Source organism: Saccoglossus kowalevskii, chromosome 4 (assembly GCF_978046115.1).
Source record: "Saccoglossus kowalevskii chromosome 4, keSacKowa6.1, whole genome shotgun sequence".
NCBI lineage: Eukaryota > Metazoa > Hemichordata > Enteropneusta > Harrimaniidae > Saccoglossus > Saccoglossus kowalevskii.
Genome location: NC_140644.1, coordinates 6,279,950 through 6,746,969, shown reverse-complemented (window position 1 = coordinate 6,746,969; position 467,020 = coordinate 6,279,950). Strand labels below are relative to the sequence as shown.

Genomic DNA, 467,020 nt, shown 5'->3' with positions numbered 1-467,020 from the left:
CGAACACTAAAATGCACGTATAACACATATAGAGCTTGTTTAAACAAATTACTAGTATACCCAGTTGTTTAAACAGAGGGACGATGTGAGCGTGAAGTAGTATAGCTTTCAACAATGGTAGATATATGATGGAGCGATAATATTGAATTACAAAGCAAAATCAGATTATACTTGGGGACATAATGACGTAACTAACCAATAATTCCGCAATCAGTAGTTCATTTTGAATAGCGTAAACAATTGACGTACGGGAGTGACCGCACATGAGTGATTTTCTCATACCGAGTTTGAATAAAATCGACACAGACATTTCCTGAGAAATAGCTGAAACATGTTTAAATTTTGTGATTTATAAAACAAAATGGCCGCAAGTTAGCTAAATTTCATCGAAATCTAAAAATATCTGGAGACAACATTCAAACTACTAGTTTTGCCTTCGTGCCAAATTTAAGCCAAATCTGCAGAATTATCTCTGATATGCGGGTAGATCACTTGTGAAAAACATGGCCGCCATTTTAAATCATTAGCGAAAAATTGGTGACACACATTATAAGTCTATGGCAAATTTGAACATTACGTCACAGTCCCTCTATTGATAGAGGGACTGTGATTACGTATTGACCGACGGTATCCTACTCGGTCCAAAAATGTTAACAACTTTCCTAAAATAGCGTCCCTTGTAAGTTACCTATTGATATGCTAATTTTTGTATATTTGTCCACCAATTTTCAAACAGTGTTACATGACCTTATACAAGACTGCCCTGTTGGATGTATACACATTATATTAAGCTGTGAAACGCTCTCTATACAACATTTTGGACCCTTACTCCCGAACATTGTATTTTTAAAGTTGTGAAGAACACTTACTCACTCCCCGGAGGGAGTGGCAATGGTTACAGATAATAGTAAAAGAATACAGTATTAATACACTAATACAAATGTAATAAAAAAATAAACTAATCTACAAAAATAGAATATTAATAGAGAAAAACTAATAATAATAAAACAACTCCTTCAATTAATCCAAAATGTGTTGTCTAATTTCAAAGCACTTGTTGATATACTGTGCTACCTGGATGACAATACTATCATTATTTAACAGTGCAGTGAACTGTTTTTCAGGAGGCAGATTGTGAAAGGAGTAAATCACATCAGCCGCTGTATCAAACAGGACACTGCATCTATTTCTGTATTTGGGACACTCCACCATAAAATGAAATTCATTTTCAATGGTATCTTGGTTACACATGTCACAAATCCTGTTAATGAGTGGAGTACAATTGTATCTGCCAGTCTCAATCTTGAGGGCATGGTCACTCAGACGGAACTTAGCCAGACTAGTTCTCAAATCAATGTTTTTTATATTGATGAGATATGATTCCAAAATGATATTGAATTTAAATGTTCTGTAAGTTCTGAGTTTGTTTTTTCCCTCGAACTTTTCACGAATATCACTATGAATTTCTTCTTTCCAATGGGATGTAAATTTACGTTTGAGGTTGGACTTGATATTTATGTCTGTTAATTAAACATTCCTGTTTAATATTCTTCAGCAAGTCTGTAATTTCCAAATACCACTTAGTTTTTAGGCTTTTATTAACTGAAAAAGCTTCTTTAAGGAAAACATTTTTAGTATTTTTAATACGGTTAATACGGTTGTAATATACGGGTATCTCCCTAACTCGCTGTAAATTCCCATACTTGGGGTTCTTTGGGAAACTTGAAGGAGATATTGACAGTATTGAATATTAATGTCCTCACCTGGTGATTTAGATGAGAACTCGTCACCCCATACATCACTACTATAAACAAGTATCGGTAGTATTAGTTTGTCAAGAAAGCGATAGTGACAAGGTGATGGAAAAATTGTGTATTGCGCCTAATTTAGTTTTGGGAGAAAACAGTGCTTTTTGAGCCTTTCTCTTAAGGTGCTTTAGAGCTTCCTTAAATTTTCCATTTGCACTGATTATTAAGCCAAGATAATTAAATGTTTTGACTGTCACAATTTCACTGCCACCTAGAAAGAAAGTGTCACTGTTTAGACATCTGTTTGATTTGTTAAAAACTAATACTTTAGCTTTTTCTGGGTTTACAGTTAATTGCTATTTATTAACATATTCTGACAAGTTATCCAGACATGATTGTAGTCCATGCTTTGTTCTAGAGAGCAGGACAAAGTCGTCTGCATAAAGTAGACAGTTGACAGGCGAATTTTCAAGAATTGGAGGATCACAATCAGAATTGAAAGTGTTGGGAAGGTCATTCAGAAAAAGTTTAAATAGAGTTGGACTGAGATTACAGCCTTGTTTGACACCAATATTGGAGTTAAATGGTTATAAAGGTTTTAGGATTGCCAAATTTACTTGGCTGAAATCTTTAGTGGTCTGAGGCTGAATCAATTAGATCACAGCTGCCTGGTTGAATCATGCAGTTAAAACAGAAACGCATTCAGGACACTTCTTGAAAATCCAATAATCAGTTAACATGTTTTTACGGTAAGAAAAGAAACAAGTGGCGAAGTTCTACTAAAACTTTCCTGGTTATTCAATCTGCAACGGGAACGTAATCTGATTTTTTCCTATGATTCTCCCCACATATCGCTAGATATGGTGTCCGATAGACTGAGATCAACACTAGATCAACACTGGTTATCTGAGAATTACATATGGTTAAAGTTCTTGTAACTATAAATTTACCTGCTTTTATTCCTATATTTTCGTTCGAACGGATCCCTCAAACGTTCTTTTATTCATTGTGATCGTGCATTCTATGCTCCACACAAGATTCATTAACTACAGTCAAATTTTGATAGATATATGAGGCATAAATATTTACGGTGCAAATTTCAACGTTAAGTGGCTCAGACGACGAAAATTGCCGTCGTTTTTTTTACTTCATTCGGCTGTGTACACTTCAGATTTTATGTATACTGTATGTGACATGCAAACGCATGGTGTCATCGAGTACTGTCAGTGCTACCGTAATAACAACCTTAGTTCCAATAATTACTGAGGCTTTTATGAAGAAAAGGGAAGTAGCCAAACTGTAAATAAATGCATGCTTATTCTATTCATTCCCATTGAGTGCCATTTTCACACTTCTTTCACTCCCGTTTATAGATCACGTATGGCCAATTTCCTTGACGGGACTTATCTATGCGAGCTCCAAAGGATGGACAGTGATTGTAGATTGTGATTGTAGAGATCTGACACAATTAACCAAAATTTTATTTCATTCGACTGGATATTATTATGTCACTCCCCGGGGTGTAGTAGTCCATATAGGCACAGGCTACACCTCGGGAGATAGATACTCAAGTCATAGCCTCGTTGGAATCAAGAAATTGTTATGCATTGACGCAACCCGAATCTGTTTCTTTATTCTGATTTTGTCACCTGATATATACCATCTCAATGTCATAGTATTCATATCGATAGAATGGGCTTAGAAACTAAAATGTTCCTAATGCAGAATTTCTTAAATCTTGTGATAAATAACGTTTTGCTTCAAGGATCCTTACATAATATGCCTATTTTAACCAACTCACATAATTTACGTAAACGGACCATATGAACGGGATAGCTGACAAATAGAATGGATGCTACAACTGTGGCAATGTTCTGAAAAAGTACTGGATCATACCTTTTTTAAAATGTACAACCCGCACTTTCACTCGTGCTTGATAAATGTTAGTACTAATATCACTAATTTTCTAATAATTCACAGAGAATAAAAACGTGCAATGCCACGCCTTCATAGATGATGCAAGGTGCCTCCCTGCTGTTTTTAACCAATAGCCCAGAAATGCTGAAATGCCACTGTCTACAAAGATAAAAATGGTAAAAACGATCCAGATTTGGTACAAATCGCTGTAATTCCGATCATTATTTGCGTTACAAAATTCTGTCAATCCGTAGACGGGATCGCATATACCATAGTGGTGAAACCTTCATGCTCGGACTTGGGTTGCCTGAAGATATGGGAATGACATGGTATGGTGTAATACTGTTTTGATAGTTTTAGCATAGACGGGCTCGATTCTATGGTTATAGATACAATTCTACCATGTTACTAATAATTCGGACAACTAATTTATTTAAATTTATTAGTGATATGATCTAATGGCCCAAGTTTCATACCATGAGTGATATAATATTAGACCGCAGTTCTCTATACACTGTGAAACAACACAATGCCGCAGACCATCAAGTGTTCTTGGTTGTGACAAGATTGTCACCTTCGAAAAGAGGGTGCGGTAGCAGTATGGTAATGCATAGGCGATGTAGGAAGCTGCCATTACAGCTTCCTGTGTGGCATAACGATGTATAAGCACGTCCAGATCAATTCATACGATGTCATGCCTCATTTGGACATTTCCTAAATTTATACATGTGTTTTACGACTCATATTTTGTGTGTACATTAAACTTTCAAACAGAAAGTTAACCCTGTCAGTAACTAAAAGCGTGTTACAGAAGTGCGTGAAAAACGTTAGGAGGTTTGTGCGATACCCGTTATGTGCAATCTCAGACCACTACTAATATTGAATTAGTAGCAATATCGGATACTAAACAGTTCATTGAAATAAAAACAGCGTTGTTTCCGAATGAAACTTGCGTGCCAAGTTGTATAGTAATGCGTTATGTATGTTCTAATTACTCACTGATATCCCAATGCCGTGACACGTTACTATGCGTAAAAAGCAAGAGCAAGAATATCTCCCTGTTTCTGGTTTGCCGTGCCGACCAATTATGTCAAGTCAAAAGATTGGCAAGTATTTTGTCCATGATTAAACCTTGTAGTATTTGAATTGCTTACAAAAATAATGAAACAATCTCGAAATATATTTCTCATTGGAAACCTAGACCAGAAGACGCTGGGGTGGACAAAAGTTACGTAACATAGTCTCTGAACTATGCCATCAGTGATTATTTGTTCAGTGCCTAACCCAACGCAACTTTTTTACACCTATGGTGGGGATTAACAGATAAACGCACCCCAAAATTGTGGGGTAAGTACCGAGTAGTATATCGTGGGCGTAGTTATAATGAATGAAATCAGTAAAGGAATATCCATATGTTGTTAGGTAAAATTTGCCGCCAACGAAATGAATAAAACAAATCGACATTTATATGTATTCTGTGGTGACTTGTCTTGGTACCAACTTTGAACAAAATCGGTCCAGGCATGTCCGAGAAATGACGAAGAACGGAAGGACACGCACGGGTGGACGCACAGTCCCTCGATAGTGATAGAGGGACTGTGTTACAAGTAATCGCTTTCAGTGGACGTTGTCCGACGGGGACTAAATTACGGAAGCTAAATTATGTAAACACGTTGGTGCTTTTGGATGACCTGAGGTCTTTAGTGAAGATAGTAACAGCATTGGGGGAAATATTAGTACTGTTAGAACGTCCATGTTTAAACAAACAATTTGCTCATTTTCAAAAGTGTTGTGCTTTCTGAAATGTTTTATTTGTATAATGCAATCTCAACGTCTAAACAAAGGCCACTTTAGTAAATGTAAGCATTTTGTTTTCATTGTATGATATATATATGGTTTGGCTATTAACAATATGTTACTACTACTTGCCTCATCTCTTGGTAATGCAAATGAGAGAAATCAGTAGTATTAGTCGAGACGCTGATTTTCTCAGGTGGTCTAGTAGAAAATGGGTTCCGATCAACACCCACTACATAATGAGTCTTACCCCTACTTCTGTCAGATGGATCTCTCTGAGATATTGTTAGATGATTATAAATGTGTTTTTTTGTATATCACTCATTTTATACAGGAGTTTTATTTTTTATTTTATTTATTTATTTTTACAATGATTGTATTTCAAAGGCTTTATAATATATAAATAAAATTGTGTTTGCTTATGCCCCAAGGCCAACATAAAAAGAGCCACACAGGGGTACGAGATGCAGTGTTAACATAGTTATCCTGTTTAATTAATGTAAATCTCGAAAGGTTAAAGGTTAAAGTGTAATCCGGTCGCATGGTCCATAATATAAGTTGGCAATATGGCTATACTACAAAATAATGTTAATTTGTATATTGAGATAACAGAATTTCTAAATATGCTAATTTTTCTAGTCATAATTATGGGGATGTAAACTTGCTTTCTAAAAATGTTTGTCAAGCAGACTTGCTAAAATAACATTACCGTATATTTACAGTTTAATAGATAACAAATATATTGCAGTCGGACGTTTAGTGTTTCGTACGAATCTATTTCATACTCTGTACTTCATCATAACATTTAAATTACACACTCGCAGAAATGTGTAGTTTCAAGAGATTACCTACATCCGGGTATTTTCCGTGGTTTAACATTTCCAATACCCACATTTTCTACTGGTACATACAATAATTACAATACAAGGATTATACATCGGCATCAAACACCAGTGTTCCATATCACATCCGACCGAACCAATAAAACGGAGGATTCTCTAGATCCAGATTCAACTGTAATTTAGCTAATTTATATATTCCCACAGTTAATTCGAGCAATGTATTAGTGAAAGAGTAGATTTCGTATTATTTCAGGATTATATATCAGGTATAAAACCTTAGCCTGTTACAAACACAAATATGTGATATTATTAGATAGATTTTTATTCGAATGAATATATTTTTTTCAGAAGAAATCTAGACTAAATAATTATTTACTGAACCAGTGTATGCCCATCAACAAAGCATATGTGGCAAAGTATGCATTATTTAAAAAAAACTATTCGGGATTTTTTTTTTTTTTGCACCGTTTATATGAACGACGATTTAAAAAAATACATTTAATCATTAGCAAAATTGTTAATTATTTATTTGTATATTCCATGTATTTCTCTAGCCGCGTTGTTCGTTTGTTTCATTTGTCGCATAGTCAGTTGAAGTTTGTTTGTTTTTTCGCATTTTTTACATCGTCATTTCTGTCAGGGTTGTTTTCCTCGATTGTCTTCGACATTTTCTTGTATTTAATTTTTATTTGTTTTGTATCTTTGACAATTTTTACGTATTTTTGTTCGACTTGCCTTATTTGCTTCGCAGTTTTTTCGTATATGTTTTTTTCCCGATTTCTGCCTTTTTAGCGATGTATTTTTTGTACCTGTCATTATAAGTTCAACAGAACGCAATTTTTTTTTTGTCCTTTACCGTCATTCAACTTGCATGTGTTTTTGTTCGGTGCAATTGAATAACTATTCAATTCTTAAGCGATCGTGAGACCTTCAGACAGTATTTATAAATTGATTTTACTGGGTATGAACTCAAAATAACTAAATAAATGAGCCACGTTGCAGAGAGAATAATTTCTTTATTCAGCCCTGTGATGGCGCCCTACTGTACAATGTATTGTAATGCTTACATAGCATAGGCGGTTACCTGACATATTGGTCACACATCATAGTCCTTGGTTTCATCTCAAAGTAGACAAAGAAGACCGAACTAGTGCAGAAAATATTATGTATACATGTATAAAATGTCGCAAGCTTCTGAAAACTGCATAAAATATACGGGCAATTAATAATTGATAGATCAATGTAAAAAGAAAAGTTTTGAAACAACACCTTAAACACCAAATTGACAGTACTTGGCATTTGGATATTATGTAATTTAAGTATTTTGTACTTTTCTATTTTACAATTGTTTGACTTTGTAATATGACATTGACATTAGATTTATTGCATAAAAAACTATAATATATATTTCATCTTCAAATCTTATATTCCACATTCCTTATTTTTTAGATGGTATAAACTTGCCAAAACGGCATATGATACAATTTAAAGTAATCCCTGTATCAATGTATAATACCGATTTACCATGAGGTGAACCCAGGGCCAACTAAATCCAAGTCTAAACAATCTGAAAAGAAAATAATTGATGTAATATCGACACCTGGATTCAGCGAGGATAAAGGTGAGTCCAGTCTTACGCTTGCCGATATAATGATGGAATTGCGTGGATTTAAAAAGGAACTGAAAGTACAAATGTCAGCACTAGATGATGTGGTTCGTAAGCTTGCTGATGAAATGAGGGCCTTGAAATATGGCGTTGATGACAACCGACAGAAAATAAATGAACTGATTGAGCAAAATAAACAATTGAGTGATAAAATTGACACAATGGAAAATGCAGGTGATAAAATGAAGGCGCACATGTCACGGAACAATTTAATTTAATTTTCCACGGCATTAACAGATGGATGTAGTTCTACGTGCTGCTGTGAAATTAAAAGGGACAGAATTCCGTATTCGCGAGGACTTCACTCCTAAAATCAGAGATCTACGCCGAAAATTAGGTAAATTTGTGGTGGATGCAAGAGCAGAAGGTAAAACAGTTAAAGTTTTGTACGATAAAATTAAAATCGATGACACTGTGTATATTTATGACGAGGTAATGAAGAACATTAAATTATTCGTCGCCATTGCTACCATAGGAAGGAGGTCAAAGCCCGAGTTTTGACAATGCAGTTGCTAGGTGTGAAACCACGGATTTCAAATTTGTATTTTGGAATATCAATGGTTTATACGGAAAACTATTAGACACTGATTTTTTGAACTATGTTAAGTCTTTTGATTTTGTGTGTCTTCTCGAAACATGGGTTGATTCACAATTTGATTTTCAAATTGAAGGGTTTAAAACCATACATAACGCTGGTGTAAAGAAAAAGAAATTCGGGAAGGCCTCGGGGGAATATCCATTCTATTTAATCAAAATAACATTGCTCAATTTGATATTGAATATATATATAAGGATAGTTATTCAATATGGTCTCTAATTAAACATAAGGAAAGCCCAGTGTTAATAGTGGCAAGTGTGTATAGGCCTCCTGAAGGTTCTAACTTTATAAACCCATATTTATTTGATCAGTTAGAAAATAATTTGGTTACTTTTTCCACTAAATATGATTGTAAGGTAATAATTGGGGGAGATTTTAATGGTCGTACGGGTAATAAAAGTGATAGTTTTGATTATAATGTGAACCACTTACCTATGGGTAATGTGTTTACTGCTATTAATGATATTCCACAAAGGGAATCTATGGATAATGAGTGTAATATATATGGTTTAGAGTTATTGGAATTTTGTCAAAGTACCAACTTTAAAATTGTGAATGGAAGACTCTTTAAACAAACAGGAAGTGGAAATTTTACTTATGTTTCAGGTATAGGCACTAGTGTAGTTGATTATATTTTAACAAGCCCAAATAATCTCTCAAATTTTACGGGTTTTTCCATTGGTAATAGAATTGAATCAGACCATCTATCACATGAACTTACCATGATGCTGTCTTCCAAGTATGAAAATAGTACTATTGATACTGTCCATCATAATACTGAGAATATGAACAAACTAAAATGGGATACTAAAAAAGCAAATGTTTATAGAAATAACTTTAATTCAGAGGGCATTAGAAATCTAAGTCATGAGTTTTTCGAGAATGTGATAGAAGGAAATATAGATGACGCAGCTACTAATTTAACTAATATTATTTATACTTGTGGAAAAGATATGGTGTGCAAGTCAAAACAGTTAAATGAGTGTTTTAGAATTTTTTGTTTGATAAAGAATGTTTAGTCACCAAACGTGCAGTCAGTAAAGCGCTTAATCATTATAGACATACAAAAAGTCAGAACAGTCTTGAATATTACCTTCTATCTAAACAATCCTATCAAAAACTCATTAAAGAGAAAAAAGCAGAATTTCAAAAGCTCAGAAAGGATGAACTAATTAATCTGTCCGAACAGAAAATCTCTCATAAATTTTGGCAGAAACTTAAGCAACATAAAATTAATGTTTCAGAAAATATTACTATGGAGGAATGGTCACATTATTTCACTAATTTGTTTACCCCGGTTCTTGTGGAAAATGAAAATTACAATGATTTTTACGCATCAATCGATGATTATATGACTGATTTAGATATAGAGAATATTGGTATACCTGATGTAGATTTGGAATTACCGGAATTTAACCAAACAATTACTATGACAGAGGTGAAGAAAAATTTGGATAAACTGAAGGCTAATAAATCACCTGGCCTAGATGAAATTCCTTCTGAGTTTTGGAAATTTGCACCTTTAGACATCTGTGATCTGTTGTACAGTCTATATAACAAAGTTTTTGATCAAGGGGCGTTTCCTATAGAATGGAGCAGGGGATTAATTTCCCCAGTGTACAAAAAGGTTTGCAGGGATGACCCAGCAAACTACCGAAGTATAATGCTTTTGAATACTATAAGTAAAGTATACACAAGTATTCTCAGTGATAGGTTAAGTAATTGGTTTTATCGATATAATAAAATAATTGAGGAACAAAGTGGATTTCAAAAAGATAAATCAACTTTGAATAATATTTTTGTTCTCTATACCCTTGTAGAAAAATATGTTTATACTCTTGGGGTTAGATTCTATTGTGCCTTTATTGATTATGAAAAGGCATTTGATAGAGTACACCATTGTTCATTATTTTATAAGTTGTCAAAAATTGGGATTAAGGGGAAACTGTTTAAATCACTTTATTCTATTATCAAAATATTAAGGCTGCTGTGAAAAACCCAAAGGGAGTTACTGAATTTTTCCATATTAATGTTGGGCTGCAGCAGGGTTCTGTTATATTACCTTTACTGTATATAAATACTTTAAAACTTTTTGTATTTGTTATATGCGGATCATTTGGTGTTGTTCAGCAGCACACCTGTTGGATTACAAAGATTACTTAATAACTTAGTGGATTATTGTCTAAAATGGAGACTGAATATTAATCTGAAAAAAATCAAAAATAATTGTTTTCCGAAAAGGGGGTCGTCTGAACAAATATGAAAAATGGTTTCTGATGGGTAAAGAAATTGAAATTGTAGCAAAATATAATTATTTAGGCATAGTTTTTTCGAGTTCGGGAAACTTGTTTCAAACACAGAAAGATATCTCGGAGGGAGCTAGAAAAGCATTATTTTGTTTGGAAAAAAACATTATGGGGTTGGGGGACTGCCTGATTTTGCATGCAAAGTATTTGACTGTAAAATATTGCCAATTTTGTTATACGGTAGTTGTGTGTGGGGAATGCGGGGTGTAATAGCTGACATAGAAAAAGTACAAAATAAGTTTTGTAAATTCCTATTAAAAGTTAGTTTCAACGATTGCAATGCTGCAGTAAGGGGTGAATTAGAGAGACACTCAGTTAGAGTTTATGTTAATATTGAAATGGTCAGATTTTGGCTGAAACCGATTCAAGAGGGCGGCTCAACTATTTTAAAGGAATGTTATAAGTATCTATACCATAGAGCAGAAGGGGGGTCTAGGTGTTGGGCTTTAGAGGTAAAAAATATGTTATGTACATTTGGTTATGGACGTGTATGGTATGGTATGAGCAAAGAATTGATAATAGCGAGATGTTCTTTTGAATTTAAAAAAAGATGTTTTGATATATCTAGACAGAATTGGTGTGCAGAAATTAATAAAAATGTAAAGCTTCAAACATATTGCATGTTTAAACAAGATTTAATATATGAAAGATATCTTTCTGCTATTTCGTTGGCTACTCCTATCTATTCATGTGCTATAACTAGACTTAGAATTTCCTGTCATCCCCTAGAAATTGAAAATGGTAGAACATTGGGTATTCCACGTGACCAAAGATTATGTCCATTTGGTTGCAGGGTCACAGAGGACGAATATCATTTTACTATGGTTTGTCCAAAATATGAAGCACTTAGACAAAAGTTCTTACCAAAATATTATTTTTCACCACCAACCAAGATGAAATTCATTGCATTGCTACAGAGTACTAACTCGTATATTTTACTAAGTTTGGGTAAATATTTGTTTGAGAGTTTTCATTACTGAGAAACTGAAATGGAAGTATGATTTGAAGTATATGTATCTTGTAATTTTAAAGCGACCGTGTGTAATTTAGGTTTTGAAATGTAACAGTACTTTAGGCCGGTGGCCATATAGTGCGGAATAAAGAAATAGTAATACCGATTTACCATATAAATACATACAATGGTCTTTTAACTGAAATTAGTAAACTAACAGTGTATTTATAATTACCCCCAGTAGACAGGTATCAATTATGTCACATTAACGTTTTTTTCGTGAACCGAGGGCTCGTTAATATCAATACCGGTAGTCATATTATAGTGTGGTGTGTTGACCCAGGTCAGGAACACACGAAACATAAAGAAACCAGAGAGCTCTCACGTTTAACTTCTTATTCAAGTTTATTTCGTTGAATTCAGTTACACCAACGACACTACTTTTTACATATCAATACACTCGGGTGATCAAGTGACATATAACACCATTACAAAAGTAGTATTCTGACGCATGCAATAAATAATCCCAAAAACGTCACATATAGTCTTATAAGTTAAATATTGGAAGATTGTCACTAGCGATTCCAAAAAGTCGGTAAGGGGGCGCGCTTCTATTGACGTGGGCTGGGTTTGTCACATTGATTTGTCATTTTATTTTGCGGGGCTGGCCCGTCTCCCTCTAAATCCGTGCGTGAACGTTTTGCTTGGCTATACAACACATATTCAATAATTACAGCCATTTTATTTATGGTCAGGTCAATGGAAACAATACTGTTGGTTGTTTTTCACTTTTCCTTTGTAAAGCAGACCTAATTTTTTTACAATTGCTGTTTTTTGTGTTAGGTACCGTGTGGTATGAAATAAAAACTTTTGTTTTTGCATTTACCATACAGTCAGTCAGTGAGTGAGTTTTATAAAGGGTATGGTAAATATTTCCAATGAGCAGACGTTATAGTGCAGTTTTTATTTCATACCGCACCGTACAATTACTGTATTATTTGACTCTTCCGGAGAACCTTTATTAATCCGTCCATCAGTACTCGCTGGCACCACAGTTCGATGGGACACCGTCCCTCAACACACGGTGGATGGGACGACTTTTTTCATACCACTGTTCTTACATGTTTGTGTTTTGTATTATATAAATAGAGATCATTTTGCAATTTCTAAAATTAGCGTTTTCTACACCAAAATTGTTTATGTTACATGGCGGTTATTATTTCAATTTGTTTGTTTTTCAACGTCCACCTTGACAACGATAACACCCGAATTATGAAAAAAGACGCAGCCTATATTTCTCAAATATTCCCCCAGACTGTCTCAATTTTGTTGTGTCCTCAATGTGCAACATGTTCAGTATTCAATAAATAGCGGCCATTTTGTTTTTTGGATGTTTAAGGTCAAAGCCCAAAATCAGTTATTGATCAAGGCTCATATAAAGGATTTATTTTCGCAATCATCCGTTTTTGTGGCATTGCGAACTCGTAATCGTCAGTTTTTTTGTTTTTGTTTTGCCATTGCGAAATCCCAGTCAATTGTTTTTGTGGCATTGCGAACTCGCAATCGTCATTTTTTTTTTTTTTGCCATTGCGAAATCCCAGTCGACTGTTTTGTGGCATTGCGAACTCGCAATCGTCATTTTTTTTTTTTTTTTCTGCCATTGCAAAATCCCAGTCGACTGTTTTTGTGGCATTGCGAACTCGCAATCGTCAGTTTTTTTTTTTGTTTTTTTTTTTTTGCTATTGCAAAATCCCAGTCGACTGTTTTGTGGCATTGCGAATTCGCAATCGTCAGTTTTTGTTTTTTTCTGCCATTGCGAAATCCCAGTCGACTGTTTTTGTGGCATTGCGAACTCGCAATCGTCAGTTTTTGTTTGTTTGTTTTTTTTGCTATTGCAAAATCCCAGTCGACTGTTTTGTGGCATTGCGAATTCGCAATCGTCAGTTTTTGTTTTTTCTGCCATTGCGAAATCCCAGTCGACTGTTTTTGTGGCATTGCGAACTCGCAATCGTCAGTTTTTTTTTTGCCATTGCAAAATCCCAGTCGACTGTTTTGTGGCATTGCGAACTCGCAATCGTCAGTTTAATTCCTTAGACAATATACAGAAATATTTACTAGCACAATTTGAAAAGGTGTCGCTAATAGGCATTGAAACAGTAGTTGGTTCGGAACGTAATCAAGGAAAGTAAACAACCTTGTACGTTACGTAACGTGGCAAGGGTTTGGATAGTTACTTTGGCCTGGGGTGGGTCAGTGGATCAGTAGAGGGATTTTGCAAATAAGGGGGGGTCACCCTGTTTTTGATATCGTGAATAGCGGTCACCATGTTTTCAAGAATTCGCACACGCGCTTATGCATATATTTTTAAAAAGGTTAATCTTACAAATGTGTTCTCTATAATAACTATTACCTATATTGCCTATAGATTGTTTGATGAAAAAAGTTATAGGCTAAATATTTTGGGATTTTGGGGTTGAAGTTGCCAAATAACTAGCAGATTATGCAATGTGGCAATTATACTGTTAAGTTTTAAATACATTCCAAGTCCATGTGCTGCTGATATCAGATTATTTTATTTAAAGCCTGAAGTCACCATTGTATAAGATATTTAGTGGATTTATCCAATTATAACAGGAGACGGAAAGACAACACAGCAACTAGTACAAAGAGCAGTGACAATTTTTGTTCAGCAAATCAAAAAAGTTAAATTAGTGAAAATGCTGATACATAAATTAAAATAAATGATGAAAAAATAAATAAATAGCTTTTTTTTTAACTTTTAAATGTGCATATTTTGCCAAAATACCAAAATCCAACACAAATTTAAAATCAAAGTTTCTTTTGTTTCCATAAGCACAGACTGTGTTATCGGATGTAAAGCATTCCTGGTCTATAAGATATGAAAGATATTTTAAATCCAAATTAGTTTTCAAAGAGTTCAAACCGCCTAGATTCAAATCTTCTTTTCCTATCTTATAAGTGCGTTTATCAAGTGAGTACTCAACAGCTTTGCTTTTATTTACTATCTTTAGCAGCAAAGATTTCCCTCCTTCCTGCAGCCTTTTCTGTAGTCGTTTTTTTGGCTTTATGCTTCCCCTCCCCTCCTAAGGTCTATTAAAAGGCGGCAGTCGTCGTGCCGCGTCCTGTTCGATATTCATAGCGACGTATACAACGCGTGTAAAATACATTGTTTATTTACATGAAATTCGAGCACGCGCTGCGCGACGACCACCGCGCTTTAAATCACAGTGGTGTTGAGGGACTGTGATTAAATGCAAACACTAAAAATTATGGCAAACCATGATATTTTCAATGCACATTGTAATCATGTGATTGTCAAAGCCAAAACTGTTAATGTTTCTTTGTTTTTTTCGGGGGGGGGGTCAGCATGTTTTAAAATATAATGTTGGGGTGGGTCACCCACTTTTTTTTATTTGATAGGGGGTGGGTCAACTGAGATTTACAGCTGGCAAAATGGAATCTTCCGACCCCCCTAGGTCGAAGTAACTGACCAATCACTAACCAATCCCTAACAGACATCGTGTCTGTCTATTCCCGACAACAATAAGCGAATTTGTTCTACATAAATTAATTTAGTGCATATCCCTGCAACGTTGAATCGGCTAAAATAAACATTTCCCCATTTGGCCTGACCACAGTCTTGTGTATCCCAGGGTGACGTTTTGGGGTACAAGCGTTGTGGTCCTCATGCATGCAATACGAGCGAATTCTCACAGTGTTACGTGGCCCTTCCCTAGTATAACTGTGTAATCGCGTAAAGCTAGGTGGTGCTTCCGGTTCTTTAGTTTCCTGTCGTGCCAAGAACCAAGGTGATTTCTTGTAAATAATCCTTAAATATTTCACAGCTTTTTAAACGCAAAGTGGGACTGTCATCCGGGCGACTGTGACGATTTTGTTTTCAGAATACAGAACTTTAGTAGTATAGTCGAACGTTCGCTACACATCGACCCGGTGAGTACAATTCATTTGCTGTGACGGTATTTTCATTTCGAGTGATAATGCCGTGACTACGAGCTGTGGCGGCAATCATTGACACCGTCAGTCGACCGTTGATACCTAGTCTCGATTTACTGTATCATATCGAAGTCTCCAGTTAGATAATCAGTAAAAAACGTTCATATAATTCATATTTTGTTTGAAATGTTTTCAATGCAGATAGTCCGATCGGATGCAATGTTTCCGTGGTGGGATATTTTACTGAGAAGTTTAATGTCGTTTTGTCCCGTAGCAGGAAGCCCAACAGCCACAGTGGGGTTCCCCGATTCTTCTGCTGTTTGGGTGTTTCCTATTACACATTAATCGTTCGATGATTCACATTCGTTTATGATTCATCATAGTCTCAACTTCTAAAACACACCCCCCCCCCCACCTCCCGAATACAGCTCACACTTTCGACACAGATGTTGGACAAGGGTGTGGTACGTTGAATACTTTTCAATATTTACTCCGTTATATGTACCGGTATTAAGGGTTGAGAAATATTTTTGTCAATCTGTTTTAAAACAGCGTTGTTTTGAATTCATTTAGAATTACTACAGTCAGTATGAAAATTCAAAAGATATGCTGTATTGGAGCGGGATACGTTGGTGGACCAACATGTAGTGTTATTGCAATGCAGTGTCCTGATATTGAAGTAACTGTAGTGGATCTTAGTCAGAGTCGTATTGATGAATGGAATTCTGATGAACATCTACCGATTTATGAGGTAACACCAGTGCACTAAATGTGTTTTGTCAAGTTTTTTGGTTTAAGAATTCATTGATGATTTAGAACATGTTTTGAAACTTAATATAATGAACATAATTTTTTACGAGGTCTGATCTGTAATTATACTTGAATCAATGATGTTTTTCAGGGCACCGTCCCACAGCACCGGTGTTCAGGGATACCTTTCTTTTAAATTCAGTCAGTCAATTGAGTGCATCAAAATAAATATAAGTTGTTGTTATCGACTTAAAGGCTTGTGACATTGTAGATTAAGGCTAGGAAGAAAAAATTGTGGGGTTCCTATAACCTGTCACTGTACACTGCTTTAATAAAGATTCACAAATACTGAAGACTGCTTGAATAGTATGAAACAAATGTTCACATATTTTGTAAGTCAGGGTAAATTGCCAAATGTTGTAGCAGTGAACATGGCAACCAAGTTATGAACTTGAACATGTGATTAAAATGCTGATATATATCACATGTACCGGTATTTAATTCAAAAGTTTAATTTCAATTTTTCTCTCTTTTTCCACAGCCAGGATTGAAAGATGTAGTGACAAAATGTCGTGGCAAAAATCTTTTTTTTTCTACTGATATCGACAGTGCAATTCATGCTGCAGATCTTCTATTTATATCAGTTAACACACCAACAAAGACGTTTGGACTAGGAAAGGTAAGTTTCAGCGAGAATGCATGGAAAATATTTTCAGCATAATTTGAGTCAGTAAAAAATACCTAATGATTGGACAAAGTCTGAGAATGATTATGTGTATGTGTCTGTCCGTGCATCCCCCTATTACATCTCAGACATGCTTGGACCGACATTCAAACTTCACACATACATCTTAGGATACTTATCATATGCATGTCGATTCATCTCACTATCTGATTCAAATGGCTGAATGGAACCCATTTTGTTAAAATGAATGTACATGTAGCTCTTTGTTCATATTCCCTGACATCTTCTGACTGTTCATGTTAAAATTTTATATATTTTCTAAAAAAACTCATGATGTATTGCAGTTACTTGTCATCCAGTCACTTAAAAAAAAAATATTTTCTTAACATGCTGAATAACTAGAAACTGTTTAAGCACATGTTCAGGGTTTGGGCTAGTGTCTCGGCAAGACGAGTTCCCCTTACGAAATTTTAAGAAATAGAAATTTTATCCTGGATAACCTTATTAAAGATTGGACCCCAGCTTGCCTGAAAAACTGGGTCCCTCTTCAATAATTGGAGTCAGGGAAGCAAAATATGGGGTTAACGCAATCCCTGCATGTTGACATCTAATACTACCTACATTATATAATCATGTCATGGATAAAAGTAGGATATATATTACAGACATTTTCATTAGTTTCTATGACTACAATAGTAGGTGAAAATAGTTTTTTTTTTGTAATTTAAAACATCACCAGTCTATTTGTGTCTTGACATAATTCAATGAAATTCACAAAATACTGGTAAGTACAAACAAACATTTATTACTGAACTATTCTATGAATCACAATGAATGCGTGTATGAAGCAAAGGAATTATCTGCGTTCATATTACAACTAAGTAAGTTAATTTAACTTCAATAAACCTATGATATTATATCCGATCTAGGATCTAAATTCCAGTGTCGAATTGGCTCTGCCAACTCTTGTTTTACTCCAATATCTTGCTCTAATAAATGTTGTTTCCACAATGATAAAATTGAAAATAATATTACAACCATATTTCAATATCCAGAATTATTGCTCATTACAACTAGGCAATTTACATACTAATGATTTAAACAAGGCATTGACTACCGGTAGTTGGTAATTGTAATTACAGTTGGTGCTGGTGCTGTGTTCTTCCCTGCCAACAGGTGGAATTTATTAGCGTAATATAACTGTACACAACTGTGGCGTGGCAGACCAGTAATTCTAACAAGTTTGAACACATATTTACCATATTTTACAATATTTACTATGCTACTGCTGTAGCTGTCAACATTCTACTTTTCAACGTTTTTAAACAATGTGAAATATGAAGTGCTATACCATATGGTATTTCAGCTTTTGAGCTCACTTTAGACTCTCCCCTTATGCCCTTGTCAATTTTTATGACTATATTGTGTAGACTTGTTATTTTTTATAAAATATTGTGTAGTCAGTCGTATTTCTGCATTTCTCCCAATAATACATGTATCTCGAAGTATAACCTTAAATTCTGTGTTTGTTGCAATATTAAACATCAAAATGACAGAAATTTGGAATTTTGTGTTCTACTAATTATTCAGTCAGTTTCCATATTGTTTGATATCACCAACTAGTGGCTTATCATAGTTTGAAATATAAATAGTTATCAATTAGATTTATGAATATGCCCTAAATAGTAAAATTAATGCTTCAAGACCGTAATTGCTCTTATTAGAAACACATTTGTAATAGAAGAAGATATAATTCAATCATTGTATGCTGGTTAATTAAAAAAATAATTAAAAAAATTAAATTTATGCTAATGAAAGATTTCCATGCCTCTGTAATTTACTTATGTAAGAACATGCGTTTCTGATAGAGAAAGTCAAAGCTCTATAGATCATTGCAGATAACTAACTTCATTATTAACACACAACCATGATGCATATCATGTGATGGCATCACTAGCTGTTCTTCAGACTCAAATAATAATGACTGAATGTTTATTTCAAAAAGATATTAATAGAAGGGTAATATTTCAAATTCTGCTGATTATCAATAATTATCAAAGCTATCAAACATTACACCTTATGAGTATAAATGGGAATATGATTTGTAAGTGTAGTTTTATCAAATTATTAATTTCCCTGTTTTCTTCTTGTCTCTCAGAGTTGGTGATGTGATAAAAAAGGTTAACACTTAATATCACTTATTCGTAGAGCTTGGTGTTACTCATAGCGTTATAGACTGTATTATCAACTCACCCTTGGTGTAGATAACACTAGCACATGGCGTCATTCATATCAGGCTTTTAGCCAGCCACGTGTTTTCCTGTCATTTCAAACACACTCCACAGTTTAGATAAGCACAAAATGTTATTTGACAAGCAGAATTTCTACAAACCTGTCAACATTTGAATGACAATTTCTAGTTTTTACAAAATAGCTATAAATAATCATAAAAAATAGTTTCTAAGACCAGCAACTATTATCTTGCATTTAATATAAAAAGGCACTTTTTATTTTCTGGCTAAAATCCTGAATACCACTATTATATTTTCTCTATAAGTAACAGGAGGTTTTCTAAACCGGGGAACAGGGGCGCAGCGCCCTGATACTTTCTGCTGGTGCCCTCTTACCGAATTGCCGTTTGAACTTTCAAGTCATAAATCTGTTTCTTGAGCCACGCACTTCCGTGCTGCCATACAACATGAAAACTTCCCAGCAACACCAGCTGACAATGTGTACTCCAAAAATATTTCAATGGCGATAGATACATAGTTAAAACAGTGCAGAAACCTTCCGATATGGCGTTGCTCCCTTGAGTAACATATGCACTTATGTAAATTACAAAGTGTTTCTGTGGTCAAGTAATAAAATTAAGATTCAAAATACTACTGTACAAATATAATTTTTGGTTTATATACACCTCTATTGGAGCAAATATGGTAACCATTGTCTGGTTGCTTAGTCTGTTGAAAAGGTGGTAGCTTAGCCTCAGCTGCAAGATTGTTTAAAAACTGATCTTTACTTCATAGACTTGTAGTCACATGTCTGGTTTCATTTGTCATTGTGGTTCGACTTGCGAAGTGATTCAGTAGTTTTTTGTTTGATGACATTTCAGGGTAGGGCGGCAGATCTAAAATACATTGAATCAGTAGCACGAAGGATTGCAGAAGTCGTGGAAAGTGGCGAGAAGATTGTGGTAGAAAAAAGTACAGTACCGGTGAGAGCTGCCGAGAGCATTCAGAGGATATTGAAAGCTAACACTAAACCTGGAGTTTCATATCAGGTATGTGGAATCCATGCAGGTAGTGAGGTACTTTAGACTCCATATGGCTAATGTAACATTGCATGTAGACAAACCATATTGACAATTGATACTTTAACCTCTAAAGATAGAGTACTTCTGTGATGGTAAAATGGGTTAAAAGCAGTGTGTCATTCAAGTTGACAACCTTCTTTGATTGAGTGATTGTTCCTAACTTGAATAATGTGAACAGCCTTCCTTTTCACATATTTATGTCACTGAAGAGGTTTGTTGCTGCGACTTATAGGAAGTGTTTTGTTAAAATCATTATTGAGTTTTAAGTAGTTCCATAAGGAAACAGTATTAACTACTTATGTAGTCATTGCTTTTCGTGTAGATACTTTTTTGCTCTATTAGAAACACATTTACATCAGAGGCATATAAAAACCAGAAATGAGTATTTTTGGTGGGAACTTAACATTATTGTTTTTGTAATGGGAAAAACAAATGACAGATTATATGTGTTGACAATGACAACTGCATGTACATTGTACCTTCTTAAAAAAATGTTTGCTTTTTGCAAATTATGCCCATTATCATATAAAAATTGATGAAGTTATTGAATTGCTAACCATGAAGGAGTGAAAAACTGATAAAGCACGAAAATGCAATTTTCAAGCGAGGATTGTTATGGACTTCTTAGAATGTTATCTTTCCTTTTACCTCTAATTCTTTAGTAGGGCTTTAACTTAATGTCAATGTCAATTGAGAAAATGTCAATTCCTTGAGCGCAATAATTAAAAAACTGTTTTAATACAAGACAGCAGCAGTTACATAAACTAAGCCAGTAACACATTCCTTTTATACAAATTTATCTTTTTTTAATGCTTTTTTGTTCCCTTACGTTTTATGTACAGTAGTTATTTTTCTTTTACTATTATCTGATTTGTAACCCTTTTCATCCCGTTCGGGGGATGTTGTGTGTTTATAAATAAATAAAATAAATAAATAAATAATGTCATGTACTAAAGTGAGTACATGTATAATCATCAAAAATAACTTATTGTTTGTATCTAGCTAATTTTTAAGTTATGCTTGGTACGTACTGCGTACCAGCAACACAGTCACTGACGCTATACTATGATGGTATACTATCAATTCAGTCACTGACGACTTGTTTATCTTTCAGGTTTTATCAAATCCTGAATTTTTAGCTGAAGGTACAGCTATACAAGATCTGATATCACCAGACCGTGTGTTGATTGGAGGGGAACAAACCAGTGGGGGTTACAAAGCTATAGATGCACTGGCTTCCATCTATGAACATTGGATACCGAAACACAAAATTATAAAGACAAACACATGGTCATCAGAACTCTCCAAATTGGTAAGTTTAATATTTTACAATTACCGTATATGCAATTTATGTAGAAAATAGAATACTGTAAAATGACTAATTTTCACTGGGTTTAAATTTCCTGGATTTACCATTTCAGGCATATTCAGTGGGTTTTAAATTAACGGTCATATCATTCAGATAATGTGTTCTATGCTAAAGTGTACATATTCACTGGGTTTTAATTTTTCATTTTAAAGTACATTTTCCAGACAGCCAAATAAGCAAAATTAAAATCCAGTGAAAAATTAATTCATTTACAGTAGTAACAGAATTTTCACGGATTTTGTGGTACCGGTAAAAATTGTTTATTTTTGTTTTGCAGGCAGCCAATGCTTTTCTAGCACAGCGTATTTCAAGTATAAATTCCATGAGTGCCATTTGTGAAGCAACTGGTGCCGATGTCAATGAGGTTGCCCATGCTATTGGTACAGATAGTAGGGTAGGACCACGTTTCTTACAAGCTAGTTTAGGTGAGTTATTGGCGATGATTTTTACCAAAGCCATTATGTCCATTATTGTGTGATAACAAGGATGGGAATGTGTGCAATAATAGACGAGACATAGTCAATGTCATTATTTAAGCAAACATCTTCAATCAAGTCCTGTTATCATGCAATTATGGCAAGTATGGAGTCTTTTATTTTTATTTCAATATCACAGACTATTGAAAAATTTAATATACATGCAGTGAAAAGAAAGAAATATACAGCATGGTTAGGGTGTCATGGTCACTTGTCTTTGATATGCATAGAAGTCCATGAGCAAACGACATGCAAATTTATGCACATAGGTCAATTTAAAGGATGAAAATGGCGAGGATCTCTTAATCTGAACAAATAACTGTAGGTTTGTTGTTTAAACTATCCATACAAATGTGGGAAGACACTGAATTTTGAAAAGTTACGCACGCACACACGCACACATTCTTGTTCATTGACCTCAAGCACTGTTCTGTTTTTGTCTGATAATAGGACTGTTTGTGGTATTGAATGGCCAATGAGAATGCAGCGTTTCAATAACAGACAGTGTACAGTATTATATCACAAGATACACAACAGTGAAATGATCACATTTACTGCTACTTACAATACTTGTATCCTTTCCCTCTGTATGAAGGTTGTTTTACTCCTATTCTTTCATTGGTATGAGGGTGGTTTTACTCCTATTCTTTCATTGGTATGAGGGTGGTTTTACTCCTATTCTTTCATTGGTATGAGGGTGGTTTTACTCCTATTCTTTCATTGGTATGAGGGTGGTTTTACTCCTATTCTTTCATTGGTATGAGGGTGGTTTTACTCCTATTCTTTCATTGGTATGAGGGTGGTTTTACTCCTATTCTTTCATTGGTATGAGGGTGGTTTTACTCCTATTCTTTCATTGGTATGAGGGTGGTTTTACTCCTATTCTTTCATTGGTATGAGGGTGGTTTTACTCCTATTCTTTCATTGGTATGAGGGTGGTTTTACTCCTATTCTTTCATTGGTATGAGGGTGGTTTTACTCCTATTCTTTCATTGGTATGAGGGTGGTTTTACTCCTATTCTTTCATTGGTATGAGGGTGGTTTTACTCCTATTCTTTCATTGGTATGAGGGTGGTTTTACTCCTATTCTTTCATTGGTATGAGGGTGGTTTTACTCCTATTCTTTCATTGGTATGAGGGTGGTTTTACTCCTATTCTTTCATTGGTATGAGGGTGGTTTTACTCCTATTCTTTCATTGGTATGAGGGTGGTTTTACTCCTATTCTTTCATTGGTATGAGGGTGGTTTTACTCCTATTCTTTCATTGGTATGAGGGTGGTTTTACTCCTATTCTTTCATTGGTATGAGGGTGGTTTTACTCCTATTCTTTCATTGGTATGAGGGTGGTTTTACTCCTATTCTTTCATTGGTATGAGGGTGGTTTTACTCCTATTCTTTCATTGGTATGAGGGTGGTTTTACTCCTATTCTTTCATTGGTATGAGGGTGGTTTTACTCCTATTCTTTCATTGGTATGAGGGTGGTTTTACTCCTATTCTTTCATTGGTATGAGGGTGGTTTTACTCCTATTCTTTCATTGGTATGAGGGTGGTTTTACTCCTATTCTTTCATTGGTATGAGGGTGGTTTTACTCCTATTCTTTCATTGGTATGAGGGTGGTTTTACTCCTATTCTTTCATTGGTATGAGGGTGGTTTTACTCCTATTCTTTCATTGGTATGAGGGTGGTTTTACTCCTATTCTTTCATTGGTATGAGGGTGGTTTTACTCCTATTCTTTCATTGGTATGAGGGTGGTTTTACTCCTATTCTTTCATTGGTATGAGGGTGGTTTTACTCCTATTCTTTCATTGGTATGAGGGTGGTTTTACTCCTATTCTTTCATTGGTATGAGGGTGGTTTTACTCCTATTCTTTCATTGGTATGAGGGTGGTTTTACTCCTATTCTTTCATTGGTATGAGGGTGGTTTTACTCCTATTCTTTCATTGGTATGAGGGTGGTTTTACTCCTATTCTTTCATTGGTATGAGGGTGGTTTTACTCCTATTCTTTCATTGGTATGAGGGTGGTTTTACTCCTATTCTTTCATTGGTATGAGGGTGGTTTTACTCCTATTCTTTCATTGGTATGAGGGTGGTTTTACTCCTATTCTTTCATTGGTATGAGGGTGGTTTTACTCCTATTCTTTCATTGGTATGAGGGTGGTTTTACTCCTATTCTTTCATTGGTATGAGGGTGGTTTTACTCCTATTCTTTCATTGGTATGAGGGTGGTTTTACTCCTATTCTTTCATTGGTATGAGGGTGGTTTTACTCCTATTCTTTCATTGGTATGAGGGTGGTTTTACTCCTATTCTTTCATTGGTATGAGGGTGGTTTTACTCCTAATCTTTCATTGGTATGAGGGTGGTTTTACTCCTATTCTTTCATTGGTATGAGGGTTGTCTTACTCCTATTCTTTCATTGGTATGAGGGTGGTTTTACTCCTATTCTTTCATTGGTATGAGGGTTGTCTTACTCCTATTCTTTCATTGGTATGAGGGTGGTTTTACTCCTATTCTTTCATTGGTATGAGGGTGGTTTTACTCCTATTCTTTCATTGGTATGAGGGTGGTTTTACTCCTATTCTTTCATTGGTATGAGGGTGGTTTTACTCATTTTCTTCCACTCTTATGAAATTTATCTTGTATTCTTCCATCCATATGTGGGTGGTCACACTCATATTCTTTCATCTCTTTCTGCACTGCATGTGATTTTACCCTGTTCTCACGGGACATTCTCAGATTGTTGGAGATCGTAACTGTCTTGTGACCTTCTTATAGAAAATAGAGGCATCATAGAGGCAACTCAAAGCCTCAAGGTATCATAGAGGCAACTCAAAGGTATCATAGAGGCAACTCAAAGGTATCATAGAGGCAACTCAAAGGTATCATAGAGGCAACTCAAAGGTATCATAGAGGCAACTCAAAGGCATCATCTTATCTTTTGAGTGACTAGGAATTTGGTGTCAGTGATCGGCTTTCAAAATTTAGTCAAGTTGATTTTGCAGGGTATTGTCTTCCAGAATTAGTTGAATATGATTGGCCAGTAAAATCTCCAGGTGCGGTTTACGTATTGTAAGTCGGATGCTGCACTTGTGTCATGCATCGTTTAGATATTGTAATCACTTGGCCCTGCAGCCCTTGTATCATTCAATATGTAAATGAGTGCACTCCACTCTTTCATTATGCTATTCATAATAGACTAGTCTTACTCGTATTCTTTCACCCAAATGCTGGTTGTCTTACTCGTATTCTTTCACCCAAATGCTGGTTGTCTTACTCGTATTCTTTCACCCAAATGCTGGTTGTCTTACTCGTATTCTTTCACCCAAATGCTGGTTCTCTTACTTGTATTCATCACTCGTATGAGGGTTGTCATACTCGTATTCTTTCACCTGTATGAGGGTTGTCATACTCGTATTCTTCACTCGTATGAGGGTTGTCTTGTATTCTTCACTCGTGTGAGGGTTGTCTTACTTGTATTCTTTCACCTGTGTGAGGGTTGTCATACTCCTATTCTTTCACCCGTATGAGGGTTGTCTTACTTGTATTCTTCACCCGTATGAGGGTTGTCTTACTTGTATTCTTCACCCGTTTGAGGGTTGTCTTACTTGTATTCTTCACCCGTTTGAGGGTTGTCTTACTTGTATTCTTCACCCGTTTGAGGGTTGTCTTACTTGTATTCTTCACTCGTTTGAGGGTTGTCTTACTTGTATTCTTCACTCGTATGAGGGTTGTCTTACTTGTATTCTTCACCCGTTTGAGGGTTGTCTTACTTGTATTCTTCACCCGTTTGAGGGTTGTCTTACTTGTATTCTTCACTCGTTTGAGGGTTGTCTTACTTGTATTCTTCACTCGTGTGAGGGTTGTCATACTTGTATTCTTTCACCTGTGTGAGGGTTGTCATACTCCTATTCTTTCACCCATACGAGAGTTGTCTTAGTCATATTCTTTCACTTATACAAGGGTGGAACTGTTCAGTTGTAATTATAATGCTTTACATTCATTTTCGACAGGATTTGGTGGAAGTTGTTTTCAAAAAGACGTTCTTAATTTAGTGTATCTCTGTGAAGCTTTAAATCTTCCTGAAGTTGCAGCTTATTGGCAACAGGTAAGGCGTGACCCATTCATTAAATATGAAAGATGAGCCTGGGTCATGTGTTCACTCAATATGAAACTATGGGTATATTATATGTGGGTGGGTCATTCATATTATTACCTTTCAATATTGATACAAAATGTATTGATATACTTGTACATGTGTATCTATTACATTGACAACCATGAAGTGAAAATATACATTCAGAATAATATCATGTTTTGGGCCATCATTGTGCATGCAAATTTATGATTGCATACATATGTATGTTGTACCACCACCTTAGTGAGTTCATTTGATGATGTTAGTAAGAGTGCAAATTTTGCTCTCAAATGCACATTATTCTGTAATGTTTATATCACATACCTTATGGCAATGGTCAATACCAAATACACTGGAATATACAATGTCCCAGTTGTCTCCATTTTAAACTTTAACCGTATGCTTGATGGCAATGGTCAATATCGATTATTTACACTAGAACACAGAATGTCCCAGATTTCTTTAATTATAACCCATGTATAAAATTTGCATGAAAGTGAAAAAAATGTAGTTAACGTGCTTGTTACTGAATTAATTTTGTACAGGTAATCAATATAAATGACTTCCAAAGAAGAAGGTTTGCCACTAAAATAATCAGCTGTTTGTTCAACACTGTGACTGACAAAAGGATTGGTATTCTAGGGTTCTCCTTCAAGAAAAACACTGCAGATACAAGGTAACTATGCTCTCTTTCATTATTAAATTGCGATTTGTTTTCTTTAAATATTTCAAGATGAACTACTGTATTTATCTGAAAATAGCCATGGGCATTGGTGATGTTTTGGATTTTTTTTCTCATTTTTTTCACAAAAAAAAAACAATTAATTAATGAATATATTCTAATAATTCAAAAAGTTCAACAATAAAATTGTATCCTTTTAATTTACACTCTAACTTTTTATGCAAAACATAGCAAGAAAAGGCGTGCCTAGTTTTATGAGTGTCCATCTTGAGCAAAACTTGGATGTCACAGCATTTTTTTTAGCAGATTTACATACTTTCAACAAAGCTTTATTGGAGTGGTGTGTCCATGAAATTTGCGCTAAAACTACAGATGCTGATTTGTATTCTTATTAATTCACGCTCTTGAAAAAAAACACGTTATTTTTATTACTGTGTTAGTTTTTGGGTGTTTATTTGTTTTTGCCTCACCAAAAGGTTGCTCAGGTGCTAAAACATTGCCCATGGGTGATCCTATGCAGATAGATATAATAAAAATTACATTATGTACCAGTATATAGGAAATTGTTTCTGTTCCCACAATTATCACATGTACTAATCCTGAGAGCACACATGGCGAGTGTGCAATCAATTATTAGTCCCCGTTCGGACGCAGTCCGAAAACGGGGACTTATGTTTTGCCCTGTGTGCGTCCGTGCGTCCGTGATCACCTGTATCTCGAACATGCATGGACCGATTAAGTTCAAACTTCACTCATACATCACACCTTATATGGGACATATGCACATGCATTTTTTTCATGATCCGATTAACGATAGCCGAATAGCGGCCATTTTAAGGCCGAAAATGCATCAAAATCGCACATTTTCACCATTCCGGACCCGGATCTCAGTTATGCATGGATGGATTTTGTTCAAATTTGGTACATACATTAAACATAATGCACGTCATTTTTTTTTTTGGATCGGGTTCGAAATGGCCGACTGGCGGCCATTTTGTTTTAAAGAATTCAGTTCTGGATCCGTATCTGAGACATGCTTGGATTGATCGAGTTCAAACTTCACACACACAAGGTACATCATGTCACAAATATGTATGTGCATTTGTTTCATGATCTCATTAACGATAGCCAAATGGCGGCCGCTTTAAGGCCGAAAATGCATTGAAATCGCACATTTTCACCATTCCGGACCCGGATCTCAGTTATGCATGGACGGATTTCATTCAAATTTGGTACATACATTAAACATAATAGGACCTTGATGCACGTCATTTTTTTTTTTCGGATCAAGTTCGAAATAGCCGACTGGCGGCCATTTTGTTTTAAAGAATTCAGTTCTGGATCCGTATCCGAGACATGTCTGGATTGATCAAGTTCAAACTTCACACACACAAGGTACATCATGTCACAAATATGTATGTGCATTTGTTTCATGATCTCATTAACGATAGCCGAATAGCGGCCATTTTAAGGCCGAAAATGCATCAAAATTGCACATTTTCACCATTCCGGACCCGGATCTCAGTTATGCATGGACGGATTTTGTTCAAATTTGGTACATACATTAAACATAATAGGACCTTGATGCACGTCATTTTTTTTTGGGATTGGGTTCGAAATGGCCGACTGGCGGCCATTTTGTTTTAAAGAATTCAGTTCTGGATCCGTATCTGAGACATGCTTGGATTGATCGAGTTCAAACTTCACACACACAAGGTACATCATGTCACAAATATGTATGTGCATTTGTTTCATGATCTCATTAACGATAGCCAAATGGCGGCCGCTTTAAGGCCGAAAATGCATTGAAATCGCACATTTTCACCATTCCGGACCCGGATCTCAGTTATGCATGGACGGATTTCATTCAAATTTGGTACATACATTAAACATAATAGGACCTTGATGCACGTCATTTTTTTTTCGGATCAAGTTCGAAATAGCCGACTGGCGGCCATTTTGTTTTAAAGAATTCAGTTCTGGATCCGTATCCGAGACATGTCTGGATTGATCAAGTTCAAACTTCACACACACAAGGTACATCATGTCACAAATATGTATGTGCATTTGTTTCATGATCTCATTAACGATAGCCAAATGGGGGCCGCTTTAAGGCCGAAAATGCATTGAAATGGCACATTTTCACCATTCCGGACCCGTATCTCAGTTATGCATGGATGCATTTTGTTCAAATTTGGTACATACATTAAACATAATAGGACCTTGATGCATGTCTTTTTTTTTCGGATCAAGTTCGAAATGGCCGACTGGTGGCCATTTTGTTAAAGAATTCAGTTCTGGATCCGTATCCAAGACATGTCTGGATTGATCAAGTTCAAACTTCACACACACATGGTACATCATGTCACAAATAGATATGTGCATTTGTTTCATGATCTGCTTAACAATAGCGGAATGATGGCCATTTTAAGGCCGAAAATGCATCAAAATCACATATTTTCACAATTCCAGAACCGGATCTCAGTCATGCATGGATGGATTTTGTTCAGATTTAGCACAATGTGTTGTACATATGCAGGTGCATTTCGGTCATGATCTGCTTTGAATGTATATGTCACTCAAATATGAACGGAACGGGGACGTGTCATTGACAATGACTTGTTAATTAATGACTTAAGAAACCTTTCACAATATTTAGGAAGGAGTCTCCATAATATTCATAAGAACACTGATGTTCAATCAGATCTTTAGAAATAGCATTTCTATCAGTGTACAGCAATAAAGTGTTAAGATATAAAATAGTTATACATGTAAAAACTGAAATAGACAATATCTTGTATATGAGATTTAAATATGTGTAGGTTCCAGCATCGCATCAAATGCATCTTCCCTTTCATCCTAGTCTGTCGACAACTCTGTTATAATTAGTAAAATTTCTCTCCACATCACGGCATGTAAGTACCACTATGTCCTCACAAGTTTGTAGTCTGACTCATTATGCTCCATCAGTTGATGTATAGTCTGACTTTTATCTTGCCTGAAGTTTTCTCATGTACAGAAATTTATTCACAAACTAGCAACTATTTGTTTTGGGGACTTGAGAAGGTCCTCAAGGTGCTTTTGTGTTATGATTTTGATGCAAATTTGTATTATTTTTTACACATTTAGGGAGTCTTCCAGTATCTATGTTTGTAAATATCTGCTGGATGAGGGTGCTCAGTTGGTTATTTACGACCCCCAAGTAAGCAGAGAACAGATTATCAGTGATTTAACACATCCCATCATCTCTGAAGACCCTGAACGAGGTAAGTGAGCAGAGAACAGATTATCAGTGATTTAACACATCCCATCATCTCTGAAGACCCTGAACGAGGTAAGTGAGCAGAGAACAGATTATCAGTGATTTAACACATCCCATCATCTCTGAAGACCCTGAACGAGGTAAGTGAGCAGAGAACACACTATCAATGATGTAATAACATTTTGGTTCCTCATCATGATGTTTGTTAATGTCTGTTCCTTTCATTTGAAAGATTTCTCACTTTAGCTATCATCATTGCTAGTCTAACATGTGTTTGAGTTATCATTGCATTACATTTATAGTTGTATTGTTAATGCTATTAGAATACTCAAATGTATATTACGTACTGATCACATGTGTCTCAAATAGGTTCATAATTTGAATTCATTTCAGTGGAGCGTCTGGTAACCATAGCAACAGATCCCTATAAGGCCCTTAGTGGTGCTCATGCTCTGGTGGTCTGTACTGAATGGGATGAGTTCCGGGTAAGTTCAAAGAACACTGTTTTTTACAATAAGTGAAAAAGTCATCTTTTTCACTACCAGTATTCTAAAAATGTATAGTTTGAAATAAATATATTACTAAATAGAAAGGGTCTCAAACAATTCTCAAAGTGCAAGGCACTAATTATATAAGTATATTCTATAGTTGGGCTGCATTACTGTGTTTTTTATTTTGTTTTTCATTTTAAGTTATTTAAAATGGTACACAGACAACACTGTTCATGAAATATGATATGTGCATGCTTTATACAGTAGCACATTGTCAACATGGTTTATCAACTGCTTTCCAGTATCTTTACATTCCTCCCAATTTTACTCAACATTGAACCTGAATATCAGTGCAATGAAGGGGAGAGAGAATTCCAATATTAATGTGGCTGTAGTTTGAAGGGCTAGAACGTTCATCATCTCTCCCTATTCTTTTTTGCTGTATATTCATTACTGTCACATGATATCATTCACCCAATGCCAGGAAAGCAAGTGTTGCCTTCATGTGAGTGTATACACTGCCTATGTATGGGCTGTAATATAATACATGCATTTCCAATATCAAATTTTACTTTCTATAATAAAGTTTAGTGATTGTTATGTACTGCTCAAATATAAATCCCCATTCTCAGCTATCACTAATTTTTGTGTTCCAGGAGGAACAATTTTTTTAATTATTAATTTTCTTGACAGGGTTATGATTTCCAGAAAATCTACGATACCATGGCTAAACCGGCATTCGCTTTTGATGGCCGCGGAATCCTTGATGCTGAACATTTACTGGAACTTGGTTTTCATGTAGAAGTCATCGGCAAAGTAGTCAGAAAAAACAACATGATACCCATAACACCACCAGCCGAAAACTAGATAATGTGCGCTTCCAAAGTTACGTGATTTTAATTTTTTTTTTAATATTTTGTGTATTTGAAGATACATAAGTAAGTTAAACCTTCTATAAATATTTTATCATTTTTAATTCTTTTATTTTATCAATTAAATAAAAATACTGAAATTTTCAATTATTGACCAATACTTTTATTTGTAACTGACTTTTACTATTCGATGTACTTATATGAAAGTTACGTGTATTGTGTTGTAGTAACTGACAAATAATGAATATGTGAATAGTTTTCAACTATTTTACATTACCTCTATGCATTGTTTTGTACTTTTATCTCATCTCGTTATAATATTCTTTGTTTTATCTGACTGTATTGAAGTAGTGTACACTTCAAATGTAACTGCCTTTCATCAAGTTTGACCCACATACTGCCATGTTTACAATGAGTACTCATTCATTCCACTTCGCAATTGCATTTTGTTCTTTTGATCTTTATAATATTAATGTTCGTAGAGTCCTGGAATGTAGTGGAAAATTTTGGCATTGGAAAGGTGTCCTGGAAAGTTCTGGAAAATGAACAATCAGCAAAAAAATCCACAACTGTTGCAAGTACCGGGTAGTCTTTCGAAATTAAAATGACTAAAGAAATTGATCATTTAAAAAAAAACATTGCCAAAGTTGTGATGAAATTAAACAGGAAAACTGATTAAAAAAGTCCTGGAGTATGAACCCTGTAATGTACACTTTATTTTAGTTGAATCTAATTATTACAATTTAGGTTTACTATCACTAAATATTTTAGAATTGTCTCAAAACCTAAATTGTTCTTTTTGTGCTTATTTTTCAAAATACAAAAAAAAGTATCTTTATTTTATTATTAATGTTTTTCATCCTTCTAAAAAAGTGTGACACAGTGAACGTAAGATACTTCTCTATCTACTGTGAAATACTTTATTTTCGCTAGAATTAATTTTCGCTGAAAAGGCTTTTTGGTCGTTTTGTATGGAATTTATTTTCACTGGTTTTTGATGAGTTTAATGTGAAATATAGGGAAAAAAGTATATTCGCTGGATTTTGTTTTCACGGAATCATCCCTTCTGCGAAAATAAAGTATTCTACAGTATTCAACAAAATACTAATATATACATGTGTATTTGATATATTTTCTATTATTTATTGTATACCATATGAAAGCCAAATAATAGGTGAGGGTACATGGATGTCATAATCATGGATAGAGTCATGGGAAATTATTTTCCACCTTCCGCTTTATTCTGATCAGGAGTGTCATGGACCACTCTAAATACACAGTAACTCTGGAACGATTATTTTTACTATTCACGCATTAGTGTTAATTCTGTCTTACCAAATCTCATGATCAATGCGCTCTCTATCGCATATCATACTGGTTGCATACCCTTATCAATTATCTACCCTTGACTATATACATCAATTAATCTTCCAAATAGTGTCTTCCCAGCTTCCCTCATACATAGTGTGTAGTCGTTTGTTGAAATTGCCAATAAATGCAGAATGTCATCTGTTGTCAGACTAAATTCAGGCATTTGTAATGTTGAAAACAATGAATCCAGCTGGTGCTATTTCAGGTCACCTGGAAAATGAATTCTGCAAGTATAAACATCTTGAATTTTATTATCCAGCAAAGTGCTTCCATAATTAGTGAGATAGGTTTCTAATCACTGTGTAATTGGACAATGAATTGAAATGAATTATCCCACTGTACCATACTTAATTAGTATAGCTTTTAGAAAAAAAATATGTATTTTGAAATTATTTCTGCTCGGGAAATCAATATTTTCTTTGCTTTTGATGAAACGCATTTGTCAACTGTTAATAGTTTATTTTCCATTCACTGTCTGATCCTGTGTATTGTGTGAAGTTGCAGATCGAACATATGTGTTGCAAATATTGATTTGATTTTAAACTTGAATTTCTTTTTTTATAGCTTAATGTTAAAATGTTAATCTTTCAGAGATAATATTCTATATATAGATACCTTTACTTCATCAAAATTCACCATCTTCAAATTTGTATTGCACATTTTTAAATGTAGAAATACAACAAAAAGGCTTTTTCGTTTGTTGATTCCCATGATGCAATGTTTCATTGCCGCTACAGCACAATGACCTTTGTTTGTACTTTCTTTATGTTTGATTTCATGCATAACACAGGATCTGGCAGTGAAAAAAAAAATGTTTAAAAATTGCAAATAATAATCACCATACAACTCAAATGTAATCCAGTATAACAGGTTGAGTGAGATGTGCCAACTTTATTCCCATACTTATTTTTACAACAAGCAGCATTATTTATATGCTATTTTACTTTGATAACGAGTGTGAAGACAAACTTTATCTTGGTTTTATTTTCTGCCATTTATTTTATCAAAATCTACAAAAATATTAATATATCTATACTTTGTTGTTGTTTTCTATTGTAAATAAAATATTGTATCTATTGGTCTCTTTTGTACTGTTTGTATGATAAAAAAATGGATTAATAATTTAATAAGTATAAAAGTATTTGAATGTACCCACCATTGATAACTGTAAAGGGGTTGATTATTCACTGGGTTTTAATTTTGCTTATTTCACTGACTGGAAAATGTGCTATTAAAACCCAGTGAATATGTAAAATTTAGCATTAGAACACATTATCTAAATGATAAAACCGTGAATATGCCTGAAATGGTAAATGAGCGAAATTTAGACCCAGTGAAAATTAGTAATTTCACAGTATATATCCTAACATGGAGCTATGATTCTATTAACTTATAATTCCGTGTCCGTGCGTCTGTCCGGAGTCATATCTCAGAATCCCTTGGACCGATTCCGTTCATTCTTTGCATGTGCCTAGTACCTTATGTGGGACATATGCACATGCAGTGGTTTAGCAATTCGATTCAAAATGGCCGACTGGTAGCCATCTTGTTTTTTGAAAATGTTGACTTGTATTTTGAACATGCTTTGTCAGTTGTCATTCAAACTTGGTACATAGATTATACATGTTAGGATACATGTCCATGACGATTTATTTCGCTATTGGATCAAAGATGGTCGACTGGCAGGCATTTTGTTTTTGGGTTTTTTATGCGGTATCTTGGACGTGCTCTGTCAGTTTTCATTCAAATTTGGCACATACATGTACTTTATACATGTTAGGATGCATGTCCATGACAATTTGTTTCAAAATCTTGTCAAGGATGGCCGATTGACAGCCATCTGACTTTTTGGCCTTACTACTACTGTAAAATCTGTATTAGAAGCCGCGGCTTCTATTAAAATGGTACAATGCAACAGAGGAGATGCGGCTTCTATTAGAGCATCTACACATATGAGAAATGGTGAATTTTTGGTTCTCAATTATTCAAATAGAATGGATGCGACTTCTATTAGGGATGCGGCTTCTAATACAGATTTTACGGTATATTTCCACAATTTATGTACCATTTTCATTTGTATTTGGCACATACATCATACATATCAGTGTGTTTCATAATCAGATCAAAGATGGCCGAATAACGGCTGTTTTTATTTTTGCCCGTATTACTACTACACAGAACACGCGTTTTGATGTAAATAAACAATCTGCTGTATACGCCACTTGGAATTCAAGGACACGTTCGCAACAACCCCTCCGCTTTAATATGACGAGCACAAAGAGAACTTAATTTAACGGGGACTGTGTCATTTTCAATGAATTGTTATCTGTGTTCTGCCAACCGTGTTAAATATGGGATTGATTACTTGTGAGAAAATACCTTGTCACTGTATGTACTACAAGTCTTACTGATTCGGGCAAATTGGTAAAAATACATGTGTAGCCTGGCTACATTTTTACTGGTAACCCATGTTGCATGGAAATTTGGTCTTGCTGCTAAGATTTAGCTCATTAAACCTGTAAATGTACTGCTACATCATGCAGATTAGCGGGAGGGGTTGCGGTGGAAATTAACTCAATGAGTGGAGATAATGTATATCTGGCTATTAGTATACTGTAAAATACTATATTTTAGCTGGAAATAATTTTTGGGTCTTTTGTATGGAATTTATTTTCACTGCTTTTTGAGGAGTTAAATGTAAAAATATAGGAAAAAAGGTATATTCGCTGGATTTTATTTTCTCTGAATCATTCCTTAAGCAAAAATAACAAAAATTAATTCCAAGCAAAAATAAAGTATTTTACAGTATTCAGATTAGCAGTGTGGTATATTTATTTATGTCTCAGTCACACATTGAGTATGGAGGTGAAATCTTAGCATGTTCAGATGACACTGGAAAGTGGACAATGTATTAAGAGGTATGCGTAGCAATTACTTTTTTTGGATCCAAGAATATTTGACCAATTGGCAGCCATTTTGCTCCTCAGAAAAACTGAAAAACACAATATGCCTGAGCAAATTTCATAAATACACATGTATGTTACTTAGTTTCACAATTTGTTCAACAATGGCCGACTGGTTGCCATTTTGAATTATACTCATGACTATCAGATCTATAGAATATACCGGAATGCTCAATTCAGTACCAAAGACATGCTCATCAATTTGTTTTGTGCTTGATACTTGATACCTCTGACACTTTTGATAACATGATATCAAATGTTATTATGCTTGATATCATTACATAATGTAATTGTTGATAATGACTTGTTATCAGAACAAGCGTAATTCACTGAATTGAGGAGTAGCACGAATATAATTCGGGGGTCTAAACGTTTGTAGAGATGCTTAACGTATCTTGATATTTATTTAGGATTCTGTCAGTAGTACGGTACTTTGTACTGTCAGTTATCACAAATTCAACGTACCGACAGTACCACAGCGCCCTCTGTCGACAATTTGTAGCAGTTGACAGAGAGCGGAGCTTATGTGGTTTTACATGGTCACGGACATCTTCACTAGCCCATTTATCGCCTGTTCGCAGTAAAGTATGCTTATTTGAGGAAAACCGTGTGATTTGGACAATGGGTAACGATTCCTCTTACTCCTTTTACACACTTTTGGCAACTACAGAAAAATAGGCAACACGAATCAAAGCTTTTAGATATCTTCAAAGTTTCATACAATCTTAACAATAGTTTCACCAGATCGAAGTGTTTTAGTATCATCAGCATATAAAATAATCTGTAAGTAACATTTGCGATAACTAACATCAGAGGTAATGTGTACCTCTGCTAACATATATCATTGACATAGTATGAATAGCGAAGGTTCAAGAGTCTTACCCCGAGGCAGGCTCACTCAATATCACCAGTAAGACCTGCTGCAGTATATGCACTATTATTGGGTTTTAAAGGACGGCAGTCATCACGTTGCGTTCTGTTCGATATGGGACTCATAGCGACGTATACAACGCATGTAAAATACATTGTTTATTTACATAAAATTCGAACACGCGCTACGCGGCGACTACCGCACTTTACCTACTCATCTAAAAAGAGGCAACACATCGGATACTATATTTACGCAATTTCTGCATCAGAATTTCGTGATCTATGGTGTCAAATGCCTTTTCAGGTAAAAAAAAAAAATCCGACAGTATACATAGACGAATCCATGATGTAATTTGTTCAATTTGTTTCACTTGAGGTAATTTCGCAGTTTTTCAAGAGGATTTTTCTTTCATTTTCAAAATGTGAGCAGCTCAAAAGAAAATGTTTTTTATCTTCAATATCGCCTTGATCACATTTTCTACAGACTCTTTCTGTTGCTGGTAGTTTTGGTTTTCTCCTTCTCCCCAGTTCAATCTCCAAAATGTGATCACTAAGCCTAAATTTTGATAACATTCTACGTAAGCTAAAGTTATTAATTTCATTTAGACAATTTTCAAGTTCATAGTTTATTACACTAACTTTATTACACTACTATGCCATCAGAGGGCGCAGTATGGTAAAAAATAAAAATCATAAAACATACAGTAGCTAAACTATAAGATAACATTAAAATAAACAGAGCCAAAACACCTAATACTAATAGTTACTACAGGTATTTAATTACGTTCACATTACTAGAGCTCTAAATTCTATTTTCAAGAATTGATCGAGTTTTCTAATCACATAACGTGTGTTTTTATTGAGTCTTTCTGTACATGTATTAATATTATCGGTGGTATTTACTGTTAGAGACGTTCGTTGTTTACATGAATCTTGATGAACAACAAATAACACGAAGGCATGACGTATATATTGTAGCACTTCTAAATAACTGGGGACATTTAATCGACAACATAATGATGTCATCACTTGAACTTTGACATAATTATACAAGTACCGATAACTAGAATATTGTCCCCGTCATCAAAAACACCGTAAATGAGGGACACCGATATCACCGAATGGCTGTGCATGTAACGGATGCGCTCATTAGCAAAGATAGTCCGTGCTACTGTATATAACACGTTTTGAGTTTCGGCACAATTTATTGGATTAATTAAATTTGTGCGAAGAATACAACATAACAGAAAATGAAAAAAACAAACGTTATATATTTTTTTAGAAAAGACTACCTGACAAACCGTATCGCAGCCTCCCAGTGGGCGGTTTCCGGGTGATCCGAACAGCCACTCAAATAACAACATGGCCGAGGTGTACGTATAGTTGAATCGTCCGCTCTGTATTCAGGTGCAAGTCACAATGCAGCAACCACCGCCACGGAAGGTAATTTAGCTTCAGTCACCTTTAATATCGCTTTTTTCACATCTAGAATAACAATAGGTCAAATATATGGCGTATTTTAACTTAAAAATGAACGATTATCTTGCAGGTTAAAATCGCCCAACGTGTAAGAAATGTACACAACGAACAACTCAGTAAGCTCCAATCAAAACAGCAGACCGAATACGAACTCCTGGACGATGTCAGGTGAGTCCTACTCGCCGCACTCGCGTGTCGTCAGATTAAAACTATATTCGTGGAATAAAACATACATATACTACTGGATCACTGGCTTTATCTGTTTGATGTGTGATCGTTTACAATACATCCCGTAATTCTGTTTTTATACAGGGATTTTGCCAAGCAGCGGGCGTCTATTGAAAAGGTGTATGCACAGGTTAGTGGCTACACGGGAAATGAATTTATAAACCTTATTACCGTACCAGCAATAAATTCACAAACTCTCCATCTCCCATATACTAGTATATATTAATAATCTGTAATTATTGTTTTCTAATTGGGGTTGTTTCAAATGTAGCTCACCACATGCCTAATATGTGGGTCAGTAAACACGTTTTGCCATACATTGACATAGGCGCTATATATTATTAAATTACTGCTGTATTAGGAAATAATTGATAACTCTGATTATAGCTTTCGTTTTTGGCAGAAGTAATTGGTGAAAAATAAAAACAAAACAGTATATCTAGTTGAAGAATAAAACAACAATAAAACCTGACAGATTATTTTGATATTTTTGTAGTTCGGTGCTAATGGAAACAAAACAGGTGACTTTTATCTATATTCTACAGTTTTCTTTTGGTGTGATAGTCACATGTGGCTTACTAAGTCAATATGCTCTGTTATCCTGATTGCTCTGTATAACATGTGATATGTGCTTGAGGGTTGTATGCTTGTTCACTAGGCCAAGTTACAAAGCCAAATGTCATGTGTTCTAGGTCAGTGTGTGCGTGTATTTTGGATTTACTTGACTGATTAAAAGTTGAATTGTCATTGTGTCAGGGACCGGATATGTTCTTTTACAAAGTCGTTTGGTGTTTTGAAAAGTAAAAATTCTTGTTAAAATGTAATTTATTTACAAGATTTTGCAAATTGAGATATGGAGAGTCCACAAATAATAAAATCGTTGCCATGGCGAAAATGATTCTGTCAACAAATTCATAAATCTGTGTCAATGGGTTTGGAAATTTATTATGATTATGTATTATATAATTTTTTGAAAACATTTTAATAATAAAATTTACTGAAGTAGAGGTTGCAGAAACTAGAAGCTTTACATTGTGTTTATTTAATTTGTCAATATACTGATATTTTGGTATACATGAGATACTATAAATATAATCTTATAGGGGTACAATATTTCCCCGATTTGAATGAAGGCAGAGCCAAAGGAAGAAAAAAAAGTTTCTTTTGATGGGATTTTAAGTGAATACCAAAACAGTTCATTTTATTTATGTAAGTGCTTATAATGGAGTAGAATACGCTTGTAAAGGTCTGTAACCACCAATAGCTGGGGAAGCATGGATTATAGCTTTACACAATAAATCGTTACTTGTATAAGGCCATCGGATCAGAACAACTTGTTCACAGCTGTCAAATTGTATTGAAGTAAAATTGTGAAAATGTGTTGCCGCACAATATGAGAACTTTATATTTACTATGTCTGTTACTGTGCAAATAAAGACTGAAAGCTGTTGATCACATTTATGTTTGTATTTTAGGGCAGGCAGGGATTTCACCAGGGATTTCACAGTGTGCAGTGTTTTTTTTGCCCAACCCTGCATATTAATTAGCTAATTTGCATATAATTATTTGTGTTTTATCATATTCTGCTTGTAGCTCAATGACAGTTTTTTTGAAATTTTGTATAATTGCTTTGTTACTTCTGGACAAAAAGGAAATAATTTCTCTGATTAATTATGATTTGATTGAAATTACTTCATATATGAAACTTGACTTCAAGTGTTTTCAGGGTTAGGGGAATTTTGAGTTGAATTCATATTGTGAATGTACATATGTGTGCAATGCATTGTGGGAGGAAGTATATGTGATTTGGAGTCATTGTGGTAATACACGTTTTGCAGATGGAAAACTATTCTCTGTTATTTGAAATACCGATAATGACAAATGATTTTGTTAAAGGACTGTAGTGATTTAATTGTTTAAAAAACAGAAATAAGATTTTTAGCTCACCAAAACTTAAATTAAAAAATCTTGTAGGTAAACTAATTGATATATGCGTACCTGTAACCATTGAGCGTAAAAAAGATTCTTTTTTTAGCTCCATGCTGTAACTGACCTGGTGATTTTATAATTTCCCTGATTAAAGTTAATTTTTTCCGTACATATACCGGTATAACCACCCACTCTGCTTCCAATTATCAAAATTTATACAAGCAAAAAGTTGCACACTTTCTTGTTGTTTGAATGTCAAGCAAACAACGGTGTTGCTAATAGTAATGTAAAATAAAGAAATTACCACAATTTGCGGAAAATGATTGCAGAAGTGCTCTCAGGGGTTGTCAAGTGAGATTCCTTATTTTAATGTTAAGTTCAAGTCCTTTCATTCAGGGTTTGCGCCCAACATATGATGATACACAAATTATATTTTTATTGATTGATTCGAATATCTTTAAATTCTTTTTGCTGATTGGACTGTATTTGTCTACTATGACATCATTTGTGTACATTTTTGCTAACCAGCGTGGATGCCTGATAACAAATTCAGCTCACTGATCAACGCAAACTAATGATTTACTGTGAGGTGTTTTATTGACAGACGTATATACAATGTACATTTAATAACAGAAACAACGAACAACAGCGTTCTTTCATCTTTGATGAGATAAAAAAAAACGCTTCTGTGAAATAGCAACTTTGTAGCTGAGAAATAAAATAAAAACTATACATACCAAACATGTGTTCAATTATGTATAATGTGTACATAAACCATAATCTGAATTAGGCAATATAAGTAATGGGATAAAAATGTCAAGTAATCTGTATATATATCACAGATCTTCTATAATTTAATATTTCTACTGTTCATGGTTCAGAAACTTTAAATTCAGATCATCTAGTATTTATTTATTTATTTATTTATTTATTTATTTATTTATTTATTTATTTATTTATTTATTTATTTATTTATTTATTTATTTATTTATTTATTTATTTATTTATTTATTTATTTATTTATTTATTTATTTATTTATTTATTTATTTATTTATTTATTTATTTATTTATTTATCTATCTATCTATCCCTGGGGGGTGATCATTAATGAAGTCTGTGAAATAAACTACACCTTATAATGAATTACATTAATCCTATTATATTTAATACTGTTTTCCAGTTATGTAGCAAGCATGTGAATATCATTAATCATAGCATACATTTCTGTTGATTAAGTTAATCAGTCATTGGGAATTAGCATAATTAGCATAATTAGATAACTAGATAGCATATATACATTAGATATGTATTACTTCATGGCTACATGGAACACAGAAAATGACCAAATTGGCCTAATCTTTTTTTTTATGGATGTCAAACACATCTCACATCACAATTACAAATTCATTCATTACACAGGCAAGGTAGACATAGTTTCTTTATTCTTTTTTTTTGGAAAAAGGAAGTTTTTATGATGAGATGTGTTTTGAAGTAGATCAATGGGTCTCTACATCCAGTTTGAACTAAAGATTAGATCATAAATCATGTAAAAATAGAATGGTAAGAATTTAAAACGATTCCTGTTTCCTTTTTGATAAACCTTCTATTTCAACTATTTACTTAGATGCTTTAAAAAGAAAGCTAGAATTTATTAATACAGTCTCTGGTATTTACATTGACATAAGTCATACAATACTTTTGTAAAAATATTATTTTCACATAGTTTTAATATCAGAAGTCTATAATTTTAGACCCCAAGTTGATTTGACAGTAAAAACAGTTGCTTTGTAGAAATTTGTATGAGAATGTCTACAAATAGAAAAAAATGATAATACATTGCATAATTAGTACGTTTACAGTATTCACGAGAGATATAGTTACAAGAATGTCATTATCATCACAGTTTGAAATGATAGTAACGTGTATGTATCAAAATGATTAGTATACATATACTGTAAAAGAATTAATTATTCACTGGGTTTTAAAGTGCCTGTGAAATGGCTGCTATTTTCACGCCTAAAATTATCCATTGATACATAAATATTATTAATTTTATTAAATCATAAGCATGAATTATTTTTTAAGTGAAAAAATGTGTTTTAAACTCAATCTACAGCAACTTTATTTTTGTGTATTTTAAAACAAGGGTCTTCATTAGCTTCATATTTGCATACAGAAATTCCCCTTGTGACGTCAGAAGGGGAAGTCGCATGGCAGCTTGCATTGCCGATACGTGTAAATAAGGCAAATTTCTTCTGCAGTTTTCTCGTCTTTGACTAAATTTTTACTTATGTACTTGTTCGTTGTAGAGGAATGGACCATAATGAACACATAGTATCAATTTTTGTTGCATGGGGTTGAGTTAGATGCGAAATATGTCCGTTCTGGTGTAGGTGGTCACCGTGATCGTCAGTGACACACGTTTGTACACTGTCGCTGGACAAAATAGAATTTGACGTCGGAATTATCTCGTTATTTAGCAGGTTACTAGGCACGTCACTACACTGTTTTATTTCATCGATCGTCTGAGTAAAACTTTCAAAATTAAAAGAAAAGAGAACATATTTTGACATTCTAAACATTAGACTATAGTGATCACTACAAAATAATAAAAAAAACCCGACAAATCACAGTTACTAAATGAATGACAGCCGCATGGAAATAAATTGAAATTTTGTTGAAATAGGTGAACGCGTCGGGTCAGGACGAAGGCAAGTGCGTTAAAAGCGGCGTTTAATTGGATAACAAAAATACTCGAGGTCGACACACATACAGATAAATTCAGAGTGGATTTGAGTTAGCGTGATCCATGGCGTGATTGTCATAATTATAACATCATATTAAAACTTTATTTGGTGGGAACACATTGACCAAGTCCGGATTCTTATTTCATAAATTATTACGCAGATCAAGCTGCAAGCATGGAGGTAAAAAAAGAACGAAGGTGTGAATTCGACATTCAACACCAATCACCAAACAATACAGAAACTTTTAGCCTACGAAAATGAAAACAATTAGCAGTGTGTAAGGGTTGTGTAATTTCCTGTTTGTCCGATGCTTCGTTTTCGTGTTACTGTCAAAATTATTGCTACCTTTTACTTAACAGGGACTAAATGGTCTCTATAAAACGATAATCACGATCGCAAAAAAAGTCAACTCATTTGAAACACTTGCCAGATGTCTCTCTCTCTTCTGAAATCCGCCTCGGTGATCATAGTCCGGAATCTATCTCTTTCAAAAGTGTTGCGCCAGGTTTATGTTTAAACCTAGTTGTTTTTTTCATGGACGAGGACAGTTTTTCCAAAAAAAGGAATCTGAGGTTAAGTGGCATTCGTCCACTGATGTCGCACCTTCTGATCGATTAGAAACATGTGAATACTTACACTATGACTATACGTTTCACTGCAACTGCCCACAACACAACATCTAAAAACTCTCTCTCAAAAAAAAGAAAATAGACAAAAAAAAGAAAGAAAAAAAATGCAGACTGAAAAATGTATATCGTTTAAAAGTATACTGAATGACCAGTGTTATTACGGCTCAGGGGTATGACTTCCTATCACATTTTGGCATTTGGTGGCGCACTTTCGGCGAGAGTCGGAAATCCGGAAACAGTCGACCGTTGCAGGATTGGTGGGCGTGGCTACAACACGAGAAATATCCCAAATTTACTTGATTACAAGTAATCATTTTCAGCAAAAAAATCAATAACTACCCTTTTCAGTGGGACACAGATCTAAAATGGGAAACGTGAAGGTGGGCATTGCACAGGCACTTTAATTTTGCTTATTTCGCTGACTGGAAAATGCGCTAAATTAAAATGCATAGAACACATTATCTAAATGATAAAACGGTGAATTTAAAACCCACTGAATATGACTGAAATGGTAAATCAGTGAAATTTAAACCCAGTAAAAATTAATAATTTCACAGTAGTTGGTGTGTACGTGTGTGGTATGTATAAAAAGGTGTGTACATAAACATGTAAGATGTCATCATTGTGAAAGAATTGAGTGTCAAACTACCAGTATGTTGATTTTTGGTAAATAATGACAGGTGGCTGTCTACGGGTACATGTACCTGTCATAGTGCACTTCTACTCCACACTATTACCGGTACCCACACTATTACCGGTACCCACACTATTACCGGTACCCACACTATTACCGGTACCCACACTATTACCCGGTATCCACACTATTACCGGTACCCACACTATTACCGGTACCCACACTATTACCGGTACCCACACTATTACCGGTACCCACACTATTACCCGGTACCCACACTATTACCCGGTACCCACACTATTACCGGTACCCACACTATTACCGGTACCCACACTATTACCGGTACCCACACTATTACCGGTACCCACACTATTACCGGTACCCACACTATTACCCGGTACCCACACTATTACCGGTACCCACACTATTACCGGTACCCACACTATTACCGGTACCCACACTATTACCGGTACCCACACTATTACCGGTACCCACACTATTACCCGGTACCCACACTATTACCCGGTACCCACACTATTACCCGGTACCCACACTATTACCCGGTACCCACACTATTACCGGTACCCACACTATTATCGGTACCCACACTATTATCGGTACCCACACTATTACCCGGTACCCACACTATTACCCGGTACCCACACTATTACCGGTACCCACACTATTACCGGTACCCACACTATTACCCGGTACCCACACTATTACCCGGTACCCACACTATTCATAATTAGGTGCTATACTTTTTTTTTGCATATACATAATTATCATAAGTTTCCATGGTAATTCTTATGCTGTAATCCTTAAAGAATTATTGGATATATAGTAGATAATATTTGGTAATCATAATAAACCTAATTATCTACTATACAGTATATCATATTTATCAGTCCGTGCAGCGTTTATTTATTAACTACTTTTATGAGTTATTGGAAATTGTTTTTGAGGCAGCATAATGAGTCCTTATCATACACAGTCTGAAAACAGGGAACCTTATAATTTCACCTATGTGTGTATGTTCATCAGCATCTGCATCTCAGATATGTTTGGATCAATTTCATTCAAACTTCACATGCATTTGTTTTATGATTCAATTCAAGATGGTCGAATGGTAGCCATTCTAATGCTAAAAATTCATCAAAATCAAGCATTTCTACCATTCTGGATCTAAATCGTCTATGAATATATTTCATTCAAACTTTGTATGGCCATTGAACATAATGGGTCCTTGATACACATCATTTTTTGTTTTAGAATGGATAAAATATGGCCGACTGGCTGCCATTTTGTTGTAACAAATGCAGTACCAGGGGCATATATCTGACATGCTTTGACCGATCACATTCAAACTAAACACATACATCACACATCACTTCATAAATAAGCACATCTACTGTGAAATACTTTATTTTTGCTGGAATTAATTTTTGCTGAAAAGGCGTTTTGGACTTTTTGTATGGAATTTATTTTCACTGGTTTTTGATTAGTTTAATGTGAAATATAGGAAAAAAAGTATATTCGCTGGATTTTATTTTCACGGAATCATCCCTTCAGCGAAAATAGTGAAAATAAATTCCAAGCGAAAATAAAGTATTCTACAGTATTTGTTTCATAATCCAGTGCAAGATGGCTGAATGATTCATCAATTCATCAAAATCAAGAATTTCTGCCACAAATCTGGGGGAAAAAAAATGATGTGCATAAGAACCCATTATGTATGAATAAAATCCTTGCATGATCGAGATCCAGTTATCAATATTTCTTGTTACAGTGTTTCCTTTAGAAGTATGAGAATAATAGCCAAGTGGCTATTGCAACCTCCAAAACATTAGCCAAAAATAATTTTCTGTAGCCAGTTTCTGTCACATAGAAGCTGACAAATGAAAACCAGGCTTTTACACACACATAAAATTGAGTTAACTATGAAAAAAAGTGGGACCCCAGAGGGGAGTAAAATTTAAGCATGAAATATAATGTTTATATGAAACACACAACTTTGTGATGTAACTGACATATATTAACATGTTCGAGTAATAAAAGTGAACATTAGTATTACATATTAGTCTGTAATAGATGCATAAATGTCAATTTTACATTGGTGATATTTTTCTTGGCGTACCAGGACACACTGCGTAGGTCTGCCAATACAGCAGACTCCGCTTCGGAAAACGCATTTTTCATTGCATGCTTCATATCCCGTGAATAGAAATTTATCTTGCATTGCTTGTTTATGATTCCTTGTCGATGCATGTTTCTTCACATTGTCAAGTTTCAGTTTATCACATCCATTAGTGAAGATATTTCGTTTACTTGTTTCTTTACAAAACATCAAGTTCTAGCCATGGATATGATTTAACCCAGTCACCACGCACACCTCGGTTGACGCATGGAGCTATCTTTTTTTAGCGCCATGGTTGACACGACTTCCCATTTTCTTGGTACTTTCAGGACCTTAATTTTCCTTCGGTTTATCATCCGTTTTGACATTTATTTCAACTTCGTGATCAGCCTCAGATTTGTCTTTTTTAAGGAGGTGGTTTTACTTGTCCTTCTACGAAACTGTCAAGCGTACCCTGATAAATTCGCCAAATGACCAATTGGAGAAACTTTTTATTAGCCATTCTGTTTGTTTTTTCGCCACTTGGCGATTTGGCGAACGGTAGCGGAAACACTGTGTTATTATAATAATATAATTTTTAAGGTGAATAATAATTAAAACACTAATAAAAGAAGAGATTAGTAAAAATTTTTTTTTTCATTTCTGACGGCAGTGAAAAGCAAATCTTAATATTTGCCATGAATGCTAAATCCTCAAATCATTTACAGTTAATTATTGGTTGATCTATCCAGTGTCACCACTCCCTCCGTTCTTATAATACTGCACATGGTACGTATGTAGCAGCCGATACCAAGCTGTGCGTTGTAATGCTATTTTACTTTACCAAAATTTATTGTTATATTTGAACAAAATATATAAAACTGAATTTATTGTAATTTAAAATAGCGATCAAAATCTATGTAATATACAGTACTTGTAAATAACGTGGGGTTTTAAAATACTGTAATTCACTCAAATCTTTTGAGAGACAAATTGTTGTACAATTTGCTAATCAATGAAAATTGTAAAATTTTCTAACAGTGTAAATTTTCTCATGTGCCAGTTTTATCACAAAGAAACCATGAAATACTGAAATCTTTAATAATTCTACCAGTGAAAATGGTTCATAGTATGTAACTGTATTTGTAAGCATGATTTACATAAATGACTAATTTATAAACATAATTAGCATAAATAAATGTACATGTTTCAGTGTAAGTTTGGGACACTTAAATGTGAAACCCCATAAAAACTATTATTGTATAAAACAAACTTTTTCCCTATCAAGTGGATTGTGTTTTAGATGTTGGACTTCTGATATTAAAACTACATGTATGTGAAAATAATGCTTTTACAAAAGTATTGTATGACTCATGTTAATGTAAATATCGAGATTGTATTACTAAATTCTAACTTTCTTTTCAAAGCAGCTAAGTAAATAGTTCAAATAGAAGGTCTATTTAAAAATAACTAAAGAAAAATATGAATAATCTCCTTTGCGTTTTAAGCTATGTTTATTTCCAAATCATGGAAACACTATCTAAACCTTGCACATGTAACCGTGAGATACATTTCACTTTCAAAAACAAGAAAAACTACATTTTTTCTGAACAGGAAAAGAGGAATCATTTAAACTGTTTTTTTTAATTCTATTTTTAAATAATGTATGATGTATGTTTTTATTGAAAACACCTTATCTTAGTTGCTTCAATCACTGTTCACTAAGGGATGACTTATTTGTAATTCATGAGAAAAAACACACATCCAAGACGAGAAAATGGTTTGGTCCGAGTGTAAATATGTGGTCAAATGAGGTCATTTTCAGGACATGGACCTAGAGCACAAGTATCAATTTGTATTTAATGGTGAATGTAGTCTGACGCCATGATCAATATTAATCAATTAAGTTTCAGGGAGTGGGGTGGAAACTAAGTTTTTTATCCTACATTGAACTTTTGATGTTATCCCTAAGATTACTGAGATATCAAGTTGCCTGCATACAGTTTATGTACACTTATACATTTATGCATGTAAATGAAGTCATTGTTAAAACTGTTTAATTTCCCTGTGAGACCTGTTCATATTGTCATGTGGACTTCAATAGTTTGAAACTATTGTATATATTTATTAAATGTTGATGGCAGTGGCATTATTAAATATTTGTTTCCATCCTGCCAAGTGAAGTGTTTGTTTCTCTTGGTTTCTCACAATGATATTAGTGCCCAAGGCAGACAGACACTCCCACTTTCTATGTGAAATTAGGTCAAGCGATTGGACACACAAGCTTAACAATTAAATATGCAGTACAACTTTGTATGTTGGGTATTGCAATATCTACACGCTTTTTTGTTTTTTTAAAACTGGAGCCTTTAGTGAATTTTTGTTATTATTTATCGGAAATTTGTAAATATTCATATTGCATCACATTTGGCAAATAATAATTTAATCAAATTTAAAATGACATGTGTATAAATATGAAGGCAGGAAATTAAATTTGTTAAAGGGGAACTAAATAGAATCTAATTTGGTGTTTGTATTTATCAAGTTATGTATATTGATTATAAATAAAAAATAAAAATAAAAAAAATGATTATCTTCAGAGTTATGATGATTTAAATTACGTTAATATTATTTATCAACATACAAACATTGTGGATGTGCAATTGATTGAGACAGGCATTTTTTTTTGTCTAACTGTCTAATAAATGCTGTTTCCAGTACTGCACTGTGCGTGTAAATTATTATAAATTATTAAGTCTGGATGCTGGAGTATGCAATCTTGAGTTTGTAGGGTGGTGGTGAAAACATTTTCGTCCATGTATTCACGAGGCTTCACTGGCAAATCATGGGACAATTGTCACAGGAACACCAAGCAGATTGTTCACAGACTTCCGTGTAATTTGAAATAAAACTATCATCCCAACAAAAGGCATTGTCGACGATATACTCTCATCACTCACACTGGACTGATCTGAATCTTCACAGTATACCGTACTTCCCTGATCATAAGCCCGGAGGCATGAACATGTAAGGGAAAAGTAAGGAACAAGCTTATACTTGAGGACCAACTCAGAAAAGATTATTTTGTTTTGGGGTTAAACACTGTAATCATCTTGCAAACAACGAAAAATTATTCAAAAAAATTATTCGTTCACCATGCCGGGCTCGGAAAAATAATACTTATTTTTGAAAAAAAAAAATGCGTCATTGATTTCCATGACACTTACAATGAAGAAACAAACATGTTCATAAAAAAGTACACACATTTTATTACAATACGATTTACATACCATCTGAATTTATGGTGAAATAATGGGTAAGGTCTGTGGGAAAACAGTCAAAGGCATTTATCATTATTTTCGTTTTGGTATGTTTTCGATTGAACGCAAAATCTCGACGCAAAGCAATTTTTCACCATGAGGTTTTTCTGCACGATTTGACCTGAAACAACTTCCCTTGACCTAACAGGCCATGTCTTTCATTAACCAATCAAAATGATGTGTCGTAATGATGTAATCTTCCGATTATTGACGATGATTTCGTAACGCAATGCGGAAGTCACGGTGAATTACCGCAATGTTAAAATGCGTTCTGTAGCACTGATTGCAATGAAAAAACAATGATTTTTTCCCCTAAAAACTGGTGATTCGCAATTTCGGAAAAGTAAACGATGGTTAATAGTAACCGTGGGTAAACTGAGTGTGGAGGAAGAATTTAAACACCTTTCTCGGTCGCCAACATGTCACATTGTTCAAACCCTAGGCCTTTCATGATAGTCTCAAAGTAAACAGGGGCTGAGTAAACGATAGCCAATAACCAGGTACACGACTTAATGATCACATTTTTGGCTTTTCGAAATCTACTACTCAAAGAAATATGGATTACTCCAGTATTGCAACATCGGGGTTCATCCTGAGTAAATGACAGAATAGAAAGGATGCGAACCACGTTGTGTATGTTTGTCATGCACTCTGAAATTAATGCGAGTTTTTTCATAAAAGCACTGACCAAATTTCCATGCCAATCACGATTATTATGAAATGAAACACACTTTTTACATGCATATTTTAAAGAATAAAGTAAAAACACTCTTGGCTTACAATCGTGAATGCCCTCAACTCGATAAATACCTACTGGTAGTAAAAATAGAGGGATAAGCTTCATACTCGGGAGGGGCTTACGATCGGGGAAGTACGGTACTTTAACGCAATTGGGCTTCCAATCTCAGAATACTGTGGTTCAAAGACATAATGCTCTAACCCAAGTTCTGAAAAGCACTTTGTGCATATAAAAGTTTATACTAGTAGTACACAATGCTTTACAGTATGAACGGCCATGTACAATGGCGTATACGAATGCGATCAGATACTAAAACGTCATAGCTTTGAAAAGTACCCTGATGTTAAATATTGCAGGATACCGGTACATGAGATGTTTTGTATTTATTCACACGAAAATTCAAATGCATGACAACCAGAATCACTCAGTACCTTTTAACGTACATGTATATGCATTTTCAGCTTTGTCATGGATAAATATAATTTAACGGTTTGATACCTTGAATTTTAAAATGCAGGAAAAGTCTGAAATAGAAATTTCTATTAATATAATATGCATGTTATTTATACAATGTATCAAGTGTTATCCTCCAGACACATTGTTATCTTTGTCAGTACAAGTAGTCTCTCCTCAACATCATGGAAGGGGTGTTTCCTTTCAGCTGCTCTAAATACCATTCAAGTTACCACACACACACAGTTCATTGCAAATTGTTCATTGACCTCAAGTGTGGGCATATTTGGTTGGCGTATTCACCCAACATCAAAGAGTTTAGGAATTCATGTTTTATTCCTGTGGTCAGCTCAAGCTAAAAGTATGGCATAGACATTGGTTTGTTCATCCAGCATCAGAGAGATTGTGCATTTGAAAGCACACATGTCTGACTTAATTGTCAAATTCATACATTGTAGTTGGGGAAAATGGCCAGCATTCAGTCTGTGTATTCGTAAAACTGTTTCTTTTCTCTGCATGTTATAATTTAAATCACAATATTTTTGTTACACCTGTTGATGAATGAATCTTGCTGTATACGAGAAGTTAGTTTGTGAATCTGCTTACCGATAATAAATAAATAAAAATATATACTAGTTTATATATAAGTTTATATACTAGTACATTTTATAACTTGTGAAAAAAAAAATATTTCAAATGTACATTAGGTTAATTTTAAATATTTAAAGGGGGGGGGGGCTGTCAATCCTTGGGATTGCACTAAAGAGTTAAAAGACATCATATCGCAAACTGATAATATGTTATTTGTTTTTGAAATTATACTTTGATATGAGATTAGAGACTTTACTATATTTGTTACGCAAAATAAATAGTATACATCTCCGGCAGCTTATACAGAAAGCAGTGGGCGGGACACACACTTACATTCTAGTTTGGAGTTCTGAAACTATATGCATATCATTGTAATGACTTGACCCAGAGGTCAAAGGTTATAAGTTGTAATCAACAAGACTATGATCTGTTGTAGTCTATTGTATAGAGCAGTCTGTACAATCATAACAAACACTTCAGTAACGCATAGTAAAGGAATAAATTGACTTCCATATTTGCTGAACACGCATTCTGAACGTGATGGAGTCTCCTTTACAAACTTTTATTATTTACGATCACTAGACTGTTACAATTGTATAAAGAACAATAGACTTGCAATTGTAATTGATCTCTTTTGATCCATAACAAATAACAAAGAGTCATGAACTTTAAACAGGATTTCAACTTCATTCTTCCTTTAATATTCTATTTTCAGTCTTTGCTTAAATTATCGCAAGATTTCTACCACAAAAGAAAGTTTCCATCTGTACCTGACATCAAAGCTGATGACAGAAAAGATCACAGGTATTGTTTGTTTCCAATATCTAGTCTTTGGCTGCCTAATAAGGTTAATCGTTTATGAACTACAAGTGGATGTGCTAACGTCCTTACTGTATAAATATTTTGATATTCGATGTATAAGTAATGTATGTAGTAAAATACCAAAATTGTGATTATTGTATATTGAATATACATAGGACAGCATTGGAAGTATGGAAGGCCATTTTGGAAGAGACAGGAAAATGTGCAAAAGTGAAGCTAGCTTCTGCTGAGAAACTGAATTCACAGATTTCTGAAAATGTAAAAACTGTAAAAAATCAGAAAACCCAATTAAACAAGAAGGTAGGTTGTAGCATTTACTTCTATACCATACCATATATCATTGATATTGTCATACCATATCATATCATATATCATCATATATCATATATCATATCATATCATATCATATATCATCATATATCATATCATATCATATCATATTGTCTATTTATAATAGTTTAGTGCATAAATGGTGTGCATGAACTTTTTTCAACATATTATGAGGTATTACGAGGATACCTCAAAGTAAGCACAAAGACAGTACAATGGAAGTATCGGCTGGCACACAGTGGAGGTCGATGCGACGGCGTACTGTCTGAGTGCATACTTTGAGGTATTCTCGTAATAACCTTACTATTATACTTTCAAGGATACATCATGGAAATGCCGAAATCCCAAAAGTTAACAAAAGAATCAAAAGAATGGAGTCAAACCCTGGTGGCAGCCATGTTTGTTTTTAATATTAGAGGACGCTTACACACACAATCGTTCCATGTTTGGCAAAATACCGCAAAATTACAGTACGTTGTAACTTATGGCATCAACAGTGACAGATGTATAATAATATTCAATAATTACAGTCTCTGGATTCAGTACACGTATTCAGAGATATTACTGAGACTGGCTCCTCTAGAGTAATAAGTGATTCTACGGTATGTTCTCTATAACATTTTCATGCAAGTAATTTTGTTTTCAAGAAAATTCATTTTGAACAGGTTATAGGCACACTTAAAATAGAAACAAATTTATAATGTAAATCTAAATAGTCTTATGAGCAACATTGTGAAAGAAAATAATTTATTCACCAAATTTACAACGCTTCTGTTTGGATTGGCCATAAAGTTTTCTCATGCCAATGTTGATGTGTCAATGAAGAGTTGTAAATTTTGCAGGCAAAGCAAAATATTTTCATGGATTTCTTCACTTTGCAATCTTTTTTATAAAAACTTATTACTTTTTAATTCTGTCACTAATAGCAAGTTATTCTTTCTCATCCTTAAAAATGCAAACTTAACACAATAATCTTCTCTGTTCATCCACTTTTCTAAGTCTGAACATTTTTCTGCTCCTTTAGTACATTGATATTTTAAACACATATCACGAAGAAGTTGCAGCAACAATACGAGATTTCACGAAAGCTAAAAAGTCTTACATAGAAAATGAGACTGTTGCTAAGGATTTGAGAGAGAAAGCGACTGATGCTGAGAATAAGTAAGTTGCAAAATATTTCTCTTTATATATATCTGTTGGGGCACAGGTCAACATGTGTGTTTGTTAGCTAGTTAAATGCATAAGAATATGTATCAATACATTTCTACATTTAGATAGATTTATTTATCTAGTGTTATCTTTATAAACAGTTTAGATTATTCTAGTTTATTCATATTTCCTTATTAACTGAGGAAATTACCCTATTATTTCACTGTTAGATTGTTTACATGTGTTCGTACATTACGAGTTACCCCTATGAGCAATGGAATCGACCTCAAACATGCTAATTATTATGCAAGTGTTACCCATGATTCCTACTCACGATGGATATGGCCGTCATCAATGGAGTCCACATTTGAATTTAGTTCATAGTTTTTCAAGTTATTCTCCTATTTTCCCCTCATCAAGGGCATTCACAGTTTTAATACTGAAGTTTGTACTACTGCTGTAATTACTGGTTGAAATTTTCAGCATTCTACCCATGAATAAAGAAGTCATTACGACTTTCTTTTGAACTCTATCACTTGAGTCTGCTGTATGTTCTGTGGAGATTTATTAAACGTGGCGATTTATTCGAACCGAATTCCCACAGCCACAATATCAAGTATACCTCAATATTTTTTGCTTTAATTGTCAAACCATTGTTGTATTTGTTGTTGTGGTAGTATGAACCATAAAAGTACATATTTTTTTAGCTCCGCTGTCGAGCGGAGCTTATCATAGAGTGATTGTCCGCTGTCGTCCGTGTCAATGTTTTACTTTTTCGACTTCTTCTTGAAAACTACAAGCCTGAATGCTTTGATACTTGGTGTATATGTATCTTGGGTAGACCTCTCTTAGATTTGTTCATTTCATGATGATATCTTCAATTCTCTAATTTTGGTGAATATTTTTGGTAAAAGTGATATTTTTGATTTCTTGTTAAAAAACGCAAGTTCAATTGCTTTGATATTACATATAAAGGTACTACATGTGGACCTCTTTTAGATTTGTTTATTTCGTGGTGAAAAGTTATATTTCCGAATTTTTTGAACAGCAAGTCCCATTGCTTTGATACTATACATATTGTTCATTTTCTAATGATATCTTCTGATCATTATGTTATTTTTCTATAAATTAGAGAGAAAACTTTGTCAGATTACTTACCATGGGGATCAAATGGAAATGAATGCCATAGTACATGGTTTTATTTCTTTTAATATTCCTATTTTTCAGGTTGAAAAAGGGTAGTTTGAAAATCTTTCAGTCGAGGACTGCGTTAGAAAAAAATTGTGCCAAACTAGAAGCCAAACGGGATTTGTATAACAGACGATCTACATTTGCAAGGAATGAATATTTAATTAATATGGCTGCTGCAAATTGTCATCAAACGAGATTCTATCTAGTTGATTTTCCTAAACTTTTAGAGGTATGTTGTGAGTTTTTCCTGTACCATTAAAAATGAATACATTATAAAATATTAGATGGGAATTTTAAAAACAAATTGCCAACATTTTACAGTCACAATTTTTCATCTCTTTAAAAGATTGCGTTAACCCCCAATATTAACCCCCCCCAACTTTAGTATAAAAAGGAGTCTTATTTGTGTACAGAATATACTGCCAAGGGTAATATTAGTCATATTTTGATAATTTGAATTTTGTTTTTGAAGCAGATTTGGGGATTTTATATCTGAAAAAATAAAAGAATATATTTGATATTTGAGTGGTTAGACGTCCTCTACATATACTGTAAAATACTTAATTTTTGCTTGTAATTGGATGATTCAATGGAAATAAAATCCAGCAAATATACCTTTATTCCTATGTTTTAAATTCAACTCATCTAAAATCAGTGAAATTATGGCAAACTTCATGCAAAACACCCAAAAAAGTCTTTTTGATTTTTTGGTAAATCTGACAGTTTATTTCAACAGAGCTGTTATAAATACTTTTATAAAAATAAAATTTGTAAAATAAGATCCCACTGTGCCCATCTTAGCCTTAGCACAATATTAAGTATTTTGTTTCATTGCAGGCACTTGACAGCAATATTTATGATGCATTTAAGGGATATTTCCATGCTTTCTCCTCGACGGAAGTAGCCACATCTACTTTTGTGCAGAATTCTTTTAATAAGGTGCTCTCTGACTCTACTACTGTAAGTATTCATATATAAAGAAAATATACGAGGTGTAGCGTGATTAGTGTCGTTTGTTTTTCTGATATCTGCCATAGTTTACTCTTCCTAATCAACTGCAGTTACCGTAATAGTCGTTTTGTCCACAGTGTTTTCTGTCCCAAATTGTTAGTATAATTCCAGCTTATTTGTAACATGATTTTGCCATGAATGCAAGGTTACAGTTTTATTGACATCAGCGTGTGTGTGTATCGTCATTTACCATTACGATAATTTGTTTGCAAACTCAAATATGTCTTATCAACTGGTCACTTCATACTACTTGTCTTTGGAAGATACTTCATAATCAGTCGTTGATTTCAAAGATATGGCATATATAATACTGTAAAATACTTTACTTTTGCTTGGAATTAATTTTCACTATTTACGCTGAAGGAATGATTCAGTTAAAATGAAATCCCGCGAATATACCCTTTTTCCTATATTTTACATTTAACTTATTAAAAATCAGTGGAAATAAATTCCATACAAAACACCTAAAAACTGTTTTCAGCGAAAATTAATTCCAGCGAAAATGAAGTAGTTCATCTCATCATAAGAATTGTGTTTGCTTTATATGCTAAATATTCATTTCACATATAATACATTTCATGTTTGTTACAGATATGTAGAGACTATGAAAAGCAGTGTTTTCTTCACGAGAACCCATCATTCACGGATGTACCACATTATATGTATGAGCCAGTTGACAACGACCAGGTAAGAAATCTAACTTTTAAACCAAAGCCCAGTTTGAGCATTATGGCGCCCTCAAGTGTCAGTAAGCTACACATCTTTTGTTTTTTATAGTCAAAAACATTGAATGAAGTACAATTTTTTGTTTTTTTTAGGTGAAGATTGTTGCGCTTGATCAAAGTTTGAGTTTACATTTTAACAAAGAAGCTAGGAAGTGGGCAACAAAAATTGCTAGAGAAAATAAAACAATTAATAGTCTAGAGAAGAAATTGGCAGGACTTCCCACGGTGATGTCATCTTCATCTTTAAAAGTAAGTATTAAAGGCACACTGCATTAAAGGCACAGTTACTATAAAATGTAATCTTTCTATTAATTGGATTGTTTTTTGGAGTTTTGATGAATTGTTAGAAGAATAATGATGTTTGTTTAGTTGATGGTAAATAAGTCAATGGTGGTTGTTTTATCAAAAATCAAATAATTGAATTACTGTAAAATACTTTATTTTCACTTGGAATTAATTTTCGCTATTTTCGCTGAAGGAATGATTCAGTGAAAATAAAATCCAGCGAATACTATTTTACATTCAACTTGTCAAAAATTAGTGAAAATAAATTCCATACAAAACACCCTAAAATTCTCTTCAGCGAAAATTAAGTCCAGCTAAAATAAAGTATTCTACAGTAATTAGAATAATAGAAGTTTTATAAAAAAGTATTGTACATGCAATATTAAATATGTAATGCATATTGTTTACAATGTCTCGTGTAACATTTAAGTCATGTGAGTGTTTCTTTTTACTTTCAGTCTTTGGAGTCTAATCCTGAAGCCAATGAGGCAGAACTGTGTCTAGAGCAAACCAAAAACCTGATTAGAAAGTCAGAAACTTCGAAATTGAAAGCTGAAGCTAAATTAGACTGTTTACGGTCAACACAAAGTAAGTTGTAACCTTTTCACTACCACTATTTATTTGCATATCCTTCCACGTCAAATTTTTTCATATTGTGGGACAACAAATTATTCCTCATATTATGGAAGAAGAGTTTATTTCTATCTGTTTAATCCTTTCATTATCGCCATTAAATTGACCTGTTGATAAAATGCACCCTCTCCCCACTTCCTTTCTTCCACAAACTAAGAAAGTATATGTTGTGATTTCAGTCGATGTGGATGAGTGGTTACAGAGTGCGCATGAAGCGGTGTCCTTGGAAGACGATACTGTGAGTCGGGCTGAAAGTCACTCGTCAACAAATTCTGGCGCTAGTAGTGGATTTGGTGCTGTAAGTATATGCTAGACTGTAATTACCGAACGTAACATTTCACTGTTCTAAAAAACACCATGTGACATCATTCTCGTCAGTGAAATGGTTAACCTAATGTCTTCTATTGCTCTAGAATGATGAAGATTTTGATATAACGTATGAGGATTCTTATGATGAGATACCTATGGGAAATGACAGTTTTGATGATACATATGACGAAGTGTCATCACCAAGGCAACAAACATTACACTATCCGGTGAAATGTACTGCACTCTATGATTACCAGGTCAGTACATACTTGCAGTATGATTGGTTTTTTCAGATCACATGGGTTCATTCGGAGAGCTGTGATTGGTCACATTATCAATTGATATTCTAATTGGTTTTGCTATGTCACATATTTATTGATTCATTTATTGCTAAATCTATTTTCTTGAAATTTGTATCTAAATTTTTTCTTAATTAAAAATGATCTAATCGGCACATCACATGATTTCATGAATATAATTATAACAGGCACAAAGGGAAGATGAGCTGAGCATTACACAGAATGAATCGCTAGAACTTATAGAAGAATCTGAGGGTGATGGATGGGTTAGGGTGAGTAGAAAAGCATTGAGAATAATCTTAAGTTTATATAAGTTTTTTGTTTATAGAAGTCTCACAGTGAATCTTATCCTATTAGAGGTGTTCAGTTTAGGGAACTGATCATTACCACCCAGCCGGTTTCCTGTGAGTTTGACTCGGTTTACCGTACCGGTCGTTGCTTTACCGTACCGGTCATTGCTTTACCGTACCGACCGTTGCGTTACCGTACCGGCCGGTGCTTTACTGTACCGGCTGGACAATTACCGTACTGATAGGACCAATACCGACTATTTATCACCTTCGATTAATGAATGCATGGTAAACAAAGCCCCGGTAACTGATCGGCGCCCTGCCGGTAACCGTGAGTCATACGTGCAAACAATAAGAATTTTTTTTTACGACTTGTACAACAGAGTGTTACGTCCCAGTCGACTAGAGGACTCGATGGTTTAATTATTTGTTTATATTTGTCAGTAGCTCACACAGTGGAAAGAAAGTCGGACAACCGTCGAAATACAAATAAATAAATTAAATATAAAAGTCTTTCTGAAATTCTTCGCATGTGTTTTTTTCAATATATGTGTGTTATTCACATATTCATGATCGCCTGTAACGCTATAAAACGACAGTCCTACATCGTAGCTTACCCACGACGTTGAATAAAACGTCTCAACCTGTCGCATGAATTCGATGATACTTGCATAATGTGTCAGCGTGACTCGCTTGGCCGAGCTCACATGTATTTAAATTCGGGCTTGGGCGTTCGAAAATCTGTTTTGATACTTTGTTGACAATAACATGCGCAACACGTGCACGTAGTCCAGATAAAATTCAAGTGCGTAAAACGGAATTTGACCTTGTTCTAGGTCAACATTTTTCCATTGCTTTTCGACCTCATTTTGTGATTTTGCTTATGGAATTGACCAAACATATTTACACACCCCCTCCAACAATCCCCAATGTAACTTTATTATAACAAAACAGAGTGTGCAAGTGTGCCGGTATATCTCTTTTTGGAACATGTGATTGGCCCTGAAAAGGGCTGTTTGGTTTGGGGCAGAATACGTTTTACACTGGAAAGGTCGGGACTTTTTTTTGTTTTACAAAAAATAATATAATTACAGCCAATACAAAGTCAGCTTGGACATTCAGTTGTGAGACATAACAAAATAAACGGTGCCAGCGATAGATTTTGCGAATGAAAGAACAAACTAAACGCAATCAAAGGCGCCGACCACTCGCGTTGGAAATAAACTAATAAAACGCGTTGCGACGAGAAATCTCGTCTGCATCTATCATTCACGCAAACGCACACACATGCTATTTTTGTATGTTAAATACGTTGGCAACGTCGTCAAATATTTAGCCCAATCACTGAATAAAAAAACATCCAAGCACACGTGCACTGGCGCCAGATAAAGTGAAAATATGAAAACAAAATTACGTCTGCACTGTGCATTTGTAACAATAACCAAAACCATTAGGTTACATGCCAAAACTACCGACTCAGGATTCATCATACACAAATATAGCCACTGTCATGGAACTGTTATTTTTGTAATCCACTTTGTCGGCTCAGTTGATTTGGGAGCACTGATCCCAATTTTAAAAAAATAAAAATATCGTATAAAATAAAGATGCAGTTCCGTCTGTAGTTCACATGGACGTACTGGGAGCTCCATGGTCTCACAAAAATCATGTGTAGCATTATCACGCGCAACTTGAATGTAAATATTATGCAATAATAATGGTAAAGTTTAATCTCTGACAAATAAAAAGACGCAACAAATTGCCCTGGTGGTGTATTTGACCTCGAAAGCTACCGCATAGCAAACATGAACAAAATGATTTATAAACAGACTATAACTACAAACTAAACAAATTCTACTCAAATTAATTCTACAGTTTTGCTTTCTCTGGCGATCCTGTGCATAAAACTGAAATTTAAACAGGTCGGCATTTTACCGGTATACCGGAAAATCAATGCATAAATTAACTTGTCAGAAGTGTGAATTGCCTCCTGCCAGTACGGTAACGACCTTGCCGGTACGGCTAATGAACTTCAGGTACGGTAAAGAACCGGCCTGAAAGATGAAGAACCGGCCGGTACGGTAAAGCAGCGGCCGGGACGGTAAAGAAACGCATGCCGCAGGAGACTCACAGGAAACCAGCTTGGTGGTAATGATCAGTTCCCTTTAATATAGACAGTAACAGTAAAACCTATCTAAATCAAAGGGAGTGAGGATATTGTTAAGTTTATATTTACATGTTCAGTCTATAGAAGTCTTACAATGAAACCTATGTAAATCAAACACCAAAGGGACTGATCATATTCTTCTGTTTCACAGAGGACCTATTTAATTTAATCTAAACTATTTAAACTGTTTATTTAATCGATCTGACAGGGTCGTAATCAAAATGGCGAGATTGGATATTTCCCAGAAACCTACATTGAGATGCCAAAACAAAGTGAACCTAAGTCGTTATCTTCAACAGATCTAGAAGTTCAGATGACATTAGGAACAAATGACCCTGGAGGTAAGAAACAACATAATATTATACTATTTGATTTTTATTTTTTTACCAATTTAGTCAATTATGATGAATATTATAATGTCATCAGAGGAGGCATTTGACCTCACTAATATGTATAATTGTAATTCTAAGTAATTTATCATAGTTATGCTAAGTACCAAATAGATTTTATAACATTGTATTTTCGTCAATGAAGTTAAAAAACATGAATTCTTTTATACTGACCCACTTTTCACAGCATCCAGTTAAAAGCCATATGTGTATGGTGTACCATTATATTGGATAGTTTTACTACTTTTTGACTCCCGTGTGCGAAGCACAAAAGGGAGTCTTTGCAGTTACCCTGTCTGTATGTCTGTATGTATGTATGTATGTATGTACATGTATGTATGTATGTATGTCACTTTTTTTGTTCCACCGTTATCTCAAGAACCACTAATCAAATTTTCGTGAAACTTGGTACATAGATGCTCTGGGATGATGCGCAGAGTTGATTAGGTTTTGGTAAAAATCTATGAATATTAATTATCTAATTTGCATGATAATTAGCTGATTTTTAGCTGTTCCAAGACTGTTCCACTGATATCTGAAGAACCACTCATTGGATTTTGATGAAACTTGGCACATGGATGCTCTGAACTAGTGCGCAGATGTGATTAGTTTTGGGTAAAAATCTATGAATATTAATTACCTAATTTGAATGATAATTAACTGATTTCAAGCTGTTCCATGACTGTTCCACTGATATTTGAAGAACCACTCATTGGATTTTGATGAAACTTGGCACATGGATGCTCTGAACTAATACACAGATTTGATTAGTTTTGGGTAAAAATCTATTAATATTAATTACCTAATGTGCATGATAATTAACTGATTTTAAGCTGTTCTATGACTGTTTCACTGATTTTTGAAGAACCACTCATTGGATTTCAATGAAACTTGGCACATGGATGCTCTGAACTAATGCGCAGATTTGATTATTTTTGGGTAAAAATCTGTTAATATTATTAATTACCTAATTTACATAATGATTAATCAATTTTCGGCTTTTCCACTGATATCTCAAGTACTAATCATAAAATGTCAATAAAACTTGGGACATAGATGTCATATGACACTGCACAGACCTGATAGTTTTTAGGGTAATATCAGTACATATTAATTACCTAATTTGCATAATTAATTAATTTTCAGCTTTTGATATTTCAAGTAGTAATGATCATGTTTCAATGAAACTTGGTACATAGTTTCTTGAGGACTGTGCAGAGACCAAATTAGTTTTTGGGTAAATATTTGTGCATATTAGTCACCTTATTAGCATAATTAGTTAATTTTCAGCTTTTCACCTGATATCTCAAGTACTAATCATCACATTTCATTGAGACTTGTTACATAGATATTCTAGGACTGCAGAGGCCTGATTAATTTTGGGATAAATAATTGTGCCTATTAATTACCTAATTTGCATAATTAATTAATTTTTTGCTGTTCTATGGCTGTTGCACTGATGTCTAAAAGCCACTCATTGGATTTCAATGAAACTTTTAAAGAGTACCCATCACATTTCAATGAACCTAGGACTATACACCATATAAGTTTTTGGTAAATAGTTGTGCTTCTTAATCACCTAATTAATATAATTAATTAATACTGATATCTCAAGTATTGATCATCACATTTGAATAAAACTTGGTACATAAGTGCTCTAGGACAATAGACAGCCTGATTAATTTGGGGTTAAAATCTGTTCATATTAATTCTCTAATTAGCATAATAATTAATATTATTTTGGTTCTAATCACATTTCAATGAAACTTGTTACATTGTGCAGACCTTATTAGTTTTACACTTAAATCTGTTCATATTAGTTACCTAATTTGCATAATTAGTTTTCTGCGTTTCCATCAACATCTCAAGTTCAAGTAATTTTGAATTAATTTTGAATGTGTCTCCAATACTCTCAGCACACGGGAGTTCTTTCTAAGCTTTCTTTGATTAGTTTGTATGGTGAGAGCACTGTACTGTTATAATGGATAGTTTTACTACTTTTCAGTTTGTATGGTGAGGGCGCTCTACGATTATAATGGATCCTCTGAAGATGAGTTGTCTTTTAATGAAGGACAGCTAATTAAAGTGACAAGAAAGGATGATAATGGCGTTGATGATGGATTCTGGGAAGGTGAAGTCAATGGTAAAATTGGTGTGTTCCCATCGATGGTTGTAGAGGAATTACATTCTATGCAGCCGCCCATGGTAAAAATAACAACTCTCTCAGGAATTCGTCTCATGCTACTTTTCACCGCTCTGTAATTAGGTTTTTAGTCCCCGTTCGGACACAGTCCGAAAACGGGGACTTATGTTTTGACCTACGTGTGTCTGTGCGTACATGCGTGCGTGTGTGCGTACGTCCGGACCTGTATCTTAGAAATACCTGGACCAATCACAATCAAACTTCACACATACATCATACATGATATTATACATATGCATGTCAATTTGTTTCTTGATCCGATTCAAGATGGCCGAATGGCGGCCATTTTTGTGCTAAAAATCATCAAAATCAAGCATTTCTCGGCTGTTTACAGATCGAATTTGTTCAAACTTGGTATATACATTAGACATTATAGGTTCCTGATGCACATAATTTATTTTTCAGATCGGATTCAAAATGGCTGTCTGGCGGCCATTTTGTTTTATTGAATGGGCTTCTAGACCCATATCTCCGACTTGTTTTAACTGATTATATTCAAATTTTAAATATTCATTATACATCATGTCATAGGTAAACAGATATATTGGTTTGACAATCCTATTCAAAATGGCCGAATGGTGGACATTTTTGTGCTAAAAAATCATCAAATATCACGCGTTTCTGGCATTTATGGATGGATTTCGTTCAAACTTGGTACATACATTAGACATTACAGGTTCTGATGCACGTCATTTTATTTTTCAAATTGGATTCAAAATGGTTGACTGGCGGCCATTTTGTTTTAATGATTGGGCTTCTAGAGCCATCTCTTAAATGCTTCGACTGATTATATATTCAAATTTTATATATTCGTTATACATCATGTTATATATATACATGTATTCAAAATGGCTGATTTTGAATGCTGTTCCAGAGCAATATCTCTCAATATGGACAAGTACTTTTTTGACCATCAGATAAACCTCAATCATTTTAATGTTAAAAAATCATATCATTGACATGGTTATATTTCAGCTATATTACTATAAACAAAACTATATATCTTAAATTTGATAACTAACGGGGACTGTGCCATGCATGGCTTGTTTTTACTCCTTCTTCACTCGCCATGATTTCATCTCTATCATTCTCCTACAAAACTATTGATATAGACATGCAGATGTCGACATGAAATTAATCATATTTAGAATACAATTCTTAGTTCATTTGTTCTCAGGTCATACCAGTTAATGATAAATCCGCAGAGCCAACATGGCAGTCTAAACCCGTGTTGTCAACGTCACTACCAAAATCTAGTTCGCTAACATTTGAACATGGTACGTCACTTCAAGATGGTTTGGCTCCTCCGCGGGAAAGAGTACGACCCTCTTCAGTTAACATCGCCGGTAATTAAATTATACTTGTACACTGAATATGCTAATATGAGGCTGTAACAATTTAACTTTATCTGCTACATATTGTTATTGAATTTTAAATATTTTTTTAAAACTTTTTTATTTTATTTTATTTTATTTTATTAGAACAAAATTATTATAGTACAAGCAATTCGTACATGTTACCAACATCATCTCATCCACCACAAGCAGTGTCCGCTCCTCAGAGTCCAACATTCTCTAGACATAAACCAGTAAGTAAGAACTTGATTGAGTTAACTTATTAGTAGAAATTAGAGTAGCATTAGTTTTAGTATGCTCCATTTATAATTATATGTAAGTACATGTAGGCTATGGTATGGAGCACATGTTCACAGTATGTGCAACACATGATCAAAGTATGTGCAACACATGATCACAGTATGTGGAGCATATGATCACAGTATGTGGAGCACATGATCACAGTATGTGGAGCACATGATCACAATATGTGCAACACATGATCAAAGTATGTGTAGCACATGATCACAGTATGTGGAGCATATGATCACAGTATGTGGAGCACATGATCACAGTATGTGGAGCACATGATCACAATATGTGCAACACATGATCACAGTATGTGCAACACATGATCACAGTATGTGCAACACATGATCAAAGTATGTGCAACACATGATCAAAGTATGTGGAGCACATGATCACAGTACATGGAGCACATGTTCACAATATGTGGAGCACATGATCACAGTATGTGGAGCACATGATCACAGTATGTGTAACACATGATCTCAGTATGTGCAGCAGATGATGACAGTATGTGGAGCACATGATCTCAGTATGTGGAGCACATAATCACACTGGTACAATTGTTGTAAACTTCTATAATTATTGTTCAATTATCAATTATTTTTACATAGTAAAGTATTGTGGGCAGTACAAGCTCACATTGTGTACTACATAATGCCCATATATGTATGGGCAGATATATTATACTCAGTATATGTGCAGTTCATTTACACATGTATTATGTGATCACAGTACATACTGTTCATGTTTAATATAAATATAAATAATTTATGTGTTCACATTATTTCTAAAATGTCATTTCATTGCTGGATCATTTTGTTTCAGTGTCGATCAGCTCCTGCCCCACCTACTAAAGGTAAAAGTGCGTGTAAGTTTTTGCCATTTCATTCTCATTCGTCCACATTTCATATCGTCTTTGTTTTCATTGGTTATTCTTCTTAAATAACAACAGAACAACAGCCATACATAACTACATACATACTTAAAATACATCAACAGTTGTTATCACCATACATTATCGCCTTTAACACTGCTTGATAGCCAAAATGAATGGCAAAAAAAAACAGTGAATTAGCTGCTAATTTATTTATCAGAACTTCGTTTCTGTTTTGGTAAATTTCCATATCATGTCTTATTTCCTCTATTACACATGCATGTTGACTCAAATATTGCATGCGATACAATTTATACTGAGTATAAAGCAGAATATATTATTTGATTTAACACAAATATTTGTATTGTCATTACGTTTAACAATAGGAAATACATGGCTTTGGGATTTGATGTTCTTCTGATAGAGGTAGTTGAAATGTCTATATTCTTTGCTTAAATTCAGCAGTAATGTTTGGTTAACCTTTTCACAAGCAGACTATACTGTCCAAATTTTTTGCATTTTTTTCTTGTATTCTGCAATATTTCTGGAAATGAACCCTAATTTTGCATTCTAATTGGCATCATGCGTAAAATAACTTTTTGCGGTATTCTTTGCTTACCGGTAAATTCAGCAGTAATGTTTGGTTAACCATTTCACCACCAGATTTTACTGTCCTAATTTTTCTGCATTTTTTTCGTATATTCTTCAATATTTCTGAAAAATGAACCCTAATTTTGGAGCCAACAGACAAAATTTGAGTCAATATTTTGTTTTTATTCAAAAAATTTGTCCTTTTTTGTTCCAATCTTCTGAAAGAAAAGTGCAGACTATAAACAGGAATATTTTATGAATTTGTGATGAAAAGAGGGAACTGGTAGTGAAAAGGATAAAGGGGAAGAAAACATGGGGCCTAATGTATATTACATATTATGTTTGCAGTTCAGAATATGATGTTATACAAGGAACAGTCAATATAATGATGCTGATAAATGTTGCTATTCTGCTTTAATTTATTTTGTGTTGCAATACAGTGAAGGGCAGAAAGCCGTACTTAAGTTTATGAACATATTCATAAACAATTGAAAATACTATTCATCAGATTTCATTCAAATTCAAATATTTAATAGTGATTGGATCACATCACATAGAAACTGCAACCACCAACTTATTCAAAATGAAAGGCTTGCTAATTGGTTGGTGTTGGAGTGACTCAATAATAATATTGATTAGGGCTCATGATACAAGATCATTTCTAGATTGGTCAATTTAAAATCAAACTGCCATTTTATTTTATTACAATTTATATTTTTTTAAATGTTTATAATGTCCACAGCTTTCCACGCTTCACTGTAACATTAATAAATTACTGACTTGCCTTCTACGATGGTGCACTTGAGAATTTTGTTAATTTACTGTATTTCGCAATGTAAACAATGCATTGTGTGGTACTCACTATAAATATGCATAAGAAGCTGTGATTATAATGTTTATTATTTTAAAAACATCATTTATAAATACTGAAGATACGCAATAATATTTGTTCACTTTTTTGTTTTGTTTTGTAGTTTCATTCAGTACCACCACCAGCTGGCCAAGGTAAGAACATCAGAAGCCAATCACTTGGAAACAACAGAGAAAATATACACAGAAGTACAGCCTCGAAAAGAAGAAACACTGCACCTAGTCGTCAACCGCAACGATATGGCGTTGCACAGTTTATCCACGAAGAAGAGGAGGAATATGTTGGATCAATAACGCTAGTGTAAAATTACATTCTAAAGATGTGACCATTGTACTTCTGTTGGTATGAACATATGTTGACTCGCATAATGAAGTTGTCTATCAGTAAAAAAATTGGTTACCAGTATTCAATAGTAAAACATGTGTTTAGTTCAAACTGCTCCATTTTGTAGACACTCCAGACATAATGTTGTGAATTATGATTGAGTTTTCTTCCTATTTAGGAAAGATTCAGATATTTTATAAATGCTGCATAAAAAAATTATATTGCATGACAATAATTTCCAATAATATATGGGAAGCAGTAGTAGTTACATATTGACATATAATAGTCTGTATGTTGACCAGTACCAAAATGATGGCCAGATTTTACTGATGTCAAATTGGATGTGTAATTTACAATGTATCGCTTATTTCGTACATGTCTTGTTTATTTCACACCAGGTCATGTAAAGTGAACAAAAAGTATTATGAAATCATTGATAAAAATAATTATTTACAAATTAAAATACATATTTAAACTTTGCAGATAAAGTGACGTGCTGATATGCAGTGTCTTTAGTTTACAATGTACAACTCTTGCAAGGATGAAAATTAGAGTATAACATTTTTTAGAGCGTGGAGAATACAATGTTGAACTGAGCATGTATGAAGATACGTACGTTGTTTTAGTTTTGACAGATTAACGTGTTGAAGCATTCAAGTCCAATGACCAATACATTCAAATGCATATGTTGATTTGAGTAATTAAAGATATTGGATGCATTGTTTTAATACTGTCTAGTAAAGACTAAATAAAACATTGCATTTATTGCTTACTTACGATTCACCACCAAGACACCAACTGGATATTAACATGTTTTCTCTGTCAGAGAACTTTGTTTTATTACTGTCCAATCATCATGCACGTTTCCTCTTCCAGTGTTTTCTTATCGTATTAATCTTTTCAACTCTTCCACCTGAACTGTCTGTCACATGTCACCTGAATTGTACTTAAACATTGTATTATTTAATATTAGTGTGAGTTAATACCCTTATTACGAGGCGTATTTGTTTATTATTTCTGGTACATATAGTTTTAATCATAGTTGTTATCAGTTACATTTTCCAGTGTGGAAATCTCATCTCTGTGAGCTGTATAACATCAAAACGTATTGGCAAATCTTGAGCAATATTCATTAATAGTCATTGTATACTTATTACCTGTACCTGTATTTTTTTTGTTGAAGATTGGTCCAGACGTTTATTTTTTTTATTCCTATAAAATTAATTTAGGCATTGACAACTTCCCTACAGTATTCATTGTAACCTGCCATGTGGAACTTTTGCCAACACATTCTTTAAGCAAGGTTTAGTCTGTAAACAAATATACCCAGTAGTATTTGCAGACACTATTTGGCTTGCAGTTGTCAATTTTGTTTAAACTGAGCCATCATCAGCATTGTCATCTAAACAAAATGCTATTTTATTTATCATGAATAGTAATAATGCAATCTATGCTTAATTTTTCAAATATTTGACTTATTAATCCGTCTACTTAATATTATTTTAATTGTTATATGAATTATGTAAATAATATTTAATTTGAATATTTAGAATTCATCATACACAAATTATCAGGGTAAACCATGCAAGTTTATTTACAATCAGGATTCTATCATTTTTGTACCATACATACTCCGTAACTATATAGCATTATACTGTAGTACCATATTTGCTCTATTGCAAGCACAACATAGACAACAAATATTAAAATATGACATGGTCTGACAATAGAAACATCTGTCATTTACATAATCACATGCACTAAACTAATGGAGCAAAGAAATGGGATTTGAATTTATGCTGTTTGCTTTTACATCTATCAGTTTCTGTTTCTTTGCAATTAAATATATTTTTTGGTAGCATCAAATATTGTTGTGAGTTTACCAGGGGCAACAGAGCACTCTCAAAGCGACACTTTCGAAACTGCATATGTACGTATTACATGGTTCTATTATTGTTTTCAGTCTTTGCCCTCATCACAAACTGTGTTATACACAGTTCAAAACATAAATATTGTTTACGGCCGGGGCTCACAGATGTAACAGTTCTTTATCATCACAAAAAATAATTTAATGAACAAGCATGACACATGATTTTGATAATTGTTTGAATTTACTACCTGGCCTGTGAATGTGTAATTGGCTTTCAGCAATATATCGGAAAACTGGTCATTATTAATATGAAAAAAAATAGTTGTGAGCCTTTCTATACACACAAGCACAGTTTTGATAGTCACTGTAAATGGTAGCAATGAATTTACAAAACCTTGTGCCCTCATGTGGCGGGAATTAAATTTCGTTTGTTTTTATCTATGCTTGCTGTCACCTGCGCATGCATCAGATGGCCATAGCATGTCATTGTTTACAAACAAGCGTCTACCCATAAGCATTTGCGTTTTTAGCGTGTGTTATCGTCAATTTGGACTCAATGTGACATGTGACCTCCCTCTTGGTTTAAGTATGCCCTTAGAAGGCACTTTAATTGTATTGAAGTGCAACAATTGTTTTTTAAATTCTTTTATTAAACTATAATATTTAGAGTGCTATGGAATTTGAGTTCAAGTTGCATGTCAATATACATTACACAATTATTTACTTTGCAACAAAATGGCTGATTCAATAGTAGAGGAACAACAAAATGGCTGCCAATGGTTGTATAATTTGGTCTGAAACGTATCATACAAATTAGGTCAAAGGCATGTGTTTGAATTCCTGTAAACAATGTATTTCACACTTGTCACCATGGGTCCCATATCGAACATGACACAGTGCGACTACTGTAGTGCTTTAAGATGAAAGGTTATTGAAGTTGATCCGAGCTCATTTAATGTGTTGTGATTGGTCAACCTATGATCATGTGACTTTGTTACAGCAGCATTATTAATTACATATACATGTACACCCATGTGTAGCAGTGACAGCAATAAACCATTTACATTGAATATACTATCATATAAATGGTTTCTGTATGTATTTCTGATCTGCACTTGGGTTTTATAATTCAGTGCTTATTTACATTGTGTTGATTAATAAATAAAAACATATTTATAATAAAATATTCATGTATTGTCACTAGTTCAAAGTCTGTTTATATTGTCATACCAATGTGTATCTGGAGTTCTCTTCTCTGAAACGTATTGCATACTTGAAGGTTGCCATCTCTGGAAGGTGGGGGAGGGGTATAACTAACAGTGATAAACAAAATTGCAACCCTAGTGGCTATGGTTGTCCTGAACAATGATTTTATTTTATTGATGCAGTATTTCGTAACACTCGAGAGGGAAGGAGGCGTAGACTGTTTGAAATGCTGGTGAATTGGGCAATTCAGACTTCCGTGGGTCAAAGATGCAAGATATGTTTACCTTGTCTTTATGTGCGTTGCACTATTTCAGGAACCACTAATATTGAATCTTGATACATTAGTTGGTCTCAATTACCAATTGTGCATAATTATTTTTTTTAAGATTACAATGAAACTAGCTGCATACACTGAATCACTCTCAGACCTGATTATGTTTTGGGTCAAATTCAGGAAATACCATTGTTCAAGTAATATCTCAAAATTCACTGTCTACTGTTCCAAGTATAATACTGTATTTACTTTATAAGAACTTTACACAAAGCAAAAATTACATTTATTACATGCAAAATCATTGAAATATGACCTGTACCTTCAATTAACATGTGCTTTCAATTTACCCCATACAAGTAGGTAATTATTATGCATAAATTTCACCCCTGAAGTAATGCGATTATCCAAAAGCACCCATGTACCAAAGTTTCAGTGGCATTTCACGGAAATGTGGAACACCTATGAATAGGCCAATTTATGAAAATAAGATAATTACTTAGTACTAAGCACAAAATTGAACCCTAAAATAAATACTTGTATGGCTTATTATTTCTTGAGATACTGGTGAAAGAGAAATAAATTGGGTAATTATTATATGCAAATTAAATAATTAGTATGCATATATTTCAACCAAATATTAATCAGGTCTGCACACTGTCCAAGAGTAACTTTGCACTTCCTTTCAATGAAATCTGATGCCTTGGGATATTGAACAGACACACACATACACAGATGCACAAACTGCAAAGACTCCCACAGTGTGCTTCACACAAGGGAGTCAATTACCGATAATAGTCCCCGAGTTAAAAATAAAGTGATGAAGTTTGTTACACAACTCTAAAGGTTTATTACTTTGCATGATTAGAACATTGAACACAATATATACATTGTACACAGAGTCCAGGGTAGCATTTATACATTGTACACACCACCTTATATTTATAATATATATACAAAACAACACTATGCATAAATAACTTGGAAGCCACAATGTTTCTAACTTGGTAAAACTCCTTGACTGTATAAGACTCATTAATTATGCTAATTATGACATCCATAGATAAAAAAAAAAAGAATTTTTGGCTTTTGAAATAAAAAATATGATAAAAATACACTTTTCGGCTTGGAAAAGAGGCAGTTATGCTACACACGTTCAAATTTTGTGTAAATACATTTCATCCAAGTATGTTTAGTTTATAGGTCATACTGGTAAGATCACTGCTGCCCATTCAAAAAATTGTACTCAAAATCTACACTGTAAAGCTATGTTGACGTCCAGCTTACAGACGTTCTTAAACCTGACTCGTAATTGTACAGCACCACAAACAGTAGGTTTAACTTCTCAAATACTACGTACAGAATAAGAAATCAACAATCTACTAAGTTCAACATGAATATGAAACAACAGCAAGCCAACATTTGTGATATGCAAGCTAGAAAAAAGATGCTAGTCAAAAGTTACAATTTTTTTTCAGTTATTTTATTATATTTTAAGTTTAGTGTTTTGTGCTCAGCCTTGTATAATCATTAAACATGTGCAGTGTTATATAAATCAAAATTGCTTGATTTCATTTAAAACACTTTTAGAGTCTTTGATGTGCATCCTTGTTGGGTCACTGTGCACAGAAAATGGTGCAAGCACAAGGTTATAGATTGCACTTGGCGATGACTTCTACGACAGGAAATACATGTTCTACTTGTAGTAAAATTGCATATTCAAACATCAATACTAGACTATACATGTATGTATTCAGTCCACATTATTCATGAACTTAAACTGTGCGTGTATTACAGCAATTAAAAAGTAGCTCACAACTATATACAAACCACATAAAATGCATCTCTATACATGAAAGTCATTTGCATATAATTAGCATAAACAATTAAGGAGATTGACTCATCATTTGCTGGCTTCTATACCATTGTATGGCGGAATGGATATATTTTGGAACAGTAAGGAATAAATGAGAGTAAGTTTTCGTAGAATTGAAAATGACAATTTCAGAGCCATCAGAAAATACTAGTATGTATCATGGGTAAACTAACTATAGCATGTTACAATACATTACAGCATGTCAGAATACATTACAGCATGTCAGAATACATTACAGCATGTCAGAATGCATTACAGCATGTCAGAATGCATTACAGCATGTCAGAATACATTACAGCATGTCAGAATGCATTACAGCATGTCAGAATACATTACAGCATGTCAGAATACATTACAGCATGTTACAATACATTACAGCATGTCAGAATGCATTACAGCATGTCAGAATACATTACAGCATGTCAGAATACATTACAGCATGTCAGAATACATTACAGCATGTCAGAATACATTACAGCATGTCAGAATGCATTACAGCATGTCAGAATGCATTACAGCATGTCAGAATACATTACAGCATGTCAGAATACATTACAGCATGTTACAATACATTACAGCATGTCAGAATGCATTACAGCATGTCAGAATACATTACAGCATGTCAGAATACATTACAGCATGTCAGAATGCATTACAGCATGTCAGAATGCATTACAGCATGTCAGAATACATTACATCATGTCAGAATACATTACAGCATGTCAGAATGCATTACAGCATGTCAGAATGCATTACAGCATGTCAGAATACATTACAGCATGTCAGAATACATTACAGCATGTCAGAATACATTACAGCATGTCAGAATACATTACAGCATGTCAGAATGCATTACAGCATGTCAGAATGCATTACAGCATGTCAGAATACATTACAGAATGTCAGAATGCATTACAGCATGTCAGAATACATTACAGCATGTCAGAATACATTACAGCATGTTACAATACATTACAGCATGTCAGAATGCATTACAGCATGTCAGAATGCATTACAGCATGTCAGAATGCATTACAGCATGTCAGAATGCATTACAGCATGTCAGAATACATTACAGCATGTCAGAATGCATTACAGCATGTCAGAATGCATTACAGCATGTCAGAATGCATTACAGCATGTCAGAATACATTACAGCATGTCAGAATGCATTACAGCATGTCAGAATACATTACAGCATGTCAGAATGCATTACAGCATGTCAGAATGCATTACAGCATGTCAGAATACATTACAGCATGTCAGAATACATTACAGCATGTCAGAATGCATTACAGCATGTTACAATACATTACAGCATGTCAGAATACATTACAGCATGTCAGAATACATTACAGCATGTTACAATACATTACAGCATGTTACAATACATTACAGCATGTCAGAATGCATTACAGCATGTCAGAATGCATTACAGCATGTCAGAATACATTACAGCATGTCAGAATGCATTACAGCATGTCAGAATACATTACAGCATGCTATAATGCATTACAGCATGTCAGAATGCATTACAACATGTCAGAATGCATTACAGCATGTCAGAATACATTACAGCATGTCAGAATGCATTACAGCATGTCAGAATACATTACAGCATGTCAGAATACATTACAGCATGCTATAATGCATTACAGCATGTCAGAATGCATTACAGCACGTCAGAATACATTACAGCATGCTATAATGCATTACAGCATGTCAGAATGCATTACAGCATGCTATAATGCATTACAGCATGTCAGAATGCATTACAGCATGCTATAATACATTACAGCATGTCAGAATGCATTACAGCATGTCAGAATACATTACAGCATGCTATAATACATTACAGCATGTCAGAATACATTACAGCATGCTACAATACATTACAGCATGTCAGAATACATTACAGCATGCTATAATACATTGCAGCATGTCAGAATACATTGCAGCATGTCAGAATGCATTACAGCATGCCAGAATACATTACAGCATGCTATAATACATTACAGCATGTCAGAATACATTACAGCATGCTATAATGCATTACAGCATGTCAGAATACATTACAGCATGTCAGAATGCATTACAGCATGCTATAATGCATTACAGCACGTCAGAATACATTACAGCATGCTATAATACATTGCAGCATGTCAGAATACATTACAGCATGTCAGAATGCATTACAGCATGCCAGAATACATTACAGCATGCTATAATACATTACAGCATGTCAGAATACATTACAGCATGCTATAATGCATTACAGCATGTCAGAATACATTACAGCATGTCAGAATACATTACAGCATGTCAGAATACATTACAGCATGTCAGAATACATTACAGCATGCCAGAATACATTACAGCATGCCAGAATACATTACAGCATGTCAAAATACATTACAGCATGTCAAAATACATTACAGCATGTCAGAATACATTACAGCATGTCAGAATACATTACAGCATGTCAGAATGCATTACAGCATGCCAGAATACATTACAGCATGCCAGAATACATTACAGCATGTCAAAATACATTACAGCATGTCAGAATACATTACAGCATGTCAGAATACATTACAGCATGTCAGAATACATTACAGCATGTCAGAATACATTACAGCATGCTATAATACATTATAGCATGTCAGAATACATTACAGCATGTCAGAATGCATTACAGCATGTCAGAATGCATTACAGCATGTCAGAATACATTATAACATGTCACAATACTTGAAATACTGTCATTGTGTATGTATCTGTCCAATATTTTCTAGTGATCAATGTTCAGCTTAAAAACCTTCTCTAAAGTAGTACTCTATATACCGTCAGTTTGCTAATGAGGTTCACTTTTCACATAACCTACACAAATTGAATATAAATGGTATTGCCATGGTTTTGAGTTACTTGTGATTATTTCACACACAACTTAATTCTCCAATAAATTTCGAAATCAAAACTTTGCAGAGTTTAAGTACACATAAGGCATTGGGGTCTTACTGCATTGTTAATGATAACAATGAATAATAATGAATGCTTGAGGGTTTTTATATTTTGACAAACCTTTCCAGAAACCTTTTAAAATGTGACACCATTTACTTATTGCACAAAAAGAATTGTATTGTATGTACACTCTCAGTGGAGTAAAAAAAACAAGTTCTCACAAATGTAATATTACAAATCTCACTTACAATAAAAAATACAATACTACAAGTATAGTACAACAGTTTAAAGTATCAAATACTGCCACCACATACACAGTATAATGGTTTATAGTATCGGATACTGCCACCACATACACAGTATAATGGTTTATAGTATCGGATACTGCCATCACATACACAGTATAATGGTTTATAGTATCGGATACTGCCACCACATACACAGTATAATGGTTTATAGTATCGGATACTGCCACCACATACACAGTATAATGGTTTATAGTATCGGATACTGCCACCACATACACAGTATAATGGTTTATAGTATCAGATACTGCCACCACATACACAGTATAATGGTTTATAGTATCAGATACTGCCACCACATACACAGTATAATGGTTTATAGTATCAGATACTGCCACCACATACACAGTATAATGGTTTATAGTATCAGATACTGCCACCACATACACAGTATAATGGTTTATAGTATCAGATACTGACATCATGGTTACAGAATTTTAATCGTATCATGTGTTTAACAAAATGGAAAAAGTGATAGATATTGTCATTTTTGTCTAATTTCAGCATACCATATATGGTGATGGAGTAGAATACAACACGCCATATATGGTGATGGCGTAGAATACAACAAGCTATATATGGTGATGGAGTAGAATACAACATGCCGCATATGGTGATGTAGAAGAATTACAATGAGCCATATATGGTGATGCATTATTCTACAACAAGCCATATATGGTGATGCAGTAGAATACAACACGCCATATATGGTGATGGAGTAGAATACAACATGCCGCATATGGTGATGTAGAAGAATTACAATGAGCCATATATGGTGATGCATTATTCTACAACAAGCCATATATGATGATGCAATAGACTACAGAATGGACATTTTCACAAAACATACTGAATACTGAAGCACATGTGAATTTAATCAGATTCATCTGTAGGTGTCGGTGTGGCAGTGGTTTTACCATTTTTGAGTTCTTTATAACAAGGTCTGCACACAGATACAGGACTCTGTGAGTAATGACCTGGTAATGGAGTTTGCTTGTCGATACATCTAGTACAAAATACTTCACCACATTTCCAGCAATGGTACTGTGAAAAAAAGAGGAAAGTTCTCTCATAGTCAAGATATATACTGATTAATGCAGCAATATTTAAGCAATAACAACTCTGAAGACTAGGATACTTTGTAATCTCTCAAGGCGGGTACCAGTATACTGTATTAATATATATATGTACTAATCCCAGGCATATGTATATACTGTGGAATACTTTATTTTCGCTGGAATTAATTTTCGCTGAAAATGCTTTTTGGGCGTTTTGCTTGGAATTTATTTTCACTGATTTTTCATGAGTTTAATGTGAAATATAGGAAAAAAAGTATATTCGCTGGATTTTATTTTCACGGAATCATCCCTTCACGAAAATAGCGAAAATAAATTCCAAGCGAAAATAAAGTATTCAACAGTATGAAGTGAATTGCGCAATATCAAATGGTAAACATGACTTTGAGAGGGGTTATTGCTACATGTATTTGACCTGAAATTAAACAAAATTGAAAAACATTGACCCAGATAGTTCAGTATACTGCAATACAGTTATCTAATACAGTCCATGCATTATACATAGTCCATATATAATGTATGGGAAAGTGTGGGAAAAAAAGAAAATTAAAAAAAATATTTAAAAAAAAATTCACAACTTTCACAAAATTAGAGATATATTCACCAAATGAACAAATTAGAAAGAAGACCAGACTATGTGTCTACATTATGAATCTCAAAGCAATCTTGCAGGCAGTTTTGGAGATGCAGTGTGTTAGGTGGGGTGTAAAACATATCAATTGTCAATGTTGTACCTTACAAACAGTGAAGTGTCCAATTAGCTAATTTGGTAGTAATCTTTTAAGCGTAAAAATGTTATAGTTTATACCAAAATTGGAAAGGTTTATTGTCAAAGTTTATTGATAGGGTGAGTAGAATTGAGTTCAGAGTAATAATTGTTTTGATGTGTTTAGACCAAAAATGTCTCAAATCAACCAATTGGCTTGCTGACTCATTAAAGTCAAATGTGTCAACTCAATAGGGTATAATCATACAAACAGTTATACACAGAAATCACAGCGGAGGCTGTACTTACCCTTCTACTGAAATGATCGAACGGTGAAGCACATGAACATTGTCGGACATTTCTTATTGTCTTCCATTCCAAGCCAACTGATTCAAACGCTTGGTTTAACTGATCTTTAGTAACGATGTCTAAATTACTTTTTGCATTTGTCATCATTATCACTTCGTCTTCACTACTAGATTCTATTGCACTGTCAAGGTCACCGCAGTTATCATTTACAATGTTCTTATCATTTAGCTCATCATTCACATCAATTGAATTCTTCTCAGCGTCCAGACTCAAAATTCTTTTCAAACTAACAATTTTCTGAAAATGAAGACCAAGAATTTAAAATTATTTCCATTTTGTCAAAACGATGTTGGTATGCGCAGTAAAATATACCACGTATCAAAACAACAAATAGCATAAATAATTTATTTCATCATAACTTTATCACATTTACATATTAGTGATGGATAATACCACTATTACCGGATTCTGCCGTAAATTCGCCCATCCGAAAAATCGTCCTAGGCAGTTTCACAGCTGGTGGGTCCTTATTGGGAGTTCAAATTTTCAAAGAATTATCATCAAATATTTTTAGGGGGGCTTATATTTTCATTGAAAAATCCACCTACTCCGATTTTCAACGCCGGAAGTTGGACCACCCAAAACGTAAGAAACTATTGAAGAAGCTAATCTAAAATTTTATACATTTCTCTTCCTGCTGGATTAAAAAGTAGACAGCACAATTTTCTCCAAAAAAATTACATTAACGAACCTTGTGCGCCAAATACAATTATTTTGTTTCATTTTATTAGTAACGAAAGTATATTCTAAAAAAAGTTTCAAATAAAAACGAACCCAACTGCATTGCTTAGTAGCAAATGATCGCGGTATCGCAATCTGGCCATGCTGCGTTTTACAACTGTTGAACTGTTATTACCTAGTAATAATTATAATAACGTGCAAAAAATAAATTAGTTGAATTGTTATGAGATGGAAATAAATTTCAAAATATTTCATCGTAAGCAAATGATTCTGATCGCATTTTCAGCGCTCGATGCTGTGGAAATGAATATCCGCCATGATTGACCTGAGACAGTGTCCTTTGACCTGACAGGTTAAATCGATAATTAACCAATGAAAACGATGGATGATGCCAACGTGTTCAAAATACCATAGCTCATTTAAATATGTTAATGTTATTAAACGCAGTACGGAAAAGATTTGCCGATGTTGTTGTACGATATTTTGGCTTGGAAAGCAACATGATTTGTTCTTAAATAAAAAAAGTAGTTGCTTTCAAAAGATAAACTCAGCATTTGAGGAATTATTTAACATTATTTACAGCGATAACAGCTCATTGTCGAAACGAAGCTTACCCATTCACGCAAGTCGTAATAAACATCAATACTCTTGAATAGGTGTCAATGACTACCAAGAAACTTTTAGGCATCAGAAAGATTAGAATAACACCTTAAAAAACTGCCGAAAAATCGCCCTGGGCAGTTATTTGGTCCCATTTTATTTTTTTTAAAACCTGAACTGCCGTTTAACGGTCCTGGGCGAATTTACGGCAGAATCCGGTACTACATGGCAATTGTACTGCAGTACACATGTAATAACAATTAATATGCAAATCATGTTTACCTTTTCTAAATATGTAACATGATCTTCTAAGGACGTTGTGTGATCTTTCATTGCACTTAAAACATCTGGTAAAGATTCTCTTGGATGAATGCCATTCTCAAATCTATTATACATACCACGCCAAAATCTACCAATACAAATATCACAGTTACATGTAATTATCATCATTGAACAGTTTTACACTAGCCACATTCATATACATCTCTGCGATGTGTCGAAGAAGGTGTTAATTCTTAAGCTAGCAAAGGGATCAACGTTGTTGCTTTAAGACAGAGGCAACAAAATGAACCTATCCGGCTCAAGCTGAAATCAACAACCTTTTCACAATTATCTCAATGTTTCATGTATTAACTGTTTTTTTTGTTTTCAATTAATTAAAACACGTATCACAATATTTTGAAATAATTTGCAGTCTTCAAAATCCATATTAACATTTTACGTAATGCTTGATTCAAAGAGAGTGGTTAAGAAATTTTTGTTTTATAAAAGAACTCTCGAAAGAATCGGCAATAATAAAATTTGTATGGATGGAAACCACAATGCATTTTATTTTATTTTACAATAGAAAAAATTATTTCATCATGTTGTAGAAAAAATACAAAGAATTTTGTAGAAATTATAAAGGCTGTAACAAAATGGAAAAATATAGCATTCTTGAATAATTTGCCATAAAAAGAATCGATAAAATGAAAAGGTACGTCAAATACATATAATATGCTTTGATGAGTCAAGCGTCTCAGCAGACATAACCCGGCATGTGCCAATAACTGTCAAAGTCCAAGAAGCAGAGGTAGATACATGAGCAAGAGTTTGCAGAGAATCATGTTTATATAAAATCACCTGCAGTCTCCACCAAGTTGTATAGTTAATAGACATCCACCAAAGTACACATTAAACACGGCAACAATGCTAGTTCACAAGAAGAAGTAAACAAATTTTTGTTTTCACTGAAAATCAGCACGCTTGTTGCAATTAATGATATTGTTTTAGCGAGAGTTGACAGTTAAATACAAGCAATCACTGATAAGAACAGTTCAGCTATATCATAAGAGCTGACGTAACAGACTTCACAATATTCAAAAAATTCTTTGCTGTTGTAAGTCAGATAGAACTTTTACTATAAAAGACAGATTACTCACTTAAAACATTGTGGACTTGTGTTTGGTATCATAACTCCTTTAGTGACAGAATGGTCTTTTCTGTACAATGGATTGACATAGTCTGTCATTCTGCTTTGTAAATAACCCCATAGTGAGTATGTCTCCTCAGACAATCTGTGTAGAAAATTACAATTAATAAATAACAAATATTCAAAAATATTTACAACTATTACTAGTTTGATATACCGTATTTTGTTCTATTAGAAACGCATGCGATAATGTAAATAACCGAGGTGAGTTGATTGTACCATGATTCCTTCAAAGTTTGAGTTGCATGTAACATAAATGTATAACGTCATCATCATGTAAGTGATGGGAATTAAATTGTCAACCAATCAAAATTCACCTTACTAAAAACAACCTAAATTACTTTAAGCATGTAGTTTGTAACACTGATCCTGATTGATTATTGGTCATTTGAGAGATGATTTCTGTATGTCCATTGCATGATATTGAATTATTACAAGGTGGAAAAGCTAACATAGCTTACATCTACATTTTATTCACAATTTTGATTAGACATCATTGACATCATAATGTAATTTGATACCGTAATGGACAATAGGTGATGACATGCAAGTTTCAGTATTACTTGATATTTTTGTAACATCATGCAATTTGCAAGTACCAGTAGTTGTGAGATAATTACTGATTCTCCCACAACACTGCATTGCAGATAAAAGTTAAACGACTATGAAGAAGCCCACAAATTGCTGCAACGTAAAGAGAGAGAACATCATCACATCATCACACTCGAATGGTCATACACTGTGTTATTCTCTCACCTGTGTTCAAGTCTTTCTTTTTCACAGTTGCCCAAGAAAGTACCAAACTGACAGGAGAATACATGGTCATGCAACGTAAGTAGAAAACGTTCATTAAATTGAAATGCACAGGGGAACTGCTGCGTTAATTGATACACAGCGTCTAAAAACTGAGTAAAGACTGGAGACACTTCCCTTGGGTCGACATCGAGAAAACCACACCTGTAATAAAAACAAAACCCATAGTATATTTTAGTTATGTAAAGTAAAAGGAATATTCAGTGCCATAGTGTCTAAACATCATGACAATAGTAACAAGGTGTTGTGAAATGGCTGAAAATTAAATGGCATTTAATATAATAGTATGATAACAGGTTGTTAAAAAAACAAAATGAAAAAAACCCTCAATTTCATCAATAGAGGGGGTAGTTCATCTAAATTGCAATATACAGGAATACTTTACCTTTCAGTGAACTTGTGTCCAAATGCCAACCATTCTTTTTCTATGAGTGCCTGTCAAATAAAAAAAACATAGTTGAACTCTGGTGACCTTGCCCTTTGTTATATAATATTATTCCCTTTATCATAGTTTGTTTCAATATAAATATGTATTCTCATAATTAATTTTGAATACAAACAAGTTTTATTATTGAAACAGCAGTGGAAAAGCAATCTACCAAATGTCCTTGATTGATGTAAATATCTCACAAAAACATTGGTGCCTAATTGTTTAATTATATTGAGAGACATAATTTCTAGCTTTATTCAAAGTAATTTTAGATATTTTAGTATAAAAACAAATGACTCATCTTAGAAAAACAGTGCAGCATTTAGATGTGAATGGATTCGTAAAACATGCAAAACAACAGATAATCTTAGCTGGTTTTTGCCCAAGTATTTTTTACAGGTCTTTGGGGTTTTTCATATGGTGGCTTCTGCGCATGCGCCAACCAAGCGCCGGTTTATGAAATAAATTATCGTCAGCAGTCCCTGACTGCCCAACCTTGTTCTCTGTCTATCGCTTCTTTGACTTAGCCTAGTTTTGACAGTTCATTTAAGGATGCGGTAGAGTTATCATGCTCTAAATAGTAAAAACTGTTTTCATGAGGAAAAGTGTTTTGAACCATAGTAAATTATATATTTTTTTTGAAGCCCTTGTTCCTGGCTTTTTGAAAAAAATGATCTGTGACATGTACCACGAATTAGTCACGTGATTACTGAGTAAATATAGAGGTGTTATTTTGAATAAAAATGAGTTTTGTATAAAAACCGTAGGGGTTTTGTAAAAAAGAAAGCTGAAAAATCAAGGCAGCATCAGCCCCGTCAATGCCTCGAGAGTATTAGAACATAGATTGCATATTTGTTTACAATGACATCAATTTACATTTTTCCTGTTATTTCACCCATAGACAAGGAATTTAAAAGCCTTTTATTTTTCATTGCGAGAAGTTATCAAAAAATGCTTCAAAGGTTTTATTATGCGCCAATACGTTATCAATGTGTGTGAATTTCATGAAAGTAGGTCAATTTCTGACGACGCACAACTCACTTGAATGACCTCTATGGCGTCAGATTTCTTCTGCCTGAAAACGCCAAAAAACAAAACATTTGTCATGTTGCGCTAATTTTGGACATTTAAAGCATCAGATGGACTGATTTTTACAACAAAACACATAACATGGAGTCACTTAGTAGCCTTGCAGTATTAAAATCCCAAACTATAAAGTTTTGGGTTTGTATTTGTCCTCCAAAAAGAAGCAAAGTTGTTACAGTACACTTCCATATGGGGTTTTTCATATGGTGGCTTCTGTGCATGCGCCAACTAAGCGCCGGTTTATGAAATAAATTATCGTCAGCAGTCCCTGACTGCCCAACCTTATTCTCTGTCTATCGCTTCTTTGACTTAGCCTAGTTTTGACAGTTCATTTAATGAGACAAATACGAACTACTAGTACCTCATTATATTCATTGTGTGACTACTGTATTATTTGAAAAGGAAAAAATGCCCTCTAGAAATAACGATCATGTTGTAAGCTCTGTATGCAAATCAACTTCAGTCTTAAAGTATGGACCATGTATCTAAAAATAGTTAGTTGGTGTCCAGTGAAGAGAGAAGTCAACAGCACTGTTGCCTCCTGAGAATCTACATCTTCAAACACTGCAATCTTTGAAGTGCATTTTTAAATTTGTATTATAAAAGAAATACCTCTGTAATTTACGTATACACTACTAATAGAGTAAATACAGTAGCACTATTTTGTACGAACATTGAGAGCGTCCATTATATCGTAATATACAGAAAATTATACTGTTCTTGGTAATTATTCAATATTACCAGATGTTTAGGGCAACTGCTCTACTTCAATGGTGCTTTTAATGGATTTTTCAGTATTCATTTTTTTTATCAGTGTTCTTAAACGCAACTGATGTTTTCTATTTTCTCCATTATTTTCTGTCTAGAAATATAATAATATAAGGTTATTACGAAGATACTTCAAAGTATGCACAAAGACAGTACAGCGGCAGTATCGATCGACGCACAGCAGAGGTTGAAGCGATAGCGTACTGTCTGAGTACATACTGTGAGGTATCTTCGTAATAACCTTATTATTATACATCTTTTCCTACCAAGGATACATCATGGGAATGCCGAAATACAACATGTTTAGAACAGAATCAGCGGACTTCTTTGTATGGAGTCCGGTAAAACCCTGGTGGCAGCCATGTTTGTTTTTATTATTAGAGGATACTAGCGTGCGTAATCATTCCATATTTGGAATTTGCATTTCCTAATATGGTAGGATGAAATTATCCTGTAAAATACCACGTGAATTTGGTTAAAATAGTTTCAGCTAAAACAACATTTTGGTGAGTAGCAATTGTAGGGTCTATGGTACAGCGTACAAACTTTTCAAAAACACAAATATCCACTCTTGAACGGAAATATTGTAAGGTGAAAATAGCCGATATTGTTGAATCACCTGTAAAAACATCACTAATCAATCTGCATGTTTACTTGTCAGCTATTAATAAAATTAATGAGGGCAATTTCATTAATATTTCAACTTACTGTGAGATATATAAATATGCATACTAGCATTAAATAAAATGACATACTGTAAAACACTCATTTGTACATTTGGGGGATGTACTTTCCTTTAAATTAGCTACATCTTGAATTAGCACAAGTACAAATTAGCTATTATAACATGCAAGCTAAAAAGACACGTTTTACAGTTTGTCTAAAGTTTAAAATAAAATGGACAATGATATGTGGATTTAAAAAATTTTGTTTAATCATAAAATTTCAACCACTACCTCATAAACAATCTATCCAATCATTGAACAGTTTAAAATATGGGGATGACCTCATGTATATGCATAATATGAATCCACCACCACCCACTGTGACAGCTGAACATGTCCCACCACCCACTGTGACAGCTGAACATGACACACCACCCGCTGTGATAGCTGAACATGACCCACAACCCACTGTGACAGCTGAACATGACACACCACCCGCTGTGATAGCTGAACATGACCCACAACCCACTGTGACAGCTGAACATGTCCCACCACCCACTGTGACAGCTGAACATGTCCCACAACCCACTGTGACAGCTGAACATGACCCACCACCCACTGTGACAGCTGAACATGACCCACAACCCACTGTGACAGCTGAACATGTCCCACCACCCACTGTGACAGCTGAACATGGCCTACCACCCACTGTGACAGCTGAACATGACCCACAACCCACTGTGACAGCTGAACATGACCCACAACCCACTGTGACAGCTGAACATGTCCCACCACCCACTGTGACAGCTGAACATGTCCCACCACCAACTGTGACAGCTGAACATGTCCCACCACCCACTGTGACAGCTGAACATGACCCACAACCCACTGTGACAGCTGAACATGTCCCACCACCCACTGTGACAGCTGAACATGGCCCACCACCCACTGTGACAGCTGAACATGGCCCACAACCCACTGTGACAGCTGAACATGTCCCACCACCCACTGTGACAGCTGAACATGTCCCACAACCCACTGTGACAGCTGAACATGACCCACCACCCACTGTGACAGGTGAACATGTCCCACAACCCACTGTGACAGCTGAACATGACCCACAACCCACTGTGACAGCTGAACATGGCCCACCACCCACTGTGCAGCTGAACATGGCCCACCACCCACTGTGCAGCTGAACATGGCCCACCACCCACTGTGCAGCTGAACACTGCCCACCACCCACTGTGACAGCTGAACATGGCCCACCACCCACTGTGACAGCTGAACATGGCCCACCACCCACTGTGACAGCTGAACATGGCCCACCACCCACTGTGATAGCTAAACATGGCCTACCACCCACTGTGATAACTGAACATGTCCCACCACCCACTGTAACAGCTGAACACGGCCCACCACCCACTGTGACAGCTGAACACGGCTCACCACCCACTATGATAGCTAAACATGGCTCACACACTGTGACAGCTGAACATGGCCCACCACCCACTGTGACAGCTGAACATGGCCAACCACCCACTGTGACAGCTGAACACGGCCAACCACCCACTGTGACAGCTGAACATGGCCCACCACCCACTGTGACAGCTGAACATGGCCCACCACCCACTGTGACAGCTGAACACGGCCAACCACCCACTGTGACAGCTGAACACGGCCAACCACCCACTGTGACAGCTGAACATGGCCCACCACCCACTGTGACAGCTGAACATGGCCCACCACCCACTGTGACAGCTGAACACTGCCCACCACCCACTGTGACAGCTGAACACTGCCCACCACCCACTGTGACAGCTGAACATGGCCCATCACCCACTGTGACAGCTAAACATGGCCCATCACCCACTGTGATAGCTAAACATGGCCCATCACCCACTGTGATAGCTAAACATAGCCCACCTTCCACTGTGATAGCTAAACATGGCCCACCACCCACTGTGACAGCTGAACATGGCCCACCACCCACTGTGATAGCTAAACATGGCCTACCACCCACTGTGATAACTGAACATGTCCCACCACCCACTGTAACAGCTGAACACGGCCCACCACCCACTGTGACAGCTGAACACGGCTCACCACCCACTGTGATAGCTAAACATGGCTCACACACTGTGACAGCTGAACATGGCCCACCAACCACTGTGACAGCTGAACATGGCCCACCACCAACTGTGACAGCTGAACACGTCTCACCACCCACTGTGACAGCTGAACATGGCCCACCACCAACTATGACAGCTGAACACGGCTCAACACTCACTGTGACAGCTGAACATGGCCCACCACCCACTGTGACAGCTGAACATGGCCCACCACCCACTGTGACAGCTGAACACGGCCAACCACCCACTGTGAGAGCTGAACACAACCAACCACCCACTGTGAGAGCTGAACACGGCCAACCACCCACTGTGACAGCTGAACATGGCCCACCACCCACTGTGACAGCTGAACATGGCCCACCACCCACTGTGACAGCTGAACACTGCCCACCACCCACTGTGACAGCTGAACATGGCCTACCACCCACTGTGACAGCTGAACACGGCCAACCACCCACTGTGACAGCTGAACACGGCCAACCACCCACTGTGACAGCTGAACATGGCCCACCACCCACTGTAACAGCTGAACATGGCCCACCACCCACTGTGACAGCTGAACACTGCCCACCACCCACTGTGACAGCTGAACACTGCCCACCACCCACTGTGACAGCTGAACATGGCCCACCACCCACTGTGACAGCTGAACACGGCCAACCACCCACTGTGACAGCTGAACACTGCCCACCACCCACTGTGACAGCTGAACATGGCCCACCACCCACTGTGACAGCTGACCATGGCCCACCACCCACTGTGATAGCTGAACATGGCCCATCACCAACTGTGACAGCTGAACACGGCCAACCACCCACTGTGACAGCTGAACACGGCCAACCACCCACTGTGACAGCTGAACACGGCCAACCACCCACTGTGACAGCTGAACATGGCCCACCACCCACTGTGATAGCTGAACATGGCCCACCACCCACTGTGACAGCTGAACATGGCCCACCACCCACTGTGACAGCTGAACATGGCCCATCACCAACTGTGACAGCTGAACATGGCCAACCACCCACTGTGACAGCTGAACACTGCCCACCACCCACTGTGACAGCTGAACATGGCCAACCACCCACTGTGACAGCTGAACACTGCCCACCACCCACTGTGACAGCTGAACACTGCCCACCACCCACTGTGACAGCTGAACATGGCCAACCACTCACTGTGACAGCTGAACACTGCCCACCACCCACTGTGACAGCTGAACACTGCCCACCACCCACTGTGACAGCTGAACATGGCCAACCACCCACTGTGACAGCTGAACACTGCCCACCACCCACTGTGACAGCTGAACATGGCCCACCAGCCACTGTGACAGCTAAACATGGCCCACCACCCACTGTGACAGCTGAACATGGCCTACCACCCACTGTGACAGCTGAACATGTCTCGCCACCCACTGTGACAGCTGAACATGGCCAACCACCCACTGTGACAGCTGAACACTGCCCACCACCCACTGTGACAGCTGAACATTGCCAACCACCCACTGTGACAGCTGAACATGGCCCACCACCCACTGTGACAGCTGAACATGGCCAACCACCCACTGTGACAGCTGAACACTGCCCACCACCCACTGTGACAGCTGAACACTGCCCACCACCCACTGTGACAGCTGAACATGGCCAACCACTCACTGTGACAGCTGAACACTGCCCACCACCCACTGTGACAGCTGAACACTGCCCACCACCCACTGTGACAGCTGAACATGGCCAACCACCCACTGTGACAGCTGAACACTGCCCACCACCCACTGTGACAGCTGAACATGGCCCACCAGCCACTGTGACAGCTAAACATGGCCCACCACCCACTGTGACAGCTGAACATGGCCTACCACCCACTGTGACAGCTGAACATGTCTCGCCACCCACTGTGACAGCTGAACATGGCCAACCACCCACTGTGACAGCTGAACACTGCCCACCACCCACTGTGACAGCTGAACATTGCCAACCACCCACTGTGACAGCTGAACATGGCCCACCACCCACTGTGACAGCTGAACATGGCCAACCACCCACTGTGACAGCTGAACACTGCCCACCACCCACTGTGACAGCTGAACACTGCCCACCACCCACTGTGACAGCTGAACACTGCCCACCACCCACTGTGACAGCTGAACATGGCCCACCACCCACTGTGACAGCTGAACATGGCCCACCACCCACTGTGACAGCTGAACATGGCCCACCACCCACTGTGACAGCTGAACATGGCCCATACACACTGTGACAGCTGAACATGGCCCACCACCCACTGTGACAGCTGAACATGGCCCACCACCCACTGTGCAGCTGAACATGGCCCACCACCCACTGTGCAGCTGAACATGGCCCACCACCCACTGTGCAGCTGAACACTGCCCACCACCCACTGTGACAGCTGAACATGGCCCACCACCCACTGTGACAGCTGAACATGGCCCACCACCCACTGTGACAGCTGAACATGGCCCACCACCCACTGTGACAGCTGAACATGGCCCATACACACTGTGACAGCTGAACATGGCCCACCACCCACTGTGACAGCTGAACATGGCCCACCACCCACTGTGCAGCTGAACACTGCCCACCACCCACTGTGACAGCTGAACATGTCCCGCCACTAGCTGTGTCAGCTTTCAGAGTATGTTTATGTCATTTGTGCTTTGTGGAAATCACATTTATTTTTGCATAGATAGAATACTTGGTAAAAGGTTACACTGAATTTCCTGGTAAAATTAGGAAGGATTGCATATAATACTCTGAACAAATACTGGGACAACGAGGAAGAAGAAATGTCACTACAAGATGTACATGTATTACCTGGAAACCCTGCAAAGTTCTATAGTAAGGATCCAACATCATACTAGACAGTGAGCATGTCTGTGCCGTTCTATCCCAGCCGTCCGAACAGTGTACTAAAACGCTGGCATTCTCTTCAGCAACAGCCTTTATGAAAACAGTCAAAGCACACATTAATTGAATTGCCAAACAAATCACAACAAAGGAATAATGTACATCAATAAGACCTGTTATAATTATTATTCATAGATAAACCAAACTCATGGACATCAGGTGCACCAATGTCACTGCACACTAATGTGACTTTTATTGAAATTAAAAATTAAATATTTAAGACAAGAAAATTAAAATATATTTGCAAATATATATCAATATTGAAATAACAGGATCTTATCGCGATTACTGATGCCTTTTTATCAATGTCACAAAGCTTTTATCTATTTGTATTACCGTAGTACATGCTATTCTGTCTACTTTGATGAGTTGCATCTAGAATTTCACTAAATTGAACTCATTGCAGTCTCATCACTGAATTATTTATGATTTATTTTTCACTCAGGTTGACCAGCGTTACTATCTGGCCCAAAGCTATGCAGTGTTTCATTCTGTCTGAGTTGAAAACTCCCGAGGTTTTCATAGCGACGTTGCCATGCAATCTAGTCATCTTGTAAATCCTGATTTCCTGGCAAATGATGAGAAAAACCCTCATTGGGGAAAACTTCCTGTGTCATCGATTTTTAATGACGGTTTTGATTAATGTTGTCCATTTCGTCAATTAAACTCACTGACACAATGACGTAAGGAAATTTCAATTTTAATATTTGATCAATTGATCCCTGTTGAATTTCTACTGTTCGAAGCAATACAAAAACCTATTGTGACCTTGTTAGACGTTCAGTAAATAATCAATAAATAACTGACAATGGATATACCTTGGCTATAAACACAGACGTATCCATGACTGCTTTAATATGTTTTAACCAGGAGCTAGCTTCCAAACCATCCAGAAATGAACTCATAGATGGATTCTTCAATTCACAGACTTAGTGAGAAAATACAAGCATAACATTATAATTACAGTATACAGATTGGTATGAAAAGAGAATTTTTTTTATTTATTTCATGTTACCATGGATACGATTCAGTCACATTTGAAAACACAGGCTCAACAGATTGGTATGAAAAAAAAAAAAAAAATATTTATTTCATTTAACCATGAATACGATTCAGTCACATTTGAAAACACAGGCTAAACAATATTTTGTTAAATGCTACAAATTGTTGATACAAATTCTTATAAACATGTTTCCATAAAAACAATGACTACAATTTGCCTTGAGCGTGAACCCCTACTTCGGTGGCCATTTTGAATTGGAATATGGGCAAAATATGTATAAGTTCACAATTCAAAAAACAAGGTCGGCAAAAATAGTTCAGCATACTGTGGAATACTTTATTTTTGCTGGAATTAATTTTCGCTGAAAAGGCTTTTTGGGCATTTTGTATGGAACTTATTTTCACTGATTTTTGATCAGTTTACTGTGAAATATAGAAAAAAAAAGTATATTCGCTGGATTTTATTTTCACGGAATCATCCCTTCAGCGAAAATAGCGAAAATAAATTCCAAGCAAAAATAAAGTAGTCTACAGTAGTTTCAGGAAATGTTGGCCTTGACTAACCTTAACTGAGAGGCGAAAATGCTGTGCCACACCCCAAAAATGTGCAAATCGCTAAAATTTAGTGGCAATGACTATGAAGTTGAAGGGGATAAACAGAGTTACATACCTTCTATAAGTTTTTGTAGACTGCCTCTCATCACATGGATATTCTCAATTCCCAGAAATTGAAATTTGATATCTAGGTAGAAGTCTGTGTTTTCATAGCCTTTACCTGTGGCTTTATTAGCCATAGCATTGATCTACGATAATCAAGAGTAAGATGATTATTACCAGCTTCACAGAAAGATATTCTCATTTTGTATATAACAATAGCAGATTTTTTTAAATAAAATATTGAGAGATATTAAATTCAGAAATATGAAATGCCTTCCATCAAAATCAATATTATAACACTTGTACAAATAAACCATTTGGAAGTATTCATCCAATTCAATCCAAACAAATACTACTATTGTATTAATAAAAATAATGATGTGTGAAAGTCAAATAAATATAACCAAATATTTAAAGATATTTCTCATTCAGTGACAATGTTTAATTGTATTTTTGCATACACTGCACATATACTCATTGTTTTTTTGATTGCCATGTTTTTATCCAACATTTCAATCGTCAATGCCAGAAACAATGAAATATATAAATAACATTGTGACATCATGCCCTAATGAAATGCCACTGTGACACCACGCTGGTCTAATGAAATTTCAATGCGTTTCCTTCTCAAATAAAATGTCAATGTGATTCCTGTCCTAATGAAATGTCAATGTGATTCCTGCCCAAAAGAAATGTCAATGAGATTCCTGCCTAAATGAAATATCAATGTGATTCCTGCTCAAATGAAATGTCAATGCGTTTCCTTCTCAAATAAAATGTCAATGTGATTCCTGCTTAAATGAAATGTCAATGTGATTGCTGTCCAAATGAAATGTCAATGTGATTTCTGCCCGATTGAAATGTCAATGTGATTCCTGCTTAAATGAAATGTCAATGTGATTCCTGCTCAAAAGAAATGTCAATGAGATTCCTGCCTAAATGAAATGTCAATGTGATTGCTGTCCAAATGAGATGTCAATGTGATTGCTGTCCAAATGAAATGTCAATGTGATTGCTGTCCAAATGAAATGTCAATGTGATTTTTGCCAAAATGAAATGTCAATGTGATTCCTACCCAAATGAAATGTCACTGTGAATACTAGCTTAATGAAATGTCAATGTGATCCCTGCCAGAATAAAATGTTAATGTGATTCCTGCCCGAATGAAATGTCAATGTGATTCCTGCTCAAATGAAATGTCAATGTGATTCCTGCTCAAATGAAATGCCAATGTGATTCCTGCTCAAAGGAAATGTCAATGTGATTCCTGCTCAATTAAATGAAATGTCAATGTGATTCCTGCTCATGTCAATGTGATTCCTGCCAAAATGAAATGTCAATGTGATTCCTGCTGAAATGAAATGTCAATGTATGTGATTCCTGTCCAAATGAAATGTCTATGTGATTCCTGCCTAAATGAAATGTCAATGTGATTCCTGCCAAAATGAAATGTCAATGTGATTCCTGCTGAAATGAAATGTCAATGTGATTCCTGCCAAAATGAAATGTCAATGTGATTCCTGCTGAAATGAAATGTCAATGTATGTGATTCCTGTCCAAATGAAATGTCTATGTGATTCCTGCCTAAATGAAATGTCAATGTGATTCCTGCCAAAATGAAATGTCAATGTGATTCCTGTCCAAATGAAATGTCTATGTGATTCCTGCCTAAATGACATGTCAATGTGATTCCTGCTGAAATGAAATGTCAATGTATGTGATTCCTGTCCAAATGAAATGTTTATGTGATTCCTGCCTAAATGAAATGTCAATGTGATTCCTGCCAAAATGAAATGTCAATGTGATTCCTGCTCAAATAAAATGTCAATGTATGTGATTCCTGCCCAAATGAAATGTCATTGTGATTCCTGCCCAAATAAAATGTCAATGTGAATCATGTCCTAATGAAATGTCACAGTGATTCATGGCCTAATAAAATGTCACTGTGAATCATGGTCTAATGAAATGTCAATGTGATTCCTGCTCAAATGAAATGTCATTGTGATTCCTGCTCAAATGAAATGTCAATGTGATTCCTGCTCAAATGAAATGTCTATGTGATTCCTGCCTAAATGACATGTCATTGTGAATCATGTCCTAATGAAATGTCACAGTGATTCATGGCCTAATAAAATGTCACTGTGAATCATGGTCTAATGAAATGTCAATGTGAATCATAGCCTGATGAAATATCACTGTGAATCATGGCCCACTGAAATGTCACTATGATTCCTGGCCTAATAAAATGTCACTGTGACTCCCTGCCTTAATGAAATGTCACTGTGATTCCCTGCCTTAATGAAATGTCAGTGTGATTCCCTGCCTTAATGAAATATCACTGTGATTCCTGGCCCGAGTGAAAGGTTGGCAGTGTATCACTCGCTCTAGTAAAGTGTATACTGTGATTCCTGACCTCAAAGAAATATCACTGACTCCCTTGTCTCATTTAAATGTTGATGGGTCCTCAATTTCATTTCACCAGTACTTAGCACTCTTATATGACAGAATCTTTACTTTATGGATTACATTATTAAGTAACATCTTACCTTTGGCCTTGTGTCAACGACATACATAAATTTACAGTTCTGATTGGCTTTAATGATAGCTTGTAATAACTGTTCATCTTCCAGACATCTAGCACTGAAACCAGCGAGAGGCTGACTGCACCGACATATTGCTGCCTGTCAAAGCAAAGTACAGTGTGTGAGTGTTGAAGTGAGAGGATGTCTGCACCGACATATTGCTGCCTGTCAAAGCAAAGTACAGTGTGTGAGTGTTGAAGTGAGAGGCTGACAGCACTGACATATTGCTGCCTGTCAAAGCAAAGTACAGTGTGTGAGTGCTGAAGTGAGAGGCTGACTGCATCGACATATTGCTGCCTGTCAAAGCAAAGTACAGTGTGTGAGTGCTGAAGTGAGAGGCTGACAGCACTGACATATTGCTGCCTGTCGAAGCAAAGTACAGTGTGTGAGTGCTGAAGTGAGAGGCTGACTGCATCGACATATTGCTGCCTGTCAAAGCAAAGTACAGTGTGTGAGTGCTGAAGTGAGAGGCTGACTGCATCGACATATTGCTGCCTGTCAAAGCAAAGTACAGTGTGTGAGTGCTGAAGTGAGAGGCTGTCTGCACTGACATATTGCTGCCTGTCATGGCAAAGTACAGTGTGTGAGTGTTGAAGTGAGAGGCTGACTGCATCGACATATTGCTGCCTGTCAAAGCAAAGTACAGTGTGTGAGTGCTGAAGTGAGAGGATGTCTGCACGGACATATTGCTGCCTGTCAAAGCAAAGTACAGTGTGTGAGTGCTGAAGTGAGAGGATGTCTGCACGGACATATTGCTGCCTGTCAAAGCAAAGTACAGTGTGTGAGTGCTGAAGTGAGAGGCTGACTGTACTGACATATTGCTGCCTGTCAAAGCAAAGTACAGTGTGTGAGTGCTGAAGTGACAGGCTGACTGCATACTGGTTGTTGTCGAAGCAAATTACAGTCTGTGAGTGCTGAAGCGAGAGGCTGCCTGCATATTGGCTGATGGCTGGTGTCGAAGCAAAGTACAGTCTGTGAGTACTGAAGCGAGAGGCTGCCTGCATATTGGCTGATGGCTGGTGTCGAAGCAAAGTACAGTCTGTGAGTACTGAAGTGAGAGGCTGACTGCAGAGATTTGGACCATGGATAAAGAAAGACTATTTGGGCCATGGTTGTATATACCATTTGATCCATGGATTATAGTGTATTTTAAACAGACAAAAGATACATAAAACTGCAGTTACAATACAAATGATATGGTTGGAAAGTTCTTTTCAAAATGTTCTTACATCTGACATATGCTTTAATTGTGAAATACAACCTAACGCATAATAAAATTCAAAACATACATGAAGGTGAGACATACGGTCAGAATAAAAGGTCAAATACCACAAATCAATCACCCAATGATTACAGGTTGGTAGGGAGGAGAAGATCAAATCTGAGAGTGTGGCAAAAAACAGGAAGTCAATTTAAATTTAAATTTCTATGTCAGATTGGATGAAAACTCTGATAAAGCAATCAAGGCGAGTGCCTAATATGGTTGCTTGAATACTTAGATGGAGCTGGGCATGACTATTTAAAGTACATCCTACATATACACTCCAGCCACTTAGATGTACATGCAATATTCGATGTATATGTAGAATTACAATGGTACAGTTATTATCATTAGATGTACAGGAATATGGTCAATTCTATTGTTTTACTGCCATTTCACTATGCAATTATGTTGTGAATAGGTGTTGTTATAAGTTTGAGCTGAGCCACCTCAGTAAGGTTAATATTTCTCAAGTCAGTCATAAAACACCTAGAATTCAATCATATTGTAATACATACAAAGTCACGTACTTGGCAATATTGTTTTCGTGGCCCAATAAACAGATTTTACAGCTATAGTATTGAATAGCTCACAGTACCATGTGTAGCTGACTGGATCCGCAGAACAAGCACCGTACATGTATATATCATGAACAAATTATAAATTTCACCTGCTCTAAAAATTCATCCACGTAATTATTTGGTAGATTTTCATAATTTATTAGTTTTTAAAATTCTGACCAATCACAGAATTGTGTTTTTTTGGGGGGGTCCAAAATTATATCTTATATCTTAGATTTTTATTTTTGGACTGCGACATTAATTTAGAATGAGAGTTAATAAATGAGAATAAGTCATTGTCAATGTCATAGTGCTGACCAGTTTTTAGTAATTTTGTCAATGAAAGATGTGGATTTAGAATGTTTGAAATATGGTGTTAGTGGCACATTATCCAGGTTGTGTTCAGTCAAACTGACACCCTTCCTAAAAATAAGATCATTCTCATTTTGTACAAAATTGTATAATCCACAAATAAACAAGTTGTACATTTTGAATCAAGTCACAAAACTAAACTCCATGTGTGTTGTTTACACTAAGTTTGAATAATATTGCATTAGGCATGCCTGAAAAAATTACTAAGACCCTTTTGAATAAAAATCCAAAAACTGTTGTGCATCAGTAACACATTGAGTGTAATGTTAATACCAAAGTTACAATGAAATTGGCCAAGAAGTACCTGAGAAATCAGTTTTGACATTTTGTTCAATTAATTTAGTTTGTTGGTGATTTGGGGAGACAAACATTGTGAACACTGCACCACATGGTGATCTCCATGTGTAAAATGTGACTTAAATTTGTGCATACTTACTTGATTTTCTCTGTGTAGATACGATAACGCTGGTAACCTTCCCCTACTTCTGAACTTTGAGCTACCAACTAACACTGGCGTACTCACGTTAGTTGGCATGTATAGTTGACGGGGATACGTATCACATATCTGTATTTATTTATATAACAAGAATTTGACACTAATTAGACACAAATTAAGCTAATTAACTATGCACTTATTTCCAATTGTTCCATAGTACATGGCTGTTAAGTTTCAAATGAATCTGAGCACTGGTTCTTGTATAATCCATAAAATGAGAATTAAATTCATATTATCAAATTTTCAAAATTATCTGTCAATGGATTTTTACCCAAACCCAATCATGCACTTGTACCATACTATATGACTGCGCAGTTTCAACTGATTCTGATCATTCATTCTTGAGATATCATGTTCACAAATTTGACAGACAGACAGACAGACAGACAGACAGACAGACAGACAGAACCATGACATAAGCACCCGTTGACTATCTGTCTGTCAATAGAAGCTAAAAAGGACATGTACAGCAGCATTTTAATACATTATATTTGTTCTATTAGTAGCAGACACACTTACATAACTACTTTGCCAAAACGAGACAAATTAATGTTCATACATTTATCAGAACAATCAATGAATGACACGAGTAAGGAACAAAGACATGACTTGATACTGAATATACAGTGTACATTGAAATGTATGACATGCAAAGTGTCTTTGCAATGTTTCAGTGAATGTCTGCATCATGTGTACCATGTAACAACAGTGCCATCAGTAAATTACTGTTTCATTGAGAAGTAACATTTAACTTGGTTCTTTTATTTTCATTATACTACTGATTTATTTCACGTGAACTCATTTCATACTCTACAGTGACATGCTTCCTATATACAGTAGGAACAAATATTCACCATTACCATATTAGATCGATCGCATGTACTTGTATGCAAATGACCAACAAATATTAACATATACAATGGAAAAGAATCTGTGGGAAAGCTCACTCACTGGCTTGTAGGTAAACAATACTGTTGGCCACAAGTAACAAAATCAACAATTTTGGCTTACTAGTGCTAATACCATCAACTATCGAGAAATTATCCGTTAAACTTGCGAGGTAGAGGCTGTTCATGACTACATGTACATGTGATGGGGGTAGCACAACCAGTGGATGCGATAACATATTGTGCACGCTCACATGCATAATACTTTACAACGCTCCGCTGTTATAGAATGTACTTACATCATAGTTTTTATTGACTGAAGAGACGCACCAGTTATCATTGGGGATGCCCATTCTGCTGTAGTCAGTTTCCATGTCGAATAAATTCCATCCTGAACTTTTGCTGATTTGTAAATTAGGAGAATTATAATGGAAAGCGTAAAGGTCCTCCAAAACAACTATAAGTGGAGAAGAAGGAAAAAATGAGAAAAATATTAGAATTTACCATAAGTGTCAACTTTTGATACCTCTCATAAAAAAATCTTATTTCAAAAAAAAAAAAAAATCAAAATTGCTGTCAAAACTAGATCTAAGGCTGGCACAATTCAGAAATTTAGTGAAAATTATATAAAAAAAAAATACATACATATGCAACAAAATGTTAATTCACAAAAAGAATGACTGTTAAGGTAGTTGCATATGTTTAAAACATAATGCAATTCCCTTGGCTGTTACATAATTATTTTAAAATTATTTCATTCAGTTCTTCACAGATAAAAAAACAGATAAAAAAATATGATCATAATAAATTATTCTAACACAAAAAATGGATCAAACAAGGTGATTTTGCACCAATTTACCATTGATACCTATGAGAAATATGCCTCATCACATCTCAAGATTTTGTTTGGTTGTACATGTATTTGGTACTTAGGGTTGTCACAAATTATTATTAAATACTGACATACTGAAATATTACTTTAACATATCCCTATGGAAAATAATTTTTTCAGACAAATGTTGTTCTCCATTTAATGACCATATAAGGAATAATTAGCTAGCAGACTAAATAATCGTTTATCATCCTCCTTTCACTCATTCTCTAGTGTCAGGTTTTGTGCTATTTTGTGCTACAGCTTTCAATCGTGAATAAAACAGGAACTAAATACAAATCATAACCAGCACACTATGGATACAACAAAATTATTGTCAATTTCTGTTACAATACATATTGAGAGAGATATAGAAATATCAGTGTCGACATTTCCTTTGTTTCCTGTGTTGGAACATCCATGAACTGAGCATTGACCATTTTTTATATACAAGTACAAATGTACCAGTAGTTTGTTACTACTGCATTAACGACGAGGTATAATTACACTACCAGCACATGAAAACAAAGCATAATTACTATAAAATGCTGTTAAACACAATGGAAGTTGAAGAATAACTAAATTTTGAAATATCATGAACTCCACGTCTATTGTATAAAATGTTTGCAGCACGTACGTGTACATCTATTATACTTTACTTTACCTAGATATTGAGCTAATTATCTCTTCTGCGTGCAGGTAGGAAAGAAATCGTCTCATTATAAGCAAACTACTCTAAACCACGAAGTATTCTTTAAAATTTTTTAGTTCAAATGAGAACAGTGCAGAGTACTTCTGGAATGTTCTAGTGTCCTTGACAGGTAGCGAGTTTTCCCAATCTCATATATACATATACACTTTCATACATGTACTCGCTCTTTTAAAGTACATTTGTACTAATTCATCACGCTACTCTGTTTTGATCATAAATAATACAACTGAATTCTATCATGGTTTTAAACCAAATAGAATGAAAGTACATGTACATGAATATATTCGATTGATTGACCGGTAATACCCACTCTGCTTGGTGATTGAGAAAACACTATTTGAATAAAATCTACATTATGAATAATAAAACAACCGATTTTTTGATAGATTTTATTAGCTAACTGGCACACTTGTCATCTACACTCCTCAAAGCAGCTAGACACACAAAATGAGATTCAGTTTCAGTTTTGTCCATGTACAGACAGCCGGACGGTTGACAGACACCAGATACAGCACTATCCCAAAGCTACATTAAATGTATTATTGAATATTATACACCGGCTATTTTTGTTGATAGTAAAATCTGCTATATATAAATCCACATGAAGATGTAAAACAACAGAACTGTTCACATAGCAAATTCTTAAAACTGAGTGAATAAATTAAAATCTGATGTACATGTATCATATGGCGTGTATTTTATAATATCATGATATTTTATTTACTTAGTACTACTTTTTATCATTTCAATTTGTAATTTAGTGTTCATTATTATCACTTACATCCTACGCAACAGCGATATCGGTCTCACTCCATTTCGTGGGGGCAGTCATTTTGTTGTTATTTAAACATTCGCGAAAAATGATCATTTATGAGTACGCGTAAGCAGATTGCTTTCATTTCACCGCACACGTAAAGAATTCTGCCACTCGTTGCGAAATTTATCAAACACAATAGATATTTACCATTTCGCCACGAGTGACTAAAATCTTGTGTAAAGTTGCGCGCACATGGAAGATATTTGCTTAAGCAAACAGCATTGAATGAATTTTGCCCGAGCTGATAGCTCTCATGTGCGCCAGACTTAACCATCCCCTTGTGGTTAAAACTTTTAAAAAAACTGCCAGCAAAACAAAAATTTAATAAAAGTGTACTGTATGAGAAAATAAATAATTAAATTCATATTTAAAAACAAAAATACAAACAAGAATATTAAATAAAAAAGAAGCCAAAACTGGAATCTTATTGTAATATTGCCCTTTGAATATAAAATATAAAAATTGAGTGAGTTGCTGTGAAAGTGAATGGTGTTACAGTATTTTGAAAATGCTAATATTTTGTATAATGGTGGGTGGTCAATTGATGTAATGACTATTCCCTGTATAGGTACATGTAGTTTTGAAAGGCAGTCATCTTCATCAAATTATACTGAAAATCAGGCACTGTTCATAATTTTGTCATGAAAACACAATTACCAATCTTGCTCGATACACACGAAAAGAGGTCATTTACGACTGCATATGGTTTGTGAAAATTGAGCAACAAATCAGCCGTGCAATTACGACAGCAGGTATGGTGCGACTAGAACAGAGATCCATTGAAAACAACTGTTATGGATCCAAGCCTTGTTCATTAAGTCTTGATCTGAAAGACTATAAGACAACTTGATGATGTACAGAGATAATTGTATCCTGTGCTATAAATATACATGTATAGACCCATTTAAAAGGGAATTTTGATGAAGAAAGCAGGCGCCAAATGCTGCAATCACACAAACTATGATAATCTCGCATTGCATGTCACCAAGATACAGAATAATTATTTTTCTGTGTAAATGTAAGACACAAGGAATAACTATCATGAATTTAGAAAGTAGCGATATACTAATTCTAAAACACCTTCATAAATCCGCCAACAACGACAAAGACTACAACCCTGTGATATCATACCATTTTACTAAGTGAACTTTGTATTCATACAAATCACTTGTAAATACAACATAGTGTCAGAGTGATATGCTTAAGACTGAGCAGTGAGTCGAATGACGTATGCAAATAAAATTAAATAAGATAATGATACGATGAGTTTCATTCTACTCATCTGTAAAGAAGACTTGAACCTAGAAATATACGCCGTCCGCAAACACATTGAAGTGTTTCATCACCAAATAACTGTCTGTACTGCGATAATAATTACACTCTCGTTAAATGAATGAAATCACATAGTGAAAGTCATAGGGTGTGAACACTGAACTGCTATCAGTGATGATCAGTCTAGCAATGAATAATTTAAGTCAGGACAGATAAACGCATATACTCATTGCTATTGGCAATCTGTGAATACAAAGCTTTGTGTGAACTGTAGTAAATGCATTCATTGTAACAAGAAATTCTCTATACCGGTAATTGACTAAATATGTATAACAAAATTTATATTTTCAGGAAGCCGGAGGTGCAAGAGAAAACAACATATTTTGTCTTATGATTTTCGCACAGGATTAAGTTAATGAAACAACCATTATAATTCAATAGTTCTTATACATTTTGAATGTACTGGTAAGATTATATTATAGTGTGTGTGCATAAACATTGTATGTTATATTTATAATACATGTATAGAGAAGACACAGAGCAAAATGTGCGACTGATATGCCAAGAAATAACAGCATATCTCTTTAGTATATGTATATACCGGACTTGAACAAAATCCCAAGCACAAATGCCTACAAATCCACTGAATGTAAAAATCCACTAAAATGGCCACTAATCAGCCATTTTGAACCCAATCTGAAAAACAAAAGAACTATTAACACCTGCGTAGATAACAGATATGCTGGACCTATGCAGAAACATCCATGCATAGATATGAATCTATTAAAGTTTAATACACTAGACACAGACGGGTTTCTTTTAAACTTCAGGAAACTATAGATATGAATCTATTAAAGTTTAATACACTAGAGCCAGACAGGATTCTTTTAAATTCCAGGAAACTATAGATATGAATCTATTAATGTTTAATACACTAGAGCCAGACGGGTTTCTTTTAAACTTCAGGAAACTATAGATATGAATCTATTAATGTTTAATACACTAGAGCCAGACGGGTTTCTTTTAAACTTCAGGAAACTATAGATATGAATCTATTAAAGTTTAATATACTAGAGCCAGACGGGTTTCTTTTAAACTTCAGGAAACTATAGATATGAATCTATTTATGTTTAATACACTAGAGCCAGACGGGTTTCTTTTAAATTCCAGGAAACTATAGATATGAATCTACATGTATTAAAGTTTAATACACTAGAGCCAGACAGGTTCTTTTAAATTTCAGGAAACTATAGATATGGATCTATTAATGTTTAATACACTAGAGCCAGACAGGTTCTTTTAAATTTCAGGAAACTATAGATATGAATCTATTAAAGTTTAATACACTAGAGCCAGACAGGATTCTTTTAAATTCCAGGAAACTATAGATATGAATCTATTAATGTTTAATACACTAGAGCCAGACGGGTTTCTTTTAAACTTCAGGAAACTATAGATATGAATCTATTAATGTTTAATACACTAGAGCCAGACGGGTTTCTTTTAAACTTCAGGAAACTATAGATATGAATCTATTAAAGTTTAATATACTAGAGCCAGACGGGTTTCTTTTAAACTTCAGGAAACTATAGATATGAATCTATTTATGTTTAATACACTAGAGCCAGACAGGATTCTTTTAAATTTCAGGAAACTATAGATATGGATCTATTAAAGTTTAATACACTAGAGCCAGACAGGTTCTTTTAAATTTCAGGAAACTATAGATATGAATCTATTAATGTTTAATACACTAGAGCCAGACAGGATTCTTTTAAATTTCAGGAAACTATAGATATGAATCTATTAAAGTTTAATACACTAGAGCCAGACAGGTTTCTTTTAAACTTCAGGAAACTATAGATATGAATCTATTAAAGTTTAATACACTAGAGCCAGACAGGTTCTTTTAAATTTCAGGAAACTATAGATATGAATCTATTACTGTTCAATACACTAGAGCCAGACGGGTTACTTTGAAACTTCAGAAAACTATAGATATGAATTTATTAAAGTTTAATACACTAGAGCCAGACAGGATTCTTTTAAATTCCAGGAAACTATAGATATGAATCTATTAATGTTTAATACACTAGAGCCAGACAGGTTCTTTTAAATTTCAGGAAACTATAGATATGAATCTATTAAAGTTTAATACACTAGAGCCAGACAGGTTTCTTTTAAATTTCAGGAAACTATAGATATGAATCTATTAAAGTTTAATACACTAGAGCCAGACAGGTTCTTTTAAATTTCAGGAAACTATAGATATGGATCTATTAATGTTTAATACACTAGAGCCAGACAGGTTCTTTTAAATTTCAGGAAACTATAGATATGAATCTATTAAAGTTTAATACACTAGAGCCAGACAGGTTTCTTTTAAATTCCAGGAAACTATAGATATGAATCTATTAAAGTTTAATACACTAGAGCCAGACGGGTTTCTTTTAAATTTCAGGAAACTATAGATATGAATCTATTAAAGTTTAATACACTAGAGCCAGACAGGTTCTTTTAAATTTCAGGAAACTATAGATATGAATCTATTAAAGTTTAATACACTAGAGCCAGACAGGTTCTTTTAAACTTCAGGAAACTATAGATATGAATTTATTAAAGTTTAATACACTAGAGCCAGACAGGATTCTTTTAAATTTCAGGAAACTATAGATATGGATCTATTAAAGTTTAATACACTAGAGCCAGACAGGTTCTTTTAAATTTCAGGAAACTATAGATATGAATCTATTAATGTTTAATACACTAGAGCCAGACAGGATTCTTTTAAATTTCAGGAAACTATAGATATGAATCTATTAAAGTTTAATACACTAGAGCCAGACAGGTTCTTTTAAATTTCAGGAAACTATAGATATGAATCTATTAAAGTTTAATACACTAGAGCCAGACAGGTTCTTTTCAATTTCAGGAAACTATAGATATGAATCTATTAATGTTCAATACACTAGAGCCAGACGGGTTTCTTTGAAACTTCAGGAAACTATAGATATGAATTTATTAAAGTTTAATACACTAGAGCCAGACAGGATTCTTTTAAATTCCAGGAAACTATAGATATGAATCTATTAATGTTCAATACACTAGAGCCAGACGGGTTTCTTTGAAACTTCAGGAAACTATAGATATGAATTTATTAAAGTTTAATACACTAGAGCCAGACAGGTTCTTTTAAATTTCAGGAAACTATAGATATGAATCTATTAATGTTCAATACACTAGAGCCAGACGGGTTTCTTTGAAACTTCAGGAAACTATAGATATGGATCTATTAATGTTTGATACACTAGAGCCAGACAGGTTCTTTTAAATTCCAGGAAACTATAGATATGGATCTATTAATGTTTAATACACTAGAGCCAGACGGGTTTCTTTTAAATTCCAGGAAACTATAGATATGAATCTATTAATGTTCAATACACTAGAGCCAGACGTTTTTTTTTTGAAACTTCAGGAAACTATAGATATGAATTTATTAAAGTTTAATACACTAGAGCCAGACAGGTTCTTTTAAATTTCAGGAAACTATAGATATGAATCTATTAATGTTCAATACACTAGAGCCAGACGGGTTTCTTTGAAACTTCAGGAAACTATAGATATGGATCTATTAATGTTTGATACACTAGAGCCAGACAGGTTCTTTTAAATTCCAGGAAACTATAGATATGGATCTATTAATGTTTAATACACTAGAGCCAGACAGGTTCTTTTAAATTTCAGGAAACTATAGATATGAATCTATTAATGTTTAATACACTAGAGCCAGACGGGTTTCTTTTAAATTTCAGGAAACTATAGATATGAATCTATTAAAGTTTAATACACTAGAGCCAGACGGGTTTCTTTTAAATTTCAGGAAACTATAGATATGAATCTATTAAAGTTTAATACACTAGAGCCAGACGAGTTTCTTTTAAATTTCAGGAAACTATAGATATGAATCTATTAAAGTTTAATACACTAGAGCCAGACAGGTTTCTTTTAAATTTCAGGAAACTATAGATATGAATCTATTAAAGTTTAATACACTAGAGCCAGACAGGTTCTTTTAAATTTCAGGAAACTATAGATATGAATCTATTAAAGTTTAATACACTAGAGCCAGACAGGTTCTTTTAAACTTCAGGAAACTATAGACATGAATTTATTAAAGTTTAATACACTAGAGCCAGACAGGATTCTTTTAAATTTCAGGAAACTATAGATATGAATTTATTAAAGTTTAATACACTAGAGCCAGACAGGATTCTTTTAAATTTCAGGAAACTATAGATATGAATTTATTAAAGTTTAATACACTAGAGCCAGAAGGGTTTCTTTTAAATTTCAGGAAACTATAGATATGAATCCCATAAAGTTTAATACACTAGAGCCAGACGGGTTTCTTTTAAATTTCAGGAAACTATAGATATGAATCTATTAATGTTTGATACACTAGCGCCAGACAGGTTCTTTTAAATTTCAGGAAACTATAGATATGGATCTATTAATGTTTAATACACTAGAGCCAGACAGGTTCTTTTAAATTTCAGGAAACTATAGATATGAATCTATTAAAGTTTAATACACTAGAGCCAGACAGGTTCTTTTAAATTTCAGGAAACTATAGATAAGAATCTATTAATGTTCAATACACTAGAGCCAGACGGGTTTCTTTGAAACTTCAGGAAACTATAGATATGAATTTATTAAAGTTTAATACACTAGAGCCAGACAGGATTCTTTTAAATTCCAGGAAACTATAGATATGAATCTATTAATGTTCAATACACTAGAGCCAGACGGGTTTCTTTGAAACTTCAGGAAACTATAGATATGAATTTATTAAAGTTTAATACACTAGAGCCAGACAGGTTCTTTTAAATTTCAGGAAACTATAGATATGAATCTATTAATGTTCAATACACTAGAGCCAGACAGGTTCTTTTAAATTTCAGGAAACTATAGATATGAATCTATTACTGTTCAATACACTAGAGCCAGACGGGTTTCTTTGAAACTTCAGAAAACTATAGATATGAATTTATTAAAGTTTAATACACTAGAGCCAGACAGGATTCTTTTAAATTCCAGGAAACTATAGATATGAATCTATTAATGTTTAATACACTAGAGCCAGACAGGTTCTTTTAAATTTCAGGAAACTATAGATATGAATCTATTAAAGTTTAATACACTAGAGCCAGACGGGTTTCTTTTAAATTTCAGGAAACTATAGATATGAATCTATTAAAGTTTAATACACTAGAGCCAGACAGGTTCTTTTAAATTTCAGGAAACTATAGATATGGATCTATTAATGTTTGATACACTAGAGCCAGACAGGTTCTTTTAAATTCCAGGAAACTATAAATATGGATCTATTAATGTTTAATACACTAGAGCCAGACAGGTTCTTTTAAATTTCAGGAAACTATAGATATGAATCTATTAATGTTTAATACACTAGAGCCAGACGGGTTTCTTTTAAATTTCAGGAAACTATAGATATGAATCTATTAAAGTTTAATACACTAGAGCCAGACAGGTTCTTTTAAACTTCAGGAAACTATAGACATGAATTTATTAAAGTTTAATACACTAGAGCCAGACAGGATTCTTTTAAATTTCAGGAAACTATAGATATGAATTTATTAAAGTTTAATACACTAGAGCCAGACAGGATTCTTTTAAATTTCAGGAAACTATAGATATGAATTTATTAAAGTTTAATACACTAGAGCCAGAAGGGTTTCTTTTAAATTTCAGGAAACTATAGATATGAATCCCATAAAGTTTAATACACTAGAGCCAGACGGGTTTCTTTTAAATTTCAGGAAACTATAGATATGAATCTATTAATGTTTGATACACTAGCGCCAGACAGGTTCTTTTAAATTTCAGGAAACTATAGATATGGATCTATTAATGTTTAATACACTAGAGCCAGACAGGTTCTTTTAAATTTCAGGAAACTATAGATATGAATCTATTAAAGTTTAATACACTAGAGCCAGACAGGTTCTTTTAAATTTCAGGAAACTATAGATAAGAATCTATTAATGTTCAATACACTAGAGCCAGACGGGTTTCTTTGAAACTTCAGGAAACTATAGATATGAATTTATTAAAGTTTAATACACTAGAGCCAGACAGGATTCTTTTAAATTCCAGGAAACTATAGATATGAATCTATTAATGTTCAATACACTAGAGCCAGACGGGTTTCTTTGAAACTTCAGGAAACTATAGATATGAATTTATTAAAGTTTAATACACTAGAGCCAGACAGGTTCTTTTAAATTTCAGGAAACTATAGATATGAATCTATTAATGTTCAATACACTAGAGCCAGACAGGTTCTTTTAAATTTCAGGAAACTATAGATATGAATCTATTACTGTTCAATACACTAGAGCCAGACGGGTTTCTTTGAAACTTCAGAAAACTATAGATATGAATTTATTAAAGTTTAATACACTAGAGCCAGACAGGATTCTTTTAAATTCCAGGAAACTATAGATATGAATCTATTAATGTTTAATACACTAGAGCCAGACAGGTTCTTTTAAATTTCAGGAAACTATAGATATGAATCTATTAAAGTTTAATACACTAGAGCCAGACGGGTTTCTTTTAAATTTCAGGAAACTATAGATATGAATCTATTAAAGTTTAATACACTAGAGCCAGACAGGTTTCTTTTAAATTTCAGGAAACTATAGATATGAATCTATTAAAGTTTAATACACTAGAGCCAGACAGGTTTCTTTTAAATTTCAGGAAACTATAGATATGAATCTATTAAAGTTTAATACACTAGAGCCAGACGGGTTTCTTTTAAATTTCAGGAAACTATAGATATGAATCTATTAAAGTTTAATACACTAGAGCCAGACAGGTTCTTTTAAATTTCAGGAAACTATAGATATGAATCTATTAAAGTTTAATACACTAGAGCCAGACAGGTTCTTTTAAACTTCAGGAAACTATAGATATGAATTTATTAAAGTTTAATACACTAGAGCCAGACAGGATTCTTTTAAATTTCAGGAAACTATAGATATGGATCTATTAAAGTTTAATACACTAGAGCCAGACAGGTTCTTTTAAATTTCAGGAAACTATAGATATGAATCTATTAATGTTTAATACACTAGAGCCAGACAGGATTCTTTTAAATTTCAGGAAACTATAGATATGAATCTATTAAAGTTTAATACACTAGAGCCAGACGGGTTTCTTTTAAATTTCAGGAAACTATAGCTATAAATCTATTAAAGTTTAATACACTAGAGCCAGACAGGTTTCTTTTAAATTTCAGGAAACTATAGATATGAATCTATTAATGTTTGATACACTAGCGCCAGACAGGTTCTTTTAAATTTCAGGAAACTATAGATATGGATCTATTAATGTTTAATACACTAGAGCCAGACAGGTTCTTTTAAATTTCAGGAAACTATAGATATGAATCTATTAAAGTTTAATACACTAGAGCCAGACAGGTTCTTTTAAATTTCAGGAAACTATAGATATGAATCTATTAATGTTCAATACACTAGAGCCAGACGGGTTTCTTTGAAACTTCAGGAAACTATAGATATGAATTTATTAAAGTTTAATACACTAGAGCCAGACAGGATTCTTTTAAATTCCAGGAAACTATAGATATGAATCTATTAATGTTCAATACACTAGAGCCAGACGGGTTTCTTTGAAACTTCAGGAAACTATAGATATGAATTTATTAAAGTTTAATACACTAGAGCCAGACAGGTTCTTTTAAATTTCAGGAAACTATAGATATGAATCTATTAATGTTCAATACACTAGAGCCAGACGGGTTTCTTTGAAACTTCAGGAAACTATAGATATGGATCTATTAATGTTTGATACACTAGAGCCAGACAGGTTCTTTTAAATTCCAGGAAACTATAGATATGGATCTATTAATGTTTAATACACTAGAGCCAGACGGGTTTCTTTTAAATTCCAGGAAACTATAGATATGAATCTATTAATGTTCAATACACTAGAGCCAGACGGTTTTTTTTTGAAACTTCAGGAAACTATAGATATGAATTTATTAAAGTTTAATACACTAGAGCCAGACAGGTTCTTTTAAATTTCAGGAAACTATAGATATGAATCTATTAATGTTCAATACACTAGAGCCAGACGGGTTTCTTTGAAACTTCAGGAAACTATAGATATGGATCTATTAATGTTTGATACACTAGAGCCAGACAGGTTCTTTTAAATTCCAGGAAACTATAGATATGGATCTATTAATGTTTAATACACTAGAGCCAGACAGGTTCTTTTAAATTTCAGGAAACTATAGATATGAATCTATTAATGTTTAATACACTAGAGCCAGACGGGTTTCTTTTAAATTTCAGGAAACTATAGATATGAATCTATTAAAGTTTAATACACTAGAGCCAGACGGGTTTCTTTTAAATTTCAGGAAACTATAGATATGAATCTATTAAAGTTTAATACACTAGAGCCAGACGAGTTTCTTTTAAATTTCAGGAAACTATAGATATGAATCTATTAAAGTTTAATACACTAGAGCCAGACAGGTTTCTTTTAAATTTCAGGAAACTATAGATATGAATCTATTAAAGTTTAATACACTAGAGCCAGACAGGTTCTTTTAAATTTCAGGAAACTATAGATATGAATCTATTAAAGTTTAATACACTAGAGCCAGACAGGTTCTTTTAAACTTCAGGAAACTATAGACATGAATTTATTAAAGTTTAATACACTAGAGCCAGACAGGATTCTTTTAAATTTCAGGAAACTATAGATATGAATTTATTAAAGTTTAATACACTAGAGCCAGACAGGATTCTTTTAAATTTCAGGAAACTATAGATATGAATTTATTAAAGTTTAATACACTAGAGCCAGACGGGTTTCTTTTAAATTTCAGGAAACTATAGATATGAATCCCATAAAGTTTAATACACTAGAGCCAGACGGGTTTCTTTTAAATTTCAGGAAACTATAGATATGAATCTATTAATGTTTGATACACTAGCGCCAGACAGGTTCTTTTAAATTTCAGGAAACTATAGATATGGATCTATTAATGTTTAATACACTAGAGCCAGACAGGTTCTTTTAAATTTCAGGAAACTATAGATATGAATCTATTAAAGTTTAATACACTAGAGCCAGACAGGTTCTTTTAAATTTCAGGAAACTATAGATAAGAATCTATTAATGTTCAATACACTAGAGCCAGACGGGTTTCTTTGAAACTTCAGGAAACTATAGATATGAATTTATTAAAGTTTAATACACTAGAGCCAGACAGGATTCTTTTAAATTCCAGGAAACTATAGATATGAATCTATTAATGTTCAATACACTAGAGCCAGACGGGTTTCTTTGAAACTTCAGGAAACTATAGATATGAATTTATTAAAGTTTAATACACTAGAGCCAGACAGGTTCTTTTAAATTTCAGGAAACTATAGATATGAATCTATTAATGTTCAATACACTAGAGCCAGACGGGTTTCTTTGAAACTTCAGGAAACTATAGATATGGATCTATTAATGTTTGATACACTAGAGCCAGACAGGTTCTTTTAAATTCCAGGAAACTATAAATATGGATCTATTAATGTTTAATACACTAGAGCCAGACAGGTTCTTTTAAATTTCAGGAAACTATAGATATGAATCTATTAATGTTTAATACACTAGAGCCAGACGGGTTTCTTTTAAATTTCAGGAAACTATAGATATGAATCTATTAAAGTTTAATACACTAGAGCCAGACGGGTTTCTTTTAAATTTCAGGAAACTATAGATATGAATCTATTAAAGTTTAATACACTAGAGCCAGACAGGTTTCTTTTAAATTCCAGGAAACTATAGATATGAATCTATTAATGTTTAATACACTAGAGCCAGACAGGTTCTTTTAAATTTCAGGAAACTATAGATATGGACCTATTAAAGTTTGATACACTAGAGCCAGATAGGATTCTTTTAAATTCCAGGAAACTATAGATATGGATCTATTAATGTTTAATACACTAGAGCCAGACAGGTTCTTTAAAATTCCAGGAAACTATAGATATGGATCTATTAATGTTTAATACACTAGAGCCAGACAGGTTCTTTTAAATTCCAGGAAACTATAGATATGGATCTATTAATGTTTAATACACTAGAGCCAGACAGGTTCTTTTAAATTCCAGGAAACTATAGATATGGATCTATTAATGTTTAATACACTAGAGCCAGACAAGTTCTTTTAAATTTCAGGAAATTATAGATATGAATCTAATAGACTGCTGGACATGTATAATATGATCTTGCCATATCAGGTTTGTATAGAGAAGAATGAGATATCAACTGACAGCATTTACCAGTCTCTACTGTAGGCAATAGCTTGTCTCACTATACAATATGTGAGGTTTCATTTGATTCGTTTATCCTCACAATGATGTATTCCTTTGAATATTAATAATTTGTCTGCCAAAATGTTATGTATTTCTCGGTTAATTTTAAAAGGAAAATTGGAAACTGATGCCAGCTTATTTTGTGTAGGGTTATAAACGTTGAGTTTAAGACTCAAAGCGTTGCTTGAAGGGTTTAATTTAATTCAATGACCTGCACTTTCTGCACCACCATCACAGGTGCATTTATTTAATTTAATGAAGCAAATTTTAGTAGCTTGTACCAAATACATGTGTACAACCATCCTCAATAGTGAATTTCTACAATGTGGCACACTTCAATGTCAAACAAATCTGATACCTACACATGTTGGTGCCAAAGGTTTCTCAGTTCAGCAAAATCAGTAAATATACAAGTACAGGTTTTATAATATTTTGGTAACTCAGTTTCCATGGAGACATATACCAGATACAGTGGTCTATAAAGACTGTTGTATAGGCTCATTTACTGTACCATATAATGTTTTGACCTACTGAATCACTCAGTCTAAGCACGTACAGGTGTAAAGAGGATACTGTTTTACCTCGTTCCCTCCACACACAGAAACCACCTACACATACTCAGAAGAAACATTACATGCAATACAATAACAAATGTTTAAAGAAATCTGATGATTGAAAGATGTTAACATTGTAAATGATGTATGACAAAAAAATTGTACCAGGCTTCGCTAACCCTTTCCAGAAGCTAATGGTTAATTCCATTTAGATTTCCCTACAATAAATTGTGCCACTTTTTGGCCACCAAGAGTAATTTCACAAATTATTTTACAAGACTTGTCATTTAAAAGCAGTTCATTACCCACAGAAATGCAAATTAATTAAACACGAGGAAAACATAATATGACAAAAAAATTGTACCAGGCTTCGCTAACCCATTTTCAGTAGCTAATGGTTAATTCCATTTAGATTTCGCTACAATAAAATGTGCCACTTTGGCCACCAAGAGTAATTTTACAAATTACTTGTCATCATTTAAACGCAAGTCATTACCTACAGAAATGCAAATTAAACACGAGGAAAACATAATATGACAAAAAAGTAGTACCAGGCTTCGCAGTACAGTGATAAATGATAAATTCCATTAGATTTCGCTACAATATATTGAGGAAAACATAATGCTTGATATAAAGTATGTTTTACAGTAGAACATTTTGATTTCCAATTTTCTGACAAATTCATGATTTTTCCTTTCATTCATTTGCGAAGTGGCTACTCCAATTAGAAATTGGCTATGAAAAACAATGTTGTATTAGGCAATGTGGCTGAAGCTACTTTAGTGGCAGTAAAGACTGTATACAGAAGTACAAAGAGCATTTGCTTTGCTACTTAGTTTGGGTAGCAATGCAAATGAAAAAGAACCACATCAAAAACACACATAAGAAGTAAAAAACAACCTGGCTGTTTTTCTTGAAAAGGAAGTAAAAAATAATAGTAAATGAAGAGCTTGGACAATAAGTAATATGATTACCGGTACATGTGGTTCTGAACAGATGTGATCTCAATGTATGGAAACTGATAAATTTTCATAGAGTTACTGTACACAGAATTTCAATTGATCAATTCTGTGTTGTCCAAATAATGACTCAAATGACGGAAACAACACAAGAATAAATGTAAATGTATACGGATACGATACAAATACAGCCTAGGTTGGTTATCAGCTGACTTTGTCTTTGTTCTCTGTATTATTTACCCATTTTACCAATATGGGTACTCAGCACAATTTAAATAAATGTATGTGTCAGTTTTGAAGGCAAGTTAACCTAAATCAAAGCTAGCTAAATTTTAACTCATGCTTGCACTGTACTGGATATAACATAACACACAGTTTTTTTATTTTTCTCACCAAACTTTCGATGCTAAATCTTCCTATAATTATTTTTTAATTTCATTTTCAATCACCAATAGGGGTTGAAAAATAAGCATAGAAAAAATAGTTTCATACGCATGTTTATTTCAAGCTGGAGTGGAATGTGGAACACTATAAAAGTCATACCTGGCTTGGATAATTTACATAATGAGATGAAAATATCCTGGCAATCTCGCTCTCGTGGGATTATAAATGTCGCTGCTTGGAAGTTCTTACAACGGATTTGTAGCGGTGAGCCGGCAGTCGTTAAAGGTAGCTTTTCAACCGATGCAACATGCATGTGCATAATCTGTGGATTCAAGAAAGAGGAAACCATTAATGGATGATTCTTAATGAATATAATTGATGAAAGTACGGCTGATGGATTTATGCATATACATGTACATATAAGAACAAGCTCTTGGAGTTGAAACCCAATGACTGGTAAAAAAAACATTGTCCATCTGGAGATTGTCACTATCATCAAGTAGTTATCCCCAGTGAATCTAAATCATTTTTGATGAACATAGGGAGCGCGTTTCTTTGTTTTGTTGTTTTTTTGAAGTGTTTCTTTGTTTCGCTGTATCTTAGTTTCATGAAACCCCTTGGGATTCAACAGTTCTTGGTTTATTGTAGTTAGTGGGGAACACGTAGTCATGTACATATGTGACTCAACATGGCCAACTCTGCTTTGATGAGACTGTTGCAATTAAACTCCATGATGCATGTTTTGTACTAGCCTCAGTTAAAAAAACATGATGCATATATTGTAAAGAAAAGGTTTCAACAGATAATTCAGAACGTTTCGTCAGCTGATATGTACATGTATTTATGTTTTTTATGATATTACGCTGAATATGCTGGTATATCTAATATACTAGGATTGCAGGCATGCATAAAAAAATCTCATCAAGAATGAGACGCATCATGAAATGCATGCACACACAATCAATGCAAATGATAATAAAATATTTTTAAAATGTTTAAATCTCTGATTTACTAGTATTTCACTTTACTTGTTTTGCCGATTGAAAGGCAGAAATTTGACTTAATACCAGTAGCAACTACAACCACCAAAGTATTTTAAATAGGGCCCTTGCTAATTGAATAATGCTGAACTGACTCATTAATATTAATAAGAACAATTAAACAATGATGTCATATTACCATTTATATCTATAAAATGTTTATAATGACCACACATTTCTGAATTCACTGTATAAATCATCCCAAATTTGGCAAATATTATTAAGTAAAATTCTAGATACCAGTGAGATACTAGAGAATGTAATTATCTACTTGGCGTTTTGACCTTTACAGATGTCTCACGGGACCATCAAAATCCCTGTTTATTCTTTTACAGCTGGCTAATGTCTATATTTTACAACTAGCACTTAGCACCATAATGGCAATGTTCCACTAATAACTGTGAAAGACAAATAATATAACCACAAAATTTTTATTTTTTTGTTTATCAAATAAATTATTTGACTTTTGTTTTTACTTATCAGTTATGCTAATAAAGTGAAGCCTATTTTAGCAGTTATTGGGTATTATTATATAATGTATATGTACAAAGAGAGCTTTAGATTTACAGCTACATGTACATGTACATGTAGTTAGTTCTTTTTATTTATATATTCATATTCATTGAAAATTAGAAATTACATACAGCATATATATGTATGATTATACAGCCAAAATTGACGGCAAATAATTCTTCTAGGTGACAAAGCTTCCTAATTTAACAGTATCGGTATTTAGGTTTTGCTAAACAAAAAACCCTTAATTAAATTACTCACATTGATCGTACCATTTTTGAAAGCCGATAGACTGTTAGGTATGATTAAACAGGTGGTTACAGGTGTGACGGTAAGACTCTCTATCTAAACATTGATAGATGGCATACAGTAGCATAATAGATGAGGATGAGGGTCTATGGCAAGATAATGTAATATCACCTCCAGACCCTTCTATGAATCCAATATGACACTGGGAAATTCAATATTGTTGTTATACATGTATCACCTCCATCCGAATTGAACAAATTTAGCTAAATTTTGGGGGGCTTTTTATGAAATGAATTCATTTCCAAATAGAGGTTTACATTATCGTGTAATAATGTAAAACTGTGATGTCATAAAAACCTTTAATTCTATAGTGGTGATTTATAATATGCGCTAGTGAGTAGCCATCTTGAGTGTGGTAGCAATGTTTGGCCTCAGAATAAGCAAAATTTGGTCAAAATTTAAATTAAAGAACGGCTACCAGATATATATTATTACCCTGCTGAGTTTAATTAAAAGCAAAACTGGCTACTACTAATTTGCTTCCTTTAGTATTGCATAGAGAGAATTATTATTCTTTTTTAAATTTAATTCTGGTTTTGTACTTTTTAGAGACAGACAAATTTACTGAATTCCATTCATAGACAACTACAACTAATACCAACATACAATTATGGGCTGATCCAACGGCCTTAAGGTAATTGCAAAACTACCTCATTACAGAAACCATTTCTTTAACAGAATTGTCCAACTGTAGAACGATTTGTGAATTTCCATGTCGACACTGAATTCAGCTTCTCCATTCATAAGGAAGCCATACTTGAACAACCCTCTATGCTCTTTTGTTCCCAATAATTGCAGAAATGATTGATTTTAATGAATTAAAATGGCTGCCGTTCAACTAGATAATTAATAGACATGCATATATTTATCAAGATATATGATATGTGTGTAAAGTTAGAATGTGTTTTACCAAGGCAGATTCGAGACAAATCAATCTACTATGTTCAAACTGGGACTAAAATATCTACAGAATAACAGTTAAACGAATCCTGTTAACATAACAGTGTGTTTAGGCTTAGTTACAAAAGCAGAAACAAAATGCTACACGTAGCTCAGTGATTATCAAGAAGCGTTTAAGATTGATATCATTTTTTTTTAATATTATTGACAGCTCTTCTTAGTAGATAGATCACTGAATTACTGATTCTAGTGTTACCATGGGACTATGGTATAACAGTAGTGAAACATCTTCACGATTTAATTAAAACATTACTATTTGCTTCATCCATAACTTTTATCGTGTTTGCTCCCATATACATGTGCTGTGAGCATATGTGTACAATTTATTGGGAACAAATTCTCACAACTTTATTACTTGCATTGTATATAGCAACTTGGAATCCAGGTGACCATGGTAACAACCATTGCTGGGGGAAAGTAATTCAATGTTCTAGTAATGAAAAAAATATTTGGCTCATAGTTTGAGAAAGGGGACCACGGTAACGACTGTAGTTAAGGTGAGTAATTGATGATGTTGACAGGAGCAGTACATGTAGGTATATCCTAGGTCAGAGGTCATCCCCATTACATGTGTATGACAGATAATATAAACTTGGTGTTTATTGCTTGTATCGTTACAACACAAGAACTTGACTGACTACAAGATGTACCTATACTGTGTGCTGGCCAATACACAAGACCTATACTGTGTGGTGGCATATACACAAGACCTATATTGTGTGCTGGTCTATACACAAGACCTATACTGTGTGCTGGCCAATACACAAGACCTATACTGTGTGCTGGCCAATACACAAGACCTATACTGTGTGGTGGCCAATACACAAGACCTATATTGTGTGCTGGTCTATACACAAGACCTATACTGTGTGCTGGCCAATACACAAGACCTATACTGTGTGCTGGCCAATACACAAGACCTATACTGTGTGGTGGCCAATACACAAGACCTATACTGTGTGCTGGCCAATACACAAGACCTATACTGTGTGGTGGCCAATACACAAGACCTATACTGTGTGCTGGCCAATACACAAGACCTATACTGTGTGCTGGCCAATACACAAGACCTATACTGTGTGCTGGCCAATACACGAGACCTATACTGTGTGGTGGCCAATACACAAGACCTATACTGTGTGCTGGCCTATACACAAGACCTATACTGTGTGGTGGCCAATACACAAGACCTATACTGTGTGCTGGCCAATACACAAAATCTATACGGTGTGCTGGCCAATACACAAGACCTATACTGTGTTCTGGCCAATACACAAGACCTATACTGTGTGCTGGCCAATACACAAGACCTATATCATGTGGAGGCCTATACACAAGACCTATACTGTGTTCTGGCCAATACACAAGACCTATACTGTGTGCTGGCCAATACACGAGACCTATACTGTGTGGTGGCCAATACACAAGACCTATACTGTGTGCTGGCCTATACACAAGACCTATACTGTGTGGTGGCCAATACACAAGACCTATACTGTGTGCTGGCCAATACACAAAATCTATACGGTGTGCTGGCCAATACACAAGACCTATACTGTGTTCTGGCCAATACACAAGACCTATACTGTGTGCTGGCCTATACACAAGACCTATACTGTGTGCTGGCCTATATACAAGACCTATACTGTGTGCTGACCTATACTGTGTGCTGGCCAATACACAAGACCTATACTGTGTGCTGGCCTATATACAAGACCTATACTGTGTGGTGGCCAATACACAAGACCTATACTGTGTGCTGGCCTATATACAAGACCTATACTGTGTGCTGGCCAATACACAAGACCTATACTGTGTGCTGGCCAATACACAAGACCTATACTGTGTGGTGGCCAATACACAAGACCTATACTGTGTGCTGGCCTATATACAAGACCTATACTGTGTGCTGGCCAATACACAAGACCTATACTGTGTGCTGGCCTATATACAAGACCTATACTGTGTGCTGGCCAATACACAAGACCTATACTGTGTGCTGGCCAATACACAAGACCTATACTGTGTGCTGGCCTATATACAAGACCTATACTGTGTGCTGGTCTATATACAAGACCTATACTGTGTGCTGGCCAATACACAAGACCTATATTGTGTGCTTGCCAATACACAAGACCTATACTGTGTGCTGGCCTATACACAAGACCTATACTGTGTGCTGGCCAATACACGAGACCTATACTGTGTGCTGGCCTATATACAAGACCTATACTGTGTGCTGGCCAATACACAAGACCTATATTGTGTGCTGGCCAATACACAAGACCTATACTGTGTTCTGGCCAATACACAAGACCTATACTGTATGCTGGCCAATACACAAGACCTATACTGTGTTCTGGCCAATACACAAGACCTATACTGTGTGCTGGCCAATACACGAGACCTATACTGTGTGCTGGCCAATACACGAGACCTATACTGTGTGCTGGCCTATATACAAGACCTATACTGTGTGCTGGCCAATACACAAGACCTATATTGTGTGCTGGCCAATACACAAGACCTATACTGTGTTCTGGCCAATACACAAGACCTATACTGTGTGCTGGCCAATACACAAGACCTATACTGTGTGCTGGCCAATACACGAGACCTATACTGTGTGCTGGCCAATACACGAGACCTATACTGTGTGCTGGCCTATATACAAGACCTATACTGTGTGCTGGCCAATACACAAGACCTATACTGTGTGCTGGCCAATACACGAGACCTATACTGTGTGCTGGCCAATACACGAGACCTATACTGTGTGGTGGTCTATACACAAGACCTATACTGTGTGCTGGCCTATACACAAGACCTATACTGTGTGCTGGCCAATACACAAGACCTATACTGTGTGCTGGCCAATACACAAGACCTATACTGTGTGCTGGCCTATATACAAGACCTATACTGTGTGCTGGCCAATACACAAGACCTATACTGTGTGCTGGTCTATACACAAGACCTATACTGTGTGCTGGTCTATACACAAGACCTATACTGTGTGCTGGCCTATATACAAGACCTATACTGTGTGCTGGCCAATACACGAGACCTATACTGTGTGGTGGTCTATACACAAGACCTATACTGTGTGCTGGCGTATACACAAGACCTATACTGTGTGCTGGCCAATACACAAGACCTATACTGTGTGCTGGCCAATACACAAGACCTATACTGTGTGCTGGCCAATACACAAGACCTATACTGTGTGCTGGCCTATACACAAGACCTATACTGTGTGCTGGTCTATACACAAGACCTATACTGTGTGCTGGCCTATACACAAGACCTATACTGTGTGCTGGTCTATACACAAGACCTATACTGTGTGCTGGCCAATACACGAGACCTATACTGTGTGGTGGTCTATACACAAGACCTATACTGTGTGCTGGCCTATACACAAGACCTATACTGTGTGCTGGCCAATACACAAGACCTATACTGTGTGCTGGCCTATATACAAGACCTATACTGTGTGCTGGCCAATACACAAGACCTATACTGTGTGCTGGCCTATACACAAGACCTATACTGTGTGCTGGTCTATACACAAGACCTATACTGTGTGCTGGCCTATACACAAGACCTATACTGTGTGCTGGCCTATACACAAGACCTATACTGTGTGCTGGCCTATACACAAGACCTATACTGTGTGCTGGCCTATACACAAGACCTATACTGTGTGCTGGCCTATACACAAGACCTATACTGTGTGCTGGCCTATACACAAGACCTATACTGTGTGCTGGTCTATACACAAGACCTATACTGTGTGCTGGCCAATACACAAGACCTATACTGTGTGCTGGCCAATACACAAGACCTATACTGTGTGCTGGCCAATACACAAGACCTATACTGTGTGCTGGCCAATACACAAGACCTATATCGTGTGGTGGCCAATACACAAGACCTATACTGTGTGGTGGCCTATACACAAGACCTATACTGTGTGCTGGCCTATACACAAGCACTAATCATGTAGTAACATGATGTAATATAGTTAAATATAAAATTTGGTTTAAATTCAGATGCAAGTTTCAAAACCACTGTGTATGTCTGGCTGACGTGTCAAAGTGGAATATAAGTTATAAACTGGTGAGTATATTAAACCAGACAAGATGACATATGTCTCACATGAATTCCAGAAAACAGCTTGACGCTAGGGAACAATGTAGGATTTCTTTATTACTGTCTAAAGGTTATGGCATCAATCATGTTTTGACAGCTCTTATAATTACATGCACCTGACTGCGTTAAATAAAGTCAAGAAACAATGTATTGCAGATATTGTAAAAAAATTCTTAAAATAAATTTTATCTTGAATCAAGCTGAAATTTGAATTAGCTATTTAAAGTCATCAAGTAACAAAATCAACCTAATCTTAACCAAAAATGACAATTTTTGACCCAATACTTAACATGCACAGATCTAAAAACAAATTAGTGTGCATCTGTACGCTTAAGTAATACACCACTATACTAGTAGTGGATTTCATGTGAATTGGTTGAATTGTTTCGGAGTTATAATGTGGCACACATTTTTTAACCTTTCTCGACGAAAAATTACACTGTTTAATCCAAAAACCATACACAAAATTCACAGGTCTAAAAGCTATGAACGTGCATTCGTATGTTTTAGTGATACACCTGTGTAGCCAATTCCGAGAAAACCAGTCAAAATGTTTTGTTTTTACCAAAAGAAGCTGTTTTTGACCATAAATATTTAAAAATACACACAATGTACATGTACCTTATGTACATGAATTCGAAAATTAAAAAAATGACCTAATAATTAATACATTATGTGAAATCGGCTCAAGCATGTGATTACAAGCATGCATAAATTAATCTTTTACAGAAATTTATTTTTTTCACACCTGTTGTTAATTATATGCAACTCACAGGCACAGCATTTTTGATTGAATATCAAAATGATAATAAAGTATTCTATAAGTTAGCTCAGAACTAACAATTAAATCTGGAACACTGAATTATATACAGTACCATAGCAACAGCTGTAACAGTAACAGCCACAATATGCTAGCATGGTTACCTGAGCAGGAGGCTACAAAATCATAATTTTCAATTTCGCATCTGAACCAGTTGAAAACAATGTACATGTGTGTCTGCTGTATAATATCAAGCAGGGTTCATAGCACCAAGAGCCAAATGATTTCCAAGACTTTTTCCAGACCTTTTCCCCAACTTTCTTGCATTTTTCTCCAAGACATTTTGACCCTTAATTCAGGCCAACGTCATCATCAAAGCTCATTAAAGTTCTGAGGATACGGTAGTTCCCTGAAGAAAACAAGCGTTTCTAAAATGAATTAATAACTATGAAGAAATTTAAAGACTTTTCAAAATTTTTTTTTTTTTTCCTGTAATTTAAAGACAACTCAAAGACTTTCCAGACCTCAACAAATTCAAAGACTTTCAAAGGATTTTCCCAATGCTATGGACCCTGTCAAGGCTAAAAAATAGTTTCACAGCTGACATTAAACCTTGCAGTATGTACATGTATGTCTGCTGAAGTGGATATAAACAGAACAACATAAACATGATGGTTATTTCACAGCTGACATTAAACCTTGCAGTATGTATGTCTAATATCAACAATACACCAACTACATGTACCGGTATATTGGCACACTAAATACGGTTATCACACGAATATTGGTTATATACATTGTACCTACAGAATCAAGGAACAATATTCTACTGTATTCCATAGATATCAGTCTTATTTAATATCTGTAGTTTCACAAAAATAACACATGACAGTATCACTCCAGGTTAAACATGTATGACTTGTGAGCACATAAAAAAAGATATTATATGATGATCGGTGTGAATATGAAGTTAGATAAATGGATAGATAATGCAATTCTAGCAGCAGCTGTGATGTGTTCCAGCTGTTACAAAGGCTGCAATCTCTCTGTCTCATCTTAAAAATGGCGCCTTATGTATGCATGGGATGACACTGGAAGGACTTCGTGATAGATTGCCTATATATACGTTCATATACAAAATTTTGGATACATGAATCAGACAATCATGTTTTGTCGTCCATGTACATGTAAACTGTAACACTGCTACTGATGCCATTTCAAGCTTAATTGCAAATGTCAGACAGTTTAAAAACAATGTAATTCGGTGTTTCAAAACAATGAATATATCAGTGAGGCATATTTAGCAAAGACATGCTCTGCAAATAAATATGACTTGCACCCACACTATATAAAATATACATGTCTAACTGCTATTGAGATATAATGTGTCAATGTGCCCTTGCGATATACATTATGACTGAGTGTCTTTGTGATCACCATGTTGTTTATTATGTGGGACTACCCTAACGATATATATTACACCTGAGTGCTTTAGCAATATATTACACCTGAGTGCCTAAGCGATATATTACACCCGAGTGCCCATGTGATATATCACACCTGAGAACCTGGGCGATACATTACACCCGAGTGCCTAAGCGATATATTACACCCGAGTATCCTTTATATATATTATTGCCTTTGTGATATATTAGTGCCCTTGCGATATAATTAAACACGAGTGCCCTTGCGATATATTATACGCGAGTGCCCTTGCGATATATTATACTTGAGTGCCCTTGCGATATATTACACCTGAGTGCCCTTGTGATATACTATAACTGAGTGGCCTTGCAATATATTATATCTGAGTGCCCTTGGGATATATTACACCTGAGTGCCCTTGCGATATACTATACTTGAGTGCCCTTGCGATATACTATACCTGAGTACCCTTGGGATATATTATACCTGAGTGGCCTTGGGATATATTATACCTGAGTGGCCTTGCAATATATTACACCTGAGTGCCCTTGGGATATATTACACCTGAGTGCCCTTGGGATATATTACACCTGAGTGACCTTGGGATATACTATACCTGAGTGCCCTTGGGATATACTATACCTGAGTGCCCTTGCGATATATTACACCTGAGTGCCCTTGGGATATATTATACCTGAGTGGCCTTGCAATATATTACACCTGAGTGCCCTGGGGATATATTATACCTGAGTGGCCTTGCAATATATTACACCTGAGTGCCCTTGGGATATATTATACCTGAGTGGCCTTGCAATATATTACACCTGAGTGCCCTTGGGATATATTATACCTGAGTGGCCTTGCAATATATTACACCTGAGTGGCCTTGCAATATATTACACCTGAGTGGCCTTGCAATATATTATACCTGAGTGGCCTTGCAATATATTACACCTGAGTGCCCTTGGGATATATTAAACCTGACTGCCCTAGTGATCCCTTGATATATATTATGTGGGACTACTTATGTGATAGTAAGCAAATAACACCGAATGAACGGCAAGGTAAATACTACGTCAAATTATAGTAAATACGTACTGCATGCGTGACTCGAACCGGCGCTCGCATATGGCACCTAATCACCTAGCTTCACGCCACCACGCGTCTTCCCCTCGGCCACACAGCGTGATCTGATCCAGATCACACAGATCCAGATCACACAGCCAGATCTGAATGCCTTTGCCGCATTCTGGCCACGTGGAGGGGTTTCATGTTCTCTGCACGTAATAAGCTCAGTTATTAAGCATCCTTTTTTGGGGATGTCCGGTGGCCGAGTGGAAGACGTGTGGTGGCGTGAAGCTAGGCAATTAGGTGCCGTACACGAGCGCCAGTTCGAGTCACGCACGCAGTACGTGTTTACTATAATTTGACGTAGTATTTACCTTGTCGCTTATTTGGTGTTACTTGCTTACTTTACTTCCTATGTCAACAGCAACTATGAGTTTAAAATTGTACCTCTGTGATACTCGTACATTATGCCTGAGTGGTTGATACAAGATAATATTGAGGTCAGAAATCTAACAACATTTGAGTGTTAAGGTGGAAGTTGTGACAGTAAGTCCTCCTGATGCCAATTACACAGTTATTCATCTGCACTATGAACATATTAAAAAATGTCAGAAATAAGACTAAAAACTGAAATTATTAAAAAAACAGTAGCTCAAAACAATTGCACTTATTTTTAATGGAATCTATCAGGTACATATACATGATAAAACCTTAATGGATTTTGCATCCCCTGGATCATATGGTTAATGCATCCTCGCAAGCTTGGGCCTTTTCAGTAGCACAACCTTGGGCAACAAAAGCTGTATCCAATCGATATAGATTATTAATATATGTAAGTGCCCTTGCAATGTATTATATGTGACGACCTTAGTATATATATATATATATTACCGGTATGTGTGATTACCCTTGCGTTATATTACACCTAAAAGCCATTGCAATATATTACGTCATAGTGCCCTTGTGTCAATATAACACATCTGACTGCCCTTAAATATTACGGGTAAGTCTTTCCTTGCAATATAGTAAGTCTGACTCCCCTCGCGATATATCAAGTCTGACTTTCCCTTGTGATATGTTAAGTCTGACTCTCCCTTGCGATATATTAAGTCTGACCCTCCCTTGTGATATATTGAGTCAAACTCTCCATTGCGATATATTAAGTCAGACTCTCTCTTGTGATATATTGAGTCTGACTTTCCTTTGCGATATATTAAGTCTGACCCTCCCTTGTGATATATTGAGTCAAACTCTCCATTGCGATATATTAAGTCAGACTCTCTCTTGTGATATATTGAGACTGACTTTCCTTTGCGAATATTAAGTCTGACGCTCCTTTGTGATATATTGAATCAATATATATTATTATATATTGATATAAATGTATGACTGCTATTGTGATATATTGTGTATGACTCTCCTTTGCAATATACAGAATCTGACTCACATAGATAAATTGAGCATGACTCTCCTTAGAGATATATTAAGTCTGACTCACATAGATATATTGAGCATGACTCTCCTTTGCGGTATATTAAGTCTGACTCGCATAGATATATTTAGCATGACTTTCCTTTGCAATATATTAAGTCTGACTCACATAGATATATTTATCATGACTCTCCTTTGCAATATATTAAGTCTGACTCACATAGATATATTTAGCATGACTCTCCTTTGCGGTATATTAAGTCTGACTCACATAGATATATTTAGCATGACTCTCCTTTGCAATATATTAAGTCTGACTCACATAGATATATTTAGCATGACTCTCCTTTGCGGTATATTAAGTCTGACTCACATAGATATATTTAGCATGACTCTCCTTTGCGATATATTAAGTCTGACTCACATAGACATATATTTAGCATGACTCTCCTTTGCGGTATATTAAGTCTGACTCACATAGATATATTTAGCATGACTCTCCTTTGCAATATATTAAGTCTGACTCACATAGATATATTTAGCATGACTCTCCTTTGCAATATATTAAGTCTGACTCACATAGATATATTTAGCACGACTTTCCTTTGCAATATATTAAGTCTGACTCACATAAATATATTTAGCATGACTCTCATTTGCGGTATATTAAGTCTGACTCACATAGATATATTTAGCATGACTTTCCTTTGCAATATATTAAGTCTGACTCACATAGATATATTTAGCATGACTCTCCTTTGCGATATATTAAGTCTGACTCACATAGATATATTGAGCATGACTCTCCTTTGCGATATATTTAAGTCTGACACTCACAGATACATGTATATTGATTATGACTGCAATATACTGACTCTGACTCACATCTAAATATACTGAGTTTGACTTTCACTTGCAATATATTGAGTCTGACACTCTTTCGCGATATAATGAGCCAGACTCTCCCTTTTGATATGCAATATACCATGTCTTATTGTTGACATGCTGGAGTACCAGGTATTAATAAATTACTGAAGTATCAAATATGGTATATCAAATAGGCTGGACACATAAACAATGGGTGTAAAGTATTTTATCTAGGCCAAGTAGGAGATAAAGGACAAAACCCCCATCATACAGGACAGCTGACAGCTGAATTTCAAACATTAATTTTACATTAATGCAATATCATTAATTTACACAGATATTTACATTAAAAAAATCACATGAAGTGCTAATATTAACACCTTGCTGAAAAAAATTATTTATTTTGAAAAACAGAATTAATTAATAATTTGTTTTCTCATATTTCTAAATATTAGCAGAAGAGAAACAAAACTGACATTGCAATAATAAGTTAGTACATGTATAATAGTTATTACATGTCTCAGCAAAATTATTGAAGGAGGAGATTTTTAACAGTTTGTAATTACTGGTAAACTAAATATATATATAATGGAGCTTTTAATGAAAACCAACATATAGAAATACATGACAATAGACTTGCATTAACTGAATTAATCCAACCATTGTACAGACAAGGTACACCTCGAGTAAATCACCAGCATTTAAATACCACAAAATATTTTTTTGAACACAAATGAGACAATAGCGGCCACAAATCAACAATACATGTAAAAATATGGTTTTCTTTTTTTCTTATGCATACATAGATGCCAACAGAGCAAAACAACATGTTAACAATAATGATGAAATATATTTAAATTCGCAGGCTACACTAGCTAGTGACTGACCGCAAAAACAAGTGAACATTTCCCATGATGCTAATCATTAATTGTGAGTGACTTGCTTTATCTAATTATATCTAGATAGACACAGGTGTACATGGTATTATAATATCAGTCATTAAAAGTGTAATTATAATATTCAAATTAGATTATAATCTCATCATCATAATTATTTTGTTTTCCTGATTTTAGAAATCAAAACAACAGATATAACTATATGATACAAGATTGTCTTTGCATCAAAAGCATGAAATGCAGTATATGTCAATTTATTTTGTGATAAAACACAGATAAAAATAAACTTATTCCTCTGATATTAAAATTAAAAAATTCATGAAAGATCAATACCCAATACAATGCCTGTATTGCAGTGCATTTTTCGACGTGAACAGTCATGTTCGATTTGATTACAAGCATTTTATGAAAGTGAAACCAAACACACAGGAAATTTATAATCCATGCAAAAAAAAAAGTGCTTTGCAATAATGTATAAATACGTTGTCATATGAATGTGGGTGATAGTCTTGTGCGGAATTGTCTATAGATCAAGCAAGAACATAGATAGATTTGTTTAATCATCAATTATAAGGCATCTTGTTTAAGGCAGAGTCAATAAGTGCCTTAGATTAAGTTAAATAAAATTGATGGATTGTCTCCAGTGCTAAGCTCCACACTACATGTGTTTTGGGGTAATATTTGTTATACAACATATAGATGTCCTCAGAGAAATCAAAAATAGGATTCCAGATATAAGTCTATAGGTATTAAAAGGTGAAGAAAGGGTGCCTGATCTCTGACAGAGTCAGCACTACTAACCCATGGGAATATTCATATCACCTGGAAATACACAGCTGTTTTTTAGGGGGGGGGGGGGGACAATGGCAGAATATTTTAAAATATCAAAGAATATTAGAAATCAAAACAACAGATATAAGAAATTGTTGCGCTTAATTAAATAAAGTTATTATTATTATTATTATTATTAATATTGAGATACATAAACTTACCCATGTTTCTTTCTTTCCAGCAGGATCAACAAATATCAGGTGAGTCGCGGTCAAATATAACGTTCCTACCGATGGTTTACGACTATTAAACCGATCCAATAGACGAACATTTTCGATCTAAGAAAAAAAAAAAAAAAACGCACAAATATATATAAATTAATATGCTATACAATAACTCTATTCAACGACACATGACAAAGCCATGCTGATCAATTAGCGCAATATTTAGAAAGACTTCACAAAAACTGAGATCAATTTTCTTTTTATCATTTAAACTATGACACAATGCGAGTAATCCAACCTTAAAACAACTGAGCGCCCGTAAATACTGTTTAGAATGCAGGAAGAGCATCAGGAATTTGAATGGATCACAGAAGAGACACATGATACATAGTGGTCTGCATCATCACATGTATCAACGTAGGGCTACATGAATAGTATTAGTAAACATGGGGAATACACGACGACATCATTAAGCACTCATCGTACTGAAGAATACATCTAATGTACGTTGGAAATGGAGATGATTTTAATATTCAGATTTGCAGGGAGACAGAATTGCGGCTGATTTTTTTAAACACCTGTTTCCGGTGGGAATAGATTAGTTCATTGGCACAGTCCTCAAATTACGCTGTAACAACCAACATCATTTCTTTCACCATGTAATTACTGAATATCTCACGGTGTAGATGTTATTATTTTGCAGTAAACTATACTCTAACAAACTGGTTTATTTCAGTTGTCCCTCATATTACATTATTTAACCTACCCATGGAAAAAGTGAAATGATCCAGATTTTTTATTTCACATTCGCCATACACGTTGTGTCTGTATCATAGCAAGGAGAACTCAATATTTTTATGAAGGAGCTTCTCTCGCACAATATTTTTTGTTTTAATTTCCTTATTCATTTATCAAAAATGGTGGCAGAGATGAGTTTTGTGCAGGGTAATGGCAGAGTAACCGAAAATCATATGTACTCATATGGAGTCAATAATAATACGTGTGACATATGGTCGGACTAAAAACCACAGCACATGCTATATATACATACATGTAAACAATTGAATTGTCACCGGTGATCGCCGTACGTAGCAGACCAAAAAAGGGAACAGAACGGATTAACACAATATGTTAAAGTATACTGATTGGTGAGACGAGTACGAACTGACAGTTCATTTTCAATCTAAATTTACCACGCTGCAGTGTACTGTGGTTCACTGCTGTGCACGCAGTACATATACTTCATATATCATATACTTCATGTGCATACCGGTACCGGTATCAATCACTAAAGCTGGCAACAAATAAATGTGGGCAACGAATTCAATTCAGACACGCTTGTCTTCAATCAGAGGTGTAAATGTGATTGAATGTGCTAAAAGGATTCCATGTTGTACAACATACAGACACATCAGCTGCAATCAATGAAGAACAAATTCAATTTCTTCTGCCGTGAACAATATTGCAAATAGCAGTTCATCACCGACACCATAATGTATATGTATATTGTAACTGACTTGTGCTAAACGAACCTACGATAAATGATGCTACTCAAACATGGATACAAGACAGGAATAACCAACACAGTGAGTGCATAGATTACAATATCAATTTTTTTTTTCAAAGTTGCTATGAATCTAATCTACAATACAACTCTGAATTTATTCTTGAATTCAACATTATTTTGGACATTACAGGTAAGCTCATTATTCATTATTATGAAAACTCAATGAATTGTGCTTATATTTCAGTGTTCTTCAGGGACAGGTTTATTTATAGATTGTCAGCCTAGGATATATAGAATTCATGTCATTGCTATTCACAGTGTCTATCCATTACAGTATCTCAGATGGCGTCATTCAATTATGATCAATGCACAATTCTGATCACCCACCCTTATGCATAAATCCGTGAAATATTCACCTGTTGAAAATTTTACAATTTTAAAATTTACAGGTGTTTTACACTATGACTCCATCTCCTAAAAACCCTATAGTTTTCTATGACCCAGGGTCCTTAAAACCCCATCGTTCATTATGACCCATGACTTTAAGAACCCATCGTTCCTATAATCCCATGACTTAAAATACCCATCGTTCACTATGATCCCATGACTTAATCAAAGAAAGCTTAGAAAGAACTCCCATGTGCTGAGAGTATTGGAGACACATTGAATATAATTCGAAATTACTTAGCTGAAAACTAATTATGCAAATCAGAAAATTAATATGAACAGATTTGAGTGTAAAACTAATGAGGTCTGCGCAATGTAACAGAAAATCTATGTTTCTAAGTTTAATTGAAACGTGATTAGAACCAAAAAATTATGAATTATTGTGCTTATTATGGAATTAATATGAACAGATTTTTACCCCAAACTAATTAGGTTTGTACATTGTCCTAGAGCATCTTTGTACTAAGTTTGATTGAAATGGAATAATTAGTAGTATAGATATCAGTGTGAAAGCTTAAAATTGGTTAATTATGCAAATTAGGTAATTAACAAGTACAGATTTTAACCCACAATTATCCAGGTCTGTCTATTGTCCTACAGTATCCATGTACAAACATTCATTGATATGTGATGATTAGGACCTGAGATATCAGTGTGAAAGTTTGTTAATTATGCAAAATAATTAATGTGATTAATATGCACAATTATTTATCCTAAAACTAATCAGGTCTCTCACTCTCTGCATAGTCCTAAAGGATCTATGTACCAAGTTTCATTGAAATGCGATGATTAGTACTTGAGATACCCGCGGAAAAGCTGAAAATTAACTAATTATGCAAATTAGGTGATTAATATGCACAAATATTTATCAGAAACAATCAATCTCTGCATAGACCTTGAGTATCTAAGTACCAAGTTTCATTGAAATGTAATGCTCACTACTTATATCAAATGCTGAAAATTTATTAATTATGAAAATTAGGTAATTAATATGTACTGATATCACCATAAAAACTATTAGGTCTGAGCAGTGTCATATGACATCTATGTACCAAGTTTCATTGAAATGTGATGATTAGTACTTATATCAAATGCTGAAAATTAATTAATTATGCAAATTAGGTAATTAATATGTACTGATATCACCATGTTCATCAACCATATGTTTTATGCTGACGACCTTATTTTGGGTTCTCCTTCTATTAAGGGTTTGAATTCTCTTGTAAAGAAGTGTGAGAATTATGCCAATGAATTTGATATTTTATTCAATTTTAAGAAATCTGTCTGTATGTACAATTTGCCATCCCAGTGTGGCATTAAACGAGTTCCCAATGTTTATCTTAATGGCAAGCCACTAAAATTTGTTAGTCAGTGATGTTATTTAGGATATCATTTTACCCAGGACGGAAAAGACAGTATTTGTATGAGAAAACAAATACGTGGATTGTTTGCTCGAGCCAACTTTTTATTACGTAGTTTTAGTAAATGTTCTCTTCCTGTTAAGTGTACGCTATTTCGTAGTTATTGTTCAAATTTGTATTGTAGTTACCTATGATCGGATTTTACTGTGGCAGATTTTAATCGTATTCGTGTTGCGTATAACAACGCTCTTAGAATTATATGTAATGTCTCTCGTTCTTTTAATAGTAGTATTACAGAGACTTTCGCCAGTTTACATGTTGATGATTTTCAGGTTAAACTTAGAAAAATGTGCTACAGTTTTTCACAACGTATTTTGTTGAGTAAGAACTCTGTTTTAATCAATCTATTATCTAGTGATATTTTTTTTAAATCACGTATATGGCAAATGTGGCGTGGTCGATTCTATTTAAGGCATACTGTGTAATTTGTTAATATTTTTTTTTTCTTACTTTTTATATGGGCTTGTCCTGAAATAAAAGATAATAATAATAATAAAATAAAAACTATCAGGTCTGTGCAGTGTCATATGACATTTATGTACCAAGTTTCATTGAAATATGATGATTAGTACTTGAGATATCAGTGGGAAAACCGTAAATTGACTAATCATTATGCAAATTAGGTAATTAGTATCCACGGATTATTACTAAAAACTAATCAAAACCTAGCATTAGTTCAGAGCATGTACCGGGTATGTACAAAGTTTCATCAAAATCCAATGAGTGGTTGTTTAGATATCAGTGGAACAATCATGGAACAGCTAAAAATCAGCTAATTATCATGCAAATTAGGTAATTAATATACACAGATTTTTACCAAAAACTAATCAAATCTGCACATATGTTCAGAGCATCTATGTACCAAGTTTCATCAAAATCCAATGAGTGGTTGTTTAGATATCAGTGGAACAATCATGGAACAGCTAAAAATCAGCTAATTATCATGCAAATTAGGTAGGTAATTAATATGCATGGATTTTTACTAAAAACTAATCAAATCTGCGCATATGTTCAGAGCATCTATGTACCAAGTTTCATTAAAAACCGATGTATGGTTCTTGAGATAGCAGTGGAACAGTCGGACACACATACACACACACATACACAGACACACTAACTGCAAAGACTCCCATTTTGTGCTTCGCACATGGGAGTCAAAAACCCTTCTGTTCAATATGACCCCATCTCTTAAGACCTCATATTGCACTATAAGATCATGTCTTTAACACCGTTCACTATGATCCCATGTCTTAAAAACCCCACCACTCCCTATGACCCTATGTCTTAAAAGCACCACCATTTACGATGACTCCACGTCTTAAAGACCCAATATTGCACAATGACTCCATGGCTTAAGACCTCACAGTTCAATATGACACCATGTACCATGTCTGTCTTAATCAAAAAACATTGCACAAATACATGAAGTTCTAATATTCAATTTAAAACTTTCAAAGAATGAAAAGTTCAGTAATGTTTGGATATATAATTTCAGGCTCATTTATAAAATCACTGATGCCGATAATGCTTCACAATCATAACAAGCCGTGCATGGCACAGTCCCTGTTAGTTATCAAATTTAAGATATATAGTTTTTGTTTATAGTAATATAGTAGAAACATAAACATGTCAGCGATATGGATATGATTTTTGAACATTAAAATGCTTGACACTCAGCCAACTTGTATCATAAAACAAGTACTTGCCCATATTGAGAAATATTGCTCTGGAAAAGCATTAATTAAAACAAAATGGCCACCAAAAATTGTCATTTCAAATCAGTAGCCAATCAGCGATGGCCGTATAGTTAAATGATAATTTTGGTTTCATATACCCTGGGAAAGTATTCTATGTTCTTTTTTGTTATTAGGTGCTCGTATGCAATGGATTTTTCCACATAAAAACGACAAATTCGACCAAATTTTGTTAGCGTTGGCTAATGCAAATCATTTGTACCCCGGTATTTTGTATTTTTTTCCTGATTTGTAGGAATCTGAAAAGCACATTTCACAACTTGTCTCTTTATTTAGTTTCATGCCATATTCAAGATGGCTGCCCCCACATAGTAAATATCACATTCATTTTATTACCACTAGTGCGACAGCTGACAGAAATGCTTGATTTTTTTATGATACCCACCATTCAGCCCTTTTTTATTGGATCTTTAAACCAAAGTCAACATATCTATTACACGATGTATAAAAAATATATAAAAATTTGAACTTAATCAGTCAAAGCATGTCAAAGATATGGCACTAGAACCCCATTCATTAAAACAAAATGACCGTCAGTCGGCCATTTTGAAACCAATCTGAAAACAAGTAGCCTATCGGCTGAGATAGCTCCGCTGTTAGCAATGCACATTTCAATTAAAGAACTAAAGACATCATTAGAAAATGAACAATATGTATAGTATCAAAGCAATCCGACTTACAGTTTTTACAAGAAGTCGAAAATATCACTTTTTACCAAAAATAACAAAAATATTCACCAAAATTAGAGAATTAAAGATATCATCACAAAATTAACAAATCTGAGAGAGGTCCACATGTAGTACCTATATATGTAATAACAAAGCAATCGGACTTGCAGTTTTTACAAGAAGTCAAATATATCACTTTTTACCAAAAATGACAAAAATATTCACCAAAATTAGAGAATTGAAGATATCATCACAAAATGAACAAATCTGAGAAAGGTCTACATGTAGTATCTATATATGTAATATCAAAGCAATTGGACTTACAGTTTTTACAAGAAGTCAAAAATATCACTTTTTACCAAAAATGACAAAAATATTCACCAAAATTAGAGAATTGAAGATATCATCACGAAATGAACAAATCTGAGAGAGGTCTACATGTAGTATCTATATATGTAATATCAAAGCAATTGGACTTGCGGTTTTTAACAAGAAGTCGAAAAAGTAAAACATTGACACGGACGATGAACAATCACTCATATGATAAGCTCCGCTCGACAAAGTCGACAGCGGAGCTAAAAAAATGACATACATCAAGGTCCCCTAATGTCTAACTGATGTACCAAGTTTGAACAAAATCTATCTGTACAGCAGAGATTCCAGAATGCAAGAAATGCTTGATTTTGATGATTTTTCAGTACAAAAGTGGCCGCCATTCAAACATCTTAATTCAGATTGCGAAACAAATTGATGTGCATATGTATAATATTATGTACATGTATGTGTGTAATTGGTCCAGGCATGTCTAAGATATAGGTTCAGACGCATGCATGCACATACACACAGACACATGCACAGAGGTCAATCCATAAGCATGGATCAATCCCAATTGTCATTGGTAGTTTCTATTCTAGTGACCACATCATATATGCGCTAGTGTGTGTAAACTAGGAAGTATGGTATACCGGGGGGGGGGGGGGGTATGTACAGTTGATGAGTAGCTCAGAAGATCACACAGACCGTATGATATACCTTTAATTGAAGCAATCCATCACTGCACAGTCACCACAAGATGCTACACCATCCAATTCGCCAGTCTATTCAAAACCTTACTCCATCAATCTAACAGGCAATTGCTAATTGGACAATAAAATTCTAGAACCTTGAAGGAGTCAAGCAAGGAATCATGCAAGGTTTGTTTGATTGATTTTCAGAACATTATAATGCAGCACTCGATGTGGCAATCAATTAAGCATAGAAGTGTCATTTTAATGATAAACTATTGATCTTGCAGAAAATAGAACACATGTGGGACTTCCTATAGAGAAGGTAAGCCATAAAATGTATTCCTTACTTTGCTGTAGATTTAGGAAATACATGTAGGGCAAATAATCAAAGCAGTACAATAAAACAGATTTTAATTCTACGGAATTAATTATTAATTAAGCAAAAAAATAAAGAATACATATGATATTTGCATGTGACAAAGATATATGTATTTGAGGGCGCTCTGTAAGTTTAATTCAAAGAAATGCATCTGTGAGCAATGAGCAAGAGTACCCGGCAAGTGCATTATTACAGCGCCCTCACAGGCAAGACTGTCAAATACTTCAGTCTCAGAAATGCAAATGATTGTCTTAAAATACATTGTTGAAAGTCACACAATCCTAAACAATTCAATTTAATTCAATAACAGCATGAATTGTATTAAAGGGAAAGCTATGAATCCCTGGGATTGAACCATAAATTACGAACTTCATTGTTCACAGTGTCAATATGTCTTGTTTCACAATTCAATTTTAACACTTATAAGTCTCTCTAGAATCGATGCGAGCAGAAGAAAAGATAGATGTCGCAAGAAAAACCTAACACTACTGCATTATTAGATAAATAAAGATTAGTTTTCACAATTATTTGTTGATAATTTACAAGTATTTTGGTTTAGTCATTTACCATATTTGTGCTACAGTAGCATATGTGCTTTTGTAATTGACAAAGGTGTGTCTATGGTTCATAATCCAGTACATGATAAATTTAAATTTTAGTTTTACTATTTCAGTTTTTACTGCAGCACTATGTACAGTAACTGCTGAACAGAAAGCATGCATACACTTAATTGCCTAGAACTCCTTCCTTCTAATATCAAAGACAAGCAAATATATGTACCATTTGATGTTTCAAATGCAACAGGTGTTTCAAAAACAGTGTAAGCAATTTGCAAAAAAAAAATGACGTGGACTGGCAGTTTAAATAGTGGAATAGGCAGTTCCACAGAGCACCAAAAAGTCATCATGCCATATAATTGAGCACATTGAGTTTTAAATATAAAAGTAAACAAGTCATTATTTGAAAGAAAGCTAATCGATGAAAATGTCTCTAGTGTGGACAGTTTCAAATATTGCGACCTGAATATTGCACAAATATTGAGACAAGGCATGACTACTGCTTGCAAATAATACTGTATTTGTCTGATACTCCATTCTTATTGATGTTTCACGCACATATACATGTATGTGAGCTGACTTGAAAACGCACCTGATAACATGTATGTGAGCCGACTTGAAAACGCACTTGATAGCATGTATGTGAGCTGACTTGAAAACGCACCTGATAGATCAAGTTGGTTGTTAACCAATCTGAAAGCTGGGTGGTGCAAGTCGAAAATTTCTGGATAGCATCAAATGGCAAACGCAACACAACACAGAAGTGATTAGTAAGTGTCACAGTACGGATATGTTGGCATTCTGTTTAAATTCAAATTTTTAGGAGATAAACTGATCATTGAAGAAGTATTTAACACTTCTTACAGTACTTACAGTGTTACCGGTAGTCACAATTTTACATCATATTCTTGAATGAAGGTGACTACATTTTCTGTGACTCATTACAATATTTTTGTATGAATTCTGTTATGACTGTATAAGCACACTGTATGATCAGTGTTTGCATGATAATTGTGTTACAGCAACTACCTTTTTGTGACAATGTATTGTTGGAATGATTAATGAGTAACGTAGAGTAATATCTTTATTGCAATCAAATCCACTTTGTAAAGGAACAATAAAGTGTAAATAAATGGAAATAACCAAAAAAAGCAAAAAAAAAAAACAACAAAAACAGAATGACATTTATACAAAATATATATAAAATGTGCATTAGGCAAGTAATAATATGTATGGTATTATTATTTTGTGGTTTTAACCGAGGCAGCTGTTAGAGTGCTTTAATTATGAACATATTTTACATATATACATTACATATTTTGCTTGTCCTTATTGAGTATACCATAATGTAATAAACTATACAACCTGGTAGTGTTATGGGCTAGTTCATACACAGATGTTGATTAAAAAACACGAAACACAAGCCATGTGCATACAAACTTTCAGGAAGTGCCCCAAAAAGGTGTTAATCTCTTCAGACAGAGATGAAACCACAACTGAAGACCCACTGCACTCACACTGAAAAGCATACCCTCAGGTGACAACCTTTTCATAATCGCAATGTTCCAAGTCACAAACTGATTTTTTTTAAATTTTATTTCAACTCAGGAGCCAATCAGTGGCGGCCTTAAAGTTAGATGATGATTTCAAAAAAGCTAAAAAAAAGTTACATGTTGTTCATTTTATTAGGTGTTACGCAAGGAAATTTTTCACACAAAAACGATGAATTCAGTGAAATTTTGTTAGCGATTGGCTTAATGTTGCCCAAACAAATCGTTTACCTGTGAAAGTTTCTCAATTTGCCTCTTAATTTAGTTTCAAGCCGTATTCAAGATGGCTGCCCCATATAGTAAATATTGGTAAATTAATTTAATTTTTTATCATAAGTACGCCAGTTGAATGTGATTAATTCATATATAACATGAACGGTTAATGGATTGTTCAGTTATTCCTTTATTGTGAATGAATTAAACTAGAATTATTAGTGGTACCATACCCCTGACACTTTGCTTCTAGCAAAAACAGTTTGAATTTTATTCTTAATTCTCAGAATGCTAAAGTCAATGTGAAGACTTTGTAGTTTATATGTTGATAACAATCATGTGACAATAAATACTGGAATGAGTAGTGAAGGTCAAAGTTATGTACACAGAAGTATACTTGACCATCCTAATAAAGAAAGTCTAATTATGCCTTGGTTGGCTAATAAAATTGGAGAAGAATTGTGCAAAATTGAATTAGAGTGATTGGTCTAATCATTAATTAAGCTTTGTGCCTAACACTAACAGATCTATAAACATCACAAATGCAAGTCTTGTGTGGTGCCATCTCAACTTACATGTGGACTTTAGCATGCTTCAGTTAAATCAATCTCATTTTTAGTAAATTGATAGACCGCTCAGCTGGGCTTTCTTACAAGGCAATGCCTGTTGCATAGTAATTATTAGAGTAATAGCCTTGTGTACAAAAAGAACATTTTTATATTGAACATTCTTGAGTAAGGAGGCTAAACAAAAAAGGTTTTGCTTCCCATCATCACATGCATCTGTCTAAAACCTGCGCTTCACACAATTTTTTGCAATTTTGTGTACTAGTGAAGTGTATAATGTACAGTAGTATGGGGAAATGTGTTTTATTTCAGAAAATGCTTTGTGTATCCAACCTTTAATGCATATTCTCAGAAGCATTATTTAATAAATGTTTGAACATAATATCATGTTGTTGTGGTATTGAATAATTTTAATAAAAAAAATTAAAACCGGATAACTGCAATACTTTTTAATTGTCTCTAGAAGGAGAAGCAAATTTCAGTGTTACCAAGGGTTTATAGAATTAGGGTATGCAACTTTCATACCAATGTACATGTATAGTGATTTGTGTTGAAGGTCTCACAAGAAACAAACTCTTGCTATTCGCCAACATTTAAAAGTGATTTCATTCAGTGTGCATCAATTGAACATAGTTCTAACCATAGTCCCTCTGTGATAGAGGGACTGAGTTCTAACTAATTGCATCATAACGTGAAGTGGGTGCTTGGAAATGTTTGATTGTGTAAACAGAAATGATTGAGATTATTGTCACATTCAAAAATGCAAAAACTAACTTATTACATGTATTACGAGTAAAGCACCAACACTAACTTGCCAAAACGTTTCGAGAATAGCAAGATGAACATGAATCAGTTCTTTTACAGACTCACTAATTGTAATTAAGATTTCTGGAAATGATTTTCCTGTAAATTTTGTAATAATATCACATTTCGCCTGACAGTTTCAATTTGAGTGTGATATTAGCTCATTCACACAAATCTATACCTAAATCTTGTAATATACCCTTGCTGTTATGTAATAGTAATAGTAATTTTATTAACACTTACACATTCACCAGAGGGATTGGCAATGGTTACAAATGTTTAATAAGAAATAAAAGGTTAAAAAAAAAAAAAAAATTAATAAAATAAAACAAACTAAGCTAATACATTACAGAGAAATAATATTAAGACCAAATTATTATACTATAAAATGCAAAACTTGAACTGTGAAAGAAGATTGTCACTGGGGTAGCTGTCTTATTTCAAAACACTTCTTTAGGTACCTTGCTACAGGAAGTGTTAGACCACTGTTGTTAAAGGCCGAGGTACTGTAGACTACTTTATTTTCGCTTGGAATTTATTTTCGCTATTTTCACTGGAGGGATAATTCCGTGAAAATAAAATCCAGCGAATATACTTTTTTTCCTATATTTCACATTAAGCTGATCAAAAATCAGTGAAAATAAATTCCATACAAAACACCCAAAAAGCCTTTTCAGCGAAAATTAATTCCAGCGAAAATAAAGTATTCCACAGTATACTATAAATATGCTCCTAAACAATACTATAGGGATTATTTCCTTGCTTGTCACGCTATAGTAAACAGCTTGAGCCAAGCTCCGGTAAAAACGCATTTTCTCGAACTTACAGATCGATTATGTCGTGCCAAAGTGAATGTATGTGACTATGAATATCACAGCAGTGACTGTGTGTAGTATTTATGACAATAAATAGTGTACGAGTTGAGATTTTGGCAGATAAAAGTTTAAAAACACAAACCGGGGAAAGGGACTTGCTACTAATTTTGAATATTAACTACTGTCAATCAATGTCACATGATTTTGGACCGCTGAAACAGGATGCGTCATAGGCTATGCAAGTGATTAACAACACTCATTAGCATAGCCCCACCTACAATTCACACTTGCCCGGGGCAAGTGAATTGGGCCTCTAAACAAGGCTATTTTTGGTGGCAAATTTTTAAAGTTCTGAATTTTGGGTTTTGCCATTTCAAATAGGACATTTCTTACGGGGGTATATCTTTAGCATGACATCATTAGGTGATGCCAGAGGTACATTACTTGGGGTTTGCAATGCGCATAGTACTGTATGGTGACATCATGTCAAGATCCCATTCAAGTCTCATCTCGTAGATAGCGAGACTGATGCTACGACCTTCTGACATGAAATGGGCGGTTTGTAATAATCAATAAAACATGTATTACCACATTCATAGTGAAAAAATGTAATACATCGAAAATGTACAGAAAATATAGTTATCGTATTATCGTCATATCGTGAGCAGCTATTTTGATCCACCTGGACATCTCAGTATCCTAGTTACCTTGGGCATGCGCATTCGCATTTTTCTGAGTTGGAACGCTTATGCGAGAGCGAGATTGAAACGAGATCTTGGTGTCATGTCACAGTAGTTGCAAACCCCAAGTAATGTGTACCTCTGGTGATACTCATCTTCTTCGTTTTTATCACAAATGTTGCATGATCTATTAGCAAGGTGTATTCCTTTGTGTCTGACAGTCTCAATTTTCAGGTTATGGTCACTGAGGCAGAATTTAGTTAAATTTTCGCGCATCTCAATATTTTGCAGGGTAACAAGGTAGGTTTCAAAAGTTACGTAATATTGGGTCACAGGTCAATACGGCCATTACAAAGTCAAAAAATTTTAGTAACTTCCTGTTTCACCATTTAAATATTAAAATTAATCACTGTTCATCACACCGAGAATATGTTGATTTCTCTCCGTTTCCATGGATAAAATCAACGTATTGTCTGAACTGTATGTCATTCATTTGCGGACATCAACATCCTGTGAGATCGAATGTTATATTAATCGCGGTGATCGAGCCGAAATATCATTGTGTACATTGCCCCTTCGCTCTTTACAAAGACGTCATAAAAAACGTTATTTTTTCCTGATATGATGCTGATATTTCTAGAATATTAATAAGTGTCAATATTAAAAATCTCACCTTTGGTGTTCGTATATGCTCCATAGCTGTGATTAATAATTCTTTCTCAAAATCAGATCCGCCATTACACATCCGGGTATTTGACACCTGCAAATCCTCCTCGTTCACGCAGTATTTGAGATCAGTCCCCGGCGTATAAATTTCTTGTAGACTGTTCCTTTTTACAAAAACGTATAACGCGCCCTGCATTATTTATATAAACATTACCGGAAATATGGACAAGACAATCTATTTTATTCGGACTTGCCACTGAATATATTATTCTTTGTGTGGATGAGGTGAAAATGATGTCATCCTAAAATGGCGGCAGTAGGCACGTTTGGTGGATTCGGTGCTATCAATCCTGCTGCAACAACAAGCGCTGCTACTGGTGGTTTGGGAACTGCAACAGGCACTGGGTTCAATTTTTCAACTCCGAGGTAGTTATATCCTCCTGATGTGGTAGAAATTTCCACAGATTTCCCAATCGTTTCGCTCACGCAGACACAGTATGAGCCGACTAGACTCAATAATGTATGGTGAATGTTGATGTGCTGTGCACTTGCGTACAGACGACGTCTTCAATCCAATCCCCGGACTCGTACTGTTTGTGTATCTTGACGAGTACGTCTTGAGTTACGGATTCCAAAACTTTTTAACAGTTTATATTACATTCAAATCATACCATACGTATTAATAAACTGAACTACATGTACCGGCGTCACTTCACCGCAGTGGAGCACGTTATTTATATCACAATGACACTGTATTACTATTATATCTGTAATATTAGCTGTGGATTATACCAATATTTTTTTAATATTTTTGTGAGGAGATCATTCGAAAATAATACATTATTGACTTGTTTTTAAAATTAGATTGAGTCTGGCATGCCGGCTCCTCAATCCCCGGGATTACACGATGAACTCATAGGGGATACTCTTGTTCTTGTTATTTAGGCAACTAATCTGGCTTTTGTTACCATTTGACTTTTTAGTCTAGTAAGAAAATAAACTGAAAATTATTCTTACTGACAGCCTCACACTTTAAATTATATTTGTATGGTTGCATGTGATTGTAAGTATGGTAAAGATTTAAGTCATGGATGTAATCTACATGGGATATGTTTGTTAATATTGAAGATTTCTTGGATATATTTGCATTTTACCAATATTTCAATATTGACGATTTAACTGCACATTGAGTTGTCACCATATTTTTTGAAAATATGTGGATATACATTGCAGCCTCGTTATAACGAACTCTTTGGGGGACATACATTTAGTTTGTCATTATAGTGAAACGTTCACTATAATGAAGCACATAATACATTGGGTTTGTTGTGAGCAGGACACATGCTACATGTATGTGTTCATTATATCCAGAAATTTATTATAAAGGTGTTCATTATAATGAGGTTACAGTGTATCCAAATTACCTGAATCCATTTGTATTTCAATCTTGTTTATATTTATATATATATAATCAAATGGTCTATTTTATTGACGATTTAAATCTATGTTGGACTCCATGAAAGTTTTTAAAAATATTTTGATATATACATTTGGTATATACCGGGGTACATTTTGATTTAAATCTTCAATATTGATGATATAAATTTATGTCTGTCTATCCATGAAAGTTTTTAATATTTGAATATATTTTTTAAATTCATTTGAATTTAAATCTTTAATAATGATGATTTAAATTCAAGTGAATTTAAATCATAAATATTGATGATTTATTAGATTTAATGCTTCCCAAACCATAGTGGACTGTAATCATGTATACACAGGCTGACTGAAGTATTTGTCATGCCATTCACATTCTGGTGAAATTCGTTTTTGGAACTTTTTGGCAAATCCGACTCTCCCTGATATAATGTGAATAATGAAAATTGTGAAAATCTGAGATTTCTGTAATTTTTTTTACTCGGACATTTTGCATGTGCAATCTATCATTTCTTTTAATTTCTTGAACCTTAGAGGGCGGTAGTTATGCCCCATCGTATTCAATGCATGTAACACACAATTTAAAATGTACAAATAAAAATATAACACCTGAATAATAATGAATGTTTTGACAAAAATAGTAATATTAGATTGAAATAATGCTAGATTTGTACAGCCTTGGTGCAATCACATACCTGTACTATCCATCTTAAATGAGCAAATTATGTCACAGAAGTTATATAACTTTGATGCTGTTTATGTTAGAATAGTGGAACTTTCCAGCTTCCCAAAAATCCAATTATTCTGTGTGTGTAGTATTGATGACAGAGATTAAACGATTTTATTGAAAACTAATGTACATGTATAATTTATATAAAAATTATCATTTTTACAATTTTGTTACAGTGCTGCCGTAGCACCACTTGGAGCTAGTGGTCTGTCTTTAGGATCTGGAGGAGCTGGTCTACTTGGTGCTGCACCTGCTATGTCTACTGCTGGTGGATTCTCTTTTGGTACTCCTGGTACATCTTTAGGAGGTTCACTCACATCTGGCACTGCACCAACGCAGTTAGGTTGGTACTCATTATACTCATTATATGATTTTGATGGACGTCGTTTAATTAGTGATAGACAAGTGACCATTTTGTTTTAACAAATGCTATTCCAGAGCCATATCGTTGACATGCCTTGACCGTTCATGTTAAAACGTAATATATACATCAAACATTACATCAGTCACATAAATGTATATTATGTGCATGTATTTACTTGACAATTCAGAATTCAGGATGGCTGAATTATGGCCATATTTCTATTCAAATTTCATCAAATTAATCAAGGATTTCTGTCCTTCGAACTTGTTCAATCTTGGTATAAACATTGGCCATTATGGGAACTTTATGCATGTTTTTTTTTGTTTTTCAGATCAAATTTAAAATGGCAGCCTAGTGGCCATTTGGTTTTAACCAATTCGGTTCCAGAGCTAATTGTGCTTAGACTTTCCTTAGCCATTTGATTCAATAAAAATTCCACATGCTCAGGTTTCATCACAGACCACCATGAAATGTCATTTGAGTCAAACACCTATGTAAAGCAGGATTTGATACATTGATAACACCTGTCAACAAGCAAGCTATTCTCTGATTGGTCTGACCATTAGGTGTTAGGGTTGGGTAGCCAATCAGGCAAGATCTTGTAAATAGCTTTGCATTGGTTCTGAAATGCAAATAACCATGGGAATAATGAGGCCCATTCATTTGGTTAGTGTTTTCCATTGCATTTGTGATCGGTTGAAATTCATTGCATGTATTCCTGATCTCTGTGCCATACAAATCAATTAAATCACAATATAATGATTATTTCCAATTCACATTTTCGATATCAAGACTGACTCAATTTCCAGTGTGTATTCTATCATGGTATGAGGTAACTTTACATGCTGTTTGCAACTCGTTTTATATATTTAGGTGTAGCACCTACGCAAGCTACAACATCTACTTCTGCGTTTGGTTTTGGAATGAAACCGACCAGTGCTACTGCTGCATTGAATCTGGCTACTCCTAGTGCAGCTATTAAGCCTACTTTATCGTTAGGATCAAGTACAACAGGAGCTTTAAATCTGAGTACAGGTGAGGACTTCTTTTCAAATTTGAATATGCTTTCATCTCTGTTACGTTTAAATACAATGTTGATTGGGCGTGATGGTGGTGGTAAACTTTGTTTTCGTTCATGTAATATGTAGCCATTGAAAAAATACCGCAAAGTATGCACTCTGGCATCAGTCAATGCATCACCATACTGCCTTTGCATGCATATTTTGTGTTATTGTCGTAATAGCCTCATAATAGTAAGTTTTGCCTTTGAACGGGTTGGACAAATATTTAAAAATATAATACATTACATTAAATATTTGCATGACTTCCATTTCATGATTTTCATAAACAGACACAAATTTTGAAATTTAAAATACTTGATTTCTGTGTCACTTTCTCCGTCAGTCCTCAGGGCATTCCCACTGCCTTTCTATCAGCCCCAAGTGTTTGTGTATCACACTGATGACTTGTTTTGTCTTGTTTGAAAACAGGAGGGTTGGGAAATATATCAACACCATCATCGTTGGGACAATCAGCAGCCACTGGTTTTGGCTTGGGTTCTGGTTTAGGCTTGGGTGGACTTGCATCCTCAGCTAACTCTGGTCTTGGATTAGGTAAAGGCCTAACAACTACAACTACAACTGGCACTGGTGGACTTGCAGCATCAACTGGGCTTGGCCTAGGCTTATCAACAGGTTTAGGTGGCCTTACAACATCTGCTGGTACTGGCTTAGGTGGCCTTACAACATCAACTGGTACTGGCTTAGGGGGACTTACAACATCAACTGGTTTTGGCTTAGGGGGACTTGCTACATCAACTGGTACTGGCTTAGGGAGTTTTGCAACATCAACAGGTACTGGCTTAGGTGGTATCACAACTTCAACAGGCACTGGCTTAAGTGGCCTCACATCAACGGGTACTGGCTTGGGTGGCCTCACATCAACGGGTACTGGCTTGGGTGGTCTCACAGGATCAACAGGGACTGGCTTAGGTGGCCTCACAGGATCATTAGGTACTGGCCTAGGTGGCCTCTCAACATCAACAGGCATTGGCCTTGGTGGGTTAGGAACATCAACTGCTACCGGCTTAGGTGGCCTTACAACCACAACCTTAGGTGGGCTTGGAACTGCTCCCACAGCTACCGTTAGTAGAGGTTTGGGGGGCATTGATCCTGCAACAAGCATTGCCACGTCTACAACTGGAACTACAAGTGCCAATGGAAAGTTGAGGTAAGGCATTTCACTTGTAATAAATGTGAATATGTTGCCATGATACATATATGTATTACTTATTGATTAACCATTTAGTCAATGTATTAAAAGCATGAATGTAGATTTATTCTTGTACAACAAAAGCTGTTAATGAAAGAAACTAAGTCTCTTGTAATATAATCTGCTAACCTTAAAGCTGATTTTATGTAAATTTGAAAGGGTGAAACGTCTCAACCTGAAAAAGTGTGTCTTAAAATATTACCTGAATCGTTTACAAGTCAGACTAGCACTCTCAGGTTTGTTCATTTTGGGAAGATTTCTTCAATTAGTTTGCTGAATATTTTTGTCATTTTGGGGAAAAATTATATTTTTAACTTTTTTTGGAAAACCGCTGGTCCAATTGCTTTATATTGCTAAACCTTCTTCATTTAGTGACCTTTACACTTCCCTCCAAAGATATTGAATGGTCCAACCCTTGGCCTTAACCATAATGATTTAACCAAAATTTCCACCACATTGTATTTTATACAATACCCAATAATTTGAAACATTCTGATTAAACTAAATAAACATATGCAGCAGATCTTTCTCAACCAACAAGTTGTATTTTTCATATATTGCATGATTGTCATATCTCATTTTTGACTCCTGTGTGCTAAGCACAAAAAGGGAGTCTTTGCAGTTAGTGTGTCTATCTGTGTGTCTGTGTGTGTGTCTGTTTCACTGATATCTCAAGAACCATACATTGATTTTTGATGAAACTTGGTGCATAGATGCTCTGGGCCAATGCGCAGATTTGATTAGGTTTTGGTAAAAATCTGTGCAATATTAATTACCTAATTTGCATAATGATTAATCAATTTTTGGCTTTTCCACTGATATCTCGAGTACTAATCATCACATTTTAATAAAACTTGGTACATAGATGTCATAGAACACTGCACAGACTTGATAGTTTTTAGCTGATTTTTAACTGTTTCATGATCGTTTCACTGATATCTAAAGAACCACTCATTGGATTTTGATGAAACTTGGTGCATAGATGCTCTGGGCCAATGCGCAGATTTGATTAGTTTTGGGTAAAAATCTGTGCAATATTAATTACCTAATTTGCATAATGATTAATCAATTTTTGGCTTTTCCACTGATATCTCGAGTACTAATCATCACATTTTAATAAAACTTGGTACATAGATGTCATAGAACACTGCACAGACTTGATAGTTTTTAGTGTAATATCAGTACATATTAATTACCTAATTTGCATAATTAATTAATTTTGAGCTTTTGATATTTCAAGTAGTAATCATCACATTTCAATGAAACTTGGTACATAAGTGTCATGTGACACTGCACAGACCTGATAGTTTTTAGGGTAATATCAGTACATGTTAATTACCTAATTTGCATAATTAATTATTTTTCAGCTTTTGATATTTCAAGTAGTAATCATCACATTTCAATGAAACTTGGTACATAGTTACTTAAAGATTAGTTTTGGGGTAAATATTTGTGCATATTAATCACCTTATTAGCATAATTAGTTAATATTTAGCTTTTCGCCCGATAACTTAAGTACTGATCATCATATTTCAATGAGACTTGCTACGTAGATCCTCCAGGACTATGCAGAGACCTGGTTAGTTTTAGGGTAAATAATTGTCGATATTAAATACCTAATTCGCATAATTAGGTAATTTTTTTCCATGAATGTTCCACTGATATATAAAGAACCACTAATTGGATTTTATTGAGTATTCATCATCACATTTCAATGAACCTAGGACTATGCAGAGGCCCAATTAATTTTTGGTAAATATTTATGCTTATTAATCACCTAATTAAAATAATTAATTAACACTGATATTTCAATTACTGATCATCAAATTTGAATAAAATTTGGTACATAAATGCTCTAGAACAATAGACAGGCCCGATTAATTTTGGGTTGAAATTTGTTCATATTAATTCTCTAATAATAATTCATAGTTTTAGTTCTAATCACATTTCAATGAAACTTGGTACATAGATATTACATTACGCAGGCCTTATTAGTTTTACACTCAAATCTGTTCATATCAGTTATCTGATTTACATAATTAGTTTTCAGCTATTCCATCAATATCTCAAGTAAATTTTGAATTAATTTTTAATGTGTCTAAAATAATCTCAGCACACGGGAGTTCTTTCTAAGCTTTCTTTGATCTCATTGATGATTTATCATTTTATTAACAGTAATAATAAAGCATTGAAAGAGAGTGCATTACCAAATGATATTGTGGTAGCAGTGGAATCATTCAAGTAAGTGAGATGGTTTTTCTTGAAATTTTCATTGAAAACATATTTTAAAATTTAAAGTAAAGATAAACCCTACTCCAGAATTATAGATGGATGGATGGATGTGAACAACACAATGATTTCTGTACACCACAATTCCTGATTCCCGAATTGATAGCATTTGCACGGTTATCGATTGTGTACTTGCACATATTGCGTGCCCTGACATCAACAAACCAGAAGGTAGGAGAGATTTCAACCATTTGAAACGTGCAGAGTCTCAGTACACCAAACATCAATGTTTCAAACTTGCAACGTTAAAACTCCTCTCAAATAAAACTGCCATCATCATTCAACCAACCTCTGAAAATGTGCACCTATTTAGCTTAATAACGAACATGAAAATTACCTTCGGCTATCGTGTAATATTTTCATATTTTTTGTGGGTATTTTGGGAAAAGTATGTCATGGTCCATTTTCTCTGAAAAATTTTCTTTTTTTAAACTGGAAATCTAGTTTCTAAGCTGTCTTGACTATTTCTTCTAGGTACCCTTGTTTGTACCCACCCACATTCACTCAGCTATTTTTAAAAACTGTTTCAAATATGATGCTGCCTTCCTTCGGGGTTGCATGTCTGCCAGTGTTTTTTTGACTTTTTTACTTTTGTCTCACCCGCTAGGGTTGGTTATGCATGCGCAAATAGAATTACATTTGGTATTCAGGATCCGGAAATTGCCAACTTGCCTGCTACCCCTAAATAAGGAAAATATGTGGTCTTACATACATCATTCTACACTATGTGTATTCTATTGCTGCAGATAAACACATTGTTGAGCTTGTATGGTCTGGTTTTGTCTTCTTTCTAACAGAGTGTACGTGAAGAAGCAGAAGGATATTCGTGAAGAGAACACACGATTTTCTGCTAAACCTTTTAGTAAAGCTGAAGACGAAACCCAAGCAATTAGACAAGCCTTATCAGTTGTTTCCAACGGTCTACACAGGAATGCTTCTACTATACATAAATTGAAAGAGGAAACTTATCAAGAGTTGAAAAATGCTGAAATTGCACAGAGAACCAAGGAGATACCTCTGGCTTTACAGCTGGATAACACGTCACCTTCAGAGTAAGTTGAAAACTTTTATGACTATTTGAAATCAAATAGTGTTAGCACTACAGCTGGATAACACGTCACCTTCAGAGTAAGTTGAAAACTTTTATGACTATTTGAAATCAAATAGTGTTAGCACTACAGCTGGATAACACGTCACCTTCAGAGTAAGTTGAAAACCTGTGACACTTTCAAATCACATACTGTTAGCATAGGAATGATATTTGAAATCACAAACAAATGAAATATTATGACAGAACCCTACACCCTCCCCGTGGCTTTCATTGCGTATGGAAGTTATTTTCACGAGAGATGCGGTGTATCCTGTGGCCGTACTTTCACCAGCGAAGCGAATGAAAGTACAGCAGAATACACCGCATCTCGAGTGAAAATAACTTCCATACGCAACGAAAGCCACGGGGAGGGTGTGGCGTTTTGTTATTATTACATATGTTCCATATTTGATTATTTCGTATTAAAGAAAGAACGTGCAAACCGGGATGGAATTTAGGTCGGGGAACCCCATTGCCCATTAATATGTTCCAATATAAGAGTTACGCCCTAGCAGCGCGTGTCAGTGTAGAACGTGCCCGGAGAACGCGAGTCACTGTTTGTTTGAAATTAAAATAATCAGACGTCTAATCTGAGTCACTGTCCGAATAAATAACTTGTTGACGTTTAGTTGGGACCACGGCAGAACCAGAACTTGAACTGGACGACTATGATACACAGTTTATTTTGAAGTTAAAAGTTCCGCCACAGAACTGTGCATTGGCAAACATGCCGTGCAACTGCGGTACTCCACAGACGGGATGACTTTTGTCGACAGCGGTTGTCGCTTAGCTGCACGCTACAACTTTGTGTGTGATGTTGCTTGCTGGTCGTGGATTGACTAAGTCTTGATTACCGGTTAAAATGTTGCTCTTTTGGCGTTGGTAATTTTTATTTGGAACTGAGTAACGCCGCAACGTTACCAGCAGAAACCTGGTATCTCGATGTTGATGGTTGCGGCTGCATAGTAATCACTGATTTTACTGCTGGTGTATCTTCTGAGAGCCCTTCAAGGTTTATAAAACTCAGTTTCCAGGTGGTCAATATACATTAAGTTCTCCCAATCGTAGTATTCCATGTGATGTACACCTGACATGCCAAAAATGTTGTTGAACGATTTGAACTGGATAAAAATAGCAGACGAAAATGTGTTTACAAAATAAAAATAGTTCGGTAGCCAATGAAAATACCATGTTCATTTGCATATTGACTGTGAAAATACCGAAAACATTATTGCATGGGTGATATGCAAATTAGTTTGGGCCAAAATAAGTGACTGTCTAAAAGTACCATTAATGTTGTTCAAATTTCATTTCACTCGGCAAGTATATTCATGTACCCCAAGGGGAAAATATCGTACTTCTAAATATTGTTTATTCCGAAAAACTGTACTCCTGAAGGGACTACTTTGTTTGCTCTCAGACCTCATTTGCATATGGGTTGTGGAGATACTGATTTTGATTTCAAGGACGAATCAAAATAAACTGCAGTACATATGTAATAAAACTGTTTATTACATTTTAAATTTAAATGAATTTGTTTTATTAGCTCTGCTGTCGACAAAGTCGACACAGCGGAGCTGTTCATATTACTGATTGTCCGTCGTCGTCAACTTTACAGTTTCAACTTCTTCTTCAAAACTGCAAGAATGTTTTCAAATTTGATATGCAAGTACCTTCAATGGTTCTTTCTCAGATTTGTTCATTTCATGTCAAAATCTCGAATTCTCTATTTTTGGTGAATATTTTTGTAATTTTTGGTAAAAAGTGATATTTTCGACTTCTTATTAAAAACAGTCAGATTGCTTTGATACTATACATATTGTTCATTTTCTAATGATATCTTCAGTTCTTTAATTGAAATGTGCCTTGCTAACAGCGGAGCTATCTCAGCCGACAGGCTGCTTGTTTTGAAAGATATATATAATGGTATACTGCAAGACACTATCATACAATTAATCTGTGGCATTGTCTTCTTACCATTTAATTCAGGTATTTTCAAAGACTAGTTGAAGAATTTGAAAAGCAAATGCAATTTTATCGACTTCAGTTAGAAGAACTGGAAGGCCATCTTGGGTCATTAGCGCAGCCATCAGGATATACACCACAAGGTATGCATCCCACCCAGCGATTACCTTACAGTCATGCCATGAAATATGGTTTCTATAGTATGATGCAGTTGAGGATATTGCTCTTTATTCCATGTATCATGCCTGTTCCATTCGTTACCCCGGTATTGCATATTTTTGATATCTAACCCTATAGGTCCAATTGGCTATTGATGATCTGATTGGCTGATGCAAAGAAAAACATTTAAACTACACACATACATCTTGCATCTTAGAATATGCATAAATTCGATCCGATTCAAGATAAAAGAATGATGATCATTTTTGTGCTGAAAATTTATCAAAATCAGCATTTCTTCCATTCTAGAACCAGCTGTGTATAACATAAATGGATTTTATTTTGTTCAAACATCAAACACGTTTTCTCTGATCAAGTTCAAAATAGCGAACTGGCAGCTATTTCGTTTTAACAAATCCTGTTCCAATACTATTCTCTGACATGCCTTGATCGATCATGTTCAAATTTTATATATACATGATGTATTATATCACGCATATGGACATTATTTGTTTTTATGGTTTGATTCAATATGGCTGAATGGTGACCATTTTAATGTTAAAAATTCATCAAGATAAAGCAGTTCTGCCATTCTGAAACTGGATCTTGGTTTGGAACAATATCTCTGACACGACATGATTTTTCATGTTAAAATTTTTATGAATACATTATGTCACATGATAATGCAATTCAATATGGCCAAATGGTGGCCATTTTAATGTTGAAAATTCATCAGAATCAAGCATTTCTGCAATTCTTTGTCAAGATCTTGGTCATGCATAGATAGATTTTGTTCAGACTTGATTTGTTCATTGAACATTATGACACTTTGATGTGCTTCATTTTGTTTTTAGTCCCCGTTCGGACGCAGTCCGAAAACGGGGACTTATGTTTTGCCCTGTGTGCGTCCGTGCGTCCGTGATCACCTGTATCTCGAACATGCATGGACCGATTAAGTTCAAACTTCACTCATACATCACACATTATATGGGACATATGCACATGCATTTTTTTCATGATCCGATTAACGATAGCCGAATAGCGGCCATTTTAAGGCCGAAAATGCATCAAAATCGCACATTTTCACCATTCCGGACCCGGATCTCAGTTATGCATGGATGGATTTTGTTCAAATTTGGTACATACATTAAACATAATAGGACCTTGATGCACGTCATTTTTTTTTTGGGATCGGGTTCGAAATGGCCGACTGGCGGCCATTTTGTTTTAAAGAATTCAGTTCTGGATCCGTATCTGAGACATGCTTGGATTGATCGAGTTCAAACTTCACACACACAAGGTACATCATGTCACAAATATGTATGTGCATTTGTTTCATGATCTCATTAACGATAGCCAAATGGCGGCCACTTTAAGGCCGAAAATGCATTGAAATTGCACATTTTCACCATTCCGGACCCGGATCTCAGTTATGCATGGACGGATTTCATTCAAATTTGGTACATACATTAAACATAATAGGACCTTGATGCACGTCATTTTTTTTTTCGGATCAAGTTCGAAATAGCCGACTGGCGGCCATTTTGTTTTAAAGAATTCAGTTCTGGATCCGTATCTGAGACATGTCTGGATTGATCAAGTTCAAACTTCACACACACAAGGTACATCATGTCACAAATATGTATGTGCATTTGTTTCATGATCTCATTAACGATAGCCAAATGGGGGCCGCTTTAAGGCCGAAAATGCATTGAAATCGCACATTTTCACCATTCCGGACCCAGATCTCAGTTATGCATGGACGGATTTCATTCAAATTTGGTACATACATTAAACATAATAGGACCTTGATGCACGTCATTTTTTTTTTCGCATCAAGTTCGAAATAGCCGACTGGCGGCCATTTTGTTTTAAAGAATTCAGTTCTGGATCCGTATCCGAGACATGTCTGGATTGATCAAGTTCAAACTTCACACACACAAGGTACATCATGTCACAAATATGTATGTGCATTTGTTTCATGATCTCATTAACGATAGCCAAATGGGGGCCGCTTTAAGGCCGAAAATGCATTGAAATCGCACATTTTCACCATTCCGGACCCGTATCTCAGTTATGCATGGATGGATTTTGTTCAAATTTGGTACATACATTAAACATAATAGGACCTTGATGCACGTCTTTTTCTTTTTCGGATCAAGTTCGAAATGGCCGACTGGCGGCCATTTTGTTAAAGAATTCAGTTCTGGATCCGTATCCAAGACATGTCTGGATTGATCAAGTTCAAACTTCACACACACATGGTACATCATGTCACAAATAGATATGTGCATTTGTTTCATGATCTGCTTAACAATAGCGGAATGATGGCCATTTTAAGGCCGAAAATGCATCAAAATCACGTATTTTCACAATTCCAGAACCGGATTTCAGTCATGCATGGATGGATTTTGTTCAAATTTGGTACATACATTAAACATAATAGGACCTTGATGCACGTCTTTTTTTTTTCGGATCAAGTTCAAAATGGCCGACTGGCCGCCATTTTGTTAAAGAATTCAGTTCTGGATCCGTATCCAAGACATGTCTGGATTGATCAAGTTCAAACTTCACACACACATGGTACATCATGTCACAAATAGATATGTGCATTTGTTTCATGATCTGCTTAACAATAGCGGAATGATGGCCATTTTAAGGCCGAAAATGCATCAAAATCACGTATTTTCACAATTCCAGAACCGGATCTCAGTCATGCATGGATGGATTTTGTTCAGATTTAGCACAATGTGTTGTACATATGCAGGTGCATTTCGGTCATGATCTGCTTTGAATGTATATGTCACTCAAATATGAACGGAACGGGGACGTGTCATTGACAATGACTTGTTCCAATTAGATTCAAAATAGTTGACTGGTAGTCATTTTGTTCCAATGAATTCATTTTCGGAACCATATCTCTGACATGCTCTGAGCACTCGTGTTCAAACTTTCCATATTTCTCATGCATTTAGATAATGCAACAATGTATATTATTTCGGACTGGTTACTATGGAATCCCTGCTTTCTCTGAAATATTTAAAAAGTAAACAATTAGCTGCACTGCACATATACATGTCATATGCAACCAAATGTTATTCCAATTCCATGACACTTTCCCAAGTCTAGTAACATGCTAGTGATTCAATAGCAGCTACTTTATTTATTATTTTACTGTTTATTTGGTTTACTGGTACTGTGATACACATTTGGACAAAATAGTAATACCACGATGGAAAAGGCGATATTGGTATATCATAACTTTGTGATTCAAAACAGACATGTTCCTTGTTACTGCACCTAAATACTAACAGTTTATCTTCCTGTTTCTCTTTATCCCTTCCTCTCTCCCCCTCTCTCTCCCCCCTCTCATTATAATTGTTCATTAATATCTCCAAAACCGTTAAAAATTCAATATTTTATATTTATTTATATTTCAGAATTATCCCTGATAATGTTCAGACTACATGAATCATTCATTGCGTTAGCTGCTCAGTTACAATCAGTACATGAATCTATTAAGGTGGGTAAGTTTCCATGGTGATATATTGAGAAGCTCCATCAGTTTATGTGATGGAGATGAAAACTAAATTGATCTCTAAAGACCACAACTTCTTATATATGCTAATTGCAATTGTATAGGAACCATCTATTTTAAAGGGCCTTTTCATAAATGTTTGTAAATTCCCTGAATCAGTAAAAAATATTCCAAATTGTAATATTTGCAATTCTTAATGTCACTTGACATTCAAAGAAACCTGATACTCATTGTCGGTCAGATAATTGACTCTAATATTGATTTCATTTTACAGACACAAAAAGAACATTACTTAAATTACAGGAAGATTTTTCATGGTGAAACTAACGATATCTTTGCTGAGAGAAAAAGAATGACTGAGCAGAAAAAACAGAAATTGCCGCTTGCCATGGTGGGTCCTGTTCCATTTGATACAATGTCAAGTGCTGCAGCAGCTGCTATGGCAACAGCAATGACTGCATCACAGAAACCTGGAGGTAAGGTTGTTTGAATATCATTCTGGTTATAATTTTTTTTAGTTCCCGTTCGGATGGTAGTCTGAAACAGGAATTAGTGTTTTTGGTTCTGTGTGTGCATGCGTGCGTGCGTGCATGTGTGTCTGTGGGCAATTGTGTAGATTCTGATCAAGAGGGACTATAAATCACATGCATCTAATACAAAGTTGTTTTAATATTAAATTAATGTCAATAAAGTTGTAATTATGTTGGTCTGTCAGAATGTTACCTTTATTTGTATTTGTATTTTGTTTGATATCCTGATTTGAATATGATTGCAATAAAGATTATCAATATTTTTACCATGTACCTGGACCCTGCCTTTCCCCTACATTGTCTTATGATTCAGGCAATGTGTTCCAGTGTTGCATATTGGGAGAAGATTTGTTTAAGTGAGGTAAAATGTAACACACCTTGTGTTTGAGTCAATGTTTACGGATCGCTGTTGTCACTTCGCAATAGTTAAGATTGAATAGTCTGAAGATCACTAAATTATTTGGTAAGTACAGTGGAGTAATTTTTTTTTTATCTACTGAGTGCGTTTTTTTTATCTTATGTATGCTGCAATAATAGATTTACCTGTTCGTTTATCATTCAAGCTCCGTCAAGCCAGTTATTTATTTAAATTGTGTTGGAGAAATAATATTTTCTTGCGTTTAACTTAAATGTATGTAGCCCTACGTATAATGATGTGTTGATCGGGGCTAACTAATGGACAATGCCCTAACACACTGCCCTACGCAGTCACGGTTTGTTTTTGTATTCGATTGTCGCAAATAGTGACCATGCATTGAAACGTGTTTTTTGACATATTCAAGACGATCATTCTGAAATACCTGGTTCGATTATCACAATAAAAATTCATTGATCCAACAGTATTGATTTTGAGTGCTGTTACGAGAGAAAACTGAATAACTTCATTCAAAACGCTCTATTTGAGAGATTAGCCAAATTTTTACATCAGTAGTGTTAGAATGTCATTTTTAAACGAAATGTAGCCTCGAGACAGCATGGAGTAGTCATTTAAACGGTAAAATAGAAGTTTATGTCGATCGATCTCTGTCTTTTTATTGTGAAGATGCTAAAAGTTCATTTTTGCTATCCACCATGACTGCAGAGATTGAAAGCTTTATGATCACTGTGGTCGGTCATCGGTCTGTGTTATGATACTAAGCCCCCGATACAGTCTGTGTACGTAGGGCTAAAATATAAAATGATATATTTGTAAGAAACGATATATGAAATTTCAGGACTTGTACTGTTGCGGATCTACAAAGGTAATTTGTTTGATGCCCGTAGCAGGTGGTCAATGGACTGCACCGCTTATTGGTGCAATTGTATTAGATCATCGGTGTTCTCGTTTGTATCTTTTAACCAGTTAATATTCACAAAAATACTAATTTTAAGTAACTGGGTGTTTATCTAGCTGCAATTTTTAAATGACGTGAACTAGCTCTGTTAATATCGTGATGATCTTCCATAATTTGCAGCCAAACACGGTGCGGCGCCATCTTTTAATATATAGTAGGTCACCTTGTCACAGCGCCATCTACGTCCAAGGTAGATTGTTTGTATCCATTTGTTTAAATGTGCGTTTGAGAGAACCAAATTATTATTGTTGCAAGGTTTTGGTGGATTTATGTGAACTGTATATTGTTTCATTGTAAAGTTTTTTTAGTCACTGTTTCAAGCGCAGCCTGAATAGCAGGCAATTAATTCTTATTTCCAGTTCCCGTCTGTGATGTTTCTAACATTTTCTCAGAAATTCTGCAGCAGATATTGATGAAACTTGGCAGGTTGATGAACAAGTCTCTGAAAATCCTCAGTGGGTCTTTTTCATGATTTTCATCCAAAACTACCTTTCCCTACACCACTGAGAGAACAAATGAGCATGCTCAGAATAAATAATTAGCTTAGATTGTAATGCTAGGGTTTAAGTGATATAATGACCTGGTCATGACCTTGATCTGAATCAGTGACAGATGGGTCATATCATTACCAATCTCAATGGAAACTGTAGAGGGGTGTCAGGGCTACATTTTGATGGGAATTATAGTGATGATACTGAAACAAACCCAGGTCCTGGTAATATACAAAGACCTGAATTAACAAAGAAGAAGATGTTTGCAGATGTTCCATGTATTATTTTAACATAAGTATTTTATAATTAAATAACGAGGACTGTGACATTCATGTCTTGTTTTTGTATGTTTTTCACAGGATCTGGATTTGAAAGAAAATTTTGATGGCGACATAGTGCCTGCACTAAACAACTCTATTAGAGAGAAGACTTGCTGACTTTACTTAAAATTTTTTTTTACACTTTATTTTATCGAAAAAAAAGTATGAATATAGAAGTATTTATTTCGACTTTGAATTTTTCATTGTACACAAAATAAAGTTTGTAATAAAAAAACTCAACACTAACAACTTTTTTTTCTGTGTGGATTTATGCAACTTTATTTGTACAAAAAGAGAATGATTCTGTTGCTAAGTGGTGATGTAGAAGGAAGTGCTGGTCCTACTTCAAACTGTGAAATAACAGGTAAATTAATGATTGCAGGTTTAATATGTTCATCAAGGTTCACCTAAATATTTGGGTACCACATCTGGAGCCAGTACATGCATGACAAACAGTCTTGTAACCTTGGTATAGTAAATGATTATGGATGCTGCTAACTGGAACAGTATGACTATTGGTAACAGACTAGATATGGGACATATTGTATTTAAAACTTATCTTAACAAGTCAATCCAGTATGTATTTACAGGTTGGTTGCTGATTTAAATGGCTACATTTCATACGAACCAAATCATTCTGGGTGCCTTTTTGAAGTTGACTTTGACCTTGTCACTGCATTTCAGACATTGGACACTGCATTGAAAAATGTTTCGAAAGTATTCGTACTTGATCAGTGCACTGTTAACCATTTTCTTTTGTTTTTTTCATGTTATTTGTCATACTCTGTATGTACACTGTTTTGGTATTGGTATTTCACCACATTGTAAATACATTTCTTGAATATTGTCAAGACTAAGTTTGGAACATGAAGATTAATTTAAACAGAAACTGTCATTTACAATGACTTGTTGATCTTTGTTGCTTCAGTCCTGCGAATGATCTAAGGTGACTTTAACCTTTTCACCACCAGATTTTCTCGCCCAAATTCTTCTGCACTCTTTTTATATTCTTCAATATTTCTGGAAATGAACCCTAATTTTGGAGCCAACAGACAATTTGAGTCGATTTTCTGAAAGAAAACTCAGACTCGTCAAAAAAAAATACAGGTAAATTTTTGTGGCAAAATAGGTAATTTCCTATTCTGTCTTCAAGGCAGCACGTTCACCACTGTTTACGTAATTTACAAGTGTCACACGTGTTCAGCTTAGCGTCATTGACAATGAAACCAATGTTGCAATATTGTAGCAACCCATACCTGTGAGAAAGGTTGAAAGCACGTTGTTTTGGTTTCAAAAAAATATTTTGTAGCAGCTTGCAAATCCATAACTGGGGCCAGCAATTTTGCAATGTCACGCCAAAGCCTGCCAACTTTTTTACCATCTTTCATCATACCTATTGCATTTCTGTCATGAAAATTATTCTTCTGTCATGGAGAAAAAATTCTTTCCATTTCAAGCCCTGAATGGTAACTTCACCATGATTGATAAGTGTTCAAGTCTGATAAGAAGGCAATGTTGACTTGATCTCTATATTGGAAAACTAGTAGTGATGTCAGTAAAGCAGATGCTTAAAGGTCAAAGATTGACAGACTATAACCAAAAACATTATCTGCCATTGTATCAGAATCGTTTGCACGCAACCCCAATTTTCTTGTCTGTTTGTGCAAAGAGGACAGTTTGAAGCAGGCAACGAGACAACACGTTATAGACTGGGCGAGTCAGGCCTGGGAAGCTGTATCTACTGATGTAGTCAGAAAGTCATTCCTGTTGACAGTCATTGCAAATGATTTAGATGATTCTCCTGATGACTTGATTTCTGGGAAAATTGTGTGCAACAACATCGATGAACTTCAGGACAAAGCTGTAGGGATTTTGTTTGACGTTGATGGCAACAGTGACGCTAACTTGGACTTTGATGGTTTTGACTTTGACGAAGATGGCAATGAACGTACAAATAGAGATCTGAGAACTATGCAATTTCGTAATTTTTACCGTGTAAATTATTATTGATCTTGTATGACAGTTTACCCAATATTTTAAAAACTGAAAATAATTTTACACAGAGTGACGTCTGACATTTTAGTTCATTTTGAGTTCACTTATATTGGGCGTGTTTGTGGGTGGGAAAATCATAATTCAAATGATTTGTCACATTATGTTTGTTATACTTCTAATGTTGCATATTGTTCAACTATTTTCTTTGCATGTTATCATTTATTGTTCTATTCCCTGTTGTAGTTTGATTTGCATGACTTTTCCCCTTTTTTGCAGGGGATGTTCGGGCATAGGCCCACCCCTATTTTTTGGCAATTTCCCATGTTCAGGACCCTGGGCACTTGCCCGAATAACTATGGTACTATCAAAAAAAAGTTTGGTGTAGTATTTGTTTTTACCTTGTTGGACAATCATCTTCCTACATATAGGTGCTCGCCATCAAAACTGAAATATAACACTTCATACTCTTTGTTTATTACACTCCAGGTCCCAGTATTGGACAGTCAGGAACGGCATTTGGAACTGGAGCCACATTTGGTGGATTTGGCACTCTGGGATTAGGAACAGACTTCGGCAATAAAAGTGGATTAGGAACAATGTCAGGTTTAACTAGCAGTGTTAAACCTACTGGTTTTGGTACAAGTCTAGGTGGTAGTCTAAGTGCTGGGCCAACTACTGGAGCTACGTCATTTGGTGCATTCGGTACAACAGGTAAATACGTTCAAAATATCGTGGTACCCATTGTGATGTCAGATTGTGGCTCATCATATTTATCTTCAATAACTAGTTTGATAATGAGGCTAGTTAATTACTGCAATTCTACTTAATATCAAAATGACATTTATATTCTCCCCTCATAGGTTCTACATTTGGAGCTACCCCCTCAACTGCCACATCTAGTGGAAAACCATTTACATTGCAAAAACCACCAGGAAGTAAAAGAGGGAAAAAATGATGACCAATGGAAACTAGAGTTGTGCAACAAAAACATTGCGAGATATACAAGTATATGGATTAGATTGGCTGAATAAAATCTGTGCCAAGAGAAGTCTGGATTTATGCAGCAACCTGAACAAACAGTCAGACTGGTACCTCATGGACAAACTGTGAATAAATCAAAACGTGGTGAATGAACTGATAAGTTCAGGAACAAATCCACTGTACTGTAATTGTCTCGCAGATATCCAGGTTTTATAGCGATCTGTGTAACACAAATACATGTTATAAATGTAACACAAGGCATACAATTATACAAGTGGTATTGGATTATTTTAAGGATACCAACTTTGTACACACAAAGACACCACAGAGTGAGTAATAGCCTAATCGACTAGATTTGGTTGCGCAGTGCCTCAGTTAGACTCCTCAGCCAGCACACAATGAGTGCCCTGATTGGTTAGACTCCTCAGCCAGCACACAATGAGTGCCCTGATTGGTTAGACTCCTCAGCCAGCACACAATGAGTGCCCTGATTGGTTAGACTCCTCAGCCAGCACACAATGAGTGCCCTGATTGGTTAGACTCCTCAGCCAGCACACAATGAGTGCCCCGATTGGTTAGACTCCTCAGCCAGCACACAATGAGTGCCCAGATTGGTTAGACTCCTCAGCCAGCACACAATGAGTGCCATGATTGGTTAGACTCCTCAGCCAGCACACAATGAGTGCCCTGCTTGGTTAGACTCCTCAGCCAGCACACAACGAATGCCCTGATTGGTTAGACTCCTCAGCCAACACACAATGAGTGCCCTGATTGGTTAGACTCCTCAGCCAACACACAATGAGTGCCCTGATTGGTTAGACTCCTCAGCCAGCACACAATAAATGCCTTGATTGGTTAGACTCCTCAGCCAGCACACAATAAATGCCCTGATTGGTTAGACTCCTCAGCCAGCACACAACGAGTGCCCTGATTGGTTAGACTCCTCAGCCAGCACACAATAAATGCCTTGATTGGTTAGACTCCTCAGCCAGCACACGATAAATGCTCTGATTGGTTAGACTCCTCAGCCAGCATACAATGAGTGCCCTGATTGGTTAGACTCCTCAGCCAGCACACAATGAGTGCCCTGATTGGTTAGACTCCTCAGCCAGCACACAATGAGTGCCCTGATTGGTTGGACTCCTCAGCCAGCACACAATGACTACCCTGATTGGTTAGACTCCTCAGCCAGCACACAATGAGTGCCCTGGTTGCTTAGACTCCTCAGCCAGCACACAATGAGTGCCCTGATTGGTTAGACTTCTTAACCAGCAAACAATGAGTGCTCTGATTGGTCAGTCAGTCACATGTTCAGGTTTTCTGTCCAACAAGAGAAACTTCCAAGATGCTTGTAATTTCATCACACTGCCAAACATTGTGACGTATACCATTAGATTACAAGCAAGCCAAACATGTATTTTAGCAGGAATCAAGAGCTGCCCATCAACATTGAGCAGATTTGGTATTGTGGGAAACTTTTCTAATGCTGTTTTTGACAGGACAACAACAACAACAACAATCTTACAGCTGGAGAGAATGGATGAATCTTGTGACGGTGTTTATGTGTTTCACATTTATTGTATGCGAACACTGAAATCAAATGAAATTAGTGTTTATAATAAAACATTTATTACAAATTTATTACATGTTTGTGTTGTGTACAATTTGTTTGATTACTTGAAATTTGATAAAACTTTCACAAAGAAGCCTAAATGTATATGTTAAGCGCAATTGCTGATGTTCAACCACTTCACAAAACTTTATTGGGAAGGGTTTTTATAAAGGGATAAAAATACTATAACAAATTTGGGTTGTTTTAACCCCCCCCCCCCCCCCATACGATTTCATTGGGTATAGGTACATTTGGTAACACTTATTACCCATAAGTCTTTGGAGTTCTTAGTAAATTTACTATCTGTTAATGCACTGTGATTGGTCAAGATTTCATTTGAAATTTGTTTTTTTATAAAAGAAAAAAAAAAAGGCTGTACCAGAGACAAGTGATTTGACCGGCCTCTTGTGGCTTGGTGTGCCACAACGCTTAAGGTGGGAACCAGGCAGCCAATCACTGAGTGAGTTAGACAGTGTAATTACAATACAGTGGCGATTCCGGGTAATCAAGATGAATGGACCTTCATGACTCGTATCTACACATTCCATTACATGTAAACGACAAGTCCAAGGGTAAGGTTCTGTTTGGCTTGATACACCAGACTTGTTTCACCATGTGGTCCTAGACTACCACTGGCTTGGATATCTCTGTATACACTAGCGCAGACTCGGTGTATTGGTATATGTAGGCATGTATCTTTCTATCTTCTATGTGTACTAGTACAGACCAAGGTACTTCGGCAAATTTGATGATTGATTTACGCGACTTCGTATGAGGGTCAAACAAATAGTATCATGGTGGAGTTGATTGGGTTTCAATACCAGGAAGTTAACTGTCCAGACCCCAGTAGCAACAATCTTGACAGCTGCTGGTTCAGGAAGTGATACAACATTGTCCTCACATGGGGCACAGATTGAAATAGATGGTGCAACAATAGTTACTGGGGTTTTTCAACAATTCCTTATACTGTAAACACAGAAGTGACAAAAGGAATGGTGGCATAGTTTACCAACAATGCCTATGACAAAGAATGGAGAGGTAGTGGATTATCAACAATGAGTTCAACCTGGCGCAATAGTAATGATGCCCAATTTCCATGACACTGATGTCAGGTTGAATCCGGAGCATAAGAATGCTTTATAATGGCTAGTATTATGATGGCAGTAACAAGTAGACTATTTGATCTATTTTTGCAGCCAAAGTACCTCTTTGATGACATTATCAATCCTCCAAGCATCTCAATACAGTGCTATGCATTTTGCTAGAAAGTCTCTGAGGGGGATATATCAGGTTACAACTTCCTTATTTGTACATGTTAGATAGCAATTTGCTAGTGACAATATGAACGTTGTGTTACTCAATTTTCATCAGAGTATATGCAAGTGATACAGTATGTTTTTTTTCAATTACAGCGTATATGTGAATTTGGCCATATATTATTGAGTCCAAAATTGTTCAATTGATGGGAAATCACCAATTTTGAACGTATTTTTAATTTAGAGAAATTTATTTTTATCTCAACACATGTGGGTAAATAGTAAATTTAATGGAGATTTTACAATAGTCATCAAGAGGAGATGTTGCTGGACAGGTAAAAACGGAAACATTCACAGAAGAGGCCTGTTCTGACTAGTCCTATAGATCAAATGTATACAATCCTATACCAAATATGGCCATCCCTGGACAAATTTGATGAAGCCAAGATCAAATGTGATCACAACTATAAATAGACGTTACCACACATCTTCCTCAGATAACTGTTCCAAATCTTCACACATTGCTCAGGCTCAGCTTATACTTTCTGGAGTTTCTTGATTGGCTTCACTAATCAATTTGACTGCACTTGTGTTGTGTATCACTATATGTCTGTATCGGAACGCAATAAACCAACAGTTCAATTTTAAATCTGGTACAGAACACATTTCTGCACTTTTATTTTGACACTTATAATAAAGTGGGGATAATCTATAAAATTTCATAATGACAATAATCATATATCAAAATGCATTTATCCGATACGTTTTTTTAAAGATTTTCTGGTATCTTATTTGATATATTACAGGATAATTTTTGGAGTAGCTTGAATTGGTATATCAATAACATCATTGCATTACCTAGATATTCCTATAGAAGTGCTAATTCAGTGGTAATAATACATGTCTTGCAAATTCCTCATAGGGATATTGCTTGTAGTCAAATGATCAATTAAGTGTATTTTGAAAACCTTTGAATTGTGGCTTGTATTTGCTCTGCATTATTATAGTACATGTAGTCTATTTGCATAAATATTCCATTTGGATCTGAGTTGCATTATTGACCCAAAAAATTTCATTGACACGTCATTTCTAAATTTATTCAATACTATAGAATTGGTATTTAATAGCCTTATCATTGATATCAAATACAATATACATGTAGTAATATATACAATATAATGCATTATTTTTGTTATCCTACCCGCCACAAGTACTTTTACATTGACTTGACCAAATAAGGTTATTTTTAATGGGTCTATTTCTAACCCCATGTTTGATGCAAATCTAATAAACAGCATCTAAGCTATAGAATAGAGCTTGCTATAACATGATTATTTATTGTAGAGATGTTAGGCTTGCTGAAAAAAACAGGATGCTGGCTTGAACACTATTTGTGACATACTTCTCCCCTGAGACTCTAAGATAAAATCCTGTGTGCCTGGACACTGAAAACTCAATCATTAATAAATCTACAGAAATGCTTGGTACCGGTAATAATTGCCCATTTACAAAAAGCTTCCGTCCCAGATATCTTGTGAACCCTGCAACTGCATTTATTACTTGACATAAAATGAAATACAGTTGGAAATACATCTCATTCATTTCTGTTTGACTCTCCATTATTCCGGATAAAAATAGCTAATAATACTCATTTCATTACTATAAATGAAGTATTATCCTAATGTCAAGTAGAACTTGTTACACTGTATATATAGCATAGTCTACCTCAGGTAAAAATAAAACTCTAAAAACCGAACTTTTATTGGATACTGATTATATAATAAAATGCCTGCAGTTCCAAAAATATAAGAATGGAAAACCAGAAACTTGGTCCAATGTAAATAATATTACATTTTATTTTAAATACAGTGTGATCCAATTCACTATTATTTATATAAAAGAAAAATTTCAAAATCAAACCCTTAACATTTTTTTAAAAATCAGCATCAAAGCCTGTATAGAACAGATAATCAGAATTAATGGCAATAATTTTGCGTGTACACCTGTGGTAGATGAAATATCTTTTTCCACACTTCAACATCGTACAACAAATAATTTTCCCATTCAATACTACAGTACGTCTAATTATATAACTCAATCTAACTTTCTTATTTTTTCAATATGATGCGATGAATAGGAAAATAATTTATCATCTCAACATATATAGACAAAATTATTTGTATGGGATTGAATTCTCATCAATCAATTTACAGATATATTCTTCTTCTCTGAACTCTCATGACCCTGAAGTGAAATTGGTGGCAATTTAAAGGCAAATCCAAGTCTTCTCTGAACCCACATAATCTCAAAGTGAGACTGTTGAAAATTAAAGGCAAATCCCAGATTTTGATCTCTGGACCACCATGACCCCCAAAGTGAGATTGGTGGCAATTAAAAGCAAATCCCAGTCTTCTCTGAGCCCACATGACCCCTGAAATGTGATTGTTAATAATTAAAGGCAAATCCCAGTTATCTCTGAACCCACGTTACCTCAAACAATGTCCATGATCATGAAAACTTTTCACTGTGAAATATAATTATCAGAAAATAATAACAATACATCACTCGTGTTATCCTTGTATACCTCATTAACAATTTATAATAAAAAAAAGTTGGAAGGATTACATATTAAAACTGATTTGCATTTGAAAGTTTATATTTTGGAAAAAACATGAAGTGTCTCTGATTTCCCATCGGGCCAACATTATTGTAATATTTGCGATATTTTACCAGAATAAGGTGATATCCTATTTTTTAGGAGTATTACTGCTTCAACAAACTAACAAATGGTAAATTTGCAACATTATTTCTTTCTTGAGACAACCAACTGTTTCATGAATGCACCACAAAAAAAATTTATTTGGAGGCAGAGGATGACACGGAACTCAAATAATCCAATACAGATCAATAACTGTTGTTTCTTTGTAGATCCCAATGTTCATTTCCATTACAAGAAAGAAAGCACTCGGCGGTATTGTCATAGCACTGTGCTGTAGTTATGACCCACACTTATTACGTATTACACTTGTAATTGTCTATTGTCATGTAAATTATTCTGTGTCTGCTCTATTAGACATGCATCTCTATTAGAAGCACACATAACAAAAATTGCATTTATTGTGTACTGAATTATTAAAATAAGACTTATTTTGACCATAGACACACCCCTTATGTATTAAGCAAATGTGCTACTAACAATTTAATTTCAGATAAATGTGACTGGCATGAGTGATGGCATACACTATGACAAGTTCAATGAATATGTGTAGCACATTGTGTGTCATTTATCACAAAACTTAATATTAATTTGCACAAGACAAAGTTGTAGGATTCTGTCCATGGTTTTACTATGGGTACAACACGATTTCCAATGTCTTTATTGCTAAAGGATTCAATCTCTTCACAACTAGTGCTTTGCATTTTGGGTTTCCATAGCAACAATTTGTAGAATGGGCAAAACAAGCTGAAATGCATCTTGAATATATGAAGCACTGTTTGATGCCTGGAAGTAAGAAAACCAAATTCAAAGTTAATAAACTGTGAAATGCAATATGATAAGTAGATCGACTGGTCACATCAAAACTGTTGTGCTGGTATCAGATGATAATGATTATAAACAAGGAGCATGTGTAATTGGTATTAATTTAATAAATAACAGGTTTGAACAATACCATGCATTTCTGAGATCTGGTTGCGGAATAATAAAAAATGCTTATTTTAATAATTTTTTTACATGGAAAAAGACCACGATAAAGGCAAATTTGAATTAGATCATGAAATGAATGGACATGCTTACATGTATGTATACCAAGATGGATCATGAATGTGTGAAAATTAAATGAAATTGATCCAGGCATGTCTGAAATACAGGTGGGGGCAGCACACATGGATGTTCAGAGGGTACAGGTTAAGTCAATGTTTTTGGACTGTATCCAAAAGAGTATCCAAAATTGTGGAAAGAATTACCTCAAGATATACGTTAGTTATGAATGGATTGACGGTTGATGGATTCTCGCACCATTCAGCGGAGATGTTCAGGCATTCTCCAAACTTAGTTGATAACACCGCCACTTCAGAACACAGTGCTGATGTCAACCTGACAAGTAATGGACACAATGTATGAGAAGACTACATGAATACAGTTTTTTGGGAAGACAACGAAGAGTGGTAAGATTCATGTAGAGAGTCCTTTGTAGGAAATGTACACAAAATTAGAAAAATTGCACAAATGCATAACGATATGTACATGTACCAGTACGAATAATTCAAAGTGAATTTGTGTACATTAATCATTCCACAAAATCAATATCACATGGCAAGCAGTGTATACAGCATTAAAATATGATCAAATTACACTTTCACAATCACTATGTGACAGCGCCCCCAGTGGCAGCTATTGTATTTATACTCACTTTGATAGACTCATTGCCCGTTCTATCGGTTTCTTTTCTTGACCTTTCACCTGTTGTAACAGCATTAACTCAGATGCTTTGTGAAACTGCTCAATCGACTTAGCAGTCAATTCGGCCAATGTTTGAATAGCTACCATATGTATATCCTTTCAAGACATGAAAACAATTAGTACATTTTTGGGTTGTACTGTGTATTATACATCTGTCACCGTAATGCCATAAATTTTGCGGTATTTTACAGGGTATTTTCATCCTACCATATTAAGAAATGCAAATTCCAAATATGGGATGATTACGCAAGTAAGCGTTCTCTAATAATAAAAACAAACATGGCTGCCACCAGGGTTTGACCAGACTCCACAGAAAGAAGTTCGCTGATTCTGTTACAAACTTCGGCATGCTCATGATGTATCCTTAGAAGAAAAGGATGTATAATAATCAGGTTTTTAAGAGGATACATCAAAGTATGTACTCAGACAGTACGCGGTCGCAATGACCTCCGCCGTGCACCGGTCGATACTTCCGCTGTACTTTCTACTTTGAGGTGCCCTTGTAATAACCTCATATTATACAGAACAAAGCATATCGCGCATAACAGAGCATATTGCACAGTGTATTGCATAGAGCATATTGCACACAGCAAAATGTGTTGAGTGTATTGCAAAATGCATGGGCACAATATAAATCTTTTGGAAATAAATTGGGGTGGTTCCATGTGTCTGCATTTCACACACACTTTACAATGGACACTATATCATGTGGTATACAAGAACATCAATTTAATGTGAATACCTTTGGTTCCCTTTTTTGTTTCTCTTCCAAATCCTTTGTACAGAGTGTCAACCAATCATGTGCTTTTGTTTGTATCTACAAGAGAACACATGGTCAGATGTGACAAAATTGCAGATGCATATGTCAGCCACTTGTAGACTTGTTGATTTACAGAGCCGTACTATGCATACCCACATTTTCCACTATTAAGTAACTTGCCAGGACTTCACAGTACATGTACTTCAATTCGATATTTACCTTTTATATGACATTTCAGATATTAAGTATACCAGTAAAATATACATATGGTAAGTACAGGAGCAATCAATAAAGAATGTTTTGTATACCTGTTTAAGTTTATCTGGCGTGGCTCCAATACTCAGACTAAAGAGATGTTCTGTGATGGCATGAACAAACTCCTCATCACTAAGCTGCTCTGTAATAGATAAAATAATATTATGTAGACCTTGAAATCCATGATATATGCCATCTAGTTTAGCCAGGATGTGAATTTCAGCCAAGAGCAGACCAAATTCTGTTATTTCTGTTGCCTATTTCCAACACAGAAAGTATACCAAAAACATATAAATATAAATAGTCAAAACAACTATTACGAAATACTTATCAATGTTTGCCATCAGCTGGACTTAAACACCTCATTAACATAATGTACTATAGAAATAACCTCATTAACATAATGTGCCACTGAAAACACCTCATTAACATAATGTACTACTGAATACACCTCATTAACATAATGTGCTACTGAAAACACCTCATTAACATAATGTAATATTTATTAGAAACATACCTTGGTTTTCATCAATGTCATCCAAATGAAAAGCGTCTTTAATTTCAATTAACTCAGTTTTCAAACTTTCTAAGTCGTCTCCAGACAGAGATCCCAACACAGTTTGAACTTTGTTTTCACTCTGATTGGATAACATTTCCAGCGCTTCCAAGTGGGCAAGACCTATGTGAACAACAAATATCAGTGTTCTGTGCATTGTGGTAGGGAGACATGAAAAGTGGGTAAATAAAATTGACAGCAGGACTACAATGGTGAAAAGATTCCCACATTGTACTTGGGTACCTTGTGTTCACTGGTATTTTCACACAACTTTTGTCACCTTTCACAAAATATAAAATTCTTTCCTTTTTAAAAAAATATCTTGATCAAGATATGTAGCTAATTGGAAATGGTTAAAAAATAACAAAGAAATTATGGAAAAATTCATAAAGAATTCGCAAAATGTATCAACAACATTTTGATGTGAAAAATTAACAGTCGTCTGACAACCAAAATTCAAGGTGCAATATTTTTTGCTATAATTTTTGGTACTTTTGGAACAAATGAAAATAATTCTTTTAAAGTTTTTCAAAATCTCAAAACTATGAAAACAAATATGCAGGTTTCTTTCATAAAAGTCAATAAAATTTGACTTCTGTTCCAATGGGTAATACATCTCATACATACCTTGATACTCATCAAATAATAATCCAAAGTGAGCTTTTTTTTGTTCTTCCTCCTCATGTTGCTCCTTATTTTGCCTTTCCGCTTCCTCCTTGGCTTCCCTCAATAGCTTATATCCCAAAAAAAAAGTTTGCCATGATAAAATAAATTGTCTTTACTACTAGTACAACTTATAACTCAGTAACCAACAGACAAATTACGACTCCATCATTAAAAAGTAGACACTTGTTATTTGCATATACTTCTCATCAAGGGAATATACCACACTGGAGCAAAAACTATTGGTATCAAAAGAAAATTATACAATCAATTATTATACAATGTATTTTGCACATTCCCTGGAGATATGAACTTGGGGCTTTCTTTCTTACCATTGATAAATTAACTTTATCTCCCATGGTGACTTCTTTAAAATATTTTCTTTTTTTCCTCAACCCTGGATCGCCTTCTTGTAACACATCCATTGTCTTTTTTCCAATCTTTTCAAGTGCTTCTATACCACCTGTCACCTGTCAAGTAAATCAACAGTTTCGCAATTTTTGTTATTTTCTGTTTTTACTTTGAGCCCAATTACGGAAATGAAAGCTAAAGCTCTTAATGTCACACATGATCGTCTGTAATTATGTTTAAAGCGAAGGAGTCGTCATTGTTTACAAACAAGTGTCTACCCACGAGCCTTTGCGTTCTTAGTGCGTGTCGTTATCGGCGCTTGTGACTCAATTCCCGCATGTGCGCAGGTGACACCCTCCCGATTTAACAAATTGCTACTGTTTTATTATTCAAGAGACAATTTAAATAAACATGAAAATGGAGTTTTGCACTAAAATGATACTAAAATACAATTCAGAGTTTCATATTTCTTTTTTATTGTAGTACTCACAGTTCTTTCAACAACACTTGTAATTGCGGTTACTCCAAATGCAGCAAAGAATCCACCATCTCCATCACCAGAAGAACTCCCACTGGAAGGATCTGCTTCTTTACTTCGGACATCTTTCTGTTCATCTGACATCTTACTTTCTTGAACATGGTCTTTGTTTTCTTCAATGATATCTTCTGGAGCTGGCACACCCATCTGTGCTTCCACATTTTCCATCATCGTGGTTAAGCTTTCACCTAATCATATATATTTATCAATTTATTTGGCTTTGAAAGGGTTGAAAGTTAGCTTTGAAAGCTTGAGACTTGGCTTTGAAAAGGTTTAAAGTTGGCTTTGAAAGCTTGAGATTTGGCTTTGAAAAGGTTTAAAGTTGGCTTTGAAAGCTTGAGATTTGGCTTTGAAAGTGTTGAAAGTTAGCTTTGAAGGCTTGAGATTTGGCTTTGAAAAGGTTTAAAGTTGGCTTTGAAAGCTTGAGAGTTGGCTTTGAAAAGGTTTAAAGTTGGCTTTGAAAGGGTTGAAAGTTAGCTTTGAAGGCTTGAGACTTGGCTTTGAAAGGGTTTAAAGTTGGCTTTGAAAGCTTGAGATTTTGCTTTGAAAGGGTTTGAAGTTGGCTTTGAAAGATTTGATTTTGCTTTGAAAGAGTAGAAAGCTGGTTTTGAATGGGTTGAAAATGAGCTTTGAAAGACTGAGAGTTGTTTTGAATGAATGATCAAGGTTGAATTGGTTTTGAAAAGTTTGCTTTGGAAAGGGTTGAAAGTTGAAAAGTCTCAGTAAATTAGTGATGGTGGCACACAAAGGCAGTTTATATTCTTCAGAATAAATTAAACTTGACCAATGCCATTAACTTAGGTAAATGTATAATGTAATAATCTGTAGGTTAACAACAACACTAATTTTCACAATCATGCCTGATAACAGATAGGAAGATCACCATGACAACAGTCCTCACAGACAAGAAAAATTTAAATTAGCTTAAGATTGAAATATTTACAAAACTAATATTCCACATTCAGAGTGAGCCTGGGACTAGTTGCTGTACGTTGCTGTACATTGCCGTACATGGTTTCCGGAGGCCACAAAAACTAGTCAGATGTTCCAAATAATAACAATGCAGGATGAGAACTTCGGCTTGTAATAAATCCTGTGTACATCTATTATTAAATACAAAAAGGTTTATAGGGTATATAAACTCCATACCTGCTTTTTGTGTAAATGAAGACACAGATGCTGTTGCTGTGGATAACCATGAGGACCCCCATCCTCCCCACGATGATGATGCTGCCGAAGTACAAGTATCGCTTACACTTTCATTGTCAGCCAATGTATCCAATGTATTATGGATTTTTTGTTCTGTAGACAATGGTGGTGCTCTTTCTTCATTTGTGATCACATTATCTGCTGGTTCTTTCATATCTAACGTATCCTTTTTCTCATCCTTCTCTAGCTCATCATTTTTACCTGTAGCGTCACTAGATTTATTAACATTATCCATCTCATCCACAGTTTTCATTTCATTTTCTGCCTCTTCCACAGTCTGCTTCTCTGACTCAGAATCTGTTCTATTATTTTGTTTCACATCATGAGACGGTCCCTTATCAGTGTTTTTGCTACCAACAGTTTTGCCAGATTCTGCAGCTGAGTCAGTTTTTTTCTTTATCTGCACCTCAGTCTCCGTAGCAACCAAAGTCGCACCTTCATCTGCACTCTCATATGCTCCCTCCTCATCACTACTGGACATACTTGCTTCCTATTTTTCACACACCTGTAAGAGAAAAAATTTAAAAAAAATTAAATAACATGCGTCATAACAACTCGCATACACAAAGGATTACAGAGAGAAATTAATTCTGCAATCAATGAGTTCAGAATACCAAATGTAATCAAGCTGCAGTATTAATACTAACTATACTAACAAGATGATCAACTATAGAGAAAAATTGAAGACATTATTATCATCTATAAGGAAATTTGTATCAATGCAATTACTTGCGTATCACAGTGTATACCTTAGGTGAATATTTAAATGAAGTAACAGCTGTAGTCCAGCAGCTTGTACATGTACGAATGAATCATAACAAACCGGCACGTGAGAGTGAAATTAATAAAATATAATGTTGCATATGATACCATGTGTACAATAGGTCATAGGTTGCAACCAACCTTATAATGTATATGGTTCTCATCACCTAAGCACAATTCTCTAAAAACTTGAAATTATAATGTTTTAGTGATCTGATTTGCATAATCTATCTTTACCAAACAATGCACCAAATGACAACAAAACTCTGTTTTGAGACACTATAGAAATATTATACAATTGATAATTCAAATCATGTAAAACACACACCACATACAGTGGTAATAATGATGGTATATTGCATAATTCTATAATATTATTCTATACATGTAGTTGTGTTTTAATTGCTCAGTACATGTAATTTTAGTGTAAAGTTAATTTAGTTAACACTGGAGCAAGTGTGTATCAAACAGAATTGTATATTTGCCATATGAGAAAAACAAAATGTACAGCCATACAAGTCAGTCTGTCTGTCAGTAAGTAAGTCATGGGTGGCGGATTGGCAAGGGAAGGAGGTTTGCATGTGATATAGAAAAGATTTCTTGTCATTTCCTAAAAGCTTACCATATAAATGTCCTATCACCAAACCTATTGAGAACTTTGGATGGTTATTTAAGTGTATTCTTGAAGATGCGTCAAGGACCATGTGTGTTTTGAATTCACAAAAACACGTCTCTCAGACACCAACTCATCCTGGTTGTACAAGAGTCGGTGTGTTTTCTAAACCAACATGACACTTCACAGTCACACAAAGATTTTCTGTGAGGCAATTAGTTGTGCTAATTTATTGATACATATAAAACATGAATTTCATGGAGGCATCAAAGGTCATCGCCTTGATTCCAAATGAGTTTGCCTTATATTCTCTATGTTATTACATATATATAGGCCATTTTATAAATGTTGACCTTGAAAAAAGGTGCCTTCCCAATTCTGAAGTTCAAGCCCTGCTCTATCATTTATATTTATAAATATATGAGCTACTATTATGTATTACATATTATTATATTATGAAGAATGTGGGAATGTGCTCTTTCTACTTTCTTCATTAGTGTGTTAAAGCAAGATCCATTATTATCCAACGTAACTCCAATATATTGCCACAGTTCCTCTATCACTGGAGATAGTGGGACTGAGGTATACTAACAATTCATGTATTTGTAAAATACGTGCATATGACTAATATATTGCATGAAACAATACTTTTAATTTTATTGGTAAGTTGCAACATGCCAATCTTAAGTTAAAACCTTAATACCACCTTACCTTTCACTGAATGTCATTGCATTCACCATACATGGCGTGGATGTATGGCGACAGTAATATTTCTAATATTTCTGAGCACTCGCGATGCAACAAGCAGTGAATTTTATATTTTGGAATCATAATTGATATTTTATAAAATACACAAAACGAACTCCTACCTGTTTTAGCAGAAAACTCCACCAGGGAAAGATTCAAAACAAAAAGCCACGTCATTCATACCAGCTCGGATATCGTTCCCTCAAAATCGCCTATTCGTTATGTTTACTTCCGGGTTATTTCAACATCGCAAAAGTGCACGCCTTAGCCAATCAAAAGAGCTGTGACATAGTGAATTTTGAAATAGGGGTCTCTCGATTGATGTTTATATCGCTCAAACAAGAACCCCTCTAAAGAAAAATGACCTCAGGGTCAGGCGCATGAATATTCCTTTAGTGTGAACAAACCACATACAATTTAGTGCAAATATATGTGAGCGAATATCTCGCCATTCATATCTAAATTTTAAGTGTTGAACATTGATATATTTTATTAAATAGTTCATATTCGTGAAAGAGAGGCCTTTTTTCCAAAACATTACGTTTATTTAATAATAATATTCGTGCGGAAGAATATGGGGGTTCACCCTAAACTATACGTGAGAAGGCCGCTGAAAGGAAGAGTTCTCGCAGGGGGAATCCAGCCTTTTACAACTTATTGAGGACGATATTTTATCGGATTTATCGTATATGTTGCAGGTAATGAAATATTGTTAACTCAAGCTCACCTTTTTAAAAAAAAATGGCGGCAGATAGTCAGGCAAAGTATGTCTCTGCTTGGTGTTACATCAGGGAACCATACAAGTTCAATCGCCTCTGCGGGTTTACACGGAGTTTGCAGACGATCAGATTGGTCATTTTGGTCAAAAGGTCACTCAGTCTCTGCGCACTGTATATTTTGCAGGAAGTACGTTTAATTAGGTGGTCAGAGCCATGCAGGATATTTTTTATAGCTGTGCTGGTTGTCGTCAAAAGGTTCCGGAAATAAATATCGCACTCGATATCATGTCAGTTTATGACTTGACACCTACGCATAGTAATAACCATGGGCAAATGCCTACTTGAAAAAAAACAAAACAAACCATTTCAGATAGTGCGTGTTGTGTAAATATTTAGTAAGACTCCAGGGAAAGGCACTGTGCTTATGATACATAATGATACATTGAGAGGGGCAACTACTAAATAATTGTCATCCTTTGGGTATTTGTGTATGCTTCTGTCACTTATTTTTTCTCTATTTCTCTATTAAAGTTGCATTCCCACTTTGTAAATATTCAAAATAATATATATGGATTACTGTGAGAGATATTTGAAGTTACAAAAGTACGCGAATAACAAGAAAACGACCCTGAAACTTTATTTTAGGTGGGCCACCTAAATTATTAGCCGAAGACCAACGAACAAATATCTGCGTGCTTTCCGCGCTGTCCATTCCAATTCAAATCTCACCAATAAGGTGAAGGCAGTTCATCTCAAAACCCCGACTGCTGCTCATAAATATTCAGACAATTAATAAGTGCACATTTGGGGGTGAACTATCAGGTGAATAATACTGCACAAAATATTTGGTAAATGTTTTATGCCGTCTGGCAAGTCAAATATGCTGTGTGAATAGTAGAAAGAGTAGAAAACAGCGTACAAATCAGCATACAATGTCGAACTAGAAATAGTGTTCTAACATTCGATTGTGGAAATATAATCTGAACGGTTCGGCAGTGACCGACTATTCGCATTTTTGGCCAGATTTCTCATTATAAGTGCACTTTCGTTCCTTCAAATATCACTTATAGGAATTCATATATAGCATTTAACATTTGGGTGGGAATGCAACTTTAATGTGACTGCAAGAAAGAATAGAACAGCAATACTGCAGTAGCAATACTATTCAATTCTATCCTAAGATGAACTGAATTACATGCAATAAAATTCTTTGCTGAACAGAAACATTTTCTTCATACATGGCAACACTGCATACAGTACAGTTCTCGCGGAAGCTTTGGCTTTTGTGGCATCATTGTCGCCTACGCATGGCTTCATTGTCGCCTCAGCATCGCATCATTGTGGCATCAGCTTCGCGTCATTGAAAATTGAAGCTGTGTTCGCCTCGCTATTTCGTGGTATCATCGTGGCCTCAGCTTCGCAGTCTCATGGCATCAACATGGCATCAGCTTCAAAGTATTGTGACATGAGTACATTATGTATGACCTCATTATTTGCACGCAGAAGGGCAGTAGACAAAAACATGTACAGAAGTTCGATATGTAATCGATTTGAAATTCAAGGCGAATAAAATAATATGATCAAGAGTAAAATGACATTTTAAAAAGATATCTTGTTTAATTATTTTAGTGTTGCGAGTATTGGGCACCAAAAACTTTGCGAAGTACATTACAATCGGCAAGGTGACGAGTTTCATATTGACTGGAATGAAAATCGTGATAAATTTCAAATCACACGATGCAATCGTCGTTCTGATACAACACAATTTGCTGTATACGAAGTGAAACTGTTCTTGTTATAAAATTTACCTTTTTTCGCTCATTTTATTTGCTGCTAGAAGAGCAGATTCAGATTCCTCATTTCGGTGGTATTTTTCTGTGTTTCGTTTAGTTTTAGCCGAGTCCGACCCCATGCCCGGACTACTAAAACATGCAACACACACGTACGCCGCCGGGTGCGTCGGCGTCGTCGCCAGTCATCTTGATACAAAGTTCCAAAACAAGTGCGTACATTTCCAACATATGGTTGTGGTGGCGTCGGTCTGGTAAAATTTGACAACCAATTCTCAAAATTAAGTCACGATCAGTGATCTGAGCTCGATCTATACGTACTTTAAAAGTATTCTCACAAACATATTTTCGAATGAAAACGAGCCATGCCCTGTAAAAAATCGAATAGCGCTTGACATGCAGGAATAATTTATTGGGCTTCAGAAAAAAAACGTGTCAATTTAGTGTGGCCGTAAATATTTGGTCACCAGCCGATGAACAATTTGAAAATCATGATTCACACGGAAGTCCTTCGATACTGAAAATCATCGACCCCAGTCTGGTTTACCTTATTTCCCAACTTGCAAAACTGATTTGTATCTCAGCCCTGTTTGTTTTGTTTTTTCTTTTTTTTGAACTGAGGTAAAATCCCATCCGTTTGTCAAAATATACCAATGTTTTCCAGTGAATAATTGCGAAGCCTGTCACAGCACACAAAAAAACTTTGTGAATCGACGATGGAGATTGGATGGTACGACGACCCTTCAATTTGCGTTAAATATGTTTTGTTACAACATCATTGATTGGCTGAGAGTCACCTGATCGGAGCATGACCTGGGTCACAGAACCATATTAGTCCGTATTATCAACAGGACTTTGCGAGAAAACCACACCCACATTTTCAACCATTTTAGCGCGGAAGTTGCCAACAAATGTCGAAAACTCGTGAATTGTATAAATTCGAATAAAATAAAGCTAGCGATTCGTAAGACTGGTTAATAATATATCCCCCGATGCTCTTCGATTTTTTTATTTCAAGGTGAGAAATGGATACTAGTAGTTGAAGTTCCATCGATTTCAAGGCGACTATTTAACCGCGACAACTCTATGCTCTGTTGTAGTTTCGCGAGGTAAAACAACAATACAATAAATAGTACTTGTTTAATTATTTGGTTTTACAGCCCGCAAATTACGGGACATGATCCCTATGAATTGCGATAAATAAATGCTGATTGTGTTGAATGACGGACGTTGGGACCATTTGGGGAAACAAATTACGGTCGGTAGACATTTCAAACAAATGAAATTATTAACGAAAGACGAGATTTTTCTAGGTATTTACGATCATTCGGTCATACCAAATATATACAAAATTGACAAATACACAAAGATGTGTAATAGTAGGTCATTTTTATTTTAGCCTTAGAAATATTTTCTTTCACTCAGTCCACGTCCATGCGTGGGAATTCTATTTAGCTTCATGGTCCTTCGGCTTGTCTTCTGCTTGGGGGGGGAACAACAATAATTATACAAATCGTAAACTCAACACAATCAGGAAAAGAAACCCAGACAACCATGTTGTACTTCTGTTGAATACATTTTGTAGCAGTGAGTCACGTCGGAATATTGTCTAAAATAAAATATTCAATCCCAGCCAAATCTAGGTCAAAGGGTCAGATTGCGTGCATATAATTATAGATAGTTAAAACAAAAAGTATTTGAACTTTTGACGGTTGTTCAACATCTATGCACGGTTACTAAACTAGTAACCGTGATCTATGAAAACCAGAAAATTTTTAGTAGTCCGAATTGTTGCACGGTCGAAAATAAAACGGAAATTGACCGGTCAAAAGCGGAAGCGGTCAAGAGGTTTGGGGGAAATGAGTACAGTACTTCTTTCTTTGATGAAGCGATGCTGATGCCACATTGTCGCCATAATGAGGCCACAATGAAGCTAAGCGATAATCGCCTAACTTTTTAATGTCGCGACATTGAAGCGATGCTGAAGCCATAACAATGCCATAATGATGCGATGCTGAAGCGAAGGTGAAGCTGAAGTGAAGCCAAAGCTTCCGCGAGAACTGTACTGTATATATATTGAATTATGTAGCTCTGCTGTCATCAAAGAATTTAAATCCTACTTTTGCAATTTTGCTAATGATTTTCCCATCAAAGATGACCGAGCAGGGCTGGGATTGTCCTGACCACTAAACAAACAAACAATGTTGGGCGGTTACACTCACGATTTTCGCCAAACAACAGGTTGAATCAGAATATTAGTGATAGAGCTATTTTGACCATCATGTCATTTTGCATATTATTATTGAAATTAAAGACGACTGCGATTACAGGCCCATTATATGTGCAGCATTACATTCTTTTTTCTTCCCTGTTATCAACTAATAAAGGGAATTATTGTTCATGATTTCATCTAGCAATGACTTAGAACAATTATCAAAGTCTGTATCAGTGTTCTCCCCAGAAAAATGTATCAGAGTGGCGGCTAATTTGCATATAATTTACATATCATTAGCATTTGTCTGAAGATAAAGAAAACAATAATGACAGGCTTGCATGGATGAAAATGTGTCTTTATTTTTTAACAAATTTATGTAGAAGATTAAATGAATCTGCTGCTGTGTGATTTCTATGTAATGTTGATTCTTCGGACTTTCATGGAAGCCCAGTGATCTGCAGCTTTTGAGAACGCCGTGATTTTCTTTGCTTCCCACTTCTATTAAATGACATGGCCTTCTTGTGCATCTCCGAGTGTGCGTGTTTATCGATAGCATATTTCGTAATAGTTATACATGGCATAGAATTCCATACCAAAGAACTATTTCTGGATGTTTTTAAGTTGAATTTTCCACATATGTGTCACAGCATTCCTAAAAGATAAGAAATAGGAGCGAATCAATACTTGTATTTAAAAAATATCGTCACGATCAACACGAAAATAAACAAATTGCCGCCATTTTGAAAAGTCGCTAAACTTAAAAATTGCCACGATAAACTTTACCCAACTATTTCAAAACACAATACTAGTATTAGTTACTTTGATAAATCGTAGCCAACAATTTTTGAACTTCCAGAAAGAAGGTCGTTTCCAAAAAAATGTTTCGACGATCGGCAAAAAATGAAGCCATACAAAAATTTACTAAACTAGGTCAAAACTCGTTTCCAAGTAAAACGCTACAAATAAATACTTTTTTTACCTTTGCCATCGGATGTTTCTCTCAGCCACGTATATTTTGTTGTCCATTGTGCATCAAATCTAGAGTTTATTTTTTTGCACTTTTCGTTGTAACATCATCTTGGACACGTTTAGTACCACTGCCGACAGGGGTACCGGTGACCGCGTTGCTGGTGGGTTTATCGCTCGCAACCAGGGGCCCAGCAGGGCGTTCTACGCGGAACCACAACGTAATATTTCTGCTGTTTGACATCGTTGCTTCTTCCAGCCAAATATGCTACTGAGAAAATACTCGCTATTACCCCAATTAAATAGGGCGAAAGTGTTTATTGTCGAAGTCCGAAGCTGTATTAGTCCATTGTCTTTGCGTAATCACTGACATGTTTCCATTCACACCTGATTTGGCTCACAGTACCGGACGCTGATGACGCTGACTAACAGATTCGCACGTGTATTAACAAGCTAAAAGAAAGAGTAACAGGAAATGCCACAGAGTAGCGGGCAATCTCTCAGAGTAGCGGCATAAATAATGGAGTAGCGGCCCCGCTACGCTAAAACGCTTTGGGGAGAACACTGCTGTATATATGTATATGGCACAGGTGTTGTAAACGACACACGGTTATGGTAACTTGTGTTCACCAGATAGAAATTGCAGGGATTTTATAAATAAGGGTGCAGTGCTCTCATGCTATGGCCAATCACCCCCTTACCCTGGGGAACAGATTGTCTGGCAACCATAAAATTCTGATTGACCAGGGATCACATGATAGTAATTTGTTTGGTCGCAAGAAAGCCATAGAATGTTTAAAATTATCAAAAACTCCACACCTGGTAGGGAGAACCCTATCTTCTCCACTTGGTGGCGCCGCTGAATTGCAGTGCTTCCTTTTGCATTTTTTTTCTAGAAAAACCCCTGAAATTGCATCACAAAATGTAACACAGTGGTATAACAATAAATATTAGTGATGGTTTGCAACATTAATGACAAGAAATAATGGTGTACACATGCCTTGCCTGATTTTATAAATACTTGTAATGTTTTGTTTATGTTGTTAGACCGATTTCAAACAAAGTTGTCTTCACTCAGTGAGCATGTTATCATGCCGAATACTATCCAAAAATTATAATCCACTAATTTCATAGTTCTCTCAGTCACTAAAACTGATCGATTGACAATGATTTTAATTATAATAATACTGAAAGTGCATACTATCCACCATGAAAATTAACAAATTACATCACTGCCTTAGTTAAACTGTTATCTCGTTTTGTATGAAAAGTGACTGGAAAATTGCTGGCAAGGGATGCTGCCACACATATAAGTTATTGCGGCTTTTTCACAAATGACAGCAAAACCACCATGCTATTGGAGCATATACAGCCTGACATTGTCAGCGATACATCAGATTTACCCATGGACAAACTGTGTTATCCCATAAGATCTTGTCTGCACTAATCAGATATTGGAGAAACTGTTCAGTATGACAGCCATCACATAATATCCACTTGTGACACATTCCTTTTGTGACATTTCTGACAATTTGCTGGACCATTTCCGCTCACTATTTACCAATCACTTGAAACAAAAAACAGTCATGCCTTTTGAATTAAACTTTATATTAAGTCCTGTTGGATGCCATTGAACACTCTATAGGCAAGCTGTAGTTTGAATCAAAAATTCAGCTGAAGTTCAAGCAGAAACAATGTGCTCAGTCCTTGCGTCTTGGGGAAGGCAATTAATTTGGTTGTTTTACCGTTTGGGTTTGGAAACTCCCTTATTTACATGCTGGCGCAGAAAGTTAATTAGGCCAGACTTTTATTATCCCTTGTTTCGCGAACCTGCCGAATGAACAGAAGCCGAAAATGAAATAAAATAAAATTTTATTTCATCGTAATTTCTCACGCCGACTTGTAAGTGCAAAAAATTGCTAAAAAAAATGATTTTTATCTTAATTTTTTTTTTCGCCCGCTGCTTAGCAAACCCAAGTTGCATTATCGTGGGAGTATCATGATCAAAGTACCGAAGTCTCGCGCAGATGAGGAACAGGGTTATACATGGAATAAAATGTTATTTCATTTCTTTTCTCCGATCAATGATCTCACTTTCAATTCTTTGAAAATCACACAAATCTAATGGAAAAAAAAGAATTAATTTAATTTTTTTCCGCCCTCCTCAAAAAAAAATGCATTGTAAAAACTCAAGAAACAAGGAATAAAAAAAAGTCTGGCCTTACAGATATTTATGGAAACATTGACTGTTCTATTACAAAGTCATATTCTATGCAGTCTACATGTATCAGCAAAATAACTCTAGACGCACATGGCTATATTGTTTCGTCATGCCATTGTAATTTATTTTAATTTTACACCTCTAAAAATGAGTGTCTTGATTGCATGCCAAGTACTGTTTGATTGGCTATGTTCATTAACAATTTAATCCTAAAAAACAACAATGTGGACTAGTCCATATTACTCTGATGTTGTCCGTGTAAACAACAGTATTGTGTCAGGCATTGTTTGTGCCAAGTGAATTCATCGATGAGGGTGCAATAACTTTCACCAACCATGCAAGGCATAGTGCACGACCTAGTTTTCTTTACTATTTGTTCAGTTGGCTATGTAGCAGCATGATTAATACATTAATGCATGCTATCTGATTAACATACTGTTTGCCTTGTACAATCAGTACTTTGGTAATGATTAATAGTACATCAGGAAAAATTGGAAGTTGTCGGCCATATGTGCTAGGGTGTATATACTACTAGTAATCTGTAGGTTCATTATTAATCAAGAGTTTGAGACTCTAATCCATGCATGAGTCTTCTGTGAATAGCAAGAATGGGATTAGCACAGTCTAAACCAAACTCACATGGCATGAGTAAGTTTGAAGAGTTCATCTCAGATTAGCTTTTCTATACTCTATAATCTTTTTGATTTATGTTCCATTTATTACATGTTTTCTCACTGCTTTATGGAGTCTTAGTTTTGACAACCTGTTGTTTATTTATACAATCCATATGTGTATGTGTAACCTGTAGGTACTGGTACTGTAGTTCTTATATGGACATGCACTACATATTGCACTTTAGACCTCATTGTCTATCTGTAACGTATTTTTATATGTATTCAGTTTGACAGGCTTGCACTTGACATTTATATTGCATGCACAATATCACTGGAATTTTTAAAAGTATTACAACCGGAAACCTTTTCACTTCATGTCTAGGTTCTTTGTCAGTTTGTCAATATGGGTAAATGTACAGATGTTACAAGTAGTATAATTTTTAATTGGATAATTTACATAAAATTATATGACATTACAGTCACTTTTATTGTTTTGAAACAATTAAACAAAATATTTATTTACTCAACAATAGATTGGCTTCTATGAACTTTGTGCTGTTATCGAAATGGTATGTCAGTATGATGTATGTACGTCAGTACGTACTAACTCTGAGTCACTGATAGCGCTGGGTCATGCCAATTATTAGCCACAAATAAATTGTAATACTTTATATATGTATGTATGTTAAAAATAGGTTTCTTGTTTTAAATGCATTTAAAATTTTAAGTAGTTGTGGCCACCTGTAATAAATTATAAATCACATTAGAATTCCGTTAGCGAATGCTATAAGTAACATGTATAATGGGGAGTGCTATACATTGGAAATTTGTCCTGAACATTTTCTATTTTATTTTTTATGTTAGAATTATTATGTTTTCAAAGACATCTTGCCACTCATGTAATCATTATTTACAAGTGAGCATTGTTCCAAAAAACAAAAACAGCAATGTCCAATTATGCAATTTATAATACTGTAATCAGTTTAAGTGTTAAGGTGTTGTAGTATTTTTTTCTTGTCCAGTTTATTTTTTTTTGTACTGGTATGTATATTGATAATTCACTTGTGATTATAAACTTAATTAAAATGTTGGTAGGTGGTCATTTGGCCAAGAACTTTTCATGAACCAGCACAAATGCAGCATTGACTAATTAATGGCTGTCACATTACTAGAATTCATCACATGAATAGTCAAGATATTGTTTTAACAAGTACTGTAGAATAATATTTTATCTGGAATTAATTTTCGCTGAAAACACTTTTTGGCTGTTTTGTATGGATTTTATTTTCACTGATTTTTGACAAGTAGATTGAAAAATATAGGAAAAAGGTATATTCACTGGATTTTATTTTCACTGAATCATTCCTTCAGCAAAAATAGCGAAAATTAATTCCAAGTGAAAATAAAGTATTCTACAGTATTGCCAGAAGAGCTGAATGTCAAAGGTCATTTTCATCTGAATAAAGCCTCTTACTGTTCATGTTAATTTAAGATTGATGTTCAACTAATCTATTTATATAGTATGTGCAGATTTTTACTTCAAAATTATGAATTTTCACTTGTGATAAGTTTTAACACTTAAACATTGCTATTTTAACTGATCTTCTATTTATTTTCAGTTATGGGGCAGACATTATCAGAGCCCGTAACAACGAAGGAAACCACTCGAGATGGTAACCATGCATTTAAAATTGGTTCATCATGTATGCAAGGATGGAGAATCAGTATCCTTTTATATGAAAATAATTCTTTTGATGCACCATTTTGTTCCTTAAGTTCTTGAAGGCCTCACAATGTAGCCATTTTAGAGCACAAATATGTCATTTTGTATATAGCATTATTTCCCCAATGTATCACTCTTTGGATTTACAAGATTAAAAACAAAAGATTATTGATCAGAGCTAGGCCAGGCACCCTCAGGCGACAGCCAGGAAGATGTGGACACATCTCCAATATTCAGAATTTTGCCAAGCTAATTAAATATTGGATAATTATCTTTTTATGGTGATATTTGATTAATTAATGCTAAATTGAGATTTCTAAAGATGTTTTGAGTGGTTCTTATCTAGTTTGTTCATCTACATAAACTCGCAAATGAAGAGCATGGATTTCAGATCTGAAGGCAATAAATAGATTGAACAGCTGGCACATTTGTGAACATTGCAAACAGAAACCAATCAAATACAAATTGTTTTGAATGGCTTGACAAATAAAAAAAATAAGCTTAATGTTATTCAATATCAAAGTATCCCTTTACTGTCTACTGAGATGCGTGTCATCTAAATAATCAATTAAGAGAGTTATCAGTTATTTAATTTTGTACGTGTAAGGTAATGATTACAACAAGCCACACAACAAATGCCTGCTGATACCATTTTTTTTTTTTCGTTTATCGCTATTCATGTAGGCTTTCAGCAGGCGATGTGTTAATTTCAGGCATTTTATACAGTGCAATCTTGCATAACTTAATTAACATTAAGTTAGATTTTGTTTGGTTAGATAGCTTTGGCTGAGTGAAACAAATATTGCTTTTTCCAGTAATAGGCTTTAACAAAATTTGTGTAGGTAGGGATTTTTATTTTATTCTCAATAAGTTGTAGTTTTGGGTAAATAAATACTACAAAGAATAAGTTGACATTATTCATGGCAATTATAGTCATTTTAAAGAATATATAAAATTTAATATGAAAAGGCGAAGCCAGCTTGGGACTTACACAATGCAAGTTAGACCTAGGCTACTTAATAAGGGCTAATTCTTCATATGCTTCATTTTTTTTTTTGTAGTTCATGTATTTCTAACCAATTTTATTATGCGAACATTTAAAATTTTCCCAATAATTGTGGCTTGTAGGTTAGAAAATGAGAAAAACAAAAATTACTCATCAACCATGTTTTTGGTGAAATCTTTTTTATGTTATTCGCAGAGTAGTAAAGCCCCAAGTTTGGACATTGAAAAAATATTCTTATATGTTAACAATATGACAACCTACATGTAACTATGCAACTGTTTGAGCTTTATCTATTAATGAAATGGGATTATAGCATTGGCATGCAGTGTACGTACATTAATGTTGTATTCCTTATCAAGTACCTGTAGATATGGAAGATGCACACACACATATTCTATCCTTACAAGAAGATAAAGACGCCTCATTTTTTGCTGTCTATGATGGACATGGAGGTATGTCTGTTACTTGTTATCAAGTTTTAAACACCAAAATAGTGGTAACATTGAAATTCTTCAAAAAACTTGACAATATGATCAATTGATGTGTACTTGTGTGCCTCCATGTTTACTATAAAAAATTCAACTTCATTTAAATAATTAGTTTTGAAAAACAGTTGGGTTTTTAGAAGACCAAATTAAGTTAAGTCCAAAAAACATTTGTTGTCAAAAAATGCAATTACTCTCAAAAGACAATCACTTGCAATGTTCCATGTTCAAGTTAGTGCTGAAAAAGACTTGCAGTTTGAGTAGGCAATGCCTTTCATCTGTTATCTTGAAATCTGTTGTAAGTTTTTACTCTTAAAAAAGTGCCAAACTTTAAGAAACAATGAAAAGTACTGCTACTATGATAATGCCACCCTCACTCTCTGGCGTTCATGGGACTCCGACGGGGCGAGGCAGATAATGAAACTTTCTTTCACCAATCTAAATAAACTTCGCAGGATACCGATAGTCTTCTTCCTCTTCACGATCACAGGGGCCGTCTCACGTACCTGACACAGACTTGATGGTCGGGGGTAGAGGAGTTGGTATGCAGATACAGTCAGGGAATGAATCAGTCAACCTCAAAAAACCAGCCAACACCTATATTTTGGTTATAAACAGAGACAGGTATACTGTCAATTTAATACTATAACGTCAACATTAACTTCACCACGTAGCAGAATAAAGTAAAGCCTACTATAAAAAAATGGTATACAATGTTAATCTGACAAGATCTAGCCAAATGAACCAGCTCAATGAACAAACTGAGTCAATCCAACAGACTGACCAAATAAACCCAGTGGCACCTAGTCACTGGAAAAATAAAATCACATAAAATTAATCTGCCAGGAACTTGCCTACAGATAAACTAAATTAACCTGGCAGTCCCTAACACTCACGCCGAATACAATGAAACATCTAACTGCTGTACAAATAAAATGCCTGAACAAAGCAGTAAACACCGCCCACACCAGTCCCACACTATACAAAAAAGTTAACAACGTCCACACAGCAAACACTGGCTCCCAACTCAGCACAAACGCACAGGCATGCACACAAACAAGGCGGGGTAAATACATGATCGAAATGCACAGCGTCACAATAAAATCAGTAAAATCGCCTCACCGTGCTAATCACAAAATGCGACTAACTAAGCAGTCTATACCAAGAGAGTGCGTCGCTGTTCCAAATACGTCGCCAAAAAAACAGCCGAAACAACACAGTGCAAGGGCCTAACACGAAATGCGCATGCAGTGGAAAATTGTGATAACCTCAAGCGGCGGTCAAAGCGAACCTGGCAACGCACGGAAAAAATTGGGAAAATTCACGAGGTGTGCAACGGGGGAATGACGCAATCTTGGTGGCTTCGCACAAAAAAACTACACAAGGTGAGAAAAAGTACTCCCACCACCCACAAAAAAGCTACTTTGATGTAAATCACAAAGTTTTGACGCAATAAAAGTTCACGTGATAATTGTTCAACGTTCGATTGCAATCAAAAGATGCTTCGGGCCCCTTTCCGAATAGTGATAGTTCACCTACCAGTCACGATCAAGGTTCGGCCACGGGTTGATCTAGCTGTCCAGCGTAGCACCGCAACAACAGTGGTTCACGTCCGGCTTCCTGCTTCTTCTTATTTTCTTCAATATACCCAGTAAACAGTAAGGGCGCCATACAGCCCTAACCAATTACACACATGCGTCAATGCACACAGACTACAGGACTACAAGCTGGCATAACCGGAGGGCCGAAGCACAGCATAAACATGGGTTACACCAACAACGAAATTTACTTCAGGAATGCTTACTTTGCGAGTGCCAATATTTTGACAGATATAACAACTGTCTGTTGTATCGCAAGGTATTCTGATTGGTTAATGGTATTTTTGACCTGTATTCTGATATATGCAAGTCAAAAATGCCATTAACCAATCAGGTCAAAGGACACCTTGGCATGGTGGAGCTCAGCTTTGTACAAAATGGATCAAACGTCAAACATATCTGCCCATGATAAAGTTGAAGTATACAATATTTCATAGTAAACCATAGAAATGACATTTTTTGTATTGAACATTGATTGAATAGTGCTGTTAAATTAAATGCTGTTATAAACTCAGAAAAGTAAGTATTTTTTAGCCTCTGACTAGACACGCCCACAAATGGTTCTTGTCATCTGTCATCAAATGTTATCGGGTTAATCACTCAACATTCAATATAAAACAATGATATTATTATTTTGCCATGCTTGGCCACTGAAATGTCATGCATAACCTTTTCAAGACGCATAGATGATATCAATAATTCAGGGATTTTTCTAAACAAGGGAACAGGGGTGCAGCGCCCTCATGCCATGGCCATGCGCCCCTTACCCTGGGGAGCAGATCCTCTGGCAACCATAAAATTCTGGTTGACCAAGGATCACATGTGGCCACAGTCTTAAACTGTGATCTGTCTGATAGTAATTTTTGCCCCAAGGATGCCTTAAAATGCTCCATTTTAACTTAGAAATTAAAAAACTCCACACCCTGGTAGGGAGAACCCTATCTCCCCCACTTGGTTGCGCCGCCGAATTGCAGTGCTCCCTTTTACAATGTTTTTTCAAGAAAAACCCCTGGATAATTAATATATTTTAACAAAATACATATGAAAATTTGATTATTATGTCCTAATATGCAATTAGCCACCATGCTTGTTCATTTTACCAGGGTAGAACACTGTATTTTTATCTTGATATTGAAAGTATTTCATTTTACTGAATGTATGTTCTTTTATAGGTGCAAAAGTAGCACAATATGCAGGTAAAAATTTACACCATAGAATTCTTCAGCAACCAGCTTACAAAAGAGGTGAAATTGAAGAAGCAATTAAAGGAGGTTTTATAGCTTTAGATGAAGATATGCTGGAAGGTAGGTTTTGTTTTCTGTATTCTACATGTAGTACATAAATTTAGCCACCGACTGGACATAGTTCAAACACTTATAATTTGTGTCCATCTGTTTCTCAAAAGTTCATGGACCTAATTTTTCTTTGTACATAGTTGATATATTTTATTGCTGTCAACTATTTACTTATAAGGATGCAATAAATTTACTATTATTATTAATGGCCAAATTTGTTTTTTTATTATCTGCTTTAAAATAGCTCACCAAAAAATTCTCTTTGAATTTTTCAAAATTGGCGAGGCATGCTTATCACATGAGAATGCAACTACTAAGTTTATTCCGACACTTTTTGCACAATTTAGTATATATTACAATTCACTCAATCCATTTAAGTCCAAACTTTGTACACAGACAATTGTGTTCTAGCACAAGTTGAGGATGTCGTGATTCAAACGAAAATGGTCAACTGACAGCCATTTTGTTGAGCAAAAATCAACAATTTGTTGTCATTCTTCCTCACAAATTTTGCCTATATCTTAAATCATCCTGGCCATTTATGTTAAAAATTAATGAACACTGCCTATATTTAAATTCACAATGTCAAATTATGCCCAACAGGTTACACAGACAAGTATATTATAGCACATTCTAAGAGGGCAGACTGGTAGCCATTTTGTTTTACATTTTGTCAATATACATTTAGACATTAGAGCTCACACATATTAAATTGCCAGGACATTTACTAGTTCATAGTGTAAAAGGAACTTGCACTTGTTAAAAAAGAAGCATATAAATGATGATATTTCATTTGTCATATCATAAAATCCAATATCAGAGGGGGCTTGTTATTTGTTGAATTAGCAACTATGAAATCAAAAAATAATTAGTGACTTCATGTTGTCATGAATGAGCTAAAATCACCAAGATAAGTTTATATTTGTCAGTGTTTTTTCTGATTTATAACAGATTTTGTGTTTTGTCTGTAGATGAAGCAATGAAAGATGAACTAGCAGGAACAACTGCAGTGGCTATTGTATTAAAGAATAATAAAGTGTTCTGCGTATGTTAACTTAATCTCATTGCTGTGTATCAGTATAAACCATTACTGTTGTGCTCCAGTGGGTATACATTCCCCTATTTGTCCTGTAATACAGGTACCATAATCCATTACATATACACTGTGGTGGGTACACATTCCTCTATTTGTTCTGTAATACACGTATCTTAATATAAGTTCTGTAAATTATTATATATATATATACTCCAGTTGGTATAAATTCCCCTATTTGTCATTTGTATTGTTTGGCTTAGATTGGAGTGGGTGTCAGTAAAAATGGTTACATGTAATAGAAGATCAGGGGTAGGACTGTGAGAGAACATTGCTTGTTTTTTCTTGATGACTGTACATTATTTATCCGGGTATAAGCCCAGGGTTCTGAACATGGAAAATTGCCAAAAAGAAGGGGTGGGCGTTTGCCAGGAGATCCCCGGCAAAAAAACAAAGATTCGCGAAAATTGACAACACGCAGATCGAACTGCGGCAGGGAATAGAACGGCAAATGAAAACATGCAACGTAAATAAATGAACAATATGCAACACTAAAGTAAAACAAAAATAATGTATTGTTTATAATGTGACAAATAAACCAGAAATAATAAAAATCGACAGTGAGGAATCATTTGAATTAGGATTTTCCCGCCGACAAACACGATGAATACGCGTGAACTCAAAATGAATTAAAATGTCAGGGGTTAAACTGCGTAAAAAGATTTCCGGTCTCGACAAATTACGAATCAACCGTCATACGAGATCAATAATAATTTACAAATTTACACAGTAAAAATTATAAAAATTCGTAGCTGTTTGAAAAAAGTTCTCAGATCTTTATTTGTACGTTCATTGCCATCTTCGTCAAACTCAAAACCCTCAAATGTCCAAGTCGGCGTCACTGTAGCCGTCGAACAAAATCCCTACAACTTATTCCTGGAGTTCGTCGATATCGTCTCACACAATTTGGACTTAGCACTTTTAATCCACGGATTTCGCAGTCTGTCAGCTTGGCACATTTCATTCATGATGATGTCTAATCATAATAAAGAAACAAGAAAAATGGGATCGCTCTGCTGCGATGGCACACGATGCTTTTGTTTACAGTCTAGCAATCATCTTTGACCTTTATGCATCTGCTTTACTGATTGGCTAAGAATGACGTCACTACTATTATTTCATCATAAAGGTCAAATCGTGACATTGCTTTCTTATCAGACTCGACGCTTATTAATCACGGTGAAAGTTATCATTCAGCAAGTTTCGGCGGTTGGAATGTCTCACTATATGGATATCGCGGTGGACTTGAAATAGGAAGTGTTTTTTTTATCCAATGACAGAAGAATAGTTTTCATGACAGAAATGCAATAGCGGTGATAAAAGATGGGAAAAAAGTTGGCAGTCTTCGGCGTGACATTGCAAAATTGCTGGCCCCAGTTATGGATTCGCAAACTGCTACAAAATATTTATAAAGCCAAAATAACGTGATTTCAACCATTCTCCCTGGTATGGGTTGCTACAATATTGCAACATTGTTTTCATTGTCGACGACGCTAAAGCTGAACGAGTGCGACACTCGGGCTTGCTTAGCGGCTCTTCTTGTATACGATTTGCTTGAACCGTTTCTAAGGAAGCACAAACCAAACAGCCGGCCCATTTTAGGGCCACGACATATTTCAAAAAGAAAACTACTGTTTGTGCTTTAATATTTATTCTTATAGACTTGCTGACTGTTATGATTCTGAAAAAAAAATCAGCGGTGAATGAGCTGCCCTGAAGGCAGAAAGCTGTCACAGCTATTTTGCGTGTTTACCCCCTTGTTTTACGCAATTAACAATACGACAGACTTCAAGAAAGTCAACTGTTAATACAACAACAGTCAACGAATAGAAAATAGTTTTTTTTTTGTTTTGTGTAGAAAAAGACCCCCTGGGCGTGTGCCCGGATATGACCTCAACTTCTTTATTGTGTCAAAAGTGGGGGCTGGGCGTTTGTCCAGGCATGGGCTCTTACCCGGATAAGTATGGTAAAGGTAATGATAGTATGTTTGATTTTAGGGAAACGTTGGTGACTCGAGGGCAGTAGCCAGTGTTAGTGGACAAGTACAACAATTATCATTTGACCATAAACCTTGTAATGAAGATGAAACGAAACGAATTGTTGCCGCTGGTGGTTGGGTAGAATTCAATAGAGTTAATGGTACGTTGGAAAATGTTTTGTTGTATTTCTAGTAATCATGCATTATACTCTGTATCTGTGGATAGTATAGTAAAACCTGTCAAAACCGACCATAACTGGGACTGTGATCTATGGTCGGTTTATTCAGGGTGGGCGTGACTTCGATTGAAACAACAATTACATGCTGTAAACACGGGACAAATGAACGACACCGGAGTTCACATTTATTGTACCGTACTCGACCGCGTTAGCGCCCATGCCCGGGCAAGCGCCCACCCCCACTTTTGCGCAATTTTTATATTTGAGGCACATTCAGCAAAGCGCCCACCCCTTCAAAATGCATTGAACTAATTTAAAATTTGGTCTTGCGTAACGAATCTTGGTAATCAATTTTATATGATACAGCGTGGATATCGATCGCTGTGAATGCGTAGAACACTGTAACCGTGCGTAAACTATGCTTTGACAATGACCTGTTAATACAAGTAAAATGCGATAAAGATTTCATGCCATATTCAGTTTACCTCTCAAAAATGGAAAAACCATGTCGTTATTCGCTCAAATCAATTCCAACAGATCGTACTTCGACATCGATAATTCACTTCCAAATTGCATTACCGGAAAGTCTTCGAGAATTTTCGAAGAATTGCGTCAGTAAAATACAGCATTCTGATTGGTTAATAACCAACTTGACCCATTAGGTCAAAGGACGCTGCTATAGGTCAAATCTGCAAATGCATCATGGCGGAGGTGATTTTCATCTAGAGTTTGCGTACGATCCAACACCTTCGTCAGTGGAGTTAATATGACAATTTTGACTTTGACTGTGTTCCAACAGACTCAAATGTTTTTAATTCCGTAAATTATGGTGGTACATAATTAATATTGTAATAAAATGTGCATATTTTTTGTGATCATTTCTGTTTCTTCATTGTGAAAATCAATGATGACGCAACTAATTTAGTAATTTGATTTTTCCTCAAAGACGTAATCTGTCACTTGATGAATAAAAATTTTCATTTGCACTTATTTTCGAGGGTGGTGCTCGGGTAAGCGCCCACCACTAAAAAATCGTGATTTTCTGTGTTGAGGCCCCTGGGCGCTAACGTGGTTGAGTACGGTATTGTTTCAATAAAATAATTTACCAAACAAGACAAGAATATGTACATGAAATCAATATACATTAAAATAACTGTTCGAACAGGCCGGGTAAGTATCGGAAATCGGATTTCACAGGTTGTTTTAACACAGGCATCTATGGAGAAATTTCGGGGCTACATAAATCGGTCGGTTCTGACAGTAGGTCCGTTTTGACAGGTTTTACTGTAGTTTAATTGCATTTTTTTCAGCTGAAACTTTGAATCTTAATGATCCATTATTTTTCAGGAAATCTTGCACTTTCAAGGGCATTAGGTGATTTTGTTTTTAAGAAAAATGATAAAAAAAAAGCAGAAGAACAAATAGTCACAGGTAAATATAATACTGAAACTTAACAATCATAATATGCATTCATGGAATCGTTTGTATATTAACATCTAACTAAAAGGGGATGTGGTTTGATGGTTTCAAGTTTGAATTCAACCTCTGGCTGAAAACCAGAAAGGGGTCAACTCTTTCATGCTAAGTGTGCATGCTGCAGACTCAGCTACTTTATAAGGAACCTTAGTGCTTGGTGCTTGACCATGCCTGGTTAAACCTTAAATCATACTCTGGAATATGCTGTATGTGCCAAAATACTGTTTGTACAAAATACTGACAAACATATTTTCTTCGCTGTACAAGACAATATTAAATATTTTTCTCTCTCTCTCTGAATGTAGCTGTTCCTGATGTAATAGTTAAAGATATCACAGACAATCATGAATTTGTTGTGTTAGCCTGTGATGGTATTTGGGATGTTTTGTCAAATCAAGAAGTTATAGACTTTGTGAGGACAAGAATCGCAGAACGAATGGAACCAGATCAGGTAGTCATTTGTTAAATATTCTGTAAATGAAAACTCTTAATAACTTCATAAGAGACAGTGTTAGCATATTGTACTAGTGAACTATCCTATGAATTCCACAAGGCAAGCTGTCACGTTGAGCTATTCCCTGTAGTCTTCATGGCAAGGAGTCACAGTTAGCTAATCCCTGGAGTCCTCAAGCAAAGTAGTCACTGAACTATTCCCTGGAGTCCTTAACGCAAGGAGTCACAGAGAATCTGCAATAAAAATAGTCACAGAACTATTCCCTAGAGACCTCAAAACAAAGAGTCACAGTGAGTTAGTCCCTAGAGACCTCAAAACAAAGAGTCACAGTGAGCTATTTCCTAGAGACCTCAAAACAAAGAGTCACAGTGAGCTATTTCCTAGAGACCTCAAAACAAAGAGTCACAGTGAGCTATTTCCTAGAGACCTCAAAACAAAGAGTCACAGTGAGCTATTCCCTAGAGACCTCAAAACAAAGAGTCACAGTGAGCTATTTCCTAGAGACCTCAAAACAAAGAGTCACAGTGAGCTATTCCCTAGAGACCTCAAAACAAAGAGTCACAGTGAGTTATTTCCTAGAGACCTCAAAACAAAGAGTCACAGTGAGTTAGTCCCTAGAGACCTCAAAACAAAGAGTCACAGTGAGTTATTTCCTAGAGACCTCAAAACAAAGAGTCACAGTGAGTTATTTCCTAGAGACCTCAAAACAAAGAGTCACAGTGAGTTAGTCCCTAGAGACCTCAAAACAAAGAGTCACAGTGAGCTATTTCCTAGAGACCTCAAAACAAAGAGTCACAGTGAGCTATTTCCTAGAGACCTCAAAACAAAGAGTCACAGTGAGCTATTCCCTAGAGACCTCAAAACAAAGAGTCACAGTGAGCTATTTCCTAGAGACCTCAAAACAAAGAGTCACAGTGAGCTATTTCCTAGAGACCTCAAAACAAAGAGTCACAGTGAGCTATTCCCTAGAGACCTCAAAACAAAGAGTCACAGTGAGCTATTTCCTAGAGACCTCAAAACAAAGAGTCACAGTGAGCTATTCCCTAGAGACCTCAAAACAAAGAGTCACAGTGAGCTATTTCCTAGAGACCTCAAAACAAAGAGTCACAGTGAGCTATTCCCTAGAGACCTCAAAACAAAGAGTCACAGTGAGCTATTTCCTAGAGACCTCAAAACAAAGAGTCACAGTGAGCTATTCCCTAGAGACCTCAAAACAAAGAGTCACAGTGAGCTATTTCCTAGAGACCTCAAAACAAAGAGTCACAGTGAGCTATTCCCTAGAGACCTCAAAACAAAGAGTCACAGTGAGCTATTTCCTAGAGACCTCAAAACAAAGAGTCACAGTGAGCTATTCCCTAGAGACCTCAAAACAAAGAGTCACAGTGAGCTATTCCCTAGAGACCTCAAAACAAAGAGTCACAGTGAGCTATTTCCTAGAGACCTCAAAACAAAGAGTCACAGTGAGCTATTTCCTAGAGACCTCAAAACAAAGAGTCACAGTGAGCTATTTCCTAGAGACCTCAAAACAAAGAGTCACAGTGAGCTATTCCCTAGAGACCTCAAAACAAAGAGTCACAGTGAGCTATTCCCTAGAGACCTCAAAACAAAGAGTCACAGTGAGCTATTTCCTAGAGACCTCAAAACAAAGAGTCACAGTGAGCTATTCCTAGAGACCTCAAAACAAAGAGTCACAGTGAGCTATTTCCTAGAGACCTCAAAACAAAGAGTCACAGTGAGTTAGTCCCTAGAGACCTCAAAACAAAGAGTCACAGTGAGCTATTCCCTAGAGACCTCAAAACAAAGAGTCACAGTGAGCTATTTCCTAGAGACCTCAAAACAAAGAGTCACAGTGAGCTATTCCCTAGAGACCTCAAAACAAAGAGTCACAGTGAGCTATTTCCTAGAGACCTCAAAACAAAGAGTCACAGTGAGCTATTCCCTAGAGACCTCAAAACAAAGAGTCACAGTGAGCTATTTCCTAGAGACCTCAAAACAAAGAGTCACAGTGAGCTATTTCCTAGAGACCTCAAAACAAAGAGTCACAGTGAGCTATTCCCTAGAGACCTCAAAACAAAGAGTCACAGTGAGCTATTTCCTAGAGACCTCAAAACAAAGAGTCACAGTGAGCTATTTCCTAGAGACCTCAAAACAAAGAGTCACAGTGAGCTATTCCCTAGAGACCTCAAAACAAAGAGTCACAGTGAGCTATTTCCTAGAGACCTCAAAACAAAGAGTCACAGTGAGCTATTTCCTAGAGACCTCAAAACAAAGAGTCACAGTGAGCTATTCCCTAGAGACCTCAAAACAAAGAGTCACAGTGAGTTATTTCCTAGAGACCTCAAAACAAAGAGTCACAGTGAGCTATTTCCTAGAGACCTCAAAACAAAGAGTCACAGTGAGCTATTCCCTAGAGACCTCAAAACAAAGAGTCACAGTGAGCTATTTCCTAGAGACCTCAAAACAAAGAGTCACAGTGAGCTATTTCCTAGAGACCTCAAAACAAAGAGTCACAGTGAGTTAGTCCCTAGAGACCTCAAAACAAAGAGTCACAGTGAGCTATTTCCTAGAGACCTCAAAACAAAGAGTCACAGTGAGCTATTCCCTAGAGACCTCAAAACAAAGAGTCACAGTGAGCTATTTCCTAGAGACCTCAAAACAAAGAGTCACAGTGAGCTATTTCCTAGAGACCTCAAAACAAAGAGTCACAGTGAGCTATTCCCTAGAGACCTCAAAACAAAGAGTCACAGTGAGCTATTTCCTAGAGACCTCAAAACAAAGAGTCACAGTGAGCTATTCCCTAGAGACCTCAAAACAAAGAGTCACAGTGAGCTATTTCCTAGAGACCTCAAAACAAAGAGTCACAGTGAGCTATTTCCTAGAGACCTCAAAACAAAGAGTCACAGTGAGCTATTCCCTAGAGACCTCAAAACAAAGAGTCACAGTGAGTTAGTCCCTAGAGACCTCAAAACAAAGAGTCACAGTGAGTTAGTCCCTAGAGACCTCAAAACAAAGAGTCACAGTGAGTTAGTCCCTAGAGACCTCAAAACAAAGAGTCACAGTGAGTTATTCCCTAGAGACCTCAAAACAAAGAGTCACAGTGAGCTATTTCCTAGAGCCCCCAAGGCAAGGAGTCACAGTGAGCTATTCCCTAGAGACCTCAAAACAAAGAGTCACAGTGAGTTAGTCCCTAGAGACCTCAAAACAAAGAGTCACAGTGAGTTATTTCCTAGAGACCTCAAAACAAAGAGTCACAGTGAGCTATTCCCTAGAGACCTCAAAACAAAGAGTCACAGTGAGTTATTTCCTAGAGACCTCAAAACAAAGAGTCACAGTGAGCTATTTCCTAGAGACCTCAAAACAAAGAGTCACAGTGAGCTATTCCCTAGAGACCTCAAAACAAAGAGTCACAGTGAGCTATTTCCTAGAGACCTCAAAACAAAGAGTCACAGTGAGCTATTTCCTAGAGCCCCCAAGGCAAGGAGTCACAGTGAGTTAGTCCCTGGACTCCTCAAGCAAAGTTGTCACTGAACTATTCCCTGGAGTCCTTAACGCAAGGAGTCACAGAGAATCTGCAATAAAAATAGTCACAGAACTATTCCCTAGAGACCTCAAAACAAAGAGTCACAGTGAGTTAGTCCCTAGAGACCTCAAAACAAAGAGTCACAGTGAGCTATTTCCTAGAGACCTCAAAACAAAGAGTCACAGTGAGTTATTTCCTAGAGACCTCAAAACAAAGAGTCACAGTGAGTTATTTCCTAGAGACCTCAAAACAAAGAGTCACAGTGAGCTATTTCCTAGAGACCTCAAAACAAAGAGTCACAGTGAGCTATTTCCTAGAGACCTCAAAACAAAGAGTCACAGTGAGCTATTCCCTAGAGACCTCAAAACAAAGAGTCACAGTGAGCTATTCCCTAGAGACCTCAAAACAAAGAGTCACAGTGAGCTATTTCCTAGAGACCTCAAAACAAAGAGTCACAGTGAGCTATTTCCTAGAGACCTCAAAACAAAGAGTCACAGTGAGCTATTCCCTAGAGACCTCAAAACAAAGAGTCACAGTGAGCTATTCCCTAGAGACCTCAAAACAAAGAGTCACAGTGAGCTATTCCCTAGAGACCTCAAAACAAAGAGTCACAGTGAGCTATTTCCTAGAGACCTCAAAACAAAGAGTCACAGTGAGCTATTCCCTAGAGACCTCAAAACAAAGAGTCACAGTGAGTTAGTCCCTAGAGACCTCAAAACAAAGAGTCACAGTGAGCTATTTCCTAGAGACCTCAAAACAAAGAGTCACAGTGAGCTATTTCCTAGAGACCTCAAAACAAAGAGTCACAGTGAGCTATTTCCTAGAGACCTCAAAACAAAGAGTCACAGTGAGCTATTCCCTAGAGACCTCAAAACAAAGAGTCACAGTGAGCTATTCTCTAGAGACCTCAAAACAAAGAGTCACAGTGAGCTATTCCCTAGAGACCTCAAAACAAAGAGTCACAGTGAGCTATTCCCTAGAGACCTCAAAACAAAGAGTCACAGTGAGTTATTTCCTAGAGACCTCAAAACAAAGAGTCACAGTGAGTTAGTCCCTAGAGACCTCAAAACAAAGAGTCACAGTGAGTTAGTCCCTAGAGACCTCAAAACAAAGAGTCACAGTGAGCTATTTCCTAGAGACCTCAAAACAAAGAGTCACAGTGAGCTATTCCCTAGAGACCTCAAAACAAAGAGTCACAGTGAGCTATTTCCTAGAGACCTCAAAACAAAGAGTCACAGTGAGCTATTCCCTAGAGACCTCAAAACAAAGAGTCACAGTGAGCTATTTCCTAGAGACCTCAAAACAAAGAGTCACAGTGAGCTATTCCCTAGAGACCTCAAAACAAAGAGTCACAGTGAGCTATTCCCTAGAGACCTCAAAACAAAGAGTCACAGTGAGCTATTTCCTAGAGACCTCAAAACAAAGAGTCACAGTGAGCTATTTCCTAGAGACCTCAAAACAAAGAGTCACAGTGAGTTAGTCCCTAGAGACCTCAAAACAAAGAGTCACAGTGAGTTATTCCCTAGAGACCTCAAAACAAAGAGTCACAGTGAGCTATTTCCTAGAGACCTCAAAACAAAGAGTCACAGTGAGTTATTTCCTAGAGACCTCAAAACAAAGAGTCACAGTGAGCTATTCCCTAGAGACCTCAAAACAAAGAGTCACAGTGAGCTATTCCCTAGAGACCTCAAAACAAAGAGTCACAGTGAGCTATTCCCTAGAGACCTCAAAACAAAGAGTCACAGTGAGCTATTCCCTAGAGACCTCAAAACAAAGAGTCACAGTGAGCTATTTCCTAGAGACCTCAAAACAAAGAGTCACAGTGAGTTATTTCCTAGAGACCTCAAAACAAAGAGTCACAGTGAGCTATTCCCTAGAGACCTCAAAACAAAGAGTCACAGTGAGTTATTCCCTAGAGACCTCAAAACAAAGAGTCACAGTGAGCTATTTCCTAGAGACCTCAAAACAAAGAGTCACAGTGAGCTATTCCCTAGAGACCTCAAAACAAAGAGTCACAGTGAGCTATTTCCTAGAGACCTCAAAACAAAGAGTCACAGTGAGCTATTCCCTAGAGACCTCAAAACAAAGAGTCACAGTGAGCTATTTCCTAGAGACCTCAAAACAAAGAGTCACAGTGAGCTATTTCCTAGAGACCTCAAAACAAAGAGTCACAGTGAGCTATTCCCTAGAGACCTCAAAACAAAGAGTCACAGTGAGCTATTTCCTAGAGACCTCAAAACAAAGAGTCACAGTGAGCTATTCCCTAGAGACCTCAAAACAAAGAGTCACAGTGAGCTATTTCCTAGAGACCTCAAAACAAAGAGTCACAGTGAGTTATTCCCTAGAGACCTCAAAACAAAGAGTCACAGTGAGTTAGTCCCTAGAGACCTCAAAACAAAGAGTCACAGTGAGCTATTCCCTAGAGACCTCAAAACAAAGAGTCACAGTGAGCTATTCCCTAGAGACCTCAAAACAAAGAGTCACAGTGAGCTATTTCCTAGAGACCTCAAAACAAAGAGTCACAGTGAGCTATTTCCTAGAGACCTCAAAACAAAGAGTCACAGTGAGTTAGTCCCTAGAGACCTCAAAACAAAGAGTCACAGTGAGCTATTCCCTAGAGACCTCAAAACAAAGAGTCACAGTGAGCTATTTCCTAGAGACCTCAAAACAAAGAGTCACAGTGAGCTATTTCCTAGAGACCTCAAAACAAAGAGTCACAGTGAGCTATTCCCTAGAGACCTCAAAACAAAGAGTCACAGTGAGCTATTCCCTAGAGACCTCAAAACAAAGAGTCACAGTGAGTTATTTCCTAGAGACCTCAAAACAAAGAGTCACAGTGAGCTATTCCCTAGAGACCTCAAAACAAAGAGTCACAGTGAGCTATTTCCTAGAGACCTCAAAACAAAGAGTCACAGTGAGCTATTTCCTAGAGACCTCAAAACAAAGAGTCACAGTGAGTTAGTCCCTAGAGACCTCAAAACAAAGAGTCACAGTGAGCTATTCCCTAGAGACCTCAAAACAAAGAGTCACAGTGAGTTAGTCCCTAGAGACCTCAAAACAAAGAGTCACAGTGAGTTATTCCCTAGAGACCTCAAAACAAAGAGTCACAGTGAGCTATTCCCTAGAGACCTCAAAACAAAGAGTCACAGTGAGCTATTTCCTAGAGACCTCAAAACAAAGAGTCACAGTGAGTTAGTCCCTAGAGACCTCAAAACAAAGAGTCACAGTGAGCTATTCCCTAGAGACCTCAAAACAAAGAGTCACAGTGAGTTAGTCCCTAGAGACCTCAAAACAAAGAGTCACAGTGAGTTATTCCCTAGAGACCTCAAAACAAAGAGTCACAGTGAGCTATTCCCTAGAGACCTCAAAACAAAGAGTCACAGTGAGCTATTTCCTAGAGACCTCAAAACAAAGAGTCACAGTGAGTTAGTCCCTAGAGACCTCAAAACAAAGAGTCACAGTGAGCTATTCCCTAGAGACCTCAAAACAAAGAGTCACAGTGAGTTAGTCCCTAGAGACCTCAAAACAAAGAGTCACAGTGAGTTATTCCCTAGAGACCTCAAAACAAAGAGTCACAGTGAGCTATTTCCTAGAGACCTCAAAACAAAGAGTCACAGTGAGTTATTTCCTAGAGACCTCAAAACAAAGAGTCACAGTGAGTTAGTCCCTAGAGACCTCAAAACAAAGAGTCACAGTGAGCTATTTCCTAGAGACCTCAAAACAAAGAGTCACAGTGAGCTATTTCCTAGAGACCTCAAAACAAAGAGTCACAGTGAGCTATTCCCTAGAGACCTCAAAACAAAGAGTCACAGTGAGCTATTTCCTAGAGACCTCAAAACAAAGAGTCACAGTGAGCTATTCCCTAGAGACCTCAAAACAAAGAGTCACAGTGAGCTATTTCCTAGAGACCTCAAAACAAAGAGTCACAGTGAGCTATTTCCTAGAGACCTCAAAACAAAGAGTCACAGTGAGCTATTCCCTAGAGACCTCAAAACAAAGAGTCACAGTGAGCTATTCCCTAGAGACCTCAAAACAAAGAGTCACAGTGAGCTATTTCCTAGAGACCTCAAAACAAAGAGTCACAGTGAGCTATTCCCTAGAGACCTCAAAACAAAGAGTCACAGTGAGCTATTTCCTAGAGACCTCAAAACAAAGAGTCACAGTGAGCTATTCCCTAGAGACCTCAAAACAAAGAGTCACAGTGAGCTATTTCCTAGAGACCTCAAAACAAAGAGTCACAGTGAGCTATTCCCTAGAGACCTCAAAACAAAGAGTCACAGTGAGTTATTCCCTAGAGACCTCAAAACAAAGAGTCACAGTGAGCTATTTCCTAGAGACCTCAAAACAAAGAGTCACAGTGAGCTATTCCCTAGAGACCTCAAAACAAAGAGTCACAGTGAGCTATTCCCTAGAGACCTCAAAACAAAGAGTCACAGTGAGTTAGTCCCTAGAGACCTCAAAACAAAGAGTCACAGTGAGTTATTCCCTAGAGACCTCAAAACAAAGAGTCACAGTGAGCTATTTCCTAGAGACCTCAAAACAAAGAGTCACAGTGAGCTATTTCCTAGAGACCTCAAAACAAAGAGTCACAGTGAGCTATTCCCTAGAGACCTCAAAACAAAGAGTCACAGTGAGCTATTTCCTAGAGACCTCAAAACAAAGAGTCACAGTGAGCTATTCCCTAGAGACCTCAAAACAAAGAGTCACAGTGAGCTATTTCCTAGAGACCTCAAAACAAAGAGTCACAGTGAGCTATTCCCTAGAGACCTCAAAACAAAGAGTCACAGTGAGCTATTCCCTAGAGACCTCAAAACAAAGAGTCACAGTGAGCTATTTCCTAGAGACCTCAAAACAAAGAGTCACAGTGAGCTATTTCCTAGAGACCTCAAAACAAAGAGTCACAGTGAGCTATTCCCTAGAGACCTCAAAACAAAGAGTCACAGTGAGTTAGTCCCTAGAGACCTCAAAACAAAGAGTCACAGTGAGCTATTCCCTAGAGACCTCAAAACAAAGAGTCACAGTGAGCTATTCCCTAGAGACCTCAAAACAAAGAGTCACAGTGAGTTAGTCCCTAGAGACCTCAAAACAAAGAGTCACAGTGAGTTATTCCCTAGAGACCTCAAAACAAAGAGTCACAGTGAGCTATTTCCTAGAGACCTCAAAACAAAGAGTCACAGTGAGCTATTTCCTAGAGACCTCAAAACAAAGAGTCACAGTGAGCTATTCCCTAGAGACCTCAAAACAAAGAGTCACAGTGAGCTATTTCCTAGAGACCTCAAAACAAAGAGTCACAGTGAGCTATTCCCTAGAGACCTCAAAACAAAGAGTCACAGTGAGCTATTTCCTAGAGACCTCAAAACAAAGAGTCACAGTGAGCTATTTCCTAGAGACCTCAAAACAAAGAGTCACAGTGAGCTATTCCCTAGAGACCTCAAAACAAAGAGTCACAGTGAGCTATTTCCTAGAGACCTCAAAACAAAGAGTCACAGTGAGCTATTTCCTAGAGACCTCAAAACAAAGAGTCACAGTGAGCTATTCCCTAGAGACCTCAAAACAAAGAGTCACAGTGAGTTAGTCCCTAGAGACCTCAAAACAAGGAGTCACAGTGAGCTATTCCCTAGAGACCTCAAAACAAAGAGTCACAGTGAGCTATTTCCTAGAGACCTCAAAACAAAGAGTCACAGTGAGTTATTTCCTAGAGACCTCAAAACAAAGAGTCACAGTGAGCTATTCCCTAGAGACCTCAAAACAAAGAGTCACAGTGAGCTATTTCCTAGAGACCTCAAAACAAAGAGTCACAGTGAGCTATTTCCTAGAGACCTCAAAACAAAGAGTCACAGTGAGCTATTTCCTAGAGACCTCAAAACAAAGAGTCACAGTGAGCTATTCCCTAGAGACCTCAAAACAAAGAGTCACAGTGAGCTATTTCCTAGAGACCTCAAAACAAAGAGTCACAGTGAGCTATTTCCTAGAGACCTCAAAACAAAGAGTCACAGTGAGTTAGTTCCTAGAGACCTCAAAACAAAGAGTCACAGTGAGCTATTTCCTAGAGACCTCAAAACAAAGAGTCACAGTGAGTTAGTCCCTAGAGACCTCAAAACAAAGAGTCACAGTGAGTTAGTCCCTAGAGACCTCAAAACAAAGAGTCACAGTGAGCTATTTCCTAGAGACCTCAAAACAAAGAGTCACAGTGAGCTATTTCCTAGAGACCTCAAAACAAAGAGTCACAGTGAGTTAGTCCCTGGGGGCAATCATTCAATGAAATTTATTCTCTGCAGTTCCCAAGACAAGGAGTCACAGTTAGCTTTTCCCCTGGAGTCTTCAAGTCACAGTGACTTTCATAAAATATCATCCTCTTGAGCAAACTTAAATTTTAAAATCAAAACATTTTATTTTTCAATTGTCTTTAAACCTGAGGTTTTTGTTTTACCAAGATTTCACAAATGCTGTCTGTCTGTCTCAGGGTGGATTCAGTACTTGTACTTGGTACTGTATTCCAGGATCATGACAAATACAAATTGGTCTGGTTTGTGCTCATACAAATAGAAATTATTCTTTTAAAGATAGGAGAAAAGTAGGTAGGAACATCACATATGATGAGTTCCTGATAAATCAGTTTATTTTTTGATTTTTAAAATAAACCTTGTACAAAACAGCCATTGTCTTTTCAGTGGAAAAATAATTCCAGCTAAAATAAAGCATTTTACAGTAGGATTAAACCTTGCTTTGACTCAACTGTCGAGAAAAAATAAATTCAACTCTTACATTACTTGCCTACTGCAATGTGCAGGAGATAATAAAAACTCATTCACTGCTATATTTTAAAGTTGGCCACTGGAGAAGGTACTACATGTATTTGGGGGTAAATGTGGAAGAATTTCTGTTTTGGTTTATATTATAATTAAACCTTTAACTTTGTTTCTTTTTTCAGATTTGTGAAGAACTTATGACAAGGTGTTTAGCGCCAGACTGTCAGATGGGAGGGCTAGGATGTGACAATATGACAGTTGTTTTAGTCTGTATGCTGCATGGGCAGACGTATGAGGAATTAGCACAAAAATGTGCTAGGCCGAGTTTAGCAACGCCGTCAGCGCCTCACAAATCTAATGAACACATTGCTAGGTGGGATGAAGATGAGTCAATATGACTGTCTCTTCACTCTCAATAATAAGTATTTTGCACTGAATATGTCATGCCATGCGCAGCAGCCCCATTGGCACCACCAACAAAAAAATACCAATGAACATATAATAATTTTTAAGTCTGAATTTGAAAGGGATGAGTTTATTTTATGTCTCTTTCTTAAGATATTTCTCTTAATTTTACTATTTTGCAGAAAGTGTATCCTGAATGAGTGCTAATGTATGCGCGACGTCTAATGAGACACCGATGTAGAATTGAAAACTAATATATATTATGTTAATGTTACTACAGTCTAAAATGTACAGTTTAATTTGTATCTATTAGGGGTGGGGCAATTGTGTTAATAAATTAGTGTTTATTTGTAATTGAATGACTGTATGACAAATATGTCATACTGAAAAGCCCAAGCTTGTTGAAGATTTTTTGCTTTGACTTTTATCCTCTTCCAATCCCAAGGTGATATGTTTTTTGTTATGTTTTTCATGATTTTATTTTCTGTATATGTTGTGTAAAAATTAAGTAGTTTGGGCTGGGTGAAACGTTCAAGGTAACCCAAGTTGAGTTCAAAGTGGTTTACATTATTTGATTGTGAGATCAAATTATTCTGAGTTGACCAAATTCATTTTGGAGCATGTTCCAAACAGTACCATTGTCATGTTCCCTTGGTTATGAAAGTATCCAGAAACTTGTAACTATTTACGACATTGTTTGTTTAACAATAAAACTAATAGATTTCCAAACTTATAAAGTCTTGCTACCATTGAAAATGACAAGGCAATGCACAATGCAAGATTACCCCCCCCCCCCCATGTTCTTATTTATAATTATTTTGAAATCACAAATATTTAATAGGACCTGGTGCAACAATATTTCTGAGAGATATTTTCTAAAGGGCGCATCAACTGTTGTAATTTTCTTGTATCGACTGTATTACCTGTGAAATTAAGGGAATGTTTCAACATGGTATAGATCCCAACATTGTCAAGGGTATGTCTACGGATATAAAAGATAACCAGATGTTTGCTTTGTCTTTCTGACTTCCTATAATACACACATAATTGCACAAATAAAGCCGGTTTTGCTTTACTTGCAAAAATAAACTGCTCATTAGGCATTAATCTGTATTCTTAACTTCTTGTGCATTCATTTTTACTCTAATGCAAAATAATATGAAGGTCCATAATTATACTACCAGGTATATGCAGTGGTAGTAGGGTTTGCCAGAAAGTACCAAAATTGGTAAGGATTTTGCAGAATTCAAATGGCAAGACAAATAATTCAGTCTTTGGTGGCATTCAGTGTCAAAACGTGGATCTGCTACTGATACAGACAATATGCATTTATTGACTGTGTCATGTACACTTCTATGGTGGAATATCCTTAAAACAGCACCTCAGTGTTTTGTTCAGTTCAGTATATATAGATAGTATTTGTGTGTGGTGCCTGAAAGAATATTTTTCTTTTTTTTAAATTAATTTTAGGTCATAGGTTTGTTTAATTTTTTGTTGACATGCAATGGAATCATTTATTCTATTTAGTCATTCAAGTGTGATGCCACAACCTTTCATTAGTGTTGCAATTCGAATATTTAGGTCTTAAGACTATATACTGTGCGATGAATTTATCAAAATATTTGGTATAAAATATAAAATTAAACAAACCTACAACATGTATGACCTAAAATTAATTTAAAAAAAAGAAAAATATTCTTTCAGGCACCACACTATTTTTACTATGTATATTGTAGGGAGGTGTGTGGGGTTGTATTATTTACAATTTTGTTTCCTAAATATTAAATATGATAACCTCAACTATATCAGAAATCTTTCTCTGAGCATTGATTACTTGTCATTGTCATTCAGTGATACTCAATGCTACTAATTTTTGTTGAAATTAATCAGTTCCCATAAAATGCTCCTTTGTTTATATGCAACTTCCATTTTCTTCATAACATATTGCCACACTGTTAGGTAGACTGGGATATATTTTTAGATTTACTGAATTTTGAATGAAATATCAATTATAGATGTTTGGTGTTGATATGCTACCTTGTTGCTAAATTTACTTGCCCATAATGGATGTCTTGTGAAATCTGTATGAATGTCTCGTGGGACCCAATTTGGTTGTATAGTGGGACCCATGTGGATGTTTTGCAGGATCCAAATATATGTTGTGTGGGACTGATGTGAATGTTTGTGGGGCCGCAAATGCTTTTCTCATGGGACTTGTATAGAACATTTGGCGATGCTTTGGTAATGACACAACAAGTGAACATCAACACTCCTCACTAGTCTTGATTTTTAACCTCAAGTTATAATTGTTTCCCAGGTTGAAACGAAATGGCTGCAATTTCATCTGTAGACATATCAAAAACGGTGTGGTTCGTGAAATTTGTTATAATCTCTCTGACTATTGTTTCCAGTTACGACTGGTGTAGTTCCCGGTAGTATAATTTATTCTAACACCGTCGCAGTGACTTCACATATCTTTATACAACATATTCATTATCATGACACTCTCTATATGCATCTCTGCAGATTTATGCTGACAATATGTTAGTTTCGATTATGGAGGCCTCCTATAATTCATAGTCCAAGTTGTCAGAATGAGTCATGAAGTGATTTCTGTTGACTCTTGCTGACATTTTAAGTTATTTAACTTAATGTCGTACTTGCCTTTCAAACATTTACTGCAAAATATTATCTCCATGGCTAATTTTGAAATTGTATGTCATAAACGAAGGCAAAGGTTTCATTATCTGCAACAACAATAATGAAAGCACATTTCATCTGTCTGTCTATGTTGATGTGGCTTAGATGCACACAAATAATACCACCCTAATTGGCCGCTTTCCTTGATGCATTTCCAACCTGAACATACATTGCTAAATTTGTAGAAGCTTTAACAATAAAATGCTCAGGTTTTCAAAAAAGAAATGAACAAAACTGTTGACTGAGAATTGTATAATTGGAATAGGAAATGGTATGTAAATAAAATAAGCCCTTGATGTTTTCAACACTTAACTGTGTGTGTCCATTTTTTATGACTGTAAAGAGCGAGTATTGTCATGATTGTCTGCTGTTTGGAAATCTGTATCAAAAATGGAATGCCAAGAGGTTTTATCAAAATCAATGTTCCAGAGTACCTCACAAAAATGTTTCCTATGTGATTACTTCAAAAATTAGAGGATTGTTATGTGCAGTATGAACTAGCGTGACAAATTCACATTTATTATGAACCAACAAAAAAAATATTCCATATTACAAAATTTAAAAATTTCTTGCAAGATCCTATCTGAAATAAAATCTTAGCACAATTACTGTGTGATAGTTTTCTGTCGGCATGATAATGTACTTACCAATCGCTGTCACTTGAACTATGTTATGGTTTTGTCACTCACTCAGTCTTGATTGAATTTTTATTACTATGAACTGATGACTGTTGACCAACCAACTATATGACTAGTGTATAATATCTGTTTGACTGCTTGCAGACTACTCTCGGGTTGTATTATTTACAGTTGTTTTCTAAATATTAAATATGATAACCTCAACTATATCTGAAATCTTTCTCTGAGCATAATAGTTTCTTGCATTGATTACTTGTCATTGTCATTCAGTGATACTCAATGCTACTAATTTTTGTTGAAATTAATCAGTTCCCATAAAATGCTCCTTTGTTTATATGCAACTTCCATTTTCTTCATAACATATTGCCACACTGTTGGGTAGACTGGGGTATGTCTTTAGATTTACTGAACATGAATGTTGAATGAAATATCAATTGTAGATGTTTGGTGTTGATGTGCTACCTCGGTAAATTTTCCTACCCATAATGGAAGTCTTGTGGAACCTGTATGGATGTCTCTTGGGACCCAGTGTGGACCCAATTGTGGGATTCATGTGAATGTCTTGCAGGATCCATATATATGTCATGTGGGACTGATATGAAAGTTTGTGGGGCCGCATATATATGAGACTTGTTTAGAACATGTGGCGATGCTTTGGTAATGACACAACATTATGTGATCATTAATGCTCCTCGTGAGTCATGGAAACGTACTTCATAACAGCATATTTCATTTTAATTGTCATGATCTTGGTTGATTTTCTTATGTGCTTGACAAATAAGGGGTACACTGGTATCTTTGTTATTTCAATACTTTGTATTCCAAGCATCGATCACATATGACGTTCACTTAACCTTGCAACCAGTAGTTGGTAGTGTATTTTGTTTACGCCTAATTCAATGTTTTAGCAGCAACTAAATATAGTTGGTGTGATCTATCATTGTATTTTTAATCACAATGTCTTTATTTGTGGTAGAAAACACCCTCCTTCTTTACGCGATTTTATTTGTTGTAGGAAACGCCCTCTAGTGAAACAATTTTGTATTGGGGGGGGGGGGGCGATTCATGTCCTTTAGCTAATAAATGTTTAGTTGTTCCACACATATTCCTTGACCCCCTGATAAAAAATCAAGACAAGACAGGACAAAAAATATAATTTTTAAAGAATGATTTTTATTGATCCTTTTCCTCAACAATGTCATCAACTATGTTGTTTAACAGTTCTTTCACAATGACTTTCTGCTGTATTTCTGTAGAAACTGTTTCTAACAATTTATTTATTATCGATGGGGATGTTGGATTAACGAACATCCCACCGACTGAGGGCAGTATTGCATTAGCTAACGAAATACGTAACAGACGTATTATTCCGTGTTAAAATATTTCGGGTGTGATCCTGATAGAAGTAAACACGGAAACGATATTAGAATACGAAGAAAGCCTATGTCGATTCATCAGTCGGAATAGTACTTGACCAAATCGTTCGATTTGTTTAGCTTTCAGAATGTTCGACGTTATTACTTCCAGATTGTACATTTCTGTAACGAGCTCATGGATCAAATTCATTATAACAATAAATTTGCAGATTGTTGCAATATAAAGTAACAAATGTTGGACAGGTTTCCAACTTCAGTAAAACATAATCGCTCTCTGAAACTAAATGATGCTATGTAAATTCATAGAATATGTGATCACATTTGTATCAATGACTTATTAGTCTCGATTTCGACTTCCAGAAGTTAAAGTTACGAATCCCGGGCAACCCACATGTTATGCTATTTAGAAAACATATACTATGTATTAGGTCTTGTGGTACAGATTATTTCGAATTCAATTTCCCAAACTCGGGGTTGAGAACAGTTTTAATGCGTCAAGGGCTTGTTGGTCTAGTGGTACAATTCCTGTTTCGGGTACAGGGGTCCCAGGTTCGTTGCCCCAACAAGCTCTTATTTTTTTAACTGGAATGGTACTACTCCTTATCATTTAACAATTATGTAATTTGTATAAACTTGCAGGTTGTTGCAATATAAAGTAACATATGTTGCACAGGTTTCCAACTCCAGTAAAAAATATTCGCTCTCTGAAAGTAATTGATGCTATGTAAATTCATAGAATAAGTGATCACAACTGTATCAAAGACTTATTAATCTCGATTTCGACTTCCAGAAGTTGAGATTAGGAACCGCGGGCAACCGTTATGTTATTTAGAATTAGAAAACATATACTATGTATTAGGTCTTGTGGTACAATTTATTTCTAATTCAATTTCTAAAACTCGAGGTTGAGAATTCTGTTAATGCGTCTTTGGCTTGTTGGTCTAGTGGTACGATTCCTGTTTCGGGTACAGGAGGTCCCGGGTTCGAACCCCGGACAAGCCCTGTTTTTTTTTAACTGGAATGGAATGGTACTTCATCTTATCATTTAACAATTATGTAATTTGTATAAACTTGCAGATTGTTGCAATATAAAGTAACAAATGTTGGACAGGTTTCCAACACCAGTAAAAAATATTTGCTCTTTGAAACTAAATGATGCCATGTAAATTCATAGAATAAGTGATCACAATTGTATCAAAGACTTATTAATCTCGATTTCGACTTCCAGAAGTTTAGATTAGGAACCGCCGGCAACCCACATGTTATGTTATTTAGTAAATATGTACTATGTATTAGGTCTTCGGGTACAATTGATTTCTAATTCAATTTCTGAAACTTGAGGTTGAGCCTTCTGTTAATGCGTCATTGGCTTGTTGGTCTAGTGGTACGATTCCTGTTTCGGGTACAGGAGGTCCCGGGTTCAAACCCCGGACAAGCCCTTGCTTTTTAACTGGAATGGAATGGAATGGTACTTCATCTTATCATTTAACAATTATGTAATTTGTATAAACGTTTTCATTTTTGCAATATAAAGTAACACATGTTGGACAGGTTTCCAACTCCAGTAAAAATATTCACTCTCTGAAAGTAAATTATGCTATGTAAATTCATAGAATATGTGATCACAATTGTATCAAAGACTTGTTAGTCTCGATTTCGACTTCCAAAAGTTAAAGTTAGGAACCGCGGGCAACCCACAGGTTATGTTATTTAGAAAACATATACTATGTATTAGGTCATGTGGTACAATTAATTTCTAATTCAATTTCTGAAACTCGAGGTTGAGAATTCTGTTAATGCGTCATTGGCTTGTTCGTCTAGAGGTACGATTCCTGTTTCGGGTACAGGAGGTCCCGGGTTCGAACCCCGGACAATCCCTGTTTTTTTTTTTAACTGGAATGGAATGGTACTTCAGTTTATCATTTAACAAGTATGTAATTTGTATAAACTTGCAGATTGTTGCAATATAAAGTAACAAATGTTGGACAGGTTTCCAACTCCAGTAAAACATATTTGCTCTCTGAAACTAAATGATGCTATGTAAATTCATAGAATAAGTGATCACAATTGTATCAAAGACTTATTAATCTCGATTTCGACTTCCAGAAGTTTAGATTAGGAACCGCCGGCAACCCACATGTTATGTTATTTAGTAAACATGTACTATGTATTAGGTCTTGGGGTACAATTGATTTCTAATTCAATTTTCCAAACTCGAGGTTGAGAACACTTCTAATGCGTCATTGGTTTGTTGGTCTAGTGGTACGATTCCTGTTTCGGGTACAGGAGGTCCCGGGTTCGAACCCGGACAAGCCAAGGTTTTTTAACTGGAATGGAATGGTACTTCACCTTATCATGTAACAATTATGTAATTTGTATAAACTTGCAGATTGTTGCAATATAAAGTAACAAATGTTGGACAGGTTTCCAACTCTAGTGAAAAATATTCGCTCTCTGAAAGTAATTGATGCTATGTAAATTCATAGAATAAGTGATCACAATTGTATCAAAGACATATTAATCTCGATTTCGACATCCAGAAGTTTAGATTAGGAACCGCCGGCAACCCACATGTTATGTTATTTAGAAAACATGTACTATGTATTAGGTCTTGTGGTACAATTTATTTCGAATTCAATTTCCCAAACTCGAGGTTGAGAACACTTCTAATGCGACATTGGCTTGTTGGTCTAGAGGGACGATTCCTGTTCCGGGTACAGGAGGTCCTGGGTTCGAAGCCTGGACAATCTCTGATTTTTTTAACTGGAATGGAATGGTACTTCAGTTTATCATTTAACAAGTATGTAATTTGTATAAACTTGCAGATTGTTGCAATATAAAGTAACAAATATTGGTCAGGTTTCCAACTCCAGTAAAACATATTTTCTCTCTGAAACTAAATGATGCTATGTAAATTCATAGAATATGTTATCACATTTGTATCAGTGACTTATTAGTCTCGATTTTAACCCTCAAAAGTTAAAGTTACGAACCCCGGGCAACCCACATGTTATGCTATTTAGAAAACATATACTATGTATTAGGTCTTGTGGTACAGATTATTTCGAATTCAATTTCCCAAACTCGAGGTTGAGAACAGTGTTAATGCGTCATTGGCTTGTTAGTCTAGTGGTACGATTCCTGTTTCGGGTACAGGAGGTCCTGTGTTCGAACCCCGGACAAGCCCTTAGTTTTTAATTGGAACGGTACTTCACCTTATCATTTAACAATTAAATAATTTGTATAAACTTGCAGATTGTTGCAATATAAAGTAACACATGTTGCACAGGTTTCCAACTCCAGTAAAACATATTCGCTCTCTGAAAATTATTGATGCTATGTAAATTCATAGAATAAGTGATCACAACTGTATCAAAGACTTATTAATCTCGATTTCGACTTCCCGAAGTTGAGATTAGGAACCGCGGGCAACCCACATGTTATGTTATTTAGAAAACTTATACTGTAGAATACTTTATTTTCGCTTGGAATTTATTTTCGCTATTTTCGCTGAAGGGATGATTCCGTGAAAATAAAATCCAGTGAATATACTTTTTTTCCTATATTTCCCATTAAACTCATCAAAAATCAGTGAAAATAAATTCCATACAAAACCCTCAAAAAGCCTTTTCAGCGAAAATTAATTCCAGCGAAAATAAAGTATTCCACAGTACTATGTATTAGGTCTTGTGGTACAATTAATTTCTAATTCAATTTCTGAAACTCGAGGTTGAGAATTCTGTTAATGCGTCATTGGCTTGTTCGTCTAGAGGTACGACTCCTGTTTCGGGTACAGGAGGTCCCGTGTTCGAACCCCGGACAATCCCTGTTTGTTTTTTTAACTGAAATGGAATGGTACTTCAGTTTATCATTTAACAAGTATGTAATTTGTATAAACTTGCAGATTGTTGCAATATAAAGTAACAAATGTTGGACAGGTTTCCAACTCCAGTAAAACATATTTGCTCTCTGAAATTAAATGATGCTATGTAAATTCATAGAATATGTGATCACATTTGTCTCAATGACTTATTAGTCTCGATTTCGACTTCCAAAAGTTAAAGTTACGAACCCCGGGCAACCCACATGTTATGCTATTTAGAAAACATATACTATGTATTAGGTCTTGTGGTACAGATTATTTCGAATTCAATTACCCAAACTCGAGGTTGAGAACGGTGTTAATGCTTCAATGGCTTGTTGGTCTAGTGGTACGATTCCTGTTTCGGGTACAGGAGGTCCCGGGTTCGAACCCCGGACAAGCCCTTGTTTTATAACTGGAATGGAATGGTACTTCACCTTATCATTTATCAATTATGCAATTTGTATAAACTTGCAGATTGTTCCAATATAAAGTAACAAATGTTGGACAGGTTTCCAACTCTAGTGAAAAATATTCGCTCTCTGAAAGTAATTGATGCTATGTAAATTCATAGAATAAGTGATCACAATTGTATCAAAGACTTATTAATCTCGATTTCGACTTCCAGAAGTTGAGACTAGGAACCGCGGGCAACCCAAATGTTATGTTATTTAGAAATGATATACTATGTATTAGGTCTTGTGGTACAATTTATTTCTAATTCAATTTCTGAAACTCAAGGTTGAGAATTCTGTCAGTGCGTCCTTGGCTTGTTGGTCTAGTGGCACGATTCCTGTTTTGGGTACAGGAGGTCCCGGGTTCGAACCCCGGACAAACCCTGGTTTTTTAACTGGAATGGAATGGTACTTCATCTTATCATTTAACAATTATGTAATTTGTATAAACTTGCAGATTGTTGCAATATAAAGTAACAAATGTTGGACTGGTTTCCAACTCTAGTAAAAAATATTCGCTCTCTGATAGTAATTGATGCTATGTAAGTTCATAGAATAAGTGATCACAATTGTATCAAAGACATATTAATCTCGATTTCGACATCCAGAAGTTAGATTAGGAACCGCCGGCAAGCCACATGTTATGTTATTTAGAAATGATATACTATGTATTAGGTCTTGTGGTACAATTTATTTCTAATTCAATTTCTGAAACTCAAGGTTGAGAATTCTGTCAGTGCGTCCTTGGCTTGTTGGTCTAGTGGCACGATTCCTGTTTTGGGTACAGGAGGTCCCGGGTTCGAACCCCGGACAAACCCTGGTTTTTTAACTGGAATGGAATGGTACTTCATCTTATCATTTAACAATTATGTAATTTGTATAAACTTGCAGATTGTTGCAATATAAAGTAACAAATGTTGGACTGGTTTCCAACTCTAGTAAAAAATATTCGCTCTCTGAAACTAAATGATGCTATGTAAGTTCATAGAATAAGTGATCAAAATTGTATCAAAGACTTATTAATCTCGATTTCGACTTCCAGAAGTTTAGATTAGGAACCGCCGGCAACCCACATGTTATGTTATTTAGAAAACATGTACTATGTATTAGGTCTTGGGGTACAATTGATTTCTAATTCAATTTCTGAAACTTGAGGTTGAGCCTTCTGTTAATGCGTCATTGGCTTGTTGGTCTAGTGGTACGATTCCTGTTTCGGGTACAGGAGGTGCCGGGTTCAAACCCCGGACAAGCCCTTGCATTTTAACTGGAATGGAATGGAATGGTACTTCATCTTATCATTTAACAATTATGTAATTTGTATAAACGTTTTCATTGTTGCAATATAAAGTAACACATGTTGGACAGGTTTCCAACTCTAGTGAAAAATATTCGCTCTCTGAAAGTAATTGATGCTATGTAAATTCATAGAATAAGTGATCACAATTGTATGAAAGACTTATTAATCTCGATTTCGACTTCCAGAAGTTGAGACGAGGAACCGCGGGCAACCCAAATGTTATGTTATTTAGAAAACATATACTATGTATTAGGTCTTGTGGTACAATTTATTTCTAATTCAATTTCTGAAACTCAAGGTTGAGAATTCTGTTAATGCGTCATTGGCTTGTTGGTCTAGTGGCACGATTCCTGTTTCGGGTACAGGAGGTCCCGGGTTCGAACCCCGGACAAGCCCTTGTTTTTTAACTGGAATGGAATAGTACTTCATCTTATCATTTAACAATTATGTAATTTGTATAAACTTGCAGATTGTTGCAATATAAAGTAACAAATGTTGGACAGGTTTCCAACTCCAGTAAAACATATTTGCTCTCTGAAACTAAATGATGCTATATAAATTCATAGAATAAGTGATCACAATTGTATCAAAGACTTATTAATCTCAATTTCGACTTCCAGAAGTTTAGATTAGGAACCGCCGGCAACCCACATGTTATGATATTTAGTAAACATGTACTATGTATTAGGTCTTGGGGTACAATTGATTTCTAATTCAATTTCCCAAACTCGAGGTTGAGAACACTTCTAATGCGTCATTGGCTTGTTGGTCTAGTGGTACGATTCCTATGCTATGTAAATTCATAGAATATGTGATCACAATTGTATCAAAGACTTATTAGTCTCGATTTCGACTTCCAAAAGTTAAAGTTAGGAACCGCGGGCAACCCACATGTTATGTTATTTAGAAAACATATACTATGTATTAGGTCTTGTGGTACAATTAATTTCTAATTCAATTTCTGAAACTCGAGGTTGAGAATTCTGTTAATGCGTCATTGGCTTGTTCGTCTAGAGGTACGATTCCTGTTTCGGGTACAGGAGGTCCCGGGTTCGAACCCCGGACAATCCCTGTTTTTTTTTTAACTGGAATGGAATGGTACTTCAGTTTATCATTTAACAAGTATGTAATTTGTATAAACTTGCAGATTGTTGCAATATAAAGTAACAAATGTTGGACAGGTTTCCAACTCCAGTAAAACATATTTGCTCTCTGAAACTAAATGATGCTATGTAAATTCATAGAATAAGTGATCACAATTGTATCAAAGACTTATTAATCTCGATTTCGACTTCCAGAAGTTTAGATTAGGAACCGCCGGCAACCCACATGTTATGTTATTTAGTAAACATGTACTATGTATTAGGTCTTGGGGTACAATTGATTTCTAATTCAATTTTCCAAACTCGAGGTTGAGAACACTTCTAATGCATCATTGGTTTGTTGGTCTAGTGGTACGATTCCTGTTTCGGGTACAGGAGGTCCCGGGTTCGAACCCGGACAAGCCAAGGTTTTTTAACTGGAATGGAATGGTACTTCACCTTATCATGTAACAATTATGTAATTTGTATAAACTTGCAGATTGTTGCAATATAAAGTAACAAATGTTGGACAGGTTTCCAACTCTAGTGAAAAATATTCGCTCTCTGAAAGTAATTGATGCTATGTAAATTCATAGAATAAGTGATCACAATTGTATCAAAGACATATTAATCTCGATTTCGACATCCAGAAGTTTAGATTAGGAACCGCCGGCAACCCACATGTTATGTTATTTAGAAAACATGTACTATGTATTAGGTCTTGTGGTACAATTTATTTCTAATTCAATTTCTGAAACTCAAGGTTGAGAATTCTGTCAGTGCGTCCTTGGCTTGTTGGTCTAGTGGCACGATTCCTGGTTCGGGTACAGGAGGTCCCGGTTCGAACCCCAGACAAGCCATGGTTTTTTAACTGGAATGGAATGGTACTTCATCTTATCATTTAACAATTATGTAATTTGTATTAACTTGTAGATTGTTGCAATATAAAGTAACAAATGTTGGACAGGTTTCCAACTCCAGTAAAAAACATTCGCTCTCTGAAAGTAATTGATGCTATGTAAATTCATAGAATAAGTGATCACAATTGTATCAAAGACTTATTAATCTCGATTTCGACTCCCAAAAGTTGAGATAAGGAACCCAGGGCAACCCACATGTTATGTTATTTAGAAAACATATACTATGTATTAGGTGTTGTAGTACAATTTAATTCTAATTCAATTTCAGAAACACAAGGTTGAGAACACAGTTAATGCGTCATTGGCTTGTTGGTCTGGTGGTACGATTCCTGTTTCGGGTGCAGGAGGTCCCGGGTTCGAACCGCGGTCAAGCCCTTAGTTTTTAACTGGAATGGTACTTCACCTTATCATTTAACAATTATGTAATTTGTATAAACTTGCAGATTGTTGCAATATAAAGTAACAAATGTTGGACAGGTTTCCAACTCTAGTAAAACATATTTGATCTCTGAAACTAAATGATGCTATGTAAGTTCATAGAATAAGTGATCAAAATTGTATCAAAGACTTATTAATCTCGATTTCGACTTCCAGAAGTTTAGATTAGGAACCGCCGGCAACCCACATGTTATGTTATTTAGTAAACATGTGCTATGTATTAGGTCTTGGGGTACAATTGATTTCTAATTCAATTTCTGAAACTTGAGGTTGAGCCTTCTGTTAATGCGTCATTGGCTTGTTGGTCTAGTGGTACGATTCCTGTTTCGGGTACAGGAGGTGCCGGGTTCAAACCCCGGACAAGCCCTTACTTTTTAACTGGAATGGAATGGAATGGTACTTCATCTTATCATTTAATAATTATGTAATTTGTATAAACGTTTTCATTGTTGCAATATAAAGTAACACATGTTGGACAGGTTTCCAACTCCAGTAAAAATATTCGCTCTCTGAAAGTAAATTATGCTATGTAAATTCATAGAATATGTGATCATAATTGTATCAAAGACTTATTAGTCTCGATTTCGACTTCCAAAAGTTAAAGTTAGGAACCGCGGGCAACCCACATGTTATGTTATTTAGAAAACATATACTATGTATTAGGTGTTGCGGTACAATTTAATTCTAATTCAATTTCCCAAACTCGAGGTTAAGAACACTTCTAATGCGTCATTGGCTTGTTGGTCTAGTGGTACGATTCCTGTTTCGGGGACAGGAGGTCCCGGGTTCAAACCCCGGACAAGCCCTTACTTTGTAACTGGACTGGAATGGAATGGTACTTCATCTTATCATTTAACAATTATGTAATTTGTATAAAGGTTTTCATTGTTGCAATATAAAGTAACACATGTTGGACAGGTTTCCAACTCCAGTAAAAATATTCGCTCTCTGAAAGTAAATTATGCTATGTAAATTCATAGAATATGTGATCACAATTGTATCAAAGACTTATTAGTCTCGATTTCGACTTCCAAAAGTTAAAGTTAGGAACCGCGGGCAACCCACATGTTATGTTATTTAGAAAACATATATTATGTATTAGGTCTTGTGGTACAATTAATTTCTAATTCAATTTCTGAAACTCTAGGTTGAGAATTCTATTAATGCGTCATAGGCTTGTTGGTCTAGAGGTACGATTCCTGTTTCGGGTACAGGACGTCCCGGGTTCGAACCCTGGACAATCCCTGTTTTTTTTAACTGGAATGGAATGGTACTTCAGTTTATCATTTAACAAGCATGTAATTTGTATATACTTGCAGATTGTTGCAATATAAAGTAACAAATGTTGGACAGGTTTCCAACTCCAGTAAAACATATTTGATCTCTGAAACTAAATGATGCTATGTAAATTCATAGAATATGTGATCACATTTGTATCAAAGACTTATTAGTCTCGATTTCGACTTCCAAAAGTTAAAGTTAGGAACCGCGGGCAACCCACATGTTATGTTATTTAGAAAACATATATTATGTATTCGGTCTTGTGGTACAGATTATTTCGAATTCAATTTCCCAAACTCGAGGTTGAGAACAGTGTTAATGCTTCAATGGCTTGTTGGTCTAGTGGTACGATTCCTGTTTCGGGTACAGGAGGTCTCGGGTTCGAACCCCGGACAAGCCCTTAGTTTTTAACTGGAATGGTACTTCACCTTATCATTTAACCATTAAGTAATTTGTATGAACTTGCAGATTGTTGCAATATAAAGTAACACATGTTGCACAGGTTTCCAACTCCAGTAAAACATATTCGCTCTCTGAAAGTAATTGATGCTATGTAAATTCATAGAATAAGTGATCACAACTGTATCAAAGACTTATTAATCTCGATTTCGACTTCCAGAAGTTGAGATTGGGAACCGCGGGCAACCGTTATGTTATTTAGAAAACATATACTATGTATTAGGTCTTGTGGTACAATTTATTTCTAATTCAATTTCTAAAACTCGAGGTTGAGAATTCCGTTAATGCGTCATTGGCTTGTTAGTCTAGTGGTACGATTCCTGTTTCGGGTACAGGAGGTCCCGGGTTCTAACCCCGGACAAACCCTGGTTTTTTAACTGGAATGGAATGGTACTTCATCTTATCATTTATCAATTATGTAATTTGAATAAATTTGCAGATTGTTGCAATATAAAGTAACAAATGTTGGACAGGTTTCCAACTCTAGTGAAAAATATTCGCTCTCTGAAAGTAATTGATGCTATGTAAATTCATAGAATAAGTGATCACAATTGTATGAAAGACTTATTAATCTCGATTTCGACTTCCAGAAGTTGAGAAGAGGAACCGCGGGCAACCCAAATGTTATGTTATTTAGAAAACATATACTATGTATTAGGTCTTGGGGTACAATTGATTTCTAATTCAATTTCTGAAACTTGAGGATGAGCCTTCTGTTAATGCGTCATTGGCTTGTTGGTCTAGTGGTACGATTCCTGTTTCGGGTACAGGAGGTGCCGGGTTCAAACCCCGGACAAGCCCTTGCTTTTTAACTGGAATGGAATGGAATGGTACTTCATCTTATCATTTAACAATTATGTAATTTGTATAAACGTTTTCATTGTTGCAATATAAAGTAACACATGTTGGACAGGTTTCCAACTCCAGTAAAAATATTCGCTCTCTGAAAGTAAATTATGCTATGTAAATTCATAGAATATGTGATCATAATTGTATCAAAGACTTATTAGTCTCGATTTCGACTTCCAAAAGTTAAAGTTAGGAACCGCGGGCAACCCACATGTTATGTTATTTAGAAAACATATACTATGTATTAGGTGTTGCGGTACAATTTAATTCTAATTCAATTTCCCAAACTCGAGGTTGAGAACACTTCTAATGCGTCATTGGCTTGTTGGTCTAGTGGTACGATTCCTGTTTCGGGGACAGGAGGTCCCGGGTTCAAACTCCGGACAAGCCCTTACTTTGTAACTGGACTGGAATGGAATGGTACTTCATCTTATCATTTAACAATTATGTAATTTGTATAAAGGTTTTCATTGTTGCAATATAAAGTAACACATGTTGGACAGGTTTCCAACTCCAGTAAAAATATTCGCTCTCTGAAAGTAAATTATGCTATGTAAATTCATAGACTATGTGATCACAATTGTATCAAAGACTTATTAGTCTCGATTTCGACTTCCAAAAGTTAAAGTTAGGAACCGCGGGCAACCCACATGTTATGTTATTTAGAAAACATATATTATGTATTAGGTCTTGTGGTACAATTAATTTCTAATTCAATTTCTGAAACTCTAGGTTGAGAATTCTATTAATGCGTCATAGGCTTGTTGGTCTAGAGGTACGATTCCTGTTTCGGGTACAGGACGTCCCGGGTTCGAACCATGGACAATCCCTGTTTTTTTTAACTGGAATGGAATGGTACTTCAGTTTATCATTTAACAAGCATGTAATTTGTATATACTTGCAGATTGTTGCAATATAAAGTAACAAATGTTGGACAGGTTTCCAACTCCAGTAAAACATATTTGATCTCTGAAACTAAATGATGCTATGTAAATTCATAGAATATGTGATCACATTTGTATCAAAGACTTATTAGTCTCGATTTCGACTTCCAAAAGTTAAAGTTAGGAACCGCGGGCAACCCACATGTTATGTTATTTAGAAAACATATATTATGTATTCGGTCTTGTGGTACAGATTATTTCGAATTCAATTTCCCAAACTCGAGGTTGAGAACAGTGTTAATGCTTCAATGGCTTGTTGGTCTAGTGGTACGATTCCTGTTTCGGGTACAGGAGGTCTCGGGTTCGAACCCCGGACAAGCCCTTAGTTTTTAACTGGATTGGTACTTCACCTTATCATTTAACAAATAAGTAATTTGTATGAACTTGCAGATTGTTGCAATATAAAGTAACAAATGTTGCACAGGTTTCCAACTCCAGTAAAACATATTCGCTCTCTGAAAGTAATTGATGCTATGTAAATTCATAGAATAAGTGATCACAACTGTATCAAAGACTTATTAATCTCGATTTCGACTTCCAGAAGTTGAGATTGGGAACCGCGGGCAACCGTTATGTTATTTAGAAAACATATACTATGTATTAGGTCTTGTGGTACAATTTATTTCTAATTCAATTTCTAAAACTCGAGGTTGAGAATTCCGTTAATGCGTCATTGGCTTGTTAGTCTAGTGGTACGATTCCTGTTTCGGGTACAGGAGGTCCCGGGTTCTAACCCCGGACAAACCCTGGTTTTTTAACTGGAATGGAATGGTACTTCATCTTATCATTTATCAATTATGTAATTTGAATAAATTTGCAGATTGTTGCAATATAAAGTAACAAATGTTGGACAGGTTTCCAACTCTAGTGAAAAATATTCGCTCTCTGAAAGTAATTGATGCTATGTAAATTCATAGAATAAGTGATCACAATTGTATGAAAGACTTATTAATCTCGATTTCGACTTCCAGAAGTTGAGAAGAGGAACCGCGGGCAACCCAAATGTTATGTTATTTAGAAAACATATACTATGTATTAGGTCTTGGGGTACAATTGATTTCTAATTCAATTTCTGAAACTTGAGGATGAGCCTTCTGTTAATGCGTCATTGGCTTGTTGGTCTAGTGGTACGATTCCTGTTTCGGGTACAGGAGGTGCCGGGTTCAAACCCCGGACAAGCCCTTGCTTTTTAACTGGAATGGAATGGAATGGTACTTCATCTTATCATTTAACAATTATGTAATTTGTATAAACGTTTTCATTGTTGCAATATAAAGTAACACATGTTGGACAGGTTTCCAACTCCAGTAAAAATATTCGCTCTCTGAAAGTAAATTATGCTATGTAAATTCATAGAATATGTGATCATAATTGTATCAAAGACTTATTAGTCTCGATTTCGACTTCCAAAAGTTAAAGTTAGGAACCGCGGGCAACCCACATGTTATGTTATTTAGAAAACATATACTATGTATTAGGTGTTGCGGTACAATTTAATTCTAATTCAATTTCCCAAACTCGAGGTTGAGAACACTTCTAATGCGTCATTGGCTTGTTGGTCTAGTGGTACGATTCCTGTTTCGGGGACAGGAGGTCCCGGGTTCAAACTCCGGACAAGCCCTTACTTTGTAACTGGACTGGAATGGAATGGTACTTCATCTTATCATTTAACAATTATGTAATTTGTATAAAGGTTTTCATTGTTGCAATATAAAGTAACACATGTTGGACAGGTTTCCAACTCCAGTAAAAATATTCGCTCTCTGAAAGTAAATTATGCTATGTAAATTCATAGACTATGTGATCACAATTGTATCAAAGACTTATTAGTCTCGATTTCGACTTCCAAAAGTTAAAGTTAGGAACCGCGGGCAACCCACATGTTATGTTATTTAGAAAACATATATTATGTATTAGGTCTTGTGGTACAATTAATTTCTAATTCAATTTCTGAAACTCTAGGTTGAGAATTCTATTAATGCGTCATAGGCTTGTTGGTCTAGAGGTACGATTCCTGTTTCGGGTACAGGACGTCCCGGGTTCGAACCATGGACAATCCCTGTTTTTTTTAACTGGAATGGAATGGTACTTCAGTTTATCATTTAACAAGCATGTAATTTGTATATACTTGCAGATTGTTGCAATATAAAGTAACAAATGTTGGACAGGTTTCCAACTCCAGTAAAACATATTTGATCTCTGAAACTAAATGATGCTATGTAAATTCATAGAATATGTGATCACATTTGTATCAAAGACTTATTAGTCTCGATTTCGACTTCCAAAAGTTAAAGTTAGGAACCGCGGGCAACCCACATGTTATGTTATTTAGAAAACATATATTATGTATTCGGTCTTGTGGTACAGATTATTTCGAATTCAATTTCCCAAACTCGAGGTTGAGAACAGTGTTAATGCTTCAATGGCTTGTTGGTCTAGTGGTACGATTCCTGTTTCGGGTACAGGAGGTCTCGGGTTCGAACCCCGGACAAGCCCTTAGTTTTTAACTGGATTGGTACTTCACCTTATCATTTAACAAATAAGTAATTTGTATGAACTTGCAGATTGTTGCAATATAAAGTAACAAATGTTGCACAGGTTTCCAACTCCAGTAAAACATATTCGCTCTCTGAAAGTAATTGATGCTATGTAAATTCATAGAATAAGTGATCACAACTGTATCAAAGACTTATTAATCTCGATTTCGACTTCCAGAAGTTGAGATTGGGAACCGCGGGCAACCGTTATGTTATTTAGAAAACATATACTATGTATTAGGTCTTGTGGTACAATTTATTTCTAATTCAATTTCTAAAACTCGAGGTTGAGAATTCCGTTAATGCGTCATTGGCTTGTTAGTCTAGTGGTACGATTCCTGTTTCGGGTACAGGAGGTCCCGGGTTCGAACCCCGGACAAACCCTGGTTTTTTAACTGGAATGGAATGGTACTTCATCTTATCATTTATCAATTATGTAATTTGTATAAATTTGCAGATTGTTGCAATATAAAGTAACAAATGTTGGACAGGTTTCCAACTCTAGTGAAAAATATTCGCTCTCTGAAAGTAATTGATGCTATGTAAATTCATAGAATAAGTGATCACAATTGTATGAAAGACTTATTAATCTCGATTTCGACTTCCAGAAGTTGAGACGAGGAACCGCGGGCAACCCAAATGTTATGTTATTTAGAAAACATATACTATGTATTAGGTCTTGTGGTACAATTTATTTCTAATTCAATTTCTGAAACTCAAGGTTGAGAATTCTGTTAATGCGTCATTGGCTTGTTGGTCTAGTGGCACGATTCCTGTTTCGGGTACAGGAGGTCCCGGGTTCGAACCCCGGACAAGCCCTTGTTTTTTAACTGGAATGGAATAGTACTTCATCTTATCATTTAACAATTATGTAATTTGTATAAACTTGCAGATTGTTGCAATATAAAGTAACAAATGTTGGACAGGTTTCCAACTCCAGTAAAACATATTTGCTCTCTGAAACTAAATGATGCTATATAAATTCATAGAATAAGTGATCACAATTGTATCAAAGACTTATTAATCTCAATTTCGACTTCCAGAAGTTTAGATTAGGAACCGCCGGCAACCCACATGTTATGTTATTTAGTAAACATGTACTATGTATTAGGTCTTGGGGTACAATTGATTTCTAATTCAATTTCCCAAACTCGAGGTTGAGAACACTTCTAATGCGTCATTGGCTTGTTGGTCTAGTGGTACGATTCCTATGCTATGTAAATTCATAGAATATGTGATCACAATTGTATCAAAGACTTATTAGTCTCGATTTCGACTTCCAAAAGTTAAAGTTAGGAACCGCGGGCAACCCACATGTTATGTTATTTAGAAAACATATACTATGTATTAGGTCTTGTGGTACAATTAATTTCTAATTCAATTTCTGAAACTCGAGGTTGAGATTTCTGTTAATGCGTCATTGGCTTGTTCGTCTAGAGGTACGATTCCTGTTTCGGGTACAGGAGGTCCCGGGTTCGAACCCCGGACAATCCCTGTTTTTTTTTAACTGGAATGGAATGGTACTTCAGTTTATCAGTTAACAAGTATGTAATTTGTATAAACTTGCAGATTGTTGCAATATAAAGTAACAAATGTTGGACAGGTTTCCAACTCCAGTAAAACATATTTGCTCTCTGAAACTAAATGATGCTATGTAAATTCATAGAATAAGTGATCACAATTGTATCAAAGACTTATTAATCTCGATTTCGACTTCCAGAAGTTTAGATTAGGAACCGCCGGCAACCCACATGTTATGTTATTTAGTAAACATGTATTATGTATTAGGTCTTGTGGTACAATTTATTTCTAATTCAATTTCCCAAACTCGAGGTTGAGAACACTTCTAATACGTCATTGGCTTGTTGGTCTAGTGGTACGATTCCTGTTTCGGGTACAGGAGGTCCCAGGTTCAAACCCCGGACAAGCTCTTGCTTTTTAACTGGACTGGAATGGAATGGTACTTCAACTTATCATTTAACAATTATGTAATTTGTATAAACGTTTTCATTGTTGCAATATAAAGTAACACATGTTGGACAGGTTTCCAACTCCAGTAAAAATATTCGCTCTCTGAAAGTAAATTATGCTATGTAAATTCATAGAATATGTGATCATAATTGTATCAAAGACTTATTAGTCTCGATTTCGACTTCCAAAAGTTAAAGTTAGGAACCGCGGGCAACCCACATGTTATGTTATTTAGAAAACATATACTATGTATTAGGTCTTGTGGTACAATTAATTTCTAATTCAATTTCTGAAACTCGAGGTTGAGAATTCTGTTAATGCGACATTGGCTTGTTGGTCTAGAGGGACGATTCCTGTTCCGGGTACAGGAGGTCCCGGGTTCGAAGCCTGGACAATCTCTGATTTTTTTAACTGGAATGGAATAGTACTTCAGTTTATCATTTAACAAGTATGTAATTTGTATAAACTTGCAGATTGTTGCAATATAAAGTAACAAATGTTGGTCAGGTTTCCAACTCCAGTAAAACATATTTTCTCTCTGAAACTAAATGATGCTATGTAAATTCATAGAATATGTTATCACATTTGTATCAGTGACTTATTAGTCTCGATTTTAACTTCCAAAAGTTAAAGTTACGAACCCCGGGCAACCCACATGTTATGCTATTTAGAAAACATATACTATGTATTAGGTGTTGTGGTACAGATTATTTCGAATTCAATTTCCCAAACTCGGTTGAGAACAGTGTTAATGCTTCAATGGCTTGTTGATCTAGTGGTACGATTCCTGTTTCGGGTACAGGAGGTCCCGTGTTCGAACCCCGGACAAGCCCTTAGTTTTTAACTGGAACGGTACTTCACCTTATCATTTAACAATTAAATAATTTGTATAAACTTGCAGATTGTTGCAATATAAAGTAACACATGTTGCACAGGTTTCCAACTCCAGTAAAATATATTCGCTCTCTGAAAGTAATTGATGCTATGTAAATTCATAGAATAAGTGATCACAACTGTATCAAAGACTTATTAATCTCGATTTTGACTTCCCGAAGTTGAGATTAGGAACCGCGGGCAACCCACATGTTATGTTATTTAGAAAACTTATACTATGTATTAGGTCTTGTGGTACAATTAATTTCTAATTCAATTTCTGAAACTCGAGGTTGAGATTTCTGTTAATGCGTCATTGGCTTGTTCGTCTAGAGGTACGATTCCTGTTTCGGGTACAGGAGGTCCCGGGTTCGAACCCCGGACAATCCCTGTTTTTTTTTAACTGGAATGGAATGGTACTTCAGTTTATCAGTTAACAAGTATGTAATTTGTATAAACTTGCAGATTGTTGCAATATAAAGTAACAAATGTTGGACAGGTTTCCAACTCCAGTAAAACATATTTGCTCTCTGAAACTAAATGATGCTATGTAAATTCATAGAATAAGTGATCACAATTGTATCAAAGACTTATTAATCTCGATTTCGACTTCCAGAAGTTTAGATTAGGAACCGCCGGCAACCCACATGTTATGTTATTTAGTAAACATGTATTATGTATTAGGTCTTGTGGTACAATTTATTTCTAATTCAATTTCCCAAACTCGAGGTTGAGAACACTTCTAATGCGTCATTGGCTTGTTGGTCTAGTGGTACGATTCCTGTTTCGGGTACAGGAGGTCCCAGGTTCAAACCCCGGACAAGCTCTTGCTTTTTAACTGGACTGGAATGGAATGGTACTTCAACTTATCATTTAACAATTATGTAATTTGTATAAACGTTTTCATTGTTGCAATATAAAGTAACACATGTTGGACAGGTTTCCAACTCCAGTAAAAATATTCGCTCTCTGAAAGTAAATTATGCTATGTAAATTCATAGAATATGTGATCATAATTGTATCAAAGACTTATTAGTCTCGATTTCGACTTCCAAAAGTTAAAGTTAGGAACCGCGGGCAACCCACATGTTATGTTATTTAGAAAACATATACTATGTATTAGGTCTTGTGGTACAATTAATTTCTAATTCAATTTCTGAAACTCGAGGTTGAGAATTCTGTTAATGCGACATTGGCTTGTTGGTCTAGAGGGACGATTCCTGTTCCGGGTACAGGAGGTCCCGGGTTCGAAGCCTGGACAATCTCTGATTTTTTTAACTGGAATGGAATAGTACTTCAGTTTATCATTTAACAAGTATGTAATTTGTATAAACTTGCAGATTGTTGCAATATAAAGTAACAAATGTTGGTCAGGTTTCCAACTCCAGTAAAACATATTTTCTCTCTGAAACTAAATGATGCTATGTAAATTCATAGAATATGTTATCACATTTGTATCAGTGACTTATTAGTCTCGATTTTAACTTCCAAAAGTTAAAGTTACGAACCCCGGGCAACCCACATGTTATGCTATTTAGAAAACATATACTATGTATTAGGTGTTGTGGTACAGATTATTTCGAATTCAATTTCCCAAACTCGGTTAAGAACAGTGTTAATGCTTCAATGGCTTGTTGATCTAGTGGTACGATTTCTGTTTCGGGTACAGGAGGTCCCGTGTTCGAACCCCGGACAAGCCCTTAGTTTTTAACTGGAACGGTACTTCACCTTATCATTTAACAATTAAATAATTTGTATAAACTTGCAGATTGTTGCAATATAAAGTAACACATGTTGCACAGGTTTCCAACTCCAGTAAAATATATTCGCTCTCTGAAAGTAATTGATGCTATGTAAATTCATAGAATAAGTGATCACAACTGTATCAAAGACTTATTAATCTCGATTTTGACTTCCCGAAGTTGAGATTAGGAACCGCGGGCAACCCACATGTTATGTTATTTAGAAAACTTATACTATGTATTAGGTCTTGTGGTACAATTAATTTCTAATTCAATTTCTGAAACTCGAGGTTGAGAATTCTGTTAATGCGTCATTGACTTGTTCGTCTAGAGGTACGATTCCTGTTTCGGGTACAGGAGGTCCCGTGTTCGAACCCCGGACAATCCCTGTTTGTTTTTTTAACTGAAATGGAATGGTACTTCAGTTTATCATTTAACAAGTATGTAATTTGTATAAACTTGCAGATTGTTGCAATATAAATTAACAAATGTTGGACAGGTTTCCAACTCCAGTAAAACATATTTGCTCTCTGAAATTAAATGATGCTATGTAAATTCATAGAATATGTGATCACATTTGTCTCAATGACTTATTAGTCTCGATTTCGACTTCCAAAAGTTAAAGTTACGAACCCCGGGCAACCCACATGTTATGCTATTTAGAAAACATATACTATGTATTAGGTCTTGTGGTACAGATTATTGCGAATTCAATTTCCCAAACTCGAGGTTTAGAACAGTCTTAATGCTTCAATGGCTTGTTGGTCTAGTGGTACGATTCCTGTTTCGGGTACAGGAGGTCCCGGGTTCAAACCCCGGACAAGCCCTAAGTTTTTAACTGGAACGGTATTTCACCTTATCATTTAACAATAAAGTAATTTGTGTATAAACTTGCAGATTGTTACAATATAAACTAACACATGTTGTACATGTTTCCAACTCCAGTAAAAACATATTCGCTCTCTGAAAGTAATTGATGCTATGTAAATTCATAGAATAAGTGATCACAACTGTATCAAAGACTTATTAATCTCGATTTCGACTTCCCGAAGTTGAGATTAGGAACCGCGGGCAACCCACATGTTATGTTATTTAGAAAACTTATACTATGTATTAGGTCTTGTGGTACAATTTATTTCTAATTCAATTTCTGAAACTCTGTCAGTGCGTCCTTGGCTTGTTGGTCTAGTGGCACGATTCCTGTTTCGGGTACAGTAGGTCCCGGGTTCGAACCCCGGACAAGCCCTGGTTTTTTAACTGGAATGGAATGGTACTTCATCTTATCATTTAACAATTATGTAATTTGTATAAACTTGCAGATTGTTGCAATATAAAGTAACAAATGTTGGACTGGTTTCCAACTCTAGTAAAAAATAATCGCTCTCTGATAGTAATTGATGCTATGTAAATTCATAGAATAAGTGATCACAATTGTAAAAAAGACTTATTAATCTCGATTTTGACTTCCAGAAGTTTAGATTAGGAACCGCCGGCAACCCACATGTTATGTTATTTAGAGAACATATTCTATGTATTAGGTCTTGTGATAGAATTTATTTCTAATTCAATTCCAGAAACTCGAGATTGAGAATTCAGTTATTGCGTCATTGGCGTGTTGGTCTAGTGGTACGATTCCTGTTTTGGGTACAGGAGCTCCCGGGTTCGAACCCCGGACAAGCCCTTGTTTTTTTAACTGGAATGGAATGGTACTTCATCTTATCATTTAACAATTATGTAATTTGTATAAACTTGCAGATTGTTCCAATATAAAGTAACACATGTTGGACAGTTTTCCAACTCCAGTAAAACATATTTGCTCTCTGAAACTAATTGATGCTATGTAAATTCATAGAATATGTGATCACAATTGTATCAAAGACTTATTAATCTCGATTTCGACTCCCAAAAGATGAGATAAGGAACCCAGGGCAACCCACATGTTATGTTATTTAGAAAACATATACTATGTATTAGGTGTTGTGGTACAATTTAATTCTAATTCAATTTCAGAAACACAAGGTTGAGAACACAGTTAATGCGTCATTGGCTTGTTGGTCTGGTGGTACGATTCCTTTTTCGGGTGCAGGAGGTCCCGCGTTCGAACCGCGGTCAAGCCCTTAGTTTTTAACTGGAATGGTACTTCACCTTATCATTTAACAATTATGTAATTTGTATAAACTTGCAGATTGTTGCAATATAAAGTAACAAATGTTGGACAGGTTTCCAACTCTAGTAAAACATATTTGATCTCTGAAACTAAATGATGCTATGTAAGTTCATAGAATAAGTGATCACAATTGTATCAAAGACTTATTAATCTCGATTTCGACATCCAGAAGTTTAGATTAGGAACCGCCGGCAACGCACATGTTATGTTATTTAGAAAACATGTATTAGGTCTTGTCGTACAATTTATTTCTAATTCAATTTCCCAAACTCGAGGTTGAGAACACTTCTAATGCGTCATTGGCTTGTTGCTCTAGTGGTACGATTCCTGTTTCGGGTACAGGAGGTCCCGGGTTCAAACCCCGGACAAGCCCTTACTTTGTAACTGGACTGGAATAGAATGGAATGGTACTTCATCTTATCATTTAACAATTATGTAATTGGTATAAAGGTTTTCATTGTTGCAATATAAAGTAACACATGTTGGACAGGTTTCCAACTCCAGTAAAAATATTCGCTCTCTGAAAGTAAATTATGCTATGTAAATTCATAGAATATGTGATCACAATTGTATCAAAGACTTATTAGTCTCGATTTCGACTTCCAAAAGTTAAAGTTAGGAACCGCGGGCAACCCACATGTTATGTTATTTAGAAAACATATATTATGTATTAGGTCTTGTGGTACAATTAATTTCTAATTCAATTTCTGAAACTCGAGGTTGAGAATTCTGTTAATGCGTCATAGGTTTGTTGGTCTAGAGGTACGATTCCTGTTTCGGGTACAGGACGTCCCGGGTTCGAACCCTGAACAATCCCTGTTTTTTTTAACTGGAATGGAATGGTACTTCAGTTTATCATTTAACAAGCATGTAATTTGTATAAACTTGCAGATTGTTGCAATATAAAGTAACAAATGTTGGACAGGTTTCCAACTCCAGTAAAACATATTTGATCTCTGAAACTAAATGATGCTATGTAAATTCATAGAAGATGTGATCTCATTTGTATCAATGACTTATTAGTCTCGATTTCCAAAAGTTAAAGTTACGAACCCCGGGCAACCCACATGTTATGCTATTTAGAAAACATATACTATGTACTAGGTCTTGTGGTACAGATTATTTCAAATTCAATTTCTCAAACTCGAGGTTGAGAACAGTTTTAATGCTTCAATGGCTTGTTGGTCTAGTGGTACGATTCCTGTTTCGGGTACAGGAGGTCCCGGGTTTGAACCCCGGACAAGCCCTTAGTTTTTATCTGGAATGGTACTTCAGCTTATCATTTAACAATTATGTAATTTGTATAAACTTTCAGGTTGTTGCAATATAAAGTAACAAATGTTGGACAGGTTTCCAACTCCAGTAAAACATATTCGCTCTCTAAAAGTAATTGATGCTATGTAAATTCATAGAATAAGTGATCACAACTGTATCTAAGAGATATTACTCTCGATTTCGACTTCCAGAAGTTGAGATTAGGAACCGCGGACAACCCACATGTTATGTTATTTAGAGAACATATACTATGTATTAGGTCTTGTGATAGAATTTATTTCTAATTCAATTCCCGAAACTCGAGGTTGAGAATTTTGTTAATGCATCACTGGCTTGTTGGTCTAGTGGTACGATTCCTGTTTCGGGTAAAGGAGGTCCCGGGTTCGAACCCCGGACAAGCCCTTGTTTTTTAACTGGAAATGAATGGTACTTCATCTTATCATTTATCAATTATGTAATTTGTATAAACTTGCAGATTGTTCCAATATAAAGTAACACATGTTGGACAGGTTTCCAACTCCAGTAAAACATATTTGCTCTCTGAAACTAAATGATGCTATGTAAATTCATAGAATATGTGATCACAATTGTATCAATGACTTATTAGTCTCGATGTCGACTTCCAAAAGATAAAGTAACGAACCCCGGGCAACCCACATGTTATGTCATTTAGAAAACATATACTATGTATTAGGTCTTGTGGTACAATTTGTTTCTAATTCAATTTCTGAAACTCGAGGTTGAGAATTCAGTTAATGCGTCATTGGCGTGTTGGTCTAGTGGTACGATTCCTGTTTCGCGTACAGGAGCTCCCGGTTTCGAACCCCGGACAATCCCTGGTTTTTTAACTGGTTGGAATGGTACGTCATCTTATCATTTAACAATTAAGTAATTTGTATTAACTTGTAGATTGTTGCAATATAAAGTAACAAATATTGGACAGGTTTCCAACTCCAGTAAAAAATATTCGCTCACTGAAAGTAATTGATGCTATGTAAATTCATAGAATAAGTGATCACAATTGTAAAAAAGACTTATTAATCTCGATTTCGACTTCCAGAAGTTTAGATTAGGAACCGCCGGCAACCCACATGTTATGTTATTTAGAGAACATATACTATGTATTAGGTCTTGTGATAGAATTAATTTCTAATTCAATTTCTGAAACTCGAGGTTGAGAATTCTGTTAATGCGTCATAGGTTTGTTGGTCTAGAGGTACGATTCCTGTTTCGGGTACAGGACGTCCCGGGTTCGAACCCTGAACAATCCCTGTTTTTTTTTAACTGGAATGGAATGGTACTTCAGTTTATCATTTAACAAGCATGTAATTTGTATAAACTTGCAGATTGTTGCAATATAAAGTAACAAATGTTGGACAGGTTTCCAACTCCAGTAAAACATATTTGATCTCTGAAACTAAATGATGCTATGTAAATTCATAGAAGATGTGATCTCATTTGTATCAATGACTTATTAGTCTCGATTTCCAAAAGTTAAAGTTACGAACCCCGGGCAACCCACATGTTATGCTATTTAGAAAACATATACTATGTACTAGGTCTTGTGGTACAGATTATTTCAAATTCAATTTCTCAAACTCGAGGTTGAGAACAGTTTTAATGCTTCAATGGCTTGTTGGTCTAGTGGTACGATTCCTGTTTCGGGTACAGGAGGTCCCGGGTTTGAACCCCGGACAAGCCCTTAGTTTTTATCTGGAATGGTACTTCAGCTTATCATTTAACAATTATGTAATTTGTATAAACTTTCAGGTTGTTGCAATATAAAGTAACAAATGTTGGACAGGTTTCCAACTCCAGTAAAACATATTCGCTCTCTAAAAGTAATTGATGCTATGTAAATTCATAGAATAAGTGATCACAACTGTATCTAAGAGATATTACTCTCGATTTCGACTTCCAGAAGTTGAGATTAGGAACCGCGGACAACCCACATGTTATGTTATTTAGAGAACATATACTATGTATTAGGTCTTGTGATAGAATTTATTTCTAATTCAATTCCCGAAACTCGAGGTTGAGAATTTTGTTAATGCATCACTGGCTTGTTGGTCTAGTGGTACGATTCCTGTTTCGGGTAAAGGAGGTCCCGGGTTCGAACCCCGGACAAGCCCTTGTTTTTTAACTGGAAATGAATGGTACTTCATCTTATCAATTATGTAATTTGTATAAACTTGCAGATTGTTCCAATATAAAGTAACACATGTTGGACAGGTTTCCAACTCCAGTAAAACATATTTGCTCTCTGAAACTAAATGATGCTATGTAAATTCATAGAATATGTGATCACAATTGTATCAATGACTTATTAGTCTCGATGTCGACTTCCAAAAGATAAAGTAACGAACCCCGGGCAACCCACATGTTATGTCATTTAGAAAACATATACTATGTATTAGGTCTTGTGGTACAATTTGTTTCTAATTCAATTTCTGAAACTCGAGGTTGAGAATTCAGTTAATGCGTCATTGGCGTGTTGGTCTAGTGGTACGATTCCTGTTTCGCGTACAGGAGCTCCCGGTTTCGAACCCCGGACAATCCCTGGTTTTTTAACTGGTTGGAATGGTACGTCATCTTATCATTTAACAATTAAGTAATTTGTATTAACTTGTAGATTGTTGCAATATAAAGTAACAAATATTGGACAGGTTTCCAACTCCAGTAAAAAATATTCGCTCACTGAAAGTAATTGATGCTATGTAAATTCATAGAATAAGTGATCACAATTGTAAAAAAGACTTATTAATCTCGATTTCGACTTCCAGAAGTTTAGATTAGGAACCGCCGGCAACCCACATGTTATGTTATTTAGAGAACATATACTATGTATTAGGTCTTGTGATAGAATTTATTTCTAATTCAATTCCAGAAACTCGAGATTGAGAATTCAGTTAATGCGTCATTGGTGTGTTGGTCTAGTGGTACGATTCCCGTTTCGGGTACAGGAGCTCCTGGGTTCGAACCCCGGACATGCACTTGTTTTTTTAACTGGAATAAAATGGTACTTCATCTTATCATTTAACAATTATGTAATTTGTATAAACTTGCAGATTGTTGCAATATAAAGTAACAAATGTTGGACAGGTTTCCAACTCCAGTAAAACATATTCGGTCTCTGAAAGTAATTGATGCTATGTAAATTCATAGAATAAGTGATCACAACTGTATCAAAGGCTTATTAATCTCGATTTCGACTTCCAGAAGTTGAGATTAGGAACCGCGGGCAACCCACATGTTATGTTATTTAGAAAAAATATACTATGTACTAGGTCTTGTGGTACAATTTTTTTCTAATTCAATTTCTGAAACTTGAGGTTGAGAATACTGTTAATGCGTCATTGTCTTGTTGGTTTATAGGTACGATTACTGTTTTGGGTACAGGAGGTACCGGGTTCGAACCCCGGACAAGCCCTGGTTTTTTTAACTGGAATGGAGTGGTACTTCATCTTATCATTTAACAATTATGTAATTTGTATAAACTTGCAGATTGTTGCAATATAAAGTAACACATGTTGCACAGGTTTCAAACTCCAGTAAAACATATTCGCTCTCTGAAAGTAATTGATGCTATGTAAATTCATAGAATAAGTGATCACAACTGTGTCAAAGACTTATTAATCTCGATTTCGACTTCCAGAAGTTGAGATTAGGAACCGTGGGCAACCCATATGTTATGTGTTTTAGAAAACATATACTATGTATTATGTCTTGTGGTACAATTTATTTCTAATTCAATTTCAGACACTCGAGGTTGAGAATTCCATTAATGCGTCATTGGCTTGTTGGTCTAGTGGTACGATTCCTGTTTCGGGTATAGGAGGTCCCTGGTTCAAACCCCGGACAAGATCTGCTTTTTTAAACGGAATGGAATGGTGCTTCATCTTATCATTTAACAATTATGTAATTTGTATAAACTTGCAGATTGTTGCAATATAAAGTAACAAATGTTGGACAGGTTTCCCATTCCAGTAAAACATATTCGCTCTCTGAAAGTAATTGATGCTATGTAAATTCATAGAATAAGTGATCACAATTGTATCAAAGACTTATTAATCTCGATTTCGTCTTCCAGAAGTTTAGATTAGGAATCGCGGGCAACCCACATGTTTTTTTATTTAGAAAACAAATACTATGTATTATGTCTTGTGGTGCAATTTATTTCTAATTCAATTTCCCATACTCGAGGTTGAGATCATTTCTAATGCGTCATTGGCTTGTTTGTCTAGTGGTACGATTCCTGTTTCAGGTACAGGAGGTCCCGCGTTTGAACTCCGGACAAGTCCTGGTTTTTTAACTTGAATGGAATGGTACTTCATCTTATCATTTAACAATTATGTAATTTGTATAAACTTTTTGATTGTTGCAATGTAAAGTAACACATGTTGGACAGGTTTCCATTTCCAGTAAAAATATTCGTTCTCTGAAAGTAAATTATACTATGCAAATTCATAGAATATGTGATCACAATTGTATCAATGACTTATTAGTCTCGATTTCGACTTCCAAAAGTTAAAGTTAGAAACCGCGGGCAACCCACATGTTATGTTATTTAGAAAACATATACTATGTATTAGGTCTTGTGGTACAATTTATTTCTAATTCAATTTCCCGAAATCGATGTTGAGAACTCTTTTAATGTTTCATTGGCTTGTTGGTCTAGTGGTACGATTTCTGAAAGTAAATTATGCTATGTAAATTCATAGAATATGTGATCACAATTGTATCAATGACTTATTAGTCTCGATTTCGACTTCCAAAAGTTAAAGTTAGAAACCGCGGGCAACCCACATGTTATGTTATTTAGAAAACATATACTATGTATTAGGTCTTGTGGTACAATTTATTTCTAATTCAATTTCCCGAACTCGATGTTGAGAACTCTTTTAATGTTTCATTGGCTTGTTGGTCTAGTGGTACGATTCCTGTTTCGGGTACAGGAGGTCCCGGGTTCAAACCCCGGACAAGCCCTTGTTTTTTAACTGGACTGGAATGGAATGGTACTTCATCTTATCATTTAACAATTATGTAAGTTGTATAAACGTTTTCATTGTTGCAATATAAAGTAACAAATGTTGGACAGGTTTCCAACTCCAGTAAAATATATTTGATCTCTGAAAGTAATTGATGCTATGTAAATTCATAGAATAAGTGATCACAACTGTATCAAAGACTTATTAATCTCGATTTCGACTTCCAGAAGTTGAGATTAGGAACCGCGGGCAACCCACATGTTATGTTATTTAGAAAACATATACTATGTATTAGGTCTTGTGATACAATTTATTTCTAATTCAATTTCTGAGACTCCAGGTTGAAAACATAGTTAACGCGTCATTGGCTTGTTGGTCTAGTGGTACGATTCCTTTAGGTCTTGTGGTACAATTTATTTCTAATTCAATTTCCCAAACTCGAGGTTGAGAACACTTTTAATGCGACAATCGCTTGTTGGTCTAGTGGTACGATTCCTGTTTCGGGTACTGGAGATCCCAGTTCGATCCTCGGACAAGCCCTTGGTTTTTAACTGGAATGGTATTTCATCTTAATAATTATGAATTATGTAATTTGTATAAACTTGCAGTTTGTTGCAATATAAAGTAACACATGATGGACAGGTTTCCAACTCCAGTAAAACATATTCGCTCTCTGAAACTAATTGATGCTATGTAAATTCATAGAATAAGTGATCACAACTGTATCAAAGACTTATTAATCTCGATTTCGACTTCCAGAAGTTGAGATTAGGAAGAGCGGGCAACCCACATGTTATGTTATTTAGAAAACAAATACTCTTTAATAGGTCTTGTTGTACAATTTATTTCTAATTCAATTTCCAAAACTTGAGGATGAGAATTCTGTTAATGCTTCATTGGCTTGTTGGTCTAGTGGTACGATTCCAATTATGTAATTTGTATAAACTTGCAGATTGTTGCAATATAAAGTAACAAATGTTGGACAGGTTTCCAACTCCAGTAAAACATATTTGCTCTCTGAAACTAAATGATGCTATGTAAATTCATAGAATATGTGATCACAATTGTATCAATGACTTATTAGTCTCGATGTCGACTTCCAAAAGATAAAGTAACGAACCCCGGGCAACCCACATGTTATGTCATTTAAAAAACATATACTATTGTGACGTTAAATGCGGGGGGGGGGGCCTTTATGGGGCTACACCGTATTCAGGATCGGGGAGTTTGTCTTTAATACCGGTCTAATAGTCTTTGTCTTTGGTAGCGTGCTTATCTAATAAGTCTCCTCCCTCTCAGCTCGTCCGCTGTCACGGGGTGGGGATCGTTTGGTGAATGTATATCACCACAACTGAGACTGTGCAGAGAAAGAAATATACCAGTAACGATTATAACAAATCAACACAACACAATATATACGGTTTCCTGTACTTTAATAAACAAATAACAGGGATGCTGGTCACTGGTACCAGCAAGGAGAGGGGGATACACTGTAAAATGAAACAAATTAGAGACTTGATCGATGCTGCAGGGAACACTCCACTCTCCATTGGACAGCAATGTGCAATGTTGCGTTCCTTCGTATCTGGCACACTGGCGAAGCAGCTGCACTACAATTTAAACTCGTGCTATGTGTCCAGGGAGTATCGGCAACTGCACTGCTATCTGCTGCTACTGGTAGCACTGGTACAACGGGAGTAGTTCAGGCAGTGAGCTTCGGTGGTTCCTGTTGATCAGCAGGGATCACTGCACAGCACGTCTGCATATGTACCCCTGTATAGGGTACAGCTCACTGGAGTCAGGAATCAGCATCACAAGATGTTACAGGATCAAGTCAGGTCACCTTCCTGACTAAAGATTTTCCCTTATGTCTCAACTTAAATACCCTAGCTAATTTATGGCCATGCAAATAATAAAATGTATATAACGAAATGATTGGTTATCTCGAAATAGCCGACAAATCAGTGTACAGAGGATGCCAATTTTGGTAGTGGAATAAACCACTCTTAATCCAAGCTCTACCAATTTAAAGTAGGAGACTCGGGTCAATGATGTCATATCTATCTTCATTGCCAACAACACTGGGCTCAGTACATTCCAAGGTATTTCACAATCACCATGTCACTGTCTGAGACATACCATTATGCCACAGGGAGAGACAGGATGTATGTATCTCAAATTCTGCTGACAACACAATCCAGCAGTCTTAAAAATAAACATGTGCAATGGGTTGTTGCAAAGTATCCAAACATGTGCGCTTTTATTTCACACAGCCAGGGCTCTGTACTTTTCACTTACAATTTATGTCACATTATTCCCCCTGAGTTCAACACACCGGGGTTGATTTCATAGCATTTTTTCACAGACATAAATTATCTTGAAAAATTGAAATTGGTTATACATTTAGTGGTAATTATTATCTGAAGTCTATCCTCTCAATCGAAATAGTACACAAAATCAAGGACAGAAGTCACAGCTCAAGTTGACTTTTGACTGCCATTTTGTTTGTCAATTTTAACCTCTCTCCCCAAACTCCCAATGCTGGTCTGCAGCCCAGCAGTAGGAATGTGGTTTGAGATCTTTCTGGCCACAAATAAAATAAAAACTAGTTTTCATGAATACGTCAAAAATAATTAAATATGGAGTAGTTTATTCTTCACGCACAAGTGCGGGTTTTCTACTTTTAAATTTCTAGTTACACTAAATCCAAATGGAAATATATATATGCCACCCAAATAAAGGTAAATACATTTTTCACGGCAGTGCAAATTTCCCATACAGGGTTATTCACTCACAGTTTATAGTTCAGTTCTATTTCATGTCTTCCTCATCTGATTCCACAAAAATGCACTTTGACTGGTTCATAATTTTCACTTTCATCCGATCTCTCCTAATGTCTTCATCACAACCGTCGCATACTCTCGACCTTTCTTTATTCCGAGTTGCTTCCAGCTTCCCCAATTAACTCTCACGGCGGGCGCCAACCATGACATCTCTTTCCATTTTGGTCTGATTCCGCATTTCTTCGCCCTCTTTACTGGACCTATTTCTGCATCAGCCGTCTGGGCTTCCTTTATCTGATCACCGCTCACCTTAGGTTGAATTCTGACAGCCCGTACCTGGGTCTCCATTTCCGCTTCCACCATCCTGGTGTCCACTATTCCTTTTCCCATATTCACCTTTTCTGTGTCCCTCATGCAAGTGGGAGTATCCTGCAATGAACTGCTATACTCTCCGGCCCTGGAAATCACAGCGCTATGTTTCCCCTGCCAACCACATTTCCCGCATGGTCTCCTTATAACCCGTCAGTTTTCACGTGGATTTTCCCTGGTCTATAACCTTATACTCGGATTCCCCAAGGACTTCGATCCACCTGGCGAGTTTTCCTCCTGGACACTTAAAACTCAACAACCACCTTAGAGCTGCATGATCAGTCCTGATGGTGAATTTCCTACCGTACAAGTACTGCCTGTAGTATCTCACGAAATTCACCAATACCAGTAATTCTTTCCTTGTGACGCAATAATTCCTTTCCGCTTTACTCAGCGACCTGCTGCCATACCTTATCACCCTTTCCTTTTCATCCTGGACCTGTGATAAGACAGCTCTAATACCTGTTTCACTTGCGTCTGTATCCAGCACATATTCTCCTGTTTCCTGTGGATACGCTAGTACAGGGGCAGACATCAGACACTCCTTTAATACCTGGAAAGCAATCTCACATTCTGTATCCCAGTTAAACTCTTCATTTTTCTCCGTTAATCTATGCAAAGGTACTGCTATTTTGGCAAATCCTTGTACATACCGGCAGTAGTAGGACGCCATCCCCAAGAAACTTCTTACATTCTTCACACTTTTTGGCGTTGGCCACTCCTTTATGGTTCTCTCACTTTGTCTGGATCCGTCGCTACACCATCTTTTGACACTACATGTATATGACCCGAATACATTACACTGGTTCTGCACAGGTCACATTTCTTTGGCTTGAGTCTTAACCCGGCTACCAGCAATCTGTCCAATACTTTTTCCAAACGCTCTAACTTCTCATATACATCTCTGCCGTACATAATAATATCGTTTAAGGTCTAGGAACTACAACTTGGTTCAATAATACTGGCGTTTAGCATCTTTTCTACTTCCAATGCAGGTCTCTGCACCACCTGTTGATATTGTTTTCTTGACAGCAGTGTTTCTGATGCCCCAGTATATATTAAAAATATCTTTGCAATCCACCTCCTTTGTCTGCCGCAAATATCCCGCCTGTCGCCCTAGTATAGTCATGTACGGTAGGGAGGGGTTTACTTTCCGTTTGGGGGGGGGTCTCTGTATCTGGTTCCTCTAGTTTCATTTCTCCTTGCTGTGTACCCTGCCTCTCCTTTCAGTGCTTTTTCTCTGCACAACTTTGGTCTAACTACCAGCTCTGGATCCTCCTTTACCTCCTCAAATAAATCTGAGGTGGGGTTTGTCAGCCATCTGCCAGTTGATTGTGCCCGGGGGTACCCAAGCCGTAAGTCATCTGCTCTGTCAGCTGGTCTCCCTCTCAATGCTGATCGGTACCGTGGTGTGGCTATATCCAGCCTCCATGGTATATCTGTTTTCTCTGCTACTGCTGATTCACTCCGCTTTTCCGCTGTAACTCTACTGCTAGTCAACAGGTCAGCTTTACTCATTTCTTGGGTCCCATAGCCAGAGGTTGGTGTCACCTGTGGTGGCAGCTCCTCTGCTTTACCCTCTGGCTGCACAACCCCCTCTTTTTCAGTCTCCGCTGGATCTTTAAGCTCTGTAGTATCACCAGCTGCTGCCTGTGCAAACTGTATTTCTCTTAATGTATCAACAAAAATTTGCTGATCATTTCTTTGCTCTGCATCAGCTACTGGTTCAATCTGGATACTCTCTACTGGAATCGGCTTTGCCATTTCTGGATCTGCTACAGGTTCAGTCTGGATACTTTCTACTTGAATCTTTCTCTGCCATTTCTTGATCTGTAACAGGAGTCGCCTTGATCTGCTTTCTCTGGTTCACCTCCTCTGCACCAGTTGTATCCCACCGCTGCCACCAATGTGACGTTAAATGCGGGGGGGGGGGGCCTTTATGGGGCTACACCGTATTCAGGATCGGGGAGTTTGTCTTTAATACCGGTCTAATAGTCTTTGTCTTTGGTAGCGTGCTTATCTAATAAGTCTCCTCCCTCTCAGCTCGTCCGCTGTCACGGGGTGGGGATCGTTTGGTGAATGTATATCACCACAACTGAGACTGTGCAGAGAAAGAAATATACCAGTAACGATTATAACAAATCAACACAACACAATATATACGGTTTCTAGTACTTTAATAAACAAATAACAGGGATGCTGGTCACTGGAACCAGCAAGGAGAGGGGGATACACTGTAAAATGAAATAAATTAGAGACTTGATCGATGCTGCAGGGAACACTCCACTCTCCATTGGACAGCAATGTGCAATGTTGCGTTCCTTCGTATCTGGAACACTGGCGAAGCAGCTACACTACAATTTAAACTCGTGCTCTGTGTCCAGGGAGTATCGGCAACTGCACTGCTATCTGCTGCTACTGGTAGCACTGGTACAACGGGAGTAGTTCAGGCAGTGAGCTTCGGTGGTTCCTGTTGATCAGCAGGGATCACTGCACAGCACGTCTGCATATGTACCCCTGTATAGGGTACAGCTCACTGGAGTCAGGAATCAGCATCACAAGATGTTACAGGATCAAGTCAGGTCACCTTCCTGACTAAAGATTTTCCCTTATGTCTCAACTTAAATACCCTAGCTAATTTATGGCCATGCAAATAATAAAATGTATATAACGAAATGATTGGTTATCTCAAAATAGCCGACAAATCAGTGTACAGAGGATGCCAATTTTGGTAGTGGAATAAACCACTCTTAATCCAAGCTCTACCAATTTAAAGTAGGAGACTCGGGTCAATGATGTCATATCTATTTTCATTGCCAACAACACTGGGCTCAGCACATTCCAAGGTATTTCACAATCACCATGTCACTGTCTGAGACATACCATTATGCCACAGGGAGAGACAGGATGTATGTATCTCAAATTCTGCTGACAACACAATCCAGTGACTGTATCAGCAGTCTTAAAAATAAACATGTGCAATGGGTTGTTGCAAAGTATCCAAACATGTGCGCTTTTATTTCACACAGCCAGGGCTCTGTACTTTTCACTTACAATTTATGTCACACTATGTATTAGGTCTTGTGGTACAATTTGTTTCTAATTCAATTTCTGAAACTCGAGGTTGAGAATTCAGTTAATGCGTCATTGGCGTGTTGGTCTAGTGGTACGATTCCTGTTTCGGGTACAGGAGCTCCCGGTTTCGAACCCCGGACAATCCTTGGTTTTTTAACTGGTTGGAATGGTACTTCATCTTATCATTTAACAATTAAGTAATTTGTATTAACTTGTAGATTGTTGCAATATAAAGTAACAAATGTTGGACAGGTTTCCAACTTCAGTAAAAAATATTCGCTCTCTGAAAGTAATTGATGCTATGTAAATTCATAGAATAAGTGATCACAATTGTAAAAAAGACTTATTAATCTCGATTTCGACTTCCAGAAGTTTAGATTAGGAACCGCCGGCAACCCACATGTTATGTTATTTAGAAAACATGTACTATGTATTAGGTCTTGTCGTACAATTTATTTCTAATTCAATTTCCCAAACTCGAGGTTGAGAACACTTCTAATGCGTCATTGGCTTGTTGGTCTAGTGGTACGATTCCTGTTTCGGGTACAGGAGCTCCTGGGTTCGAACCCCGGACAAGCCCTTGTTTTTTTAACTGGAATAAAATTCATAGAATAAGTGATCACAATTGTAAAAAAGACTTATTAATCTCGATTTCGACTTCCAGAAGTTTAGATTAGGAACCGCCGGCAACCCACATGTTATGTTATTTAGAGAACATATACTATGTATTAGGTCTTGTGATAGAATTTATTTCTAATTCAATTCCAGAAACTCGAGATTGAGAATTCAGTTAATGCGTCATTGGCGTGTTGGTCTAGTGGTACGATTCCTGTTTCGGGTACAGGAGCTCCTGGGTTCGAACCCCGGACAAGCCCTTGTTTTTTTAACTGGAATAAAATGGTACTTCATCTTGTCATTTAACAATTATGTAATTTGTATAAACTTGCAGATTGTTGCAATATAAAGTAACAAATGTTGGACAGGTTTCCAACTCCAGTAAAACATATTCGGTCTCTGAAAGTAATTGATGCTATGTAAATTCATAGAATAAGTGATCACAACTGTATCAAAGGCTTATTAATCTTGATTTCGACTTCCAGAAGTTGAGATTAGGAACCGCGGGCAACCCACATGTTATGTTATTTAGAAAAAATATACTATGTACTAGGTCTTGTGGTACAATTTATTTCTAATTCAATTTCCCAAACTCGAGGTTGAGAACACTTCTAATGCGTCATTGGCTTGTTGGTCTAGTGGTACGATTCCTATGCTATGTAAATTCATAGAATATGTGATGACAATTGTTTCAAAGACTTATTAGTCTCGATTTCGACTTCCAAAAGTTAAAGTTAGGAACCGCGGGCAACCCACATGTTATGTTATTTAGAAAACATATACTATGTATTAGGTCTTGTGGTACAATTAATTTCTAATTCAATTTCTGAAACTCGAGGTTGAGATTTCTGTTAATGCGTCACTGGCTTGTTCGTCTAGAGGTACGATTCCTGTTTCGGGTACAGGAGGTCCCGGGTTCGAACCCCAGACAAGCCATGGTTTTTTAACTGGAATGGAATGGTACTTCATCTTATCATTTAACAATTATGTAATTTGTATAAAGGTTTTCATTGTTGCAATATAAAGTAACACATGTTGGACAGGTTTCCAACTCCAGTAAAAATATTCGCTCTCTGAAACTAAATTATGCTATGTAAATTCATAGAATATGTGATCACAATTGTATCAAAGACTTATTAGTCTCGATTTCGACTTCCAAAAGTTAAAGTTAGGAACCGCGGGCAACCCACATGTTATGTTATTTAGAAAACATATACTATGTATTAGGTCTTGTGGTACAATTTATTTCTAATTCAATTTCTGAAACTCAAGGTTGAGAATTCTGTCAGTGCGTCCTTGGCTTGTTGGTCTAGTGGCACGATTCCTGTTTCGGGTACAGGAGGTCCCGGGTTCGAACCCCGGACAAGCCCTGGTTTTTTAACTGGAATGGAATGGTACTTCATCTTATCATTTAACAATTATGTAATTTGTATAAACTTGCAGATTGTTGCAATATAAAGTAACAAATGTTGGACTGGTTTCCAACTCTAGTAAAAAATATTCGCTCTCTGATAGTAATTGATGCTATGTAAGTTCATAGAATAAGTGATCACAATTGTATCAAAGACATATTAATCTCGATTTCGACATCCTGAAGTTTAGATTAGGAACCGCCGGCAAGCCACATGTTATGTAATTTAGAAAACATGTACTATGTATTATGTCTTGTGGTACAATTTATTTCTAATTCAATTTCCCAAACTCGAGGTTGAGAACACTTCTAATGCGTCATTGGCTTGTTGGTCTAGTGGTACGATTCCAATGCTATGTAAATTCATAGAATATGTGATCACAATTGTATCAAAGACTTATTAGTCTCGATTTCGACTTCCAAAAGTTAAAGTTAGGAACCGCGGGCAACCCACATGTTATGTTATTTAGAAAACATGTACTATGTATTAGGTCTTGTCGTACAATTTATTTCTAATTCAATTTCCCAAACACGAGGTTGAGAACACTTCTAATGCGTCATTGGCTTGTTGGTCTAGTGATACGATTCCTGTTTCGGGGACAGGAGGTCCCGGGTTCAAACCCCGGACAAGCCCTTACTTTGTAACTGGACTGGAATGGAATGGTACTTCATCTTATCATTTAACAATTATGTAATTGGTATAAAGGTTTTCATTGTTGCAATATAAAGTAACACATGTTGGACAGGTTTCCAACTCCAGTAAAAATATTCGCTCTCTGAAAGTAAATTATGCTATGTAAATTCATAGAATATGTGATCACAATTGTATCAAAGACTTATTAGTCTCGATTTCGACTTCCAAAAGTTAAAGTTAGGAACCGCGGGCAACCCACATGTTATGTTATTTAGAAAACATATATTATGTATTAGGTCTTGTGGTACAATTAATTTCTAATTCAATTTCTGAAACTCGAGGTTGAGAATTCTGTTAATGCGTCATAGGCTTGTTGCTCTAGAGGTACGATTCCTGTTTCGGGTGCAGGACGTACCGGGTTCGAACCCTGGACAATCCCTGTTTTTTTTTAACTGGAATGGAATGGTACTTCAGTTTATCATTTAACAAGCATGTAATTTGTATAAACTTGCAGATTGTTGCAATATAAAGTAACAAATGTTGGACAGGTTTCCAACTCCAGTAAAACATATTTGATCTCTGAAACTAAATGATGCTATGTAAATTCATAGAATATGTGATCACATTTGTATCAATGACTTATTAGTCTCGATTTCCAAAAGTTAAAGTTACGAACCCCGGGCAACCCACATGTTATGCTATTTAGAAAACATATACTATGTATTAGGTCTTGTGGTACAGATTATTTCGAATTCAATTTCCCAAACTCGAGGTTGAGAACAGTGTTAATGCTTCAATGGCTTGTTGGTCTCGTGGTACGATTCCTGTTTCGGGTATAGGAGGTCCTTGTTCGAACCCCGGACAGGCCCTTAGTTTATAACTGGAACGGTACTTCACCTTATCATTTAACAATGAAGTAATTTGTATAAACTTGCAGATTGTTGCAATATAAAGTAACACATGTTGCACAGGTTTCAAACTCCAGTAAAACATATTCGCTCTCTGAAAGTAATTGATGCTATGTAAATTCATAGAATAAGTGATCACAACTGTATCAAATACTTATTAACCTCGATTTCGACTTCCAGAAGTTTAGATTAGGAACCGCCGGCAACCCACATGTTATGTTATTTAGAAAACATATACTATGTATTAGGTCTTGTGGTACAATTTATTTCTAATTCAATTTCCCAAACTCGAGGTTGAGAACGCTTTTAATCCGTCATTGGCTTGTTGGTCTAGTGGTACGATTCCTGTTTCGGGTACAGGAGGTCCCGGGTTCAAACCCCGGACAAGCCCTTGTTTTTTAACTGGACTGGAATGGAATGGTACTTCATCTTATCATTTAAGAATTCTGTAATTTGTATAAACGTTTTCATTGTTGCAATATAAAGTAACACCTGTTGGACAGGTTTCCAACTCCAGTAAAAAATATTCGATCTCTGAAAGTAATTGATGCTATGTAAATTCATAGAATCAGTGATCACATCTGTATCAAAGACTTATTAATCTCGATTTCGACTCCCAAAAGTTGAGATAAGGAACCCAGGGCAACCCACATGTAATGTTATTTAGAAAACATATACAATGTATTAGGTTTTGTGGTACAATTTATTTCTAATTCAATTTCAGACACTCGAGGTTGAGAACATGGTTAATGCGTCTTTGGCTTGTTGGTCTAGTGGTACGATTCCTGTTTCGGGTACAGGAAGTCCCGTGTTCGAACCCCGGACAAGCCCTTAGTTTTTAACTGGAACGGTACTTCACCTTATCATTTAACAATGAAGTAATTTGTATAAACTTGCAGCTTGTTGCAATATAAAGTAACACATGTTGCACAGGTTTCAAACTCCAGTAAAACATATTCGCTCTCTGAAAGTAATTGATGCTATGTAAATTCATAGAATAAGTGATCACAACTGTGTCAAAGACTTATTAATCTCGATTTCGACTTCCAGAAGTTGAGATTAGGAACCGTGGGCAACCCATATGTTATGTGTTTTAGAAAACATATACTATGTATTATGTCTTGTGGTACAATTTATTTCTAATTCAATTTCAGACACTCGAGGTTGAGAATTCCATTAATTCGTCATTGGCTTGTTGGTCTAGTGGTACGATTCCTGTTTCGGGTACAGGAGGTCCCTGGTTCAAACCCCGGACAAGATCTGGTTTTTTAAACGGAATGGAATGGTACTTCATCTTATCATTTAACAATTATGTAATTTGTATAAACTTGCAGATTGTTGCAATATAAAGTAACAAATGTTGGACAGGTTTCCCATTCCAGTAAAAAATATTCGCTCTCTGAAAGTAATTGATGCTATGTAAATTCATAGAATAAGTGATCACAATTGTATCAAAGACTTATTAATCTCGATTTCGTCTTCCAGAAGTTTAGATTAGGAATCGCGGGCAACCCACATGTTTTTTTATTTAGAAAACAAATACTATGTATTATGTCTTGTGGTGCAATTTATTTCTAATTCAATTTCCCAAACTCGAGGTTGAGAACATTTCTAATGCGTCATTGGCTTGTTTGTCTAGTGGTACGATTCCCGTTTCAGGTACAGGAGGTCCCGCGTTCGAACTCCGGACAAGTCCTGGTTTTTTAACTTGAATGGAATGGTACTTCATCTTATCATTTAACAATTATGTAATTTGTATAAACTTTTTGATTGTTGCAATGTAAAGTAACACATGTTGGACAGGTTTCCATTTCCAGTAAAAATATTCGTTCTCTGAAAGTAAATTATGCTATGTAAATTCATAGAATATGTGATCACAATTGTATCAATGACTTATTAGTCTCGATTTCGACTTCCAAAAGTTAAAGTTAGAAACCGCGGGCAACCCACATGTTATGTTATTTAGAAAACATATACTATGTATTAGGTCTTGTGGTACAATTTATTTCTAATTCAATTTCCCGAACTCGATGTTGAGAACTCTTTTAATGCTTCATTGGCTTGTTGGTCTAGTGGTACGATTCCTGTTTCGGGTACAGGAGGTCCCGGGTTCAAACCCCGGACAAGCCCTTGTTTTTTAACTGGACTGGAATGAAATGGTACTTCATCTTATCATTTAACAATTATGTAATTTGTATAAACGTTTTCATTGTTGCAATATAAAGTAACAAATGTTGGACAGGTTTCCAACTCCAGTAAACATATTTGATCTCTGAAAGTAATTGATGCTATGTAAATTCAAAGAATAAGTGATCACAACTGTATCAAAGACTTATTAATCTCGATTTCGACTTCCAGAAGTTGAGATTAGGAACCGCGGGCAACCCACATGTTATGTTATTTAGAAAACATATACTATGTATTAGGTCTTGTGATACAATTTATTTCTAATTAAATTTCTGAAACTCCAGGTTGAAAACATAGTTAACGCGTCATTGGCTTGTTGGTCTAGTGGTACGATTCCTTTAGGTCTTGTGGTACAATTTATTTCTAATTCAATTTCCCAAACTCGAGGTTGAGAACACTTTTAATGCGACAATCGCTTGTTGGTCTAGTGGTACGATTCCTGTTTCGGGTATTGGAGGTCCCAGTTCGATCCTCGGACAAGCCCTTGGTTTTTAACTGGAATGGTATTTCATCTTAATAATTATAAATTATGTAATTTGTATAAACTTGCAGTTTGTTGCTATATAAAGTAACACATGATGGACAGGTTTCCAACTCCAGTAAAACATATTCGCTCTCTGAAACTAATTGATGCTACGTAAATTCATAGAATAAGTGATCACAACTGTATCGAAGACTTATTAATCTCGATTTCGACTTCCAGAAGTTGAGATTAGGAACAGCGGGCAACCCACATGTTATGTTATTTAGAAAACATATACTCTTTAATAGGTCTTGTTGTACAATTTATTTCTAATTCAATTTCCAAAACTTGAGGATGAGAATTCTGTTAATGCTTCATTGGCTTGTTGGTCTAGTGGTACGATTCCAATTATGTAATTTGTATAAACTTGCAGATTGTTGCAATATAAAGTAACAAATGTTGGACAGGTTTCCAACTCCAGTAAAACATATTTGCTCTCTGAAACTAAATGATGCTATGTAAATTCATAGAATATGTGATCACAATTGTATCAATGACTTATTAGTCTCGATGTCGACTTCCAAAAGATAAAGTAACGAACCCCGGGCAACCCACATGTTATGTCATTTAGAAAACATATACTATTGTGACGTTAAATGCGGGGGGGGCCTTTATGGGGCTACACCGTATTCAGGATCGGGGAGTTTGTCTTTAATACCGGTCTAATAGTCTTTGTCTTTGGTAGCATGCTTATCTAATAAGTCTCCTCCCTCTCAGCTCGTCCGCTGTCACGGGGTGGGGATCGTTTGGTGAATGTATATCACCACAACTGAGACTGTGCAGAGAAAGAAATATACCAGTAACGATTATAACAAATCAACACAACACAATATATACGGTTTCCTGTACTTTAATAAACAAATAACAGGGATGCTGGTCACTGGAACCAGCAAGGAGAGGGGGATACACTGTAAAATGAAATAAATTAGAGACTTGATCGATGCTGCAGGGAACACTCCACTCTCCATTGGACAGCAATGTGCAATGTTGCGTTCCTTCGTATCTGGCACACTGGCGAAGCAGCTGCACTACAATTTAAACTCGTGCTCTGTATCCAGGGAGTATCGGCAACTGCACTGCTATCTGCTGCTACTGGTAGCACTGGTACAACGGGAGTAGTTCAGGCAGTGAGCTTCGGTGGTTCCTGTTGATCAGCAGGGATCACTGCACAGCACGTCTGCATATGTACCCCTGTATAGGGTACAGCTCACTGGAGTCAGGAATCAGCATCACAAGATGTTACAGGATCAAGTCAGGTCACCTTCCTGACTAAAGATTTTCCCTTATGTCTCAACTTAAATACCCTAGCTAATTTATGGCCATGCAAATAATAAAATGTATATAACGAAATGATTGGTTATCTCGAAATAGCCGACAAATCAGTGTACAGAGGATGCCAATTTTGGTAGTGGAATAAACCACTCTTAATCCAAGCTCTACCAATTTAAAGTAGGAGACTCGAGTCAATGATGTCATATCTATTTTCATTGCCAACAACACTGGGCTCAGCACATTCCAAGGTACTTCACAATCACCATGTCACTGTCTGAGACATAACATTATGCCACAGGGAGAGACAGGATGTATGTATCTCAAATTCTGCTGACAACACAATCCAGTGACTGTATCAGCAGTCTTAAAAATAAACATGTGCAATGGGTTGTTGCAAAGTATCCAAACATGTGCGCTTTTATTTCACACAGCCAGGGCTCTGTACTTTTCACTTACAATTTATGTCACACTATGTATTAGGTCTTGTGGTACAATTTGTTTCTAATTCAATTTCTGAAACTCGAGGTTGAGAATTCAGTTAATGCGTCATTGGCGTGTTGGTCTAGTGGTACGATTCCTGTTTCGGGTACAGGAGCTCCCGGTTTCGAACCCCGGACAATCCTTGGTTTTTTAACTGGTTGGAATGGTACTTCATCTTATCATTTAACAATTAAGTAATTTGTATTAACTTGTAGATTGTTGCAATATAAAGTAACAAATGTTGGACAGGTTTCCAACTCCAGTAAAAAATATTCGCTCTCTGAAAGTAATTGATGCTATGTAAATTCATAGAATAAGTGATCACAATTGTAAAAAAGACTTATTAATCTCGATTTCGACTTCCAGAAGTTTAGATTAGGAACCGCCGGCAACCCACATGTTATGTTATTTAGAGAACATATACTATGTATTAGGTCTTGTGATAGAATTTATTTCTAATTCAATTCCAGAAACTCGAGATTGAGAATTCAGTTAATGCGTCATTGGCGTGTTGGTCTAGTGGTACGATTCCTGTTTCGGGTACAAGAGCTCCTGGGTTCGAACCCCGGACAAGCCCTTGTTTTTTTAACTGGAATAAAATGGTACTTCATCTTATCATTTAACAATTATGTAATTTGTATAAACTTGCAGATTGTTGCAATATAAAGTAACAAATGTTGGACAGGTTTCCAACTCCAGTAAAACATATTCGGTCTCTGAAAGTAATTGATGCTATGTAAATTCATAGAATATGTTATCACATTTGTCTCAATGACTTATTAGTCTCGATTTCGACTTCCAAAAGTTAAAGTTACGAATCCCGGGCAACCCACATGTTATGCTATTTAGAAAACATATACTATGTATTAGGTCTTGTGGTACAGATTATTTCGAATTCAATTACCCAAACTCGAGGTTGAGAACAGTGTTAATGCTTCAATGGCTTGTTGGTCTAGTGGTACGATTCCTGTTTCGGGTACAGGAGGTCCTTATTCGAACCCCGGACAAGCCCTTGCTTTTTAACTGGACTGGAATGGAATGGTACTTCATCTTATCATTTAAGAATTATGTAATTTGTATAAACGTTTTCATTGTTGCAATATAAAGTAACACATGTTGGACAGGTTTCCAACTCCAGTAAAAAATATTTGATCTCTGAAAGTAATTGATGCTATGTAAATTCATAGAATAAGTGATCACAAGTGTATCAAAGACTTATTAATCTCGATTTCGACTCCCAAAAGTTGAGATAAGGAACCCAGGGCAAACCACATGTTATGTTATTTAGAAAACATATACTATGTATGAGGTCTTGTGGTACAATTTATTTCTAATTCAATTTCAGACACTCGAGGTTGAGAACATAGTTAACGCGTCATTGGTTTGTTAGTCTAGTGGTACGATTTCTGTTTCGGGTACAGGAGGTCCCAGTTTCGAACCCCGGACATGCCCTTAGCATTTAACTGGAACGGTACTTCACCTTATCATTTAACAATGAAGTAATTTGTATAAACTTGCAGATTGTTGCAATATAAAGTAACACATGTTGGACAGGTTTCCAACTCCAGTAAAAATATTCGCTCTCTGAAAGTAAATTATGCTATGTAAATTCATAGAATATGTGATCACAATTGTATCAAAGACTTATTAGTCTCGATTTCGACTTCCAAAAGTTAAAGTTAGGAACCGCGGGCAACCCACATGTTATGTTATTTAGAAAACATATACTATGTATTAGGTCTTGTGGTACAATTTGTTTCTAATTCAATTTCTGAAACTCAAGGTTGAGAATTCTGTCATTGCGTCCTTGGCTTGTTGGTCTAGTGGCACGATTCCTGTTTCGGGTACAGGAGGTCCCGGGTTCGAACCCCGGACAAACCCTGGTTTTTTAACTGGAATGGAATGGTACTTCATCTTATCATTTAACAATTATGTAATTTGTATAAACTTGCAGATTGTTGCAATATAAAGTAACAAATGTTGGACTGGTTTCCAACTCTAGTAAAAAATATTCGCTCTCTGATAGTAATTGATGCTATGTAAGTTCATAGAATAAGTGATCACAATTGTATCAAAGACATATTAATCTCGATTTCGACATCCTGAAGTTTAGATTAGGAATCGCCGGCAAGCCACATGTTATGTAATTTAGAAAACATGTACTATGTATTAGGTCTTGTGGTACAATTTATTTCTAATTCAATTTCCCAAACTCGAGGTTGAGAACACTTCTAATGCGTCATTGGCTTGTTGGTCTAGTGGTACGATTCCTATGCTATGTAAATTCATAGAATATGTGATCACAATTGTATCAAAGACTTATTAGTCTCGATTTCGACTTCCAAAAGTTAAAGTTAGGAACCGCGGGCAACCCACATGTTATGTTATTTAGAAAACATATACTATGTATTAGGTCTTGTGGTACAATTAATTTCTAATTCAATTTCTGAAACTCGAGGTTGAGATTTCTGTTAATGCGTCATTGGCTTGTTCGTCTAGAGGTACGATTCCTGTTCCTGTTTCGGGTACAGGAGGTCCCGGGTTCGAACCCCGGACAATTCCTGTTTGTTTTTATAACTGGAATGGAATGGTACTTCAGTTTATCATTTAACAAGTATGTAATTTGTATAAACTTGCAGATTGTTGCAATATAAAGTAACAAATGTTGGACAGGTTTCCAACTCCAGTAAAACATATTTGCTCTCTGAAACTAAATGATGCTATGTAAATTCATAGAATATGTGATCACATTTGTCTCAATGACTTATTAGTCTCGATTTCGACTTCCAAAAGTTAAAGTTACGAACCCCGGGCAACCCATATGTTATGCTATTTAGAAAACATATACTATGTATTAGGTCTTGTGGTACAGATTATTTCGAATTCAATTTCCCAAACTCGAGGTTGAGAACAGTGTTAATGCTTCAATGGCTTGTTGGTCTAGTGGTACGATTCCTGTTTCGGGTACAGGAGGTCCCGGGTTCGAACCCCGGATAAGCCCCCATTTTTTAACTGGAACGGTACTTCACCTTATCATTTAACAATGAAGTAATTTGTATAAACTTGCAGATTGTTGCAATATTAAGTAACAAATGTTGCACAGGTTTCAAACTCCAGTAAAACATATTCGCTCTCTGAAAGTAATTGATGCTATGTAAATTCATAGAATAAGTGATCACAACTGTATCAAATACTTATTAACCTCGATTTCGACTTCCAGAAGTTTAGATTAGGAACCGCCGGCAACCCACATGTAATGTTATTTAGAAAACATATACTATGTATTAGGTCTTGTGGTACTATTTATTTCTAATTCAATTTCCCAAACTCGAGGTTGAGAACACTTTTAATCCGTCATTGGCTTGTTGGTCTAGTGGTACGATTCCTGTTTCGGGTGCAGGAGGTCCCGGGTTCAAACCCCGGACAAGCCCTTGTTTTTTAACTGGACTGGAATGGAATGGTACTTCATCTTATCATTTAAGAATTCTGTAATTTGTATAAACGTTTTCATTGTTGCAATATAAAGTAACACATGTTGGACAGGTTTCCAACTCCAGTAAAAAATATTCGATCTCTGAAAGTAATTGATGCTATGTAAATTCATAGAATCAGTGATCACATCTGTATCAAAGACTTATTAATCTCGATTTCGACTCCCAAAAGTTGAGATAAGGAACCCAGGGCAACCCACATGTAATGTTATTTAGAAAACATATACAATGTATTAGGTTTTGTGGTACAATTTATTTCTAATTCAATTTCAGACACTCGAGGTTGAGAATTCTGTTAATGCGTCATTGGCTTGTTAGTCTAGTGGTACGATTCCTGTTTCGGGTACAGGAGGTCCCGGGTTCGAACCCCGGACAAGCCCTGGTTCTTTAAATGGAATGGAATGGTACTTCATCTTATCATTTATCAATTATGTAATTTGTATAAATTTGCAGATTGTTGCAATATAAAGTAACAAATGTTGGACAGGTTTCCAACTCTAGTGAAAAATATTCGCTCTCTGAAAGTAATTGATGCTATGTAAATTCATAGAATAAGTGATCACAATTGTATCAAAGACTTATTAATCTCGATTTCGACTTCCAGAAGTTGAGACGAAGAACCGCGGGCAACCCAAATGTTATGTTATTTAGAAAACATATACTATGTATTAGGTCTTGTGGTACAATTAATTTCTAATTCAATTTCTGAAACTCGAGGTTGAGAATTCTGTTAATGCGTCATAGGCTTGTTGCTCTCGAGGTACGATTCCTGTTTCGGGTGCAGGACGTCCCGGGTTCGAACCCTGGACAATCCCTGGGTTTTTTTAACTGGAATGGAATGGTACTTCAGTTTATCATTTAACAAGCATGTAATTTGTATAAACTTGCAGATTGTTGCAATATAAAGTAACAAATGTTGGACAGGTTTCCAACTCCAGTAAAACATATTTGATCTCTGAAACTAAATGATGCTATGTAAATTCATAGAATATGTGATCACATTTGTATCAATGACTTATTAGTCTCGATTTCCAAAAGTTAAAGTTACGAACCCCGGGCAACCCACATGTTATGCTATTTAGAAAACATATACTATGTATTAGGTCTTGTGGTACAGATTATTTCGAATTCAATTTCCCAAACTCGAGGTTGAGAACAGTGTTAATGCTTCAATGGCTTGTTGGTCTCGTGGTACGATTCCTGTTTCGGGTATAGGAGGTCCTTATTCGAACCCCGGACAAGCCCTTAGTTTATAACTGGAACGGTACTTCACCTTATCATTTAACAATGAAGTAATTTGTATAAACTTGCAGATTGTTGCAATATAAAGTAACACATGTTGCACAGGTTTCAAACTCCTGTAAAACATATTCGCTCTCTGAAAGTAATTGATGCTATGTAAATTCATAGAATAAGTGATCACAACTGTATCAAATACTTATTAACCTCGATTTCGACTTCCAGAAGTTTAGATTAGGAACCGCCGTCAACCCACATGTTATGTTATTTAGAAAACATATACTATGTATTAGGTCTTGTGGTACAATTTATTTCTAATTCAATTTCCCAAACTCGAGGTTGAGAACACTTTTAATCCGTCATTGGCTTGTTGGTCTAGTGGTACGATTCCTGTTTCGGGTACAGGAGGTCCCGGGTTCAAACCCCGGACATGCCTTTGTTTTTTAACTGGACTGGAATGGAATGGTACTTCATCTTTTCATTTAAGAATTCTGTAATTTGTATAAACGTTTTCATTGTTGCAATATAAAGTAACACATGTTGGACAGGTTTCCAACTCCAGTAAAAAATATTCGATCTCTGAAAGTAATTGATGCTAAGTAAATTCATAGAATCAGTGATCACATCTGTATCAAAGACTTATTAATCTCGATTTCGACTCCCAAAAGTTGAGATAAGGAACCCAGGGCAACCCACATGTAATGTTATTTAGAAAACATATACAATGTATTAGGTTTTGTGGTACAATTTATTTCTAATTCAATTTCAGACACTCGAGGTTGAGAACATGGTTAATGCGTCTTTGGCTTGTTGGTCTAGTGGTACGATTCCTGTTTCGGGTACAGGAAGTCCCGTGTTCGAACCCCGGACAAGCCCTTAGTTTTTAACTGGAACGGTACTTCACCTTATCATTTAACAATGAAGTAATTTGTATAAACTTGCAGATTGTTGCAATATAAAGTAACACATGTTGCACAGGTTTCAAACTCCAGTAAAACATATTCGCTCTCTGAAAGTAATTGATGCTATGTAAATTCATAGAATAAGTGATCACAACTGTGTCAAAGACTTATTAATCTCGATTTCGACTTCCAGAAGTTGAGATTAGGAACCGTGGGCAACCCATATGTTATGTGTTTTAGAAAACATATACTATGTATTATGTCTTGTGGTACAATTTATTTCTAATTCAATTTCAGACACTCGAGGTTGAGAATTCCATTAATTCGTCATTGGCTTGTTGGTCTAGTGGTACGATTCCTGTTTCGGGTACAGGAGGTCCCTGGTTCAAACCCCGGACAAGATCTGGTTTTTTAAACGGAATGGAATGGTACTTCATCTTATCATTTAACAATTATGTAATTTGTATAAACTTGCAGATTGTTGCAATATAAAGTAACAAATGTTGGACAGGTTTCCCATTCCAGTAAAAAATATTCGCTCTCTGAAAGTAATTGATGCTATGTAAATTCATAGAATAAGTGATCACAATTGTATCAAAGACTTATTAATCTCGATTTCGTCTTCCAGAAGTTTAGATTAGGAATCGCGGGCAACCCACATGTTTTTTTTATTTAGAAAACAAATACTATGTATTATGTCTTGTGGTGCAATTTATTTCTAATTCAATTTCCCAAACTCGAGGTTGAGAACATTTCTAATGCGTCATTGGCTTGTTTGTCTAGTGGTACGATTCCTGTTTCAGGTACAGGAGGTCCCGCTTTCGAACTCCGGACAAGTCCTGGTTTTTTAACTTGAATGGAATGGTACTTCATCTTATCATTTAACAATTATGTAATTTGTATAAACTTTTTGATTGTTGCAATGTAAAGTAACACATGTTGGACAGGTTTCCATTTCCAGTAAAAATATTCGTTCTCTGAAAGTAAATTATGCTATGTAAATTCATAGAATATGTGATCACAATTGTATCAATGACTTATTAGTCTCGATTTCGACTTCCAAAAGTTAAAGTTAGAAACCGCGGTCAACCCACATGTTATGTTATTTAGAAAACATATACTATGTATTAGGTCTTGTGGTACAATTTATTTCTAATTCAATTTCCCGAACTCGATGTTGAGAACTCTTTTAATGCTTCATTGGCTTGTTGGTCTAGTGGTACGATTCCTGTTTCGGGTACAGGAGGTCCCGGGTTCAAACCCCGGACAAGCCCTTGTTTTTTAACTGGACTGGAATGGAATGGTACTTCATCTTATCATTTAACAATTATGTAATTTGTATAAACGTTTTCATTGTTGCAATATAAAGTAACAAATGTTGGACAGGTTTCCAACTCCAGTAAAACATATTTGATCTCTGAAAGTAATTGATGCTATGTAAATTCATAGAATAAGTGATCACAACTGTATCAAAGACTTATTAATCTCGATTTCGACTTCCAGAAGTTGAGATTAGGAACCGCGGACAACCCACATGTTATGTTATTTAGAAAACATATACTATGTATTAGGTCTTGTGATACAATTTATTTCTAATTCAATTTCTGAAACTCCAGGTTGAAAACATAGTTAACGCGTCATTGGCTTGTTGGTCTAGTGGTACGATTCCTTTAGGTCTTGTGGTACAATTTATTTCTAATTCAATTTCCCAAACTCGAGGTTGAGAACACTTTTAATGTGACAATCGCTTGTTGGTCTAGTAGTACGATTCCTGTTTCGGGTACTGGAGGTCCCAGTTCGATCCTCGGACAAGCCCTTGGTTTTTAACTGGAATGGTATTTCATCTTAATAATTATGAATTATGTAATTTGTATAAACTTGCAGTTTGTTGCAATATAAAGTAACACATGATGGACAGGTTTCCAACTCCAGTAAAACATATTCGCTTTCTGAAACTAATTGATGCTATGTAAATTCATAGAATAAGTGATCACAACTGTATCAAAGACTTATTAATCTCGATTTCGACTTCCAGAAGTTGAGATTACGAACAGCGGGCAACCCACATGTTATGTCATTTAGAAAACATATACTATTGTGACGTTAAATGCGGGGGGGGGGGGGGCTTTATGGGGCTACACCGTATTCAGGATCGGGGAGTTTGTCTTTAATACCGGTCTAATAGTCTTTGTCTTTGGTAGCATGCTTATCTAATAAGTCTCCTCCCTCTCAGCTCGTCCGCTGTCACGGGGTGGGGATCGTTTGGTGAATGTATATCACCACAACTGAGACTGTGCAGAGAAAGAAATATACCAGTAACGATTATAACAAATCAACACAACACAATATATACGGTTTCCTGTACTTTAATAAACAAATAACAGGGATGCTGGTCACTGGAACCAGCAAGGAGAGGGGGATACACTGTAAAATGAAATAAATTAGAGACTTGATCGATGCTGCAGGGAACACTCCACTCTCCATTGGACAGCAATGTGCAATGTTGCGTTCCTTCGTATCTGGAACACTGGCGAAGCAGCTACACTACAATTTAAACTCGTGCTCTGTGTCCAGGGAGTATCGGCAACTGCACTGCTATCTGCTGCTACTGGTAGCACTGGTACAACGGGAGTAGTTCAGGCAGTGAGCTTCGATGGTTCCTGTTGATCAGCAGGGATCACTGCACAGCACGTCTGCATATGTACCCCTGTATAGGGTACAGCTCACTGGAGTCAGGAATCAGCATCACAAGATGTTACAGGATCAAGTCAGGTCACCTTCCTGACTAAAGATTTTCCCTTAACTTAAATACCCTAGCTAATTTATGGCCATGCAAATATTAAAATGTATATAACGAAATGATTGGTTATCTCGAAATAGCCGACAAATCAGTGTACAGAGGATGCCAATTTTGGTAGTGGAATAAACCACTCTTAATCCAAGCTCTACCAATTTAAAGTAGGAGACTCGGGTCAATGATGTCATATCTATTTTCATTGCCAACAACACTGGGCTCAGCAAATTCCAAGGTATTTCACAATCACCATGTCACTGTCTGAGACATACCATTATGCCACAGGGAGAGACAGGATGTATGTATCTCAAATTCTGCTGACAACACAATCCAGCAGTCTTAAAAATAAACATGTGCAATGGGTTGTTGCAAAGTATCCAAACATGTGCGCTTTTATTTCACACAGCCAGGGCTCTGTACTTTTCACTTACAATTTATGTCACATTATTCCCCCTGAGTTCAACACACCGGGGTTGATTTCATAGCATTTTTTCACAGACATAAATTATCTTGAAAAATTGAAATTGGTTATACATTTAGTGGTAATTATTATCTGAAGTCTATCCTCTCAATCGAAATAGTACACAAAATCAAGGACAGAAGTCACAGCTCAAGTTGACTTTTGACTGCCATTTTGTTTGTCAATTTTAACCTCTCTCCCCAAACTCCCAATGCTGGTCTGCAGCCCAGCAGTAGGAATGTGGTTTGAGATCTTTCTGGCCACAAATAAAATAAAAACTAGTTTTCATGAATACGTCAAAAATAATTAAATATGGAGTAGTTTATTCTTCACGCACAAGTGCGGGTTTTCTACTTTTAAATTTCTAGTTACACTAAATCCAAATGGAAATATATATATGCCACCCAAATAAAGGTAAATACATTTTTCACGGCAGTGCAAATTTCCCATACAGGGTTATTCACTCACAGTTTATAGTTCAGTTCTATTTCATGTCTTCCTCATCTGATTCCACAAAAATGCACTTTGACTGGTTCATAATTTTCACTTTCATCCGATCTCTCCTAATGTCTTCATCACAACCGTCGCATACTCTCGACCTTTCTTTATTCCGAGTTGCTTCCAGCTTCCCCAATTAACTCTCACAGCGGGCGCCAACCATGACATCTCTTTCCATTTTGGTCTGATTCCGCATTTCTTCGCCCTCTTTACTGGACCTATTTCTGCATCAGCCGTCTGGGCTTCCTTTATCTGATCACCGCTCACCTTAGGTTGAATTCTGACAGCCCGTACCTGGGTCTCCATTTCCGCTTCCACCATCCTGGTGTCCACTATTCCTTTTCCCATATTCACCTTTTCTGTGTCCCTCATGCAAGTGGGAGTATCTTGCAATGAACTGCTATACTCTCCGGCCCTGGAAATCACAGCGCTATGTTTCCCCTGCCAACCACATTTCCCGCATGGTCTCCTTATAACCCGTCAGTTTTCACGTGGATTTTCCCTGGCCTATAACCTTATACTCGGATTCCCCAAGGACTTCGATCCACCTGGCGAGTTTTCCTCCTGGACACTTAAAACTCAACAACCACCTTAGAGCTGCATGATCAGTCCTGATGGTGAATTTCCTACCGTACAAGTACTGCCTGTAGTATCTCACGAAATTCACCAATACCAGTAATTCTTTCCTTGTGACGCAATAATTCCTTTCCGCTTTACTCAGCGACCTGCTGCCATACCTTATCACCCTTTCCTTTTCATCCTGGACCTGTGATAAGACAGCACTAATACCTGTTTCACTTGCGTCTGTATCCAGCACATATTCTCCTGTTTCCTGTGGATACGCTAGTACAGGGGCAGACATCAGACACTCTTTTAATACCTGGAAAGCAATCTCACATTCTGTATCCCAGTTAAACTCTTCATTTTTCTCCGTTAATCTATGCAAAGGTACTGCTATTTTGGCAAATCCTTGTACATACCGGCAGTAGTAGGACGCCATCCCCAAGAAACTTCTTACATTCTTCACACTTTTTGGCGTTGGCCACTCCTTTATGGTTCTCTCCCTTTGTCTGGATCCGTCGCTACACCATCTTTTGACACTACATGTATATGACCCGAATACATTACACTGGTTCTGCACAGGTCACATTTCTTTGGCTTGAGTCTTAACCCGGCTACCAGCAATCTGTCCAATACTTTTTCCAAACGCTCTAACTTCTCATATACATCTCTGCCGTACATAATAATATCGTTTAAGGTCTAGGAACTACAACTTGGTTCAATAATACTGGCGTTTAGCATCTTTTCTACTTCCAATGCAGGTCTCTGCACCACCTGTTGATATTGTTTTCTTGACAGCAGTGTTTCTGATGCCCCAGTATATATTAAAAATATCTTTGCAATCCACCTCCTTTGTCTGCCGCAAATATCCCGCCTGTCGCCCTAGTATAGTCATGTACGGTAGGGAGGGGTTTACTTTCCGTTTGGGGGGGGGGTCTCTGTATCTGGTTCCTCTAGTTTCATTTCTCCTTGCTGTGTACCCTGCCTCTCCTTTCAGTGCTTTTTCTCTGCACAACTTTGGTCTAACTACCAGCTCTGGATCCTCCTTTACCTCCTCAAATAAATCTGAGGTGGGGTTTGTCAGCCATCTGCCAGTTGATTGTGCCCGGGGGTACCCAAGCCGTAAGTCGTCTGCTCTGTCAGCTGGTCTCCCTCTCAATGCTGATCGGTACCGTGGTGTGGCTGTATCCAGCCTCCATGGTATATCTGTTTTCTCTGCTACTGCTGATTCACTCCGCTTTTCCGCTGTAACTCTACTGCTAGTCAACAGGTCAGCTTTACTCATTTCTTGGGTCCCATAGCCAGAGGTTGGTGTCACCTGTGGTGGCAGCTCCTCTGCTTTACCCTCTGGCTGCACAACCCCCTCTTTTTCAGTCTCCACTGGATCTTTAAGCTCTGTAGTATCACCAGCTGCTGCCTGTGCAAACTGTATTTCTCTTAATGTATCAACAAAAATTTGCTGATCATTTCTTTGCTCTGCATCAGCTACTGGTTCAATCTGGATACTCTCTACTGGAATCGGCTTTGCCATTTCTGGATCTGCTACAGGTTCAGTCTGGATACTTTCTACTTGAATCTTTCTCTGCCATTTCTTGATCTGTAACAGGAGTCGCCTTGATCTGCTTTCTCTGGTTCACCTCCTCTGCACCAGTTGTATCCCACCGCTGCCACCAATGTGACGTTAAATGCGGGGGAGGGGCCTTTATGGGGCTACACCGTATTCAGGATCGGGGAGTTTGTCTTTAATACCGGTCTAATAGTCTTTGTCTTTGGTAGCGTGCTTATCTAATAAGTCTCCTCCCTCTCAGGTCGTCCGCTGTCACGGGGTGGGGATCGTTTGGTGAATGTATATCACCACAACTGAGACTGTGCAGAGAAAGAAATATACCAGTAACGATTATAACAAATCAACACAACACAATATATACGGTTTCTAGTACTTTAATAAACAAATAACAGGGATGCTGGTCACTGGAACCAGCAAGGAGAGGGGGATACACTGTAAAATGAAATAAATTAGAGACTTGATCGATGCTGCAGGGAACACTCCACTCTTCATTGGACAGCAATGTGCAATGTTGCGTTCCTTCGTATCTGGCACACTGGCGAAGCAGCTGCACTACAATTTAAACTCGTGCTCTGTGTCCAGGGAGTATCGGCAACTGCACTGCTATCTGCTGCTACTGGTAGCACTGGTACAACGGGAGTAGTTCAGGCAGTGAGCTTCGGTGGTTCCTGTTGATCAGCAGGGATCACTGCACAGCACGTCTGCATATGTACCCCTGTATAGGGTACAGCTCACTGGAGTCAGGAATCAGCATCACAAGATGTTACAGGATCAAGTCAGGTCACCTTCCTGACTAAAGATTTTCCCTTATGTCTCAACTTAAATACCCTAGCTAATTTATGGCCATGCAAATAATAAAATGTATATAACGAAATGATTGGTTATCTCGAAATAGCCGACAAATCAGTGTACAGAGGATGCCAATTTTGGTAGTGGAATAAACCACTCTTAATCCAAGCTCTACCAATTTAAAGTAGGAGACTCGGGTCAATGATGTCATATCTATTTTCATTGCCAACAACACTGGGCTCAGCACATTCCAAGGTATTTCACAATCACCATGTCACTGTCTGAGACATACCATTATGCCACAGGGAGAGACAGGATGTATGTATCTCAAATTCTGCTGACAACACAATCCAGTGACTGTATCAGCAGTCTTAAAAATAAACATGTGCAATGGGTTGTTGCAAAGTATCCAAACATGTGCGCTTTTATTTCACACAGCCAGGGCTCTGTACTTTTCACTTACAATTTATGTCACACTATGTATTAGGTCTTGTGGTACAATTTGTTTCTAATTCAATTTCTGAAACTCGAGGTTGAGAATTCAGTTAATGCGTCATTGGCGTGTTGGTCTAGTGGTACGATTCCTGTTTCGGGTACAGGAGCTCCCGGTTTCGAACCCCGGACAATCCTTGGTTTTTTAACTGGTTGGAATGGTACTTCATCTTATCATTTAACAATTAAGTAATTTGTATTAACTTGTAGATTGTTGCAATATAAAGTAACAAATGTTGGACAGGTTTCCAACTCCAGTAAAAAATATTCGCTCTCTGAAAGTAATTGATGCTATGTAAATTCATAGAATAAGTGATCACAATTGTAAAAAAGACTTATTAATCTCGATTTCGACTTCCAGAAGTTTAGATTAGGAACCGCCGGCAACCTACATGTTATGTTATTTAGAGAACATATACTATGTATTAGGTCTTGTGATAGAATTTATTTCTAATTCAATTCCAGAAACTCGAGATTGAGAATTCAGTTAATGCGTCATTGGCGTGTTGGTCTAGTGGTACGATTCCTGTTTCGGGTATAGGAGGACCTGGGTTCGAACCCCGGACAAGCCCTTTTTTTACTGGAATGGAATTGTACTTCATCTTATCATTTAACAATTATGTAATTTGTATAAACTTGCAGATTGTTGCAATATAAAGTAACACATGATGAACAGGTTTCCAACTCCAGTAAAACATATTCGCTCTCTGAAAGTAATTGATGCTATGTAAATTCATAGAATAAGTGATCACAATTGTATCAAAGACTTATTAATCTCGATTTCGTCTTCCAGAAGTTTAGATTAGGAATCGCGGGCAACCCACATGTTTTTTTTATTTAGAAAACAAATACTATGTATTATGTCTTGTGGTGCAATTTATTTCTAATTCAATTTCCCAAACTCGAGGTTGAGAACATTTCTAATGCGTCATTGGCTTGTTTGTCTAGTGGTACGATTCCTGTTTCAGGTACAGGAGGTCCCGCTTTCGAACTCCGGACAAGTCCTGGTTTTTTAACTTGAATGGAATGGTACTTCATCTTATCATTTAACAATTATGTAATTTGTATAAACTTTTTGATTGTTGCAATGTAAAGTAACACATGTTGGACAGGTTTCCATTTCCAGTAAAAATATTCGTTCTCTGAAAGTAAATTATGCTATGTAAATTCATAGAATATGTGATCACAATTGTATCAATGACTTATTAGTCTCGATTTCGACTTCCAAAAGTTAAAGTTAGAAACCGCGGTCAACCCACATGTTATGTTATTTAGAAAACATATACTATGTATTAGGTCTTGTGGTACAATTTATTTCTAATTCAATTTCCCGAACTCGATGTTGAGAACTCTTTTAATGCTTCATTGGCTTGTTGGTCTAGTGGTACGATTCCTGTTTCGGGTACAGGAGGTCCCGGGTTCAAACCCCGGACAAGCCCTTGTTTTTTAACTGGACTGGAATGGAATGGTACTTCATCTTATCATTTAACAATTATGTAATTTGTATAAACGTTTTCATTGTTGCAATATAAAGTAACAAATGTTGGACAGGTTTCCAACTCCAGTAAAACATATTTGATCTCTGAAAGTAATTGATGCTATGTAAATTCATAGAATAAGTGATCACAACTGTATCAAAGACTTATTAATCTCGATTTCGACTTCCAGAAGTTGAGATTAGGAACCGCGGACAACCCACATGTTATGTTATTTAGAAAACATATACTATGTATTAGGTCTTGTGATACAATTTATTTCTAATTCAATTTCTGAAACTCCAGGTTGAAAACATAGTTAACGCGTCATTGGCTTGTTGGTCTAGTGGTACGATTCCTTTAGGTCTTGTGGTACAATTTATTTCTAATTTAATTTCCCAAACTCGAGGTTGAGAACACTTTTAATGTGACAATCGCTTGTTGGTCTAGTAGTACGATTCCTGTTTCGGGTACTGGAGGTCCCAGTTCGATCCTCGGACAAGCCCTTGGTTTTTAACTGGAATGGTATTTCATCTTAATAATTATGAATTATGTAATTTGTATAAACTTGCAGTTTGTTGCAATATAAAGTAACACATGATGGACAGGTTTCCAACTCCAGTAAAACATATTCGCTCTCTGAAACTAATTGATGCTATGTAAATTCATAGAATAAGTGATCACAACTGTATCAAAGACTTATTAATCTCGATTTCGACTTCCAGAAGTTGAGATTACGAACAGCGGGCAACCCACATGTTATGTCATTTAGAAAACATATACTATTGTGACGTTAAATGCGGGGGGGGGGCTTTATGGGGCTACACCGTATTCAGGATCGGGGAGTTTGTCTTTAATACCGGTCTAATAGTCTTTGTCTTTGGTAGCATGCTTATCTAATAAGTCTCCTCCCTCTCAGCTCGTCCGCTGTCACGGGGTGGGGATCGTTTGGTGAATGTATATCACCACAACTGAGACTGTGCAGAGAAAGAAATATACCAGTAACGATTATAACAAATCAACACAACACAATATATACGGTTTCCTGTACTTTAATAAACAAATAACAGGGATGCTGGTCACTGGAACCAGCAAGGAGAGGGGGATACACTGTAAAATGAAATAAATTAGAGACTTGATCGATGCTGCAGGGAACACTCCACTCTCCATTGGACAGCAATGTGCAATGTTGCGTTCCTTCGTATCTGGAACACTGGCGAAGCAGCTACACTACAATTTAAACTCGTGCTCTGTGTCCAGGGAGTATCGGCAACTGCACTGCTATCTGCTGCTACTGGTAGCACTGGTACAACGGGAGTAGTTCAGGCAGTGAGCTTCGATGGTTCCTGTTGATCAGCAGGGATCACTGCACAGCACGTCTGCATATGTACCCCTGTATAGGGTACAGCTCACTGGAGTCAGGAATCAGCATCACAAGATGTTACAGGATCAAGTCAGGTCACCTTCCTGACTAAAGATTTTCCCTTAACTTAAATACCCTAGCTAATTTATGGCCATGCAAATATTAAAATGTATATAACGAAATGATTGGTTATCTCGAAATAGCCGACAAATCAGTGTACAGAGGATGCCAATTTTGGTAGTGGAATAAACCACTCTTAATCCAAGCTCTACCAATTTAAAGTAGGAGACTCGGGTCAATGATGTCATATCTATTTTCATTGCCAACAACACTGGGCTCAGCAAATTCCAAGGTATTTCACAATCACCATGTCACTGTCTGAGACATACCATTATGCCACAGGGAGAGACAGGATGTATGTATCTCAAATTCTGCTGACAACACAATCCAGCAGTCTTAAAAATAAACATGTGCAATGGGTTGTTGCAAAGTATCCAAACATGTGCGCTTTTATTTCACACAGCCAGGGCTCTGTACTTTTCACTTACAATTTATGTCACATTATTCCCCCTGAGTTCAACACACCGGGGTTGATTTCATAGCATTTTTTCACAGACATAAATTATCTTGAAAAATTGAAATTGGTTATACATTTAGTGGTAATTATTATCTGAAGTCTATCCTCTCAATCGAAATAGTACACAAAATCAAGGACAGAAGTCACAGCTCAAGTTGACTTTTGACTGCCATTTTGTTTGTCAATTTTAACCTCTCTCCCCAAACTCCCAATGCTGGTCTGCAGCCCAGCAGTAGGAATGTGGTTTGAGATCTTTCTGGCCACAAATAAAATAAAAACTAGTTTTCATGAATACGTCAAAAATAATTAAATATGGAGTAGTTTATTCTTCACGCACAAGTGCGGGTTTTCTACTTTTAAATTTCTAGTTACACTAAATCCAAATGGAAATATATATATGCCACCCAAATAAAGGTAAATACATTTTTCACGGCAGTGCAAATTTCCCATACAGGGTTATTCACTCACAGTTTATAGTTCAGTTCTATTTCATGTCTTCCTCATCTGATTCCACAAAAATGCACTTTGACTGGTTCATAATTTTCACTTTCATCCGATCTCTCCTAATGTCTTCATCACAACCGTCGCATACTCTCGACCTTTCTTTATTCCGAGTTGCTTCCAGCTTCCCCAATTAACTCTCACGGCGGGCGCCAACCATGACATCTCTTTCCATTTTGGTCTGATTCCGCATTTCTTCGCCCTCTTTACTGGACCTATTTCTGCATCAGCCGTCTGGGCTTCCTTTATCTGATCACCGCTCACCTTAGGTTGAATTCTGACAGCCCGTACCTGGGTCTCCATTTCCGCTTCCACCATCCTGGTGTCCACTATTCCTTTTCCCATATTCACCTTTTCTGTGTCCCTCATGCAAGTGGGAGTATCTTGCAATGAACTGCTATACTCTCCGGCCCTGGAAATCACAGCGCTATGTTTCCCCTGCCAACCACATTTCCCGCATGGTCTCCTTATAACCCGTCAGTTTTCACGTGGATTTTCCCTGGCCTATAACCTTATACTCGGATTCCCCAAGGACTTCGATCCACCTGGCGAGTTTTCCTCCTGGACACTTAAAACTCAACAACCACCTTAGAGCTGCATGATCAGTCCTGATGGTGAATTTCCTACCGTACAAGTACTGCCTGTAGTATCTCACGAAATTCACCAATACCAGTAATTCTTTCCTTGTGACGCAATAATTCCTTTCCGCTTTACTCAGCGACCTGCTGCCATACCTTATCACCCTTTCCTTTTCATCCTGGACCTGTGATAAGACAGCACTAATACCTGTTTCACTTGCGTCTGTATCCAGCACATATTCTCCTGTTTCCTGTGGATACGCTAGTACAGGGGCAGACATCAGACACTCTTTTAATACCTGGAAAGCAATCTCACATTCTGTATCCCAGTTAAACTCTTCATTTTTCTCCGTTAATCTATGCAAAGGTACTGCTATTTTGGCAAATCCTTGTACATACCGGCAGTAGTAGGACGCCATCCCCAAGAAACTTCTTACATTCTTCACACTTTTTGGCGTTGGCCACTCCTTTATGGTTCTCTCACTTTGTCTGGATCCGTCGCTACACCATCTTTTGACACTACATGTATATGACCCGAATACATTACACTGGTTCTGCACAGGTCACATTTCTTTGGCTTGAGTCTTAACCCGGCTACCAGCAATCTGTCCAATACTTTTTCCAAACGCTCTAACTTCTCATATACATCTCTGCCGTACATAATAATATCGTTTAAGGTCTAGGAACTACAACTTGGTTCAATAATACTGGCGTTTAGCATCTTTTCTACTTCCAATGCAGGTCTCTGCACCACCTGTTGATATTGTTTTCTTGACAGCAGTGTTTCTGATGCCCCAGTATATATTAAAAATATCTTTGCAATCCACCTCCTTTGTCTGCCGCAAATATCCCGCCTGTCGCCCTAGTATAGTCATGTACGGTAGGGAGGGGTTTACTTTCCGTTTGGGGGGGGGTCTCTGTATCTGGTTCCTCTAGTTTCATTTCTCCTTGCTGTGTACCCTGCCTCTCCTTTCAGTGCTTTTTCTCTGCACAACTTTGGTCTAACTACCAGCTCTGGATCCTCCTTTACCTCCTCAAATAAATCTGAGGTGGGGTTTGTCAGCCATCTGCCAGTTGATTGTGCCCGGGGGTACCCAAGCCGTAAGTCGTCTGCTCTGTCAGCTGGTCTCCCTCTCAATGCTGATCGGTACCGTGGTGTGGCTGTATCCAGCCTCCATGGTATATCTGTTTTCTCTGCTACTGCTGATTCACTCCGCTTTTCCGCTGTAACTCTACTGCTAGTCAACAGGTCAGCTTTACTCATTTCTTGGGTCCCATAGCCAGAGGTTGGTGTCACCTGTGGTGGCAGCTCCTCTGCTTTACCCTCTGGCTGCACAACCCCCTCTTTTTCAGTCTCCACTGGATCTTTAAGCTCTGTAGTATCACCAGCTGCTGCCTGTGCAAACTGTATTTCTCTTAATGTATCAACAAAAATTTGCTGATCATTTCTTTGCTCTGCATCAGCTACTGGTTCAATCTGGATACTCTCTACTGGAATCGGCTTTGCCATTTCTGGATCTGCTACAGGTTCAGTCTGGATACTTTCTACTTGAATCTTTCTCTGCCATTTCTTGATCTGTAACAGGAGTCGCCTTGATCTGCTTTCTCTGGTTCACCTCCTCTGCACCAGTTGTATCCCACCGCTGCCACCAATGTGACGTTAAATGCGGGGGAGGGGCCTTTATGGGGCTACACCGTATTCAGGATCGGGGAGTTTGTCTTTAATACCGGTCTAATAGTCTTTGTCTTTGGTAGCGTGCTTATCTAATAAGTCTCCTCCCTCTCAGGTCGTCCGCTGTCACGGGGTGGGGATCGTTTGGTGAATGTATATCACCACAACTGAGACTGTGCAGAGAAAGAAATATACCAGTAACGATTATAACAAATCAACACAACACAATATATACGGTTTCTAGTACTTTAATAAACAAATAACAGGGATGCTGGTCACTGGAACCAGCAAGGAGAGGGGGATACACTGTAAAATGAAATAAATTAGAGACTTGATCGATGCTGCAGGGAACACTCCACTCTTCATTGGACAGCAATGTGCAATGTTGCGTTCCTTCGTATCTGGCACACTGGCGAAGCAGCTGCACTACAATTTAAACTCGTGCTCTGTGTCCAGGGAGTATCGGCAACTGCACTGCTATCTGCTGCTACTGGTAGCACTGGTACAACGGGAGTAGTTCAGGCAGTGAGCTTCGGTGGTTCCTGTTGATCAGCAGGGATCACTGCACAGCACGTCTGCATATGTACCCCTGTATAGGGTACAGCTCACTGGAGTCAGGAATCAGCATCACAAGATGTTACAGGATCAAGTCAGGTCACCTTCCTGACTAAAGATTTTCCCTTATGTCTCAACTTAAATACCCTAGCTAATTTATGGCCATGCAAATAATAAAATGTATATAACGAAATGATTGGTTATCTCGAAATAGCCGACAAATCAGTGTACAGAGGATGCCAATTTTGGTAGTGGAATAAACCACTCTTAATCCAAGCTCTACCAATTTAAAGTAGGAGACTCGGGTCAATGATGTCATATCTATTTTCATTGCCAACAACACTGGGCTCAGCACATTCCAAGGTATTTCACAATCACCATGTCACTGTCTGAGACATACCATTATGCCACAGGGAGAGACAGGATGTATGTATCTCAAATTCTGCTGACAACACAATCCAGTGACTGTATCAGCAGTCTTAAAAATAAACATGTGCAATGGGTTGTTGCAAAGTATCCAAACATGTGCGCTTTTATTTCACACAGCCAGGGCTCTGTACTTTTCACTTACAATTTATGTCACACTATGTATTAGGTCTTGTGGTACAATTTGTTTCTAATTCAATTTCTGAAACTCGAGGTTGAGAATTCAGTTAATGCGTCATTGGCGTGTTGGTCTAGTGGTACGATTCCTGTTTCGGGTACAGGAGCTCCCGGTTTCGAACCCCGGACAATCCTTGGTTTTTTAACTGGTTGGAATGGTACTTCATCTTATCATTTAACAATTAAGTAATTTGTATTAACTTGTAGATTGTTGCAATATAAAGTAACACATGATGAACAGGTTTCCAACTCCAGTAAAACATATTCGCTCTCTGAAACTAATTGATGCTATGTAAATTCATAGAATAAGTGATCACAACTGTATCAAAGACTTATTAATCTCGATTTCGACTTCCAGAAGTTTAGATTAGGAACCGCCGGCAACCCACATGTTATGTTATTTAGAAAACATATACAATGTATTAGGTTTTGTGGTACAATTTATATCTAATTCAATTTCAGACACTCGAGGTTGAGAACATGGTTAATGCGTCATTGGCTTGTTGGTCTAGTGGTACGATTCCTGTTTCGGGTACAGGAGGTCCCGGGTTCGAACCCCGGACAAGCCCTTAGTTTTTACTGGAACGGTACTTCACCTTATCATTTAACAATTAAGTAATTTGTATAAACTTGCAGATTGTTGCAATATAAAATAACATATGTTGCACAGGGTTCCATCTCCAGTAAAACATATTCGCTCTCTGAAAGTAATTGATGCTATGTAAATTCATAGAATAAGTAATCACAACTGTATCAAATACTTATTAATCTCGATTTCGACTTCCAGAAGTTGAGATTAGGAACCGCGGGCAACCCACATGTTATGTTATTTAGAAAACATATACTATGTATTAGGTCTTGTGGTACAATTTATTTCTAATTCAATTTCTGAAACTCGACGTTGAGAATTCTGTTAATGCGTCCTTGGCTTATTGGTCAAGTGGTACGATTCCTGTTTCGGGTACAGGACGTCCCGGGTTCGAACCCCGGATAAGCCCTTGTTTTTTAATTGGAATGGAATGGTACTTCATCTTATCATTTAACAATTATGTAATTTGTATAAACTTGCAGATTGTTGCAATATAAAGTAACAAATGTTGGACAGGTTTCCAACTCCAGTAAAAAATATTCGCTCTCTGAAAGTAATTGATGCTATGTAAATTCATAGAATAAGTGATCACAATTGTATCAAAGACTTATTAATCTCGATTTCGACTTCCAGAAGTTTAGATTAGGAACCGCCGGCAACCCACATGTTATGTTATTTAGAAAACATGTACTATGTATTAGGTCTTGTGTTACAATTTATTTCTAATTCAATTTCCCAAACTCGAGGTTAAGAACACGTCTAATGCGTCATTGGCTTGTTGGTCTAGTGCTACGATTCCTGTTTCGGGTACGGGAGGTCCCGGGTTCAAACCCCGGACAAGCCCTTGCTTTTTAACTGGACTGGAAGGGAATGGTACTTCATCTTATCATTTAAGAATTATGTAATTTGTATAAACGTTTTCATTGTTGCAATATAAAGTAACACATGTTGGACAGGTTTCCAACTCCAGTAAAAAATATTCGATCTCTGAAAGTAATTGATGCTATGTAAATTCATAGAATAAGTGATCACAACTGTATCAAAGACTTATTAATCTCGATTTCGACTCCCAAAAGTTGAGATAAGGAACCCAGGGCAACCCACGTGTAATGTTATTTAGAAAACATATATAATGTATTAGGTTTCGTGGTTCAATTTATTTCTAATTCAATTTCCCGAACTCGATGTTGAGAACTCTTTTAATGTGTCATTGGCTTTTCTGTCTAGTGGTACGATTCCTGTTTCGGGTACAGGAGGACCTGGGTTCGAACCCCGGACAAGCCCTTTTTTTTAACTGGAATGGAATTGTACTTCATCTTATCATTTAACAATTATGTAATTTGTATAAACTTGCATATTGTTGCAATATAAAGTAACAAATGTTGGACAGGTTTCCAACTCCAGTAAAAACTATTCGCTCTCTGATAGTAATTGATTCTATGTAAATTCATAGAATAAGTGATCACAATTGTATCAAAGACTTATTAACCTCGATTTCGACTTCCAGAAGTTTAGATTAGGAACCGTCGGCAACCCACATGTTATGTTATTTAGAAAACATATACTATGTATTAGGTCTTGTGGTATAATTTATTTCTAATTCAATTTCCCAAACTCGAGGTTGAGAACACTTTTAATGCGACAATCGCTTGTTGGTCTAGTGGTACGATTTCTGTTTCGGTTACTGGAGGTCTCAGTTCGAACCTCGGACAAGCCCTTGGTTTTTAACTGGAATGGTGCTTCATCTTAATAATTATGAATTATGTAATTTGTATAAACTTGCAGTTTGCTGCAATATAAAGTAACACATGATGGACAGGTTTCCAACTCCAGTAAAACATATTCGCTCTCTGAAACTAAGTGATGCTATGTAAATTCAAAGAATATGTGATCACAATTGTATCAATGACTTATTAGTCTCGATTTCGACTTCCAAAAGTTAAAGTTACGAACCCCGGGCAACCCATATGTTATGCTATTTAGAAAACATATACTTTGTATTAGGTCTTGTGGTACAGATTATTTCGAATTCAATTTCCCAAACTCGAGGTTGAGAACAGTTATAATGCTTCAATGGCTTGTTGGTCTAGTGGTACGATTCCTGTTTCGGGTACAGGAGGTCCCGGGTTCGAACCCCGGACAAGCCCTCAGTTTTTAACTGGAACGGTACTTCACCTTATCATTTAACAATTAAGTAATTTGTATAAACTTGCAGATTGTTGCAATATAAAGTAACAAATGTTGGACAGGTTTCCAACTCCAGTAAAAAATATTCGCTCTCTGAAAGTAATTGATGCTATGTAAATTCATAGAATAAGGGATCACAATTGTATCAAAGACTTATTAATCTCGATTTCGACTTCCAGAAGTGTAGATTAGGAACAGCGGGCAACCCACATGTTATGTTATTTAGAAAACATATACTCTTTAATAGGTCTTGTGGTACAATTTATTTCTAATTCAATTTCCAAAACTTGAGGATGAGAATTCTGTTAATGCTTCATTGGCTTGTTGGTCTAGTGGTACGACTCCAATTATGTAATTTGTATAAACTTGCAGATTGTTGCAATATAAAGTAACAAATGTTGGACAGGTTTCCAACTCCAGTAAAACATATTTGCTCTCTGAAAGTAATTGATGCTATGTAAATTCATAGAATAAGGGATCACAATTGTATCAAAGACTTATTAATCTCGATTTCGACTTCCAGAAGTTTAGATTAGGAAACGCGGGCAACCCACATGTTATGTTATTTAGAAAACATATACTATGTATTAGGTCTTGTCGTACAATTTATTTCTAATTCAATTCCCGAAACTCGAGGTTGCGAATTCTGTTAATGCGTCACTGGCTTGTTGGTCTAGTGGTACGATTCCTGTTTCGGGTACAGGAGGTCCAGGGTTCGAACCCCGGACAAGCCCTTAGTTTTTAACTGGAACGGTACTTCACCTTATCATTTAACAATTAAGTAATTTGTATAAACTTGCAGATTGTTGCAATATATAGTAACACATGTTGCACAGGTTTCAAACTCCAGTAAAACATATTCGCTCTCTGAAAGTAATTGATGCTATGTAAATTCATAGAATAAGTGATCACAACTGTATCAAATACTTATTAATCTCGATTTCGACTTCCAGAAGTTGAGATTAGGAACCGCGGGCAACCCACATGTTATGTTATTTAGAAAACATATACTATGTATTAGGTCTTGTGGTACAATTTATTTCTAATTCAATTTCTGAAACTCGAGGTTGAGAATTCGGTTAATGCGTCATTGGCTTGTCGGTCTAGTGGTACGATTCCTGTTTCGGGTACAGGAGGTCCCGGGTTCGAACCTCGGACAAGCCCTGGTTTTTTAACTGGAATGGAATGGTACTTCATCTTATCATTTAACAATTATGTAATTTGTTTAAACTTGCAGATTGTTGCAATATAAAGTAACAAATGTTGGACAGGTTTCCAACTCCAGTAAAAAATATTCGCTCTCTGAAAGTAATTGATTCTATGTAAATTCATAGAATAAGTGATCACAATTGTATCAAAGACTTATTAACCTCGATTACGACTTCCAGAAGTTTAGATTAGGAACCGCCGGCAACCCACATGTTATGTTATTTAGAAAACATATACTATGTATTAGGTCTTGTGGTACAATTTATTTCTAATTCAATTTCCCAAACTCGAGGTTGAGAACACTTTTAATGCGTCATTGGCTTGTTGGTCTAGTGGTACGATTCCTGTTTCGGGTACAGGAGGTCCCGGGTTCAAACCCCGGACAAGCCCTTGTTTTTTAACTGGACTGGAATGGAATGGTACTTCATCTTATCTTTTAAGAATTATGTAATTTTTATAAACTTTTTCATTGTTGCAATATAAAGTAACACATGTTGGACAGGCTTCCAACTCCAGTAAAAAATATTTGATCTCTGAAAGTAATTGATGCTATGTAAATTCATAGAATAAGTGATCACAACTGTATCAAAGACTTATTAATCTCGATTTCGACTCCCAAAAGTTGAGATAAGGAACCCAGGGCAACCCACATGTAATGTTATTTAGAAAACATATACAATGTATTAGGTTTTGTGGTACAATTTATTTCTAATTCAATTTCAGACACTCGAGGTTGAGAACATGGTTAATGCGTCATTGGCTTGTTGGTCTAGTGGTACGATTCCTGTTTCGGGTACAGGAGGTCCCGGGTTCGAACCCCGGACAAGCCCTTAGTTTTTAACTGGAACGGTACTTCACCTTATCATTTAACAATTAAGTAATTTGTATAAACTTGCAGATTGTTGCAATATAAAGTAACAAATGTTGGACAGGTTTCCAACTCCAGTAAAAAATATTCGCTCAAAAGTTGAGATAAGGAACCCAGGGCAACCCACATGTAATGTTATTTAGAAAACATATACAATGTATTAGGTCTTGTGGTACAATTTATTTCTAATTCAATTTCCCAAACTCGAGGTTGAGAACACTTATAATGCGTCATTGGCTTGTTTGTCTAGTGGTACGATTCCTGTTTTGGGTACAGGAGGTCCCGGGTTCAAACCCCGGACAAGCCCTTGCTTTTTAACTTGACTGGAATGGAATGGTACTTCATCTTATCATTTAAGAATTATGTAATTTGTATAAACGTTTTCATTGTTGCAATATAAAGTAACACATGTTGGACAGGTTTCCTACTCCAGTAAAAAATATTCGATCTCTGAAAGTAATTGATGCTATGTAAATTCATAGAATAAGTGATCACAACTGTATCAAAGACTTATTAATCTCGATTTCGACTCCCAAAAGTTGAAATAAGGAACCCAGGGCAACCCACATGTAATGTTATTTAGAAAACATATACAATGTATTAGGTTTTGTGGTACAATTTATTTCTAATTCAATTTCAGACACTCGAGGTTGAGAACATGGTTAATGCGTCATTGGCTTGTTGGTCTAGTGGTACAATTCCTGTTTCGGGTACAGGAGGTCCCGGGTTCGAACCCCGGACAAGCCCTTAGTTTTTAACTGGAACGGTACTTCACCTTATCATTTAACAATTAAGTAATTTGTATAAACTTGCAGATTGTTGCAATATAAAGTAACAAATGTTGGACAGGTTTCCAACTCCAGTAAAAAATATTCGCTCTCTGAAAGTAATTGATGCTATGTAAATTCATTGAATAAGTGATCACAATTGTATCAAAGACTTATTAATCTCGATTTCGACTCCCAAAAGTTGAGATAAGGAACCGCCGGCAACCCACATGTTATGTTATTTAGAAAACATATACTATGTATTAGGTCTTGTGGTACAATTTATTTCTAATTCAATTTCCCAAACTCGAGGTTGAGAACACTTTTAATGCGTCATTGGCTTGTTTGTCTAGTGGTACGATTCCTGTTTTGGGTACAGGAGGTCCCGGGTTCAAACCCCGGACAAGCCCTTGCTTTTTAACTTGACTGGAATGGAATGGTACTTCATCTTATCATTTAAGAATTATGTAATTTGTATAAACGTTTTCATTGTTGCAATATAAAGTAACACATGTTGGACATTTTTCCTACTCCAGTAAAAAATATTCGATCTCTGAAAGTAATTGATGCTATGTAAATTCATAGAATAAGTGATCACAACTGTATCAAAGACTTATTAATCTCGATTTCGACTCCCAAAAGTTGAAATAAGGAACCCAGGGCAACCCACATGTAATGTTATTTAGAAAACATATACAATGTATTAGGTTTTGTGGTACAATTTATTTCTAATTCAATTTCAGACACTCGAGGTTGAGAACATGGTTAATGCGTCATTGGCTTTATGGTCTAGTGGTACGATTCCTGTTTCGGGTACAGGAGGTCCCGGGTTCGAACCCCGGACAAGCCCTTAGTTATTAACTGGAACGGTACTTCACCTTATCATTTAACAATTAAGTAATTTGTATAAACTTGCAGATTGTTGCAATATAAAGTAACAAATGTTGGACAGGTTTCCAACTCCAGTAAAAAATATTCGCTCTCTGAAAGTAATTGATGCTATGTAAATTCATAGAATAAGTGATCACAATTGTATCAAAGACTTATTAATCTCGATTTCGACTCCCAAAAGTTGAGATAAGGAACCGCCGGCAACCCACATGTTATGTTATTTAGAAAACATATACTATGTATTAGGTCTTGTGGTACAATTTATTTCTAATTCAATTTCCCAAACTCGAGGTTGAGAACACTTTTAATGCGTCATTGGCTTGTTTGTCTAGTGGTACGATTCCTGTTTTGGGTACAGGAGGTCCCGGGTTCAAACCCCGGACAAGCCCTTGCTTTTTAACTTGACTGGAATGAAATGGTACTTCATCTTATCATTTAAGAATTATGTAATTTGTATAAACGTTTTCATTGTTGCAATATAAAGTAACACATGTTGGACAGGTTTCCTACTCCAGTAAAAAATATTCGATCTCTGAAAGTAATTGATGCTATGTAAATTCATAGAATAAGTGATCACAACTGTATCAAAGACTTATTAATCTCGATTTCGACTCCCAAAAGTTGAAATAAGGAACCCAGGGCAACCCACATGTAATGTTATTTAGAAAACATATACAATGTATTAGGTTTTGTGGTACAATTTATTTCTAATTCAATTTCAGACACTCGAGGTTGAGAACATGGTTAATGCGTCATTGGCTTTATGGTCTAGTGGTACGATTCCTGTTTCGGGTACAGGAGGTCCCGGGTTCGAACCCCGGACAAGCCCTTAGTTATTAACTGGAACGGTACTTCACCTTATCATTTAACAATTAAGTAATTTGTATAAACTTGCAGATTGTTGCAATATAAAGTAACAAATGTTGGACAGGTTTCCAACTCCAGTAAAAAATATTCGCTCTCTGAAAGTAATTGATGCTATGTAAATTCATAGAATAAGTGATCACAATTGTATCAAAGACTTATTAATCTCGATTTCGACTCCCAAAAGTTGAGATAAGGAACCGCCGGCAACCCACATGTTATGTTATTTAGAAAACATATACTATGTATTAGGTCTTGTGGTACAATTTATTTCTAATTCAATTTCCCAAACTCGAGGTTGAGAACACTTTTAATGCGTCATTGGCTTGTTTGTCTAGTGGTACGATTCCTGTTTTGGGTACAGGAGGTCCCGGGTTCGAACCCCGGACAAGCCCTTAGTTTTTAACTGGAACGGTACTTCACCTTATCATTTAACAATTAAGTAATTTGTATAAACTTGCAGATTGTTGCAATATAAAGTAACACATGTTGGACAGGTTTCCAACTCCAGTAAAAAATATTCGCTCCCTGAAAGTAATTGATGCTATGTAAATTCATAGAATAAGTGATCACAATTGTATCAAAGACTTATTAATCTCGATTTCGACTTCCAGAAGTTTAGATTAGGAACCGCCGGCAACCCACATGTTATGTTATTTAGAAAACATGTACTATGTATTAGGTCTTGTGGTACAATTTATTTCTAATTCAATTTCCCAAACTCGAGGTTAAGAACACGTCTAATGCGTCATTGGCTTGTTGGTCTAGTGGTACGATTCCTGTTTCGGGTACGGGAGGTCCCGGGTTCAAACCCCGGACAAGCCCGTGCTTTTTAACTGGACTGGAATGGAATGGTACTTCATCTTATCATTTAAGAATTATGTAATTTGTATAAACGTTTTCATTGTTGCAATATAAAGTAACACATGTTGGACAGGTTTCCTACTCCAGTAAAAAATATTCGATCTCTGAAAGTAATTGATGCTATGTAAATTCATAGAATAAGTGATCACAACTGTATCAAAGACTTATTAATCTCGATTTCGACTCCCAAAAGTTGAAATAAGGAACCCAGGGCAACCCACATGTAATGTTATTTAGAAAACATATACAATGTATTAGGTTTTGTGGTACAATTTATTTCTAATTCAATTTCAGACACTCGAGGTTGAGAACATGGTTAATGCGTCATTGGCTTGTTGGTCTAGTGGTACGATTCCTGTTTCGGGTACAGGAGGTCCCGGGTTCGAACCCCGGACAAGCCCTTAGTTTTTAACTGGAACGGTACTTCACCTTATCATTTAACAATTAAGTAATTTGTATAAACTTGCAGATTGTTGCAATATAAAGTAACAAATGTTGGACAGGTTTCCAACTCCAGTAAAAAATATTCGCTCCCTGAAAGTAATTGATGCTATGTAAATTCATAGAATAAGTGATCACAATTGTATCAAAGACTTATTAATCTCGATTTCGACTTCCAGAAGTTTAGATTAGGAACCGCCGGCAACCCACATGTTATGTTATTTAGAAAACATGTACTATGTATTAGGTCTTGTGGTACAATTTATTTCTAATTCAATTTCCCAAACTCGAGGTTAAGAACACGTCTAATGCGTCATTGGCTTGTTGGTCTAGTGGTACGATTCCTGTTTCGGGTACGGGAGGTCCCGGGTTCAAACCCCGGACAAGCCCTTGCTTTTTAACTGGACTGGAATGGAATGGTACTTCATCTTATCATTTAAGAATTATGTAATTTGTATAAACGTTTTCATTGTTGCAATATAAAGTAACACATGTTGGACAGGTTTCCAACTCCAGTAAAAAATATTTGATCTCTGAAAGTAATTGATGCTATGTAAATTCATAGAATAAGTGATCACAAGTGTATCAAAGACTTATTAATCTCGATTTCGACTCCCAAAAGTTGAGATAAGGAACCCAGGGCAAACCACATGTTATGTTATTCAGAAAACATATACTATGTATGAGGTCTTGTGGTACAATTTATTTCTAATTCAATTTCAGACACTCGAGGTTGAGAACATAGTTAACGCGTCATTGGTTTGTTAGTCTAGTGGTACGATTTCTGTTTCGGGTACAGGAGGTCCCAGTTTCGAACCCCGGACATGCCCTTAGTATTTAACTGGAACGGTACTTCACCTTATCATTTAACAATTAAGTAATTTGTAAAAACTTGCAGATTGTTGCAATATAAAGTAACATATGTTGCACAGGTTTCCAACTCCAGTAAAACATATTTGATCTCTGAAAGTAATTGATGCTATGTAAATTCATAGAATAAGTGATCACAAGTGTATCAAAGACTTATTAATCTCGATTTCGACTTCCAGAAGTTGAGATTAGGAACCGCGGGCAACCCACATGTTATGTTATTTAGAAAACATGTATTATGTCTGGTGGTACAATTTATTTCTAATTCAATTTCTGAAACTCGAGTTTGAGAATTCTGTTAATGCGTCATTGGTTTGTTAGTCTAGTGGTACGATTCCTGTTTCGGGTACAGGAGGTCCCGGTTTCGAACCCCGGACAAGCCCTTAGTTTTTAACTGGAATGGTACTTCATCTTATCATTTAACAATTATGTAACTTGTATAAACTTGCAGATTGTTGCAATATAAAGTAACATATGTTGCACAGGTTTCCAACTCCAGTAAAACATATTTGCTCTCTGAAAGTAATTGCTGCTATGTAAATTCATAGAATAAGTGATTAGAATTGTATCAAAATCAAAGACTTATTAGTCTCGATTTCGACTTCCTGAAGTTGAAGTTACGAACGGACAAGCCTTTGGTTTTTAACTAGAGTAGTACTTTACCTTTTCATTAAACTATTTCAAATTATTGCTGTATAAATTTCCAAAACAAATGGCTTTAAAACTCCCACTATAATGAAGTGATAATAAATACTCACCTGCGATGTTAATGCTGTGAAAGATGGTCTGTCAGTGAATCATGTAATGTGTCACATAAAAATGATCAACACGTATGTAAATGAGATGCAGCTGAAATGAGCACATGCTCTAGAAGTAATTAATTGATATGCAGTGTGATACAGGTAAGAATAGATTAGATCTCTAAGCAATAATGTTCATCTATTTAAATCGTTTGGGTGGAGTGGACGACGTTCCGAGCCAAAAGCTTCTATAAATTTACTACATTACTGTTATTGAACCCCAAATGAATGCCAATGATTATAAAGTCACTAAACTTGGAATGAGAGCTATTGAAATTGAATGGTACATGCACACATTGTTTATGTTATAGAATGTTAGATCGATGCTGTAATAACCTCGTTTTCAATTCGTCCCCGGTGTCGTCGGAATATTTTTTGTTGCAGACGGCACACTGAACATGTAGTAAATTTATTGATTTTAATTAATCAATGTGATTTAAACTTGTCAGTAAAAGTATTGGTGTATTACATATTTATTAGTAACACACCATCTACTATTATAATGTTCACTACCACGTATGCTGATATTAGAATTTAGATGAGTAAGCATATCTCCGAAATTGGAACAACGTCGATAAGAAATCGAGGAGAAGATGCAAACACCTGGCGTATTCTAGAATATGTTTTAAAGGTTTTGTTTTATCTCTTTAATATTTGTTTTATATCTGAAAGTGCTAAGTTGTACGTAATGATTATAGAGGTTCTGTGGTATTTGTCAAAGCGAGTTGTTGGAATGGAAAGTACCAGAAGAGGCGGCCACAATTATAAAATTAGCTTATTTGTCTAATGGCACAATTTCCATTTCGATTCCAAGAAGTCACGGTTTCGAACTCCTGAAAAAGTGCAAATACTTCTTTTTGTTCTAGTGGTACGATTCCCGATTCGGGTACATCCCGAGACGAGCCCCTGACATGCCCTCGATTTTCATAGTGAAACCGGCACTTCATCTCACCATTTACCAAATCTGTAGTTCGCATATTCAAAACATACATCATTGGCCTACTGCTCTCGTCATGCGATTGTCGTACACACATATTCCATAATATATCATTACAGTTATATCTGTTAAAGATTCAAGAGATCCAAGTTTTGAGCCTCAGACATACCATAGTGTTCAACCGAAAGCGAATTTGATGGAATATAAATTTCCTTCTATAAAACCATCTTACACATATATTCCATAAGATATCGTTGCAATTACATCCGAAATCATACCATGGAAAAAAACCAAGTTTTCGAATGAAATTCTTGTCTTCATTTAACAAACTATACTATGTTTTCACTCGCGAAATGTTCAAATATAAAGTCATAAAACTAATGGCTATGAATGACTTGTTACTCTAGTGGTAATATTCCTGTTCCGAGCACACAATAACACTTTCTTGAATTCAACTGAAAGAAGTACACGTTTTTCTTAACATATATCCACTTTCCAAGACCTTAATTTAATGATCATTATCTTATAAAATTTGAGTTAAAAAATCAATAAGAAAATTAACGATTCTCGTCCGCAAAAAGAAATATTTTGGGTTTACGGGAACCTTTATTATAATATTTTACTGAGGAAATATTAAAAGGTAGTATGAGACACGCCAAATTTTTATATTGTAAGCATTCTACTTTTTGCAAATTGTGTGTATTTATAATAAGGTACGTGATATATCACTTGGCTTTGTTATGGTTAATTTGAATTATTGATGACGTCGAATCTATGCAAACATTTTATTTTTATGCAAACTGCAGTGTTACGTGAGTGGTTTCCACAGATAGATAATTTTGTTGATATGTGACATTTGTGCAGTGATTGGTCGCCACAGATAATGGATTGTGCTGACATGTGACAATGGTGCAGTGATACTTTGAACGGCGACACAGCATGCCAGTCGACAACTGTTTAAATTGATGAAAATATAATTATAAACTCTCATGAGTTTATTACGCAGTGGAACATTGCCAATCTGCAATGAAAATGGAGTCAAAGCCTGAAACACGTGACCACATTCAGTCGAACGTGATTGGTCATTACAACCTCCATGTGATGTTGATAATAATTGTAAATCGGATAATTGCTTGTTGTTGCGCAATTGTTCGGATATCCTGTTTCGAATGAACAATTTCACGAACACAAGTACAGTATTCTCTACACATTTGACCTCAAGATTACTCACATTATTTTTGGTAAATTGTCACATTGGATGTTGCTGTTCACAAAATCAGATTTTGTTCGATAAACATAAACCTGAATGTGTGCACCGACCTTTACATAAATGGGAGTGGTTTAAAGACACTGCATTGTGGTATTTTATTTGTGAGAGATATACAGTATACTGTCATTGACTGAATACACAACCATGCAAGATGTTTTTAGCGACGAAGCATTCTGTGACTTCAACAAAGCGAGTTTTCAATATAACATGTTTATATATTTCAATGGAACTGTGGACGCGTTGATAGATTAGAGTGGTCACTATTTTAGGAACGATCTCGTGACTCGCGCTCTACGAGACCACGAAAAAAATGTGGGTCTAATTTCTTTCAAAGCCACAAATGCGGTCGATGGTGAACATAGTCATTCCTCTCATTATTTTTCATTAATCGACACACCAAAACAACATCGAAAGTGTGTTTGGTTTTATTTTCATCCATTTGGCACCAGTCTGAGATACACCTAAAAGAGATGATTGCTGCTCAAATTGTATTTTTAAATCAGTCGCTGCGGGCGCACCCAATTTCGCCTGACCACGAGAGACCACGAGATTGGCAACGGGGGAATTGTGTAGAAGTGAACCACAGGTTGGTTGAGTTCGGTTCAACACTCGATGTTATTAGAGCCCCACGTACATGTTATAGCTGGCATTTAATCTGAACTTATACATAATCACAAAACACACATTCCTCTATTACTCACACTCAGAAATAAAACCAAAACAAGATGTCGTATTTCTTGTCACATGTGTTTTATTATATAAGAAATTTCCATGCCTTTTTATTTCAATACCACAGCCTGGATCAACAACTTTAATTCAAAAATACTTGAATGTGATGACATTTAAACCTCTCAATCATTGGCCGATCAGTAATATTTTGTAGTATGCTAACGATGCTTTCCCTGTTATGGCGATTCTGAAGACAAATGTGTTAATTTCCCTAATCTCATTCGATGGTGGACGCCGCGATAGATCACTTTTGCCGAGAGATGTGCAAGCCACATTCTTCATTTCTTGCCAACCTTGAGTGTATCTCGACAGTATGGAGGAAGTATGCAGCTAACTAGAATTTTGTTTTGGTAACACTTATTCTGTGTTTTTCCTTCTAACTAACTGTTTTGAAAGGGTACATATACCAATGTAATCTGATTCAGCAACCCTGTCAATAATGATTATACATCATCAAATATCAAATCACATTTTGTTCATATTTCAAGAAGAGATTTTTTCTAAAGATTCATTGCGATCCCGTTCGATACTAAAAATGATGCAATATACACGTCTATAATTATATGTCTTTTATAAATTACACTGAGGAGACATCTCAGACTTCTAAATACAACAGAGCACTAACTCTACGCCTCCCTAAATTGGATGCCTCTACTTTTCACGTCGTCGACGGTGGTGCCAAAACAGGCAGACGTAATCCGGTTAGAACCAGAATGAAGAGACTAGTCAAACGCATGCGCTAACTGAGTCGTCCTGTGTAGTGTCGATATTACACTTGTGTGTGAGTGTTGGTACCATTGCAAGAGTCCAGCCCTTCAATGTGTAACATCTGAAATAAATAGATAATTATGAATCATTTGTTGTCCAGCTTAGTAATCGGTAATAATATCTTAAAATAATAGACTTGTTACAACAGTTATATGCTGTTCATTTTAGTAATCTGATTTAAAATACCGCGAGATTTACACAATTGTCAGATGCCTGCTAAAACGGTTGTTAAGCTCACCAATAGCCCAAAATATATCCAGCAATTTCGAACCGACTTCTAACTACATAAACAAGACTCTATCTAGATAAACAACCATAATTGGTTGTTGTTGTTCAAAACATGTTAAATTGTTTGTTCAAACATGTTTGATACCCATCTGATATGCACATATGTTTGAGATTGTGAATGCTTCCAAGCATTTACAACTAGTTTATCACATTTTTGTTTTATTTACCTTGCATTCGGGGGTTGTCAAGGTTATTTTAGACTTCCGTTCCTGTTTACAAAACATGTTAGAATTAATCTCAGGAAGGTTTTGCAGTTTCGAAACGAGTAATCAAAAGAATAGTGCATTTAATATGATTACCATGGCGATGGAAATGAGCTAGATGGAGATGGATGATCATGACATGATATGAACATTACTATCTTAGAATCGAAACAATTTCAATTCAATGTCGTCATTTAAATCTTTTACAAGTTTTTTCATTCGAATGCACCATGCTGAGAAAACGTTGCAAGAGAGTACAAAACTGACTTCGCATACGCAAATAATATATAAGAACATATAATTATTTTGCTTTTATTTTATGCTGAACTTTAAACTTAAGAATGACCAAAATTACTTAGTTTTCGTTTTAGCAAATATTGTGCAAAGAAGACAAACCATACTATAATTATTTTACTTTGACATTTTCTCTCAGGTACACTTCTTCTTTCTTTACTTTAGCCAGTAAATCTTCTTCACTTGGGCATGGCGTTAAACTTTTTTTTCTACTGAACATGTTTCCCGAATTTGCCTGAATGAAAAAAGAAACCTCTTAGGTACATAACGGTGACATATAACATGTATTATTATACATCTGACAGCTTCTCGCCATTTTATATAACATTTCGCTATGTATAGGTATAGACTGAGATAAGCAAATACATTTTAGACCAATTTCCTAATTCCAGGCTCCGTAAGACCGAGTGGTTAGATTGGGAAAATACTAACAGTAAGATTATTTCGAAGATACCCCAAGTATGCACTTACACAGGGCGTGGCCACGCCATCCTCCACTAAGCATCGGTCGTTGTTCTGATAACCCATTTTTGTTTTTTAATATAATGAGGGCATTTGCGGTTTTAATTTTGCCTCCATACAATGTTATGCTGGTCACGAGTTGCCAACAAATGGTTTAGATTTGTGTTAAAAATGGCAGTACTCAGACAACCACGAGAGCATAATTATCAAATAAACTGGTAACGTTAATGGCATACGTGGCTATGGATATATGCGATCTGAATTACCAAGCACATGATAGAAAGAGGCACACATACAGACGAATTGCAAATGCCATCCACGTTTTATACAATGCTATAAATACGTTTCGTATTACATATCTCAAACATGTTGTGAATATATATACACTGCAAATGCACTATTATACACTGAGAGTAAATACCGCATGCTAAACCTATAATGATATGCACTGCTCTTTTACGTAGCATATACATCATTCGCATGTTGTATAAACACATATAAAAACGTTGTTACCCGTGTATATATACTACAACAACCATGGTATAATAGTTCATAAACAACACACTTTTTACATAACTAATGTACGTCAGATTGGTTAATGTATTTGTTACGTGCATTATGTTTAGATGTTTCAATGGATGGTATTTTCTAAAGACAAAAATACATAAATACAGTCCGAGTAACTTATGCATAATATAAAAATAATCGCAATCATATATTGAAACGAGAAGCAGGCAATGCAGGGATTGATATATTACCTTTGGCGGAGTTCGCAACTGTTAATAGATGACGCATAAAACAAGAAAAAAAGGTAAAAGAATGAATAAATGAATCAAAATGTAATTCATTCAAAATTGTTATTAAGAAGTTAATGGGGCGCAATGATTGATTGATTGAATAAATAATGAATTCATTGTTCTAAAATGAGATGAAAAATGAAATGTTGATTACTATTCCTTTTCACCATGTAGTCATTTGCTTCAGTGATCTTACACGTATCTTGGAACTAAATAAATTTGGTATTGTATCACCAAGTTTAAGTTTTTTTGTGGGGCGGACATTGTTTGTTATTTCCCAATTTAAATTCGATGGTATTCATACTTACGTTCGACGACCTTGTAATTGGGACAGTAGATATAGACTTTGTGAAATCTGGTGTAGAAACTCTCCCATTGTCACCTTTTATAGACATTCTGGCCTTTGCCCTCATTGCGATTGATAGGCTAGTCTACAATATAAATTGATATGTTATGATGTGACAAAGAACTCATTATATTTGTCAACAATTTGACCGGTTGATCATATTATGCAAAACAGACAAATTACAAAACAAATCAACTAACCAACGTAACACTGTGACAATTTTAACAAGGTTCTCCACCAATCAACCAACAAACCTACTATGCCCATCTTTTCAAGAACTCAACCAACCAACATACCCCTTTTATTATTTGATGTATGTATATCGCATTCACTGTAAATATACTTTAAACTTGTGTACACTATATATTATCCAGCAGCATTTATATAACCATTTATATTAAGACGCAGAATATACATTAAAATTATAGAGATTTCCGGGAGATAGATGCATTGATCAATGTATCTTCAATATGCATATAAGAGGCCTAAAGCAAATTATATATTTACAAATATTTCACAGACTTACCTTGGCTCGTCTCGCTTCCTTCCTTGACTTATAACAAAATTCCATTAGCGCAACCACCATTGCCAATCCCAGACCACCCACTAATATATAAAATACACCTGCTACATTACTGAGACTCAGTGCATTGGCTGTTTCCTGTAAGATAATATAGATAATGAATGACATATCTACACAGGGGTGTCAATCAAGATTTACGCTCCCAATCCCCACATTCATTCTGCCAATTTTACACATTTGTCAATTCTTCCACCAATGTGGAACTTGAAATTCTTGTTTCACATACTTTTGACATAGAATCCCACACTCAAGTTTATATTGCTACCTACCTGTGACTTGGAATCCCCGTCACCGCATTCACCTTTTTCATACCACCATTTCTTCTCCATTTTGTGTAGTTCGCCTCTCTCCCTCAGCGTTAATATTGCCAAGGTTAAATTTTCTCTGTAGTTGTATAAAGGAAAGAATAATCAACGCAAGAATAATTGTAATAGCTACAACACGAACGTTATACAAACAGACGCGGGATACTTCCATGCTACAAGAGCAAGGAGTGGTCTACACAATTACTCACTTGAGTGCAGACCTTTTTATTGTCATTTTACCGTGGAATGATCACTCACCCGGGTAAGGATGATTTCCTTGTAGTCATAAGGTACAATAATAGCTCATCTGTGCGCAGACCCCATCATTTGCAGCTATACCATAACATAATTACTCACCTGAGTCCAGATCCCTTCCTTGTAGCTATACCATAACATAATTACTCACCTGAGTGCAGATCACTTCCTTGTAGCTATACCATAACATAATTACTCACCTGAGTGCAGATCCCTTCCTTGTAGCTATACCATAACCTCTTGAGTTCAGATTGTTCCCAACCTTTATTGTATCACATGGTTTACGTTGGTTGATGTATTCATTCATCGTTGACTCCAATAGGAAAGCATATCTTCCTTTTTGGCGCCTAACCCTTTCAATACCTTCTTTTATGGAATTTGTGAAGACCGATGGCTGTGTAGTGCTCATATAGGCCCACATTCGTGTGTACGTTGGTACAGTAGATTTCTTGAAAAGGAAGAAATAGACGAAAACACACAATGAATTGGTGTTGCTCTACAGCAATTATAAGTGTCGTTAATTTGTGGGCTGACGGAATGATCATGTGACAGGTCATAATATACACTGCACTAAACATTCGGTTTTCGATATACAATTGTTGATGATAACAGTCATATTAAAAAAAAACATGTTCGCCTTGGGTTGGAACATCTTACAGGGTCGCCTTGGTCTGGTGGCAGTCCACTATGTCACCTTCGTCGAGTGGCCATGCGCAGTGTCGTCTTGGTCTAGCAGCACTACACAGAGTCGCCTTGGTCCAGTGGCACTACACAGTGTTGCCTTGATCTAGTAGCACTGTATAGTGTCGCTTTGGTCTAGTGGCACTACACATTGTCGCCATGGTCTAGTGACACTGTACAGTGTCGGCTTGGTCTAGTGGCACTACACATTGTCGCCATGGTCTAGTGACACTGTACAGTGTCGGCTTGGTCTAGTGGCACTACACATTGTCGCCATGGCCTAGTGGCACTGTACAGTGTCGCCTTGGTCTAGTTGCACTGTGCAGTGTCGCCTTGGTCTAGTGGCATTGTACAGTGTAGCCTTGGTTTAGAGGCACTACACATTGTCGCCATGGTCTAGTGGCACTATACAGTGTCGCCATGGTCTAGTGGCACTGTACAGTGTCGCCATGGCCTTGTAGCACTAAACAGTGTCGCCTTGGTCTAGTTGCACTATACAGTGTAACCTTGGTTTAGTGGCACTATACAAGATAGTCTTGGTCTAGTGGCACTGTACAGTGTCGTCTTAGTCTAGTGGTACTGTACAGTGTCGCCTTGGTCTAGTGACACTGTACAGTGTCGCCTCGGTCCAGTGGCACTGTACAGTGTTGCTTTGGTATAGTGGCAATACACAGTGTCGCCATGGCCGAGTGGCATTGCACAGTGTAGCCTTGGTTTAGTGGCACTATACAAGATAGCCTTGGTCTAGTGACACTATATTGTCGCCTTGGTCTAGTGGCACTGTACAGAGTCGCATTGGTCTAGTGGCACTGTACATTGTCGTCTTGGTCTAGTGGCACTGTACAGTGTCACCTTGGTCTAGTGGCACTGTACAGTGTCGCCTTGGTCTAGTGGCATTGCACAGTGTAGCCTTGGTTTAGAGGCACTATACAAGATAGCCTTGGTCTAGTGACACTATATTGTCGCCTTGGTCTAGTGGCACTTTACAGAGTCGCCTTGGTCTAGTGGCACTGTCCAGTGTCGCCTTGGTCTAGTGGTACTGTACAGTGTCGTCTTGGTCTAGTGACACTGTACAGTGTCGCCTTGGTCTAGTGGCACTGTACAGTGTCGCTTTGGTCTAGTGGCACTACACAGTGTCGCCTTGGTCTAGTGACACTATACAGCGTAGCCTTGGTCTAGTGACACTGTACAGTGTCGCCTTGGTCTAGTGGCACTGTATAGTATCGCCTTGGTCTAGTGGCACTGTACAGTGTCGCCTTAGTCTAGTGGTACTGTACAGTATCGCCTTAGTCTAGTGGCACTGTACAGTGTCGCCTTGGTCTAGTGGCACTGTACAGTGTCGCCTTGGTCTAGTGGTACTGTACAGTGTCGTCTTGGTCTAGAACTACTGTACAGTGTCGCCTTAGTCTAGTGCCACTGTACAGTGTCGCCTTGGTCTAGTGGTACTGTACAGTGTCGTCTTGGTCTAAAACCACTGTACAGTGTCGCCTTAGTCTAGTGCCACTGTACAGTGTCGCCTTGGTCTAGTGGCACTGTACAGTGTCGCCTTAGTCTAGTGGTACTGTACAGTGTCGCCTTGGTCTAGTGGCACTGTACAGTGTCGCCTGTATGGACTCAAATTTAATGTCAACATCAACGGCCACGTTCAGTTAAGTTCTAACCTAAATTAGACATTCCTAAATATATCAGATCATTTACTGCCAATAATAAGGCGTCCTTACCTCAAAGAAAGACGTTGTAGACCCAGACGTTAACGTGCCATAGGATATCTCAGTCTGTGTGGCTAAGTCATCAGCTGACTCTATTGGCGACACCATCCGCTCAACGGTAAGAAAAGCAGCCAGGTTGGCAGTGTAGGAAGATATGATGATTAGAGTAAAAAACCACCACACACCTCCAACTATACGACCTGATAGGGATCTAAATAATAATAATAATAATAAACGTAGTTTTAATAATAAGAAGTAGTATTTATTTTATTTTTATTTATTAGTTTGTAACGTAAAGTGGGCATATGTTTTGTACTACATTATATGTTACAGTTACTGTAGTTGTTATGTGAACACATTTTTATACCTACCACGCATGTGTGCCTTTACCACATGGGTTAGTCACCAGAACCATTTGTCAAAACAGTGACATTTGTTTATGCATTTTGTATCGTTATATGCTATATATACAGGTAAATAGTTTATGTTACTTTTATGATTAACGCATATCTTGTTTAAACAACAACAAACTGCAAAACATTTTAGAAATATGTTGCCAACGACTTTGTTGCCAGAAAATTAGAGCTTTACACCCGGGATACATTCATTATTCAAATTTATTTTCGAACGTATTTACATAAAGAAATTCAGTGGCTTAAGTTAGATTCAGTTCAAAACATGGAAAATACAATTTAGTTTATTTATCAGTCAGATTGAATGTCAAAATCGAATAGTTCTGTTCAATATTTTATTTTTTAGTCGAGGTTTGCAGATATTTTGTTTATAAAGACGATGTTCAGTATTGATTAACAATTTTTGGGTTGTTTTAAGTAGGAAAACTCAAACAATTATTGACGAATTATCAGAAATTCGTAAGAGAGGTTGACAGATATGTGAACCCGATTGCCATGGAAACAGCCATTTCAGGAATGATTTTTCATTTACAACTCCAAAGGTTATCGATGCTGTTGTTATGTTATTGCCACTGACATGGAGACCAAACGTGAATATTTCGGTAGAGATGTTGATCCGATTGTCATGGAAACATCAACTTCAGAAATTATTTTTCATTAATAACTTTTTCATCAATTGTCATGATTTGTCTAGGAAGGTTAGTCTAGACTTCTGATAGTGATACAGATCTGGTTGCCACGGAAACAACAATTTGGAAAATGATTTTCAACAAGTTTTCGATGGATTATCATGAAATCGATTGCCAAGCAATTATATCTTGCTAGAGATTTGATTAACACGGAATTTGGAATTAACAAATTGAAGACTGTCAAACCCAAACCAAGCGATTAAATTTTATAAAAATCTGGAGATAATATATTTTAAAGGATGTGTTACTAATACTGTGTAATAATACAATATACGAGCGGGGATACGGAGTTTGCTTCTAAAGTGGGGGTGTGCGCTTTCGGAGTGCGTTTTAATGTTATGAAAACGTTCACTGAGTTTATTTATTTCAATGTATGTTGCGCGTGTTTATTGTTAATGTTAACAAAACGATCACTGAGTTAGTTGGTCTTGTGTAAGTGGCACGTGCTTATACATAAGCAAACTACAGTGAAGTGCAAGCAACGGGTGCTATTGTGTTTCACATGAAACCCAAACACAGCAAACATTTTGTTACAAGTTAATACAACTAGTAAAAAAGAAAACTACAACTACGCTTACAAAAAACAGAGCAAAACATTTGGCAAAAACAGCTTTGTGCTTTTATATGCACCATTCCACGAATCACGTGACCGTAAAATGCTATGCAGCAAGAATGGATATCCCCCTAAGGTGGCCCCTTTGCGAAGTGTGGAAAGTAAAATAAAAAAAAATGCATTTTACGGTCTCGGCTGCATGCATGGTGTATATAAAAACTATAGCTGAGAGAAAGCAAGCAAAAATACCGCCGCAGTTGCAGTGAAACATCTGAGAACATGACAACACCAAGCACACACACAATGAATCACACCCGCCCGCTACGGTGCAAATGTGCTAACTCCCGGGTGCTCACTAGCTATATTCACCATGCTATAGAAGGTGCACAGACCGTAAATGCACTCCACAGAAAACAGAAACTCAAAAAACCGACCTTGGAGAAATATCACATCCTTGCTGCATAAATGCACCCAGTGAAAACCAAAGACTGTTAAAGATTCCAAAATCGTTGGCCATCTCCTGCCTATCCCCAGTGTCGTCAAACAATGGCGGCGGAGCATCAACTGCGTGCCACTCATAGGGACTGAAACGGCTAACCAAGAAGAGCACCACGCTAACACCAACATAGGCAAACACGATACACATCCAGATCTCGTGAGATAAAGGGTGTAGAAACGAGAAGACGCCTGGTTTGGTATTTTGCGGTTTCTTAATCATGATACTGATACCCAAACCCATGAATGGTGTTGTGAATTCTACATAAGGTTCACGGTCAGAAGTGATAGTCAAAGGTGCCACAACTAAATCCGCTTTCTGAAAATAAAAGTAAAATAAAGCAGAACTTTAAACACACTCATGATTATTGAGAAACACCTGTGGTGTCATACTCTTAAAGCGCGGGAGTAGTCACCTGCGCATGCGGCAAACGGCCGTAGCGTGTCGTTGTTTACAGAGAAGCGTCTACTCGTAAGCCTTCGGGTTTTAGCGTGCGCGTGCGCAGGTGACGAACTCTCCGCTTCAAGAACAAAAAGCTGAGACTATTATAAATATTTTATAAATATACATTTTTATAAGTCAAAATGGATGTTACAGTTAAAATTGAAATAACCCAGAAATGGTATCATGGCAGCATTATCCAATCAACAAGCGCCTTATTTTGAATAAATGTGCAGTCATATTTTTTTATTCACTCGAAGGTACGCGAGCTCATTATTGGCGTAGAAAATGTTTAGCTTTTGGTCCAATCACTGTCAAACATTTGAATTTAAATAAAATCTACTGTTGTTTTCAAACGCACACACTCACTGAACGCAACACTACAAAACTAGAGAGTTTGTGCAATATATATACAAAAAAGAAAAAAAACGAACGTTTTCTATGAGTTCTCCTATCATTCCATCCCATCTATTCGTGTCTTCGTTGAGACGACCGTAGTTACCGTCTTCCACAATTTGCCATTCATATTTAATTTTCAGGACGTCGGCAATCTTTGCCATCAAGTCTACACAGTATCCTTCGTATTTGTCCATTCCTTCGAATTCATCTGCATTTTTCTTAAGCATAAAATATGGATCGTCCTGTCAAAGAAAAAAAAATGTGTATGATTACAAAGAAAAATGTCAAGGCATGACAAAGGTTCTACAATGCAGAAATATTCACACACGATATGCTATTGACCTCACGATATGCCACTGACTACAAGATATGCTATTGACCTCACAATATGCTGATTGACTTCAAGATATGCTATTGACCTCACGATATGCTATTGAACTCACGATATGCCATTGAACTCACGATATGCCACTGACCTCACAATATGCTGTTGACCTCACGATATGCTAATGACTTTAAGATGTGATATTGACCTCACAATGTGCTGTTGACCTTACGATATGCTAATGACTTTAATATATGCTACTGACCTCACAATGTGCTGTTGACCTTACGATATGCTACTAACTTCAATATCGGTTATTGACCTAACGATATGCTATTGACCTCACAATATGCTAATGATTTTACGACAAAAAATGTTCTAAATTCATGGATCCCCTGTCATCATTTTTTTCAGCAGTAGATTGAGTGACATTGTAACATTGTCATAGAAACGAATGCGCATGTCAAACAATGTGGTCCTGGGTTTTATCCCGGATTCTTCCAGAACACATTTATCTACGGATTATTTTTCACGTTCATATTAAACTCAAAATTAAACAGTTAGCTTAACAACATATGTACAGGCTTTTACTTTGACTTTGAGAAAACAAACTTGCTAAAAGTATTTATCTTTAAACAAATATTACAACCAGTCAACATTAAACTGCGCAGTGTAAACATCTGCATTGTCATGCTGTAATACAATAGTAGAGAAAACCTACGTCAATTGTAGTGACACGAAGGGTTCTGTTGAAGCTGTCAGCTGGGAAACTTAGTACCTCTCCATCACTACCAATACCAATGTGACCTTCACCGGACGAATCCCACTTACCCACCTGTCATATGAACAGACGAATACGTGAGTTATTTAAGGACCTACGTACAGACAAGGTCATTGATTTATTTTATAGACCCGATTGGCAAAACCTATTTTTAATTTGATTATACCTCGTAGCCCTATCAGCCAATCGGATTTGCGCATTTGCAGTCAATATATTTACATATTGACTTCTCAGCGGTTAAAGACGTCGTAATATGCCTTCTGCGCTTGCGCAAACGTCATGACATGTCGCCCAACAGTAGTCCTGTCCCGCTTTAATATTTCTACATTATAGAAATGATTATTAGTCAAACGACAGCAATGATACGCCCCCATAAATGTTCAATCATTTTAAAAATCGTCTTCTCCTGAATCATATTGTCCTGTTCTATTTTTGAATATACCATTACTTATGTTCGATCGGTTAAGTGGTATATGCAGTGTACTTAACTAACATAACAATGTGTGCAAATGTAATTCAATTTGAGTAATATGATAGATAATTAATTAGACCGCGGGTTATACAGCAGTCTGAATTGCCATTTTGGCAAGGTTCGGTAATTAGTATTAGTCATGAAGTTAAGTGGCTTTGAATAATTCATCCGATGTGAATTAAATAGTGAATAATGAGTTTATTCCGACATGGGAAATTAATCGGGCTATCCTCATATTATGGTGCTGCGTTTACTGAAAGACGAGTTTTGTAAGAATGGAACACAGCGTAGCACCAACATGTAAGTTTCCGTTCACGATTTTGAGTTCGATTTGTCTATAGCTCAATGTCGAAACGTTATTGAGCGCAGAATTACTATAAATATAATTTTCGCGTTTGTCGAATCCCACACGATGTTTTGACGCAAAATTAGTACTGTCAGTTAACACGGTTATTCCCAAGCCACCCGGTTAGTTTTTTCAGTTTACTTACAAAATTAAACCGACAACAAACGTTTTGTTTGGTAGCCAGTTGCGGAGAACCGAACTTGTTCAAGCCAGAAATACTATTGAAATTTTCACCAGAGAACAAGATAAACGGAGATTTTATGAAATTCTTTTGAATAAAATCCGTGTTTATTTTTTATTTTTTTACAGAAGTCTGACTTATATTAATAAATATTTCGTTTGTCACATACATTTTTACCACTTTTTGTAGTACTTTTTTATGTGAAACAATTGTGGAAAAAAATGACCGTATGTAGTGAGGTGATTGGCCACAATTTAAAAGCTGCCTGTGGCAGAGGTACTATTACGTAAATCGCAAAGTCTTATGGGAAGATGATTGTACAAATTGCCTTCAAATTTGTTTCTTCTATTTTTACGTTCGATTTAACGCGGGATCTCACAGGGAACGACAATAAAATAGTCATGACACTATAGTAATACAAACGTAAATTATTTATACTTTTAGAATAATCTGAGCATAGCAATGACATGATAAGAAAAACACAACTATGATTATATTATCTCGTACCTTATCAAACCTAGCTTTTCCCGTCTCGTCTGGAACAAGGCTCAATATATCCATGGTATAATTAGTCCGCCTTCCCAATTTGTCAAATCTGATTGGCCCAGTCAGTCCCTGGATATCGACCTATGCAAATAATCAAAGATAATATTTGGTAATCGTAGTCCTAAATAACTATTAAAAATAGCTAGACGTTTCGAGCAATGGCTCTTTATCGATAGCATAGAAGCAAGTGCAAATAATCAACAGGGGCATCAGCAAACAAAATGAATGAATGAACAAAATAAATACGGAATCTACATTCATGGATGGCATATGTGGTTTTGAGTTTTGAAAATTGTTTTTTACCGTAGATCATATCTTTTATCATATTTCAGCGTACCTAATAGAAACATATACCTAACACATCGCTATCGCATGTATAATACACGTAAATTAATAAACCACCGCAAATGGAGAATATATTATTACACAGTTGTATGTACATTAATATGCACGGATAGTATATACGTCGCACGACGAAATTAACAAGTGAAAAATTCACTGTTTGGATTATTGACTGTTGCAATGAATCGAGGCCAATGGTGAGAGTTTGTAATTACCTCTTTTAGGTAGTTATTCATCTTTTCGCCATCACGCCAAGGTTTTTGATGTTTGTTGTCGCAATTTATTAGTTCTGAGTCTATGTCGACGTGGTCATTCTTCATCAGTCGAAACGCTTCGGTGATCACCGATACGGCATCGTAAACCAACGCCGCCTGGAACTGTGGGGAAACACACAATAGTTGCAGTGCTCTATGATATGGCTCGAATCGTACTCGGATACACACAGGAAAGAGAAGCCAACCAAAAAACAAAACAAAACATTAACTATAACCACTACATTGAGTATAGAAATTGAACGAAGTTGGGTAGGGTGATAGTAGATGTGATCATGTTTTGCGACATCAAGATATTTCATAATTTCTTGTATTGTCAATCATGGACGTAGTGGGCGTGAACACGTCACTAGCGTTCTGTTTTATACACCATATGCTAATGAAGCAATTCCCCAACATTGCACCTTCCACGTAACCACCTTGACACTTACTTTCACGTATGTGATATTTTCAAATTCTGCATATTTTTCAGTGAATTGGTTCCAGACATCTCGATATTCTTTTAGCCTCGTATTCGTTTCGTCTACCATACGAAAACCAGTCACGTTCGCGCCTCCGTATTTAAAATTTTCAAGATCGATATGGTACACGTCCTGCACAACAGAAGATACGGATAGTTAAGATTGCGTTCTGTTGACATTTCTTCCCAACATCAATCACCTGAGGAGTCATGTAACCTCAAGTGTGTGACGTTACCTTTTTTTGCTGTTCCATTGAATTTTTCACAAAAACAAAGTTAAATAAGTAATCCACAATCTAATACAGTGAAGGGCAGAAAACTGTGGTCTTTATAAACGTTTTATTAATATACATTTATAAATCATAATGGATATTAGAATTAAAATTGACCAATCCCGAAATTGTATTGTGACGTCATTATTAGCTCTAATAATATCAAAGATGGTTCTACATTATCTGGCGTTCGCAGTTGCCAAGTAACGTGAATGCATGTGTGCGCAATATGAGCGTATACAATGTTCCGTTTTTGAGCCAATCATTATTAAATATTTGAATTTGAATGAATTCCGATGATTGGTACTTACAAATTGTTATAAATAGTTTAACAATCAAAGCCTCAGCTTTGTGTCTTTCGCTGTATATACACTAAATAGTTGTAGGTAAAACATATTTTGACTTTGCTCTGGAAACCAACATTTTTATGCTAAGTAAATAGCAAAATGGTGACATTATTCACTGACTGATTAAAAAAACGATGGTCGTTATTCTAGTCGGAGTTGGTATATATTCGATCGAGTACGAAGCTCACTTCTAAACTATAACCGAGCTGTCAATGTACTGGTACCCTTCAAATCACGGGGAAACGACGGCTCTACCATGATATCTGTGTAGCCAGTGCTTTGGCGTGTTTGCAATGTTTCACACGAAAAAGGTGTATACTATCTATTTAACAAAACACGACATATTTGAATGAATTTTGTACTTACAAAGTCAAGAACTACAAAATGATACTTCCTTGTGACCATGCCAAGCTGCAGAGCCTGTAGTTAGAAAAACATTGACACGTTAGATGGCTGGTGAGTTAATAGTGGTATTATTTCGTACAAAATTATGCATACGTAATACAAGTAAATGATGTGTTAACCCATAGCTAGACATACGTATTACAAGTAAATACAGTTATGCGTTAACCCATAGCTTGACATACGTATTACAAGTAAATACAGTGATGTGTTAACCCATAGCTAGACATACGTATTACAAGTAAATGCAGTGATGAGTTAACCCATAGCTAGACATACGTATTACAAGTAAATACAGTGATGCGTTAACCCATAGCTAGGCATACGTATTACAAGTAAATACAGTGATGTGTTAACCCATAGCTAGGCATACGTGTTACAAGTAAATACAGTGATACGTTAACCCATAGCTAGACATACGTATTACAAGTAAATACAGTGATGAGTTAACCCATAGCTAGGCATACTTATTAGAAGTAAATAAAGTGATGTGTTAACCCATAGCTAGACTTACGTAATACAAGTGAATACAATGATGTGTTAACCCATAGCTAGACATACATATTACGAGTAAAAACAATGATGAATTAACCCATGGCTAGGCATACGTATTACGAGTAAATACAGTGATACGTTAACCCATAGCTAGACATACGTATTACAAGTAAATACAGTGATGTGTTAACCCATAGCTAGGCATACGTGTTACAAGTAAATACAGTGATACGTTAACCCATAGCTAGACATACGTATTACAAGTAAATACAGTGATGAGTTAACCCATAGCTAGACATACGTATTACAAGTAAATACAGTGATGCGTTAACCCATGGCTAGGCATAGTAATACAAGTAAATACAGTGATGCGTTAACCCATAGCTAGACATACGTATTACAAGTAAATAAAGTGTTGAGTTAACCCATAGCTAGGCATACGTAATACAAGTAAATAAAGTGATACGTTAACCCATATCTAGGCATACGTATTACAAGTAAATACAGTGTTGGGTTAACACACAGCTAGGCATACTTATTACAAGTGAATAAGGTGATGTGTTAACCCATAGCTAGGCATACATATTACAAGTAAATACAGTGATATGTTAACTCATAGGCATACGTATTACAAGTAAATACAGTGATGAGTTAATCCATAGCTAGGCATACGTATTACAAGTAAATAGAGTGATGAGTTAACACACAGCTAGGCATACTTATTACAATTAAATAAAGTGTTGAGTTAACCCATAGCTAGGCATACGTATTACAAGTAAGTACAGTGATGTGTTAACCCATAGCTAGACATACGTATTACAAGTAAATACAATGACACGTTAACCCATAGCTAGGCATACGTATTACAAGTAAATACAGTGATGTGTTAACCCATAGCTAGGCATACGTATTACAAGTAAATACAGTGATGCGTTAACCCATAGATAGGCATACGTATTACAAGTAAATACAGTGATGCGTTAACCCATAGATAGGCATACGTATTACAAGTAAATACAGTGATGCGTTAACCCATAGCTAGGCATACGTATTACAAGTAAATAAAGTGTTGAGTTAACCCATAGTTTGGCATACGTATTACAAGTAAATAAAGTGATGCGTTAACCCATAGATAGGCATACGTAATACAAGTAAATACAGTGATGCGTTAACCCATAGATAGGCATACGTATTCCAAGCAAATACAGTGATGTGTTAACCCATTGCTAGGCATACGTGTTACAAGTAAATACAGTGATACGTTAACCATAGCTAGACATACGTATTACAAGTAAATACAGTGATGTGTTAACCCATAGCTAGACATACATATTACGAGTAAATACAATGATGAATTAACCCATGGCTAGGCATACGTATTACGAGTAAATACAGTGATACGTTAACCCATAGCTAGACATACGTGTTACAAGTAAATACAGTGATACGTTAACCCATAGCTAGACATACGTATTACAAGTAAATACAGTGATGAGTTAACCCATAGCTAGACATACGTAATACAAGTAAATACAGTGATACGTTAACCCGTAGCTAGACATACGTATTACGAGTAAATACTGTGATGTGTTAACCCATAGTTAGACATACGTATTACAAGTAAATACAGTGATGCGTTAACCCATATCTAGGCATACGTATTACAAGTAAATACAGTGTTGGGTTAACACACAGCTAGGCATACTTATTACAAGTGAATAAGGTGATGTGTTAACCCATAGCTAGGCATACGTATTACAAGTATTTATTTACAGTGATGTGTTAACCCATAGGCATACGTATTACAAGTAAATACAGTGATGAGTTAATCCATAGCTAGGCATACGTATTACAAGTAAATAGAGTGATGAGTTAACACACAGCTAGGCATACTTATTACAATTAAATAAAGTGTTGAGTTAACCCATAGCTAGGCATACGTATTACAAGTAAGTACAGTGATGTGTTAACCCATAGCTAGACATACGTATTACAAGTAAATACAATGACACGTTAACCCATAGCTAGGCATACGTATTACAAGTAAATACAGTGTTGTGTTAACCCATAGCTAGGCATACGTATTACAAGTAAATACAGTGATGCGTTAACCCATAGATAGGCATACGTATTACAAGTAAATACAGTGATGCGTTAACCCATAGATAGGCATACGTATTACAAGTAAATACAGTGATGCGTTAACCCATAGCTAGGCATACGTATTACAAGTAAATACAGTGATGTGTTAACCCATAGGCATACGTATTACAAGTAAATAAAGTGTTGAGTTAACCCATAGTTTGGCATACGTATTACAAGTAAATAAAGTGATGCGTTAACCCATAGATAGGCATACGTATTACAAGTAAATACAGTGATGCGTTAACCCATAGATAGGCATACATATTCCAAGCAAATACAGTGATGTGTTAACCCATAGCTAGGCATACGTGTTACAAGTAAATACAGTGATACGTTAACCCATAGCTAGACATACGTATTACAAGTAAATACAGTGATGTGTTAACCCATAGCTAGGCATACGTGTTACAAGTAAATACAGTGATACGTTAACCCATAGCTAGACATACGTATTACAAGTAAATACAGTGATGAGTTAACCCATAGCTAGACATACGTAATACAAGTAAATACAGTGATACGTTAACCCATAGCTAGACATACGTATTACGAGTAAATACTGTGATGTGTTAACCCATAGTTAGACATACGTATTACAAGTAAATACAGTGATGCGTTAACCCATATCTAGGCATACGTATTACAAGTAAATACAGTGTTGGGTTAACACACAGCTAGGCATACTTATTACAAGTGAATAAGGTGATGTGTTAACCCATAGCTAGGCATACGTATTACAAGTAAATACAGTGATGTGTTAACCCATAGGCATACGTATTACAAGTAAATACAGTGATGAGTTAATCCATAGCTAGGCATACGTATTACAAGTAAGTACAGTGATGTGTTAACCCATAGCTAGACATACGTATTACAAGTAAATACAATGACACGTTAACCCATAGCTAGGCATACGTATTACAAGTAAATACAGTGATGCGTTAACCCATAGCTAGGCATACGTATTACAAGTAAATAAAGTGTTGAGTTAACCCATAGTTAAACATACGTAATACAAGTAAATACAGTGATGCGTTAACCCATAGATAGGCATACGTATTACAAGTAAATACAGTGTTGAGTTAACCCATAGCTTGGCATACGTATTACAAGTAAATAAAGTGATGCGTTAACCCATAGATAGGCATACGTATTACAAGTAAATACAGTGATGCGTTAACCCATAGATAGGCATACGTTTTACAAGTAAATGCAGTGTTGAGTTAACCCATAGCTTGGCATACGTATTACAAGTAAATACAGTGATGCGTTAACCCATAGATAGGCATACGTATTACAAGTAAATACAGTGATGCGTTAACCCATAGCTTGGCATACGTATTACAAGTAAATACAGTGATGCGTTAACCCATAGATAGGCATACGTATTACAAGTAAATACAGTGTTGAGTTAACCCATGGCTAGGCATAGTAATACAAGTAAATACAGTGTTGGGTTAACACACAGCTAGGCATACGTATTACAATTAAATAAAGTGTTGGGTTAACCCATAGCTAGGCATACGTATTACAAGTAAGACAAGTGATATGTTACTGTAAATACTGTACTTACTTTTTAATACGTGTACCTAGATATGGGCTATTGTAAAATACTTTATTTTCGCTTGAAATTAATTTTCGCTACATTTACTGATGGGTTGATTCAGTGAATATAAAAACCAGTGAATTTCCTTATATTTTACATTACACTCCCAAAAATCGCCGAAAATCAGCAAAAATTAACTTAAGCTAAATTAAAGAATTTTACAGTAACCTATATCTAGACACAATTATTACAAGTACGTACAGTAATATGTTAACCCATATCTTGGCATACTATTTCAGTGCAATACAACTAAACATCACAAAGGGGGGGGGGCATACTTAATTATGCCTCTAGGCTATGCAGGTTATAGCAATTTGACAACATTGTTTTCTGTCTTCATTTCGATTAAAAATGTTAGTTATAATTATATGGCTAATTAAACTGCTCGCATTCTTGTCACGTGGTTCTGTGTGCTGAACACCATTACATTAAACTATTCAGAGATGCCAGTGACAAGCTGTTTAACGTGACCGATAACGTAATACTCTTTAATGTGTTGGAGATATCTATGCTTAGGAACACACGTACAAATTGACAGAAGATAGTCAATTGATGAGCTCGCTGCATTCCCCTCTTTTACGATAAGATCGTACATTAAATGCGAGGATATGTTTGCGCCATTAACTTGACCATTGTGTCCCAAGTGACACTTGCATACAACGATCCATCATTATTTCCGGGTTGGCCACGCTCTGTGGCAAGCGAGACAATTGCAAGGTATGATGCGATTGTCATTGATAGGATAACGCTACACAATTTATATTTATCAAACACTTGTATTGTCTGTAATTTGAATTGGTTATATCTGTATGATTCGTTTATTATATTGTCATATCACACACACGACTATAATTGTGAAACCTCTAACTGCTTATAATATCTAAACCTACCACTGATTCGTTCTGGAATTGTATACCGACGATACGAAATATTACACAATGCTACGCAATGGAGGACAACGCTACGCAATACTACGCAACAATACGAAAAACTACGAAACGCAATCATAGGCAACGGTACATAATACTACACAACGCTACACCACGCTAGGCATTAGATGACAACGCTACGCAATGATACGCAATGACAGGCAACGATACGTAATATTACGAAACGCCACGCAATGACAGGCAACTCTACGTAATACTACGCAATGACAGGCAACGCTACGCAATGTTAAGCAACGCTATATAAAGTTAAGGAACGTTACGCAATACTACGCAATGCTACGCAACGTTACGCAATAATAGGCAACGTTACGCAATACTGCTTAATCATAGGCAATGCTACGTAATACTACCCAATTGTGCGCAACGGTACGCTATGGTAGGCAACGTTACGCAATATTACGCAATACTACGCAACGCTACACAATGATAGGCAACGTTACGCAATAATACGTAATTATAGGCAACATTACGCAATGATAGGCAACGTTACGCAATAATACGTAATGATAGGCAACGTTACACAATGATAGGCAACGTTACGCAATAATACGTAATGATAGGCAACGTTTTGTAATAATGTGTAATGCGAATATTCATCGTTTCTTACATTTCGAGACAATATTTTTTGACAAGCCTAAATCGCTCTGATTTCGATTGAAGTGCGTCTGAAGTCGCGGGATTAATACCACGACAGTAATATTTATGATCAACATTACTTACGTAAAAACATATACAAAAGCGTTACAAAAATGTTGGCAGATGATTTTGAGTTTCATTTAACAGTTTATGTGTGGTTTACACGCGATCAAATGTTTAAACTGGTAAAGAAAAGTGGTTATTCAAATTGAAAATGTATCTGATATCGGTGTGATACAATGTTCAAGATAAAAAGAAGAAAATGAAAATGATATATTGTATTAGATATAGTGTTGTAAACCACCTGACAATTTACCATTTATATAGTGAGTAATCGCAGATCTCTAATTTCTCAATATCCATTGCATGTTGTAGGTCTTGGATTATTCGGGATAACCATAATGCAATGCTCATTCACACGGAAGATTGAATTTAAGTAATTATTTCATGTTTGGCCATACATCTTAAAAAAGGGCGCAGTGTTTGATTATTATAATGCAGTGTTTTTACATGTTTTCTAGTTTCACAGTGGCCAGTTTTAAAACATTTTTTGTTTTGGTGTTATTATCGATTACCTGGATGTCCAGATATGACGGCATTTACCATTCCGATCTAATCTAATGAGGTTAATTGGTAGATTTTTTTGAGGTTCATGATGCATAAATTACTATTAGTGTTGATTTTGTGATTGTAAGGCTCATATCATTCAACTGAAAATAACAGTATGGATAACGTCACCACTTTTATTTCTTTCTCGCTTGTACATAATTGCACACTCTACTTTACATCGGCTTATGAATTTCTTTAAATTGTTTCTTTAAAAAGTCATTATGAGAAATTTATGAGTAATATTTTTCTACATTCCATTTAGGCGATTACTCTCCAACTTAAATATGTGGTTAATTTGTTTGCATAGATAACTTTGCCTAGTACCCTATGCTACGATTTTCCAACCATACGCTATGATTTACTCTACCTTTTGTAGTCCATCTCTCCATTTTATGCTGTGATCTGCCCCACATGTGTAATGATATCCCCACCCTATGTTATGATCTGCACATCCTTACAGGGCAAGCCATGTGTAGTTTGACTGTGGTTTGTTGATTGTCAAGGATGAATCAAGTTATATAGCCCGAATGCAATATTCAATCTCAGTATCTGGTATCATATGGGTATGCGGTTTGATTCGCTAAACATAACAGTACAGTGATTTCACTGACGACCACCGCATCGCGAGCTTTTTATGCTAAACGTATATAACTGTATTCTTCATTAACGACAACTGCATAGTCAGATCATTGTGCTAAACACCAAGAGTTGTAATTTTCAGTGACGGCAACTACATGTATATCGCGAGACATTTGTGATAAATGCAAAAGACGTAAGGCGTAACTGTAAGGCAGACATCTGGAGTGGGACATCTGAAATGAGCCCATGTGATATGACCAAATAGTTACCAAATAAATACATTAGATTAGCACATTTCGGATGCGTCGCCCAGGGCTCAGTCACACAACATCGGAAAAAAATATCATACATTTTCTTGTTGGCGTTTTATGGTGCTCTAAGAGAAGGAAAGACTTAGTTTGTATCGCTGATTGGTTATTATTTCTAGGAGATGACGTAATTGAGACGATTTGACTCACAGGATAATCAGACACGTATTATTCTACGAAATTAGATCGTTCATAGTGTATTGGTGTGTACTAGTAGCTTATTCTGTTTTCAACATAGGGTATAGTTTTCTCCTATTCGTGGTATTACCCAATAATCGTATAAGCTTTAATTAATTGACGCCAACGCTATTAACAAGAAGTTTAGAAGGAAAAAGCTTAAAGTGTCACTAAAGCAACTGTGAGTTATTCCGACGTGCAGGAAATTAAGTTCTTACGTTACACTGACAGTACGACACATTAACAGTAAGTCCATTCGTAAAAAAAACAGTGACTTAAAATGATCTATAGATGTGCAATAATCCGAAACATGACCTTAAAACACCCGGAATTATCCGAGATTATCACTTGTCTGGGTTATTTGTGACTGTATACTTAGACCAAATTCCAGATCGCTTTGATATTGTTTTAGCGAACAATTTGTGTGTCTATGTACCAGTAGCATACACTAGTTTTTACATTTATTCACTATGCATTTATTATTATCATATCGTATGCATGAATTTGTTTGATTCATCTACGAACTAGATGATATGAATAAGTATATAAGATTGTCAACATTGACAAGAAAAAACTGATATTTTTACGACGTTTTTTCAGCATTTGACCTATCAATCGCGATATATTTGATACTGATCGATAGAAGATACTCAATTCTTGTCAGGTTGATGTATTTTCTTTGTCATCACCTCTCAATTTTTAATCGATCGCCCATTGATACACCCGAGTGATTGATTGTATAAGATAGGTGCTTATCTGTGAACAGAACGCGAGTATCATCTTTGCTAGAAATGTACTGTCAGATAATCTCTCTAGTCACGCCGCGCTGACTGCATTGGAGATTGCAATAAAGGCCGAGGAGGAGTGTCGACACGTGCGAAAACATAACGAGAAACACCCACTCAATCTGGTGACCTGTTTCTGTTCCTGTCACGAGGTCCCCATGTATTAATATAACTCTCGCTATATTAAGTTTTCATATGAAGTGACCAAGTGCATATTGTGTCGCGTTAATGATATATTGAATCACTCTAACTTAAGTTATTTTACTAACTGCTGTTTATCTCTCAATATATACAGTATATATAGTATGTCTGCATATTGGATGGTTGTGTTTCTATTGTATTGTGTTAATGAAATATTTGATCAAATTGTCTATCTTTATCATTATATTCATTGTTTATATATCACTATATCCAGTATTATGTCTGTATATTGAATGACCGCTATCCAGTCTATGTATAACTACAATATGTCTTTGTTCCTATTGTATTGTATTGTATTGTATTGTATTGTATTGTATTGTATTGTATTGTATTGTATTGTATTGTATTGTATTGTATTGTATTGTATTGTATTGTATTGTATTGTATTGTATTGTATTGTATTGTGTTGATGATATATTGGTTAAAACCCTCTTTCTTATTTCACTAATCAGAGTTTATTTATATTATGTATATTGAACGGATATATGGTCTATTGTATTGTGTCACGAATTGGAAATGCTATTTATCCAATGTGTCGGGTAGCAGCCTTTGGTCGTTTTATGTTATGTTACAGTTAATGCGCTCATTTAGTTATGCTGGGACCTGCCCTCCGTTGTTGCTGTATTCACATTACACTAATTTATTACTGTTCACCAGTTTTTGTCTTATCACTTGCGTGGTGGCAGCGCTGAGACGAACTTGAAACTTCAATACTCAAGTCGAAAGCTAAGACGTCTAGTAACCCGTCCAAGTAGTCACTGGCGAACACGTTTGTGCTATAGCATTAAGGAACCCACTTTAAAATAGTGTGTATGTATGTGTCCCAAAACAATGAAGACAAACAAGCTAGAAAATGTTTTCATTAGTTACAACTAGTTAGTTACTATGCTGTATTTTAGTTTCTATTATACAGTCACATCAGCAAACCGAGGCGACCACTCTAAACATTTCCCGAGCACCTGCAAATCCTTAACAAATGAGGTTCACTTATACCTCAGCAAAACTAATCAAACACTAAAGTCAAACTAAACAGTCATATTTCTGCATCGCCTTTTTTTTATCACTGCCCTCTTCAGTTAGGCTCAACCACATGAGCTGAAACTAACGCGACTACGTCACCAGTTTCGACTGCCACACTACTACTAACACTACTATAATGTTCCATTTGTGAAACCCACATCGCATTGTCTACAAAATAATCTTTACCCTAAACTTGATGCACGTTGTTGTGTTAGCTGGGACACTATTTATGGCGATCATTGATACTGATGTTCGCCCATCCATGGACCAAATCACTATTAAAAAGACAGGTAACATATTTTAACGTGTCACTGGCGGCACATCTCACATCTCATTGGGGACGTGCCATTGAAATGGGTTATGTTTTTTTCAAGAATATATATATATGTATATATATATATATATATATATATATATATATATATATATATATATATATATATATATATATATATATATATATATATATATATATATATATATATATATATATATGTTCTGTCCAAATAGGTATAAATTGTCAAACATAAATTTGAACCATGATAACAGTAGCAACATATATACAATTAATTCCGATGATATGGCTGCTATAACATCCCAGAGCCGGACCACGACGCATCTTTGATCCCAGGTTTTTCAAAAACAAAGTAGCAGACAGATAATTAAAAACATAGATACAGATGGGACTGTATAAACTATTGTTCAACGATCCACGTTTTCTGATGGTCCGAGAACTGTGATTTCACATTTGACAAATTAAATCAAGTAAAAAAGTGTCTTCATATCATTTATTTGGCATCCATCTACCCAGTTTTAGGTCCGGTGTGCCCCCCTCCTCGGTGCCACACACAGGCTACTATTCTGCACACTTCTGGTGAGTACATCTAGATCAGTTTTCCCAAGTCTTCATGAGCTATTGAATCACGCTTTGGCTCAACAAAACTTTACAACTCAACATCCTCACAAATATGGTTGTAACCAAGCATTATTTAGTTATGAATTTTTAATGAGGCAACAATAGCTGGAAATGTTTGTCGCAATAATCACTCCTGCTAAATCATCTGTGTACCACCTACTTACCTTCATGAACCATCACATGGAAGTTCGCAATCCTCAGCCACATGAAAACATTTCAATGGCATTAACCTAGTTTTTTTTTCAGTTTTTCACACTAATGTGTACATATGGTAATGTTTGGAATCCGCCAATTCCAGGCAATTAAGTATGATTCAAACCATAGCCGACACGCGAGTCCAATCAAACAGTCACATATAAAAGGTGGTGTTTTGCAGTACACTCATCGAACTACAAGGAAATTTTATTTGCTAAGGCTCCAATCAGAAACAGGATTAGAAAACATTATGTACTGTGTCTTAGATGACTGCATTCAAGAAGGTATGTTGCACAACCTATACAGTTGTGGGGACACCAGAAAAGAGCTTCCACAAAACTTGAAAAAAAACTTGTCAAGTTTTAAGCGCTTGTCAACATTTAAAACAACATTTTGCCCTACATCAACCGAATTTCTAGGATAGATTAAAAAGAAAAGTTTTCTACATTTCACTGCCATCATGTCCATTTCTTAACACTGTTCGTGGTCTATGATTATTTATTCGTATCTGTAAAATATTGGGTCATGTCTTTGAAAAATGTGCTGGTTTATATTAGAGCTACTTGATTCAACAATTTCTAGACTTGTGTCACAAGTTCATTTTAATGGTCCAGCAGTATACCACATTATTTCAAGTCAGTGCAAACACAATTCTCTACGAATAAAGCCATTGTACTCCCTCACCCATCAGGCCATTTACCAAACCATTACCAAATATGGCATTTTCGAAGCAAAAACTTGACTAGCTAGCTTTTGCAGTGCAAACACCAAGTGACATGGTTATCATATGTAAAGATTTTTACATTGCTATCCCCATTTATCATACAGTCAAATCATATGACATATGCTCTCAGCATCAATAAACCATGCGTCCAGGTCAGCGATAAGCTCCTTCGAAGGCAGTTCTGGGCTATCCAAAATGTTATCAAAATTCTGATGACAGTCAGACGAAACAAAGTTACAGTTTCCCACCGCACAGGTGCAGGTTATTAACCAATCCCAGAAAAGCCAACATCACAGTATTTTTGAAGCCTCTCGTTGATGGTAGATAAATAGATATATTAGACAAATCCTTGGTTGAGAATTATGATGATCCAATACAACCTGGACAAGTCATCCATTAACAAACATCTGAAGGGAAGCTCAGTGCAAACACAATAGCAAAGATGATCTACTTGTAGTCAAGCACAATGAGCCATTTCATCTATCACCTTATTTAATCATTGTTCCACGCACAGTTCTGGATGGGTTACTCACAGCTATTCACATCAGACTTGATCACCCATCAGGACATCAGTTAAACCTTGTGAAAGCACGTGATTTGGACAAATCTTTTGAGCTATTGACTGAACAATGCCATGCCTGCACTTCACTAAAGAAGCTAACAAACACAATATTAGAGCAAACCTCAGAGGACCTTCCTGATTCACGATGAACACCATTCACCACAGATGTGATTAGACACAAACGGCAGCTTAGAGAAACTGCTACATTATTCACATCGACAGTCATTTAGGATACAGAGAGGTACACATCTCTACACTGATGTTAACATTCGCCTTGTCAATCACATGTAATCACAAGACCCCCCCCGTTTTTAGTATCCTCCCACTTCATAACGATGACATGTTACAACAACTTCGCATCAATATTGAGATACATCGTACAAAAAACACACGAAATAATACCTATTCTAGCCACAAAGGTTAGTAGCTCAGCGACCTCACTCTCCAGATTAGATGATCTTGTTAAAAAGGTACCTAGTCACCAGATTGTGAACAATACTCAACTTACAGCTCTTAAGAACACTAATAACTTTGAAGTAGAGCGTTAGGATGATATGAATAGTAAACATATACAGGATACTCCAATGACTCCTATCAAACTAACTCTTCCTACAAACATTGTGTAACCTTTGAATTACCCTGCTAATACTGAGTTAGATATTAGTGTGGAGAATCCTTATTCAGATGCTGTGGCTAGATCCCCCAAAATCAGTAGGCATCAACGTGACTGAAGAGCATCGAAATACATGGACGATTACGTAATATAATAATGTTACCTCTTACGAACTTTTTCAAGCCGGTACTCTTATTTCGTCATTACTACCGATCAAATTGTTCACGAATCGAATTGTTGTCACATCAATTATATTTTATTCATGTTTCAGGATGGTTGCGCCAGTGGGTTTAGTTTAGCGCACTGCACGCACGAATCTTTATGTCATTGTTCTCGTGCTCTGCCGAGTTGAGGTTGGAGAGTAAGACATGATGAAACCTGTATTGCGAAAATGCACCTTGGACATTTTCCAAGTCGTCAAATGAGCCATTTTTGGTATCTTTCGACACGTTATGATTTGTTTATATCACATCTCATATCGTAATGATCGCATCACGTTATATCACATCTCATATCATGATGATCGCATCACTTTATATCACATCTCATATCATAAATATCGCATTACGTTATATCAGACTCACATAACATAACATAACATAACATAACATAACATAACATAACATAACATAACATAACATAACATAACATAACATAACATATGTTATAACATAACATAACATAACATAACATAACATAACATAACATAACATAACATAACATAACATAACATAACATAACATAACATAACATAACATAACATAACATAACATAACTTACTTGAGTGAGTATTGCCGACGTTCTACTTGGCGGAGACGTATCTAAAATAGTTTTTGTTATACCAGAGACTCGTATTTTGTTTAATATGTTAATAACACTGGTAACACCGCGTAAGTGATAAGGCCTCACGTCTAAATATCTGTCAGCTGCAACTTCTAGTAACAATTGTAGTCGATACAACCCTATAAAACAATACAGAATCAGTTGTAAACTTCACGAACGATCGTGTTACAATATAATATACGTAATTTGTGTTATATAATAATGCAATTCCTTTTTCCTTTTTAATGTTGTATGATGACATTGTTTACGCGTATCTGTTGACTGACTTATTTAGTTGATTACTATCGAATGGCTGTGTTTATTTAGGCTCATGTGAGGTGCTGGACGGAACTCGACTCAGTGATTTGGAACTAATTACGAGATAACCGTCGCTATCCGGACTACTATTTCTGACAGTTTGGTATTCGTAGTTACTAATGTAGTGAACGATTAATCAAAAGATATGACGTGTCCAGTACTTAGTGTGATTAGTTGAATGTGTGAAGGCCACGCCTTAGAGTCTTAATACTTCTTTGTAATTGGTTAAGGTTTTGAAAGTGAATAAAGTTGTTTTAGTTGGTCTTGGCGAGTACACGAGGAGAGACGCAGTCCAAGGCAGTCTTGGAGAATCTTGAGACGCAGTCTAGAGAGAGTCTTGGGCCAGCCTTGCGATAGTCTTGGGGACTTTTTCCCAGGGCGCTGTGTCTTATAGAGTGCTCGACTGACCGACTAAGACGAGAGTTGAAACGTATTTCGTTGTGTGTGTCTATTTGACTGTGAAGCTTAAGTGACTCTCCCGATCCCGTACCTCAAGGGAACGCGATAGAGAGACGAGACGATAATTCCCCCTGGCACGTGTGGAGAACCCCGAGAAGAAGAGAATTTCCCCCGTGATAGTTGCATTACTTTTTATAAACTCTTTGACAAACTAAAAAATTCAAGCCTGAAAAGTTTTGACTTTTTCTACCATCGCATTGTTCTATATGAGTTGCGTTACAGCCTTGCTACAAAACTCGCTACTGTGAGTCGGTCTTACAGGTTTAATTTGTTTAAGTGATATTGCTGGCGGGGGTGATTATGTGCTCAACCATGAACACTTTTCTAATTTCAACAAATTCAGTTTTGATCCCACCTATCCAACAGTTGAAAAATAAATAAATAAATAAATAAATAAATAAATAAATAAATAAATAAATAAATAAATAAATAAATAAATAAATAAATAAATAAATAAATAAATAAATAAATAAATGAGTGAGTGAGTGAGTGAGTGAGTGAGTGAGTGAGTGAGTGAGTGAGTGAGTGAGTGAGTGAGTGAGTGAGTGAGTGAATGAATGAATGAATGAATTAATGAATGAATGAATGAATGAATGAATGAATGAATGAATGAATGAATGAATGAAAAGTAAATAAATAAGATTTTTAACCTAAACGAAGCGCGAATTAATAAAATGTTGGAAAATTGGTGGCCTACATCACACACACACACAATTGAACGATGTCAACTCATATTCCACACGCCTACGCCCTTTACACTTTGAATCGTAACTCTCTCGGGGCGACTTATTATTTTTCTAAAGAAATTGCATTTTTGCGTTTATGTTTTATTTATGAATGATTTAATGCAATCACTACTCATCATTATTCATTCAAGTTGACAGGAATAATGAGTTGCTCTTTCGTTTAGAATACCAGCCTGATTTCATTCGCCATAACAGATATATCAATATACCATTTGCGTTGGTTCATGTGTGGTGTTTTCTCTGAATACGTCATAATTTTGTCCTCGTTCGTCGTTGGTCGTTTAAAAGCAACAAATATATATCTTTGAAATTTCTATTTTTCATAACAGCAGGTGTTTGACGTTAAACGTCAAACTAATAGTACTGTGAACCATGGTTATGTTCAGCCGCTTTGTTAAAAAAATGTGTGAACATACGCCATTGAAAGCGCGTATCCTGTATGAATTTTGAAAGAACCTGGAGCATTACTGTGGCGTCATTGAACAGTATATCACGGGCACTTGAAATTAGAAAATCGGTTATTGTGATCTAATAACACAATTTATGTGTTTGAGAGGCGGGCGTGTTCCAATCAATATACGTATTTATATGACAATTAGAGTACGACTGCGAGGTTAATCACCGTGATGTTTTGGGCCGAGGTCTGGTAAGAGTTCGAGGCAAGCTGAATAATGAGTAACTCTGACGATGCTATACTGAAAATTTGACGAGTTTTATGTTGTTGTTTTTTCTGGGTAACATTGTGTTACGTAACTTCGTTTGTACAGAACTACAATTGACCTATGACCTATAAAACGTATGTCCTGTACATATCATAGATTAACTACTTACTGCATCACATTACAAATCACTTGCTTAGCCCATTCAATGACTATGTGCGCGTATTCCTTAAATCATAAATTTCAACAAAGGAACAGTCCTTTCTAGGTTAGTGTTATAGGCACTTACAGAAAGCTGTAAATTGACTGCGGTAAAGCGGACTGTTTATAACAAAGACATAGTACTTTCCTAGTCAATGGATATAGGGTGCCCAACAAAGAATTGTTCGATATCGAAAGTATCGTACATACTACAATGTGAACGAAACAGAGTGGAGCAACATTAATTACGATCAACTTATACATAAAACAATGAAGCTAGATTCACCAACATATTATTAATTATTACACCCGGGTTTGAAAAAAAGTATACTACAGCAAATAACATGTATACTGCACCGCCGTGTTGTTTCGACGTTCACAGATCACCAATATTGCCGCGCCATGTGTCCCTTCAATCCCACCGAGTGTTCATCAAGATGACCCGTTCCGTGAGGATATTTGCAGCGAATGTCACATTCGATACACGTAGATTTCAAATTAGCCTGGAGAATGATTGTCATGTCAGATGCACGACTTCTGTCCATTGAACCATAGCAACCCGCTCTGTGTGTATTTTAATTCATTTAAAAATTATAACATCCGATATGTCAAATGTGATGGGAACGCGTACTAGCCAGGTGCTCTGTCATCGTCTTTTCTGCTCAAAGAATAATGTACGCAAATTAGCATGGTAGATTTACCCGGGAAGAATTAATTGGACATGAATGAGGTTCATTTCAACTAAATCAAATTGTTATCTGACTCCATGGGACTGATGGTCATTCTGGGAATTCAGTAACTGCATTTGTGGCCAGATCAGATAAGAAGCCGTTTTATGCTCTATACGTGTCAATGTATTTTAAACTGAAGCAACTTGGATGTCAGGAAGGGAGACGTCAATGTCGACACTGTTGACTGAAGAAGTAAAACAAGATCAAAATATTTTAAACTTAAAAAACAAAATAATTGATTAATCAACCCAAAGTAACTATAGCCTGCGTCTAAAAGCACTAGCTTTATTCTATATAGGTATGTCTATATATGCACAACTGTACTTCTATATAGGTATGTCTATATATGCACAACTGTACGTTCCAATCACACACAAGCTCTGTCTGCCATCGTACACTCCGAATCACGCACCAACTCTGCGTACCATTGCACGCTCCAATCACGCATCTGCTCCGCGCACCATTGCACGCACCAATCACGCACTATCGCGTACCTGCGTTTTGTACATTTGCGAGCCCAAATCACGTACCTGCTTTTCGTATTATTCCATGCCCCAATCACGCGCCAACTCCGCGTAACATTGTACGCCCTAATCACGCGCCAGCTCCGCGTAACATTGCGCGCCCCAATCACTTGCCAGCTCCGCGTAACATTACACGTCCCAACCACGCACTAGCTTCGCGTACAATTGTAAACCCCAATCACGCTACCTTTGGTGAAAGATATAAAAAAAGCTGGGTGGCACCGGGTAGGTGGTGCTTTGCGCCCCTCCCCTAAAATGCGCGACTATGGGGCGAAAGGGATGGTGAGCAGATCCCCCTATGCACAATTTCGTCCATCCCCCGCCGCCTCTGATTATACATTATACAAAATAAAGCCAACAATTATTCTATCAATACATTGATAAATTCGATAGTGCTAGTCGTTTCAGACTACACATAGCTCAGTTGGGACATTCACAATATGTATTATGCGTCCATATCCACATAGGGAGCAAGCCGGAGGTACATTTGTAACAAATCACGCGGCGTTGAAGATGGAGTCTGACATACATCATGTATGTCGATATGGATACCATTGCATTAAAGGGCCAAGAGCGAACCCATTCCAATTTACACTATCATAATTGCATTTGCGTTTTTCGCCTCAAATGATCGTCTACTAAACAATTAGGAAGAGGAAATAAAGGAAGGATGATCTTTGTCGCCCGCATGTTCTCATTAGTTTGGGCATTGTTAGGGACTTAATTGAGGTCAATGCTTGCCTGCTTCAGGAGGCGCTCCAATAAATTAACTTTTAGTAACTGGACCACATCGATGAGCAAGACGTAACGAGATTAATTATTAAGACGATCGATTCAGACAACAAAAGCGTAAACACAGCTGGAATAGCGACGGAGGACTGTTGTAGTATTGAAATCACTGAAAAGTAACGCAGTCGGGTTAGAATTGTCATTATCATAGGCACATATTACACACCGTCGGCGTTGAACTATGTTATCTGGTTACATTATTAGTATTTTAGTCAAAGTCAATATTTCGCAATGAATAATAATTTGGTATTGTACCACGTGAAATAATTGTAATTTGATGCGTCAAAAAACCTGTTGACAAACAAGCTGTTCTCTGATTGGTCTGACTGTTTGGTGACATGGTTAGGTAGCCAATCAGACACAATCTTGTAGATTTGTTATGACTCCATAACGGTTCTTGTCATATAAAGGTTTTCCCCGGCTTGAACTCTGAACGCTGCTGCAGTCAACACACACTGCTGCATTGTTACTCGGGCGCTCTGTATATCACAATGAATTACTTGTTACCACCTTCATTGTTATTATCTATACTACGTTACAAATGTAAAATGTTTAATGGAAAGTCAGAATTTCCAGCCAAGCAATGACCGACGTGATAACTGAAATAACGTCGCATGATTTCGTACCGCGTGTCATGTAGTACCACCATGAACCATATACAAAATGTTATGTATGTCTAAAAATAATATAATACAAAAAAAACGATTTTCATATTAAAGACAGATGTTTATAATTATTGTGCCCGTACTCGCCGCGGCTAATGACACATATTAACTATAACTTCGCATCAAGGTAGTTTGGTTTTTATCAAATCTCAATATATTTCGTGTTTATTATTTCATTCTATATTTGCCATACGCCTGTGTGGGTAAGTGTAATTCAAGTCACGCAGCCAAGGAGAGTCGAATGCGTGACAAGACTGGCCAACACGATAAGATTAAGAACATTACACATGACTGACAACTCACCGGGCAAGAAAACATGTTTTGATAAAGTGATTTAGAAGTCCACCATGCTGGACAATTTCTAGTAGTTTTACACGAAATCAACGCTGACACACTGTGGTGTACGTCCAGATTTATGTTACACGTTGCGATGTACGCCCAGAAACGTCAAACACGCTGTAGCGTACGTCCAGAAACACGTGAGACACTGTGATATACGCTCAGAAACGCCTGACTGCGTCTGTGGCGTTCGCCCAGAAGCAGCTGACACGCAGCAGCAACGATGAGTTGTACGCCTAGGAACACCTGAAACGCTTTGGTTAATGTTCAGAAACGCATGCCACGCTGTGGCATACGACCAAGAACGCCTGAAGCATTGTTATGTACATCAAGACACATCATAATCTGAAACGCTGTAGCGTATGTCCAGAATCGTCTGGCATACTGTGGTGTACGTTCAGGAACAACTGTCACCTCGTGGTATTTTTTCCGTTTTGCCTGATACGCTGTAGCTTATGTCCAGAAACTCCCTGACACGTTTTAGGACAGGAATACCTGCCAAATTGTAGTGTACATAAAAAATATTGAGGAGCTGTACGTCCAGAGACGCAAGGCATACCGTGGCGGACGTCTAGAGACAATAATGTAATACAATTAAAACGACTCGTGAAATTGAATCCACATAGATTTTGAACAAAGAAATGGGCGATACATTTTACGGTAAAATAAAATCCTACCATTAACAATGACCTTTGTAATTAAGAATTATTTATTAAGTGCAACATACTGTCTGCATCGTTTGGTAAACATTTGCTCCATTCTATGGAGGCAAGTATTACTCTATGCTATAACGGGACAGCAAGTATTGCTCCATGTTATTGTTGTAAGCAAGTACAGCCGTATACTATGAGTGGAGGCAAATGTTACTCTATGATATGTGGGAAGGCAGGTATTGCTTTATACTATGTGGGAAGGCAGGTATTGCTCCATGCTGTACAGCAAAGCAAGTAATGCTCCGTGCTATTATGATAGGAGGCAAGTCAAGCTTCATTCCATGAGTGAATACAGGTATTGATTCATGCTACTAGTACTAGGGAAGGCAAGTACTGCTCCATGTTATGAAGGAAGACTAGTATTTCAGTTTGGAGCATTTAATTAAGTTGAGCGGCAATTTAGTGTAGCCGGTCTCACATGAACGATATTAACGAGATTACATTGTGTGTGCATGTATTTCTGGACCACAGAATAGATTATTGAAATGCATACAGAGATATGCTTAATCAAACTGATCATAGACGCGATTGTTAGCGATCGACCAGGGACTCCATTAACCTGCAATTATTTAAATTGTCAACACAGCTGTGTTGGTCTGTGTTATTCATTCAAATCCTGGACTCCAATGCGATATATTATTGCAAAGTATACTAAAGTCGTAAGCGATGTTTATTGTATTCATTTCTGTAGTATCTACATCAGGGAATGATAACGCCCAGACTATTCCTATAGAACTTTTATTACGTTGTTTTTTTGCCGGAAACTAGTGAAATATCGCCAGCTAGAAAATTATTTTCCGTGTCAATATATCCACAATGATCGCATACATTTCTCAGGCGTCTTTTCTGTGCTTCATCTAGATGGAATGTGCATTATAGACTGCTATGTAGAGGGACTACAGAATACCATAATATCCCAGCATTAGGCGAAATTATTACAATATAATATAATATATACAATAATATATTATTATACATCACAGTTCTACTCGCACATAAGATTCGCGCATTTACCAGTTAATAGTGAACGATTATTGACTGACCAGAAGAACAATAAAAAGCGTCTTTTGTCAGACTGATTTTGTATCACTCACAAAATTAGTCCCGAGGCCATGTAGACAACTAACAATTCCGAGGGGGGTATAGGCGTATGCGATTGCCCGAAGAAAGCCAGTCAATACTGATTTTATAACATACCACATCCTGATTCTCGAATTCCGACATGAACACGACAATTAATAAATATTATTTAGGGTGTAATCCATAAAATTTAATTAATCCATAAACACTTAATTTTGAACAGTGAACGTTCGCCACAACAGCGGTCAAAACAGTGTATTACTACTAAAATAATAATAACTGTAACCAGAGTTTGTTTTATTCGGTATAATATATTTGTATTATAATAACGAACGAATTAATATCGATTTTATTAACCGCGTTAATACAAAATATCAACACGATGCACGATTATTTGAATATAGAAATTAGACAAGCGAAATGACAGGGAAATCATAACGCATCGTTCGCCATTTTCATACGCCGTCAATTGTATAAAACATATTTTCGTAATCGAGTTAGTTATTTCCAATTTTAAGCTAGTTTTAAAATACATTTTATTTAAGTGAACCATGACTGAGGGGAAAAATAAAAAACTCGCCTTTAAACAGATATTAATTCATGAACTGATATGTTGCTTGACCATGATAATATATTCACGAGTGAAGGGACTCGAGTTAAGTGCAATATCCGGCGAGAGCTACAGATAAGTAGCGTTAGATGCAAATGGCGACAAGGCCGCTGTGTTAACGGAAAGATCTCTTAGGTGACGGCATCATCCAACATGTTTACTTAAAGGCCCCCTTTTGTGATGGATTCGCCAACAAAACAAAATGTGAGAGAAAATACCGCAGTGCATACTAAACAGGTGAGTAAATCTGCTCGGTTGAAGACGCGGCGCAAGGCAGTGAACAAAAAAAAAATCACTGAAACACGAAATCAGAAGGGAAGGAAATAAAGCGAGACTGGGAGTGAGAGTCATTCATGTTCCATTTGACGAACGCCTGACATGGTCATATTATGACATCCATGTAGTGCCAGTTAATTATACACGAGATTCAACCTTTTCTTTCTACATTAGTTCTGTAATCAGATTACTTCGATGGGATGACAACAACGACCAATGAGATGAAAAAAAAGCTCTATTCGTTGGTAATGCAGTTTATGATTATACAAGCAATAACGACAGACTGTTCATAGTAATAGGGAGAAATAAATCAGTGAGAATGTCTTTTAGGTAAGATTTACCCATATTAAGAAACGGAGATCACACAGTATTGCACGTGAAGTCATTGATTGCATGCGGTGCTATATATATACCCGGGGTAACTTAGATTAAATCGGACGTCATCACTCGCGGTGGTACTAATATACCTTGGTAACGTAAAATACAATCAAATTTTCCGTTGTGATGTCGTGCGATTTAAATGCTAAATTATGACAGAGTAAACAAAATGACTGCCGGGCATCGATCGCTAAGTACAACCCAATTGTTTAATCAGTACTGAATGTTGTTATAATGAGAGGAAAACGACTGTTTAGCCTCCCGGCGTACATTATACGGTGTAGAATATATTTGAAGGTTAACAGTGTGTGTATTGCGACGCGCGATGATCAATCAGAATAATTACTAACGACACGTCGACAGAAGCGATTGAGTTTGAATCTACAAAATAATAGATGAATGCATAAAACATTATTTTTTTTATCTTTTCTCTCTGGTAATTTTTTTATAAAAGGCATGTATGAACAAAAATAATTACGATTTGTTATAGAAACTGCTAAATAGTGTTTTGTAATAGATGTAATGATGTTATTTAAATGAATTACAATGCAAATTTCTCTTTCGTTTTGCATTTTTGGTTTGAAGTGTAAACACGATGAACACATGATATTTAATATGTTTGAAAATGTGATGTGTGTGTGTGTGTGTGTGTGTGTGTGTGTGTGTGTGTGTGTGTGTGTGTGTGTGTGTGTTATGTGAAGGCGTCAATTTTATCACAGTGCATTGCGATTATGTATTATGTTTTATGCACATCAGCACCATGCACTTCATAATATAATGCAAAGCAAAGCACCTATAAACACAGCAGAGGCTTTCGTGAACACAGTGCACAATAAACTAAAGACACCGAGGGACATTATACAGACTAAATATGTGGACCGAAACTAATAGATACATTTACAAAATAGGAAGAATTTAATTGTCTAACGCATTGTGTTGGTAGAGTAATGCTTCCAATGTTTCAGCAACACAATAATATTATTCATATGTCAATTACAATTAAGGTCGTGCATACAAACACATTTAAATGAAGTACGTGTGCATTGCAACTGTAAGAATAACAAACATCGCACCTATCTCAATTTAGTAGTCAAATTGATTTAAGATGGCGAGAGAGAAAGAGATAATCCTCTTACCTTCTGTGTCATCATATAAATAGTTGAATTTATCCCACTTGTGGTACTTAATAAGCCCAGCTAACACTGGTATTGGCGACGGGCGCATGTAAATCAAATAGTCTGACGATTTTGTACCCATTTCTGTTCCGGAAAGGCTTGGTGTAATATATGGAATGTGAAATGTATTGCTGTATGACTTGATGGATGGTAACGAGGACGTGCTTGTAACACCTACTAATAAATATACTTGACGCCGAATCAGTGTACAAACTGCAAGAAAGAAAGGGAAGATTGTGTTATTATAATGGCAGAAAAATCCTATAGGCATCCCATAGGAATCCATATTGCATATGACCATGCCAATGAATAAATATGGCCACAGAGAAAGTCCCCATGACAGCAAGATCAACAAATAACACTGTATGACTTACGAAATTGTAAAAAAATAACTACTATTACACATAACATAGGATTGGTCCAGCTATTATACAAAGGAATGTTCCCTAAAGTCACGTATACAATACATCATTATAAAATATCACAAAGTATGCATTTGTGCAGTACGGGATCACATCAAACTTCGCTACGAATAGGTATACGAGTAGGCATATATAATGTTTGTAGTGTATTCTTACATACTGATAGTATAGTATGATATATTTTTTTGTAAAAACCTAATAATCTAGAAATTATTGTTGATGTAATGCAATAAATCCCATAAGAATTCACACAAATTTATCACGCCCAGAAAACATTTTCATCCAAGTTCAGAATCTCACTTATATATTCAGGATCCACGTCACTAATGTATAGAATTTGATAGCTACTTCGATGACGCACATTGATGGGTATCTCTATTACGTTAAATGTCAGATTGATACATCTTCATCGCTATTTCTCAAAGTTAACGACCGTCCTTGCCGGCACTGCCAAAACATCTTTACAAATTACGATATAATTCTCTACGTTTGCATTTGAGAGAACTGAACACGTATTGCCAACAATCGACACGGTGGTTATGAAAAAGGAAACCATTGCAAACAATTGTAATGGGAAGTTACATGACCATTACACGTGTTTGTTCGGATTGCGTACTCGCATATTCAGACAGCTGCGTCAATGTTATATTGAAGGGCGTCCCTTAACATTCTAACAACCATTGCAAATAAGGAATACCTCGCTTTTACATTTTTATGGTGATATGTACCACTTGCTTAGAGGTGCCATTAATTGAAGTTGGTCATGATCGGACAGGTGAAGGTATACGTAATTAATCATACCACTGTGTTTATTTGCATGTTTGATAAGCAGCTTGCAATTGTGGATTGCATTTATCGAAACAATACGGCAACGCGAAGAGGCCCTGTCTGCATTGCGTCAAATGACGACGATGAAGATATGATATTTATAGGATATTAAAACGTCCAATTGATGTCAACTGGCGGATATCAGATTCTTTCCGGACGCGAAAGTCTAACAAAGCTCCAGAAATGATTGTCGATCATCGGCGAATATGGATGAAAATATTGTTTTTAAAGTAAGCATTAGTTGTACGTCGCGCGTGACGTCATCATGTCGCGCAATAAGTAATTTATAACGCATGTCGTATGTAATAACGGGTAGAAGGAAGATGAAGGAAAAAACGTGTACAGATTACTTACAAGACTTGTCAGTACGTAAGATATGTACATGCGTTTAGGAAGATATAGACACTGCCTCGGGGATGAAAGTACATCTGGAACCCCGATAATAACTGACGTGTACATAATTATAGAAACTCGCGATGAATAAAGTAATCGCATACTGGACTTTGCGATATATATTATACAGAAGGGCACGTGAGCGCACGCAAAGCAAACAGTGTATTTACCAAAGAAGAAGTGCAATGCGTGCATGTTTCGAACAGACGGGACAATATAAATTGAAAGGCGCTTGATGACCGAATAGTTTGCGCATTGAGTCGTGGAGTCGACTTCTTAGAACGTCGAGTCATGGAGTTAGGGATTAAGTTTAACAAGACTGATTATTGAACGTCCTCATATTAAGTATGTTTGTTATTATTCGGGTGAACCGTATTCAATATCACTCTCGAAGAGTTAAGTTTGAAATATAATTCAAATTAAGACTGAAGAGTCATGTTTTGTATTTGCACTAATATTGTAGATTTGTTGTGTTTGCAATAACATTCTTATCTTTAAGATGTGTTTGCACTAATATTTATGTCATCATTGAAGACTTGTTATGTCTTTGCACTAATATTCATATCATCATTGAAGACTTATATGTTGGCACTAATACTCATATCATCATTGAAGACTTCTTATTTGTTTGCACTAATATTCATATCATCACCGAAGTCTTGTTATGTGTTTGCACTAATATTCATATCTTCAAAGAAGACTTGTTATGTGTTTGCACTAATACTTATGTCATCATTGAAGACTTATATGTTGGCACTAATATTCATATCATCATTGGAGACTTGTTATGTCTTTGCACTAATATTCATATCATCATTGGAGACTTGTTATGTCTTTGCACTAATATTCATATCATCATTGAAGACTTGTTATATATTTGCACTAATATTCATATCATCATTGAAGACTTGTTATGTCTTTGCACTAATATTCATATTATCATTGAAGACTTGTTATGTCTTTGCACTAATATTCATATCATCATTGAAGACTTGTTATGTCTTTGCACTAATATTCATATCATCATTGAAGACTTGTTATGTCTTTGCACTAATATTCATATCATCATTGAAGACTTATATGTTGGCACTAATATTCATATCATTGAAGACTTATATGTTGGCACTAATATTCATATCATCATTGAAGACTTATATGTTGGCACTAATATTCATATCATCACCGAAGTCTTGTTATGTGTTTGCATTAATATTCATATCATCACCGAAGACTTGTTATGTGTTTGCATTAATATTTATGTCATCATTGAAGACTTATATGTTGGCACTAATATTCATATCATCATTGGAGACTTGTTATGTCTTTGCACTAATATTCATTTCATCATTGAAGACTTGTTATGTCTTTCCACTAATATTCATATCATCATTGAAGACTTGTTATGTCTTTGCACTAATATCCATATCATCATTGAAGACTTGTTATGTCTTTGCACTAATATTCATATCATCACCGAAGTCTTGTTATGTGTTTGCATTAATATTCATATCATCACCGAAGACTTGTTATGTGTTTGCACTAATATTTATGTCATCATTGAAGACTTATATGTTGGCACTAATATTCATATCATCATTGGAGACTTGTTATGTCTTTGCACTAATATTCATATCATCATTGAAGACTTGTTATGTCTTTCCACTAATATTCATATCATCATTGAAGACTTGTTATGTCTTTGCACTAATATCCATATCATCATTGAAGACTTGTTATGTCTTTGCACTAATATTCATATCATCATTGAAGAATTGTTATGTCTTTGCACTAATATTCATATCATCATTGAAGAATTGTTATGTCTTTGTACTAATATTCATATCATCATTGAAGACTTGTTATGTCTTTGCACTAATATTCATATTATCATTGAAGACTTGTTATGTCTTTGCACTAATATTCATATCATCATTGAAGACTTGTTATGTCTTTGCACTAATATTCATATCATCATTGAAGACTTGTTATGTCTTTGCACTAATATTCATATCATCATTGAAGACTTATATGTTGGCACTAATATTCATATCATCATTGAAGACTTATATGTTGGCACTAATATTCATATCATCATTGAAGACTTATATGTTGGCACTAATATTCATATCATCACCGAAGTCTTGTTATGTGTTTGCATTAATATTCATATCATCACCGAAGACTTGTTATGTGTTTGCACTAATATTTATGTCATCATTGAAGACTTATATGTTGGCACTAATATTCATATCATCATTGAAGACTTGTTATGTCTTTGCACTAATATTCATTTCATCATTGAAGACTTGTTATGTCTTTCCACTAATATTCATATCATCATTGAAGACTTGTTATGTCTTTGCACTAATATCCATATCATCATTGAAGACTTGTTATGTCTTTGCACTAATATTCATATCATCACCGAAGTCTTGTTATGTGTTTGCATTAATATTCATATCATCACCGAAGACTTGTTATGTGTTTGCACTAATATTTATGTCATCATTGAAGACTTATATGTTGGCACTAATATTCATATCATCATTGGAGACTTGTTATGTCTTTGCACTAATATTCATATCATCATTGAAGACTTGTTATGTCTTTCCACTAATATTCATATCATCATTGAAGAATTGTTATGTCTTTGCACTAATATTCATATCATCATTGAAGAATTGTTATGTCTTTGTACTAATATTCATATCATCATTGAAGACTTGTTATGTCTTTGCACTAATATTCATATCATCATTGAAGACTTGTTATGTCTTTGTACTAATATTCATATCATCATTGAAGACTTGTTATGTCTTTGCACTAATATTCATATTATCATTGAAGACTTGTTATGTCTTTGCACTAATATTCATATCATCATTGAAGACTTGGTATGTTTTTGCACTAATATTCATATCATTATTAAAGACTGTACTATTTGTGTTGGAATACTTTACTCTGAAGTGATTTCTCGTTTATTGACGATACCTACATACCACCAAGTATGTACGAGGCGTTGAAAAGTTGCTTGGATGTTTGAGGTTAGAAGTCACAAAAAATGGAAAATCGGCAACAGAGACAGCGAATTGCAATGACTGACGGCAATTGCGAGGTAAATACCAAACAAGCAGCTAGATAAGCTGAAATGTTATTATCTGGTGAGATTGCATTTTGTGATTACCGAGATCTAATTTACCAATTGTTGGGAGAGTGTAATGGCACATCGCTCATATTGAAATGAAATGTGACATGCCGCTAATCGAATCCTTCAAGCTATCGAACAATGTCTTTTTTTTATTTCAGGAGTCTGTGTAAACATTACCGTCTAACACACAAAATAATTTACAATGAATGGCGGTTAAACGGAGAGGAAATCTTATATTTTAATGACACCACTGCGTTTGCTAAGGTGGATGTTTTATGATTACCTCAAACCCCTACCGTGCATTTTCGCTATTGTCACATCTGCTGCCGTTAATGCTGGGGAATTATTCATATAACATTTTGACCTTCCGTATAATTAATTCAACTTCGACTTTTCATCGTGGCGATAATTAGAGTGTGGCGAGGAAGACGAAGAATGAGTTACGTTAGGTCGTGCTTCGACGAGGGAATTGGTTTACTGTGTATATCTAGTTTGACATACATGACATGGGCCAACTGTAGTAGATAGCACACTTATCGTTGAACACACGCATTCTAATTGGTCCCACTTATACTAACATTGAGACGTATTGCTATCATACAGATCCTACCTCAGGAAATGTACTGGGAATCGGGAAACAAAAACTGAAAAAATAAACATAGGATTATATTGAAAAAAAAACAAAAAAACAATCTGCTAATTGGATTAATATGATGACAGATGTTAATGTCGCAATACGGACGGGAACGTGTCATTGTTGACAGTTTTGTCTAATACTGAATACATTTTGTTTTAAATTGATATAGAAAGATTTAAACACGATGCTATTGTAGTACACAGCTAAGTATTCATATGTTGGAACACTTCTAATAAACATGATGTTTTTGATGCGTACAATCACAATTACTGCACATGCGTATTAGTGCGTATTTATTAAAACAATATATGTTTCCGTCCATATTCTATATTCAATGCCAGATTGTGATATCGTAATTTCTATTCACAAGATGGTTATGAAAACCATGCACACAATCAAAGTATGTTTTTGCTGTGACGCAGTATAACGTTATTCAAGGCATGGAACGCATAATTGTTGAAATACAGCGCAATCAACCTAAATAATAACATTACAACACAACAAATTGTTTTGTTGAAATAAGATTATAACACGTTTTTTTTGTGCTTTCGCCCTGTATTATATCAACTGAAAACTGAACGCTTGCTTAACCAAGCGGTATAACTTATCGTAAATTATGCAGAGAAATAAGGTTAAATGTCATGGCAACGCATAATATATATATATATATAAGTTGAAAGTAGCAGACATTTCTTGAAATAATGTTGGAATAGAATGCATAAGAGCTATCGCAGAAAAATATAATCCATAACTGATCGCACAGTTGACGTTAATCACGCGATGATTCATGAGGTGGAAGAAGAAAGCTATATGACTGTGTTACTTTGTAGGATAAATATAAATGAATGAACTAACGAAAGTGCATAAAGGAAGAAAATTGTAATTAAAAAATAATAATAATAATAATCAACAGTGTAATTTATTGTTAACTGTTTACTTATCCACAAAAGAATTTCCTAATACTTTGGCGATTACATCTGTACCCAATTTAACGCTCGTACCAAAATGCTCTGAATGATTTCCCGGCGGAAAGTTCGTACTATTGTATAAGTGGTTATTAGACTAAACGCATATGACCCTAACAAGAGATGTTATTCCTAATTTTACCGTGGTTTACCAAGTAATAGTTGGCATTCTAAAGCTGTCTGACGTCATACAATGTCAATACAGAAAGTGAAACTTTATTAATAACAATTCCTAATTCGATGGAAGTGTGTTAGAATACAAGTAAACTGTGGGAGTTGGAATCCCTTGGGTCGGCAATGCAGGTGTGTCAATCTTCCGTAAATGTCGCATACTTCCATTAATAATTAATCAAAGGAAATAGTTAGTTAGTGCGAGCAGATGATATACTTCCTTTATGGAATAGTTACCGATGGATTGAGGCAAGATTCCGTTACGCCCAAACATACAACCTCAACACATTTTGCTCAAATCAAGAAGATTAGATTAGAACTTTCACACCTCATATACGAATTTCTAACTACGGAACATTCCCCAATCGTAACATCTCTCATTTATGTCTTAAGATGTCAAGATGTTTAGTATTTCCCTTGTTGGACGTGACATTTCAGATGCTGGAGATATCACAGTCCCTATACGATAGTCAGTAACACTCGATGTATGTTATCTGAACGTCAGTCCCCATAGGCACACATGCGTATACATGAGTGCAGTTAAGCAGCCCTGTTTGTCATGTGTGTATACTGAGTCTCTGTGCCGTTAAATGTGTTTTGTTTCTATGTTGAAATATCATGGATTTCCGTTAATTTTAATTTATTCAACAATGCTATTGACATGCAGCGCATACTTTGTATATTTCAAACCGACGCCTCTCTTATTAAAATTAATGTAAGTTCATTTTTTTTCGCCACATGTTTTTTCAAAGCCATTCTCTTTCATAATGTTGGCGGCATCGCCGTAATATGTCATAGGCTTGAGTTGACGATCAACTTAACCAAATAAAGGCTGAACAAATCACATAAAAAAACGGCAGTTAATACTACACCTATTATTTCATTTTCAAGATATCGTCTAGGAATAGCCAGAATATTGGGCTGTAAGCTTTGTAGTTTTACAGGCAATCGAAATAAAGCTCATTAGCTGCAGCGGTATATTTATAGGGTAATGATGAGGTGTGGATAGATATGGATAGTTTGCTGTCGTAGCTGCAAATGGCTACCGGATAGCTTATATGGCTTTGTGTACAGATACTGTTCTACATGCCAATATGGACACACGTTTACAGACTTGCCTGGCTCTTTGAATCTATATTAAACATCCATTTTCACAGCAGATCACATCTCGACTACTCAAACAAACACGTTCTGTTTATTTTTTGCTATTTGAAAACAAATTTGCGGAGTGTGAACACACTCTCAGACGACCGCGCTATATTTGAAGTCTGTCGAATCGTCTGCAGTTGCGACGGACGCTTTTGAGCACGAAGACTTCATTTGCGAAATTGTTCATATTCAATATAACGACGGTAATTCTCATTCGGATATTACGCTCTACTGGCTTTCCGATAGCGGTAGAAGCTTCTGTTTATGCTTCGTAAATAATTACTTTATACGAACAATGTATAATTGAACATGTGCGCTGTCGTGCGACGAGTAATGTTTTTTTTTTCTTATCTCGAAACGCCATAAATATTATTATACGTGTTTGTGCATATTAATCAGTGTGAAATTTGCATTTGAGATAAGACGACACAACAAACACACACTAAATATTGTTATGTCACATGGTGTAAATATGATAACGTGTGATCGTCGTTAAACCACCACTTATTGGATAATATGTGACGTTATTGCTGTATTCCATCAGAGTAGAGAGAAAATAGCAAATATTCTATTGCGTTGCACTGACCACGAGTGTGTGCAACGTTAATATGCGCAAGCGTAATTAAGGTAACAAGGGAATTCAGTAAGTCTAAAACATCGGAATATTAATTGAAACAAACTGAAGCCGGTAAATGTACTTTTATATGTGAAGTTTACATTATATATACAAACTGTGCGGCCAAGTGTACATCGGCTGTGTACGTAAGAAAGAATGAATTATAATGAGTTTTTTTTTGCTTGTACTATAATTAGCAATCAGAAATTACGGAATTTCGGATTATTTAGGTGTATTTCGTCATAGTTTGCGTTGCCTTGACGGTGATTAACGACGAACCCAGGACAGGTGGTAAGGAATAATTAACAATGATCAGCGAACGGATCTGAAACAATGAAGTTTCTTGGCGTTGTTCAATGAACTGAATGAAGCTCCATACTGAGCAGAGCAGAATCGCGCGGATTAACTAATATAACCGATTTTGGCCAGCATCCACTCAGCGACCAATCAGCGCGTTTATAATTTAGACAGTACTTTGCAAGTATTCTATCAATAGTTAAAGATTTATTTTAATTCAGTGATTTGCAAAATCAAATCGTATGATATTTGACAGTAGTCACGTGACCCACATTAAATATTAGTGCATTCCATGACAACATGCGTGCGTCCTGGAGTGTGAGCCGGCGCATCGTGCTGTTCGCAGCCGCTGCTGACCTAATTCCTCTACTTTTAGTGCTCGCACTCAGTTTGCCGATTTATTGGCGTATACAGTTGGTTTTCGCTAACAATCTACCCCTAAATCCAATGCTTGGTTATGCCATCCCTTGCGTACGTAACCTGGCAGCTTGTTAGGCATTATAACCTGACCATTATTTACTTAGGGAAAAGTTACGTATACTTACATTTATCGGCCAGCACATAACTGTCTGAATGATCAAGGTTTTCGTTGTGCGCCATTAAGTTAAGCGGCTGAATGGATGTGTTGCTGTGTATATTGTTCTGGAAAAGAGCATGGCGAAATGCGCTCTGTTCTTGTGACGGATGAGCGTTATACATCCCTCCTACAAGATAATACAGACAAATAAACAAAAATAAATATTATTCTAGGAATATAGTATTTATTAACAGCATATATTGACGGCAGACAGATAGACAGACAGCGATAAAAGACAGGGGCCACAGAAGTCGGTCATTTGCATATGACGTGCTACGCGTCAGTTGGTTTTGAACTTACTCGTTATTTCCGTTATAGTACACAGTTGTAGGTATTTGCGAAATGATGAATGACTGGCATCCCACCGAGAGTCTAATTAACACTCTTATATTTATTGTTCCTCTCTACGTGCAAGTGTTTTATTTGGCCAAAGATAATCACCCCGCGTTGTTTCCGCCATTCTTTCCGAGATAGCCCCAGGGACAATACATATAATTCAGCACTAAATTATTGTTATATGTTACTTAATGGATCGAATGATTTACGATTTTACGGTAACTCGGCGATTCTGTACTTGGATGCAATTTGCAACAATAGAAACATTAGTATTGTACGTTTACTATATATTATAAACAAGTTGTTCGATTTTTGCGCATTTTGGTATATAAAATGCCGCGTGTGTCTATTATATGACTCCGTTTGCTCCATCATATCACACAATTCTTCAACCTCGGAAACTAGATCGAGTTTTTATTCAGACTGACTACCAGAGACAGCTGCTGGTTCTGAAATCCCGTGAGAATAACCCACAGAGACATTACATATGCAAATATATGCAACTATTACCAATATGATATAAACTCATGTAACCTATTTAATGACACATGGGCGATCAGGTGGTAATTAACAATGATTCTTTTATTGTTAAATAAACGATGAGGTTCATTATCCACCCGTTATTCGATGTCGACTAAAATTACTCGTCAATTTATTAGACGAAAAATTACAATAAGAAAAAAAAATTATTATGGAATTATTATGACCATGCATATTTCACTTCACCAGCTGAAAATGCAATAATAATCAAAATAGCACAATTTAACCCAAAATTGCTCTATAACTACGTATTCCTATCTCTGTATTAGACTTTCTTTTCATTTTAAGTGAAACCATTTTCATTTTAAGTGGGTGGGGTTATTTTATCTTACTCTCACTGAGTATTTACAAACAGTAACTTAAGCATCTACCCCGAGTCTCGCATCACCATGGCGAACGAGGAACCGGAACGCGCGGCCAAAATGATGGGCGATTTTCAGAGCAGAACGTTCAATTGGCAGCTGAGAAAAGTACGCCTGACATCTCCAATTAAAGGCACAAATGAACATTATAATGTATATTGCGGAGTATAGTACATAATATAAGTCCCGCTAATTAAAAATTGGACGGACACGTATCTGTAAATACGTTCCCATAACCTCGTTCACAACTAAGCATAACCCTTATTTTATTACTTGTTTTGTCGTAAATTTCCGTCTTTTAGGAGGTAAAGAGTAAAACTAGCGGCACCCAAAGTACCGTCTAATCAAGAAAAGATAGGCGAACTTTTTACAGACATTTATTATTAATGATTATTGTGAAATAGTTGATAATACACAAGCTTACTTAATAAAGAATGTGTGCCTTCAAGTCACCAACAGGGCCGAGTCTGCCATTATTCAGGGACCCCTCTTATCAAGGAAGAATGAAGCGACAGAAACATTGTAAAGAATAACATGGTTATTCCCCGACTTCTATCATAACACTGAAACACAAATTTATTCGTTTATTATTTTATAACCAACGTGACCAGAACCGTAAAATTGTGGTACGTGCCAGTCATTTTAATTATTTACTCGTAGAAATAAAAATACATGCATTTTGTCATATTCCTCTGGGACGGGAAACCTATGCATTTAGTCAGTCAGTCAGTCAGTCAGCTTCTGGAATTTTCCCGGGACTCGGTAGTTTACAGCCTATCGTATTAAAGTAAAGCTTGTTCATGATGAAATGTTTATTTTGTGAGTCTAGAAAATGACCATGTTAGTCTCTATTATTTAGCAATTTTCGGCGATCTACGAGAAAATACTTTCAGAGCAGATGCCGATATAGTACCCACTGTGTTAATATGCCAGTATAAATGCCCCCACTTTGCTCAGAGCTAGCGTCGTACCCAGTGGGATTATGAAAGCTTTAATACAGAAAGGAGCCGTCGTCACGGTGGTACTGAGAGCAATGTAGCCTGCGATGACAAAAAGGGCATTCCGTCACATAGTAAGAACGGACTTAGGCTATTTTCAATTTTCACGACATCGATAACATTTTGAAATAGATGTACGAGAGATTAGGAAATGCATTCCCCACAATGCACTGTCCTACATTCATCACTGTCACCAAAGTCTTGTTCGATTTCAGGTGGCAACACCATGTTTTAATGGCTGGCGTGCAATCAATTAGACGACGTGAAAACTAAAAATATTTTGATAAAAACGGACAAAATTAATTTTCCGAAGTAGAAGTATACGGATTTGTTTTTATTGTAAAATAATGGCCACTTATTATTTCTCAAAAAAAAACCTCTGTAAATGACTTTAATTAGCGTGCACGGTTAATGATAGGTTTTACCTCAACAGTAATTGTCCTATTATTAAGGGCCAATGTTTCGATCAATAAAGTACATACATACAAGTTCAGATGGATGTTCTCTATTCTGATACTCTTGGGACAAGATGGTTTACTCTCAGCGTTGATCGCGACCTTTTGGAAGTGTGTAACTCTAAGACCTGATAGTGTGATTCATACAATATGTGATAATTATTGTTATATATAAATATATAAACTAGAACGAACTCCAATATGATTTATTTCGAATGTAATTTGCTCAGCAATTATCCATTACCACAAAGACGCGACTAGAATCTCTCGTAAATTGCAAATGGATATTCTGCTCTATCGCCAACAAATAAGAGTATGTACGTGCTACCGATATCTGAGTGCCCAGTTCTATCCAGAACGCTTTTAGTTTGTCGGTTTCATACCAAGAGAAATGTACAGGGCGGATGTTAATTCCGGCTAGTTTGACCGGGGAATACGTCACATGTGTTTTCTCTGTCATATATTCTATGTAAAAAGGTAGCCAATGAGACTTGAAGCGGGTGACATTCTGAGAAATTGACTACTCACCTATAAGTACCGCGTCGTCTGATATAGCCAGCACTTTAGTGAGAAAAGTTAGGCAAAGACAGCTAAAAGGAGTCCACATTCTACCTTCAAACTCCATTAGATCAGCCTGTATTATGGCAGCACCTGGCTATTTGTCCTATACACATTTCCCGCTGATGGCTTGTGTTGGCCTCCCGGGAGACTCGTGCTTCGTTCTTGTCCTAACTCAATCTACACAGCTCACTGGGCTCTTCGTGCCGAGCAAGCGCAGTGGACGTCATGAATATTGAGTAGTTTGATAACGGAGTCTCTTCTTTTGCCTGGTGTCTCCTGGTAATTTTCTATCGGATTTACAAGAATACTTATCTTAGTCAGTTATCGCTCCCTCTGTGATTTATACATCCATGGATATAACAGAGATATCGACGTACACAAAAACACATTAGGCACTTGATTCACCAACGCCAAAATAAATAGTTACACGCACACACAGTTCGTTCACCAGTCAGTGCATGGCAGACACAGCCCAGTGACTGACATCGCCGATAACGCTGACACTATTTTGTTCGAGCATTCCGTTCTGCGCATCTTGTTTGAATGCGCGGGACACAGAGGGGATCATTTTACGAGATGTGAGGAATGCTCGTTCATGAACAAGTCATTATGATGTACATCAATACTCGTTGCCAAAACATTACAATAAAATTGTAACGGCTGATGCTTAAATAATATAAAAAAGGGACTTCATTATAATTACAACTACCTATGTATGTTTCCGGCCTCGATTCGAGTCACTGGAATAATTCGTATTGTTTTATTTTTAGTCGTTAAGTGGACAGATGAGTCATACCCGTCTGTATTTCAATGAAACATTTCAAATATAGTAATATAAATCCACAAACTGTCATAATTTTTCATATTTTAATTATCGCGATTTTTTGAAATGTCAATATTTAAATCAAACGCACCACTATTGCGCACAACGATTCAATGCCCAATCTCAATAAGAAGGTCCTCGGTTTCATCACAGCAAAATGTTATTGGCTTGTTAATAATAAGAATAATACTGCCCTTATGTTTTGACAGTGAAATTATTGTCACATTAATTTTTTTTTTAATTCCATTATATCAATTTCAAGGTCAACCGATGTCAAGATGTAGTATGCTACAACATTATTAAAATGTAAGTCTTAGACTAAGACAGTATCTTCTTTGTCGACAATATCAAGATTCTCTGTATACCAACCGCCATGTGAGCGTAATAACCCACCGCTTTCAAATAATCATTGGGATGTAAAGTACACTACGGTTAACGAGTATTAGTCCTTTCCATAACTCAATAAACCCACTTAAAACTACAGCATTTTATGCATTTGTCGTGGATTCTAGTTAATATTTACGCATTGACACAAAACTCCGTTGAATATAAAAACACCGGGTCACATCTAGACGACGACTCTCGTATACACAGCCTTTTTCAAATATTTGATTTACAACAAAAAATGCCCGGGGCTTTTAAGATGGATATTTGCGATATGATAAATTAATAATACATTTCAGCCGCGGGGTAAGCATGATATAATTCGAGAAAAAAAAAACACTAGTAATTATTTTTTTTAGAATGTAGTGCGTATTTAAGACTAGGAATGGATATGCTCATCAGTCTGTTAAGTAAACATAAATAAATAAATAAATAAATAAATAAATAAATAAATAAATAAATAAATAAATAAATAAATAAATAAATAAATAAATAAATAAATAAATAAATAAATAAATAAATAAATAAATAAATAAATAAATAAATAAATAAATAAATAAATAAATAAATAAATAAATAAATAAATAAATAAATAAAATAATGCCGTCATATCCGGTTCGTAAGTAAATGATGGTGATGGGGCGTTTCATGTCACATGGGCATGGACGTCATTTTACTCATATTAGCGAAGCGAGAGGCGGGTTATGAAAAATATCGTATCTGTAGTGAATTATTAATATACGGCATCCTTTCATTCAATATTAACGAGACCACCCTGACAACAATGTGTACGATGAGCCAAAGATGTATGAGATAAAATAAAACACACAATTTATACACTACCAAAAATCAGCAACTATTTAAACAAAAAAGGTTTATAGAAAAGAGGTTCACTCGCTGACACTGTTAGACTGTTCGGTTAAGTATTTGGCAGATTTGAAATTAATCGCGCCTGGGGGAATTTCCGTTTTTCTAAGGCATACATTACCGTACACGCTAAGTAAGTTTACTTAGCAAACCCATATATTATATAAAGACCATTCTGAGGCATTAAACTACGCTGACTTATTCGACAAATCGACTATCCACATCCGCGGACAGAAACACGTGTATATCCGTGTAGTCGATTGGGTTAGATTTCAAATAGCCGATCAGAAAAATCATGACAATCAACGATGCCATGATTTACGTGCCCATTGTGGTTAAATAGAATAACTGGCCCTCAATGTCGAGGCGTTCACTTTGTACAGATGGCCTGTATATTTGATATTAATAGCACACTAATTACTGTGTGTAGTTTGCTTCAAATGCCAATAGACGGCGACAGCAAATATTACGCATTGATTTTAGAGAGGACTGCAAAAGGTTGATTCATAACGTCGTCCGTCATTCAACTCCGTCGACGGTATATAGTCGGTCTGTTATAATATGGCGGCGTTTATCGGGAAACATTCCTTTATTGAACGATTGAACGATAATATAAATCGAGGTTGCTAGAGCTCCATTTCGTGTTGTCATTCAAATCGCACCAATTCATACTGTATACCAGTAAAAGATTGACCTTATATTTACACTTCTGTCTACATAGAATTAAACAACCCATTGACAACTTTCAAATATATTTCTATTCCAGCTTTCGTTGTAAATTGAAATTTAACAGCATCAAATCCCACTTCTTTGATACAAATGATAATAAGTATACATACTCAAAAGCAATCCTTTTCACAATATAAAATTTATACAGTCAAAATAGTTAATTCGCATCGAGAATTGATATTGAAATAACAACCGAAAAAAAGACACCCTCTAAAAACTAGGTATAATTTATTCGCTGTGTAAGCTGCAGGTCAGGTCATCGTCGTCTGTGACAATAAACGTGGACTAGGGACAAATATGGAAATGAAATTACAAATCAAATTACCTAGGATTGACATATAATATTACACATAGAGGATGTCAATTTGAATGAAATAACAACAAATTAGTTAAGAAGATTGAAATAACAATACATTAGTTTTGAAGGAAATAACAACAGATTACTTAGAATTGAATTTACAATAGATAAGTTATGATCGAAATAACAATAGATTAGTGGCGATCAATTTTAAAATATATACGCGAACGATGACACATTATGAACACGTGGTGTTTACCGATCAATTGTTATTGGTTGGAATCACGTTCCCTTGTCCTGAATAAAAATTACAATTTTAGTATGCATCATACGGGTGCTCTCGGCAGTAGCTTCGTTCACGCGTGGCTTTGAGAAGATGCGACCACATGGACTACCTATTTGATTACACCGATGATAGGAATATGCTTTAAAGCCATAACAGCGTGAATGACGGTATAATAGTTTCGGGGCCTGGAAAAAGAAAAAAAGCGATGAGCAGTGAAATGTATTGTGTGACACAGACGTCTTAGTGCTCATAAAGACAAGGCGGATGTTTATATAAGATAAGCAGATATTTGCAAAAATCAGTCTTGCTAAATCTTAAAGATCACCTTCATGTGAGCCCTCGAGTCACTTAGAAATGCAATCCTAACTTGTCAAATGATTGACAGTTGGTCTAACATTACTGCCTTCCGCTCGGCTAACCTAGAAGTACGGAAACACGCATTTACATCTGCGCCACGTTTTACATCCGCTGAATCTCAATGAGTATTTTGTTATTTCACACAAAACTATTTATGAGATTCAACTTTATTTATTGTAAGGGACTTTTAGGAAAAGTTTGAAAATTATAACTTGGGATTGATTACTTTATTTAAAACACAACGTGTATGATTGTGATTTTTTTTCAGATTGGATTCAATAATACAGACTGTATACCACTATTCTCTTCTATTTTGTCAACATAAGATGTGTGGGTAGCTGACATATTATGTAACAAATTGTGGTCCAAACCACTATACTTTTCACGACGAAATACAGAGGTATGGTCTACAACAATAATATACAAACGAGGCAATATAGAGGTGTGGGCCAAACAAAATGTTATAAAAACGAGGCAACACAGAGGTGTGGGCCAAAACAATGTTATATACACAATGAAATACAGAGGTATGGGCCAAAACAATATCATAAGCGCGGCCAAAACAAACATTGCTCAAACGAGGCAATACAGAGGTGAGGGCCAAAACAATGTTATACAAACAAGGCAATACAGAGGTGTGGGCCAAACCAATGTTTATACAAACGAGGCAATACAGAGGTGAGGGCCAAAACAATGTTATGCAAACAAGGTAATACATAGGTGTGGGCCAAAACAATGTTATACAAACAAGGCAATACAGAGGTGTGGGCCAAACCAATGTTTATACAAACGAGGCAATACAGAGGTGTGGGCCAAAACAATGTTATACAAACGAGGCAACACAGAGGTGTGGGCCAAAACAATGTTATACACACCATGAAATACATAGGTATGGGCCAAAACAATATCATAAGCGCGGCCAAAACAAACATTGCTCAAACGAGGCAATACAGAGGTGAGGGCCAAACCAATGTTATACAAACAAGGCAATACAGAGATGTGGGCCAAACCAATGTTTATACAAACGAGGCAATACAGAGGTGTGGGCCAAAACAATGTTATAAAAACGAGGCAACACAGAGGTGTGGGCCAAAACAATCTTATACACACAATGAAATACAGAGGTATGGGCCAAAACAATATCATAAGCGTGGCCAAAACAAACATTGCTCAAACGAGGCAATACAGAGGTGAGGGCCAAACCAATGTTATACAAACAAGGCAATACAGAGGTGTGGGCCAAACCAATGTTTATACAAACGAGGCAATACAGAGGTGAGGGCCAAAACAATGTTATACAAACAAGGTAATACAGAGGTGTGGGCCAAAACAATGTTTATACAAACGAGGCAATACAGAGGTGTGGGCCAAAACAATGTTATACAAACGAGGCAATACAGAGGTGTAGGCCAAAACAATGTTATACCACAGTCCCTCTATCATAGATAGAGGGACTGTGGTTATACACAAGATTCAATGCAGAGGTATGGGCAAAAACAATATCATAAACGCAGCGCAAAGTAGAAATAGAGAGATCGAGGCGGAGGCCGGTTTTTTTTTCAGATTGGATTCAATAATACAGACTGTATACCACTATTCTCTTCTATTTTGTCAACATAAGATGTGTGGGTAGCTGACATATTATGTAACAAACTGTGGTCCAAACCACTATACTTTTCACGACGAAATACAGAGGTATGGTCTACAATAATAATATACAAACGAGGCAATATAGAGGTGTGGGCCAAACAAAATGTTATAAAAACGAGGCAACACAGAGGTGTGGGCCAAAACAATGTTATATACACAATGAAATACAGAGGTATGGGCCAAAACAATATCATAAGCGCGGCCAAAACAAACATTGCTCAAACGAGGCAATACAGAGGTGAGGGCCAAAACAATGTTATACAAACAAGGCAATACAGAGGTGTGGGCCAAACCAATGTTTATACAAACGAGGCAATACAGAGGTGAGGGCCAAAACAATGTTATGCAAACAAGGTAATACATAGGTGTGGGCCAAAACAATGTTATACAAACAAGGCAATACAGAGGTGTGGGCCAAACCAATGTTTATACAAACGAGGCAATACAGAGGTGTGGGCCAAAACAATGTTATACAAACGAGGCAACACAGAGGTGTGGGCCAAAACAATGTTATACACACAATGAAATACATAGGTATGGGCCAAAACAATATCATAAGCGCGGCCAAAACAAACATTGCTCAAACGAGGCAATACAGAGGTGAGGGCCAAACCAATGTTATACAAACAAGGCAATACAGAGGTGTGGGCCAAACCAATGTTTATACAAACGAGGCAATACAGAGGTGTGGGCCAAAACAATGTTATACAAACGAGGCAACACAGAGGTGTGGGCCAAAACAATGTTATACACACAATGAAATACATAGGTATGGGCCAAAACAATATCATAAGCGTGGCCAAAACAAACATTGCTCAAACGAGGCAATACAGAGGTGAGGGGCCAAACCAATGTTATACAAACAAGGCAATACAGAGGTGTGGGCCAAACCAATGTTTATACAAACGAGGCAATACAGAGGTGTGGGCCAAAACAATGTTATAAAAACGAAGCAACACAGAGGTGTGGGCCAAAACAATCTTATACACACAATGAAATACAGAGGTATGGGCCAAAACAATATCATAAGCGTGGCCAAAACAAACATTGCTCAAACGAGGCAATACAGAGGTGAGGGCCAAACCAATGTTATACAAACAAGGCAATACAGAGGTGTGGGCCAAACCAATGTTTATACAAACGAGGCAATACAGAGGTGAGGGCCAAAACAATGTTATACAAACAAGGTAATACAGAGGTGTGGGCCAAAACAATGTTTATACAAACGAGGCAATACAGAGGTGTGGGCCAAAACAATGTTATACAAACGAGGCAATACAGAGGTGTAGGCCAAAACAATGTTATACCACAGTCCCTCTATCATAGATAGAGGGACTGTGGTTATATACACGATTCAATGCAGAGGTATGGGCCAAAACAATATCATAAACGCGGCGCAAAGTAGAAATAGAGAGATCGAGGCGGAGGCCGGTTTATGGATCGTTCTAGCTTTCTCCTCGCATATTTTCTGATGGTAGTTTCTATTGTAATTGACATGTACGTAAATCCAATTCAATATGTTGTAACTTTATTAGCGATGTGCAGTACAGGGACATTTATTGCGACAGCGATGCAATTAACTCAAAGTAAACTCTATGTTATTCATGGTATTGCGCATGAAGAGGTAAATTGTCCATTGCTCGTCATAATACAAAATTTAAATTTTAAATTATTACTTTTTTTTAATGTTGACTGATTGTTCCAATATCAAAATAAACACAATTTAGTTATCCTGACGCAGTAACAAAACCTTCTAGAACAATTTCCATTATAAATATATTTTAAAGCCTTATGTTCACTTATAAATTGCGTTTGTCAGATTTTCTATAATTATTTGTGACGACCATATGTACCGGCACATTTGAAAACAACAATAATGCCTTCATATCATGTAAACGAATGAAATGTTTAACCCGGGTTTTGATCGATAGATATCTTGAATGACAGCATAAAATAGAACCGTATTAAAAAAATAATAGAAATCTGAACATTTGTTTTAATGGTTGGCAACTAACATAACTGGAATTCTAATAATTCCTATTGAACGGTCGTTGATTTTATCAAAAACACGCACGCATCAGTACACCAACTCTCGGCGACATACAGTAAGTCGGATCAAAACATATGTCTTTATCGTACGTCCCTCGTGGTTTTTATCGGATCGAGAAATGCAGAAGGACTGGAAAAGATTAGCGAGAATTCGATAACTGATATTGTAGTGTGGGAGACGTCATTTATTATTAAACCGGTTATACAATTTGGCTGAGACGTGACTGTCTGCTTACGCAGCTATGTGCTTCGCATTGTATGGTTGTATTTTCATTCTAATGTAACGTACATTCTATATCTCTCACTCAAACATTGTCTAAAATGAGACATAGAACACATCTAGTATAAACCCATAATCATGAAGGCCATATTTAGAAATTCCTTTTCGTAATTCCCCAATGAAAACAAAAATAACGTCAAAATAATTAAAATGATCACATGATGCATAAATTTATATTGTATGGGTTAATGGACCTTGACGCTTCGCGGTCTTATCTAGAAAATAAAACTACGTTATACGCATTTTATATTCGCCGAGCGACCTCCGTCAAATGAGGTTGCAACATACACACAGGACTGTTTCCGTCGTTTTTAGTTTCGATGCTTTGGTTTCTGTCAGCTAAGTGCTATACAAAAAAGGAAAGAAAAAAAAAAAAAACGTAAACCGTCACCGATTCCCGATTGGGAAATGGATTAAAAGAGGAAATAATGACAGCGGTAATGACAGCGAAGTAATCGACGGATTAATGAGCAGATATACCAAATGAAAACCCCCGTACGGTGTTTAGGGAATTTTACAATTTCATTCTAACTTAAGGAGTTCCTAATATTATAACCTTGCCCATCTTCTCTAATTTAGGGAGTTCCTAATACCATAACGCTGCCTGTCTACTCACTTATTAGATAGACGAGTCCCGAGTAAAAGTATTTTTTTTTTCATTTTATTATCTCATTTAGGATTTGATAAATGGGGAATGGTTTTGGCAAATGAGAACAGCGTACGTCAAAGACACAATGACCATACTTGTCACTAGTACAAACATTGACAGGGATAATAAGATTGCTTTATCTCCGCTAAGTGATGCAATTCTTTCTTCCCAAAATGGGAAATTACATTCTTTGTATCAGATATTCACACAATTACATTGAATGCCAGCACGAGAAGGCGACGGTGTTTGTTTTACAACTCACTAGAGGATACAAGAGATTTAACAAACGACAGTGTATACAATGGCCCTGAGGGCTGTGTTTTTGTTAAAGGGTAATGCATACATTTGCAAGTCAAATTGAGTTAATTATCACGTAACACTGATGCTTGATTTCCTTTAAAAAAAATAAACAAGGCGTTAGTAAGTTAGTGTATGCCGTAGGGAGATATTTCTAATTCTAACACGTCATATCTTGTTACGATCCCATCATATTCTATGTGACTTTATATGTAGTGCGAGAATGGAAGGATACAAAAAAAATCACGACGGGTGTATGAAGTTCAAAACAAAATATGGGCAACCGTGCTAATCACGGTGTCCTATTGTATTGGTGGTATATGATAAAAAAAAATTATTCGACTCCATGTTAATATGTTTTGGCCTGTGTGATATTTTGGAGTCAAAAACAACGGTACGAAAAACGCAACTCCAAAACAAGTATAACATTTTTGAGTAAAAAATAACAACAGCACGCAAACCGCAACCCAGAATCCACCAAAATGACATCATCTCTTTTCCGCAAATTTAAAAAGTACCAGTGTCGAACAGTTTGCAGTGTCGCGTCATCATTGTTGATTTTAACGTCGAAACTGGTGTTCCTACATGAGGTATTTCACTAGTTTTTGGCAAAGAACAAAACGCTAATGGGATGGTTGGGATCAGCTAAATAAAGTGAAGTTTACTTTAGATACAGTCTATCAACAACAGACTGTAGCAACTTGGCTATTATGAATATCCTTGTTACAGTGCATTCGAAGTTGTTTCCGAATTTATCACACACACACAAAAAATACTCAGTTCTTGCCAGAAACTGCAGAATAATTAACATTCGCTTGTCCACATTACCACGCGTTATATTCAGTATTAACCGCGAATAACCTTCAATTATTTCAACAATAATGAACTACCCACCAAAGCATAATGGACAAAAGCTAACTTTGTGCGACATATATTTGCGACCGAGGCGTGAACCCTGCAAATACATGGAGTACAAAGTGTGATTGAGTAATAGTGGATTTGCTGTCACTAAAAAGCAGAAATGCTTGAACATTCAACAGTGAACATTTTCGTGACAGTCACAGGCCTCTGAATTTGCCTAATTTGAAACGTCTTTCTTGAAATTTCTGTTCACAATCTCATATGACAAACTAAGAAATGAAACTAATTTTAGTTCGTCAAATAGTATTGTATTTTAAATCACTCACATTGCGAGTGAAAGAATAGCTTATGCGTGGGGTGCAGTAACGTTGAAATGAGTACACGCGGCCTCGCACTACGCTACGTATATTCTCACTCAGATCGCCGCCGCCGCGGGTCGTGTATGCCAGAATGCACATGGGCCATGAGTGTTATGAAATCATCATGGGAGATGCTATTAGCAACTGTTCTTTCTGCGTAATAGTTATTTTCAAATGCTACGCGAGGCCGTTTATTAACAAGTACTTTCAGTCCAAACGAAAGGGGCAGTGAGCGAACGAACATTGCTAAAGCTAGTGGGTGTTAAGCACATGGCGCTATGTTGTCACATGAAGCGCTGTCTCAGTAAGAGAGATCGCCGACCTGCAGGGTCGATGAGGCACAGGGACTTGTCAACTGACGGCGAATTCCCTGTAGTGCGAACACGAAGTGCGAAGGAATTCGCCGTCAGTTAAAAAGCCCCTGTGGTAGTAGCCATCCTAGAAGGAGAAACAATAGCGATTTTAATGTGACTGTATAAATAAAAAAAACACACCTGAGAACACGGATACTTATGCAAACTGTGATCCCGGACAGTGACATTTACCGTAGAGTCGCCACTGAGGAAATAGAAGTCACGTCAGGCTTTCGTCGATCTCGTTTCGCAAATAAGGTAACAGTACAGTACTACTCACTACGAAAAGCAGAACAAATTCACCTCTCTGTCCTCCGCTCTGTAGACATACTCCCACTTCGTTTATCCATATTGCTTTGATAAATCAACCCCAGGCTAATCTTGATTTATCAACACGATCGGGAGACCCAGTCGGGTGGTCACAATATATGACAGCGGCATCAGTCGCGGAATCTAGAAGTGCACGTGCTAGATGAAACGCGACGACCGAGTGCGCATTGGCCTACAGAGCAGACGACGACGTCCTTAGAAAATTGTCTGATTTCACTGTTGAAAACCTTTTATTATTTGCTATGAACAATTTTATTTGATGCCGATGTTAGTATTAAATACTTGTTGCCTCACAATCTCTTTTTCTCCTGAATATCTTCTGATTTATTCGTTTCCGAAAGCAACATTGTATTCATATCCATACAATTTCCTAGTATTGACAATTCTATAATATAATCCCCAATATTTGTCTTCAATCAGCTAGGGAAAATCTCGGGAAAAATACGATTGACGTAAGAACCACATCAATATGTCACGAGTATTTTCCAAGCTGAGCGAAAAGATATATTAGGAATGATATAACTTAAAATCCCACGTACAAGCCTAGTTGTTGGATTTTATGTTACGGTCTTTTCAAAAGTTCGTTTACGACCCCTCAGCCTAAATCTGCGCTTTGAGATTGTACAAATTACACGTCGAAAACATTCAGAGATAACACTGGGAAAATCACATAAGTTTTCACATAAGCATTAAATCATCAATTCATTTGACTTTTATTGCCCCTTTTTATTTAATATTTACACATATACGTCATGTTGACGTCACAGTAGCGTCCCGTCACCAGAGGGCGCAAGTTATAGGAATGGACAGTTTCAGCGACCCGAAGCTCCAAAAGTCTATAAAACCGTATGTCCACCGCTGTTGGGATGAACATTCTTTAGGTAGACGAACTGCGCAATCGCAGATCGAATGTCTCAAAGCACGTAGCTGAGCGCGCTGGCGAAACTCAAGGCATGCGCGACTAAAAATCACGCAAAATCGATACAAAATCCTAGTTGTCTCTCCAATAAGATAATCAAATAGTGAACGGAAACCTGGTAAACTAATCAATTCATGAATATTGCCGCATATCGTTCTCCCCATGACAAGTTATTGGCGTAAATCAGGTAAAAGTTACCCGGATCGAGGTAGACATACGAATATGTCAGCAGGTAGACACAGGAATATGTCTACCTCTGATGCACGAATCTGATTGGCCGTTATGGTTATTACGTATAATAATACGAGATTAAGAATTTAGACGCCCAAATCGGCAATAACAAATTTCTGTGATTGTGTATTATCATTATATATTGTGATCGCTTCAATATTGAACTTGACCTAAATTTAAAAAAAGTCTGGGTCATCAAAACGACAATGTCACGGAAAACTGCTGATGGCGACGTTTAACGAACCAAAAGCCGATTTATTTAACTTTCATTATTACTTTCAATATTTTGCTTCCACTGTACACTGGTCCGACCGAAATCCTGATAGCGGCAGTCATGGGGGAGGGGTGCTTGTTTATTAGTTCTAAGAAATAATTCATCAAAATATAGATATCTAAGTCGTAAAAATTATATGACATGTATGTTTTTTATGATAGTTCTTATCAACAATATCTAGATCGTCAAGTCCCTGTGGTCACGTTGACACTAGGTGCTTCGTTAATTCCTGGGGAAGCGATGATGTGTTTCAGTACACAGGAGAATCATTGGGATAGTGTTACTTAGATTTCTTATTGTATTCTTGTCATGATATTTTTTTAACCACAATAAAAAAAAAAAAAATAGTATAATTCTGAAAAACTGAAACTCAGTCAAATGGTACATTCTTTGCAGAACTTATGACATGAACGCTAGCTTCAATGACGTAGAACGACACGTATATAAAATCATGTAGTTATTTCAAAGTGCCGGGATTTTCAATTGAATGAAATATGTTATAAAAGTTCTAGAACATTTATCACACAATATGTAATGCAGTAAATGTATGCATACGTAAGCAAGGAACTTTGAGAATGTGTATTCATTTTCTCAAATAATTCGTAAGCTCGTAAATTCAAGAGCCGCATAATGATCAACTTATAAATATTCAACATATAGCTTTAAAACGTCACATAACTCAAAAGCCAATGACATGCATCGTGTTCCAACTAACAAGATGTCACATGATACTACCACACCCTTGCCGTAACTATTCCAAGACTACGCCTAGACACCACTTATGATTTACTGCGAACTCATATTGTTCTGTTTCAGGGATTAAAGTGATTTCTAAACTTTGGAAAGATTTGCATACGACAATCCATGAGGAAATTAACGGAATGCTTCAATTGTCATTGCCACATTCATTACGTGTGTCGCGAACTGTATAGCAGAATAATAATAATACATTACACACACCGTAGCAGATATCAAGTATAAACCCAGAGAAATCGACGTTAGCAGCAACTGGGAATAATAACAAATAGCTCCAACTTTTGCACAAATATATGCTCTGAATTGTGCCGCTTGAACTACTAGAACTTTCAGCAAAGAACCTCTTTGATGACAACCGAAAACCACCAACGGCTAAGTTAATCTTATTCTGTAGATTCGATTGTGTTATTGCATTATGAAGTCATTATAAGTCATGAATTATGAAATAAATTAGTAGTACGTGTGTGCAGTGTACGAGTGTTGACCTTTCGGAATTTGTAGTCACGGCACATTTAGAAAGTGACCTACACATAATTGTATGCACCATGCCTTAAATTAAAGCAAAAAGGTAATATTAATATAATATGAGCAAGAATGGCGATGTATATCTGATATCGTAATCAATGATGACATCTAATAACTCGTATATATGCTAGATCTTCAAAGGAATCTCCCGCACTCGTATAAATGACGAATACGCGCATAAAAACCTTAAGTTGTGTGTTTCATTCGGGAATCAATGATAACCTAGTTTAGACTAATCCGATGTATGTAATGAAACCTATTGAGAGTTATGGCATTAATATTTGATTTACCAGCATATTTTGAATTGCCGATCGAAAACCCGTGAGAATATATATCTTCAAACACAAGTATACACATTACTGCAGTAATCGAGTTTGACTACAATTAATAAAAGTTGTGCCTAGTTAATGTAGTAATCCAGTAAAGACGACTTGACAACAATAGTACTGTGTACCTAGACGGACGCCATATTTATTCAACCACGGTGCATTATGGGTAGTCTATAATATCTGATCTAGTATGGTATAACATTACAAGCGTACATCTATATATCAACATTTCCCTTTCTCCAAATTACAATACTCTATTTCTGAGAAAATGTCTAGCAGCAACAAACATTAAAGTGAACGTTGAAGCAGGAGAGTCGTCGGCTGCGCATGCGTCCGATGACCACAGCGTGTCATTGTTTACAAACAAAGGTTTACCCATAAGCCTTTGCGTTTAGCGTGTGTTGTTATCATCGCTCAGGACTCAATCCCCGCGCGTGCGCAGGTGACGACCCTCCCGCTTTTAGGCACACTGAAACTAGTTCTAAACACTGCTTCTGTAAACACAGTTCATATCAGTTCATAACATTATTTTAAGTTTGACAGGAGGGACACTGATTCTTTGACTTCTTGTAAAAACATGTAGTTTTACAGGTGTGTGATACGGAGCAGTAACATCAGTGCTAGTCACGGGAGGTATTTATGTATGATATGAATGCTGCATTTGATTGAGTAGGCTCTGTTATGTTCCCAGTGTCAAATTATCTCTGATAACATCATTCACGATTGTTCGCTACTTGGAATGGATCTGACAGAATACATTTGCGATTTCATCTATAAAGAAGACCATCACCTTTTCAACTAGACATAAGCGTGGACTGACTTTAGCCACGGTGAACCTTTTCTCTGTGGCGCTTTAGATTTTGTAGGCTGTAATTTGTGTCACAAATAGCTCTGAATTCTGCCGTATGAACTATTAGAACTTTTAGCAAAAAATCTCTTTGATGACAACCGATGACCTTCAATAAGTTAATTTTATTATGCAGATTTGATTGTAATATTGTGTTATTACATTATAAGTCATGAATTATGAAATAAATTAGTAAAAGTAGTTTACGCTAATAAATTCTACATCTTTCTTTGTATTCTAATAAAGCGGCTCACATACCTTAAAAAATTTGGCATGAATCCTGTCAAGTAATTTATCAACAAACTTTGTAGTGCAGTTATGTGGAATTTCAGCAATAGCAGAGAGTTTCACAGTCACTGGATTTAACCCATTGCTTGAGCATAGCTGATTCATACATGGCACCTGCCGCTGTCTCAAATCGCTTTTATGTGATCGGTTCAGCAATAATTATTAGAGAACATTCTTGTCATGATATCTCTGTCTTGTGCAGTAGTATAAAGTAATTTATTGTTTTACAATATGCTGGATATTTGGATTTATATCTTGCATGTATTGGCTGTATATTTCTTTCTGAATTGTCCGTTCTCATGTTTGTTGTCTTGTTATTTCAGTTACGGTTCTGCATGTATTGTGTTCATAGTATCAATCGCGTTATCTCTTATCTGTATATTGACAACTCGTTTGCACGGAGAGACTCAATGTATCTCCTCAAATCTGACACATGTCGTTCTCTCAGTAATCTACTCTGGTGTACGTATCATACGTGTATCCATAACAAGTCTATCACTCAAGTAACTTTCAATAAGATTGTCTAATTCGTAGGTTTCTTCTAACTGATGTAATCGCACGACATATTGATCCGAAGACACGTATTCCGTATGATTAGCGTAACAAAACTTCACGCTCTCAAACGAAAGATGCTTTTGGAGCATATGAAATATTCATCTCATTTTTCAGAGTTCACTGAAGATCTTGTTTTCGAGGTTCAGACGACGTATTTTCCTACAATCAAGTCCCATAATACTTTATAAAACACCTACCTGAATAGGTTTTATCTCTATCTTTCAACCCATTAACATTGACGTAATATTGCCACGATGACTTGAAATGCTCCCATTTAGTAGCGAAATGATCCTTCACATTAACAAGCTGCCGCGCAGGTATTTTAGTCAATTTACTGTTAGACTGATAGTTCTGACGACTGATGCTAAACAACACAGTTGTTCATAGTTATCGCAGTTATCGCAGCTACTGTGATACGATTTCCTCAATGTGGAAATGTTTCAAACAAATAGTAAATAGTAAAGACAACTAGACAACAATACTACTGTGTGGTTAGATGGACGCCATGTTTATTTAACAAAGTTGAATGATGGGTAATCCAAAATTTGTGAACTTTGCCCTATTATGTTATAGCACTATAAGTGTGTATATAACAGCTTTCTTTATGAAGTCACGTAATACCCAGACATGTTTTTGGTGCTCGAAATCACAATGACATAATGGCCCACCCTGTCTTTAGCGCGTGGACAACGTATGACATAATAATACCCCGAGATTTCTTAAGCACATCGACAGATTATGATAAAACACACACAAGTCAATTTAAAAACAATGCACTATTTTTGTTTTTGGCTACCAACGAATGGTACACATTGCCGGGCGAGGGCGCTACACTTGTTTGTTTTAAACTGCATATAATCATATGTTACCACTATTCACCAAATATTTTCTTTATTTCATAGGCTGATGTATCCACGTTTCGCAGACAATTTACTTATGAAATACTACATGGAACATTGCAACATCAGCAACCTACTTTGTAATTTCTTTTTTGTATGCCACATCATATTAGTGGTGCATTTATTCAAGTACATGTTTAAAAAGGAAATACTGCAATCTTACTATAGACCTACTTTGTCAAAAATGTAAGCACATGTGCTACTAATAGAGGAATTACTGTAATAGTACCATAGATCTACTTTGTCAAAAATGTAAGCACATGTGCCACTAATAGAGGAATTACTGTAATAGGACCATAGATCTACATTGTCAAAAATGTAAGCACATGTGCTACTAATAGAGGAATTACTGTAATAGGATCTACTTTGTCAAAAATGTAAGCACATGTGCTACTAATAGAGGAATTACTGTGATAGGACCATGGATCTACGTTGTCAAAAATGTTAGAACATGTGCTACTAATAGAGGAATTACTGTAATAGTACCATAGATCTACTTTGTCAAAAATGTAAGCACATGTGCCACTAATAGAGGAATTACTGTAATAGGACCATAGATCTACTTTGTCAAAAATGTAAGCACATGTGCTACTAATAGAGGAATTACTGTAATAGAATCTACTTTGTCAAAAATGTAAGCACATGTGCTACTAATAGAGGAATTACTGTAATAGGATCTACTTTGTCAAAAATGTAAGGACATGTGCTACTAATAGAGGAATTACTGTGATAGGACCATGGATCTACGTTGTCAAAAATGTTAGAACATGTGCTACTAATAGAGGAATTACTGTAATAGGACCATAGATCTACTTTGTCAAAAATGTAAGCACATGTGCTACTAATAGAGGAATTACTGTAATAGAATCTACTTTGTCAAAAATGTAAGCACATGTGCTACTAATAGAGGAATTACTGTAATAGGATCTACTTTGTCAAAAATGTAAGGACATGTGCTACTAATAGAGAAATTACTGTAATAGGACCATAGATCTACTTTGTCAAAAATGTTAAGCACATAAGAATATGTGCTATTGTTATTGTGAACAAATATTCTTGTAATACAGGGAATTTGATTTGCTTCTACTGAACTCTGCAAGATAGTCAATAGTGTTATAGTTAATTGTGGTATTCTTGAGGATTTATACCTTATTAATGTAATAAGATGAGATGTGTAAACACCCATCCACTTACTGCTCAAACCTAGATACATTATAAATGTTAACTGAAGATAAATGTATGTAAATTCAAAATATGATTTTTTGGTTCCAAATCATTCAAAAAGAATGGGTGCGACTTCTATTAGGGATGCGGCTTCTAATACAGATTTTACACTAGTAATGGACTTTTTACAAAATAACATTATCTTTTACCCAATTTACTATATTTAGAATGGAAAAGAATAAAATAAAATGATTTGTTTGTATTATGAGTTATAACTTGTTTGTCCATCTCTTGTTGGCTCCTGTGTGTGAAGTACAATGCAAGCCTTTATTAAATTGAAATTATCTCACAAACTGATTTGGACCAAATTTTCTAAGGAAGTACATTGACGTAATCTCATTCCAAATTATAGTGGATGATTAGTAAATGTAAATTAGCTAAATTGCATATTTTTCCAACTCTAGACATATTTTATTGATGACTAAATCCTGTGATTTGGTTGATTTATCTTGTATTCATAATTCCCTGTACAGTCATGACAAAAAATAAATGATTTTCAGCAATTCGGGCAGTGTTACCAATAATACTTTACCAGTGACAAACCAATTCAAAATTATTTCCGCCCACAAATGATTTGAATCCATATGATCTTTGCACTCGGAATACTGTACTTTGTGTATGTTTGAATGTTGCAGATAAATAGAATTTATGCTTGTGTTACTTCTCATGTGCTGTGTGTGAATATTTTAGTGTCGTCAACTGGCTGTTCTACCAATCAGATAGCCGTCTGTTTTGATGGATTTTGAAATGGTTTGTCACTGGAGGTCCAGTAAGTGGGTAGTTATAACACTGGCTTGCATGTCAGAGGTACAGACATTCGAATTGAATTCACACCAGTGTGCGTTCTGTCAACAAGTTCCAAATTTAAATAGCAATGAGCTTACGATGTCAAATAACATTTGTTCTATCTTTTTTTGTTTGTTTTGTTTTTGCATTCATTTGTGAGAAAAAAAAGTGACTCCTGTCACTCCAGATGTTGAATGTTCGCCCCTCGCCTTGTCGATTGCAACATGGCTATTTTGTCTCACTACCTCTAGAGGGCGCACTTTGCATCTCTCTTACATTTTGTCTAAAAAGTGTATGGGGAGCATAGTAATTCGACAAACCATTGAGCTCGTTTTTTAGGTGAATGGACAAACCAATGGTGGGGAGAAGGAAATTTAAACAACTTCCATGTGGGGGAGCGGGCAACAGATTTGCCTTTTTTTGCGGGAGGGGAAATGGGAACTTAGAACCAATAGGGACAGGGGTAATGGGGACTGTAACATGTGGGGAAGGGGTAGTGGGGACCAGTAGTTGATGGGAGGGCATTTTTTTCATGCCAGTGTGGGAGGGGGATACGAACAGCTTGAACCCTCCCCTCCAAATTTTGATAGAGGTCCAAAATGTTTATAACAAGTTTATATAATGATAAAAAATAACTAGTCATGGTTTTGACAAATTTGCTCGTTGGCTGCACCTGATATAATGCAGATAACCATAGCAGCTCACTTCAAATCAACATTCGTCAGAAACGCATATATCGTCATAGTGGTATGATGCCTAATTTGAACAAGTAACTGGAGTGGATTGCTGCAATTTACACAATTAAAAAAGATATTTAGTATAATTTCAACTGAGAATAAAAAGTGCATTCGGCCATGTATCTCAAATGAGTACTTTAGGTAATATCAGTACACATATTACCGTTTTCGTGTGTGTGTGGCATGAAAGCTGTATATCAATCGTGTGTTTGTTAAGTTTTATTCAAAGTAATATCCAATACTCGAAGAATGAAAATCAAATAGTCAGTAATGTAAATTTATTCTTTCCGCAATCTGCTTCATGTATGCTACTCTTGTTAAAATAACAATTTATAAAATGACAACAACCTGGTTTACTTTTTCTTGTATAAGAATAATCGTAATCAATATCATTGAACGGTGTTCATGTCGATCGATAGAGGGCCCAATAATTAAATCTAATGCGCCCTCTTTCGGCAAAACTGATATGAACTTTCTGTTTACCAGAGAAATAGACAATATATTATTTACAATTTCTGAAATTACAGCAAGGGATCACAACTTGTTAAGAATTGTGTTGTATGTATGATAGCTGTAAAGCGTTGATGTTGTGTTTTTATACAAGAATTGAGACTTGACTATGCAACTTCAGACTATGCATTTGTTTGCGTATAGGCTTGGTAGTGACATTAAAATGACGCGGTCATATTAACAAACTTCAAACGATACACTATAATCCACTGCCATTTCATGAGATAGGGTGACCTTCTTTAAACATATTTTAACTTTGACATGAAAGAATAAACGTTTATTTCAAAAACATCGAGTCCATTTTGTAAATTGTATTGTGATAGGGTGAATATTGTTTTTAGTTAGTTGTTGTCTATCATACATGAGTTGTAAAATTTAATTAGATTGCTTTTGAATGCGATAATAAGCTTTTACATCACATTTGGGTCGGGATTTAACTTTTGTTCTTGTATGATTCTAAATTGGTCAAGAGGTCAACTTGTGAAATGAGAAATTCTTGAAGACAGCAAGAAATTCAAGTACATTAAATTATGACTCAAGTATTTGAAATCACGAGGGTGATATCGAAAAGTGTTTCAAGCTACACCGAGAAAACAATGCATGCAAAGCGATACAAGATCTATTGTTGTCAAAATTCAAGGAAAATAAAAATGTACAGGCAAGACACTACGAAAAAAAATGGTAACACGCTCCCAGCCACCCGCGTGATTCCGAGTGTTTGACTCAGTCAAAGACAGATCGTTTTAATAGATTTTTGAATTTTCAAGACTTGAATGACGCCGATTTTAAAGAATCTAGAGTCCACGGTCGGTAATTTGTAATGTACAATCCCATATGGGCATTTTTCAAGAAATTGTTGAAGGATAAAATTTCCAATGATTTTACTTTGTGATTGACTACCTCCGGAATCGCCATATTTGGGCTATAAATCAAACAAAACTTACGCTAGCTTTCACTTTGCATTAGGTTAGAAAATGATCATCGCATACCAAACGTCACATATGTTAATGAGCTTAGCTCGAATAACGTTGCGTCATATAACGTCATATTACGTTACCAATATTTACCTTACCAACATTTACGTTACCAACAACAATAAAGAAACGTCGTGAATGAAACCACATCCACCTCAATGAGTAAACATTATAAACATATTTTGGTTTTAGTGTAAACATAGTGCTTTTGTGTTTGTTAACTTTTTTTAGAAAGCAATAAACGATAATACGCGTTGAACAAATAAGGTTTATACCATAGATGGATATTACCGCCCTCTAGTGCTATAAATTTGAATTATTTTGTTTACAATTCATGCCCAAATTCCCATTTGCATTGTGGGTATTGGAGCACCGTATTAAGACTAGATTCCAAATAGAGTCGGGTATTAATTATAGGCCGAATGTGCGTACAACGTAAGAGGAAAAAAATGTGAATGAAATATTTGAATGATTTTGAGAGAAGTCTATAGAAATTGTCTAAACATTTTATATACTTCTATACAAGGTACATCTCTCATATCATATACATTTTCAAAAACGGTAGATGTACACCTTCCATGTCACACACACACGATACATGTACAGATTTCATACAACATACACACACACGATACATGTACAGATTTCATACAACACACATACACGATACATGTACAGATTTCATGCAACATACGCACACACGATACATGTACAGATGTTATGCAACACACACACACGATACATGTACAGATTCCATGCAACACACACACACGATACATGTACAGATTTCATGCAACACACACACACGATACTTGTACAGATTTCATGCAACATACACACACACGATACATGTACAGATTTCATGCAGCACACACACACGATACATGTACAGATTTCATGCAGCACACACACACACGATACATGTACAGATTTTATGCAACACACACACACACAACGATAGAAGTAAAGTTCTTCCGTCACAATGAAATTTCAACCAGAATACAAATAATTGATCTTGTCAGTCTTTGTAGAAATAGTATAACGAACAAAAAATGTGAAGCATTGTCATTATTGAATTATGTTTAATAACAGTTGAATACATTAATTGTAAAAAAAGTAAATATTAAATGAATAATTATACATTCTCGACGACAACCTAGAACACAGAAGAACATATTCTGTTTGGTGATAACCAATATGTTTGTTCTGGCAATACGATCATCGAGGAAAGCAACTCACATTGGTTTATAACAAACTAAAACTGTGTACAATGGAAGAACGTTCAAATTAATTGAGATACCATTGTTTAATGAAATACACCTGAAGTGTTACAAAAAAGAATTAAGTACAAATTTTAGCAACTTAGAAATTTTGAAATATATATCTATGAAATTACTTTGAAAATTAGAAGAAAAAAACACACCGTAAAACCGATTTGTATACTACTAGTATTCTGAATAAGTCATCAAAATAAACTATGGTAATATCACGTTAATATTGCATTGTACACGAGAAACCGTTCTGCATCATCACCGCCAACAAAATTCGAAATTGTGATATTTGTGATCGTGCATTATCATTTCTGAATCGCCTTATTGTAATCGTTCTGGAATATCAATATGGGTATGTTTATTTATCTACACAAAAAACTTCCATATTATCAGTCAATAACGGTTTTGTTTGTATACACTGCTGATGTTGATTTGTGTTATGTCTCGCAACAATTATTTCAAAAGTCTTGTGATAAAAGATACAGAGAACAAGTTATTCGTAATTTATTAATTACGTCTTCAATAATATCAATAACGATACGATAAAAACATGTATACACTATCATTTATATAATATACAAAATAGATACCACACGTGTTATTTCCACATGTCAACTTGTCAAACAGATTATGAAGTGAGTAAATGAATGAACGACATACTAAAATGAACTAAATAGTACGTTCTTTCGGCCTAAATACGATACTACATAAATAAGTTATCATACAATGTTTAGTGTCTTTCAAGTATATAGTAATTATTTAGTTCTGTTGTGTTAAATGATTTCATGCGAAACTTAAATTTACAAAATAAAATACACACCAACTTATCATAAATACAAATGTAGAATGAAATTTAATCGTAAATTAGTATAATTTTAAATAAAACTGACATTATCCTGAGATGACATATTAAATATAAGTTACAGTAACTACATATTCAACTGAAATGTACAATATTCTAATTATCGATTTATATAATACACAACAAACAACCAATGACATTATCGACCCCGAAAGATACCTTTCTAACAAACCCAGATAAATTACATGCATACATGCAAATTCGTGTAGCCTTAAGATTTCCTGTTCTTATATTATAATGTTCTCTATACAACTACTAAATACATTATATTGGAACGAAACATTTGAAACTTGTGATACTTATATATAAATATACATTTATGTAGCTATACGAAGTATCACATACGTTCAATCACATCTCTTATATGTGCCAGAACAGGGACGCGGGGTATACTGCACGGAACTATTAGAATTTCAAAGATATATATTTCCCCATCTTAATAGAGGTTATTAATATGTCAACACACGACATATGCATGGCTCCCATGTGGTCTACGACAGCGTTTGCACGGAAGAGGGCGCTATAAGTACTTACCGCGGTACACTCCTCATATGTATCTCACCGAGTACTGGGCAAGATTATACTATAGCCTCGATTGTATTACTATTGTTACATTTCATTTTTTTTTTTTTACAAATTGGCAACATTTCCGAAAGCGAGTGACAGTTGGACGAGTGCGCTATATGTCATTACAAAGGACAACAGCGTCGCTAGCGCCCTCTTAATATTATATTCAACATTTAAGCCGTACTATATACGCGATGGGTTATTATTTATTCCTTATTTAAGGCTTTTGTATAGACATTTGTGTATCCATATTCAAAAAGGAAATATAACGATATAGGCGTTGCATAACTATGGTTATTTCATAAATGTGCGCAGTGCAGCGAATATAAATGTGACAATAGGAAGTTGAGTACATTGCCACAGTAACAGGGTTACAGCTCGCTCCATACAAGACAGATTAAAACACGAAACCAATGTTGATACCAGTCTGACCTGCCTTGTTATATCAACAGCACGGTGTACGGGCAAATATATAACATTGACCATTGTATTTGATAAAAAGTATTTAATTCAGTTTTCATATATATACGAAACATTTGGACACATTTACACATACAATTTGACGATGATTACAACACGAGTACTGTGAAATAGTCTATCTGCGGTCTAGGACATGTTCAATACATGAAATTAATCGAGAAACTTATTGCTTTATTCAGTTTGCTTCATAAGTGTTCCACAATGTCTAAGAATCATTTGATTAAGATTGGTAACTAACATGTAATTAGCACATTCTGCTGTAAGTTGTTGTTCTTTGTGACAGGTAAACGAGGTAGATGTGGATATATTCATACTGAGCTTCTTACGTCAATAAAAACAGGCAAACCTAAAGTGACATATACATAATACGTAACTTGCCATTTTTCAACATGTCGTGCCCTATCCCTGACCCTTTTTTCAGATGTGCAATTTCTTTTGAATTTAGATTCATCTGAACTTAAAACCGAAAAACCGTAGAAACATTTAAAACACACTATGCAATGACATCAGGTGTGAGGTATATGCATACATTAATTAGTTTGACATGGATATTAACTTAATTCGAACTGTTATACTATTGTTCCTGCTCACGGCAACATGAGTTACACACTGCAAAACACGCGGCAATGAGTCAGTCACGTGATACATATACTTCATTACAGTTTGAAACCTAAATGGAAGCTTTATTCCTCGTAAAATTGAAAGAGTCAGAAAGATCGCGAAATCAATCAACAATTCACAACCTACCGCCCCTCATATACTGATCTTGGTCCCCTGGACATTATTTGTTGTATTCAACTATGTTATGGATAGTGTTGTACTCTATAGTGACCTATTTTTTTGGAAATTTCCATATAGTGATATCTTTTCAGGCATAAATACAGTTAAGCAGTAAATAATATTAATAAAAGATTATTATAGTCCAAACGAAATAGATAATCAATTCAACAGAGAGCTATGATTGATAATAACCTCATATCTTTCTTTTTTCTTTGCCAAGAGCATACTATTAGCGTGAAACTTCATCTTCGTCTTCCCCGATGTACCAATATTATACTCGTAAATTAGAAGAGAAATAACGCTAGTATCTGCGTATTATTAACGCGGAATCTTACATTCTCCTTAGTAGCAATTCTATTTCAGTAACTAGAGTATATAAATCCGCAATTGCTGTGTTTGGTTTTGCGATATCTTAAGATGTAAAGCGATATTACGGAAACCCAGACGCTAAATATCAATACAGACAGTGTTTGACTAATGTCTACTACAGTCGCTGAGGGAAAAAGATGCACAATCACTACTGTGCATCACATATCAGTTTGTGAGTATTCGTTTACTACACTAACATGTGTGTTCATGATAAACCACGCTGGGAACACTTTAATAGTTACGAGTTATTGTTTACGGAGATCATATTGTCCAAATAGTTTCATAAAGCGATAAACAACACAATCTTTTCTTGTCCAGTTTCAGATGAGAAACTGGAAAATCAGTTCCAGAAATAAGTGTTAATATTATTCCACCAAATGAAACAAACTCATAGTTAGATGGCTTGGGCCTTGGTATCGATCTTTCCAAAGCATTTGAAATATACATTGAACACTAGTAAGTTGCATTTTCATTGGTAAAACTATGTAGCTTTTCATTTATTATGTAATTTATGCATGGGAACATTTATGCTAATTACCTACACATTTTACTGCTTAGCTCAGTTTTAATTTTCCTCATATAAATACATTGATTTATATTGCTGTTGCCGCATTAGTGTATCACAAAAAAAAAAAAACAACAACAAAAAAAACAAAACAAACAAACAAACACAAAAACATACGACATTAAAGTAAAACAATTTAACTAATTCACAGTCACTTCTACACCAAATGTGTCTGGCAAGGGTATGCAGAAAATTATGTGAGTTATTATTTCTTTAAAAAGAATTCAGTCAATTAAGAACATTAATAGAATACATGTATCTGGTTGTTACCATGTATCATAACATCCAATTTACGATCTATTTATAGAGCAGTGTGAGTGTACGTCTCAATAAATTGAATTTTGTGTGTGACATAACGTGGCTCTATCTAATCCAGTGTCAATTTATACCCTAGCATGTGCAAACATCCACTTAGAGATCGACTTGCGCAGGATATCTGTAATTACTTTTAATCATCGTCTGGATTAAAGTACCATGTCATGTACATGGTCCAGTAGACTATGTTGAACAGAAGAAACGCCACAGGAAAGGCTACACGCGAAACGTAATCGATGTACTGTGCCCAGTCTGTTTCTGGTGGTTTGTGAAGAACCACCTTCACCTCGGTGTCCGACAGCTGCGCGCCACTGGTAACCGTCGATGGCATAGATTTAAAATCTGTTTTGATGTAAGTCTGTATTGGTTTCATCTCCAGTAAAGTACTATTCTCGCTGTTTTCGTTGCTCAGCTGAAAATGAAATGAGAAAGTCATTAAAACTATGATATGCTAAAGATTGCATTGCAGTATCAATATACTATAGCTAGTTATTATAGTTAAAGGGCGGTAGTCGTCGTGCCACGCATGCGCGAGATATGTGGGTCTCATATAAACAAAGATGGCGAATTTGTCTGTTGCGCAAATCAACGTGCACAAATTGATATGTTAAGTTTGAATGAGGTATTTGTTAGGTCATTGGAAGTTATCGAAGGAGTCACTGACGGTAATTAGTACAAGTCGCGCCCAGGTCAAACCTCATACTTATGACTTCCAATAGAAGAGCGCATTGGATTGTGGGAAAATCAATGTTTATCAACACAAATGTTGCACATGCGCGACGCAACGACTACCGCCCTTTAAGCATAAAATGAATTTCGTAGCTCATTTTTTTCCTATCATCACACAATAGGCTCAAACATGACCTTGAATTACATTTAAAAATTGAAACATATAATAAAAATGTCAACAAATTAGAGTATGTCACGGGCAAGAATATACGTAAAATGTATTCAACATATGTTTTTCTATTCACGCCAGTGATAGGGTAGAGAAGCGTCCCGTTGCGTTTACTCAGAAATCATTCGACTTTATGCATTTAGCTACATGCTGAAACTTTGCTAGATTTTTGTTAATATTTAACGCTCATCAAGTTTATTTTCACTTGATTGATATGATGGATGTTCAAGACGTCCCCAAGCAAACTACTGAAAAAACGGTTAGGTTTTTCATTGGGAGAAAATATGTATGGAAATTATCAAGATTTTGGCTCTACGTGCAAAACTTTAATACAGATTTTCAGATGTATTATTAACCTATTTGTAAATCCTTTCACAAATGCCTCTAACAAATCCCAAAAAATAACATATGATCTCATGTTTGGGGGAAGCATGACAACCACCGAGAAATTTGACCTGAATATAGAAAATACCAGAGGAAATATTGACATAACGTTTAAATTTTGGGGCACTAATTGAAAACAAGCAAAGCCACAAAGAAAAGACAGATATTGTTCCTGGTTTGCAAAATAAACGATAACAGCGGGCATATACTTTTCTGTTTTGCGTAGGACAATTTTGAGTTAAAAATAAAAATAAAACAAGAATATGCTTATGCACAATGAGAAACAGCAAAAGTCTCATCAATGGTATAAACCAATTTATGTGCATGATATTTGCATAATCAAAAATCATATTCATTGTGAAATTTCAGTTTGAGAATAAGTGACCTCGAATTTCATTCTTGTTTAGCAACGAACTTGGATTCCGGGTGATGATGCAAAAGCGTTTCAAGTTGTTAATATAATCGCCAAGATTACCTCCATGTGAGTCACAATTACATATATACATATTTAGACCATTTGAAATTTCATTGCACGAACCCTGTCTGTCGTTAGTTATAATTATTCTGACAATATGCAAGATAATTGTGGCTTATGTTAGTCCATCGTTATTTAGATACATACGACGGTCAGTATGTAATGTGACAACGTGGTCATTTGAAATGTCGTGCGGTTTATAAATAAATGCGAGAGTTGATGAAATTGATAGACTCCCTTAACTGTATTAACATTGATTGTATATTTCATAGCAAGCGCAGCGACGCGAGCCCTTTAGCGAACATATAGAAGAGTATATACCCTCTATACCCTAACAGTTTGTAAATTGGGCGCCGCCATTATGTTTCTTTTTTTCACAAATTGAGCGAAAACAGCTCATTTTTGATAAAACATTTTCAGAATGTTGTTCAATAAAAATGCAATCAATTTCTGTCAACGGACTGAACAACTATTTCAGCTTTGAATAATATTTGGGGTCATTTTGATCAGCGGCGACGAACAAATCGTGCGTATTGCCATCTTGAATTCCACTCAACACGCGCGAGAGCTAATAACCCGACTTCCGCAGTTCACACGCTTCGACCTTCTATGGTTACGTCAGTTCTATTTTTAGTACAGCAATAAACTACTCGGCTGAGCTCGCTCGCCAGGCATTGCCTGCTACATATTATTTGCGAACGAAGCAGTCGCAGCGAGCTCGATAGATAACATGTGTATATATGGAAGAGTATGAAAGAGATATAAGTATCCTAATAGTTTGAAAATGGTGCACTTCCGGTCAGTTGGCAGCGCCATTTTGTTTGTTATTTCACAAATTATGAGAAACAGTTCATTCATAATAAAACATTATCGGAACCTTGTTCATTGATAAGATAATTTGACAACGTACTGAAAATATTTCAATTTCAAATAATATTTCGAGTCATTTTGACACACGGCGAAACACGAATCGTGCGTGCCGTCATCTTGAATCCCATTCACCACGCGCGTGAACTAAAAACGCGATTTCCTCAGTTCACACATCTCAACGTTACGTCAGTTTTGCGACATATTATCTACGTGGCACTACTGTGAGTGTAACTGGGTGCTCCCGCGTCCATCAATTAAACACTGACGAGACGTTTGGGATGGGGCGTTATCTTTATAGATGCAATATGGATATCTTTTATTAATATATTGTTTAGCATTGGGAGTTGTTTCATTGACATATCAATTCTTTTTGAATTGTGTCTTATCGGGCTAAATAAAATTCGCCAATGAAATTGCCCTACTGTCAACACAACGCACGCGACTATAAGTAACAAAGATGGCGTCGAACAATTGTTTACACGATTTTTCTTTATGCACTTATTGGTGCGCGTCTTGTGCCGTGATCATGCGCAGTGATGGCCTGGGAAGATTCAGGCGTTCGCACCCGAAGTTAATTTATACAGCTAATAAATATACAATTGTGACCTGATTAATAATACAGCGCATGGTCAACGTATGGAAAAACGGCTAAAAATAGTTCAAACTTGATATATAAAAGATTCGAAAACGCGGAATACGAGTAAACTCATATCGAATTTTATGGACCCATACAAAATTTGTCTCCAGACAGAAGTAGTTTGTCTCACCTTGTTTTCTTTTTGCCGTTTCTGTCGATCGGCTTTTCCTATTTTCTTGCGAGACTTATAATTAGCAGCAGCAAATTCCACTAAGGCGGCGAATACGAATAACAAACACACGGCCATCCATATATCTATTGCCTTCACATACGACACTTTGGGCAACGTCTCGTTGGCGCCTGAGCTCTGCGTTGTCATGGTGAGCACGGTAGTGATGCCCAAGGCGACTCTAGCTGGTGATGATTCGGCACTGATCCAGAATGACACCCACGATAGTATAACGATAAGCATACTGGGTATATATGTTTGTATCATATAGTATCCCATCTGTCGAGTCATGATAAATCGGCCTTCCACGCATGTGTAGTTACCTGAGGTATGTTGAGAAAAAAATGCAACAGTTATCCGAATTTCCGGTTTACTGGGAAAAAAATAGCAAATTCATATATAATTATAACACATTGCACCGTAACAAATTCATAACTAAAAGAAAGAATTAGTAACAAATTACTATCAGAAACTAATTACCTGTGTTATATTGTTTTGTGCAGAGTAGTGTTCGTGTACCAACGATGTCAAACTGTGGCAATTGAAGGTTTGAATCCCTTTGAATAGGCTCAACGTCCCGCCATTTGAATAATAAATCTTTTGTAGTAAATCCATCTGAAAAAAATATGTTTATAGATTATTCATCCGTTTTCGCCCGACTAGGTTTTTACTCTAGCTCAAAATAGATAATCACTTTGCTCTAAAGTTGTCGCTGGTCACGCGTGTCATCGAAATCAAGTATGAGTTACAAGAACCTACTCGCATATATACTCACAGCTTTCGCACTGTACTGCACATTGTTGACGATCCATCGGAAATTTTTGTAGCGACATCATACACGTCAGTGTAAGAAGTAACCTATACAATAAATAATACGGTGGTGAGCGTATAAAGTAACACATACAGAGAAACATAGAAACCATGGGCAGCATAAGAAGTAACACATACAGTGAAAGATGGAATCAGTGGTCAGCGTAAGAATTAACACACATAGAGAGAGGTGGAAACAGTGGTCATCACAAGAAGCAACACATACAGTGAGAGATGAAAACAGTGGTCAATGTAAGAAGTAACACATACTTTGAGAGATGGAAACAGTAATCAGCGTAAGAAGTAACACATAATGTTAATGCTTGTAAACGTAAAGCATTAAAACCATATATATCAAGATATATACCGGCAATATGCTTATAAGTCTAATAATAGTAATATTTCATGGTTGCCGTATGTTCCCAAGCGAAATAAAAAAAAATAATATGTATTGCAATAGGTTCGGAATAAGTGACATGAACTTTAAGTTGAAGAATAATAAATTGGGTCGAAATGAACCTTAATCTAAACAAGTCATGTATTGCCATGTCTGTCTATTAATCAATATCGAGTTATTAGTAATTAGAGTTATTTTTGTTTAATAACCGTAAAGCGAACTCTATTAAAAATTGTATTTAATATGCATTTAATACATCGTAACACGCGGCTACAAACCATATAGCATACTTGTATGTTGTCTTTGTAATTGAAATGTCTGTCGATTTATTAAATTTGCCATGTACACACTGACATATTGTACTTTTGATACAGTAGTAATTGCAGGGAACGATATTGATGTTTCGATGTCCAGGCCATCAGCCCCGTATTCAGCTGCAGATTGGCAATTACCTTATCTTACTAATACGAAATATCATGGTACTTGACTAGTACATGCCATTGAGATCTGGACAGGGACGTTGCATTGTGGGTAATGCGAGTGAATAACAAAGCACTCGGTCGACCGCCCCATATACGGGGAGGAATGGCCCGGTTGGACACCAGAAAATACCCCGTGCACTAATTAACTCCATATGCTCTTTCTAATGTTTGTCTTTCCCCGTGATTCAAAGCATCACACTTCTTTATTGAAAATGATAGGAATAGTATTTTCATGATAAACTTATTTATTATAAACTGGCAATCAGTTTGCCCAAGAAATTAATAAAATTGGCCTTTATTTTCATAATATAATCAATAAACTTCGCGATTCACATTGCTGTATTTGTGACTGAGGTATGTATTCTATTTATCGACATACTATGTGACGTCATAGGCCCCGAATACCGAAATTACTTGTTTTGATCCTAATATATTCTATTAGTAGGTCACGTTATCGACCTCGCAGTTGCAGGATTACTTATCAAGGCCATACTAGATTTAAAAAACGGAGGCAAATCAAATCGTTCTCTGAGATAAACATGCAGGATTCCCTGGAGACGGTTGGGACTGAGTCACTCACTAGGTTTTCATTCTCTACATAATAAACTGTAAATTAGATTAGCCGTATCAATTGCAATAACGGAAATCGGAGCGGAATGTATTGGTAAAGTTTTAGCGTTATTTTTTGTCTTTTATTTTATTACTGATCACACTTGTCCACTAAGTACAATTAATACCAAGCAAAGTACCACTGCAGATGGGGTTTATCGAGTTGCATCGCCTCCACCTATAATCTAAACTATTCTGAGTCGTAAACGTGACCGCTTTAACTGTCACCTGGATTTAAGAGAGGCACATTCAGGCTCGTAACTTGAAGCCCGTAAAATAATTACAAGAACCAATGGGTATGCACTTATATTTATTCATCTGGTGACAGCTGGAAATATTGGAAATTATCATAAAATAAACTGCTTATATCTATGTTTTTCCTTCGTTTTATGTTCATTGATTACTGAAAAGGCTGACACCAGGTCTATTACATAGACATGGACGTTTCGATAATGGATTTTGTGAGGTTTGCATTATAGCGTCATTTATGGAGCTTTGTGACAAACTACAAAATCTTTGTTAAAATGTCCGAACTTCTATTCTATTAATATCCGAGAACTAGTTAGCGAATGTTACCAAAAATGACGTAATGGTGAAACTATGCATGTGATTTTTGACTTTATTTCTTTCAAATTTCTTTTATAAATTATAAACTAAACAAATTCTGCTAAATTTTCACACATTATATGTCCATGTGAAAAGCACGACAAAGTGTGACGTCACATACCTTACACTGTATAAAATATCGCCGTTGGGAAACAATCGTAAAAGTTTGTTGTCTGTGGTGACGTCATGCTGGTAGGCTCTTTTCTCGTTTGGGAAGAAGAGATCAGGGAACCACATCCGATTCAAAAGCTGCGTATGCACCGATACACTGTGATTGTACTCGGTGAATGACAGTCTGGGATCGTTCCATTGCTGTCTCATGAAGATGTCCATTGTGTAACTCTACAACATAGATAATATGTATATAATGAAACCATAGGTCGTATGCCTCCTGATTGTCAAGTGGGGTTACAGTACTAGTGGGTCAATATTCTTGGTTCAGAGGGTGATGATTCAACAAATCGAAACGTTCCAAAGGCGCATATATTTGTGCTGCATTAAAATGCTTACCTGAAAGATAATTATATTTAATAAACAATGCATTTACGAAATATTGGATTTGCCACAAATTGGTAAATTAAATTATAGTCGCATGTGTCGTTCAAATTTTCCATGTAACCTGACGAGGTCCAGGTATTTATATTCTATATACTGAACAAGTTCAGTTCGCTCACTATGCGTACATTGAAATAAAAACTCTCGGACTTCGATGAATTCCAGTCGGTTCAGTTGGGGTGATCGAAATAGCGGGACTTATTCACAGTGACATTTTTTGCTGCTCTGCATTACGGGTAACAACGGGTAAGCTTTAGGTGAGATACAGTCTGGTGGATCGTTATAGCGTCTTTTCGACAGCCAAATAGACAATGCAACCGTTAAGCAAAATCTTCAAAAGGCCAAATTCAGAGGTGTACGATGTTCACAGGAATCCATTCCACACACCTGTATTTAACATAAGTTACACTATATAAGTCATACACAATAGAACACTTAAACCTTGCAAGACAACATCCAATTCAATTCATTGTGTGTGATTTCATATTAAAAATCTTTCAAGTAAACAAACATTATGCAGTTCGGTGCGGTACCAGTGGTTACATAAAAGAAATTCCCAATGGACAGACTATTTAGAATCCTGAAAGAGCGGTGAATATTGAATCACTCACTATGAGTTTGGTAATATCCCCCCACGATTTCGAATAGACAGCCCTCTCCCCGGAAAGGGGAACTGCCACGGTACATTTTATTAGTAGCTGTATTCATGTAGTTTTTCGGCACTATAATAGTGTGTTAAGTGTACACGTAATAGTATACTCCATTATTTATAGTCCCCTTCTGAATTTCGTGAAATCCTTCAGTGTACACGTGTTTGTAAATTACCCTTGGTACAATTTCATCTTCCAGAATCCCGAGAAATCCGTTATTGTTACGAGGGACGTTCAATAAGTAATGCCCCTGACCCACTTTCAGTTGTCTGATTTAGATGAAAATTTGCATGTGTAATGATGTACATCTCTATGGGTTATGTTGCAATAAACAGCTCCGAACTAATTGTGGTTCCTGATTTACAGGTGTTTGAACTGAGTCTGGCGTGAAATGGAGCCAGTTGAGTGTCGCGCAGTGATCCGTTTTTTGTATTTGAAAGGACGCATACCAAATGAGACTTTTGATGAAATGAACAAAAAATATGTGATGATGCCCCATCATATGACCCTGTAAAACGCTGGCATCGTGAATTCAAACATGGCGGGAAGTCTGTGGAAACAGCTCCCAGACCTGGTTGTCCCTCTTCTGCCATTGATGAGGCATCAAACATGGTCCGTCAAGTTGAGGCAGCCATTTTGGAAGATCGATGCATTACTGTTTGCCAAATAGCCCAAGAGGTCAAGATCAGTACAGGCTCTGGGGAAACTATCATTCATGACCATTTGCATATGCATACGGTGTCGGCAAGATGGATTCTCAGTTGCTCACACCTTTCCAGAAGCAAGAACGCGTCGAGTGCTCGATCATGAATTTGCCAAGAAGATGAGTCAAAGTTTTTCAAAAGACTGATTACACATGATGAAACTTGGGTTCATTACTATGATCCAAAGACCAAATCCCAGGACGGAGTAGTGATGACGGATTTCCTGGCAAAGGATACCACAATTACAGGAGCCTGTTACGCTTCACTTTTGATGAAATTAAGAGAAGCTATCAAAATCAAGAGGCGGGGCAAGATCAGCTAAAGGTATCCTCTTCCTACAGGACCACGCTCTGGTCCACAACTCGCATGTCGCCAGATCAGAATCACGGGCCTGTGGCTATGCACCCCCCCCATCTCCCTTACTCTCCTGGCCTTGCACCCTCTGACATTCATCTCTTCCTGACCATGAAGTTGTTTTTAAAAGAAGAGCGTTTCCCAGATGATGCAGCCTTGATTTCTGAAGTTACGACGTGGTTGGAGGACCAACCTGGGGTGTTCTACAAAAACGGTGTCCAGAGCTGCATCAAACGATGGAAGAAATGCATATCTCTGGGTGGTTCTTATGTAGAAAAAAAACTAATAACTGTGCCAAGTTTCATTAATCTCGTTCTATGCCTGGGTCAGGGGCATTACATATTGAACGACCGTCGTAGGTGTACTCTTGTTAGTATATTCACATTTTGATTGCGCCATTCCGTGGTATCCTACTGTGTGCACGTGTTAGTATTGGCTTTGCATTATCTATGAATGTGATCCTTCAAAATTCAGTATATGAATAATGGATTGCAGTGACGTGGCTTTATTCAAATGGAACAAGCTTGGGACTTCCCTTCGAACAGTAAAGACGATTGAAATCAGACAGTTGATATGATACGTTGTCCAACCACGCCCGAGGTGGATCGTGCTTAGAACACTTGGCATTTTATTGGCAATCGTTTTGTTTACCCCAATTCTTTCAAGGTATAGATGCATGTTTGTGGACAGCTCTGAAAATATCCTTACGTTCACATTGGTAACATTTCGAAGTTCTACCACAAGTAGGTCATACTAAAAAACGCCTAAATTAATGTGAAACGTTCAAAAAGACATTTTTTTTACCTAAAAAGTAATGCCTGAATGTTCATATAATTAATTATTAACAATATTTTACAAAACAGTTATCGGTATGTTTATGCAAGTGTTATAACACTTTCGGCATCATTGGCCGAAAACAAAACAAAATTTAAACAAATATGGACACAAATGCCTTGAGAAACACATAATTGCAACTCCAACAGGCTTAAAACTCTGGCAGATAAATCTCTCCCCAACTGAAGAACCACAACGTAGACAATGTCCATTTAAAAAACACATAAACAGTCATTACACGTGTTCAGTTACAATCTGTAGTGACAGCTATCTATAGAAAAAAGCTAAATTATAATTTTAGGGCTCCGAGCGCCTACAACCCTACATCCATATATAAAAAGAATTACATTGCATTATGAATGAAGTCTTCTGGTTGACCTAAGAATATTTATCTTCTTTATCCTCTTTGGCCTGTCAAGTTTGATTTACATTTAGATTTGAATTTACAATCTGTGGTGAGCGAGATAGAAAATAATTGGAATTGAAAACGTGATTACTTAGATGATAATTACAAGTCCTAACCACAGAAATACTCGCTTCGTGGTTAGTGTGGTTAGGAATGGCATACTATACACAGGACCGTAACAACGCAATGTGAAAAATGATACGTAAGAAGCGGTTATTTTCACTTTATATTGTTGTATATAGGCTGTAAATTGTTCTCACGTTTCACATTTCGGACAAGTTAATAATTTGACGAGGGCAGGGTTCGAACTAACCCTCTGACATGGAAGTGTATTGCTTTAATAAGTCTTTATTGTAAATATGGCTAATTGGGCAGAAACACGTCCGTAAGATACTTTCGTCAGTAGCCCGTAATAGGTTTTGAAATATTATTAAGCGCCGTATAATGCAAAGTCCACGGTTTTACAAGTAAATAAAATAATATTGCTATAGTATTAATAGTGCGGCGAGTTCACAGTTGTAGGCCAGTACTTTATAAAAAGTCACGAATATTTTTGATTAATGTAGAAGTATTTACGTGAGTATTTACATGAACAAATTATCCATTTTAATATGGTTTGGAAAAACCGTGTGATAGTTCGTGTTTACGCACAACTACATCATACACGTCATGTATGTTTGCCTGTATTGACGGATGAGATCAGTTCTCATTTAAGTCTTTCCCACGAGGAAGGACTCACAACTATGCTAATGTGAGATATAATTGTTTGTTCACACGTCTGTCCATTATAGAAGGGTGCTCACACCTATAGTTGTTTTTTCTTCTATACGGACAAGACAACATATATATGAAAAATGACGGTAAACTCAGATGTGTCATTTAACGTATTAAGGACAACGTTACCTCGATAGCAGAGAAAGCAGGGCGCATAGACATGTAAGAATGTTTACAACATAAATGTGGCAGTGGGTCTATGCTAATTTCAATACATTATATTAAAGGTAACCTGTGAGGGAACATATACGTTAATGCATCTGTGATATATCTGCACGTGAGCAAATGTTGGCAATGCCTTATAAACATGTCCCAAATAACAGACAGATTGTAGAAATAAGTAATTTTGAAACATGCGTTTACTATTAATTGAAAATTCGTGTCATTTTTTTAAACGTAAACTTTGCCCATTATAAAAGTTTTTTTGTTAGCAATAAGTATTTCGGAAATTCTTGTCCCGTTTTTCCCATTTGTTATTCTGTGTCTAGTAAAGTATACTTGTCTATATTTATCCGATCGATGATGATTCAACTCGTCACATAGTCTCGTCACAAACTAGTAAATGGTGACGGAATATCCTCAAGTAACTTCTGTTGAGTATATTTTGAGTATTATTATAATGACACAAAGCATTTGATTCATGCTCATCTGACAACTGAAATAGACGATATAACTTACAGCAACTCTACTCCTGGATTCTTGCGATAAACGTCACAAACGTTAATGATGTAAAATACATTTATATAAAAGCAAATGGCACATTTTATAGATTATTGCTAATGGTAAAAGTGTACGAATAATAATTACATCGGAGCCTTATCTTTGTTTGGTATCAACTATCACCATCGTTTTTTTTCTTCCAACATGATTAGTTAAAATACACGATAAAAAAACACCCGTTGAAGGTAATTCTCAAGAGACCGACATCGCCTTAGTTGTCATGGTGATTAAGGTATCTAGTTTAGATAACAATTTCGAAACTTTATAAAATTCAACCATCGTAATGTGGTATTTGTTATTTTATCTGATTTCTAAAGGAGATTAAAATACATCTATATACATATGTATGTTGGAACACAGGTGACTGAAGTTAGTATATAGTGATTTACGTGTTATTTCAAACAACTTTTCTACGACTTTAAAAGTGTGTACGAATACAGATGTTGAGTCCATCGTAAACATTGTGAATGCTGCCGTCACATTTCCTGTACTAAATACATCAACGCAATTCGACATTGGTTTGACCGTGAACGTACTAACATGGTTTGACCTAAAAAAGTCAGGGCTGTCACCTGAAGGCTATTGTAAACTCAATGTGATCCCAAATACCGCTGGTTGTCGTTGAGGAAAAGCAAGACACTAAATGATCCCAAATACCGCTGGTTGTCGTTGAGGAAAAGCAAGACACTAAATGATCCCAAATACCGCTGGTTGTCGTTGAGGAAAAGCAAGACACTAAATGATCCCAAATACCGCTGGTTGTCGTTGAGGAAAAGCAAGACACTAAATGATCCCAAATACCGCTGGTTTTCGTTGAGGAAAAGCAAGACACTAAATGATCCCAAATACCGCTGGTTGTCGTTGAGGATAAGCAAGACACTAAATGATCCCAAATACCGCTGGTTGTCGTTGAGGAAAAGCAAGACACTAAATGATCCCAAATACCGCTGGTTGTCGTTGAGGAAAAGCAAGACATTAAATGATCCCAAATACCGCTGGTTGTCGTTGAGGAAAAGCAAGACACTAAATGAGGTCATTATACGTAGCTATAATAGAAATACATTACCACACATGTGGTACTTACCATAGTAGTTTCCTGTACAGAGTCCATACTTGAAACAAACATATCCGTTATTACCTCCACAGGGGGTCCTACAGATACAAACAATATGAAGCTTAATACATTATTAATGCACCTGTGTCCATTTTATTTGGGTTTTTTCCATTGCAACCCCCACACGCTCCAGTCATATGCATTCTAGTAACCGCCTAACAAATACAATTTTCGTTTATTGGCATTATGTTGACAACTCGTGACTATAAGCAATTTATAGTCTGTGATTGAACTTGACATTGCCATCACATTGTTATCATGCATGTCATTTACAACGTGTAATCGACAGATCTAATTTGCATAATGCAAAGAACAGAACGATAACTCCTGATAAGAAAGTATTCTGGCACACACATTAGACACCGATAGTCACTTAGACCAATCCCATAATTTCAAGTTCTGCTATTTCATTTTCATACTTTCACAAGTTTACGACAATATCCGACCAAATGACACAAATGAAATGCATGAGTGTTTGAATTGGCAGTTCTCACGACGCTCTGTGCTTAGATTACTCCACCACAAAGAAAACATTATTGAAACAAAGACGCAACCATCAGCGACTTGACAACTGCTTATCAATTTTGACAGATGGAGCGAGCAAAAAAAAATACAACACTGCAAGAAATATAATTGCACGGAACATGACATTTCCATTTGGACCTGGAAAATAATGTCATGGTTCAGTAATTACCCAATCACATGGGGATTTTACTTTGATCAAGGATGATTTTTGTGAACACACAGATTGAATTTCAAAGGTGAAACGTCGGGTGTAAAGACAGAGGTATTTTTTTCTGAGAGTCAGAATTACTGTAACGCGGTTTGCACATTATAGTCTAAATATAATGAATGTTGTTGAATACGTAGAAACAACGTCAGGTAGTGTAATGCGAAATCAATCGAGTAACACGTGACAACTAAGATGAAGTAAACATATAATATCGAAAACAAACACAGATACAAAAGGTAACATGTTAAGGTAACTACATGTTAGGAAACTAAATTGTCAGTCAAATTAGCATTATGCTGTAGATAATATTAATAAAGTTCAAATTTATGACCGAACACATCTCAGTTATGAAACCTGTTTGTCATAAAAGTAACACCAACTATACTATTCGTAAATACAATTATTACGAAGTAAAAACTAAAATGATATATGACTCAATAGTATCCTCGCATCAAATTATTACCCGTATAATCAATTACATAATCTGTGCGCATTTCTACGTAGTTTTGACACGTCATTAAGCTTTGAAATATCATCCAAGATACTATCGATTACACTAACATGATAATAACGTGTTACATTTATGAAATTGATCAATAATGTAGCAAACAATCTATCAATGTGTGTTCTTCCACGAAACAAAATGCCAATTTAAATACATTAATTTGGATTTGAATGTATCACCCTGTATACTCTACTATTACGTAAAATCACACGGGGTTTTCTCCATCCCACGCAAGTCTAATGTTTTAGTGGCATAATGCGATTACATTAGCATAACGACACCTTGAAGTAAATACCGCCATTGTTCGACACCATTGTTCATCTATCCCACTTACCGAAATATATGAACATTAGTGTTATCGTGGTAGCAGGTTTACTTAATATTCATTTATTTATAGACCAACAGGCCAAGAATATAGAGATCTGTGGAATGACTTCACTGCAATTCGCTACCCGTTGCGACAGGGATGGTGTGATTGTGTTCGTGCATTGAGGATAGAAACACCAGCCGGGACAACCAGACCCACAATCTCTCTGATGCTTGGCGAACACGTTAAGGGCTGCTTATGCGAATTTGTGTTGATAAACATTGATTTTCCAATAATCCAATACGTTGTTTTAATGAGAATTACAAGTATGACCTGGGCGCGACTTGCACTAAGTACTGACGGTGACTCCTTCGATACCTTCCAATCACCTAAAAATACCAAGTTAAAGCTTGGTAATGTCTCAGTTTGTACTCGTTGATGTGCCCAACAGCCGAGGAGTTAGCATAATAATTTATCGGCGATATTTATTCACACTATTCTTATTGTGATATCGTGATAATTGGCTTAAATCATATTTTGTTTCTAAAACAGAGAAACGTGTCAAAAGTGTTGACAAAAGGAGCGGGAGTATATAAGTGATGACGTAATACACGTGGTACACATATCTAGCAGAGTTCTATAAGTATCACATTAGTCTCGCATGAATACTTTGTTTTGTGTAATATAGGCCAAGTGTCTGACGTCACAATGTTTCTAAAGAATTGGAGTGCCTCGGTGTGATCTTAATCGATTGCCGGAAGTGAAATATAAATGCAATGTTGTTTGATTTCAAACCGTTTTCCCGTGGGAGTACACGTTTCAAATTTCACACTAATTGAACACTGTTGACGCTATGTCTGTAAAAACAACAACAACTACAGGACGTCCTATTTTATATTGATTTTAGATGCGTGGAGAAAAGCATACAATGGAAGTATATTCATATACGTCGGCACACTTTGTAATTTCACAGAACACATAAAACCATTGAGGACACTATATATCTAAACAAATGGAATATTCGTATTTTGCATAGTTTCTTTGCGTAATCGTGTCGTGACATGTACCGGGTAATGTTATTTTAATAATATTAATTACTTATAAATTATGTGTTACCTATGTGGTAAATTAACATATTTATCTTGTGTTTGGTTGGTTGGTTGGTTAGCGTATTTTGTTCAGGAAATATATAATATTGTCATGGTTTTGATGGATTACTCATATTATATTATTAGTAGCAAAATATTGTTAGAACTAGAAGTTTAGAAAAAAAAAGTACAATTATCAGAACAGTTATTACACAATAATAAAGTAATAATGCCGAATTTGAGAAATGCAGCTGATAAATTCACTAAAATACTAAAAAATCTATAACATGAAAAACATTTTGCAGTTGCAGTTCAATCCAAATAATAAAGAATACTTCCAAAAAAGTCCATTATAATATTTCTTCTAAAATTTGTTGTGTTTACCCGTATATAATATCAGAATAAAAATGCAATAAATGAAAAATTAATGGCTGGCACCCCCTATGAAGGCTGCTTGCTGCCTTTGAATAAACCGTATTTGTGGATGTGTCGTGTAAACTTTATTGCGTGATGTAATTATTTTAGTTGTACATTATCTTATATTACACGATGCAATACATTCCATTGTATTACGTAATGTAATAGGTTGTACTATATTACGTAATGTACCATGTTGTAGTAAATAGTACACTATTTACGTGATGTAATATGTTATACTATATTACGTGATGTAATGGGTTGTACTATATTACGTGAGGTAATAATTTATAGTGTAATACCATCCTAGCCTGCCATGGTGTTTTCCGCTGCATCTCAGCCAAACTAAAAATACAGCAACAATGTCTAAATTTGGAAGCTATGATTCGCATATTCATGAGTGAACGTCGTGGAAACATATGACCAATCCGCGTTGGTTTTATAACGAGAGCACTTCTACAAAATTGTTTGGTCCCCTGTAATGAAGACACGCGGCGGTTGATTGGTGCTTAGCAAGCTAGTGAATACTGCAATGTAGGTGTATTTTACTACGGCTTTCTTGTGTAACCATCATGTGCCCCAGGGAGATCGGCGTTTTACGACGTTGTATACTGCGTGATTTTATACATTATATTTTATTGCGTACGATGCAACTTGTGTGCCAACGTTTTTTGCCATGGTTTGTTTATTGGTTGTCGCATTCAGTGACAAATCATATAAAAAGAACAACACAGCACGACATCATATGATTTAATGTTAGTTGTGTCGATGCTCTTACAGAAACACAACAAATGACGTTTATCAAACATTTGCATTCAGAACCATATGTACAATTATATTTCCAATTACTACTAGAAGGGCTTCCTCGTCTTAGCTGGGGTCGCATGTCAGTGTGCTCCTTTAAATTACCATTCCCTTTCTATCACGCGATGTACGTAACATAATTTGTAGCTTCACTAAATTATGCACACCAGCATCTCTGACATTCGTATAGCTACTCCCATGAGATTGAATCGAACCGAAATCTATTCTCTCTCCCAGGACAGATCAAATTTGCGATATCGTCTCTGAATACTGAATACGAAGACGGACATAGGCACACTGTCACGTGTCATTACTGGATTACTATTTCAAGATGGATGCATGACTATGTGACTCAAATACATGCCGAAATTGTGTTAAAACATAAAACCATTCTAATACATATGATCTTGTCTTGTAGCTGGTATACTTTTTTGTCATAAAAGATGCCTCTTTAATATATTATTATAGCTCATGACCTTAATTTGACCCCCATTTGAAAACTTTCGTTCGAGATTTACGTCTTTAATTTGTCAAGCGGACAAGATATTTATTGAAGGACTAGTTTGCCACGATTGATGTCATCATTAAACTACCTTATTGGGGAGGGGGTATGATTGTGTAACGATTTCGCTTGATTTTTTATCGAGCTTGGTGCGAGTTCGCCTGCGCACCCGGACTGCGCACGTTGATGGATTTTATCTACGCTTGCGCAATTCGTCTCTCGAATCATTACTTTTTGCTGCTGCATAGCACTGTTGTGTATTTTGACGGTATATCGAAATATAATGTATTTTGTATTTTCTGAAAGGGAATAGTGTCGACAAAAGACTAAAATCAAGCTGTTTGCAGCTCAGTTCAGTGTTCTGATGTGAACCGAATTGGCGTATTACAGACTGCCCCTGGAGAAGCGCAAAGGCTGCCGGGTAAGTTTGCAAAAGTAGATATATGGTAAGCCTAAACTAATTGCTGATATTAAAGGTTTATATGACCATGCAAGTAAATGCGCTCAAGATCCCAATACATGTCAATCACTACCCTTGAACTCTTTCAACAAGATTTGTGTACAAACATGCATTCTGCAATGGAGTGTGTGAGTTTCTGATTTCACATTTATCGCTGTACTAATAATACATACGCTCTCCCTATAACTGCGGTGGACAAACAGTTTTAGTGACCCTCTGTGCTTATTATCAACCTCGTCTTCGTCTTCGCTGAAACTCTATGTGTGTACAATGTCTATGTGTGTACAATGTATATGTGTGCGCAATGTCTATGTGTGCGCAATGTCTCGTTTATTACACATCACAACGTCAAGAGTGAAATCAATATTTTATTCATTCACATTTTCTGATGAGCGTATGATGCTTTACTTGGAAAACAGTATGTAATTAACCTTTACATCATTTGTGGGCTTGACATGTTGGAAATGGCATCGGTAATGTTCTCGCCCTGTTTAAAATTGACTGAAAGCATTTTTCTGGAATAAGCGGATTCGATGCATGATTCGTGTGTAAGAGAAATCGATAAAACTGTACACACAGAAAAAACCGTGACTGGCATGCCATGTATACTACAAAACAGTTATATTGGTTCTGTGAACAGGCTGCATCTGTTAAGCCAATCGCCTGATCTACGATTAATGTAAAATGGGGATTCTAGATGCTGCAAGTAACGTGACGAAATACTGAGACATACAGTGATGATATCTTGAATAGCGGAAATGTTAAGTCAATAACATTACGTAATAGAAATAATTAACACCTTTTAGAAATATCACCTTTACCAATAATAAATAGTATCATGAACGGAACTGTAATGCCTGCAGGTTTGCTCTACATGCGTCAAAATATAGATCGTCGACCATTAAATCACGTGACATTGCTATTTGCTATATTTTTACTGTGTTTTTTTTCGAAACACTGCAGGGAACTCAAGCGAACGTTAAAGCGCGGTAGTCGTCGCGCTGCGCATGTGCGAGATATATGGGTCTCATATAAACAAAAATGGCGACTTTGACTGTTGTGCAGATCAACGAGTACGAACTGAGACGTTTCCAAGCTTTAATTAGGTAATTTTCATGTTATTCGAAGGTATCAAAGAGTCACCGGCAGTAATCAGTGCAAGTCGCGCCCAGGTCAAACCTCATACTTGTGATTTCCATTTGAAGAGCGCATAGGATTGTGGGAAAATCAATGTTTATCAACACAAATCTCGCACATGCGCAGCGCGACGACTCCCGCGCTTTAACGCAAGGACATTTCGGTATTTTAAATATACGTTTCAAAATAAAATACAATGCTACTTCTATGGAAACTTTGTGACGAATTATTGCTCAAGTAAGGCCTGTGTCGTATCTGTGCAAATACTCAATACAAGTGGCAACAAATGCCCGGCCATCGAAGAGAGAGACTGAGAGACTGCCGCAGTCTTTAACTAACGTAGGAAGGAAAATCAATACAAGTATTTGAATGATGGTGGACACAACACTAATTATGACAAAACACTTGCTGATGAGAAATACTAGTCAGTCTAATACATATACATCGATAAACCAAGTACATGTAAATGATATTGCGATGTTCGTGCGACGCGTCGACGCGGCACGGGAAGTACAATCTCTCTCTTTCTCTCGATTACCGATTCATTTCCAAGATTCAATCGCTGTGCCCAGCACATCAATACAATTGGAAACGTAATTTACCAGCCTCATTCAATTGTACAGTGCAGCGGAGGTCTTTTAAATCATATTTACAATCCAAAAGAATAACAACGATGTTCATCAAATTAAATGACCATATTTTAAACACCAACAACAGCAAAAACAATTGAGTTAATTATATATTCATAAACACGCGGTCCCCTTAATTCTACAGTAATAGATGACCCTCATATTGACGACGACATTTTTTTGGCTATCACTGCGGACGTTAACAAATCTACCATGTGTGTCCCCGTGCCGTACACATAACTTTCTATGACCAACGATAATTATACATGTTGTTTACTTGTCAATTTTTAGCTAGCGTTTCACGGTCAACTAAAAAAATAGCTGTCGAACAGAAAATTTGACAGTTTAAACTTGGAGCGTTATATTATAACTTTCAGTCTATCCAATCATTAACCGCAATTGACTGTCTAAAAACCAAAATAACTTGTATAAACACCCGGCACCCGATATCACGGAGATTGTCTTGCAATACCCTCTAAATATTTAGCTAATTTAGCATAACAATACTGTCGCAGTTGCCTCGCCCATGGAATAAAGCACCTATATTCGGTCCAGTACTCGTGCTCATTAAAGCCTCAAAGTTGTCAGAAAAGCAGTTCGACGTATTAGAAAGAAGCTATTCCCGGAAAACACCACGCTCTATTACTCGTTATGATATTTTCACTTGTCGCTTGTGGCGACTAGATATAATATCAAATGTCAGTGCGTTATTTTTCAGTTTTCCGCGCATAACCCAAGAGTTTGTTGCGGTGATGAGAAATTGATCACACATCAGTGTAATACGTTTCACATGGCTGCATATGTTTGTTTAAATCTAGGAACTATCTCAGAAAGCTCTAGATACTTGTAAGAAAGGATAACTCGTGAATGCGTAACGTAGACTGATCGGGAGGGAATCAAATGAAAATTTCAGGGATATACGCGCAAATGATATATTGTATATTATTAGTCACAACGCAGATTTTAAATATACGTAAGATGTTAACTCGTCGTAGAACGCAAAATATTATTTTTTCTGTGGTTGATCGGCATTTTTAAATGCAATATTTTTGCATTCGTTATTCTGAAACACACACTCAATTATTTAACAGCAGGACAATGATATATTCAGTATGTGTTACGATGACTAACATCTGTCGTGCATATAATGTGGAGAGCATGAAAAATGTATTTTGAAGCAAAACAATATGTGCTCCCCTTCACTAACATGAAAACACAATTAGCCAGTATGGTATATGCTTGAATCAATCAATCTTCCAAAATGATAAGACGCGGACTCATGTCAACTTAAAAGAATCTCTTCACGAATTGTTCTTGATTTATTACAAAGATAGATATATAATAGTTATTTCTCCCCAAAAACGTCTCAAATGACACAATCAGGAATTGATTTATCCAGATATACATTTAAACATCAAGCACGTAAATAGTACTAAATAGTTATCATGCAGTTTGAATAACCGTCGTCTTGCAAGTCAATCGAATCACTGATCGTAGAAAAAAATCCCAAAACGTATTTTGTTAGTGGGATAATATGCCGTGATTTATTGCACACTTCTGTTCGTCTCCGCTGGGACATGTATACTAAGGAGCTTTCAACGCATCCACCCGTTATGATATATATTTACGACGTTCGGTGCAGATATTTACAAAGCCTCTACTGGGCAATGAGTACAAAATACTCAGACCAAATAAATGTCATTACACCTAGCTCCGAAAAACAATGTAATTTACTATCCCGATAAAAGCCGCATCATGTGTTTGTTCTGAAACGTATCGTCACCCCGGGTTACAACGTTTGAATGTCAAATTATGTGGGGATACACTACGTCTGTGACACGGAGCGCGTTTCGGGTTATTGGCGTCACGCTCGTCGTATAGCGCGTGTTGGAAATATAATTCCGTCACTGAACGCTAAAGTTCGTACAGTGCAAAACTGTTTATCGTTGGTAGGTTTGGCTTTAATCTTACTAAATTATTACCACATGCAGAGAAAGTAAAAACTCTGGCAGTACGGGGACGTTGCATTCAACATTGCGCGTCGGTCATGATTACCGTACAGTCTTTGCGTATGCTTTGCAGTATTCTCGTGATAACATCTAAAAATAAACTATTGAAAACATTATTAAACAAGTATTAACTGCAACTGATGAGTACATGACAATTTTTCTTTCGAATGAAACGACAATTCCCCTCGGCATAGCGGATGCCACATTTCGCATTCAAAGTGAATACTTGTTACTTTAAACAGTGAAATTTACGTATACCTCGAAGCTTACAGATAGTGTTTTGTTATCTCGAATTCTCTAACGAATTGTATTATTGTGAGAAGATTCGTTATAATTAAACATCCCATTATTTGGATTTACATTAAGTTGTCAGCCATATATGTTGCGTATATTCATGCATAATAAATGTTTATATAATTTATTTGAACGTGTCCCTTAAAAAGTATGCATCTGTTTTCGAACTGGTCTATAAAATAATCTCTGGTAACATTCATTTTCATAATGCGAGTCGCCCCTGAATACCATGAAATTTATTTGTGCGCTTCGTCCCATGGTAACCAGTAACCCCAAGAAGGTGAAATGACGGCTTAATATTTTGAAACCTCTTGACAAACTTATTTTGCCAGAGGCAGTTTGTGAACTGGCCACGGCTGCATTGAATATTTAGCCATACAGACTTTCCAATGATTATGCGAAGTGTGCTCTCCCTTTAATTACTTACAAAAGGGCAAATAGTAAAAAAAAAAAACATCTATGGATTTTTATTATAGTAGAACAGGTCTTAACAATCTATAGTGACAATATGTATTGCACTACGTCATAATTTAAAATGACTCTGTAGTTAACTGTTATAGTAACGTCAAATCGATTACTCTGTTTTCATAAGTACCCATGCTAATCGAAAGTTATTTTATGGAATGGAACTCCACACTGAATCACGAATGATCTCATTTATAGAAAATGTGTCACAGTTATTGTTTTTCCCGTACTGTTTGAATGATCCAAATATGTTATTTTTAAAAGAGAAAAAATGATTGCCCATTGATCTAAATGATAAATCAGTATACTAGTACACACTGAATTCTCGCAACTTCAAACAAAATAGCGATAACTGTCGCGACATGAACGCATGCGCAGACGACGAATATTCGCAAGTACCAGTCACCGGTAAATACACGCGTACGCATCAGTGATATTGAATTTATAACGTAATAACAATACTGAAATAATTTAGAATCGTTGTAATGCGAATCATTCATTCCCAGTCGTTGTCCTTTAACGCATTCACCGCGGTGGAACGGGGAGGTGTTTGGACAAGATACATACATATTTTACAACTGGAATTACATCTTCAATAATCAGAACGGACGTAGTTTGTTTGAATTTAATATATACACTGCGCATATAAATAATTCACATTGTGGACTTCATCAACTTAGCTAAAAATTGAATTAAAAAGAAATTTAGTAGCTTATTTAATTAATATCACGCTCTTTTACAGGTATAGAAAAATAATTGCACTGTCTGAAATAGCGAGCGTAGACATTCTTTTTAGATTACACCACGTATATGATTAAACTGAATTTAATCTTTAATAAAAGAATATTGGCAAATAATCAATGAATATATCACATATGTGACCAGCCGCCCTTGAGGTTGACATGGGGAACACAGAATATTAAGCGTGTTTAACAAGGAATTCCCGTGGATGATGCAGCATCGTCGATTTCAGTATTATTTGTGTGATATCTGCTTCCTGTATTGTATTTTGTATGTAATTCCAATTGGTTAGTTGAGACGGTTAAAGCGAAAGATTGCGACGAATTGAGAATATAATTCGAGATGGGATACTAACAATAACAAAGGAATGTTTCGTCTCAGGAGATTAAAGTAAGGTATGCTTCAGTGAACGGGATATATACGTAGCATTTAGTGTCTGCATAAAGGAATTTCAACGCGGAAATAATAAATATGCGATAGACAAACAATTATACAATTCAATCTACAATACAAAATATGCAATATTATATCCGCCAACAAGAAATGCTAAATGTAGTATTTAATTGTATAATATGCAAATATAGTAGGAATATTTGGTTATAACATCGTATGCAATATAATATAAAGTTCGGGGAAAACTTCATTGCAGAATTGTCGTCTGGACATTCCTCAAGCTACGATTCACTAGTATATCATATTAAAATAAAATAAAATGCGACCGTGTATTGTCCGAGTGCATACTTTTTCGGTATCCTCGTAATAACCTTATTGTATTATAAATCTTTTCCTCCCAAAGTTACATCATGAGAATGCCGAAATACAAATAAATTAGAACAGATTGAGCGAACTTCTTTGTATTGGGTCCGGTCAAACTTTGGGGACTGCCATGTTTGTTTTTATTATTAGAGGACGCTTACGCGCGTAATCGTTCCATATTTGGAATTCGGATGAAAATAACGCTGTAACTTATGGCGTTATGGTGACAGATGTATAATAAGATAAATTATTCCACGTTTAAAAGTACACATGAACACTGTTCACAGCCAGGTTATGCTAGTCACTGGTCTGGAAAGAGAACTTGATCGCATCTGAGCCCATGCCAGGTTCACGGTCAATCATGACGCATGAATGCGGACGCAGGTGTTATTAGCAAATCCTGAGCGTTATTGGAACACGTCTTCTTTTCTCAGTAAGGAAATAACATGTATACCGCATTTTATTTGGCGATTAAAGAGCAAGTTGGTGTACTCGTTATTGATCGTCTTGCTTCAAAATTTATTCTGCGAATTAATGAGTGGTTGAATGTTGTTCCTCGTCTTCGAACTCAGAAGATGACACTCTTTAGTATCATCATGTCTTGGTGTTTAGAATATTAATATTATTTGTGAGAAGTTTGTGTCTTACGAACGCTACACAATAACATTGATGAAACCTCATTGATTGTATATTGATCTTCAATACGAATGTTTTGAGTGTTCTGCTTTGCATTACACAGCTTTGCATTACGTTGACCTTCTCAAATAAACACAAATAATGTGAGAATCCCAGGGCCTGATATAGTCGTGATATTAAACTCACTCGGCCGTCGCGCACGTCTAGTCAGGGTCTTAACTCCCTTCCCTTGAGAATATTTGTGTATTGCGTGTAGCTGTGTGTCAGTAGTCATTTGGATCATTTTCAATTTCACATTGTATAGTTTGACAATATTACACAATTATAAATAATTGATATAATAATAAATAATTATATAAGCCACGTGTATGACACATGTCATTATGATATTACGTGAACAAACATTAGATACACAAATGTAAATATATGTATTATTATATTAAAGCGATACTGTTGTCATGGCTACATATACGTTTTTCACGTTGCTGCCACATTGCGTATAGCGCATAGCGTGCGTGGTGTACGTAAAGACTAATCAGAGAACAGACGGACATTAAGTAGCATGCGCAGTTCTAAATACAGTTACTGTATTCTTTTAAGTTACTGGAAGTGCAGTTATTATATCAACCACGATAACTCAAACAGTCAAAGTTAACTCAAAATACACGAGAACAAACGAAATCAAATTGGGATTTCGAATAAAAGAGAAAGATGAGTGCCAAACAGATTCATTACAGACTAATAACTGTAAAAAACGTTCAGTAGCTGTAGTTTTGTTCTAATTTCCGAGTATTTATGTTTTAATTTTATTCCACACTTTAACGTAATCGAGTGTAGCAGTTATTACGTATGTCAACTAATCTGGTATACATTTTGTGACAATCAAAGCATGTCCTTTATTCTAAACAAACACTTTTAACTCGGCAAAACTGTCTTATTTTAAAACGTATGTTTGTTTTTGCGACTTGCATGATTTGGTGAAATGTAGAGGTTCTGGAGGAATACGTATCGTGTGGAGAAATGTATATCTACCCGACTACATTATACCACTAACGTTTACTTGTATTGTCATGTATGAACATTATATTTACTGAGCGACCTAAACTGTTTATTATTTATTACTGTTCGAACTGTGCTGTTCAAACAACTGTTCAGAACTGTTGATGACCACGTAACAATTCATTATTATGTCTACTATTTAAACCGCCATTTTTTCCAGACCAATTTAACACTTTCCAAAAACGTTGTTAAAGTAATTTAATAAACGTAATAAAATTAATAATCATTTATGATCAACAACATTGCTTGTTTTAAATTAAGCGTATGAAATATTTATGTCCCCCGACAAACAAATTACGGTTCTTATTCTAAACAGATGATTTCAACTCGGCAATATTGTTTTATTTTAAGAGAATTAAATACGTATGTTTGGTTTCTCGGCACACATGTGTTTGTTCATTGCAAAATATTTTCAAATATAATATGTACAATCCGATTAAATGTTATTTAATGAGAAAATACTGCAAAATATAATACTGCCTAAAATGAAATAATTACGTGTTATAGGTAACGCCAACTAGACCAACGCGTTTTTGCGGGTTGCCTTCAAAATATTTACCGCCATGCACGCGACATATACTAAATATTCTGCACGTGCTTTATCCATCATCTTAGGCGCCGTGATTGGTCAAGGTTTTTTCAACCGTAATTAATATTATTTTTCATAAATTATTATTTAGCGTTCATGTCTTCGTTAAACAATATGCATAATCCTTTCTAATGACAACCGCAAATCAGCGCACCAGGCGCAGCCAGTCAACCATAACCATCCTGCGGACCATTCACTGAGAGAAGTGTAATCACAACTGTTATCTTGTCCACACTCTGGACCGCTTCTTTTCCATCAATCTTTGAACATAGACACCTGCAATTCAGCCAACCGTTATGCCCCAATAGCTACGTCCAAACGTTGGCAATGCGTTTGAGTTTAAATTGATAAATGTCAATACTAAATTACTGATGTGTGTGATACGAGACCACTCGTTTCTGTATTTTGTGTTTAACGCAAGCCATGCGGATTGTATTTGGTGTTTGCAGAAACTCGTTGTTTTATACATTTTACCCATTTTTACTGTCGAACATATGCGTTTATTGTTGGTAGATAGTTAACTGACTTTGAAAACGGCAGTATTACACTTAGTATTATTTTCCTATTCAAATGCGAATTTATGACGCTCTCCATTCCTAAATGTGTATTCAGGCCTAAGCCTAAAACAGAACAAGGCACTCCAGGTTACTGACAAAAATACGTAACGAACTAACATGCGTAGTACATAATTGTGCATAAAATTATAATATATAACGCTTGTAAACACAATAGCACATCATTTTGCCCTTGGCCTCTTCTAAACAGTAATTTAAATGATTGCATTTCATAGTACCCAGTTACTTTGATTCAATTGTCTGTGGTTAGTGCAACATGATATAATGTGAGTATATCACCTCAATTCACCAGTTATACAACGTCTCTTCGAACACAGTTATACAGAATGACCACAATCGTTGCTGATTGGGAAACAATTTGAGAAGCGCCTACTTCATTTGCATATTTTCCTTTCATTTTTGGCCTTTATTAACTATTAATTCGTGTTCATTTTGCCATATTGTTACAGAATTCTTAGAAAAATGTAACCGCAGTTGATGCCACAAATACACGCAAATGAAGTGAAAACAAACGACACAGGTTTTGTGTAATTACACAAACCACATAGCTCTATGCATAAGGTATATACTATAGCCACAGAATAAACTACATCATTCAATATCATGTGTATTGGCGAAATAAATTGAGTCATTAAAGATTTGATTGGTTGAGAAATTATCCTATTATCCCGGCGTATGCCATATACCTGAGTATGCCATCTAGAAAATGAATAAAGAAAATGCATGGTTTTCCGTGTGAATTAGGTATTATATGGCATTTCTCTCAATGTGTCCACACTAATATATATGTAATATTTTTCCAATACTGCGTAAAATTGTAATTGTAGTCAAAGCTTAGTTCTGTGTTTATTGATCATCATAATGCATCTATTCAACTCATCATTAGTGTGCCTTTCAGACAATAACATGTCATTTGAATTCAACTGAAGTGAGTATTCTCTCGATAGAAATTGTTAAGCTTAACTGCACGCACAAACTCGGTACATTATGACGAGAGCGAGGATATAACATTGTGGGTATCTTTCGCGTGGATTTCTCAAATACTTTTCTGTTGAAATCATCCAAGCTTAAAAGATTACGCTATAATGGGTGGCTGTCCAGCTGATACAGAGTGAATGTAATCGAGTGTATATATCCCTAGTTCACATCCTTGAGATTTCACGTGTCTCACGTAATGATTGGCATATTACAGTCTACGTGAAAACCAATAAATGTTTTAATTATTAAAATCAAGAATTAGTACTGCAATTACTCCAATTAATTAATTATTGAATTAAAGTACGATTTTCAATTTCCTGACACAAGAATCACATCAACATACAATTGACTTATAATAACAAGTCGTTTTAGAAACTGCAAATTTGTTGTAATGTAAAACAAATATTCTATATATTTTTATTATCCACATTTTTATACCACTTTAAATTGTATATCTATCAACAACGAATGATCAAACGTTGCCGTCCATAACTAAACAGGAATGATACAGTGGTATCTAGCGACCCACGTAATGCTAACCATGTCACTCATTAAATTTACGTTAGATGTTTTCTTAGCAACTGTCCGAACTTCTCTAATATTTTCATGCGCCGCACGCATCACAGATTGTTCACGCGGAAGCTAATATTGCTAACCGACATTACACATTGACACACACACACACCAGGTAAACAGACAAGGCAATCAAAATAAATAATGTATGCTGCTTCTATGATAGGACTGAGCAAAATTACATTTAATCATTCCAGAAACGTGTTTTATTGGTAGTTCCTAAATCTCAACGCAGAAAAAAAAATAATGAAATATCAGAGGTTTCAGAGTACACTTGCTTGAAATAAAGCAATGGTTAAACCAATCAAGAGATTAGTTTGATAGAAGGCAAATCATGGATTCTTATCATTGAAATGTTGTGAAGTTTTTTTTTTTTTTTTTTTTTTAGAATAATCTGCCAGATCGCACGATTTATTTTATTCATATGATCACTCCCAAAATCATTTTTGCCCAGATGAATGTTTAAACATGTATTGGTTTTCAAGTTAGTACATTATTGTTCGAGGTTATTAGGCTTGTCGGCAGTCACATGTCTGTATGACGGGTCAATGTTTAATAACAAGCTGCGGTGTGCAGCCCAAAGGTTGCAATATTGCAAATGCAAGTAGGTAATTACAAATGAAAATGTAATTGAAATAGGAAAGGCATTTTGCTGTGACACACTTGATAAGCAACGACGGACGTGGTATTTACTAGATAGTTTAATACATCTTATTATCCGAGTATTCTTATTAACATTTAATTCAGATGCATTACAAGATTATAATATAATACTGAAGACTGGCCACGAAGGCGATTGCATTATTTTCTTACCAGTCACCCTGTTGTCAATTTCCTTCCCGAGGGCAAAGATTTTCTACTCGGCTTTAAGGATTTACGTTGTATGATCGACGTATAGTGTTTAAATTTATTTCATCACATGGCTTCATGTGAGATATATTTGCTTGTTCATTTCACTGGTAACATGATATTTTATTGCGTTTTATCTCAGTAAGTAAATCGCTGCAGCTTTTAAAATGTCTGGTGATCGCCAAATTGTGTAACGTGGACATTAAAGTGAAAGTAATTTTGGAAGGGATAATAGAACGATACAAACGAACCACGAAAGTGTTGGCGACCTTGATAAAAGTTGGCACAAATACTACGCAAACGCCAACATCGGTGTTAAATCATTCTTATCAACAACTGTACACTACTCTATCCGCAATTTATGAAAAATATTATAACGTCATTATAATAAAGGTAAGGTAGTATATTTCAAGGATTGACTGTGTATAAAGTATGATAAATAATATTATATCACAATTATCTACACATGAACAGGTGAAGGTAGATTCCAGTGGGGGGAAACGTCAGCTTCGCAATACATGTACCGCCGACAGACAGCATAATACCGCGTAATGTTTCGCCCTGGGGCCGATAAAGCTTGTTTATTTTAACAGTATCAATCTTACTGGGTAAAGATTTACGATAACAATGAATTTATGGACACACTGTCGATTGGATGATTTGTAAAAATTGTCGCGATATTTGACCCTTCGGAAATTATTTTTGAAAATTGAAATTAATAATTTATCTAAAACTATATATAGTAACTGAGCACAATGTGTCACTTAGCTGGCACACTGGAATGTCTAACGCATTCAGAAACGACATTATTCCCTATAATACAGTGACAATTAGACCTGCGCGTAACATTACAGCCGGTCATCAGGCTGTATATTTTGTTCGCAGTAACGAAACTAAATATTTAAACGTTCGACTGCCGGTGCCGAAGTGAACATTACTAATTATAATTTGTGATAGAATAAAAGCGTTGTTTAATGACTTATTTTCGTGAGATGACGTCCTCGGGGGTAATTGCTTAATTGCAGCTTGAGCTAACAACGCTATTTGGCAATTGTACTTGGTGATTGACAAAGTGACAGATTGTCACTATTACATCGAATTATGACTTTACGAGTCTAGGCCTACAATAATAACATAATACACAGAACGTATTTTGTTACTAGGATAAATAACATCTTCCGCCCGCCGCAGAACAGGGTTCAGTAACATCATCATGGTATCTTTTGATCGATTAACAGTTGGATTTCGGTCTGTACAGTTTTAGTGCCTTCGCCTGTTTGTGGACGATTTGAACTTGAAGTGAGGCGCAATGTCTATTTGAAACATGTATTGAACACAGTGCATTCATATAACGTTGGCGAGTGAAGTGACTAGTTGTTTCGTACCGATACTGAATACCGCGCTATCCAAAATTCAATTACTGAGGCGCTGTTGCCATGGTGATATCATATCGATCACGGTACAATAATATCGAATGAAACCATTAAATAAAATCAGGGGTGTATTTGATTTGCATGGGACCACGCAACAGGTCATAAAAGAAATAAACTTACCGTTGAAATTCGGGCGAATTCTCAAATCGTAGTTTCGGAATAGATTATCCAGGAATTCGCTTTGTTTTCTTTCATCTTGCGTCATGTTCCTAATAAAATAACATTATATTCAATGAATTAGTGGGTGAACATTGACAATTGTTATGCAAAATGTAGTCCAGTCGACGCGTCATGGCTACAATTTCAAATAACTGATCGCTACTATTATACAGCTCACGACCATGTCGCTTTCCACAGGCAGTAAATACAACAAGCAGATGTGCACGAAGTGAATTTGAAAAAGACAACTGTGATTCATATCAAGAAACAACACTGTTAAGCTAATCAAGGGAAATCAATTACACGAAAAGCAGTTATTGTATTAGTGTGTGGCGAATGGTAATATCAAACCTGTCATCACTTATCATGGTTGCAGTTTGATAAAGAGGAACCACAAACACCCCGAAACGTAACTTGAATTGAAACACCATTCTACCGGGACGTAGAAGAGTCGTTGTTATTTTATACTACTCTGAGGCAATTATACACAGTGCGCAACTCGCGGTGTCGAGTAAATGGCGATGTTGTCATTGCGGTGACAGAGAAGAATACAGACTCAGTGCTCTTCGTCACGTCGCTAACGAAGTACACAAGTCTGCACTCAAAGCACATTACTACAATCATAACATTCCAAATCGATACCACTCTGTTTTGTTCAGATGAACAATGGCACATATACTCACGCTGCAGACTGTATGGAGGCAACGAACAACACTAAGCAGTTGGCCAGTATGATAAACAATTGCACGCACGGTCCCATCTCTTCGTGCTAACAGTCCCAACCGCAGACTAACAATGACCGCAGTGACAAGCCGCACGCGAGCAAACACGCACTTGCACTGACGACCGTAACGCCAGACTGAGATAGAATGAAGTAGTGGAGACAGTAGTAGACAGTCACCACCACACTGCAATTACTCTCTAGTCTACCTGCTTATACGATAACTGTGATTTGCATACGGTCACGTGATCGACGTCATAGACAGAACAAGCTACATAGAATAGACATACATTCGCCATAGATGACCATCCTTGACTTTGACAGTTTTTTGAAATATTTCAGCAAGAACTGTAATGTTTAAAAATATGTGTATTTAAAAGTGGGTTTTGAAAATTGGCCGTCTCCATGTATACTCAGGAAGACAGCTAGTATTTTACTTAGTGTATATTTAGCATTAGACATTGACTCAACTATACCTAATAATAATCATATTGACACTTGAGTTGACTGAACTTGAAGTTGTATAAAAATAACGTGACGTATTCAATAGTCGCATTAATGTTGACGACAGTGCGGCGCTCATTCAACTGTCAAGGTGATTGTGTCAGAGTGTTGACGTATGAACGCATGGACGTTATTTTTGAGTAACGTCACAGTTAATGACTAATCCATTGTTGGTCCGTGCTAGATAGAAATAATCAATACACGATTTTATTTTCATATTCAAATTTGAATCAAAGTCCTCCGAGACACGTACATTCGTGAGTTTAATGCAATCGTGAATACAGACTGAGCTATTGCAAGTGTAAGTGCTTCCCCCAATAAACAACTAACTTCATGTATATATCGTTAGCGATTTACAAGCAATGTTCGCCAGGAGAGAGGTTTCATCATTAACTAGTAGAAACAACTAGCGCATTTATGTGCTGCATATTGCGTAAAATTGCGAGGATATATACTAGTAATATAATAATATGAATTCCCGCGAACAAAGCGTACGCATTTTAATATTAGATAGACGAGATGTACTGCGGTGTGAAGCAACGCGTTTTTTTTAAATGCACATAAAGGCAATCAGCGTATGCTGCATTGTGGGATAGCGTGCAAGAAATAACTAAACAGATAGGAATCATATTACACAATGTACATAGTTATGCTTCATCATTTAATTAATTTTCTTCAGGTCATCATTTCAATTATTAAATCTATGTTATTAGTGCACTTTTTTCACTAATTCTGGGTATTAATCAGTCATTTATTTCAAGGCAATGATAATAAATTGCAATTTTGGTTGAAGTTCATTTTCTAAATTGAAAGACAAATAATTTTAAACGATAATTGTTGCTTAATGCACAAGCTACGTTTGACAACCTGTATCATGCGATTAATCGAATTATCGACTAGGCTTAATTGAGATTGCCTTATACATATTTAATGATTAGAGCGACAACAGACTGCCTTGTTATGTGGTTAATTGTAAAAGTAAAGCAATGTTTTGCCACTAAGGTTGGCAAAAACCAGTCAGTGCGCATCCTACCTAAAATATAAAACTAGAGTTGTGTGCTGATGTTACGCGTCGTAGTTAATAAAACGACGTCCAAGCAATGCTGAGTTAGCGGATCGTGATCTACTGATGATTAGTACATACCATGCATTATTGGACAGGCACATGCTGATTGGGGAAAACGTAAACAAATATAGGCATGTAGACCGTTACTCTGTGACGTCATGAGTTTACATTTGTGCCTACCAACATGCGATTTTCTGATAACAAATGTTCCTCACTGTTCAGCGCTAGCTCCCGAATTGTTGTGACAACGTTACCCACGAGATGTTTAATGCGGGGATGTCGTCACCTGCGCATGCGTGTCATTGTTTACAAACAAGCGTCTACAAACATGAGCCTTTGTGTTATTAGAGTGTGTTGTTATAATCGTTTGGGACCCAATTCCCGCGCGTGCGCAGGTGACGACCCTCCCGCTTTAATTAAAGCAATGAACCCAAACATGTATATACGAATATAACAGCAGCGAACACCGCCGCTACTTTTATCTTTCCGTGCAAATGACCGGTTTATGCGATCCAGTCACCGTGCGAGCGCACGCGCGCAAAACGCAAACACATAAGACGGCATATTCTCTCTACCTAACGCACGAATAAAAATTCTTCGAACTCTAAGACGGATGAACAACTATTACAACATTTCGAATATTGACAAATTATACATTTAAAAGACGATCGTCGCTGCGCGTCCTGTTTGACACGGGACTCATAGCGACGTACATAACGCGTGTAAAATACATTCATAATTTGTTTGTTTGCATGAAATTTAATCAATTTATGTGCCAGTGTTTCGTAATGTGTGACCACATCACATCCTACGGCATCATAATCCGCTTTACACGAATCTTAGTAACAAGGAGGAAATAGTTTAGAATTCATAAACGGTTCCGGCTAACCTACTTATCACTGTCAATACTGTATTGTACTTGTGTTGCACATTATGCCAAATAATAATAATAACACCACATTCATCATAATGCTCGATTACTTTGTATAGGAAATTGGTCGTTGGTATTTTCTTACTGCAACGACAATGATTCCGAAAAAAACCCCACAAAAAACACAAATAATATTAATTTTGTAATGATAAATCACGAGTTTTAATTAAAAATCTGCTGATTCTTTTTTATAGAGCTTTGATTAATATTGACGGACAAGTGGGTTGATTATATCCTTCTTCCAATTAGTAACTAAACCTAAAATGAGAAGGACTGGCGAGATCGCAGTAAAACATCCTATCACATCGTTGATTTATAGTGTTCGCAAATACACGAGCATGGCATAGGTCAGAAGATATCCCAGGCATCATTCACGTGTACGTGTTCTTTTTTTTCATATTGTTAGATTGTAACATTCATCCAGTTACCTGAACACGTAAAACGCAGTTTTGTATTCAGATGACGTGCAAACCGCGTGTGCGCATACCATACAGCATTATTTGGAGAATGATAACATGTTTTGTAATATGTTGATTACTAACAATACTTTATATAATTTTAGAAATGTCGTGTTGACACAGTCTCAGGTACTGTGTTTAATCAGCATATAGTCAGTTGTCATAATCCATACGCTAAAGAAAAAGAACGTATGCTATCTAGTTAAGCATGATGGTCAGATGGTGTTAACCTTCAATGATTTGACTACGTTCATGTCTAAATGTTTTGCACAAATAATATACCTTAGACATATGATATCGCTAATAGGATATGAACCCAGTATATTAATTCTTATTTAAGGCAAGCAAAACAACTGTTAAACAGCGCATTGCGACCATATCGCGTGACAATACGAGAGGTCTCGCAGTTCTAGAACAATAGTGACTAACATAGCACTATGATAGTCCATCTGTTTTAACGAAATGGATAACGTTTATTGTAGGCACTATTTTATTTTAATTACACGCGATACATTATTATAAATGTTATCGCAATCAATTACGCTAAATTTGGAATTGGTGATAATGCATTTACAATAGGACATCTTAAAATGTTACCGTATGTTTTATGTTTCGTCGATCATATTAAAGGGCGGGTGATAAAACTATCAGAAATGACTAAACGCGCGCGTGCAGACAATGTCAGTGACCGCTGACAATATTTCGTATTCCAAATGTCTATGAGCGGCTGAATATTACTTACGAAGTCAAGAAGACGTGCGCATGCTCAGTCTACCTCCCATGTCAATTTCTAACGCCCATTGCTCCACGACACCTGAGGCCCGGGAACCTAAGTCAATAATTTATGTAGCCATCACCGTTGCGATAATTTGTGTGCATAGTCACGTTGCCCGTAGCAGACAGTGGAATATTTCATGATATGACCTTTCAACAATATTTTTAGCTTTCCATTCCTCGTATTGATATTGTACTGAATCAGGCTAAGATAAACTGACATGCTCACAAAAAACAATGTCCGTAATCACCTTTTTATATTTACTGACGATTTTTAAAGTATAATTCTCCTCGCGTGCAAACACATTGAAAATTCATATTCAAGTATTTCTCGGGGGAATGTTGAAGGTTACTTTCTTTTCAAAACGTAATTGCAATTACTACTAAACGCCCGGCAAGCACAGTAGTAATGAGCATAACTTTACAAAATCAATAATAACAACAACAATACTTATTCTAATACATAACAATACTTTTCTAAGATAATAATGCATTTCTATTTATTATCATAATATATTTATTTAAGATGCAAAACTTCTAATTAAAGACTTGACACAAAGGCAGAACAATAAACACGCAAACGTTACTTTTAAAGAAACTGCTAAAAATAATAACAAAAATATAACTATAAAATAATAATTACATTATTAGAAATGTAAAAAAGATGGAATTTACCATATAAAGTTGATTAAACGAGAAGTGTGCGTGAAATTAGGGAATGTTTTCAGTGATTGAGACGAAATCTTGAAACATAGAAAGAAATAAGAATTTATGAAATGCACAATTTTTTTTAGATTGAAACGGCACCTTGGGTGGGAAAGAACAAGTAAAGTGTAGTGAAGTAAAATGAGTGGGATTTGCAAGGAAAATTACAGTTGTATAGATTATATATAATAATTTGTGAAAAACCCCAACAAATCCCGAATATGTCTACGATCTACGAATTGTGAAATATCTCTGTGTGTATGTATAACAATGGACTGAAAATTACTTTTCAGAGCATAACAACCTAACAAATGTTCCGTCGCTGCCAAAATGGTGGTGGTATTTACAATGTGTGTTCAGTAGTGAAGCTTACTCACAGTAATGTTAGAATTTCTAATGAAAATTACTCTATTCATACTACTAAACTAATAATTTTATATTCATGCGTTATTAAATTCAGTTTCTTAAAAACATTAAGGTAGGACTGACGTTTGTGCTCACGGAGCTTTGTTTTCTAAAATATTTACACTTATTAAAGGGCGTCGAATTCTAGGCAATCATGCTAACATTTCTTTGTGGTACGGAATTAAAATTTACAATAGAATTGTCTTTTTACATGTCTTCCGCCATGTGCAATATGTGTTGAGTGTTCACTGAAAACATTTTTAAACATCATTTCCAATTCTGCAGATGTGATACTCAGATCCCATAACTCTTGTGTATAAGGTCAGTACTAAAAAAAATGTATACACGTTAGCTACCATGGTGATGAGAAAATAGTGGTTTTCAACATGGCGATGTTTTCGAAAAATTTAGATTTTATTAAAATACGCATAACTTCAATTGTTATACCAAATATACAATGATTTCCCCCTTGGCTTTCCGTGTGATTACTTTGATGTAATAAACATGTTTAAATAGCGAAGCATGAATAAAAACGTAATAAATATACTAAAATCAAACATGAAGTGATTTTATCTGATACGGCATCTCTTTACATCACCCCCTTGACTGATTTCATGGAGGTCCATTCACCTGAATCGAATGTGTTGTGTTTGTTTTCCCGGAATTGTAAATTTGCTCGTAGATTTAGATGTTGTCGGAGTTTTGGCATTTCTTTCGTTAATATGCGTCAGCGTTGTTTTTGTTTTGCATAACCAGATGCAATTACTTCAGCAAAACAGGAGATACCTAAAATCATTACAGATTGAATATCTTCTGAAATGCTTAGTTACTAATTTCTAATCACATTTCTTAATGTTCACATCAGTGTACAACATATGAGCCGTCACAGAACGTTCAATGTTTCGCTGTGTCATGTATTTCTCTGGGAACGCCAGTCGAATGCCGGTACGTGAAAACAAAGAAACATGTAGGGGTATTCTCGTCACACTGTTCAGTGGAGTTCAGAAGAATTAGCCAAAGTATAGTTTTTTAAGATTTTTCCGAGAATATCAAATTGCAGCCTGTTTCATCTTATTACTTCGAAGACGCCCAGTAATAAGTGACTGTGTGAAAGCATACATGGTTTTGTAAATGTTTTGAGTCGTCAGAAAACATGAACACAGTATAGTCATTGGAATAATTGACTCAGATAATGAATAATGACACACATAATGAATAATAACAGTTCGAGTAATGACCCTTTCAGAAACCCTACATGTAAAGTCACACTAATCAGAAGCGTGAACATTTATGGTGTTTCGTAGCTGCAGACTATGATCTGCCAAGCAAAATATTTAAAAAAACATTTGTATTACATGGCATTTGTAAAACAAATTGTATTGGAGGATCTACCAGCAATAGATGCTATGTTGCACCATGCTACATGTCAAAATAAATGCGTAAGAACGTTTAAATCTTTCTTGAATATACATAACAGGCAATAGGTATATAATTACAAATATGGCTTTGATTTCCGGCCCTGAATACCGGTAAAATGAATATTTTACAACAAAGTTAATGTCCAGTTGTATGGATTTGTTAAAAATGAACGTTAATGGTATTCAAAATGCATGGACACACTTGTTTAAAATGGTGACCGAAATCTTAGCTGGCCCGCTGTCTTAAACTCGTTGAAATGTAAACTAATTGAACAGAATCTGTTTAATTTGTCTGTGGAACATATTACATCATTTAACACAGGTTCACAGGAGTGAACGCTCAGAGACAACATATTCGAAACGAGACATGAATGTCATATTCTCCCTGTGTGTCTAAAAGTACTTAAAATGAAATAATATATATTATACACATAATATCGTGGTGATATGCATTCATAGTCCATGAGCAGGCGACTTAGCGGTACTAGCAACTAGTATGGTATCTGTCAGTGGAAAGATCTTTGTATTTAAAAAAATATGTGATGGTCAATCAGTAGATTATTTACTATTTGGAGGAGACAAAAAATATTATGAATTTTATTATGTTAGCACAATTATGCATTTCCATAATTATTCCACTGTAGACTGTAAGCATGTTAGGGAAAGAAGAATGTATGTAGGCGACACACTGGAAAAGAACAATGTAGGCGACCATATTGGAGAAGCGAAATAAATGGAGGCGACCTACTGGAGGAGAGAACTCAATGTGGGCGATATACTGGAGGACAGAACTCAATGTAGACGATATACTGGAGGAGAGTGCTCAATGTAGGAGAACTACTAAAGGAAAAATTTCAATGTAGGCGATATACTGGAGTTGAGAACTCAATGTAGGCGATACACTGGAGGAGAGAAGTTGATTTAGGCGATATACTGGAGGATATAACTCAATATAGGCGATATACTGGAGTAGAGTGCTCAATGTAGAAGATGTACTGGAGGAAAGATCTCAATGTAGGCGATATACTGGAGTTGAGAACTCGATGTAGGCAATATACTAGAGGAGAGAACACGATGTAGGCGATATACTGGTCAGGAGAATACAACTCAATGTAGGCGATTTACTGGAGGATATAACTCAATGTAGGCGATATACTGGAGAAGAGAACTCGATGTAGGCGATATACTGGAGGAGAGAACTCGATGTAGGCAATGTACTAGAGGAGAGAACACGATGTAGGCGATATACTGGAAGATATAACTCAATGTAGGCGATATACTGGAGGATATAACTCGATGTAGGCAATATACTGGAGGAGGGAACTCGATGTAGGCGATATACTGGAGGATATAACTCGATGTAGGCGATATACTAGAGGGGAGAACACGATGTAGGCGATATACTGGAGTTGAGAACTCGATGTAGGCAATATACTAGAGGAGAGAACACGATGTAGGCGATATACTGGAGGAGAGAACTCGATGTAGGCGATATACTGGGGGATATAACTCGTGTAGGCGATATACTAGAGGATATAACTCGGTGTAGGCGATATACTGGAGGATATAACTCGGTGTAGGCGGTATACTGGAGATATAATTCAATGTAGGCGATATACTGGAGGATATAACTCGATGTAGGCGATATACTAGATGATATAACTCAACGTAGGCGGTATACTGGAGTATATAACTCAATGTAGGCGATATACTGGAGAATATAACTCAATGTAGGCGATATTCTGGAGGATATAACACGATGTAGGCGATATACTAGAATATATAACTCAATGTACGCGGTATACTGGAGAATATAACTCAATGTAGGCGATATTCTGGAGGATATAACACGATGTAGGCGATATACTAGAATATATAACTCAATGTACGCGGTATACTGGAGGATATAACTCGATGTAGGCAATATACTGGAAGAGAGAACTCGATGTAGGCGATATACTGGAGGATATAACTCGGTGTAGGCGATATACTGAAGGATATAACTCAATGTAGGCGATATACTGGAGGATATAACTCAATGTAGGCGATATACTAGAGGATATAACTCAATGTAGGCGGTATACTGGAGGATATAACTCAATGTAGGCGATATACTGGAGGATATAACTCAATGTAGGCGATATACTGGAGGATATAACACGATGTAGGCGATATACTGGAGGATATAACTCTATGTAGGCGATATACTGGAGGATATAACTCAATGTAGGCGATATACTGGAGGAGAGTGCTCAATATAGGATATGTACTGGGGGAAAATCTCAATGTTGGCGTTATACTGGAGTTGAGAACTCGATGTAGGCAATATACTGGAAGAGAGAACTCGATGTAGGCGATATACTGGATGATATAACTCGATGTAGGCGCTATACTGGAGAATATAACTCAATGTAGGCGATGTACTGGAGAATATAACTCAATGTAAGTGATATACTGAAAGAGAGAACACGATGTAGGCGATATACTGGTCAGGAGGATATAACTCAATGTAGGCGAAATACTGGAGGAGAGAACTCAATGTAGGCGATACACTGGAGGAGAGAACACTATGTAGGCGATGTACTGGTCAGGATGATGTAACTCATTGCAGGCGATATACTGGAGGATATAACTCAATGTAAGCGATATACTGGAGGAGAGAACTCGATGTAGGCGATATACTGGAGGAGAGAACTCGATGTAGGCGATATACCTGAGTAGAGAACTCGATGTAGGCGATATACTGGAGGATATAACTTGATGTAGGCAATATACTTGAAGAGAGAACTCAATGTAGGCGATACACTGAAGGAGAGAACTCGATGTAGGCGATATACTGGAGAAAATCACTCAATGCAGGTGATATACTGGGAGATATAACTCAATGTAGGCGATATACTGGAGGATATAACTCAATGTAGGCGATATACTGGAGGATATAACTCGATGTAGGCAATAAACTGGAGGATATAACTCAATGTAGGCAATATACTGGATGATATATCTCGATGTAGGCGATATACTGGAGGATATAACTCAATGTAGGCGATATACTAGAGAATATAACTGAATGTAGGTGATAAACTGGAGGATATAACTCAATGTAGGCGGTATACTGGAGGGTATAACTAAATGTAGGCGATATACTAGAAGATATAACTCAATGTACGCGGTATACTGGAGAATATAACTCAATGTAGGCGATATTCTGGAGGATATAACACGATGTAGGCGATATACTAGAAGATATAACTCAATGTACGCGGTATACTGGAGGACATAACTCGATGTAGGCAATATACTGGAAGAGAGAACTCGATGTAGGCGATATACTGGAGGATATAACTCGGTGTAGGCGATATACTGAAGGATATAACTCGGTGTAGGCGGTATACTGGAGATATAACTCAATGTAGGCGATATACTAAAGGATATAACTCAATGTAGGCGATATACTGGAGGATATAACTCAATGTAGGCGATATACTAGAGGATATAACTCAATGTAGGCGGTATACTGGAGGATGTAACTCAATGTAGGCGATATACTGGAGGATATAACTCAATGTAGGCGATATACTGGAGGATATAACACGATGTAGGCGATATACTGGAGGATATAACTCTATGTAGGCGATATACTGGAGGATATAACTCAATGTAGGCGATATACTGGAGGAGAGTGCTCAATATAGGATATGTACTGGGGGAAAATCTCAATGTTGGCGATATACTGGAGTTGAGAACTCGATGTAGGCAATATACTGGAAGAGAGAACTCGATGTAGGCGATATACTGGATGATATAACTCGATGTAGGCGATATACTGGAGAATATAACTCAATGTAGGCGATGTACTGGAGAATATAACTCAATGTAAGTGATATACTGAAAGAGAGAACACGATGTAGGCGATATACTGGTCAGGAGGATATAACTCAATGTAGGCGATATACTGGAGGATATAACTCTATGAAGGCGATATACTGGAGGATATAACTCAATGTAGGCGATATACTGGAGGAGAGTGCTCAATATAGGATATGTACTGGGGGAAAATCTCAATGTTGGCGTTATACTGGAGTTGAGAACTCGATGTAGGCAATATACTGGAAGAGAGAACTCGATGTAGGCGATATACTGGATGATATAAATCGATGTAGGCGATATACTGGAGAATATAACTCAATGTAGGCGATGTACTGGAGAATATAACTCAATGTAAGTGATATACTGAAAGAGAGAACACGATGTAGGCGATATACTGGTCAGGAGGATATAACTCAATGTAGGCGATATACTGGAGGAGAGAACTCAATGTAGGCGATACACTGGAGGAGAGAACACTATGTAGGCGATGTACTGGTCAGGATGATGTAACTCATTGCAGGCGATATACTGGAGGATATAACTCAATGTAAGCGATATACTGGAGGAGAGAACTCGATGTAGGCGATATACTGGAGGAGAGAACTCGATGTAGGCGATATACCTGAGTAGAGAACTCGATGTAGGCGATATACTGGAGGATATAACTTGATGTAGGCAATATACTTGAAGAGAGAACTCAATGTAGGCGATACACTGGAGGAGAGAACTCGATGTAGGCGATATACTGGAGAAAATCACTCAATGCAGGTGATATACTGGGAGATATAACTCAATGTAGGCGATATACTGGAGGATATAACTCAATGTAGGCGATATACTGGAGGATATAACTCGATGTAGGCAATAAACTGGAGGATATAACTCAATGTAGGCAATATACTGGATGATATATCTCGATGTAGGCGATATACTGGAGGATATAACTCAATGTAGGCGATATACTAGAGAATATAACTCAATGTAGGCGATAAACTGGATGATATAACTCAATGTAGGCGGTATACTGGAGGGTATAACTAAATGTAGGCGATATACTGGAGGATATAACTCGTTGTAGACGATATACTGGAGGATATAACTCGATGTAGGCGATATACTGTCGGAGAGAACTAAATATAGGAGGAAAGAATTATTGAGTAAAACATCTTTTGTTATTACTAAAATTAATTTAGTTAAATATGAACTTCTTTCAAATTGTTGAGGACAAACTTTCCTTGAATTCCGAACTATGCAAACATAAACCAACATAGGTTTCCAAGGCTTCTCTATATCCATACATGTATGTGAATTACAAAAGGATACCATATGTGGTTCACAGCCTAAATGTACAAATAATGCGTCAAGTGATAGCAGTGATATAACCTTCAATGATTATTTTGTATATTTACTTCAAGATATAGCGAGATTGATTGCATCAACCCAGCCGAATTTGGTGTGGAAAGTTTGTATTCATTGAACCGAATCCACATGGATGTATTTTGTATTTTATCATTTATCATCCAACCAACCCCATATGGCTAGTTCGCACTCATCTCACCGAATTCATATGGGTAGTTCGGATTCATCCTACCAACTCGATATGGATAGTTTGCATTCATCCAACCGAATTCATACGGGTAGTTTGCATTTATTCACCAAATTCATGTGGACAGTTTGCATTATTCCAACCAAATCGGTATCGCTAGTTTGCATTCATATGCATCCAATCATATCCACATGTATTGTTTGCATTTATCGAATCAAGTTTGTGTCGACACTTTTACATTTATTTGTGCAACCAGTGTGGATAGTTTGCATTCATCCAACTGAATCCATAAAGATTGTTCATATTCATGCAACCGAATTCATATGAATAGTTTGTATTCATCCAGTCAAATCAATATGAATAGTTTGTATTCATCCAAACCGAATCCATATGAATAGTTTGTATTCCTTCAACTGAATTCACATGAATAGTCTGTATTCATCCCACGAAATCCATATGAATAGTTTGTATTCATTCAACCGAATCCATATAAATAGTTTGTATTCATGCAACCGAATCCATATAAATAGTTTGTATTCATCCAACCGAATCCATATAAATAGTTTGTATTCATCCAACCGAATCCATATAAATAGTTTGTATTCATCCAAACCGAATCCATATGTATAGTTTGTATTGCTCCAACCGAATTCACATGAATAGTTTGTATTCATACAACGAATTCACATGAATAGTTTGTATTCATCCCACAAAATCTCCATGAATAGTTTGTTTTCATCCAACCGAATTCAATGAATAGTTTGTATTCACACAACGAAATCACATGAAAAGTTTATATTCATCCCACGAAATCTATATGAATATTTTTATTCATCCAACCGAATCCAATGAATAGTTTGTATTCATACAACGAGTTCACATGAATAGTTTGTATTCATCACACGAAATACATATGAATAGTTTATATTCATCCAACCAAATCAATATGAATATTTCGCATTTATCCAACCGAGTTGATATGAATATTTTGTATTCATACAACGAATTTCCATGAATAGTTTGTATTCATACAACGAAATCCATATGAATAGTTTATATTCATTCTACCGAATAAATATCAATAGTTTGTTTTCATCGGATAGAATCCATATGAATAGTTTGTATTCATCCAACCAATCCATATGAATAGTTTGTATTCATCAAAAAGGAATCTGTATGAATAGTTTATATTCATCGGACCGAATCCATATGAATAGTTTGTAATTATCCCACCAAATCTGTATGAATAGTTTAATATTCATTTTGTGTCAATATTTTGTATTTATCAGCCATAATCCTAGTTTGCATTCAGCCAACGGTATTCATGTGTATAGTTTGCATTCATACAAATAAATCCACGTAAATATTTTGCATTCATCTAAGAATGTGTTTGCAGTTTACAGGTTTGTAGTAGCATTGAAGTTGTTCTACATTTGGAGAAAGTGTGGTTTATGGGGATACATGTGCGAGCCAATAGTGATATACTGAATCAACAGCAATTATCCGTGATACTTAAGCTCCGTATAATATATATATACGCTTGTACTTATGGATGGATTTAAACTAGTCACGATGTCGATATCGTCGCTGAACATATTTTCATTTGCTTTGAAATATTTGACAGACCGATTCATCAAGGAATTATGAGATAACGAATAAAATCAGGAGTCTGTGCACAGGTGCAGCCTATTTCAAGGGTCAGACACAGCTCGGCAATGTCACAAGCAGGTTCGTTATAAAATATGTTTTATAACCAGAATTTGATTTATTGTAATAATCTGTTCTTTGTTTAAATAACCAATTTATTAATTTATAACTGATCGGCCAAATATTATCTCACATTTCATAAAGATATCATGTTTCCTCGATACGTTATTTAAGTAGTTATTGTGGATAAGTTCATCGATACTATCGGTGTAGTAATGGTTTAAATACAGTGTGTGCCGATCCCTAGACAGACCGGAGCGATGGTGACAGTATGCAGCTGTTCAACTTGACTAATTGAGAAACGATATAGAGTTTGACGTTAGATTTCCAATGTGATTCCGTTCGAAATCCACAGCGACGTTAATTATTCATTTTCGAATGCACGTCGCGACGTTTGCTGCAATTGCATTGATGGTATCTCCGATTGCAACATTTAAAAGGAAATGTTATCTCTTCCAGATACGACTGGTTTCACGAAAAACTGGCTGACGTCATGGTGATACAATACTTTGGGCGAAGCGAATTAATGGACATGTAGTCATCATTTGACATATTGAGAGCCATGCAATCCCCCAGGTAGATAGATGCATCACTCGATATTTCAATGCTTTATTACCTGAGTTATCCTATGACTTGTCTACTTCATATATCCACGTGATTGGTTAAATGAGTTCAACTACCCGAATGTGAAATAAAGAGTACTGTAAGTTATCAATTACTCTTGGCTGTCTATATTTTGTTCTTGAACGACTAACATAAATTGCATATGATATAATTGAAAAGTTGTTCTCAGTGTAACTGTGTTATTTTTGCATCTGACTTTTGTTTTAATTTGAATATATTAATACCTCATGTATGTACCAGCTGCAAAATCTCAAGAAAAAGTGAAAAGCAACTATTTTGCACATCATTGCAGCATCGTATATGAATAATATATATATAATGGTTACATACTAGGCTTTAATTATCATATTTACTTTTTCATGGACAGCACATTCTTTCATAGTACCACACATATATATATTTTTAGAAATATAGAACACATATTGGATAATGTGATACTATGAACATTATTTGTTTATACGATTGTTTGATGTTTTACCTACAAACTTACTTAGACGACCAACTGACATATGTTGGCAAGCCTAAGTTAAATTCTCTAGCAATGGACTAACATAAGATACACACAGAATTGTATATATAAGATAGGCAATTTACTTGAAAGCATCGTATATTTTTATGAGTAAAATATTGTAATCCATAGTAAATTGTACGGACAATCCAAGTACATTACATTTAACTACACCCCGAGGCTATCTCAGAATATTTATAGATTTCAATATCGTCTCATTCCTGAAAATGTAAGAACTCGATGGAATGCCTTTATCCAAGGTGCTATATAATATAAATCGCAGTATTTAATTTTATAGTCAATCTTGTGTTTTATGTGGAAGAGATTACAACAAATTCAAATGAAGCACTGTGCTGCGACGGAAATAACACGGCATGTAATTGTATTCGTAAGACCATGATATGCCCGGTAAGATGAAGTAACCGTTTAATAAACGAGATAATATCATTCATTACATACTCGGGAGAAATTAATTCCACGAAATAATCCCCATACGCTCATTGCGTTTATACACTGGCTATTCATGGTTGGATAATCAATTCCTGAATATAATCCATAATGCAATGCGAGCAATAATCTGCTTTTGTAATACAAATTACTTTCTAATGCGCTTTCTTTTACCTCACTTTCTTGAGATGAAGTATGACCAAAGCACGTAATGTTCTAGGGAATTAGATGCTTTACGATAATGAAATTATATGTTAAATGTAGACTGAAAGCAGTGTGATTGTCTTACATATGTTTGGCTAGACATAATTTACACCGTTTTGCTGACCACTGTACCGATAAATTGTGATTAAGTGTGGCCACGCTGTGTAAATACCTTGTTTCTAAATGCAGTGGTGAGGTCGGAAAGTATATGAATGAATGAATGAATGAATGAATGAATGAATGAATGAATGAATGAATGAATGAATGAATGAATGGATGGATGGATGGTTTAGGTTTGCGAGTAAGTGAGTGGGTGAGTGAGTGAGTGAGCGAGCGAATGGACGAACGAACAAGCATAATTTGAAGTCTAGAATAATATGGCTTTGTCGGTTAATTGTATAACGATCGTTTTATAAACAGTACTGTTTGCTACCTATGCACTTTAACGGTTATTCTGGCTTAGTGAATTACACGTCTGAACACAGTGGCCAATTACTTAATATACACTATGACGCGTATAAGCAACAACACGTCAACATTATATCTTTATATAAGCTCAGTTCTTGAACTCTAACAACCCTTGGATTAAGATCTAACATAAATCCAAAATCTGTTTGTAATCGAGCAATATAACTCCTATGCAGGACCACACCACCTGCCAGTTCTCCGTTGTCAACTTATGGTGTACTTTATCTACTCTGAGGAGATTGCGAATAAGGATTTTGCTTTAGATGCATTCGATCTCATGTCAACAGTGTCATTCCTCGTATCCATGTTGACCTGCTTTTTTAGTTTAAAATTGTTATCCATTATAAACCTTCATCATCCACTTTACTTACATTCATCATCCACTTTACTTACATTCATAATCCACTTTACTTACATTCATCATCCACTTTACTTACATCCCTCATCCACTTTACTTACATTCATCATCCACTTTACTTACATCCAATTTCCACTTTACTTACATTCATCATCCACTTTACTTACATTCATCATCCACTTTACTTACATCCCTCATCCACTTTACTTACATTCATCATCCACTTTACTTACATTCATAATCCACTTTACTTACATTCATCATCCACTTTACTTACATTCATCATCCACTTTACTTACATCCAATTTCCACTTTACTTACATTCATCATCCACTTTACTGACATCCATCATCCACTTTACTTACATTCATCGTCCACTTTACTTACATTCATCATCCACTTTACTTACATTTCATCATCTACTTTACTTACATCCATCATCAACTTTACTTACATTCATCATCCACTTTACTTACATTCATAATCTACTTTACTTACATTCATTATCCACTTTACTTACATTCATCATCCACTTTACTTACATCCAATTTCCACTTTACTTACATTCATCATCCACTTTACTTACATCCCTCATCCACTTTACTTACATCCCTCATCCACTTTACTTATATTCATCACCCACTTTACTTACATTCATCATCCACTTTAATTACATTCATCATCCCCTTTACTTACATTCATCACCCACTTTACTTACATCCATCATCCACTTTACTTACATCCCTCATCCACTTTACTTACATTCATCACCCACTTTACTTACATCCATCATCCACTTCACTTACATTCATCATCCACTTTACTTACATCCATCGTCCACTTCACTTACATTCATCATCCACTTTACTTACATTCATCATCCATTTTAATTACATTCATCATCCCCTTTACTTACATTCATCACCCACTTTACTTACATCCATCATCCACTTTATTTACATTCATCATCCACTTTACTTACATCCAATTTCCACTTTACTTACATTCATCATCCACTTTACTTACATCCATCATCCACTTTACTTACATTCATCGTCCACTTTACTTACATTCATCATCCACTTTACTTACATTTCATCATCTACTTTACTTACATCCATCATTAACTTTACTTACATTCATCATCCACTTTACTTACATTCATAATCTACTTTACTTACATTCATCATCCACTTTACTTACATTCATCATCCACTTTACTTACATCCAATTTCCACTTTACTTACATTCATCATCCACTTTACTTACATCCATCATCCACTTTACTTACATCCCTCATCCACTTTACTTACATTCATCACCCACTTTACTTACATTCATCATCCACTTTAATTACATTCATCATCCCCTTTACTTACATTCATCACCCACTTTACTTACATTCATCATCCACTTTAATTACATTCATCATCCCCTTTACTTACATTCATCACCCACTTTACTTACATCCATCATCCACTTCACTTACATTCATCATCCACTTTACTTACATTCATCATCCATTTTAATTACATTCATCATCCCCTTTACTTACATTCATCACCCACTTTACTTACATCCATCATCCACTTTACTTACATTCATCACCCACTTTACTTACATTCATCATCCACTTCACTTACATTTCATCATCTACTTTACTTACATCCATCATCAACTTTACTTACATTCATCATCCAATTTACTTACATCCATCATCCACTTTACTTACATCCATTATCCACTTTACTTACATTCATCATCCACTTTACTTACATTCATCATCCAGTTTAATTACATCCTTCATCCACTGTATGTGTCCGCCATGCATCCACTGTTATAGTTCACAATACAGCATGAATCCATCCTTGCATATACGCTATGCGCCTAATCCATTAGACTTGCTTACAAGTCATATGTTTCTATTGCTTTTTTTAAAAATAAAAATAAATAGAAAATAAATTCCCGAATATAGCAAAAAGACTCAATAATAGAATGATCCAAAAACAAAATACTATAAAACTTCATGTTTCTCAGCGACACAGATCAGGTTTGTACCCAGTAACGTAATTCACGTAAATTGGACTAATTTTTGGAAAAAAACAAATTAAACCAGACGTTATTTTATGTTAATTACATGCAGACGACATGTCATAGCAAGAAACTCTCGTCTGCTTCGTTATTACATTTTCCGGTGACATTGGAAACTGCAGAAAAATAACCGGCAACCGGTTCGTTGTCCAGTTTCCTGAAAGGTGCGGTATGTAAGTTCGATTGTGTTGCGTACCAAGGCACCATGCACCGTACTCCATACAAACTGGCCACGTTGTATGCAAATTGCCCAATGAATTTTAATAGCAACTCAAAATTTTGTTGGCAATCATTTATTTTACTTGTGTTTTATTGTGTGTATATAATTAATATTTAAGTGGATGTTCTGTGTTCATGTCTTATCCCCCCCCCCAACAAAAAAAAAAAAAAAACTGGTGTGGAACGTAAAACCGATTGGTCACAGGTGAAACATATTATAACACAATCAAACAATAACGATATAAATTAATATCCATGTTTAAATATTGGTATTATCCCAGTGCCGGCTCTTCATTTGGCTAGAAAAGCTCAAACTTTGAAACATGAATTTGATTTGAGTGTTGTTTTTTTCACTTCGGTGGTGGTTTATCAAGAAACGAAAATAATTGCAAGTATGACTAATCAATCCCACAATATATACTCGAACGAGGCTTATACAATAACACTCCTAAATACACATTAAATGATATGAGAAGGACATTTTGTACATTTTGATCATCTATTCATAGCCAGTAGGGTTTCTTTCATTCCATTAGGTGTAATATTAACTATAAAGCTATGATGATGTCATCAGGTGTTCAACTGTGTAGCCATTTCTTGCTCAACTTTATTGTCGATTTATTGCCACCGACAGAATGTCCAATTTTACAGTTGTCACTCGTAACGTGTAACGTACAGCGTGTGAATAGTATGACCAATTTCTAGAGACACAGTTCATTTGATGAGTCCATGTCAGGTTTTGCGACGAGGGAAATAACAACATTTCTCAAGTGTGATTGGATTTAGATCGATCATACAGAGAATATGTCTGTCTCTTTGAATAATATATGAAGAAGATTATACATATCTGATCTCGGTGCTTTGAATATATTATGCACTTCGTGAAACATCCAGTGTGCATACATTTAAATTCGCCCATGTTCATAAACATATTCATATTATGTTAACACGGGCAATGTGTTGTAGTTTGGTGGCCATGTATAATCTGGCTTGTCTAAAATTTTAAATTGGGTTGATTCTGATAATTTTCACTAAATAGTGAAACATGTTTGTTAGTCATTCGTAAGTTTAATAACATAATGAGTGGTAACGACGTGCGTTAATCGATTTGTTTTTCCTGTCCTATACATGCACCTGTATAACGTTCCCCTAGGATTTTATTAGATTATCTCTCGGCACAACGTGGATTATAAAATCATATAACACCAGACCGTGAGGTAAAATAAATCAAATCTCTTGATCCATGGTATGTCCAAACTCACACATTAAATCCCCGAAAAATCAATTGAAATATCTTGGGAATATCAATCATGAAGAAGTGATCGAAAAACACGACGATATTCAGGCAATTATGTCTATATATTCAGAATATACGAAGTTAATAAGTGGCTTACAGAAAAGTATTTCTAATGCGCAAAGAGGTTATGTGTTTATCTGTGTCTGTGTACGTCAGTGTATGTATATTTGTATGTCAGTTTGTAAGCAGGATGACTAGAAACATCATATCCATGTTCTCATAACATTTTCAGGATTCAGTGATTGTCCCGACACAAGAACGTTCCTATTAAATTTAGAAGCAGGCCCGGTTACCATGGAGACAGCAATTTTTTACTTATAAATTTTAAGGAATAGGTAGTACCCTAAAAGACAAATTTATAAAATGTTGGTAGACAGGTAAATCCGGGTAACATGGAAACAGCCCAAAATGGGCGTTTCATTTATTGTTAAGTCGAAATGGTATGAATGGTTTACTCGTGATACATGGACTAATTCATTAAAATTCGGGTAGAGTCGTTGATCCATTTGACATTGAAATAGCAATTTGGGGAATGTTTTTGTTTCATGTGTAGCTGATAAAAGTACTAGAGAGGAATTGTCGACACAAAAATAACCAGCCAATTACATTTGGAAGTGAAGTTACCACGGAAACAACAATCTTGCAAATGAGTTTTAGTGAATAATTATAATAAGACGTTGAGGAAGGCTTGCCCTGAATACATCACCAAACTTTAAAAATGGTTGATTTCAGGACTTATTTGTTTTGTTAATTTATAATCGGCTCTAATGGACAAGAAGTTATTTGAGATTTGAATCTCGTTGCCATGGCAATAAAAATGTTTTATATGACGATTCATTGCCGGAAAATTAAAAAAGTTTGGATGTCCGTCAAACATGAACAACGCGATTAGATATTAAGAAAAATCTGCGTCCAGTTACCTGGAGATATTTTTGACAGATTCTTCACCATCGCCATATAGGGACGTTGTGTGATTGGTTGAGTAAATTATTCAAGACTCAATTTGGTCTTTCTAAATTAGAAGCTTACGTAAGAAAACGTGTTTTTGTTTATAAGATATTAATGAAGATAAGTAATTTGCACATGTTGCCAATGTTTCCGCTTTCTGAGTGCTTTTTAGTAACACTTTTGAATCATTGATATTGATGGAACACTTTATTATTTCAAAAGTAAGATGAATTAATATTCATTGCATGCATTCTAAGTTCGAATGTTTCTAGTCGGTCATTCATCAGCGTGAAATACAATTTCTAGTCGCCATTTCACACAGCATATGACATACACGTGTAATGTTTGGTTACGTGATTACCATCAAAAGTAAATATCCAAAAGAAATCGAGCGAGTAAAATGATTCATCAATGTCAATTCAGTACCGTCGCTCATTCGTGTCTCATGAATTGTAATTCCAATGAAATACTGGTTTTCATACTGTACAACCGTTCATTGACCTTTATTGACGATATATACATATTGAATAGGTACGTAAACTTACACGGGCATTTGAAAGGTAGGTCCATTCACACTGGCATTAGCTAGTTAGGTACAACCACATCGGCTCCGAATGAACCCACGTTTCATTCCTGGATAAAATCTAGTATTCCTCATAAATCTCGGTTAGAACGGTTAATGTTTAGATAGCATGTTCTCAATTTTATCTTTATCACCAAACATTCCACGGAATTTATTGGGAATAATAAAATCATGATAAATATAAAAATTGTGGAGAGATATAAACTATACATTTATGTCGCGATCGTCACATTCACGCACTGAAAGATTCTGCTCATGAAACATGGATGTGTGTTTGGTAGTACTTTACTCCTTAAAATTAGAACAATTGGAATCGTTTGTCTGCTAATTTGCATGCGTGAGGTTGATTTTACCAGGAATACATCTAAATCAAAAATCGCATTTTCTTGTTCTACCTGCAACTGTAATTGGGGTCCCTCGAGCATAGAATGAATATAAACAAATATTTAAAAAAAATATGAAATTTAATGATATGATATGATGCATTGAATCGCAGCACGTTTTTCGGTCGTTAAATATGTGTTGTGTGTAATGTGAGCTGTATTTCATATACTAGGAAAACAGCAGTGCACATTTAAGTCAAAATGTAATGTAAGTCTGTTAATCATTGGTATAAAAGAAAAAAAAATGGCGTCCAAAGCCAAACGTCTGAAACACGGATGCGGTGTCAAAACACACGTGTTCTTAAACGTATGTGTTTAGAATTGTGGCTCTTGAAAAAATGCGCATCAGAACGTTCACTTTATCAGGAAGTGATAACACGTACAGAAACAATGAACATTGTTGCATATCTAGAAGTCAAAGCCAAATTATAACTGACAGTGGAAAGCTTAAAGGGTGGCAGTCGTCGTGCTGCGTCCTGTTCGATATGGGACTCATAGCGACGTATACAACGCGTGTAAAATACATTTTTATTTACAAGAAATTCGAACACACGCTGCGCGACGACCACCGCGCTTTAAATTGACGACAACTGTACAAAATACATTGCATTCGACAAGTGACATTTTTTTCATTACTGTTTTTAGCTGTTATCACACGTTAATTGAACTTGTACATGCACTTAGTGACAGATCCAAGTTCACGGGGGAATAGAAATAATGACACATAACCTTTAATATTTGAAGCCGCCTACTCTTATATGCCTGAACAAGAAATGTTCTTGCTTAAATCTGAGTGTATTTTTGTATTCGCTGATGAAATCACGTTCTTTGAAATATACACTATAATCACTAAGGCGGCTCACATTTGTGTTCTTCCGCAATTATCGTACGGGGATTAATTCACTGGCTGCTTGAATGTCGTATTTTTTATATTTCAACATGTAATACATGCTATAACTCAATAGGATGGATTTTAGTGAAAACAATTCTGCTTTGAAATTGTAGACTAACATAATTACAAAACTCGGCTAAAACAGGATATCAATGCAGAAAACAATGTAGACTGTAGTGGTTGATTGAAACAACAGTGTTACAGTAATTCTTAATTCAGGAAACATTGTCTACTGTAGTGGTTGATTGAAACAACAGTGTTACAGTAATTCTTAATTCAGGAAACATTGTCTACTGTAGTGGTTGATTGAAACAACAGTGTTACAGTAATTCTTGATTCAGGAAACATTGTCTTCTGTAGTGGTTGATTGAAACAACAGTGTTACAGTAATTCTTGATTCAGAAAACATTGTCTACTGTAGTGGTTGATTGAAACAACAGTGTTACAGTAATTCTTGATTCAGGAAACATTGTCTACTGTAGTGGTTGATTGAAACAACAGTGTTACAGTAATTCTTGATTCAGGAAACATTGTCTACTGTAGTGGTTGATTGAAACAACAGTGTTACAGTAATTCTTGATTCAGGAAACATTGTCTACTGTAGTGGTTGATTGAAACGACAGTGTTACAGTAATTCTTGATTCAGGAAACATTGTCTCCTGTAGTGGTTGATTGAAACAACAGTGTTACAGTAATTCTTGATTCAGAAAACATTGTCTACTGTAGTGGTTGATTGAAACAACAGTGTTACAGTAATTCTTGATTCAGGAAACATTGTCTACTGTAGTGGTTGGTTGAAACAACAGTGTTACAGTAATTCTTGATTCAGGAAACATTGTCTACTGTAGTGGTTGATTGAAACAACAGTGTTACAGTAATTCTTGATTCAGAAAACATTGTCTACTGTAGTGGTTGATTGAAACAACAGTGTTACAGTAATTCTTGATTCAGGAAACATTGTCTACTGTAGTGGTTGATTGAAACAACAGTGTTACAGTAATTCTTGATTCAGAAAACATTGTCTACTGTAGTGGTTGATTGAAACAACAGTGTTACAGTAATTCTTGATTCAGGAAACATTGTCTACTGTAGTGGTTGATTGAAACAACAGTGTTACAGTAATTCTTGATTCAGGAAACATTGTCTACTGTAGTGGTTGATTGAAACAACAGTGTTACTGTAATTCTTGATTCAGAGAACACTGTCTACTGTAGTGGTTGATTGAAACAACAGTGTTACTGTAATTCTTGATTCAGGAAACATTGTCTACTGTAGTGGTTGATTGAAACAACAGTGTTACAGTAATTCTTGATTCAGGAAACATTGTCTACTGTAGTGGTTGATTGAAACAACAGTGTTACAGTAAATCTTGATTCAGAAAACATTGTCTACTGTAGTGGTTGATTGAAACAACAGTGTTACAGTAATTCTTGATTCAGGAAACATTGTCTACTGTAGTGGTTGATTGAAACAACAGTGTTTACTGTAATGGATATTTCGGAAAACATTGTCTACTGTAGTGGTTGATTGAAACAACAGTGTTACAGTAATTCTTGATTCAGAAAACATTGTCTACTGTAGTGGTTGATTGAAACATCAGTGTTACAGTAATTCTTGATTCAGGAAACATTGTCTACTGTAGTGGTTGATTGAAACAACAGTGTTTACTGTAATGGATATTTCGGAAAACATTGTCTACTGTAGTGGTTGATTGAAACAACAGTGTTACAGTAATTCTTGATTCAGGAAACATTGTCTACTGTAGTGGTTGATTGAAACAACAGTGTTACAGTAATTCTTGATTCAGGAAACATTGTCTAATGTAGTGGTTGATTGAAACAACAGTGTTACAGTAATTCTTGATTCAGGAAACATTGTCTACTGTAGTGGTTGATTGAAATAACAGTGTTACAGTAATTCTTGATTCAGGAAACATTGTCTACTGTAGTGGTTGATTGAAACAACAGTGTTACAGTAATTCTTGATTCAGGAAACATTGTCTACTGTAGTGGTTGATTGAAACAACAGTGTTACAGTAATTCTTGATTCAGGAAACATTGTCTACTGTAGTGGTTGATTGAAACAACAGTGTTACAGTAATTCTTGATTCAGAAAACATTGTCTACTGTAGTGGTTGAAGAAGTAAACAGTAGTGTGAACTGCAGTGGGTGATCCAGAAAACAATGTTTACGTACTGTAGTGATTGAATTAAAATTAATTACAAAATAATTATATAATTGATTATCAATACAACACTGTTGTTTCAGATTTATTTATTTGGATTTTAAGTAGCTCCGATGTTATTGTTTAATGCGAACCTTAGAAAACTTCAATTTGCCCGATATTAAAGTAGCAGTATCATACATGTGAAATTGCGATTCACAATCTATGAATCTAGACAAATTATAAACAATACGGAAAACGTCTTATTTGCAGATCCATCATTCTCACTTGAAAGCTGTCTAGACTGCTCTGTCCATTAAGTGCCTCTCTCCGGTTGGCTTAATTACAAAATATTGCGGTTTTCAACAAACAGAAGCACGTATTCATGTGACAGTAATGTTAATTAACACAACGCCTAATTGATTGTTAAATAAATATGAAGATTTCTTTTAGCAAATGGCTTATCATCAATCAAAGAGTCTAGTCATCTAGTACAATTTATTGTATCCTTTGCCCCTTCATAATGGATCTCAAAGTGAATTCGGCATTGAACTATTAACCCAAAACCTGAACGTGAGTGTAACTTGGCTATTCATTTTCGACAAATATAACTTTCATCTCTTCAACTCATCTTACTCTCAGAGTATGTTGATGAACCAAGAGACATATACGTAGTTGTGTAATCAACAATTAATAAACTGACGAACATATACGGAGATGGGTACTCAACACATAATGTGAGGACTGACAAATAGCGGGATGCCCGTTCGACAACCGGTAAACTGACAGATACAAATAATGAGTTCACATACAAGACCACGGAAGAGTTTCACGCGATGGTGAACATATAGCTGTTTCCCACATATAATTATGACGAGGTTTGGAATATATGCTATGACGTCATTTGTTACCTAGGCTAATAATAACGGAAAGTCATGCGAAAAACTACAGAAAACTGATATTTGTACTGTAGTAGTCGTATACGTAGTTATAAGATGACTGACTATTTCAGAGTTGTGTATAACATGTGTTCTCCTTCGTAAACACCATACATGGTGGTTGATTTGCATATCTCACAGTGAAATTATAGAGTTTTATTATTATATGAACATATACATCACTCATATAATCTTGTCAAATAATGAGTTTAGTTTAGTCTAAAATTTTCGATTCACAATGATATATTTAAACTGGAATGTCGGTTTTCTAGGTAAGGGTTGCCAAATGAAGATATTTTGCTGACCACATTAAAATGTACAATAGAGGGCGCTATCTGTCACTGGCGGGCGCTGATCACTTTGCACTATATTGTAATTTATTCAGCTGTCCTGATAGTACACACTACTAAGTACACAGTGCGTTATTGTATGTATGTATCTGCTGGACTGTACGCACTGTTTATGACGTCATTTGCCGGAGAATTATATTGACAATGTGTACTACTGATATGCAAATTAGGCTGAAAATTTCCTGGCACACTAGTGTTGTCATGGTGTGCAGTTTGGCACCTCATTTCTGTTGTGAAATGTAACGAGTCAATAACAAGGAATCCAAATGTGTGTTATTTGCACTGACAAGGCGATAAAGATCCATGAGATATATGCAAATGTATCTGAACAATGTCTGTATAATAATTTATACAAACGCCTTCATAGTCTAAGAAAGGCTTGATTCTGATAAGCTTATATTTGTATTTGTTTCGTTGGGAATTGCGCAATATTTCAAACTGACATTACTATATCAGTATATCAACAATAACAATATCTGAGATATTGCGTAGATTCTGAAAGCATCTTGAAAATGGCCCCTAATATGAAGTAATTAAAAATCACATTTATACGGATTTTAAAATAATCCTCGATTATACTGTATTGTTTTTATTTTGAAACGATTATCAATTGTATTAGCTGCAATTATCAAAGTGTTATACAAACACAAAGATTGCTTATCTGACAAACAAATCCGTGTCGTTAAAGGGAGAATCCGTTAATGTATTTTTTGTAAAACAAAAACCTTGTTATTTCTTCCTAAGAAAGTTTAGCAACAAGTCTGTCTTCTCAGATGTCAATACTCCGAGTATGTTTGTATACGTATGCACAAAATATATCTAACGCTCTACTGAGTTTCGTCGGGATGTGTGTGTCCAACTACTACAAGCACACTAGTTTCAATTACATATTCGTACAACTATACGATACATTCCAGTGCATTGTGACATATATGGTTTCATGACGTGAGTGTGTTCAATTTCATTAATCTTTAGTTCCATCTATGGATTGCAGAAATAAGCTCAATTGGATTAGGTTGATTCATGTTGGTACAGGTAATGTCTTTGTGGACACACAATTGATTGATGGAAACACCCATTCCTCGGTTCAATTTGACAGCAAAGTGCCTGGCGAAACATGTATCTAATGCGCGGCTCGGTGTCCGTCGGGATAGGTTTGTAATATGCGTCGGAAGGTGTAGAACAAAGAGGAAACATAATGACGTGGTATGGAATGTCAGTTTGCTCACAGCGCCCTCTGTATTGTTGATAGCATTCTAGTAACGATGGCGAACTACAATTGCATTCCATGGAACGTACACATGCTGTACCGTATGTTTAGTGAAAGTGAAATATTGATTTGCATGGCGTCATAAGTACCTCGAGAGCATTTATCAAACGCAAGCGACATATATGTCGGTTGATGTTAACAGTATGTACGGTGTGTTTGATGATAGATCACTAAATGTAATATATATGTATGTACGGTGTGTTTGATGATAGACCACTAAATGTAACATATATGTATGTACGGTGTGTTTGATGATAGACCATTAAATGTAATATATATGTATGTACGGTGTGTTTGATGATAGACCACTAAATGTAATATATATGTATGTACGGTGTGTTTGATGATAGACCACTAAATGTAATATATATGTATGTACGGTGTGTTTGATGATAGAACACTAAATGTAATATATATGTATGTACGGTGTGTTTGATGATAGAACACTAAATGTAATATATATGTATGTACGGTGTGTTTGATGATAGACCACTAAATGTAATATATATGTATGTACGGTGTGTTTGATGATAGACCACTAAATGTAATATATATGTATGTACGGTGTGTTTGATGATAGACCACTAAATGTAATATATATGTATGTACGGTGTGTTTGATGATAGAACACTAAATGTAATATATATGTATGTACGGTGTGTTTGATGATAGACCACTAAATGTAATATATATGTATGTACGGTGTGTTTGATGATAGAACACTAAATGTAATATATATGTATGTACGGTGTGTTTGATGATAGACCACTAAATGTAATATATATGTATGTACGGTGTGTTTGATGATAGACCACTAAATGTAATATATGTATGTACGGTGTGTTTGATGATAGACCACTAAATGTAATATATATGTATGTACGGTGTGTTTGATGATAGACCACTAAATGTAATATATATGTATGTACGGTGTGTTTGATGATAGACCACTAAATGTAATATATGTATGTACGGTGTGTTTGATGATAGACCACTAAATGTAATATATATGTATGTACGGTGTGTTTGATGATAGACCACTAAATGTAATATATATGTATGTACGGTGTGTTTGATGATAGACCACTAAATGTAATATATGTATGTACGGTGTGTTTGATGATAGAACACTAAATGTAATATATATGTATGTACGGGGTGTTTGATGATAGACCACTAAATGTAATATATATGTATGTACGGTGTGTTTGATGATAGACCACTAAATGTAATATATGTATGTACGGTGTGTTTGATGATAGAACACTAAATGTAATATATATGTATGTACGGTGTGTTTGATGATAGACCACTAAATGTAATATATATGTATGTACGGTGTGTTTGATGATAGACCACTAAATGTAATATATGTATGTACGGTGTGTTTGATGATAGAACACTAAATGTAATATATATGTATGTACGGTGTGTTTGATGATAGAACAATAAATGTAATATATATGTATGTACGGTGTGTTTGATGATAGAACACTAAATGTAATATATATGTATGTACGGTGTGTTTGATGATAGAACACTAAATGTAATATATATGTATGTACGGTGTGTTTGATGATAGACCACTAAATGTAATAAATATGTATGTAAGGTGTGTTTTATGATAGACCACTAAATGTAATATATATGTATGTACGGTGTGTTTGATGATAGAACACTAAATGTAATATATATGTATGTACGGTGTGTTTGATGATAGAACACTAAATGTAATATATATGTATGTACGGTGTGTTTGATGATAGACCACTAAATGTAATATATATATATGTACGGTGTGTTTGATGATAGACCACTAAATGTAATATATATGTATGTACGGTGTGTTTGATGATAGAACACTAAATGTAATATATATGTATGTACGGTGTGTTTGATGATAGAACACTAAATGTAATATATAAGTATGTACGGTGTGTTTGATGATAGACCACTAAATGTAATATATATGTATGTACGGTATGTTTGATGATAGACCACTAAATGTAATAAATATGTATGTAAGGTGTGTTTTATGATAGAACACTAAATGTAATATATATGTATGTACGGTGTGTTTGATGATAGACCACTAAATGTAATATATATGTATGTACGGTGTGTTTGATGATATAACACTAAATGTAATATATATGTATGTACGGTGTGTTTGATGATAGAACACTAAATGTAATAAATATGTATGTAAGGTGTGTTTTATGATAGACCACTAAATGTAATATATATGTATGTACGGTGTGTTTGATGATAGAACACTAAATGTAATATATATGTATGTACGGTGTGTTTGATGATAGAACACTAAATGTAATATATATGTATGTACGGTGTGTTTGATGATAGACCACTAAATGTAATATATATGTATGTACGGTGTGTTTGATGATAGACCACTAAATGTAATAAATATGTAAGTACGGTGTGTTTGATGATAGACCACTAAATGTAATAAATATGTATGTACGGTGTGTTTGATGATAGACCACTAAATGTAATATATATGTATGTACGGTGTGTTTGATGATAGACCACTAAATGTAATATATATGTATGTACGGTGTGTTTGATGATAGAACACTCAATGTAATATATATGTATGTACGGTGTGTTTGATGATAGACCACTAAATGTAATATATATGTATGTACGGTGTGTTTGATGATAGACCACTAAATGTAATATATATGTATGTACGGTGTGTTTGATGATAGACCACTAAATGTAATATATATGTATGTACGGTGTGTTTGATGATAGACCACTAAATGTAATATATGTATGTACGGTGTGTTTGATGATAGAACACTAAATGTAATATATATGTATGTACGGTGTGTTTGATGATAGACCACTAAATGTAATATATATGTATGTACGGTGTGTTTGATGATAGACCACTAAATGTAATATATATGTATGTACGGTATGTTTGATGATAGACCACTAAATGTAATAAATATGTATGTAAGGTGTGTTTTATGATAGAACACTAAATGTAATATATATGTATGTACGGTGTGTTTGATGATAGACCACTAAATGTAATATATATGTATGTACGGTGTGTTTGATGATATAACACTAAATGTAATATATATGTATGTACGGTGTGTTTAATGATAGAACACTAAATGTAATAAATATGTATGTAAGGTGTGTTTTATGATAGACCACTAAATGTAATATATATGTATGTACGGTGTGTTTGATGATAGAACACTAAATGTAATATATATGTATGTACGGTGTGTTTGATGATAGAACACTAAATGTAATATATATGTATGTACGGTGTGTTTGATGATAGACCACTAAATGTAATATATATGTATGTACGGTGTGTTTGATGATAGACCACTAAATGTAATAAATATGTAAGTACGGTGTGTTTGATGATAGACCACTAAATGTAATAAATATGTATGTACGGTGTGTTTGATGATAGACCACTAAATGTAATATATATGTATGTACGGTGTGTTTGATGATAGACCACTAAATGTAATATATATGTATGTACGGTGTGTTTGATGATAGAACACTCAATGTAATATATATGTATGTACGGTGTGTTTGATGATAGACCACTAAATGTAATATATATGTATGTACGGTGTGTTTGATGATAGAACACTAAATGTAATATATATGTATGTAAGGTGTGTTTGATGATAGACCACTAAATGTAATATATATGTATGTACGGTGTGTTTGGTGATATACCACTAAATGTAATATATATGTATGTACGGTGTGTTTGATGATAGACCACTAAATGTAATATATATGTATGTACGGTGTGTTTGATGATAGACCACTAAATGTAATATATATGTATGTACGGTGTGTTTGATGATAGACCACTAAATGTAATATATATGTATGTACGGTGTGTTTGATGATAGACCACTAAATGTAATATATATGTATGTACGGTGTGTTTGATGATAGACCACTAAATGTAATATATGTATGTACGGTGTGTTTGATGATAGACCACTAAATGTAATATATATGTATGTACGGTGTGTTTGATGATAGACCACTAAATGTAATATATATGTATGTACGGTGTGTTTGATGATAGACCACTAAATGTAATATATGTATGTACGGTGTGTTTGATGATAGACCACTAAATGTATTATATATGTATGTACGGTGTGTTTGATGATAGAACACTAAATGTAATATATATGTATGTACGGTGTGTTTGATGATAGACCACTAAATGTAATAAATATGTATGTAAGGTGTGTTTTATGATAGACCACTAAATGTAATATATATGTATGTACGGTGTGTTTTATGATAGAACACTAAATGTAATATATATGTATGTACGGTGTGTTTGATGATAGAACACTAAATGTAATATATATGTATGTACGGTGTGTTTGATGATAGACCACTTAATGTAATATATATATATGTACGGTGTGTTTGATGATAGACCACTAAATGTAATATATATGTATGTACGGTGTGTTTGATGATAGAACACTAAATGTAATATATATGTATGTACGGTGTGTTTGATGATAGACCACTAAATGTAATATATATGTATGTACGGTGTGTTTGATGATAGACCACTAAATGTAATATATATGTATGTACGGTGTGTTTGATGATAGACCACTAAATGTAATATATATGTTTGTACGGTGTGTTTGATGATAGACCACTAAATGTAATATATACATATTCATGTGTTTCAATTGAAATTAGATACAATCTTTGATTGTAGTTTCTGTTCTCCTATTCAACTCATCCAATCAATTCATGAAATTTACATCATCTCATATACCAACCGTTGTTGTACAAAAATGGTACAATTACTCATTGCGTCCAGTATTATCATGTGACATCTCATCAAATCGTTCTCAGCTGCATCATCATACACATTGAAAACCCAATTTATCAATTTGAACAACATTGTTAAAAGTACAAATGTCGGATTGAACGCAAACTGTTTTTGTAGCAGCAACAATTTGGGCATTATATCATTCCAATCTTTTTTGAAATAGTACACATAATAAAGTAAACTTACTGTCACTTTTTTGGGTATGTTTATGTATCATGCCTAACCACTCAAAAGCTATAAAATTAGATGATATGCGTAGTATGTCCATTTGTTGCCATAGTAACAACAGCAGATATAGCTTACCGCATCTAAAGTGTCATATGTTACTTTCATGTGTGAAGAGTTTCTTCCAGAACGGAATGGTTCATTGCTCGAGTGCACACTTCCCATATGTGGGGTAATCTACGATGCCTTGCTGACCTCGATAAATTCATCTTTTATAACAGCCCTACGTGGAAGTGTGTAACATGTTGCATACATTTAGCCTAAACCCAAAATTACTGCAGATAATGGAATTGTAAGTTTACTGAGTTCTGTTTATCCTATTATGCCACTTTTGGTCATGTGACTCATTGTTCTGAATGTCTGTTGTATTTTATACTACATACTTGGCCTATATCTCTATGTAGATTTGCAATTAGCCACAGTTTTTGTGACATGCGCAATTGTAACAACCTCGGCTTCGGCTTGTGTACAAGTTATGGTGATTCGTACACTTGTTAGTGTCAGGTATTTCTGAAGTGCTTGGCCATGTGTCCTGGTGTGGAATTTTGGATGTCAATGAGAGTGAAAAACACGATGAGCGAGCCGTACAATTATTTTCCATTTCATGCCCGTCCATATTTGGATTATATTCCCATGTAAATTGAATGCGGCCATACGTTACCTTGCCGCACATAAAATTCGCAGTAAGATTATTTTTACATATGTAGAGCGTGCAGTCAGTAATATATGTAAGACAATCACAGTCTCTAGAATTGACACAAATGCTGAATTTGTATCTACATAATGTCAGTACAGGCCAATCGATCAGAGAAATATATATAAATCGGATGTGAATTGTTCATTGTTCATAAGCTCTAACAATGATAACATATAATAATTATGTCATTAATTATATCTCGCATCACAAACAATATAATCCTATCTGTACCTCGCGCGTTTCTAGAACAAATCGACTACGATATCAATGCGAAAAGTACAGATGTACAACGACTCGATAGTTAGAAATAGATTTACAACGACCACGTAATCAGTGTAGACAGATTTGAACCTGATACTCGTCACCCGGAATTGATTCACATGATAAGCATAACCAGTCGTTAAGTCTGGTATCTGACCAATTAATAGAATAACCGGCAGTTTGTGTGAATAATTTAGTTCGGTGACATTTCGTCAAGGGATTTGAAAGCGAGGAATTAGCACAGCATACCAATAATATACTATCTGAGTGACTCAGGGCTTTCCGGATCAATTATTCCAGTGATTGGTTTATTTTTCCATTTTGATAATTTTCTTGGAATGTTAACTGCACGCAGACTAACAGGAAATTGATTATCCCATTTGGAAAATGGTTTTTAAAACAACACACGAAGAGAGGGTTTAAAATATTAATGATAATAGGTGTCGTATCTTTGGGGACAAGGTATATTATTCGCGTGTCATTACACACACACATGTTATCCAACCATAATGCAATTGATTGCACATGACTGTGGCATTGTATCTTTGAGTTAGTCCCAATTTTATCTATGCATTATAGATAATACACTTATGAAGGTGGCAAATATGAAACCTAAGCCCGGGTCGCAATTATCCACGACGGTAGACCATGCAATATTGGGGAAAATAATAACTCCTATACGCATCATCGTAATGAGTATACTCACTGTGCAGGCCAGACATCGAATCATCCCCAAGGATAACGTTCTATATGTTATCTATATGGTGTTGGCAAACGTGTAACCGTGAATCGTAAAACGAAAATGATTACATGATGACACTGATGGATTCATGCCATTACTGTTGGCATAAACTTGTAACCATGAATAATTCAATATCGACCCATCAACAATCACTTGATACTTGTTGTAAATAAAGTATATCTTTTGTGAATCACCGGGTTTACCAAACATTGTAAATGATTGTTATTTAACTTTCATTGTTTCGTGTTTAAGGATTAATTTAAGTTTGATTAAGTCATGGCGGTATTTGCATTTGGTAAAAACCGAGATAAATGGTTACACTACGGAAAATACAAAGATGTGTGTTTGAAGTTGGGCACAATATTTAAGCCCTTCTTATGTTACTCATAGTTATTACGTATACCACTGTATAAATACGGTATTCCATATGTTATATTGATGATAAAAGTACCTTTACACATCAATCTTTTACAATGATTCTGTTTGGGCGATAACCAAATTCAAAAATAAAAAAAAGTTCGTACACCGTCATCATGTAGGATTTCTCTTTCAAATATTGTAACTGGTAGGCCGACACATTGCCAGGTATTACGACATTCATAATAAATATACGAAGTTTTCATTGCGCTTAAAAACTATCAATTTACATTACATGAGTTTTGCTTAAGTTATTCCAACTTCCGTTGGCGTGACGCGTTATACAATTCTATTTAATTTAAAGTTTCAACAAAACATTTCATTCATGTTATTTTAATCTTGCTCCAGCGGTATGTCATTGTGACAATCCATGGCGTTACAGTTACTTATTTTCCCCCAAGGTAAAACACAATTCCGTGTCTGCGTTCTGATGCATATCTACTCAATAAATATGTTTATAAAAGCTTTATGGTCGAGTGTATTGTGCTATATACATTATTTGACAACTCAATATCGTTTGATGATTATGGTGTTCTGTGCTCGGCTATTTATCGAGTACTAGTCATGTCTAGACATAATGCGTTTGAGATGGGTACAATTATCCCTGTGTATGCCCATCAATTACTGGTCATGTTTGCTCACAAAGGCTAACCAATCCCATTACACTGCGCTTAGAAGTATGACACTTACGGCATTCAACGTTGTGACAGTTATGACATCGCATTTCCTCTACTATGAGATATACATTTAACCCTGTCCTTTTCTGGAACAGCCCACATTTCTCCCCTGGGACTGTGCAACCTGGGGCCGTCTTCCATAAAATGTCTGCGTTTGATTGAACAGATGGCTGTAGTTGGCATAGCAGGAGTGTACAGTAGGACGACGACCTTCTAAATCAATTTAACTCATTCGATTTAATTAAGACAATTTGTGTGGGTAATTGTGTGAACGTGCTTACCTTATTTTATATATTTTCACACTGCCACAATCTATGTATCGTATTATTATGTACGGCAACACGTGCTGGTGCATGCCCAGCTACATCACTCTTCCTCAATGACTCACACACAGTCAGCGCCATATTTATGACGAAATAAGAAAACATTTATCGAAAAGCTGCATCTTACCAATCAATCAAATGTCAGATACATGTTTTGTTATACAACAGATAAATATCTACTCAACGAGGTGGTTAACAACTTAACGCGTACATATTCTTATCTTCTTCTATATAAAATTATTCCATGCGAAGCTACGTACACATTCCGATGCTAGCACACACAACGAAGCTACGTACACACTCCGATGCTAACACACACAACGAAGCTACGTACACACTCCGACGCTTACACACAAACAACGAAGCTACGTACACACTCCGATACTAACACATACAACGAAGCTAGCTGCGTACACACTCCGATGCTAACACACACAACGAAGCTACTTACACATTCTGATGCTAACACGCACACAGCGAAGCTACGTACACATTCCGATGTTAAAACACACAACGAAGCTGCGTAAACACTCCGACGCTTACACACAAACAACGAAGCTACGTACACACTCCGATACTAACACATACAACGAAGCTACGTACACATTCCGATGCTAACACACACAACGAACTACGTACACACTCCAACGCTCTCACACACACACAACGAAGCTACGTACACACTCCGATACTAACACACACAATGAAGCTACGTACACACTCCGATGCTAACACAAACAACGAAGAAACGTACACACTCCGATGCTAACACACACAACGAAGCTACGTACACACTTCGATGCTAACACAAACAACGAAGAAACGTACACAGTCCGATGCTAAAACACAAAAGGAGGCTACATTAACACTCGCCATCGTTGCGGCATCGACACGGACTCGATAAACATTTAATACAGTTTAAATAACTTTTAATATAGTATGTTATGTTTGGACTAAAACGCGACTCTATATAAGGTTGCGATTTAATTGGAGTTCAATTAAACTCAATTACAATGCAATTAATTCAAAGGAGAATTGCGTTTCAACTTTAATCAATTAAAAGTAGAAATAACATCATACATCCTGTGACTTAACATAGAAATGTTTGCGCAGCTTATGTTTAGTAAAGGGGGTAGGTATGGTATAATTACATCAATATTAATATTAATACAAACTTTACCATACCTCCCCCCTTCACTGACCAAAATTTGGGCAAACATGACTTAAATTAAATTAAATACTGATGAAATTATGAAAAAATAGTGAGGATCGTCACTTGGTAGGTTTGTCGTGACTTGGTAGGTGTAAAGTGGAATGGAAGTCGTCATAAGACAAACGCGTATACACACAGTGGTACAACAAATACACACACAACGAAACAACATAAACAGCAACCCAGTGATAAATCGGATAAGAATGTTAATCGCATAGAATTATTGTAAATGTTATTGTCCAGATTAAATGCATTAAGACATGATAGAGTCCGAATACAATTACGTAATTAATCGCCAGTGTGTTTTTATAAAAAAATGAAATTACTAACTCATTAACAACGAGAACCTGAACGAGCCTATACAGTACTAGTATTAAAATCATCATGTATTTGTCTTTTAAGTCCGTTGCATATATATCTCTCTCTCTCTCTCTCTCTCTCTCTCTCTCTCTCTCTCTCTCTCTCTCTCTCTCTCTCTCTCTCTCTCTCTCTCTCTCTCTCTCTCTCTCTCTCTCTCTCAAATTTTCTAGAGTAAAAAAACAAAAACAAAAAATACAACGTACAGAAAACGTAAGTACACTTTTAAAAACGATTAGTACCAGGTGGGCTATTTAATGATAATTAAAAGTACTAAATTTTGTAAAACTGCGGAAGATAGTACACATTGTTGGTACAGTCCCTCAACAACGTATATTGTAATATTTCATCACGGGTTTATAAGCATTAATTCTAGTAATTTCAGGTGAAAACACAGACAACGTCTTTTTTTTCTGTACGCCAGTTCGGCAGGGACCAAATTACAATATTCATAGTTTAGAATGTCAATTTCCTAGTTTATACACTACGATGAACACACCGGAATGAGTTAGCCTTTTTCCTGAACTTGAGTCTGTTTTATAATGGTGAATCGAATACCGTGACGTCAATATATATTTTCTAATGACTGCAATGTTGGCTTTAATGAACTAGGATATTTCACCTTACATTTACATTAGTAACCGACAGTGGCTAATGTTATCTCAACCAAATTAGGGAGTTCATAGTTCTATATGTATTATTTAATACGAAACTTTGATCTCAAAATTCCGTACACACAGTCGGAATATTGGAGGACTGGTATTTATAGCATTGTAGTACAGTATGACATCATCCGGTAAATACAACTCGTATTCACGTGGCGCCAATTTAAATAACACGCATGGAAAATAAACACCATATTGAAAAATGAAATACAGCTCAGTACTAAAATAATATCAATGAAGAGTAAAAATACAAATTAAAAAAAAAAATCAATGTTATTACAACATTGTTGCAATAATTGTATTTCCGTTCTTTGTTATATGAACCCCCAAACCGTAATGGCTTTGCTAGCGAATTGCTGAATAAAACAAAATATATTGACTGGGGAATGGTTAAGTGGCTTCCAATTTCCCTTATATTTCATTCAGAAGTTTCCTATTACATATGACGATATGTGAATAAACATAGCGTATTGATTAATATATCATAAAGGGTCTAGAATGAAAAGTAAAAGTAAAATGAGGGTGCTCAGCGGACGGAATTTTGTGAACACAATTACATTAAGAAGACGTAATAAATTACCCCCCCCCCCTCTCCCTTCTCCCTCTTTCCAACGTCGATAAATTGTTGTATAGATTTCTGCCACTGTTTCAATTGCAATACGATCTAGAATATGACTTGTGTTTTTTATTGGCAGTTACAATTGAGAGGTATCACACAGACGAGACGAGATTGCCGAATATTATGGTCCTTGTAATGGTTACTTTTCAATTTACTATAAAGCTCAGTAAAACTCCTACACGTTATTACGACGAGTACCAATTTACTTTATTTTATTTTATGGGATTGCCTCAGAGCATGTTAACATGCATCAAGTTAACCTGAATTGCCCTATATTTTGAAATTACCATTGAAACAGAAACAGCATTCCTTTTAATCGATAGCTCAATTTTGATTTCTACGGAGTAGCATTGTATAGCACTACAAGATATGAAAAGTAGCCACGTACTTACTCTTACAACATTCACTTAATCTTTACCTCAATGCGTCTCTCCATTGTACATGATATCATACTATTCAAAATGTTCTCTATGTTAACAAATGTTCTTGTGACTAGGACTTTCCCCAAGTAAGAAGCCCGTGGGAAATGGGACAATATCAATCGCGATGTCCTTCACTTTCCTGTTATTAGTACTTTGAGTAATCGATATGCCATCACATTTGCAAAGTTATTGACGTGTCCAATCGTTTTACTTGCGATATACTGCCGATACCGACAATTCGTGACACGGAACGCATTGAATAGCTGGAAACTTCTCCAAGACAATCATTTCTCTAGATTGAGTGACCTGGTCAATGCGAACAATACACGACTACAAATTCGCCGCCGACTTTGACAAGAAAATCGCGATAAGTTTACAATGCGACGGATACGCACGCTTTGACTGTACAGTTAGAATTATTTGCATTGGTGACAGGCGTAAGACCACCAGAATAGGTTGCACCAAATCACATTAAGCCTGTACGTACTCTGTTATGACATTATTACTATGAAAGTAAGAACTCTTATTTCCGAGTGTCTGCTTCGGTTTATATCTCGTAAATATATAAGATATTTCAGTCAATAAAAGAACTAAAATGGATGATAATATTTTTTGCGTCAAGACCCACACGAGGATCATGTGCGTTCTTTGCTTCTCCGCATACAGATCAAATAAATGACGTCATCGACTCGTCGGTCGTTGTCATTCATGGGGCCTGTTAGCTGTTTTGTATGCAAAATACAAATACGGAGAAAGTGCTTCTTCGGTTTGATCGCAAGTTAATTGGAATATATAAAGTCATGTTGTACAATACAGGGACAGACGATGGGCGATTTTCACATATACACATACATGGTAAGTTTTACATGGCGCGAGATCTGCTCAAGGCGCGACCTTACTAGGGGGGTTGGGGGAATGCTCCCCCTTAAAAAAAATGACATTTAGACCCTCTGAAACGCGATTTGCTGCATTTTGAGGGGCAAGTTTTGCTGACACAAAGGGTATCAGTTTGATTTTGGAGGGGCGACGCCCCCAAAATGACATATAGCAAGACGCAATAGCAATGGATAGTTTACTTGAGTTCATAGGAGATATGAATAATCATTTTATAAATGATACACCAAAATGTCAAAAACCGATGTAATACCTCAACATACAAGTATGCTATAATTACGATATAAACGATACACTAAGGTATTTATTAGAGCCGGATAAAAAAAAAAAGCTCATTTGAAAAAAATAACAATCACATCACACACGCTCGTTAATTATCTAAATATGCAGTTCGTTGTGTAACTGTAAGACTATGACACAGCTGCCCCGAAACCCACGTTACTAGCTAGGTATAAAGATGAAATAAGTTGTGTAACCGTAACCGTAACCACAACACAGTTGCACTGATATCCACGGATTTGGGTACTTGTAAAATTGAATTGAAGTACATCGCTCAATTGCCATGGTACCCACGTAATAGAGGTAGGTATCAACATTCAATACGAGAAATAGATTAGCGTATTTACACTATAAGGGTGCTGCAAGATAAGTCATCTGAATAAAACAAACTGTAACCAGTATTTTACGTTACGAGTTTTGTAGAACGATACACGACCGCCTTAGTTAATTTGAAACAGTAGTTCAAATACTACGCATATCGCATCATACATTATAATTTCAATTTAAATAGATTAACGAAATAATATAATAAGTTTAGAAACACGACATGTCGAGGCTCGGTTAATTACATCAAACGATGAATTGAAACCGTCACTAAAACAATCTGTCACACGAAAATAAAAAGCTCACTCGTAAAACTCGTTAAAATTATTGCTTCTATATAAACAACTGAGTCGTTAGTCGGCGTTCAATCGCCCAATTAACCCATTACACTGCCGCATGCTGTCGATAAACACACCACGTGGCAATGTGGCAATATAATAATATGATATATGAATTTAAAAAAAGCAACAAAAATAAAAATGTATGGTTGAAGAGTTGAATTTCAAAATTGTTACCGAAGGTGAAACACATGATACGCCATTCCATGGTCTGTCTGTTAAATGCCATTTAAAGTTAAGCGACATTTTATTAATTTCAGTTGTTTTTACGACGCTCTCTCTGGAGACTTCCTATCATCACCTGCGTGATTAAATACATATGCCTTCTAATTGTAAGCTGTGTCTACTTGTGTTATTATGTCTCCGCGTTGATGGACTGGGAGACAGATTACAATATGTCGACCTTGGTGGGCAGTGCAGTTATGTGTCCCTATAAACAGCAGGCTATCTCTATTACATAGTAATATATTGCCCGTCCCACCCAGGTGAAAGTACGAACCATATACAGTCACTGCATACTATTCGTAATGACGTGGTTACACATTGATAACAATAAATAGGTCATTGATAGATGAATTGTCGACGCACAATATAATATATTTTGGTGAAAATATATTTACGTCACTAACAGAAAAACGTAAGGCACGCAGTTTTCATTTTTGCCCCCTTCCATAGCTAGTCAATATAAGTATTTTGTTTCCCTCGTATCACAATGTTATATAACTTTCTCTAAGTGTGTCGACATTACCTCCCAGTTCATGGCGCTATTAATTATGTAATTGAGCGAGTAATCAAGTAATGAGTGTACCGGCAATATAATGACACTCACCGTCATCTCCGCCAAAATACAAGGAAACATTTGTTTGTACGCAGAGTGGTTGTAAGTTGATATTGTACATAATATATCGTTGATATTCTACAAGCATTACATTATAGTACAGATTTACTTAATATAGTCACGTGATTTTTATGTATCTCGTTATTACCAGCTCAATATATTTTCTTGTGACTGCCTGTGCCAGTACAAAAGTGATGCTGAAATTTACAACACATATGGCAATCGTTAAGACCGTTAAGTGTACCATATAGAGTGAAGTCAGTAGTGACAACGAGACTTGAATAACGTTGCTTTTTTATTTCAGGGAGCAGAATGATTTGAAAACATACTATCATTACATACATCACTCTTGTATGATAGACGAGACACTTAATAACCATCATTAGTTTCTCATAACCGATCCATTGAACGGTGAAATACCGTTTTCCATAGCAATAGTTCTTCCCATGATATTAATACACACAAAAAAACATCAAAACAATGCTCGCCAAAATCCATCTTTATAGGTAGACCCAAATACATGCAAGGAATTAAAAACACAAACTAGTTTTATAATCCTATGATTAAATCGATGACAAAGCCTCATGAACCACAATTCGTTTATGTTACCAACAACCTCTCCTTGCCACAACATAGATAATATTGATAAAATTGTGCAATGGTAGGATATTTGCATATATATTAATGTGTAATCATTTACATATATATTATTCAATGACTAATGTATGAGTAGGACACCTAATTGGTCTGGATTTTAAATAACTTCAACAAAAATGCAACCAGTGCAATTAAAATAATTGCTAAAACATAATCGGCAAAACATAAAAGACGAAAGTGGTATATTTTAAATGCAAGGTTTGACGGTAATATAACGGAGAGCAGGTATGTATGGTCACCCTTGCTCCATTGATGTTCACGTATTTCCCTGGAGTGTCTAACTGTCACAGTTCATTAAATCTACAACAAATGTAAAGCGGAGAACCAGTGGATGATTTAATTGCGCAATTAAAACACTAAATTACCTTCTCAGTGGGCAGGAAGTGTTTCACGGACTTAGTTAGATCAATAGTCTATCAAATACTCCTAAACCCGCGCACTTAACTAAGCATGCTGTTCTGACTGTGGCAGGTTAAATCACGACACGTGTACGATTGAATAATGCTCTGATTTGCAAGGCTCGAGCCCTGTCACTAACGCATCAAAAATATAATACATAACAGGGAATCGGGCGTTTTAAACGTCACTTGACTCAACGTGCGACAGAGAAATGCAATAATAATTCGTCCCTTAAAAGACGAATTTATTGATTGATATGTATCAGAAAATTGTATGTATATTCACCCCGAATTGAATTAAACTGAACATGCATCACAAATTGGTCCACTGTAATCGCATTAGACTCTTCTGTTCATAGTCTATAATAGCGAGTAAACTGGGCCAACGTGAACTACGTGATATACCAGTGAATTATTTCACCTTCCAGAGGAATGTATGGTTATTTGCTTTCTAAATATTATGAATAGACTACAAAAACGCGACGCACTTCTATATGGTGATATTGATCGCATCATCGAGGTACTCCATCATAGAATAAACAAACATGTCATCGTATGCCAGCCATTTTACGGACGTCATCGGATGTCAAGTAGAAACATCGACACGCTCTTAATAACGAAATTTGCGCAAAAATAATGCAGATCACGTTTTATGTTGTCTAAGTCGAACAAAGCATCATCTGGGAAGTACGATATATTTTATTATGAAGAATGTGACGAGTACACCGGAGTTCAGACTAAAGCAGTAAAACCAATCGTGCGAGTAAAGATAAATAAAATATGAGTTGTCCGTCTGGCTAAATTATTTAATCTGAATACAGTGAAGAAGATTACTAGATAATCAGATTCAAGTTCAAGTTTGATAATGCAATCACAGTTATAAACTTGAAACCCACTCGTCCTACCGTCAAATCACATTAATATTAATAACATTAACAGTACTGATACATTTTTAGTGAACCAACTATCACGTCTTCCATTATATTGGTACATTGGTCATTGAATCAATTATCACCTATCTCTATTATGTTGATACTCTGGTCATTGAAATAATAATTATACCTCCTAATACATTTCTACTTTGGTCACCGAAGCAATCATCCCATTTCCGGGTATATTGGTACCCTTGTCATTGAATCAACTATTTCATAATGTGTTTAGGTATCTGCTTATTGAATTAATCACGGTATCTCGAATAGATTGGTACCAATGCAATTGTATCGTCCCATTTCCTAGTGTATTCGTGCATTGGTCATTAAATCAATCATAAGATTCCTTAATCTATTGATACCCTAGTTATTGAATCAACCATCGCATCTCGAATATATTGGTACACTCATCATTAAGTCAGTTATCACATCTCTTAATTACTGAACTTGTCAATCAGATGTCAGTGTAATGCTTTGGCGGAATTATTTCATTTTCATTTCACTTTTGATTGAAAGGTTTTAATAACACACAGTTTGCGCGCACTTTACCACCCGCTTGCTAACCCCATCGGCTTTTACTTCCAGTTGCGAGCCCCATTACGCTCTCTTTCGAAAACGTTCTATGAATCTAGTGATTCAATTTATGGCACTTTGCGTAACAATGTGTCAATCAGGTGCACCCATCAACAGTTGAAACAAGTTGTATTTTATTCAAGCAGACATCGAACGAAATCGCGACATGGGAGAGGATTGCCAGGTACTTGATCTGTAATTACCACCAGCATGAACTGAGAATAATGAGAACCGTAAATGCATGTACACGTACTCTCGGGTCAGTATCAATATACTCCGTAGCATGGGGCGTTGATGTCACAGTGCGTGTCCACTGCCTGTACGGCCGGGGATTAGTTCACATATGTAGCCCTGTCTCAATTGCTGTAAATCGGGTCAGAGACATTGGGCAAAATTCGATTCGAACATTTCGACAACTACAATAACACTGACGCATTGCTGTGCCAATGTAGCAACGTAATGGCGTGTACAGTGTTACCTTACATATAAATCAAATCAAATCGAATTTCACCAGATACCTTAAAATTCATCAATTTCAATAGATTTGGAATTCGCATCTTCAGCGGAATGCAGAAAATATTAGTTCAATCTAATAACAACATACGAAATGCAGGAATATTGTGGCGCCAGACTCGAACGCAGCTGACGATGCGCATATGGGCAACTATAATAATATACCTTGCTTTGACAATTGATTACCGGTGCTGGAAAGCAACCGTGGTTCGGATCCGTGGTTGGAAAGCAATATTCATTTATTTAACAGTGATTAATTCGAAGATGATTGTAATACCTTGACGCATGAATGAACGGGCGATGATTATCTATGAGTGAAATCATGGCAATAAACACTGAGAACAAGGAAACAAACACACAAACAAATACGTCACTTACCCCCACGAGTAGATCCCCGGTAAGGTCCAGCTCACCAACATCACGGCGCAACTAACCTGATAAAACTTGTTCATGATTCACTAGGCTCCGGTACAGTACATACACCGTAGCGTAGAGTACGTTAGGTTCTGTTGGATGTTATTCCAACAGTGACAATGCTTTACCGCACCGCTTAGAACTTCACAAGAATCAATTCATCACAGAGCCACACAGATTAATATAGCGCACGTCAATCAGAGGCCGTGAACGGCACGAAAGTCTGCCTCCAGTCTCTTGCAACAACAATGAAGGTCTCGTTACTCCGATATTACCCATTGCTGATCACTTTTATGTTGGTGGTTAGCCACGCCTTCCCCACATACGTCAACACCATGTAGGGCCACTACTGAGGGTTTTATTTATATCGTAGCATAAGAAAATACAACGTGTATAACAAGTATTCCATTCGCTAATTACTGAAATCCGCGCTTGGTGTATACAGTAACAGTTTTTGCGGCATTAGCGTTTCAGATTACCATAGTCGGTAACAGTAACACAGTGTACTTCAATTTGCTAAAGGAAGTAATCTACCGAGTATTTCCGTCAAATGTTCGTATTTCATGAACCATGAATATCTGGCAATTATTTCGAACATTCAAAAATTTCCAGAGAATATTTAACACGTATACACGTGTATAGTAATAATTGTTCGTGTGGTTCATTTCAACCGCATTTAACATCCATTTTTTAACAGATGGTTTTCAGATGACGGTCAGATTTAAGTAATTATTAATCCGTGATTAACCATAGAATTGGAATATTATAAATGAAAGAGAACATTGGTTTATATGTGCACTCGTCAATTACGGGAAGGTATCCGTATTTGGTATTTATTAAAGCAAGCAGCCCAACAGGTTCCAAGCAAATATGTATCAGACAAGTCGGCGTTAACGTGACTGGAAATTGTAATTTTCATGAAAGCATTAGTACATCATTGTAATTAACTTCTAACTCATCCACTAGGTCACTCGCAGTTCAGAGGCGTAAATCAGATGACGTCATCACTAACTAACTGTCCAATTTTTAATTTGTAAAACAAAAAGCAATGCTGAGACTTAGCCTCAACGGAATGATCTTGTTATGCGTCAGAATCGCGACTGACAAATCCGTAAATACGTGCCGTGATTTACCCGGATTATTAGCCATCATTGAAGTGACCCTGAAACCTAACACGCCTGACCTTCTTTCGAAAGCGATTGGTTTGTGTACGACTCGGGCCCACCCCATTACGAGTGGTATTTTCAAAACATCAAATGTGTTCGTAGGGGGCAGTGTGCCCTGTCATCACTTTGTAAAATCACACAATTTACAAGCTTAGAAGATTTTAGTCAATATCTTCGTTAAAATTAGATAAAAGTATCTAAGTATATAAATATAATAGCATAACAGTATCTAATTGTATACATAATATTTACAACAACAGCTAATTGTAGTATTACAATATTTAAATACAATATAATAATAACTAATTATACAAATATGATATGACAGTAATTGTTGAAAACACGATATAATGACGGTAGTCAGCTCAATATTACGATATGACAACAGCTGCTAGGTCTTTAAAAACAAAATAACAATAGTTAATTCTTCTAATATGATATAGCATGATAAAAATAGCTAATTATATGAATACTATGTGAGCATTAGGCATTTTTTTCAATACAATATGCAACACAAGCTAATTCTAAAATACGATGTGGCAACACAAGCTAATTTTATAATACAATATGGCAACACAAGCTAATTCTATTATACGATGTGGCAACACAAGCTAATTCTATAATACCATATGGCAACACAAGCTAATTCTATAATACAATATGGCAACACAAGCTAATTCTATGATACAGTATGGAAACACAAGCTAATTCTATAATACAATATGGCAACACAAGCTAATTCTATAATACAATATGGCAACACTAACTAATTTTATAATACAATATGATAATAGTAGCTAATTGTATATTACAATATTATAAAAGTAGCTAATTTCATAAATGTAGCTAATTTAGTCAACACGATATGGCAACATCAACTAATCCTATATCATTAGCTAATATTTCTTTATTTTATCAACTTACAATGAAGCCTATGTTTCTTTTTAATTTTTTTGTGAATAAATGAATGAATAAATGAGTGAACAAATGAATGAATAAATGAGTGAACAAATGAGTGAATAAATGAGTGAATAAATGAATTAAAGAAATAGTGAGTGGGCGATTTGGTGACGGTTTAAGTACGTGAGACGGCTGGAGAATAGAATAGAATAGAATAGAATAGAATAGAATAGAATAGAATAGAATAGAATAGAATAGAATAGAATAGAATAGAATAGAATAGAATAGAATAGATAATTGACGGCTAACAAATGCAGTTGCTGCAGTTCACCTAAACACTTTCATCCACAGTGTGAATGTACGTACATACATTTTGAAACATTTTGTGTTACTCTGTGGCTCTGTCATCATATATTGTATATATTATACTATAACCTACTGAATAATGACGTCATCGTTCCGACACACTGTAAGGATATAAACTGAAAAGCCTCACTGTTGTTCGTGTTGGCGAATACGTGCTGAGATTGCTATATGCCAATCAGTACAGTGGTTTGACATAATAAATAGTAATAGCCATCCACAACTAAGTTATTGCTATGATTGGCGTCGCAAACACAACAAAATTCAAATCATGTAGTATATTCGTTTCACATGATATCATAAATATATTAGCTGTAACATTTGTGCGCTGTGTAAAATGTCCCCGATAAAAAACGGGAAACAATAAAAATAGCTTTCATTTCTTTTTTTTCTTTAATTACGATGGCGGACGCTTCTAGGCTTTTAAAGGAAGTCCTTACTTATAATTTATGTCGAAGACTCGCTATTGTTATTTTTTGATTATGTCGGATAAACAGATTCGCGTTTTCTTTAGGAACATGAGTAAGATATACGGCTTTGACACTACAATTACAAAATAATCCTACTTTTGAATGTTCCACACCTGCCGCAATAACTCACCGTATTTTGATGTCGTTAACCTTTTATTCGCCTGTCGACTTGCAGGATGCTGATTACACCGTTACAGTGCATTTAGATTTGTTTGTGAATTCCTAAAATAGACTATGCTGTTGTAAACCACAACGTCTTTACGCTGTGAGTTCTACGTGCGACTGACAGTCAACAACCATTCATCAAATTTTAAATTTTAAAGATCTTTCTGCTTAAGCAGTAAGTCATTAACAATAACTACCTATAGTAATTTTATTATTAATTTCAGAAGTATGTAAAAGTGAGTCTTCAATAACTCTTATAAACTTAATCAGCAGCTGTTTAGTTACAAACGCTTGTTTATTGAAAAAATGGACTATGCAAGTTTAATCGCATATTTGTTTGAATTTGTGATTGATTTCAAATAAGAACCTAAGTCAGAACGTTTGTTATCAAATGTTGTGTTACCCTGCCTGACAATGAATATAGTCAACTTGAACTTGAGGCGATTATGGGCATATAACACATACTTGTTGACGAGAATTGACATGAAAATAACATAGATATACAACCACATTTAATATTCACATTCATTTTTTTACGATTAGAACGGCTATGTATGTGGGTAATAGAGAGGAGCTAACATATTCAACAATAGATCGTTAAACACAAGTTGTCTAAAGATAAATATATAGGTATCCAATATAACGAAGCCCATGCATGTGATGTTTCCAAAAATATGATTGTCGATAGAGAGATGCATTCTAAATTATGGCAAAATTATGTTTCTTGCCTACATATGAAGAAATTAACCAATCTATGTGGAATATTTTGTTTTTATAATATTGAAATGTACAGTATATGTGATGTACAATGATTCCTTCGTGATTAACAGAGATATATAACAATCTAAAACATTGCAGTCAACATGTTCAGATCTTGTAGATTATATAAATGACCCAATCAGCGTTCACATTCATAAATACTATGTAGGGTACTTCATCTGCAGAAAGTCAATAGAACATTACCAAGGCCATCGCAACAGCTGAAGAGAATTGATATTACTATGGCAACACCGCACTAAATATTCCACAGCGGTTACACAAGAGCAAAGTAGTTTTGTGTTAACAATGCATAGCAATGGCTTAATCGAATATCATAATAATACAAATATTTTTTTTCTCTTTGACTTTTGCTCCTTCGCATCGGAATCATTTACGCGAACCTAACTGTGTTCTTATGGAAATGGACATTTATAATTTACTCTGAAGTCTTTGCGTACGATAAATCTCACTATCCGACGCAAAATGTGAAATGTTCAAAAAAAGTAATAATAATATTAGTATTTAATTTAATATTATATTCGAAGATATACTAATTATATATATGTTCTAATTAATAATGAATAATAATATTCGTAATGATTTCTATACATGTTTACATTTTTTGTTTAATTTGTTCAACCTGAAAGTACATGGCAACCTTTGATGTTGAAATTATCCCTTGACGCTATTTAGAATTGTTTATATGTTACACCGTTTACATTATTCTCAGAGATTCTGTGGTGATAGCAGCATGCAACGGCGCGTTCGATAACATCCCATATGGGCCAAGAATCCAATGGAGAGTGACTGTCGCCTATAAGCCAATCCGATTATGGTTGCTTGGATAATACCCTTTGTTCTAATTGCCGATAGGTGTTCACTGTTGGTTTTCAAATATATAGAGAGAGAACACGTGTTTATCATTTAATTAGAAACAACAGTTGCGGCGCAGTACATTGGAATGGTAGAAATGCGTAGCTATGGGCGCTTGTACCGACATGTATGTAATGATGCACATAACATTATTCGTATGCGTACCGTACAACACAGTGGTAAAAATAATTAAACGGGCAGTACACCCTATGACAGATACTCGTAAATCGTTATATAAACGTTACAGTCAATCTGCAATACTCGCAACAATTTAGGAATTGCGCATTAAGGGTGACCTTTTCCGCAGTGATAAACAATGGGAAATGTCTGACATAATGGCTTCCATTTAAACATGAAACTGGTAGATAAAACATACAGATTATTATGAATCACCCAGAATTCACTATGATTTGTACTATTGGAAATTGAATTCTTTGTAACATTGTTTACCTCCAAAATGTGGTGAAAGAACGTTTATTGCGAAATTTATTGTTAAAATGTTGGGAATCTCTCGGGAGAATAGAATCACCGACATCTTCAACTGGCACCTGTATATATTTTTTTGTTTCTCCCATTTAAAGAAACAATCAAGTTCTGGGAAATTTCTTAGTTATCCAAGAATCATATAGTATATCTAAACAAAGTTTAGTTTACCGTTGAAAAATCACTACTACTCAAAACATCAGAATATTCAGCAATTTTGAGAAAATATTTTGTAGGTTTCCAGGATGCATGCGGCATGCCTACGGATAACAGCGTAGTGGTGTGTTAATGGGAATTGTAGAATATTTAGCATAATCGAAAAAAGTTACTTGTAATCAATTCCCTTAATCAAAGAAGTGCATGTATACGTCGTACTAGTGGTGTACTATCAGGGAGCCGAGGAACTATGATCAACTGTATGAGCGGGGGTGGGGTGGGTTAACGGCTGGTAGCTAGTGTAAGAAATGGACAAGGAATGAAGGCTCCTGTCAGTTCACATATTTTAAACTGGAAAAAACAGACTAACAGAATGAAAAATAAAATCTATAAAAAATACCAGGTTCAAGAATATTAGTTGCTCTTTCAAATTTTGCCAAAGCCTTGCCTATATTTTACCTATATCTGCAGAATAAATGAAGAAAACTACACAAATTGACTTCATTTATGAACAATTAACGGTTGGCCCGAACGCACATTCAATACCGAGACACTCGTGTTACGCCACCCTTTTAAACACTGTCAACCGTGTGCACAGTGATATGCATCAACTGTTCACATCGATCTACTAACACAAAACAAGATTTGATTCAATTCGACGTTATTTATTACATCAAATGTACAAACCAGTCTCAGATTACTACAAATAACAAGAAATTGACTTTATTATGCGTAAATACATTTGCCACGATTTGATGTTAAAAGTTACGCTAACAATGTAATTTATTTCAACAAATGTAATTATTTTAGATGACGTATATTCTAAATTCTTATACGATGATCGATCGATGTTCAAACACAGAACGTGAATAATGAAAGAAGCATGACACGTGGGAATGATATATGAGATACGGGCTAATTCCAATTTTACAAAACTATATCTGGCCGACACTGAATCGGGCTCAATTTTACCACTACTTTCAATGAGTAGTAATTTCCTGTAGCGATGATAACCTTTTCTCAATTGACGTTACGGCTGTAAGTGCGAGTGTAAATTTAGCTTTATGTAAAAGTATGACATTAATGGTCTTGTGAAAGATTAATTGATTAAGTTAAGTGTATTGATTTATTAGGTGTCAAAGAAGTCGAGGGCATAGCAGTATTTTGATGACTAAATAGTGTTTTTAAAATTGTCCACTAATTTAATGTCTCGACAAGCTAGGCCGATTGTTATTTTTCATGGATTTTTAAACTCTTGTTGCGATGTCGTTTATTATGTTCAACCAGGCAATTGAGTTGAACTGAATTCGTTAAATTGGAATCATAAAATACTACTGTGGTGGCACGTGGCGTCTTCAATTCATGGTAAATGGCGTTCTTCGTCTGTGGCACACGGCGTCTTCAATCCGTGATAAATGGCGCTCCTCGTCCATGGCACCTGGTGTCTTCAGTCTGTGACAAATGGCGTGAATCGTCCGTGTCAGACGGAGTCTTTAATCCGTTGCACATGGCGTGCCTCGTCCATGGCACATGACGTCGTTAATTCCTAGCACATGAGGTTCTCACTGCGCGTCACACTGCGACCTTAATTTGTGGCACATCACGTTCCTAATTCTGGTATATCATTTGTAATTGATCTGGTGTGCAGTTCAAATAATTGCACAGAATGTTATTGTGTTGATTATGTAATATATGTATATAACTATTTTATAAGGAAACCTTTCGAAAAACGTGTGAAATTCCTTTTCTTATTTCAATTTAGAATAACGAAAATAAAGCCCGACATATCAATAGTGCAATACCTCTAAGTTGATCAGACTTATTATCTCAATATTACACTGCTATATTGCATTCTAGCTTTAATCACGCTGGCGCCACTTTATTTGTAATGTAATATATTTATTTATGATGCAGTGTGCACATTTATGGCGCGATGTACGTGTGTATTATTACTGGGGCACATTCTCATCCACGGTTACACACAATAAATTTTACAAATGTTGCCAAGTGTTTCACAAAGCTTGCCTCACTCGTCAACATTGTTCTTGTCTACCTTCTCTTAGTTCCCTGTTATTGTCAAATGACTTTGTAATAATTAATCGATATCTGGATAATTATTAACCATTTAAAATTAGAAAGCAAATTTTAAATTGTATAGCTCATTTACATAATTAGGGCTAAATACAATATAATGATAATATCACTGACAAATACATATTATGTTATGCTATAATCAACGCATTGTTGTAACATGATGTAATGATAGTACCAATGACAAATACATATTGTGTTATGCTATAATCAACGCATAGTTGTAACATGGTATAAAGATAGTACCACTGACAAATACATAATGTGTTATGCTACAATCAATGCATTGTTGTAACATGATATAAAGATAGTACCACTGACAAATACATATTGTGTTATGCTATAATCAATGCATTGTTGTAACATGATATAAAGATAGTGCCACTGACAAATACATATTGTGTTATGCTATAATCAATGCATTGTTGTAACATGATATAAAGATAGTGCCACTGACAAATACATATTGTGTTATGCTATAATCAATGCATTGTTGTAACATGATATAAAGATAGTGCCACTGACAAATACATATTGTGTTATGCTATATTCAACGCATTGTTGTAACATGATATAATGATAGTACCACTGACAAATACATATTGTGTTATGCTATAATCAATGCATTGTTGTAACATGATATAATGATAGTACCACTGACAAATACATATTGTGTTATGCTATAATCAATGCATTGTTGTAACATGATATAATGATAGTACCACTGACAAATACATATTGTGTTATGCTATAATCAATGCATTGTTGTAACATGATATAATGATAGTACCACTGACAAAACATATTGTGTTATGCTATAATCAATGCATTGTTGTAACATGATATAATTATAGTACCACTGACAAATACATATTGTGTTATGCTATAATCAATGCATTGTTGTAACATGATATAATGATAGTACCACTGACAAATGCATATTGTGTTATGCTATAATCAATGCATTGTTGTAACATGATATAATGATAGTACCACTGACAAATACATATTGTGTTATGCTATAATCAATGCATTGTTGTAACGTGATATAATGATAGTACCACTGACAAAAACATATTGTGTTATGCTATAATCAATGCATTGTTGTAACATGATATAATGATAGTACCACTGACAAATACATATTGTGTTATGCTATAATCAATGCATTGTTGTAACATGATATAATGATAGTACCACTGACAAATACATATTGTGTTATGCTATAATCAATGCATTGTTGTAACATGATATAATGATAGTACCACTGACAAAAACATATTGTGTTATGCTATAATCAATGCATGGTTGTAACATGATATAATGATAGTACCACTGACAAATACATATTGTGTTATGCTATAATCAATGCATTGTTGTAACATGATATAATGATAGTGCCACTGACAAATACATATTGTGTTATGCTATAATAAATGCATTGTTGTAATATGATATAATAATAGTGCCACTGACAAATACATATTATGTTATGCTATAATCAATGCATTGTTGTAACATGATATAAAGATAGTACCACTGACAAATACATATTGTGTTATGCTATAATCAACGCATTGTTGTAACATGATATAAAGATAGTACCACTGACAAATACATATTGTGTTATGTTATAATCAACGCATTGTTGTAACATGATATAATGATAGTACCACTGACAAATACATATTGTGTTATGCTATAATCAACGCATTGTTGTAACATGATATAAAGATAGTACCACTGACAAATGCATATTGTGTTATGCTATAATCAACGCATTGTTGTAACATGATATAATGATAGTACCACTGACAAATACATATTGTGTTATGCTATAATCAATGCATTGTTGTAACATGATATAATGATAGTACCACTGACAAATACATATTGTGTTATACTATAATCAATGCATTGTTGTAACATGATATAATGATAGTACCACTGACAAATACATATTGTGTTATGCTATAATCAATGCATTGTTGTAACATGATATAATGATAGTACCACTGACAAATACATATTGTGTTATGCTATAATCAATGCATTGTTGTAACATGATATAATGACAGTACCACTGACAAATACATATTGTGTAATGCTATAATTAATGCATTGTTGTAACATGATATAATGATAGTACCACTGACAAATACATATTGTGTTATGCTATAATCAACGCATTGTTGTAACATGATATAAAGATAGTGCCACTGACAAATACATATTGTGTTATGCTATAATCAATGCATTGTTGTAACATGATATAAAGATAGTGCCACTGACAAATACATATTGTATTATACTATAATCAATGCATTGTTGTATCATGGTATAATGATAGTACCACTGACAAAAAACATATTGTGTTATACTATAATCAATGCATTGTTGTAACATGATATAATGATAGTACCACTGACAAAAACATATTGTGTTATACTATAATCAATGCATTGTTGTAACATGATATAATGATAGTGCCACTGACAAATACATATTGTGTTATGCTATAATCAATGCATTGTTGTAGCATGATATATTGATAGTACCACTGACAAATACATATTGTGTTATGCTATAATCAATGCATTGTTGTAACATGATATAATGATAGTACCACTGACAAATACATATTGTGTTATGCTATAATCAATGCATTGTTGTAACATGATATAAAGATAGTACCACTGACAAATACATATTGTGTTATGCTATAATCAACGCATTGTTGTAACATGATATAAAGATAGTACCACTGACAAATACATATTGTGTTATGTTATAATCAACGCATTGTTGTAACATGATATAATGATAGTACCACTGACAAATACATATTGTGTTATGCTATAATCAACGCATTGTTGTAACATGATATAAAGATAGTACCACTGACAAATGCATATTGTGTTATGCTATAATCAACGCATTGTTGTAACATGATATAATGATAGTACCACTGACAAATACATATTGTGTTATGCTATAATCAATGCATTGTTGTAACATGATATAATGACAGTACCACTGACAAATACATATTGTGTAATGCTATAATTAATGCATTGTTGTAACATGATATAATGATAGTACCACTGACAAATACATATTGTGTTATGCTATAATCAACGCATTGTTGTAACATGATATAAAGATAGTGCCACTGACAAATACATATTGTGTTATGCTATAATCAATGCATTGTTGTAACATGATATAAAGATAGTGCCACTGACAAATACATATTGTATTATACTATAATCAATGCATTGTTGTATCATGGTATAATGATAGTACCACTGACAAAAAACATATTGTGTTATACTATAATCAATGCATTGTTGTAACATGATATAATGATAGTACCACTGACAAAAACATATTGTGTTATACTATAATCAATGCATTGTTGTAACATGATATAATGATAGTGCCACTGACAAATACATATTGTGTTATGCTATAATCAATGCATTGTTGTAGCATGATATATTGATAGTACCACTGACAAATACATATTGTGTTATGCTATAATCAATGCATTGTTGTAACATGATATAATGATAGTACCACTGACAAATACATATTGTGTTATGCTATAATCAATGCATTGTTGTAACATGATATAAAGATAGTGCCACTGACAAATACATATTGTGTTATACTATAATCAATGCATTGTTGTAACATGATATAATGATAGTACCACTGACAAATACATATTGTGTTATGCTATAATCAATGCATTGTTGTAACATGATATAATGATAGTACCACTGACAAATACATATTGTGTTATGCTATAATCAATGCATTGTTGTAACATGATATAATGATAGTACCACTGACAAATACATATTGTGTTATGCTATAATAAATGCATTGTTGTAACATGATATAATGATAGTACCACTGACAAATACATATTGTGTTATGCTATAATCAATGCATTGTTGTAACATGATATAATGATAGTACCACTGACAAATACATATTGTGTTATGCTATAATCAATGCATTGTTGTAACATGATATAATGATAGTACCACTGACAAATACATATTGTGTTATGCTATAATCAATGCATTGTTGTAACATGATATAAAGATAGTACCACTGACAAATAAATATTGTGTTATGCTATAATCAACGCATTGTTGTAACATGATATAAAGATAGTACCACTGACAAATGCATATTGTGTTATGCTATAATCAACGCATATTTGTAACATGATATAATGATAGTACCACTGACAAATACATATTGTGTAATGCTATAATCAATGCATTGTTGTAACATGATATAATGATAGTACCACTGACAAATACATATTGTGTTATGCTATAATCAACGCATTGTTGTAACATGATATAAAGATAGTGCCACTGACAAATACATATTGTGTTATGCTATAATCAATGCATTGTTGTAACATGATATAAAGATAATGCCACTGACAAATACATATTGTATTATACTATAATCAATGCATTGTTGTATCATGGTATAATGATAGTACCACTGACAAAAAAACATATTGTGTTATACTATAATCAATGCATTGTTGTAACATGATATAATGATAGTACCACTGACAAATACATATTGTGTTATGCTATAATAAATGCATTGTTGTAACATGATATAATGATAGTACCACTGACAAATACATATTGTGTTATGCTATAATCAATGCATTGTTGTAACATGATATAAAGATAGTGCCACTGACAAATACATATTGTGTTATACTATAATCAATGCATTGTTGTAACATGATATAATGATAGTACCACTGACAAATACATATTGTGTTATGCTATAATCAATGCATTGTTGTAACATGATATAATGATAGTACCACTGACAAATACATATTGTGTTATGCTATAATCAATGCATTGTTGTAACATGATATAATGATAGTACCACTGACAAATACATATTGTGTTATGCTATAATAAATGCATTGTTGTAATATGATATAATGATAGTACCACTGACAAATACATATTGTGTTATGCTATAATCAATGCATTGTTGTAACATGATATAAAGATAGTACCACTGACAAATACATATTGTGTTATGCTATAATCAACGCATTTTTGTAACATGATATAAAGATAGTGCCACTGACAAATACATATTGTGTTATACTATAATCAATGCATTGTTGTAACATGATATAATGATAGTACCACTGACAAATACATATTGTGTTATGCTATAATCAATGCATTGTTGTAACATGATATAATGATAGTACCACTGACAAATACATATTGTGTTATGCTATAATCAATGCATTGTTGTAACATGATATAATGATAGTACCACTGACAAATACATATTGTGTTATGCTATAATCAATGCATCGTTGTAACATGATATCATGATAGTACCACTGACAAATACATATTGTGTTATGCTATAATCAACGCATTGTTGTAACATGATATAATGATAGTACCACTGACAAATACATATTGTGTTATGCTATAATCAACGCATTGTTGTAACATGGTATAAAGATAGTACCACTGACAAATACATATTGTGTTATGCTATAATCAATGCATTGTTGTAACATGATATAATGATAGTACCACTGACAAATACATATTGTGTTATGCTATAATCAATGCATTGTTGTAACATGATATAATGATAGTTCCACTGACAAAAACATATTGTGTTATGCTATAATCAATGCATTGTTGTAACATGATATAATGATAGTACCACTGACAAATACATATTGTGTTATGCTATAATCAATGCATTGTTGTAACATGATATATTGATAGTACCACTGACAAATACATATTGTGTTATGCTATAATCAATGCATTGTTGTAACATGATATAATGATAGTACCACTGACAAAAACATATTGTGTTATGCTATAATCAATGCATTGTTGTAACATGATATAATGATAGTACCACTGACAAATACATATTGTGTTATGCTATAATCAATGCATTGTTGTAACATGATATAATGATAGTGCCACTGACAAATACATATTGTGTTATGCTATAATAAATTCATTGTTGTAATATGATATAACGATAGTACCACTGACAAATACATATTATGTTATGCTATAGTCAACGCATTGTTGTAACATGATATAATGATAGTACCACTGACAAATACATATTATGTTATGCTATAATCAACGCATTGTTGTAACATGATATAATGATAATACCACTGACAAATACATATTGTGTTATGCTATAATCAATGCATTGTTGTAACGTGATATAATGATAATATCACCGAGAAATACATAATGTGTTATGCGATAATCAACGCATTGTTGTAACATTATCTCAAATTCATGTACGTATTATCGCAAACCAATCTGTTTGTCACAATGTCGTATCACCTTTGAGCGTTGTTCATCACCTTCTGATTACCCCAAAAAAATCAATATACTCTGGAATAATTCGAGCGTATTTGAAAAGAACAAACATTTCAGACATTTCGATTGAGGGCATTAAGCCTAGAATGAGAAGGAATTGATTCATATATTATTTAAAGAATAAGTATGTTCTAATAGGGAGTTATGGCGTCTAACATCGATATATGTTTACTTGTTTGATTTCTAAAACTGGTTTTCAGTGAAAATGTGGGTTTACAAGTGTTACTGCTAAGAACAGGTCGTGAAGCTCTAGTGTTTTGTTACCCTCCATCTGCGCCATTTGTGATGTGTATGCCATGTTCTTTGTCAAGTTTAGATTGAAATCTCAACAAACAACGGGCGGTTGTGCATACCTTGGTTGTAAATCATGTATTGACAACGTCATTACACGTTGTCATAAACTACTTAGTGTAATTGGTTGTCTAATTAATTATCCTCCAAAAACATTAAAAACTCGAGTTAAATGTTATGCCACATACCCTGTACTTGTACACATGAAGATGGATGAGGAAACAGGTTCGTGTTTCAATGTATGGCATTTTTATAGGCCCATCCATCCATTCTAACCCCTGACATAATAAAATCGAAAATCTCGAGAAGAAATAAAACTTGCACAAATTAATTACTCAATCTAGCATGTAACAGAAGAGGCCACAGCTGTGCATAGATGGCAGGTTGTATATTTTACAGCTGTAGATACACAAATGCAGGGGAAAACCATCTGACAATAATAATCTGAGTGCCTGGCTATCAAAATTGCATAGGGATTTAACCTGCGATTATTGACGTAAACGCATGGCAGTTATAATCTCCCTGGCAAGAAAAACGATACCAAAAGGCTTAGAAAAAGTCGACATTTTGGATATATTTGCATAAATATATATATATAGCGATATAATACATCTCTACATTCACAAATCAAATACGATTTGAGAAGTGGATATAATGCGACATTGACATATAGCAGTCTTTATTGTACGTAATTTAATAACTTTCTAGGTAATTTAGTAAGCGAATTGAATCGTGTTACGTAATATATTTCATGCGACCAATGATACAATTTGTTCACTTTCGACTGTGATTGTTTGCTTAAATTAAACACAAGATTACTGATTAGGATATTTTTCGCAATGGTTTGTACTGTAACAACTCAGTTTAGTTGATTCATGACTGGCGCAGCATCAATAAAACCCTTTTGGCAATGATAACACGGTGTTGCAATAATCAGAGTTGCGGGAAATAGATTCACATTAGTCTTATGTGCACAGCGACATAAGTATATATCATTCCATTTTAGTCTGTTGCGTAATAATTGATAACATCACAGAACGAATGTGATATCAAGCCCGATCGAGTAGAAAATTATCAATGCTTTCAGTTTCTGGTTATTATTTGTTGTGTGCGGTAAGGAATAATCACTACTTCGCGTAGTTCGTGCCATCTCAATAAATAACCCGTCAGTGCCATAATAAAACATCATTGTGTATTAAGTAACATATCACATCTACGAATACTAATAATTTTGCATTATTTGACATTAATATTCAACAGATAACTAATCTCGCACCCCTCTCAAAAGGAATTTTAAAGTTCCATAAATATAACAAAACTGTCGTCGATTGTAACCTTAATAAAGCGCGGGTTGCCAGTTCTAAGGAGATAAGGAGTACCATATTGACGGTACTATGGCAACCAGCTAATCTCATTTCTATTAGCACATTAGCAACTGAAGTGATTTGCGGTATAACAAATGCTCAGAGATGTAAAGATACTGTATACCATTAAATATATATGGTTGATGTGCATGTCGAGGTATGTGTTCTATTTCTGCTCTATTTATGCATACATGTCCAGTAACATAAAAATAAACGTTAACATTCAGTCGTGAGTATTTTCTGTAATACTGTAATTACATTTGTTTGCATTGATCACCTATTAAACATACTGTTTGTATTAGTGCAGTCGAAACCATAATGTGCCTGTACTGAAGCACAATACAATCATGTGTTGCATACTATATTACAGTGGGGTGGATGACTTCTATGAATCGATCAACATTGTTGTGCTTTCCTTTCGTTATAAGAAATAGTCACCCAAATAGCATAAATGAATAGAAAGACGAGAGAAGGCCGATATTGGCAGTCAAACAACGATTATATATTAAGATGGGTACGACACGATATTTCCAAAACTATTACTTGACATATTATCAAAAATCACATTTACATACTATTATATTATATAAATTATTTATACTCTGTGGTGAAATCTTTACAAATAACACAGTGGGAGGAAATGTACCTAGCGATACACATACATTATACAACTAATAAATCAGAGAAGTAATGGTATAAGTGAAGTGGTTGCTTATGATAGTACCATAACGCATTTCCGGCAAAGATCAGTACTTTGACTTTGTTGTCATCAATTAGCTTTTAGCGTCAGAAATATAATGGGTATGGGGAAGGAAGAATTAGTTTAATAACCAAAAAAGCAACTCATAAATCACGTGAAATTGAAATTGAATCTGTCTACGACACAGCAATTTGTAAATTATTAATTCGATTGTCTTAATTATACTCGAATTTATGTAGAGTATGCACTGTCTATAAGTACGTTGTTGTTGCATTAAGCAGATAATATCGATAAAATCGATAATGACAGAAATGCCAGGACTAGAACTAATACATTTACAAAACAACAAAATTACATTTTATACAACTTTTTTGCATTCTAATGGCGACTAAATGTAATGGGTGATTTGTTGTGGATTACCAGAAATTGTTTAAAAATAAAACGAATATACAATGTTTCGAGTTTACTTTTGCGCATTAGGAAATACTCACCACTTCCAGGTAGATTTATATTTTACAAATGTTTTGTTCTTTCTCGTTGTTCCTAGTATTGTCCAGTATTTGATATGTTTGCAGATAAGAACAAGTTACTCGAGCTACAGAAGCGACCTGCACACCTGATGTTAGATATACCACTCAGATATACTACTGAAACTGTTTGTTACTGTTTATGCTTACCTGAGCTAGTTAATTTCTATGTGGCCATCCTTGTACGCAAATCATACTGTAAATATAATACGTTTATATGAAGAATAAATATCCATATAAAGAACACGAGATCTGCTTTTGCAAATGATTTATATATTAAGGCAAATTCGGGTGTATACAAATTTGTATTCAGAAAAAGTCTACACTAGCTGGTTTAGAGCACGAAATCGGACAATCACGGAGTTCAAACATTTTCAAACACAAATATCTAAAGAGTGTTTCGTATATTTTTTGTGTTTTTTTAGATTCACGGAGAATGTAAGCGGATGTACTGTGTTATCTTTGTTAAAACAAGTTTTAATTTAAATAATTTGTCAGAAAAATAATATACACATTTAAAGCCTAGGTAGTTTTTTGGTTTCATCAGTCTCCAAGAATTTCAGTAACATTCAAACAAATCTGATACATACGTATTCAAGAACCTGTTCCAACTACATGTCATACATTTTTATTTTTCATATTTTGGTTGTCATTTATTGATAGTTTAAATGTGTATTTTTAATGTATAATAATATGTGGGTGTTCCCGGTAACATTTCTGGTGGAAGTAAATCATTATTTGCTTATGCGTGATTCTCAGATCAAATCCAAAGGATGCAATGTTAAGTATGCTATGTACATATACACACGTGTAAGCAGTATATACATATCATGTGATATGTGTATATGGAGTGACAGTGAGTCACGTGACACGATCTACAGCACAACGCTGACAGTCAATTTATTAACTTTTATTTCCTCGGCAGACAAAGACGACTAAATCGGTAAGCTCAGCCTTTCCGGCATCATCACCGCTCATTCTGATGACTATTTACGCCAAATTACATCTGACTTCCGATCGGAAAATGCGAGGTCACTTTACTGATTTTAACACAATCATTATTAATCAAAATGGAATTGCTACACACGCACTGGATGCCCAACTTGCAACGACCGGCATATGCATACCGACGGACATATACATATATACGTTTGTGTATTAAGCCATTAAATCAGTGAAATAGCAATGCAAAGAATAGTAAACTAACAAGACTTCGAGACAAAATTTTAAAGTATAAGGGAATGAATGTTTTGTCCTATGACATCCTATCACACAATTTAAAGACACGCCCTGGAATAATTACTGAGTACTTTGACAATACACTACGTAAATACGCCTATATACATACACAAACATATTGGCTCATTATCAATGTGCTGTGAAAATGTTCCCAAACTTCAAAAGACTCGCAATGTTGGATTGAGGACTCTAGATTTCAGTTATCAGCATGCCCACAGCTTCGATCTTCGGTTGCAAAATCCGTATTTAAATGAAGTTGATATCTTCAGTTATTGTAGCATATCACTTCTCCCTTGAGTCAACAAGAACTTCAACCTCCGGGAGTCGTGCGATGATACCATTCAGGCAAAACATCTAATCTGATGGCGATGTTTACTTACACTCGATGTGTTTGATATAGACAACGCTTAACCATTTTTTTCTCATTTGTCGATAATGTGTGAAAAGTGTTTCACTTAACACGTCGACTGCTGAAGCCGTTGTATCCCACTCGTATCGGCTATCCGAGGAGGATTTCAGTACATATGTGTACCTAACATTCTTACAAAATAAATGATACAAAAAAATTAAACAGTTTTTACAGTGCTTTGTGTCTAATTTGAAGTGGTCCGATGAGTTCTATGTCCTCAGCTATGTAAATTGCAAAAAACACATTAATTGCTATGTTAAAAGGTAAGTAAATAAATATGGAATGTGACACAGAGCTAAACTGTGATACATGGGTTTTAAAATTTAAATCTTGATTTCATGAATCAATTACCGACAAGTGACATTTACATCTGTTCGTCAACTACAAATATACTGCCCAATCAACAGATGGACACCGTATTACGTAAATGTGAAATCACGTTATCTGTGCCAAATTTATCATTATTATTATTATAACACTGAAAAAATATAATAAGACGTACTATTGGGCTTTTGTTTCATGTAATTCACATTGAATATATTTCGTAGTCTCCTATCATTAAATGATTCCCAGAATGAGGATATCTATGCACGGTGACATATAATACAATTTAGATACCCATGCACGGTGATTTGCGTTGAAGATCACTGCGTATTTTGGACAATTGGTATAACAGTACACATCGGGTCCTTGTAAAGGTTCGATTGTGTGAACATAAATGACCGAGGTTACTGTCGTATTCAAAAACACGTGATAAATGATCTGCGAATATGCAAGGATTCGACCGAGCACTAACCAGATTCTTTATATAAACACTCATATGTATAAGTATTATTGGAAATGTCTGTCTTACGATTTTGTAATCATAATCTATAAAAATAAATACAACAATGCAATGCAACAATAAATGCGTTGAGGTCACAAAGGCGAAAACTAAGTCGACACCACTGTTCCACCGATGTCATGATGAAATAATCGCTGCTAATTTAGAATATCAAGTTTCTGATAATATGGTTATTAAGCCAACTGACTTGTTTAGTTAAAACTTTCGCATGAAGAAGTTAACGTTACCCAATATTTCTTACACATCGGAAAGATTCATGCTTTTGCGTGACGTTGTGTAACGCATACCACCACGATTTGTAGTGGATTTACTATGCACATGTAATTTTTCACAATTATCACCATCAAATAACAGTTGTGTATTTATTCTGCTGGTCACAAAAAGAGCGCAAAATGACACGTGTGTCAGTATTTCGCTAATACAAACTAAAGGGAGTGTATTTTTATTGTTTTGTAACTTTTATCATCTACGGTTCTCAGAAATGTCCGTTCCGTTTTTTCTAAACTTGGTACAAAACACTTATCATTATAGACATCAAGTCAAGTCATATAACAAATATAAATTTGTCTTCTACTCGCTAATTACAGGCAACAGAAACGTACTGTATTTCAGTTGACGAGCTACTTTGTTAAGTGGCTTCTGATAAATATATATACATATGCGTATCCAGCGATCTGTCCCTTTGTTTCTCTCTGTTGACGTTTCGACACATTAGTATATGCATATGACAGCTGACTTCTGCGGAATAGCATCATTAAGGCTGTTTTATCCAACAGTCAAAGAGCATCATCATCATCATTTCCTCAAACATATATTGAATATCCTTTGCATCTTTTGTACAAATTTACCAGGAAATTGTCGTTTCAAACAGCCCTTGTTTAAGATACCCGTTTTCAGTTAGGCAGATTGATTTTAGGAACCTGGTAGTTTTCTCATGATTGAAGTGACGAGAATAACCTTCCCCTCACCAGATGTGCACAATTGCATTCGTAATACCAGAATTTGTTCTTCCAACAAGGACATACCATGTTTTGAAATCGTCCACCTAAGAACCACCCCTCAACTTACTGTAACATAACAATGCTGTTTGAACACATGTGTGTGGCTGGTCACGTGGTTCTGTGGCTATGCTGGACTTAGAAACTTAGAAAGGAGTGCTCTATCATAAGTTTTTTTCTTTATTCAATCAATTGTAATACAAATTTCACTAAATGCTGCAAATCATGGTGTGTTGGAAATGTAGTGCGAAAAGGTGCGTTGTAATATGCATTGTAATACACTGATAATGTCCATTGAACTGATGTGATTTCTTAGTTCCATGTGGTTGGACATGGTATGAGTCAATAAAACTGCCGTGCATGTCCCATGTGTACGATAAGTTTGTTATAACGCGACAGAAATACAATCAACATTTTAAAATGGAGCATTGTCTTCCATCACCAAACCACAAACCTTGACTGGTTGGTGTAATGGTTGTCATATTATTCCTGCATATGTAGTTACTGTGTGTTGTTCCCTTTATAGATCGTTGAATATTACATATGCTCCGTAGTCAGACTCGAATTGTTGTGCCACACAATATTATAGAAGCTACCATATCTCTTATGTGTCGATTACATTCTAATATCTGAAAAATAGAAACTTTGAGCAAACTAAATGTGTAATGAAATGATTAAAATATCATTACAGAGACAACAGATCGGCACACTGAAAGCTATGGCTATGCTTGTATAATAAATGATATCCATTTCTGTGTAGCATTATTTACTGGTTGCTGAATGAACGGAATATTGGTATACATGATAGTATTAATAGGATCCGTCATTACCATGGAGAAAATATATAGTACGTCATGTGACCTTAAGCCTATGATTAATTTTTCATGAAAAAATCTTTAATTTTTATAGAATTTTTAAAACAACTATTCACATTATTGTGAAGTGATATGCCACGTGTGATATGCCACGTGTACCGTGTTTATCAACGTTGGTTGGCCCGTTGTTTTTTTCGACTGATCACGTGGCGCTCAAGCGGAATTTACGAAAACTCGAAAACACTCTGTTTATCACACTTCTGGAGAATAAAATGCTTTAAACAATCTCCAAAAACACTCGCCACATGGATTAAAGGTTTATCACGTGGTTTAGCCTATATCTTGGAATTTAACAAATTCCAAGCATTTTCATGCGTACTAACAATGTCACGCATATATATTTAGTACATAACTTGGTTTTTGGCAAAATCAATAATATGTGTATAAATCATCTAAAGTACCACTAAGTACTACTCTTAAATTGCCTTGTAACATGTATCGACCGCGTTCATTAAAAGTTTGAGAATCATTTAACGTCACTTTGGTCACATTGTACGACATTGAGGCTATTTACAGCTTAAATTAGTGTAGTAGGTGTACTGATGTGTTTTGATTATTATAGTAATTGCGATTGAACTCATTAATTTAATTGATTATTTGTAGATTAATTGCCATCAGTAGTTCACTAAAGATACATGACTTTTAACCACAAGACTATTTGCGCTCACATACATACGTTGAGACAGTTACGATAAGAAAACCTTGTGAATGGGTGAAGAGATTACGTCATAGTTGTATTTTTAATAACACACGTCATTCATCAAAATGTACACAATATATGATTGATATTGTATTCCAAACTCATTCACTTAAATTATTATTCTAAACAAAACGTTACGGTAAACGAAACATACATACAAAGGCATTAAATCTCAACTACTTCACTAATTATACAAGCGATTCTTACCCAAACTCATTCGCTATACCTTTATTGCTCGATAAAGAGTGGCTGCTGATGTCATAGTTTCGTAGCATAATACAATTATTATTATAATTGTGTATACAATCCTGAATTGCTGTACACTTGAGAGAACCTTCCCATGATTCATAAAGAGTTCACATCGCGGAGCAATTTATTTTTAAGATAGCATCGGCGTGTGACTGCGATTAGCACTGTGTGTTTAATACTATGTGTACTGTCATATTAATGTTCCTCTGCACATTGCATTGAGATGTAATAATGAAGACTGTGCAGATACAACTCATAGAGCCTTACAAATGCTGATAAACACAGGACATAACGACTGTAAACGTCAACCGGGCCATTTAGTAGTTCCCTAGAAACTGATTGATATTTAAATGTTCATGTGAGAGTATGCCTAGCGCCATGAGCATTGATGGCAACTGTAGCTTTAATTAATCTATTTAAATTGGGTAGAAGGATTTGTTTTCGTTTTCGTATACAGATACAAGTATTACGGAATATAATAATAGACTAAAGAGATTTAACACCTGTATATGCCAAGACATAACTATGTCTTATGAAAACACGAGTGTGCACATAATGTTTTCTGACGTGCCACGGTATCTGTATAATCGAAGGCGCCCACAATCTATTGTTTAATTTATTCATAGTTCGAAAACAACTTAATTAGATAGAGTATGTGTCAATTCAACTTGAACTCGATATCTCAAAGGGATAAAACTCATTATCATCTAAAAACGAGCGAACTCGAGATAATCTCGAATGCCCTGCAATCAACACTTTTATCAGTTTGCCGTCGTGTCAGCGATACATTTCAGCTGTAGAAATTTCTTACCCAAGCGTCTCTTATCATCGCATACACACATCCCTTAAGACATTGTCTTCGTTGTGTTGAGATAACCAATCAGATTTAAATATATTAAAGCTGAAATGGGTATATTTTTCATGAATATTCAATGATATAGTGACTCCCGACACGACACATTTCAGCGGTAGAAACATACTGACAAAGACGATTCTTGCTGTGTCCACGGGAATTAATAGATTACAATCAGATTACAATCGTAATATGTATTTATTTATTTACTCATGCTTGAATTCGACGTTAAGCTAATTATTCCCCATTTTTAATTATGTTATCGAGTGAATTGCGAGAGCATAACTGTAGATAATCAAATTGTAGACGATTGATAAATACTACATCCCAGTTGATATAATAGACATTTTTGGAAATAGTTATAGACCAATTCCTACCATGGGCTACAGCACTGATTTATATAATCAAGTTTTTGCAAATGGCGATAATAAGTATAACAGCAACTATGGTCTACAACCCTCATTCAAATAATCAAGTTTTAGAAGGGTAGTGATAATTAACCAAACCTACCACAACCGTGATTTATATAATAACATATTTGCAATTAGTGACAATGAAACCAAATCCTACCATGGGTTACTGTCGTTTTTGGTATATAATAGTACATGCGCTCTAAATGTGTAATATTTTGCAATAATATTTGTTCTAGGTCATCACAAAAAGTATTTTCCATTACGCTATAACATAAATGTGAGTCACCCAAATTATTGTTCAACCTATGTTACGCAATTTACAACCTAGGTTACGCCTTTTGTAATTGGATACGATGAAGCACTCTTTTAGCTCGACCAGTGGCCGCCATTTCGTAGATTGCGTGATCTTACTTAACTTAACTTAACTTAACCGAATTTAAAATGAAAAGTTTGCTTTGTTTTATATCTCGCTTCGCTGAAATATTAGGCTAGGCGGACAAAGAATGAACCGAGAACATTGTCGCTAAAAATGTAGGTAAATTGGAAATAAAACATGTACGGCGTAAATAAATTACATAAGCTTATACAAATGCAATTTCGTGTTGCAAGTCTATGTTTTAATTTGTTAAGAAGGAAATAGCACGGTCATTTGATACTTTACTTAGTGTCTGGCCACTTTATTTCCATCTATGTTTCTTTCTTACCGTGGATTTCCATTCTCAAATTTCAAACATACCATCGAATGTATATCCAATATTATCACGTAATTCACCACATCGACTGAATTAAATTTCAATCGATAAGATAAATTGATAAATAGGTCACATGTTGAAACGCACCTGTAATCGGCAGTCTTCGGTTACACTTTTAATTAAATCAGACAAATGCACATTAATAGTGTTCATTATATACACATATAAATATGACGTCTGGGTCGTATAATTTCATATACGCCAAAGTATATAGAAAATTTTACAATTTCTTTATCAGTTAATGGATTGTAATAAATACATACATTTATAATTTCAGTAATTGTCAAGCTTTTAATATAAAAGGTCGAAGGCACTCTCCGTATTCATATATAAAAGACATGTAGACAATTCTGCTAATTATTCACTTACAGCAAGAGCTGGAGGACCAGTTGGTTGTTTTGGACGCTTCGAAAAATGTGACAGTACGACATGTTTGAATTCTTCGCCCTTGAATAAGACTGTGTATATAGTGCTGTTGGTGCTATGACGTTGAATGTCTCGTCATATTTTGAAAATAAAAACGTCTTGCTTCAACGTTCTATTCAGGCTTAGTCCAGCTATTTAAGCATGACATATAGTAAAGATGCCGATATTTTATAGAGACGACTTATCTGGTACGTAAACACGACAACTTTGTTACAAAGATGACCTCACAAGCCATCAATTTAATTTGCCAGACATTCAGTTACGTTTAAAATGTGATAACCTTGTTATGGATGAAAATGAACCCAAATTACACAACAATTGGTGACATTACACATGTGTGAATCACCATCGAGTGTAGGAAGGTGTCAGGAAGAGCAAACAAAAAAATCATGCGAGACAACGCTTGTACACCAGGTTTGGTTCCTGTATATTCAGCGAACGATGACCTATAAGCTTAAAGGCACACCAGGCTTTGTCACTGTGTATTCAGCGACAATGACTTATGTAACTTGAAATATTTTTGTCACTGTTTTAATGTCAGTTTGACCCTATGCGTATGTCCAATCGTATATTCTTTTCTGTGTCTACCTATGTGTGTATGTCAAGTGTTAAAACGCGGTAGTCGTCGCGCTGCGCATGTGCCACATTTGTGTTGATAAACATTGATCTTTGCACAATCCAATGCGCTCTTCAAATGGAAATCAGAGGTATGATGTTTGACCTGGGCGCGACTTGCACTGATTACCGCCGGTGACTCTTTCGATGACTTCCAATACCATGAACATTACTTAATTAAAGCTTGGAAACGTCTCAGATCGTACTCGTTGATCTGCGCAACAATCAAAGTCGCCATCTTTGTTTATATGAGACCCATATATATCGCACATGCGCAGAGCGACGACTACCGCGCTTTAAATTATCAGTCATGACCATTAGCGGGCTCCAAGCCTGACATGACGATGCACGCTAGAATGACATGCTAAAATATACGTGTCAACATCTACATTGCCTTGTTAAGCAATGATTACGAATCTTGATTTCCTCGATTCTTTTCAATTACACCGACTGACGCGATCACACCATTCATACTCGGATAACTTTGCCCATCCATTTGCGGCTTCGCGTGTCACTGCTGATAACGTGGTATGATTACGGTATAATCAAATCGCGTTTGTATTGTTGTACAGGTTTTCTTGTGGAGTATATATACGAACATTATTCATGCCGTCGCAATCGAACCAGTGTCTGGGTGGAGGTAACATATTGACCAATTCTACTATGATAGAATTCACGTAGTGCAACAGGAAACATATTTTCCCAATCACACTAAACCTGCATACAATGCATACGGATATTACGGACTCTCTACTGTGTATAAATAACGTGTGTTGGCAGGGAAGATACCTAGCATAACTGTGTATAGTTGAAATGTTGGTATACATATTGAGCGTGTCAATAAGATAGAACCAATCAAAATGTCGTATCAACAAATGATTTCAACGTCAGAATACTATTTTGTGTTTCAAGTTTTGGCATTTCGCTGGAGTTGACAAACCTAGTGCGCTTGCGCGTACCCGCTATGCATATGTAATTACACGGGTCAGCTTACTCTACTCTTAGATCTACTAAATTTGATGAACGATCGCTAAAATTTCAGGACTATGGGACATTCCATCAAAGTCGTTAATATCTGTAATGGGGAGTATCGGCAGCCTCATATAACATACGTGACATGACATTGATTCACACTCATTATAGTAATGACGTCATAGTGGGTATCATTGTATTATAATAATGACGGGTTGATGCCATTGGCCACATACTGTAAATCCTGAACTGTCCATCTTTAAGATTTATCGATGCAGTTTTAAGAAATGTTATGATATTTTGTGACATATTTCAGATAAATTAGTTATTATTGTACCTTGACTGGAGGGACAATAAATGGGAATCTCTAACTGAAAAGTAAAATTGACAGTTTCAATATATGAACAGTTCTATTTTTTTGTAAAAATAAAACAAAAGGCGCGTCATGAACCAATTTATAAATATGTGGCAGTTTAATAGTTTGTTGTGTGCTAATACATGGACGACAGATAAAAATGTCTGCGCGTTCGCTTCGAACCGATTCTCGTTTGTCATGCTGTTTTGATCAACCCTTAAACGTGCTGCAATCGCCATGAACGTCATTTAATCATAAACTCACTGAAATGTACCATCATTCCAATGCAGCTATCTCCGGGAAAATTTTCGAGTAACCTACATTTGTAGAATGCATCTTTCTCAATATTTAATTTTCTTGCTTATTTATTATAACGACATCTTTATAATGTCCAAACAAACAGATCTTATTGAACACGTGTGACATCAAACAAAAGCTGGGTTGTCTATGCTAATTTCTCACTAAGTTTGATATCCTAAGTGCATTGAGGTCGTTATCGGAACTTAAAACATCTATAATTCAGGACGAAAACATTTATTCCAAATTCATTCTTTATTTCTAATACAGAGACATATAGATTGAGTTTAAGCTAGACGAACACGCAATTTAACATGCACTATCAAACCTATATTCGATTAATGGTCAGTTTCACATTTGCGCTTGTATTCGGGTATGAAAAGTCAGATTATGTTCTGCCTACACTCCCCTTGTTAATACGCATGCGGTCATACTTCTTTAAACCACGTGACGTCATACATGATGACATTTGTTATACAAATCACCTTTACTTTCATTCCCAATATTCAATATCTAACTATTATCAATGACTGGTGTGATTGTCAGGTATCCAATGAATGTCATGTGATATACTTGACTCATTGTAATAATGTCGCAATGGGCGGTGTGCAAATATTCAAACGTCTTGAAAAAGCTTGTGTTTTCTTTGCAGTGGATACACCGCTCGGTAATTTTCGTTTACCAAATATGCTAATGTACTTGGTTACATTTTAACTCACTTGATTAATTACTCATGTATGCATGCATATTTGGATATTCGAGAGAAACTGAACCATTACCGTGCGTGCTCAATTGAGCTGCAACGCAGTAAAACCACGCAGCAGATATCAGCCGGATGTTTACTATAGAAACAAGAAAATGGTTTTATTAAGTTATTCACAGACACAATTTTCATTTATGAACGAACGTGCGGTTCAATTACCCACCATACGATGTAGGCAGTGAACAGTTTGAAAACCATATTTCGAAGAAATAACATTTCAAAAATACTGTTTTGTCATGTATATCATGCATGGTGATTCTGGATCCGACAATTGACCATGGCGTTGGGTTTCAAAACTCAATCTATTCCTAATTATTTTCCGTCACGTTCTTCGATAGATCGTCACGCACTTCCAGATAAATTATTTTGGTGATCGATTATTGTAAATATAGCAGTGAACAATATACTCAGTCTGACAGATGAATTCTAGCCGACTCGAAAACCCAAACATTTATGTTCGTGATTATCCATTCAGTATAATTTCTAGTATAAGAATATAACTCTTGATCATGTAACCAATTGTGTTTATCACTAAATTCTGTACAACCGTAAACACATCCCAACCTTTGTAATTTCTAAGACACATCTTGTTATAATAAATATAGTACGCTTATAGTACTATTCTAGTTTCCATGGTTTCGTTTGAACGGCATAGACGTATCTAATTACATACGAGTGTTACGTCCTATAAATGTGAAATTTCCAAGTACTGAATTAACTGGACTGTAGAAGATTCTTATTTCAATACAAAGAACGCCCTTTTTACTGTCAGAGTCAACCCTGTACATTTGTTGGTATTAAGAATGATGTTTAATATGTAAAATCAACGCAGTACGTATTTCCAAATTTCAAGTAACTGGCGTGGTGGTACGTTACTTTATCTAACTGCAAACCAATATAAAAACAGGTATAGTATGGAACGTGGATATATTCATTTGCAGACCAGTCGTGCGAGGGCGCTCATAGCCACAGTGACGATAGTTGTTGGCGTGGTAATAGTTTTAACGATACTTGGAAATATTAAATACGTTTCTATAATTGACTTAGTTTTTCTCTCAAGAACGTACCTTGATTGCTGCGTATTTGTTGATTTGAAATTGTCAACAAGTTTATGGCAAACGATTCTAAAGCAATTGTGTTGCTTTCTAGAGTTCAAATGTTGCCATAATTTGTTAGAAGGGAATCGTGTCAAAGAGCAGGCACAGATGGGTGTAATTACAATAAATGTAACACTTAAAGGGCGGTAGTCGTCTCGCTGCGCATGTACGACATTTGTGGTGATAAACATTGATTTAACCACAATGCAATGCGCTCTTCTAATGCAAATGACAAGTATGAGGTTCGACCTAGGCGCGACTTGCACTAATTACCACCGGTGACTCCTTTGATACTTTCCAATCACCTAAACAATACTTAATTGAAGCTTGGTAACGACTCGTTGATTTGCACAACAGTCAAAGTCGCCATCTTTGTTTATATGAGACCCATATATCTCGCGCATGTGTGGTGCGACTACTACCGCCCTTTAAATGAATGGGTGTGTATAAATATAGAAAACTTTGCACACCCAATTAATCACTTGGGACACAAATGAATATAATACATAACATTTCGTGACAAGAAATCCAGACAAGATGGGTCACATCGTTTCATGTAATGTTTTATTAAGGCATACCTAATAACTGGACAATCTTCCACCGAGTTAACGATTTCTAGTCGTGAATTCGTGCTATGACATTGAACTCGAAGATTCTACTGGTTATTACATCATCGGTCAAACAAGTGATTTCAATACCGGTAAATTTGTTATTACATTACCGGTTAAAATTATTACATTAACAGTCAGTTATATATTATCGGCAAAGTGTGAGTTAATTATTACATTATCCGTTGTAACATAGACTGAGATTGGTTTGTGACTGTAACATACTTTAGGAAAGTAAGCTTCAATTTAGTATGTGTGATGCCATTATATTTTACCTGACCTATCTGTAATTTTATTTTCTCTCTTCAGACTCCCAGTTTTTCGAATTTCAACGCCGAACAACCCATGATAGATACTAGACACACCCTTACATTCGTGTTGTTTCTATGGCATGAGAACGATGTGTCAGGTCAATGTGTTCATGGTATATCTACAAGGGTGCGTACAACATCCGGGTTAACATCACTGACGAACACTGTTTGTGCGAACTCTTAGCTCATATTTTGAAATTGGTCTGAGTGTGAAACAAAATCAACATTGGGAAGAGCCGAGTGGTGAAAGCGGGACGTGGTATCGTCTACAGTATCTTATGTGGTATACTATCTGTATATTTATTTATCAACTGTGTGGCTGGGCGTGAGTTGACTCTCTTGACTCCATTGTATTTCATAGCGTCAGGTAAGACAAATTTAACTCACAAATCATAAGACACTTACTAAAACATGTTCTATTTGGATGGCTGTACATGTGAACAAGGTCATGAAGAACTCCATTCATAAAAGGACGCCGCCATTGTGTTGTGTACGTCACAGTAAATCACCAGGTCGTTGGGCTCAAAGGTCAGTTCTACCTCAGTCATGTGAGAAACCACCCGGCACAATTTTGTTTTTAAAAACCTTGTAATCGCTTTAAATATAATAGTGTGTATGTAATCACAATGCTGCAACCGGAAATATTATTTATTAAATTTTATTAAATAATTAATTAAATAATTAATTTATATCTTTTAATTCACAATTCACGATTCCCAGTGGGGTATGGGATATCTATCTATATAAAAGTGTACTTTAGTTGTTATTGACTTATATCATCCATTGTGTGCGAGGTAACCCACAACATGGTTGATAAATGCGTATTATAGGACATCGCAGAAACAACTCTGATTTAGATAACAGAAAGTTCATTTTGTGCATAATCAGATGGGATGCGTGTAGAGTCGAGCAGCGTGCGGTGGGCTTAAGATGTTACTGCCAAAACCGGTCCTTGCTGTCACAATATCGATTAAACTCAAAATGAATCCGAATCCACCCGGGAATCAAACAAGTTTATTTCAGACACCTACACAATGAGGAACGAAGATTTTGGGGTCCAGCCAGCGACTTTACTGAGACATCGAGTGATACCCAAGATCAGGCTCCATGATTGTTTATTTTAGACGTAATTCTATGTTGCCCACAGTTGTTATTGCGTGGTTACCGCATGGTGTGTCTCGTGTACGGATGGTGCTTTCAATCGTACTTTGCGTATGGTGATGATGTCGTGAAAGTTTCTGACACAATACGTAACGAGCTCTTCCGTAATGTCGTAGACCTCATTAAAATTCTTTCTATTGGAAACTTCATTTCATTCTTAATGAGTATATACAGTAAGTCGTGTATGGGTAAACCAGTAGCATTAATATTTATTCCATATACTGTTGTCTGATATATGTAATATATTATGTTATAAAGATAAACTTAAAATTGACTACGTTCAACGTGTTCTATTTCGTCTTTAGGTGTGGCCGCTATATGCACAGTTGTCCTGGGCATCCTGTCGCTCACATTTCTCAAT

At 35.8% G+C, this 467,020-nt stretch overlaps 8 protein-coding genes and 44 non-coding genes across 59 annotated transcripts; 48 read left to right on the top strand and 4 right to left on the bottom strand.

Annotated features, from left to right (window-relative positions):
* Positions 1 to 15,626: 15,626 nt before the first annotated feature.
* Positions 15,627 to 34,291, top strand: LOC100370781 (UDP-glucose 6-dehydrogenase-like). Of its 2 annotated transcripts, XM_078005699.2 has the most exons (12): positions 15,627 to 15,798; positions 16,076 to 16,265; positions 16,375 to 16,552; positions 17,093 to 17,230; positions 20,349 to 20,516; positions 21,664 to 21,861; positions 22,196 to 22,343; positions 26,409 to 26,503; positions 27,079 to 27,209; positions 30,345 to 30,481; positions 30,871 to 30,962; positions 31,662 to 34,291. In XM_078005699.2, the coding sequence occupies exons 3-12, from the start codon at positions 16,391 to 16,393 to the stop codon at positions 31,833 to 31,835; spliced, it is 1,443 nt and encodes a 480-aa protein (XP_077861825.1). In that variant the 5' UTR covers positions 15,627 to 15,798; positions 16,076 to 16,265; positions 16,375 to 16,390; the 3' UTR covers positions 31,836 to 34,291. The 2 variants fall into 2 exon arrangements, with proteins under 2 accessions (XP_077861825.1, XP_085353811.1); XM_085497685.1 differs by lacking the exon at positions 16,076 to 16,265.
* Positions 34,292 to 38,098: 3,807 nt separating this feature from the next.
* On the top strand, positions 38,099 to 71,088 carry LOC102809794 (F-BAR and double SH3 domains protein 2-like). Its single transcript, XM_085497684.1, has 19 exons — positions 38,099 to 38,487; positions 38,594 to 38,691; positions 38,836 to 38,881; positions 52,625 to 52,713; positions 52,887 to 53,031; positions 54,086 to 54,222; positions 55,438 to 55,630; positions 56,239 to 56,361; positions 57,004 to 57,099; positions 57,231 to 57,386; positions 57,881 to 58,010; positions 58,235 to 58,353; positions 58,469 to 58,621; positions 58,852 to 58,935; positions 61,329 to 61,461; positions 63,515 to 63,714; positions 64,890 to 65,058; positions 65,194 to 65,300; positions 67,795 to 71,088. Exons 1-19 carry the CDS (start codon positions 38,464 to 38,466, stop codon positions 67,993 to 67,995), a joined length of 2,403 nt encoding a protein of 800 aa, XP_085353810.1. The 5' UTR covers positions 38,099 to 38,463; the 3' UTR covers positions 67,996 to 71,088.
* Positions 71,089 to 76,991: 5,903 nt separating this feature from the next.
* LOC100370630 (phosphatidylinositol-3,5-bisphosphate 3-phosphatase MTMR6-like) lies at positions 76,992 to 141,643 on the bottom strand. The gene is made up of 15 exons (XM_085497683.1): positions 141,514 to 141,643; positions 128,470 to 128,586; positions 114,213 to 114,375; positions 98,348 to 98,505; positions 97,102 to 97,230; positions 94,437 to 94,571; positions 91,904 to 92,036; positions 91,050 to 91,159; positions 90,139 to 90,264; positions 82,606 to 82,655; positions 82,164 to 82,364; positions 81,358 to 81,492; positions 80,219 to 80,345; positions 78,596 to 78,892; positions 76,992 to 77,548 (listed from the first exon to the last, which is right to left on the bottom strand). Exons 1-15 carry the CDS (start codon positions 141,583 to 141,585, stop codon positions 77,378 to 77,380), a joined length of 2,124 nt encoding a protein of 707 aa, XP_085353809.1. The 5' UTR covers positions 141,586 to 141,643; the 3' UTR covers positions 76,992 to 77,377.
* A 122-nt stretch (positions 141,644 to 141,765) lies between these two features.
* LOC100370481 (uncharacterized) lies at positions 141,766 to 162,641 on the top strand. Of its 2 annotated transcripts, XM_006824806.3 has the most exons (11): positions 141,787 to 141,932; positions 143,850 to 144,016; positions 144,911 to 145,072; positions 145,528 to 146,266; positions 148,484 to 148,549; positions 149,395 to 149,649; positions 151,677 to 151,795; positions 155,252 to 155,334; positions 155,624 to 155,825; positions 160,506 to 160,730; positions 160,880 to 162,641. In XM_006824806.3, exons 1-11 carry the CDS (start codon positions 141,814 to 141,816, stop codon positions 160,972 to 160,974), a joined length of 2,232 nt encoding a protein of 743 aa, XP_006824869.1. In that variant the 5' UTR covers positions 141,787 to 141,813; the 3' UTR covers positions 160,975 to 162,641. The 2 variants fall into 2 exon arrangements, with proteins under 2 accessions (XP_085353808.1, XP_006824869.1); XM_085497682.1 differs by lacking the exons at positions 160,506 to 160,730; positions 160,880 to 162,641 and adding an exon at positions 158,064 to 158,220 and having other exon boundaries at positions 141,766 to 141,932.
* A 2,757-nt stretch (positions 162,642 to 165,398) lies between these two features.
* On the bottom strand, positions 165,399 to 175,025 carry LOC100370330 (protein FAM114A2-like). Of its 5 annotated transcripts, none has more exons than XM_078005700.2 (11): positions 174,907 to 175,025; positions 172,603 to 173,167; positions 171,406 to 171,641; positions 170,897 to 171,034; positions 170,529 to 170,634; positions 169,863 to 170,024; positions 169,399 to 169,487; positions 169,073 to 169,147; positions 168,281 to 168,426; positions 167,835 to 167,964; positions 165,399 to 167,370 (listed from the first exon to the last, which is right to left on the bottom strand). In XM_078005700.2, the coding sequence occupies exons 2-11, from the start codon at positions 173,141 to 173,143 to the stop codon at positions 167,275 to 167,277; spliced, it is 1,719 nt and encodes a 572-aa protein (XP_077861826.2). In that variant the 5' UTR covers positions 173,144 to 173,167; positions 174,907 to 175,025; the 3' UTR covers positions 165,399 to 167,274. The 5 variants fall into 5 exon arrangements, with proteins under 5 accessions (XP_077861826.2, XP_085353807.1, XP_077861827.2 ...); XM_085497681.1 differs by lacking the exon at positions 174,907 to 175,025 and adding an exon at positions 173,412 to 173,467; XM_078005701.2 differs by lacking the exon at positions 174,907 to 175,025 and adding an exon at positions 173,392 to 173,422.
* A 348-nt stretch (positions 175,026 to 175,373) lies between these two features.
* LOC100370180 (putative protein phosphatase 2C T23F11.1) lies at positions 175,374 to 208,277 on the top strand. The gene is made up of 9 exons (XM_085497680.1): positions 175,374 to 175,482; positions 184,929 to 185,033; positions 186,407 to 186,490; positions 189,294 to 189,425; positions 190,388 to 190,461; positions 192,507 to 192,648; positions 194,014 to 194,097; positions 194,448 to 194,593; positions 205,048 to 208,277. The coding sequence occupies exons 2-9, from the start codon at positions 184,931 to 184,933 to the stop codon at positions 205,261 to 205,263; spliced, it is 981 nt and encodes a 326-aa protein (XP_085353806.1). The 5' UTR covers positions 175,374 to 175,482; positions 184,929 to 184,930; the 3' UTR covers positions 205,264 to 208,277.
* Positions 208,278 to 210,914: 2,637 nt separating this feature from the next.
* On the top strand, positions 210,915 to 210,986 carry TRNAP-CGG (transfer RNA proline (anticodon CGG)). The gene has a single exon. It is a non-coding gene; the product is annotated as a tRNA-Pro (tRNA).
* Positions 210,987 to 211,351: 365 nt separating this feature from the next.
* Positions 211,352 to 211,423, top strand: TRNAP-CGG (transfer RNA proline (anticodon CGG)). Its single transcript has one exon. It is a non-coding gene; the product is annotated as a tRNA-Pro (tRNA).
* A 2,755-nt stretch (positions 211,424 to 214,178) lies between these two features.
* TRNAP-CGG (transfer RNA proline (anticodon CGG)) lies at positions 214,179 to 214,250 on the top strand. The gene has a single exon. It is a non-coding gene; the product is annotated as a tRNA-Pro (tRNA).
* A 1,232-nt stretch (positions 214,251 to 215,482) lies between these two features.
* On the top strand, positions 215,483 to 215,554 carry TRNAP-CGG (transfer RNA proline (anticodon CGG)). Its single transcript has one exon. It is a non-coding gene; the product is annotated as a tRNA-Pro (tRNA).
* A 368-nt stretch (positions 215,555 to 215,922) lies between these two features.
* On the top strand, positions 215,923 to 215,994 carry TRNAP-CGG (transfer RNA proline (anticodon CGG)). The gene has a single exon. It is a non-coding gene; the product is annotated as a tRNA-Pro (tRNA).
* A 2,339-nt stretch (positions 215,995 to 218,333) lies between these two features.
* Positions 218,334 to 218,405, top strand: TRNAP-CGG (transfer RNA proline (anticodon CGG)). The gene has a single exon. It is a non-coding gene; the product is annotated as a tRNA-Pro (tRNA).
* Positions 218,406 to 218,772: 367 nt separating this feature from the next.
* Positions 218,773 to 218,844, top strand: TRNAP-CGG (transfer RNA proline (anticodon CGG)). The gene has a single exon. It is a non-coding gene; the product is annotated as a tRNA-Pro (tRNA).
* Positions 218,845 to 219,647: 803 nt separating this feature from the next.
* Positions 219,648 to 219,719, top strand: TRNAP-CGG (transfer RNA proline (anticodon CGG)). Its single transcript has one exon. It is a non-coding gene; the product is annotated as a tRNA-Pro (tRNA).
* A 788-nt stretch (positions 219,720 to 220,507) lies between these two features.
* Positions 220,508 to 220,579, top strand: TRNAP-CGG (transfer RNA proline (anticodon CGG)). Its single transcript has one exon. It is a non-coding gene; the product is annotated as a tRNA-Pro (tRNA).
* A 1,242-nt stretch (positions 220,580 to 221,821) lies between these two features.
* TRNAP-CGG (transfer RNA proline (anticodon CGG)) lies at positions 221,822 to 221,893 on the top strand. Its single transcript has one exon. It is a non-coding gene; the product is annotated as a tRNA-Pro (tRNA).
* A 788-nt stretch (positions 221,894 to 222,681) lies between these two features.
* Positions 222,682 to 222,753, top strand: TRNAP-CGG (transfer RNA proline (anticodon CGG)). Its single transcript has one exon. It is a non-coding gene; the product is annotated as a tRNA-Pro (tRNA).
* Positions 222,754 to 223,995: 1,242 nt separating this feature from the next.
* On the top strand, positions 223,996 to 224,067 carry TRNAP-CGG (transfer RNA proline (anticodon CGG)). The gene has a single exon. It is a non-coding gene; the product is annotated as a tRNA-Pro (tRNA).
* Positions 224,068 to 224,420: 353 nt separating this feature from the next.
* Positions 224,421 to 224,492, top strand: TRNAP-CGG (transfer RNA proline (anticodon CGG)). Its single transcript has one exon. It is a non-coding gene; the product is annotated as a tRNA-Pro (tRNA).
* A 363-nt stretch (positions 224,493 to 224,855) lies between these two features.
* On the top strand, positions 224,856 to 224,927 carry TRNAP-CGG (transfer RNA proline (anticodon CGG)). The gene has a single exon. It is a non-coding gene; the product is annotated as a tRNA-Pro (tRNA).
* A 4,522-nt stretch (positions 224,928 to 229,449) lies between these two features.
* On the top strand, positions 229,450 to 229,521 carry TRNAP-CGG (transfer RNA proline (anticodon CGG)). Its single transcript has one exon. It is a non-coding gene; the product is annotated as a tRNA-Pro (tRNA).
* Positions 229,522 to 231,162: 1,641 nt separating this feature from the next.
* Positions 231,163 to 231,234, top strand: TRNAP-CGG (transfer RNA proline (anticodon CGG)). Its single transcript has one exon. It is a non-coding gene; the product is annotated as a tRNA-Pro (tRNA).
* Positions 231,235 to 232,036: 802 nt separating this feature from the next.
* On the top strand, positions 232,037 to 232,108 carry TRNAP-CGG (transfer RNA proline (anticodon CGG)). The gene has a single exon. It is a non-coding gene; the product is annotated as a tRNA-Pro (tRNA).
* A 358-nt stretch (positions 232,109 to 232,466) lies between these two features.
* On the top strand, positions 232,467 to 232,538 carry TRNAP-CGG (transfer RNA proline (anticodon CGG)). The gene has a single exon. It is a non-coding gene; the product is annotated as a tRNA-Pro (tRNA).
* A 1,228-nt stretch (positions 232,539 to 233,766) lies between these two features.
* TRNAP-CGG (transfer RNA proline (anticodon CGG)) lies at positions 233,767 to 233,838 on the top strand. The gene has a single exon. It is a non-coding gene; the product is annotated as a tRNA-Pro (tRNA).
* A 358-nt stretch (positions 233,839 to 234,196) lies between these two features.
* On the top strand, positions 234,197 to 234,268 carry TRNAP-CGG (transfer RNA proline (anticodon CGG)). The gene has a single exon. It is a non-coding gene; the product is annotated as a tRNA-Pro (tRNA).
* Positions 234,269 to 237,050: 2,782 nt separating this feature from the next.
* On the top strand, positions 237,051 to 237,122 carry TRNAP-CGG (transfer RNA proline (anticodon CGG)). Its single transcript has one exon. It is a non-coding gene; the product is annotated as a tRNA-Pro (tRNA).
* Positions 237,123 to 245,264: 8,142 nt separating this feature from the next.
* TRNAP-CGG (transfer RNA proline (anticodon CGG)) lies at positions 245,265 to 245,336 on the top strand. Its single transcript has one exon. It is a non-coding gene; the product is annotated as a tRNA-Pro (tRNA).
* A 1,902-nt stretch (positions 245,337 to 247,238) lies between these two features.
* TRNAP-CGG (transfer RNA proline (anticodon CGG)) lies at positions 247,239 to 247,310 on the top strand. The gene has a single exon. It is a non-coding gene; the product is annotated as a tRNA-Pro (tRNA).
* A 1,667-nt stretch (positions 247,311 to 248,977) lies between these two features.
* Positions 248,978 to 249,049, top strand: TRNAP-CGG (transfer RNA proline (anticodon CGG)). Its single transcript has one exon. It is a non-coding gene; the product is annotated as a tRNA-Pro (tRNA).
* Positions 249,050 to 254,310: 5,261 nt separating this feature from the next.
* TRNAP-CGG (transfer RNA proline (anticodon CGG)) lies at positions 254,311 to 254,382 on the top strand. Its single transcript has one exon. It is a non-coding gene; the product is annotated as a tRNA-Pro (tRNA).
* Positions 254,383 to 254,740: 358 nt separating this feature from the next.
* Positions 254,741 to 254,812, top strand: TRNAP-CGG (transfer RNA proline (anticodon CGG)). Its single transcript has one exon. It is a non-coding gene; the product is annotated as a tRNA-Pro (tRNA).
* Positions 254,813 to 255,180: 368 nt separating this feature from the next.
* TRNAP-CGG (transfer RNA proline (anticodon CGG)) lies at positions 255,181 to 255,252 on the top strand. Its single transcript has one exon. It is a non-coding gene; the product is annotated as a tRNA-Pro (tRNA).
* A 1,223-nt stretch (positions 255,253 to 256,475) lies between these two features.
* On the top strand, positions 256,476 to 256,547 carry TRNAP-CGG (transfer RNA proline (anticodon CGG)). Its single transcript has one exon. It is a non-coding gene; the product is annotated as a tRNA-Pro (tRNA).
* Positions 256,548 to 258,215: 1,668 nt separating this feature from the next.
* On the top strand, positions 258,216 to 258,287 carry TRNAP-CGG (transfer RNA proline (anticodon CGG)). The gene has a single exon. It is a non-coding gene; the product is annotated as a tRNA-Pro (tRNA).
* Positions 258,288 to 265,541: 7,254 nt separating this feature from the next.
* Positions 265,542 to 265,613, top strand: TRNAP-CGG (transfer RNA proline (anticodon CGG)). The gene has a single exon. It is a non-coding gene; the product is annotated as a tRNA-Pro (tRNA).
* Positions 265,614 to 271,995: 6,382 nt separating this feature from the next.
* On the top strand, positions 271,996 to 272,067 carry TRNAP-CGG (transfer RNA proline (anticodon CGG)). The gene has a single exon. It is a non-coding gene; the product is annotated as a tRNA-Pro (tRNA).
* Positions 272,068 to 272,424: 357 nt separating this feature from the next.
* On the top strand, positions 272,425 to 272,496 carry TRNAP-CGG (transfer RNA proline (anticodon CGG)). Its single transcript has one exon. It is a non-coding gene; the product is annotated as a tRNA-Pro (tRNA).
* A 1,666-nt stretch (positions 272,497 to 274,162) lies between these two features.
* On the top strand, positions 274,163 to 274,234 carry TRNAP-CGG (transfer RNA proline (anticodon CGG)). Its single transcript has one exon. It is a non-coding gene; the product is annotated as a tRNA-Pro (tRNA).
* Positions 274,235 to 274,936: 702 nt separating this feature from the next.
* Positions 274,937 to 275,008, top strand: TRNAP-CGG (transfer RNA proline (anticodon CGG)). Its single transcript has one exon. It is a non-coding gene; the product is annotated as a tRNA-Pro (tRNA).
* Positions 275,009 to 275,801: 793 nt separating this feature from the next.
* TRNAP-CGG (transfer RNA proline (anticodon CGG)) lies at positions 275,802 to 275,873 on the top strand. Its single transcript has one exon. It is a non-coding gene; the product is annotated as a tRNA-Pro (tRNA).
* Positions 275,874 to 276,241: 368 nt separating this feature from the next.
* Positions 276,242 to 276,313, top strand: TRNAP-CGG (transfer RNA proline (anticodon CGG)). Its single transcript has one exon. It is a non-coding gene; the product is annotated as a tRNA-Pro (tRNA).
* A 273-nt stretch (positions 276,314 to 276,586) lies between these two features.
* Positions 276,587 to 276,658, top strand: TRNAP-UGG (transfer RNA proline (anticodon UGG)). Its single transcript has one exon. It is a non-coding gene; the product is annotated as a tRNA-Pro (tRNA).
* Positions 276,659 to 277,026: 368 nt separating this feature from the next.
* Positions 277,027 to 277,098, top strand: TRNAP-CGG (transfer RNA proline (anticodon CGG)). Its single transcript has one exon. It is a non-coding gene; the product is annotated as a tRNA-Pro (tRNA).
* Positions 277,099 to 277,456: 358 nt separating this feature from the next.
* On the top strand, positions 277,457 to 277,528 carry TRNAP-UGG (transfer RNA proline (anticodon UGG)). The gene has a single exon. It is a non-coding gene; the product is annotated as a tRNA-Pro (tRNA).
* A 798-nt stretch (positions 277,529 to 278,326) lies between these two features.
* Positions 278,327 to 278,398, top strand: TRNAP-UGG (transfer RNA proline (anticodon CGG)). Its single transcript has one exon. It is a non-coding gene; the product is annotated as a tRNA-Pro (tRNA).
* Positions 278,399 to 279,196: 798 nt separating this feature from the next.
* TRNAP-UGG (transfer RNA proline (anticodon UGG)) lies at positions 279,197 to 279,268 on the top strand. Its single transcript has one exon. It is a non-coding gene; the product is annotated as a tRNA-Pro (tRNA).
* Positions 279,269 to 279,626: 358 nt separating this feature from the next.
* TRNAP-CGG (transfer RNA proline (anticodon CGG)) lies at positions 279,627 to 279,698 on the top strand. Its single transcript has one exon. It is a non-coding gene; the product is annotated as a tRNA-Pro (tRNA).
* Positions 279,699 to 280,066: 368 nt separating this feature from the next.
* Positions 280,067 to 280,138, top strand: TRNAP-CGG (transfer RNA proline (anticodon CGG)). The gene has a single exon. It is a non-coding gene; the product is annotated as a tRNA-Pro (tRNA).
* A 358-nt stretch (positions 280,139 to 280,496) lies between these two features.
* On the top strand, positions 280,497 to 280,568 carry TRNAP-CGG (transfer RNA proline (anticodon CGG)). The gene has a single exon. It is a non-coding gene; the product is annotated as a tRNA-Pro (tRNA).
* Positions 280,569 to 284,783: 4,215 nt separating this feature from the next.
* LOC100369115 (glutamate receptor 4-like) lies at positions 284,784 to 334,789 on the bottom strand. Of its 2 annotated transcripts, none has more exons than XM_085497678.1 (19): positions 334,641 to 334,789; positions 331,390 to 331,548; positions 322,180 to 322,431; positions 312,514 to 312,695; positions 299,177 to 299,230; positions 298,163 to 298,324; positions 297,675 to 297,836; positions 297,079 to 297,198; positions 295,513 to 295,626; positions 294,502 to 294,708; positions 293,565 to 293,944; positions 291,488 to 291,686; positions 289,286 to 289,533; positions 288,795 to 288,909; positions 288,469 to 288,603; positions 287,905 to 288,027; positions 287,558 to 287,575; positions 286,459 to 286,572; positions 284,784 to 285,613 (listed from the first exon to the last, which is right to left on the bottom strand). In XM_085497678.1, the coding sequence occupies exons 1-19, from the start codon at positions 334,735 to 334,737 to the stop codon at positions 285,554 to 285,556; spliced, it is 2,901 nt and encodes a 966-aa protein (XP_085353804.1). In that variant the 5' UTR covers positions 334,738 to 334,789; the 3' UTR covers positions 284,784 to 285,553. The 2 variants fall into 2 exon arrangements, with proteins under 2 accessions (XP_085353804.1, XP_085353805.1); XM_085497679.1 differs by having other exon boundaries at positions 285,561 to 285,613; positions 286,445 to 286,572.
* Positions 334,790 to 356,161: 21,372 nt separating this feature from the next.
* LOC100368970 (glycine receptor subunit alpha-3) lies at positions 356,162 to 391,366 on the bottom strand. Its single transcript, XM_078009856.2, has 8 exons — positions 391,138 to 391,366; positions 390,416 to 390,504; positions 372,727 to 372,794; positions 366,767 to 366,987; positions 364,517 to 364,599; positions 364,222 to 364,356; positions 363,703 to 364,064; positions 356,162 to 360,720 (listed from the first exon to the last, which is right to left on the bottom strand). Exons 1-8 carry the CDS (start codon positions 391,212 to 391,214, stop codon positions 360,442 to 360,444), a joined length of 1,314 nt encoding a protein of 437 aa, XP_077865982.1. The 5' UTR covers positions 391,215 to 391,366; the 3' UTR covers positions 356,162 to 360,441.
* Positions 391,367 to 467,020: the final 75,654 nt, after the last annotated feature.

What these genes read in the sequence shown, in the direction of transcription:
- LOC100370180 (XM_085497680.1), top strand. Translation starts at nt 184,931, where the DNA reads ATGGGGCAGACATTATCAGAGCCCGTAACAACGAAGGAAACCACTCGA. An exon ending in AGATGAAGATATGCTGGAAG is followed by an intron (nt 189,426 to 190,387) that starts GTAGGTTTTGTT and finishes TTTTGTCTGTAG; the next exon opens with ATGAAGCAATGAAAGATGAA. An exon ending in AACGAATGGAACCAGATCAG is followed by an intron (nt 194,594 to 205,047) that starts GTAGTCATTTGT and finishes TTCTTTTTTCAG; the next exon opens with ATTTGTGAAGAACTTATGAC.
- LOC100368970 (XM_078009856.2), bottom strand. Translation starts at nt 391,214, where the DNA reads ATGGGACCGTGCGTGCAATTGTTTATCATACTGGCCAACTGCTTAGTG. An exon ending in TGCAGTACAGTGCGAAAGCT is followed by an intron (nt 364,357 to 364,516) that starts GTGAGTATATAT and finishes TATTTTTTTCAG; the next exon opens with ATGGATTTACTACAAAAGAT. An exon ending in AACGGCAAAAAGAAAACAAG is followed by an intron (nt 360,721 to 363,702) that starts GTGAGACAAACT and finishes TTTCATTTTCAG; the next exon opens with CTGAGCAACGAAAACAGCGA.
- LOC100370781 (XM_085497685.1), top strand. Translation starts at nt 16,391, where the DNA reads ATGAAAATTCAAAAGATATGCTGTATTGGAGCGGGATACGTTGGTGGA. An exon ending in TTTCTTACAAGCTAGTTTAG is followed by an intron (nt 22,344 to 26,408) that starts GTGAGTTATTGG and finishes CATTTTCGACAG; the next exon opens with GATTTGGTGGAAGTTGTTTT. An exon ending in AAAAACACTGCAGATACAAG is followed by an intron (nt 27,210 to 30,344) that starts GTAACTATGCTC and finishes TTACACATTTAG; the next exon opens with GGAGTCTTCCAGTATCTATG.
- LOC100370630 (XM_085497683.1), bottom strand. Translation starts at nt 141,585, where the DNA reads ATGTGTAATGGCGGATCTGATTTTGAGAAAGAATTATTAATCACAGCT. An exon ending in ATGTTACATATTTAGAAAAG is followed by an intron (nt 78,893 to 80,218) that starts GTAAACATGATT and finishes CTTCATTTTCAG; the next exon opens with AAAATTGTTAGTTTGAAAAG. An exon ending in TCGATCATTTCAGTAGAAGG is followed by an intron (nt 77,549 to 78,595) that starts GTAAGTACAGCC and finishes TTTTTTTCACAG; the next exon opens with TACCATTGCTGGAAATGTGG.
- LOC100370330 (XM_078005700.2), bottom strand. Translation starts at nt 173,143, where the DNA reads ATGTCCAGTAGTGATGAGGAGGGAGCATATGAGAGTGCAGATGAAGGT. An exon ending in ATTATTTGATGAGTATCAAG is followed by an intron (nt 170,025 to 170,528) that starts GTATGTATGAGA and finishes TTGTTCACATAG; the next exon opens with GTCTTGCCCACTTGGAAGCG. An exon ending in CGGGCAATGAGTCTATCAAA is followed by an intron (nt 167,965 to 168,280) that starts GTGAGTATAAAT and finishes ATTACTTGTCAG; the next exon opens with GTTGACATCAGCACTGTGTT.
- LOC102809794 (XM_085497684.1), top strand. Translation starts at nt 38,464, where the DNA reads ATGCAGCAACCACCGCCACGGAAG. An exon ending in GAACTCCTGGACGATGTCAG is followed by an intron (nt 38,692 to 38,835) that starts GTGAGTCCTACT and finishes GTTTTTATACAG; the next exon opens with GGATTTTGCCAAGCAGCGGG. An exon ending in ATTCTATGCAGCCGCCCATG is followed by an intron (nt 63,715 to 64,889) that starts GTAAAAATAACA and finishes ATTTGTTCTCAG; the next exon opens with GTCATACCAGTTAATGATAA.
- LOC100370481 (XM_006824806.3), top strand. Translation starts at nt 141,814, where the DNA reads ATGGCGGCAGTAGGCACGTTTGGTGGATTCGGTGCTATCAATCCTGCT. An exon ending in GATAACACGTCACCTTCAGA is followed by an intron (nt 149,650 to 151,676) that starts GTAAGTTGAAAA and finishes CATTTAATTCAG; the next exon opens with GTATTTTCAAAGACTAGTTG. An exon ending in TGCATCACAGAAACCTGGAG is followed by an intron (nt 155,826 to 160,505) that starts GTAAGGTTGTTT and finishes ATTACACTCCAG; the next exon opens with GTCCCAGTATTGGACAGTCA.
- LOC100369115 (XM_085497678.1), bottom strand. Translation starts at nt 334,737, where the DNA reads ATGGAGTTTGAAGGTAGAATGTGGACTCCTTTTAGCTGTCTTTGCCTA. An exon ending in CTACAACGTCTTTCTTTGAG is followed by an intron (nt 289,534 to 291,487) that starts GTAAGGACGCCT and finishes TTCCTTTTCAAG; the next exon opens with AAATCTACTGTACCAACGTA. An exon ending in ACGGGGATTCCAAGTCACAG is followed by an intron (nt 288,604 to 288,794) that starts GTAGGTAGCAAT and finishes ATTATCTTACAG; the next exon opens with GAAACAGCCAATGCACTGAG.